Raw genomic sequence first — 504,937 nt, forward strand, 5'->3', positions numbered from 1 at the left:
AATCTCGATTAGGCGTACATGCTCCTTATGTGCAGGAGGGAAGAAATCAAGTTTGGTAACCTATCGGTCCAGCATGTCGGCAGCCACATTTCCTCTTTTCGGCTTTTGCAGTTAGCCCTCACTCCGGGTGGCTGCTTGTCAGTTTTTCATAGCTCGAAGCCTCGTCGGTACCACGGCTTGGAATGTCAAACATCTACATTTAATTGCCAATGCCACGTCAACATGCTGCCAGACACCATATGGTGAAGGGGGCTGAAGTGCCTAATGTCGTTCAACCACAGCGATGCAGTAATGGCATGACTCTGAACAGCCACATCTTCACGGAGTGCTCGTTCGCAAGCTCGGGAGATCTACTTCCTCTCATAAGGAGCTTTGGTGATGCAGGTCCAGACACCCGGGAACGAACGTGCCTCTACCGATGGATAGGATTACACATACCTAGGTAAGTGATGAAAAGACACGATTGGTCCTTCGTGAGACATGTCTTGCCCCCGCTAGTCGAAGCTTGTTCTACGATTCATTCTGTGCGCGCGGAAAAATCTGCATCTTTCGTCCTTTACTAACTTGTAATCCGCTTGCCCTGTATGCCAAGAGTCGAGGGCAGATCCCCCGCCCAGTCATATTGCAACTGCGCGTGTGTACGTAGATGCGTAGATGTTTCCCGTGACTAACAGATTTCAACGCATCTAGTCGATCCCTCACCATCAGCACCTCTCACACAACTTCGATTGCCTCAGCGCTGATAGGTTTATAGCAAACCTTGCGAACCGCGGAGGGTGCAATTCGCATAGAAGAGAAGGGCACGAGACCCCCAGCCCTGACGTCTTCGGGACGCACAATAGTAACACTACTACTCTATGAGCCGAATGGTTCGATTATGACGCCTCCCGTTCCCGGAACACTCTCTTCGCAACGCCTCCGGCTACTCCGCAATTCGTAAATAGAAATTCGAAATCGCTCAGCAGGAATTCAGGACCCTGTCGATGTTTTTTGGCAGAATTCCCGTGGTTTCGCATTGGTTTCATCGATAAAGATCAAAGACGAACCACAGAAGTTAGAACTGCGACCTTGGCCCGTGCCGCATGCCGCGCATCCAAGTCTTTTTGTATTCTGGCAAGTCTGTCAAGCCTGACAACCCTAATAAGTCCGGGGTCAGGGGTCTTGGTCTGGGCACTGCAAGGGTCAGGGGTATTACAGGGAATCATTTCCGCGCTTAACCGCGATTCCCTGATAAGTGATTAATAAGCTTTGATAAAGGACCTCGGAGGACCCTGATCAACATCGCACGTGCGCTCCTTTATTCAAAACCTTGAAGCTTCCACCTTCAATTCAAAATAGCTTCTTCGTAACACAAGTCTAGAGGACGATCGCCCTAACGACTCAAAAAGCAAACCGCGGGTTTCACCAAGCCATGTCAACAAGTACAGATCGAAATTACATCAAGAGCCACAAATCACAAGTCACCGTCAAGGGGAAAACGAACATGTTTGGTGGATTCTGACAGTGTAACGATTGTCTAAACGCTAACTTTAGAGAAATACTTGGCAACAACTGACCAGACACCTCAAAGGAAAGACGCTATATATGATAATACATCATGTAGAAGCAAAATTCCGAGCCAGGTTTAAGCAGTCTCTAGGTACCTTCTTTTCTTTTTCTACTTCTCAAAGCACCGACGCCGTATGAAGGGCCTTCACCAACTCCTAGACAGAGGAGATAGGCATATTTATGACGGAATGATTGCGCGACAAATTGAATAGTTAGTCACTTCAGATCTTCCCGTTCGTGCCGTTCGTGTACCCGTTAGCATGTCCATTTGTATGACCGTTTGTGTAGCCGTTTGTGTGACCATTAGTTTCCTTTAGCAGACCTTCCGAGGCCAATGCTATTAATCCGCCATACAAAGAACCATCCTTGATCGCATCGTGAACAATGGAGGTCCAGCCACCGATGGATTTCTTGGGTCGGCCGTTCAAAGTATCAACCTTATTGGTGGGATGCTCAACAAAGCCCTGGTGGAACGGTACACCAAGTTTCTCACGGACGTATGTGTACAGAACCTTTGAACCCTTACCCAGGACATTGGGAGTGTGGGGCCTGGCGCAGAACTCTTCAAAGGTCTTTTCCCACAAGGCATTGATGGCTTTGACAGTTTGTTCTTTCCATTGGGTGATGTCTTCGACGTTACCCTTTGTGTGGTTGACGGCGATAGGCACTGCTGTGCTTACGAGAGCTTCACAACGGTCCGCGAGGTCCTTCTTGCTCGAAGACGACCAGGAAGGATAAACGTGGGCTGCAAGGGCCTTCTGGAAATCTTCTAGTTCATCAGATGCTAGTTTTCCGGAGAAAAATTGGGTGGTGATTGATGAGATTGTCTCGACGGCCTTTCGCACGAAATGCATATGCAGTGCTCTGAGATCTACGGCCTGGCAACTAGCATACAAGTGTGCTGCAGTCATCATGGTGAGAATTTCTGTTGCATGCGCACTCATACGAGCCGACGCCAATGCCATCGAGTTGACTGATTGGTTATGCATCTCGGCGGCTTGGATAAAAGGGCTCATGGGACCGGCGTAATAAGATAGCTCTGCCATGTAAGAAGCCATGTTGATCTCGACTCCCTTGAATGTGAAAGAGAGACTAGGGTCATCGGCGGCAAGGTTGGCTGGTAGTCCACCGCTGAGACTCGGGTCAACCATTTCGGTAAGCTGCGAAAAGAGCATCCTACCGAACATTTGCAACGATAGTCGTACTTTCTCCATGGATGATGTGATACTCGCCGCCTGGAAATTGCAGCCGTAATGGATATCTTTGGTCTCTACGTCGACAAGTGGGTTGTCGCACGAAGAGTTGAGTTCGATGCTGATCTGCTGGTCTGCGAGAAGCAAATCCTCGATCTGAGGACCAATCCATTGCGGAGCGCTTCGTACGGAGTAACGATCTTGAACCAAATCTTCGGAGCGACGATTCTTCGGTTCAAGTACATCTCTTGCAAGAGCTGAGCCACCCATGAAATAGTAAATGTTTCGTGCGACTTCGATCTGGCCTGGATGAGGTCGCGTCTTGGCAATAAATGGGTTAAAGCTTTCTCTGCTTCCGTGAAGCGCTTCCACGGCCATGCCAGTGAGAGCCTGTGTAAGAAGGGCCAGTCGGTGAGATTCAGTGATCACAATGGAAGCTAGTGCTGCCGATGATGATGTTCCGTTAATCAAACCAAGACCCTCTTTGGGGCCAAGCTTCACCGGCTGAAGTCCTGCCTCTGCTAATGCCTGGGGTGCTGGAAGGACCTTGCCGTTCTTTTCAATTAGAACATCTGGGTTTCCTTCTATGCTACCAGCCACATATGAGAGTGGCATCAAGTCACCGGAGCTCGAGACTGAACCGCGTAATGGTACAACGGGGGTCAAGTCATTCTCAAGAAGGTCTGTAATAGCCTTGAGGACCGGGAGGGAAACGGCAGAGTGGCCTCGTAAGGTACTGTTGCACCTCACGACTATAGCCGCCTTGACCCATTCTGCGGGCATAGAATGACCTGGTTTCGATCCATCAGCGTGTCTGGAGATGATACCGGACTGAGTAAGTTGCATCAAAGATGATTGCAAAGCTACAACTTGATCAGTCCGTGTATCTGCGCTTCCTCCAAATCCCGTGTTTACGCCTTGTATTGGTTAGTCAATATCATTAACGACGAGGATCGGTTTAACGTACCATAGACATACCACCCCTTTGAAAGGTAGTGGTATAGAACATCCACGCTATCCTGGATGCTCTTAACGACCTTTGGGTCATCCGTGATCTGTGGAATGCATCCATGGCTAAAATCTCATTAGCAAAGAAAGACCTCTCATGGCTCTTGTGCACAAGTTGTAACATACAGCGCGGTGGCCACAACATCAGAGATATGGAGCTCTTGGCCGTTTATGACATAGCTTCCCGCATCAATGCGCTCCTGTAAGAGGTCCCATGCCTCGCACACCTTGGCAAGATGATTGCTTGGGTTACCCATTGCGAATATAGTGATATTCCAAAGAAGATTCTATGTGGGTTGCTGGGTTGCTGGGTAATGGCGGTGCTAATGGTGAGGTAGCAAGTTGACTGTTGGGATCAGGTGAACTTAATGGATATATATAGATTGTCGACAAAAAGAACGTGGCTAACAACAAAGGTGAATCAGGGTATTTCGCTCAAGTAAGGGTTGTAAGGGTTGTACTCTTTGAGGTCATTGCTTCCTTCGTATCTTAAAATTTAAGTCTTCAAAGGAGTCATTGACTCTCGATTAACCCTAGTTCACTAGTTAATCGGGTAGGCACAGCGCCGTTTCCCGCATGTGTTTAATGCCTTATGCATCCCGGGGAAGGCGAGATCCAAACAAACCGTTCTTAATTCCTGCATCATCGCAAGATAAGAGGCTAGAACCCGAGCTTGGTATCATAGACTCGGAACTACGACGTCAACTCCACTTACGGATAATGTTTGCAGATATCCGATGATATCTCGAATGCAGATACCTAAGTCAGATTGCGCGTCATGAGTCGATGTATTCTGATGTTTTGCATTTTAAGGACACGGGGTGCCATCGCCAGTAAATGTTGAGTTACACCGAATTATGGACACGGAGAGCAGGCTATGTGATCCCTCGACTATGCCCATCGTGCGAGTCTAGGCTAGTATGATGCTGGTAAGCAGATGCAGAATTCCTCTGCAGGTATCATCTTGTATTCTACGGACTGGTTCGAGGTCTTAGTCGCATACCTAACCTTTAAACCCAAACAAGGAGTTTGAGATGGGCGTGTAGAAAGCTGGATCAACCGACTCATGATTGGGGAAGGTGGTAGGCCATATTAATTCAGGTAGGTTGTAATCGCTAAGACTGGCTGCATAGGAGGCAGATACCTAGGTATGTGTACCTATTTACCTAAGTAAGGACTTGAATACTAGCGGTATAGCTACCAATTTGAGGCTCACTTACGTATACGGCTGGGTCCCTCTAACATGATTGCTGGTACTTTATGGTAGCCAATGAACCCGTCCGCTTGGACAGGTAGTTTTACCCAGAAAGTCTATAATAGCGACCCGACTGCATGGTATCCTCCTGTCCCGAGAGATAGTAGTGGCTCGTGGCAGAATAAAGAAACCATGTGATATGCGGTAATATTGCTATCAAAGAGCCCTAATATACTGCCTATTAGACGGTAGATCTAACAGTAAGAAAGAGAAAGTTTCCATATCTTGTGGCGTGAAAAGCGTTTATGTGGACCGAATTATTCTGCCATAATAACAATAAAGGACGCCGAAGGACGCCAAAGGACGGCTCGAGGTGAAACAAGGATTTACTTTTAGATTCCCAACAGTTTAATGGGCGTGGCCACGTACTCGGGACCCGATTATCTAGGGAAGACCGATTTTCTATGTCCTTCTTTGTGCAGTTTAGATAATATCTGGCTTTGAAAAGCTTCGACAATCTTCACATGATTCTAGAAAACAGTACTAAAATGATTGTAGGGGAACAAAAGCCCGGCCGCGAGCCAATAGGATTCTCAAAGCAACCGCAAGGTCACACTGAGACTCGAAGTTGGAATAAAGTCATGGTATGTCTGGGCTGGGGGTCAGGGAAATGTATGGTATCCGTTATATGTCTTACCATAGTTCCGTGTTTTACGGCTCCAGCCAGGATTTTCTGGGATCGATCGGAAGCTACCGAGACCGGTCTCTCCATATGAAAAATAATCCTACAATCCAACTCGGTCAAATAAAATTTCTTGTACTTCAATGGCTTGTCCGATGATACATTAACAGTGCGTTTCAAGTTGGTCTGGTATAGTATAATCACCAATCATTATCGTGACAAGCTGCCGACTCACAGAAGGAATCGGAGCGGGAACCTGATCAGGAGTAATCGTCCCGTCCCGTCCATCGAGATCCATGATCATCAGGGATTTTCCTACTTATGGTAGGTCGACGTCGAAGTATGCCTGTCAGCTGATTAAATGGGCCTGTAGTGTGTCTGCAATCGAAAATTGTATGCTAATAGAATGAATATATAATTTCCGTTATGTGTTGAAGTGGCTAGCGGTCTTATGTCAGCCGGTATGGTTGAACTGCATAAGTAGGTACTATACGACTCGGCCTCGGAAGGATCATATCAGCCCTGTGAGAGTATAGTAAGCATGCTGTGGAACGGAGGGAGACCTACGAGATTGATCTGCAACTGGTTAATGAAACGTATGGATACCATAAACGGCTTCGGCATATACTAGGTAATCAGGTATGTCGATATAGATAAGTGGGATGACTACCAATGCTGGCTACTATGCGGAGTGACGGCACAGACCGTTCTCGGATGTGCCACTGTGATATAAGCTTAATTATTAGTAGGATTGACTTCGCCTACTCTACTTTCAGGTAAGGTAGGTACCTGGTAAGGTAGCATCACATCTATGTGCCGCAGAGGCGGGGGCGAAAACGAATAGGGGTGAGCGGAATGATTTTTGGTATGCATGGCATACGAATAACGTATACCATGCGAACCATTACAAGAAGAGTGTTTGCTTCGCGGGGTACAAGGTATATAAAAATGAAGTGTATAGATACGTTTGCGGAGGAATCGACGCCAATATATATGCCGTGCATTGGGGGATTCATTAAACTGGGTACCTGGTATAGAATCGGCATATGCTTACCTACAGGTACCTATGAGTGATATAATTGGTAGGTACCTATTTAGTACTATTCAGATGGACAGGTCGCCATATTGAGGCAATTTGGCATCTTCTATACCACTTATCCTGCGCCTTTATAAATTAGGTAATTACCCCTATGATTTCATGAAAACCGCGAAAATCGCTTACATCAATGAGGAAGCTTTATGGGCCATGATTATAGGCATCTGAAATATGCGCACTTTATAATTTCCAGATATATATTATTGTATGTACGTCTTACCTACCTACCTATGCACCTATCAAATTCAGAAATACGCCTCAAACGAGGAAATTATAGGCAATTTTTGTCGATTTCTCCGATACTTACCTAGGTACTCTTATGCCTAACGCAATATCACACTTGAATACTCTACTATATTAGGTATAAACTTTTATTACTCCTTTCGCAAGGGCATATCAGATAGTTTTTCATTTCTTATTAGACAAAGGACCTTATCTGTATGTATAGTTATCTAGTGGAGTAGTTGGGAACTCTTCGCGCAGCATCTTTATTATTTCCGTGCCTTCTGGTTCCGCCTTTTGGCAGTGATGTTGTTAAGAACCCCCTTTTCAACTGAAGGGTTAGGATTCAGGTACAGCATGGCCGGCATCTCAACCTTCATGCTTACCTACCTTATATATCTTGGTTACCCCTCTTTTACTTCCTCTAAGAAAAGCAAAAGCGAAATTTCTCGGAAATATTTAAGCCTGTATTTACCAAGGTAGGTACTGGGCAGGTAGTCATAAGGGCATAGGGGTTGCTTGCTCAGAATGGAGAAAATTTACGTCTCTAGGTACCTAGTAGGAATAAGCCGAAGATCATTCAAGTCCTAATCATCATTGCTTCAACGAAAATCAAATACGCTCGTAAGATCGTGTGACCGTAAGACTTCCAATCCTCCCGGAACTCCCCTCTCAATTACTTTTCTACGTGCCTCAAGTCCACGCGTTATTGACATGTCAGCATCCGCTGGTACCGAAATTTGAGGACAGACCAGTGGCTGCCGCAGCTTTGACGCTAGCACGCCGGGTCTAACTAACATAAAGGCTTAAGAGAAATCTTGATTATCCTGGGTTTCGTGACAAATACTATCAAATGTCTGGCCTTCTACCAGAATAGGTACGGAGATTCCGCGTTCATACTTCCGGCGGCGTGGTAGTGTGGGGCAGCATGGTAGTTGATATGGGTGCCGATGGGAAACATTGAGGGGAAATTTCAACGGCTCCGTATTTACTCAGGAAATGCGATGTGGAAGCCTCTGTCTTCATGCTAGGTGCCTATTGCGAGACGTTCTTTGAAGAGGTTTAAGGGGCTGGTAAATCAGGGGTTAGGGTTATTGACAAAACAACCCTAACCCCAACCCTCGGGGCTTGAGGATATGGTCGTACACCGAGGCTAGAAGTATGACGGTTGAGAGCAGATTTTGAGCGATAAGTTCCTTTTAGGGGACACGAAGTTAGATTAAATTGTCATCTGGACACTCAATCTTGTAATTCCCGATCCAGAAAGAGCTGACGCTTTGATAATTTGAAATATCGGGTAGAATCGTTCGATCCTGTGAGGGACTGCGCCTATTCAGAGCTAAGCCGCCTAAGAACTGCTGAAATGCCCCATGATGATAGCTGTACTAGGAACGCCACTTTCACGCCGACGAATAAGGACTTGCTATGAATACAGGACGTATAGCGCTCTGTACCACTGTATTCGTAGCGTGTTACAGCGAACGCCTTCCTATAAGTAATAAACCAATTATAATGCGTGGCGCTCGCATGGATTGGGGTAGGATTTCGTACATAAGCAGGCTCTCGAAGAATTACCCGGGGCGCAGCCACCAAGCGGGGGAGTATAATATCAGCAGAAACCCGAGATATCCGGCCAAATAAGATGTTTACTCACCTACAATAGAGTGGATTTCCAGTTCAGTTAAATTGCGTTATCAGGCTCCTGTGAGTTGAGACTTCGCAGAGCGCTTCCTAAACAGGTCGGGGCATTGGTAGTGTTGCAAGAACGCCACTAAATTAGGTAGTACCAAGTTCAAAATGGTGCGTCATACCCAGAGATGAATCCATTCTGTATTGACTAACAATATGAACGCAGGTGGATGCAGTTCAACCGGCTATTCGCCTAGATGTGGTTATCATAGGCGCGGGGATAAGTGGTTTGGCAGTTGCAATAGAGACGGCGCTGTCCGGCCATCATGTGGTCGTCTTCGAATCCGCTGAGGGGATCCATGAGGTAACTTGATTCGTTTCACCATTTATATGAGACTTAGAAAGTGTTCTATTACTTATGCAGTTATAGATAGGGGCTGGGATAAACGTCAGCCCAAATGCTTCACGAATACTACAACGGTGGGGTCTCCCAGCCGAAATGTGGACCTCAGCTACTGAACCCACCTCGCTCTCTGTTCGGCGATACTCGGGCGAGATATTAGTCCTGGAGAGAGAGTTCGATACGAAGATGCGGGCGAGGTACGATGCCCCTTTCATCGAGTTGCATCGTGTCGATTTTCAGACCGCGTTGTACACACGTGCCAAGGAACTGGGCGTGGAGTTTAGATTCGGAATGAGAATAAGTAAACTGAATTATGAAACTGGAGAAATTACAAGCCACACTGGATTAAGCGCAAAGGGGGATGTCGTTATCGCAGCGGATGGCTTGTGGTCTGTTTGCCGCGCCCAGTTTCTCCCTAAGGACTTCGAAGGGGTTCCGAGACCAACGGGTGATCTGGCGTACCGATTGGTGTTAACTTTGGATCAAATTCAAGATCCCGAATTAAGAGAGTGGGTCAGTAAGCCGTCACTTGATGTATGGATCGGTCCTCACTCGCATGCTGTTGGATATTCACTCCGGGGAGGAACCGAGTTTAACATCGTGTTATTGGTCCCCGACGACCTGCCCAACGGTATTAGCAAACAGGCCGGTTCTGTTGAAGAGATGAGAGCTCTTTTTACGGGTTGGGATCCGATTTTAACCAAGTTCATTGCCGTCGCTGATTCTGTCAAGAAGTGGAAACTTATGCATAGTAAGTTTCGGACTATAGCAACTGGCGAAGCTTGTGTGCTAATATGAAACCCATCAGGGAAGGAAATGAGAAGATGGGTCTATGCATCTTCAAATAGCAACTTTGCGTTCCTGTGAGTTAAGAAATCTTCTCGGCCTATTGGCCAAGCTAACGCCATCTTGAAGCGGTGATTCCTGCCACCCCATGCTACCATATCTTGGTCAGGGGGCGAATTCAGCTATCGAGGATGGCGCTGTTCTTGGTCGCTTGCTAGGACACATCCAGAATAAAGAGCAGATCGGTAAGGCTTTGGAAATGTACGAGCAGCTTCGGAAGCCTCGAGGAGATGCTATCGTGAAAGAAACGTTCGCACAGGTAAGTTACAGAATCCCACAATAGCCATAAATAAACTACTTACAATTGTTGATAAAACCTAGCGCGACGTCTTTCAAGTCGTCGATGGCCCTAAGCAACGAGAACGAGACGAATTGCTTCTATCGCAGCTAAATGAAGAAGAAAAACACGCACCCTTCCCGATCCGATTGGTTTGCCCTCAGGTCCAACCCTGGCTATTTGGCTATGACGCTTGCGCGGAAGTCGACAAGGCTGTCAGTAAGGATCCGTTCGTGGTTGCGAAGAATGAAAAGACGGAGCCAAGTCTTGACAAGCGTGGCATAGCCGCCGGAAGTTAATTGTCGTGTTTCCAAAGCTTGGTAGTTGAATCTATTTTGAGAGAGGTCAATATTCAGAGCGGGGAACCGGTATGATCTGAGGAGGTTTACTCTCTGTAAGGTTATCTACCTAGGTAGGATTAGTTTAGACGTATACGACAATACATGATTGGAACATATTGTTCAATTTGCCAGCAATTGTGTCGCTTCATATTAGATCTATAGCTTTGTTCAATGTTTGCGACATATTTCTAATATTAAGATAGATTAGTCGTCGATTCAAAGGATATGATCTTACGCTAGAAATGCCAACTCTCAATACGCTCAAGATCGTACAGTTCACAACTTGCCCTGTCTCTCCCCAGGCTTCCAATTCCGTCGTATTACGCCATCCTGGTATTCCGTGGCTACGTGGACACCCTTTGGACTCCAAATCTTGCTCATAATAATAGCCCTCCCAGCCTCAATCCTAGGAAAGCATGCCTCTTGGATCCACCATTCGTTCTCGCCGTAAGACATTACCGCATCTTCAGGATTAACGTGTATGACGAAAGAATAGCTTAAACTAGCTGCTCGAGCGAAGTCATAACCGAACCCCACATGGTTTCCTATCATTAGAAGCCCATTCCTATCCGCCTCGTATGCGTGGGCGAGAATATGCGAGTCTGTCTGATCCGCAGGAAGTGGCGCAAGAAGCCGATATAACAGTAGCTCCCGACGATCGCACAAGGGTTTACCTTGATTAAATGAGGTTAAATCGACCTTCTTCATATCAACGACCGGAAAGGAGCCCGGATTCTTCATGGGAAAATCATCCAGCTTCTTAGCAATATCGATGTGTGGTGCAGGGTCCCACTCAGATGGCGGTCGCAAGCTTAGGATATCCTTGAATCGTATCTGGACTGGTGGTTCCTGAGCAATATGCTGTGAGATCCCGGGTGGCCTAAATGATACAATAGCGCTGAAGCAGACCGGGCCGAGAGGAAGGGCGGCGTCTGCTAGTGGGTAATGATCCCCGATGGCGTTTGTGCTCGGTGATAGTGGCTGCCGCACTGTAACGAAGAGATTTGGAAATAATGTATTGGTCGAAATGGCGGTCACATGGTATATGAAAGGTCTGTCAATCAACCCAGCCTCGGAGAAGTAGCCATGAATAGTCTATGTCTGTTAGTAAGCTTGAATGACCGAGGACTGTTAGTCATTAGATAATAGGGGTACAGTATGGCCAATTCTGCGAGACCGTACAGATCTGTAAAGAGTAGTGGGTCTTTCTTCAGTCTAGGTCTGTTGACCTTGACTTCAATTGTCAACGTAAACTGAGTAGAAAATGTCTTACATGAATACCAAGTACTTTCCGAGAGGTTGTTTGAGAAGCCTGAATATCGGCCAGAGCTCTAGAAACAGCCATTCCCGCTTGGCTGTAAACATGCCCACCAAACGCCACTTTTGGCTGGCCTGAGTTCTGCATTAGGTCCCGTTCCGGGTTGGTCTTTTCACTCGCGATTGGCACATCCTCTTCTGGGCACCATGGCTTCCGCTGACTCATATATCGCTTTATGATTTTCCCATCCACCACCGTATCCTGAAGAGGAACTAAACTCATAATCTCTTGAAATGTGAGTCGCCGATAAACGGCTACATCCGGAGGCATTATTTATGATGGCGATGTACTCCTCGAATATTGTCCAATCACAGATTTAACTTATAAGAAACAACACAAATTGGTAATACGACATACGATCTTATGAGGAGGGAATCGTTGATAGACGAATGTAAATGTAAATAATCTTACAATGAAACCTCGGAACTTGGTGGGGAAATTCATCTTACAACGTGCCGAGGGTAAATAGGTAATCATAGCTTCACGTGACACATTTAATCTTAGTCATCTTAGTCATCCAAAACTTCTTACATAATCATATTAATCATCCGATATTAGGTAATCGTTTTCTTACATAAAAGCTGACAGATGCCCATCACCCATGAGTCTCCATGCTAAAATTCCCACACATTTGAACCAGATCATTGAGTTGCATTATCCACATCAATTATGATACTAGCTATCACTTATCGAGAACCGAACATCGACTCGCGAATTTCAAATACAATATTGTTCTACAGTATACCTAGGTATGAGGTATCGATCTACTTCGTGGTCACTGCAGTGATTATGGCTATTAGTAATCCAATTGAAATTACATCATCAATCAACCCTAACCCAAAATTACCCCAACCTTAACCCTGGTCCAACTCCTAACCCTAACCCCTATTATCCTAACCCATTAATTAACCAGTAACTTTTAATCCTACCTTATCATGAGCGAAAACATTAAACCTCTATCCAACGTTTTATTATAGTATGTTCCATACAGTTGGAACTCATAAATTACTATTTGCATTGCCAACTCGCAGCATCGTCCTGAGATCCCTGCCCATCCCACGCAGCTGTCTGAGGGTATGGACAAATGGGTCGTTGCCTGTACGTTACAATATTCTGCAACGTCGAATCCGTGAAATTGAATTCGGAAGCAATTATTTGAGAGACCGCGTTATTATTTTCAACCCAATCAATCAAGGCCAGGAGTGCATCGTGGCGACTGTTATTGTTACCGAGAGGAACCGAGAAACCGGAGTTGTACGGCGGCATCTGAGCAGCTTGACCGGCACCCCCTATCATCCAGGGAGCTTTGACATTGCTAGGAGTGCCCCAGCAATGACCCATACCCGGGATCTGGAAATAGCGAAAGAAGTCATCAACGTTTCCCATTGCTTCAATGGTTCTGTTATAGTATAAAGTGGTATGTTGAACTGGTACGACAGAATCTGCGAGACCGCCATACATTACTAAAAAAAAAAAAAGATGATTAGTTTTCGTGAGCTTAGCACCATTCGGTCCGATCTGAATGCGCGGAAGGGAGCAGTTGTGGATTGAACTTACTGATTTTTCCCTTTGTTCTAAAACTGCCAAGATCATATTGATCGGCGGTACACTGGATGCTTTCGTCACGCACTTCCGCATCGGCCACAACGCTGTCGTTGTAGGAAGTAATTTGCCAATCAGAGCCGTAGCTCATGAACGTTCGCTCATACTCAGCGTCAAAATTCCTTCTTACATTGTTGGAATCATTCGCGCCCGCTGGTGTAAGATAGGTTCCCCAATCCGCTTCAGAGCTGTAATCCATTCCACTGTAGACGAATTTTCCGTCTTCGGTGGTATAATCTGTGTACATCTTCTGAGCTGTGTCTATCTGAGCTTGAGTCCAGCAAGATGTCTTGTTCGTCGTTATGTCGCAACGAATTTTCGAAATGTCGAAATGTTCTCTGCATGCCGAGAGCGAGCTGACTATATTGTCTTGGACTCCATCAAGTGAGTCGCATTGCTTAACAACTTCTGCCTGAAGGCGCGAGAAGAGATTCGTGTCATTGATACTTCCTGCTGCGTCTTCTGGAAGGTTCCAGGTCGCGAGCTTGGAGATCCAGGGCATCAAATGTTTCGTGTCCCACGCAGGTGCTCCAATCAAAGCTCCGTCAAACATATCAGGATCCCTCTATTGAAAATAAGTTAAACCAAGCTTTGAGGGAGAAGATATCCATATAATATACCTGAATTTGCTTGAGACCCTGTCTCCCCCCTGTTGAACAACCGCTCCAATACGAGTATGCGATAGATTTATTGTTGTAATAAGATTCGACGAGTGTTTTCCCTAGGATAATAGACCCCTCCAATGCTTGGTAAGCCCAATTGACCTTAAGGTCTTGGGTGGTTGGCCATGTGAGATCTCCCTGACCACTACTATGCCCGGTATCGGTCGAGAGACTTGCCATGCCGTACTGCGCTCCGGGTCCCATATCAAGCCAGTTTATACCGCCAAGGAAGGAGTAACTTCCTATAGCGAGAAACCTCGAGTTCCAATTATCTGGGAGGAACATCCCAAACCGGTAATTCGCAGTTTCATTCTTGACTATGACCGCACACAACGAGGGAAGCCCACCAGCGAATGATGGGTATCCTATATCTCCGCTTTCTGAAAATGTCCCACTGGTGACTTTTTCTACTCGCTCGATTGATATTCCAGAAGGGGCGATCCCTTTGAAATAGTCCTCGGTACACCCCGCAGATTGGCGAGCTTGCTTGGCAGGCGGTGCACTATAGGCATAGCATGCAAAAAAGCTTAACAAGACCCAGAGGCCCGGAACCGTTAAAATCGCCATTTGGATAAATATTCGGGTAAATGTCAGGCAACTCAGTCATGCAGCCCTGTTGTTACTCGATATTTCCCTATATTAAACGGCAGCTTTCTGCAATTATATGTCAGCCAGTAAGTCACAACTAAGTCACATCGGGTTCGAACAATCGGGGCTTAAAGGAAGCTTCGGGCTTACATGTTTTGGTCGGGTGATAGCTTACCCCTTCGTATAGACGGCTCATATTCCTGTTTCTATACACGGCTTTTAAGCTGATTGGAGGAGTTGGGAGTACAAGACAATCCTCTTACCCGGTCCGAGGGTAAGCAGGATGTTTGACTTCCAGCTCGGCATGTTGAGCTTCGCCGTGGCTTCAGACATCGGGGCTGAAATTCCTGTGTACGAAGTCAGCTGGCAATCCTTTGTCCAACAGACTTAATGCGGCTTGTGTTGAGTGGTGTTCTTTGATGTCCCCTTGCATTACCCCAGATTTTCTTTGATCACACATCCAAAACATTTAACCTAATTAGGATTCTATGACGTTAGAACATACTAACGGACCCGAAATCGAATCGCAATTATAAGATATGGTATGCACTTTGGCAGGTCGATAGAAGTCTAAGGCTAAAATGTTGCATATTTTCTCGCAAACTTCCCGCTTTCCCGCTATCACTCGGGCATATTTCCGCATTCACTCGCTCATGAGAAACAAGCGTCGGATGAAATTAATGACCGTCATATTCTCATATCTTCGGATACTCGGTCATCTACCAAGATCATATTCGATACGTCCAGTAATAGCATTGCCGGCCCCCACAAGAATACTCTGTGGGGCGTAGAAGAGCTCTTTCTTTGTTAGAATATCCATATCGTAGACTTTATTAGTGAACATACTAACAGCATAAGCTAAACAATGTGAACAATAACCCCGGTTCATGTAACCCTACCTAATACCAAGATCCAATCCGGGGAATTAGATATTGTATCATTGCAGCCCTCTCCGCATCACCCCACAGTCTATGTCCTCGTGGATATCTGACATTTCCCCGTCAGAACTTCCTTAAAGAGTTATCATTTAGAAAGTTACCAAAAGCGAGAATGCATTTTCTTGGCTTTTTTTCAAAAGGAAATTTGGCTGCTGACTAACCACCCAATTTGAACTATGAGCAGACCCAACATAATAGATACCTAGCTAGTATCTAGCTGGCTATGTTATTAAAGTCATTGTCTAAACACCTCAACAACTCAACAGTTATAAAAACCAAAAAGAACTTAGTAACTTTTGAGATATCTCAATAGTAGACTAACCTATACCCCATCACTTTCATATTAGCAAGGATATCAACATCCATAGTATCTTCTCTCCTTGTTCGAGCGGGGGTTAATGTCACGGCACGACAGCGCCAAGCATATAGGCCAACGTAGCTAGTTACGTTGCCTTTGTTTATTGAGAAGATTTCTTATTTCAATTGTAACATAAATCGTTATCCCATCCGTAGCATCAATACCGAGGTTATCGGCTAGTTTGAATCTTAAATGAAGTTAGTATAATTTCAAGTAAATTTAATTGTAGGTTAACAAAAGCCACATAGATACTGTTAGTTCATTTCTCTTTCAGTGCCATAATTTAGTACTTCAATTTGATAGAGTACCTGTTGTACTGCTATGTTAGTTATGATCTTAAAGGGTATATTGAAAACGCTTGATCGATAAGTAGAAGGAAAACGAGATCCGGCACCGGAATAATGAAATAAAACTAATATTAACGTTCTACATGAAAATTCGATATTATGTTAAATGTCAGGAAAGAGTATGGCACGAAATACCAAACAAAGTTGACTATGTGTTAATGTTACTGTATTACACTGTCTCTTTTAAGCTATCCCCTGCGTTACACAATCGACATTCATCACCTAACAGACAATTGTAAAGTGCTTATATAAGCAGCGCAGGGGATATTTCTCAATGCGGAATACAGTACAATATAATACACGCGATACTTCTTCTATCAGTCTCAAAAGTAAATAATACTATAAGTTACAAATTATAACTATTATGTGTTAATTACCGTATTAACATTTAAATATTCAGAAATTCCTAACCTACGTCCCTACTGTATTCAAGATAGCTGTTTAGTAAGCAACCGCTTATATAATCATTACTAAGCCGTTTCCCAGTTACGTAAGGTGGGGGTGGCTTGAGGGTTCCTGTCTTTTTTCTGTCCTAAGTTCTAACAACGAAATGACCAACTCTCTCTTCTAAGAAACAAACATTCATCTAACACCGACACCACACATACGAACTATCTAGCAGACGACGACCAACATTGTTTCATATTTTAATGTCAATGAGACAAATTGCTAATCGATATCCTAATCCTAGAAGATTCGCGAAACGTATGATCCAAGTTTACAGGTAGTTAAGGAAGATGAGGTCCGCCCGGGCGGATATATAGAAATGTTCTACAGACCTAACAGGTGCCTGTCAGCCCTGTAAGATTCCGTGATGACGGTTCCTGTCGCTCCCGTATAATCTCGGTTCCTAAAAAGGGAAACCAACCTGGATCTATCAGCACTTTTGGTAATTGATGTGCAATCAAGCATCGATCTTCGTGATCTTATCATAAGCGAAGAAGGTAGCAGTTGGTAAACAATATTTCCCGGTACGGCTAACAGCACCTAGATTAGCCGGTTCTAGAAGGTTGAAAGGCCTACCAAAATGCAAGTGTAGGGGATAATTGTGAGCTAGAATGCGACACAAGGTCCTCCCAACGGATCCTAATTTTAGGAGACAAAGGAGGCTCTAGGCCACGACGCAATTAAAAATCATCCAATTCTTATTTTTACTTCAGAATCTATTCCCTTGTTTCAATTGCTGTCCTCGCCTCTTAATTGCAGCGACGAACTCGAAGCAACTCCTGATCCTGCTCACGATTGCGACAAAACACCATCATGAAGATCGCTAGCTTGATCGCGGGGATCTCCCTTGTGAGATCTGTCCTTGCGGAAGGTGATCCGCCGCCTCCACAAACGCCAGTCATCTTAGGAATCGTGTCGGATACCCCGGTTCAGTGCTCCCCAGGCCAGAACATGAAGATTACTTTTCTTCCGAACACGCTTAGACTCGAGCTTCCAAGCATGACCTTTGGCGCAGAGGGCCATGGCAGAACAGATGAGATTTCCGTATGTCAATTCACCGTAGAGTATACCTCTTGGTGGTACAAGTATCGCTTTGCGATCCAGGATGTGACCTACAGAGGGCATCTGAATGCGACCGACGGTGTCCAGTTGTACCAAATGACTGCCAATTCGGTCTTTAGGTACGAGAATCGAAAGCTCAATCCGGGACGGGCGCCACCTGATATTTGGAACGTGTCTATGTCTACCATGGTGAGATTACCACTATAATTCATTCTCGCCCCTTCTTCCCAAAATAATATCTGTTAAGTACATACCTATTTATTAATAAACTTATAGATAGATGACACGGCTCAGACATCCATTGGCGGCGACGGGAACTTTGATAGCGATTTTGAAGCTAGTGGAAACAGTTCTCACTTGGAATGGTCGACATGCATGGATGGTGGTGAAGGCACGGGCGACGTCAAAACGAAGCTCCAATTCAAACTAAGTGCGACAACAAGCGATAAGAGCGGGAAAGGCACTGGTGTGCTAACCAATGGCTTGACGTTCGATTTCGGTATCGTCTGGGAAGAATGCACTCCTGATCGAACAGTTAAAAATGCCTGGGGAGAAACGCGGGTCGATGATTGGTCGGTCTGTACATACAACAATACTAATGAAACCTCGCAAGCAATCTCAAGGGCCTTGCGTCGTGGACCAGGCCTAGTCATCTAGGTGCCTACCTAGACATATCAGTTAAGGTTGCAGGGAAACCGGTTCAATTCTTACATACGTACATATTTGTAGTTATTTTGAAGTAAATATGGGAATTTTTTATGTCACCAACATATGAATATTCGTGAAAGATCACTTGGTGCTATGCTTGGCAACTATTCCCTATCTCATGACCACATATGATCAAGACAAGATTATACCATCCGGTAATAATGTTGGTCTTGAATAAGATAGCCAGCCAGCCGTACTAGGAATATTGAGTCCAACAACTCCGAACGGCCTACATTCTTATTGGATGAAACCAATCTTACGTGAACATTTCCCACACTAGTATCTACACTAAAATCTTCTACGTCGCCGTTTATTTGGTGTAACCGACTAGCTAGCCTATATCAGCCTTTTAAAGTCATCAAAACTCCGCAATTGCAGACTAGAGAAGTTAAGACTCCGCACGACGATGACGCAGATAGTGGAGGGTGAAGGATACTGTGCCATGTTACTATCAGGAACCACCACACAGTCACAATGTAACAAGACGTAATTCAGGTGTTATTGTCCGAGTTTGTTCTAGTTGCGAAATCTGAATTTGAGATGCAGAGGTTCGGTGACGATGGCATTTCGAGGTCTGACTGCAGGTTTGTCCTATTCTCAGGTTACACGATGGAAAATGGCAGATGAGTCGCTATCCAAAGAGAAGTAGAATTTTCGGTCTGTAATAATAGAAATCTCAGTTAAAGAAATGTATTTATTGGTATGAACCAAGGCAACTTGAAGACGTTAAATACCTGTAACTTCAACCCCTACCTAGGTATCTTGTAGTCCCGCCTTGTGTAACGCAGTTTCGTCCCCCGTTCTTTTAACAATCCCTACCCAGTAGGAACACCATCATTTTAACATGTCTATAAGAGATGTTATAGCGGCGGTATACGTTGCTTTTAACCTTACTCTATCGAAAATCACCGTACTGGGACTTGTTTTTGTATGTATTGCTATCAATTCAACCCCATCCGTACCGCTAGACAAAATCTACTTACACCCAAGCAGTTGTTGGTGCTGCTAGTATCCCAATGGATTTATAATGGCATTTTTCACCCTCTCGCGTCGTTCCCAGGCCCATTTCTTTACGGAGTGTCTGAGCTACCTCTACGTTGGCACCAGGTAAAGGGACAAGAACCCTTCATACTCGCGAAGCTTCACCATAAATACGGACCGACAGTAAGAATCGCACCAAACGACATATCTTATACCAGCTCAGAATCATGGAACGCTATTTACGGAAATCGCGTAGCGCCGGGAGGGATTCACCGTAAGTTACCCCTATTCCTAGTTTTAAGTGGAGCCGTATTGGTCCTTGTCCATACCAGCATCTGCGAAAGAAAATATCTCACAAATGTGCAACATAACAGTAGACCGTAATCTCCCCAAAGAACCCGATCTCGACTTCTACGGCGCACTCGGATTATTCAGCGCGGACGGCGAAGGCCATGCCCGTCAACGGCGACAACTCGCGCCCGCGTTCTCCGAAAGAGCACTACGCGAGCAAGAACCCCTAATAACACGTTATGTCGACCGAGCCATGTCGCGTTTTAGCGAAAACGCAGAAGCCAGAAAACCGATCGACTTATCGGGTTGGTTCAATTACATCACCTTCGACATAATCGGGGACCTAATGTTCGGGCACGACGTATTCGAATGCGTCGAAAAATCGCGCTTCCACCCGCTAGCCTCCGAGCTCCTCACCCGCTTCGAGATCCTCACATACGCCATCGCCATCCAAAGCATAGCACCCTGGCTCTTCTCCATCCTCAAGTCCCTAACACCAAGACGGATAGCGGAAAAGCAGCGGGCGCAAGCCACCTCCATCAAAGCCATGGTAAACAAACGATTACAAACACCAACCAACCGCCCCGACTTCACAACCCTCATCCTCCGCAGCACCCCCAAAAACGAGCCTTCCCTCCTCGAAACCGGCGAAGTCTATCCCACATCCGCGCAAATCCTGCTCGCGGGCAGCGAAACCGTAGCCACGGCCCTGTCAGGCTGCGTATCCCTCCTCCTGCAAAACCCCCCGGTCATGCGCAAACTCACGCACGAAATCCGCACCGCGTTTTCGTCGGAAAGCGAGATAAACTCCTCCACTTTACCCCGCCAGAAGTACCTCCTCGCCGTCCTCACAGAGGCCATGCGACTGTACCCCCCCAACCCGAATTTCCTCCGCCGCTGCACGCCCGCGGACGGGTGCGTGATCCTGAACCGCTTCGTGCCGGGCGGGACGGCGGTCGGGGTCACGGCGTTCGCGGCGTATCGCGACTCAGCGCGGTTCAGGGATGCGGGGGATTTTGTGCCGGAGAGGTGGTTGGGGGGTGGTGAGCGGTATGCGGGTGATGAGTTGGATGGTGTGCAGCATTTTGGGGTTGGCCCGTTGAGTTGTATTGGGGTTAATTTGGCGAATTTGGAGCTGCGGATGATTTTGGCCCGGCTGCTTTGGAGGTTTGATGTTGAGTTGGTGCCGGGGGGTGGGGATTGGTTCGATCAGAAGGCGTTTGTGATTTGGTTTCGACGGCCGTTGCTTGTTAGGTTGGTGCCGAGGGACATGAAGACTGCGGAATAATTGTTAGGGTGGTTTTGAGAGGGTGATGAAGGCAATTTGCGCTCTTCAATCGCTGAATACAGCCCTATTAACGAAGTAATAGTGATCTGCCCGCTGAGTTTTAGTGTGTGACTGCTACATCTGAGGGAGCTTAGCCACCGAAGAAAGACGCCATTTAGTGCGGGGTTAGGTATGTTAGGCCATTAGTGCGTGATGAAGCTTAGAAGCAATTATTTCATAGGGACCGTATTGGGTTCAGCGTTAAACTTTAGTGGATAGCCGCTATAATTTAAGCGTTTTTAAGGAGCTTGGCCACTAAAGAAAAACGCGATACAGCGCAAAAGTATTCCAATTTATACGACTCTAACCCAAACCCTCGTTGCCTGGAGACGTTCGTAGTCAAATTATAAACCACTCGTAGATCCCTCTTCAGGAGTTACGGTCTGCTCAATCAAGTTGACAATATCGTTTGCATCCCCTACCTTCTCAATCCGCCCATCTTTCATCCAAACCACGGCATCTACTCCTTCTCTTAGATGCGACACAGCCGCGCCCACTCTATGAGCGACCATAATTACTGTGTGACCCTTACTCGCGAGCTCTTCATTGATGATATCAAGTATCACCTTCTCGGTTGATGAATCGAGCGATGAGGTAGCCTCGTCAAGCAAGATGATAGGTTTCGCACCCGAGGTGTTTACGACGTACACCTGTAACAATGCTCGTGCGAGGGCTAGTAGCTGTCTTTGTCCAACTGAGAGGGGTGGAAGTGATGTTAGTGTGCGGTCGAGGATCAGATGTGTGCTCGCATTGTCATCGCCCAGCTCATCCTCGTCTAGATTAGAGCTAAAGTGTTGCCATAAATACACCTTCGAAAGCACTTCGATGATAGTATCATTTGAGAGGGTCTCCGTGGGGTCCACATTAAATCGAAGAGATTCTTCGTTGAAGAGGAGGGGTTCTTGAGGCACCGTAACAAAACAACGTTCGCGTATGACTGAACGAGGTACGAGACCAATATTCACGCCGTCGACTATAATTGAGCCTGACTTCGTATCCAATAACCGCAGAAGAGTGAGTAGTAAGGAACTCTTGCCGCTGTGGGAAAGAAGGTCAGTGCACGAGCCCCTGAATTTCAGATTCATTAAAAACTCACCTCCCAGTTCGGCCGCAGATGACAACCTTCTGCCCTGGCTCAATTCTTAACGATACATCCTCGAGTACGGTATTCTCTGTGTTATATGCGGCTGTAACGCCTCGGAATTCCACTGCGCCAGACGACGGCCAAGTTTCAGGGGGTACACTAGTTTCAAATGGCTGGTCCTCAGGAAACACCTCGTCCTCCAGGTTCTTGATTCTAGCGATGGCACCGAGGGATATCTCAAGACTTGTCCAATATTGTACAAGTTTGAGTAACGTAGTATTTGCAATCAGCACAATATTGAGTGCGACACCCACTTGACCACCCGACGTAGTATTTCTGAGAATCACAGCGATAGCAATAACTCCAACAGCTACCGCCGCCACGAGAAGATCGAGGACAATTTTGAGCCAGCATTGGAGACATAAAAGTAGATAGAATGGCTTCTGTGACTCGTCGAGGCGGTGAAGATGTCCGAACTCTGCCTTTGATTGGCCTTCGAACGCACGTATTGTAGTCAATCCGTCAACGGTCTCCAAGAGGTCGATAAAAACTAGAGATCGAGATTCGAGTTCCAGAAGGCGCAATTGCCGCGACGTTCGAAGATATACCTTCTGGACAGCATAAACGAAGATAAAACATATGGGCAAGGTAAATGTCAGTAGTTTCTGGGATACAAATAGCAGGATGACCTGGACCAAGAGTTTGAAGGTCTCTGTAATAGTTATTAGTACTGGATCCAATATTTTTCAGTGTAGGCTAAACCCACGGACGAACACCGAAGATAAGACGGATGCGAGCTGCCTGTCTACAAGCTGAAGGTCTTGGCTAAATCTGTACTGCATCAGTCCTAGTATCGGTAAATCAGGTGCAATACTTACCGATTGATAATTGACCCATTATCTGTCATGGAGAAGTATTGAAGGGGCGCGCTTCATTTCAATTAGTTTCCTGGGTCGTTGAACAGGGGTGAGTGAGAGTACCGGATGATTGTGTGTAGAAGTTTGAAATGTAAGATAAGACCCGAATGGGGAGCCATCCGAAGATTGGTCGCCCTAGTCACGATGTCAGTCTTACTATCAAAGAGTTTCTCTCGTGTGGTAGTGAGGTGAGATTTACCAGGCATGCATATTCGTAACAACATATGCGACGAAGTTTAGAAAAATATATCCTCCAATGAAGAACCAGTCGTTGCTTGACTCTGCGCCGGTCCACATCTTAACCCAGTACTGAGGGAAAGTGATAAAGAAAGAGTAAATTGCGGTACAGGCTATCACGAATACCGAATTGCCCAGTCCGGCGGCCTTGATATAGTAGCCTGCGAATAGTTAGGTGGTATTCTTCACGCCAGTAGCTTTTCAGTCTTACCATAGAGTGTTGAATCGCCGGTTTTTCGCTTCAAATCAATCGTGACATCTTCGTATGACCTCTGTTGCTGAGATAGCGGGTCGGATCCCCCAGTGACAGATCTCTTAGGCTCGCCATCTTCACTTGTGATGATTTTTAATATTTCGGGATCCCTAATGGCAAGCTCGTTCCATTTGCCGTGTTCTTTGATACGTCCATTTTCCAAAACAATTACCTCGTCTGCTAGGTAAAAGTATTGAGCTATAGCAGAATGTTAGCTTGGATGTACTTGTACTTGTAGTCACAGGGGATACCTAGACTACATACCTGAGTTGCTTATGAACAGGACCGTCGTTCCAAGCTTTCTGAAAAGACCCTCATTTCCAAATAGGTTTTCGACAATTTGACTCTCAGTTCTCCCGTCTAGGGCGCTAAATGGATCGTCCAGGATGAGAATCTCCGTTCGAGCGAATATCGCGCGCGCAAGGGCCTAAACCGCGTTAATAACTGGTCTCTTAAAGAAGTGGTATACATACTAATCGTTGACGTTGGCCACCAGATAAGTTGATTCCTCTACTACCAACGAGTGTTTCGTCTCCGTCTGGTAGTGCGTCGATATCTTTCATAAGGCAACATGCATCGAGAACCGTCTTGTACCATGTAAAGTCGGCAACCGAGTCATCATGAAAGTCTGTTATGATTTGCTGGATACTGCCATTCGGTAGCCATGGTATTTGGGAACAGTAGCCAATGCGCTTGGAGGATACAGCAATCATCCCAATTGAGGGGATTTCGCTCAAGATGGATTGAGCTAGAATGGACTTCCCGGAAGCTGTAGCACCCGAGAGAACAACGATAGATCCTTGTCTTACAGTTAAATGGACATCTTCTAGAGCAAGACGAGACTCCCCGGCACAGAGGCCTTCTATAGTGAGAGCTGGGGGTAAAATAGTATCAAAACCACTTTCAGAACTGCCAGATTCGGTGACCGCCTTTGAGTTAGAGATATCAATCCTATAGTCTTGGCGAGATGGTTCAAGAAGGAAGTTTTGGATCCTCTCAAAACTGGCAAAAGACGCAATGACCTTGGGGATAATCGTCATAACCATATTCGCCGGGTGCGTTACCATTGTTAGAATCGCAATAGTGGTAAAAGCAGTCGCAGTATCCAGTCCACTTCCTCTCATTTTGGCCGAAATGGCATAGAGAACGAGGGTGAGTACTGGTGCAAACATGCCGTTGGCATTTGCGGATGCGTTATAAGCAGTCATCATCCATCGTACGCTATTTGCCTTGTGGAGTTCGTTGCGCCGAAGCTCTTCGATACGCGCTGAAATTGCGCCTTGCAAGCCAAGCATTTTGATATTTTTTATAGCACTAATGGCAGAACTTGTCATGGAAATGCGACTCTGGGTTGCTTCATTCCAACTACCCGACCTCGATCGTAGGTTTCTTGCGACATATTGGCTCACACGAGAACACACTAGGGATAGTTTAACAAGAGGCTCAGAAACACATGCGAATCGGGATATTAACTTACGAAAAATGATAAAAATGGGAACTAGTGAGAACCAGCCGACCTGCCAAGCCAACATTCCGATCCCGATGATGACTTCAAGTACCTGTCCCCAAGTTTCATGCACCATCTCTCCAATGGTGTCAAGGTTATCAACATCAGTGTTAGCAAGAGTTAAGACTTTACCTTCACTAATGGCTTCGGCGTAAGAATTCATGGTCTTATCATGGATTAACCCTACGAGGGCAGCTCGAACCATCATTCTCAATTTGTTGAGTTTATGTTGGTATGCCGTAGTTGAGATCTGAATACAGGTTTAGCAGTCGACACAGAGAAGTAAAGCGAGAAGCTTACAGCTAGGCCGATATAAACGACGACCGCAGCCATAACGAGACTAGGTCCAGTCCATGTTTGATTTCTGAGTTGGTCGGTAGTAACGAATGTGATGGCTTGTCGAATGATGACTGGTTGTGAATACCGGAATAATGTGAGAAAAAGTCGCGGGGGTATCGCGAATAAGAACGGTCTTATGAGACACTTGAGCAACACTCTCGGGAGTGTCATCGCATTCTCAGGTCTTACTATATATCAAGAATTATATAAAAATCAGCCCGTTTTCGCCCTTGAATCTCATAGAGTGAGGCACCTACGCCTTTGCTCCCAAGCAAGCAGCGCTGCGGCACGAGTAGGTTTTGATAATAATTTCGCATCAATTGATGGCAGGTCATAGCCTAAGAGAACGTTGTGGTACCCTTCATATAGAATAGGATTAATCCACCAAAAGAACGTCCGGCCAAGTATGCTAGACTTCTCTTCGGAAGATACATCTTCATTTGAGGACTTCTTGATAAGATCCTTTTGAAGAGTTTCGGTCGCAAGTAAAGAAGTCTCGAGAACTAGCTGTGCTAATATTGGGTCTTGCATCAGCCAATCGCTTTGCCCCCGGATAGAAGATGGTAGTTCGAAGCAATCGCGAATGAGACATGCGACGAGGTAAATGATGATTGTGTCCGACGGGCGAATGCTCCGCCGATGCTTCAGCCATGATAGAACACAGAGCACTGACGCCGCGGCAAGTTCTAGAGTTCTAGAAGCGATATGTAAATTAAGTTCATTGAGCGTAGAACTTTCTAATGCAATGAGACGACCCAAACTTGATATTGTAAACAAAATTGATAAAACCTGTTAGGACTGTCAGTCGATGATGTTGTGCTTCGGTGTCGGGTGAGTTCTTACCGTTTTGCTATGCCCCTGAAACCCGGAGATAACAACAGCGGGCGCCCTACGTAAGCGCCATAAGCGAAAAAACGCCACGCAAAGAAACAATGACGAAAGCAAAATGGAGAAAACAGCGACCGCATCTGCGGAGCTCGCAATGCGAGCCATCTTATTGATGATTATGCTCTTTAAACATCATTTCATGATGATAATGAGGAGGAAAGAATTGTGTCAGCAAGATAAAGCCCCGGCATTAGGCAGTTAATGCGGGCATGTGGCACCAATTAGATCACACAAGAACTTGGAAAGATAAAACATCTTGTCATCTCGTATCGGGTCGCCAACAACCTCGAGCATTTCCCAAACGGGACATGGAAACGCTTTAATCACCACATTGATTGGCTCAGTTCGACGGGAACTAATCCTTCAAAACGCATCAATAAGTGGACCTCCCTGGACACTAGACCAAGGCAAACGAAACGAGCATTAGTGTACCTAAGAACACCTCCCTAAGGCTGTAGGTATGGTGCGAAGAGACGGGCGGAGACGGATTTGACGTACTGTATTACGGAACAGTTTCAATCATACATATACAACTATATATCAACCTAGAGGTCAGATATCTTCGACAATCCCTCCAACTGCGCTTTGATCTGAATAGCGACGAGTCGAGAGAAGTACCGACACATAGCCAGGTTACCTCCGTGAAGCCAGAGGCCGGGATGACCACTTTGTCGCCACATCACCTTCGTCTCGCCTTCCTCGTCGTAGCCCCATACGTTGGACTTAACTTTGCTCGCGATCTCGTCTCCGAATATTACCTCTGTGGCCGTCTTCATGTTCTGGTAGCCCGTTGCGCAGACAATCTCGTCTGCTTCTAACTCCGTTCCGTCCTCGAGCTTCACGGCGTGCGGTAAGATCTCACTTATGCCGAGCCCGTGTTTAACCTTCACCTTACCGTCAATGATCAATTGCGAGGTACCAACGTCGATATAGTATCCGCCACCGCGTTGAAGATACTTGGTCCACAGTCCGGCGTTCATCGGACCTCTATCGGTTTTGAATCCGGCTTTATTAAGACCTTCGAGGATGTCCTTGTCTTGAACTTGCTGGCGCTCGTTGAGATCGAATTGGATCGCCTTATAAACCTCACCCGGTTTACCCCATGTCAACAAGTCCGCTTCTTCGGTCGGAGGACCACCCTCGCGATATGAGGGCCAAAGCAAAAGATCCAATACTGCCTTGCTAGTCATGACCGTCGTTGAAGATCGCTGGATCATAGTTACATCATAGCCCTTTTCGTAGAAATCTTGGGAAATGTCCATCGCCGAATTGCAGGCGCCGATCACGATTGCTTTTCTACCTTTACCATTTTTCTTGGCACCTCGGAAATCAGAAGAATGGCAAAGTACGTCGCCCTTAAAATTCTCTTGGCCTTTGAAATTCGGATAGTTTTTCTTTCCAGAATGGCCGGTGCATTGGATGATATGTTTCGGATGCATTACGCGTACTTCGACGCTGCCGTCCTTTTTACCCCGCTTCAGAACCGCGGTCCATTGCTTTTTCTTGTCATCCCACGAACTGTACTCTAGGCTTGTGTTATTCCACACGTTGAGCTCGAGCATTTCAGCGTACGATTTCAGGAATTCGGCTAGTTTGTCCTTGGGAGTAAATACGGGCCAAAAGTCGGGGAATGGCAAGTAAGGGAGGTGGTCGTACCACACAGCATCGTGCAGCACGAGTTGATGATAGCGCCCCCTCCAGTTGTCGCCGATATTATCACATATGTCAATGGCGAGTGTGGGGACTCCGAGCATTTTCAATCGAGCTTGTACTGAAAGTCCGGCTTGCCCACATCCTTGTAAAGTGTAAGCGCCACCATACGTCGATCAAATAATAGATTATAGCTTACCAATAACGAGTACTTCGGGGTCACCGTTCTCAAAATTGAATTCCGCTTCCCTTCTATCAAGCCAGTTTTTCCTATCGGCTTGTGCCCCATGCTGGACACCGATTGGTCTCAAACGTCCAACTGGTTCTGGGTGAGCATTAAGCTCTTGCATCGAAGTGAATAAGGTCCATATTTTCCATTCTCCATTGACTTTGATGAGACGAGCAAGCCCAGGACCAATTCCATGCTCAGAGGTAGTTCGTACATAAAATTGAATTCCGTATACGGTCCCGTCGCCTCGCAGGTCTGCTACTTCTGGTCCAGCATTTTTGACTGGATACTCTCGGTCTGTTCCAATACTCTTCAGGTAATGGCCTTTTTCTAAGAAAGAAATAATCTTATCTCTTCCCTTTGCTGTGCGGAAATCCCAGGTCATACCGAGATGATCCCGCCAGTAGCTATTTTCTTCGACGAAGAGGTTCGCAAGGGCCTTATAATCTCGTGCTGCGAGCGAGCTATTGAAAGAGTCTATAATCTGAGAAGAGACCGCAGAGGCATCTACGGTTTCATCTTTGGTCGTTACCGGCCATGGTGCGATGGGAATATCCACAGATCCGGGAACAACTCGTTGACTTGACGGGAGAGCGTCTGAGGATGTCATGTTGATAAGTGTTCAAGAAACAGCACAGGACTAAGTAGGGAAACGTGATGGAACCTCAAAGTTGAGACAGTCAAAATCCAGGAGCTCGAGCTTATAGATAAGCTCCTCACGTTGATACAGGTGGTTACAAGACCCCGCATCTTGCGGAGGGAAGCCGGAGGCTCTCCACGAAACTCGTCCGTAAGAAGGTACCATACGGACATACGGGACAGTGAATCAGGTATAAATCGCCGTAGCTGTCCTTCATCGCCCCGCAATTGACATCGAACGTAATAGATAGCTGTCAGGAGACAGCCTTTACTCGCATCGACCTAAACCGACGGCCTCCTATAATGCCCCGAGACGAAGTAGGTGGCTTATTCAGAGGAGCGCCGAATGAGACTCCGAGGCTGTTGTCACAATCTATCCATGGTAAGCAACTAAGCTAGATCAGATCAGCTCACAAATCTAACACATACAGTTTAGACTCTTGACGATAGTCTCTAAATATGCACCCCAGCGCACCCCAGCGTCCCCCGTGCTGTACTCCAGTGTGGGGGACTGTGGAATATGGGGTATAATCGGGGTTGCCTTATATCGGATTGCCTCTTTTAGGCGTTACCGCTACCCCAAGATGTCGCTAACATCAAATAAGTGTTCCGTATAGGCATTCGTGCCCACTTCTATGGTCCGTGTCTGCATACTGTATTGTATGAAGGAAGCCAACAGATAGGATTTTGTGATATGAAGAGTTGTTGTCGCATGGATGGAAGTTGTATGAATAAGGTCCATACAGAATAGTCCGACCTAGATAGAGTAGCCCTAGTAGCCTATCGTCACTGCCCAGTGCTCATTGTGGCTGGGTTCTAGCGTTAAAATTCCGAAAACTCAATGGCAACTAAAGTTTACTAGCTTGTCCACGCTTCCATGACTTCATCTGATATTATAAGCTTAACTGAAGTATATATGAATCCATTCCTCGTTTTAGTGATGGCGTTGAACTTCAATTATGTGTAACTTCCATTTCCCCGGTAAGTCGACAATAAGCTCAATCCACAAATAACCAGCTGACTGTTGACGCGTAGGAATAGTGCAGACAATGACGGAGTTGCAGGTCTTGGAAGCGCTAGAGACAATCATAAAAAGAAAAAAAAAATCTAAGGGTGGCAATTGGATGAGGATCAGGATCTGCATTCACAAGATCAAGCTAGATCATTGGTCCACCAATAGGATCCAATTGTATCCGATTCATGAGGATTATGTAAAAGATGCCGAACAGGGGTCTGGTGTTATTCCTTCACTTTTCACTGCTCAGCCCTTGATTTCGGAAACCATCGTTGCCGCTTTCTCCAGTAAGGCTCTCCGTTACCGCTTGTTTTTCGACCTATCCGGTCAGGTTAGACGTGCGCAAATCAAAGGCTTCGTAATTGCTTCGTTGCTTTCAATCTAGGAAAGAAAATATCTCGACTAGGTCGTAAGAAAAGAACGCTAGCCATGACCAAAAAATCGTCTTCTATGCACCGAGTCCCCTCGGCTGGGGCCGTCGAGCATGGTTATCCAAGCGGACATCTGGGTCATCTCACTGAGCACGAGGAGCACGCTCTGGTAGAATTTAAAACTCTTCTAGAGGAGAAAGGGTTATATAAGCCGGGCAATCCGCCATCTCACGATGATCCCACGCTGCTGTATGTAAACAAAACTCCTCCGAGGTTATCCCTAGATTCGCGTTGGGTTTTGGCTCTAATATTTATCGCCAATCTCCAGTCGATATCTTCGAGCGCGGAAATGGGTCCCTGAAGATGCGTACGGGCAATTCAGCGAGACGGAAAAGTTCCGTGACGCAAACCAGATCAATGTGCTCTACGACACCATCGATATCGAGTCGTTCGAGGCTACCAGGAAACTTGTATGTTACATCGAAGAACCCCGCAAACTTCCTTGGCACAGAGAACTCATTTGTTATTTTTATCAATATAGTATCCTCGATTCACCGGGCGACGTGATAAGCGGTGCGTAATACATACCTGTATACTCTCGACATAAGCTCCAGCGCAAGATGAATTGACATCCTAGCAGAGGCATTCCAATTTACGTATTCCAAATCCGACATCTAGACTCCCACGCCGTATCCAAATATGAGAAGTCCACCGAGACGACATATAGCAGAGCAAAGACGGATGGGAAAACGCCTGCTAAGCTACTCCGACTTATTGCGTTATACGAAAATCTTACAAGATTCGTACAACCGTTGTCATCTGAGTGCACCGACCGCCCACACCCCGAAACCCCAATTACCCTAAGTACCAACATTGTCGACATTTCCCATGTCAGTTTACGCATGTTCTGGAACTTGAAGGCCCATATGCAGGCGGCGAGTCAACTTGCGACTGCACATTACCCCGAGACTCTCGACCGTATGTCCACGAACTCTCATATTATATCCCTAGTATACATACATAGGTTTATATGCTGTGAAACTAGAAACATGTTAACATGAATAACTAGGCATATTCATTATTGGGGCACCGATATTCTTCTCAACCGTCTGGGGCTGGGTTAAGCGCTGGTTTGACCCCATAACGGTATCCAAGATTTTTATCCTTTCGGACCACGATGTCTTACCCGTTTTAACGTCTTTCATGGATATTAAAGATATTCCTAAGCACTATGGCGGTGAATTGGAGTGGGACTTTTTCGATGAGCCTGCTTGGGGTGACGAGATCAAACGAATATGCGAGTGGGAGAATGGTTACACCGCTTTCCCCTCAGGCCCATTGTACTGGCGTCCTATTGACGGCGGCAAGCGAGTTGAATGTCTTGCAGTGGGTAGTAAAGGCGAGACAGACAGGCGAGAACGCGTCTGCACCATTACAAAAGCATACCCTCCTAAATCCGCCGCAGACACCCTTGCTTCCGTTGAAGTATCACAGACCGACGCCCCAACGGAAGGTGAAGAGAGCTTCGTGTCGCCGACCTCCGAGAAGGTTGCTCTAAACGGCGAAGTTCCGACAGCGAGCATCGCGGCTTTATCGGTGGCCGAGTAAAACTAATGCGAGATGTATAAACGACTTTGTCGAGATCGAGATCGAGATCGGACTTGGAATACCCATTGCGAATTTTGGAGTAGAATCGCTGAAGATATAGACATAAGTTATGTACATGATACACATGGAGGGATATTACGCCGGCCATACGAGCGTTTCAAGGTTTATTTTAATTTCTATAAGATCTTCCTATTAGGGTATATTGGGGCATTTTTACGGAACCATGGTGTGCTGCTCTATTTTGGAGGATTTGGCACGAATAGGATAGATAGGTGTCTTTCTGACATTAGTACGGAGTGAATATAATAACCTGAACTCCCAACGCCCTCTAGACTGTCTATGCTCTATCGTAACCATACCTAATGTGTGTTCTCGTAATCTAGTATATGCCGTATTCTCTGTAACCGACGTTCTATGGGCCATCAAAACGCCACATAACTGTAGGACTCAGCAGTCTTGCAAAGATACCGTAACTCAAACTTCCTTTCGTCTTCTCCACTCTTTGATCCCCTCTACGACCTCATCCCATGTAACCCCATCTCTCACCAACCACATCGTCAAGCCAAGGGACTCCGTATCCCGATTCCGACTCTCATCATCAAAAAACAACATCTCAGAATGCGGTATCCTAGTCCTCTTCCCCAGCGCCTTAAAATGCTGAATCTTGCTACTAGGATAGATCTCAAGCCCAGCATCAAAGAAATCAATCGCCTTGCGAACCTTCTCCCTCTTCCCCGCACCACTGCCCCCACTCCCGCCCGCCGCCGCAGCTTTTATCACAGCATCCACACTCGCCTCTTCCAACAACGAACTAGCAGGCGGTATTTGTAGTAGCTTAAGCATCTCCCGTCCGAGATCGGGTGCGTGCGTCCGGCTCGCGACCCCGAGCTTGACGCCTGCGAGCGCGAGCCCGTGCAGGATGGCGGGCACCTGGGCGTAGAAGGCGAAGGTCTCGCCGACCTTGTCGACGGCGGCCGCGCGCTCCGGGTTCGCCGCCCGCAGCGGCGGGTACACGTGCGTGTCGACCCAGAACGGCCACAGCGTGTAGTCGAGGTCGAAGACGACGGCGCGCGGCAGCGGGAGGCCGTCGCTGAGGATGGGAGGGAGAGTCGTTGGGTCGTTCAGCGGGAGGGTGGGTTGTTTGGAGAGCTTGCGAATCATTTTGCGGAGATCGGGGAGGTCGGGACGGTTACTTCGGTACCGATTCGCGGTCGGTAAATGGATGTTAAGTTGTGTGAAGGTGTAGAGATTGGAGCTAGGAATGTATCGAGGCGCTGTTTTCGAAATTCTATTAAGAGGTGTGACGTATGAAACAAATCCAGTTTTAGTTAGAACCTTCTACGTCTCAATGGATGCCGGGCATATTGTTAAGGCCGATACCGATTGTGGCTTCTTCCTGAGATCATGGATCACAAGCAGAACCGATTCCCCGCCTCCTTCCCGCTTCTTAAATTCGGAGTCCCTTCGGAGAGAGCCTTTGTCGGCCCGGCATGTACGTCATCCTATTTCTTGACGGCTGGCGATGCTTCCCCTTTCTCCAAATTTGTAAAACCTCGTTGTCCTATTTCCGTTCGCACATCTCCAAAGTCCCCAACTTTTGTATATTAAAGCGCATGCAAGGGGTGTCACCGAATGCACTTCGTCGATTTCGGTGTTAACGAGCCGACACACGACCCGGGCTTATTACCTGAGCATTATGCGTCGTCTAAATCAATTTCTAATGCTACAATAAGCAAGTCCAGTTACCAACTTGTGACAAAAGCAAACTCCATCAGCCTCCCATCATATGCATGTGCGCTGAGACCTTGGCATCGAGACCACGCAATAGACGTTAGGTATCCGAGTCTCAGCGGCTCTCTTACAAGGGTTTAGCTCGAATAGCTCGCCCCTAAACGTTCGTAGTTCGGGATCTTAGGGGTGAGCACCCACAGATTATCAGCAAAATGATAACTGCCGAATATGTTCCATGGCAGAAACACCAGCACCCATGCGGGGCCGCGGCTGAGGGGAATAGTCTAGTGGGTAACAACAATGTTGTCACACAAGAAGACTGTCTCGAATACGCCTAACAGGAGCACTTGAGCACATCGAACGTTAGCTGCACTTTCAATAGTCTTCAAGCTACCATGTCGTCAATGTATGTATCCTGTAGCAAGCCTATTCACCTGGGGACATTGATTCGCCGATTTGCTCGCGAACGGACTCCTCCACACACTACCCCGGCTTTCTCCGTTTCACACGTCCTTACCATATATCGTATATAATATGAGGGCATCTCGCCGCCACAAGCCATTGGAGACTAGTCCTTCATTCTGATCTCGCTTATATCTACGTTCAAGAAAGATCAGCATTGCATGGCTTTGACAACTGCCCATTAGAGTAATAACTAAGACAACGAGTATTCGACATTCAACATGGCAGAACGAAAGATCCAAATCGTGAAAATAACCCACGTGTACTACAAGTACCCAGACCTAGACAAGGCGATAACCTTCCTGAAGGACTTTGGCTTCACTGAAGAAAAGAGAGTGTCGGACGAAAAGGTTTACTTCCGAGGGTACGGAACAGATCCATGGGTACTGTGCGCCACCAAGTCAGATAAGCCCGAATTTGGAGGCGCGGCCTTCGTCGTCGAATCGGAAGACGACCTAAAACTCGCGGCTGAGACAATTCCAAAAGCGACCAAAATTTACGAGCTCACAGATGCCCCGGGTGGCGGCAAGGGTGTCACATTCTACGATCCAGTCGATGGGTACCCATTTCATCTCGTGTGGGGCCAGACACCTGCTCCGATGCTAGATATTCCCCTCCCACACGAACCCGTGAACTATGTGAGGAGTCCCCCAACCTAACTCTGTCATGGCCTGTTACTAATGAAGATGTAGCCAACCGAGAAGAACAGACCTGTGAACAAGTTCCAGCGATTTCAGAAGCGGCCTGCTCCCGTACACAAGTTAGGCCATTTCGGCGTGAGGACGACGAATTTCGCCAAGGCCTACGAATTCTACTCCAAGTACTTTAACTTCTTGGCTAGCGATGTACGAACAAAATCCCACATCCATATATACCGCAGTCACTTACTTACACCATAACAGCTCATCCACGATGACAAGAAAATCGACCGAACGGTGTTCTACCGGCTGAACAGGGGCGACGAGGAAGTAGACCACCACGTCTTCTTCTTCGCCGAGGGAGCCACCTACAGAGTCCACCACTCCTCGTTCGAGACGCACGACTTCGACACCCAAGTCCTCGGCCACGACTGGCTGAGGGAGAAGGGCTATAAGAACTGCTGGGGCGTTGGGCGACACGTCCTTGGTAGCCAGATCTTCGACTACTGGTACGCATCTCCGCTTCCTTCCCCTTGATGGCGCTATTTGAACTGACCGTGTTTCAGGTATGACCCGTTCGGATTCATCATGGAGCACTACGTCGACGGCGACCTGGTCGATGCCTCTGAGCCGACGCATATCTCGCAGGCTGGGCCGGGTAGTCTGCACGTGTGGGGTGAGTACCTTGCCTTTCCCTAGGTATATTTGTAAAGAAACACTACTAATCAGATGCGCGTTAGGTCCCGCTGTTCCTGGAGAGTTCTTACCAAAGGATTGATTTCGATCTCGATGAAACAGGAAGGTATTTGCTCCTGGGTAGCTCCAGATTGTGTGGTCTCTCGAGTTCAGTGTATTTGTATTCAGGTATAATTGGTGAGCGTCTAATGAAAATTAATGATACATCCCATTTATCAGAACCTCGTGTTGCATTGTCGACACCTTATAATCCACCTATTTGTGTGTCATTCCATATCCACTCACCTCAAGACTACTTCAAGGCCCTATTATCGCGAGGAGTTAGACGAGCGAGTTCAGTAATTGTCCGCAGTATAACCCTTCATTCGAATCCAATAGACTGTTACATTTTAATAGAATCGTAGCCAATTAAACGTTCTCGCATACAACCACGAAACCGAAAACGAAGACTACCTATGTTTTATATCCATGTACGTGATAACATGGTTCGACTATTGGGTGACTCTGAGTTGTGTACCTAGGTAATATTTAATATATACCAACAGCATTCTATTGACTATGTGATTTATACAGCTTGCTGTCTGCTTACTTTTAGCTACTACTTAAAGCCCTCAACATGTTTACATAAAAGCGTTTACATGGATATATTTTTCAACATGACTTTACTTGTACCTATGAAGAGGGTGGTCCTGGGATTTCACATCGCTATTGATGGGTCTCCTAGAACGACATTCCTGTCATTCCCTAGCTCTGAACTAGCTGGAAAGTAGAGATATTATCAAGATTACGTTAGGTATAATACGAAACAAATGTAGCATGTAAGTCCTATAGAAGACACCGAAGTTTCTGATTAAAGTACTGGGCTAAGTCATCACCCTTGGTGGTTATTTATGTAGCAAACGTGATATCGCTAAGGCCGATATTGTCAATATTAACTAAGAAAAAGAAGGAATGCTCATTGAAGCCAGAAGAAGTATACAGGCCGCCATGAGCGGAAGTGCCAATGACACGAAGACCGACTCAGAGATCAAAGGGAATCTCAGCACCTCATCACTTCGAGATACGTCTCTTACTTGGGACGTACACGGAGGCGATACATTATTGTTTTTTAAGTAGGTAGATACGCACGTTTTTCCTTTATGAGATAGTTCCAGTATATGGAGGGGAAACTTTGGAATATCTCACTGGAATCAAAAGCCTGGCCGCATGAACGAGTTCTGTGAAGGACCATCATCATTGGCGTCTTACGGACGTAAGTTCATAATTACGTCCAGGGAGCTTTGCGTGATTGTGCCACTAACAATAGACAGGAGCAAAGGCTGGTAGGCCTAGAGTATCCCATACAGAGCGTTGACAGCCTTGCTTGGAAGAAACTAAAGAAACTTTTTCATTAAACCTTAAGTGGGTATCAATAGGGGCATATTATGATGCAGAAAACAATGTGATTTTGAAGCAGATAGCAACCTGATACCACAACAGCTGATCATATTTAACTTTGGAACGAGTTCATGAGGGTAAATTTTAAGGATGAAATAATTAAATTTGATTAGGTACATTTACCACTAAGTTTAGGAAGGGACATCCTTCTTTAATCATACTTGTAAAACTGAAGAGTATGCCAATTCTTTGCTTCAGTACCATGAGGCCATCAATCGTGTCTTACTATGGACAAATATGTCTACACAGTAAGAGATATCTTCCAGGTAGGTAGGTAATTAAAAAGTCAAAGATGCGGATTGTTCTTTTATTCAAATTGCCACTTCCATTGCGCCCATACCTAGCTAGTCAACAAGATTCAACCGCCTTGCTGACCCTGTAGCATATAGACGGAGTCTCTCAGGTTATGGAAGTCAATCAGCATAGCCTGCCCGAAAGGGCGATCCCTCGTGGGAGAATAGTCCAAGTTTATTCTACACGTAACCCCTCACGGACTCTTTTCGAGGAAGAGGAGGACGACTAGAGACCTATATACGTATTAGTAAGTAGGCTAATAACACCACCATAAGGTGAGACATTACAGTCATTACATGTCGTATTGGACTTGAGGGTGAGGTGGGACGTATGATGCGTCCAGATTTTGGCCGGTAATTTATCGACGCCGAAGAAGTCTAAATAAAGCCTTTCAGACTTCTTGTAAACGGCTTAGCTAAGGCCACTGTCATATAAACCTTCCTCGCATGACTAATCGGCGCCAGACAGCCTCTTCGTCCTCATCTTGGTCGGCTGAGGTGGCTGGGGTATGGTCAATGGGATCCGGGTTCTCGCACAACTCAAGGAAGTCCTCTGCCATCCGCTCACCCGGAGCAAAGCCGAGATTTCGCAAGGTGTCGAAAGGAGTTGAGTCAAGCCTATGTTGAATTAGATACATGTGAGACGTATAAGAGTTGGGGATACTCACCATCGAGAAGTTTCATCTAGGTGATATTCGGGGTTTTCGAAGGACGTATTGGATGGATTATTCGATTCAGAAGGCCGTGAGGGTTCAGATATGTTTACTGATGGATCCACACTCATTCTCCTGTCTAATACTGAACGATCATTCGTCTGTGTACTGGCGCCGTATCCGTCAATCGAGTTATTAGAAAAGGGTGTAGTACCCTGAGCAGCGGTTAGGTTCGATGGCGTGTGATTCGCGCTAATATCAGGGACTAAATCTTCAGGTAGGCCTAAGAAGTAGTTGTTCATCTGAGTTTGGTTATGAAACACACGCCTTCGAATATCCTCGCTTTGGATGTATATGTCACCGGGATCTTGGGGTGCGCCGTGTGGATTCACCGGACAAGACTGTGAGATCGACGCCGAGCGGTTCGATTGACCGGACATACTCTTAGTCACATCTTGTTGGCGGTGGGCGTTCGCAGATTGGCCGAAGCCCATGTCACTGCGTACTTGAGCAATCATTGGCGAAACTTGCTGATTAATAGGGGGTAGGAGTAGATCGGGAGATTCTCCATTCTGTAGAAATCTGCCAAGTCGACTCTCGTTGAAACAGTTGACAAGCTCGGCCTGGTTGTCGTTATTCCTGAAATAGTCGAGATTAGGAACGCCGGTATTGCCGTACGTACCGCCGCGTAGGACTTGCAAGACTATGTCCTCGAGCTCGGGCCGAGCTTGTAGGATTATGGCCCAAAGACGTTCCCCATTCTGACCGGTATACCCACTACGGGGACCCCTTTTGCGTACCGGTCTGTTGTAGGTACATTCTGTGCCTGCGCGTACGCAAACACTGCACTTAGGGGTGGCATTATCGCAAGGCTGGTGTTGCGAGTTGCAGCGGTCGCAAGCACGACTAGCCTTGCGTTTCTTCAACGCTCGCTTAGCGTCATCACTCTCAGCATCACTCATCGCCTCCACAATAATCTTCACAATAGAGATGGTTAGTTGCACGCCAGCCTCCAGTTAAAACACACATGTCTCTATAGAGTAAGACGTACCGTACGCGTCTCCTTTTCAAAAAAGGAAAAAAGGTATGAGGAGAATTCCCAACTCCTTTTTCCCCGATCCCGTTTAAGGTTACGTCATGAGGGCCTTAATTGAGATTAAGTTAAGAAGTGAGAGTGCATCGAGGGTTTTATTGTAGTTGCAATGTCGGAGAGTTAGAGATAACGAAAGCTTTGCGTAGCTGTGTCACAATTGGGGATAATTGTGAAATGGACATTGAATTGGCGTTTTAGGACGTTGGAAATACGAAAGCCAATCACTCCCCTGTCGACGCGGGGTTAAAGCCGGTCGTGCATAACTCGATACCTACATAGTGCGAAGTACCTAGTACATATTCGGGTATATGTGGGTACCTTGGTATAGGGATCTGCATTATACGTATAATGGAGGCACTATACGGTATTACATTATACATACCCCATTATACCATTATACCCATACAAAATTGTATAATAGACGGTATAATGTTGTATAGAGGCCAAAAACTTCCACTTATCGACGATTTTCTCCCTTTTCTAATACATACGATGCCTCAATTGATCAAAGGATATCTATAAGTACGATCTTTAAGTCGATTCCTTCTGAACGCGCTTCATGGGCGTAGAATTAGGTATATACAGGACTCTATCTAGATAAGGAATCGATTAGATTAGATCAAACTAACAAGCTGGCGTTTATCGACGTCGATTCTCGTAGAATAGGTACGTACAAACGCGCCTTCTGAATCTCTTGAATTTTACCGACAAATAGATCGATCGCATGGAATAAGAAAGCTATGGACAGTTGCTAGATCACTTAAGAATTGAATAGGGTTGTTTTAGATTTGTATCTAATTTCTTCGAAGTTGGGTAATTTTTCGAAGAATTAGGTAGTTTGATTGATTGAAATATTTGAAGCTATTTTGAGATAAAATTGTATGTGTTATATGAATAACCCCTGTATGTGGGGATATGTGGGACCGGAGGGTTTTTCCGTTCCGTTATACGTATAATGAATCTATTATACGGTATAAGTATAATACATTATGCGCATAATGTATAGTTGTATTATACATTGCGGAACCCTACCTTGGTAGTAGACTGTGGCTTTAAGTAAAAATCTGTAGGGGATTCGTGGCTTGCGTGTGCCAGGACTAACTTTGTTTAACCTACTGCCGATCCTCTTGCCGTGTCGTCGCAAGTCCATAGGCCAGCAATTTAACACCATTATGAATCAAGACTGAGCTGAACCACCTCATCGGCTCAACCTCATTCGTTGTTGAGTAATGAGAGAACCCTCGTATGATTTACTCTATCGATGGCAAATAAGATCATGCTAGTGTATGCTTAGTGATCTTACTGAGTCCCTGGGTATTTCAGTACAGATGTCCCTAGACGACCTCGTCACATCCATCTGTTTTCAACAACCGGAGCTGAGATCACTCTCCTTCGACAATTCATCGTCACCTCTTCACTGAGAATTCGCCATCACATCACGGTGCTAACTTTAGTCACCAAGCAGAGTGTAAATATAAATGTCTGACCAGGAAAACTGTCTTATTTGAGATTCGACTCTCCGGCTGAGGATCACCTAAATCCGATCACTACAATACGCCTCGGAACCAACTTTAGGATGGAAGGAATAGAATTCAGCTCTCCTCCAGATGACTTGGTCGTACCTGAATATAAAGCCAAGCGTAGGATATTTCCTACAGATTCATCAATCATCCTTGTCGGATGTCGTGGTGCCGGAAAACGAACGTTGGGCTTTATCGCTGCCAAGTATCTCGGCCGTCGACTTGTCACAGAGGACCACTCGTTTGAACAGTCAACCGGATGTACGAGAGCGACGTTCTTGCAAAAATATGGACGAGAAACCTTCAACCAGCAAATGGCAGTTGTAATCGCTCGGGTGCTCAGACTAAATCAAACCAACTGTGTCATAGAGTGCGGAACAGGCACGTTGTCGCCGGATATCGGGGAAATACTCAAAAGCTATGTCGAGACGAATCCTATTATTTACATTCATCGTGACAAGGAGGATCTTTACAAGTTGTTAAAGCTTCCAGTAGCAGATGCCGAGCGTCTGCTCCTCACAGATCAGAGCCATCGTGACTTCTCTAACTTTGAGTACTTCAACCTCTATGACTCCAGTGGTGAAGGTCAGATCACAGAGAATAGTCTGCTCCGTTCTGCAACTACAAGTACCGCCAAGCTCGTGGAAGCTAAACATGATTTCAAGGACTTTCTTGATCACATCTTGGGTCATGGCTTGACGCGATCTTGGGTTGCAAACCCCTTTTCGAGGAAGGCGATTCCGCCGGAGTACCGAAGCCTCTCCTTCGTCTTCAACATACGACTTTCAACTCTGATAAATCTAGATATTGATCTAGCTACGATAGAAGCCCCCGGTGATGTGTTGGAGTTGATAATTGATACTTGGCCCAACAACGTGCTCGATATTATTGCGACCCAGGTAGCCTTGATCCGTCGAAAGTTAGACATCCCGATCATATATAATGTAGAAGAAAATCCACGGGAGGAACGCAAGAGGTCCATGGAAGAACGAAACGTCATGGACCTTGAATTAATGCTCCACGGTCTTCGACTTGGAGTCGAATATCTGACTCTCGATCTCGAAAGACATCTAGATCTCGTATCCAATATTCTTTCCATGAGAGGCAGGACAAAGATCATTGCAAATTTCGTCGTTAAGGGAATGAAAACACCAAAATGGACCGACAATTTCTATCTCGAACGGTTCTTATTTGCGAAATCACTCGGGTGTCATATTGTCCGCATTGCCCGATTCACCTCGAAGAGAGATGATGATCCACGGAGAGCGTTCTTAGATACGATCCACGCATTACCCGAACCAAAGCCTTGCATCATCGCTTACGATTTCTCGGTTTTCGGCGTGGTGACACCCTTTCAAGATAAGATCATGAACCCAGTTGGGCATGATTCTATTGAGAAGTCCTCTCGAGAACAGATGGTCGGCGTAAGCACAACACGAGGCACACTACGCGCTATCTTTCGGAAAGGAAAATGGCTGCAGCCGCTAAACTTTTACGTGACAGGATCAAACGTCTATTTTTCGGCTTCACCATCCATGCACCGAGCGGCCTACGAACACCACATGATGGCACACACATTCGATGCCAGGCGCTGCACGACGCTTGAAGAGCTCAACCGACTTCAACGCGAGCCTGGTTTTGGGGGGGCTTCGTTAACACCACCTCTCAAAATAATCATCATGCCGCACCTAGATCATCTTAGCACCCACGCTATTGCAATTGGCGCGGTAAATACAGTCCTACCACTTCGTGGACAAACGGATTCGATTTTGGACCATGCCAATGCTCGAAACAGATCTGGCGTTACCAATAAATTTTATGGAGACAATACAGATTGGACTTCCATCATCACTTGCTTACGTCGAGCCATCAGCCCTAGGAATTCCGTGCAACCTTCTAGGACGACAGCTCTCGTGATTGGTGCCGGAGGAATGGGTCGGGCGGCTATCTATGCTTTGATCAAGTTGGGATGTCGGATGATCTTCATTCATAACAGGACGAAATCGACAGCAGAAGAAGTAGCTAGGCATTTCAACGAGTATGCCATAGAGCAGAAGCTTATCCGCCAAAATGCGGGAGAGCTAATTTGCCATGTCATTAACTCGCCTAATGACCCATGGCCAGAGAGCTATCAACAACCAACGATTGTCCTATCGTGTATTCCTGCATCTGGAATAGATGACAGTCCACCCGTGGACTTTAGAATGCCGCCGCACTGGCTGAAAAGCCCTACTGGTGGCGTTGTGATTGAGGTAAGGAGACATTGAAACCATGCATTACTTCCTTTTCATCTTCTAACTGGCATGTCTCTTATAGTTGGCATATGAGCCCTTAATCACGCCTCTTATCGTCCAAATGCGTAAAATTCGCGAAGATGGTAACACGTCATGGGTTATTGTCGATGGCTTAGAGGTCGTCGGCGAAATGGCCATGGAAGCCTTTGAGCTGATGACCGGTCGTCAAGCACCCAGAAGGCTTATGCGACGAGTTTGCAACGAGACATGGGAAAGGACAAGTGCGCCATTCCAGCCACAGCGATAATGGAGTGTGATTGTTCGCCGTGATATTCTTCTAGACACACTACACGCAGTAACACAAAATCAACCGCCTAACACAACGACACAACTCTATGAGGAGCAACCTCTTACCCCCCAAAAATCTTCAGAAATATACCCATATTCTCCTCAATTATGCATTTGAAGCTGAACACCAAATTTTCAGCTTCTGAGACTCTAACATCAGCTCCTCTTATAAGGGAGTCCTAGTCACACTACACCGAGACATCCTGTGTCCCACCGAGCCTAGCAGCCACATGTTTCGGCTACGCGAATTTCTCAGATATCCGCCCCCACTCTTCTAGAAGTTTATCTTCATGGTTTGTGCTGAAAAGCACTTTGTCTGGATTGTCGGGTCTAAGAAGGGGGAAATGTGTTTATGGATCTATCAAAATTACTGGTGACATTGACGAAAGTCAAGCTTGTCTTTGAAGTAACATTAAATTGCTACAAACAGAAAGTATATCTACCTTAGCTACATCGTATATAACACCCATGTATCTCAGGTCGACTAAGATATATATGTTCGGCTTCCGAATGCTAGCTCTTCTAAATGCGACATGAAGGTCGTTGAACGAACTTTGGACGCCACAATGAAAAGAACAATTCCCAGATACCTAATAGTGTAGTTGAAAGTAGTTAAAGAAGGTAAGCACCCATACGATATTTAAATATGATATACGCTCAACAATGTAAGTACACATGTATTACCAAATAAAATGAAGTTAGAGGTGATTATGACGGATTTGGGATACCTTTCAATGTGCCCCTAATCTAGGTAGATATTAGGCTAGTTAGAGCCTACTGGAAGGTACAGGCAGGGCCCTGAATTCATGTAGTAATGGGCGATCCCCCTTTGGTGGGGGTATTTCCTTAGCCACTCGACTTCACTATCTCAACCTTGGAACACGCTCTTCAGCTTCACAATAGCCTGCCTAAGCCGTTGATGTCACCAGAGATCTATAGCGTCAGCTTCAGCCTATTAAATAGTAAGTCAGATGATGTAGTCGATATACTCGTTCACAAGATACCGAGTACATATGTAGGCAGTTACGATTGTGTCATCATCTAATTCAACGAATCACCTCGAAGGCATTAGCTTTTCACGTGGGTGCTAATGAGAAACCTCCTTCCCAGTTCATTCCTCCCTTATTATGAAGTACCTACGCTCTATTTAAGGCTTATCGCTAAGCGCTATCAATACGTCGTAGCACTGCCCCGCCCTCCCCCCACACCCTGTATGCCCTGTCCGTTCGCGCAGCTTTCCGGGAAGCAGCGGTCCCCCAACAAGATCCCACACTTTCCCAAGGTTACCGTTTCCCCGGAAGGCTTTCGCGTCTTCGGTTTGGTTCTAATCTTCCATTTTCATATTCGTCAATTTTCTGTCGAAATTACGACCGTTGATGGATCAGACCGGCGCGTTTGGCAAGCGGGGTAACCCCCTAGATTGTTAAGAGACTCAGACACGTAAATATCTGTTAGGTATTTGGCTAACAAACCACCTATGCAAGCTGCCTAAACTTGCTTCATTGCTTCGTTTAACGCCATAGAGATTCTGTGATAGTGATTTACAACCGAAACAAACTGCAGTATCGTATCGTCCTAAAACGGACATACCGAGCTAAATACCTACATACCAATCTACCCATGACATATGTACGTACAATACAACAGCATAACAGCACAGCGGAAAGTTAAGAAACTTCCCGTATCTCTACGCTCCCCCTATCATCCACGACATACAGGCACATGGGCATTCTGATTTGTCCATGGATTCCTTATCGCGAATTCCATGCAGGTTCGGTCGTGTGGAGGAGGGGCCAGCTAGTTCGGACGCACTATGTAGGACCAAGGGTAGCGCGCCTCGATTTGCCGATCTACTAAGGTACAAGGTAGGTGAGACATCCTGCATTCTGCATGATAGGTAGCAACCTTTGAGACCGGAGGGCGGGATGCCAATAACAGCTTACTGCATAGCATAGGAACATTGCTGTATGTATCCTCGGGGACTATTCGTTTCATTAGTAATAGAAAGCTAGGGAGACGTATGTAACTAGAAACGTGATATCTCTCGAGTTCGTTGACTGGAGAGATATCTAGATCAAGCATAGTCGCACGAAAGGCAGGCCAGCTAGCTGGTAGCAAATGACATCGTTGATCCGGTAGCACGAGCTGAAGGCGAAGCAAGGCCGAGCTTCCAACAGCTACAAATGCATAGGTACAGCCTAGCAAAGAGTTGGTGATTGAAAGAAACCCCTGGAACGATGTCGACTTATTATGTAGGTAATTATGTAGAATAGCCGCCTAGTTTCGTCATCTATCGAAGGGGATGATGAATGGCTTTCATCAATGAGAGCCGTGCTAGGAAACGCCGAGAGGTCAGCAGCTCTGGAGGTCTCCCCTAATAATAAACTGCTGATACGTAATAGGACGAAAAAGAATCGTGGTTGTCCAGCCTAGGCCGACCATGCCTGTCATCGTCACACGCACCATCTAACATCCTGGAAGGGCTAGGTATGTACAGTAGGTAGGCAATGATTAAACACTCAGCTTTATCTTGGGATGTCTAACAGACGAACGGGACCTCGGGAATGGTTCATGTGGTAATAGAACAGATAACCGGGTAGTATGTAGTAACTTAAAGTGTAATTGCGCACTACGCGCTAGTCTAACAAGACCTCGGGAACGCGATAGGGATATACTCTGATACCTCTGATACTGTACGAAATGAGAGATGGGAGTCTCCTTATTAACCCACACAAGTTTCCTTACTGTGCCATGGATCCAAATCGCTTTCCTCTATTTGCTCTCAACAAACAAGCAATCAAACATCTCAACAACTTCATTAACTATAAAGATAAATCGCATTTTTGTGTATTTTTGTGTGAATTATTCTCGTTGTATTCAAGGTTATCTTCACTAATACTATAATTACCCACCTTATCTCCGTTCGGCATACGTAGGTACTTAGGTACCTCGTAATTGAAAAAGGCACGCCGGTGCGTCATCATCTCCATCAGGTTGAGGCACAAGTTGAGGCATTGGAAGTTGGAACCCGCTGTATTTATCGATAACGGCCAACCCGCAATCGCAACTTCCCGAAGTCCCATCGCATCATTTAGGCGCAGTTCAGGGCTCTCCGTGTACCGTGTACTCATTAGACGTGCCCCCCTCGCCCCTAATCTTCATCGAATTTGAGTCACAGGGTTCTTTGTTCTTGCTCACGCCTTTCCGCCTCTGACACAACCGGGAAACGAACAAAGCCACGCTTTCCTATCACTTGACGGCCACCCACTCTGCTTACCTTCAATCCCATTACTCCTTTCATCGCAGTACCATCAAAACAGATCGAACAGAAACAAAGCAATTTCCCATCTCGCAAACAGCAAAGCCAAGAAGGAAGATACAAAATAACACAAGACCTACCATTATCTTACCTAATCGTCATCTATCCATACCCACCCTGTCACCGTGTGACTCGACCATTGGATCTCCCGAATCGCTTGCTTTCTAGAAAGCACCAATACCATTGACCTCCTTGACATACTTTTGTCTCCCATCTCCTAGAATCACCCTTCATTCCATCTTCCATTCTTAAAACTTCATCAATTCTCCAAATAGAACTCGTCTTTGCGTCTTTGCATCGCCAATATTGTTTTTTTAATACGTTATCCATTCACTTGGATAATCATCATCATCGAGCCCGTCCATCCATCAATAAGCTTCTTCACGGTACAAGGCCACCTAAACGGACAGTGTACGGTCTGTCGAAATCGGTCCAGTAATTTCCATTAGCACTTTGAACTTTCCCGTCCACGAGCATACTATCCTCTATCATGGCGTTTGAGCGAACCCGAGACCTCCGAGGATCTGCCCAGGACTCGAAGCGGTTCAAGGACCACGTTTCAAAGTGGCGGATAGGACCCTGGATTGACAGCGACATCGTCGTAGACAACCCCGTTACAGGGCAATTTCATTATGTAGGATATGAAGGTAGTGGCGGGAAGATTCGGCCTACTATGCCAACAAGGTAAGTTGTGCCTAACAGCCGTGTGCCAATATATTTGTCCGTAGATGCTAATTGTTGACAAATCAGTCATACGCGCCGTTGGCATGAGCAGAATGTCGTGAAGCCAAGAGAAAGTCGATTCGAGTCTCGAACGAGCGCTTGGTGTGCCAAGATAGATGCGCGAGCAGAGCTCAATGATCCAAATAACATCTCACGATCCCTTCAAGACCTCCTTGGACCATCCCCGCGGCGGAATCTTAGCATATCCGATAACATCCTATACAGCTTTGATAGAAGCGAGAGCCCCTATAAACCCTTGACTTTAGACGTATTCGTGAAGGCCAATCCGAAGGAGACGGAGAAGTTCGTAGAGAAGGAATACGAGATCTTAGACAACAACGGCGACGCTCTGAAGGGTCGAAAGGCTCGGCAGAATCTCCGTCGCAAGAATCGTGCGGCTTCAGCGGAGGACGTTGACATCGTCGAGGATGAAGGCTTCGAACTCGTTTAATGATTATATCGACTCCTTCGGGTATCGCATATCCGGCTTCGCTGCGATCAACATACAACCATTACTTTGCTATGTGTAGCCTGTCAGGTCTCTTCAATTTCTCCCACTCCTGTGGGTTCGTTGGGACAGACGGTGCAACAGAAGCAAGGTAGCACCTCTGTCCCATATAGGGATACTTTATTAATACCTGAGACGACTGCGATGATTTTTCTTCTTTCTCTTTCCTGGAGGGCTGCTGCGGTTCAGCATTTCGGAGAGGCTGTGACATTAGACTTATAACATTATACATCATATCGTTTCTGTTCAAGCATGCGCATTTCAGATGGCAACACTTGTTGCACCATGCATATCCTACCTGGAACATGGGTGGGCGGTGTTGAGCTTAACTTCGATCATCGAGACGGGATGATTCGGAGGAGGATGGCTCGGCTCATTTCTTGTCTTATAGATTGGATGAATGATGGACGGGCACATGTATTATCGAGCATAGAGACGTTCGAGGAGTATTGACTTTTATCAGGGCGCGTTGGATTCTTTCTTTCAGTGCGTATAGCAAGCACGATGCATCGATTAGAATATCATTCAACCCTAGTATATGTTAATTACATCCTTCAAGCCGAGGTTTGACAATATCGTTCGTTCTTTGAGGTGTGCATTCTGAGAAGAGTAAAGGGAGAAAGATGGTGGTAATATTGTGAGAATATTTTAGGCAATTGCCCACTGAATTTTTCAATTGTGTGTTTTCTTTTGTGGTCTGTGCACATATTATGTCAGAAATTCAGTACGTACTTAGGTATGTACCAGGTATCTCGGTACAATCAAGATATTTATTTACAGTGTATATTTAACAGTGTACACCCTACAATACACAGTATCGGTACCCCTTTCCTCGTCGAGTCTACTCAAGATAGTATCACGACCACTGTACTAGATACCTACCTAGTACTAGGTAGTATATAGAAATAGCCCAGCACTGTAATCACAGTTGTAAAGATATTTCTTCGTACTATCCATTTCTCAACAAAGTCGTTTCCATCACTCGTCATGTTAATTTATAAATAGCACGTATCGCGCAAGATACATCCCAGACTTGTTCGTCCGTTTCTTTTATTATCTTCCAACTTACATACATACCATAACCCTCATCTTTATTCACGATGTTTTTATTCCCAAAAATCAACGGTGTCTATCCTAGATCTGCGGAGCCGTTCAAGCTTCTCGCTCCCAAGGAAGGAACATGCCTTCCCAAGGCCATTATTCTTGAACACGCAACCGGACTTGACCTCCCACAGGAACTTGTTCGCCTTCTTACTGTACCATTCAAGTCACATAAACGCCGAAGTCAATTCTCCTTCGTCCCCAAGGCCATCCCAGCTCATATCAACCAATCCGCCGAGACGGGTAATTCTAAACTAGTAGCAACACCAATCTCAAGTCTGCCTGTCGAGATTCACCTGATGATCTTTGAGTTTCTCGATGATCCCAAAGATAAGATGAGGTTCGGTCTGACTAACACCTACTTCTGGTCTCTCGCACTCCCGTGCATACACGACAAGTGGGCTTCAAACAGTAAGTAACAAAAATTCATATTAGAAAAACACGCTTACTTACCCCTGAACAGTGGGCCTCTGGGCAGGGAAGAACATCGTCTTCGTCGGAAGTTGCACCAAACTCGGTGACTACCCCCCTGGATTGTTCTCGGAAAAAGAACAGGCTGCACTTGTCGTGAGAGATTACCGACACGTCGTGCAGGACCGCAACGACTTGGTGGCCCCGACAGGTCGGCAACCGTTGAGTCTTTACGAGTTGGCTAGCGGGAAATATGCCAAAGACTTCCCCCTCTACGAGTGCAAGCCATTGAAGAGTTTCAAACGTTATCTCCGTAACTCCAAGAATGCCGGGGTGCTCACGAGAGTAAAAGATTTGGAAGAGTTTGAGGAGCAATTCGATGAAGAGGAGTTCTATCCCATGGACCAGCCGTGGATCCTGCGAAACCTCACAACCAAGCAGTTCGTCCGCGCGGAGGCGATCGCGTTAAGACCTGAGTATGTCCATGGTCCTCGAATCGAGGGTCTGGGCTTCGGTCACGTCGTCTTAGCACGCACCGGCTGGTCGAGCTATCTGACGAGCAATCTAGCTTATATGCTCAAAACCAACCATGCTGTGGATATTGCTCGTGGAGTTTGGGCTGGCCACTGCTTCGACATAACCACCTTGGCAAAACACGAAGAGACTACGAAGGCAGAGGAATGGGCCGACGTGAGCCAGGAGGTAGTGAAGGAGATCGATACCATCTATACGGTGCGTTTTGGGCCAGACTGGAAAAAACGCTTTATCGACATGCCGTATGATGGTAGAGATTCCTTGCTAAAGACAAGGCCGGGCTGGTATAAAAGTCACTAGGTAGTGACTTCGAGCCGTGGGGAAGTTATATACCTATCAAGCCCTTTGTAGCTTGGTAAGGAGAGGGTTGCTTGCTCATCGGGGTAAATAGTGGTTTGGCGCCTACACATGCGCGCTTCCACGGTAAAAACACATGGCTATTGGTATCCAATGAACGTTTTCTCACAAATTCATACTCCGCTGATCATTATTAGTGTGCCTCTCGTTCCCACCGTAATCCCAAGCATGTCGCAACTCGAATCTAAGGTCTTCCAATAGACCTTAGTGGGAGCAAATTGAATTAATATACCTTTACATGTTGGTAAGAATCCTAAGTCATGTTCACCTCAGGCGCCCATATACACCAATTATTCTCCTACAGCCATCCACGATACTCCACAGGAGTATAAAAGCGTGCTCCCCCAGGTATCGGCGTGGACAATGAAACCCCTCGGGTTAACCTCCGTCGCATAGACCTTAACCCTATAATTTTTGAAGTTGCTGAAGTCGACCGAGCTCACACTCACCATCACCATCGGGGTCAATTTGAATTCCTTCGAAAAATTGATGCGCGCCTCCGTCGAGTGATGTGGTTTGTTTCCCGGCCGGACCTCCGTCGTGTTCCACGTCCCACTTTCGATTATAGGCCCGCTCCTAGACGCCGGCGAAGAGAGGTATTCGACCTTCTTCGATAAAATAGCAACCTCGTATGCAAGACCCCTAATGAGAGTAAATGGATCGCTGTCTCCGCCGACGTTGCCATTTGCCGTGCCACCGCTAGCGAGAATGTTGACTACGAGCCGGGAAAGACCGATGTCTTCCTGGCGACTGGTCTGGGATATTGCACCATCCACATCTTCCTGATTGGTAGATTCAGCTCGGTCGTCCGCGGCCGCTAATACAGATTCGAGCTCTGTAGATGTTAATCGGGATATCGTCGAGACTTGGGCCGCCATCTCGTCAAGATAGTGGTGCTTCCACTGAGAACCTCCAAGCTAAAAACCATTAGCTGCATTAGCTCGAATAATCGAGACCCATAGGAGCCATTCCATGACACACTTACTTATAGGATATAATGAAGCGATTCAAAATAGCTAGAGGATTTGCCTTTAATAATTAACAATTTCAGAGTAGGAAACATGGGAATGGAGAATGGTGAAGGCTTCGGCTATAAAACAGCCATCCTAGGACCTAGGTGTATGCGTATCGTCCATCGTACCGATCATCGACTTGAGCCTCTATCATCGCGATAACCATAACCAACCATCTAGAACATCGCTATTCTTGATAAGGAACAAGGTCTTATGAGTCGAGGTATCCAACAATACTGACCGATTGATATGCCAGGATGCCTAATATGTTGTAATACTAAATATATCGCAATGCCCAATGCACCCTCGTGATCCATTGCACCGCAATTATGACCACACGCATGTTATGTTACCTTTCGGGCGATTCAGCTGAAATTGGGATTCGGGGATTAACGGTATAGACTGGAAAATGATAGCCATATTCTCTGTATTGAGCTTAAGCTTCCCTAGGGTTGCATTATAGCATTCGAAAACTTGGCAAGCCAGTAACGACAGATGACCGACAGATCCGCATCGTTTTAGTTAAGAGCTGAAATTCATATGCTATAGAAAGAGTGCCGCGCTCCCGATGTGCCTACCTAGTAGCCTAGGTAGGTAGGAATATTGCGAATGAGTCACCCGGAACTCCATTTGCTTCAGTGGATAATTGGTAGAAATAGCGCTGATCATGACGAATGGGCTGCCGCCACAATATAACCCCGGCGACCTCACAAGTCTCAGACGCAATACAAAACACAATTAATCTACCAGCTCGAGGCTCTGTATGGTAAACGATCAAAGATGAATCTATCTTATTTAAAATCTCGACTCTAAATCCATCCGACGGCGAAGTTGGCTTAGACCACGATACTAGTAAATATAGGCAACAACATACTATACTGTATTTTCTAGGACGCCATGAGTCTTGACACCTTCCACTTATTTCCATTGCTCCCACCGGAGCTCCGTCGGGCAATATACCTCCTAGCCACACCACCTCGCATCGTCCATTTGCTAGAAGAATCGGAACGAGGGGACCTCTTTGAGTCTCGGATCAATGACATCGAAAGTACCCAGTTTAAATTCCATTCGTCTTTCTCTGCCTATGAAGAGGAATTTCGCTTCATGGTGTCACTCTACGCCAAACCGATAATGCGGGGGGAGATGGAAAATGCATGGTACGGAATAGGGATGGATGAAGAAATAAGGGATATTTTTCCCTCCTGGCTACTTTCCTACGCCCACATCCTAGAGCGATTCCTCCGGAAGTGTCGTCTCTACAGCAAAGCGCCTATCCCTACGCTACTCCATACATGCGTAGAGTCGCGCGATGTGCTGATCAATGCTGGCTATCAACTTGCGTTTGGGACTCGTGATCATGAGCCAATGACGTGGTTTAATTTTGAAAACGACGTCTTATGTCCCGACTATACAGCCTTTTTGAAGGTAGAACCATACCCGTCAGCTCTGGCCGAGTACTGCGATTCAATTGGCTCAAGAATCGACGAAGATAGTCTCCGGAAAGTCCGAAGGGTACTCATTAGTTCAACTTCTCTCCTATCCCAATACTGCGCTCCAACTATTTGGGTTGCTTGCCTGGTTCGGTTATTGCCCAAGCTTGATAGGCTGTATCTTGTCGAATGGGACGCTGATCTCTTCTCTGAACGATTACCGACGTTACCAGATCCAGACCCCGTCGATACCAACGATCAAGAACAAGGCTCCATCGATACCTACAATCGAGAGCTGTGGAAATACACCCCTGTCGAGGGAATGGACGTCTTGTTCGAAGCATATGGTGGATATCCCTACATCTCTAACGGTCGATTTAACAGATGGTGGCAGAACAGGTTGTCTGAAATTGACAGTAGACCTACCGCCGAACACTTCCAATCGCTTGTCGATAGGTCGGCACAATGGCTTGAAGCTAAAAGAGATGCGGTCCTTAAAGAGGAGCCAGACGTTGACCCCTGGCCGATACCTAAGGTTGAAGTCGTACACCTCTGCACGGAGTCTATAGCTAGACAATTATTCAGCGATCGCCAAGAGGTTTGGAAACGATACATATCATCAGAAAAGGGCGACTCTGTATCAACTGAGTTTTATGAAAAATGGCCAGTGTCAAAATTTCCACCAAGTCAAGAACTAATAATAGGACCATGAAAGGTAATCGAAGAACCTACCTAAGTAGGCGCCTACTAGTATGTATGTATGTAACTATAGTGAATAAAGCTCAGCTCGATCTTGTTTACCTAGCTGACTCAGTCATACGGAATTCTAAGATGAATACGTCCAAGAGGCCTGTGCCAAATGATATGATAGTTACGTCTTGTAAGGACATATGTAGGTAAATCAACTGGGTTTCCACTTATAATTGTCTAGGCCTAACTTGAATGGGGATATTGGAGAGATGTTGTGATCGCCTGGGTGTTGTTGATGGTTGTCAGGATTCCGTCATCCGCTTCTATTCATGACACAAGAATACACTTTACTGTTCGTAGTGACCGGCGACGGCTAGATACGTATCGAAATATATCGATATAATTCGAAAATTTAAGGCTCTTGAGTTCTTTCTCAATTCAAGTCGTAAAATCGAGTTAAGGGGTACAGCTATATCATTGAGTCACAAGAGCCAACTATCGAAATGCCTTCGTAGGCGCTCCCATGCTACCTACATACTTACTATATCATTTAATACTTATAATCAATATTCATAAATCAGTGTGATTATATTTAGGTAAAGAAGATCTTAACTAACGCCTCATAGCACTGGTAGTACTGCGCAAATCTCAAAAACCAAGATCGAGCCGCTCGAGTCTGAGATCAAACATAACAGGCCCTATGACGGCTCGGATCGCGGTTCAGTTGGTTCGAGTCACACTATAGATCAGACACGGATTGAGCCTCTCGGAGGAAAGGGTGAATCAAGTCATTCCAAAGTTGGTAACCACAGGCCCCACTGGCTAACCATGTCGTCTTGTATTAGGTCAACACCAACACACGGCACCGCATGCTGACAGCCATGGAGTAGTCGGCACGGCCGAGGATATCGGCAAAGTCAAGATCCCGCCTCTAGAAAGTGATTCGCATGAGGCTCAGAACCCGAGGACGGGTTTAGATGATGAAGTGATTGACGCCGCGAGGATCGAACCTCTTGGTAGTGTAAGGGAGTATTAGTTTAACCTGTGTGGATGTTCGGTGAAAGTATGTATTGTAAAAGTAAAATCATAGGTACCTAGGTAAATATTGATTGAATAAGATAATTACATTGATGGGCCTCATATCTAATTAGAATGAATGAAGAAGAAGTAAATGGCAGAAACGTTATGAAGCAATTTTGGATATTATGAAGAAAGTGAGTGTAAGATTATGCAGCAAGCGGGCTATAAATGCCGTTATCAAGTTTATTTTCTAACTGCAATATCTGTTATCTCTTATCGCAACTCCAAAAAGTTACCAAGTTCCAGGTTCCAAGCTCCAACAGCTGCAACTGCCTTTCTTCAACATCTCAACCCATTAAGTTTTACAAAGTACAAGACGATCGCAATACTCCATCCTAAACTCACATATCAATAGCCTCCGATAAATGCGTGGCCATACACCAATTATACTCTAGCCAACCCGCACCACCCAAAAAACCACACCATCCCAACCTACAAACCCCCGAATCTTCAATCCACCGCCAAAATGCCATCAGACCTATCCAACTACCTCGCAACGCACTACCTCGTCGCAGACCCCAAACCCAGCAAAAAGCGCAAGCGCAAACAAGACGCGACATCCGGTCTCGTCATAGCCGACGAGTCCGAAGAATCGAACTGGGCGCGGGCCTCACAGGCCCAAAACGACGACGACGCCGCCGTCGTAGCAGGAACCAGCACCGACTTCCGCAAATCCAAAAAGTCCGCGTGGAAAGTCGTCGGCGGCTCCGCCCCTAACCAACAACCCAGCACAACAGCCGAAGACGCAGACTCCGCCCAACGCGCCGACGCAATCCTCGCCTCCGCGGCCCTCGAAGCAAGCACCGCGCAAGCCTCCGCCTCCGCCTCCGACGCCCCCACAGTCCTCATGTCCGACGGCACACACGCAGGCCTGCAAACCGCGTCGGCAGTAGCCACGCAACTATCCCTTCGCCGCCAAGCCGAACGGAGCACCTTCCCCTCCTCTCACAAAGAAGCGGAGACAGTCTACCGGGACGCGACGGGGCGGCGGGTAGACGTGTCGATGAAGCGGGCGGAGCTGCGCAAGGCAGCGCAGGAGGCGGCGAGGGCGGAGGAAGCGAAGAAGGAGGCGATGAGGGGGGATGTGCAGATCGAGGCGAGCCGGCGGAGGAGGGAGGAGCTGGAAGATGCGAAGGTGATGGCGGTGGCGCGACATGCGGATGATTTGGATTTGAACCGGGAGATGAAGGATGCGGTGCGGTGGGGGGATACCATGGCGCAGTTTATAGAGCCGCGGAGCGGTGGGGGAGGTGGTGGAGGAGGGGGGGGGAGTGGGAAGGGGGAGAAGAGGATGAAGGGGAAACCGGTGTATAAAGGGGCGTGGACGCCGAATCGGTATGGGATTAAGCCGGGGTATCGGTGGGATGGGGTTGATAGGGGGAATGGGTTTGAGGGGGAGAGGTTCAAGGCGATTAATAGGCGTGAGAGGAATAAGGGGTTGGAGTACTCGTGGCAGATGGACGAGTAAGAATTAGGTTGTCTAATGGAAAACAAGACTACGATTACACGCAAGATAGCATATCACGATCACAAAGATAATAAGATACCAGCATTGTAATTAAGGCTTTCAGATTCAGTTGTAAAGCAAATTGTATGTCATCTGCGAGTCAGGCTATGATCCATTTTTTGTCCGATGGCAACCCTCGTTCAGAAAACAGCGGTAATAACGCGCAAACCCGCCCCAGTTCGTGAAAAATCTAATAGAACGTCTTGGTTTTTACTCGGTTTCTCTGGAATATGTGCCTATCCGTAGACGCCATTATCGCGGGCATCTCCATCACTTTCCGCAACTCGCTAGGTCTAATGTGACGCATGATTCCAAGCCCGTACATCCCTGGGTAAGCCTGACGCCACGAAAGGATAACCCGGAGGGAGGGCAATGGATGAAAAAATCGAAATTGGTTATAAGAAAACAAACATTTGTGCGGAAAACGGAAGCCTTGTGTGGGCGAACACAAGGGTGTAATTGCGACCCTTCACGAGGATTTCCTCCACTAGGTCTTCCGGCGCAGGAGCTTGTCAGTGCCGTAATCAGTGTGAGTTCTAACCAAGCGAATCCAATCTCTCTTGGGCATACAACCAGGTCGATCAATACGGTTCTGAAACCTCTTGATGAACACACCAATAGTGACGCCTTGAGGAAGAGGAGGCAGAGCGTCGATGATCTCCTGGGATGTGATAACGTCGGTGTACTCCTGAGACGGACTGTGGGCGGCAGGGGAGTTGGATCGGCCCTTCCCGGCAGCACCCTGAGGCGGAACGGGGCTACCAGCACGCGATCCTGCAGGGGTACCTCGAGAACTAGCTATTCCACCTGCAGCCGGCGGAGCGAGTCGCTTCTTCTTGCCTCCAGCGCCGTCTGACATTTCACCAGCAGTAGCTTCGCCGTCGCTAGTAGATCCGGCGCCGGGCTTCAAGCGGCGGTCCGTTAGGGGAGTAGCGTCACGGCTACCATGCGTAGTCTTCTTCTTCTTTCGGGTAGATTCGGTACCACTGGAGTCTGAAACTATCGGAGACCCGGGTCGTTTCAGAGACTTGCCCTTCTTCGCCGCTTCAGCTGCTGCCTTCTTTCCTTGAGGGGTACTTGCTCCCTTGGATGTGCTTCCTCCATCCTTATCCTTATCCGCTTTCTTATCCTCATCGTCTTTCTCGTTGTCGTCATCGGAGTCAGACTCGTCCTATATTTTTTGTCAGCTCTAGTCAACTTAGTAAGCACGAAGAACCCTTACTTCTGAGGAAGCGAAGGGATTTCTTTCCCTGTCAGAATCGCTGTCATCGTACTGGAACTGTTTATCACGTCGCTTCAGTGCCTTCTTAAGGGACTTGCCAAACAGCTTCAGCTGATACTCCTCCTTCTTCTCATCTTCTTCTTCCTTTTCAACCTTGATCTCATCGCCCTCGCCAAAGAGGTTGGCCGCAAGTTGGTCTCGGCGGATTCGGTTCTTGGCCGTTTTTGTATCCTCATCACGATCGGGCTCGTATCCTGCGGTTTCATCATCGTCCTGGAATTCATCTCCCGACATGTCAATGTCGTCATGGTCGATCTTCTCATGACGCGATGCCTGTCTGAATGTACCGCTCTCTAGCTTGACCGCTGGGCGACCGTTCACGATAGCTCGAGATTCTGCCATAGCTTTTTCAGCTTCTTGGCGCTGATTATCTCTTACCGCCCAACGACCCAGAGCAACCTTCTTGTTCATAGCTTTCTCAGCTTCCTCAATAGACATAATCTTGAACGATCCACGCTTCGATGCAAATTTGTACCATTTCTCCAGAGGCATCATGCGGAATCCTTTATTGTGGATCAACAATGCCACCTTGCAATCAGACAAGGGACCTTCGTACTGCCCAACCCAAACATTCTTCCCGTCAGCATCCTCCAAGTGCCATGGGAGGGCCTCTTCATAACGAATCTCCTGTTGCTTCTTCTGATCCTCAGAGCGTGGTGCGTGGTGGATCTGTACAGCCTGTTTCTTCGTCTTCTCCTGTTGTTGTTGCTGCTTCTTGGGATTTAGGTCCTTGGTGACGGGGGCCTTCTGGGCGTTCTCGGCCGCACGCTGGGCTTCTCTCTGTGCCTTTACCTGTGCAATTCTCTCGGCCTCGGCGATGTCTTCGGGTTTCTCCTCCTCCATAGGAGTATCCTCTTTGACCTCGCGGCCTGGAGGCGGTTGTCTGGGGTCGCGTCGATGCAAAGTCACAGGTCGAGTGAATTCTTCCATATTCGTAGGGTCAACGCCAGGACCACCAGGCTGTGCGAGTTTGCCACCATGTGGGGCGAACCGCATGACATGAAAACGTATGCCTTCTTTGAAAGACTTCTTAGTAAGAAACAGAGGATACTCCTGGCAGCCGGGTGGCGGAGGATCCGACCATCCTCCATTCTGCGCGCGGAGAGCTTCGAAATTCTGGGGATCTTGGTTACTTTGCGTTGAATTCTGTTGTGGCCGACCGCCAGGTCGAGGTGCAGTGTTACTGCTAGGTGCATGTCCATTACCGACTTTCGAAGGTGGTGCTTTATTCTGAGGTCGCTTAAAAGGGCGAAGAGGATTGGCAGGTCGACGGGGTCGTCGCAGAGGCGGCGCACCCGAAGGAGGTGTTGGCTTTTGGCCGTTAGGGCCGCCAGCAGGGGATGGTGTTGCGCTCATGGTGGCAACGTAAATGTTGGCTATCTGTCACCTACGGACCCTGAGGCGCGCAAGATATCAACAGATATCCAAGCTGACCAGCCTACGGTGTTATATGACTAGGATGACCATCGGTAGATCGGGTAATGCGATGTATGGAGAGATGGGGAGATGGTAGGTCAAGACGTGACGCGAAGTTGATGTCGGAATATTTATTGAGAGGTAATCTTGCGCCCGGGCAGATGGGTGGGTTATTCAGAACCCCAAGCTCAATAAAATAATTATTTTGTTGATATGCGCAATCCTAGAGGAGGAATTGCAAGCTGGAGTGAATTTCGGAAAGTATAATCTGATGGATGATAAAAGAAAGAGAGTACAAAGACATGTAAGGTGGATGAATGAAAAGACGGAGTTGTAAATGATGGAAGTTGAAGACGTGCAGTCAAGTAAGAATCAGCCGTGGGTCAAATGCGTGCCTTGTTGGTTTTCTGCTAGGTCATTTAGCTGACTGTCCAGTGGTACTTTCCAAATGTTAGCCTAGCACCTGGCAGGGTGCAGGGTCGGGAAGGTAGGTATGTACAAAGTACTTCTTTTGCAGACGATCCGGGATTCCAGGTGCACGTTTTGAGCGGTACGTACCGAAATGTATCCGGTACTTAGGTACTTTTTTGCTTTTCAATTGCTGATGATGGGCAATTTTAAAAGTTGAAGGAAACTTTAGCAAGCGGCTCTCAGCGTACTTTGCCAAGGAAGGGTTAGAGTGGAACTTGTGGGGGGCGGCTCTAGATACTCATAACGTCACAGAGAGACTTAAGTAATCGCAGCTGTAGGTAGCTTTGGTGGGGAAATATACTGAGACGCGTACTATAAAAAAAGAGGTTGTACACCGCGCACAGGCCAATAGAAGTAGATATTCTCCGATCTAAGTCCTGAATCTTACTGGCATAAATAACTTTAGAGAGATCCAATGCTTCTAATTCCTCTCCGGTGCAGCCAATCAACCTTGGAATTTATCTTCCCGGAAATGTTATCAAGTGCACTCCATTTGCCATTTACATTTATTCCTCTCGACGTTTAAGAATGTAAGGCTTTTCGTTTTTACCTTATCACTTCTTGACGTTTATTCTATCTTCCTTTTTGTCAAACTAAATCACTACTATTACTACGAAATATCGCCTCTTTCGTCGTTACCATAACCGATTGTATCGCATCGTATCGCATCGCATCTAATCCCGTCTTTTTAAGATCATACGATTGACGATCAATTGGTTTCTAGTGCATTAGGTTCTACATATGTACATTACCAGCTCCGGGGTTCGCTATCATCCACAATTCTCATTGGAAGAAGCTTCGACAGAGCTACGATATCATTCTTCCAAGCTGAATCAAGGACGGCCTCGACAGTCAAAGCTCTCTTTTATTGTATAATCACGAATCACAGACAAATTCATCCTAGCCTCATTCTCTCTACGCGGGTTTCAGCTCTCCACCTTGGACCATGGAACCTCACTCTCTTTAAATAACATCGACACTAATCTATCGTTATGAGTATAGATTATATTTTCACATAATCACGAGCATTGTTTGGTGCATCAACCGCGCCGTATAGACTCTACTCTGATTATTTCGTGTTTAATACAGAGAAACCTCCGGATTTATTTCTAAATCCAATTTATACGACCTCGTCTATAAATCTTACCATCAGCCTTAGGTTCCGTCTCCATATACGACATTATGAAGACGTCTCAAGTTAGCAGCGGCCCGCTAGAGGACCGCCTACGCAACCTCATTCTTAACAATAATGATCAAACTACTCCACAACCACAACCACTATATGCGCCAACGCCTACGCCTACGGTACCGCTTGGCAATGGCCGTTCCCCTAATACGCGTGCACCTAAGGATTCTAAGGATGAATCGCAGAAACCTAAGCAGTCATCTGAGCCCTCTATCTCAACGCAAGCTCCTCCCAAGGCGGGTAAGAAACGACCTAACCAAGCTCAACGTCGTCAGATGCGAGCTCAACTATCTATACCCATCGATACAAGAGCACCTGTTTCCCACGATGGAAGATCTCATCACCAGCAGGAGGGTCAACGCTCTACGTGGCATAATACTGAGCAACCCGTGATTCCCCCCAATTCTAGTACATATCATGGTGGGTTTCAAGAATCGGCGCATAACCCGCCCTCATCGCAACAACGGCGCCATCAAGGGGGGTTCGGTCAAGCACCGCCAGTATCTCCACCAAAGCATCTCTCGTCCTGGAGACATCAACAAACAAACCCCCCTGACGCCTTTTCAAAAGGTGCCAACGTTATCTCACCAGATGCATTCCCATCTCGTGGTCGTCGGCCTTCCCAGCCTGCTCTTTATAACCCTGGCGGGCAACGCCAATTTGTTTTCAGTCAAGAGCAGGTCGCCAGCCAAACTGCTCTACTTGACGAGCTGTGTCATTTAGTGATTGCAGGCGCTGAGATTGAACCTAGTGAAATTGTCAAGAAAGAAGATTTCCGTGCTCAAGTGGAAGCAATCTGTCGCGATGTGATCAGTTCCTATGAGGTTGCAGTCAATGGAATCCCGGTATTTCTACCTTATACAGTTGAACTGAAATGTTTTGGGAGCCTTTCATCTGGATTTGCGACAAAAGCAGCAGATATGGACCTGGGCCTACTTTCTCCTATGTCGCGCTTGTCCCCGGATTCAGCTGATTCTCCTATCCCACGCTTAGTTGAGAAAGCATTGCTTGAACATGGATTCGGCGCACGCCTTCTCACACGTACACGCGTCCCAATCATTAAGCTATGTGAAAAGCCCAGTGAAAAACTTCACCAAGACTTGCTAGAGGCCCGAGTCAAGTGGGAGAAAGGATTGACAGAAGACAACCATGAGGCAGTAGATGATGCTATAGACGACCATGATCCACCGGAGAATTCTGCAGCTATTGCTACTACTGAGGCCGAGCACTTGTCATTGAGAAACCAGCGCGACGATTCTTTTCAACCGAATGATCCGGTAGAGAAAACATACGAGGAACAACTTGCCTCGTTAAGACAATCAGAAACTCAGTCTTTGATGGCCTATTATGGCAACGCCAAACGACTTTTACGTAGATTAAGTGGCCGTGACATTACTATTTCGAATATCATAGACTTCAAAGCCGCAGATTTCAAGCTCATGGATGACATTTCTGGTGCATTTGTCAACGGTCTCTATGACAAGGGATTAAAGGGCCGAGTACAATCATATCCGTCCTTTAAGAACACTTTCAAGTCAATTCCATCCAATCCCCGCTCGCTTCTCGGCGTCCTGACTATGGTCGAAGGCGAGAAGATCGTGGCCATCTGGGAAGCACAGACCATCGTTGGAGCCAATCTGAAGTTGAAGAATAGTTCCGAAAACACTGTCCAGGCCTGGAAGAATCTTCAAAACAAGAGATCATTTGGTACAGATCCTCTCCTGTTCAATCGAGAACTTCACACTGCCCTCGAACACCTTCGCCAGATCCCATTTGTTCAACTTATCCAACTTAAGCAGGATCAATACGAATCACCCGCACAGTATCACTCGAGGGTCGACAAGATTGCGGCGAATCTTGGTTACACTCAATCATCCTCGAATGCGACTCTACTTTCCCAGATCATCCAGCATTATATCTCAGGTATTCGCGATAAGCAAGTAAGAGATGAGGTCCAGAATTTTGCTACATCCACTGGAGTGCAAACATTAAGAACAATCGCCAGAAAACATAAGGCTATCAGCCTTGCTGTTGACTATGAAAGGGCGATCGAGAGGGGTCTGTATCATGAAGAAGATATTCCGATCATTCGAGAGTATATTGGGATCCTCCAAGGAGACTTTGTGCAGCGAGCACCACAGGCTGACAAGCGCATTGCCGATGCATTTGACTTCATAGTCCCAGCCACCAAGGATACAATTGCAATTGTAAAGAAACTCAAGCAGCTCTCCGATCCATCCAAGCTCGGCCCGAATCAGCCTAGAGACAGATATCACGACAGTCTAGAGTTCCCTAAGAATGGAATCGGCGTCCAGTGTGATATCAACTTCTCTGCGCACTTGGCCCTTCAGAATACCCTGCTCTTACGATGCTACGCCTACACCGATCCTCGTGTTAGACCTATGGTCCTCTTTGTGAAACATTGGGCTAAAGCTCGGGGAATCAACACTCCGTATCGAGGAACCCTTAGCAGTTATGGCTACGTTCTTATGGTATTACATTACCTTGTCAACATTGCGGAGCCTTTCGTATGTCCCAATCTTCAGCAGCTCGCTCCTCCAGATCCAAATCTCCCGGCAGAAGCTCTGGAGGGTATCACTACCTGTAAAGGCCGTGACGTTCGCTTCTGGAGAGATGAGCAGGAAATCCAGAGACTGGCCCGTGAAGGGCACCTCAACCAGAACCGAGAGTCTCTTGGATATTTATTAAGAGGGTTCTTTGAATATTACGCGCAAAACTACACGATGAGTACCATTAACAAGCGCGGATTTGATTGGGGTCGTGACGTCTTAAGCTTACGAACGCACGGAGGATTGCTCTCGAAGCAAGAGAAAGGTTGGATAGGAGCGAAGACAGTGATGCAATTGGAAATGGGTGCCCCTCCCAACCCACTAGCAGTTAAAGCAGAGGTCGATGTCGATCTAAAGCCATCCTTGGATGGTGTTACCGGACAACCCGCAGTTCAAGCACGATCTGAACGCCACACATCGCCGGATAACGCCGCGTCCGCGCCTCAAGGTCAAATGACGAAACCTAAAGAATTCAAGGAAGTGCGCCACCGTTACCTCTTCGCAATAGAGGACCCGTTCGAGCTTGAGCACAACGTCGCTCGAACCGTTACGCATAACGGTATCGTGTCAATCCGAGATGAATTCCGGCGAGCTTGGAGGATTATCAGAAATGCTGGCAAAGCTGGTCAGCCTACGGAGAGTCTACTTGATGATGTCAAAGTAGAAAACGAGAAGACGGAGAAGCAGCAGTTCACGGAACTCCTCAAGGAGATACATGGCCCGCGTATTTTCCACGATCCGGCAATGGATTAGGGGATTACCTACCTACGCACTCGAGCCTGTTACTCTTTTCATCTTGGGGTTAGATATTGTACGATTCATGACGTGTAAGGAGTATATGTCGGGAGGCGGTACGGCGGATCTCGTCTACTGCTTGTCGTTCAGCCAAAATTGCTGACTTGATAGCTTTGCTGTATCGCGGATCACCTAATATCAGGGTGTTCTGACCTAAAGTTTCTCAGTTGACATGATATGCACAGGTATTTGACATGTTTTGCTCTCCATCGTTTCATTGTGATAAATACTAGATACGGAGCACAAAAAGAACATAAATAGAAGTTTGGCGTGACCTTATAACGTGTAGAAATAGATTGATTATAGATTAATGGCTAGATAGGCTTAGATATGGATGTTTTATGTTTCATTCATTAAAGGAGATAGATACCAAATGTGGGTATATAGAGTGCCGGAATATAAGGGGAAAAATTCTAGAGGGAGTCATATATTTCGGAGATGCACTTATGTAGGGGATAGCCAGTAACGGTGAGTACATTTTGTAGAAAATCACCAAAGTAGGGTATGGCACCAAGGTTTCTTGTTAATATTATAGTAAGCGCGCAGTATGAAGAACATAAGCCCAGCAGATGTAGTATTCCAATGCGTTGTTTCCCCTAAGTTAATATAAATGTTACGTGTTGAGGGTCTTCCATTGTGTGCACTACCGATTAGCTACTCCAAATCTACTATCATGAACGTCAATGGCGATGACGATAAGTACCCCTGTCTGCCCCATGCGCACCTGCAAGTGTACCAGTATTCTCGAAAACTTGCTGGCAGCCTAGGGACTTGTACGTAGGTACCTTGTAGTTGACGATAGCCCCGTTCTCTGCTCGGTTCTGGCCCTGCTATATATACCTACTTAACAACTGAATTTCTGTATTATATCTTTTTTCTTTCTCTTTTCTTTAAAAAGTACACAGTTATTTACCATCACATTTCGCGTCCAACTTTCGCACACGTACTCCCGCTCCTTTACTCTACATCTCAATTTTGAGCCAATCGTCTGGATATTCGTGAGCTAGAACCATTAGCAAAGGTCGGTTTGCACTCTTCTCTTTTCCGTCTCTCGCTATTTAATCGTCTGGTTTATACTAACATATCCATTAAATCATCTAGTCACCGTGCTGTCTCTCTTAGAAAACTCAACCTGCTCTATCCAACCCACAATCGGTTACTCCTCATCACAACGACCTCCCATCAAACCAGCAACCCTCTCGATACCATTCTCATTCACAGCAGCCATGTTTCCGAACAACGTACGCTACGGACCAAGCATCCGCAGATTGCCGACCCCAGCCGCCGTCCTCACAGTCCCCAAACGTCCCGAAGTCGAGGACCCCGAGGAGGTCAGCTACAAGACGACCCTCGCCGGAACCCGAGAGCTCCTCAAGATCATCATCATGCACATCAAGGAGCAATCGCCGAACAACATCATGGACCAGGAAACAACGGACTACCTATTCAAAGAGGTGGGCCAAGCCCTAGGCGACCGTATTCTGCAAGCAGAGAAGGACCTGGCCACAGCCAAGAGCAAGGAGCCGGCTCGCGAGGTGGGCGGAGTTAACCCTCCTATTAAGAACGCGGCGGGACCAGCTACTTCTGTGGCCAAGGTAGAGATGCAGCACACGGACAATTGGCGGCCTGTCAAGTACTACCCCGTCACCCAGACTCCAGGAGTCAGCCCCGTTGACAGTCCGGCAAGTAAGAACTAGGGCAGGGAACGTATATACTTGAGATTCCTGGAACGTGGTGTGGAAACCCTCGGCGATCGCATTCTATACAATAACAAGAGTGCCCATAATCAACCTGATGCTGAAGTCTCCTTCTAGCCTTACGAATCACTACTTCAACTAGTATGCTACAACCGACTTGCTAGGACAATAGGTTTAGAAGGAAGGGCCACATAGGATAAAGGGTCACGAACATAGATGCAGCTGCAATTGCAACCGGGATGGAATTAAATTGTAGTTTAATTGACATTATGGACTGTACGAAGTTTTCTCTTGCCTGACATTCATCATCCATGAAGGACGTGATAGTAATAATCTGAATGACTGGCCTTCTAGCATCGAAGTACCCCTAAGGGATGGTTTGATCTGCCAACGTTCCGTTCAGGACTTGTCCTAGAGGGACATATAAGCCCAGGCCATCCGAAGATAGCACCGTTGGGGAAGTGTGTGTGTATGTATGTGTAGGGGAATGGATTCATGATACGGGCATAAATCACGCGAAACTCCAGTTCAAAAAACATACCTGTTGCGACAATCTTAACGTGGTATCTGATTTAGTCCCGTAACGCTAGCCGTGATTCCAAAAAGCCATAATAAAGCCTTATTCCGCCTCCTCCTATACGCCGTACCAAATACCCGCAGCCTCACCTCTCGTTTTCATGAATCGTACACTACTGCGAGTAATGGCAGTCTAATCGTAATAATCATAACATTCCAGGACTGTCTAATCCGCAATATGTTGGAATAGGGGCGAGATGGATTCGCCATAATGGTTTCTTCGGATCGCCTCGGAGAGTAGATAGGAAAGGTCTAAGATGACCAACTTACTCGCGTTCTTCGCTCTCCTATCGGGAATTGGGAAGCTGTTGGTCACAATGATCTGGTCGATGCAGTCGCAAGCTTGCATTTGCTCGAGGCAGTCTGCTCCGAACACTCCATGTGTGGCCATACAATACACCTTCTTCGCTTTGCCTCGCTTAACGACAGTCTCAGCTGCGGCAATCCACGAACCAGCCTTATCAATCATGTCGTCCACGATTAAGACCGGGCGGTCCTTAACATTGCCAACTAGCGTGATCATGTGCTCGACTTTGGGATCTCGAAGTTTTTCTTCCTCTTCGTCTGACGACCCTTCAGCGTCACCGGAGCCGCCAAGAGCATGTGGTTCGGGAGCGAAGAAAGAAGAGGCGTGGGACATGGCCATGGGGTCGTCATCACCGCCTTGGTAGGATTGACTCCCGCCGCCATCTGACTGGGATGGCGATTGGAAATCGTCTGCAACAACATGGCCTTGAACAAGTCTTCCTTGTGTCACCTCTTGGGCGCGTGCGTCATTATAAACCAGCGCCTCATCAACGTTTTCTTCCTCGTCTTTTAACTCCTCGATGGGAGACGTCTGAGAAGGTGTATAAGCGCGCGTATACGGTGATCGCGTAAGACTGTTAGTCCGTAGCGGCGGCGCATTAGCACGCTTAGGAGACCCTTGAGAGTCGCCCACAACCCGTGATGACCTAGTCGAACCGTTCCAATCCGAGTCTCTGTCTTCTGAGATAGCTCTTGAACGCTGGACGCCATTAACATAACCAGGAGGATTATCCCACCCGTCAAGCTGGTTCATGATCATACTCGCAGACATATTAGGAGCGCGCTTGCGATCTGTAGTAACCAAGCCAAAGTTGAGTTTCAATGCATCGGCCAACGATGTTACTCTCTTGGTACCGCCGGCATTCTTGGATACAACAACAGCTTCCTTCCAATTGGGGATGTTCAATCGAATCCAACGTGCTATGAGGGGCTCGGCGTGAAGGTTGTCGACGGGACACTTGAAGAATCCCTGCATCTGAGAAGCATGTAGATCGACAGTGATGACATGCTTAACGCCAGCCACGTTAAGCAAATTCGCTAGCATTCGAGCGGTAATGGCGCCCCGATGAGACTTCTTTTTAGATTGCCGACTGTATGGGAAATATGGAAGAACGGCTGGGCAAAGGATTGTATAGTTAGCACGTAGGAACTCCTCGACCAAGTCTAGCTATGGTTCAAGGTTGAAAATTTTTTCTCTGTAGCTTTCAAAAACTCACCGGTAATCTTATTCGCAGAACCACCTTTGCAAGCGGAGATCATGATGAGCAATTCCATGATAGTATCATTGATGGTAGGGCTTCCGGATTGCACAACGAAGACATCCTTGTCTCGAACACTGGTCAGAATTCGGACGCTTGTTTCGCCCTGCAAATTGTAAATAAAAGAAGTCAGTGGGCGGCTTGCGATCACGACTTTACCCAAGCCTAAGTCTGCTTTTCTCTACCCATTGAGAGGCGAAGCATTGGGGAAGGATAACACACATTTGAAAACTGAGATAGGTCAGCCTCAGCCGGAGCCATGCCCAGGTTCTCACATATTTTGCCGGTGAGAGCTGGGCATGACGAGCCCGAGAATACCAACGTTCCTCGCATCCTGTGATTGATGAAAAAAGAAGAAAAGATTTGGTGGAAGAGTGAAGGATGATGATTTTATGTGGGGCATAGGCAAGGACCGATAAGAAAAGAGCATGGACCAATTGATCGGAGCGTCTAAGGCATGGGATACCAATTGTTCCGGCGAGCAAGTATATTTACAAACTATAAATTTACATCATACGGCTTTGGTGGCCGTGGTCACCCGTGCTTTCCTATGCGTTTATGGCTTTCATATTCTTCAGTGATTCGCTCTTCTCTCGGGAGGCGCCGCATGGGTTTAGGCACTAGGCTAAATTTTGTAAAGAAGCGGATACAATTCCCTCTTTCTAATTGGATAAAAGATTTTCTGTGTGGAAATTTACCTCCACATACGGGGTTGAGTATGTACATGTACTTAACATTAAATATTTCTATCTCTGCAGCCTCACGTTACATGTCTGCATGTGTATTATTTTATTCCGCACACACACGATGGAGCGTAATCGATAATATCGTGATATACAAACAAAAAACGAAAAGGCACGCACAGTCTCACATTGAACATACCTCACGTACTTTGAAATATCGTAAATTGGCTGAGTTACATCGCGATGGGAATTCGTGGCTTCAGTGCTGCAGTATCACGATATGGAATTCTCTTGCCATTAAACAGCGACATCGTCATTGACGGACCCGCTCTTGTCCATCGGATCTCCGAATATTGTATGCGGTATCGACCACCCTCAAGTGGATTTGCAGCTCTTCCTCCATACGCCACCCTCAATCGTATGGTCATATGTTGGCTCAATGAGCTTAAATCTCACAATGTTAACGTGTAAGCAGTTTCTACGCTTAATTGCTCATTCAATCCAGTGACTAATTCTTTGTCAATAGTAGAAGAATCTATTTTGACGGGTACTTGCCTCCAAGCAAATGGGAGGTGAGGAAAACCAGACTTCTACGGCAATCCCGAGCTATGAGGGCTATGATATCTTCTTATCCAACAGGATCGGCTAAACCCCCAGGAAATCCGCATTGGCACGTGCAAGGCGGTTTACACTTGACAAGCGACGTCACTTTTAAAAATACTACGCGTAAACCCCCTTTCCTAATTCCAGCAGTCCTGGAGGCTTTGAGGCACGACCAAGATTGGGGTCCCCTAGTCAAAGTCGTCCCCGGCGAAGCCGATATGTTCTGTGCTCAAGATGTTCGCGAGAATGGTGGCACTCTAATAACATCTGATTCTGACTTGCTCGTACAAGATCTTGGGCTTGAGGGGAACGTGGTGTTCTTTTGGACTATTGTAGAAGGCGCCAAGACCGTTGTAAAAGCACAGAAAATGTCACTTCACCATATCAATCGCCAATTGGGTATAGAAAATTTAGGCGGTCTCCCCCGCGTCGCCTTTGAAATGCAGAGGTCAGATAGACCATGGGGAGACATAGATTTCGACATAGCTGTACAGAATGCTAAACAGGATCGCGAAGATACCCTGAACTCCCCAGCATATAGAAGCTTCATGGAAGAACTGGAGATGAAGCATTACGTCCCAAGTCACCACCCAGTACTCAGTCCACTCTCTAATCTAGACCCCAGAATATCGGAGGTGGTTATTCAGACTTTGCTTTTAGGGGAGTCAAAGTCTACGACGTCAGAAAAGAAGGCATTGCGAGGGCCAGAAACGCTCTCTATGTTTCTACCCGTCCTCATTGAAAATCGCAACAGCTTGAGTGCATGGACCCAGAGCACGGATGTCCGCCAACTTGCGTACAGCTTTCTCCAGACTTTTGCTCGTCGAAGGGCCGAGTGGATCATCGAATACCGTACGCTAGACTCATTAGTATCACAAACAGGACGACGAATCCGTATTCCCGACCAAGAAGAGATAGTTGCCGACTGTGTTCAACTAGTAGCACTTTTGGAAAAGCTAAACGAGAGTTTCTCATCCACTTCACATATGCAGTGGTTAGCATTTGCAGTGTATTGGGATATCCGGCTCTCTACATCAGAAAAGAGCAAAATTACCTCCGCCACTCTCGTTAGATCGGCCACCAGTCAACCCAACACATATTCATGGGATCTAATACATTTTACCGCCCAAGTCCACGGCCACTTATACTCGCTAAGGATAATGAAGCAAATCTTAGATGTCGTTTTCGCCATGGATCAAGATCTTCCAGCACCGGTACAACAATTACACAATTGTCTCGCATCGCTTCCTCTCATCACAGAGTGGCCTACGATTGAGAATATGTCTGATACATTAATAGAATTTGATCAGATAGGAGGGCTCGCAATAACCGCAGATATTGCTGGAGTCCCTAAGGGTAAATTAGATGCATTAAGATGCATCAGGAAAAAGATGACGGAAAAGAAGGAGCGAGAAAAGAAAAAGAAGATTATCAAAGTTAAGAAGCCGGTTTCTACCAATCCATACTCCATTCTTGACCAGGAGAATATTGGCTAGCATAGACAATCATCCTAGCTTCCAAAAGATATACATGGAGTAATTCACGGGGAAAAGAATTCGAGAAAAAAAAGAAGCCTTCGCATTGGCAGGGTCTTCATAGGCCTCAGATTGTATTTTTTTCATTCTCAATAGCATCTGGAGTCGAAACCTCGGTACGCTGTGCCGCAGACGATGCATGAGAACTAATCACCTCGGACAGCTATGATCACCGAAGTCCTTGATAGCGACCAATGAGTTACAGTCACCTGAGTGCGCGACTGGATCGTGAATGCGGGGCTCGGACACGATCTACAACCGCGATGCTAATGAATCTTTACGATCCCATGGGGCTATGTGATGACGGTTGTTGGTACTTTCTCGGATTCGATTAGTAACTGTCACGGCCACTCGAGCGTATAAAAACTTCAGTCGTGTCCTCCAACTCTCTTTCAATCCCATATCTCCAACAAGATACCTTTGCTAGAGAAGCTCGCTTATTAAGCGCCAGCCATATTTACCGAATCAACTGCGCATTAATATTCTAAGCTAAAGGAATATCACCGTTGACTATTACTCGAAAGAAAGATAAATCGGAAGACCAGACAAAATGGCAACTAATGCGTCTCTATTGCCAATTATACCTCGCATCTTCTTCTTGTATTTAGAACCGGTGGCAATGTATGTTTCTACTTGTTCACGTCTACGTGGTGTTTACGGCTAACTAACCAACTAACTCATACAGAACCTACGGGATGGTTTTAAATTACGCCTCACGGATCCCGATGCTCGAGCTTGCCTCTAATACTGCAAAGGGCCTACCTATCCCAACCTTATTTATGCCGTTGATGGCTGATGGTTACTTATTTAACATGATGTTATATGGTCTTATCATTTTACTAGCATCACCGCCCAACAAGCGTCTCGTACAACTACACATTGGTATCTTGATAGTAGCCGACTTCACCCACTGGGCCGGCCTCTTCGCGACCATCGCAGAAAGCGACCCTCGCGGATGGGATGCCGTATTTGACACCACTACCTGGAGTCCGGAAACATGGAATTTGGCCACGTATCCTATCCAAACGCTCGCTATAAAGTTCGCGACTTTGGCTGGATTATTCGGCAAGATTCAGGGCTAGCGTTTAAATCAAGCGCTGGATGTTCTCAAGGTGGCGGGTTATTAGCGTGGTTAGGTACCTACATATGCGATCTCATTGTAGCGAGAAGCGATAGGCGGCAGTGGATAGGCGGAATACGACTTGGAAGTCACCTAACCCAATTTCCATTATCTCACTCATCCCAAGGAATTGTCGAAGTAAATAGTTTACGAATTAAAGAGGCGGACAACGCTAACAAGACATCATAAAAATCCCAAGCTCTATATGACAATAATCCTCACCCTTTCCAACGTCTAATTGTTACCTAACTATTCATTAAACCTTGCCAACTCTCCCTAGAAGTTCATTTCTCATCGCACGGCTCGATCAATCCGCCCATCTAAAAATTCTGGCCGCCACCAGCGATAGCAGTCATATTCGGGTTACCCGGCTTGAGCAGCGTCTTCTCCTTGGGTATAGCATCGAGCACCTCATCCGACAGATTCAAGGTGTCTTTGACAACCTGTCTAGGTGTCAAAGCGAGCCACTGGGCGGCGCTGATATCAGAAAATTTCTTGGCCTGCAAAACTTCGAGAAAGATGACGTCCTCGGTCCCCGTGTTCTCGATGTAGTGCCCGTTCGACTTTTGGATGTACCCGACGTCGCCGGCGGTAAAGTCGAAGGTCTGTGATGAGGCGGGCGCAGCGTATACCGTGATGCGCGCCGACCCCTGCAGGAAGTACGACCACTCGTCGCTCTCTGTGTGCCAGTGCACTTCCCGCAGTGCACCAGGTTCCAGGACAACGAGAGCTGCGGAGAACATATCCGCTACCGGGAAGGTGAGCGGGTCGAGGATTTTGACGGATCCGCCGGTCGTATTGTGGGGTTGTTGTTGCGACCAGTGATACGTGTATCCCGTGGGTCCCCACAAGGCGCCGGCCGAAGACGTGATGTTCTGCTCCGTGATATTGGCCGGGGCGGGAGTGCCATTGAAAATCTAGGGTCCTTTTTAGCAACCATACGTAATACATCCACCGAAAAAGAAGACTACTAACATATTTTTCCGCATCGGGGATGTCATCGAACGAGCTAACGTCAGTCTGCAGATCCTTGGCCCAGACGGAGATGGGAGTGCGCATAAGCATCTCGGTAGCGAGGAACGTGTCGGTCTCGGAGAAAGTACCGCTGTCGAATATCAACAGGAACTCAGCACCTTCGTGTAAGGCTTGCAGACTGTGAGGGACGCCCTGCGGGAAGAACCATACGTCTCCTGCCGTGACATCGTCGACGAAAGACGCTCCGTCTGTGTCGATAGCCGCGACGCGGACTGAACCCTTTAATACCAAAGCCCTGTTCACGGGTCCATCTGTTAGCTTTTCTGGAATAATTACCCCAGCGTATATCCGCTTAAAACATTGAGCAAGTTCTTACCATTCACCAGAAGTATGCCAATGCAGCTCACGGTATGCATTCGGCGCAAGACGCATGTCGACACCCGCCATCGCACTAGCGACAGGAAGGACATCCTGGTTCTGCTGCCGAGCCCAGCCAGATTCCTCGCCTGAACCGAATAGGTTGTGGCTCAAACCTAGAGGCCACATGGCCTGGGGCACAGTTCCCAAGTCCGTCGAGGGCGGAGCGTATGTGTCCGGGTTCAGCTTCTCGTACTCGTACGTTCGCGGACCCGGATCGGTCCCTCCCTTACCACCGCGGATGGGTTGAGGGCCGTTGGGGTAAGTAGCACTGTTGAAATCTAAGTACAGGCCAAGGCCGGCGTCGGCTTCTTGGCCGCCAACTAGTTCCGGATCCTGTACAACGGCCGAATCACCTCCGTCAACTGGCGGACGCGATGCGATGCCGCCTTGCAAATTCGTTGACCCGCGTAGGTCACCTACGGGGGCGCCGGTGTAGGTGGGAATTGGCGGGTCAACGCCGCCGACGTTTCCCTGGTTGCCTTCGTATACCATCCTGTCGTATGCTTTAGTATTATGTTCTCTATGAACCTGCCTACATTCGTATGTAGTATGCAGAGTAACTTACTGTGGTCTAGGGAGGCCGACTGCTAGATGGAGCAACCCAGCAGCCGTGAGACTTCGTAAGTATTTCATCTTGGGTGATAAAGTTTTGAGAAAAACTGATATAAGTATACGAAATGAGAAAATTTTCAGTTTTAAGCGCACTTGGAAGTCCTTGTTGCCCTTCAAATATGGTGAACAAGTTATTCGAGAGAAGGAGATCTTTCATACCCTTTATATCTAAGCCCTCAACTCATTATTCGAAGTATTCTCTTTTCTCCTCTACCCTCTTCCATGATTAATCCCCTCATCATCGTGGATACTATACTGAACCCCTACCACATACTCAGTAAGTAACACCGAAGTTTTCGGTGTGACAAGATTGTCTCTCCAAGTCCATCACCCAATAATCAAAGCGCATCTCCCAGTGTGTTACCCCAGAACATAGCCATCACAATCGTGACATGAGCAAGACCCGTCGACGGGCACGACGTATCTCGGTCCTTCTACCCAGAAAGTCCAGCGGTGAGAAATACAACCAGTCGACCGGCGAGGCCTATACCATGCTATCGCGGTAAAAGACTCCGAACCTATTCCGTGGAAAGACGAGTCTTTTTCCACGACGTCATGACCCAGCCTATAAACCATACCTGCGACACCGAGCGAGGTCCGTGTAGGGCTTCCAGATCGAACTAGTCGCTGACTCATCCCTGATCTCCGTATATGGTGCATATAAACCGCGTGTCCCGGAAATACGGCACGAAACCGACCTCTCAGATATCATATCCGAACCATGCTGACATCCCTTCGCGATTCCGTAAATTGCTGCATTTCGCACGCAGCAGTTCGGAATCTCGGGGTTCGTCGGTGCAACCTGATTTGTAAGTGTCTTAGAAGCCCTACCTATTCAGCCAGCTCGATGGGCGTATGAGAAAGCTTTTATTACATTGACATCATACGTGTTCGTCGATCGCGTAACGAAATCAGGTATAGCTCGGAGCGGATGCGAGTCCGCCTTGTAACAACCTTGTGATCTATGAATAAAAACCGGGACCAAAATGCTTATTAGAACCTCATACATCCTTAGCTCTGTTATCGCGGTCATGAGTTCATATTCTCGCAAACCTACACCGAAAACGTGTATCGGACTTCTACTTCACATCGGACATAAACGACATACATCGGGAAATAGTATTAGTATATACTGCTAAACCATTTCGAAGAGAACCACATGGCTTTGAAAAGCCAGTCAATTATACAGTGACCTAAGAGCCTCAAGACCAGAAAAGGAAAGGCCATCCAATCCATCACAGCCAATCCATCATACCCTCTCTCCTCCCCAAACCACCACCTCACCCCTCAAAAAACCCAACAATCAGCCACAAATCCCCCACCCTAACCCCCCTCCTCGGATAACAAATAAACACCTGCTCCCCCAAAACGCCAAACTTCTCCCTAAACCTCGCCTTCCCCCGCAATCTCAAATTCCTCACCACGACATCATAAACCCCAGCCAAGAACCTCGCTCTAACCTCCCCGAGTCTCGCGCGAGGCGTAAGCCGGTCCGAAACCCCCGCGCCGAAGGTAACGGGGCCGGAGAGCGCGGAGAGCGCGGTTTCGACGAGCGCTTCGATGGTGCCGTTGGGGGCGGCGGGGAAGTCGAAGGCCCATTTGACCTGCCAGCCGTGGCGGGGCGCGAGCTGGGCGAGGACGACGAGGGCGAGGATGGCGCCGTTCTTTGAGGCCGCGAAGTAGCGCCGGTGGGCGCGGTCGATCCACGGCCGGATTTCGGTGAGGTGCACTTGTTTGCTCTTGCTCGTGCGGCTGGCTTGCCATTCGCGGATGGCGGCGTCGGCGCGGTGCGTGAAACTTTCGTCGAGGTCGGCGATTTCGCTGATTGTGATGCCTTCGCGCTGCACGCGACGGGCTTCGCGGCCTTGGGATGGGTTGGTGTGCTGGTCTGCGTCGACGCGCTGTTCTTCGGCGCAGCTGAGTGTTCGCCAGCCTAGTTTGGTGTCGAGTATGTGTTGGACTTCTTCCGAGACGAGCATCCAGACGGGGGTGAGGCGCAGGTCTTTGCGTACGAAGTTAACGAAGGCGAGGATCACGTCGTGGTATTGCCTCGTGTCGCAGAGAGGGTCTCCGGCTATCATGGCGAATTTGCCGGCTTGTCTGGCGAAACCTACGGCTGCCCCTGTTGGGTGGCGCCAGATTTCGAATCGGTCGTCGAGCCAGGATGTATTGGTAGCGTCGCCATAATTGGCGATAAGTTTTTCAATAGGGGGTGGTTCATCTTGCGGCTTCCGTGGTATTAAGGTGTCTGCGTCTGGATGGGGAATGCTTGGTGGACGAGCCGGTAGCGATTTGGGATCACGGGGAAATAGTGAAGCATTTCTCACGTCGTCTAACTCGAGGAGAAGCATTACGATCCGTTCCAGACCCAAACCAGCTCCGCCGTGAGGTGGTGCCCCAAGGTCGAAGGCGCTCAAATACTCTTCCATACCCTGTTCGCTAATCTTTGATTCTGCCATACTCACGCGGAGCTCTTTGGCGTTGTGTATACGCTGCCCACCGGTACAGATCTCCTGGCCACGCAAAAAGATATCGAATGAGTTGGTCCACTTCCGGTCTTCGGCTTTATGTGTATAAAATGGCCTGGCGTTTGCTGGGAATTTATCCAAGATGTAGTAGTCGGTTTGGTACTTCTCCTTGACGAGTTCACCGAGACGCATCTCATCTCGTGTAGATAAGTCTTCTTCCTCAACCTCTCTACCATCATCCCTAAGCATTTGGATTCCTTCGGTGAAGGGGATGATTGGAGTTTCATCCAACCAGACAAGATCCTTACTGGGCCATCGCTCTCGGACACTTTTGAGTTCAGGCATAGATTGCACTGCGGTGAAAATTACTTTGAGGAATTTGTCTATTGTCTCAATGAGCTCCCTATATGATTCCTTCAGAGACATCTCGATGTCTAATCCGGTGTATTCAGTCAAGTGCCGATGTGTATTGGAATTCTCTGCGCGGAATACAGGACCAATCTTTTAAGCGAGCGTTAACATTCAATCTACACGAGGGGATAAAATAGGCGAAAATGCTCACTTCATAGACCTTTTTGAAATCGGCTGATATGACCATCTGTTTCGGTAGTTGGGGACTTTGCGCGAGGAATGCTGTCCTCCCGAAATATTGCACTTTAAAGACCTCAGAGCCACTTTCGGTCGCTGCAGGTTGCAGCTTGGGTGTCTGGATCTCTAAGAAGCCCTGATCCTCTAAGGACTCCCTAAACTTTCGAACGATCATAGAACGAATTCGGAAAATAGCCTGGTTACTTGGGTGACGGAGATCTACAATACGTCCAGACAGACGATGACGGAGTGCATCGGGCGGCTCATAGTTGTTGAAAGGTAGATCATTGACCGGGTTGACGAGATGTATAGAATAAACAAGGACCTCTATATTTGAAAATGTAGCAGAGGTGACGGGATCCTTCGGTTTCTGTAAGGTGCCGACGACGTGAACGAGTGACTCGGGATTGAGCCGCTGTACCCATCGAATCATATGCGGCGAAGCATGTGAGAGAACACCTTGGACGGAGTCCGTCTGGTTTCGGAATAATAAGAAAGTCAGAGCTTGTGATAATCGCCTCTGAGTGTGTATTCTCGTGCGGAAGTTGACCTCAGATCCTACTGGTAGGTTGATGATCTGTTCGAGAGAACACAGCTCGTGGGGATGAACATTTTCACCGTAACGAGCCTTTGTTTCTCCGTCTTCTTCCTGCTCTGCTATCTCATCTTCTTGTTGCCGACGCTGCTCTATTTCTTCTTGTTCTTGCTGTCGACGCTCGGATTTCTCAAGCTTCTCCTGCTGTCTGGCTTCTGTACGTTGTGCTGACTTTCCCTTTTCCGGTGTGCTAGATTCCGTTTCATGCTTTCCCGATCGGAAAGGTGAGGCTATAGAGCGAGCAAGATCTCCTAGTGGACCCGACATGGTTGATGATTGAATAGCATATATTATTTAGGAAGATGAACTTAGTTATTCTGTATTAACGTTTTAAGAGTATACTATACTTAGGGACGTGTGTTTTTAAGGTGATCCGTAAGAGAATGCATGTATCCAATGACAGCATCAACTTAAATTCGACCCTGTGGGAAGGAAGGTACGTTATGTTTGCTGCTTGTCCCTGAACCTAAACATATCTGGTACATCTAATAGATAGAATTCGCAGTTATGCGTCATTCTCACGTTATTCCTAGGTGCTTTGTCGTTCTCCAACTTGATTCTTCCCGAGTAGATGGTTACATCTGCAGATCGATCTAGATATCAGTTCTTTCATCATTACCTTCTTAGGAAGTCTCTCAGTTGCCCCGCCATCTTATGCCCAATAGTCAACTTAATTGATCCTATTATAATTCGTCATAGACTGCTATATCCATGTAGATAATGGTTGTCAATGTCAGTAATGGCGCATCGTTGATTTACATTAGCTCCATACAATATCTGCGAGTACCTAACTGATATTTTATCACATTGATACATACTCAGTACTAAGTAGGTAGTTCCGTCGAATGTGGTGATGTTTCTCGAAGGTAAGAATTGAGAAAAAAGGCACTGGGGTTGTAATAATTTGAAAGGTCGGTTACATGATCAGGACGTCGTATGAAGACGTATGAAAACGAAAACAAAATGTAGCAGATAGGCAGAATACATACCTAGACAATATGATGTATACCATTTTACTTATAGTAATATTGCGTGCATGAATCTCTCGACATTATCGAATTTCCATCATTCTTTCAATGCCCAATTTCAAGAACAATTAGAAAAATCAATGTGATGTTCGAGATTGTGAAGTAAATTTGACTTCCCAGACTGGCAGAACAGATCTAGTGGGGCCGGTGGGGACTTCCGTTAGGTAATGCCCTGCATAACCTCTAGTTATAAGCTTGCATAAAAAGCGAATCGTCACAGGCCGCGTAGTGTAGTGGTTAGCACGCAGGATTTTGACGTGCCAAAATTTCCTGAGACCTGAGTTCAATCCTCGGCGGGGCCTTCCTCAATCAAATCTTCACTTTTTGCATTTGCTGATACTTTCCTTCAATGTTGGAATGTGAACAATTGCATTATCTTTTTAATAATTGCACTTTCGTATGTGTTACGTCACCATTCCGTATTTGCATATTGAGAACCGAGTAGAAAACCGAAATAACCATTTATTCGTCGCATTTGAATGTTTTCCTCAAAGCCTATAGAATGCAAACTGTAGGAAACTTTAAAGTTTAGCAACTTGTTATAAAAACTGCACTTCCCTTTAGTACATATAGAACTGACAATAACACCGAAGCGTAATATCGCATTGTCAACCCCCCAACCTTATCAATCCGACTCCTTTCAGCGTAGAACTAGCCGGCGAGCGCTGAACCGAACAGTTCCGATACGGAAGTTGGCGGCGGGGCATCTTTGTGATAGCTACGGCGGGGTCGAGCACATCATCGCACTGATTCGGCATTGGATATTATAGGACATCAAGTGCCTAGACTAGGCACATGTAGTATCCCTATTACTAAAGTGACTCAACTCAAAGAATCTCATAAAACCCTGCCTTGTCTAATACTCAATTTTTATCGGAGTAAATATCTCAAGATCACCTTATGCCCATCTTGCGCACCGGTCTCTCCACAGTCCGGCACTTCGTCCTCTCATCAGCGTATCCCAGGACTACTCTTACACAATCACTTAGACGACTTAATATTAATAACGGCTTCGATACTATAAGGAGAAGAGCCATGTCGTCGGCCGTAGCGAAGCGCCTCGAGGGCAAGACCATCGTGATCACAGGAGCTTCGTCGGGAATTGGTCGTAGCGTCGCATTCGAGTTCGCGCGGACTGCGCCCAAGAACCTGAAGCTGGTGCTCACAGCGCGGCGTGTGGACACTTTGCGGCAGGTCGCGGAAGACATCGTAAAGGAGGTCGGCGACGGCGTAAAGGTCTTGCCTGTGAAGCTCGACGTGAGCGTTCCCGAGGAAGTCCGTGGCTTCGTGGCGGGGTTGCCGGTGGAGTTCCGCGATATCGATGTGTTGGTGAATAATGCGTAAGTTCTTATCTGGTTTTCAGAATCGCCTTGCAGAGAAGTGTAGATAAGATCCTAACTAACGAACCCCAAAAGTGGTCTCGTCAAAGGCGTAGCTCGCGCCCCAGAGATCGCCGAGGCCGACATCAACGTTATGTTTGCGACCAATGTGACCGGTCTGATCAACATGACCCAGGCCGTTCTACCCACCTACCTTGCGCGCCCTGATGGTGGTCGCGGCGACATTATCAACATTGGCAGTATCGCCGGCCGCGAGCCGTACCCAGGCGGTGGTATCTACTGTGCCACCAAGGCGGCTGTCCGTAGCTTCTCCGAGTCCCTGCGCAAAGAGCTCATCTCCTCGCGGGTTCGCGTCCTTGAGATCGACCCCGGTCAGGTTGAGACAGTACGTTGATCCCATCTTTCTACCGATGATGGTGTTTGTAGGATCTCTGGAGCTAATGCGGTCTATTAGGAGTTCTCCGTTGTCCGATTCTACGGTGATAAGTCCAAAGCTGATGCTGTCTATGCGTAAGTGGCCCGGTTTGCTTAGATGCTTAAAACTTGCTAATTGGCTTTAGTGGTTATGACCCTTTGACGCCTGATGACATTGCTGAAGTGGTTGTATTTGTTGCTGGACGACGGGAAAACGTGGTGGTAGCTGATACCCTCGTTTTCCCCAACCACCAAGCAGGTGCTGGTATTATGCACAAGAAAACATAGGACTCTATATGAAAACACTGTATTTTATCTAGGTAGGCTTGGCAAACGAAGCATCTCACGCCACAATTTACAATAGACTCCTTACCGTCTCCTAATGGAAGACTACAAAATTTTTACGTTATTGTTTAAAGTCCTATTGTTGTAATCGGTTAGCAAAGATCGGAAATAGACCTTAAGCATAGATTGAATAGGTGTAAAAAACATCAGCTAAACCAGTTTACTCATTCACGCAAGTCGGCCTTCTACCTTCACCCCTCAAGACGAGAAATGAAGATAAAAAACAACGGAAGCCATCATAACAACTCTGACAAGCCCAGTAAAAACTAGGGCTATCGGAAACAACTCCACAACTGATCATCACATACTCAAAGAGAAGCTACAGTGTGGGAGGGTGGCTCGACCCGCTGTGAGATAGTTGAATGGATAAACAGTTTTCATCATGATAATGTGTAAGGAGGTACTAGGTGGGCAAAGGAAGTGTATCAACTTACACTTCACGTATTTCAGTCGTGGGCCTTCATCTAGGAGATGGGATGCATTGATCACTGTACTTTTTGTCTGTTAGCTTTGTAAACTCGTGCCAGATATTCGTGAGACGAGAGTATAGGTAACATGTACGATCAGAATATGTTTTTTGGTATATGGGTATCTTCACAGTGCTTCAGAAGCAGAACTGATAAAAATGTTTCATCATGGACAGTAACGAGATTGAGAAGGAGAATGGGAGCCTACTCACATTATCTAGGAACTCCTGGTTGCGATCGTTGTTAAGCATGGAAAACGTTTGTGAATATATTCCTAGTAAGAGTATTAGCCAGAGAACCACGAATGATAATGGCAATATCAATAGACGGTTCATGCTTCAGATGGTAGTGCATGTTGTTCATTCCGCTCAGGTGATCGCGAGGAACAGTGGTTATGAGATCATCAGTAGCAAGGAAACCTACGAGGGGACGAGGCGTGCTGAGGATATGGAAGGATTGAAGAGGGTAACTCACCAAAATATTTGCCCAAAGCCAACCCGAGTAAATTCGGCGTTCAAATTTCAACATAATCAGACTCGTACTCTAGCCTACCTGAGTAGCGTCAAGAAATTCTATTATTCCTAAAAGGAATAAGAATGTTCTATGTCAAGGAAGCCAGTACATATTTCCCTGGCTGCCATTTACGACTTTCGACGTAATAGGGAACCATGTACAGAATTGAGGGAGGAAAGAATTTTTGTTTTCTAAAATTGACGAGATGTAGAGAAAATCTTCGGAGGACGGCAAATTTGCAACCGGCATGGTCTGTGCTTGAGCTACCTAACAGCGTGCTAGGGTGTTTGGATTAGCGGGGCTAGTGGATATGATAGTGGGGCAACTTTTCCATTGCTTGGAATTTTCAGAATAATTGCCCAGGTGAGCTTCTACAAGCAAGTGCAAGTGCAACATATCAAGCTTCTAAGCAATCAATCGTTTTAGGACTCAACCACCATGTCTGATCGGAGGCGAATCAATGGCCCGGTTGGCACAACCTCCCCTCCTGTATACGATACTCCTCAAGGAAAGAGAGTTGTGGCACGTTCAGGCGACAATGCCGTCCGAAAGATCTGTAAGTATCTTTCCTTTTTAACTACGTCTTTCGTTTTCATTAACTGATTCAAATCGCATACAGTTTTAAAGACTGGTGTTACTCCCTCAGCTTCCGGGTCGGCGTATCTCGAAGTCGAAGATCCAGCTGCGAACCGCCCATCAGGTACGAGCTTAAAGCTCACCTGCACTATCCATGGTCCACGAGCCCTTCCGCGATCAGCGCCTTTCTCTCCTCATATCATCCTCTCTACCCATGTCAAGTATGCGCCGTTCGCAACGAGGCAAAGACGAGGCTATCTACGCGATTCGAGCGAAAGAGATCTTGGAGTACATTTGGAGACAGCATTACGAGGCGCAATCATCGCAGATCGTTGGCCCAAGAGTGGTGTTGATATTGTCGTAACTATAATTGAGGGCGATCAGAACCGCGACTCCCTCGAATACGATAGAGACGAAGGCTGGGATATGATGAATGTTCTAAGCGGTTGTATAACCGTTGCTTCAGCAGCTATCGCGGATGCCGGTATCGACTGCGTAGATACTGTAGCGGGAGGCGTTGCGGCAATAGTAGCTAAGGACTCGAAAAGCGAACCCAGCATCGTCCTCGATCCAGATGTTGCTGCATATCATAAGGTTTTCGCGGCGTGCTGTGTTGCATATCTACCTACGAGGGACGAAGTAACCAATATTTGGTTCAAGGGTCAGTTGCCATCCCCAGACGCTATGGTCTATCAGAAAATGGTTGAGCGGAGTCTCGTGGCATGTCGAAGCGCAAATCGCGTTCTCGTCCAGGCTCTTAACGAAACCGTTCAAGGACAAAATTCGCAAAATCCATCTTGAACTTAACAAGCCATCCACGGATCTCTACTTAAACAAGGGGCATGGTTCCATTTCACCAATTTTGAGAATACCAGGAGGAATTCTCATACAATAGCTTAACTGGGTGGGGACGATATTGAACTCGGATGATGGCTTCCTGAAAATGTGAGTCATTTACGTTGAGGCCTCGATTCTCACGATATTCGTATACATGACGAGGCAATGCTAGGTTTAATGCCTAGGGTGTAACAGACCAATAATGTTGGATGGATATATGAAAAGGACTCAAAGTCGTGACATACAGCAACACAGGAAGAAGCTAGCAGGCATAACCCACTGGGTATGGTCATGATGCATCTGCATGTAATTGCATGTAGTATTGGTTGGTGGAATCGCAAGATCGATCATGGTCATTGTCGTGAGCAGTAGCCAATGCGCTTGCGTTCCGACACGTCTTGTGAACATTCTGCTCTAAGACTAAACCTCTAACTTAGCGCGTTCTTTTCGCGAACTTGACCATTAGATGTGATAGATAATAATAAACATACCCGAGAAAACACCATGAACGAATTGAATTTGGTAGAATATTTCCCACATGGACACTAAATCGATAGGAATCTTGGAACTCGATTCTAGAATATGATACCATCACGCTAACGTGGGATCATCTTCCCTTATGATATGCGTCCAACTGTCAGGTAACCTAACAGTTGCCCAGGTGCCTAGAGGAATTGGTAGGGTGGGTTAAAGTGGATACCTACAATGACGGGCTCGGCTTGGCAAGTGCTTTGGGCGATGATCGCGAACCTTGAACCTTATCGAAACTTCCGAAACCCTTGGTCCTTGGATAGCAACCTAATTAATGTACTGTACATCATTTCTTAGATAATCCGATTCTTTTCGCATACAACCAAATCTCAACAACTCTCGTGACGGGAAATCTTTAAACGTTCTTCATGAATATGTATTGGTTAATCCCAATGTTTCGGGGTTTCTGAATGATCTAATTGCTGTAGTTTCTGATTGGAAGCTACTCAGATCCCACTCCGGCCGGCTCGGAGCCATTGGTCGACCTCATTCCCCAGGTCTCCAGTCTGTCCAGTCCTCAGTCTCCAGTTTCCATTCTCCAAGGAATGGCATCGCCAGGCGCAACGGCCGCACCTTCACCTACGGTCTTCGATAATTCGAGCGTGTGGCCATTCACTTCTTGGACGGTACAACACCTTAAGGATTCTGTTAATAACGTCACCAGATTCGCTCCTTCGATCGAGGACCTTATTCTGGCCGGACCTAGGATGCTTACCAAGCTTGGCATCTTATCCCTCCCAGATGCTGTTGATGGCTTCGGGCAACGAGTCATAGCCGACCCAACTTCATCCGAATACTTCATAGCTGCCACCACAACCGCGACCGAAATGCTGACCCAAGTATCCGAAGCCGCCGCAAATGTAGTGGATGTGTTGGAGAATGAAGATCAGGACCCCGCCGTCTTGGTCTCCAAATTCTCGAGCGATGGTACTAAAGGTCTGGGGAGCGTTTTCAGCTATGCCACTAGTAAATGGGCACTGTGTTGCGTTGCTATGGTCAGTTTGCTTTTCATTGCCGCGTCTTTCAACATACCTACCTAGGTACCTAGTAGGTATCGGAAATATAGAAGCTGTGCTGACGCCCAATATTACCCTAGGCCATCATCCTTAACCGCACACACATCTTCGCAGCCTCACGAAGAAGACTATTTCTGACATGGCCTATACGACTCTTCCTCCGAATCTTACCTATTATTTTCTTCTCATACCAAGCTCGACTACTTCTACAATCCATAAAATGCCAGACGTCGCCCGATTTCGCCGAGTTGCGCTGGGGTAATTCGAGCAAGACATCCGATCTCATGTTCGCCCAACCTTCAACATATCTACATGGACTCAGCACGGTTTTGCTCTTAGGTGCCACCGACTATGACAGCTGCCGTGCTGTTCAAATGGTACCCCCAAGCACTCTCGACTATTCAGACGAGCTGCGGGGCTCCTTGTCTCTACTATGGCCGCTTTTTGGGACATTATGTGCAAGTCATTTCTTGGAGACCGTTTCTTGTGCAGTACAAGGCCGCCAGGTCGCTGTCGAAACTGGAATGACACTTTTTGAACACTCGTTAGCATTCGCCGAAGCAGACGCTGCTATTAGTAACCAACTTGGCTGGGGTTTGTTTTCGAGTGGTGGTCCTTCCAATGTGACGTACCAGCACGCCTCGGGGGCCAGCATTGCTATTTCTAGATCTATGATTATGAGACGGGTCAACACCCCCCCTGAAGTACTGTTGGTAGCTTTCCTCTCCGCTATGAGCCATATCACCAGCCATGTCTTGGGCGTCTTCAATCTTCAGAGTAAGTTTCGACTTGTCAGTACAGGCTTCTGGGCGATGTGTTTCATGGGAAGCATCGTCATAGAAGCACTGGACTTTTCACTCGACAGCCCATCCAACATGGGCCTCTTTAAATTTCCTACAGTCTGTATTATAGGTTTCATACCTCATGTCATGGTCTTCTGTGGTACACTCATTTGCTTCAGCATCTATGCTGTCGCTCTATTCCTTTCGGCCCTGCAGCCTCCGGATCGGTTAGGTGCTGCAGGGCGACAATTGACGTTCCGGGAAAGGCTGGCACTTGCACATGAAAATATGCAAGCTAACATCTCGCTCTCTGACATTCGTATCTCTCGGGAAATGGACTTCTATACGGCGTTGCTCAGGACGGGCTTCGGTGTCATAACGATGGCAAGCGAAGCCGTCTATTTGAATGAGGATCATGATATTAACTTAAAGAATCGTACGTGGCTTGAAGATGAAAGACTTAAGGAACTCGAATCGTTACGTATGCAATGGGCTGGCTCGGGACTAGGTGCCACGCGGTATGATTCTGTTGGGACTATAGGGATGATCCCAATCAAGGACGGGCAGCTTGGGGCCTCAAGCGGATACGCGCGAGAGCGAGCAGCGCAGAAAATACCCAAGACGCGCATGGGGGAGAAGCGAGCAAGAGACGGTGTCGGTGCCTCGGAACGTAGTTCGCGTTGGCTTCTAGCCTTGGAATTCATGTTGAAAATCAACAAGCTTCTGCTGCGATGGGCTGCGCTTCTTTTCCTGAAGGCATTGTCACGTATCGGAGTAAGAATCCAACCACAACTCCTGCTCTGGCTGTCTGGTGCGCAGAAGAAAGACAAGAGAGACGAAGCGCAACCTGCTGGCGATCGGCGACCCTCACTTCTCGGTAGAAATGGGAGGAGTGGCAGATTCTATAATGATGAGACTGCTGACGTGGAAGCTGAGGTACGGAGGCGTCTTAGAAGACACCCCGAGACAGCCAACTTGCCAGACTCAGAGATAGATTCGAGGCTGTACTCGTCTTGGAAATTTGGAGATCTGTGGGGTTCTGTTGATACGAGCGGCGACTGGGAGCCGGATGAAGGTGACGATAAATGGGATACGACAAGTATGATCCACAGTGTCATTGGAGACAGTGACGAGCAGGATCAGTGGGTGGACGAAAGCGAATACGAAGACGGCGATGGCCAGAGGACGCCTACCCAAGCGTCTCGGCAGCTTTCGATCTCGCGGGAGTCAACCCCCTTCGACCAACCCTTTGCCATGGATGATCTCGCTAGACTCCTACGTCCTACAAGTCCGGAGGAGCGCCGCGAAGCGCATGCACTTGCCGCACATTTGATGTCTGACCGTATAGTAACGCGTTCTCAATATGCACGCATGCAGCAGAATCAGCGCGGACGCCTACTCCTCGACCCTCACGGCTCAAATACTAGAAACAAGCTGTCGGATGAAGAGGAGGCCGAGCTTTTAGAGGACCTCATCATAACACGACGTACCGAAGCCGCCCGGGAACGACGCGATCGACGCAATCAGAATACCACCAAAGCCAATGACGAGGACGATGGTAGGGGCGGTCCTCAGTGCGTGGTGTGTCATTCTGCGCCTCGCAAGGTCATCGTCTGGCCGTGCCGCTGTCTCAGCTTGTGCGACGAGTGCCGCGTCACTCTAGCCATGAACAATTTCGACAAGTGTGTATGTTGTAGACGGGAGGTTGTGAGTTTCAGCCGGATCTACGTGCCTTGATGGTTTGGTGGACGTAGGTGCGATGAGGATTAGTCGAATCGAATCACATCCTTCTTTCTTTGTACACATTTTACCCCGGTTCAGCTTTGTTACTTGGGTCGAGGTACCCTTTTTTTTTCTCCCTTCCTTTTACATCTATCGTCTATCGGCATTGAACAGCATCTCCTTTTCTTCTTCGAGGTTACGTACACATGATGGACGAACTCGATTCATGGAGCCGGCGCTGGGGAGTATTATGTTTTTTGCTTTATATTTGCATTATCAGGCCAACCGCTTCGATACACACTTCTTCTCTCATTCCATGGTTTTTCTCTTTTTTTCTTCGGTCGAAGATCGAATATGAGATGTAAGATTAGGAATACGAAACATGGATCAATTACATGAGAAAACGCGGGTACTGCTGTGGTGAAGGCGGGTGGTGTGGTGCAGGAAGGTACTGAGGTGAGGCGGGGGGTTTATTCCATCCTTTTTTCTGGCGTGGCTGGATCGGGGATACAGCATGTACTGCTAGCACGGAATTAAACGACTTCTATGCACTTTACGTAGGCACTTACTCGGGTCTCCTGTTCGAAAGGGGTTGAATGCACTTAAATTTCCGGTTAAGATGTCTTATGTGTGATTGACGTCTAAACTATAATCACAGCAATAGTTGCAATAGTGAATAGCTTCATAAGCACGAAAACTTTGCATGTATTCATCCCCATCTACATAGCAGCCCACTCTATAGTAAAAGCCCGTACTTCAGGCGCATTGGGATTCGGATTTGCATTCCAACTCCCATCTACACTCTTCACACCAACCTTCCCTTCCCCATCTTCCCCTACTCCACTCAACCCCTTATCTCCATCCTCATCGCTACCCCCTACAGACCCCCCGATAAGATACCCCTTCTTCACATTCGTGCCCAGCCGTCCACCAGCCACGATATCCAGAACGGCGATCTCGTCGTCCCAGTTGTGGGAAGTCGCTTGGAAGTGGCTGTGGAAACGCAACGGGTCGCCTGGGTACACGTTGTAGTCGCACCCGAAGCGTAGGCCGGGCATCATGAAGTACCCCCGGTCTTGTAGGTGTGCGTAGAGTGGGTATGAGGAAGGGACGGAGATTGAGGGGGGAGGGGATGGGGGGGAGGTGAGGGAGGAGAGGAGGGTGCTGGTTGTGGGTGTTATGGAGTATTCTGATGTTCCTTCTACTGCTTTGGGGGGTGCGGGTGTGGATGTAAGTGAGATGGGGGATGGTAGGGCGAAGAGTGTGGTTTCAGATTGGTCTTCTACTTCACGGCTTCTTTCTAAAGCACTTTCTTCACTCGATACTTCGGCTTCTGGGGTCTTGGATTTGCCTTTTTTCTTGTTAATGATTTTTGGCCTGGAGCTCTCCTTCAGCTCCGCAGCCGCCAGCTGCGCTTTCCTGCCCTCGGCCTTGACGGATTGGAGGTAGCGCTTCCGCGCGTCGTCGTCGAGGGTGGAGAGGCGGGCCGGGTGGAAGGCGGCGTCGTCTACGACGTATCCCACCTTCTTATCGACGAGCACCTGGGCCTCCTCGGGCATAAGTTCGACAGGTAGACCCATGAATATGTTCTGTTGCGGGTTCTGCGGGATCGTGCCGACGAACACGGAGCAGATGTTGTGGCTACGCCGCAGGTGCATGATATCATCTATATCGAAGAGCAGATACCTCCCCGCGACCTTAGATATGCGCACGGGAGGGCGATCGCCCGCGGAGGAGGCCATCTCTACGACAGAATTGCAGTACCTGTCTTTTTGTGAGTCAGTTTTGGTGTTTGGTCAAGCTTGCGATTCACGAGGTGGGAAAGGATTGGGTGATCATATTTTCCAGATAGGAGTTTATCAACATGATTGTTTCAGTGGATTGACAGATTATTGATTTCTTTAATCATTTCAACGGGGCGTTGCAAGAGAAAATACGAATGTTGACTTACCTGCTACTTTTGCTCGAGGTTGGAAGAAGGTTCAAATTTCTCAAGCTCTAAGAAATTAAAGAAAAAGTTTTGGGGATTGATGTGGGGTCAATTATACAGTGTTAATATCCCGTGATGTGCTAGTTGTTCGCACCGTACTCTAAATAGTAGGTATTTGGGCAACTAGGTAGGCAATATAAATCCTCAAAATTCCATGCTTTTATTAGATTCTGATTTTTTCTGCTCTTGTTCATCTTCGCCAACAGGAGGTAGGTAGAATGGTTTGATCACCAAGCCCTTTGATCGGCTTAGGCTAAATGATAGATCCCCGTGAGCAGCGTCTGAGGAGCCGCCACCTCTCTCGTGGAAGATTGGCAAACTATGAACTTTTACAAGACCTTGTGTTTGCTCATCGGATTTAGAATCCGACTTCGAAGTTGGGGGAGGAACATGAACAGCGGTATTTTGAAGTGGGATTAACTCCAAAACGCCGTCGCTTAGTAACTCCATCCAACGTTCAAGTCCCGTAGTTCGGGGGTACAGCGAAAGAGGCAAACTTATGATAGCCGTAAGTTTCGTCGAGTACTGCCTCAATAATCCTCTTAGCGCGTGTAGAAATTGCAAAACTTCTTCGGGTCGAATAGAGGAGCTAGAATAGCTTGTGGGATATAGGAGACTAGGTACTATGATCCGATGAATCCACGACGGCGGCGAGTTTGCCAACTTGTAAGCGATATCCTTAATAAACTGCTTAAAAGGTGATAATGCGTCTTTTGGGCGAGATAGTCCGGGGGCGGTCATGGAGGGGTGAAAGCCAATCTGGCCTTTGGCATCCGTAGGACCAAGTTTTTTGGTAAGGTCGAAGGAATGGTAAAAGATAGAATTTGTCCCAGTTCCAGAACTACTTTGTCGTTGAACTGCATTTCTATCTCTTGGAGCTCCGCCAGAGGCTAAACTCTCATATCTCCAGGCGATCTTCATCTTATCGTCAGATGGAGATTCTGACCTGCTAGATGACTTTTTATCGTCGGTAGAAAGACCGGGGAGCTCGTGGCGCCAGCTGTCATGCATACCAAGAACGTGAATTTGGTGCCCCTGGACCATCCCCTCGGCGGCATAATAACGAAGAAGTACCCCGGCAAAATCGGTGGTGCCATGTTCTCCGATGAGGAGCGAAGTTCCTAGCGGCAGGCCGGCATGGCCAGCAAGTAGACTGTCTAAAGATGCGGTTCCAGTAGAGGTAGTTGGCCGACCGTCGAGGGGAGACGGTCTCACGCCGGGAATGGGCACATTTTCCGTTTTCGGTGATGCAGACTGAGATGAGTTTGCACTGCTAATCACGGCATTTCTTTTTCTGAAAGACATGGCCCTAACTTCAGATTTCCAAAACCACTCTAATCATGAAAAAAATGATTCATGGATTGAGGTAAGGTTGATGAATGATGTAACCGGTTGTTCAGGCCTCATTTATAGAAGAATCGGCGCCTGCAACTCTAATTGGGCATTTTCTCACTGAGATAGAGATCTTAATCTTGGAGAAATAAATCGAAGCTAGTACCCAATCCAGTCTAGACTGTTACCTGTGTGTCCTGGCTACACTCCGGTAACACAAAACTCTCTGGCATTTTACCTTCGACTAGCCCCGTAAATACAAGGCTTCACCGCTTTCAGCACACCCCGCAATAACTGCAGAATTCTTAGCAGCAGTAGCATTGAACCTTCCTAGCCGGCAAACAAAAAAAAAATTAAGTGAAGCCATAACCACCCAAGTCGAAACTTAAATTCACATCTAAACGCACAATCTACAACAACGCCTTTAGCTCAAGTAATCAGGAAGTCGCAAATCACACAATATGTCTAACCTAGCCGCGGGCGACGCCCAGCTTTTCGAGGACACGTTCACAGTGACGGAGCACGACAGCGCGAAGTACGATCGCGTAGCGCGTATCACCGCCACCTCGACGGACAACCAGACGACGATGTCTCTCGACATCAACAGTGAGCTGTTGCACATCCGCGCCGGGGTTAACATCGAGGTGCTTCTCGCTACTAGCCTCAGCCTCGACGGGATCAAGGATGAGGAAGAGGAGAAAGGATGGAGACATGTGCGTGGCGAGAATACGCTTGCGGATATGTACGATTACGTGTGCTATGGCAAGATCTACAAGTTCGAGGACGGGGTTGATGGACAGACTATGTATGCAGCCTGGAATTGCCTTCCGTTATTTTATTTTATTTCATTTTTCATCTTGGTCCCTATTGGTTGATGCTAATATGCTGGTTTGCAGTCGCGCGTACATATCATTCGGCGGACTGCTGATGCAGATCGAGGGTCCATACAAGAAGTTAACTCCGTTGCGCGTCGAGAACGCCTACCTCCTGATCAAGAAATGATCCATCAACTACACGTAACTCACCTCTCACCAACGACTTCACGGCAGATTACGAGTTGGTGGGAATTCGATTTCGGAAGGCGCAGGCGTAAAAGGGGTCCATCATTGCATGTTACGGTTACGGCTTCACATAGGTAGCAATGAATGCTAATTCGCTAATTCGCCGTATTCATGAGCTGGGTAGAGCTATTGTACATTCGAGCAATCGCTAGCCACGGCAATTTTGTCAAGACGAAACAGGATTCATCCTAAGGGATTTATAATATTGTTGTTGGCTGGCCGTCTTGGTGGGGACCTGGGAAAGGCAGTTTTCGATGCAGCCGTCGGATGATCTCGTCATAGTCGGGCTCGTTCTCCCGCGTTATGATGTTATGGCGGATGAAGAAATCGACCAGTATTAGGGCGCAGTTAGGTTTGAACTGACCTTGGGCGAGCTTCTCTCGCACTTCGTCCACAGTCCATAGCCAGAAGCCCGCGACCTCGCCATCCTTGGGTGAAGGAATAAAATTTGCCGGAAGCTCGATGTCGTACACCCATTGTGTCTCGGGGTATATCTGACCGGCCTCGCCGCCTGCCCGCTCATCTGTGATATAGATATACGTGTCCATTCCTGTGAACTTGGCTCGCTCTCGCATGAGCTCCTCGGGGATGTCTGCCTCCTCATCTGCCTCACGAATTATGCATTCGAAGGGATTCTCGTCTGTCATGAGACCACCTGCTACCGAATTATCCAACATGTTGGGGTACGTAGACTTTGTTGCGGCTCTTTGGGCTACCAAAATCTTCATCCCGTGGCTCGCCGTCTCATCTTTGACGTAGCCCGTCATGTGTACTCCGTAACGCATGATCCCGAGTAATCCCGTGCCACTACGTTCAACGCTGTATAAAACCTGCTTGTTGTCACTTCCGTAGACAGGCCACGGCTCGTCCCGCCAGCCGCGTAATATGTCGAATGTCTCGTTCTCCCGCCAGTACTTCATCAAGCCTGCCACACGTGCCGATCTTTCCTCGTTGGTAGGCAGTTCGAACGCACGTACCGTCCGCTTAGCCTCGTCTACGATGACAGGACCCCGGACCTCCTCGGGCGTGTCCAGGAGCTGCTTGAGCACAGACTCGAGCATGTAACCTAGCGGTTGACCGTCCTGCCATACTAACGTGTACAAAGTCTCGTTGAGAGCTTTGAATGCTTCTGGTTCCTTGTCTTCGTAAGGAAAGCTATATGCTCAAAGACACTTTAGCTCTGACATATATATCATTTTCTATATCAAACAGGATGAACAAGACTTACGCATCTGCCTCCTTCATGATGTCAAGATTGCTCATGAGTCCCGACATTTTGGACTCCCGGAGCCTTCTGAGAATTTTGTGGATACTTGATATGGATGCGGCGGAGCTATAGGCTCTATAAGGAGAGCTCGGGTGGCTTGTAGATAGGAAATGTGAAGTTGTAAAGGGCACACGATATCTGAGATTTGTAGGCTTGTTGCAAGCTTGGGATTGAAGAGACGAGTGTCTTGTCCCGTTCTGTTCAGAGGAATGTCGACTTATTTGTCTTCTTACAAGAAGTTCAAGCCGTGATTGACGTCCAAATTTCTTTCCAATAGTTTCTCTTGCTGCCTCACTTGACATAGCTTTCAAAACGACATATATGAATCAGACCTAAAATCCCTTTATTATAGGACTAAGATAGTAAACAGAAATCAAAACAACCAACTTCAAAGGACTATTCACAAATACAGATTGTCTGTGTTAGTTGTAAACCCCATTCACATATCAAAAGTTAACAGATGTAGCGTTAACGTTACACGTATTAGCGTGCTGGGGTTACACTGTTACTAAACCGGTAACGCACCTACCCACGCAGGTAACACGGAAACCCAGCTGTACCTTCCCGGCGCATTTTCTGCCCCTCCATAAGATGACGTCGAATTCCATCTTCGTAAAGCTTCAACATTCCGTTTTCTTCTTCCGTACCGACCTAAAACCCATCATTCCAGCAGTCAATCCCACCCATTCCACCATCTAGGAGCTCCTTCGATCCGCCTCGACCCCTCTCCGGGTCTTGGAGAAAGTCCGCCAATTAAACCTACCTACCTACCTATCGTACCTCTCCAATCCGCACCACGAACCCCGGGGCCAAAAAAAAACAGCAATCGAAACGAAAAGCAAACCGACCACAACAATGAGCACCCCCCAACCCCTCTTCGGCCTTCTTCCCGCCGGCCAACCCCTAATAACAACGCCCACCTCGCAACCTCTCCCCTCCAACTTCCTCTACGTAATCCCCCACACGCCGCCCTCCCCTTCCAACCCCACCCCCAAACCCTTCTCCCACCTCGCCGTCTTCCTGCTCCCTGGAATCGAACTGCCCCCCGGCACCGCCGCCAGCATCTACATCGCCTTAAACCCGTCCGCACTAACCACATCCTCGGGCTCCGACCCCAACTTCCAATTCCTCGGCGGCGTCGGCCCGGGGAAGGAAAGCGCCGTGTTCAAGCTGTCGCCGAGTAGTGCGGAAGGCGTGGTCATCGGGATAAGCGTCGAAGACGCGGCGGGTGTCGCAGAGAAGATACGGATGTTACATCCTTCCGAATCGTCTAGTACTGCTGTTGTGCGCGCCGGAGGAGGAGGAGGGAATGGGGGAGGGGCGCCGTCGACACAGGTGTTGGCGCAGCGGATAATACAGAACGCGTTTAATTTCCTCTCTGGGTTCAGCGGGACGGTTGGGGAGGGGGGAGTCGAGGTTGTGCCGTTGAAGGCGTTTCAGGAGTGGTGGCGGAAGTTCGAGAATAAAGTCCGGAATGACCCGACGTTTCTGGAGAGGGAGCAGGATTGATTGGGGTGGGATTTTGGTGTTGGGTAGACCGTATTGAACGAGAGAAGTACACTAGAAATTGTTAGACTAAAGGGTGATTGATGTCTACGATCAGGAGAATTGGATCTTAATACTATTGGTAAGCCGCGACCCTACCGCTCCGGAGCGAGAAACTCACTAACACGTTGGAAATGAAAGGACACACTTCAGAGACGAAGGACGATCATATAATAGCTATGTTCAGCTGATGATTGTCTCATCTAGAATATGTAATCTACCTAAATACATATGATAATTCTTCACACATGATGACAGTTGAGACATACATAGCAGCGCGCCGGCCAATTGAGTTGAAGTGATTTCATATATTCAGGCCATGTCTGGCCAAAGTGATGTGATCGAATAGCTAAGTAGCTAACTCCTTACGGAGACAACGTGTCCCGTCAATAAATTCAACATGCTTTTGCTCCAAGCTGACTTCGTGAACGTTCGTCCCGTGAATAACAAGTAGCCGCAATCCTATGCCGCCTTGAACTCCATTGCCCCGTATGCCCCTAATCCTGGTAACTCCGAACCTGTAGCCCTACAAAGTAGTGTGCCGCCTGAGCAATGAGCCGTTGCTCATTTGGTATAAGAATAGAATACAATGGTTATTAGTCCTCCGTTAGGGGGCTCATTAATGGGCTCTTTAGTCTCGTAGGACTAGCCGCTCGACTCCTCCGACCGGCGTTGAGCATTTGTGGGAAAAGCCTCTCGCGACTTTCCGTTCGGACCACCAATCCGCTTCGATCAAGGGCGTTTCCTGGTTGAGCATGTTTCTTGAGATCATCGAAAGAGCCCATATTTAGCTTCGGTGTAGCTAGACCGGACGATCGACCGACTCTTGATGCTCCTCCACTACTATCAGAATGCTCACCCTCATCTGACGAAGCATCGCCTAATTCAAATTGGTCGAGATCGCCTTCCTCTAATACCCTTTCGTAGTTGTATGGTCCGCGGCCGAACAGTTTATGTGTAATAGCCGTGAACCCGAAACCGGCCTTCCGTGGGCTGCTCGGGCGTCGTCGTCGGCGTAGTACCTTGTTGACTTTACCGTATAGTCGCATTCGTCTATCTCTCTTCCGCAGTAGGAAAGCAAGGAATAAGAAAACTAGTACGAAGAAAAAGAATCCGGATGTCGACTTTGATTTCGCATGATCTATAAGATCCTCGGCTGTATCACTCCAGTTATCGTCGTCTTCGATTGCTGATGTCGTATTGTAACTGGATCCAGCGTATTGGAAGTCTGAAGGAATGCCCTTCACGTTGCTACCAAATCCGACGGGAAGAAGGTAGTTGTCTTTGGGGGGGATTTGACCGGCTGCGTAGAGTACCATCTTTCCAAGTGTCCAGCTAATCTCGATATTGTTCACCTCGTCAGCAGCTTGGAACGGGTTTAGAAACCCCTTTTCCTTAGCAGCCTCTCCGATACCCTTCGTGACGTTGAATCCTGGGGTTGGCGTATGTTCTATGCCGTATCTCGGTATGCCAATGCCTTCATGTAGCACACTGATTAGCCAGGATGCCTTAAAGCAGGCCTCCTGAGCTTCCTTCCCATGATCTTTCTTCCGCGCCTCAATATTTGACTCAATCTCCCCCCAGTGTTGGCTGCAAAATTCTACGACCTTCTTTTGGTACGTGTTAAAGTCGTACGCAGTGTCGTCGTTCTTATTCGCAAACACACCATGAGTTGTGTGCCAGTATTCAGAGACTCCTACGAAGTGGTTTATGTCGAAATCGATCGGAGGAACATGCTGGCCATTGAATAAACAGGGCTTATCCTCGCATGCCACATCTTTTCCTAGTAAAGGTCTTGTTCGTCTCAAGCACTCGTCAAATTCGCCTGTGCCAACTAGCTCGAGTTCGGTCGAAATTCCCTTGATGGTCTCGCCCTTCTCGTTTGTTCGCAATCCCCTCGGTAGGCAAGGATCGGGTACCTCGTGCTCACCATTGATCAAGAACTCATCGACTAGGGTCTTGACATAACGTTGCCGAGCTTGGTTGACACCGAATCCGAGCCATGTCGAAGTAAAGACCTTGTATTCCTTTGGTGCACCGTTCAAACTTCGCATTCGTAGCAATTTGAGATCGTTGCCGTGTTCTTCGGCTACTGTAGCATTCGGCGCGAAAGCGATCTGTGCCGAAGCACCGCCCATATCTAAAAATCCATACGTATGGTGATTCTTACCATGAGCATGTCCTTCTGGGTCATCGAAGCCTCCTAGGAGATAATTGGCTGCTATCCATCCGTACAAACCTTCCGTCTCGCCCGGAATGACCTGAATATGCGTATCGCAATCGGGAAGGGAGAATTTCGTATTCGCGCGAAAGTATGAACATGTCTCTGTTATGACAGCACGTTGCTGAGTAGGAGGCAATAATCGCATGCCGGCCGTGGCCATAAGAAATACCGGAGTATCCGCGTGTTTGTCGCTAGGTATGACATCAAGAGCTCGTTCTACTAATTGCTGCAGATGATCGGGTCCGACGTCTTCCGGATGTTCGCCGAAGGTTGAAATGCCCGGTCGTATCTTTTTTGTCCATTTCTCCTTGGTAATGATATTGGGTAAGCTATGTAGTTCCGCATACGTTGCGTCTTTAACGGCTTTCGCGGAATCTAGCCATCGGTAAATATGTAGACGCGTCCCTGAGGAACCGGCATCTAGAATGACACCCCATCGCCCTAATTCGTAGCGACATTAGTTAAAAAGGCTGGTAATTGGATTTTCGATGATTGCTGGTAATATTCTTACATTTCTTCCCCATGGCGATAGAGGTTCGGTAAGTTGCAAGGCCAGGTCTAAACGAAACTAAGGGGCAAGGCGCAATTGATGCGATGTTATGCTAATTGCAAATTGTTGATCGTTAATATCGCAGCATGACTTCGATATGCCTTAGTGTATAAGTGACGAATGTGACGACAGTGACGAAAGAAGGTTAAAGCAAGAATGTGAAAATGGTGTGAGGGTGTGAGGTGTGATGACGGGATGGTTTCAAGCTTTGTTTCGATTACGCGTTCTGAATGGATTGATAAGAAAAGTATTTGTAGGTAAAAATAGGATTAGGCTACTAGGTGAAAAGTGAAGAGCGAAGGAAGAGAATAATAAGAAACAGTTTCGGATAACGAGCGAAGGTTATGTCAGATTAGTAGACAAGGTTGACAGGCAGATTGTTCAGATAGGAAGATAGGATTTCGATATCTGTATCTGTTGTCGTCTGTTGTTTAGAACGAGAGGCACCGTTGGTAAGATGGTGGGTTATTAGGATGACGGGAGATCTACTCAAGACAGATTGTGCAAGTGTCTCTAGACTTAATAGAGGCCAAGGAGCCTAGAAAACTAGAAACGGAGGCCAGGACATGGGTTGAAGCTGAATCCTGGTATGATTTCTTTTTTTGGTATGGGATGAGGTGGGGCAGCAAGCATCAACAACCAATAGAATTCTCCAGTTATTGTTCGTAATCAACGCTACCGGGACATAGCGTAACTTAAAAGTATTTTTAAGTATCCCTTACTCTCAACCATGGATAGATACGGACTTAACCAGCGTCCAATCTGATCTAACCAAAATTCCAACGCGTGCTAAAGGAAATGAAGAGGAGCTGTTCTCAACCTTATCGTTTCAACGGTAACGCAATACATGCATCTGCTGGATTAAGCTCACATACGCATACACATACATACATAATACATTGGCATGACAACGCTAATTGATTGAATTTCAATCGAGACTTTAATAACATCGTATAACCGCTTTTGAATCTCATGATACAACAATATGTCGTCATGCTCGTGTAAACAACAGAAACCGATCAATCATGTCATAAACCATGTAAACACCCACTCAAATACGAAGCGGGCGAGTTCTCGAAACATGTGGAATTCCGATGCTAAAAGATGTTCGCAGCCAAGAACCGGTCCGAATAGTGGGGACCATATGTACAAATTCGCGAAATGCTCGAGATACTCATTTGGTACATATCGAGTACATAACCAATGCTAGGCTCATGAAAGTGAAAAAGGGGGGCGACCCGTCCTACGTAATCTTTGTTTAATGCATCGAAATCACCAGCCAATCACACGTGGTTTTCCCACCCCATGCAGATACCATGTTACCAAATGTCCTTGCTATCCGTCCTTGCTCTTCAAAAACGAGGGAATCAATTCCATAATATATCCGGGGATCGAGGGAGGTTTGAAACTGAAAGGACAGAACAACATTCAACTTTACGTACATATGTAGCGACTCGTCACTTGACATCATATGTCAATGTCATATCATCTCATCCCACCTCTTCATTCGTCGTTCCTGACGTTTCTAGCGAAACTGACCGAGTTCCGGATCGGCTCTTGCTAGTCGCGGTAATGATCTTCTAGATACCTGCCTTTAATGCCGCTGTCACGCGTATCCGGGCAATCATCGACATCATCGCCCTCCGTCTTTTCCGTCTCAGATATCCTATTGACAGGCACAACTGCCATGCATCGCGGCTGATTCGCTTTGCTGCGACGTTCATATGATCTTTTTAGTCGATCAATGGACCCTACCAACCCCTGCTAAGTGATCTAGCAGAGATAAGGCTATGAAAAAGGCTATCGAAACTACAACTGCACTCCATACTACGAGCTTCCAATCCAAGCGAAGATCGATGTTTGCAAATGCGGTGAATAGCATCGAGTAGGTACCTACCTATCAATGAATTGAATTGAACCGTTCAGGCATCGGTTCAAACGCATGTAACCTAAGAGAAGCTTAGCCGTAGCTCTCTTAAACACCATAATCCTCCGTGTGCTACCGTGCTGCACTTCTCGATGCATCTAGTCCCATGTAATAGATAAGGCTATTCAAATGACTTATTAAGAGTACATGAGGTAGTAGCAACATGCAAGTCTCATTGTGCTACAGTTGCACCGTGTTTTGAGAGAATTATAAGATTCTCGATGCCTGGAGTTCCAGGCTTCTTTATAAGCAGATTTACTTCATCGGTTGCCTTTAGTTAAGCAATCTAGACAAGCCTATCTCTAGCAAACATTCCATAAGTTTAGGACCTCTCACGGTAATTGATGACCACCTTGTAGTTACAAATTCCCCCAGCGATGGAAGTACCTACTATTATTAAGGTAAAGAATTGAGCCACAGTAATCCGTAGCACGCATCTTAAAACACCAAAAAACACAGGATTCGGGCTCGCTCTGGTATTATTACTAGCTAACAACAATAACATCACAACTAATTCCAAAACGCATATAAGTCGAATTGAAGTGAACCGAACCAGACAAACGAGCTCATCGCCACCACAAATCCCCAACATCTCTTCAACGTACGCCCTTTCCTTCTCAGCAACAGCAACTTAGTAGGGAATGCCGTTGGTCATAAGCTGGAACTGGTCGTACACCATGGTGCTGTAACTTCCCGCGCTCTTCCTGACGAGATCTCTAACGAAGTCAGCAGCTTCGCGTTCAGTTCGTTCGAGTACGAACCTCTCCTTGAAGAATTTGACACTTTCGGGCTTAAAGCACGGCAGCCCGCTCTCCATCATCAGAAGCACGATCTGGCTTAGCTTCTCCGCGTGGGGGCGGCACGCTAGGAATGATTTGACGCACAGCTCCTCAAACCATTTGAAAGCTTGGTGGTCCGTGCTTCCGCCCATGACAGCCAACATTTCGCCCGTGAGCTTGAATGGAGCGCGTTCAAAGCGAACACCTCCGGGTGCGATGTCGAAGCAGAAACCGAAATCGATGTGGAGGATGTGACCCGCGTCGTCAATCATGATGTTACCGTTATGTCGGTCCTTGAACTGTAGCAGGAACGAGATAATGCTGTACGCCGCCATACTCTTCACGAAGTTGTTGCGTGCGTGCTGGAACCGGAGAGAGTCCTCGTTACCATACTTGCTGATGAAGTAGTCATATAATCCGTTTACCGCCTCACGACCGAGCATGTCTCGGGAGATCGAGTTAGGCAACACGTCGATGACACCGCAACCAGGAGCGGTCGCGGTAACGCGGTATGGGAACACGTAGACGTCGAGCCCGACACTGTGGAAGATACCACGGAACGCGGCAATCATCTGTAAGGCTAACACATCTTGTCGACAATCATCACCAACCTTAAAGATAGCGCTTTGCCAAACCTCAATTGTATTTTCCTCCGGCGTCTCGCCGTTGCTTACTTCCTGCGAAACTTCTTCTGTTTCTTCTACGCCACCCTTCGACTTCTTGATACGGAATGTAGCCATGTAAGGTGCCTTCGCGTGAGACTGGAGAGGCTTGCCGGATTTACGATCAATGCCGATAACAACACCATCGGGGTTGCTAGGTAGGTAGACACCAACGTCGACTTTGATCTTCCTGAGTTCTTCTTCGATCTTTTGCTTCTTTTCAGGTTTGTCACGCTTAATTAGCGGCTTAAGTTTGCCAGATATACTAGTGACCTCATCGAAGAATGCGAACTCTCTTTCATAGAAATTTCTGTCTTCGTCGGAAAAGCTGCCGACCATCTTCTCCATCACCTTGTCGAGAGCAGGCTTGATAGCATCAGGCTAAGAAGGGGTCAGTAAAGGGGCTGAAAGATTTTAGGAATGAGAAATCTTACAATTGTTGCATCGTCATCTTTGTAAGAGTTTGCTTTCATATTCCAGATGATTTGATGGGCGAATAATTGGGAAAACTGTGCAGTCTCGTTGATGTAACGCTCCACATACCCGAGAGCATCAAATCGAAGACCTTGCACAATCTGTGGCACATAAAAGAAGGTCACATCAACTGAATGAGACTCCAGTGCTCTCATAGCATATTGGATAAGGAACGGATGGTTTCGATAGGCCGGCAAGAAATATGTGACAGCAGTCACAGGGTTAACCGGAGCCCAGAAGAGTAAGTACTGCAATTATTAGTATTATGCTGGATAGAAGGGGAGAGTGCGGTACCTTAAGCTGGAACCGAACATCAGGTGGCAGTTCACCCCCTAATAATATCGGGAGAGCCTCAGGCTCGGAAATAGCCCTAGCCGGGAAGTTCAACAGCAGCCAACGAACCTCGTTATGTACAGCTGGTATAGAGAATCTGTTGACCAGCTCTATTGCTAGAGAAGGGTCTTCAGCCCAAGCCACCCGAACCAGTGGTTTCAGAGTAGTCTTCAAATTAGCGCATGATACACCAAAGTAGGGGTAAGTAAACTCACTTCGAGTGCTGTCTTGTTATGGGCCATCGTATGCTGTCTATGTCCATCATTGATTGGGTGTACCCAAACGTTCAGCCTAATCTGTTCACTCTCAAGCAAAGTTTGAAGCAGTATCTCTTTTTGAGCCAACGCCTTGAAGTTACCAGCAGTCTGTGATGCAATAAAAGAGACAGTCTTGAGGGCATTCATAACATCAGTAATAAGCCGGACTTCAGTCTTCAATTGGAGAATATTGCTCCCAAAAGACCACTTTGGCGAATATTTAAACCAACTTAATCCTGCAGATAAAATCTTGTCTTTGAGACGCCATTGAGTCGCCAGACGGACTGTAGTATTCATCTTCAATACCCTGAGACTGAAGAGAATAATTCTCAGACGGAGCTCCCTAGCCATGGGATGCGAAATCGAACTTTTCAAGGCATCAAGCGTCACGTCGAGCATACGGAGGAATATTCTATGCGTATCCGGGCTACCTAGTCGCGTGGCGTTGAAGTGGCTGCTGAAAAATTGGATGAGACGAGTGTGCGGAGCCAACAAGTTATGTACCTGTTGTCGACGCCTCGTAAGCCCCTCGTTATCACTAGGAGCGAATTCTTCTTTGAGGAAGAAGGGATCCGGGTGCCTAGTACTATTAGCATTGAAATAAAAATTTGGGGGGTCCATCTTACATCAAGGTAGGGTTGAATAATCCAAGTTTCTTATGGATAACGATCTCCCATTGTTGAGCGATTTCAGCAAGTATTCGAGACTCCATCCTAGGGTTCTCGTTCATAACACCCAACCATAGAGACACTCCAAAGTTGATTGATTCTTTGGTAAATATCTTGAAAGGAATGCTGACAAGATAGTGAGTGATAGAACTCTCGTCTCTCCCGCTGCGGCACAGAAGAGCTGCGGCCCGTCGAAGAATGTCTCTCACATCGTGGAGAGGAGTTGTCTTCTTGCCGGTAACCCGAGATTCTACATGAGCTAATGCCGTAACAGCGTCGGCGCGGTCGGACGGCGCAGCTTTGATGAACGAGTCTCGCCGCATCATTGGCATAACATTTATGAGATCCTTACCATGACTAGGTAATGTCTCACCATACCGATATTCTTGGCGCGTTGTGTATTGGGCAATAAAATGAGATGCAGTGTTGATAGCAGTTTGACCCATCGGATCTAGAGAGGTCAATCTCTGGTCTGTAGCAGGTATCGACGACCCCATCTCTACAGCGAATGATCGACCAAGTGACATGTGCCCATACACCCCTTCATCTTCAAATTCAGACAGATACGTCTGGAGCAAACCTTTGACATCAGAAGGCGCTAGGTTGATAGCCAACGAGACCCACGATCGAACTCTTGTATACAAGTTGTTAAGCGTAGTCTTTCTGAACGAATAGTCATCTGAAAGTTCAACCGTAACGTTTCCTAGGCGAGAAGTGAAGACCGATCTTGGATCATACATTTCGGTTTCGCCTTCTAGACAACTTGTCCACATAAGAGACAATAGCTCAAGAAGTGCAAATAGTGATGACTTCTGGCAAAGAGAGGATGGAGTCTCTCGAACAAATTTGTCTGCGCAGTAAAATGCAGCTTGCTGAACGCGTTGAATACGATGACAACACCCGCAGAAAATCGTTGCAAGCTGTGAGGCTGCATAGTGAGCAGAGAAAGTCGGAAGCTTTGCTTCTAAGGTCTTCGACAAGTACTTATCCATCACAACAGTTGTTATACCTTCCATAACACCCCGTACGTCTTCCTTACGCATGCTGGGTTCTAGATAGTATGACAGAGTCTTGGTACAGTCGCCGGAGTCGGCACGGAGACTTTCAACTAAATACGCAGCATGCAGAAACATGACTTTCCTGTAGCTCAGACTCCTAATGTCAGATGCTTTTGACGGGACAAGCTCTGTAAGCAGTTTCTTCTGTCTTGATTCCCGTTCGGAGGTATTGGCTCGGCGAAGAACAGTATTTAGCTCGATATCACTTTCAACCTGCTCACCTCGCTGTTCGGCTACTAGAGGTGGGGAGTGGATAGCCATGATCCGTAATTCATTGATGTACTTCTGGCCTCTTTCGGTCAGAGGAGTGAAGCCATGAACAGCAATATTGAACCAAGCGTCCCTGATTAGAGTGTGTTTATCATCATCCTGGCCAGGTAGATCCGTAACGAAATCATGTGTTGACATTAAGATTGCTACAGGTTGAAGAAGTTCGGCAATTTCGCGTGCGGCAAACTCGACGTCGGACTCTTTCATGTGTTGAGACTGATGTACATCTCCTTTCGAGATCAACTCTTCCAATATGTGATCCCAGTAAATTTCAAAAAGCGGAGACTCGCGCTTCACATTTGCTGATATGTGATTTCGGGCTTTCCTGACCTAAGTAGATGTTAGAAATATTGATGGAAAATAAATTTAAAGGTGAGCCTTACAGCATCAAGAATTAATGCATTGTCGTCGGCAGTTGCATTATGACAGAGTCTCGAATATAATCGAAGAAGTGACCTAAATTCCAATTGCCCTCCATTTAGGGAGAGGACGCTAGCACCGGTAATGATATGACTGTCGACTTGCAAATTGACCTTCGTCAATTTTTGTAGCAACATCGCCTGCGCGAGTGCCGTGATCTTCTCATCATTGCACAAATCTGCAATGCTGCATACCGCTTGCACAATATTTCCATATACTACTGAGGTATCTTCTTCTCCTCGGATTTGAAGCGAGAGGTCACTACCTGTAGAATGACCTCCTTGGTAAACATTTGATAACCCAGCAGCCCCGGGACCCAAATCAGCCGATCCATTTTGGACATTCGGATCGCCATCCGGACTAAGCACATTTCCAAGTGCATATAACGTAGTAATGACGGCATCCTGAGAAAGCAAGTGTAAAGCAAATGCCAGGCATCGCGATGCAGTAGCGACAATATTGCTAGATAGCGAGGTCTGTACAAGGAATCGGGGAAGAAGTCGAATTACAGTTGGAGCAAAGCTTGGCGAGATTTTAGAAAGGATGGCCATTGAACGAAGGACAGCCGATGCCAAGGTCTCGTCCGCCATTTGAATGGAATTATCCAAACATTCCTGAAGCCAAGTCATGAGGAACTCGGGGTCAGCGGCATCTTCGTTCAGCACGATACAATTGAGGTAGCCAATGATTGTAGCGGCCTTGACGGCATAGGCTAGTCTCTGCTGAGAAGACGAGCCGAGCTCAATGAAGTCGGCACTAGCATCGAGGCGTTCCATCACATCCTGAGTAATACTGCTGTACAGCTCAATTGACTGAAAGTCGGCGTCAGGAATACTTGAGCTCAACTTCAGCAAGCTACTCTTGGACATTAGCAAATCAAGGACGTGAGAAGACCTGAGAGTTTTGACATCCGCGATTAGGAGAGACGTTGCAGAAACCAGGAGCCACATGAAGCTTCTCTGTAAAAGCATGGGCCCTAAAGGTCGTCCCTGATGAGAATAATGTCGAAGGCATCTTTTCCAGTCCTTAGCATTACGATCCGACGCATGGGCATTTCGAATCGTAGAAAATGCACCGTCCACGGCGGTTAAGAAGGATGCGGAGAGCATGTTGTTAACCCTCTGAATGAGAGCAAGTCTTCCGCCGGTCCTCCAAAAATTGGTCTGGGCAGAAGCGGCATCTAAGAACCCTAAGAGAGAGATGGCTATGGTTGCAACGCGGATGGCATCCTCGAGATTTGGTTGGGCAGAGTCGTCAAACTTGGGAGGGACTATGGCTTGTATAGCTACACGCATAGAAGCCAGAAGAGCCCAGATATTGTCAGACACCGTCTCGTGTAAATCATCATATTTATTTCCCAGCGAGAGCAAGGCACCGGTGACATTAGACGTCAATGCCTCGACAGGTGAAGGTTCGATCTTATTGAAGGCAGGCGAAGGGAGGAAGGTCTGGGCATGCGCTTCGAGGACGTAAGGTATCAATTGGTTGACGAGCTTCTGGGCACTAGAACTGCTCTGGACCATCGGTGCAGCTTTACAGAGAGAGATGAGAACTTCAAATTCACGTATGGTCTTGGACTCTAGTTAGCTATTTTAACCCGTCACTCTATTCGTATTCTCAAGTTATGACTTTACCATCGGAACACGAGCCAAAGACGACGTATATCCATTGGCCGAGCCATTTGTGGCTTCCTTTCCCTTCCCGCGAATATTCGTAGCTTTACAAAGTCGATCGAGGTCAGATCTATCAAAGGTTGTCGTTGAACTGGTGGCCGAGAGTATGGCGATCTTTTGCAGCGCCTGTTGGCGGACGTTGCGTGCCATTTTCAGGCAGGTTGTTTATCTCAAAGATTAATAGCACCAATCATTCCAACCTTAGCAGAAAACACTTTTAAACAGACGAATTGATATGATAACAAGAACGCCTACTTAAAAAGGGGTGTTGTTGTTGTCGCAAAGAGCGAGATCCATGGATGGAATTAAATTGGTGATGATGCGGATGGTGGATTCCCATACAAAATAAAGTGGAGCACCAGGTAGCGCTTTTCCTTAGTCATCAGAAGCTACCCCTGTCAAGCGCAGGTGGCAGGTGCGGTGCAAGAGCCAACAAGGCTGCAAGCTCGACGCGCGTGGATTGGAACCTTGGGAAACCTCATCATCATCAAAGCTTCCCACCTTTCATCAACCCAATCCATCCTATCGACTACCTCTACCTCTAACAATCCCGACAAATATAACGGTCGATACATATACAAACAACACCCGAATAATACGGCTAAAATCCGAACAAGATGGCCATGTTCAGCCAAAACCCCGTCCTTAACGGACCCAACTACTCCTTCGCCGATGTTCCTAAAGCTGCCCTAGATGGCTTCCGACAACACCATTTCAACCCGTAAGCCGAAATCAGCCCAGAAATATCACAAACCCAATCCCCTCGCCTGCGGACATTAAGCTTATCTAACCTTCCAACGCCCGCAGATACACCGACAACGGCGGCTCCACCCTCGCCATCGCCGGCGCCGAGTTCGCCATCATGGCCGGCGACACCCGTCTTACATCGGGATACAGCATCAACACACGATTCGCGCCCAAGTTATTCAAGATCGGCGGGTCGAACTCGTCGCAGGACGACGCCAACATCCTGCTCTCAGTAGTCGGGTTCGCAGCGGACGGCGAGGCCCTGAAGGAGCGTCTCGACGCTATTTGCAAAATGTACCGCTACCGCCACGGCAAGCCGATGTCCGTGAACGCGTGCGCGAAACGGCTATCGACGATCCTGTACCAAAAGCGGTTTTTCCCGTACTACGTCTACGCCATCCTAGGAGGGCTGGACGAGGAGGGTAAGGGTGCTGTGTACAGCTACGACCCCGTGGGCAGCTACGAGCGCGAGCAGTGCCGCGCGGGCGGCGCTGCAGGCAGTTTGATCATGCCTTTCCTCGACAACCAGGTCAACTTCAAGAACCAGTACGTCCCCGGCAGCGGCGTCGGCCACGAGCTGCAGGAGCGGGAGCGCGTGCCGCTGCCGAGGAACGAGGTGGAGATCCTGGTCAAGGATGCGTTCGACTCCGCCGTCGAGCGACATATCGAGGTCGGTGACGCACTGCAGATGATGATCATCACTAAGGACGGCATCGAGGAGAAGATTCTCCCGTTGAAGAAGGACTAAGGGCTTTCCGGTGCTCCGGTTCAAGCGGCTGTGTATCATAGCATAGGCAACGGAGTTCCTGGGGTCTAAATAAATCATGATTGATCGTTGATGCCTAAGGCTATGCTTGCTTTGGTTGGTGAGTGGCGAATTTCCATTAAGGCGGAAAGCCATTCGACTATCTAGTGCATCATTCACTCATGCGTACCTGTGCAACCGAGTACTCTCTCAGTTGCTGCAGCTGGAGTGATAGTTGCATGCGACTGCAATGGTATCCTCCAAGGTTAGGGGTAGCAAGCCATCGAATCTATTTTCGGTATCGTTGACCCCGAATTCTTATCCCAAGTTTATCGCTCACGATTTAATAAAGAGATTTACCCCTCTCACAGCTACATTTCGTGATCATGGATTCCTCGTGTCTGAGATGCTCATGATCATTCACCTCTAGCACGAGGCTCGGGTTTTAAGCACGAACCCCCGTATTCGTTTAAAGACAGGGGACTAAACTTGTTTTTCAGTCGTATGCCACGTACTTTCCAGCCTATTGGGTCCCCTAACGTAATGTTTCCAAGATTATTGGAACATAAGCGAGCGACACAAGCGAATCCCCGGATTCTTCGCCTACTATTTCTTGATTTCTCGCTTGTTCAAGTCCCGTGCTTTCGTCTATCTAACTCGGTAGCCCGTTTCGCCGCTGTTGAATCGGCAGACGTCTGTTGCTCCGGCGCAGGGGCCGCTGCCTGCCCACTTCATGCCAATATTCCGAGATCTGCATTCCGGACTTTGTTGCGCACGCCGTTCTGCCCGGCAGTCTCTTATTTACGAACCCTGTAAGCCACTCCGCCAATTCGAATTTTTACCTATCGTAAATCGGTCACCTGGAATTACGTAAATCCGTAATATGATATGATAGTAGATATAATAAGTTGGGCGTTAAGAAAGTCGAATTGTTCTCAACAATTCATAACTCCTTCCCCAACAACCAAATTGGTCCAGGGTGCCCCGCGGCGAAGACAGCGAAGCCGGCGGAAGAAACTGCGGTCAACATACACGAAGGATCCCTCGTACTACAACTCCGATTTTGCATAATATTGAACAGGCCATGAACTGACTTCTAAATCGTCCGCCGCATGATCTCTAAGGGCTAGAACCATCGTCGCGGGTTTAGTCGTATTTTTGCTACTTTGCAGCCTTGTTATATGATAGGTAGGATAGGTAGCCGGCGACTCCCGCAGAAAGTGATTGGAGGACGGGAGTCCCGCCTTGCGTCAGCTGACCCGACCACCCCCGAAATCCCGGATAATCATGCCACTATCCGTGTGAAAACTAGAACATGCGACTACACTTGTGGTCCTGCCGGCTCCGAAGGCCTTCCGTATGATATTCCTAAAACTTGCCAGTATCTACCGTTCTGCTTTGTGTCGCTACGGACCGCTCCGGTTCGACGCACGTAACCGGGTTGGGGGCGGAAACATAACTCCAAATTACTCCAAACTCAGGGGTGCCTCGCGTGTTCGTGCAAGGGGGCATATTTGACCCGGCATAACGGTACCGATAGGTCAAGGTGGCAAATAAGGATTCAGAAAATGCCGGTTGCTTGAGACGCGCAAACCCTTCGATTTCCCACGGACCAATGCCCCTATTCATGTCTAGTATGAACGTACGAAGTTTCCCTTTCGGCCCTACCTACCTGGAATATCTAATCATACCATACTCAGGGCCTTTTTGGGGCGAGGCCCGAGACCGAATTAATGGGCATGATTGGATGGCTGTAATAAAACCCTAGTAGAGCTATAGCAAACAGCCCATATACGTGAAATCATTGGCCAGCCTTAACGGAGTATATATGTCGCTAATGATCGTTCTAGCATCTGTGTGGGTACCGCTTACAGTGAGCTTAGGTTAGATTCTTATTAGTATTATTGGCATCTCGATGGTAGCTTGCTCTCGAGCTATGGAGAGCTGTCGAGCTAGCCGACTATTGGGTTGCCACCGAGATGGAGATGTTGATGCGGCCGATCATGCAGTCTGGTCCTACTAAGCCACAGGCTTCAGTGAATAAGAAGCGTCGGAGAGGGGTATGCTGGCGGGTAGCTGTGTCTCAGACAACGCAACCTCAAGAAATGTTAGATATGCGTCGGTTCATAATTGAGGCGCTTGCCTAGTGCGCATCACAAGTGTGATGCGGTTGAGCCTCCCCCACGACTTACATACCAATCACGATTGGTTCTCCCACGTGGTTTTTTGTTTAACATCTGCGGCTTGAGTTGCCTTCCAGAGTAAGTTAGAACCGTCCTGTTAACTCAGACAGCTCAGGGCAGCTCTTCGAGGTCGAGCTAGGAATGTGGAGAAGCTAGCTAGCAAAGAGAAGAAAATATCGAAAGCTGTGGCAGGGTTCTAGGAGGCGGAGAGAGACAGCTTCGGGAAATTGGAAATAGGACTCTGACTCGTAATTCCAAGCGGCCCCTGGTAGAACTTACACGAAACCATAGTTTGTGGCGATTTGGGCAGAAACGGCGAAGCAGCAAAAGGAGTCGAAGTTTTCCTCCAGTCATTGGTACTTGTCTGGTACCTGACTGTTGGAGAATTGTGTTGGGGAAATAAGCGCTCTTCACGCTATTAAACTGTACCTACCATGCGGCCATATGAAAGATAGGTAGGGTGCAGAGAGGCGAGAGGGCGCACCGGCCGTTAGGTCCTAATGTGCGTTCCAGATTGCCACAGGAGCACAATAAGCCCTGAAAGCAAGGGATAGTGGTTGTGGTAACCACTGCCACAGTCCCACGAAGCAGTGGAGAGTGACCATGGTCGATATCGGAGCGCTAATATGAGCTACTTTGTCTAGATAACCACGCATGGTACTATGCAGAGAAGGATAGAAAGTATGAGGCCTCCGGGCGACCTTGACGCATATAGCTAGGTTTAGGTTGAAGGGTTGAAAATTATTGAAGCTCTTCAAGTCCTAAAGTAGGTACCTGAGGATCAGAAGACTATGTGTTGTCGATCATTTCCTAATGAAGTGTTATCAAAACTCGTATTTGCTGCAATATCAAGTAATCGGGAAGGACGAAGTAGGCGGATTGTCAGACTAAAAAGTCGGTTGCTCGTTAGAGAATTGTCGGTGTCGGTAGAGTCTAGACTGCATAACGTGGTGGCGAGGCCGATCATTTAAGAAAGGTCCAGAGTTGTCCATAATAACCATGAACGGGGAGGGATTAGAGGGCAGATATACGCAATCGGAAAAGTGAGGCTGAGTTGTGTAACTCCAATGTTGGGCAGGGAATTATCGGCATATTATTTCTGGAAACCGCTACCGCAGATCCCGGGCTGCACGGGACGGATCACATGCAAGCTTGCTCCGGCAAGCTTAGTGGCAGGAACTACAGATATTAGCTCTGTAGGTACCTATCTCAGGTGTGTAACAGGGTAACAACCCTGAAACCTTGACTTACATACCATGTACCCATTTAGGTAGCATGTACTAGGTGATATCTCACCTATTGATCTGATACCAATCTCCCAATTTGTATGGCTCTTTTCTACCTCCATATTCCTAGGTACAGAGCGATTTGGCATGGTATTGTTAGCACATTCCGGACTTTGATTTCCTATGTTAATATCATCCTGGAACTAAGATTGCAATACAGAATATGGGTTATGGTACTTCACTCGGGTTCCTATCCCGGAGCAAATACTCCGCTATAAAGCCTCCGCTAAAGCCACATTAACATACCTAGCACATACCTAAACTTAGGACCTAGCAGCCCAGGGAACTACTCTCTAAGTACATGTAACCTTTTAATTACCTTAGAAGTTATCCTTCGGAATTGATGTATACTTGATTAAGTAGATAGTGTCCAGCTGACTCGTCACAGCCTGTAACCCAAGAACGGTAAAAGGGAACGTCGATAAATGAATATCTAAATGAAACTAAACAAGAGCGACATCGACAACCGCGATGGTAGGATGAGCAGAGCCAGACGGCTGTGGCGCCTCTAAAGCTGCTAGGTGATATTCAACTAACACACCCAACCCAATCCAGTTTTTTACGTGGCAGGTGCCTCGACATATTCCTAACTGGGTACCAGCTAATGCTTGTAATGCGCATGCTGCATGATGCATAAGGGATTTACATGTTCGTTACTAAAGATATACGATACTTGATCATGTAGATCTATACCAGGTAAGTTCTAAGTAAAGAGATGAAACTTTTTTTTTACCAAGCGAGGGGACATATCAAACTGACGGAATGGTCAGATTAGCGGACCGAAATACCCAAAGGAAAAAGTGGCGAACAAGCGGTCGGAGTTTACCTGAAGGACTTATGGAATTGTCGAACCGAAAGCCGAATTGTACATACTAGGTACTGTTGTAGGCGGGAAACACATAATCTCCCGAGCGATTAGATAATTACTACGAAATAGGTGGTGAGAAATATGAGCATTAGCAGATTCGTAATAGCAGGAAAAGATGAAATGATATTCAGGTATATTAAGATTCGTAAGACAAAAGTTGAGAGTACTATATCCTCATATCTGGTACATCACGTTACACAGAAACTATAAATTAAAAATCAAGTACGATACAGTACCTGCCTTCAACATTGTACAACTTATTATTCTAGTTGAACAGAAAGGGCGCTGATCATCGTTCGGCTTTGTGGCCTGACGCCTTCTCCGCATTAAAGCACTCTAATGCAACTTTGGCCTAGACCGACTGACCGATGTGTACAATTCTAGGTTGTACCCTTTTGAAGATACTTGCACCTTCCGTACATCTGTATTGTACATCTATACATCCATCGCACATCCCTTACACTACAGGAGGTGTACGTACTTAGGGTACTTTAGCTACTGCATGTGCAAAACACCGATCATGGAAATGGATAAGCAGTAAACGTCGACCTGTGGACACCAATGGAAGCTCTTTTTTAAAAGATCGCTGACCTCATTGCCAGCATCGCTTGTCTAATGCGACGCCAGAGTTGCAGAGATGCAGAATTCATCAGGGCCAAGCTGGAGACATTTCATCATCGACATCATCGCTCCTCTAAAATTCCCAGGAAATCCTAGAAAATCCCAGAAAATCTCAGGGTTCAAGGGATCAACAATCTCCACATCGACAAGGGAGTAATGGGGGGAGATGGGGGGGAACGGATGGGAAAACACCAATCTACAATTCCCCGATCCCATTTGCGACAATCCGACAAAAAGTCGATTGCGGCTCAGGCCGAGCCCTGGTATCGCATTTCATCATTCCAAGCAACCAGGCTTGCCGATCAAGATTCACAGATCTTCATCATCCACCAAATATCGCCTTGAAAAAAACCCAGCCAGCCAGCAAGGGCTAAATACATGTACATACCTACACACACCTCTACACACCATGCATCTGCAATCTGCATACCTGGTACCTACCATCCATGGGCAAATGGGCCACCGACGACATTACGACGACAAACCAACCGACAACATACCCTAAAATCGTCGTAATTAATATGTTGTCTCTTCTATTACCATTTATCATCCCAAGGACGGGGCTAATTTGCCAATTTCTTTCCGGGAAATCCATGCTGAACACGTCATATTTCTTACTTTCTCTAATTCTTATTATACCTCCGGGGGCTTGCTCAGCGTATCATTCACTTAATTAAAAGAAATGCTTCGCTGTAAGTGCAGCGGGATTCACTTTGCTTTGTTTGGCTTGGCTGCTTACGAGGAACCCCTCCAAGTAGTTTAGGTACCTCCTTCGTGGGGTATTGTGCATATGGTGCTTGGACGCGCAAGAGGAAACCATCCCGGATCTTACAAGCCAGATGGACAATCTACATTGGCGATCAAAAAAAACCGGCGCCAATTCTAGAAGGGACCAAAGTATACCGTATACAAGCAGACAAGGTAGATTTAGTCATCTCGAGTAGCGTCCGAGATTCTTAGTGTACCGTTCCGCTTCCGCTTCCGCTTCAGGTCATCAGTTGGTCATGGTAGCCATGGTCAATTATCTTCCCTAACAGCTTAGGTTCTTCAAGGTTCCTAGGATGTCTTCGGTTCTGCGCAGGATTGGTTCGGTCCTAACGACAGCCGCACCAATTTAGACGGGCCATATCAGCATCTACAGCGTTTAGACCCTGATCGTAACCGGTACCGAAAGATTTTGTGACGAGATCGGCATCACGAATCTGACAGTCCCGTGGAGGCTCTCACCTTAGACTGCCAGGACTGTTAAGAACCCCCAGGAAATATCTCTTTGCTGGAGACCCGGCTAGAACTTTTGTGGCTGAGTACCTAGTACTTAAGAGGTAGGGAATCGGGATTTGGGACATGTCCTGTCAAAGGGTGTCAGTAATAACTGGCTTCGAGACTCATGGGACCCCATGGACCCCCAAAAACGAAGACCCAAGGGTCTGGTGGCGAAAAAAACGGCGCCAACGAAACACACACCATCAGTCTTCTGCAAATTCCCATCTCATCTAGTCCCCAATTTTCGTCTCTTGCTATTGATACTCGTGTTAGCCCATTGGCTTAGCCTTTCCCACTCCCCTTCTACTTCCCATACTTCGGCTCCCGTCGTTTATCTGGGTCACCCGCTGTGAACCCATCCACTCCGGGGGCCCTGAAGCCGGGATAGTCCTGCATCACCTCTATCCTCTGGTTCGCCGTCTGATCTGCCCTGGCGAAGACCCTACCCAAGGTACTCCTGTACCATCGTACCTACTTAGTGTACTAGACTTCGCGGTCGTGTCTAAGGCGAGCTTGACAAGACTAGCTTTTTAGCCACCCGCATTGCCGCGAGTCGTCAACTTCCTTGTAATGTTTCTTGACGTTGTCTCATGATGTTTTCCCTCATACCATACTGCATACATACCGAAGGAAAGGGGAAAGATTGTCGTTACATAATGACTGCTTCTGCTTGATGCCCTAATGACCGGGATTATCAAAGGTCACGTCGGGCCACATGGGCTTCCTAATTAGCCACATCGTCTAATAATTTTTGTCGATACTCGCATTAACCTACCTACGTGACATACCCTAACTTCCTCCACTGGGGCTGAGAAGAGAGAAGGATAACTTTCCGGGTCCCTCTTTGTAACACAGATCATCGAGTCCTTCTCGGCAATCCCATAATCCCATCCCGTCGAAGCTATTTTGAGTCTTCGTCCTAGTCCTTAGACAGTTACCAGAAACCAAACACCCGTAATCGAATTTTTTCCACCCTGGGAGCCCAATTCCCTATCCTCCCCAGTACCCCATAGTTACCCAGCTCATCGACCTATGATTGTTGATGCCATCCCTGCGTCGGATCTGTTTTCATTCTCGGATTGGACGATTCGGGCGGTAGATCCATCCATAATCCCACAAGTATAATCACTTATTCGCTGAGTTGTGGTGCCACTAGAAGGTACGCGAGAGCTCTGTTCTTTACCGATCTGATACATCGTCAAGGCCTGTCTGGATCTTGATCAAGCCCTGGTCGACAGCAGCTCAGTCTTCGTTGATTTGCGTCACACCACGCAAGACTACCACTCTTCCTTTCTTAGCCTCATCAAGATTACGGGGGTTCTCCCAATTTAGGGTTTATCAGACGCCTGGCCACACCTAGTTTATCAAAGAAGTATTAGAGGAATAGGCTTGCTCAGGTTGTTTACAGGTTGAAGCAACGCTTGCGAAGACTTGGCATCCGAGCTCTTCCTCTCCAGTCATCAAAAATACATCTGGTGAGATCCAATGGAAGATGTCCCACCGCCTTCGGCGGCAAACAGCGAGTTTGCGACTGGAGACGTTGTCGGAAATATTTATCAAGGACGCGTACAGAATGAAGGGCAGCCGCCACTGCCGCAGGGTGCTAATCCCGCGAGCAATCCCGCCTTTCAAGGTCAGTACCAGCAAATCTACGATCCATCGCCCAACGCGTTCTCCGGTCAACTCGAGATGTCTCACGCCCAAGGACCGACTCGTCAGGGCCCTTACAATATGACCGCGATGGCTGCCGCGCTTCCACCATCCGGATATCGACCTAACTATAACCAAGGACAGCCACAGCAACGATACAACGCCGCTCCTTCGTCTAACATGATTCAACCTATGCCACAAATCACTCAGTTCGCAGGACCGCCGAATATGCCCCAACTTGGAGGTCAACCCTACTATGTAACTCAACACCCGCAGATGTCGTCCTACTATAATGCCCAATTTTCGTCGCCGCAACAACAACAACACCAGGCGCCACAGCAGCCGAACATGTCTCCGCGGCATAACTTAAACTACTACTCGAACCAAGTCATGATGAACCCGTCCCAGCATCCCCTTTCCGCCGGCGCCTACTATTATCCTCCATCGAACCAATATCAACCTTCGCATTCGGCTATCCAAAACCAGATGAACCCAGGACAGTATGTCTTAGCGGATGGCTCATCGAACAACCTAAGGGATGTCTCACCGCCACATGTCAACGATCAAACGAATTTGGTCACGAATTTCGTTCGGGGTGATAGTACGGCTATCCAGTCTTAAAAAAAAACGCGTTAGAATCGCTAATCATATGTCTTAGCTACTACGGACTCACGATCTAACATTGTCCGAGGCCCTCCCCGGAAACCCCGACAAAGCGGTGAGCTTCTCTGGCTTCCATTACTTAGGACTCTAGGAACACTAAGATTTGCTAGGCCATGCGATCTGGATAGGGAATCTACCTCCGCAAACCGACTTGATGAGCCTAGTCCGCCATGTATGCAAAGAGGCGCCGGGACTGGAATCGCTTTTCCTCATATCTAAGAGTAACTGCGCTTTTGCGAATTTCAAAGACGAACAAAGCTGCGTCGAGGCCCAACATAAACTTCACGACTCAAAATTTCAATCGGTACGATTAGTCAGTAGGCTACGAAAGAGTACGGTTGAGGGGGTAGGTGGACAAACGGCGCCGACAGGGCCAGCAGCAACTTCACCTGATGGACCAAATTCTTCAGCCGAATCTATGAAAAGCCCTCGAAGAAAGCACTCGGAATCAGCGACACCGGTATCCGAGACACAAAACGAGTCCCGAAACGTGGCAAGCGGTGATGCCAGTCCACAAAAGGACAAATTCTTTATATTAAAAAGTCTTACGGTGGAAGATTTGGAGCTGAGCGTTCGAACCGGCGTGTGGGCAACTCAGGCACATAATGAAGAAGTATTGAATAATGCGTTTAACGTAAGTGTTTTTGCTTCATTATTTTTCACTAAATTTTCTATCCTACAATATTTATCTAATATGACATACAAAAAAGGTGGTTGATAATGTTTATTTGGTATTTTCCGCGAACAAATCGGGAGAATACTTTGGCTATGCCAGAATGACCTCGCCTATAAACGACGATCCGGCGGCCGCTATTGAATTTGCGCCCAAGGCGCAAACTACAAGTGACTTGGACCTACCTAAAGCTATTCCAACTGAAGCTACGGATACTTGCCCTCGAGGACGAATAATCGACGACTCGGCTCGGGGAACTATATTCTGGGAAGTGGAAAGGGACGACGCCGATTCGACCGCGGACACGGAGGATTCCGACGACACCGCGAGCGCTAGAAGCACGCAGGAAGGCGAGGGAGGGCCTAACAGAGCATGGGGCAAACCATTCAAGCTCGAGTGGCTTTCGACTACGAAGCTTCCATTCTACCGAACACGCGGACTGCGGAACCCCTGGAATTCGAACAGGGAGGTTAAGATAGCAAGAGATGGGACCGAACTGGAGCCGTCGGTTGGTAGGAGACTAATCGGGCTATTCAACCGCATTCAGAGTCCCGGTCCAATCATGGGAGCAAGGCCCGGAATGCCCATCGTTGCAGGATATCCACCACCGACTATGCCTCCTCCGTACCGATGACGAGGGGCGTGACCCCGTATAGTGGGCGCAAAGCCGCCGAAAGCCAGGGAGGTGGCAAAAAAAAAATGTCGAGCTAGCCTGGGCTGGCTATGCTGAGCGTAGCAGGCATAAGCAAGCAAGCAAGCCAAAAAAGAATGCTGGGCCGAAGGTACAGCTTGTCGTTGTATATACACGCTTTCGAGGGTGAAGAGGGAAAAAAGTGGCGCTTGGCGCCTTCATGATATTGTACTATAGATAGCGCCCCACAGGGAAGCCATGGTTGCAGTTGGTCTATAGTAGCGATATAATGAAGAAGAAACACGACGGAAACGCCATTTGCATAATTATCGTCATTATCGAACGATGCATACGTGTTTGGAAAGAATGCCAAGATGGGTTGAATTATAGCTCATGCTGCTCATGCTACCCGTGGTGGTGATGGTACTTTGATATTCTGTATACCTGGTACAGATGGATATTGGAGATGTGCATACAGCTGTTCAATGCTGTGTGTAGGTACAGATGGTACAGATGGTACAGATTGTGCAGCTTGTGCAGTTCCGATGTATGTGTCGGTGTGTTATTGCTGCATCTTGGTACCTAGTGATCTCTTCCCCGAAGTATGAACTATGCATGGTATGAACTATCACGAATATCATTACCCCGAAAGACAACTTAGACAACCTCCAGGGTCTTTCGGATGGCCCGAGACAACACCCACCCCTTGGCGACCCCTTGTTCGGTACATTAGATCCATGGATGACATATGTCTGCTAGACTTGCCAGAATAATCTACCAGCGTCCGAATGAGAAGCCACCGGCGTCATTTCCGGAGTAGGGGAACCGTGGTATGGCAAGAGAACGGAACTGCAGACCAACGTCATCGCAAGTAAACAAGCATTCTATACATGCATCAAGATACATGCCCATTCCCTGCTAAGCGCCCCCCATATTCACGTGCTCACTCGAGTAATTGCCATTTTCTGTCATGCATGCGGGGGCAGCAGGGATGATTAGAACCGCGATCTACATCGATGTACAAGCTCCAGGACCCCTACGTAAGCTGCTAGTGGGAGATGGGTAAATTTGAGCGACCGAGATGGAGAAAACAAAACAGATGGTAATTAGAAAGCACCCGCTATTGATTCGATATACAGAATGACGTCACGGCGGGCCAAGATGGGTCCCCTGCCAAGACCCCTAGCGCTCGAGATGATCAGTGAAAGCAAGGACCACCTTGCGAGCAGAGAGCTACCTAGGGCTGAATAATCCGAAGAATCCTTAACCTTGAAAGCCTCAACTTCCAAGTTTCGCACCGCCACCACAGCCCCACGATGATGGGATGATCAACCGAAGAAATTCCGCGATCGACAGGACTAAGCTCTTAGCCACAGAAGCCACAGTTTCAGAAGGTCCAACTGCGTACGTAATGAATTGTGGCGATTTTCAAAGGTACTTAGATACATGTATCTTGCTGGCTTAATAATCCAAATTCTTCGATACACCCCCCACCTACCCCCTATCTTTCATTCATGCATCGAAAATACAGAGTACTTGTCATCAACACCTGCGATTCAATTCAACCAGTCATCTAAGATGATGCATCGCATCTTTAAGAAATTTTTTATGATGAATCATTGATGTTATTTCTAATATCATCAAGAATTGAAGTTTTACAAAAAAAAAATCGTATGACAGAAGTTGTGTTGGCGTCAATGTTCTGGATGTTGTGGGACGTTGTGTAGAATGTTCTGGTCAATTCTCGCAACTTCACGTACTATCGTGAGTCGACTTGTCGCTGCGACAACGAGAAAGAACGTTACTGAACCTCGTAATATGTACCCCCCCACCAATCGAATAGTCCATCTCATTCTAGATGAATTTAGATTATTCCAATGATTATTCAATCACCCACTCCATAGTTATTTCCTGAACATCGTAGAAAGTGCGTCCAGTACTGCCTCGCAATTATTTAAGGCAGCTTCAGACATCGTGAGACTTCTTTCCTTCTTTCCTCAGATCAGACAAAAAACAAAACATCAAACACACTCACAACAATCAAAGCATTTTATGCAATCTACTCGCGCCATTACTTCTAAAGTAAAACCGCATCGCATCATCAACGCTACCAAGCACTTCAAACCAATAACCACTACAACCACCACTTTATCACCACACAACAACATCCACACTACATCCAAAATGGCCATGTTCGGACCTCGATTCTACACCGCGGAGCCCAACTTCACGGGTCTCTTCCGCCTCATCGACGACTTCGACAAGTACGCCCTGCAGAACAACACCACCGGCAGCGGCCAGGGCCCTCGTCACGCGCGCCACCACCTCCCGACCTTCACCCCCAAATTCGACATGAGGGAGACCGAGCACAACTACGAGCTCCACGGCGAACTCCCCGGCATCGAGAAGGAGAACGTGCACGTGGAGTTCACAGACGCGCAGACCATCGTCGTCCGCGGCCGCGTCGAACGCTCTTACGAAGCAGGCACCCCGCCCGCCGGGCTCCTTGAAAAAGCGCCCGAGACCCCCGCCGCTATCGCTGAGGCCCCGAAGGAGGGCGAGCCCGACCACCATGACAAGGCGCACCAGCCTACCGTCGAGGACGACACTACCGAGGGCGAGCCGACCCCGGCTACTACCACCGTCAGCGTGGCTGAGACGGAGAAGGTGGAGCAGCAGCAGCAGCCCAAGCAACCCGGCCACAAGTTCTGGGTCTCCGAGCGCAGCGTCGGCGAGTTCTCCCGCACGTTCCAGTTCCCCGGCCGCGTTGATACCGATGGCGTTGCCGCTTCGCTGGATAATGGTATCTTGACTGTTGTTGTGCCGAAGGCGAAGAAGCATGAGGGACGTCGCATTCTGATCAACTAGGGAGGCTGATGAGAGGGTCTGGGTATATACCTAGTCCTTAGACACGCTTTTCTATTACGACTGTCGATTTTCCGCTCCTTTTAATATCGGGTTGAGAACTACGCGCTCCTTTCTCTGATTTGGGATGATACGACTTCACGACATCGAGTCGCTTCCTAGCACGGAGTTTATGGGTGGAATGGCACTTCTCTCTTTGCATCGCTGGGGCGTCTGACGATCTTTACTTGGTGGAAAGAGAAAAAAAGGTTCATGGAGGGTTTTCTGATTTCTACGGTCTGGCTTTTTCTGATTCGAATGGTAATGGGTTCAGATTGTTTGTGGAGGAGGAAGTCGCTGGTAGTGCTATAGTTCAATCCATTGCTTCTTAATACAATAAGTTAAAACATATTGGAGACTTGAGTGACTTGTGACTTGATGGTATATGGATGATTGGTGTTGATTGGAAGTTTAACCCCTATATTTAAGGGATATTCAAGTAGTTATCTGGCTGAAAGCCCTATCCCTAGAACGATCGTATCATCCCTGATATTAGCTACACAGTGGGCTGTTTGATTCGAGAGGTGAGGTCTCTCTGAACATATATCTGCCCGTAAAGATCCGTGACATCGATGAATACCTTGAGGGCATCCATCAACCCCTTATCATGCAGCTCAGCTTCCAGCTTTACGGTCGCATTTCGAAGCCCCTCCCTTTCATATTCAGCAATCCACATGAGCTGGTCCTTGATATCTTGCCCGTCGCCTCGCCCATCTCTTATACTGTTGTGAAACTCCGGAAAGTTCACCGAGTTTAGGTTGCCTTCGTCTTGATCTCTTGCAGTTGACCCGTAGTCATTGTACATCCGGCAAAGATTAGCAAGACGATGGCAGAGGTCTTCAGCAAGGTAAGCGGGCCTTGCCGTCTCGAGAACATCCCCCCCGGGCTTTGATATTAGACAATTGAAGAAGATGAAGGAAAACGGGCACGAGCTATGATTCGAAGATGTGTTTCGAATCCAGCTGTAGAAGGTTCGCCCGGGGTTGGCATACTCCAGCGGCATTGAAGAAGAAAGAGTAGCAATTGAATCTATCGAGGCACGGTAGCCGTGCTGTAGTGCGAAACGCTGGTTATCCACGGCTTGATCAACGTGAGCCTGAAGGAATACCTCAAGTTCATAGGCGAGTATCTGCTGCAACCTCTCGGAGCTTTTGAGGACGGCCTGGTTGTGTAGGAAATACTTGATGTAACGAGTTAGGGCGGTTTTTACGTCCTGGAATGCAGAAGAGTCTCCAGATTCCAGCCCATTATGAAGAAACTTTTCTAATTCATACCCATTGAGTTGACTGGAACCAGGAGCACGAAGGTTACTACATAACCGCTTGATTAGCGTGCCGATTTCTGGGAGATGGTTCGCAAAATCCCTTTCTATGACACCTTCCATATATTCGTCGATCAGGTAAATACTTCCAGAGAATGTAACCATCTCGCACAGAGCTGAAAGGGTGATGGCGTTACCGTGTAGTGTAGTACAAGCTGCCCACAATGCTGGTGTAAAGATTTTATACTTGTGATCTGCTTTCTCGTCTCCTGATCGAGGGAATATATCCAGCCGCTGGTCTTGTAACGACCAGAATGTGTAGGCAGCTAATAGTTCTGCTGCCTTTAGAGCGCCGGGTTTCGTTCCGGAAATCAATGGCATCTGACTTATGAGGCGCATTGCGCCCCGAATACCACTTATTATGCTAGTCGGCAATAGAAACGCATGCGACAGCGGAGGCTGGAATGAGGACATGACAGGGGTGATAGCAGCGGCAAGACAATAAGTCTCGGAGAGTACGTTTGACGCAAATGTGACTTTTTCAATCCATAGATAGTGCCCTTTGCTCCATTGATCTCGATGAAGCTCAAGGAATGACTTTCCTCGGTTGATACTCGCCATGATCTCGTAATCTTGTAGCTGTTGGATCCATGGAAGCTGTGCTATCGACGAGAGTGTCAGGATTGCATATGCAGTGACTTCGCATATATTTCCCCATGAGCCGTTCAATTCCTGAGAACTAAGTGTTTTGATCAAGATTTGTAACGAGATCATGGGGATGTGTTGTTTGAGGTGGGGTGCTCTTGTGAATATTTCATCACGAAGACCTTCACCTTCATCTCGTGTGCGTTGTTCCAGTCTTACGAAAACCTGAGATAGGAGCATCATCCAATACAGCTCCTCCGAATGCTATATGGTTATTCTTAGCTTAATTCTCTCTCATAACAGGTCACCCCTTTTATCTCTGATGATTGACTTACCCACTTCTCCTTGACGTTTCCACTGAATACTTGAGTGCAAAGAAAACTAGCGGCTTTTGCTATCTGGGCTCCGTATGGCGTCGGATCTTCGACTATCATCAAACAGGCAAGGATATTGCAATTCGCACTAAAGCTTGGATTGCGTTCCCCTTTGTAGGTCTTGAAATGGTCAGCTGAATCGAATGCCTGTAATAGGGGCTCAACGTTGATAGCTTTGCCCAGGTGATGCAGGGCAATTATTGTTTTAGCTGTATCATCTGCGTCAGGGACAGCTGAAGGAGCTGTTGAACGATTATTAGATGATTCTAATTACGATATTCTTCCAGGAACATCTTACAGAACCCAATGGTACCGTTGTTTGAAGTCAACGTTTTTTCTAGGTAATCGCCAATGCTAGATGGAAACATCTCGTTAATAGGCGCTCCAACTTCTGCTAACGTTGCGACGACCTAGTTCACATTCTTTAGTTCCAAAAACTTAAAAGGACGGAGAATTGTGAACATACCCAGGAGGCTTCAAAGATCGTCGCTGGCCAGGCACTAGGTACACCTCCATCCTTTTCCCCTGTTCCATACTTTAGGGCATTTCTCAGGTAAGATTCGGCCTCTTCATCCCAAGTTGACGAATGCATTAGATATGCCACAGTTGATGCTATGGAGCCACACATAGAGCCATCGTTACCACGCCAGCGCCCGAGTTTGTCAAATTCAATAACACCTATGAATGCCTCAAGTGAATGATGAAGTGTTGATGATCCTTTATATACCTGTACTGAATCAGCGCGAATTTCTTGGAATCATGAATGGATGTGTTTAGAACCAAAACATGTTTTAAGGCTTTTAGAACGTACTAGCCAAGTGTCAGTTATTGACTGTAGCTTTTGGTGAAGGGTTCCAGGGTATTGGAGAACAGTGTCTCTTAGAGAATTAGACAACTATAGGTACACGTACCGCTAGATATTGGGAGTCTTTCAAGCTTTGAATCCCGTAAAGCTCTCAGGGCATTCAACCCCGGAAACTGGAAAACGAGCCCTTCATCCTCAAGCAAAATGAGATGCTTGATTATGAGAACTTCAAACCCGACTTGATCAGTGGATGTAATATCCCAGTCGTTGAGTAGCTTCTTGAGTGCTGATTCAGCTTGTCGGCTTCTGAACATCCAGTCCTGGTTATCTGGAACTTCTCTTAGATGTTTTCTCAACGACAAAAGCGCAGCGACAGTATTCAAAATGCCATCAGTGTCTGATCTGTATGACTCCCAGGCGCCATCTGGAGTCTGACTTCGAAGTATGAAGTCGAAACATTCGGGAAACAACCAGTTAGTTTTACACCCAGGTTTGCGTAGCATAGACAGCCAGGCAGTGTCGTAGATTGACGATGACATGAAGCCATGTGCTTGACCTGTTGTGCATTGTGTGTTTATACTCGCAAGAAGTGATTGACATTGGCTATATAGTGAAGGATCCATGATTAATGATTCATTACGGCGAAGCAATGTGAATAGGAGAAGCGTAGATGGAATGAATTACGAGTCTGTACCTACTCTAAAAACTTATCAAGCGTCAGGTTATATCACGACGGTGATGAGCTACTGCTACCGACGTCAGAGACATATCACAGATCCATCGGTATTCCGTTGATGCTCATCACGTTCCAGATGAAAAGCTGTGTAGCATCATTTACTGCACACCCATCGGCTTGCCTGGTCACTTCTCCCATACATGTACCAGGACATCTAGAAATACTTAATATATAAATAATAGACAGTGACGATACACGGTTAGAAGAATTATCTATCACCTTCGGACATATAATATATCTTAAGGGGGTTTCATGATTTAACCTAACGGTAGAAGATGTTTAGCAGGTGTTCCACGTTATCCGTGCCTAGGTAACCAACCATACCAAAAAACGCTGTCAGGATATGACGTGTATTCTTGTCATTAAATCACAATCCTTTGAAATGACGGATCGCCAGGACTTTCGTCTTTCAGTCGGATGCTGCACTAGGTTCTTGCAAAGTCGAATTAGAAGCCATTTGCATACCTAGCAGCTTAGGTACTAACTGGTAGTAAGTATGCGTTGATCCTCTGATATGAATACAACAGAAATGAGTTCGAGGATAAGCCCCTTATTGATGTTACATTTTGAAGCTTGTAATAAATTAGAGAGTCCGTACAAGGAATAGTACGTACTTGAGGTATTGTACCTAATTACCTACCTACCTAGATACCTAGGTAGGTAGGCAATTGAAGTTGTTTTTCTTAATATTGAGCCGATTGCTAGGTACCTATAGATGCAGTACCATAGTATGGCAGTTGTCTGCAGCCGCCGCTCTATAACTACCTAGTAGGTACATTCATAGGCTATCTTTTGGGGAGCATTGAAATTGTTAGGTCTACCGCCATCTCTTATGATGTACTCAGCCAGCCAGTGTAATTAATGAATGATAAGATGTGGCAAGATGAGACAGGACACTTGGGCGTACATATACCCACCATGAGGATCATCCCACACACCATCTTCCAAGCCTTACTCCAACAAAAGCAAATTTTAAAAAGCAACATGCAACTATCGGTCAACTCTAATGCTCTAGTGGATACTGGAAAATGGGATGGCTCCTACGATTCAATTCCCGAGACATTTTCCTGCATAGATTCGTTATCTACGTTGGAAGGTTGGACAATATTCGATCCTGTCGGCTCCAGCATCTACGGCACAGAGCCTCATCGTTACTATGGATCCTCTAAGCATTCTATCCGGGGTTACACTGTTAAGATGACTGGCATTATGACGGAATTTCCCGAAGAAGGATTTGATCCTGCAAGACAGTAAAATTCCGGTCGGTTTCCATCGGGCGTATGCGGAGAAGATACCCCTATTAGGGTCCTAGGTACCTAGTAGGTAGTAGACATCTATCATGCAATAGCACGACATTTACACACGCACGCGCATGCAGTCGATCTATATTCAGAACAACAATAATGGCTTAAGCGATGCAGAGATACGTATCAAGCATTTTGTGGATGAATGTAGAATGATATTATTAGAAGAGTGCTAATGATAACCTGATGGTGGTACAATCAAGAACGGCAACCGAATTAAATAACGCGAACAAAGAGCCTATTATGTTTCTGACCAAGTATACCGCACTTGCTTCTCTTACAGGATCTGGAGTGTCTAGATGCTTGTATAGCTCAGGTAGCTTAGACAATCTTAGTAGTGTCTGTGACAACATCCAACCCCCTTGTCACCGTGATCGCACCTTGACTTTCGTTGTGAATATCGCCGTCACTTTGAGATGAATGGCCGTCTTTGCTACTAATAACAGCATTGTAATCATGCTGATGAGGAAGCCAACTTTCATTACGTTTTTGTAGTTCGGCTGGAGACTCGTCATATGTCTGCGGGTTGGTTGAGCTGGTCTTTCGCTTGTGCGTTCCGTTATCCGAGTTTGCCGTGTCTCTGCTTGCGAGCGAGAAGACGGAGCGAATGCTGCGTAGCATTGACTCCGGACCCCTTACACCTGCCAGTAGAGGACCGTAGCAAGGCAGGGATGCCGCAATGATAGAGCAATGGGGCTCAATCACCAAGAAGCAGAATTGTGTAGATTGGACACCTATAACAGTTAGAACCTCCTTTGTTATCTATGAGGAGTCTTGGAGAAGCATACCAATACTGTCAGCCGAAGCAACTACCTGATAGAGGACCTCGTGTAAAAGGACTAGCCTAACAATGGAGCAGATGCAGCAGCTGTGAAGGTGAGACTATGTTTAGTAAAGCCCAGTCATGCGGGTGGAATAGCACTTACAAGATCCCGAGCCAGAAAATCAAGCTAATAGCAAACTTCTTCCTTAGAGGTAGATGCAGTCTAGATATGACGGGAAGAGGCAAGGATAGTACAAGAACGTCAAGACAGATACTGCATCCAACATTCGCTAGGCCGGTCGCGGTGACATCGTATCGCCATACGCCTACCCCCGTCCACGCTTTGGAGATTGGGTCGCCCCAACAGATCGTGAGCTTCAGGTTGTTAATCGAGGTCTACCAATAAACGCGATACCGAGACTAGGCTACTTACGAAAAAGAATATTATGCCCCAACACGAGACGGCAGCAATCACTATCCATGTCACGACGTGAAAACTTTTTACGGGGAAAATGCGTTTGTAAAAGATCAGGATCGCGATTTTGACCGTCGTTAGGCTGACCTGATTGAACCAGCTAGCGATCCAAAGGCACTACCGATACAGTCTGTTAGCCAATATTTCCGAAGGCCCGAAATACGCTTGAGGGAGTTTTACATACCAAATTCGCGTCAATGGAGGCGGTATATGGATCAACAGTGTAGAAGTTGACGCCAGAAATTCCTGCAAACGTCCATATAGTAATACTTATGGCGAACGAGAATATCTATCTAATGTTAGTTCAATAACGGGATAGTTTTACCGCCGTGATGAGGGTTTTTTAACGGTGCTGACTGACCCATGAGACTGCTAGCCACCAGTCGTCAGCGCCGAGACCCTGCCCCGGGCGACGCCGGACTTTATAACGGAGGCATGTTGCTATCAACGACAAGATTGGAAATATAACAGAGACGACTATAAGCCCTGTTGTGATCAAAGACGGCTCCTTCTCGGCGCTGGCGGAGGACATATCTTGACTATGTGGCGTGGGTAAGATGTTAATCGGGTAAGGAATGATTTGTGAGAGAAACAGTCAGTAACATCGAAAGGTTAGGAAATGGAGCGGGGATCCACAGGAACACGCGACGAGGCCAAGGTTATGTATCCCTGGCCGAATTGAGCAGACTTTGACCCAATAGAATGGAAAGGGATGAATGGCGATCTTATCACCTCTGTGCTGATTAAAATAGCAGTGCAGCCTTAGCAACAAGGGCGGGCGAGTAGGAGGCACGGAGCTATGTGGTGGCTGCTGCTGTACGACGGGGCTAAAGGAGGCGCTTAGGCCTAATGGGGTCCTATTATGTATTTCTCCAAAGTATCTCGACGCAATTTGAAATCGGAGAAGACCTCGGAGTCGCCTGGTAGATACTGAGTAAGCTTGATACCTACGGTAGATAGACCTACATGGTGACCAACATGTCACTCAGGAAGGAAGAGAAAAACTACGTAAAAGAATAGATATCCCCCAAGGAAGTCTTGGGGGTTTTTCTGGGTAGGTATGATCGTGGTCTGCATGAAAAGATGACTGTTACTCAAGAGTACCTTGACTTACTCCTTGCTCTCTCCTCCAAGTTTGGGGAACACACATATGACAGTCATGTATTACCGATACTTGCTGTCTGCGTTATTTCGATTTCGTATTTTCTTTACCATGTCCAAAACAATCACAACTCAAGTGATATACCTACCGTTAACCGGCTTTTTAATTTAGAACCTACATTATTTAGCCGATTACGATGGGCCTTCCAGTCGGAGAAAATCATTAGCCATAGTACTAAGAAGGTGAGCTGATGTTTACCATGTCTGATTTACAGCCGTCTCTAACAAAACAAGTTTGAGGGGCAACCATGGCGACTTGCTCGTGGGGATAAGGATGTGATCATCTTTCCCACCAGCTTCATCCCCGAATTGAATAAGCTACCGTCATCCGTGTTAAACTCACGAAGATATCATTCAGATAATGTGATATCTGGATTGGTTGGTATGGATGTTATTAGGTTAACAAATCACCACGTCAAAGTTCTCTTGGGCCGAATTAGCCCAGCTATACCTCAGCTACTCCAACCCACAGCCCAACGTACCGCAGCGGCGATAGAAAGATTATTCCCACAGAAAACCGATGAATGGACGTTAATTGAGCCTCTCGATATCGTGGTCGAGTGTGTTACCGAAGGTATAGCCCTTGCTTTAGTTGGTCCGGCAGTTTGGAAGAGCCCAGACTTTGTCCATACATTGTGCCTGCATACCAAACTTAGTAAGCCCCTACCTAGTGTCTGTACTTTATATGATAGTTGCCGGAGCTAATCGATACCAGCTTTCACAATTGCATTTATAATGCGCTGCGTTCCAAAGGTGTTGCAACCCATCCTTGTGTGGCTCTTACCCTATAGATGGCAGTTACGCAGGACCTGGAAATCCCTAGATGATTATGTGATACCTGAGATCAGACGTCGACAGCAGGAAAGAAGTGCGGATACATATCCAGACCTAGTATCGTGGATGATCGAAGATGGCAGAACCGCCATTGACAAGGATCCTCGTATGCTGACTAGGCTAGTAGGAGCAGTAGGCGTGGGTGGTACTTACAGTACGGCCAATTTTGTCACTGGTATGATACTCGACTTGACAGAGCACCCCGAGATACTGGAGCAGGTCAGACAGGAGATTGCGGAACAACATGAGAAATGTAACGGACACTGGGATCAAGCAGCATTCAACAGCCTGGACAGGCTAGAATCCGCCATGAAGGAAACAAGCAGGCTGGCTCCAGGATCGTTCATCGTCTATGGCCGCAATGTAGAGCAAGATTACACGTTGTCTAACGGCCTCTCTCTAAAGAAGGGTCAAGCTCTTGGCGTATCTTATCTTGCGAAGTCTATGGATCCGCGGGTGTTTGATGATTATGAGGATTATAAGGGTATGCGATTCTATGATAGCGGTCTCGAGGACCTTCGCGCTCGGCCTTTCAGAAGCATCGATGGGGAGATCTTGACCTGGGGCTCAGGGCGCCACTCATGCCCGGGCCGGTTCATCGCTAACCTGTCTGCCAAGATTGCTCTTGTGAAGATCCTTGACGAGTACGACTTCAAGTTGGTCGATGGAAAACGGCCCGGCAATGGAATCATGCACGACTTCACTTTCGTTCATCCGAAGAGCCAGTTGATGATCCGGCGCAGGGAGAAAACTCTTGGTATCAAGTATTAGGTCAAGGGGACTGACGCTCGTTCTACACTGCCTATATGCCTAGTAGTTAGTTACTTAGACATTCCTTTAGAGGCGCTATGCATGATAAAATACCACCTACCTACTCTTTGATGTTATTGTATATCTCGCGACCGACAGTGATATCATTACCTACCTACATCATTGAAAATTAGTTTCTACAGGAGTTCCTGTTATTCTGTGACACAGTACCGACGAACCTAGGTACCTACCTGTGGCATAACTGCCAAGAAGTGAAAGATGTCAACGCCTCTGTTATGCAGCTTCCTAATTCCATTACCCAATATGCTAACACGTCAGAAGCGCGACTCGGCACCATAGAAGAAAGTGCCGGATATATTGTGACACAGACAATCGGCGTTGGTGGGACCCGTCTTAGAAACATTTCGCGATCGGTACCTCGGGTTTCAGTGATGGTGGGATGCCATATTCCGGATCAGCAGGACCTCTGCGCGTCAAAGATCGAGGAGTTTGGCGAATAAATTGCAGTTGTAGAGTAAAGGTTTGTCATACCGCGATGCCCAAAGTTACTCAACGTCGCCTCTATGATTGCCATGTAGGATCGATGGGTGGAATCACTCGAGTCTAGAAGTCTTAAGGATGGATTTGTAAATACGTGTGGTGTCACAAACTAATATGTGGAAATGGTGTTACGGTACGTCGATATTACCAACAACCAATCCGAGATAATGACAGCGATGATAGACGGTACAGGGCTGGATCGGCGGCCACAGACATAGCCGCCGACGTTATACTAACGTTTGCGTGTTGCACCGAAAGAGAAAAAGTGGAACAAATAGAAGACATCGACAGCCCTACTAGTATTTACGTCGTCAGCAAAGGATGTAAGAAATCCGTCGCCCGCTTCCATACCGTGGACATGCACCCATCACACGAATAGACCGGTAAAACATGGCTGGGCCGCAGCATTACCTGTAGCTATCCGGTGTGATATGTGAAATGTGATATGACTGCACCAAGGTAAGACAACATAAATGGAGCAGCCATCGCAGCCTGCCTTATCTTGTATTAAGCATCGGGTATAATAAGAAATCCTACTGTACAAGTCTCTATTAACAAGTACAACTGCCCTAACAGCGTCGTGAGGCATATATCGTGCGCTAATAGAACTTTCGGGAAAACGCGTAGGCGTGCCACATGGCGTTTAGTTTTAGGCTGCTTTTTATTTCCAATTTCCAACTTCCAACGGATCGACGACGGGTTTGTGCATGTTGGTACATGTCCAAAATCGAGATTTGCCAAGAGATATTTATCTTGGCAGCTTAGCTCCCCAAGTACCGGGGTTACACAAGTCTAAATTACATGGGTATGTATGCACTTAACGGCAAGCATGGTAATATTCGTTTATTCGTGTTAATGAATTTATCAAACTCATTAAGCTTATACTGAGTTGGGTGTTTCGCCCCTATCTTTACCCCTTATTCCATAATGAAGCCTACACCAACTCCCACAAATCAACCCATATACCTTCATACCTCTGATGGATAGCGACCTTCGTGGTTTCGCTTGATAAGCATCCGCGTCCACGGCCATGTGAAGAGAAACTCATGTGCCATCAAGTTCTGCGGTCTCTCGGCACCGGGGAGGAATTTGAAGTCATACTGCGTAAGAAGTTTCACGAAAAGCATCTTGATCGTCAGACTAGCGAAGAACCTCCCGGGGCAAGCCGTCTTCCCGTACCCGAAATTGAGAACCGTCGGTGCTGTGTCTGAGAACCCAAATTTCTCAGCAGACTTTTGGTCTTGCGTATCCTGTGCCATGAACTGACGGTAGCTTCGTAGCCCGTCAAACACTTCCGGGTTGGGGGTATGTTCTGGGTCGTTTTCAATCGCATATGTTGGCATGCATACATATGTGCCTTCAGAGATATGTAAACCGTTTTGAAACGTATGAGACTGCTTGAATATCCGCTTCATCCCTAATACTGTAGGCGGGGACATGCGCTGAGACTCGCGAAGGACGCTGTCTAACTTGTGTAATTGGTCGTACGGGATATCCTCCCAGCCGTTTTCACCAGCTACGGCGTTGATTTCATCTCGTAGCTCTTTTAGTAGAGTTGGACCTGCTGCAGTAATATCGTATAGCACGTTCACCATCCTTAACACCGTAGTGTGGACAGCAGCGAGTCCGAGAAGCACTTGGACATGAGCGATACTACCTGGGTTGCGATCCTTCCCCTTTGCTAACACGCTTAACCAGGTGAGTACGTTCAAGTCCTCATCTTCATAGGATGGTGTCCAGGATCCCTCGTCGTTTTTGTTGATCAGTTCTTGGATCTTGGGACCTAGGAGGCTCTTTGCTGTTTTGATATAGCCTTGGCATCTCCAGTAGGCAGGGATGAACTTGGATATGAGTGAATGGGTCCACCCTGGGAATAAACGTAAGATCACAATGGTCCTAAATACTAATTCATTGTCATTGTATCAGTGACTACCTAGGCTCAAATGATCATATATGGAAACTGATAGAACCTACACGATTCTGTGTAATCCACTGAGAGATTTAGCCAGGTTTCGTTGTTGCTGAAGGAAGGCCCGACAATCGCCTCTGCTGAGAGTCTTGCAGCCACTCTGCAAAATGCTTGGTACGGTTGAAATTCGGCCCATTCGTCAGTATTGGGGAAAGTTTCCTCAAAGGAAGCTGCTAGTTTTCTGTGTAAGACAGGAGTTAAAACACGGAGCTGGGGAGTAAGTTTTCGTTGAACAATGGTGTGATGTAGCCTATTCTCGAGGATGACATCTAGACCAGTGTATCTGCCTAGTAGATCATGCTCGAGAGCTCCGTGCGGAGTCGCAATAGCTGTGGACAGGGTTGACAATTCATCAAGTACAGACAAGGGTAAAATCACAATATTGCCGTTACTCCGAAGAAGCTGGAATGAATGAGATTTGAACTGTACAATCAAAAGGTCAACATCAAAAATATGAGTAGATATAGATAGAAGAGTCACCTTTTGGTATCCCCGGAGTATTAAGTCTGCCGCATTTCTAGCGTAGAGGGCATTTGTTATGAATAGGGGTGTTAGAGCCTTTGGGCTCTGGACGAAAGGATGCTGCTTATACTTTCCAGTACTTTTCCAACTAGATAGTAGTTCCGATACATAGATGGATAAAGCAATGAGTATCAAGAACCAATACAGTTCTTGAGGAAAGAAGGTAGGCTCTGTCATGTTGAAGAAGAAATTTATGCTTGGTGAAGCTGCTCATAAGTGATATCATGAATGTCCACATGGGTAACTTTGGGGGCTATTCGATAGATTACTTAGCCATGATATACATTTGTAATTAAAAAAGAAGTATCCAATGTCCAAATGCACATCTACGTCACCAAGATGTAGTCGTAGTCCTCCATAAGCATATGTATTTAGACAGTTATTCATTTATGCATATAAGCATTTACCCCTATTTCAAAGATCACCTGAAGAACACGCCCAAGTACCCAGTACTAGAAGGTACATTCTTTCATTTATCAAATCAGCCTCCTGACTTTTTAGTCACTTCCCCCAACATGAGGTACCCGAACCCCGGCTTGGCTATTATCTCTGTTAGGTACCTTATTCCTCAACTTTCACGCTAAGTTATTCCAGAGGCTATCGATCCATCCAGTCACTAGAGGCTCTTCCATGTCGCCAATATGGGGGAAAGTTCTGATTCAAAGCGGCCGATAGAAGATGATGTGAAGGTTGAAGAGGCGGGAGGAAGTTCTAAAGACCCCGAGGCATCAAAGGAGCAAACCATCGACCCCGAAAATGAGGTCAAAGGTACTAAGCTCATCCTCCTCCACATTGCCGTTTGTCTCTGCAACTTCCTGGTCGGACTGGTACGTTTTTTTCTAGTTTCCTATGGTATTCTCAGGTACATGGCTGCCTCAACATCATATGAACGATCATCTCTCTATAGGACTTTAACTTAATCGCGACCGCCGTGCCTGTCATAACGACCGACTTCAATTCGGTCAAAGATGTCGGTTGGTATGGTGCTGCATTTCAGGTTGCTCTGTAAGTTCTCCATGGGTCTCTCTCTACGCTTGCACTACCCCTGAAGCGACCTACTGATATATGCTACTACTGCAGTTGCTCTAGCCAGCCCCTAGCAGGAAAAACCTTCGTTCTCTTCCCGAAGAAGTTGATGTACTTGGTCTATCTGGGCGTTTTCGAGATTGGCAGTCTTCTATGTGCACTGTCGCCATCATCCAATGTACTGATCGTCGGACGGGCAATAGCTGGCCTAGGTGCATCGGGCACCTTCGCCGGCGGCTTCACAGTTTTGACGACAATGATCCCACTACATCGCCGTGCTATATATACCGGAACCTGGAGCTCCATGTTCGCCATCGCGAGTATTGTTGGACCAGTCATAGGTGGTGCCCTCACACAGCACGTCACCTGGCGATGGTGCTTTTACATCAATCTGCCAATAGGCGGATTCTCTGCGGCGCTCTTCATACTACTAGCACACTTCAAGCCAGCCAAGTCGGAGCAAGTCCCATTATCAGATAAAATAAAAGCCCTGGACTCTTTGGGCTTTCTTTTATTTGCAGGATCTATCACTATGTTACTCCTCGCACTTCAATGGGGCGGAGGGGTTGATTACGCCTGGAACTCCTCTATCATTATCGGCCTCTTCGTTGGGTTCGCTGTCACAATGACCCTCTTCATCTCGTGGCAGCTGTACTGGCAAGATAATGCTCTCATTCCACCTCAGCTATTCAAGGGGGCGGGCAATCGGAATATATGGCTTCTGTGCATTAGTTCCTTTTTTGTGAACGGGCCATTCCAGATCATCATCTACTGGCTGCCCATCTGGTTTCAAGCCGTGTTGGGATCCACCCCAACGCAGAGTGGCATCAATTACCTCCCTACGGTGATATCTGATGTACTCGCCTCTTTCATAGGATCCGCCATAGTCATGAAGTTGGGGTACTGGAATCCCTTTCTCTTGCTAGCGGAGGCCTTTGTATGTCTTGCAGGGGGGCTTCTCAGCACAATATACCCGGGCATATCTAGTGGACATTGGATAGGTTATCAGATCTTTGGTGGAATTGGGTACTCTCTGGCTAGCAACTTGGTAAGCCATCTCGGAGACAGGTTGAATCTATCAAGTTTGCTGATTTTAACGTGCTTCTACGAATCAGGCACATCTCGGAATGCAGGCATCGCTACCGAAAGAACTTGTTCCTATCGGAGCCACGACCCTGTTAACGATTATATCAACTAGCTGCTCCGTCTTCCTCGCCGTGGGACAAACCGTTTTCCAATCAGCGCTGAGGATAAACCTTGCTCCCATTGTATCGTCCAATACTATCGACGCCATTATATCAGCTGGTGCAACCAATGTTGGGTCCGTCGTGGACGCCCAAGACCTCCCTTCTGTCATCAAAGCATATGGCAAGGCAGTAACGCAGGTATTCGTAAGTTTGATGATATATTCGGATAGAAAGACTCCAAGCTAATCATCCCGAACTAACTAGTATGTTCCCGCTGCCGCGCCTGTTATTTCGTTCATTTTGGTTGCTTGCTGTAGATGGACAACTACAAAGAAATGAACAAATGACTTTGAGAGCATATTTGGGGATATTAGACATTTTCCATCATGTACCTAGGTATTAAGGATGGATCACATAAGGCACATTTACCTAGACTCGTAACTAATGCATTGCTTTTCTTGGCTACTTACTACGACCAAAATGATATTAAGAAAAAGTAACTTAGGACCTAGGTGTGCTATAATAATTCGGAAGCAATGGATGCCAGTTGTGTAACCTAGGGGATAGTTCCGGCCACAGTGCAATACAGTAGAATTACGGGTTAGCACATGGGCAACATTTCCCGCCCCCATCTGCCCGGGTACGACGGGCAGAACGGGCAGGACGGGAACGACCAATACCTCCAAAGTTCCTTGTTTTTCTCCTTACTCGTAATCAAGCCCGTTACATTGGAAGATCTATGCGCGGCGGAAAAGTCTTAGGTATCTTTATTGGCCTGTAGTGAATCCTTTGTCACTTGGGGCGCCTACTAGGGTACGCAATATATTGAGGGGGTCCTCTACCTAGGTACTAATTGATATCGTATATGATAATAGGGCGTAAGGCTATAAGCCACCTACGTTGTGTCACATAAGTTGCATGCTATGTCATTTTGCCCTCTTTATGTCCTATGACTGATGTGAAGCCCGATCGCAGTTACGCAACAAGATAGCCCTTGGGACCCTTTCATTAATTGTACCACCATCCCTTACTCCCCTGAAGCCTTATTAAAAACACCATCTGATAGTAAAAAAAGTGCCCAAAGCCCGCATTCACAATTCTTTCTTGTCTAAACAGATATTCCTCAACTCTTCAATCGACTGGTTTATACATTACCATTTCTCTAAACTACTAGGTACCTGCATCAATATGACGAAGCCTATTCGCGTATGGGTAACTCGTAAGTCTGCAATTGAAATTCAGCTCCGCGTCCACTATCTATGGCTTCTGCTAAGCACCTAATTCGTAGCTCCGGGACCTAACCCCTGGAAGGTAAGCTGAACCCTGGTCCACCGAAGCCCATAAGCCCCAAGCCAACCCCGCTCTAGGTAGTCTTTGTTCTCGAACAGCTCCAAGTTCCGTATGAGATCAAGTCTATTAGATTCGACGATGTCAAGAAGAAACCTCTGATTGACGTCAACCCTAATGGCCGCGTTCCGGTTATAGAGGACCCGAATACTGGCCTGACATTATGGGAGTCGGGGGCTATCATCACTTACATCATCAAAACATACGACACTAAGAACGCCCTGAACTACACCACCTTCCCGGAGGAGCATCTTTTGAACCAATGGCTGCACTTCCAAATGAGTGGGCAGGGTCCCTACTATGGTACAGCGGGCTGGTAAGCGACGCATCTGCCAGCATCCCACTAACTCGGTATACTGACATTTCAAAACGCAGGTTCATCCACCTACACCCTGAAAAGCTTCCCACAGCCATCGACCGGTACACGAAGCAAGTTCTCCGCGTCCTCGGCGTGCTAGAGGGCTACCTCGAGGGCAAGACGTGGCTCGTAGGCGACAAGATGACGTACGCGGACATGGCGTGGGTTCCCTGGAACGACCGCGTCGACACCTCGCTCGGCGTGCCGGAGCCGAACAAGTTCGACGGCTTCCCCAATGTGAAAGCGTGGCACGAGCGCATGACGTCGCTGCCGTCGTGGAAGAAGATCATGGAGACGAGGGCCGTGCTGATGGATGAGCAGGGTCTCCAGTGGAATGGGATGCCGAAGGGGACGAAGAATTTCCAGGAGTATGAGGCTAAGATCAAGGCGGAGAGTGCTGCTGCTGAGGGGAAGTGATGAAAGCTATTGGAGTTGCATCTTGCTTGGTCGGATGTATACGCGAAAGCAAGACTACCTACCTGGTAGATGAAAAGTTTCGCACATCAACCACGTTCCTTACCCAGTGTGGGAATACTGTATTAGGTCTAGGCTATGCTGTGGACCTGGGGTGTACCTACCGTAGTGGCAAAGAGGGGTTTTCAAATACGGTATTTGGACACGCAACGCGTCTGCCCATTAACAATGATTCAGTGGAAACTAGATCATTGTTGTACAGCAAATGGTATTTGATTTAAAAACGATTATTTACAAAATAACGATAATTTGCAAAGAAGCTATTTTAGGGATTGCACAATTATTTTATGTAAAGTGGATACTTTGAATTGGTTGCTATGTAAATACTAGTAAATACTGACCTGACGCGACTTGTTTGCCAACTTCCCTAGATACTGACCTAGATACCAACTTACTTACTTTTTTACTTACTTCTTTCCTTCGTATAGAAACTGGATCTAGATCTATTAGCTTGCTTCGTTTCGATCAGACTGGATTTGACTTACTATTACTAGAACAGAAACTGACAGTATCCTGTTGATCTGACGCGACTAGATTAGACTGACTTCAATACGTTGAATTGAGATACCTACTTGACGCGATTAGATTGAATAGACTGAATAGACTGAATAGACTGGATATATTGAAGATATTATGCAACTGACTTGACTTGACTGTATTGCAAAGAGAGAAAGGAAAGGTGTATGTGTGTGTGTGTTTGTTTGTTGACTTGGAGAAAAAAAACTTCTAAGTCTTTTATTTCATGATTGCAGCTGCCAGCCAGATTACAGCTGCCAGATTGCAAAACCTTGGCAATATTTCCTATTATAGTAATGATTAATACTTATTTCTATTTATCGTTTTCAGTTCGAGTGTAGAAAACGATTATTAGGCGTTGAAAACGATTATCTAAGGTTAACAATCGTTTTCTTCTTTCAACAACGGTATTTTCGCGGTAAAAAACCGTTATTTGAAACCACATATTGCCGGTATGGTATTAATCCAGCTGCTAGGTTTTAGTGGGTTTCTGTGCTGATTTAGGGAGCTAAGCCACTAAATAGAGACCCTTATACAGTACGAAAATATGTTGGGTCACACGGTTTCCACCCATGGGTCACAACTACATCTTTCGTATAAGGAACCCGTCATACTGTAGCTTTTGAAAGACCCCCTGGGGATCATACTTAGCTGCCGTCTCCTGCAACATTCTAGCGTTATCTGCGCCGTAACTTGCAAGCACATTTTGAGAAGTCGAGGCGTCGTTCATGAATATCAAGTTGAGCAGCTGCCCCTTTTCCTGCGCAATCTTTTGCGCGCCCGAGCAGAGTTCGCTTACTCCTTGGTAACCAGCCGCATCATTCACCTCATCTTCCCACTCGGAGGCGAAAGCCCACCCTGCTAGATGATCAATGGGAGTTCTTATGAGATTTGATCTGAAGGTAAAGGCTTACAAGTCTGTGGTACACGCTCTATCCCCATCGGGTTCCCGCCGCGGGCCTCTGCGAGCTGCGACACATTTGTTGATACGGGCGGTATAGCGTAGAACATGTTGCCAGCACCTGGGTTCTTTTCTAACATCCCCAGCCAATGTTTATGTATGTTGAGGTACATGTCATATGAGAGTTTGGTGCTCGCTGTGTAAACCTGGCGTCTGTCTCTTTGGTCAGAAGCCTATTAGACCAAGCATAAATAGGTCGCATCAAGGCCTCACCTGAGATGCGTCGCAGGCCTTAAAGAATCCACGAGTGACTTCATGCTACCATTTGTGGTTGGTACCATCGTGTTTACTAGGCTTTTTTTTGAGGTTTAAGAACGACTTGAAGGCCTTTGGGGTCTCCTCAGCCCAATCGGCGTAGAAAAGACCTACGAAACACATGGTAGGGTAGAACGTGACGAACATGCCGTATTTCGGATCTGTCTCCATGGCTTCTTGTACTTCGATAGTGGCGCGTAGGATGTTTGAGTAGTCTGCCAGATCATACATGTTTAAAGTGTATTGAGCTTTGATCTCGCAAGTCTGAATATCGAATCGAGTCACAACGCCTAATTGTACGATCTCGTTAGTCACCTCAAGTTAGGTAGCCCCTACCGTGGCCTGATAGGAGCATACCGAAGTTAGAACCACCTCCTTTGAGAGCATGACACAGGTCTGAGTTCTCATCCTTGTTTGCGTTTACTATTATCGAACTCGCAAGAACTACCTTAAGCCGGAAAACATCAACAAATAATCGAGGCTGTCATAGATACCTAGGTAGTTGATCAACTCACCTCAAAATTCACGATGTTGTCTGCCCCTAATCCATGGAGATTGGAAAATGCAGACATGCCCCCTCCAAGAAAAAAACCTCCTACTCCAACATCCTTCTGCCGACCCCCTATAGCAGTGAGACCATGCTCCTCAAGAAACGCGTATACCTGCTCCCACTTGCACCCTGCACCAACGCGGGCAATACCGCTCGTCCTGTCTAGTGAGAGGGAATTAAGGTTGCGAAGATCGATCACAACTCCGGAGCTGTCCACACTGCTAACATTGACGTTGCAGTTATGCCCACCACATCGAATAGCGAATTGAGATTCGGCCTCCTTAATGCATTTTAGCGCAATAGCAACTTCATCAGAGGTGTGAGGTTGCACATAACAGGCGGCAGGGAGCCAACATGTTTGAGACCTGCAAGAAACCTGTTAGCAATTCACTAGTTACTTCAAACATCATGGACAGTCGTTTCCTCTAGTTTTCAAGATGAACTAACCAGGGGAAATTCTTCTCGGATTGATATAGATTATCGTCTGGTGTCACCACGCGACCTTTAAGTCTTGAGGCCAGAATGTTGCTCGCGACTACAGCGGAGTCCGACATCATTTGATTGTTCGAGATATCTAGGTAGGTACCTACCTATTGATGAGATGAACATCTACCTACTTCTGAGATTAGTTATGCAAGTAGGTAGGTATGGTCTTCTTTAGGGTGTCCTTTGGATGAGAATCTCGAGCGAATTTCGCTCATCAACGTCCATAATTGCTGTACGCACTGTAATGAGTTACTGCCGTTGGCTAATTGCCACGAATCAAAACAGTGTCTGGAAATACTAAATCGGTGAAGATATTCCTAAGTCGCAATGCCCTCCAATTGCGGTCGGCCATGTGTAGTAAAGGGTTCTGGACGCGCGGGTGTGGCCAAGCATGCCATCAGGGATATGAATCATTTATGACGCAGCTCAAATATAGATTATTGTGGATTATCAATCACTATTCTATGCTCACCGAGTTATCGTCGGCCAAGGTGGCATCTCCATCTCTTGAATTATATTAGAGTAGTTCTGCAATGGCGAAACTTCCATTAGCACTCTAGGTATTACGATAAGGAATCTTAAGATGAGAACACTAGTGACCATCTATTGGCTTAAAAGTCTCATTATGTGCTTACCTTCTCTTGCTGAATCTCGCAACCTGACCCTTCTCATTTCCGTCAACACCGAAAAGTTCTGCCCTCTCTTCGAGCGAGCGGCCCTTCGTTTCAACTATAGCTGGTTAGGATGCGTGTAAGACATACGTATTACTAGGACAACTTACCAAGGGCATAACGCACGAATAAGAACGCTATGATGCAGATGATTGCAAATAGCACGTAAATGCCATAACCTGTGGCACTTCCAGTGGGAGACACTTGAGCTACTACAAAGTTCGACATCCAGGGAGAAGCAGTACACAAGGCGTTGCCTTTTGCCTATGGCGGAAAATCAGCAATGCATCATTCAATACCTAGTTAATCGACATGATAACTCACTCGTAGGGAAATTGGGAAGATCGCGGCAGCATAGGTCCACGAGCCTGAACACGACCATCTCATCAAAACGGGGGATCATTATCTCGATTCCTACAATCCTACCACGGAGTTCAGCCGGAGAGACACCGGCAGAATACGCGCCGACACCAAGTCCGAGAATCCAGCGACCGACGCCCTAGTGCGACTAAAATCAGCCTCGCTTTCGCAATTGCATTTCTTTAGTGACGAGGGCGGGTTTAAAGCTTACGATCTGCGCGATAGTGTAAAATCCGGCTTGGATCAATGGGCCGATAATGAATGCCAAACTTGCTAGAGATATTGTCCTCTTGCAGCCACACGCATCTGCGAAAACCCCGGTTGTCATAGCACCAACCATACAGCCGATATTGTAGATACTTATAATAAAGCCGACGCTCCAGTCATTGGAGGGTTGTATCAGCTTCAGCCATCGTTCGTCTGCGATAATCATGGCCATGACTCCCTAGTCCCAGCCAAAGAGGAAAGCCCCGACGGACACGAAGGCAGTGAGAGTGTAGACATATCGGAGGTTCGCATGCCGCTTCCGTCCCGGTGTAAGGGTATGAGGGGGCCGGGTCGGGGCCGTTTGTTTAATAAGACGGGCCATGATTTAGTCACCTAGAGTGTGAGACCGTAGGCAATTTTTGTGTCGCCTTATGACCTCTGCCATTTTCAAAACTAGAACATGAAACTAGCTGAAATTCGAAATTGTTCAAACAAAAAGGAAAGGGGATATTAAATGAGGAGATAATATCGGATAGGGGCCGACAAGGGGGCGACATTAGTTCTGCAGGTTACACAAATCACATGATATTCATATAGTTATGCAGTTTTATGTGAATTAAATCTCCACCTATGTCACTTCTTAGTTCATATCCTCCTTCATCATTCTTCCGTGAAGACTTCGATTGTTGAAATGGCAAAAAGTAAAGCTTACGTACAGTATACATGAGGCTGACGCAAGAGCATGCATGCTCCAATATACCCCCTACGTCCTAGAACATGAGCAACTCCAAGGGCTCTGGCGCGACAACCACAGAGCTTCTTCTCTGGATCCTTTAACATGACAACCTATCGCATCGAACACTTGAGCTCTCCTATGAGGATGTTGGCGACTTTTACCTACACAGCATTACGACATACAAGTTCTCTACGCCCTCTCTTCGTGCCAAACAAGCCCATAACCGCTGCCCGGCTAAAAGTTCGGAATTGCGTGTATTCCTGCACTTCTATTAGAACATATTTCAACACCAGTTGAAACATCCTTGTAGCCATACTCTAACGGATTCTCTAGCGTGGAGGAAATAAAATCATCCAGCTGAGTGGCGGTGCGCATCATGGTCTGTGCCTTCTAATTCATCGTTGGCAGCGTTGGTACCAGCCAGCCAACTCAACACATTTCTAAGAAGCCACATGGCGAGCTAGAATAACCACTCTACTTTGGCGTCGATATCGTATTGGGATAAGGAAATCAGGAAAGACTCGCTGTCACTCTGGTGTCCGAACGACATCTTGAGTTGCCTCTTTACGTTACACGGTGTATGCCACTCCAGAGTGTATCACATATGTGTGACATCAAGGTAGCCGGGTGCCGACTCGGTATCTAACTCTACAAGCCACTTGAAGTTTTCGGTATAGTTCAAAGTTGAATCCCATATCTCTTTCTCGTGCTTACCTATCCTTAAGTAGGATATATTCACCAGATCTTACTAGAGTCTGGAGTCGCCGGCAGCCATATCCCTGTTTCCCAGCAACTACTGCTTATTAAGCCAGCCACTGAATCATGCTGAGACTTATCCGTGTTGCGCGAAATACTAAAGTCCGATATGGTTTAATGGGCAAATGGAGCAGTTCGCCGATCTGGTTCCTAAATATATCTCCAAGAGGCGATTGTTTTCACATTTAGGTCGGGTTGAGCCGGTGAGCGTTTTGTTGTTCCCTCGCGTTTCACCAAATATACTATATTTTCTTACCTCTTGGTATGTATTAGCCAACGAAGAAGTCGTTGACTAAATCTCACCCACTCGTTGATGGAATACGGCGTGGTTTCCTTCGCCCACGTGGATGTCTCAAACCTCCTCTATATGAACATTTTTGACTATCCGGTATTATATATTTAGGTAAAGTATGTAAGTATTCACGAGGAACCGGCGGTCCTCAGTCTTTCTACCCGATTCATCAATGGAAAGTAGCCTATTTGCATTTCTTTTTCATAGTTTGATATCCTCTATGACCAAGTGCCTTCATCACTTAGGTTATGAAAATGCTAAGCCCTTACCATGATCCAAACTATAACCCATACCCGCAGCATTCGTTGATAGGGACGGCCGTGCTATTTATGATAATAGTCATTGCTGCTATAAGCCTTAGGTTTTACTCACGTCTAGCAACCCCAGCGAGGCTAGGTGTCGACGACTGGATCGCATTTCTATCGATGGTACGTAGGCCCTTATAATACACCCCGAAAGGCCGTATCGACTGACATTGGTCCAGTACGTCATGCCACTCCCCCCTTTACGGGCCGGTCGTGCTAACCTAGACCAAATAGGATAATCTGTATTGGGCTCTCGATAATCCAAATCATCGGTATGTTAGTAGTCGGGAATTGAGTCTCAAATTGGGAGCTAATTGAAATATATTTTGTAGCGACCGTAAAGGGAGGGCTAAGCACTCGCCAACAGCTGATCGGCGGGCACGTCGCACATACAGACCAACTTATCATTTTCGAGAAAACCAGATACGCGTACCAATTGCTTGGGGTTACTGGGCTATGGGTTATCAAGCTCTCGGTGTTATTCTTCTATCGCCGGTTCTTTTCGTGTCGTTCCTCTCGTCTCGTCAGTGATACCCTCATTGGGATAACCGTGCTTTGGGGCACAGCTTTCACAATGGTCTGTGCTTTCCAATGCACGCCTGTGGCAACACTCTGGACCAATATCGAAACCGAATACAGTGGTTTCTGCATTAAAGCTCAGCCATTCTACCTATCCATGGCTGTCTCCGATTTAGTTCTCGATTGCGTCATCTTCCTTGTGCCGATTCCCCATTTGTACAGATTACAGCTTCCTCTACGGCAAAAGCTTGCTGCGGGCGGTATTTTTCTCCTGGGATCTATGTGAGTTTATCTCCCTAACACCGTCTTAACCCCGATGCATAAAACAATTCTAACTCCGTAGACAACCCCGAGGATAGTGTCATTGCGATTGGCATCACTCGGATCGTCATCTTCCAATGGATTACGAGTTTCTCGGCGTCTGAGCCGTCAACGTACTTCTCCGATATAACGTGGTACGCGGCAGGAACATTGTTCTGGCAATTGGCTGAGAACGTCGTGGGCCTATTGGGTTGCTGTTTGCCAACATACGCGCCCCTTTTTCGGAGTCGCCTAGGAAGAAGAAAGACAAACGACGAGTCCTTTTATTCGACACACTCAAATTTCAGGATCTCTGTGGGGTATAACAAAAGTCCCTTGCATCGCCAGCGCCTTGAATATGATGAAATTTCACTTCGTCCAGCAGCTGGTGGTGCCTCATCCGTCAATTTCGAGCACGAGATCCTCGAAAACTATGCACTGGAGTCGATACCGAAAGGAAAGATTATGGTGAATAGGGAATTTCGGACTGAGACATCTTTCATGTGAAGGGGTGGTGATAGGCCAGGAATTCGTGCGTATCATGGGGATCGCATAGATCCGTTCAGACTTGACAACAAATCTTATGAATCTTAATTTCTACTCTGAATCCCACATTTTCTCTATTGGGGCTTGCTCGAGCTATTCTCCTGTGTCGCTCCGGTGTTAAGAGAACGGTGTTAAAGGACAATACTTAGGAGGGGTCTCTACGACCACTAGTGGCCCATCATAGGTATCGATCGATGTTGAAACTCTTCTAAAAGATGCGTTCTAGGATGAAGCCAGCGGTGTACATCCAAACAATGCCCAAGTGGCATAGATCATCGGATACAAGGGGAGGGCGGAGTGTTTTACTAATCAACAATCGCTATTTACACTCATGCCCCGCAATTTGCTGACTCTTCCGGGGGTGAACCAGATGGCCAATACCTTATATTTGGTAGGTTGCTGTCTTTTTCTTGTATGGATTCGAAGGTCTCGTTACTCAGTACTTAGACACTTGCGAAGCGTCAACCATGTCGGAAGCGACGACGATAAAAGCACTGGCCTGGCTGACACCCAAATTAGGCTCTAATATCTCTGTGATATTGTCTTCTCTGGTAAGCTAATGGACACACGAACCTACCTATACAGTTAGTATAAGGTGCTGATGATCTGATGTGGCGCAGATATTTACATACTTGGCCTGGGTGTATCTATCATCGACGGTTCTCCACCCCCTCGGTCGCTTTCCGGGTCCCCGAATAAGCGCGATCACTAAACTTCCGTATTGGATTGCCGCTTATAACGGAACCCAGGTACAATGGTTACAGAGACTTCATGCTCGGTATGGTCCGGTCGTCAGATTTGCACCGAATGACATAAGTTATACTGATGCGCGAGCGTGGAAAGACATATATGGCTACCAGAAGGGAAGGAAAGAGAATTCTAGGGACAGGAAATTCTACCCAGAACCAGAGAATGGGTCTCCTTCACTACCCGATATATCTGATACTGAGAAGCATGGTATCGTTCGACGGGCTTTCGCTCCCGCTTTTTCGGATAGGGCAATTAAGGGGCAAGAGGGATTACTCCAAAATTATGCCAACCTTATGGTTACCGTACTTCAGAATGCTCTACAAGAAAAAGGTGGTGCCGGCGCAGACATAGCTAAGATCTACAATCTGGCGACCTTCGACATCATGGCTGATCTGACGTACGGTGAGTCTCTGGGTTGCCTGAAGACTTCCGAGTACACAACCTGGATCGAGCTTGTCTTTACGTCCATTTCTTTCATTCCGCTCATTCAGTTCCTGCAATCATATCCGATTCTGGGGGCCCTATTCAAGATGCTAGAGCCAGAGTCAGTAAAAAAGACACGCATCGCACACCATCAATACAGCGCGGATCGTCTAGACAGGAGACTCGCTAGAGGAGCTGATCGTGCCGACGTGTGGAGCGGAGTTCTATCTGGAGATGGGAATCATCTTCTGTCACTGCAGGAATTACGTACTAACTCCGAGGTGTTTATGACGGCTGGTACTGAAACCAGCGCCACTTTACTTTCGGGGCTTACTTATCTCCTCTTAAGAAACCCCCGCAGCATGGATCTCCTTACTAAAGAGATTCGCGGGGCATTCAATTCGAATGAGCAAATGAGCATCGAGGCTTTAGCTCGATTGCCTTACCTGAATGCTTGCATTGAAGAGGGTCTCCGTATGTATCCTCCCGTACCCCAAGGCTTCCCGCGAACTATCGCAAAGGGTGGAAATGTAGTGCTAGGAGAATGGCTTCCTGAAGGCGTAAGTCGATCTTAAGATATCCGTACTTGTTGCGCCCCAAGTCATGTACCATTCCTAATGATGATATCGCAGACTTCAGTTTCTGTCTCCACGACAGCAGCTTATCGAGACCCAAACTACTTTAAAGATCCAAACGAATTTGTCCCGGAGAGATGGATGGGGGATCCCAAGTATGAAAACGATAAGCGCGATGCAAGACAGCCTTTCTCGTTTGGTCCGCGAAATTGCTTGGGAATGGGGTAAGTTATCGTCTACTCCTACTCCCCTTTTCACTACGATCCTCAACATCACCACATGATTGAGGAGACGCTAACCTTCTACAATTACTACTTAGTCTGGCATGGCATGAGATGCGTCTTCTTCTATCGAAGGTCATATTCAATTTCGATCTTGAACTATGCGATAAGTCAGAGGACTGGTTCGACCAGAAGATCTATGTCCTCTGGGCGAAAAAACCTCTCATGTGTCGGGGGGTCCGGGTTTCAACCGGAGCCTAAGTAGGTAAATTTGGGTACCTAGCAGGTACGGCACGTAGCGAAAAAGGATGTCCTAATTGCCCTTCATCGTAGGCGAAGGTCAGTCGGTGTAGTGTCTCACAATCGGGGTTTTGGCTAGCGGGCACGCCCGTGGCGCTATAACATACTAGGTACTTAGTTTTCCGGCTCGGCCCCGAATGCAGCGGTATCTCTTATGGGCTTGGTGGCTTGCAGAATATTGCTATTACATATGTACGTGGCCGTGATTGTGCGATCCTAAAAGCAGTTTCATTGGTTCACAGGCCGGCCCCGACAAATTCAAAGCATAGTTCAAGGACCGGGATCCGGTGATGCAGGAATGTACAGTGGATTGGTGGTGATGGTCGGCGATGCGGCACATCAGGATCTGCCCCTTTTCTTACTGCCCAGCTAGGTACCTATTAACTCATCGTCTTGTCACCATATTAGGTTGTTTGAAATATTACCTAGTACTACTTAGCGCAGCTTTGGGGCTTCGGCCTGTCTCAGGACTTGCGCACTTACTAGGCAAGCCGCAGCCTCGTGATCTATGATCGACTACGGAAAGAAAGGGCGGCCTATCTAATTCATCTAAGTAAGAAGGTCAATGTCATTTAGTACATGGCTGGTGGGCGCCTCAAAGTCGAGCATCATAGCGAGTTGTTGACTGAAAACGGCAACCTAGGCGCTGAATTTGTGGCTTGCTAGGGATCTCATTTTTCTAACCATGCAGCCATGATCATGATGGAGGGTTTTTCTTTTCTTTTTATATTAGCTGAATGTACAATCCTTGCTAAGATCCAGATTCCCATGCAGGTATCTGATTTATCATTAACATTAGGTACCATAGCGGCAAATATTAGGAGCTAATAATGATTAGAAAGTCGAAAATAATGATTGGGAACCTGAAAATAATCATTGTAAAAGTAAAAATAATCATTGTAAATAGGTTGAAATCATTGGAGGGGTTTAACAATTATTGGAAAGATTTAATAATCATTAGAAAACCTTAGATTTAGATTAGGTGCTTAAGTAACCTTAGAACCCAGGCGGCAATAAGGTTGGCGATACCTTTTTACCCATAAAAAAACTTAAGATTTTTTTTTTTTCAAATTTTGTCCTTATCCTACATCTTCTACATACATGTTTTTATTTTTGTTTCTTTTCCTTTACATCTTTTCTTATAAAAACATACCACATTACAACAACAATCACTCGTACAACGCTACTAGATATTAGTATTTTAATGTACATTAGCTTTAGATAGATCAAACTTCCGATCAATAAACAGGTCATTAGATAGATCAGATAAACCTCTAGATAGAACAATATTTCGATTAATAAATAGGTCGTTAGATAGATCAGATAGATCAGATAGATCAGATAGATCAGAAGGATTAGAAGGATTAGAAGGACTAGAAGGACTAGAAGGACTAGAAGGATCAGAAAGGTCAGAAAGATAGACCTATATACAGCTTGGTAGGCAAGAAGGTGGGTGGTAAAAAGCCCTCTCGTTACTTACCTCGTTACCCACCTCGTTACTTACCTCCTTATTTGAGGCTATAAATATTTAGGTATTTAAGGCTTCCAATAAATATTTAAAGTTTTCAATAAATATTGAACCTTTCTAATGATTGTTTGACTTTTTAATGATTGTTTAACCTTTCCAATGATTTTCTAGCCCTTTTAATGATTATATTTTATACAATAGCTGTGCTGGGAAATCTTGATTATTATAATGGGCCATTATTGTTTTCGAAAATAATCATTGTTAGGTGTTGGCAGGTCCCGGTACGGTACCTATGAACGGAGTTCGCATGGACAGTTTAATACGGTTCCTCGGATGTAGGTAGAATTTCAAGAGCCACGGTCAGTTGTTGCGAGCCCCCTCCTTAATTTCCTTCCTATTGATATGGCACAGCTCGGTATGAGTTTCTGGAAATCCCATCTACCTCTCTATCGAACTTTACCGAAATCGAGGTAGCCTCTGATATTAGTGAAACCTGCCCGCTGGCGGTACTAACCTCAGATACCATCCATTTCGCATTTAGCAAGTCAGGTCAAATCTAGGCGTAGCGCTGTCAATAGGGGTGAGGGCAAAAGATATATCCGCCTGCGTCATATTGGAATCCACCAAAGTGTACCAGAAAGTGGTGCGCTGGCCGAAGAGCGCGCAACCAATCTGCGAGTAGTAGCCTTTCGCATTGTCAAGAGAAGCGACAGCATCCCGTTGCTGAGGGCCCACTACATTATGAACAAGTCAGTAAAGGTGTATCCCGAAAACATAGAAAGAGGGAGAGATGAGACCGTTGGAGGAACTCACTGCTTGGCCAGCCGGTTTCGGTAATGAAGACGGGCTTTCCGCCCGCAACGCTCTCGGTCTGCTTAAGGCCGGACCAGAAGTTGTCGGTGGCCTGGTCGATGGCGTTGATTCTAGTTGTCTCGAAGTATGGGAATGCATTGTGGCCCAAGAAGTCGACGGAGGAGACAACACCAGCATTCTCAGGCGCAATCCAGGAGGTCCTATAATAATGAGTTCAACCGGAGCTCGATTCGTGAATAGGGGTTTAGGGTACCCGATAAGTAAAGGGGGAAACTAACCATGTATCAACATGCCCGATCGGCTTGCCGTCCAAGGCTGTACCACGAATCCAGTCTCTCGCCCAACCAATATAGCCTTCGATTTCTGCGCTCGTAGCACCAGCTCCCGCGTCATTCACTTGACCTTGAACGCTACTTCGAAAGAGGTCTTCAGATCCAACACTAATACCAATGACATGATCAGTGAAAGCAGCACCCAACTGTTTAGTTGCGGCAAGGAGCGCGGTTAATTCTTTCCCAAAGACATCCCGGCCAGCACTTGCCCATAATCCGACGAGAATGTCGGTGTTGGTGTCGATCGCGGCTTGGAATGCTGAGATCGGGTCGGCTGTCGTGCCACATTCAATCGACGTATACAAACGAGCGGCTGCGAAATGGCCCTCCGTGCCGGCCAAGTTCTTTGCGCGCTCAAAAAAGCCATAGAAATCAGGATAGCCTCTACATGATCCATCGTTGTTGACTGCGTCGTAGTTGAAGCCCTGATAGACTTGGGCCGCGGCAACGGCAACAAAGCCGAATGTGGAGACGAGTTCTCGTCGGAGTTGCATGTTTTATGTGTTTAAATAAATACAATATGATCTAGTTCAAATACTTGAATTCGCAAAGTTTAGAAAGGAGACAGAAGGAAATAGCTAACTAAAGAGGTAAAATAAAAGAGCTAACGTTCATATTCGAATAGGGGTAATACGAATGCCTCCCATACCTACCTACACATAAGGTCCATTCAATCTTTTTCATGCCCAGTAACTTCTGGACCACATCAACAATGACAGCGGAAGGGTCAATACTCCCATTTACGAACAAGTTGAACACGATGACTTCTACATCATTATTGTGACCTCCTACAGTAACAGTATCACCTTGACTCCAAATGTACTACTATACCTACGTGATGACACAACGTTCCACGATGTCTAAACCCACGTTTTCAGTAACAACAACATCCCCCAAACCTCGGTTCACGACAGGAGCACGGCAGTACAAATCTCAGTCAAACGTCAAGATGGGTCTATAGAAATCGTGTGACAGAGGCTACCGGGTATTCCCACAGGCACCCCTAACAGCCAAATGTCCCTGGTATATATAAACAGATCATCTAAGAACTTTTCCCCCCACGTCATGAAACATCGTCAAATGAACCATCCCACCAACCTATCTACGACGCCACACTCCCCCGCTGACTCCCAAGCGGACTAACCGTCCGAGGACTCACATCCCCATCCCCATCCCACACGACCCGCGGACTAACCGGCGAAACGAAATCATCCCCCTCGAAATGCGCGCTGGGCGCAGACACATAACTAAGCCTCTGCGTGTCCTCCCCTCCGCCCTCGTCATCGCTCTCAATCGGCGACACCGGATCCACCTCCTCATCCCTATCCCCTACCCCGCTATCCGTGATACGCCCCACGATCGGCGACACAGGCACAAACTCCAGCCGCGGACTCTGCACCGCGAGCCCCGCGCCCCGCGGCGACTTCGGCGGCGCAGGTCTACTCCCCGGCGGCGGTGTGCGCGATAGATTCAGGGGCCGCACGCGCCCATTTCCTACCCCCATCTCTCTCCCTACCCCCATCCCCATCCCTATCCCCGCCCCCATATCTGGACCCACAGCCAACGCCTGAGCCAAACTCAAAGTCCCAAGCCGGCTATCGCTAAGCCGTTTCTTGAGATTCGCATCGACGGGGTGGGAGGATAGCGGGTTACTGTTGGGACCGGGGCCGAGGGGCCAGTTTGGACCGAAGCTGCCCCGCGACGCGGAAGACGGCATGGCTGAGGAGGTTGATTTGTTTCGGCTGAGGGTGGATGAGGGGGTGGGGGTTGGGTGTTCGTGGATGGAGGAGAGGGGACGGAAGAGTTTCTGGCGGGCTGTTTTGGGGGGTGTGGGTGTGAGTATAGGTACTGGTTTGGATTTGGGCTGGGTGGCGGTAATTGTTTCTGCTGGGACCTGATCCTGGTCCTGGTCTTTCTCGGCTTCGGGGGGAGTGTCTGTCGAGCTGTGTGGCGTCTTTGCGGGACCGAGGGGGATGATGGAGGCGCGGAGTTTGGCTTGGTGGCGGCGGCGGCGGTAGCGTAGGAGGAGAAAGGCTGAGAGGATGATCAGGATGATGAAGACGACGCCACCTACTACGCCACCGATTATTGCGCCTGCGTTTCTGGAGGAGCGCGAAGACGAGTGCTCGGGTGAGTTGGCGGGTGAGTCGAGGCTCGGCGAGTCGGATCCAGAACCGGTTTCTGTGGTTGATGAATTTGCCGTTTCTGTCATCAGTTCTGGCGGAAAGGGATACATCTCCCCAAACCCCTGGGATTCGTTACATTCGAAATAGGTAAGGGTGGCTTCGGTGGTACTGGAAGTCGAAAGGTACGCATAGACGAAACAGTACGGTTTTGAACCCGGACTATGTTAGAAACGAATTGTTAGTATTATCTCGTCCTGGCCCATTTTGGATGACATATATGAATTATTTTTCGCATTTTACTAACCAGCATAATGTGTGCTGTCCACATCCATCTGAAGTCGGGGTTTTGTCATGGTTGATACACTCAGTGTAGATCGTAGCGACGCAGTCTGCGGCCCCAGCAACACAACAGCCGCGATGGCCTCCTACATTCGTACAATCGTACCCAAAATCGCAAGTCACTTCAGACAGATTTTGTTAGCTATTGTATCATATTGCTTTGAATTTGAGCGAGGTAACTCACCTGTGCTCTCTATAGTGAACCCACAAGTGTCTATCCCTACATCGAAACCACTGGTGCCGTACTGGGATGCTTCCGTGGTAGATGGCGGCCCTTCGTCGGGACGGACCACATTGGTGCGAACCGTCTCAGTTGGGATGCTGATAAGTGGCATTTCAACTTGCCGGGGTTGGTTATGATCATTATTAGTCACATCATACATGTCTAGGAGAGAATAATCAAGAAGTCGAAGACAAGAGGACTCAGAAAATGGCGGTCTATGGTAAGGCATCAAGGCGCGACGAGTTTCTTTTGATGACACTCATTGTCTTCGATTATAGCGGCGAATTATGCCATTTAGGACCCCTAAATGTTGTGTAATGGGAACTTGTCCTCTTTGTGCGTCACGAGAAAGCCCCTGGATATCTCCCAAAGGACTAAAAATAGGATAAAGCGCGTGGTAGATTGAGAACAATAATCGTGGCGGTCTGGTGAGAACATCGACTGTTTCCGTTCTTTGGCAGGTAAGAAAGAAAGTATTTTAGATTTGGAATTGATCTACTCTCCTATCTACAGTCTTTCTAACATGATACACCATGTTTTCTAGATTGTCTTGAAGACCGCCAAGCTAGATAACGCTTTTCCGGGCCACTAGAAATTTGACGTTAGAATGAGCACTTTTGAAGGGAGGCGACAAAAGCAATTGAAACTACCGAGTATCTCGGTCCTCGAGTTAGATATCACTTACGGAGAACATTGTGTTCGACTCGCACGACGAACCGAGCCCTTGGTTGTTCATCCAGGCAGGCTCCCAATAGAATAAACCATTCCCATTCTTGACACTAGCCAACACCTCTGCTGTCTTCTGCATAAAGGTGGTTTGACCTTCTGCCGAAAATGGGATACTCTTCACGTCACTTGGAAATGAGTAGGCCGGATGAGAGCATGAAGTGGGCCAGTTGATCTCCGCCACAACAATCTCCTTGCCCCAAGTGTTCGCCATGTTGGTGAGACTCGTCTTGAGGTTTGCGAGTGTCGCTCCCGAGTTACTATTAGCCAGTTAGTTACGAACTGTCGAGCCGTGTGGTAATTATATCGGAGTACCTACTAAAATGGATAATAGGAGACACCCATCATATCGAAGTCCGATGAGGTCAGGGTTCCCGCCTTCAAAACTGAGGTATACCAATTGTTCTGGGTGCCCCAATCCCATCCATTATCTAAGTGGATCATTATCTTGGGTTTGGGAGACAGACTACTGTCCTTGATGCCAGCCGAGGCCGAATGCAAAAGCCTCGCGACATTGTTAAAGTTACTAGTCGAGCCTGTTGGGAGCAGGAGACCCGGCCTGATCTCATTCCCAATTGAGATAATCGTAGGTGCGATACCTGCTTGAGCGAACTTGTTTGATGCGTCTAAGGTGTAGTTGTACAGTTTCCAGGCGAGGTCGTCAATACCCGTCGGCCAACCAGAAGGAATTACTTGATGCGCTGGGTCCGCCCAACTAAAAGGGCATTTGGTCAGCGATTATAGATTTCGGTAGCAAGTCAAGTTGATATAGATAGAGACGAATCCACATTAAAGCTACTCACGTATCGCTGTAATGGAAGTCTATGTAGACACCCAATCCGGCCGCCTTTGCTCGTTGAGCTAACTTCAAATTGTAGTCTAAGTTGTAATTGCCATCTGAAGGATTGACCCAGACTCTTTGTCTGACAGTATTGACACCACTGTCTGCAAGTATCTTTTCGAGAGATTGGGCGGTTCCGCTCGTAGTAGTGTAGGAAATTCCGGCCTTTTCCTCGACTATTACAGATGACCAATCCACCCCTTTATACTTGAGCGCAGCCTGCACCGCTGTGAGTGACGAGAGAGCTAGAAAGAGAGAAGCAAGCATCTTGCTCTAAAATCGAAGGGAATCGTCTTGAACACAATTGCCACAAAACTTACGCCAGAATCTAGGCAGCTCCCATAGCGTATTTATCTGCTCGGTGTTCGTTACTAGACGGCTTTATTCAACACAATTTCCACCAATTAGATTTGACCTCCCTCGACGGCGACAATACGAAGAGCCTAGCATAGAAGTCTACGAAGACGCTGCATCCGGTGGGATCTTAGAGTATAGAGCTGTTACTCTAGACGGGAAGGTGTTCTATATATGTGTGTACCACAGCCAATCAGCTTGAAATAGCCGGGTTGTCAAGACACTATATCATGGTAGTATCCGGCGGGGTTATAGCTCGTTGAAGCTATCTCAATTGGAAACTTCCGTCTTCGCGCGAGTGGCCATTTACCTACCTATTTAAGTATTTAGGTAGGTAATTATCCGTCTTAGTATGAAGCTAGCTTATAATAAGTACGGAGGTAAGTTGTGTATGCAGGCTGATCGAGTTCAACCCCTCGTCAAAGATCAACTCGGTCCATTGACCAACAGAATTCGATTATTTAGAGATGTAGATTAAAATCTGGGGAAGAGTTCCAGAATAATTCTTGCCAAGACATGATCTGACCAGGATGAGCATCATGCCAAGAGATTCTGCAGGTTTTGCTACAGTAGGAGACGACTTAATTAGTATGGTCTCAGCAAATGGAAGTCATAGGGGAGGACGCACGTGAAAATGGGGGCCAGAACTTAAAAAGTTCCGAATTGTTCACCTCTCTTGCTACGAAATCAGGGCGACTTCCATTATATGGTCCCTGAAATCGAAAATGAGAACGAGAACGATCGGAAGATAGCGGTCAAGGTTGCAGGGTTAGTAGAGAATATCGATCCGAAATGAGGAGGTTGGTATTGGAGGTACCTAGTAGGTACCTATGGTTAAAGTCAGCGTGATGCAAACGTACGAATAAGCTCCCAACCTCCTATTATCGATAGAGGAAAATCAACGATGACTCGGGAGTCGATGACGATTACCCTGCCGTTATTTCGGTATTTCCAGTTATTTTAGAAGGTTAGCGGGTCTATCCGCTTATAAGCCCCACGTGGAGTTTTTGAGCTTCTGAAGAAAGCCCTGGAAGGGTTTTATCTGCGCTATCAGTTGATCAACAGTGATTGGCGCTAGGTTCTCCAGTTGCTCGCGTATCGACATCAAGCTAAGGCGCTAAACTATATTTAATAGTACGCCGATAAGCTCCAGTACCTACACTACGGTACCTACAAACATTCCTACCCGGTACAGGTTCAATAATTCAACTGGTCAACCAGACAACAATGAGATTATTCAAGTCCGAAGACACCCAATCCCAAGAATCCCAAGAGTCCCATCAATAAGGAGAATAATATTCAAATTGCCGCCAAGTATACGCAGTCTAGAACAATGAGGAGACCGGGATGTTTCATGTGTGTTCCAAGTGGTAGCATTAAGAGACAAGCTATTGGCGCACGCATTGTTCTGAATGGCCTCGGACATCCTTTTTCGTCCAAAACATAAAAGTACAAAGTATTACCTAGGTGCCTGGTAGTTATTTTCAAGCGCCATCAGGACCAATTCAATAGGTATATTATATTAGCGATGGGAAATAAGGTTAAGAATATAAAATCTGTAAGGGAGCCTCTCAAACCAAATTGACCTAACAACAAACCAATGAGAGGGAATTAAACCCCGAGTGCCGATTACCGGTGAGCGGACAGAGCGGATGACCAGGGAGGGTCAACGATACCATCACAGAAATCAAATTTCCATACCCTAGCAGATAATATAATCCAGGTCCTCAAGATTTGATGCCCATTGACCCTAATAAAATGAATATCGTACCATGCATTCTTTGTCAACGGGTTGGGCTCACAAGCTCTAGAAGAGAAAAAAAATGGTGAAAGAATTAAAGTTATTATATGTAATTTACCTTCCAATTATTTTCATGGTGTAAGCACTTTGGGTACCAGATGTACTTACCTACATGTAGGTACAAAACCAGATAGCTTCGGGCTAAGTCCATTTCATCAAGCACCGTCGAAAGCAGGTGAAGATCCAGCCCATCCATTCATACATGCAACCATACCGTATGTGCATAAACCCCGCATGCGGTACCTCCAACTGTTCAGCAATACGAAGAGCGACCTGCGTTGCTGTCGTGGACAGTTGCCATTCTCGTAATGAACAAGACTGACTCAGCAATGTGATTCGGTTATGAAGAAATATTTACGAGAGTACCGAGTGATACGGATCATATCTTACGTGTAATTCTAAACGAAGTCCAGCTGGACACGCATTGAGTCTTTACAAATCCTACAAAACAAAGAGGAAAATGAAGAACCTTGACAAGTGACAAGGTACCTACATACGTAACAGTCGTGACGAGTTTTGCCGAAACAGGGATGCTTAGATGCTGGAATACTTTATTCCGTTCTAGCCTAATAAGGAAAGAGTAGGAGGCCTGCCGATCTGCTGATTGGTGAAGTCCTTTTTGACTTTTCCTGTCTGGGGTAAGAATGGACCGCAAACTCGATCCTTGGCGTTTCCAAATTTCTGGCCTGATGGTGGTACTAGAGTTACTAGTGGCAACGGTCGGCAAGCGGCAACTGCAGCAACGCCAGTGAGTTCCAAAAGAAAGACACCTTTGAGATCCTTGTCAGAATTGGAGAAATATGGAATATGATTGGAGAAAATCGGGTCCGTTATCGTGAGCTTCGTCGTCAGAATGCTCTTTGGCTCTTTTTGGAACTCGCCTGTTCTCATATTTATCCCGCGCCTTCTCAAATTTTCCCAGCTGGATCCCCAATGGGCACCTTCATCAAACAACACTAAACAGACTCTGCGGACGTCAACTCCTGCGAACCCCTGTCATCCGTAGCTACCTACATGTAGGTTAATAATTAAGTCAGGTACAACCCACACACTTTCTGCCGGCCTGCCCTTCTGATAATATTACGTACCCCCATCTCCGTTTTCTTCTTCGCACTTCATCCGAAAGCTCACAAATCTTCTCTTCGATCTCATCTTTCCGTCCATAGTCCGGATCATCATCTCTTTCCCAAAGACATCTTATCTACATCTACATTTACACATTTTGGTTCGCCCAACCAATTTGTCGTTTAACCCCATCCATCCATCACATACGCCGATCGACTTCCTACTTAGGTAGCTCAATCGCAAACATGTTCACCACCAGCGTCGCCGTCGCCGCGCTCTCCGCACTTAGTCTCGTCTCCGCTCAAGCGAACTCTAACTCGACTTTTACTATTAACCCAACCACAGTCGATATCTCTGATCGGGGTAAGCTATTTGCTAGTTTCCGAAACAAATAAATAACATTGATCTGAATACTGACTATTCGCCGAAGTTGCTTGGTGCCAAGGACAGACAGATAGCTGTGGCACGATTTGCGGTACCGCGATCAACAATGCCTGCTCAACCGTAAGTTTTTAATAACTACCTAGTACTTTTATGTTCGAGTCAAGCGCATGGCTAACTGAGGTATAGGATACGTTAGATTTTACATGTCAGTGCCAGGGTGGCAATTACCCCGATATGAACAAATTCGAGAATGCGATGCCCTGGGTAAGTTTTTTTTTTTTCATTTCCTTTTTATTCTCTCGATCTATCGACTACTATTAAGAGGACCAAACTAACAATATCTTACCTTGGACAGTTCGTTTGCGAGAGACTTCAAAGCAACTGTATCACGCAGGAGGAGAACAACGCTGCCGGTCAGAAGAACTGCACTACAACGTTTGGCGATAAGTGTGGTACGGAAAGTGTGTCGGCTCACGCTGGCGAGGGAGCGACAACTAGCAGTAGCAGTTCTGCGGCACCGAGCAGAAGTGCTACTGCTGCTTCCAGCTCCGCCGCAGCGAGCTCAACATCTCATGCCGCAGCCGTCCCTACGAACATTCAGTATCTCGGAAACGGTGCTGCAGCTGTTGCTGTCGGCCTGTTCGCTTATATGCTCTAGGAGTAGTATGAGCGTAGGTTGAGTAATTGCATAAGGAGTTTATTAAAGAAAATCATGGTTGCTGATGGAATTGCTATAATGGCGCTGCCGTTCCTTTCTTGTACATTTCGACATCCGCAGCACTCAAACTGATCCACCGGACTGGACATGTCACGTTGCACGTGACAAACCCAAATCACGAGGAGACGAATCGAGTATTAATGATTTAATATATGTCGGTGGAGATTTTAATGTTTAAGTGATAAGAGCATGGTGCTGAGATCAGAGTCGCATGGCGGTTGTGGTTAGTAGGAGACTAACAAAACCCGCAAGCTAGTTACAATAGCACACCACAAAGCAGGCATAGAACAATACAATTGATCAAACAAGGCCGGATTCTTCTTTGGCTGACATCGATTTATAAAGCCCTACGAGTGCGATGGCTTTGAGTTGCATATCATTTATATGTGGCCAGGTTCCACTGTTTGTCCTGGAGAGCCTAGGGAATGGATAAAGGCATTGTTCTAGGGTTTCTCTTTCACGCATAGGTAATATGTTCAATTTTATAGAAACTGTCCCACGATCAAGTTTATTGAGCTGACACAGTCAATCTATACACAGGTGATAATTAACGAGACGATCCTGAATTTTGACGAAAAGAGGAAGCAGGAATTCCTCACTCGGTAGGACGAACCGTCTCGATTCGTATTTTATTTGGATCTCCTTATTTCATCATGACCGATCCAACCCAATTAGCGGTGCCGGCAGGTACGCATCAGTCGTTTAGCATCGAGCTAGAATGTCTTATTGCTTATATTCCAATGGAGGGTAAAGATCCAGATGAGTTCACAATTGAAGGACTACCCCCTTTACTACGAGTCAATTTCGATGGAGATGAAGTAACAGAGATACTAAGCCATATACTCGATACTTTAGACAGCTACAGTGTTCCTGCCGTCAGCCAATCGAGCGATCCAATCCAGTCATCTAAGACTACTGACCTACCATCACCCTCTCAAGATATCGACCCTTCAGTGTGGGCAATTAGCGCCACATCTAGTGCGAATGAGTATTTCTTAGCCGGTTACTTTTGGCAGACCCTTAGGATTCGTAGCCCGGTAATGTGGTCACAAGAGGAATCATTTACACAGATCCAATTCATAGTTAACCTCCTAACATCCAATTACCGCCTCCGCGTTAACCCGACCTGCAATTTCAGCGTTCGTGTCGGGAACGGTACGAGTCTGTTCACAGAAGCAACTATTAAGAGAATAGGGGCCTTCCTCTGGGCTGCAGACCCGATGTTTTCGCGCCTCCACGCACCGTGGCGAAGAGTCAATGACAAAAGTCAAAGCATCCGTCTCGAAAGCAATCTCGCTCGCGATACTACAGCTGAACAGGTTTCTGGGAAATGGGAGGGTGGGTGGCTTAGGGAATATGACCCAATTACACTTACCGAGATTTCTAATAAGGTACCCCGAGAAGAAAGGGAACGTGGTAGTAAGGAAAAGGGGGCAGAATTTGCAAAGTGGCGTAACGAGGTAGGCCCGTTCATGGCACTAGGCAAAGATATTGATGATATTAACAGAAATGGCAATGACGGCAGTAATAAGAACGATAAAAGCAACAAGGATAATAATAGCAGTAGCAGCGATGAGAGCAGTAGTGACGACGATGAATGGTGGGATAAATCCTTAGCCAGAAGTGAGGAGTCAGAAATCCGGTTACCATTACTCGATGATGTGTTAGCTGAAGGACACAGAGCACTTAAAGAGGACCGACAAATCCACGCCCCACCCGATCTCAATACGCTATATCGTAATGTAGGATGGGCATTTTGGGACAAATCTCAAGACCCAAGAATGGTCAATTGGCTTTACGAATATTGCCAGGAAAATTATGGACACACGAAACTCTATAAGCTTCCTGCCCAAGAACAGATCACTCTCGTTCTTCGAACCCAATGCGCCGTCCTTTATAACCATACAGACCTACGTGAGCTAAACGGGGACCAAGAATATGACGTCCTAGTCGCTGCTTCTCAATATATATCGGCTTCGCGCAGCTCGTGGGAATGGGATGTTGACACCGAAGAGTGGGAGCTCGCATGGCGACGCGTGGGCAACATCATCCAACACCCGGCTGCCCATCGGGAGATCAAGATTGACGCGCCACAAGTCATCGAAAAGTTCGAGAACCTAGTCAAGTTAACCGATTTACACAGCGAGGATAACGAGCTAGGCATCCAGTATCTTAACCCGCAAGACCACATTGAGGCAATATCAACGAATAAGGGTATTGAGGAACTGCTTGACGATCTGAAAGATTACGCCGATCCCATTGACCCTAACTTCATGGATTACCTAGCGGATCCGAGGGGGATAGAATGGTTCGACGGCCTGAGAGTGAATTCAAGCTCTTCTGTTTATTCAACGAATACCCCCTCTAATAACCCCAACGACCAATTTCCCCCCGAAGGATTCTACGGCGAGGGATGGAAGGCATTAATGAAAGACATCCGGAAATTCGGCAGAATCGCCGGGACGCGCAGCGCGCACGATTCCGATTCCACCTTCTCCTTCCCATCGTCCTCATCTGTGTATTCCGTCCGCGTCCCGTCCAATCCCCCCTCCGACCCCCCGGTCGAAGACCTGGAAGCATCCTACGACCAAAAGATGGAGGATGTATGGGACTACATCCAAAACCTCGAAACCCCCGACTCCCAACTCGAAGACATGTTCCAGTCCCGCATCGCCGACAACAACAGTGACCTGGATTCCGGTCCAACCGTCACCGCCGAACAAGGGGTCACCAAGATCACCGCATGCGACACAGCCACCACCGCCGCCGAGCCCCTGTGTCGCGAGAGTCTGCAGCTGAACTACGACTTCACGCCGTGCTCAGTGAGCTCGCTCAAGACCCCGCCCGACCCTATACAGCGAATGATCGACTTCCGCGAGGTAGGCGGGTCGCTTGACGCGGGGTGGATCACCACATGGGCGCGCATCTGCACGGGGATCGTGCGCTGGGCGAGCTGCGTGAGCGCGGATGAGTATATGGGAGTTTTAGACGAGGTTTTGGCGCAGGATAGGCGCGAGTTGAAGACAGTGGCGGTGGAGAAGGAGATGGGTGGGGGCCCTGATGGGAAAGGGGCTGGGGAGGAGGAGGGATATGATGTTTGTTGTTTGTTGGAGGATTTGGGACTGTTTCCTGAGGCGGCGTGGGTTTGGAGACGGCAGTTGGGGGCTGGGTCCTCGAGGTGAGGAAGTTGGGGGGGTTGGTGTTGAGGTAGGTAGGTACTGAGGTAGGTTGATTTGTCTTCATTTCGGTATTGTTTTCTTTCACTGGTTTATTTAATACATACCTAATTTATATGATTTTATTTCAAATAGTGTCGTCCTGGGTCGTGACTAGGCGAGGTTTTACAACCGAATCAGTTGCCATAGGTCAAGTTGTATCTAGCCACGATATCCTCTAGAAGCCCTGGAGTGTATATCCACTTTCCCTATTATCAATACTTCGACTTAGTAGAATAATATCCTCATAAATCAACTATTGCGATTTACACGTGATATATGTAGTCAGAGTTGACTTTCCAAATGCGACCACTTACCAGGGTTATCAGCCAATAGGAGTAAGTATGCAGGGATGTCAGATACCCCTTTTCAAATGCTGTTACAACTACTTTAGATTTACTTCAATACGTTGATCTAATTATATTGAAATATGTATTTGTAAGTATGACAGTTTTTGCAGACTATTTCAAGCTAGTACTGTGGTGTATTACTGAGTAATGTGGATGTACAGGAAACAAGATGGCATTGAAAATAATTCTCAGGGGCATCGCTCCAAGGCCACTAAGGAATATCTTATATACCTACCTACACAACACATACATATCTACCTTAACACCTTTACTCTATTCCACATATCAATTTTAGGTATAGTTATGAGTCGTATATGACTAAGACTTCAAGGTGTGGCATAAAAAGGGGTTCCAAAAAGGGGTCTGTTCTACAACTATGTCACGGCGGTGGATAACCGCCAGCTCAGGAGTCAAGGCCGTATTGTGATTCATAATGTCAAATCATTTCAGGAGACTTTTGTAGAGCGGTGTATTTCACAATAAGAAGTCAAACATATCTTCTTCGAACGGAATCCAATGTGATATGTTGTGGTAGTACTAGCCATAGTAAAGGGGTTCAGATACAGTCTATCAGGGGCACAGTATATGTAGTTGAAATAAAGTGTCCAAAGCGCGTTGAAAGTGTCCCCGTGATGCAGACGCGTCCAGAGACCTCTACGGGAATCATGACGCGTCTCTCGATCATGCGAGCGCGTCACGGTCCCTAGGCAACCACGGCAAAACTTCGCCGGCACTTACCTCGTCACCGGCCTCATTAGAAGCCTTATATATCTAAAAAAAGATCTAAACTTTTAACCGATGGTACTGGTGGTAGAATGGGCAAGTCGTCCGTCTGGTAGAGGACTGAATAATCTTGAACACGCCATTCTAATTCCACCAACCACAGACACGGTACAACCTACAGCGAAAATGGAAACCTACCACCCTAGCCATGGTTGACATTACCGCAAAGAAATACTCCCATCATCGAAAGTACGAGGGAGGGCGCAGTAGCTCACTACCGGTTTGCCCAAAATATAGTAGTGAGGCTGGGCCTTGAGGAGGTATCCCCTCCTGCTGTCTCTTTTTTGGTGTGTATTCTGTTTTCCCCCTTTAGGGTTCGATTCCACCTAACACCACTCTTTTTCTTTTATTCTTTTTTCATCGGTCTTTTCCACTTTCTCCCTCAGCATACTGGCCTTCTCTTTTATTTTATTTCCAAGAACTCCTAGAACCCCTCCATCGCAATGACTTACTTACCCGGATATGATACTTACCGTCCGCCCAATTCAACATAGTGTCATCTACCTACCTAGGTAGTAGGTACCTAAACACAGAGGCCACCCACAGACAATGGATATTTTTCAAGATTCTTTTCTTTTCAGTTCAAGAATTTCACATGGACACGCCGCAGTCCCTTCCAAGTCCCTGAGATAATTCACATCAATCTCGAAGTGTATCTGTCGTCGACGGCTCGAGGGGGCTCAGGGGAAACATGAGCATGTAAATTTATAACACGCCAAGGTATTCTTTCGAACTTGTCGCTAGGAATATAGGGAAGATACTCGACAGTCTGGAACCACTCGCTTTCTAGCCTTGACTACTAGGTGCTTTTCAAAGGCTGAGAGGACAGAGACTTAGAGGTATTATGTCCCTAGGTAACATATGTGCGCACGAATATAAAAAGTGCCTTTAGCTCCCTACAGACATAAAGGAGAAGGGCTTGTGTTAGCTATTGTCCGAATCTAACTACTGTTATTCCACGAACCTATAACTGCTCCTATCTCTCACTTTGTGACAGAGTTCCCAACTATGGGCTTCTCCCGCGACTGTACCTGATACTCCGTTGTATGGCAAATAGTATGCCAACTGGGTGCGGTTGCGACCAGCAGCCACCTTTCCATCGAGCAAATATAATCAGCGCGTTACTAAGATAGGGGTAGGGCGTCGTGAGTTGTCTCGTCGCGTTTACCGTGTTTTGTTTTTACTCATTCTCAAGACTCAAGGCAAGGATTTACCTGACTAGAACAAGGGACTCGGAAACACAATTTCGCGTGATTTAACTCTTGATAGTAACTACAAACGTTCTCTGTAGAATTGTATCTTGACTTTCGAAAATGAGTATGGTTTACTCCGATGCTCTTACACCGAGTATATCCGACCCGGCACGGAGCTGTTGGTGTACACCATGTTGGAGCAAGTTGTCGGCCAAGTCCCTTGGCCCCATGCTACCTACCTGGGTATGCAACGTTGTTATCGAAGGCGAATTTCTTCTAGTTTAGGTGTGCTAGATCATCTAGACAGTGTTGGGTGCAAAGTAATTGCCTATGCCTAGACACCTCTCCGTTTCTTCCCGAAGACATTCTTTTAGTTCAACCTAGAGATGGCGTATTGACACAATATACGAGTAAACCAACCATGAAACTTCATCCACATTAGCATGCATACATAAGAAAAACCAAGGGAATTCCGTGACGTCATATTTCCCAGCCACGCCCGGCATTTGGTTCTAGCGAGAAATCAATGCGGGATAGCCGCGACGACAAGATTTCTCGCCACTCGAGATAAAAGAGCGGTATTCAACCATCGACGCTGAAGTATCTTCAATTATGTAACCTGCAATTGTTAGAATAAACTTCAACACAATAGTTCGGTCTCGGCTAATCTTGCACTAATGCGAATTATCGACAGCTAGGAGCAAGGTACCGTCCGGACTGCCCGGGGTCTAGTAACCCCGGTCCTAACAGAAGCCTATCAGTGGAGAACGCAATGACAAGCCCCTAATAAGATCTCCCAAGCAGCTACCAGGTTGCCAGGATAAAAAAATGCCCTCAAGAGCATGCCGCCTAGAAAAGCAAAAAGGACCGAGCGCTTCTTACGAGCCAGGCTTAAGCGACTCGCGGAGGCAGCCTGCCTTTGCGAAGACCTCACTTCCACATGCATGGTTCTTGTTTCCCGGTCTCACATATGCATGATAATATACCCGTCTCATTGCCGGTTCAAAAGTTCGCTTTTTCCATTTGAAGGCTTATCCATTAATTGCGGAAACTGAATATCAATTCAGAATCGTGATCGCATGTATTTTGATCGCAGTGAAGCATCATCAAATCTGCTATATGAAAGCAATTTGATGTTATATGGTATCGCACTTAAAAAATCACCAGGATCTGTTTTTTCCCAACCAAGCCCGCCATGAAATGAATATGACACGCACCGAAATATGCAACGATTTCCCTTACCCAGATAGGCTCCTCTTTCCAAGCATGCAATTTCCTCAAGTCCCTAACCGCTTTGTTGTTCCATATGGGTAGGCAGATTGTAACTGGCGTAATCAGCGTGGACAAAGGCCCTGTCAACTATCGGGACCGACTCCAACACATAACCCAGACTCTCGCACAGATCGTGCGAATCTCTCAACGTCGTAGACGCGTCTAGGATGATATCAACTTCAACGTTTAACTTATCTCCGGCGTGGTAAGCTTGTAGACCCTGAATTTGCTTTATCGTACCAGCAAAACGCATTGCAAGGTAGAGCACTATGCATTTTAAATTAGAACGATGACATATTAGAGGAAATAAACGCGTTTCAAGACTCACAAATGTTTCGCTGATCAGCAGTGGCAGAGCATCCAGAGAGGTTCTTGATATGCTGCGCCGAGGTTCGAGACCAATTGAAGATGACAACGAGTGAAAGGACGAGACCACCTAGAGCATCCAACCACCAGATCTTAGCATAAAAGCCGACGATGGGGAAGAGTATCGATCCCATGTTGAAGATTACGTCGGTCATCGCATCCTCGGCTAAGGCCTGGACGCTCGAGTTCTTTACCATGCGACACCATAGCCAGCACAGTCCTTTGATTAGTACCGTCCCGAACATGATACTGAGAGCCGGTACTCCACTAAGGGCGGGTTAGCATAATCAACCTTAAAAAATTATTAACAATTACTTACACCTCAATCAACTCGTGATCGGGCGAGGCCAATCGTTGGAGTGATTGCAGCGCGACTTGGACAAACGAGGTTATCATGATAACCGAGAAAACAAGAACACCCAGAGGCTCTAGCCTGCGCCTTCCAACCGGGTACTTGTACTGGTCCTGCCTGGAAATCAACCATGTCGTCGTCCATACGATGACCGTCGACAGAAAGTCGAGTACGGCGTCGACCAAACTAGCCAATACTGACATAGATGACACGGAAATAACAACAGCGATCTTGCCTGCTAGCAAGATCACGTTTGCCGTGAAATTGACGTAGATGGCCGTCGTAACGATCTGGTCGCCACTGTCTAATTCTTCGTCTTCCTCTAGCCACGGGATCTCGGGTTTCGGGCCATCCCATTGATCGTCATCGTCGTCATTGTTGAAGAACAAAGGCGTGGTCTCGGTGGCACGATAGATATTTTTAGGTGTACGCTTCACCTTAGTCACAGGAATAGTTGTCTCGATATCTTTATTGGCGTCAGAGTCTTCGCTGTCAACAAACCCCGATTTTTGAGGGCTTGAAAAGTTTGTCATGGGCGTGATTGGACCACCTGATTCATCGGATCCGTGTGCACTTTCTTGGTTGAGCTTGTTGATGCTGACGAGACTTGAATGCTCTTCGGAAATGGTAGTCGGAATGTCGAGCTCCTTGAACGAGCTATGGTGTAACGTGTTGTACTCGTTGACGAGATCATGGGGTAGACTGCTGTCGAGCAAGCGGTCAATGTAGATATATTGCTGTACCAGATAGTTGACACGCTCGTAGTATTCGCGCAACGGCTTCCTCATAGCATTTAACTCCTCTTCCGTCTTCCAATAACGCCCCCACTTGTACCTCGGGTTCGCGTTGCCGATCAGTCGCATAGAACGCATAGGCGTGCTGTTGAGCAATTGACTGAGCCGACGCTCGTCGGTTGAAGACCGGCGATGCTCCCCATCGTCGGACTCGGACCGCGAGTACGGATGAGACAACAGCGCGGATTCTTCGTCATCTAGACCGGCGGGCATTGCGCCGCGCCACGTGCTTCCGTAGTTGTGTAAGGAGCCATAGGAACGGTTTCTAATAAGGTGGGTGAGGGCGCCATGGCCACGAGCTGATATAGGAGCGGTATTCTCCTCCTGTGAGAGTAAGAAAGAACTCTTCATGAAGGAAGTGAATCCTTCTCGGCGCGGGTCGGAGGTAGATAAGCGGGAGGCGGAGTTATCCCCGGACATTCTGGCGGTGATGGAAGATGCAGGTGAGGGTAATACTGATTGAATAGAAAAGAAGAGATGATAAGCAAGAGAGGATAGCAATTGGCAGAGAGGTATGCTTATGGGAACGGAAGTAAAGGTGATAGTGGGATGCTGGAAAAAAGTAATGCGACGGCGCGCGGCGGACGCAGGCTTAGCTAAAAACTACCTGGTTAGCTATAATTGGAAATATATGTTTATTTCTTTTCCTGTTTCGTCTAGCGAAGAGGGAGAAAAAAAGAAGAAGAAACAGAAAAATAACTCAGATGACAATAAGTAAATAAGAACAAAGAAAGTACCTAATAGCTAATATTTAGAACAATCCTTAGACACTTGGCGAGTTATTAAAAAAGGACATATAAAAAGGCGCTTACACAGTGGTCGTTTCCTATGATTGTTTTATTCTATCCATCCACTGCTCTTTCTAGGGCATGTTTTAAACCTGCACGCCGAGTTCCTAAGGTAACATTGAGTGGACCCTGCAGGCGCGGAGCGTGGTTACTTTGAGGCTAAACTTTACGTACTGTCGCCTTCACTGTGCACAGCATCGCCGGCTCCAGTGGGTCGGCAGACTATCTCCAGAGCTTTTCGGTGGATCTTTGGAGGGTTCCAAGCCAATCATACCCCAATAGGTATAGCTTGCCAAGCCGCGGCGTCTTGACTTTGCATCACTCAGCTTCAGCGCTGCAAGTGCTGCAGCTCTGAAATGACTTACCGTCGCAGTTATGATCTGAACCGTATTTGATCATCGGTCTCCTTTTTTTTCTTTCGCCATTTATCTCCGAGGGTATCCGCATCCGCACACGACCTGCCTCCCCAATCCCCTCACTTAGCCCTTATAATATACATGTATACCGTATGCAGTTCAACTCTATTTTGTTTACGTTTCCCACATCTTCAGCGTTTCATTGATGGATTTCAACATGCATATTACTATGTGCATAATCCGTTTGTGCTTGCTTGTGCTTTAAGTACGACGCCTATCGCGACCCGTATGTCTTATATAACTACCAATCATTTTGCACGCTTCGTAGCTTTCGGATGATACATCACCTACGATAGATAAGACGATTCCATTTCATGAGCAACCTTGAGCAACCTTAACCTCTTACCCCATGTTCACGGAATGTTCGTGATCATGCAATTGCTCGATTTTGGTCTCCGATGCCATCGCCACCCCGCCTTTTAATTCATGTATTTGCTGCTTTTGCCGCCGATATCTTCTCTGCTAGTAACGCAGTCGCTTTGACGATTAGACCGTGCTCGCACCCATGTATCTTCTGCTCTAGATCTTCCAGACTTTCTCCCTCCTGGATTTGAATTTTCTGAACTAGAATGGGTTCGCCACGGTCAACTTCAGCAATGACATAGTGGATCATGATTCCAGTTGTGTTATCCTCGAGTTTTCCGGCTTTGAAATCCTCATAGGCTCTTTCAATCGCACCAGCACCGTCATAAGCACCTATGATCGTTATCGTCAGAATCAAAATGAGGAGGCTATGCAGAGAGATTTAAATGCACCTGGTAAAGCGGGGTGAAGATTTATGATCGGCACCCCGGCATCGCTGAACGGCCGCAGGAAGTTCGTCGACAGGACATGCATCCAACCTGCCAAGACGACAAGGTCTGGTTTATCACGCAATATCCTCTCAGCCAGATCAGCATCATACTTCAGGCGTGCCTCTTTCAACACTGCCGGGTCCTTCTCCCCAAGTTTTTGGTAACCATCTTTGACCAAGTTGAAGTAATCTGTAGGAATGCCAGCTTTCTCTGCCCTCGTAGTAGCATATGCCCCTTTCCTATTCACCGTCACCTTAATAATCTTGCCCCGTATGCTGTCAGGTGCGTTAGAGGTGCTCGAGTCGATAAGTGCCTGGAGATTCGATCCATTCCCACTGCAAAGTACTGAGATCCGTGCTTCAGCCATGATCATGCAAGTTATCGTGCTTAGCGTAATGCACCAACGGGAGATCCAACGGGAGACGAATTAGTTGTATAATCTCAAGTCAAGCTTCAATGATCTGAGTGGGAAAAAAAAGATTGCATCGCGGGGTACTAATTCAATAAAGAAATATTTCGTTCAATTGACGCCCCAATTATGTAACGAAAATATACCTCTATCAAGGTTTATAGCGGGGTTCCGCACCATGATCCCGTATCCCGGTACGGACGGAGCGGAACTACCCGTGATTCAATGTTTCGAATCCCGCGGAATCCCGTGACGTTCTCCGGCTCTCTCCAAAACATCGAGAACATTGGCCAAGGTATAAATATGTCACGCGCCATCTAGAAGATCTGCGATCGCTCTAACAATTCTACAGACCATATGCTCTATCAATAGTAGTATTCTACCCGCGCCTAACACTGCCTGTGTATTAGGTACCTACTAGTACGCGAGTGACGCTACGCAAAATCGCTTTATCAGAGGTTGGATATCGGATACTCCTCTTCTTCAAACGATGTAACTGAGTGAATATCGTAAACGTGTCGTACCTAACCAGTGATTAACATATCTAGTAGTTGCAGGAAGAATGAAGATGACAGGTAGTTTGGATGATACGCCTAGGTATGCCTAAGCAAGTATCTACCTAGGATCAAGAAGCCATCTGTCAGTTCCTTTGGCCCATTCATATCCGAGGTCTTGTCCATTATGATGCCATTTGAAAGTTAAAATGATACATTATCTTCGATCATTGTAGTGTTGAATAGCTACCTCCATGCCTGCTGGTAGTTTAGACTCATTGTTAAAACTGGTGTCGACCGCGCTTTTCTTCCTACTCATTGACCTTATATTGACGCAATGGGTTGCGGATCCGCATTACAACACTTATAAGAAGCCGGCTCAGCTACGCAGATAGCAAGGAGATAATAACCATCCCAGGTTTCCAATAAAACTTTCAAAGCACACGAGAGATAGCGGTACAAACCTCTTGATGCCCAAATCCATTACATGTCGTAGTGTATATATACCTGCAAGGCACCTTTGATTAGCCATTGAACCCAATTATTTATGGTACTAGGTACGTGGCATGCTTTCCGCGGCCACCGGGCTCTTCAAGTTCCCCACGGGCTTTACAAGTTCCCAGACTCCATAAGCTTGGTATGAACAATCTCGAAAGCTAAGACTTCTTCAATCTCATTATACCCTTCATATTCATCGGTGAACGGAGGGATCAGCCCTATTACAACCCTTATAGCCTAAGCTCCACTTATAAACCGGCAATGGCATCTTATAGTCGTCCGAGTTCCTAGATAAGTGGGATCTGCAACGTTAGGGTCGGAGACCGACAAGAACGCGAATACCACATCTAGCTTCTAGTTTTCAGCATGCCTAATTCCATAATTAGCTAAGTAGTTGTTTACGTACGCCGCTCTAACCAATTGTGATGCTTGTCCTGATTAGAGACGGTGTGACTACTTCCCGTAATCTGACGATGCCTTCGTGGCTTCGGATATCTACCTAGTAATAGACACTTAGTAGATACTAGGTAGGTAGTTAACGCCGGTAACCTTGGAATATAAAGACCAACTCATTCGCCCGATATGGACAGCTTGTCTTTGCTTCATAATCATACCCAATTCAAATTCACTTGATATCGTTAAAGAGTGCTTTCACTACCGACAAAATGCCTTCTAAAATCGCATCAACCTCAAACCCCCAACTGATAGTACCAACCAAAAACGTCATTGTCGATGGAGTACTTCGCTATCCACCAACTGGTACCAAAGTGCTCATTATTGGAGCTGGTGTAGGTGGTTTGATGACTGCTCTAGAATGCTGGAGAAAAGGCATCGAAGTTGAGATTGTCGAAAAAACAGACGTGGTTTCAGGCCATGGTATGTATTATGAACAAGGTATTCATGCTCGTATGCCAACTAATTCGATAAAAATAGGCGATATGTTTGGCATTGGACCTTCGGGCTGGACTACCCTTCATCACTATCCCAGCATGCTGAAAGAGTATGATGAAATTTCCTGGGATAGTCGCATGTCCTTCCAGGCTAGAGATGGCACGGAAGTATCGCAGGAAGAGTTCGAGTACAACCGGGAGGGAGTCGAAACAAATAGCGCCTATCCACTTCGAATCAAAACACTTATGAGTCGTTACCATTGTGCCCAGATGCTTCACAGCCAATGCAAGAGACTTGGTATTCCTCTTACCTTCAATGTTGCTATTGAGAAGTATGAAGAGGATATAACCAAGGGAAATGCTACTGCAGTAGCACAAGATGGCCGTCGGTTCACAGCCGATGTCGTTATAGCTGCGGATGGTATCGGTACTAAGTCTCAGTAAGTTCGGCTTGTCGTGGGACTCGCAAGCTCGTTTCTACCCCCTCCAAATATCGATCTATTAGTCTTGTGAATTCGAATTCTAACTTCAGTTACCACAGTGGAGTCACATTGGGACGGCCGGTGAGAGCGATCAAGACAGGATTTGATGTCTATCGTGTAATGTACCCAACAGAACAGCTGAAAGATGCACCCGTCGCAGAAGAGATGGTGCGAAATCTGGAAAGGCCTATCATTATGCTTCTGCAAGCTGACGATCTCGTACGTTATCTGCGTTTCTCTCTTCCTCCATTCAATGAGCCGGCCGATAATTTGTTACCTTAAAAACTTACCTGTAGCCTTTGAAGCTATTACTAACCTCTGGGGTTAGCATGTCATCTCGGCTATTAGTAAGGATTATATCATGTTTGGTATAACCACCAAGGTAAGTTGACTACCTACCTACCTCCCCAGTAGCAATCAATTATAGCACAACTCTGCCGTATTGTCACTAACAAACGTTACAGGACGATGACCCGGATGCAACAGAATCCTGGTCATCTACCGTATCAAACGAGACTGCCTTATCAAAACTTACAGAACCGGAGAAATGGAGTCCTTTTATAAGGGAAATCATCCTCCACTCCCCGGAAAATAGCATCGTACGATGGTCATTGCGCTTCAGAGACCCCCAACCCCAGTGGACTTCATCAGGCGGGCGCATCGTTCAGGTTGGTGACAGTGCTCATAGCTTCTTGCCGAGTTCGGGCAATGGTGCTGTTCAGGCCCTCGAAGATGCTGCTTCTCTCCCAGAATGTCTCCGCCTAGGAGGCAAAGGAAATGAGGGAGTCGCAACTAAAGTTCACGAACTACTGCGGTAAGCTTCTACCCTTGTCCAGATTTATCATGTCATACTTGCCCTCTTAATACATAGGTACCTAGCTAATTGCCTTGAACCCATAGGTATCAGCGCGTGTCGCTCATTCAGCATACGGGCTTTGTCAACATGCAGTATGTCCATCGTGACGTTAGCAAAATGAACCCAAAGGGAAACCCGCCGATGCTACAAGGGAAGTGGCTTTGGGGGCACAATCCGGAGAAGTACGCGACTGAGAACTTTGCTAAGGCGAGAAGCCATCTTGAAAATGGAAGCCCTTTCGAGAACACCAACCTGCCTCTCGGGCACAAGTGGAGTGACTGGACTATGGAGGATGAACTCGCCAAGCACAAGGCCGGTATCAACACGGAGGAACTGCTCAAGAACAATGGCGATTGGGGCTTATATTGAGGCGATGGTTTATGACGGCGCAACATGTTGTTAGCTTGTAGAAAGCAAGGTGACATTCTTCTAAATCGGTATCATTGCCTTAAGCGTATCTAAAAATCTAAAGAAATATTTCATCGGTTTGCTGTCTAGGTATCTTATTAGCTATACCATTTTAAAATAATCAAATCTGTGAATGTATGGAATACCGCAAATACCATTCTATGACTTGGAGGTGAGGCAAGAGCCTAATATGCTTCACGTAAAAGGGGTCGCGATGAATGGCCAAATAAGGTAAATATGAGAGATAACCCTAGTCGGCTTCCTCATCCTGGAAATGAGAATAAGAGTGTGGCTAGCGAAGAATTTTATCATCCACTCATCCACTATAGGGATATTAATTGAGAGATCGGGCCTAGCGCTGGCTAGGTACGAGAAAGATCGATTAGATGGCTTTAGACAAGCCTATTGTCGACTTGGGAAGAAGCTGTACTAGTTTCAGGATAAGAGGTGACATTTTTCGGTGGCGTTTCGCCCTGGCGAGACCTCTAAAACATGTGTGGGACAATGGAGTAAACATGGATGACTGAATGCTGTATCAGGAGGCGAGAGTTGAATATAGTTGCATCCGATAGTCCGATGGTTCTCTTTGCTTGGATGCTGCGTTTCCTTGGGCGTTGCCCAGATAGCTTCTGACAGGGAGTGAAACATACCGAACAAGGAGAGCCGCCGGCTGGAGTCAAAATATCATAACCAATTTAAGTTTTGGTTGACCCTAGCTCTATATGGTATTAGCATGAAGCTATCCAGCCGTCGAGGATGTAGTCAGGCGATTTAGGGCTGAAATAGTGGTATGTGTATTGGACGTCATTTTATTCGGACCTCGTGGATCCAATTAACAGGCTCGTTCGTGCCTATGGATCAACAAAGATTGGGTCTCTTTACTAGATCGATATGATGTTAATTGCCTATTCAAATACATAGCCTTTCTGTAAATCTAGACCGTAGACCTCAACAGATCTCGTTACGTAAGCCACCGTCTTTTCTCTCGTCAACAAGCGCAGACATCCACATTCCTGATAACGTGGTTGATGTCATTGGTATGCAGATGAGTTTTTAAGGATTTGTTGCTAGCCGAAGCAGCACGCCCTTAGAAAATTAGAGATGATTTCGCTTGGCGAAGATCTACCCGAAGATCAATTCCCATAGGCGAAGAAGGATCGAAAAGGCTTGATGACGACTACGTGGCTGCGTTGGCGGCGGGGGGTGGACAGTTAAAAGATACCCAGGGCTGGTCTGATTGATCGATCCTCTGGTACTCGCGCGCGTCTCTGAGTACCTACCTGAGCAGGCTTGTTTACTTATTTTTTCAAAGCCCATTGTCGGGCGCGCTGCTTATGTCCAATCTGGTCGACTATACCCGTCTCCTCTACCACTGAAGAAGACTAGACACTAATCATTGCCTTGGTCTTGAACCTGGCATTTTATCCCTTTAGGATTAAGCAGGAAAATGCTCCGCTTAGGTCAACATTAGCATTAAGGATCAAGTTGATATCATAGGATGGGTAGGTAGGTAATAGGTATGTATGTAAACAATTTGTGTCTTCGTGTAAATGTATAATATAAGGGGATGGTAGCATCCGGATTCCCACGTCAGATCTGATCAGTGATCTCCGGGCTGCCGGTCTTTTCGAGCTTTTGAGTCTGTGAACCTGAGCTCTTGGAACCCCTGGATGGGTGGTCCACCGACGCTAAGAATTATTGGATAGGATATGGGGCGAAAGTGCAGGCTAGCCAAGCACCAAGTGAACCCCTGAGCGATCATAATGGAGTACCTGGCTACGTATCTGTGTATGTAAAACGTCTAGAAGCCTCAGAGCGACTGGATTTCCAAGGAAAAGTCCCCTTGTTATGAATCGAAGATCGACGATGCATGTCGTGGAGTCTGTTTATATGGAGTATTTCCGCTCAGCCTGTGCAATGCCTCATATTTATATTTATCCGAGTCGGAGACGGGAGACTCGACAATGCGGTCCGGGGCAAAAAAGCGGCTTTCAGGTTTTGGATGGACGAATACGAGAAGAAGATCGGGGCCTTTGAAGGGGATTATTTATACATAGTACTTGTGAACATGGCTCCCCCCAGCCTTCGGGTCTAAATCACCGTGGTCCTTGCTCTCTCGCGCAGGGTCCGCTCCACTAAACCACTAAAGATCAGAGATGTACATCAAATTGTAGAAAATGTACCTCCAAGTACTGTTCGAATGCGGTCCTAACACGTGGGGTTTTAGCTGGTACGTAACCGCCGTATCGATTGAGCGCTTGGTCAGCTTAAGTAATGCGCCGGACGAGATGCAAAAAGTTTTTGATCCGAGACAAAGATAGCGGGCTTAAGCCAAGCTCAATATTTACCACAAGTTCGCACTAAATCGAGAAGTGGAAGTGAGTTGAGGATTGATCTGATGCTTATTTTACCATAATAGGTATAATATGGCATCTTTGTGGCTGCGGGGTGCTGCCTTAATAAGAGGTGAAGTTGAAAAGACTGAGAGCAAAAAAAAAAACTGTGGCATACATTAGGATTGATGATGAACCGAGACAAATCTTGCGAAACTTCTATACCTGCATGCATTCCTACCTAGTACACATATACTTTTACAGCATATACGTAATCGTCACCACCTGAACACGCTATAACACATGCATGCTTACACTAATACCTCAATAGTGCCTGCTGCGTTGAGCGGGCATAGCGGATTGCAGTATCATTGAAAAGCTAACTCGGCAGCTCGGACTCTGAACGATAGGACCGTCCGAAGTTACTCACATTATGTAGATACTTCCTTCCAAACGAACGGTTCGTACCTTGGCCGGCGCCAAATGCTGGATGGGTGATCCTGGAAGACCTGCAACTAGTAGAGCGGTATAACGGCAACCGAAAAGTAGTACAATATGGATTAGGTAGGTACATCGCAAAATAGCCCTGAAGTCTATTACCAACTTCACTTCGCTAAAGTTAAGGTTAATTATGACAGACAGCACTCACGCGCACTTAAATCTAACTTCGTCCGCCGCGACTGATTGACTTGAACTCATTTCTTTAAACTTTACAATTTACTATAAACCGCTCCAGATCCCCCGCATGGGTCTATGGGTCTTTTGTTCGATCGACGCAGCGACGTAAAGACAATTGACAGCATAGCGTTCATATAAAAAAGCCTCGAGTCGGTGTTGTGGGTAATCGATTTCATACTACTTAATCGTTAGAGGCTCTGTTCGATTTCAGCTCGGGTTGGACTTGTTTGTTCTATGGGCCTACGTTAATCATTTCCATTATGCTAACCCTCGTGTTTGTGGAGCTGGTTTCTGATTGGTACAAAATTTGACAGCTCCTTCTACATAAATCGTCACATAAACGAACTAAACAAGTTTGAAGTTGGAATACGATATCTGTTTTTGCGCTTTTCGCCAACTTTTTTCTCTTTATTTTCGAAAAAAAAAATATCTCAATAATTTTTTTTTGGTATACGCCGCCATTGCCGACTATAGCTTATCCGCCACGATTTACAAGTAAATGTGGAAGAATATAAAGACCTGCCTAAGTAAATACACTTGGTACTCAAGTCACAAGTACCGGAAAATAGTGATCGGGTACAATTATACTAAGTGCGCGTATGACACATGCATTCCTTGTGGCGTCAGCATGTGCATACCTACCGGTACACTGGCAAGTTCAGAGAGTTCTAAAGGAGGTTGGAGGTTGGCGGGTGAACTGCTACAAATGTAGGCTGTCCCGCACAACACATTGAACACATTACATGCCATCTCAGAGATAGCCAAAGCAGCCGCCAAGATAAATCGTTCTCCGTTAGGGTCCTTTGGTTCCCCAGTTAGCTTCTCTACCCTAGCAGTAGGTACCTCGCCGATTCTAGCGCCTTTCTTCCTGGGTTTACTGGGTTTACTGGGTTCATCAGCCCAGTGCCCACTGATATGCAGCTGGTCCATGATTTGTACAATACGTACAGTACATATACCCATGGGGCAGATGTGTGGTACCAAAGGCAGCGAAGGGAGGATGTGCTGCTTGCTCGACTTGGTCCGATTCATCAAGGTGAAGCACTTAAGATGTAACCGTTTCCCCGGGTTAGAAGCCGTTATTACACAACTGATATTCCTGAAATCTAGACTCGACTAGACAAACACTTGAAGGAAGTTGATGAGCGGTCAATTCTTTTCGCCTTTTTGCTAAAATAGAATTGTCAAACCCCTTTACGCTTCCAGCGCGCTCCTTCCAAGCTGGTCGTCTATTGCCGCGATCCCAGAACGTCGGCCAATTGCGAGAAACTGCAGGCCCCGTGGCTCTGTACTGGCTCTGTACCTTAAGTACCCTGGACACTTGATCGTGCAATGCATGATCAAATGAGGCTAGCGTGTTTTTGTAGCTCCACTCGTAATCCACCCACCGCCCAATTTTATCCAAAAGAGGTAGCACCCTTTGTATCTGATGTACCATTGAGCAGCTGGATGTACCTATGGTATGTGGAAAGCTACCTAGTGCTATGTAGTAGATTTAGGTCACAATAGAACTGGAACTCTCTCATAAAAATAGAGTCTAGTATGGATGGGCATGATTGATTACACAATTCCATGCCACGGAATCCATTCAATACCTGAGGTACGCAGGTATGTATGTATGTATGTATCTACAGTGCTATGTACGCATGCAGGTAGGTAGAAGCCAAGAGCCTTCCAGGTCCCAGGTTTTTTTTGCCCGTGATTGGAAAGAATCAAGTACCTGCCCAGAGCATTGGCGAGAACGTAGGAAAATAACGTATCGTTCTTGCCTCTTTGCTCTGCTTCGCCTGACTGACACCATACCATACACCATACCTCCTCGTCACTCGTCATTGAACACTCACACACCTAACTTTTAATTTTTTTTCCTTCTACTCCCTCCCTCAACACCGTTATCCATTCTTTCATTCATCATTCGTTTGCTTGTTCCCCCAGCCACCCTCAAGCATCCTTAAACTTTTCCTAAATTGTACTGCCGTCTAGGCTGCGGATTAGGGCCATAATATTGCTTGACCGCTGGATTCTCTCGTTGATTCTTGATAACGCGGAGTCCCCTCGATCGTTTCCTTTTGCTCGGCCGCTTCACGTCAGTACCAAGTCGTGTTTCGGAAGACTAACCACGTTTTGACCGTGATCAACAACGTGCTTTTTCTACCCTGCTTGTCCGTACCGTCGCTCAGTCCGATTCTCTTCCTATTAGTTTGGGCAATTCCTCGATTCGCATTTCTCCATCGCATCGCATACATTGTTATCCTGCAGCTTTACGTACTATATTAATAAATAAGGTTCATCTCTGTCCTTTCGACCTCGGCAAGCGATCGTCGTTTTGCTAGCGAGCCGCACTCGTCCACCAAGCTTTAATTATCCTATTTGTGTAAGTGATGACAACTACCTATTTACTTAATTCAGTAGACCGAGAAGGGGGGATCACAAAGGTTTCTCCAAAAGTGGAGGAATTTCTACAAGTGGTTCGACATTTCAATCTTACCACGAGAATATTGTCTACATATTGGGATTGGTCGAAGCAATAAACCTTGAACTTTTCTAATAAACCTCTACTCATCATTTCATTATCCTACCCGACCAAGAGGAGGAAAAAAGAAACAGCAAAAAGTCAAGGCAGTATTGCCTACGCGTTCGGGATTCAGGGACAAGTGTTTCTCAACTATCCCATCACAACAGGACCCAGTAGCATGGTCGGTTACATTTCCACAAAACACGGCTGACTTGTATTTCTCCTCATCATGCAGTATCCCGCCTGTTCGCGTCATATTCAGATACTTAAAAGAATTTAAGCTCCGACGCAGTCCTCGAGACGGGCAATTCGATCTAGCATTGTAATTCCTTCGTTGTCTTACATACCACCAGAGATCTTACACGAGCGAGCCGATACCAACAACCTTTGGCTCCTAGCTCGTTTTATGGGTTTGTATTAACCCCAAAGAACTTGAGCCAAGTCAATCTATATGCCTAGGTTTCCAGTCACCTTCCGGCGGAAATCGACCGCAGCAGAAGATCCAAATGGACCGATAGCAGAGCATTCGTTTCGGGTCCTCGAGAGATCGGAAGTGAGCAATGGGAAATCATTTGATGGCGGCGCCAGGTTGGCTAGGATGACGGCGGCGGCGCCTAAGCCCAACATTCATTCCGATCTTGCAGCTGAGGATAATCTTTTTGCGGGCTTAAAGAATAATCGGTACGTGCGAATTAGGTAATATTTTATGCCTTTTCCTTTTTTCTATTTTTATATTGAAGTACCTAGTAACCGGCCGGCTACTTCATATGTTCGCCAAGTTGGCGCCCGGACCTGGACCTAGGGGTCAATTTTATGCCCCCGGTTACTCAGATTTTAGCACAGCATTTGTCTCAGACACCCGCAAGCATATATATTAGGCTAGTCCCTAGCGTTGTGCAATTTTACTGATCCTCCCTAGTGGCAGTGGAAGTTCCAACACTACAAAGACGGCGTCCGATAACTCTTCCCGTCACAGCAACGCCTCAACAGCCCCCTCCTCAACCGACTTCCCGCAACAGGAAGACTGGCGTAACAGCGCTGGAAGAAAACATTCGTCGATGTCCGACGGTCCTGCACCACCGCCACATAAGAACGGTGGCGGTTTTTTAAAGCAGGCAGGAAGGACTTTCTCCTTTGGCAACAAAAAGGCATCCTTACCGACGATACCAGCCGAGGAATCCGTCCCCGCCGTACCCTCGATGCCTGACGAGTACAGCCCCGGTACACCACGTGGTCGCTCTCGAGCCGAGACTGCCTCCACCACTAGCACCGCAACGCCTCCGAAGGTTGAAGATAGGGATTTCATGTTGGATCTAGGAGGTGATTTAAGCAGCATGCTTAAATTTGATAAACGTGCGAGCGTTGCTACGCTCAAGGGATTAATGTCGAACCGAGTCAGCCAGCCTGCTCCACTTAATATCGACCACACCGCGCCCATCGAACCCCCGCAGCACTCATGGAACAGTCAGCATTCGAACGATGGGCTTTTGGGTCCTGGCCGAACCTTGACATCCCCTCCCGTTACCAGTGAACCACGGCCCCCTCCCGTTCCGAGACATCACACCACACCCCTCGAGCGGCGACGTTCGGACGAAGATGACGAAGATACGGTTTTACTCAGAGATTCAATTGCAGCCACTCAATTCCTTTCTAACGAGGCATCGGGTCCCAGCGGTGGTTCTGCCAGATACAGGAGGGACGAAGACGATATTTCAGAATTGAGATCCAACCATGCGGACACGTACTCCAAATCGTCTCGATTCGGTGCCAAGGCTGACGATGACAATATGTTCGACAGACCCCTCAGCCGTCCTAGGTTCGTTGCAAGACAAAATGGTCGCACGAATGGTCCGTCGCAAAACAAAGTCATGACTCCTGCAGAGTTCGAGAAATATCGCCAAGATAAAGCACGAGAGGAAATAATGGGATTAAACGATGATCCGGAATCAGGCAAAGAGGAGGAGGATAATTACGACGATGATGAGGACGAGCGGGAGAAAACAAGACAGCTTGCCAAGCAAAGAAAGAAGCAAGAGGCTCATATGACGGTGTACAGACAACAAATGATGAAGGTGACTGGCGAGTCTGGGAATGCGAATGCGAACTCCAACGCGAACGCGAACACAAGTAGCCATGCTTCTCACCCTAGCATTTCATTGTCAATGAGCACACCAAACTTGGTACTCAACGACGGGCCTACCAAAGGTGTATCCCCATCTCCTCCTGATGATGGCTCCGAATCGGACGAAGAGGTGCCTCTAGCAATTCTCGCCGCTCACGGGTTTCCCAACAAGAATCGGCCGCCGACACGGCTTACTAATATGTCGTCTAATCCTAATCTGCGAGCTTCTGTCCAGCAGCCTTCGTACGTCGGTGGGCCAGGATCTGTCGTGGGCGAAAGTACTGGGGCTAATGGGGGTCATCTTCCTCCGTTTGCTCGAAAGTTGCCGCAGGACCCATACCTTGGTGCAGGTTTGATCAACCAGCCCCCGAGAGAGTCATTCGCTCTCGGAGGCGGTATTGGTCCCTCTAACCCGCCAGTACCTACTGGAGGCCTAGTGGGTGTAATTGCCAACGAGGAACGTTCGAGGGCCATGCGGCGTGGCAGTCCAGCTATTGATAACTCGAGGAGCATTCAAGCGAACGGGATGCGGATGAATGGAGGCTTTGATCCTATAAATGGCATTCCTCCCCAGATGATGTACCCAATGGGTATGCCCCAAATGCCGAACCAAATGATGACTCCAGGCGATCAAATGCAAATGCAAATGTCGCAACAAATGCAGCAGTTTATGCAGATGCAGATGCAATTCATGCAAATGATGTCCGATCGAGGACAAGGACAAGATCAGATGCAGGGATCTCTCCGGCCTCAAGGACATATGCCAACGCATTCAATGGGCTCGCTGGGAGACATACCACGGAATTCGTTTATGGGCGATATGATGGGAAGTAACATGATGGGCAATAATATGATGGGAAATAATATGGGTAATGGGATGAGTCTGGATTTGCCAAGAGGTGATAGTCAAATGCGGACGATGAGCATGGTCCAGCCAAGTTCAGCGTCGTGGCTCCAACCTCCGCAGAACGGCTATGCCCCATCAATCCGCGCTCAAGGTCAAGGTTATGCGCCGTCCATTGCACCCTCAGAGCGTAGCAACATCGGTTTGCCTGGACGTTACCGACCAGTCTCTAGCGTCACTATGCTCGATCACGGAAGAACGACCAGCATGTCCGGCGCTTTACCGACTCTACACTCGAAACTCCAAGCTGAAGTGAAGGTGTCGCCGATGAACAATAAGGAGGACGATGACGATGATGAACAAGGATGGGAAGCGATGAAGGCGAAGAGGGAGAAGAAGAAGAGTATGTGGCGGACCAAGAAGACATTTGGGGATGATATTGGAGCACTTATCCACTAAAGGGCGCATGTGCATTTTACGAGGCTATATCTAGCATTATATTCGGCTACATAAAATGGAGCATGTGCGAGGAATATCGGTAAAAATTACTCCCCGTCATTCTCGATCCCAGGAAACGTTTATTCCTTTTCCCTGATACTTTTTCCGCCTAATATTGGGAGGTTCCTTAAAGTAGGAGATGGTTCGAATTGTATATTTTCAAAATCACAGTTTCGTATATGTGATAGGAAAGGGGCGTATCTGGATTCGCAAGAAAGATAAGACTCAGCTTTTGAATAAGAGAAAGACCTGCCACTTAGAGAAAGAGAACTGCTGGGGTGGATTTGGGGGGGCGCGTCTGCAATTCGTGGCGGGACGACTCATGATAGACCAGCCTATATACCAGTAATCTAATACTTTATCCACCCATCTAGTTGCTATTAAAAATATCTTGCTTCTGAGACGATGTGATGTACTTGATATGCCGAATCACAAGCGAAGGTAAGAGCACAATTGTTTTCTTATATTTGCTATAGATTCAACGCAATAGCTTTCGTTCATGTTATTCGGGCAGCCTACGAGTTTAGCTACCCTTCACCCACCCTCCCTACGGACCTGTCATGCATCTTCGCGGCGTTGTCCCAGCTTTACACAGACCATCCGACTACCTAGCCAAGCAACCCGTACCCTGCCTGATTTTTTGCATCTTTTCTTCTTTTTACTGCCTTTCGTATTTACCTCCAGCTATTTTCATTCCTTTTATTTATTTTGTTTTATTTTACCGTTGGCATTCAAGCATTCCCTAACTACCTCCTAGACACATCAACAGCCTTACTCGATCTTTCCCCGAGCCCAGGCGCCGCGCTTGACACCCAGCTCGACGGCAGCGGAACCCCAGTCCTCGCCGTGGTTGTGGCCGTCCGGGGTGAGGCCCGCGCGGGCCTTCGCCTGCGTCTCGTCGAGGACGGTCAGCACGCCGAAAATAACCGGGATCCCGAGGTCCAGACCGACGCGCATTAGACCCTGCGATACGGCATCTGCGATGTACTCGAAGTGCATGGTCTCGCCTTTGATCAGCACGCCGATGGCGATGATGGCGTCGAAGGGCTGCGTTGACGATGGGTTCGGGAGTGAGGTTAGGTCGGTTGTTGACCCGCCGAGCAGGTCGCCCGCTGAGGAGCTGCCGCTGCTGGATTGTTGGATCTGCGAGGCGGCGTACATGCTATGAGAGAGGGTTGCGTTAATATGCTGCTTGAGTACTAGGTATGGAGGGGAGGGGGAACGAAGAGGGATGGGAGTTAATACCGCTGGACGGCGATGGGAAGCTCCCATGAGCCGGGGACGGATTGTACGACGATGTTGGACTCCTTGACGCCGAGGCCGAGCAGCTTGTCTTTGGTGCCCTTGACTAGAGGCTCGATGATGGTGGTGTTCCAGCGCGCGTGCACGATGCCGATGCGTAGGCCGCTACCGTCGTGCTCTTGTGGCGTTGGTCCCTTGAGTGAGTGTGCCATTTTAATGCTTTTTCAAGTTGTTTGTTTTTGAAGAGCTCTAGGTGCTTAGGTTGGTAGGGCTGCCGTTAATTCGCGCCAGAGCGGTCTGGTTGGCTACTAGTAGGTGATGTCGGGGTAGGTAGCGAGCGGATTGTCGGGAGGATGGGCGGCTGCACCAGTTGAAGGGCAATTGAGTTGGTTAGGAATGCTTGGTTAGGTACCTAGTTGGTAAAGTTAGAAGAGAGGAGTAGGCCGCTTTCGAAATGGGTAAGACGGAGGCTTGCTTGTGGGAGGTATGGATGTATATATGAATGTATGGACGGATTCCTAGGCCGTACTCCGGCATGCTTGAGAGGTGGGCTGAGCGAGCGAACGCAGCACTGGTGAGGGGCATGACGCAAGTCCGGACAGGGATAGCCTTACCTGTCTTAGTTCCTGTTACGGCGCCAAAGGGGGGTTGTTCCGTCACCTGATGTACCTGGAGTTGGATTGACTTTGTGTTCAACTTTATTATTAGAGTGGTATGAGGTAGATGTGTACATAATTTGAATTCTCAAAGGAAACAGGGAAGGAAGAGGTGAGTGAAATGAAAAATGAGATATGGCATTACCCCTGAGGTTGCCGAAGGTAATTCGCCATGAACGGAAGGCGTGATGGGAGCCCTAAAGATAAAAACCTTCGTCGCCCACCTAGCTTTATTACTTACCATTGAGTCTTCTAAACTCTCATTTCACCTGGAATTCTCCTCACTTCTGTTACTCGAGTCGTTGGAAGATATTTATACCAACTTCACAAAGTGCCCTTATATCTCAATAAGTTATGTCTATTGACGTCAAATTTCATTTCAGTCAGTGATGCTTTCAGCTTACTTCGATCGTCGCCATGTCTTTCATTTCTCGTTTGCCAGAGTCCACAACCCGGCTCTTAGGCTCGTCTTTAGTCATCACGACGCCAACTACTCTAGTCAAAGAACTCATTGATAACTCAATAGACGCAAAAGCATCCTCGATTGAAGTCATAGTATCTACAGATACAGTCAAAAAGATCGAGGTTCGAGACAATGGTAATGGTATTCATCCGGATGATTATGACGCTTTAGGCAGACGTGGTCACACAAGCAAACTCAGAAGCTTCGAAGAATTGAAGACTCAATCTGTCAAGACACTTGGGTTTCGTGGGGAAGCATTGGCAAGCGCAAATTCATTGGCTCAAGTCACAGTTACCACCAAGATTGCCTCAGAGCCTATTGCAGCTATTCTTCATATCATACCAAACAAGGGAGGTGTATCTAAGCAGCAACCCACGTCCGCGCCAATTGGAACAACAGTAAGTATCACAAATTTGTTCGGCAAACTACCGGTTCGTGAACAAGTGGCTATTAAGGAGTCCTCGAAAACAATCGACAAGATTCGCGAAGTTCTTCGCTCTTATGCTATGGCAAGACCTCAACTTCGGCTCTCATTAAAAGTCTTGCAGTCACCAAAGCAAAATTGGTCTTACTCCCCGAAATCAGACGCATGTGTGAAGGAAGCAGCGATACAACTATTCGGGGCAGATATTACGACCAATTGTTTTAAGAAGACGTTTGAGATAAACGAACTTCCGTATGAGAGCAGCGGTTCGAACGATCATAATCCTATGTCGAAAGGGAAGTATATGTACGAAGCATTCATTTTAAAGCCGAATTGTGACCCTTCAAAAGCGCCAAAGCTTCGGTATTTCTCTGTTGACGGTCGGCCTATCACAGGTAAGAGAGGAACCATGAAGAAGTTGTTAAGCATCTACATTGAGCAGATAAATACTGCTTTTCGACACAGTTCGTCGGCTACTATTCTCAAGGACTGCTTTATTAGCCTGAACATCAGATGTCCTCTAGGAAGCTATGATGCAAATATTGAGCCATCTAAAGACGATGTTTTGTTCTCAGACGAAAATATAGTGCTTGACGGGTTCAAGGACTTATGCAAGGAAGTATATGAGATATCTACGATCAGCAATTCGGTTGAAAATAGCTCTTCATCAGACATCATACACGCTCCAGGAACCCAGGAATCATCATTAATCGAGCCACAAGCACAGTCCGATTCTCGAGGAATTAGTATAGGAAATTCTCAATGGAAGACGAGAGGCCACATCATATCACAACCGAAATCTACACCGCAATCTCAACAAGACGAATCAATCATAGCTCATCATCCTCCACATACCCACTTGAAAGAAATTCTGCAAGTATCAGGTCCTACGAATACCGGCTTCACACCCATCAACGCACCAATATTGACCACTCAGAACGGCCCCATATCTACGGGAGCACCAAGCTTCAAGGATATATCGCCAAATGCCGGATATACTCAATGTAGAGCTGACATGTCCACAGATTTCAATGAATATAGCCATAAATGTTCTCGTAAGAAACGACCACGACCTTCCCAACCACACGAAGACGAAGCTAGTACTGTCGAATACTCGATCCCGCAAGATGTGAATCCATGGGTTATTGCTAAGATGAACACACCTACTAGGAGTAAGGAACGAGCTGTTGGGGATTCGGTGCATGAGAATAGCTCATTGCTACCAGTATTCGGATTATCAATGACTCCCGACCCCCCTATCCTTCGCCACGCAGGAGCAGCACCTCGGGATCTTGATGTCCCACCAAGCCAGCAATACTTGAATTCACAAGAAACCCCTCGTCAATTACGCCCTAGGGTACCAGGTGGTCCGTATCGCAGCCCAATGTCAAGTCCACCTGAGATAACTTCACAAAAAGCAATGAAGAGCGCCAAGATACCCGCTTCTCTTATAAGCCGGCGTCATCATGCTTATACACCATGGTCACCACCTTCATCCGCGGAGAGAATAGTATCTAAAAGTGATCTCTTAATTGGAAATGAACAAGGGCGAGTCTTAGATGGCATGAAACAAACTGAAATATCCTTCAGAAGTGCCGGAGGGAAATCTCAGAATCGACGACTCAGGAAGGATAGTGGTGAGTTGGATCATCAAAACATTCAAGATGGTGAAAATGATGGTGAAAATGGCCTTCAAGAGATGTTAGAAGCAGCAAAACGAAGTCTCAATCATCAACTTTCCCAGGAAAATGGTAATTACAAATCCGACCAGAAGTCACACAAGACTTCCGTACGCCCAAAAGTTGGCGTACAACGTCAACCAATCACCCAGATAAGTATCGATCAAGAACAAGGAAGCAGTTCGAAAATAAAGGAACCTACCAAAACGACACTATCTAATGATGATCCCAGAGCGTATTTATTGCGCCGGCAGAAGTCAATGGCTACGCAAGAAAAAAGCGCAATTCCGAAGAAACACATGCGGATCAAAAGCTCACTCTTGCCTCTAGAGAATGTTCCGCCAGATGACCAGATGCACTTTACTGTTTTGGTTGAGGTGTCGAATGTCACAACTTTGCGCACAGCTATGAAGGGGTGCGCGGCTTATGATAACTACGTGGAAAGGGGGGCTATTAAGAATGGCCTTGAGATGGATCTTGACACGGGCCGCAAGGTTGAAAAACGCTTGAAATCGCTACTTCAGGAGCAATGCGGTATGCCTGATAGCAAGAACGCCGAGCTTGAGTTTGGCCTCTGTTCTTTACTAAAAGGCAAAGGCACCATAGTCGCATGAGGCAACCTGACTTTAGTGTCTGCTGTGTTATGCAAATGTCATTGTAATCTGTTAATCACTTCTTGCTGAAGGAAGAGAATTTGGAAGAATCGAGCTACCACCAGCTTTAGCTATTTGATGAGTTACAGCACAGGGTGCTTCCATAGCTGCTATATAGACGGGGAAAGACTGTGGATTTATCTTCGTGTCGCCGTATAGCTCTCGGGCTATTGTGTAAATGATAACGACCTAAAAACAATATGCATATATGACGAACATAACCCCTTAATGTAATAGCCCTAAACTCCTAGAAATCTTAGAGCATCTAGAAAGTCCCATGGAAATCTTGATCCCGATAACCTGCTCCTGTGACGAAGAGCATCAAGTAAATATATCAAGCTTGGGTTGGCCTCCGCTGCCACCGCGGCGTCTCAACGAGAATCAAAAATCTTCGTAGAGTGGGGCGTCTTGTATTAAGTCATAATCTTCAAAAGGAGAATCTTCACGGGCCTTCTGCTGAGCATAATATTTCGGCGTCATAGGTATCCGCGACCGAAATTTCGGAGTGGTTGGCGTTGTAGCCCTCACTTGCGATCCCGTAACCTCGCCGCGCACTCCATCTGCCGGACCGTCGCCATTGCCAGGAGGGCAGAAGAAAGAAGGGATGAATGCGAAGGAGAGGATGAAGAGGAAGGGGCTGAAGGCGAAGAGGAGGACGGCGGTAATAATGTCTCCCGTGGAATACCAGTACCCAAAGTCGGGAGGGTCGTCTATAGGACTTTGCGGACGGCTGGAGTCAGACATGGTGTTTGTTGATGGTCTGTCAACTGCTTAGATGCTCTCTATTGAGTAGAGATGATTCCTAATCTGGGGTGGGACTACAGATAAATGAAAGAGAATATTGTTTGTTATATATAGGTAATCTACGTAGATAATAGCTTCTGTATCTTAGTTTGGTCTATATTTTACGTTGTGGCGCTTCACGTTAACCTCACGAAGCGCCAGTGAGGCTTAAGATTATTCTCTTTGGTGATAAACCTAAAGGCCATATGATAATAACTTATGGATGCGTAAGCCGACTTAGTAGATACTAGACTTCGGGGTGGCTGATATTCGCGTGTATTATCTTTTAGGCGATAACCTTCTAACCTCGAATTACTTACCTACCTAGTAGATTAGTAAGTTCAGGGCGACTAGTCGTACAATTTGAAGTAACCGACACTGATGATGCCTTTGGCATGTGATTGAGCTCGGATATCTGATGTCGTTGAGATATTGAAAACCGTTCCTTTGATGAGACATCATCTTCATTTCTTATACCCGCCTATCCGAAATCTATTGATTGTCTCTAGCGTACTTACCGAGAGGCAAAACACAGTCGAGTCGACATGTTCGCTCAGCTTGTCTTGTGAAGCCACAATGACGCAAACTCTAAATTTGGCTGTCAAAAGCTGACCGGACAAGCGAGGACCGTGAGCCCGGCGGGATGGAATAAAAGTAACTCGAGAAATGATGCCCCAAGATTGCTGCCACGTGGTATGCCAGTGAACTCCTAGTGTTAGACCGATAATAATTGGTACGCCAACGTCGAAACGCGTGGCTATAACGCAAAATGCCAGGCTTGTGAGACTCTTCTCGGAAGGGATGCGCTAGAAACGAAACCTAGAGCCCGAATCTGGGCTAAGCGGTGAACTGACCTGAGACCTTCGATCACCATCTACGAGACAGCCCTATGATACATATACCCAGCAGGTGGTGTTTTGCGGCACTACTGACGGACAAACTCACCCAGTCATGGCGAGGTGAAGTCGGCAATACAGTGAAGAGAACTTGCTTTTCCTCGGTGGCGCTAATGCTGTGCCACGTCTAGACCCCAGGCGTCGATCTCGATTTGCTCAAGCCTCAGGCAGGCTTCCGGCTCCAGGGCCTCGTATCGCATGAAGAATTGCATGCAATGACGCGTTTCGGATTATATGGGCTGCGGACGGTACTTAAGATCGGCGGCTCCGCTGTTGCGGGATATGGTTAAAACAGCCGGGACGAAGAAAATAAGGGGGGGGGGATGGTGTGCCATTCGTGCGAAGAAGAACGGACGAAGAATAAACAAAATCTTTCTTGACGTGTTTTGGGCGCGCGCGAAATCCCCAGATGCTAAAAGCGATGCTAATTTTCGCGCGTTCTGTTCCCATCTGGTCGTATCTCATCATACAGCATAAAAGCCAAGGCCGAGATGGACCGCGGACTAGTTGTCAGTGGGATGCGCAGCTCATCTACTGGCTCGTGAAGCTGCGTGGCCCCCCAGTCAGACCCCGTAAGACCCGTATTGGATTTGGTCCAACGAGAAGCTCTACCGTGCTTCGCTCGGAACATTCCCTTCAACGGCTGATGGCAGGGCGTCCGAACTAGATTCCTTGCTCACGACGTTGCGACGGAGGTAGTTGACACGAGCGCGCCACACCTAACTAGCCATTGGTACAGCCTCTCGGTCTCCTTCTTAACCCATTCTGCCGTAGCTGGGCAGACCGGCATTCCTGGACCCAGCACTATACGGACACGATACTAGAATTAGTATACAAATAGGACTATCCCTCTCGCGAACTAATGAAAGGAACAAGATCGACTCTCCGTGTTATGGGAGATTGGATTTCGTGATCTCCGTAACCTACATGCGTAGTCAGGCAATGAGGTAGGACGAGTATATTCAACAGACTGATTACAGTGATTAGAGCCGGGAAAGTTGTTCGAGAGGTCGTGCAGTCGTGATACAATCATCTTATCATTGGAAGAGCTCGTTACCCAATTGATGCTGTCGCGTAACACCCGATTCAATAGTGTACTATGCAAAAGAGATGCCGAGTTGGACAAGACTTAATAATTTTTGGCTTGAGAAGATTGAATGAAGAGAAGCTTCGGTGCTGTGCTACAAGCTAATAAGTACCGTAGTCTCCGCATCTGTGTGACGGCTTGGTTTCTCACATGATGCACGGGATAGCTCCTCATGTTCCTTACATAGCAGGAAGTAGGTACCCCCTAGCTACCGCCCTGGCTAGAGAAGTTTAAAGAGAATTTTAGAAGCACTTGAGTCTAAGAAGGGACGAGAAGGAAAAGAAGGTTTGCCTAGAAGAGTGCTTGCCCATACTTTTGGGAATTTCAGGGGACTCTATCGTCAATTGTACCTGCCTCCCGTCTCCTCTTGTTCTAATAGCCTAGTAGGTGGTAGCGTTTGAACTGTCATGACTTCATCGGTATCGTCATCGCTTGTGATTGGTTAGTAATATCAAGATCACGAAGTATCGCGTACACAAATCGTTGAATATAATAGCTCTAAATCACCGTTAATATATTGTCGGCGGTCCCCTTCATATTGTATCGATTTATGTAATTGTTAGGATTGCTGGAGCCTAGAAAATAATATGGGATCCGTCAGCTTTTACCATTTCCATTACAGCATATTGAAATTTCCTTACGAGGTACGAGGTACGTATCTCAGTTTTAATTAGGCGCTAATGTAGCAAGATGCGTTGGCGTTTAAGACGGCTTCTAGGGTCCCTGGACTTTTCTCTCCGCTCTTAACGAACTTTTTTTTTTCTCTTTGTTCTGATTTTCATCCCAATTTCATATTATTAAGTACATACCTACAAGTAATAATAAAACCTGTTGTTGATAACACAGCTCTTTTCATTGTCACTGTTACTGTCGCTGTTTCTCTTCTTCTTATCACTCTCGCTGTTGGTGTCTTCGCATTTATTTGGCATTTCTATTAATGAACATTCCCGTACCTAGTAACCAGCAAAGCCTCAAATCAAAAGCCCCGGATCGAGCAGTAAGCAAGCCAACAATCCGCCAAGCAGGGATCCTTCCAGTTGATTGTTAGACGAACGATACATCTTGGGATGTATTTCATACGCTAGATTTGGTAACATCATAATCACCACAAACCGAACGACGCACTGCCACAATCAACGCCCCAGGTGCCCGATATCCGATCTACAGCTCCTTTCCCAAATCTTCTCGCATCATCTTATTATTTCCCACTCGTATCTATAATTCTTATCCAATCTTCACCTCCTACTCGCCCGCAGATCGATACAATCCCACTTTCTAGGAAGCATATCCAGCCATCCCGATTATATCTATCAGCGTCCTCCATCCCTCGCGCGCCCGTTCAATTACTGAGCTGTAGAAGTCAGTCGACTGGGCCTGACGAGACTGCTCTTCGTTCTAGCATAATGCGGCCCTAGTGGTATTAGATCCTCCCGCATTAAGCCCTGGACGAAACGCTCTTGGTAAATACTCGCCGATAACAAACGATGCGAAGTCATACCTCGAGAGTCCCCAGTACTCCTACGCCTTATTCGAGCTACACCGACGTCGATCCCGACGAGACTCAAGATGCGTATACGACAGACCGTGTTTCGCCCGACAAGATGACAGGCGCTTGTGGATCCAAGCAAGAAAGGCATTGGCCGTCTTCCTCTGCCATCATCCCAGCTAAACGACGTGTAAACTCTTCGTCTTCTGCTAGTATTATACTGCGTTCTTTGGTAGCATGTAGCTGGATTCGTACCGCTTCGGCCGTAATGGTGCCGTTCGACAACTGCCTAGACAGCAACTACATCTACACTAATCAACCGCAGGGAGAAGCCCAACTTCAATGGATCCCCTTGCATGTCGATGCCGTGTTCGATACCGTGGACCCTTCCCATAATTTAATGGTCACGGTTTGGGGAAATGTGACGGGCCGCGCTGGTAGCAGTGCACTGCCAGCATGGGATTCCACGGATTGGAACGACCCAACCAAGGTACTTAATGGGAAAATACAAAATGAGCCCGATCTGAGTGTACCGGTCAGCCAGCGCAAAGTGACTACTTTACACAAAAAAGTCGATGTCCTAACCTACGAGCCCTACGTCAACAATGTGAATTTCTGCGATAACCTCATTAATGGGACTTGTCCGCTTGGCCCCGTATTTGGTGACATATCCTCGTAGGTTTCCTACCCCTAGAAGATATTGTCAATAAAATGAGATATCGCTATTTACTTTCTATAATATCAATACTAATATATAATCTGCGTAGGAACACTTCCACTACCGATGGGCTTCCTTCGTTTAATATTTCAAATGACTTTTCTTCGACATACGCATTCACTTCGTTCTCTCCAACCTTCATTATTTGGTACGGCGATACAGCGAAAACCACGATCGGATGTGTATCTGCAATCGTCACGCCAGACCTTGGGGGAATCGCATGGCCTCTCAAATTCACCCCCCTATTTGTTCTGATTTTGGTGGGATTCGCAACAGCTTTTGCAGCAATTTCCAGTCCATGGGGCACTAGCGACGTCTTCCATTGGACCTCCAATTATGGAAGAGATCCGGACCTTTTACGTCTAGTTACCCCAGGATTTGGAGATTGTCTCCAGTACATCCAGTTTATTGTTTTGACTGGGAGTCTCACCCTGGAATACCCCGGGTTCTATCAGCCTGTCGCCAGCCAAGTCTCGTGGTCCTCGTTGATGTTTAATGAGAGTTTTGTGACTAATGCGACTCCGTGGCAAAACATAGTCGACGGTATCTATTATACAAATGGTACATACGGCCTCGAAAATATTGCACAGTTAGATGGCATGAGCGAGGTTCAAGATATCTGGGCTGGGATGATGGTATGGCTGCTTGTTATTATCGGCGCTACGCTTCTCTTGATACAGGTCGGCTTCTTTTTTCGATGGCTTCTGCGGTATATTAGTCGTGTTCCCGAGGAAGACCTTCGAGCCAAGAACATGCCCTTTTCGGCCGGCAATGTCATTCGTCTCGTCTTCAGCTATTTCCTACTACCTATAGTTGCGCTTTCCACCTTTCAGCTGGTGGTCTCTACACGATCTGCGGGTTACCTAATAGCGTTGGCTGTCCTCACTCTGGTTGTGATCATTGGGTTTGCGATATGGCTCATGCATCTCATCGCAAATACCAAACCCAGGTCTCATCTATTCGATGATTTATCGACAGTCCTTCTTTACGGACCTCTTTACAATACGTATTCCGACGAAGCCGCTGCTTTTGCGCTGATTCCGATCATATTAACAATTATGCGAGGCATTGCGATTGGCGCCGTGCAGCCGTCCGGTACCGCCCAAATAGTAATATTGGCCGTTTGCGAGGTGATCCAAATACTTACACTTCACGCGTTCCGGCCTTTCCATTCGCCTACCTCGATGAATGCTTATCATACGGGGTTCTCAATAGTCCGTTTCGTGTCTGTCATACTAATGGTTGCATTCACGCCAAGTTTGGGAATCTCGGAAGGTCAGAAGGGATGGATCGGTTATGCAATTTTATTGATACACGCCTGTGTTCTTGTTTTTGGTTTCTTTCTTAACGCGTTACAGACGATCATCGAGGTAATTGCGCGTTTATTGGGTGCTGGGGGAGACGACATCGATGGTCAGACGAGGGGTGGATTATCCAAGATCTTCGGCGCTCGTCAACTTTCCAGACGTGTGGACCGACGTGGTGGCCCATCCCGACAAAGCCAGCTTAGTAGCACTGCTATGTTAAGCTCTGAAGTCGCGACTAAGAGAGGTTATGGTCGCGTGAGAAGTGAATCAGCTGGTAGTATGGGTATCATAATTGGACCAAACCAGAGGAGTTCTAGCGCTCTGGACGCCCGGAGTGTAGACGCATATTCGATCCCGCTAGGTAGTGGTGGCGCATTTACCCCGACGACAACAACCCCTGGAGATACCAGTACCTTCTCCTTCCTGCCGTCCCCAGGACAAGCCACTCGCCCTCAACCTACTGCAGATCCCTATTATCGCCCCCCACGTGCTCGCCGAGCAACCATTGACGATGGTTCGTCGTCGCCGAATCGAACCCGTGGTTCCTTAGGCAGCGTCGACTTATCGAACCATCGGTTAAGCCAGCCCGAGCAGCAGCTTACGGATGTGGATAACAGTGCACCTTCTCCGGGGAGAATAAATCCGCCCCCGGCACCTGCACCATATATACCAGTCTTCGCTCCAAGAACAGATTACTCGACTCGCGAGGTTGATTTCTACTACGGGGTACGCGGTCCAGCATTGAACTCCGAGGGAGCAGGTCGCAGACTAGGTACGGGACCTGCAGATCCTACCAGTCCAGTGGCAAACGCTACAGGATGGCTTAAGCGCCTCTTTGGTGGGAAAACTAAGGAGAAGGGCAAGGGCTTCGAGGTAGTTAGGAGTGCTAGAATGCCGCCTGCGATGAAGGCAAGAGGCGGAGAATTTAGCGATGACCCACCAGAAGGTATTCCTGTAGCTATGGGCGTAGTACGCAATGGGCCTATAGAAAGCGACGACGAGGATGATACGCCAAGGTCGAGGAAGAGCAAGCGCACCGTGGAAGACAGCGCTGGGGGTGAGTTGCTAGATGATGACGGCGAAGCAGCTCGATCGGAAGATTCCATGGACCTAGCCGAGTTCAGAAGAGTATCTAAAGATCCTCCGCTTCTACCCGACCTGGATGCCGGCTCGAGCTTTAGGGTACCTAGCAGGCTTCCCTCCAAAGCAAGCAGACAGGCATCACAGAGGACTGTAAACCCACCGACAGAAGCCGGCGATATACCCGAGGTACCGAGAAAGAGCTCAAAACGGAATTCAAGCGTGGATCCATTAGCTGGTAGACGACTTCAACCCGTGCCATCTATAGAGCTCCCGCCGTCACAGACGCAATCCGAATCTACAATGCGCCCTGGTGGTACGTCGGCGAGATTGCCTTTTGACCGAAGTAATTCACAGAACCGCCTTTCGGTATCGTCGACAGCGGAGACGGAGGATTCTAACCCAAATCCCCCGTCTACCAGTACTGAAGATAGACCTACGAGCTACGGCCACGTCCATCATCATAATATTAGCAGAGTCGACCCCGATCAAAGGATGGATCTTCTCGGAAGCACTGCAGAGGTAGTAGGCGGCTCGAGGAAACCAAGCCCCGGCTCGTCAACATCTAGGCGAACCTGATTCTAGCTTGATCCTGAAGCATGCCTAGTTCTACCAATCATATATAATCACGTTTAACGAATTTTCTTGAGTTGCTGTATAGGATTTGATGTATAGAAAGAGTCGAGCTCCTTTTGTTCGACCTGGACTATAATTGGGAATAACAAGCGAGGCGGTTTTGACATTTTGCGGATGGGACTAGCAAGGCGCTTAAGGATCTGATCACTCACATTTCACGGCAAATGATGTTTCGATATCTTTAACCCGGTCCTTGTTTATAACTCGTTATCTACGACGAACTTTGTGTTGAGCGATGGCGTACAAAAAAGCGTAGTGAGGTACAGAATATGGTTGAAATCATGGTACATGTCGTCGGAAGGGCGTACGCATATAATGGCATGTGTGTGGGTAGGTGGGGGGAAGAGGAGGGGATTTGTAGAGAATGGAAGACTTATAATAATACCTACAACTCACGCATTGCTTACCTATACTAGTGATATAGCGAGCCTCTTATTCGATCATCCCACTCCGAGGTCCGCACTGCCGAGATTATAAACGGAACGGAGTCCCGATAACGGAGTGGGAATTGCCTTCCGGACTCCATATTTATCCCTCGTTATCCAGATGCTCTAACGAAGTATGCCCCTATCCGCCTATTGATGGCGTAACAATTGCGTATCTCAACGGGGTAGATTCGGCTTTCACCAAAGCATCTAAGGATCATCGAGCTACTAGGTTCCGGTTCAGAGCTACTAACAGATCGCCGACCTATTAAGAAGTTACTTTACCCCGCCGCCGTTGTAGGCGCATACATTGTTAGGTAGTATTAGTGGAGATCTATATCTCGACTTTCCCTGTCGAGTCATCATCTACTTTATCCTAACTATCTCTATCATATACCTTCATATACTATCTTTTAACTTCTCGCATCTGTCTAACTACCAATATTACATCTGCTTAGAACATAGATTAGACTGTCTGTTTATAGAGGACAGTCTAGATTTCTTTGTTGGAATATAATAGACGAACGGATAACCGGCCAGGAAACCGGAAGAACACGGATCATGGCGGACGGGCAAAGTAACGGGGTACCCGTACCAGATTCTACTAAGCAGGAACTCGTCGACGACGTGGTTCACGAGGCATCTATCGCAGTTCCCGTCGTATATACCGACGATGGCAAACCGACGACAACAAGGGAGTTGGCGTCCAGGCTGCATCACCTCTCGTTATCGGCGCAGAGCATTCACGCCGACGACTTCCTCAACTCCCACCAGGCCGTTGCTCCGCCCATGCACGTCTCGACAACGTTCAGATATAGCAATAACCCGGACGAGCTCAAGCTATGGGTTAACGTCAACGTAAGTTTTGCCTGTCCTTCTATCGAAATCACCATCCTGAAGTCCTTCATCTACTACCTGCCCTTTTCGCCACCTCCCAACTAACCCCACTCCCAGCCCGCCAACCCCCACGACTCACACATGTACTCGCGCGACACCGCGCCGAACTCCCTGCGCTTCGAAACAGTCCTAACCTCGATCCTCAACGGGCCCGCGCTCTCCTACAGCTCCGGGCTCTCCGCCTTCCACGCGCTCCTCGTCTTCCTCAACCCCAAACGCATCGCCATCGGCGACGGCTACCACGGCTGCCACGGCGTCATTGCGCTCCTATCCAAACTCACTGGTCTTACTACCGTTCCGCTTTCCGCGGACTTCGAAACGGAGTTGCGGCCGGGTGATGTCGTGCATGTCGAAACACCGTTAAACCCGACGGGCGAAGCGAGGGATTTGGCCAGCTTTGCGGAGAGGGCGAGGAAGGCGGGCTGTTGGTTGTGTGTTGATGCGACGTTTGCGCCGCCCCCGCTCATGGACCCGTTTGTGTTGGGCGCGGATGTCGTGATGCATAGCGGGACGAAGTATTTCGGCGGGCACAGCGATATGCTTTCCGGTGTTTTGGCCGTGAACCCCAAACACGCGGATTGGATCGAGAAGCTGCGGGCCGAGAGGTTGGTTTTGGGGTCTGTGATGGGCAGTTTTGAGGGGTGGTTGGGTGTGAGGAGTTTGCGGACGTTGGAGATTCGCGTGAGGAAGCAGAGTCGGGATGCGGAGGAGCTGGTTACGTGGTTGGCCGGGCAGGCGAGGCAGGGGGGTGAGGTGGATGATTTGGTGCTGGAGGTTAAGCATGCGAGTTTGCAGAAGGCGGATTTGGAGAGCGGGTGGTTGAGGAAGCAGATGCCGAATGGGTTCGGCCCGGTGTTTGCGGTGTATATGAGGGATCAGGAGGACGCGCGCAGGTTCCCGAGTAAGTTGGAGCTGTTCCATCATGCGACGAGTTTGGGTGGTGTGGAGAGCTTGGTCGAGTGGAGGGCTATGACGGATGCGACGGTTGATAAGAGATTGCTTCGTTTTAGTATTGGGTTGGAGGGGTTTGAGGACTTGAGGGATGATTTGGTGAAGGGGTTTGAGGCGTTGAGGAAGGAGAAGAAGAGTAGAGGGACTGGAGGTGCGAATGTAGTTGGTGGGATATGATGGATAGGTGGATGAGGGAAACGAGGTTGAGGTAGAGCGAGGCGAAGATTCATGGTGTTTATGTGAATATGAAGCTAGGGACTGGGCATATAAACAGCCTAATTAGACGATAGAACGTCGTTTTGGCTTGAATTAGATTGCTTAGAAGATTCTTCGAGTCTCCGAATCACAGATGTATTTACACCTCGAGTTGTCCGGCTTCCTTCTTCAACTGGAGAGAAGATAGATAGTCGACAGTTTAATATCCTACTTAACGTACACAAATTGATATCAGAACATGAGCCACATTGTGAGACATATCATAATAGAAGACTAGATGATAATTAAGTATATATTGAATTTTGGTAGATTCATAGTCTATCTCCTAAGAGATCTACCATTCTCCCCATAGCCCTTAAGCCAACACACCCAATCTAAGCGGTGCCATACCTTCTATATCTCATTCATCATTGAATTAAAAATCTCTATATACAATGCCACACATGGGGGGTACTATTAGCCTTCCAATACCCATGACATACCCAGGTCTTAGGTACAAACACCCCTATTACGCCGTCTAGTGCTCCTATACCCTTAAATGCATGGCAGACGGTCTGGTGCCCTACCATAACCCGCCTCTTATTAGAAAATAGTATTGCTGTAGGATCGTAACCACGTTTCCTAATCCACCGCGGCACGACACTTAGCGTTGCCGTGTTTCTTCCAACATCTCCGTCAAGCTCACCACACGGTATCCGTCCTTTGTAAGTTGTTTCAACACCTTTCTTAGCATCGGCGCTGTCCAGCCTCTCCGATCGTGACATATAATAATCGCGCCGGGCCGCACCATGCTCAGGACATGTCTCGCGTTGAGCCAGGCCCAGTTGATCTGCGGGTCGTGCGGGTAGACGCTCCCCAGCACGAGCCTGTACCCGAGCTTATCAACGAGAGCGCGCATGCGATCGCTGAAGAAGCCGGAGCCGGGACGGAAGTACTGCGGCGGCATCTGCGGGTTCGGGTCCATGTTGGCGGTGGAGTAGGCATCGCGGATGCGGTCGCGCACGGTCTCGATCTGCAGGGTGAGGTCGTCGTCGGAGAGGGCGCGCGAGGGCTCGTCGTGCATCGCGTGGTTGCCCAGCTCGCTGCCGCTGCGCACGATATCCGCCAGCGTCTCCTCCCTGCCGGGCACCTGGCCGCCGATGACGAAGAAGGTGGCCGTCGCCTCGTGCCCGTTCAACACCGCTAGGATCTCCTGCGTGTGCTCCGAGGGCGCGTCGTCGATCGTCAGCGCCACTATCTTCTTGTCCGTCTGCACCTCCCATAACACGTCCGGCCACCGGTGCGCGAAGTACCGGATCAGCGACCGCGGCGGCTTGTAGACGATGTAGAAGGGCACGAGGAGGAGGGTTAGGATGAGGATGAGGAAGAGCAGGGTGGTCATCCTCCGACGTCGGGCCCGCCGCCGGAGCTTGGAGGGAAGGCGGAAGAGCGCGGGAAAGCGCGGCATTTGCTTTCGGGTTCAAGATGGCAACATTCGTTCTGGGACTCGTTTCATCTGTCTGCCGTAAATATTACCTAAGACCTTTAGACAGACCTAGGGTAACTTTTACGGAGGCGGTTCCGATATGGAGGGTTGGTAGGATCGGCACATACGCTCTGTGCTGTCGTTCGTTATTGTACGACTGGCTCGTGTATCGTTGTTCATCTGTTCACCTGTTTATTTGTTCGTTTCTTGTCGGGATGGATATTTCATTGAAGTTGGACGAAGAAAAAGAGCCAAGAAAAAAAAGTTGGAATGCAGATGGAAAATACGTCAATCGTCAAGTACCCAAGTAACTTTAGGGGGTTTTCAGGGGGTACGTTGGTTGCCGGCTTTAATTGATCGAAACTTCCCAGTCGATCCAATCTTTTTAGCGGACTTTAGTGGGCTTTAGTGGACTGTATTCTTTTAATAGAGCATCGTCGCAGCGTCGCCATCCCTTTAGTTATCCCTTTAATTTTCATCACATGATTTCCACTTCACCCCTTTGTAGAAACATCGTTCATTCATGCCTACCTGGATATTTGATACCAAGTTTACCTTGATGACCTAGTACTCTTCTTTTATCTTTAGCAAGCTAGATCGACAGTTGTCATAGCTAGCATCTCGCACTTAGCCATAAGTGGGATGCTAAGTATGACAATAGCCGCTGGCTACACAGAACATTTCCCGGGGAATCTGGGGATGGTTCTTGATACAGCATATCAGGAGACAGGTCTACCTAGTTGGAAATAACTAGGGGCCTGGGCATGACTTATATGCTATTGCAAGCCTACGCCTAGACCGCGCTCTTCCGAATTAAGCTAAAAGCTAGTTGAGCTCGGTTGGCTCGAGCTGAATATATAGTCCAAAGGATTCATTAGGATCGAGGATCAGAACTCGTTTAGATCCTACAGACCTCCTCCGTGTCTCCATCGCCTTCGACAAGTTGCCAGATGCGATGTGGCAAGATCACCATTACGTACCTACTTAGCAGCTAAGACTGCTAAGACCGATTGTCCAACATTGGTTATGCATGTCTTACTTTACCCGTGACGATGCTCACCGGCAGCATGTCCAGGACCACGGTTTGTGGCAGCGGACTTAGCCTGCACACATAATACATATCTACAAATATGAAACAGCTCACCTGAAGAAAGGATGGAGGTTGGCTGCTGACCGGTTCTCGCCGAATCGCCGTGCCGCACGTCACCTTTATTGCTTACCTATTGCCATTGGAAGTTCGAAAGCTGAGCTGTGTAATCCTCACTAAGATACAATATATCGTCCAGTATATTGTAAGTATATTGCTTACACACAGTTTCATATTTTCGCGTGACCTCATGTCAGCACACACATACCTACTAGGTAAATACTAGTTCTACCTGCAACATACCTACACATCCAACTACGAGCCGCACCGAACTGGCCACGATCCGATGATACAGAGCCTTCTCGGATCGGCCGCCGAGCTTCATGACGCAGAAGGCGTATATCTGCATACTCCTCCGTCTGAAATATATGGGACCAAGGATCACCAGCTTACTATCGAAACTGCCTATCCGGACAGCCATAGTGGATCTCGTCCTCCCAGCTTACTTACCTCCGGCATTCGATCTGTATGAGATAAAGTTCTGATGCCCGCTACTACCTAGTTGCGCGCAAATACTTATGTCCTTAGATAAATAAGTAGCAAGCTATCTATTGAAGCCTCTTACGTTATATTCGCAATCCCCGTGGTAAGCTCGGTATTAAGGTTAGTAGGGGGAATAATTCAAGCAAGTTTGCACTCCTTCGCTTTCGGATGCTCGGTAGTCCCGGATTCTGCCACTTAGCACGCACACACAAGGCACAATTTCAGCCCAGATCGTAGGCCGAGTGACCCGTTTTCAAGTCCGCTCCAAGCCACAGGATCTAGAGAAGCTCTGCATATGTATGAATTTCCCTCCAGTTCCAAGTAGAAGATCAGTTTCAGTTCCAGACCGAGGTATGTATGTTAGGAAGACACTAGGTATATATAAGGATCCTTTAAGTGGTGCTGACCCAAGAACTGCCCTCTCCAGTAAAGCCTGACACATCCCACCGGTGCTAATCCAGAATAAGGAGGAGGCTCTTATCATCAGACCCCCCTCCCCTCCGCACTGAGGACCTACCCAAACCACCACAAGGAGGGGTCGCTTGCTATCTATAGCAAGTCAATCGATTCGAGTGTGGGGAGTGTGATGCACCGCATTACATGTATCTTTATGTAACATGCCTTGCAGAAATAGTGACATGACTGTGATCGTTAGTCAAGAATGACGCTATTCGCTCCGTGCTCGATGTGCGTTGAGTACACGTACGACGTCCGGTAGATGAAGATTAGGCCGATCGTTAGTAGAATGCACCAGAGCACACTTTACTACCCATAGAATCAATTGAGAGGAATTTATTTGCATGTTCAAAATATCCATCTACACATGCTCAGTATCACAAGTAAACTCATGGCGAATGAGTTATTCATGCAAGTATCATCATGTAAAATAATAGTGTAAAACTCGTCAATAATCATGTCTCTGCGCGCATCTTGATATTCGGTTCGTCGTTTAAAACTACCTAATCCTGATTCATAAAGAGAAAGGACGTTATCCATATGAACTAATGAGTGCTGCACTCTTGGCCCGAAGGTTCAAGAGTTGCCTCGTAGACCACAGATTGTGTGTCCTACAGAAATCCGCCTAAAACTCGCCAAATAACAGAAGAAAATGACCGCCAGAGGTCGAGTGTCAAGTGTCTCGGGGTATTAATCCACAAATCGCAAATCTGCCCTCAAACGCCCTGGGTCCCTCTTTTCGACCTAGCCTCGAATGCAATATCAACCCTAACTCCTCTGAATCCGTAAATCTGATCACCAAGTCTCCTGTACCAGGCCCGTTCTTATTCGGTAGGTTTTGTGCGTAGACTTGTATGTAAACTGTCCAATATGTACATCGAAATGCCGCGGATGGTGCGATCCCATATCCTCAGCGGCGAGATATGGAATGAAAGCGATCTGATTGCCGTTTAAATCCACACTTGAGCCAACGCGGTTGGCTCATGCTTAAAGAATGTGGAGAAGAGTCCTTGAACTTCGGCCAGGTAATCCTCGGGTCGGAATCGGCAGAGGCCCTTAGCGATGAGGTCCTGCTCTTCTTCGTCGATCACATCCATCTTCTCTTTCACGCCCAATTCCTCCGCAAGCTCTGACACTTGAGCCAACTCTTGACCGAAAGGATGCTGCGAGTCGGGATAGTCACGGCGGAGACTGGGACGAGCTGGGGGTGGCGATACGACCATGGGAGGCACTGCGGGTACAATAGGCGAAGAAATCGAACCCTTTCGTGAAAATGAACCCGACGAAAGGGTTGTGGCTGTCGTTGAGGTCGATGACGAACGAGAAAGAGAAAAGCTCGCCTTGGTGGAGACAGATTTGCCGGATTGGTTGGAAAAGCGCGAGAACTTGTTAGCCAAGTTATCCATAGATGCCTTCTTAGTGTGCGATGGCGAGCGCTTAGGGATCACTGGAGCCTCGGTCGGAACTGGAGCCTGCTTGTTACCCGGGGCGACAAAGTAGCATGAAAGGTGGTTAGGCTCCGGCAAACCAGATCGGTCTACAGACGGTAGATCGGGACTCGTCGGCGGCGACGATGCGCTGGTACGGGGAGTATCAATAGAGGAATCATCAGATTTGCTAGATTCGGTCGGGGAAGCCTCTGATTGAGGGTATAGATCTGGCGCATTGTATGCGAGCATGTTGGTTGTGTGTGTGAGCTCCATAGGGCCAGAGATCTTACTGCGGAGGGAGATGGAATTGTTCCTGGCAGTAGTGTTGCTCCGCTGCGGCAGTATGCTGAAGTCTTGCGACTGCTTTCGCCTCGTTGTGAATGCGCGCGCAAGAGACATCTTGACGGTGGGTTTTTGAACCTCTTGATGATATACAATATCGGAAGAAAACGTGTCTCTATCCTGGATAACTTCCAGAATATGAAGCAACACACTTAAAGGCGCCTAGTCCCGGCGTGCTCGGATTTATGTTGTGTCACTTGGGAGCGGGTATCCGACAGCGCAGATCTCCAATATAAGCTGATAATTGGATCAGTCAGAAATCGCGCTCCTACAACTTTCTCCGAGCTGCGCGAAGCCGCGAATCCGCTTTCGAATGCCAAACCCTCTTCACAAAGGATGTGCGAGGGGAGCAGGTTAGAAACCTAAAGCTCGTGGCTAGAATTGACTGACGGTTGACAAAGTCGGGTAATGTGACAACCCTAAGTTGAGCGAAAAGCCGGAGTGATAATAGCACACTAAGACTTGTCTTGTTAATGTGCTAGATGCCGCTTTTGGACGCGCGCTCAACAGAAGCTTGTGCAGGGAACGATGTTACCCTGATTAGGCAGGTGGACAGTGTGGTTGGTTCTACCGAAACAACCTGATGTGATCCTGTGAGATCGCGGGGTCTCGGTCTCCCCTCTAAAATCAGGTGTATCGTTACCTTGAATGACCAAGCAGAAGCGCCTAGTGATGGGCAAGTCTAGTCCAGCTGCGAAAACGTAAGGTTGCCGTTACTTGTCACTTGCTGAAGCAGCAACAGGTTGACGGTTGATTTTCCGGAGTTCCTGATAGAGTCAAGGTGAATAATAAGGTGACCTAAAATGAGGTGGAGTCGCCGCAACGAAGTGAAATGCGTGTGTCGATTGATTGTATGACAAGTGCAGTCGACCCTTTTCGACCCTTTCGAAGGTTTGTCGAAGTATGATGTATGATATCAAACTCTCACAGTATTCCTTAAAGTGATGGCCTGTGGAGCTTGTCTTTTCCTTTTCTTTCTTTTTTACTTTCCGCGTATATCCACACAAATCTACCGTCAATAATGAAATTTTGTCGGTTGATTGTTCGAAAAGAGAGATAGTAGTTCTTAAGTGTAAGTGATCTCCACGTTGTTTGGAGTTTTGATGCTAAAAATGGGATATTGAATGTACTAGAACGAAACAGTGAAACAACCAGGTTCCTGATTTGACCAAGGATCGATATTGGCGAGAAACGTCGTCGTCGTATGTGTTGTTAGTGAAAGTAAGGATTGAATTCTGATCTCAAATCGACTTGTTAATTCGTGGCCGGCGACAAGTTTGGGTGAGAATCAAGAAGAACAATAGTGAATGAATGATGAATAGGAAGAATAGTCCCAGTGGGATGGGAAAGTGGATAGAATGAGTGGGATAAGAGGTAAAAGACAAGGTAAAAGGAGAGTGCAGGCACTTTAGAGATGAAAAGGATGGCGACGAGAAACGATAATAAAGCGCATACAAGGGGACGACATGGGAAAGAACATTGAAGCCCTAGGGGACCTGGTCACTTACAGGGAAATGGGTGCGAGCTTAGGGCGGAAAGTATCTGCTAAGTTACAGGTACTAATCAATCCCGTAAATTTGTGTGTCACATGTAGGCAAATCTATGGCTTTCACGGTGTATAGGTGACCCAAACACTTTGTCAAAGTACATCTGCGCATGTCCTCCCTACCGGGGTTTGAAGTATCCACTCATGATTAGTGGATTTAATGGAGGTGGACTTTACTAACAACTTACTCGCAGCCAACTGCACTGACCCGTCCAGATTCTTTGTTCTTTCACCTACAGACAGACAAGTCACAGTCACAATCTCACAATCTCAATCTAACAAACATCCATCTAAGACGCATATTCCCTTTCTTTGATTATCTTGGCCACTTTCATCACATTATTATATATCATCCCTCAATATCTTAGTCAACCTAGTATAAATCTTCAGCTAGGGCTTAGGAAAGAAAAGACAATCTGATCGATCGACGGTGGTACCTGAGGACTAAAGAGAGACAACGACTTCCACTACAGTGGCACTACGACGACCTAAAGATCCCTGTGGAGTTCCCTAATGATTTTTTTAGGCGCTTCCTACTTGGAGAAAAGTGCGGGACGGGAACCCAGGCGAATCTAATAAACAGGGACCGCGGATTGGCCGACGAGTGCCTTTTACCCCTGGACCCTAAATGCTGGGCAGGTTATGGGCTGCCGAATCAGGTGTCTAGCCTCTAAGAGGGAGCCTTTGTTCTTGATTTTTATTAGCTACCTAGGCTTTCCGGCGAGTCTCCCGACTTACCACCGTGGGCGCCGTCCACCGACCCTCCACGCCACGTTGAGCAGCACACAATATGCAGGTACCAACGCAGTTCTACCCAATTGTATCGAAGCAAACATCAAAGAACTCAAGAATCTTTCACCTCTCCTCGCCCAACTCACCCTCCATCGCTAACATACAGATATGACATACTTTTTTCTATTGATTGCACAACTCATCAAGTCATCCCGATTAATGCAACATAAGATTGCACCGTTACGTGGCCATCATTCTGACGACGTCCATGTACTCGGATCACATTCTACCACCTCAAAGAGCTTTTAGTTGCTTTGGTTGGACTTGGTCACAAGTTGATTTAGCAGGTCTGGCCACTTTCTTCTCGAAATAGAGAACCTGAATCGTGCATTTAATCCCACAAGACAAAGACTGGTTTAGTCTTGATCAGTTTTCAATGCGCTTGAATAAAGGTCTGACCTTGCAATTTACCGCGCCAGGTCCCAAGCCTCCACCGTCGACATGGATCTGATAAAGCCTGCAAGCCCACTGACAGAATCGTGCTGATCGTGGGAACGGTGGCCTGTGAGTGGGCGAATCTCCTGAACGCTTTCGCAGGAACCGGGGATCCCCCCTTGCCCTCTAACATATCAAGTTGATTGCTCGGTTTTCGACAAGACTTTCCCGTTTCGGGAAGAAGCAGAGAGAAAGAGAAGAAAGAAAAGAGGAAACAAACTGACTAGGGTTCCCGCAGTTGAAACCGACGAAGCCATGCTAAAGGGCACGCAAGGCGTTAATTGCGGAGAAATCCTCATTGGCTACTTGTTCTCAGCCATCATTGGCTGTGGCTTCTCGGGTGTTTCACCTTCAGGCGCTCTCTTCCAGTCTCCAGACCAACCTCTGATCTCTTGCTGGTTTTGTCGCCGAGAGAAAGCGGCCCCACGAGGCGGCGTCGTAATCAAGGTGCCGGTCCTATCGGCTATGATTGTCCTATCCTATGTCAGTAAGTGCGCACAAACTGGACGTGCTCTGCATCGGACCGCCCAAACCTGCAGTGGTCGTCGTCACGATAGCATCTTATCTCGTATCCAGTGCGGGCATTCTTCTCCCTACTTGGTCACAGCTTGGTCACAATTGAGGGAACCAAATACTTTTCTGCCCCTCTCTTCGATGTTTCTGACGATGTTTCTAACCTACCTAGATGACATGTACATTTGCATGTACTAGATGTACGTACTCTAACCACGCACGCTGGCTTACATATTGTTTCGCATGGTTGTCCATGTCTCTCCCTTTCAAGAGGTTAATTGGTAAGGGGGAGTTGTATGTGCCACATAACTCAGCCTTCGCCTTCGCCAGTTCGGCGTTTACTTGTTGGCCTCAATATCCATTGAAATTAAGATTTCTAGAATCTTTCGTAATTTTCAAAACTGGTAACGCAATTGAATATTCAGGTAGGTAACTTCGGCGAACTCATTGGCTGTTGGCTCCAATTGAGAGAAATAATCAGCCAAGCCACGAAACAATAAAGCGATAAAATCAATCATCATCTAATAATTCAGCTATTCCTATGCTCGTGTAACTAACATCCCACTGCGATGCAATTCAGAGGCTCGGCAGATCCTACGATCTCGCGATCTGGCAAGACATACGACCCGATATCTCGATTAAGGTAATGAGATGGTAGCATTCATCTGTACTGTAATTATTAGGCGAGCTCTCGAAAAAAAGGAGCAACGATGATGTGTTACACATCCCTTCTAGTTTCACCCACGTACCCCGTTTCCCAACTTTTGCTCGCCTTTGACACATTGACATGTTTATAAATAAACCCGGCCTCGAACTGGTTCATCCGAAGACTAGGTAGGTTGGTTTGAAACCAGAAACATGTTTTCTGGTCCGTGTAACTCTAACCTTACCTTAGGTGAGCACCAGACTGTCGAACCAGAAATGCGTCTAGCCGCGACATCTGATCTAGCCGCGAGACATCCATGGCCCACAGCCCCAGTCTTGACTTTAATCCTCATCCATAGATTCCGGGTCGCCGTTCTCATCCTCGCCGCCCTCATCGCCGTCGTCGGAGGAACTCTCGTACTCCTCGACGCCGATTAATCTCTCCTTGATGTCGCTGGTGGCCCTGTCCTTGTCGGATATCTTGTGCGCGAAAGCCTGGCGCACGGAGAAGTTGGTGCTGGTGTCCCAGACGTGCATGGTGCCCTTGCTTCCGGCGACGGCGAGCCGGAACGCGACCTCGGCGTCCGGCGCGAAGTGCGCCGCGAACACCTTACCGACGTCCAGATTACGCGAGACGACCATGGCGGGGCCCGTGGGCTGGATGTTCCAGAGCTTGACGGTCTTGTCGGTGGACCCGGTGGCCATGAAGCCCGGGATGTGGGCGTTGATGTCGAAGGAGGAGAGGGACTCGTCGTGGGCCTGCAGCGTCCACACGGGCTTGCTCGCGGACGGGTTCGGCGGCGCGTTGCGGATGTCGTGGTAATGTATGATCCCGTTCTCCGTCGACACGTAGAAGAAATTGGGGTCGTGCGGGTCCCACCGCACGTTCTCGACGTCGCTTTCCACTCCCCATCGCGGCGCCTTGGCTTCGGGCGCTCGCATGTCGGATGCGACGATCGTGCGGTCGTAGCTCCCGCTCAGAAGCACTGTAGACTCGACCGCGTGCCATGCTAGCGAGCACACTTTGTCTGTGTGGTACGAGTAGGACTTGGCGCACTTCGCCGTGTGCAAGTCCCACAGCTTCACTGTCTTATCTGCCGACGCGGAGGCTAGTAGGTTTCGGTGTTTCCGGTTGGCGGCTAGGGATAGGACCGCGTCGACGTGGTACTCGTCATTGGCCTTCTTCGACTTCTTCTTTTTCTTTTTCTTCTTTTCTGCCTCTTGTGGGTTTGCGCCTTGGCCTAGGATCGCATTGGGATACATGCAATCTATGGTGTCCAAGTCCCAGACTTCGATATCGGGGTCCATTGTACCTATCGCGACGAAGTTCGCTGTCGAGTCTTTGTCGACGTTGGATTTCGATACGGGGATGTCGAGCCACTCGACACAGAGGGGTATCGCGGGGAGCATGATGTCGTGGTGTACGTAAAGATTGTCTGCTTCGTCTTCGTATACGTAGACTTCGAGATGCGCAAGCTCGTCTTCGACTTTGGCGGCTAGTAGGAGGTTGTCTGTTGCTAAGATTTGTAGTTCTTCCCTATCGTCATCCTCGTCGACATCTCCCTCGGGTATAGTAATATATGGGTCGTCTTTGTTGGATTCGTAGTATGCAAGAGATTTTATGTTTCCAAACATATCCATGCTTTGGCCCTCGCCATCTTCGTCGTCGTCATCGTAATGTTCTAAATCGTACTTCTTGAGGTCATCGTCATCAACGTCAATGCTTTTAGAAAATTAGTAGCTAGTCGAGTATAATAACGAGAACGAGTGTTAACTTACTCTTCAACGTCGCCATTCTCTGACGAGGGCTTGTTTTTTGAATCGACTGTGTCCTTCTCGCCGTTCTTCTCATTTGTCTCTTCCTCTTCGTCTCCATCTTGCGCATCTTGTAAATCCTCATTCGCATCGTCTAGCTGCAGCTTGGCTAGACTGGCTATCCTCTCAAACTCGTCCTCGTCAAAATCGTATTTGGCAGGGAAGGGCGCCGCAAAGCCTCGCGGCACCCACGTCGATGTGGTGATCATAGTAGACATGGCTGGCAATTAACAATCTGAATTATATTAACCAGATCGTTGTCCTGGGCGCAAAAAAATCAAGATCTTAAGCCCCGCGAACTTTTGAATTCACAAAAATTCGACTGTAAATTTTAGCGGGGCTGCTCCTATCGATAAGTACAGATAAGAAAATCGATCTAAGATCAGCGCTAAAATGACAAGGTACGTAGGTACCTATTACTGGGTGATGGGCTCACCTTCACTTTTTGTTTTCTTTCCATCGCCTAAATAAACTATTCAGCACCTTAACCCGCCGGTGACAATCAAGACTCCCTAGGTGGTCTATTCAACGAAAAATCTTTCCAAGAATGGATAGGGAAGATAGAAGCAGCTCCAAGAGACGGAAGCTAGAGTTCAATCCCCTTCGTTCCGACGACCGCTACTCTTCTCTTCCAAGCCGAAGTCATCCTTCTCGACCGCAAAATCGCTTCCAACATAGCTCCAACTCACGCGCTTCCACTCCTCGCGGCCAATCTCATTATGCGTCAACTCCAAAACAACAAGAATTCGATGGTCCGGAACCGCAAGTGAGCTTAGAAGAACAAAATGCCCTCGACCGAGATTGGTACGCTGGTGACGAGACTGGTCATACCTTTGGCGATGATTCCCATAATCCATTCGGATCGTACGATACCTCGTGGGTCGAACAGCAACAGCGAGAGGCCGAACTGATCGAGAAAAAGTCCGGAAAGCATATGAATGCGCGTCAACTGCAAAGGCAGAAAGATAACGATGCTTGGGAAACTAATCGCATGCTTACGTCTGGTGTCGCCCAACGACGAGGCTTAGGCGATGACTTTGACGATGATAATGAGGGAATCCGCACTCATTTACTTGTCCACGATCTTAAACCCCCTTTTCTAGATGGACGTACCGTATTTACCAAGCAGTTGGAACCCGTCCCTGCCGTGAAGGATTACCAGAGTGATATGGCCATATTCAGTCGTAAAGGTAGTCGCGTGGTGAAGGAAAGGAGACAGCAACGGGAACGGCAACGACAAGCCCAAGAGGCTACTAATATGGCGGGTACTGCGCTTGGAAATCTTATGGGTGTAAAGGAAGACGAAGGCGACAGTGCTCTACCAATAGCCACCGAAGACGACGCCACGAAATCTGGAGCCAACAAATTCAGTGAGCACATGAAAAAGAATGACGGCGCGAGCGAATTCAGTCAGAGCAAGACATTACGTGAGCAGAGAGAATTCCTGCCCGCATTCGCGGTGCGAGAGGATCTTCTAAGAGTCATTAGGGATAACCAAGTCGTTATCGTGGTTGGTGAGACTGGTTCGGGAAAGACGACGCAACTGACGCAGTTCTTATACGAAGAAGGATATGGAGAACGTGGTCTCATAGGTTGTACACAACCCCGACGAGTCGCAGCCATGAGCGTGGCGAAACGAGTGGCTGAAGAGATGGAGGTCAAGCTAGGCAGTACGGTTGGTTATGCTATCCGATTCGAAGACTGCACTAGTAAAGATACTGTCATCAAATATATGACAGATGGTGTTCTACTTCGAGAATCCCTGAACGAACGAGATTTGGATCGCTACTCATGCGTGATTATGGACGAAGCTCACGAGCGAGCCCTGAATACGGACGTGCTAATGGGTCTTTTCAATAAGATACTACAGCGCCGAAGAGACCTCAAGCTAATAGTCACATCAGCTACCATGAACTCGAAGCGATTCTCGGATTTCTTTGGTGGAGCACCCGAATTCACCATTCCTGGTCGAACTTTCCCTGTCAATATCATGTTCCACAGGTCGCCAGTTGAAGACTACGTTGACCAAGCCGTTCAGTCGGTGCTTTCAATCCATATATCACAGGACCCTGGCGATATTTTGGTGTTCATGACAGGTCAAGAAGATATTGAGTGCACCTGTGAATTGGTGCGAGAGCGTCTCGATGCTCTGAAAGATCCGCCCAAGCTCAGCATCCTTCCCATCTACAGTCAAATGCCCGCAGATCTCCAAGCCAAGATCTTCGATAGGGCGCCACCCGGAGTTCGGAAATGTATTGTGGCTACGAATATCGCAGAAACTAGTTTGACAGTCGACGGTATCATGTATGTGGTAGACGCAGGATATTCCAAATTGAAGGTATACAACCCTCGAATGGGTATGGATACGTTGCAGATTACTCCAATATCGCAAGCGAACGGCGGCCAACGAGCAGGTCGTGCAGGTCGAACTGGTCCGGGCAAAGCATTCCGTTTATACACCGAAAAAGCTTACAAGGATGAACTTTATATCCAGACGATTCCCGAAATTCAAAGGACGAATCTCAGCAATACAGTGCTATTGCTCAAATCTTTAGGTGTTCGCGACTTACTCGATTTCGATTTTATGGATCCGCCTCCGCAAGATACCATTACCACTTCTCTTTTCGACCTTTGGGCTCTAGGCGCGTTGGACAACCTCGGGGAACTGACGGATCTAGGGTCTAAGATGAATGCTTTCCCCATGGACCCATCTTTGGCGAAACTTCTTATCATGTCCGAGGAGTACGGCTGTAGTGAGGAGATGGTGACTATTGTCTCTATGTTGTCCGTCCCTAACGTCTTTTACCGTCCGAAGGAACGGCAAGAAGAGTCAGATGCGGCACGCGAAAAGTTCTTCGTACCCGAGTCTGATCATCTTACTTACCTTCACGTATATTCTCAGTGGAAAACAAACGGCCATTCCGACGGATGGTGTACCCGTCATTTTCTACACCCAAAGTCCTTACGCAGGGCAAAGGAAATTAGAGATCAGCTTCTAGACATCATGAAGATGCAAAAAATGCAGATGATCAGTTGCGGCACGGATTGGGACGTCATTCGCAAGTGCATCTGTTCGGGCTACTATCATCAGGCAGCTAAAGTCAAGGGTATCGGGGAGTATATCAACTTGCGCACATCGGTTACTGTGCAACTCCATCCTACAAGTGCGCTCTATGGTCTTGGCTTCTTGCCGGACTACGTTATTTACCACGAGCTTATCCTTACCTCGAAAGAGTACATGTCTACAGTGACATCCGTTGATCCTCATTGGCTCGCCGAGCTGGGCGGCGTGTTTTATTCCGTAAAGGAGAAGGGATATTCGGCTCGGGAGAAGCGCATTACCGAGACAGAGTTTAATCGCAAGATGGAGATCGAGGCCAAGATGGCAGAAGATAAGAAGAAATATGAAGAGCAGAAGCAGCAAGAGGAAGAACGGGCGGCGAAGAAACCCGCGGTAAAGAATGGGACTAAGAAGATTATCACTTCCGGCGCGGTGAAGAAGCCCGTGGCTAAGAGGAAAGGAAGGGGATTCTAACAATTTAAGACATTTTGAATACAGGTAGAAACCATATCTTTACAATGATATGAAACTGGGGTTATGTTACGGCTTATACGAATACAGCTTATACCCCTTCACGTTGCGGCTTCGTCGAGGTTATATGTAGGATACTCTATGTTTGGTCTCATCCCTTATCTCCGGACCTCGAAGCGGGACTCCCCTTCTTGCACATCACGGGATTCTTTGTCGAGTCGTACAACATGAGCATGAGTCGGGCCTCTGTCGAGTTCCTTCAGAAACGACTTGATGGAGTCTTCTTCTCCTTGGGCCTCGCCTTCGACCTAGATTGTGTGAGTGCATCTAATACACATTACAACGAGATTGCCTTACTTTGCCATTCTCGGTATTTCGGCACCACCCGGTGATGCTGTGCTCTGCTGCCTTCTTATGGGCGAAATATCGGTAGCTTACGCCTATCGTATTGTGACGTCAGTCTTGTAGTCTCTATCTACATACTCCGCTAGCCATCAATGTGGAGTTGAGGTTGTTCATACCTTGGACTCGGCCATGAGCCAAGAAGTAAACCTGGATCCGTTTAGTCCGTAATCATAACATTAAACTTATCTGAAGCAGAATCCCACATACTCTTTGTGACATATTGAGGGTTTAATTATGGTTGTAGCAGATTACATCTAGGAATACGTATAGTATGCATGGTTCATGTATGGCTTCGGACATACAATGACGGACTTATCTACGGGGGGATCGGTCTAGAATCGATAAGCGGCATATCACCGGGTAAACTAAATACTTCCGAAGACCGCAGTCTAGACTCAATGTTACACAGCACTTGGACTTTCAATCATTTCAATGTTGTACGTACTTCGTACCTAGTACATCAATCGCATTGATTTCTTCAACACTCGAATCAATCCGACCATCCATGAATTAATCTCCTAAAAGCGACAGCTAGCTTTCATCATGGATAGCGCGACTTCAGAAGCGACGCCGGAACCTCAGATCGTGCCACAGGTAGTCTTCCGAGGAAAGAAGAGAAAGACGTACAGGCAACGACCCGAACCGATTAGCGATGCAACCACCATCAACAACATCAACGAAGACGCAACGAATCCCGCAGAAACGCCGCGATCAGCGACCGCATCAGAAAAACAAGCCGAAACCACCACCGCGACAGAAGAAGAGGGGGAAAATGGGCTACTAGTAAGCGAGGTCCTGCGCCTCCGCAATGCGCGAAAGGCACGGCTAGGCGGCGTCAAGTTCGGCGGCCATCCCGATGCGCGCGCGACAAGTGGTGGTGGTGCTGACGATATGCTCGACGACCTGAGCCTGATGATCCGCGAGGAGGAGGGCAAGGCGATGGACGTCGCGGCCGGCGTGCAGAAGCGGTTCGCGCCGCAGACGGGACTGTCTGCCGAGATTGTCAATAAGCACATGTGAGTGTCGCCTCTTTCCCCTTCTTTCTGTTTATGTTCCTATTCACGCTCTTTCTGCCATGTCAATGGCACTGCCAAATTCAACTCCGATTATCGTATCATTGCCTGCGCAGCTGCTGATGGAGCAAGGGAGGAATACATAGAATCCGAATTGGCCAGGCGACACCACGCAGTCGCTTCCTCGTCTTCCAGCGTCCCTACCCTACGAGGATCAACCTTAACCGCACCGTCTGCGTCTAGCCAACAAGTCAAAGAGACAAACGATAACACCACAACATCAACAACAACAACAACAACAACAACACCCAGACCCGAACACCCGCACCGCGCGCTGCAAGGCCAGCTCATGGAAATCGACCTCGGCGATGAAGCGCGCAGCCGCAACGAGGCGCTAACCGAGCGCGCCACGCGCCGCTTCCTCCACGGCGAAACAGCCGCTGCCGACGACGAAGACGGCGACGCGAGTAGTGGTGCTGGCGGACGCCCGCGGAAGGTGCGGTTAGGCCGCGATGGCAAACCCTGGCGACCGAGGAATCGCAGGACGAGCGATGATGTGCGCAGGGACCAGTTGGTCGAGGAGATTTTGAGGGAGAATCGATGTGAGTGCCCCTCTTCCCATCCCCTTTTTCTTTCCTATGTTGGGTGGTATGGATGGTGTGTATGGTATGGATGGTATAGTACAGAAACACTAACACCCCCAAAGTAGACGTCTACGAAACCCCCACACCCCCCGCGACCGCGACCCCCGGTGCCGAGGGCGCCGAAGCGGCAGACGACCGGATTGCGGAGGAGTTCCGCCGCGAGTTCATGGACGCGCAGGCCGAGCGCCAGCAGAAGCGCAAGAAGCCGGCTAATGCGCCTCCTGGCGGCGGTGCGGCTGGAGCGGGTGGAGGGAAGGGCCAGAAGGACGAGGATGTGCTGAAGGGACCGAAGCTTGGGGGGAGTCGCAATGTTCGCGCTGCTATGCGGAATTTGTTGCTTGAGAAGGCGAAGGAGGCGAAGAGGCCGGGGAGGTGAGCGTTGGGTTGGGAAGGGATGGGAAGAGATGGGTAGGGTGGGTAGGGTAGGGTAGGGGGAGATGGGTGAGGCGAGTAATACATATGGATCCATGTCTGTTATGAATGACCTGGGGAGTTGTGGTGGTGGTGTTGTTGTTGAATAGGGAGGTGGACGTTGAATACGTATACGTAGGTGTATATACGACATTGCCTCCGTCGCTCATAGGTTCTAAGGGGCATAAATACAGCCCTATCGGTTTATTTTTACGCTTTTTACTCGGATGTATTGTGAAGTCGGAGTATGACATTCATCTCTGTGATTTGTTTCCCAAGATATGGAGTCCTGCTATCTAGTATCTGGGACATCAGGTTACGGCATATGCACATTGAGTTTACCTATCTTCTCTGCCTAGGTAGACATGTTTCTTACTATATAAGTAGGTACTTACCTGTTCAACGAAGTCTGAAATCGATACGCCTCCTAGGAGATCAGCTCTCAGCATTGTGATTTTACGAATAATCAGTTTGGGCGGGCCAAGATCTTGGTATGTATAGGTAACCAGGTTACCTACCTGCCAACCTCCTCAAGATCGACATCGACGCTCTGTCTCCCCAGGTTTCAAATCGACGCAGATTACGCAACCCGCTTTCTTGGGATATTCAGAATGCCACGCGTCCGTGTTTCTATAACTGAGACAGCTCTCGAAATACAAATACCCAATACTCGATCCTTCTACGGTGACCTCGTCGCACAAGCTGTAAGAGCTTGGCTAGTATCAGCTAGTATCAGTATCCTACAGGTCTAGCAAGACTTGACTAATCAATTCATAAGCAGCATCACTATCCGGCATATGTAGGACACGAAAAACCTAATTCCAAAACGTACATAGCTTCCTAGATTCCTTAACCAGTATCTTCAAGTTCATATACAACCAGCGTTTTGAGCAGACATGTAACAATAACGTAGTGTTCGTGATCACATTGCTACCCTATATATAAAGGTCCATCTGGAACCGAGAACGCCCCATGAGACCCCTATATCAACTCAACTCCCCCTTAAAAGTCGTAGTAAGTACGCGTGACGATTCTTCCCCCTAAAACAAAAAACAACAACATTGCGGGTGCCGACCAGCTTGCGTTTTCTGCGCGAGTCTTGCAGCTGTAAAAAGTGTCCCCAAGGGAAAACCGAGCAAACGAGTATCTCCGGCCCGAAAAAATGACAAAAAAACGTATCATGTGGTTGAATCCTTTTCTTCGGCGAAAAGAGATTCGGAAAAACGATTATAAACGTTCATAACCCCCCAATCCTCGATATGGGAACGCCGTTGGAATCAAGCTTTGCCTCCCAGTATGGTCATAGAGAAAGTCCGGTATATAGGTTTTAAAAAGCGGCCAGCGGCATGGGATTGCCCCCTCAGGGAAAGTATAGAAGTGAATGAGTTTGTTCGTAAAATGATCGGTGCTAAATACAAACGCTCTCTATGCCATCCTTAAATAACGCCTGTCCTATATATCGTACGAGAATATTCGTGATGGTTTAAGAGCGCGATTTCCCTACATTCCTGAAGTAGGGTGTGCCCGGGTTTGGTGTAAACCCGTATATAACATAAGTTTGGTCTTTAGCCAAAAATGCGTGCCTTGGATTATCCAACTAGTGATCTAGCCCCTTTGTCATGGTTGTGGCTGGGCATTAAATGAATTTTACCGTAGTCGTATGACTCGGAAGGCTCTGCGACATGCCACTGATATATCGGTTGGCATGGGCAATAGCCATATGTAGCCGACCGCACGGGGGTCCTGGATGATGATGAATAAATTCATCTTTGGGCTAGATCCACGGCACTGAGCGTAATAATGTTGAGCCTCATCGGATATCCAACTGGAAAGGTTTGAATCTGCCACCAATAGTGGCACAGCGCGGACATTTTCGGCGAGCTCCTTGCTCCTCCATTAAGATGTTGACGCAATCACGACATAGGCCGCAAATGCACTCGGTGCATGCGTATGATTCTCGTAATTTTGACGTCCTTTGGCATGCGGCACAATAGATGTGCACCTCTTGCGACGAATAACCTGGCGAAGAATCTGAAAGTCCAGAGGCTCCTATATGGAAATTTTCTCCGCTCTCGCCACTTTCGACGGACGGGAAAGGTTCTGGAATCTCTTGGGCAAAAGATGGTGGAGTAAGAGCTTGTTGTAAGGGGGAAGCTTGATAGCCTTGGAAATGTTGATGGGGAAATGGGGGTAGGGAAGCTCGGTGAATTGATATAGGGGATTGGGGGACCTGGGAAGTTAGAGAAGGAAAATAAGTGTGCCGGACACGACTTACAGGAGTCCTATCCTCATCAATATCTTCTGTGGCCGAGGCTGCGGCATCGATGAGGTCTTCCCACCTTTTACCATAATCAGCCGAAGGCTCGACAGAATGAGCCTTGCGATCAATTCCACCCGGCTTAAGGCGGTCATCATTTTGAATTCTTCGAAGCCAGTCTGTCGCAGAACCCTTAGATTTCTGTTTCTTATGGCCGCGCTTGGTAATAGATTGCTTTCTAGGTCGACTGGGACCAAATGACCGATGAAGAGGAGGTAGAGTTGAGGAACGACCCGGAGGAGAATTTGAGAGGATTGAAGGAAGTAAGTCTCTACGCGGTGCAGAATTTAAAGAAGGAAATGGTTCACTGGTTGGTTCGTTCCCAACATGTATTGGAGGTAATTCAATTGTACTCCTAGGTATCCTCCGGCCGTCAGTATCAGACTGCCAACCCTATTGAGTCAGAGTTAGTATTTTTATCGTCGTCGATGTATACGATTGCATTAAGCGAATCCTTACTGCTTCGGTATCCCAATCTGTTTCGAACTTGTGTTGGCCGCCTAACTGGGCTAGGGCGGCCGCAGCGCTTGCTGCTGGTAACAATGAGCCGCCAGAATAATCATCATTATGTCTTGGAGTAGCGGGAGCACTCGACCCATCTCGAGGATATGCATGACGCTCATGCGGATAACCTTTGAGCGCCGGGTCAATATTTGATTGGGGTGGACCGGCAGAATTTTGAGTCTGGGATCGATCGGAGGGGGGAGTATTAATCATAAGCAAGAAGCTCTCCTCGGTCGCAGGGAGCTTCGATATATAATGTTCGGGATGCGCTCGCCGAATATGCTCTTGCATCGAGCGATATCTTTTTTCCTATTCATCCGGATACGAGAATTAGATTATATATTTCCAAGTTATACAAGACATAGACATGGACAATAAGTATAGGTGTAGGCACGAGTTAGGTGTGGGTATAGACATAGCTCTGGAATCATTTTCGAATCATGAGACCCGACAAGAGCTTCGTCATTTTCGCAATCATTCCGAGGTAAGTCAATAAATGAATAGACAAAGACGTAACTTACGCCAATGCAGCGCTTGCGACAGCTGGACCCATCCTGGTTTCGCAGAGGACAGACGACTTCATTATTAGAGTCGGTAATGGAGAACGAAGACGTTAAGGAAGATCGAGGCGGCATCTTGACCTAATCAACCCCGCCATTTACTGGTCGGGAATCGAAGGCGGGGGGGTTCGCGAGAATCGATACGGTGCTGGCGATAAGAAGTTTTGCTGATAGCTATCAATTGATGATGGTTTGGGTATGTGAAGCTTGGGCATTCGACGATCGAGTTCGGTATTAAATTCCTGGTAGCTCTTCCGAGGTAGCTCTGAGCTCCTATCTAGGTGTTACATGAGGTGTTTCGAAGAACTCTCGTAGTTGTTGGTGGAGGAAGAGGAAGGATTGGGACCTGGGACTTGGACTTTGGAGGGTGACCTTATTGGGGAGGGGAGGGGGGGAAGGGTAGCTGAAAGCAGAGCAGTACTAATTAGAATTGGAACTGGAACTTGAACTGGAACTGGAATTTCCAAGCTTAGATAGGTTCGGTAGGCAAAAGCAGGCGAGGTGATTGTACCTACTACCTATGTAAGGTAGGGTAGGGTGGCCACAAGTCAGGGTGCCGTACTCCACACCAAAGCTGGCTATGTACGTATATAGATACAAGTGGTATGGGAGGGAGCAAGGTAGCAAGGTATGTGGTGGGTATGTAGGTGGTAGGTAGGCAGTGTTATTTGTTATTTTACAGTGGCAGAGTTGAGTGATAGGCTAGTACCAGTGCAATAATTGCGGCAATGTTAAGTACCTTGAGCTCCTAAAGAAAGAACAAAGATCAAGCAAAGTCCCCCCCGGACAGGGTAAATTAAAGCTTGTCATCCAAAGATAGATACATCCAACCAGACTTGGTGAAAGACAGGTGACGGGCTATCCCCCCCATACCTTTAATACCTTTAACACCTTTAAACAATTACAAGTTTGTGCGAAAAGTCGAGTCGAGGGAGACAAAGGGAAAGGGACCCATCTCATTGGTTCGGTCCCGTCCACACTTCTCTTACATAGTACCTCTCGATTTAACGACGGACCAGCTTCCTTTCTGACTCGACCAAATCACCAAGGATCGGCTGGGACGGGCTGGTTATTTGAAAAATTGAGAGTGGGGTGACCTCTGTGATGGACGGGCATAAAGGGCATAAAGGGAAAAACAATAACTGAAATAATAAAATGAGAAGAGCCGACGACACGAGCGGCTCCGGTAGTAATGAATGACTATAAAGGGTTGTTCCCTTTTAAGTTATGAGCGTCGTCAGAGCTCCCAGATCTGGCTGTGCTCAAAATCTGACGATGCAAGCTTCCTAGCTTCGATAAAAGCCAAGCTCGCGTGAGGACGAGGATTCTTCATCGTTCGCACCTCTACATAAAGCACACAATATTTGCGGCAGTAGTAGTAGGCACTCGATCCTAGCACTCAGTGCTAAAAGATGGGTTTAATGTAACCCTCGCACCTCATAGCGTAGAACAAGCAGCAAAACACTAAACCAGTTGCCTTCCCACGAGACATAATTGTATGGTTTAGTATGGATAGGTCCATAGGTGCTAGGCCGAGCTTGCAGTAGCAGCAAGCAACAAGCAGCAGGGAAGCTTGAGGGGGCGAGGGGTTCTGCAGGTGGGTAAGGTGGATGTACAGTGAAGCACTGACTTGAATCCACTCCCTCTCACTTCCAAGCTTGTCAAGCAGCAGTTGAAAGCTCTCGCATTGGCTCCTTTGACCGACCAGAGCTTGCGGAGACGATACGATAGGCCGAAGTTTGAGCGGAGGCTTGAGAAATGGCGGGGCATGAAAGACTTTGTCGGGTAAGACAGCGGCTTGGGGCTTGGTGCTTGGTTTCATTATCAAAGCTCCCTCTCTCTTCACATGCATGCTGTATGTTCCACACAGCACCCTTCGCCAGCTGGCCACTTAAGAATAAGGGTACCTGTCGGCGCAAGGGCGAAGAGGGATCCGTTGCCGTTGGTCAAGCCCATCAGCGTGATGACATCAGACATCAGACATGACGAGCGAGCTGGTAAGATATCAGCTCCCACCGTAGCCTGCGTAGCCTAAGTGGCCTTATGTGCCATTATTTGTCTGGTTTGTCTGGTTCCGGGTGTGTTTTTGACACATTTCATTCCAGACAGAGCCGGAATCCCCCTGCTTGTCCTATCCTGGTTGGGTACGATCCGTCCGTATGGAGGTGCCATAGATGTACCTTTTTTACACGCCTAGGTACGACATGGGACCCAATCTCTGCTTTGTCAATGCGACTGGCAAGTAAAAGCTCCCATCCTAGTCATCCGCATAGTCGACCGGATTGTCTGTATGCGCTCCCATCACCAAGGCTCTCCCACTCGGATGGCTGACCCGACGAAGCCAACCGATCCGTATGGACGAGCTTTTTTCTTCTTTTTTTATTTCCCTATTGAAAATTAAATCATTCATGAAAATATAATCAATTTCTTTTTCTTTTCTTTTTTTCCCTCTGCATTGGTAATAGGTAATGCTGGCTAGTCAACCCGCCAGCCCGCACAAACGGATACAATTCAGAGATTTTAATTAAAGAACAACTTTCTAGAAGCCGTTCCACTGTGCTGGTGCGGCACTGCCAAACAAGGCAAACCTTAAGAGGTATCCATGTATGTAATGTACTTTCCATTACTCAACTTAAGCATGATGTGGAGAGGACGCTACTGCAAGCTTTTAAGAGAAAGAAAAAAATCTTTCTACTAGGTAGGTACCTCTCATATTTTTAAAGAGCTAAATAAGAAAGTGCTTTCCTAGCTTCCTATCGCAGTGGTTACCTTTGTGAGGAAGCTGTAGGAGTTCATTGTAGCTACCTATCCTAGTTGTGCGACCGCTGATCTGACGTGTTGCTAAAGCTTCCCGCCTTAGGACCAGGGAATTGACGAATCCCTTTCCACTTCAATTTTCGGTACAGACCTCTGCCCCTCACCAAACTTCTCAAGCTAGAAAGAATGACGACGGCATACAGCTATGTAGCTCTCTTATCGATATTTGATATTTAGCATCACATGATCTTTTGCCGTTCTATGATAAGGTTACATTTCATAGCTTTATCTCGTCTCTTTTCCACCAACCAAAAAGTTACAAGATACAATTCGAAGCTGTACCCTGAAGACAGACCATGCCGAATTTAGTATTTCTTAAGAGCTCATGTTCAATGGGTGAAAGGAACTAGACGTACTCACCATTGACTTCAACTATACCCAATACTATCTCAGTATGTCAAGGTTTCGTCAATTATATTCCCTCACGTAACAGCCACTTAGCCTATTAGGACGAGGTATGTAAGTTAACAAGTTCGATACATAATTATTTCCAGTTAACTACGAAAAGATCAATGCGTATTGCTTTAAAATAGATCCAAGATTATGCTTGGACACCTTCGGGCTGATCCGTATAGTACCAAGGACGAGGTCTATATTCATTGCCAAATAACTCCGTATCCGAGATTTCTCCAACTGCGCCATGCTTTCATTATACCTCGCTGTCCAAGCTATATTCCATTTGCCAATTATTCGTTTCAAGACGATACCCTAGCTTTCCTTGGTTTCCTGATTACAAGCTCTTGACCTTACCTCCGACATTACGGACCCACGGGATAACTTACAACCTGAGCCAGAACTGCCAAACTCCAACGATCGCCACTAGGATCATAAACCATCTGATCAGTCCTTTCACTACTTGTTCTTTGGCGAAAGCTTCAATCGCGGCTCTTTCATTAACCCGAGGAAACTCGATACCCTTGGGAACATCGAGATCTAGCGCCTTGCACAGAGGTTCCCACCCATCTTTGACGTTAAAGAACACAAGCTTGTCGGACGGTACGACTTCTTTTAGGTGTTGGATATGTCGCTCCCAGACCTGTCTACCGACATGCATCGTCGGTTTACCGGATGTATGATATATCTCCGCCCATCTCCCAGCAGCAAGAGTATCCAGGTAACGAGGGAAGTACCCCATAGGCAATAAGGGAAACAGGAGGATTCGCAGATACCACTGCAAGCTAGCCGTGGCAATCGCGTCGATCGACTTATCCCATGCCTCCGGGTCTCGGATGGTGCAGATAACCTTTGCTTCCGGGTACAGTCGCATGAGCTCGGGCACGAAGCAGTGTCCCGGAGCACTTGTTATGGCCACGAATCCATCCGTGAGCGTGGAAATGCGGTTGAGAATAAATTCTTCATCTTTAAGGGAGCGTATTGGCGTGCGTTCCAATACAGATATCCAACTCCTCAAGTTAGAGCTCGATCCCTTACAATTCTGCGTCCCTCCGTGATACACGGGGCCTTGCAGGAGGATTTCAAGCGCTTTGCTGAACGATGTGGTGCCGGTTCGGGGAAGGCCTGCTCCAATAACCCGCAGCTTGGTTCCGGGCTGCGGTTTTGAAGCTTCTTGACCCATCGCTGGCGTTGGCTCAAATGTGAGCTGGTCCGAAATGAAGATTCATTCCGATATCTAGCCCATCAGCGCCAAGAATAAGGCACTCCCGTTACTTTTATACGCGCGGACAACTCATGTCTGACGATTAAAAGGCCTGTAGGCAATTTAGCCACTATTCGTCACAGTTATTATCCTGGAATTCGTGCTTTCTCCCCGCACGACATGTCACCGGATGTCAGTGGTGCCACGAAAACGCTTCTTCCGTTCACTTTCCTCTACCTTTTAGTTTTAGACCTGGTAACTTTACGGAGAACGTGATTGTTTGACTGGGTGAAATTATAGGTTAGTAAGGTGAGGACGACATTGTGTAGTAATCTGGGTGACAACTGCTTAGTAACTTGGTAGCAACGGACGAATGAGCTTACACTTACCTATTATAAACGAATATCTCTTCCCACACGATCTGGTAGTGAGGGGAGAGAATCTCGAGGCACGCGACACTCCTCTTGTTTCTGTACCAAGGTTTGAAGAAACTATCTAGCCATACTAGACTCCGAAATTTACGAGATAGGCATCTACTTATAGGCATCGGTTTGACATCGGCCTGTCGAGGACGTTACGTTACGCGATGCGGAGAGCCATAGAGATGGCACTCGAACCGTAAGAGTATCAAAGGCAATGGTGAATCTTTTCTAATCGCCAACCAACTTCAAAGCTAATTATGGAATATGTTTTGACAGGACGGGGTACGCCGGACAGCCCGGGCTCTTGGCTTCACTAGTCCACGTCATTGCCTAGGGTCAACGTATTGTTGGAAAACGTAAACATTTAGGGGCTTGGAGGCATGGCCTTAGGGTTGAGAGACAAAAATGATATTGCGCGTTACGGAACATAGCAATGATATCGTACGCATGCTAGACGGATGGTCGATGATGACAGCGATGATCTTACGATCTTACCTACCTATGTAAAGATCACAAAGTCGGTATCTAGGTAGGTATTCTTAAATAACCGGCCGTAAGGTGTCCAGCTAAAATATCACAGCATACCACTTCAAACCATGAAATTTCCCGAGGACTAAAGACGTTTATGTGTAAGCGTGTTTGGTGAAAGGCGACCTGATGTAGAACCCATATCACTATCTATACAGAACCGCTGTTTAAGTCACCTATACTAAACTATGACTTCTGAAATCTTCGATAGGCTACACAATCCTTGTGTTTTATGTATCAGGTGTAAGTCTCCTGAGACTTGCATGAGATTGTTGAAGGTATGGAAGCAAGGGAGGTTACGTACGATTTTCAATATCAGATTTCTCTAACAATCGCCCAGCTGTGTCAGACATGCCGTTTCTGTTTGTTCATTATATCTTTCCGCACGAGTGTCTCAATTTTCTGTGCGTCATTTGAACGAATTAGTCTGGAATGTGTTGTATAATTGCCTCTCTCCCGATAAAATGATTCATTAGAAGTAGAAATTTTGTGGTATATAGAGCAACTAATTCTGTAACATAAAACATATCGACACTAGCATGAACGAAATTAGATAAATATGATATAATGAGATGTAATGTGAGAGGAGATAGAGACTACATTATGAGACTATATTTGTCTCGTGCTATAGATCTATGCAGGAGCTTAATTGTCCGACAAATCAATGACTGTTGTGGCCGACACGAGTATAATGAAGTATCTGTAGTGGAAATTAGATTATCAAAAGAGGAAGACCAGGAATGCCCCAGAATTCCCAACTGCCGCTTAATCCTTCAGACGTTAAGAATGACGTATGGGACGATATCGTCCGATGGTGTTTGAGGACGCGCAGAGAGAATGAAGACTCGTCATTCAAGTAGGACAGGGTGATATCTCATTTCCCGAGACTTGCTGACATGAATTATGACTTCCACATGTCCACTTGTCATACCAAATGTTATAAGATAGATGATTACCAACACCTTTGAAATTGATGAGACTCTTTGGAGAAGAAGGAGAAGAATATGAGAAGGATTCAATGCAACGAATATCTACTTAGGTACAGCTATTATTTTAACTTTACGGAAGCACCTCTAAGCGAGCCAAGCTCGCGCTAAGGATAGGAACGGACCAATGATGGAAGTCCCAGGACGCCTCTTTCTCCGATTTGGGGCAAGTACCATAGGTACCGAGCACGGGTTAGCCGGCATTAAGACTAACCGGCGTCGTACGCAACTTGGCAGCAAAACGCCGAAACATTTCTGTCTCCATGGTCAATCCCATCTTGTAGATCTTCCCATCTCCCCATCTGTCTAGGACCAGTCCGGGTCAACCCAGTTCGACGAACTTCGCATCCACTTCCCCCGGCTTACCATGTGAAACATGGCTTACCGTATATTGTCTAAAACAAATCCTCGTCCACCCCAAGGGTTTGTAAGGGTTGTCGGGTTGTCAGGGTTTGTTGCGTGATATGGCCGCCAAGGTCACCAAGGACCAAGGTATTGTATCTCTCAAATTTTTTATTTTATTTTATCAATGATCAATGATCAGACGTTCAATATCACAAGGGGGGAAAGTTGGCGGAGATCTATGAAAGATATTGGCTATTGGATATTGAACCAGTTGATCCAATATTTTCAATGTTTGACAACACCTTCGATCGTTTCCTAATTCTATAACTCAACCAACCGTCATCGTTGTCATCTCTGTCCTCTCTCTGTCCTATCTGTCATCTCCTGACAGAATATCCCTCTTTCCACGCGATCCTTCGTACGCCCACCTGGACATTCCTCGCTTCATCAGCCATTCGCGTGTTGGCAAGACATTTTTCTATTTCTATTGGAGCTAGGATCAAGCCATGATTGATCTCCCTTAAGTGTCTTCGTCTTTGCTTCGTCGCTATTGATCCTTTTCCCCATTGCTTTTCTAGCCCGTCTAGAGTTCAGCTTGCCCCTATCATTCAGCTACCTAATGCTCCATTGACTTGCTCTCGAACTCTCCGGACTACAGATGATTGCAAGTTTCCCCCATCCCAAGAGGGAGTCGAAAAGACCACCCTTTCTAGCTCCTCAACGATCATAATGGCATTGACCGTGAAGCACCTTAACTCCGACGCCTCATTCCTCTTATCCTTTGAGCCCATCATACCCGAATTCGCTCAGGGTACAATTAAACCATTCACAGTTCTTCTTGACCCTTGGATAACAGGACCCTCTAAGATCTTTCATTCTAAAATCTCGATTTCGACTCACATACATCCAGCATGCATATCCTCGCTGTCAGAACTGCCGGCTCCGCCGGATCTCGTCATCATCAGTCAGCATAAGAGTGATCATTGCAATGAAGCTACTTTGCGGCAGTTACCGGCCAAGGGAACAAATACTCTGATACTTGCTGAGCCACAAGCAGCACGGCTAATCAAGAGTTGGAAGTATTTCGACGAGAAGAAGGTCCGGACGATAGAGCGGTGGGAAGATCCGAGGTTGACGGGCAAACAGTCGGTCATACGAGTTCCTGTCCCGCCTACAACGCCCGGCGGCCAAGGAGGCGAGGTGACCGTCGCCTTCATACCACAGAAACGTGACTTAGCAGGCCTACATGCAGCAATCGGTATTACGTACCGACCTCCGCCAACACATAACCTGAGGTATTATCTTCCTACCATATCGAAGTCACCCACGCCGCCTGCCACTCCCAATACGCCTACCACCCAGGTTTCTATTGCAACGTCCACGAACACTCTATCCATACCTGATACGCTTCTCTCACCGCCTACACCACCGGTATCGCCTCACTCCCTACGCTCTGTCCAGTCTGCCTCGACCTTGATTCCTTCCCCGGCACGCCCAACACCAAGTGTCCAGTTCCCGCGTTCCACATCTTATAATCTCATACGGCCGGCCACTTCGAACGGACATACCCGTCCTATCTCCGTCCTATTCTCACCACACGGGATCTCATACGCTCACCTAGAACCTTATGCCACCTCACACCTAGTAGCCGAGGCAGCGCTCCCATTGACGGCACTCTTACATTGCATGGATAGTGTATCAAACCCATGGTGGCTCGGCGGCAACATATGCGCGGGAGTACCAACCGGCGCCGAGATAGCAACGAGACTAGGCGCGAGGGTATGGATCAGCGCACACGACGGCGAAAAGGACGTCCGGGGCTTAGCCACGGGGATGCTCAAAACACGACGATGGAACCGCGACGAAGTCGAAACCGCCCTCGGCCCTCACCCCGAAAAGAAGACCGGCGAGAAACCGAAACACGCGAGAAAAGGAAGTAACGGTAGCATCGGCGGCGTGAGCACGGAGATCATGCGTCTCGGCAGCGGCGACGAGGTCGTCGTCTCCGGAAGCGGTATGTTGTGGTCTTCCGAGAGTCTAAAAGACCAATGGGCCCTCGATAACGCGAAACCATACGCTACCATGAAGGCCCAGGAGTTCGGCAAACTGACGCCGCTGGACCCGAATAACGAAAAGGCTTCTGGCTTGAAGTCGAGGAGGTCGTTTAGGGGTGGGCTTTCGATGAGGTTTAGATCTACGACGGCTTTTGCGACGGCTTGATACTTTTAAAGTTTGGGACCGAAAATTTTTGAGATTATGACGCCTTCGTTTTTTATGATAACATTTTTAATGCGGTTTACCGGGAAGAGCTCGCTTTTATTCCACGATGAGATTAGGACCTTTGGCTACGTACCTAGGTACGTTTTAGCGCGGGCGAGAGAAATATAAAATCGAAAAGATACCAGGGACGGATGGGCGGGATTCGATTTATTTTACCTGTTTATATTTATTACGCGGGTTGGTTTATGATGGTGGGTTTGACGGTCTAACTCTCATTTAGACCTTTGCATTATTGGATACGGAAATTGGGGTTATATCGGTCGGAAATGGATGTTCGATTCGGGACAAAGGCGTCGGTATTTGGGGGTTAGGGATTCTACGGACTTTAGGTTCTGGGTTTGGGAAACGGGCAAAGAAGAAAAGCTGTAAGGCTATCCCCGTGGTATACGAGACTACCGCATCGTGGATATGGATGGAATCTGTGATTGATTGATTGCCTTCTGTTCGCTACCACTTAGCTAGGCAAATTCATTCATTCTCCCTTCCCGTATGACTTTGGTATCTACCGCAAACACAAGAGAGAGAAAAAAAGATCCTTGGGCCTGCCTCACCCGTGTCGCCTTGCATGCTCACTGCCATCCCGTTCCATTCCAGATATGAATGCTTCCATTTAGCTAAAACCCCGTGGTTAGGTACGAGCTTGCTCGTGACTAAATGCTTAAAAGCACGCCTTGTCCTTGAACTGAGGAAACTAAGGCCTACCCCATGTCTGCCTATATACCTCCATGGTGATGGAGGGTGACTCCGTAGATGAGTCCGTCTATACATACCAGCACCTTCCGCCCCGGCCTAACGTTGAGTATATTCCCTTTCCCGTGAACCCAACCCCAACCTCGGACAGCTTCCTCGCCCACATACTGTACTTATTACTTAAGTTGCTTCAAGATCTCCACTAAGAAGTCCTCAAAGCTCAAGGTAATGTATCCATCACGGTCCTCATCGTACTTCTTGAAGACGTCCGTCATGCGCTTCAAGCTAATGCAAGCTTGGACGAACAAGTCAAAGCTCATAACGCCCTCGTTACGCTTATCGTAAGTTCGGAACAGCAAGTCTACGAACCCGGGGGAGAGGCGGTATCGGAAGGCGATAAGGGCGTTGCTGAACTCGTCGGGGGAGATGTTGCCGCTGCGGTCGGCATCGAAACGGTCGAAGAGCGCGCGCCAGGACGCCAGGAATGACCAAAGCCCACAAAACTCTTCGAACCCGATGGTGCCGGAGCGGTCGCTGTCGAACATGCGAATCATCATGCGCACCGTCTGCGAGTCAAAAGATGTCCAGTCGCCGTTTACAAGAGCAGCTGAGAGTTCCTTTTCGGAAAGTTGGCCCGTGCCTATTTCGACTATTGTTAGCTTCACTTTATGCTATTCTTTGACATCTTTCTGGTCCTTTAGTCATCCTCATCTAGTAAGCATCTTACTAGCATTGCCTGTAGCAGACTGAATGAACAGCTTCTAGTCCCATTACATCCTTAAAAATAAAATGAGACAAGCGAAAAGCTTACCATCTTTATCAACAGCTCTGAATAGTGGCCACAGCTTCGGGTCAGCAGCGCCGCCTTCTGATGGGCCAGGCGAAGGTGGTGGTCGACTCGCCGCGGGTGGACGATTTTGCGTTACAGGTCGCGGACCTGATGCGGAAGGGGGCGGCGACATAGTTGAGTACGAATTTGGTTTGTAGTTATAACTGTCGTAGCTACCGCTGTGGTGACCGCCGCCGTTGCTACCGTAGCTGCCTGGGTGCGGCGAGCTACTTGGGGCGTATCCTGTAGGAGTTAAACGTCCTGGTTCAGTGCGACGAGGTGGGATACTATCGTGTCGAGGACCAGCACCAGGGACAGGCGGTTGTGGTTTGCTCTCGTATCGAGCAGACTGGCTAGGTGCACCGCCCTTCTATGATGGAAATACTAGTTAGTATCGGATTGAATATGGGTGTGGGATGGAAGAGGGGGTTTGCGCAGGGGTTAATGTAGGGCAGATACGAGAAATTCGCGGAGGTGCGTGCGCGTACCTGCTCAGGTTCTGCGAATCTGTGGTTTCAAATATTTGTTAGCTCTCGCTCTAATGCATGATGAGAATGAATCGACTCCTTGTCGATCGTGCAGAAGTCGGCGGTGTTCTCGTACGAACAACTTGCCCCTTCACCTCAATCATCACGGGTCTCGTATAGAGCACGATGACGATGGCGGGGTACAGTGACATTGAGCGGGAACTCACCTTGGCAGTTCGTCAGGGTTATAGGGTCTGTTGTACGCCATTATGCCGAATCTTGACGATTGTTTTAGATCCGATGAGTATGGGTAGTAAAAGAGTGAAGGCCGGTAAAGACGGCAGAAATAGAGACAGCGACTCTTGTTTATTATGAAACAAGGAGAGGACGCGCAGTTGGGAGCGCAGGTTTATTTGTTTTTGTAAGCTGATGGATGGGTAGCTTAGGTACAGACAGGCAGTTAAATTGGGCAAAATTAGTTCTTAGCTGGTTCGGTGCAGCGTGCAGCGTGCTCGAACTGTGCTTGGGAATGGAGCAATAGAAAGTGGATGGATAAGCGGCAGGGCACAACCGAACCGTAGTGTAACCGGAACGGAACGAACAAAGAAATTCGATTCAGCCGCAAAGATTGTTATCAATAATAGGTAAGATAGGAGTTCGGGGTCACTGCAAAAGAGAGGAGATTTGCAGCAAGAAGTTCCCGGGTGTTAATGCTAGGTACTAGGTAAGTTTGCGAAGAATTTGGTTGGTGGTTGAGTGGTCGATGATTGAGTGGACTACCCTTTGTCGACGACTAGGCTAGATAAATGCAGCCCTCAACCAGTAACTAGCCCGAAGACAATAAAAGAAAGAAGAAAAAAGTAAAAGAATTTTTAATGTTTGCTTAATGTCTCGAAATCCGAGAAAATTTCATAGGTGCCTAGAATTATAGTTAACTGTGTGACATCTGTTCTCTTTGATCTCGAGAGTAATGATTGTCGTGTGGAAGTGCGGCACCAATCAAGACCATATACGGTATAGATAACTGACAGATCCGCAGTACACCAAGGTGGGCGATCAAAATCATTCACCGGCGTTCGAGTAGGTGGGGGCTGTGTGTTGTATCGTTTGCGCATCAAACGCTCCCAGGACCCTGTATTCAGTATCCGACGGCTACTCGGATCAAGCTTTTCTTGCTCACTAACCTCGACCGAACGTGGCAGAGCTACATTCTCGGGTCTTTCCAGAAGGCTGAATCATAGGTGAAAGAAATAGGAAACCCCAGGTTGACTCGCGAACTAAGCAGCTAAGTTCAGCTGCACCTGTGAGGCTCTGGATCATTGATGTCCACTGGATGACAAGGCAGCTTCTTCCCCGGTTCCGTGCCGTCATCATCAGGTCTCACACCGTCATCTCATAGATCTACGAAATAAGGGTAAGCTTTACCCCGGAATCCCAACATCTCTTTGTCTCCTTTTCGCAACGAAAGTCTTGATCCGGTATCACTGTGATTCACTGAGCTCTCGGCGCATGACCCATTACGTACGTAGCATGTGCTGCGTAGATAACGAGTACGGCGGAGCACCTATAATAGGATGGAATCCCCAACATTGAAATTACTGCAGCCTGTAATGTTGAATGAGGCGCAGACTCGTGCCTTTCGACTTATTGCGGGGTGCATACGAAGTACCTGTTCTTCAATGCGCTGTATGCGAGAAATGCGAGAAATGTTGAAGATGGAAGGTTTGAAGAATTGAATTGGCATCGTTCGTTGGTTAATTCTAATTGCCTATCGGTGTCCATCGCAATTACTTCATGACATAAGACAATAAATTTTCAAGTCCCATGGTTCTTGCAGTCTTTACCAAATGACGAAATCCAAACCTGCCTGTAATAGGGTTCGGAAGCAGCCCTAAGAAAATCCCAGCGGCACTGCAGCTGCCTGTAACCTGGAAGCGGGATAATTAGTAATGTGCAACCCATAGGTCCGTTGGCCGGAGCCGCAACCCACGAGAACGGTAGTCCGGTCCCCTTAAGATAGCCATCTAAGGTGGAAAGCTTGGCATTTATGATACAATCCCGATTCCCGTTCGAAAATAAGGTATTACTCATAGCATTTTGGAACGTCTTTTTGAAGTTGCAAATAAAGGTATAGGTATTCCTATCACTGTCGATTACCTATCTAGGTATCTATCTCAAGCAGATAAATGCAACCTTACAAATTCCAAGCACCTATTTAACTTTTGAAAGCACGGAAGGGAAATAAGGTGGTTTGACCCGATCGTCGACCATGACAACCAACGGGACGCCCGAGACGGGCGAGTTTTGGATATTCGGTTACGGGTGCGTCATATTCACAAGGCTCGCCTTAAAACTTTAGTTTAGCCTTACTCATAGAGGCGTAGGAGTTTAATATGGAAACCTCCTCCACATTATGGTGAGCTCCCATACCGGCGCTTGTGCGCACCTATGTACAAGCTGAAGCTTACGAAGAGTTCTTGGTAGACAGTAGGGTGCCGGGTTGGGTTACGGGTTATGTCCGGAGATTTTGGCAGGTATGATTCATTTCTATATTTTTACCTTGGATGGAATAGATAACTCATGCTTCTCTAGGCAAGGTAACTCCCATTAACTCTCGCACCTGTTCACAGAAAAAAGGAATAGGGGTAACCCGGCATGTAGTCAAGATCATCGCGGCACACCCGAAGAACCGGGCCGTGTCGTAACCCTAATCGAGCGATCATTCTGGGCCTCTCTAGTCGATGCACATGACTCGGCACCAGAAAAAGTCTGGGGCACTGCATACCGAATCAAAGCTGATAAAGTGGCCGAAGTAAAGGAGTACCTCGACATCCGAGAGATCAATGGATACACGATCCACTACACCCCCTTCCACCCGGCGGACGGGTCGGCCCCGATCCGCACGCTAGTATATATCGGCACACCTGACAACGACCAGTTCACCGGTCCCCAGGAACCCCAAGCCCTTGCAGAGCACATTTACGTCAGCGAGGGTCCGAGCGGTCTGAACCGAGACTACCTGCTGAGCCTGGAGAAGGCGCTTGATGAGCTGAGTCCCGAGAGTGGAGATGCCCATGTGACGGACTTGTCTGACCGCGTGCGTGAGATTGAGCGCAAACGTCGCGCGGGCGAGTTGCAAGTTGAAGGGTTTGAACATCCTGTCTCCCACGAGTTCAAGAAGGTGAGCAGTGTAGACGAGCAGGAGGAGACGGAGAAGGCGTAAATAACCTGCTAAGCGAGAGGACGCTGTGGCTATTGAGTAATTGCTTGCTTATTTAGCTAAGAAATTCAAGCCGCATGCAGTACATATGAAACGTCATGTCGATTCACGAGTGTGCTACTGCTATGTCCTCCGCTCCCTACCCCTTATCTTGTTTCCTCAGCCAGTATTTTTCTTTTTCGTTTCTCCCTCCCTCCTACATCAACCCTCATGATTTGCTCTCCTGGGTATCTAAGAACAGACCCTAGATCTCCCAAGTAGCCCTGATCTCCCTTTTCCCCTTCGTAAAGTCGTAAATGATAGTGCTGATATTCATGTCGCCCATAAAAAGCCATACACGGCGTTGGATAGAAGAAGATACGCAAAACGAATGTATATACAAAATTCCCTCGCTTCGGTTTAGAATCTCGAAGGTCGGTTTCTCGGTGATATAAGATAGGATGATTCAGGTACGATGGAAAAATGAATAATCGATTTTATGACGTTAAAAGTAATGAATGTTGATGTGTTGTGGGGAAGCTAGACTTCCAAATATCGATTGTATTCGTTAAGAGGGTGCTGTTCAAGCTACTGCTCTGTTAGAAGAAGATCAAATTTCACCGTAGAGCTCTCGTTGACTGATGTCTTGTCTGCCGGGCTCTTACTGTCCGTATGGAGGTTGCCCCTGAGGTGGTTGTTGTTGGTGCTGGTGTTGGCCTTGTTGGCCTTGCTGTTGGTCTGGATAGCCGTATGGTGCATAACCTAGATGTAAGGCCTCGTGTTAGCACATGCTCGTTAATTTCATACCTAAAGTACCCCTGGGGAAATCTCTGAATTAGCATTGTGCGGTTTCTTTTTACCTTGTGGCGGAGGAGTTCCGTAGGCCTGCTGTGGTGGATAACCTCCGCGTCCGTAGGCAGGCGGATACATCATCTGACCAGGCATTCCGTATGCAACTGGTTGACCTGCAGCGTATGGCATCTGGGGCTGTTGTCCATATCCACCCCTTGGTGCATACGAGCCGCCTCGTCCACCACCACCGCCGCGAGGGCCAGTGTCAGAAGCTCTGTCGACGCGAATAGCTCGTCCGTCAAACCTACCCCTCCTGATTAGCAACAATCTTGAATAGCCTAGGAATATGGCCCTACTCGACGTTGTTCATGCCGGCAATCGCTTTCTGGGCATCCGCATCGTTCACGTATCGGACAAATCCGAAACCTCTGCTACGACCGGTATCACGGTCCTTGACGACGACCTAAACCGCACTCGGTTAGTTATAGACCAAGCTCTTAATTATTGAGAACTATAATCTAAAATCTCCCATCTAGGGGTATAGACAATGTAGACAATTGTTGGTAGAACCACATACCGCTTCCTCTACAGGGCCGAATTCTTCAAATTTCTGTCTGAGGGTGACATCTTCCGTGTGCCATGCAAGGCCTCTGGACGAGATAAGACGTTTAGATTAGACGATAAATTTATAGGTTGACCGGCATCGATGTATCTTACCCGATGAATAGTTTAGACATTGTTGCTTAGGTATTGGGTGATAATGGGGAGAATCTGTAATAGTGGGACTTAGTATTTGGCCTATAATGGAAAGGGTTCTGAAGCGAGGGTAACTAGTGTCTAAATAAATGGTAGGGTATAGTTATGATGGATGGTATGGGGAGAGGAGGGAATGGCTAGGACTGTCTGACGTATAATAGGGTCCTAGTAAACAAGTCCCCTCGGTGCCGTGTAAATATGAAAGGGACGCACGAACAATTCTTTTTTTTTTCGTAAGGCTAGGCTGCAGTGGTGCAAGATATTGGGCTATTCGTTTGGTCGTTTGATGATTGGGCCTGACGGGTAGTGGCTCCCTTGGTAATGCCGTAGGACCTCTCGATAGGATAGTTCGTAGATGCTAGCACACAGCCGACATATGTCTATAGCCGGCACAAGGGTATATAAATTGAAAACGGTTGGATCTAGGACGGCGGGGTTGTTGTATGATATCCAAGTAGCCAATGAGACAAGCTTATATTGGTTAACAAGTATCCTGAAGGCGCTCCCGTGGCGAATAGATCACTGTTTGCTGGCTAGAGTGAGGAATGAAGGGAGATCCATGCATTCGATCCCGTCTGATTTTATATAACCTCTTCTACAAGCCCTTCCTCGAGAGATAGAAATATCTTGTCCGCGGGTTCCAGTAGCTGAATATCCACCTCCATCGTATAGGCGATAGACGAAGAGGGGCGCCAGCAGGGTTGGCTCAAAACAAGCATCAAACAGAGGAGGTGCAAGTGACCTCGAACTGCTCCTAGGGAGATAGCATGAGACTCCACGCGGTACAAACTACCTGTGCCAGAAGAATAGCTAAGTCGGCTCCATCCCAAAATGGAGTGTTAGTGATTGGCGGCAAGCTCGATTCTTGGCCCGAGCTGTGCTCGAAGTGATTTCCAGGACGATCTGCGAATAAGCTATTCTGACTAAATCATACACTATATCCTCCTTTTCTTGCTAGGTGCGGCCGATCGTAGTTGTCAAGGTCTCACGTTCGGTACGAGAAGTAGTGAGTGTTGAATATTCGGGTTTCGTGATCCCTGCCGCAAGCTAAAAAAAGGACGATATAGTCTGTTCGCCATCCACCCTCCTCAGCCTGGTTTTTTAGTTGTCCTCGAGCCCTACACAATATGTCGTTAAGACCTACCAGCCTTAAATAGCTGTAACAAACTCAGAAAATATGAGGAAAAGCGCAAGGTCTAGTTCACGCAAGAGTAACTCGTTTAGGACCTTCGGCATATAGGATCTACCAATCGCTTGCAGGACGTCAACTCAAAACGGGAAGGCTGATTTGCTTGGCTAGGCAATGCGAGTGAGGCACGCTACCCCTCCATGCTCCCCACGGGCTTACCCACAATGCCAGACCCTGTATTATCGCCGGTGCTGAAAATGCTAGGTATACTACTAAGGTGGGAGAGCGGTCACGACTCTACCCAAGTAGGTAGCTCGGTGGGTTATAGAGGTGTGCCAGCCGCATCCACTGAAGTACCACAAGGTCTTTTGATGTGGTAGAACTCCTAACAGTCTAGCGACGTTAAGAATCCTGGTACGATGCGAGACAGACAAGGATGCTAACGTGCTGCATCTAGTTGTGGATGAAAGTGAAACGTCGAAATACACTATCCTGGGATGTATTGGTTATGAGATACAGGTTCTCCATCACCACTTCGCTCGATTTATCTAGATAGAAATTTTAGCAGTTGATACACATTGTAACACTTACCTAGTCTAGGTGAATTTTTGAATGATGCTATTTCAATACTGAAATCCTCAAGACTCTATCGAGTTCTTAGTAAGTGAATTCCAATTCGACCCCACAATGCCGCATTCTGAAGCTGTCATGTGATTATATTGCTGTGTATAGTTATAGTTAATGCTCTTCCCTGGCCTGGTTGGCTATAAAAGAGCAAGCCGAAACCTTTCAACAAAGATGCCGCGGCAAGATGTGATATAGTAAACTCAAATATCTACCTACCTGGTACCTACCTAGGTAAGCACAAGGCATGCCGAGTGGTAGGTGAGGACTAGAGCGGGTCAAAACCCGATAGTGTAGTTCGGCTGAGATTCGATACAGGATGCGTTCCGTGGACCCAAAGGCTTATTCGCATTCGATGCGACGTCATATGCAGCCATTGAGGTCGCAGTCGATCATTGAGTAATTGAACCATATACCAAGTAACCTCTTGCGGAAATCATTGTACGTAACTAGAGAATGGGTAAGGCTATAAGAATCGAATGCGACCCATTGAGAGACCGGCTCACGCGCCGAATGCCCTCATACCTCTTACACCTCGGTTCTAGAACTCCCAAGTAGACGGCTTGCTTAACTCGAACTGGATAGACACTTGCCTAAACAGGTAAGAAAAGGGTGAAACGTCTTGAATCCAAGTTGGAAAGAGGTTGAGGGATTAATAGCCAGCAGTGGACTCAATATGTGGTTCTGCAATGAATAATGGATATTCACGGAGATGTAAAAGATGTTGTGGAAGGTTGACATGCAGAATAGGCAGACACATTCGGAAGATTGTCTCCAAGAAATCTCTGGTCCGTTGCATGGATAGGCCCTGCCCTGCCTTAACGGAGCAAGATCGCACGGACCAATTAGGTCTTTCCAAAGTTCCAGTTCCAGAGTTCGGGGCAGCTTCCAACTTTCCCATACAGGAGCATCAGGGGTCTTCTTGGCGTGGTTTCTCAGACGTCTTGGGATTGAAGCTTGGTTTGTATTGGAATACACGCCGCTACATTAAAGCGCGTGCGGCTCTTACAACCAACCAACCCATTTGCGAGTATTGTTTATTTTCGGCATCTAAGATGATGAGATCCAGGCAGATTAGTGGCTTCTGACATATTGGCAATGAAAACATTTGCGGCAAAAGCTCTAATTATAGATCTCCAAGAACGTCATAAATAGGTACCTACCTAGGTAGGTACAATACTAGCATATGGAGATACATGATTATGTACAAGTACATTCTAGTGTTTATAGGTACCTAAACACCGGGCAAATATTCAAGATCGGTAACAACTTGGAAGCTGGTCCCGACAAGAAGCCACATCGGTGTTTCTTAACTTCAGTCTATCCCACATTGCGTTCTGTGTAACCCACCCTCCCACCACCCAGCTTATTAGTAATACAAATACTCAGCGTCGCTCTTGCTAATACTAAGCACCTAGTACTGCGTAGATCTAAACTAAGCCTTACCGCGGTCCTTGCCGGGATATTCTAACCGTGTGCCGATAATTAACCCTGTAGGGTCCCACGTTCCATCTCGTCTCGTTTAGACTTGCTCTCCCCTTCTGCTTGGGTCAAGATTTACAACGCTGCATACATCTTAACTTTCCAACGTTGTAATATGTAGACCTTTCCTTTCGACGTCATACCTTTGCTTTGTCTCAGGAGCTATTTGCTGTTTCAATTCCATCTCGAGATGACCTTTAGGGAGGCCTCTCAATCTCCTCCACGTCATTCTACGCATCATCGCCGTCGCCATCACCAGCCGCGCGATGGCAATAAATCCTACCAAGTGTCCAATGATAGATCATGTCTGAAACATTCGCACAAACAACATCAGAGCGACTTGGCTATAGGAAATTCAAATAGATCCTCGCAACCGCACTTCCGCTTTGACATTGTCGAGAATTGGCTAGCGCAGACGGCGAGACAGAGCCCCCACTCCTGCCCCAGGACATCACAAGGGCATCGGAGAGAAGACACGCACAGTCACCATCCATCTAGACCGCTTGATTCGATAGCTCCATACAATAAGCACCCTAGACATGTAGATCCAAAATGGAGTCCTCGTCACGGCTTTCCCTCCTATAGCCTACCCCAATCGGCTTCCCCCTTTCAGGACCTGGGTATGAGAGATCCAAGGAAGTCTAGGCGAAGACGGATCACTCCCAGCGATAGTTCGTTCATCAGCGGTTTTAGAAATTCTACCAGACCTCCTGATCATGGGCCTGGGCCCATTCCACATGTCCGTAAAAATATCCCACCCACTAGATCTCCGAGAGAAGCAGGTCTAGCGCATCCAGACGCTTCATCGATATCGTCTCATGTGGATGAACAGATGAACTTCGAGAGAAGACCAAGACATAAAACTAGGGAAGACAAATATGAAACGAAGAAAACGAAGCGAGATCATGAGAAGGGGAGTAGCGGAGGCTATGAAGAACATCGAAGAAAGAAGCGGAAGAAAGCCGAAAAGAGGAAATCCATTATATCCAGTAAGAACATTGTGAATAATTTCACCTCTGACGCTGTGTTGAACAGCCGTATTACTGTAAGAACTCTCTTAAGTACAACCAATGTTGATCTGACCTAAATATAGGTACAACCGCAGCTTAAGCCTGGTTTATTCGAGAATAGACGAACATCCAAGAAACAGCCCAGTAAGTATATTGCCAAGAAGCCATTCTAGGCATCAAAGGCTAAGAGTGAATAGTTTCGGACCTAGCCTTCTCCCAAATGCAGTTTATGAAGCATCAGAAGCGAAATCCTCAGCCAAAGCCACTATCCAAATCTCGCTTAAGGGAGAAACGACGCGAAGGCAGAGAAATAGAGGAGGTATCTTCGTTTTTCTTACCACACGGAACTGATAGGAATACTCGGGCGCCAAGAGGTCATGATCCAAGTTCGGATAATGGCCACCAGAGTATAGAACATCAGGCTGGGCGACTCCCATCCATTCATTTTCAAGAACTATCCAAGCCCTCGCCTTCGGATCATCGTCAATATCCAAATACTATCCACATATCTCAGCCTCATGATGAGACCGCTGAGACGCTCAGTTTAAACCCCTATAGATATATCGAGGATGGAAAAGACTCAGGGAAAAGTACAGAATATTTCACCTGGTCTACCAGTCATCATTCACCACGGGTTAATGGACGAGCGAACAGTTCGAGTCCAGACGTGTCAGGCTCGGTGTGGACGACAACGCCCGAACCAGTTAGAAAGGATCTAATAGCAACTGGCATATATCGTGATACCGGGATCCCTCTATACGACGACCGTCTCGCTGAACAGAATGTCGAAAGAAGGGAAACAGACGCTGGGATGTCCGACGTTCAACGTATAGAGCCAGAAGATAATACAAGAAGTCCCCGTCATGAGTTCAATGAGTCTCAGAAGGTTAAGTATCGAGATCGAGCTATAATGACCGAAAATTCCATAAAACGCTCAGGACCACCGCTCGAAATCCAAAAATTGGGAGAGTGCCGGGTATCTAAATCTCAGGAGGAGTCACACCCACAAGTGTCTCAAGTTACTCCAGAGGTTGATCGCCAGAAAATTGTCAGAGATACACGTCTCACCTCCCCCGAAAAGGATAGCTCAAGATCAAGCGTTCGAACTCCAAATTTATCAGCCGTTAAAGCGATTCCTATTCACCAAACCCCAGATTTAGCAGGAACAAATGTGAATCAAAGTGTAGGAAGACGGACACAAGAAATGAGCGATCCGGTGTCAGGAACCTCTCGAGATGTGATGCCACCACCCCCAATCCCACATGAACGAAATAATTCAATCGTATCGTCACATGCTAACAAAAGGGAGGTCGACCCTCCTAGTCCTAGACAGACATCACCCCTCAATATTACAGAACCCGAAAGCCTACACGCTCATCACATAGGGAGTTGCAGTGACGTTGGCCAAACTATCCAGGGGCTACCCGTAAGCTGTAACCAGACTACTTTATCGTCAGAGTCGACAGTAAATAATGAACGCATACTATCATCATTCGACACAGCTTCCTGGATACCCCAGAGAACGCCGTCAGCTCGAATAGCAGAAACGCGAAGCATTATTTCTAGAACAAGCATGAAATCGCCATTTTATGTAGACCAATACGAAAGGGCCTTGAGTAGAAACTCCTATCAAAAGAATCTAACCAAATCTCAGGAGCCCGAGAGCATGGCTGAATTTATTGCTAGGATAGAGAACGAGTCGCAACAGCACTCCCCTTTGTACGATGATGACACCATGGGTTCGGAATTCGCTCTAGAGAAAGCAGCGCAAGGTCCTCCTGTTTCCAATAGAGAATTCTCTCATCAGCGACCTTTAGTCAGTCAAGCCTACGGCGAAAGACAAAATATGTACACTCATCTAAACCATAATCCGCACCTCTTATACACCGATCTAGAAAGTTCGAAGATATATCATCAGGGCGGAGGAGAGTATCATATCGAGGCACAAAATCCTCAATGCGATATTGGTATTCACAGGTCCTTTCCTGACGTTGTACAACCCTTAGGAGACTTTGAAGAGGAACCTTTTGAGATGTCAAACTTTTGGCGCCCAAATCAATTCTCCCGGTTCTGAGATACATTAGGTAGTATATGCCGAAATAGGAGTATCACGTTAGAATATACAGCAGAGTTATAAGCTACACGTACATTTTGAAGTGAATTGTGTCGATGCTTAATTCATTCGGGCTCCTGGTCCTTCCATTTTTCTTGTAAGCTCTTCACATCTATATCACATCGCTGCGCTTTGTCGACTATCGCCTTCGCCTTTCCAGCAACAGGGGCGTCAATCATAGCCCCGTCCAAGGTCCATGCCCCTTTCCCCGCAGCGGCGGCTTTCTCATCCGCAATGGTGATCCTAACAGCCCACTCCACCTCCTTCTCCGACGGCGCGAACAGGCGCTGCACCGTCTCGACCTGCGACGGGTGAATGCACTGCTTGCCATTAAACCCCATCGCCTTCCCTCCACGACACTCCTCCTCCAGCCGCGCAAGCCCTTCCTCCCCTTTATACGACGTGCAAACCAGATCAATCACACCCGACAACCCCGCCGCCCGCGCCGCCGTCACAATCGCGGACCGCGCGTACAGAAATTCCTTCAAGTCCGGCGTCCGCGTGATCGATAAATCCAGCGCGAAGTCCTCCGCCGCGAATATCAACCCGTCGAGCAGCCCCGGAGCCTCGGCGCATATCTCCCGTAAATCCATGACGGCGCGCGCGGACTCGATTAATGCGATTATTTTGGGCAGGCGTGAGGACGGGACGTGGTGCGTTAGCACTTGCGATACGTGCCGCAGCTCGGAGGCGCTATTTACTTTTGGCACGACTATGGCGTCGACGTTAGGCAGCACGGATACTGAGGCGAGGTCTGCTTCGAGGTACGGCGATGAGACGGGGTTGACGCGCACGGCGAGCTCGGAGACGGTGGGGGGGCGCGTGGGGTGTGCGAGGAGGTGTGCGCGTAGGGCGGCGCGGGCGGAAGGTTTGGCGGTTGGGGTTACGGAGTCTTCGAGGTCGTAGGTTATGTTGTCGCTGGTTAGGCCGAGGGACTTGGTGAGCATGCGGGGGGAGGATGCCGGGACTGAGGTGCGGTTAGAGGGTTTGGGTGGAGGGGGGTTGGGTTAGGGTTACTTGCCGTAGAGAAGAGCCCGGCGGAGGATCGAGCTTGATTTGGCCGCCATTTCGAGGGCATTGACGAGCTAGTTGACCTTACATGACTCTGTTGGAAGTGGGATGTCTTTCGTGATAGCTCACGTCTTAGCGACGTCATCGCCATCGGCATTAGATGGTGAGGTACTTAGGTACAAGGTAGGAATTGCCTTTCGGGTTCAATTTGGGGTATTCCGAATTGTGGAGAAATGTCAGGGGTGCCATGCACGGACCATGTCCGCCGTTTGTAAGCTGATCACTCTTAACTTTGAACCTTTACACCCATAACATACTATTTCAAGAAGATACTGTCGAAAAGAGGAGATTTGATGATATGTTCGCTAACCAAGACTATTATATCTAAATCACAATCTTAAAAAGGTGTATATTTCCTCGTCAAAAGAGTTTTCGAGCAGAACTTTTTAGGATTATTGTTTAAACTCCGCTTAAACCCCGTGGACAGCTTCGAACCATTCGTCCTCAAAGGTGATGCCTATTTATTACAATAGTCAGGTACTGTGCTGGCACATACCCGCATCTTATGATGCAGATAACATCTTAAGAAACACCTAGCTAAGTTGTGACGAATTGTTGCATGGTTGAAAATTTGGCCATTTAACTGTTTTTCGAAGCCCTCGACTTGTTTCTTACATAGTACCTACTCATCTTTACCTATTTTACATCAATATTAACCTCAGTATAGTATTAGTCACACTCGTTGGGGTAGACAGTCTTCCAAACATTAGGTACCTAGTAGGATACCCAGACAGGAACAGATCCCCGAGAAGCAAAAGGAGAAGACGAGTAAGAAACATGGATCCGTCTACCTTATTCGCCCTTCCCACAGAGCTCATATCACAAATCTGCGATATCCTTTATCACACCCATCCATCGAGCTTGCTCAACTTTGCAAGGTCTAATAAGGCTTGTTATACCATCGCCTCCGCTTTCTTCTCCCGCACCATCTGGATCTTCGCAGCCGAGCCAGAAGACCTGATCACAGTTGTCCAAGAGCATCTCGAAAGGTTACACCGCCTCGGCGCTCTCGGGTGTGTCCGTCGCTTGGTAATATACGGCCCAGGCGTAGACTGCCCGAATCGTGATACGCCCCCGGATTCCTCGGCGCCTATGGCTGTGGCTGATCTAGAAGGTCGTTTCGACAACCCTCGGTTAAGTTTCTATCTATTTGACGAATCGCCGGTGGAAAAGGTACACGAGTTTGATAACAGATGGCTGCCATTAGTCGACCTAATTCGACAATTACCTTCATTAGCGGATCTTATATATCAATGTCCTGGCCAATTCCCACCTTGTCTACTGCAGGCTTTACATGAGCATCTCCCTAAATGTAGGCTTCATATCGACAACTTCTATCTACGCAGCCTTGTCGCCAACCCACCTATCGCGGACCCTTATGAATTTATGATTGCCACCTCGCCGTGCCTTTACAGCATCAGCATAGCGGCACATCATGATGACAAGAGCGCGCCATCGCATCATGTTGGGGCAGTATTTCGTCTAGTTTCGGGGTTAGCTCCTAACTTAAAGGAGGTGCACCTGTTCCGCAATAAGAAATGGAAATGGAATGCGGATCAGGAACACTCCTCTTTCTTCCCGCCTTGGGGAAACCTACCTATATCCAAAGCATGTCCTGGAGTATTGGGATCGCTGTCATGCTTGCAGCTATGGGGACCTGACGACGAGGGGTCTTCAATCACAGACCGAGTCATAACAGACTGGAGCATGCATACTGACTTTACCGTACTGCGAGTCCTCAGAATAAATAGTGTAATCGGCGAAGATGTTCTCAACAACTTAGTAAATGGTTCTCATAACTTTCGATCTCTTGAAACATTAGTCCTCACCTTACGCCATACTGGAGAGCTCGCGCCTGTGGCTCGCGTGTCTTCGTTAACAGAGATGTTAGTCTGCGATTTACAGGGACTACATACTCTTGAAATTATAGGATGGTGTAAAAAGATCGCCATAAGCACAAAATTGAGCCCCAAGCTGCGAAGTCTTAGATTGCGGCCCTGCTATGATCAATACCTTACATGGCGGGATATCACCAACATTCGAGCACGATGCCCCATGATCGAAAATCTCGATATACCTCTCCTCCGTACCAAGGGCGACGCAAACGAAGTGGCTCTGTATGAAGCACTCGGTACTTTACCCAAACTAGAGGATCTTGCTTTGGATCTGTATGTGCCATTTCGGTCTTGTCGTTCTGGCGAAGAAGTGCCGCGACCTAAGCCTTATTTTGATGACTTCGACCGAGAACTCCTTACCGGGTTCAATTTTTTGAAAGGCCACGTTCGAGATGTTTTCATCAACAATGCCGTGGATGGAACTCTTGTCCGAGCTATTTTTGAAACCATTTCTGGAGTAAAGGGACGCTATAATCTCGGCCGGCTAGAAAGACTAAAGATAGACGCTGGGGGCAACAGATGTCTTAGTATCTTTAGCAACAAGTTCCAAATTTTAAGAAAATATGGTGTCCCGCTCTATGGTACATGGCAAGTCGATCGTAACCCGCGAGACGATTCACGCCAAGTATTAATCACCAAGAGACTTAAGCAAAAGAATAGGGAGTTGGAGGAGAGGCAACACAATGAAGTCGATCAGCTTTTTCCAGAGATTGTGGCCGATCCATCCGAGGTGGAATCGATCTTTAGGCGGATCTGGCCGGAGCGATGGGAAGGTAGCGACTGGTGGGATGATTGGTATAGCTTCCCTCTCTCGAAATCTACTTCCTGATAGACGCTTTTTCTCACAGTTCGTATCTCTGCGTTGGAGGCAAGACTTTGGCGGTTATTACTCAGCACCAAAATACGATTCTAAGATTGAACAAGATCATAGCAGTTGTTCGTTGTTGGTCAATTGCAGGATACCAAATCTAGGATAATTAGACATACCTAGGTAGGTAGCATGTAAGCCAATGGGATAATACGGATATCGAAGCAAACAGGACGTCAGGACGGATGGATATCTACATTCCCTGCATCAAGGGTCCAATACCTCCCATCAATTCTAGGATGCCTCGAAATGTGTAAAGGATCCTGTACATGGCCATGTAAGCAACCTATCGCGGCGTCTGATTCTCCTTGCTAGGCCATAAATCGGCCTTTCTCTCCGGAAACTTGAGGAACTATCCCCGGAAAGCTACCACCCACCGTCTAATAATTTCCTGAGAGGTCCCCGAAATGGGGTATCTTAATCCAGCCAAGCTCCGTTCCCTAGCCGGATGGCACATGATACACGTCGTCGGGAGATATGTACACATGTTTGTATCGTCACGCCCAATGTTAAGTTTATGACGAGTTTCAATCTGGGCTCAGGAACGCCACGAGAATCACTTGGTAACATTATGATAGCAACGCTCTAGACTTGGTAGATGTCATTCGATAGATGTCCGCCTAGCTCTTCAATGGCGGCCTCCGTGCCTTTGGGCAATGAATGAAGGATCTAATCCCACCACATCACATTCATCCAACGGTCGTCGGGTGCGGCTCCCCGCATGTTATCAACATCATACCTACCTAGGTACGAGTTGCGTCACTTGGATAGGTCCACCGTCTTTCTTTCTTTGTGGTTAAGGCCCTCAGAAGGTTGGGCTTTTATCTTTCAAAAAAGTTTGGTCCCCGAAAACTGACGATGTCACGCTATGTCTATTTCCAGCGTACTGCATTTTACCGGTGCAGAACATTCGAATTGAGCTACTAACTATGAACGCTAGATACGGCGAAGAGCTTTTGATTCCAGTAATCGGGTTTATGGCGTGATCTTAGCTGTATGTCACAGCTTCCCCTATAACCTTCTCTATCAGGTCAGTCTCGAACAACTGGTCTCCCGACCTCTTTCTGGACACCGGGTTTGGTTGACCTTTAATCGCCGGGTCTTAGACCTGTCCAGATTCCCAACCATGTCCATTATGTCGGGCCCCTGCATGAAGCTGGATGTGTGATGACATTTTGGCGATGCCTCATCACAAAACGATGATTATCTCGAAACCCACCTAATATGCTACTGCAGAGCACGATGGTTTGGGTCGAGACTATATTACCTGATGTTCGGCTCCGAATAAGCGAAACGGACCAAATTCTGGACTAAGATGCGTTCTAGAAGTTTCGGGTTCCAAAAATAGAGAATCTCGAGCCGTCGGTGACACTCGTCGGTGATCGCCATCATTATTTGGGACTGTTTCTCTCCTAGAGTTCGCGGGGCATGGTCGAGCGACCGATTACATCCTACAATCTACACTACGATCTTCACAATGGCGGTAATCTACACACAAGCCGAAAAAAAAGATATCATCTCATTTCTCTCTTACTAGGTAGTTTTCACAAATTGCTGATTTTAATTAGATAAGCGGATGACCGGCAAAGGCAGATAGAAAGAAAAAGAAGAAAAACCTGCCAAATGTCTTGCCACGCGTGGTTCGCAGGTGGTCCGTTGCGTGGGAAGGACTCGACCCGGTTAAAAGCCCCTTACCCCCGGGTATATTGTGTTATCTAAGGCCCAGCCGCGTCGTAGGGACAATATACCGATATTAACGATAAATGAATTCGACCAGATTTCTGAAGCACTGCTAGACTCTTCTTATCTCTCACGGAGGGGAGTTCGTGGTGACGGAATGGCTGAAGAGTGTTTATATAAATGTGGGTGACGCTGGGCGACGATCAAGGCCTATATCGAGAGCAGACCGACGACAAGCTTACCAACATTCTTAATCATCACGAATTCGTATTATAACCCAAGAAACTGGGATTCAATCTTGAATTAAATCCTTGCTAAGTCAAGTTTATCTGCCATGCACCGAGCTGGCCTTACCGCCCTAGCCCTCGCGGCTCTGGCCTCCGCAGCCCCCATCTCCGAACCGACGAAGACGGTGGAGAGACGGCAATTTGAGTGGACCAACCCGGGCACCTGGTTCCCCGGACCAGGTACCCAACCGCCACCACCGACCTTCACCCTCCTACCGCCCATCACCGGAGGTCTCGAGCCCTCGACCAAGAAGCGCCAGGACTTCGTGATCTTCCCCCCCATCACCGGCGGTCTCGAACCATCCGACAAGAAGCGTCAAGACACGGTGATTCTCCCACCCATCACCGGCAGCATGGACCCATCAGACAAGAAGAAGCGTCAGGACACAATCGGCATCGGCGACGGGACAACAGACCCGGTGAAGGCGCACATCATCGCCCTGGAGCTGCAGTACGAAACGCTGCTCCACGCGTTCGGCCCGCACCCGCCTAAGTCCGTAGCCAACCGCATCGCCGCCATCAAGGACGAGCTCCTCACCAAGTACGGCATCACAATCGTCCAGTCTCCCGACGGCACCACGACTACCTTCGTCCCCGGCAAGCGCGACCTGCCCATCGACGAGGGCCTCCCCGACGGCCCCTTCTTCCCGGCCCCGGGCTTCCCCGGAGGCTCCATGAGCCCCGACCCCGTGGTTCCGGGCGGTCCCATCGAGGTCAGCGATTAAGTTTGCGGCACTTGCCGGAAACTTTGGGATAGGGGGCGACTAGTGGGATTCCTTACAGAGCTGGATATTGGATGTGCAGGTGGCAAGAAGGGATTTCCTTGTACGAAAGACGTCGAGAAAAAATAGGAGCGAGAGGGGCGCTGGTGATATCCGGGTTTCTCAATTGTGCCTTCGGTCGCTCTCAGATCTGCTTAGATCGTTGCAGTAGTTTGTTGTTGTTATTACTAGTTATCTTTATTATTACTATGGATCTATTTTCGTTTCAACATCACCTTCCCATGCCCCTAGTACCTAGTGCCTACTAGGTAATTAGGTAGGTAGCTCGTGAAGCTATATTCAGCTTAGATGTGTTAAGCTTTAGTGATAGATGACTGCTGATCTCAACCCACCTAAGCACTGCCCCCTGACTCTAGCTCACGAATCGTAATCCTATACGATCATACTATAGGGCTGTCAGGAGATTCGTATGCATGATTCGAAGCTCGAGTCTTTCACCAGCTGACTCTGTCCGAGATGGGTCGAACACGACTTCTCCAGCTACTTCCGGCTTCAGCTAGCCACACGACGACGCAATAAGTCGCGATTAGGCAGCTATGGATGCTTTATCGGATATAACGGCGGTGAAATACGCGCACGAACTATTAACGGGTAAAAGTTCGGCGAGTCTTCTCGTTGTCTCCACGATGGCGCGAGTCAGTTGCCGGTTACCTACCTAGGTATGCAGCGGCGTATAGCTTAGGTAAAAGAACGATAGTTGAGACTAGAAATTTTCTAGAAGCTCAGCCCTAAACTCAATTTGAGTATATCGGCGATTATTGATATGACTAGATCATAAGAATATGAACTAGAGTAAGGGCATCAAGGTAGTTACTAAACATATATCTGCTCGAAGGGACTCACGCTAAACCCTCTAGCTATGTACCTACTAGTAACTCTAGCATCGTACTAAAGGGGGCCATTAGACTGACTCTACTGACTATAGGCTATGATAACGTAATAGCTACGGTGAATTTAGCTGAGGAACTATCTTCTTATCCTGAGGCTTGATGTCTCTAGGAACATACTAAGAATCGTCTTGATCACGTAGCTTGTCGCTCATATCACCACAATACCGAATCAAATTCGGACCTAACCCTCGGGTATAACCTTTAGCCTCCACCTACCAACTCTAACAGCCATTCTCATTATGTGATGGTATCGTTATCTCCATATATCGATGACCGAACATATCGTATATACGTGATAGCTCGGTGGAGAGGTCTGCGATGCTAGTATAGTAAGTGGACACAGGAGATGAGACCTCGGGAATGAGCTAGAAATGAAATCTCCGGATGGCGTCGTTGGGGAGTCGCAATACTTCAATAATAGCTCGCCTGGTGGAGGTGAACGGGACAAAAATGATCACCGAGGACCCCACTGGAGGCTTACAGGACCGATCTCAGGGACGAATCTAGATGCGATCTTAACGCCCAATAACAAGTGCCGGTTGTCGATCTCCGCGCAATCTGATGAGTTGTTATTCAATAGGTCTGCGGCTATACCGGCGGTCTTAGAGCGCTAGAGAATGGTTAGTCCAGCCTCGTCCCCTGAGAAGCCGCGCACGCGAAAAAGAGAAGAATAGTCTGTGATTTCTATCGCTTGGAGAAACACGACATCGTCGATCGCCAGCCTAGTATTGGTGGCGTAGGTTGGTCGGCATATTCGGCATGGTAAGACACCCACGCTGACCTTTTCGACATGTCTTGCACGTGGTACGCAGGTTTTCTTCTGTGTCTGCCTAGCTCAGACTCGGAGACACCAGACGAAAACCAATATTTAGCCTTACCTGACTCTGACGATGTGGTACTCGGGCGTCACTATCTTTTCCGGTGCCAGGGCGTGGGATGAACCCTGAGGGGGCCACGTTTGAGCGCGATTTCTTTTAGTCGGAAGGTGGAAAAAGCAATAGAGAACCCGAATATCACGTTGTCCTCGCTGCCATGGCGCCCATCTCTCGTCATCACAGACATATTGGTCTCACATTATGGAGATAGACGTGAAAGAAGCCGTAGACGACGAAGGGAAGAGGCAGGGTATATGCCGGACGACACGGTGATAGGGACGGATGCTGCGAATTGGCAAACTGCTGACCCTTAAGGGACTTCGATATTACCTACGTGGCTCGACAACAGCCTCGGGCGATTGATTACTGGGACCAACCCAATTTGAGGCAGGATATCGTTCCCTGCTGGCTGCCACCACACGAAGCTTACCCGATAGTCCATTCTGATTTATCTACTGTAAGACACTCAGCCTCAGCGCATACCACACACCATGGTAAGTTTCGGGAAGCCTGATACGCGTAACCAGTAGGCTGAGATGATGGTGATATCAAAAATGTAAACTGTCTCACCTACAAAGTGTCGATTGGGGTTCAGATAATTCAGATGGTTGGTGAATTGCTAGAAGCTCAGACGGGCGTACAGTCGCAGCCAGCCCTCGGTATTACTCACTACGACGACAACAACAAAAACAAAAACAAAAACACCACATCCCTTCCCTTCCCTTCCATTCTTCGGCGCATGACCAAAGCAGCCCTAGATTAGCAATGACCTGTAGCAAAGCATAGACTGTCGAACGTTGCCTGACACGAAACAGCAGCTGGTTCAGGACCAGGACCAGCATCAGCTCGTAATGCTCGCCACGGGACTGGTTAAAATATGCCGAAACAAAACAGTCCACACGGAGCCGCAAATACCCTCGTGTTCTCAATAACAGACCCTACTATTAGCGTTGTCGACGATCCGGCATGGTTATAATACTTAGCACTATACCTCTCGTCGCTAATAATATCGAGACACGATGATCCTGTCCGTGTCCTCGGCTCCGCCCAGCCCCCCCTTCCCCCCCCTTCCACCGCCTCCGCATCGGCAAGGGAGCGGAAACACACGCGACTTAATTGTCCGCTGCGTTGTTAACAGGGAAAAAAGATGGGGAGAGGAGGGTTGCGGTACTTGTCCCGCCCGCCTGTCGTTCGTCGGTTTCTATTTGCCGCAGGTTTGACCGCATGAATGTGCTAAGACAATATTACGACGGTAAGGTGCCTGGGTGCTTTCTATGTAGGTTGACGCTGTGGAACGTTCCTGATGGGCTTGCTTACTATCCCGCAGATCTATCTACTGCCTAGGACTATTGGAAATCCAATGAAACCGGAGAGAACTGACTCTCTTTTTTTTTTAATGATTTTGCCTAGGTAGGTTTCTATACGTGCACGGCATAGGCAGGATTGGATTTCTGTAGAGGTGCCCATGGTGGTGATAGACACCGTATGTAGGTAGACACGCAATCAATATTATTAGGGTCCATATGCCATGCTGGGTCGCTTCCTTGCTCAGTCAGTTAGGGACGTCGTCTTGCCTGCCTCTGCCTATACGATCCGAACAAGACGGTCGGTGGGGGTCTTTCAGGAGCCTTATTCTTTCCTAAGCGAACGATTCTAAGAAATCATCAGAAGGCTTCCGTCAGGCACCTGACCTGACGAGGGTTTGATGGATGGATGTTCGAAGACGGCTCCATTGGGATGCCAAGAGATAATTCGTGACCCGAAGGGATTCGCTCTTTAGAAGATATCGCCCCAGAAACGGATAGCAAGCCGCGGCCATCTCCATGTACAAGTCCCCTTTTAGCGTGGGCTGCCGTGCCTGGCTTTCCCAGCGTGGAAAGTAATCGAGATGACACGCAGTTGAGGAGGATCAGGTGCCACGACTCGACTACGTAGACGGTGGTAAAACTATGGGAAGCTATGGACTGGGACGGGAATTGTGGGGGATGGGCACGAACCAATGAGTAGCGCGGCGAGATGATCATAGATCGAAAGCGATTTGCACCGCCCCAATCTTATTATTTCGGGTCTGGGAAGGGTAGGAAGAAGAAGGATATTCCCCCTTTGTCGAACGGGACCACGTCAACTTCGTACTTACGCACGCCCTCTTTCCCCCACACATGTGGGCGCAGGACCTTTTCGCTTCTAGCTATCCTAGCTCCTATGTAGGTATGTAGGTATGTAGGTATGTACAGGTTGCAGGCCTTTTTATTGTTCTTTTAGTGGGACACTGAGCCAGGCAACAACGCCAGGCATCGAATTAGCCCTCTTGGGACACTAAGTACTTTTTTATATAAATTATTATATAAAAATATATAAATTTTAATTTAGTAATTGTTTATTATTATTATTACGATATTTTTTTATTTTATTATATATTAAAAATAATAACGATTTTAGAAAATTTTTAAAAATTATTTTTTAAATTATTATAATTATTATTTTTAAATTTTTATTATTTAATAATTTTAAATTATAATAAATATTTAATTAATTTTTTATTTAAATTTAAACGTTTTTAATAAAGTTTAAATTTAAAAAATTAAATAATTATTTTATTAAATAAATATTTAATTTATTTAAATATTTTATTATTAATTTAATAATATAAAATAAAACGTTATTTTATTAAAATATTATTATAATAAATAAATTATTTATAAACGTTTTAATAAAAAATAAAATTATATTATAATATTTTTTAAAATTAATTTTATTTTTTTTTTTTTTTTTATATATAATATAAATTTTTTATATTATTTTAAAAATAATTTTAAAATATTTAATTTATTTTTAATTAATTTTTATTTAAATTTAATTTATAATAAATTTTAATATTATATAATATAATATATTTTATAAAATAAAATTAAAAATTAATTTTAATTTTATTATTAAATATTAATTTACGTAAAAATTAATTTTTAAAAATTAAATAAATTTTTAATTATTTAACGTAAAATTTTATATAATAAATTATATTAATTTTATTAAGTAATAATTTTATTTTACCGCGTTTTATTTTTTTAAAGTTTAATTTTTTTATTACGCGTTTAATAAATTTTAATTTATACGAAATTAATTCGAAAATAACGTAATAATAATTATTTTAAAAAATATATTAATTTATACGAAACGTATTAAAAAAATTATATATCGTTTAAATTTTATTAAATTAAAAATAACGTAATAAATTATATTTTTTTCGTTTTACGAAAATTAAAAAATTTAATAACGTATATTAAATTTATTATTTTAAAATTTTTTCGTTAACGGTTATTTAATTTTACGTAAAATTCGAAAATAATATATATTTATAACGTATTATAAATTTTTAATTTTTAATAAAATTATAATATTTCGAACGATAAAAATAATAAACGTTAATTTAAAAAAGCGATAATTTTTTTAAAAATAATTTTTTTAAAACTAAATCTTTTAAATAATTAAAAAAAATAAAAAAATAAAATTAATAATTAATTATTTTATTAATATTAACGATATTTTTATTAATAATAATTAAACGTTATTATATTATTTAATTTAATTTTTTTTAAATCGTTATTTTATTATTATTATTATTATTATAATAATAAAAAAAAATAATTCGAAAAAAAAGTAAATAATAAATTAATTAAATAAATATAAAAAGATTTTAACGTTTATACTTTTATATATAAATTTATATGAGAAGGTACTTAAGTCCCTAAAGAGCTAGCGTTGCTGCCTGGCCTAATATCCCACTAAAAGAACAATAAAAAAACCTGCGACCTGTATGTGTATATGTATGTACCCAAGCTTCTATCGAACTACTAGGGTAGCTAGGAATCTACCGTTGTACTAATATCATAGCTAACCTATCTGCCTACCTACTGTACGATACAGAGTGGCAGCGTCGTGGGCTCTGTGGAGGCTGCGAGCCACCTTTTTGGGTTGACGATGCCCTCATCGAACCGCGGGTCTGGCGACCTGGGTAGAGATTAAGCTGGCGTATCGCTCCGATTTGCCTGTCACGTATTTTCGGATCCCTTTCCTCGTCTCTGCTCCATTGTCCTTGAAATAGCGGACTAGTCAGGCACAGATACTATGTTACGGAGCTCGACTCACACGTAGCGATCGAACCAAGGTCTGATATGGATCTGTGACGGCCGAGTCGACGAATGGCGGTTGTGGCCCCTGGCAATAAGGGAATGACAAGATGACAAGATGACAGCTACGATGCAGAGCAAGCCAGCCCTCTGGTGCCTGCGCTATGCGAACCGAAAGAAATCTACGCGCATGTAACTCCATAATATCGACTCTTCAGTAGCATTCTCTGTACGCTGTAAGAAATGAATATGCCTCTCCACTCGGAAGCAAGCGGCATTGTAACGGTGATCGTAAGCAGCCTCCTTCAAGCCATCTGATCCAATCTCCGTTCATGTCTCATTAAGAAAAAAATACTTTTTTTTTTCTTCTCTCCTTCCTTTTCCTAATATCGTCGGACGAACGAACGACGCAGCCACGGAGGAGTGGGTCGTCACGATATAATGCCTTAGGAAATCTCGAGTGATCGAAGTTCTAGCCCAGGAGCCCGTAGGGAATCGTGAAGAAGCAGAGCAGTCAGTCGCATAGAAGGGTCTTTCACCGCCATGTGCTAGTGAACCTGTGGTCCCTCGCTCCAATCAGCACGCGGAACGCAAGGGGTGGAAGGATCCATTTGCCATACCTAAACCATCTGCCTGCATGTGCAGCTCGGGCTAGGGGGCACGCGCCGCGTCGAAGCTGATTCGCCCGATAGGGGGGGAGTAGAAAAGGGAGGTGTGGGAAAGAAAAGAAGAATAAAATAAAATCAGGGAAAAATAAATAAAAAAGGAATAATAAAATATACAGAACCATAGAATCCCGCTATGCAGCTCTGTGCAGTATAGCCTACCCTCCCTTTCCACCCACACCAACGCGCCGGGAGCGCACTAGGTCGAGTCGATGCGACATAAAGGAAATAATGATTTCTTATGTACGACCCTTCTACTCTGTAAGCTGCCTTCAGTGCTACGACGGGAAGGATTTCGACGTAATTCTGCTATATAGTTCGAAAGGAGAAAGCCTCGAGCTACTGCAAGTCCTGACATTACGCGCGCATTAAAACATGCGATCCAGCAAGGCTGGGTTGCTCTTTTACTTTATTTTATCTTTCATTTACCAGATATGTACATTAAAGATTAAAAATCGTTAGATGGGACCTGTGAATACATACCTACAGCGTACATATGTAGCGTGATCAATATGACTGCTCGCTCGACTTACTGATGCCCCCATACTTACCTAGCACCTACCCATATCCATATCGTGATAATTTCCTAGGTACCAAGGATCTGCGCCTGGCTCGTTCCCTTCTTTGCGCCCAAACGGGGAACCGTCCCATCGTCCACGAGTCCGAACCCAGACCTCCATCTCAGACAGTACCGTACCATACCATTCTACGTAGTAGCAGCGATGGATGGGGAAAAGGTACCTATCCAATCAACCCTCGAGCGCGGCTTTAGGCAGCCCATCGGTTCGCCAAGACCTAACGCCTCGTTCTCCATTAGTACCGTAGTAAGTCTAGTCTGAGTATTTTATTTTCTTATTTTTTAATGTATCTTTTTTTCCGCGCCCAAATTGCAATTTCGCAAGCGCATATGTATTCAGAGCGAGCGTTCCGGCTAGAGGAAGATGCCGAAGCGAAAGATGCAGAAAAAGGTTAGGGAATAGAATATTAGTTAGAAGGAGAAAAAAAAGGGGGGGACTAAATAAGATACGTACCTAGTCTGGAGACCATTTCTTGGCTCGGCCTTGGGACGGCCGTAGAAGCTAATGCAGGCTTGCGTTGCATCGACGGCAGAAATGTGATTATGAGAACAGAGCAATATGCAAGTCGATGCACACTTGCAAGCCCTGCCCTGGTAAAGTAAGGCGAGTGGCGTCGCCCGATTTGGTCCAATCAGGGGAAGTCTTGTTGGAACCGTCAGCCTTGACGCGGAGGTTGGTATGTTGAATGATCGTCAACATCGTAGGATGGCTTTGATAGATTCCGAAAGGCTGGAAAGAGGGCATTAGATGTTAGTGGGATGACCTGGACGTGAAGGGTTCGTCGTAGCGGTGAGATGAATAGACAACTACTGAGAGTTATTGGGTAAGTGTTGATGATGAGACTTCTCACAATGCTTCGAGTATCGATCACGAGGCACTAATCTTGGGCGCTGTAGTAGAGTTGAACTAGTTTTTATTTTGTGTGGTTATTGCGACTGTCCGCAAAAACATTGTATTGGGTTTTGGTGAGCCTATCGACGTTGTTCGTCTTCCTGATAGCTCCCATGAGGATCACCGTAGCTTGGTATCGGTGTCCATAGGTATAACGTATAATGTTGCGCCAACGGATGTCGTTGAAGCGCGGCAGGGTTATTGGCCCTTTTTCTCTGGTCTATTCAAATCCCATCTCCCAACCGTAAAACCGGTCTCGATGAACTTTTTCCCAGTGGCTCTCCGATTTCGAGACCCGAATATCCCGTGTATCCAAGAAAAAACGTTGGTATCATCCAAGCGAAAGTATCAGACATCCCATCCCCTTTCCTTGTAAAATGCATCCCGTGCAAAATGACAGATTAGAAAAGTAACAAATGTGTTGCAAATATAGCCTCCCTGCGTTGAACATCTTCCAGTTGTATGTCCCTGCGCCGTTTAACAATGCTTTCCTATTCAGTCCCGGATTGTAACAAGATATGGCTCCTTAGGTCCGTGGTCTTTAGGGGGTTTGGTCCTCATCTCACACAAATCATCCCACCAACTCCACGCTGATTAATAAAAATAAAAAAACAAAGAAAAGACATGATGTCGAAGTAAGTACAGGTCTGAAGGGAATCTGGCTCCAAGTTTTTGTGCCGCATACGCGCGCGCGACCTTTTTAGGCTCCATTTTCGGGTATAGATTTCCGGTTATATTCCTGTAAAAGATCCAATGGAATTTTTGTGCATTATAACGTAATATCAAGTTGAAATATTTTTGTCGAAGTAAATCCTTAAGTGTGTTTTTGGAGGGTCCTGTCCTGACCCGTGGCCGGGTTGTCCGTGGCATAATACTCGTGACCTTTAATTTATCCCAGAAACATGGCAATAGAAGCAACGCGACCTTGGGTAAAGGCGCCCCCCAGGATAGGGAGTACAGTTACGCATGATCCCAGTGTAGCTAATAGCAGCCCTAGAAGTTGGAGAAAAGAGGAACCTGTGGGTGGAAAGGAATAGAATGGTGTATGGGAGCGGGTTGGGTGTACCTATTCACTACTTCCCAAAAATACGGAAAGACGAATTTGGTTGGTGCGCAACTGGCCTGCACAGGAACTTGGACTGCGCAGGGTTGGCAAGGCTGACAAGGCTCAACAGTAGGTCCGGAGTACTGTGGCACAAATTCCTGTGGAAACATAACTTTGGGTTCCTCTGGATCATACATAACTGGCTCCTGAGCGGGGGGGATCTCGTCGTCTGCGATGACGAAGTCGTCCTCGTCAAGGTCGTCGATGGTCGAAACACTCGAAGTCAGGGATCCATCGTCGGATGAACATGTAGACTCCATATCGGAGTCGGTGGTGGTGGAAGAGGCGGGTGATTGTGGTGCGTCATATGCCAAGTCCTCAATAATCGCGTCTTCGCAATCAACGTATTCGATAGGCCCAGGTGAGGTGGGCGGGGTCGGCAAGACCTGCTGAGGAGCTGCCGTAGGAGATATCGTAAATTTGGAACAAGCGAGGATGCTGTTCCTAAGTTCTGGTAACGTAATTCTGTGATCAGGGTTGCGGGTAAAGATCCGTCCTAAGATATTGTTGAGTTCATCCGACAATGGTAAGATGGTCCTTAAGAAATCCTGACTCCTGGTGAAGGCACGGTATGTGGAATCTTCAAAAGAGGCCTGTTTCCATGGGTTACGGCCACAGGTCAAGTTCACCAGGATAACACCAAGGCTCCATACATCATTTGGGGCGCAGTAATAAAATGGCCTTCGGGATGACGGGTCCAGGCATTCTGTAAAAGTGAAGAGACTAAAGTTAGTATACCCTCCCAGAGTTTTTTCTTTAAGAATCCTAACGGAGTCCTACCTGGTGACATGTAAAAGGTCGATCCGCAACCGTAGTCTTCGGACCGATCAGATGAGGTAGCTAAGCCGAAGTCCGCCAGCTTCACCGTGTCTCCCCGGTTCGAAACTAAAATGTTCTCCGGCTTGAGGTCGCGGTGGTAGATGCCCAGCTTATGGCAATGCTCAACAGCGTCCAGGATTTGAAGGAACACGCTCTTGGCTAATTCATCCTTACCAACATATTGTCCTCTTTCCGTGATATTGAGGAAAAGGTCACCTTCCGGGCAGTACTCCAGGACAACATATATGCAATCCGGGTCGTCAACAATCTTGTGCATGGAAACAACGTTGGGGTGTGCCGAAGCTAGATAATGTAAACGTAATTCTCGGTGTTGGAATGAGATTTGTCGTTGATCCAGAGGAGAGCCGTCTGCGTTAAACTTGCTGAGCGTCTTTACCGCATACCGAATTCCTGTCTTGACGTCGACCGCGAGGTATACCACGCCATAGGCACCGGTTCCAATTATTCCTATTAATTGCAGGCTATCTCCAAGGAACTTTCCTAGTCTTGCCTCTGGGGCAACTGGGGTGTATCGAGGTTGGCAAACTGGCGGGATTGGGAGAGGTGACTGTTGAAAGGTGCACTTGTTGTTGTCGTAGGACGGCGATGCCGGAGGCGTGGGATATCCGTACGCTGCCACATGATGCATCGTATGCGACAGATTACGAGGTCCTCTCCTGGTAAGAAAATGCCGGGAAACTGGATTCTAAGAGTGACAGATAAGGAAAGGAATGAGAAAAACGGCCTTCTCTACGGGGGACAGCGTCCTTGAACCAAATTGCAAAGTCCTGGGTGAAAAATCCACGGTAAGTCCTGGGGCTGTACGCAATATATTATCTTCCTGGGTCGTCTAAGCTATGGCGTCGAGTCAACGGGCCATGGAATTGGGATAGTAATCGCCGTGTGATGAGCCAGGTGTCAATGGCCAAAGTCGTGTTAGTTTGAGGGAGTGTTTGACGGCGACGGCAATGGCGACGATGTCGAGGTTCGAAAGAGCTAGTGATATGGTGGAATGGCGGGTGAGTTTCTGTAATGAATGGAGGTAATGAATGATGTGAGGTTCAAGCAAGGTGCAAGCTGGGAGGTTGATGTAGATATTGGAGATAACAACCCGTTCGCCAAGGGCTTGAATTTGTTGCGTGTTTGGAGTGGCTCAAGAAGAAAGCCCCGACCACCCTAGGCTTGACTCTTCTACTTCTGCTAGGTATTTTGGTATCTGGTATCCTCTGTGTATTCTGTATTGTATGTACATTGTACACACACAGTCCACAGTCCACAGTCCACAGTCCACAGTCCACAATATGATCAATAGCCAGCTCATATCCCATGTCTGACCTACTGGTGCCACTTCCACACTTCTTCCCACACATGCGCTATTCTTGAAATTCGGCGCGCTAGCGTAGCTGTGAAGGCGGCCTGGCGAGAGTGGAGCGGTACAAGGAGAAGGGAGCAAGGGGAGGTGTCAAGGAATGGAACCAGTACCTTCTAGGGCGCTCCACTGGAGGGATGGATAACCCAGGCTGGACAAGGACCCAAGATCTTCGTGGCTCGTCGTAATATACGAGGACAAGGATTGTCTGACACACGAAAATAAATGGTCCACTCAACGGTCGAGGGTGGGCCACTGTCACCCTAACAAGAGCCATGTCCAATATTTAATACCACGCCTAGAATCCTAGTCAAGCTAGTCAGAGACCGAACCGAAGAGAAGGGGGGCGTGCGTGTGATCTCAATCCATAGAGAGTTGAAAGAACTGGTTCAGGCTGCTGACGGTCCACCTCTTTTCATCTCCTTAGTATGCCCTCCCTTTCTCTTACTGGTTGGGCGAATCGTCATAAATCGTCGACCCGTGACTCGCATGACTTTTCTCTTTGCTCTCTTTGCCATTGGAACGCCGGGCGGTTGGCAAGATCCTTGATTTGGCCAACAAGAAACAGTTCCCTTCTGATCAAACTTTGAAGAAAATTGTTTTCTATGATAGCACCTAGGGTCCTAGATAGATCCCGATCCAAGTTGTATCCTTTTTTTAGATTATGACTACTTCATCTTTATCCACTAATAGTAGATGAATCATTGCTCGTGAAGAAATCAATAAGAAAAAAAAGAGAAGAGGCGAAACGGGATGCGCTTGCGGCAAACTTTTCTCGTACGCACTGCGTATTGTACAGTACTGCAGTTTGTGGGTAGCTTTCTTCTTCAGGCCAAGGCCAGCATTGTGACTCTTGGAAACATTCTGAGGATAGGTAACGGGCGATCCGTGCTCCATCTACCCATCCACTATGCCCAGTATGCCCTACTCGCTCACTCAAGCAGTCCGCTCGTTGCCCCGAAGATTTTCGCAAAGGGAATGCATAATCATTCAGCGGTAAGGCAAAGTCTCCGAGACTGGTAATTCTGAATAGGAATTCGCCCAGTAAGCTTTCTGTTGCAAGAGATGCCTCGTGCTCCATTAGATCAATGCTGCATTGGCCAATGCTTGCCGTGTTGCAAGATCGGTGTCTCTGTTTTGTCGCACTCTTCTACTATGCTAGGTCCGTGAGAGAAACAAGCTGAGAATCTGCCCATATCGACTGACACAGGCTTCTAGCACTTTGCTATGTGTGTATGGTGTAGGTGTCTCGTATGTATGCACTGATTCAACTGATTCTCCGCCTCGTAGGCTGATGTTTCTTTCCCCTCTCCTTCTGTTTCTCGCAGATTGAGCCCGCAAAATGCCTACATACAGGCAGACAGGTACGTAAACAAACTGGCGTGGCTTTTGCACCTACATTACATATAGCACTATTTGTTTGTAATTTGTCTAAGCATATTTTGAACCAATTGCGGAGCATTCTCATGCTCTTGCAGTTCAGTAGTCTGGTATGCTATGCTGAGCAGAGAGGCAGAGTATCACTATTTTGGAATAGCCGGTTTATGCTGCCGCCTAACCTGCACACATACATACCCGGAGATCGCTAAATCAGTTGAGCGAGTATGTTGGTGGTTTGCTTTGTCTCTTCATATGAATTTGCCGCCAAAGATGAGTCGTTTGCTAGAAACGAGATGACGTCTAACGTCTAAGCCATCTTCTTTAGTTTGAGCGGCAAAGAATATCTTGTTTAAGGATTTGGTTTGGGGCCGCTTGTACCCGCGCGGTCAATCTTGCGCGACGCTGAGAATACTTTTTTTTCTTTAATTTTAAAAAAAGAGAAGAGAAAAAAATTTCGGCCGTTGTGATGCAGTGCCTGGGTAGCGACTGTCAACGAAGGAAGACGGGCACTCGCCATTCCCTCCCCGTCAGTTTCATTAATTTGACGACTGACTGACCGACTGATTATCAGAGCTGCAGTTTTCTGCAGAAAACTAACTAGTGGCGGTAATGCTACCGGATTCGTAGAAGGGCATCTGGGCACTGGTCGCATTGCAGCAAATGCACGAAACTGCCCAATGGCGCAAGAGCTTCCTTGTAGCATCCCGACACTCTACAGAAGATACACCCTAGGCTCTTCCAGGCTTGATTGGCTTGATTGGCTAGCAAATGTTGGAGGGTGTGGACGGTAATGAATCTAATGGAGCCCCAGCTTTTCGAGGCTGTAGACTTTGAAGTGAGGGATTATCTCCGAATCAGTGTGGGTGGTATTAAATAATTTCTTTGGTGCGGTCGTCCTGTCCGCATGCAGTAGCCTCGTAATACGGCAAAGGGATGAAGGATTCATTCGATGAGATTGGCCGGCGCCTTCTCATGTCTTGCCGAGAATGAGGCTGTCGGTCCAGGGCATTAGGGCCAACCATGGATCAGATACTGCCTATGTTCGAATCTAAAATGAGCATTTTGACATTGCAGTCCTGCAAGAAACGGGATGTTGATGTATGGGATGTAATCAATAAGCATGCTTGTGACGGAGACACAATAAGATAAAAAACATGTAAAAGTGAAGAATCATTAGATGAAAATGCAAAAAATAGTTAAAAATAGAAAGAAACTTTGGAACTTACTACACTCATAATAGAAGGTTTAAGGAATGAGATTAATTACTTGAGATACCTACCTAATAGGTTAGACAGAAAGCATAATAAAATCAGATCGGATTATCGGATTATCGGATCATCGGATTATTCTTAAACCGTATCGCATCACATAGACTGGATCTTGGTTTAGGTGGGTCCTTCGATGTTTGAACCAAATTGTTTCTCACGATGAAAAAAGAAGTCATCGGATACTCATGAGACAACAATAGCGAACGGATACGAATTCATCTTACAAACCTGTAACTCTCAAGACATCGGTTATCACCTTGACATGTATAGCCTTATTTACACGCGTCCAGCCTCTTGATAACAACCGCGTGATCTCATTTTGCTTCCTCGTAAAGACACTCATGATGAGACCATCCTCAAAACACCAACGACAAAAGGACAGGTCCGATAAAGGTGTGGTAAGAACCCGGGATGAGAAGGTACTGTAGCTGTGTGGTAGGTATGTAGGAAGGAAAGGAAAGAAAAGAGATTATCTCGTCTACTTGTCTACGCGTTGAAACTCACCGCCATGAGCCACAGTCTCGATCATATGGCTGATCCCATTCAACAACAGCCAATCTAGGCGATGTTATGCCACTTTCCCAATTTAGCCTATTCTCACCGCAACAAACGTCACCACAGCTTTGCATGAACTTGGTGAGCATGGCTTGCCTAGAACCGGTCGAGTTGATAATGCCTCTTTCTTGCGCCGCAGCGAATCAGATACGAGCGTACCAATCCCGTAGTTGACGGCAAACACTACTCTAGTATGAGTCGACACCCTTACATTCGGTTTTCACGAGGTGGCATGGTACATGGTTTCCAGAATACCGCCCTAATATTCGAATAATGTTTCAAACCCTGTTTTCCACGAGCCTCCACGGCAGCACGGTCTGCGGGCAACTGGCCTTTAGTGCGATCCCGAGACATGGAACTGGAATGATAGACATCACCAGTCATTTTTGTTGGTTATGTAATCCCCCTTCCCCTCCAGATCTGATGAAAGACCTTTCCCAGCTTCCGTACAACCATCACACCCGCTTAGACCACGTACTTCCTGGTCCCTGGAGTCTCAGCCTAACACTAACAAACCATACACCACCAAGCCTGCAAGCCTGCAAAGCTTACAGGACCCCCCTTGGCCTCAAACAAGATGCCTGTGATGGTCATTTGGCGATGGAGCCGCTAGCTGGTATTCTTACAGGGAACCGAACGCCCTACAGTAATACTCGGTCGTACTTCGTACCATATTTACTTGTATGCAACACGATAATCAATCTTCAGGACTCGATGTCAGCCCTCTTTCAGGAAGATGAACCGTGACTCGGAGTTTCGTCTAAGTGTTGGTACACAGATTAGGATATTTTTCCCGCGTATGACGAAACAGTAGTTAGGACTACGCATGACGTTGGGGATTGGAATTAGAATAATGGAATGGAATTAATAAGTACACAAACCGTACTATGTAGCAGCGTAGGTGATGGTGATGGTGGTGACCACTGACCAGGCCTTGAACGATCGGCCCTTGCCGTGTATCTGGTGATTCGGCAAGCCCTTCCTCCTGAAAGATCGTCACCGTGGAAGATCTCAATCAAGTGGACACCGGGTAGTGCGACGCTCCCGCCCTGAGCAGATTTGAATCTTGATTAATATTTTTTTTCTTCTCTCCTCCACTCTGTTATTACGTTACCGGCGCTATCCCCTTCATGTGCCTAGCGAGGGAGCAGAGGCCACCGCGCTTCTTGTGCCCATGTCGCACCGTTAGCGTCTGCTGTCGATTGCTCTTGATAGGCGGTGATGTATCCCGAGATATGCTACAATGAGGGAGGATGCGTCTGGGCTCGGTCATTGGATCGTGGGGTCCCCAATGGGAACTGCCCTGGCCGTCGCGGACCCCGTCCTCTTGACGTTGGGATCGTCGCCCGCAGTGTTCTGCCCCTCCCGTTCCCGGAAGAGTTCCGCCGAAGTTATTCAGTCTATTTCTTCTATTCTCTGCAATTCCTTACTATACTTGGTACTTTTCTGTGTTGATCGTCGAATTGTTCTACGCCTTTCCAAGCCTGCTAACCTGCTAACTTCCATCTTCGGCTTAGCACCGACTACTCTAGATCAAGGGGATCAAGCTGGATCACCGCTTCCATCATGCCCATCAATCCAACGATCTCAGCGATCTCTGAATGGACGGGAGTAAATAATGTGACTGCTAGTGTCGTAATCACCAATGTCGCGAATGAGGGTGCAGCGATATTACTACCCGAAAGTGAGAATCACAAGATGGTCCTAATCGCTTTCGCCGGGTAGACCGTTGCCCCCCCAAGGTACGAAGTGCGCTGCGCCTCATTTACGCCGGTCGTATATTTCGTTGTGTATGATGTCAGGTTTGTAGCCCTAAAGGACTTTGTTAGCTCAGCAAATCACAGGTGACAAAAGCAACATCATCACAATCGTAGTATAATATAATATTGCAGGTGTAAGGTGAGACCAAACATATGAAATTAGCATCGAAATCGTGTGCCATGGCCAATAAACAATCCCAAGAGTAGCCACACCTATCTATTTAAACACATTCTGCAAGGGCATGGTTGGTCTTTTTCCTCACCGACGTCATGCAAGGCCCCAAGCACCTGTTACAGCCGAGACGAAGCACACGAAACAAACAACGGCATCACGATACGTCAGGATCGCCAACTTTAATATATTTGCTGTGTAGCCTTTTGTGATGAAAATCAATAATCGCGAAAATGTAAGGAGAGGGGTTAAGGGGTGAGATTTCCTATCATAGTAGTTTCTAGGTAGCAAGTATCGTTGAGGCTTCAAAGATTCCCGACCGAAGCTGCAGGTCAGGAACACCAAGAATTGGGCGTTATATTAGGAGGCGGGGAGGATTCGATAATCGATCGAATACGGCACTCCGCCGACGTCGTTGCCGTCATGAGCGACTTGAGATTTACCTTCTCAGGCCGTGCCCGGTTGCGTAAGTGGATGCCGATCGGCAAGGCTCGCGGTCCGGTTTCCAAGTGCGTGTAATAATAACGACGAGCATTTTCATTGGTGTTCTTCAGATGTGTCGTCCTTGTTCGATGTGATTTCAATCTCAGCCTCTTTCTGTCTCAAACGTCCCTTGCTTAGCATACTGGCATATCATATCCTCTACTCTGTATCTGACCCCAGCCTTTTACATCACCTCTCTCGTCATGGATCTGGGGCTGGCGGAGCTTGACTCTCCTGCGTCGTTATGACTTACACGTACGCACGGCATATGCACACTTAGGCGACATAGCATAAGGAGTGGAGAATGGTTGTCTCTCCTGTGCCACCGTCTACGGACCCCCTTACTCACCCCCTCCGTGAGCTACGAGCCGGTTGGATCCCGGAACACAGTGGTGGCCGTACCATCTTCGACCCGCCGGCCGCTAGATCTGACATGTCGCTTGCGGCCGGGCACCGGCATGGAGAACCCATCGGGTCTACTACCATGGGGGAGGGTTTGGTGCGGGTTTCGGGTAGCCGCCGGTGATTATCCCGAACGGCTGGTGGTGTCACTAACACAGTACAGTACAGTAAGCCCAGCAAGAGCAACAACAGCGACAACAGATCCAACCTCATGGATGTAACCTCAGTTAGACAAAGCATCTTTTGTCTAACTCTCCAACAAACGACCTACATACCTATCAAAGTGGCTTTCCACTGAGCGCATATTTCGTACATTAGACCAAAGCGAGAAAGCTCCGCCATAAGAAAAGAAAAGGAAAAACTTGTTTGAAAAAAAAAAACATCATCACTTTGCCGTCCGTGAATCCATCCCACGAAACGAACGAACGAAACTTGCCGCCGGCTTGAGACAAAGCCGCATACATGCGTTTCTCCCGTGCGCCCTGCGAGGGAACGTGGCACAGCCACTGGGGCGGCAACGATATCAAGGCAATCTGTTGGTCCCGTCCACATATGATATGCGCATGTCGTGAAATCTGCGGCTCGGTTTTCGTTTGCGATCTAAGACCAAGTTTACTCACGTATAGTAGCCCGTCCAGAGGTCTCAAACCTTCCCGCCACGTTTTAGTTGGTAAGTTAATAGGCCGTTCGTACATAGGGTCGGGGCGCTAAAGGCGTAGGCCATACCTCGGCCTGGGCTTGGTGGGCGGCGGCCGCTTTACGTGGCCCGTACAAGGTAGGTAGTCACTGCGTGCATGAATCTGGGGGATATATTTAGAACCTTAAGATGTCCATTTGCTTTTACATAGGTATGTATCGATAGGATGTTGAAGATCCGGAGTGGAATACATTGCCGCAACTCCCCGAGATCGCATCGGTTTGGTGAGATCTGATACCAACACCTACGTCTGTGGTTCATCCTACGATGCCATCGTGTAGCACATGCGAGTATGTAGAAGGGCAATGTCGAGCCGCTATATGTGTTCTACCCAGCGACGCGCGTAACGACGGTGTGGCGATGAGCACAGCCTCCTAACACACTCCGGTGGCACTAACTTTCGTCCTGTCTCTCAACCCGCCCCGGACCACGGCAGCGAACCGAACGAACTTGGACGGATACTCGCATTGCATCTTCTCATCTAGTCTGGGATCCCCCATACATAGCATATTTACTACTCATACATGCCTATGTCCCTGCCCGTCTCAAAGTCCAGACCACTCAAATGCTGCGTAGAAAGATACCGGTGTCCAGGTAGTAGCCTATGTGGTTGCGCGGGCTGCCGAAGGAGGCTTGTGCTTGTGACGCCTACCCAACATAGCAGTAGGTAGGTACCCAGCCAGAGAGGTAGGTGATTCAGGGAGTTACCCAAGTTACTAAGATCTCACCAATTAGTCATCTCCCGAGCCTCTGTCTTCAGCCTCGGGAGCGTGGGTGTCACGGGCTGTAGTATAACCTGCACGAGTTTACCAATCAGATGCGGCACTTTCGTTTTCGGGAACGTGTCACCGCAGTCTTATTTCGCACACACATCGTACTTCGCAGGTCGCGAATAACGAAGCGTATGGGGGGCGCCGAGGGGCGCGAATATCAGGCCATCATGATAGACACGGCTAATTATAGCCAGGTCCAGTGACGACTTTCGTCTGCGTGTAGGAGACCGGGTTACAGGGACGGCCGATCACCTGTCACTTGACTGCAGGATCGCCCCCATTCCTCTTCCCTGACGCTGTGTCAAAACATATTTTTTCAATATTTTCATTCACTTTGATGGTCAGAAGGGATATGGTGGCGAACGGGCAAATTGCATGATGTGGTCAAATTCGAATCTGAAGATACTATTCAAGGTCTTCATTTCAGGGGGCTCAGTAACAGGGACAATTCCCGCACCAGGGCGTCCAATAACAGCGACAATACGGCAGTTAGTAGGGGGGTTGGGTTCCCTCAAATCCTCAACACTTCGCGAATCAGTTGATATAGTGCTCAATATGGATCACGCCCCTCGCATACGTCGTAGCCGCTCATAAGATTCCTTCCCGAGTTGCTTGGCTTAGTCCCACAAACGACGCAAGTCATCGAACTGAAAGGAACGGGCGGTTGGGTCTGTTCCATACTGCAATGAATTCCTGGCACCATGTTGTGCCTTGTTCATGCATCAACACTGGACTATAATCTAAGAGTCCTTCTGTCATGGAAACCTGCACTCCTACCCCCAACCGGGGCCATTGAAGCTGGCGCTCCCGAAGCTTAGTGATCCTGTCAGCTCAAGCAGAGTGGGGATCGAAATGAATATTAGCGAGTATGGGAGTAGGAGTAGGAGAAGACAGAGTGTAGGATGCTACCATTCTGACTACGGCTTGTTACAATATGACTTACATTGATGGATGGCCATTACGCGAGCATTATCAAGTGGCGATATACAGAGAAGCGACGTTAGGATGATATCGACACTTGACAGCGAAGCAATTGCAGTAGTCCTGAATATTCGTCCAGCATACCAAGTCTTTAGTTACCCCGAGTATCACAGAAAGCACAGAGTTCTTCCTTCGTCTAAGAATAAAGGAACAGAACATACCTAGTATCGTCACTCAACCACAGGCAAAGAACAACATCCAATATGTGACTCGACACTCCCCCATGATCATCACGTACCAGGCGAATCTTCAAAAGGGGCAACATAACGTTCAACAGCATAGTAACATCTCACACCAAGCCAACTTCTTCGCTGTCTAAACACGACTTCGTTTCTACACAGCCTAGATTGCAGGCCTCCTACCACTCGCCAGCTCGTAATAGCATCTCTTCACACATTCCACATATTCCACGAAACACACCAAACGATCCCATGAACCCGGCCGGAATCGAGCCGCGTGCCAGATATACAACGGCGTCATCTCGATCACGTCATCTCCAACATAACCTACCTACCCATCTACTCATCTACCACCAATTCCCAGACCCGCAGCGCAGGCGGACGGAAGGATCGGCCCTAGCAGGTCCCAACGTCTAGCACTAGATCCTACGCGCGGGCCTTGGCAGTCGTCAAACCATTAGGAAAGCGTGGTCTCGATCCTATATGGAAGCATTCATGCAGAGGCCCCTATCGAGGCCAATAGGAGTCTTTAGTGTTAAAAAATGTTGAAAAATAATAACTAGGTGGGCTTGAACATGGTTTACATACCGTTGGACGGAGTTGCGGCATTACCTTTACTACTAATTATGTAGAAGCGCCGTCCAAGTAGCATCGCGACATATTGATGAGCACTGATTATAGAAATAGGCGGCTCAGAATTAACCGGTTATTGTATTGTCCTCTATTCTAAATCAAGGCGGTTCGGTATCTATTACCCCCTTCCACTTGAATAGAGCGGCCTCATTCGGACCATGTAAAATTAACGCAGTGCCCCTAATGACCCCAAGCCCCGTGGATACAACACTATTTATAGAGGTGTTGAAAAGGCGCCACTCTTCTATGTTGTTATCGAAGCACCTTAACGCGGACCACGCATTCAAATTGAATGCTGCCACGAAAGCTCAAAACCATCTCGGTATTATTCCAAGAGTTCCAGTGGGATCTGCAGGGAAGTTTTGCCATTGCACATGAGATAGCTGGTGAGATGATCCGTGTATCTAGGATATTAATGCGCACCATTCTGAATAACCGTTCGCGGTAGACCCACATGACGCTATCTTGAGGGTCCGGCAAGCTTTGTTGTGAAAAAAGGGTGCTTCAGAGCCTCAGCTGGAGTAATCCTCTTGTCTGGGTTAAGCGTCAGACATCTCTCTAATAGGTCTACGAAGTGGTTCAGATCCCTAGACTCCACATCGTTCATGCCTCCGGAGGCGGCCAGGAGGCGAGTGCGCAGATCGCGAGTTGGCTTGACAACAGCCAGCGTTCGTACCGTTGTCTGCATAACCGTTAGTTTCCATGCCCCATGCAAACTTCTATAACTTTAGATATGATAAACGAGACGGGAAGGAAAACAGGACGCGGGGTTTGATCGGAATTAGGATCAAGCTAATGGATAGAGGTTGGTTGAGAGCGTCAGCTCGACGCCGTCAGATCCGGGGTAGCACTTATGTTGTAAGCGCATGGCATGCACTCCAACCTGAGACAAGCTATAGCTGAATGTGATCGTAGGATTCCACTTGGACTCGCCGATAAATTCCTAAATGTAGTAAGGTGGTGATAAACGTAGATGAGGGTCGCCGTGTGGCTGTCATCCTGAATACCCCGAATGCATTTGTTTTGATGTAACTTGCCTGCAGCTTGCAGCCGTGCCCTGACATCTATAGCCGGTTATGTTCCCGAAAGCGTTTACTAAACGCCGTATATAAATAGTAACATAAAGGCTCAACCAGATTTCTCCATTGGGATGTAAAGGAAATTATTTGCGAATAAGGGAATGATAACGTACCTTTCCAAGCGCTTTGTCCCTTTCATGGCTGATAAAATTACCAACCTCATCAAAGTGCATGTGAGATAATTCGCCGCGTTTGTACAGCTTAGTGCTAAACTTGCCACGGATCTCCATAATTGCTTTGAGCATTTGGTTGTTGCTGTCACCCGTAAATAGAATCTTGCCGGTGTAAAGCTCATACAACGTGCAGCCTATGGACCACATATCGACGGCGTAATCGTAAGGCATCCCGAGGATAATCTCTGGCGCTCGGTAAAATCGACTAATCAGGTACGGTGTGATCTCGTTATTCGCAGTTGCAGCATCAGATCTATCAATAGCCGTACCCAAATCACAAATCTTAAGGATGTTGCGATTTTCATTAACCTGCAAATAATTAGTAACGGCCTGGCCATAAGTTGCACTCTGGGCTGACTTACCAAGATGTTGTCCGGCTTCAAGTCAGCATGAATGATACTGCACTTCCGAAGATGAGCCAAAGACACGAATATCTGATGTGCATATGCGCGCGTTGCACTGAGATTGATACCGATATTGTTGCCAAACTTCCTCAAAACCTCTCTCAGGTTCAAGCTGAGATTCTCGAATGCTAGGCAAAGGTGGCCCTTGTGTTCAAAGTAACGCTCAAATTTCACAATGTGCTTACGATTCTCAGGGTCGGCCTCGTTTAACTTCTGCAAAATCGCGATCTCGGTAAAGCCTCCCTTCCTGAGAGCGTCGTTGTTTCGCATCATCTTGATGGCAACCAATTTCTTGGTTGTGATGTCTACAGCCCGGGCAACACCTGAAAACATGCCTTTACCTAGGGTTGCTTGAACCTGGTATCGACCGTCCATGATCTCGCCGATTCGAATTTTATAATATCCTTCCTTGTCGTCACCTTCGAGAATACCACCAGCATTAGCCTGAACAATGGCAACAGGAACGTCGCCATTGTCTACAGCGGGATCTAAGTGAGTAGGTCTCGGCGCAGCAAATTTCTCTTCATCAAACTCTTCAGCAAACATGTCGAAATCGTCATCCTCGTCTGTTTTTGGCTTCTCCGGTCTTTGCGGCTCATCTACCAGGGCTACCTCAGCTTTCTGGTCAGAAGGAAGCGTCTCTCCGTGAGGGCCAATATGGGTATGGCGGAGCTCGTCTCGTAACTCATCCTCTCTCATATCTACCGTAGGATCGTAGTCCGCCGCAGAAGGTCCATCTTCATCAGTACCTTTAAATTCGCCATGTGTGTTGATAAGTTCCTGGTCGCTGGATATTTCGATTGCAGCAGGTGACATCCCTTCTTGAAGACCACGGGCTGGAGAGTTTGGCGACGAAACAACTGTAGATAACGTTAAAATTGGATTGATCTGATTGAAAAGTGAGAGTTGCTTACTGGATCCAGGAGTATTTCCATCGACAGCCATAGGAGTGCTTGCTCGTGTTTGGCTACCCCCTGTTGATGAACCATTCGTCTTCTCCGAAGCTTGGAGAGCCTGTACTAACATTGGCGTGGCACCACGCGACGATTTAGCAAGAAGTTCTTCGCGACGACGTCGTCTGCGTTCTAATTCCGCATCTATGTCAACGGGTTTCTCCTCTTCATAGTCCTTCTCGGGCTCATGAGATCGAGTCGGTGGATTAGTAGGAGTAGTTTCTTCTGAACTACCTGGTGCACGTTTAGTCTTGTCTTTGCCAGTACCTGTAGTAAATGCAGGAGCTTGTCGCTCCGAATACTTTGCATTGTCTTGAGAATACCGAGGAGTGCCTTGCCTGCTCGACTTAACGCTTTCTACGCCATCCCTATCAGAAGCGCGCTGATATTTGCTATCATCACGACGAAATTGGCCACCCCGATTCCTATCGCCTCGTAATGGCCGGAATGGCGAACGAGAACGGTTTTTAGGACGCTTCTTGGTGTGTCGGTCATACTCTCGGCTTCGATCTCTTCCCTTACTACGAGATACATAATCTCTATCCCTATCGTCGTAATGGAGGCCGGAAGTTGATGAACGCGAAGGGGGGCGGTCTTCGTCTTCGTAGAAGCGCGAGCGGCGGTGATTGTCGGCAGCGTCTTCGTAATGGACGCGAAATCGTCTCGGATCCGCATCTACGCGGCCGCCACGATGCGAGTCGCGATCGCGATCATGATCATCGCGGGGGCGCTTGTGCCCGCGAGGAGAGCGACTTCGTCGGGATATGCTAGGAGGATATCTCGAGCCGTTTGAATACTCGGGTGATCTCGATCTTGAATATCTAGCTCGAGTTCTGTCGGCACGGTCAACATCGGTTCCTTCAAACTGAGCCAGTGAAGTTGCCTTCAAGTCTCCAACACCGTTCTCCACAATTTCCCCCTCGTCAGAACTGGCAGCGGGAGTTGCCATTTGTTGCTCACTATATTAATGGATGTAGGTATCTAGGAAGTACCTAGACGAATACTTCTGGACCTTTGGAGTAGGGGAATGTGTGTCAGCCACAAAAATCGTCAAATATTGGAGGTGCAGAATTGAGTCGAACCGTCAAGCGTCTTGTCAATTCCGTCGCATCATGAATTAAATCGTCGAAGTGTTGAAGGTAATGGTGGTGGCAGTGTACGGGTTACGTATATGCCGTCTGAAGAACTGGATAACGGGAGAAATGATCACGAATTAGACGTCGCGACGTCCTGTGGGGGGTATATGGATGTTGCTTGATCCGAAAATCATGAATCGGTTTAAGTGTTGAATTGAAATGATGACGACTTGATAAAACAACTCACGTTAGAAACATTCAAGATAGCAGGCGCTATTGACGTGGGCGCTGCCTGTGCACTGCTCGACGCCTTCCAACAGAAAGGATTTATGTGCCGCCGAATCCCGGTAGCGTGACTGCCAAGGTGGATCTTTCAGCAGAGTGGATCTAGTTTCAACGGCATTAAGTTGTTTTAGCGTGATTTTAGCGTGGTCCAAGCGTTAGACCCTTCCAATTGTTCGGCTGCCCCGCGGTCACATCTGCAAAGGTTTGGCTGATTGTTCTAGACTGGACTCTGACTTGTTTTTCTTTCGCGACTGCTTTTCCTTCCGTATTTTCTTGCGGATAAATCCTGTCTGGCATCTCGTACGAACCTACAATCAATTAAGACACCCGTGCGCAAATATCTCATTTCAAGATGGGTGGCCAGAACAGAGAAGGTACGCTGTGCATTCTTCCAGGATCTACCCGTGATTATCGAAGGCTTTTTGCTGACACCGATATTTTTGCTAGGCGGCAAGATCAAGCCTCTGAAGGCTCCTAAGAAGCAGGCGAAGGATCTCGATGAAGATGATAAGGCTTTCCTCGAGAAGAAGCGCGCTGGTATGTCCTTCTCGTAACTATTAACATATCGCTAATCACCAATCGCTAACCTGAACAATCAGACGAGAAGGCACGCGCAGAGATGGCCAAGAAGGCTGGTGGCAAGGGACCGTTGAACAGCGGCAACCAGGGCATCAAGAAGAGCGGCAAGAAATAAGAAAGATCCGATACTCCACATACCTACTCTACGGTTCACGGAAGCAACGAAGCCATGATGCTGAGAATATGGTTGCATACAGCGTAGGCGCTTCAAGGATAGACATTACTTTTCATATTGCTGCCGGGTTTCATGGGGTTTCAGGGAATATTTTACGCTATGACGCTCAATACACCAATCCATACACACGTCATTTCTTCTGATATGCCATTGAGACTTTCTCTAACAAAAATTCACATGTTTAGCCCGTGGTTGGATCTTCTATGTCTTTTCCAATGGCACTAAAGAGGATCTGTACCTGTATCCATACCTACTAACCTACCCACCAAGTGAAATCAGCTGTCAGCCCGACTATCCGAGGTACCTTAAACCACCAGATGGCAGAGAGCCACAATTGGCCTCTCAACAAAACTTCCTTCACCTTCACAGCCCAACAACTTTGGATTTCAGTTAAAATAAAACACATCCATTCGTTTAGATATGAATTGACAGCACTAGATTTTTAACTTATGCATCGACGAGATACAAGAACCCAGGAATCCACTAATTGAGACTAACCCACAACCCGAAAGTGGAAAGTGAAAAGCGCACCTACACAGCTAGTCAGGGACCACACGCATCATGACCGAGACAACCTCACACACGGCCTCCGGGCTCCGAAAACGGCGATCCTCCTCCTCGGCCTCAAAGCTCGCACACGCCGCCGCAGACGTAGAGCACAAGCTCGCCTCAGCGCTCCTCATCCTATGGGACGACCTGCCGTCCTGGCGGCGCGACAACCACTTCATCGAGACGGGGTACCGGCGCGACAGCAACAGCTACTGGCGTTCCTTCACCTCGCTCTTCTACGTGCACAACGAGTCCGTGAACATCTGGACACACCTCCTCGGCGCCCTGTTCGTCCCCGCCGCCGCCGCCTGGCTGTACCATGTCATCGCGCCGCGCTATGCCTCTGCCAACGCCTCTGACGTCCTCGTCTTTGGCTGCTTCTTCGCCGGCGCCGTCATGTGTCTTGGTATGAGCGCCACGTATCGGTGAGTTTGAATTGATCTATCATTTCCACCCTTACCCCCGCGCTTCGTGAGTTCAGGTGCTAATTTGCGAGCAGTGAGTAACCGGCGTCTTATTAGTCTCGTTTCTGCATGTCGTGGAAGTGAGATGTTGTGGATCTGTGAGAGCCTAACTCGTACTACGTAGATGCTATCTCAAACCACTCCGAGGAGGTCGCGAAGTGGGGGAATAAGCTGGATTACTCCGGTATCATATTTCTCATCGTCGGGAGCTATGTCCCGGCGCTTTACTACGCACTGTTTTGCCTGCCGAATCTGATGACGGTTTATTTGTACGGTGTAGGTGACCCTATTCTCTACGCCGGGCTACAAGAAAATCTGGCGCTAATCGATATATTCCTCAACAGATTTTCACTTTAGGTTTTGGCTGCGGCTTGGTATCCTGGATTGAACGGTTTCGGACACCACGCTGGAGACCCTATCGAGCGGCTATGTTCGTTGGCCTGGGAGTATCTGGAGTCGTTCCTATCTACCACAGCCTATCTGTTTATGGTTATCAATCGCTTGATGAGCGTATGGGACTTAATTGGGTTTTGTTCCAAGGGTTCTTGTACATCTTTGGGGCGTTTCTTGTGAGTACCTATATTCTAATATCCGTTTTCACCTTTCCCAATCTCGATGTTTTCATATTTACTAACTAAAGGTGCGTTAGTATGCAGTAAGTTGAAGGGATCTTATTCATATACGACGAGATACTAATACCCTTATTGGTTCGATGGCCTGAACGAAGCTTCCCACGAACATTTGATATTTGGGGCAGCTCTCACCAGTTGTTCCATATCCTGATCTTATTCGCCGCAGCATCTCATCTGACTGGCATGATCAAGGCTTTTGACTACCATCATAGCATTATGGCTGGACAGTGCTAGAGAAACCCCGATTTCGGAGAGATTGAAGACAATACATCGGTAACTACCTACCTAGGGAACTAGCTCCTTGGGGGCTTCTGAGACATGTGAGATTATATCAATCCACCTACGTAGGAGGCGTTATTCACAGCGTACTAATCATGCGTTCTTAAGCTCCAATCACAGATATAGATATGTTAGTGCGGAACATTGCAACTAATGGACCTCGAATGCTGCTAAAGGCGATGAATAGGCATACTAGGTCATAAAACGATATACCGAAATTAATAGCAAAGTGAGAACATCGGAAAGGAAGCTCAATTTTTGCTAAAGACGCCCTTAGGGCATCGGGTATCATCTATGCGATCGAAATTACTCGCGTCTGGACTGCCTATCTGGGCCTTAACTTAATCATCCAGCGTCATGTTTATATCTGCATCAGAATCTTCTTCCATCTCATCTTCATCATTAAGACCATCAGGATCACCAGCAGTTCCATCTTCCGGACCAAAGGATCCTGGCTGTCCTCGTTGCTCATGCGATTTTTCTTCATCATCTTCAATGCCGAGATCCATGATTCTTACCAATCCGGAACCCATTGCCGCTGCAGCCCACCAGCCGAATTCCGCATTTGGATTCCAAGATAAAGCCGTAACCCGAGTTAGGGGTTCGTGAATAGTAATGGGTCCCGGGACCATGGTGAAATTTTCGTCGTCCTCTCGCTCCGTATCGTCAGATGCAGGGCCGTCATCTGCTTCATTGGCCTTTTCTTTACCCTTTGCTTTTTTGGCTCGTTTGACTCTACTTTCCTTCGCAACCCTCACGCCAAGAGGATGTATATTTACCTGCGGAAGGAAGCCGTGGATGATGCGGCAGGTTCCACGCTGCGAACTTTGCTCGTGGTTGTCAGTTGCTGCACCTGATGGCCGAGGTGCACAATACTCGTGCTGGAAGATTTTTAGTTTGTGCGTCTTGTCCCTATGTGATGACATTTTGCGCAAGACGTTGAGAGCCCAAACAGAGCCATCTGAGCTTCCAGCAAGGAGGTATGGATGACACTTTCCGAATGCAAGGCACATCGTCTGCCCCTCAACGGTGCATATATGACGAGATAGAGGGAACACCCGAGAGTGTACGAATGAAATAGTCGAAGTTCCTGGAAAAGATGTGGGCCATATAGATGCGAACCCTCTTAGATGATCATTCCACACAAGGGTATTCGGCTGAAGAGAAACTACAGGATTACCGTGATACGTCTTCTCGGCGGTCGGTCGATTTAGATCAGTTAAGGTGAACATTCCACCCATCGGCATCGTTGCGACTATAAATGAGTTAGAAGGGTAACCGGATACAATGTCCATTATAGGGCTCCCGTGGACAGGGTGACGCATCAGAGGTAAGCAGGGCGAAAGCGACCATAATACTACCGATCCATCCGAAAGAGCCACAGCAATCCGATTCATATTGCACCAGGTGAAACAATTGATTTCCACGGTGTGCTCTTTAGGGGGCCTGATAGTAACCATTGGGTCTTGCAATTCCTCTGTGATGGTGTCAGCAACTCTTTTTTGCGAATAGTATCATGGACACTTACCAAATGTTCCCTCACTATCTTTCCCTGCGCCAAGATTGACCTTGATAACCCTTAACGTCCCATCACCACATAGCGCAGCCACCAGAGCTATGTTGTCCTCTATTGAAAGAGGGACGGGGCACCACTGCATTCGCAGCGCCCTTCCCCAATGAAAACATAGCGCTTGGGCTAATTTTGGAGATGAGCGCGCCGGTCGGAGAACCCCTTTATTGTCCTTTTCCGCTTTGAATCTCCAAATTTGAATAGTTCCTTCCTTCATATCCGACCCCTTTGGCATATCATCAAGGTTTTTATAATAAGCCTGGTCTGAATATGGTATAGTTGCCATAGCTAGAAATTGATCGACTTCTCCTTTGATGGGAGCCCATCCCATAGAGAGGACGATGCCTCCCACATCAAGTAGCCAACCTCCGCTCCGTACTTCATCATCACCTTCGACTTCGATCGGTATTCCATAATCAGAAAATGGTATAGATTCGCCTTGTTTGATGCGGTATTCCTTCTGGTCCGACACATGACCAAGCAAAACACCCATGTCGCTCTTGGCCTGTGGAAGAAACCATCGAAGCGCCTTAGTCTCGTCGATTAATGTCGATGTCTGTGGCGTATTTGCCATAGATAGATATCTTAAATACCAACTGCGAAATTTGTCTTCCATATCCTGGGCGAAATTGTCAGGCATCCAGCCATTTCTTGCCATCTCCAACTGTTCAGACCCCAATGTAAGTTTAGGGGGAACGAGTTGAAAATTGAACCAGAGGTTCATGAACCCGTTAAATATTTCCCTACGATTATCCATCTCGCCGAACCAGTAATCTACGAGATGGAGTAATCGTGTCCACCTCTTTACTGGGCCAACATACGTCCTCGTCCATTTCTGAGATGGATCTGTTGGATAGGGCTCAACTTTGCTGAACGATTTAGTTGCATTTGAAACGGCCCATGAGCGCCGGTTCTTCCTCCGTCTCGATTCGGATTTCTTGCCATTGTTTACTTCGAAATCAGATGAGTCTTGGGGGTCAGCACCATGCTCATCTTCATCTAGTGGCTGCTGACGCCGTGTGTCCACTACGAATTCTTCATCAGACGACTGGCGGCTTTGGTTTACTGTGGTTGATTGTTCGCCATCAGAAAGATCTAGAACAGTACTGGTGTTGAAACGTTTCCTTTGATTCGATTTTCGGAGACGCATTGTTTGGGATTTGAATGATTAAATCGTGAGTGTATCACCTCAGATGAACTGCGTAAAAAGGATATCCTCGGCGACATCCACAGTAGATTCTGTGTGGATTGACGCACTCATAATACGTCTATCCGAATAGGTATAATATTTGGGTAGATTCCTGATCGAAATCTTATCAAGCGTTGATGTGAAATCGCGATGACAGCGTCCGTTTGTAGATGAAATTCTAGTGGGGAAAGGGTACCGAAAGAGTTCTAATGGGTTTGTTTAAGGTAAATCTGATTGGCTGGAGGGGAAGCTTTGATTGAAATTGATTGGACGCCCTGACGTCGCACCAATTTTACATGTAGATAACCAGCAGGTATTCTATAGCTTCATGTTGAATAAATTTATTATTACAACGTTGAACTTTTACAATTATCTAGGTAGTTTATTGTTGCAATTAACAATTTACATATTTTAATAGTTGATTATATATATGAACAGCATTAGGTAATATTCTCGAGTTTAGTAGTCGGAAACATAATTCTCCTTAATTAAATATTTAGTCTGTATGCATTTAATACCTGGTGGCAGGTGGTAGATAGTTACTTAGGTACCTAGCAAGTCGTGAGACTCACATGCGAATCCATTTAACCCCGTCTTATCGTTACACAAACTTCGAAGACATGTATCGAGTCGAATTGCTATGTGCTTATCCATGTATGTAGACAATTCACGAAGTTCGTAGATACAGCGTAGTAATTCAAGATGACGTTTTCAAGATACTTCTAAGTTAGTTTGAGGGGCGAGGTTGGATCTGACATCGAAAAAAAGTCAGATGTTACTGGTCGAACAGCTTGGGATAAATATCTGCTAAGGTTAGATTTATGTGTGTAACCAGATGTTCCAGACCGCTAGAAAGGAAGTTCTGTGTCGGCTTGTGGGGGCCAATCACCAGATAAATAAATTTTCGGGATTATGCCGATATCGCCAATTGCCACCGAACGACTGGAAAGTGCACCGTTATTGGCATAATGCTACACTGTTACAGTGGCGGCTACAACGAGGGTTGTGCAGATGCGGTAGCAATGCAGGACACGGACCACTTACATGGGCAACCCTTGCAATAACCCCACAATCTTTGTGTCTATTTTTTTGTGTTCCGCAGTCGGGTCAATCAAAATCGTTCGGTGACTCTTCGATCAAAACCTTCATCGCATTTTCTTGCCATTGATTAATTACCTGACCTCATTGACGGTACTGGAGAGTAGAGTCTGGAGTATATTTTGCGATTGACTGGTTTTGGTTGATTAATACCCCAAAGCAGTCGATAGTATCCTCCTCCCCTCTTCGATCTTTCTTTTTCTTCACTTCCCTTTTTCCCAATCTCCCCTCTTTTACACCTTTTTCACCCTTACCACCATGCTTCGTACCCGACAAGCCAGCCGAGCCGTCAGGGCTTTGGCTCAAACCTCGCGACGGCAACGTTGCTCTTTTACTACCTCGCCAACTGTCTCAGCTATCCAGGTCAAGAAAACTGCGCCGAGTGCCATTAGGAATCAGGCTACTTCGGCCCAATCAACTGCGTATGTGATATAGGATATTTCTGTCTTCTCGCCGACGTTGTCATCAATGCTAACGTGACAAACTATAGCCCAGCTAGAGAGGCACCTTCCCCGGCATTTAATACTACCAGCGCAAAAGACCAAAGCCATGTTCAACCCTTGGTCAATCCTCGAAATTCTGAGATGGACGAATCGTATGCACTATCCCTTTTCTACTCCATTAGAGTGTAGAAAGTTGACCAAGAAATTCTAGTTTCGTTGGAAAGACTGGAGGAGAGATTTTCCACGAGATGATGCTTCGAAGAGGCGTTAAGCACATATGTATGTTTCACATCAAGTCCGAAAAATTCGGGACTGCATCTAATGTGCACCTTAGTTGGATACCCTGGTGGAGCTATCCTACCGGTGTTCGACGCCATCTATAACTCGAAACATTTTGATTTCATTCTACCAAAGCATGAACAAGGTGCGGGGCATATGGCTGAGGGCTATGCGCGAGCCTCGGGAAAGCCTGGTGTGGTTCTAGTAACGTCAGGTCCAGGCGCCACCAACGTAATAACTCCGATCCAGGATGCCTTATCTGACGGAACACCCATGGTTGTTTTCTGTGGTCAGGTTCCTACCACTGCTATTGGCAGCGATGCATTCCAAGAAGCAGATGTCATTGGAATATCGAGGGCCTGCACGAAGTGGAATGTTATGGTGAAGAATATTGCCGAATTACCACGAAGAATCAACGAAGCTTTCGACATTGCGACTAGTGGACGCCCAGGCCCCGTACTCGTCGATCTTCCCAAGGATGTCACTGCTGGCGTTTTGAGGAGAGCTATTCCCACCGAATCAGCTCTCCCGGGCTTACCGAGCGCCGCGTCACGCGCCGCCATGGAGGCTACCCAAAAACAGCTCCAAGCATCCCTTCGACGAGTGGCTGATCTAGTGAATGTGGCTAAGAAACCTGTAATTTATGCCGGACAGGGTGTTGTTTCGTCAATTGGCGGACCGGAGGTTCTCAAGGAACTCGCCGACAAGGCTTCGATTCCGGTTACCACCACCCTTCTTGGCCTCGGAGCTTTCGATGAGTTAGACGAAAAGTCGCTCTACATGCTTGGCATGCACGGCTCCGCATTCGCAAACATGGCAATTCAAGAAGCCGATCTGATCATCGCTCTTGGTGCCCGTTTTGATGATCGTGTCACTGGCAACACTGCCAAATTTGCACCCGCTGCTAAGGCTGCTGCAGCAGAAGGCCGAGGTGGTATCGTCCATTTTGAGGTCATGCCAAAGAACATTAACAAGGTTGTACAAGCAACCGAAGCTATTGAAGGCGACGTCGCCGAGAACCTACGACAGCTTCTTCCTAATATCAACATAAAACGAATGCAAGACCGTAAAGAGTGGTTTGACAAGATTAACTCATGGAAGGAGAAATGGCCCATGCACGCATTTGAGCGTACCGAGCGACCAGGGATGATCAAGCCTCAGATTCTCATCGAGGAGCTCAGCAAGCTAGCAGCTAACCAAAGCAAGGACACGATCATCGCGACAGGTGTTGGCCAACATCAAATGTGGACTGCACAACATTTTAGATGGCGACAGCCCCGATCCATGGTTTCATCTGGAGGTCTTGGCACCATGGGATTCGGACTTCCCGCCGCCATCGGCGCCAAAGTCGCTCGGCCAGACGCTCTTGTGATTGATATCGACGGCGATGCTTCGTTTAACATGACCCTTACAGAGCTGTCTACCGCTGCGCAGTTCAATATCGGCGTCAAGGTTATCGTTTTGAACAACGAAGAGCAGGGAATGGTTACACAATGGCAAAATCTCTTCTACGAAGACAGATACGCGCACACGCACCAGAAGAACCCCGACTTCATGAAACTATCCGATGCCATGGGTATCCAACACCGAAGACTCATCAAGCCCGAGGAAACCGTAGAAAGCTTAGAATGGCTTATCAACAGCGAAGGCCCCGCTCTCTTGGAAGTAATGACGGACAAGAAGGTGCCTGTCTTACCTATGGTGCCTGCAGGGTCAGGTCTACATGAGTTCCTTGTATGGGACGGAGGTAAGCCTATTGTTACCCCCTTTCTAACATGATTAGTCAGCTAACTTATAAAACAGAAAAGGATAAGAAGCGGAGAGAGCTCATGCACACCAGAACTTGCGGTTTACATAGCTAAATGTGTCTTCGTCTTTTTTTATTGCATCGGCAGTTGGCGGGATGTTTTCATGTGAGAATACCATCGGGGAGAGACTTGAGAAAGAAAGAAATAAGGGGGCCATTATAAAAAGGCTGCATCTGGTGAGGAAAAGGAATCGAAAAGTGCATTTCGACCTCGCATCAAACGAGCACATTGGGGAAACATGGCGAATTAGTCGGCGTTGCTATCGGTACATGTTGATCGTCACTGTGTATATGTATTTTGATTTAATGAATCCGATCTCGAAGTTTTCGAGAGTCACACTTGACCATGATTACTACCAATTTCCGCGATCCAATCAGTTTCAAATTAATAGTGCTAATGACTACGTACCCCGGCCATCGACTACGCTTTTGTCACGACATATGCAGCTATTCTATAGCTATTTTCCTCCTATGTTCTCTCTTCATATTAATATCACGTGATACCCTCCATAACTACCCCTATGTTGTGCTTATCTAATCATGAGGCAGTCGCTGTGTCGCGAGCCGTTGAATAATAACATTCTTCATTCTTCACGGGAATCATTACTAGATTGTCGTAGGAATTGCCGAATTTGATAGTAGTCAGCTAGTAAATGCCTCATGCCGCGAATATAACATACCTTGGAAATCATAGACGCCCCCTGAAGTAGTCCTGCGAGAGAATGGCATTGCCTCCACTCAATACCCAGGTATTTTTATAGAAATATTTTTTCTTTACGTAAAAACATTTTATTGGTAATGGGGGGATATATGATAATATAGACTAGAATTAGAATATTAGGTAGACAGCTGAATACAAGAGAGATATCATCGAAAAAGGAGACTGTGCGAGTATTGATATTCTTAGGAGGTGCCTACTTAAACTGTTGAATGAGTCACGGGTCCACTGAGGACAGGTGGTCAAAGAGTACTGTGCCAGATGGAAATTAAGTTTTGTCGTCCACCAATCTCGCCGTCGATTGGTGCATTGTCCAACTGAGATAGGCAGATAAGTATAAACAACAAACGGATTTCTAACAGCGGCGAAACGAGCCTCGCAACAGCTTGGCGTAGTTGGTAATCGCCTCAGACACGGTACGAATTTCAAAACTCTCAAGGTCTTGGGTTCGAATCCTGGAAAGGAACCGCAAATTAAATACCCTGAGATTCTGCCATACGCTCGCAGCCTCTAGAGACGTGTTTTCCCTCTAGTTGTTACGAGGCGCAGATAGGGGGCGCAGTAGCTCTGACGCTATAGATCAGAGGCTGGGCCTTGAAGTGTCTTCAAAAGTTGATACTTTTTTGCTATTTTACAGTCTATCCAAGCATGCAAATGCATCACGTTCGAGTCCACATCGTAGCATTTTTCTTTCCCAGAACTTCTTTCTAGTTTTGACACTTGCCATTTTTTTCCGTGTGGACTGTTCATGATCCCAATGCTCCTATGTGCTTCACTTTTTATAAAATTTCCATATAACTGGTAAACGATCGAGGATCCCGGACCTTTCCATACCTCGCATTACAGGCTAACCCGGCGACCTTATCCCGCAGACCATGAATGCCAATTACTAATTACGATAAATTCATTAGTAATCCAAAATAAAACCTATAGTTCGCCAATATGGGATAATGGATTTTAATAATTATCTCGTGTATCAGTGGCTTTTTTGGCCTCAATTCCCCATATCCCTATGACTTTATACATGCCGCTCCGGGATACTGCTATTCGCCTACCGCGGAAATTACCCCTTATTCCCGTGTCCAACCCCAGACTTCAAATCTCGATTACTGTCGACGATGAACGACCTATCAATTGTTCACGATGACGCATGACGCAGGAAGACGTCTTACACGGTTCATAATTTCGATTAAGTGAGTCATAAAATGCCAGAAATTGATAGAAATGTTTTGCATCGCAATATTTCAAGTCTGGTTGTTGAGTTAATAAACCCGAGCCGGTGCCGAGGAGCTATCTACATAGCTGAAAAATGGACCACAAAGCCGCTCTCGGCTCCGGGTACCACACGGCAACCGCCCAAAGCCGCCTCTTTTACCCAAACAGGAAATCCCGTTAAGCGAAACCGGCTTAAGGACGTCGTATGAAAAGTCATGACACTGCTATCTCGACTTCTCGAGATTGTATTTAAGCAGAGGGGATCCAATTGTGGACTAGACCCGATCTGCCATTCAGACAACTTCAGAAATCGACTCAATCTTTAGTCAGCTAAGCCATGTCAGAGATCTCATCACGCACTAGCGACAGAGGGCACGACATCGAATCATCTACGGCGGAAAAAGCTTTCGAAGATGGCTTCGACACCGACATTACGAAGTCGCCAGAAGATAAGGAGGCGGGCGGGCCATTAACTCACCCCAGAAATGCCAACGCAGACGCAGAACCACCAAGCGAGCAACCCGAGCTCGACCAGCGCCCCAACTACACCGTCTTCACCGAGTGGGAGAAAAGGGGGATCGTAGTCGGCGCCGCCATCGGGGCCTTCTTCTCGCCGCTGACGGCGCAGATCTACCTACCGGCCCTCAACGTCTTGGCGGCCGACTTCGACGTCACGGTCAGCCAGATAAACCTCACGGTGACGACGTACATGGTACCTATCCCCTCCCCTCCCCATCCCAAATACCGGTCCTTATAAACAAACCAACCCACCCAGCACACGATTCGCCGGACCCCGGGCCGAGATCGCTAACATCCGCAACCAGATATTCCAAGGCCTAACACCGATGTTCGTCGGGTCCCTAGCCGACACCGCGGGCCGGCGTCCCGCGTACTTCATCTGCTTCATCATCTACATCTGCGCGAACATCGGATGTGCCCTCGCGCCCAGCTACCCAGCCCTGCTAGTCCTGCGCATGCTGCAATCAGCGGGGTCCAGCACGACCGTAGCTCTGTGCCAGGCCGTCGTCGCGGACATAATCACGTCCGCGGAACGCGGGCATTACGTCGGATACACGTCCTTACCGATCCTGCTGGCGCCGGCCGTGGGGCCGATCATCGGGGGGATATTAGCGCAGTTCGTGGGGTGGCGGTGGATATTCTGGCTCCTGGCTATTCTGGCTGGGTTTGTGTTGGTCCTGCATGCGTTTTTCCTGCCGGAGACGTGTCGCGAGATCGTGGGCGATGGGTCGGTGCGCCCGCACCCGGTGTACCGCACGGGGTGGCAGCTGTGCAAAGACGCGTTGAGACGGCGGCGCGAGAGGCGTAAGAATAAGGATAACGGAGGGGGTGGTTCGTTGACACATACAGCGTCGCGGACGTCGACGCGACGCAGTTTCCGGGTTGGGAAGTTTAATATATGGCAATCGGTGATCATCCTAGCGGAGAAGGAGATGTTCGTGCTGCTCTCGTACGGCAGCATCATATTCACGGGGTTCTACTGCATCGCGACCGTGATGCCCACACAGCTAGGGGAGAACTACGGTTTCGATGAGATCCAGATCGGGCTTATGTACCTCCCCATGGTAGGCGGGAGTATGGGCGCCGCTTTTGTGAACGGGAAGTTGATGAATTGGAATTACCGCCGCCATTGCAAGCTCAGGGGCGTTCCGTTCGAGCGCAGCAAGCAGCAAGATTTAGATGATTTTCCGATCGAGCGCGCGAGGCTGGAGATTGCTGTTCCGATGCTGATTATTACTGTTCTGGTTACCTTTGGCTGGGGCTGGGCATTCCAATACCGCGCCCACATTGCTGTGCCATGTGTTCTGCTATTTATCGCCGGGTGGGCCGTGGTTGGGTTTAGCAATGCGATAAACGTGCTGTTGGTTGACGTGAACCCGGGAAAAGCAGGCGCGGCTACTGCAAGTAATAACTTAACTAGATGCCTGGTTGGTGCCGCGGCGACCGCGGTGATTGGTCCCATGATAAACGGGGTTGGCATCGGGTGGGCGTTTACGATTCTTGGCTTCATATACATTGCTTTTTCGCCCATGATATTCCTGGTTATGAATTATGGCATCCAATGGAGAAAAGAGAAACGGGATCGTCAGGCAGCTAAAGAACGGAAGAATGAGGCTACTACTCAGAGTTAGGTTACCATGTCCTAGACATATAGAGTACACGCTAACGAGGTCATTATAAACGATGGTACTATTCAATACGCTTCTTCTGTGAAGGACGGCCTGAAGTATGTTTGTGGATAGATTTATTGGGTATACTGTTCTATTCGTGGTGCTTAGGTACGTAGTATGGTAATTTGCGTTACTTTGATAGCATTCTCAAAAGTTAGAAGTTAGGCAGCCTAGCAAAATATAAGTTACGTACCTGCTTACCAGGTAAGTGTTTGTCTAAGATTAGACAAGCAAGGCGTTATTCGCTCGTATCCGTCGTCGTATCCGACATTAATTCTTCGGTTTCTGGATCAGGCGCTTGTTGTTGAGCTTTCTCTTCTACAGTGAAGTCGCTCCTTGCTCTACCGATCCTAATAAACCCTAGGACGAGCAGGATAACAACGGCCCCGCACCCAGCAGCGAGCCAAAACGCGACCTTATAACTCTCGCCCAGTCCATTATTAGATTCGCTGGCGACAGCAAAGTCGGCCCAGCCGAGGAATAAGCTGATGCCTAGATAGCTTAACCCATTGATACATGCCCCCGCTAAACCTTGTTGATTCTTGGGGACGTTCGTAGTGATGAAGATGCTGCTGACGTTGAAGCCAATGTCGATTCCTATGGTGCTGCATACCATTGCCGGAAACACCCACGCCCAGTAGTTTGGATTCTCTGGTATGAGGGCGAAGAGAAAGGAACATAAGACAAGACCGGTCCCGGATAAGACAAGTAGCATAGTGCCAGGTAGACGATGGAGCGTAATACCACCAACAAGGGCGATGATGATCCCGCCGGCAGCCATAGGAGCAAACCAGACTGCAGCGAGCAATGGTTGTACCTCGAGGACGGTTTGGATGCTAATGATAGTTAATTCACCAAATATCAGATTATTTCGAACCTTTTTTTAGATTTATAACTTACTAGAAGCTCGTATAGAATAGATATATGCTGAAAGAGCCGCACACGAAGAAGAGGGCGAGGAAGAGTGGGCCGATGTTTTTAATGGTGAATAAACCGAAAGGTAGTAAGGGGGATGTGGCAACCCATCCTTCAACGTAAGCGAAAGCCGCGAGAGCGATGAGACCTAGTATATAGGTAATGAATATTCTAGGCGATGCCCAATTGCCAGCGACATGAGAAGCGTCGGTAATGGCATATATGAGCAAACTGAAGCTACAAGTGCTAGTCAAGCAACCCCACCAGTCCATCGAAGACCAGTCACCTCGCTTCCGCTCGCGAGGGACGCAGAAGAATGTAAGCGTGCATAAAACAGCCAGTAGCATAGATGCGATCCAGAAGAACCAGCCCCAGTAAACGAATTCTCCAGTAAGACCGGCAACGATAATGCCGGAGAAGAATCCGAGCGGCGCACAACCCCCGTACAGACTGAATACGGTATTCTTTCGTGGGCCAGGACGGTAAGTGGTTCCGAGTAGAGTAGTGCCGGCAGGTAAAAAGGCCGCGGCTCCTATTCCCTGAAGAGCCCTAGTCACCAGTACCATCGGTAGGTTGCGATTAAAACCACCCACTATTGTCCATAACATTAACCATACGAGCCCGCCAAGGTAAACTGGGAAGCCGCCAAACATGTCGGTGAGCCGACCGAAAGGCAGCAGCAACGAGCCGGTGACAAGGGAGAAGACAGTAACGGGCCAGGTCCTCTGGTTTGGATCGATGCCAATATCCTCTATGAGTACTGGAAGTAGGACACTAAACCCGCTCACAAGGAATTCTGCCACCATTACCGAGCCAAGGACAGAGATACAGAACCCTATCTCTACCCAGCCGTTCGCAAAAATATCAGGTCTGCATTTTCCAAGTTCTTCGATGTCGACAGAGTCGCTGCAGGGTGATGATGGAATGTCGTCGCTGCCCAAATTATTTCCTGGAGCTATGCCAGCCGCTAATTCTATATCGATATTCATTTCAGTGGTTTCCTTATTCCTGATAGAATTCTAGGTGGGCAAAGGGGTTGATCCAGTATACGGGATAGCGACCGCCGACAAGTAACTTTTTTCCTTCCCATTTTTGACGAAGACACTGGTAGAGTGTCCATTATGAGGTATCATACTTAAGTAAAATTATTCAAAGCAAACTACCTGTGTTTGAATCTGCAAGTCAGTAGTTATTTTAGATGATGGGCCAATAAATCGTGAACGTGGTAATGTGTGAAGTGCGTTTGTACTAGGATTTCATGCATTCTGAATGTGATAAATCAGCTGTAGGTAGAGTTATGAATATATAGGTTTCGTAGGTGCGCTCTAGAAATGTTACATGACAAATATAATTATAAACGGGATTTTCTTGTGAGTGTATACGCCATGCAATTGATCATGCTTAGTTATAACGGAAATTTCAAAATGGGTTATAAATATCAAGGTGAGAAGTGTTAACTTACCAAGACAAATGAGAAACCAGTATCTGTAAACTGGTTGTACACTCGGAGCTCATCGATAGCACCGCCCACTGCGAGAAGGTTACTGATAATCAAGCCCATAAACGTCATCTAGTACTTGTCTCAGCGCAGACCGCCACTATACTCTTTTGCTTTTGTTTCGCCTGTGAAGTGTTATAATGATTTGTCGATTCATTATAAAGACCTGCACCTCGCTTCGGAGTTCATTTTTATGGGATAGGCCACCTGCTTGGCTTGGCTACCTGAACCTAAATGGCTCTCTAGTAGCGTGGGACTCTTGCTTCGGCCAATCACTCCCTGCGCTGCTATGTTGAATATAGCGCCCACTGGGTCGATCTGGCACCGGAGCCCCGGATGATAGGAAATTGGCTCATTGCTGTACGCAGTAGTTGTGAAGAGATCCATGATCGTTTAAACATCACAACTTTTTATGGCCATCTCTAACTTCATTTTGTACCGCATATATCGGTGAAATAGAGCCGACCATATCCTCAAATAGGAGCTCTCTTTAGCTTTCTCTTTTGATCGTGGGTTATTGGCCTAGTCTACCTAGGTACCTACCCAGGATCCTGGCTGCCTGGGTCCCAATGGCACTGTGCGGCTGCATTTTCCATGGACGATATGAGCAATTCGATAGGTGCTCCTAATTAGTCCCACCAGACAGTGGTGTGATCCAATCACATTACATGCGAGGAGTGTAAATTGTAATACCGATAGGAATACGCTGGGTTTCTTCTTTGTCCATCCAAACCAGAATCAATTCGGAATTGATTGATTGTAGATGAGCTTATTACTGCTCGTCTGGATTTGGTAGAAGTAAAAGATCAATCATTGATTGGTGGGGTTCTCTGAAGAGTGTTTAATAGGGGGCGGGGGTAACTCTTTCCCAGCGGCCCAGGTACCATGTACAGAGTTCTACGACACCCCGGTCCATTCCTCGGAGCGGCTGGTCGCGGGGTACTAGATCTTAGCTAAGGTGGGCAGGTACCTCATGACGATCGTAGGAAAAATGAGAGTGTTTGCCAACTTTTACGATCTTGTGACTTGCGACTTTTCTAAACTGTTGTACAAGTAGCTTATATCTTCGTTTAACGGTCTCCTTACAGAATCTCTGATACCTATATCTCTTCTAAATCGTTATATTCTTTAGTCGTTTAGCCTAAAAAGCCAAAGTCTCAATCCAAAAGTCAAAAGAGCAACTAAGAAAGTCAATTGACATCAAAGCGGGGCAGTTCGGGGTATATTTCCACGAAGCTGTCCAATCTTTCCTTTCCAATTCTCCAAATTATTTGGAACTTGATCTTGATTAGATCAGAACATCATGTCGGGTCCTGTACCTACTGTCACTGCCCTGCAGGACATTTACACTCAGCAGTCCTTGGCTGACCAGACTGTGCGGTGGAATAAGCTGCTCGACAAATTCCAGGCCCTCTATGGAAGCCCCGCGCAGTTTGTGTCTCGATCGCCAGGTCGCGTGAACATCATTGGCGAACATATCGATTATTCCCTTTACTCCGTATTACCTATGGGAATGACCCACGATGTCATCATCGCCGTATCTACCGATCTGGAACCTTCTCAAGATGGCACTTATAAGATCAAAATAGCAAATGTCGATAATGAACGATTCCCGACCCGCGAATTCGATGTATCGTACTCCGAAGTCGAGATTGACGCAACCTTGCACGAATGGACCAATTACTTCAAATCTGGGTTGAGGGGAGCGCTGCAATTACTCAGGAAGAAATACGGAGATGATTTTAAGCCCAAGAGTATGGAGGTTCTGATGGATGGAACAGTGCCCGCTGGTGGTGGCCTCAGTTCCAGTGCTGCTTTTGTGAGTTCTAGCGCATTGGCTGTGATGATTGCCAACGGCGAGCGCGACGTCGACAAGAAGGCTCTAACAGAGGTCGCCATCGTGAGTGAACGAGCAGTTGGCGTTAATTCTGGAGGGTGAGTAAACTTCTTTTAATTGTACTGGCATAGCTGACAATTTGTAGAATGGACCAATCTGCTTCAGTATTCTCCAAACAAGGGTCAGCTCTTCTAGTCAATTTCACCCCATCCCTCTCAGCACGACCAGTATTCTTCCCAAAAACGAACCCCGAGCTTTGCTTCATGGTCGCGCAATCATTCGTGACATCGAATAAGCAGGAGACTGGCCCGATCCACTACAATCTCCGAGTTGTCGAATGCAGCATGGCAGCAGCATATCTGAATGCCAAGCTATGTCCCAAGGGAACCGAACTCCCTAAGGACGCAGGTCCATTAGGCGTATCGATACACGGATTCCACACTAATTACTTCAAAGATACCCAGAAGTCGCAGACCGAGCAGCTCAATGAATTGATCGAGTTAACTAAATCCACTCTCACTCAAGAACAGGGTTACACAGTCGAGGAAATTGCCGCAGGCGTCGGTATATCAGTTGAAGACGTGAAAGCCCGATTCATGTCCAGCTTCCCGGTCCGGGGTGAATATTTCAAGCTCCGCCAGCGAGCACTACACGTATTCACCGAAGCTCTACGTGTGCTCCAGTTCCTTGAACTCCTCGAGGACCCGGCACAGGCACCGGATTCCGGACACACGGTCGAATATAACGGCCGGCTTGGAAAGTTGCTGAACGAAACCCAAGACTCATGCCGAGAATTATACGAATGCAGTTGTCCCGAAATTGACGAGTTGTGCAAGATTGCGCGCGAAGCTGGGAGCTACGGCAGTCGGCTGACTGGCGCCGGTTGGGGTGGTTGCAGCGTTCATCTCGTACCTGCTGACAAAGTTGAAGATATCCGCAAGGCGTTGCTTGAGAAATATTACTCCAAGAGGCAGTTGAGCGAGACGGATTTAGAGGGGGCTATTGTTGTTAGTCGGCCGATGAATGGCAGCGCAGTTTTCAAGCTGAATGGAGGGAAGATTTGAGGAAACGAAATATTAGGTAGGTAGATAGTATATATTGTTGGTAATCATATGTACACAACCACAATATTCTTAAAAATCTCATCTTGACCTAGGTCCTACTACCAACTTCGCTCATTTTATTTTATTTGCTATCGTCGTTGATATATGATGGATACTTGGATCTCATCCCCTTTCCACAACCACCAACTTACTCTGACTAGTCCAAGGTAAGTATGTGTAAGAAGATTTAGCTATGTAGATGCCCTGAGGATTTCTTATCTCGGTAATCTCGTAGATCGTACCCCTTGCTGATGCCGAGACTCTTGAAGCGTGATTGGCCATATTTAAGTTTTGTTGCCTGTTTAGGAAATGGTTCACAATCGCGTAGCGGGAATGGAACCGGGAGTTTCGTCTTCATTAACATTTTGAGAATAGGTAGAAACAAATAGAAAATATACTGTTGATATACAACCTATAGCCTTTCATCTATACGCGATGAAGACGAAGGCATCAATCCGTACTCTCGAATATGTTGATGTTCGCCTTCTACCACAAGTCGCAATCTCAAAACCACATTATTTAACAGTATTTATTTTCGTATCTAGCATCTCGGCTATTAAATACGAGTCGACGCGTTCCAGCGCTTGGGTTGCGTGAGGTCCATTATTCCGTTCCATGACCAGGTTTAATACCCAGTCCCCAAACATGATATTACATTAGTCCTCATATTTCGCCTTCCCATAATATCCTGTACACATGATATTCCATATTCCATACATAATTTATTATCCATATAGCGCATTCCCGGTTAGAGAAAGCTGAAGTAATACAAGGAATAAAATGCTCGTTATGTCATTTTAATGTCGGCGAGCAAACCGATAAGCCACGGTGCCGTTCCAGGGATAAGAGGTATGCCAAGAGCCATTGTCATATGATGTGGTTGAGCTCCAGCTCCAGCTTGTCACTGGAACGGACGTTGCCCCAAAAGTTGTGGAGGGGGAGATAGTGGCGGTTGTAGGTTGCGGTAAAGTCTCCGTCGGTGGTGGGGCTGAGGTGACAGCCACACTAGACTGTGTGGGGGATGAAGTTGAAATGAGTGTAGTCGAAATAGGCGATTTGGATGTTGTGCTGAGCTCTGTGCTGGGGTAAGCTGGAATTGATGTCGGCGTATTATTTGAGATAGTAGTCGTAACGACATCGGTTGTTGGTTGTATGTCAACAACAGAGACTGTGGTAGAGACGGTGTGTGTAGGCTGATCAGCAGTGATTGTTACCGTGTCGGTGACCGGTGGGGAAGTCTCGACAACTGTCTTCGTAGTTGCAGTCGGGGTTACAGTAATTGTCTCTGTAGAATCCGAACCGCTTCCATCGATAGGAACGACTGAATAGGTAGCGCGAGCCTCTAAATGACTGGTCGGCTCTCTCTTCTGTGCAATGAACGGCAACGCAGAAGAGGAAATAAAGAAAAGGAAGGAGATCAACACGTTCGGATGCATTTTGGTCAACACCTCAAGAAACTTGCTTGAGACGGCTGAGGGCTGCGAGAGATTTTGCACCTTACAGTTTGCTTGAAGGAGGGGAAGGATCTACAGGACGAAGAAAATGTAAAAATGCCATGACGCACGCATTACCTTTTTATTATAGGTGGCGTCCCACGCAATTGACAATAATTAGATGGTTGGGAATCAAGTCAAGCAAGAGACAAACGACTTCGCAATCAATCCGGGGTTGACGAGGATCTATCCAGGTGGCTGGAAGTGGGGGTAACTTACAGGGGTATGGAAACTAGCGCCAGGATATTATTGGCTGGCTTCTTTCCCAGCCACATGCAATATTCCCCTTTTGGAAGTAGCGCCACACACGCTAGCCGTACCTGCATAAGACCCATCCACTATCGGGAAATTTCCACCAAGTCTTAATCATTTTTCTTCAAGACCCTAGCTTCTTTACACACTTATTTGTCTATCAAATATAGAGTAATTATGGGATATGGAGAAATATAAAGCTAGGTATTTGCAAATAATGCGAATGGAATAACATAAGTGCAAATTGTAAATTGCCCTATAAAGAAGACAGATAGAGAACTAAGTAGTTGCAAAGAGATAAATTAGTTGACTGGGTACTTAGTTTCATACAAGTCGCTGAAAGGGACCATTTCAACCCTTCTTATTCCACAACTTCATCTATCAATATGAAATAATTTCAAGTTATACAATTCGCCTCGTCTAAATGAAGCACAAAGGAGCAACTTCGCAAGAGATAGAGAACTCGAAAATATTCACGTTATTCATGTAACCTCAATAGTCGATCAAGCATGTTACTTACCACTAGGAGAAAACTTGACCAATTCAAGAACAGAGTGAATAATGGACGGATTCCCGTTTATGAAATACAGACGAAGTAACATTCTTGTGATATCCTAAACGTATTCTTAACGACTCAAAGAACGACATAGCCAACTCAGCGCCTTAACGACATAACGAACTCAACCGGACCTGGAAGGAGCCCGTCACTCATAATCGACCTCGAGCTCTAGAAAGTACCTGGGACCCGGGTATTGATAACCTGTAAGCCCACAAGCCGAAAACTTCTAAAAGATAAGACCTAGCTAACAAAAGTAAAAATAATTTTCTAGTCCTTCTTATTTTCTTTTCTTCCTCTTCCTTCAAATTTCCTTCTTTACGTATCCTCACATCCCCCACAATAACATCCTTCCAATACATCCTCACAATACATCAACACTTCATCAATCCCATTCACCAGCAATCTATCAATCTCATATATCATTCTTCATCATCATCCATAATCCATCATCCATCATCCAACACGTTAATCTTCATTGATAAACAATAAGCTTAAGGTGTTGGTGCTTGCCCAACATGGACGACACTCTCAGACCAGTCGACCCGAAGAAGGTCCGAATTTCCGATCAAGCTTTGGGCTGTAAGGATTCCTCTGAACATGAAGATGACAGCAACGCGACAACTCCAAAAAAACCTACAGTAGAGGAAGTTCGACAAGTTATTCTCGAGATGGCGGTGAAAGTATTCAGAGGCTAGGGGAATCTGCATATTATCGCTTGCCATCACGAAGAGACAATCACGAAGCGCTGGCTTAGCAAGTCCAAGGCAAAGCGCAAGGCCTTACTATCGAAGGCATGGCCCGACATGCCGCCAACCCATCGACCCGACATCGAGACGTGGCAGAGCCTACACAATGGCCATCCCCTCGAAGATAAGGACACGCTGGCCTTGATGTGGCCGAGCCTCAATGTCGAAGACTTGAGCAACAAGGAAACCTTGCTGTTGATGCTCCATCAACGTGCAAGATATCCACCGCATGAATTTTCTGTCCACGATATTGGCTTATTGAACTTCGGAACGAGAACCGGTCTCATCGGACAAATCGAACTCCCGGGTTACTTCGCCATACTAAGAGATCGCAACTCTCCAGAGACTTACGGAAAACTCTATGCATGGAGTGATGACATCGATGGTGTCATGTCAGAGCCAACCCGAGGCTGGTTCACCCCAAGCGATAGCTATTGGGCAGTTCTGGTGCAAGCCCATCTCTTCTGGTTTCTGAACCGTATCTGTCAGCTGATTCTTCATGACATGTCGAAGGAGGAGATCTACCCGGCACAGGGTAGCCATCTTTTATCACAGGATTTTCCGTATCACTTATCCAGAACCAACATCGAAGGCGTCAAGATTCTCGCTATTGAGGCATTTGAGGATCAGTATAAAGCGCCAAGAGCACCCAACTTCGGCCGAACGATCAGACTCATTGGGGCCAAGCTAGCGCATGTAGAGGATCACCTATGGGCTTTAAGAGAGGATCCTAACTACTTCATAAACGCCGCAAGAGATCGAATGGAGCACATGACAGAGATGGTGCCTGATGAAGATGGTAACCCCGGCCCTCCACCGGGCCTAGGCCGGAACAAACTGTGGGCACGAGTTTTTCAACAACTCATCACAGAAGCTATCGCGAACGTGAATATCTTTAATGTTCTCTTTGAGAAGATATGCCGTGTTAATTGCCTAGTTGCTGTCAATTCCGAGGAAGGGAAGCTGCCCCTTGACAAGAAATTATCTGATGAAATGAATGAAGCAGTATTCGAGGCTTTCCATTGTCTGGTCGCTTCCTCGTGGGAGCTTCTTGTTACTTCGGATCTCGAATCGAGCGCTTCTAGCTCACCACTTTTCCGAGATTCATTCTATCGCGAGCAGAAGGAATCAGCTCTAGGACATCCGCTCATCCGGCCCAGAACAACTATCATCCTCGATTGTGTTCGCGATCGTCTAATGTGGATCTTCAACAACTTGTCAACCGAACACAATCGATTTGATTTGGGTGTCAGAGGTCTAGTTGCCGAGTTGGACTTGTACGTCCGACAAGAGCCCAAGGCCAGAGCTCTTATAACTCCTTTTGTGGCTGGCCTGGTGTCAACCTTAGGCATCTCCTGTGAGTGCCTTTACCAGTATCAGTTCTTCCAGCCATGGATCGGAGGTTACCGAACCTTCTTTCTCAAAAACGCCGATAGGCTTCAAAAAAATTGGTTGATTGAACATACGCACCATGCCAACCTGGCCAATGTGAAGCAGGACTTGTGGGAGAGAATGGCCAGGTTACCTAAGATCAACTCAAAGGGAGAGTACGTATTAATAGCCCAAGATTCTCCCATCCTATCGAAGGGGGATATTATCGAACGTCAAGTCGTGGAGGCACACCATGACAGATTCTGGACAGCTCTCCTCCGTGGTCTGAGAGCCGTAGGTGCGGTATCGGTACATCTTGATGCTCTCATGGATCGCGACAAGCTGAAAAGAACGGCGCCTTACGTGGAGCCTGTCAAAGCGGCTAAGGAAGAGAAGAAGAAAAGTGAAAAGATCCCGGTCGATCGAGATGACCAGATTCTTGATGAAGCTATTGCCCAGAACAAGAAGCTGGGACAGAAAGAAGAGGAGACTGTCGACGAATCATCCCAAGAGGAGGAGGTTGAGACAATCGAAGTCAGCAAACGCGCTTTGAAGGTATTCAGAGCCATCTTGTTTGACGGGCTCGGCAGCTATGAATTGACGAAAGGAATCCAATGGAACGACTTCGTTTACGCGCTGATGTCGATAGGCTTCAGGGCGGAGAAGTTGTTCGGCTCTGGTTGGATCTTTTCGCCTGACATGGGCACTATGGGCTTTGCCCACCCCATCTATTTCGAGGAACCACAGAACGGTGGCGAGATCAACTACCTGGTCATGAAGCATTACGGCCGACGAATGCGCAGGACTTACGGTTACAAACGCGAGATGTTCAAGCTTGCTGCACCGCAGCCTAAGGAGGCCAAGGAGGGGTGATGCTGACGTAAAAGTCGAGTCGATTATGGGTTGGACTAGGTTAAGAGGCGAGGTTGATTAGGAAACGAACCTTGGCATTGATGAAGTTGGCGGACTAGTTGCATAAGCACTCTGAATATTCCATTGGCAGGTCCATGGCAGGATTACCTTCAGGGTATCGAGTGGGAGGGGAGGGTTTTGCATTCTGGGCTCGTAATCTGGTATTAGAGTTCAATTGCCAGTTTCTCCCATTTCTCATCACACAATTTCCTTCAGGATTACCGAACTGGTTCGGTCCAATTCCTGTTGCTCTTCTGGCCGAGATGGCACTCATGTATTTCTGTTTTTTTTTCGTCGACTGATCAATGAACATTCGAAATCCCCCAAATAAATCCAGTGCATTGAATATTACTCAATAGGGTATAATTATTTCGTATTAAGGTTCGAATTTGCATTCCATTCTCTATCTGCTTGTTTATGCACTTGTTATAGATCCCAGGTTAGCGTGACCAAGTAGCTTGCCTACCGGTGAATGTACGAGTGTCGTATTATACAATTAGCCATGCATAACGATTACATGCGAAGTGAAGCCTCCAAATAACGTAGATGAACCACCTCTCAGATCCTTCATTCTTGCTTCGCTCCAGTCACCGGGCATACGCCAGAAGACCCCTCGACCTCTGGATGAACAATAACTTTGTCCTTGTGATGCCCTACCTTCGCCTTCGTCACAGGGCAGATCTCGCTGTCGTCCTTGTTGGCTGTACTAGGGTGATGGGGCGGTAGAACTGTCGTGACGGGACCGACGACGGGACACACGCGGTCGTCTGTATATCCTAGGTCAGTTACTATTCCGTAGATACCTGGCATGTGTGTACATACCCATCTCCTTGCTCTTAGGCTCGTTAACGACGCCTCTCAGCGCGGGACAGGCCTGGGCGTCGGCCGAACCGACGGATCTGGTCGTTGCGGAAGACACTTCGTCGCTGGGGAGCGAGGGGTGCTGGTGGAGCTTCGTGTGGTGCTCGGATTTGGCTCCGACGACGGGACAGGTCTGACCCGGCTGCGAGAGGTCGATCTTCGGGTGTGCGGGCGGGAGAGTGTGGTTTGTAGTTCCTACTACGGGACATACTTCTGCGGACGCCATAGCTGCGGTTTTCGATGGATTTTCGATATCTTTCTCGAATCGTTTGATGCGTCTCGTTGCTCGAATAGATGTCTTCGTTCGTCTAGGAGGAGAAGAGGAGCTTTCGAAAGAGGGGAGAAAGAGTCTATTTAAGGTTACGGGTCGTATCATTCGATACAAAGGAAGCTAAGGTCAAAGTCCAGACCTTCGAACCTGCCCTACACCAGTCTCTACGTCATCCTAGCCCGTTTTAGGAAATGAGCTGGAACCTTGATGTGGATGATTGGTTTTACCTCAACGTTAATTGGTCGGTCGAGTCAGGAACATCCCGATTAGGTGGTGATTCCAATCTCGATGTGGGTCTGGGGTCAATGCCATTCTTTACCGCTTGCAACTATTTCGACAATAGGAGTGAATATTCCAGGTATATATCGGAAGGTATCGTACGAGGGTCTCTCATTGGATTGCGAGGGCATCCGTGGATGCCACTCACGTGACAGAAAAGTCCATTGGTGCGATCGTATATTCTCTCGTATTAAAGATCCTTCGCAGCCTTCGTCGTCGATTTTTACTTAGTATGGGCGGATACGAAGCATAACAGAAACACCTTCTTAAGAAGCATTGGGGGAACCTTTCGCTTTTTATGTATGTCAGATCAAGATCTGCAACTGCTTTGCGCGGTAACGTGGAGATAATTTCCGACGTTCGCATTGAAGTCCAGACAGCCACAAAGGACGCAATAAGTAAAATGTCGTTGATCTCATGTGCTGAGCCTTCATTACAAATTTACAATTCCCACTTATTGGTCATACATACGAGATCCTATCATCCTCTACCAAGCCATTCATGCATCTCCAGGCAGCTACAACACGGGTAGATGCTAGGTATATAATTGCAATGTCTCACCTCAAGCCATCTGTTCTTGTGTATCTACATTCTCATCTTCACAGCCTTCTCTACAACACAAAACCGCCAACATGATGTTCCAGCCCACTTCAAACTTCGTCGTCCTGGCGCTATTCGCCTCGGCAGCACACTCTCTCACGTACGTGGGCTGTTTCTCTTCGTCGACGAACCTCAGCTTCAACAGTCGATCCGTGTTTCAGTCTATTGGGAGCTGCCAGCAGAAGTGTGGCGAGGCGGGCATGCCCATAATTGGCGTTACAAACGGCACGGACTGTTTGTGTGGCGCCACGACGCCCCCTCAGGGAAATGCCGTTCCGGACTCGTCCTGCAACAGCCCCTGCTCAGGGTACCCAGAGGATAAGTGTATGGGCTACAATTCTTCTTAGCATATGCAGATTGAGCTAATGGTTTTAATAGGTGGAGGCGAAGGGTTCTTCTCCGTCCATAGCATCCCGGACCTCGCCACGAAGCGAGACCTGGAAGATATGCCCAAGGTCACTGGACCTGGCGAATCACACATTTGAGATTCGGGACTCCGCTAGGAGGCGGAATTGGAAAGTGAGACAGATAAGTCCTCTAACCTAGTCCATTACCCGAGGAGGCCTGCCGGATATACATAGCTGAAAATGGGTGGGAGAGTGTACAAACCGCAAAGAAAATATCTTTCAATTCCAAGTAGTTAGCCGCCATTTGAACATATTTATTTTAGGGAAATCAATGCATGATTCTCTAAGGACATTGAACGCAACTGAACATTTTTAGACTTCGTATATTGTATTATATGGGAAATGCGACTTATTTACAGGCTTTTCAACCCTTTAACAAGCCATTAATCCCTATATAACATTATTCCACTAGCCATCTGGCTAAGACGTCCCCGAGCAGCCGACAAAGTTGTTACCGCTAGCCCCGGTGTGGGTAATTTCACCCGCGAGCTTGCAGGAGGTGTTGATGATAACTCGGTCCGCGCCGGGGGATCCTTAGTGCCCGTTAGTTTACGACTCATACCAGAACAGGAGACTTAGAACATACCACCAGTGTACACGCCGCTCGTTAACATCGGGAATTCGAGATAAGGTCCAGATACCGCGAACGAGAACCCCTCATAGTTATTGTAAGTGTGCGGGTAGCCGCCGGGAGCAGAGCCGGAGGTGTAGTAGCTACACGCCTTCTGTGCAGCCTGGTTCACTTGAGTGGCGGTATAGTATGTCGAACCGCATGTCGTGGCAGCGAGAGAATCGCGCTCTTCGACAATTGGGGCAGCTGCTACAGATGCGATGAAGGCCACAAAGGGCAGGAGGCTATTAACGAAATACATAGTTTTGAATGACAGACTTTGTCGAAGGGCTATGTTCGAACTAAATGTGGCAGACTTACTACGAGATCGAGCGTAAAAGGCGACCATATTTATATCCCTATTCACAACCCATCGACCCGCCCCCGGCGCAGCGTACCTGACGATCCTCCTTCCTCCCATGGCAACGAAGCACCGAGCAGCGTTCTCCCATCACCATAGCTTACGCAGAGCTGCGCTCGAATGGAACGGGAGTTTCTTCTTCTGGGACATGCACCGAAGTCCTTGGCGGACGGGCATTCAGATAAATAGCGACTCGAAGGGGAAGGTCGTGGATAAAACAACAGAACGTGCCGATAAGGTTGGCGGAGGGTGCGCGATCGTGAGAATGCGGGGACTCGAGATGCCAGGCAATTGGTCGGGTTCCAGATCTCGGGGTTCTGGCGTGTCTAATACCTCTAGTGCTATTGGCGAATTACTCCTCAGCAAAGACGCTGTTCTACTCGTCGGAACTCGCCTCGTTTTCTAGTGTCGGCTTGGCTGAGGAATAACCTGTCTTATGGCGTTACTAATGTCACTGTAGCATTCTTGGCGATAGTATATCTATGAAGATATGATAGTATGTGTATGTTGAGCCAACTAGTCTCCCGATACTGAGTTATCTATATCACTGCTGACTTCTTTATCTTGGATCTTGGGTTCATATGTCGATCATCTCCTGGAAACCCCCCTTCTAAGCTCTACTGATGTTGATGTTAATATGAGGAAACATACCTGCATATAGGGAATAACAACCCCTCGAAACTGATATCCTATGATTCTATTCAGGCAGCGTTAGTTACTTCAAACATGCTCCTATCATCTTGGAATCCCCTCAGCATCTGTTGACTGACTCCTAAAATTAGAATCTTAGTATGAGACAAATTCAACTTCACTGTTACAGGATATCACTCCTGTTGCTAGTGCAACATGGTCTGTATTTGAAGTTTACGTGAAGAGAATTGTTCGGGGGTCACGAATCTCCCATACGAACCTTGGAAAAAATGGAGGACGGCGTCGCCAACTATTCCTTATATCTGATTTCAAAATCATCAAATGATCAAAAACTTTCAACCTTTATTCCTCGTTTTGAAATCGGGTCCCTTATCAAAAGAAAAAGAAAGAAGATTAGAAATTTATCTTCGGATTTCTTATTTGGTACTCACTAGTCGAGTAAGCCGAGCCCCTTTTGACCCCCCTTTTTCAGCTCATAAAAAGGGATGAGATTAATTATTATCTTTACTTACTAACGTTGCCGAGGTATTTATAATGATGAACTTCCATGTTATCAATAAGTCGCTTGGCACCGTTATTGTCAGATGCTCCTTATTAACATTGGCTGGGTACTAGGTAGGTACTAAGGTAGGAGATATTGTAAGGGAGGAGAGCTGAAATAGCGTTCTACCAGAGTGACTCAGGTGATTCGGTCGCAGAATATTGTCTGTCGCCGTCGCCCCTTTGTGGTCAATGCATCTCTTGCCAGTGCGATGTGCCTGTCTAGGCAGAAGTCCACTGTCCGAATTGAAGGTTAAATAACATAATAGAGTCATAGTTTTCCATCGGCGACACCAAACCAACAACCTTATCCTCCTCATCCGTGGTTGAGTGGTCATGTCACAGAAACCTCGTTGTTCCCGCTCTAATGACCCTCCTGAAATGGTGTTGGTCTAGGGTTCGATTCCCATAAAATGCAATTGCAATCTTGGGTTCTTGAAAAAGAGAGGCAAATAAATACCCAATAGCGGGGGCGCAGTAGCTAGGAGCCGATCAACAGATCCTAGGCTGGGCCTCTTAAAGTTCTCAATACTTTTTTAATTTTTCCAAGTAGTAGGTAGGTATTTTCTTATTTCCCCTTTGTTTTCTCCTACCATAATACACCTATACGAAAAAAAATCATTTAGTATTGACGCAATGCAAAATTTCTACAACAACTTCTAGTCTTACATCAAGGAGAGAGCCCTTACATTTCAGAGACCATTGCGCCCCAGGTACACAGACACCTACCTATACGAAACGTCCTACCCTAAAGGGATGGAAGGAGACCCCTACTGGGTAGGATATGGACACCTTTTATCGTACGTTCTCTTACGAAGCACCTCGAGCCACATTCAATAGTCACGATAGGATTAAGAGGTGTATGCAGTAGGGTATATTAGCTAATTCAGGGAGTACATAGGGCGTGTTCACATTTATCCTTAATCATCGTCCTCCTCAGAGTCCCACACACAACAATCCCACCACCTTCTAGACTACCGAGACCTTGACTACCTCATTGAAATTACAACAATTTAGTAACTTAGTTTCGGTGGCTGTTGACAGAGGCAACCTCGGGCTGGTTCTTGGCGGGGACCGAGGCTTCACTGTCGTGGGGGGCAGACCTGCGCTTCCTGAGCAAGATGAAGGCGATGGCGCCAACAATACCAAGAGAAGCTACAATGACACCGACAGCAACACCGGCCTTTGCTCCGGTGGATAGGCCATCGCTCGATGAGCTCTGGTTGCTAGTAGTCTCAGAGGCACCCGTGGCATTCGGTACCGGGCTGGAAGTTGAGGACGAGGAGCCGGAGTTGAAGTCCGACGCCGTAACGTTGAAACAAGGGGCTGCGATATTGAAGTCCTTTGTCTCGACGAAAGTCTAGTAAAGGCAGGAATGTTAATAAAGGTTATCAACAGGGATATAAACGTTCGTGGTATCTTACAATATCGGCACAGGCATAGAAGGTTTGGTTGGCACCACCGAGCTCGTTGTCGACGTTGGACCAATATGCGAGCTGGATGGTAGCGTTGCTTCCCGCAGTCACGCTGCTGGGGATGTTGGCAACCTTGTAGCATTGGTGGCCAGGCTCAATCTCTGTGACCTCACTAACAACCTGTTGGCTGAACTGGCTCTGGATGGTCGGTGCTAGGGACTCGTTAGTATTATAAATAACGGTGCATGAAGATATGACTCACTGTTGTCGTATGCCATAGAGAAGTTGACATTCCAAGCTTCATCTGCAATCGACAGAGAAACAGTTCCCTGGGCTAAATGAAGACAAGGTTAGTGATCTGACTTCTCTAAAGACTCTATCTTAGGTTCGTGTACTTACAGAGTGGGAAGATGGTTCGGTTGGTCACGCCGCTGGCGCTTCCACAAGGCCCCGAGTTATCGGCCGAAGCGCTCCAAGGTCTGTCGGCAGGCCATAGGAAAGCGACGGGGCCCATGACGGTGCCTTCAAGGCCCTGACCGTGAACCTCATCAGCGGCAGCGACGAGCTGGCTGCCGGCGAGAGCGGCGGCGTAAGATAACTGACTGAATCTCATGTTGAGAAAATGATTTGATGTGAGCTAACAGTTATTGAAAGGATCGCAGTGACACAGGGCGGAGTTGTCTGCACGCCTAAGGGGGAAATGCTTGTGGCTGGAGGAATCCTTTTCAAGAGCGAATACAGGCACAGTGGAAGTCGATCCTATATGTATTAGTTATGCAACAGTTGCAGTTTAATGTATTCCATGGGAAATTCATCTAAGTACAATAACCGGCCCCTCGTCACAAGCCAATCATTTCTTGCCAAGCTATAAATCCGGTCGTATAGGTGCTAACTGGTGTGCTCAGTCATTCGTCCGAGATAAGCCGACCCAAGGCACTATTAATGATTTTGCATCTGACTTCCAGTCGGCAACGCTATTGACTGGGCAGATATCACTTCTTAGATGAATCCTGAGAACCTTCAATTTACTCGTTTATTCTACATCTATGTGAAAATGTAGGTAGTCATCCCATAATAACTGCAAATCTGTTAACACAAAACATCAAAATGTAATTTCTAGATGACACAATAAGCCTTGCTATACACCAATATCCTAGGTTCGACCAACGTTGAGCCTTGGCCCTAATGATGGCCATATCGCCTTCAATAACCTAAGTAAGCCGATGTCCTGACCTAATTGGCCGAGCAACAACCGCATTGGGTTACCGAAGAGCTATGTGCATGTCACAGCGATATATAAGATGGCTGACCCATCCGATGGGGGCAGGCTGGGCTGTCTCGTTGGTGGCACGGATTCTATCATCTAGGTTAGGAAGGTCTCACAAAAGAACTCATCTATGGTTTACAAGAACAGATAAAATCTTGGATATTTCCATGTCATTCTATACCTAGCACCATGCCAATACAGGAACAAGACTCATCCATGACCTCGGATTCTTTCCCGAGTTGCCAAGAGAGCTATTACCTAAGATGCCCCCCTCAAAGCCCTTGCTTTCCTGCACGTAATAGGATAATGGAACATACCTAAACTCCGGAGACCCAATCCTACTCTGCACCGGAACCTTAAGTCACAACTAAGGACATACATTAGTGAATCGGGACGATGACATACAGATAGGATATCATCTCAGGAATTATAGTCACAAAAGACATTCTAGAGCGCCAGGACGGGACGATGTGTGACCTAGGTGCTAGTAGGGGAGACTAGTGGGTAACGGGCGAGAGATATTTTGCAACTAGTAACGTAGTAACCAAATCCGTCACCTTTGTCATGTGTCCATCCCGTATAGGAGTGGGTCTATGTGGATTGATATAGTTAGACTGTATATGGCGGCATGAAGTTAGGCGAGAAATAGGCGAATCGAATTGCTAAAACTTTGACGGGTGGATTCGAAGGCTAGGCTGGACTCACTGGATGGGGGTGGCATGATTTTTCATCGAACCTCAAGATCGTGAGCTCCTCTCTCCCCTGCTGCCGAGCCTTTTAACGCCACTGGCGTCACAGAAAGTCCAAGCTTCCAAGTCAGCTTACCAGGTAGCACAACAGCTTAAGAGACTCTAGCACATGTGGAAGTAGGGAGTTGGAATTCAATCCAAACGAACCTTGGAAGGAAACGATTGAACATAAATTTTGTGGTACTTATAGATATCCCACCTCATCATCCCACATTATGCAACTGCCGGCTAATATGAAGTAGCGAAAGAATAGATGTACAATGTAGAATGTAGGATGTAGAATGTCAATCGAAGACTCGTGGTTCACCGTTTCTTCCGGACGATCCACATTAGTTTATCTGATGGCGCTAAACTGAAAATCTTTTCCAATTTATCGTTAGTCTCTTTTCACGCCCCTCTTTAGGCCGTTGTGGGTCCATCTCCAAAGCGGAGAGCTCACATGGGTGTGGCACCCCATCTAATCTTATCAATCTAATCAGATCCAATAGCCAATACTGCTCTAGAACTTGAATATTCTCGTAACAGTTTTCTAGGAGGTCGGGGGATGGGCCGGGGAAGAGGGGAAGGGGGGAGACAAAAAGGAAGCTCGTACCCTAAGCGCCTAGGAAGCTAGAGCCTATCGAGGAAAATAGGATGATTCCCTGGTGATGTCAAGCGACAGGATGCAAGCAGATGATGGCAAATGGATCAATTATCTCACGCTGCCTTGTTTATAAGTCTTGACTCAACCAAAAGATCCGAGTCAAGGATGTTGAGTACCATCCGGATGGATCACCAAATCGCCCCTGCCCCTCTTAACGGGCTACTGTGATCGTATCTCGGAAACGCCAGCGTAGTAGTCGATGCCAAGGCTGTAACCGGAGAATGGATTCCTTTACGGATGAAGTCTTAAGTACTACAGACCGAACTACCAAAACTAGCGACTCGATCGCACTTATATGGCTTATAGCCTAATCTCCGAGCTCGGACAGCCTCACATCGTCTCGCCAATGAATCCTAGTCGCCGCTGCGTGAACCCCTTGCCTTAGCTGAATGTTTGCAGGAATTATCCATATCCGAGGTGCATGATTTAACACATGATTTAAGGATTCCTTGGACTCCGATTACATAGTTATAAGACACCGGTAGCCTCGACTGCTGTTTTTACCTTGGTTTCTCTTCGCTCACCGACGCTTCGAACTCACCATACACAACCAAACAGACACTCGTTTTCGTTTACTCGCACGTTCGCTTTTCAACTTATAACCGTCAAAATGGTCGCTACTCGTTGGGCTCTAACCGCAGTCCTTGCTGCCTCCGCAGTCTCTGCCTCTACAGACGAGCTGCAGTTCATCACCCGTCTGCTCAAGCGCCAGGAGCCCGGCACTCCCGCCTACAACTGCCACGACAACTGCGGTTCGTAATACCTTAGTGATACCCGGTAAAAGAGTATCGTGATACTAACATTTCCTCTTACATCTAGGCCAAGCCATCATCCAGGGACGAAACAGTGCCGATGTGTGCAACGACCAGATCTTCCTGACCGATTACAAGGCCTGCCTCCAGTGTTCCGGCCCGGATAACCAGAACATCGTACGTAACAGAAGCCATTGATATCCCTTTAGTGATATCTAAAGAAAGATTTCTCTCTTTTGTTAGCGGGAGTTTCCAAGTCCAAAAACATGAGTTCGGACTCAGACTATTCTTCAAATTCCCCAGAGAATATTACTAACACCTAGCGCTATTATAGTGGCAATACTACGGAACTACACTCAGTAGCCGTGCAAGCCCGTGCGGTCTATCCACGACTCCCCTGTCCGGAAAGCAGCCAGACGTCGGAGCCGCGGTTCCCGCCGGTAGCAGCGTGACATCAAGCACCTCAGTAGTTTCCTCCGCCTCATCCGCTTCTTCAGCTTCGTCAGCCGCATCATCGGCCAGCGAGGCCACCACCGCAGCTTCCTCAACTGTGGCTGGAACTCCGACTGCCACCAGCTCGGCGGCATCAGAAGTAAGTGCCAGTGCCACCACAGCCAGTGCGACTTCCCCCAGCGCCACCACAGGCGCAACCTCAGCGCAGGGTGCAACCGAGTCCAGCACCGGTTACGCTACCGCTTCTGCCACGGGGAAAGCGTCGACGACGGCCGCCTCGAGCGCCGCCGTCACGTCGCACATCCCCAGCGGCACTGGCAGCTTGAGCGGTAACGGAACCGCGACTACGGTTAGTCACCCGCCTCCCCATCCCCCTCCTTCTCACTCTCTCCATCCACACTCCCCCTTTTAGGAAAGCAAAGCGAGAAAACCCGTTCACTAATCAATATAATCTCACAGTCGTCCGGATTAGTCGTCGTCACCAACGCCGCCAACGCCATCTCCGGCAGCCCGGTCGGCTTCTACGGCGCGCTTGCGCTCGGTGCCCTGTATGCTGCGGCGCAGTAGATCGACCTACATATCTACCCAGGTTAGGTTCTCCTGAGCCCGGATGTATGGAGGTACAATACATACTGGCCGTATGCTGCTGTACATGTGTAACATATTAATACCATAATTGGATAATAATAACGTAAATATAATTGTCGGGGCTGTGTATGATGTATGATATATCACTTCAATACTATCGTTTCGTACCTATTTGTTACCTCTATTGCCTAAATGTGATAGATATGTGCCCCCTTGGAAGGATTCTCCCCTTTAAAACTTTACTTGGATGTAGCTGGGTTTTAGCAATGATCGACCTTGCAGACTTTGATTTGTAAACACGGACAGATACTTACCTACCTTGGGGATGAATAAGTGTCAGGCGTCAATAGGTAGGTAGCTTCGAAGTATTAGTAATCACATGACGAACTCCTTTTCTCCTACCTTTCACCGCTACAGTCAAGGGTTAAAGGTTCTCTATTCCTTCATGTTGCCCCTTAGGCTTCGGTAGCAACGAGCACCTAGTATGTATCCATGTCATATAAAAAATACCGACGTAGACCTGTACTTGTATGAGTTATCTCTATGGTGAGAGGAGTTGTTGACGTAAGTCATAAAGTCATAAGGGGCCTGGGATAGTAATGTACAACTCAAGTAGATGAGGAGCAGGATAGGTACTATAGTTTCTCATTTGCTGGGTCAATACATCTATGTACTGTAGAAGTAATACGCCAATGACAATAGAAAAAGATACAATGGTTAACTGGATATGTGCTTCTCAGGTTCTCGTGTCATGGAAAGATTGGAACTAATTGACTTACCATAGGTACTGTCATGTCCTTTTGGTCCCCTCATTACCCTCTTTTCATTCTTTTGATCCTAGTGCTGGTCTGTCCACTTGCCACTCAACTTACCCCGTCCCCGCGGACAACCATCAAGGTGATCTACCTCGACATGTACTGTTCCTATCGAAGCTTAATGAAAACGAGTCGAATTATTGGGTAGGAGTCGATTCGAAAGAACCTGTGCTGTGGCCCCGTTGCCGCAAATCCCGAGTTTACATAGCCCGTACGACTTCCGTGCCACGTTTCCACGACAAGTCATGCCATACCATGCAAATAAACAAAGCTCTTCGGAATCAAATTGACAAGAAGAGGCACTGATTTTCAGATGTTGGTTTGGCTTTGTTTCGACGTTGCAGACAGGCCTGGGTGAATGATCTAGGATAGTTTTCTCGATTGTTTGGTTATATGGCTGCCTAATGCTAATTAGAAGACATGATTTATGAAGCAGGGGGAATAGAACCAACAAACTAAATTGTGATGCATTGTTGAGTAGAACCCCATATTGACAATAGCTAGAATATGGTAGTCTAAACAATATTACTGATCGAAGTAAGGGATGGAAGATATGCCCGATTGTAGCATGGCCACTGTCTTAGCTGTAAGACGCATATTGACGAATAGTATCACTGATGCTAGGTCATCAACGATCTCACACTCTGATTGAGATTCACCAATACGTGGAAATTGAAGAAAATTACCCCTACAGGTCATAATTCGGGTTGTCATGCGAGGATAACCCTTGGAGCTTGGTCGTGTTCGACTCGGGGAACAACGTGGCTGCCCGGATCATTTGTATCGAAAAAGACCATCCGGAAGCACTGTAGGCAGAAGCCGATCAAAATGTTGATACCATTAATAGGACAACCCGCATGATTGGGTATGTGCGCCACAGACGGATTGATCGTTTTGTGAACATAGCCAAATTGTCGTATTCACCGCCGATGGATTATTGGGGCTTCTCACGATCGTAAAATTTGACGTCCGGATCCAATAGAGTTTCCAGCTGAAAGGCAATCACTCGACCTTGCTGTATTCCCCGCCGAATGCGAACTCTTGTATCGCGGTTCATGTAAGATCCGTCAGCGCCCTAAATCCTTACCGCGCTGTGCCGTTCGTGTGCCGTATAGTCGACATCAGCCTCCGGCATTGATGGTCAAGATCGACGTCGTTGGTACCACGTAAGAACGTTAAGCGAAAAGCGGCTTCGTATGAAGCTGAAGGGGCTGAAGTCCGAAGAAGGTTCGAAGAAGACTTCAAGATTTTCTATAAAGATGATGATTAGGACCTATGTTTTGGAATAATCTCCTCAACCTCATCCAAGCATCAATACAAACGATCTACTACTCACCAAGAATCCTTACCAACTTAATCTTTAATCTACACCTACCTCAACCAAAACCCCAACATTCAAAATGCAGTTCACTACTCTTATCGCCTCTACCCTCGCCCTCGTTGGCTGCGCTTTCGCCGATGATGGCCTACCCTCTGCCATCCTCAACATCGAGTCTTCTCACGGCGGCGCTGGCTCAGGCCTCAGGAACGCGACTATCGAGGTCGGAATTGGTGGTGTCTACTCTGGAAACCCCGTCCTGAACGAGGTCTCTTCCATCTATCTCGTCGGTACCACCAAGGGTGCTCAAATCGAGATGATTGTCTGCTATGGCTACAAGAGCACCGACGGGTAAGTGCTACAGATGGTATAGCTACTAAGAGATGGATCAGTTATTAACAAGACACAGAACTGGCTCGCACAGCACTCCCGTGACCGCCCATTCTCCGGCGCGTCTCTCTACCAACACGGTCGTGGTTGGCAGCATTGTCTGCACTGACGGCAAATAGACTGTCTCATTCTGAGGAAAGAGTAGTGGTTTGGAGGTGGAGTTGGATGCGACGCTCAAAAGGTGGTACATAGAAGCGGGAGGTTAGAGAAAGATCTTGGTGCAATAGAGGCATGCTTGGAGACGCTCAGGTTCTGTATATTGCCGTTCAATTCGCACCCTCGACATTTATAGAAATCATGTTTTGCAACTATCTGCGAAGTAAATCGTCCCATATGAAATGTGTATTCGTGAATATGAAATAGTAATAGTATTCGGACCTCCGTTTGGATGGCTTGTCTTGGCTTTTCATGGCTCTAGGGCTGTTTTGTAGCTGCCTGTTCCCTGTGGCGGCGAGCTTCGCGTCCCCAGGCTTGGCGGTGCCTTTAGGGCTATTAGTGATCTGTTAGAGGCCGCTTAGTGGGTAGGCGCCTGACCTAATAGGTTGCTCAGCCACAAACAAATCAACCCTGTCTCAGTGTCGGCGGTAAACTGCGCCCTCCACTACGCAAACTAATCGAGTAAATCGTGCCTGCCTAGACGTCATTAGCGATAATCGTAATCAGTGGAAAGTTCTTTGTTGGCAAATTGAACTCACAGCCTCAATTGAAACTTGATATATATTATCATCAACTATCTTCTATTTGTATCGTCTTGCTTTTCTCCCTTCTACCCCTAGTTTCTCTTATTTCCGTACCTTGGTACTACGCCGTCCATCGCAACCTAGTACTCCCTTCATCTACCGGTCTCACATTTTTATTCGAACCCCGCATTGCTTACGTAGAGTCTTTCTAAAGCTTCGGAAGACGGGAAGCTGCCGTTAAAATCAATTTCAACTGAGAAAAGACCTGTCAGATATAAGATTTACTGATATATAACTTTAAGCCTATGTCATACCCTTATTACGGCGGCCAGTCGGGTGGATATCCCGGCTACGGCCAACCACCACCTCCACAGCAGTACCCTCCTCCGGGTCAATATCCCCCACCTCAGGGTTATCCTGGTCAAGGCAGCCCTTACCCTCCAGGAGGTCAATATCCTCCCCCACCACCGCAACAAAACCCGTACCCCGGCCAAGGAGGCGGCTACCCAGGACATGCCGGTGGTTATCCCCCGAACCAGGGTTACGGAGCGCCGCCGCCGCCGCCCCAGCAAGGTTATGGACCGCCCCCGGGCCAATACGGCGCGCCACCACCACAACCGCCGCCTCAGCAAGCATATCAATCGTATCCGCCACCTGTTGCCGTAGGCCCCCCCACCGCACCTAGTGTGGGCTACGGCCCTCCCCAGATAATTAACTGGGATGCGACTGCCGACGCAAGAGCGCTTCGGGGCGCCATGAAGGGTTTCGGCACGGACGAGAAGGCATTAATCCGCAGCCTAGCCACCAAAGACCCCTTGCAGATCGAAGCGATCAAGTCCGCCTACTTCCGCAGCTTCAGCCGCACGTTGGAGAAGGACATTGTGTCGGAGACGAGGGGATGGTTCGAGACGGGACTCGTCGCGCTCGTCAGGGGCCCGCTACTCCACGATGTACATCTGCTGAATTCCGCGATGGACGGCCCTGGGACGAAGGAGAAGGTTCTCAACGACGTGTTGCTGAGTCGCAGCAATGCGGATATGAATGCGATCAAGGGTATGTACCGACATACGTTCCACCGGTCGCTCGAGAACGATGTGAAAGGGGACCTCAGCATGAAGACGGAAAGGCATTTCTTAATCGTGCTGGGAGCGAACAGGGCCGAGGACAGCGCCCCGGTTATCCCCCAGGCTATTGACCAGGACGTGATGGAGTTATACCGTGCTACGGAGGGCAAAGTGGGTACGGATGAAATGATGGTGTGCTCGATTCTATCCACACGAAATGATAATCAAATTCGGGCTATCAATCACGCTTACGAGCAAAAATTCAGACGACGGTTGGAAGACGTCATCAGGAAGGTAAGTTGAATTCCACAGGTCGCGGTTAATGTTGACTGGTGCTAACTTTTTTAATAGGAATTTAGTGGTCACATGGAAGAGGCCCTGTTATATCAACTGCGCAATGCTGTTGACAAGTACATGCACGCGGCTGCGCTACTCGAAGACGCAATGGCAGGTCTAGGGACGAAGGACCATCTACTCGTTTCGAGGGTGGTGAGATATCATTGGGATAGGCAGCAGATGGCGAATGTCAACGGGGCATTCCAACAGCGCTACCGACGAAGTCTTGCCAGCCGCATCAAAGGCGAGACGAGCGGTGATTACGAGAGGCTTATGCTTGCCTGTATCGGAGAACCGGTTTAAACCATGTCAGGAAGGTTGTTTACCTAGACATGCTTTAGCGTAACTCCTTTGGAACCGTCTGTCTCCTGGATACCCTCTGGTAATGCTTGCGATACCAATGCAGAAGATAGATAGGTAGATTGGTGCTTCTATGATATCCCTAAATTACTTGAGAGGTACTACGCACATTAATAAGTATTCGCATGAAGGTGTATGTAGCCACTGAGAAGGGAACCGTGTTTTAAGTTGTTTAATTCGCCTATTCTTCCGAATCTCGATCTTAACCGCCAGTGGCTTCACCATTAATATAGTGTGGTGTATGTAATGGCTGTTCAAATACACAATACCCCTTTAGAATGGTGCAATCGGAATTGTCTGCCCAATCCGCGTGCATACGCCAATCGGCAAAGGTGTTTGCGATAAGAAACATGGTATAATCGAGCGATTTAGGCGCTTCGCAGCTGCTTCCAGGTGCCAGGAGGTTGGAAACTAACATGTGGGCCAAGGACGCCTTACCGGTTGTGGCGCCTTACATATTGAAGCTTATTCCCCCACGGAACTTTGAGCGACAATACACAGCTTTAAACTTTCTTAGTTCCAATTGTAGTATCACCGCGCGTATTCTCTTCTTCTGCATATATCCTATAGACTTTTGCCGCAACTGAGTTTTGTGTTACAATCACTATAACTAATCAGAAACTAAGTGAGTTGGTTTCCTTAAGGGCAGCAAGGACTCAACGGGATAATTGGGGAGTTGGGCAGGCGCAGCTCGCCATACTTTTCTACAAAGAGTTCAAACTTCGTTGCCGGCTTACGTACCTACATCCAATCTCCGCCTCTTAACTAATTGACGATCACCCGTTTTTAAGGTTCCGAGGCTTGTCTGCAAAGGTCGTTGGGTGCTCGTCGTTGTTTATATACAAGATTATGGGTACGGTTTAAAGAACATCTTTTTCATCACACGCAATGAATAATAGATATATCGATCAATATGACTTTCTCGAATTTCTTAAATCTTTTCCAAGACAAAAGCCTTCGTTCTTTTCTTCCCAAGACCAATCGGTCTCCCGCCATACCCTAGCCTCTATGGACGTCATCTCTCGAGCCTCAATCGCGCAAGCTGCAATTGCGGGCACGTGTTTATTCCTGTACATCACCCGCGGTCTCTTCCCTCGAGCACCACAATGGATTCGCCCTTTTGCTAAAGAAGAGGTGGCACTATTGTCTGGAATTCGTACGAGGCGTTGGAGTTTTTGGAGTTTTTGTCTTGCGGCCCTGTCTACGATCGGACTCGTCCTAGCGATCCTGGTCGCTGTATCACCGCCTTTTAACACCGTCAGAATCTTGGAGATCGCGCCGTGGGTTGTGGCTCTGTTCATTACGATCGTGGGCCGCCCGAGCAAGACGCCAAAGACGTTACTAATAATATCCATTACAATTACCGTCTGCGGGTTGATCTCGTTGGTGGCATGGTACAATGAGACGGAACGTGTGAATATAATCCACGTCGCTAGCGTCGGAGTGGCGTTAGCCACCATATTCCTCATCCTCTCGATGCCCTTGCGAGATCCGAGCCTTGATCCGACCGGAATTGCAAATTCTACCTTCCCTCCAACTTCTCAACTTCGCAGCCCTGAGGACAATTTGAGCTTGTGGCAATTTATGACTGTTTCTTGGCTATCTCCACTAATTACTAAAGGATTTAAGGATACGTTTAATGATGAGGATGTTTGGGTACTGCCATATGATTTCCAGCATGAGAGGTTGCACATGTTATTCCGAGATCTTACGGGTTCGATTATAAAACGATTGCTTTTGGCGAATGGCTTGGATTTGTTTATCATTACCTTTCTTGGAATTATAGAGACCACAGCGAATCTCGCGAACCCTGCTCTTCTGCAGCGCTTACTCGAGTCTATCGAGGGAGGTCCTGTCGATACTAAGGATGCCGTTTTCTACGCCTTCGCCATTTTGTTCGTACGCATTGTCGCTGCGCAATCGAGCGTCTTCCAGACATGGTATAGTCGTCGCGCATACGAGAGGTCGCGTGGCGAGTTACTTACTGCAGTCTACGCCAAAACGTTATCACGAAAATCGTTCGGACTCCGCACGGATTTGGGAGAACCTCCCCAAGAAAATGGCATCGAGCCCGACGAAGAAACGCCACTACTTGGAGAGATCCAAGAGCCCGAGAAATCCCGCTTTGGTCGCCTTCTTGAATTCTTGAGGCTTCGAAAGTCTAAGGACCAAAATGAAATCGGATCTAACGCAGATCAGCCAGCAACAATGGGCAAAATTCTTAACTTGATGAGAAATGACGCTTATGAGGTGGCCCAGCGATTTTGGGAGTTTCCATCTCTACTTACAAAACCATTGCAGCTAGTATTCTCCCTTGTCCTTATCTGGCAGTTGCTAGGTTGGCCATGTCTTTTTGGTGTGGCTTGGGCGCTCGTTCTCCAACTGTTGAACGGGTGGTTCATTCGTTCACAAGTAAAAGTTGAAAGGCGTCGAAGAGCTGCGACGGACGTTAGGCTTCAGGCGACTACGCAATTCGTTGAGGCTATCAGACCTCTTCGCTGGTATGATTGGCAGTCTAAGTGGCTGGGCAACATCATGGAAGCACGAGCGAAAGAGTTGCATCTGAGAGTTGTTACCAGCTTGTGGAGCATCGGAGTTAATACCTCCAATCTCGCTGCTGGTGCTCTCTTCCCCGTATTCACTTTCTTTGCAGTAACATATATTGCAGGGCGCCCGTTACCGGTTCACGTGGCATTCCCCGCTCTATCTCTCTTCGGACTGCTTGAATCGAGTTTAAAAGAATTACCTGGCTTGATAACGGTGCTTATTAACGCCTCTCTAGCGATAGAGCGTCTCGAGAGCTTCATGCGCGAACCGGACAAGGAAGAGCGCGGTTATAACGATATACCCTCCGAGATCGAGTTTCAAGGTGCATCATTTGTGTGGCCGACCAATGGAAAACTTGTGTTGGAAGATTTGACTTTGCAATTCCCCCCTGGCCTTACTCTAATTCATGGTAAGGTCGGTTCGGGAAAGACAGCGTTATTGGAGGCTATTTTAGGCGAGCTCGACCAAGTGAAGGGAGAATGCACTCTACCAAACGAAATGGTGGGCTATTGTGCCCAGTCTCCATGGCTTCAAAACATGAACATCCGAGACAACATTCTCTTCAACTTCCCTTTGGACAAAAGTAGATACAACGAGGTCCTCGATGCCTGTGAATTACTGCCCGATTTGGCCAACTTTCCCCATGGGGATAAATCGAATATTGGAGAGAATGGCATTGGTCTTTCTGGCGGCCAGAAAGCACGAGTCGCATTAGCAAGAGCTGTATACTGCCAGTCCCGTTTTCTACTGCTTGATGACCCGCTTGCGGCTCTCGATCATTCGACAGCACAATCTATTGTCAGCAAACTCTTTCATGGATCTCTTTTGAAGGGCCGCACCGTCATCTTAGTAACACATCGGGTTGACCTGTGTTTGGCGCTGGCGGATCAAGTTGTTGAGATTACTAATGGCAAAGCTCGTGTTTTCTCCTCGGACGAATACCCCGGAGAATTTGACGCACTCACACAAAAGAAAAATGTTGTTTTCGATGATCAAGCCGAGGTAATCACAGAAGAATTAGCGAACGCCGCCATCCCAGACAAATTCGTATCGGAGGAAAATCGAGCATCAGGTGGCGTTCTGGCTAGGGTTTACTGGACATATATTAAGGCAGGCAGGCTGACATACTGGTTTGCTGTCATCGGAATATTTGCGCTTTTCCGCTTCGCTCGTATATTCAACTACTGGTTCCTAAAGGCATGGGGTGAAGCATATGGAAGCATCGAGGCCCAACTATCGAGTCCATCTGACATTGCGGACGGCATCTTCGACGGGCTACCTAGTCCGGAAGACGACGTTAAGCCATGGCTAGTATGGTATACAATTATCGGGATTGTTTTAACATTTTTCTACTTCCTTACCCAGTGCGGCCTTACACTCATCCTATATAGAGCGGCCAAGAACTTGTTCACCAGGGCTATTAATCAAGTCAGCAGTGCGACGTTCCGCTTTTACGATGTTACCCCGGTAGGGCGCTTGATGAATCGATTGACTTCCGACATTGGAATGCTGGATGGTGGTGTCATACAACCACTCCAAAATTCAGCTTTTTGGTCTCTGACATGGCTAGCTTCCATGACTGTCATCGCCTTCACAACTCCCATATTCTTCATCTTCGCCATCGCAATGACCATCTGGTTCATTGTTATCTTTAGGTGGTTCTTGCCAACCTCACAAAATCTCCGCAGATTGGAAATGGTCACTCTCAGTCCATTGATGTCGAATTTCGGCATTCTCGCCGACGGTCTGGCTACTATCCGAGCATTCAAAGCGCAAGCAGTCTTCCAGAATCGCAACATTTCCGCCACCGATACCTTCCAGAAAATGGACCACTTCTACTGGAGCTTACAGTCATGGCTCCAATATCGATATGATATATTATCCGCAGTTTCAATATTCGTCCTAACGCTTCTGGGCTTATACCAAGGACTTTCATCTGGTTTAATCGCTTTCGTGCTCACAAGTGCTACGCAGTTCGTCGAAGCTACTCATGTCCTATGTAAGACATACGGCCAACTTCAAATGGACTTCGTGTCTGTGGAGAGGGTGGTTGAACTCTTAGATCTAGAAGAAGAGCCAAATGGAGACGTCAAACCACCTCCTCATTGGCCTTCATACCAAGACAGCATCACATTCGATTCAGTAACGATCAAATATGCACCGCACCTCGAACCTTCTTTAACGAATGTCTCCTTCACAATTCCTAGTGGGGCAACCTGCGCGGTGCTGGGACGAACAGGGTCCGGCAAGTCTACGCTCGCGCTCGCCCTTCTCGCAACAATGCATCCAACAGAGGGGCGGATCCGTGTTGGAAACCATGATATATCCAAGATTGATGTACATACCTGGCGCCAGCGGATCAGCTTTGTGGCCCAGGACCCGGTGCTATTCCCAGGCACAATTCGAGAGAACCTAGACCCGATGGAGCAACACTCGGACGAGGAATGCCAAGAGGCCTTGTTTAGAGTACTAGGACCCAAGTGGTCTCTCAGCTCTATCGTTGACGTTGGGGGCAAAAACCTCAGCCAGGGCCAGCGTCAATTAATTGGTATCGGCCGGGCCATTCTTAGGAAGAGCCCTATTATTATCTTAGACGAGGCAACTGCCTCGATTGATAAGAAGACCGCCCTAGCAATCCAAGACGTCCTCTTAGCAGAACTAAGGGGTAGCACAGTGATCACGATCGCTCATCGATTAGAGGCAGTGAAAGATGCCGACTACTTCATAAGATTGGACGCCGGGCGTGTGATAGAAGCAGGCCCAGCAGGAGGGCGTAAATAAGAAGTGGGCCATGAATATAGTGGTAACTACCTATATAATAAAAATATAGCAGATTGAATAATACCTGCCAGTGGGTACCGGCACGGAAGCTATGCATATATTCATATGAATTATGAGATACTAGAAGATACCTAGATATAAAACACAAAATATTATAAATTAGTTTCATCTCCCTTGGTTTCTCATATGCCCTATGCTATACCCTAGGTATTGCTCCTAGGTTTATTTCAGATCCTGGTATTTACCTACGGTAGTTAAATGATTTATAGTTAGGTACTTATCCTAAATTCCTGGGCAACGAAGTTGAATTTGGGTTAGAAGCAATTACCCACCTGGACACCGAGGTACCTACCTAACTTCAACAGCAATAAGCTTCACTGTGCCACATTCTAATAACCAAGGTTCATAACAGCCCTTCACTAAACCAAGTACGACCACATGATTATCCATAGACTTTAAACCGCTCTTGTCAATCCAGAAGGTTCATTCTAAAGCTTCGAAAGAGAGAGTGAATCACATGGAGAGTCTATTGCAGTCGATATAAGTATATTACATCATCCATCATGGACGTCCACGTCATGACACTCGTACAGCGCCTATCTACGAATAGTTTAAAAATGACGAAAAATTCAATATCCTCCTAAATTGATATATTAGAAGGGCATTAGGGTTAAGAATGACTTCAATGCGCCACATTCATCTTAACGCGTCAAAGAGGCGGCCCTTACTTAGAGATGAGGCAACACCTAACGAGGACAATGCAACATTGCCGGTGAATAGAGTGTTTACGGATCCTCGAGGATCAAAACTCAATGAAGATGCGAGTGTTTACTTCATCGGCACAGCGACGACGATAATTGAGTGGCAAGGAATTCGGATACTTACCGATCCGAACTTCTTACACACCGGAGATCATGTCCATCTAGGACCAGGAGTGACTGCGCAGAGAAAGACAAATCCAGCTGTGGACTTACACGAGCTGCCAGCACTTGACTGTATTCTGTTATCTCACTACCACGAAGATCATTTTGACCGGCTGGTCGAGAAATCGTTGAATAGGGCGTTCGACATTATCACCACTCCGCATGCCAAGGAATGCCTCACGGGTGGATCCAGGGATGACCCATTTCAATCCGTTCATGGTCTCGGTTTCTTCGAGAGCATCATGCTCCACATTGACCGTAAAGAACCATCGCACGCCGGTGGATATGGCAAAGTACCCGTCATCAAAGTGACCGGGATGCCGGGAAAGCATGTCCCCCCGGGACCACTCGCTAAGGCCAACGACTTACTCAAAGCCGTGCCGCCAACGAATGGGTGGCTCCTCGAGTTTGGCTCCAGCTTCAAGGCTCCAACCGGCGGCGATCCGGACTGCATCGATACAGGATACTGCATATACATCTCCGGCGACACGCTATTCGTGGACGAACTCAAAGAGATCCCGAAGCGGCTTCGCAATCAGAAAATTGATCTCATGTTAGTACACTTGGGAGGCACGACGATTCCTGGACCATCGATGCCTTTAGTCATGGTTACAATGGATGCCAAACAGGGCATACAGCTAATGCAGCTTATTAATCCGGACTTGACTATTCCAATCCATTACGACGACTACGACGTTTTCTTGTCATCCCTGTCGGACTTCAAAAAGGAGGTCGACGAGAATGGTTGGAGTGAGCGGGTGGTTTATCTTGACCGCGGAGAACAGTACGAGTTTAAAGTCCGTGGGGTTTGAATAGGTATTAATCAGAGAATATTCAGAGGAGGGTCGCACGGTAAAAATGATTGCCGGGTACGTACCGGTAGGAACCGTGGAAAAGGATCCGGGGAAGCATGCAAGCTCTCAATAATATCATGCCGTTAGGCAGATGATTGCTCATTTATCAAACGGCTTTGATAAATAGGCTAAATACAGTAGCTGTACAGTAGCTGTAAAGTAGCTGATGTATGTACGTAGTTGATACGTGGACACCTTATATGTATTCCTCTTCAGCCGGCCGTAAAGCAAGATAAACCAGCCGAAGACTTGTGCGACTTTCTAATTTCTTCAGAGGGAGATCTTGGATGGGATAGGCTGTTCAATGGATCTGTTGTCTTACACAACTTCCCGAGATCGATTGAGATATCATTTGCATCATTTGCAACGTTCGCAACTCATCTAGTAGTCATCAAGGTTAGGAGATGACAGGTAGTGAGACATTATAAATCGAACGCGAATGCGCATGAGTAAATTAAGAGAGCTGAGGTCACGTAATGAAGATATATTAATAAAGGAAAGTAATGTGTCAAGTTTCCAGGTTGGCGGGGAAAAGAAATGTAATCAATAGGAATAGGAGGAATATGTAATGTAAGGATGGAGGGAAAAAAAGATACTAAAGATACTTAACCCTTGGACCTTACTCGAAATAGTACTGAAAGCACGGATATTATTGGCAACTTAATAATTCATCCGGATCAAGACATTTTACCTTCCATGTTAAAAAAACCAATGTCACACCTTTCGCGTAGCAGAATGGAAAATGAGCCAATCATTCGTCGCCTTACTTATAAAAGTGTGGATCACTTATAAGTTGCCCGAATATTAAGTGTACTTTATGTATTTAATCGACGCTAATCGGAGGTAAAATCAGCTACTAATAAATTATTAGGCTCCACCCCATTAGAAAAAAAAAAGACATAATAATCCGGAACGTCCATTTCATTTTGCGCATTTGCTGTTTGCCGTTTGCTCATTATTAAATTCAAATCTAACTTGGTTTTTTGGTGCATTGGACGTTATAGCTATGACTCTATAGCTATAGAAAAGAGCTCTCACAGTGGTAATATCATAGCCAGTAAGTGAAGTTCATAATAAGCTTAAAAGTCGTTGGTTCATAACTGTCACATCCAACGTGCAGGCATCATATATGCTAATTGATTTCACTAGACTCCAACAGCGTCAAACAGCCCTGAAAAAATACGGGAGTACTTGCCAAACTTGGGAGGGATATTATTTTTATTTTAGGTCAACTGCGCACCTGGCAGGTGGGTGACAAGCAGGCGCAAAGCGCAAAGTGCAAACAGTCAAACGCCTGGATATTGAATATTTAGGAACGCCATAAAACGCGCGTCTCCACAACAAAATCCCCTAAAACGTACCTGTTATACTGCATCTATAGTACGTTATTTAGCGATTTTACGACAATCTTAGAACGCGTGAGACTTTGAGGAATCTGAGGAACCTATTGCAATCCAACAAACCCCAATGCTAGTATTCGAGCTACATCGTCATGGAAACTCAAACACAATCAGCGCCAGCCCCGAATGAATCCGGACCTGAGCCGAGATCCGGTCCTAGTCCAACTTCTGCACGGCTTCCATCGCCGGTTCAACCCCCGGTGGATCTAATGACCCATTATGCAAATGGCCTTCCTAGGAGTATCAATGGCCTCAACGGTAATGGGGTCAACGGATCAAGGCCACAATCACCGGCGATAGGATCACCAAGTGTAACTACATCCGCCCAGCCATCTGCACCGTCTCAGACAACAGGAACTACCGCGTCGATACCCACACCCTCGCCAGCATCTACGCTTCCGCCGATAGCAGCAGCACCATCAAAGCTACCAAATATCCCTTTGCCTGGGCCGCCTTTAGCTCAAACACCGCCCCATCAACGGAGTCCTGCGCGCTTCAAGGCCTCAGGGAATTCATCTCACAAGGTCTCCATCGTGGATCCGCCCGGAACATATTCACGGAAAAGCAGCACCCAATCGCACCCTACCTCACAAGGCTTTCCTTCCCCCAAGAGGGAACATCACCTAGAGAACCCCAAGTTCGTTGAGGATCAATCACGACTTACGCATGCTATGCAGCAATCTGTATCTTCAGCTGTTAGGAGAGCCGTCCGTGATAATTGGCAGAAGTGCTTACTAGGCTCGGAATTTCATCATGCATTTCTTGTAAGTCATTTCTACCTATACCTACCGAAGATAGCTAAGGCGGATTCTTATTATGGACCCCTTTTCATCTCATCCTATCCTATGTGAATATCTCTCTCTATCCCCTTGGTGCAATTCATTAGTCAGCACTTCGCTCTCACCACTCATAGTTGAGATTATTCGGGTTACCTTCTATTTCACCTAAAGCACGGAACACATTCTTTTTTCAATTTAGGCATCTCTTGAAAATCTCCATGATCACTAGATAATCAAAGCGCTTATGGAAATTTGATCGAATCCGTCCTCTTTCTTTCGTATGAGGATAGACCAGTCTGTCTTATGTCCCTCATTTCGCTCGAGAATATTTACAAAACACAGGCTTCGATGCCATTTCATTTTACCTTCATCTTTGCGATACCTAATATCATAATTCTTCATTTGCTAACGCAATAATTAGTTGAATGCTGTTATTCATCATTCAAACGGGGTTATCATCCGAAGGTCTATTAAGGATTTTGGTGCCAAGATGGTGACCGAGTCGAAACATGAGATTATTTCACATTTCATGACACCTGATTTAGACGAATTAGCCGATGAGATATTACAAAAAGCTAGTGACTACTTTCTTGACTGTGCGTTAGAGAGACGACTAAAAACAATCGATGCCCGCTCTCTCATCAACGCCCTTGCTAGAGCTGAGCGTCTTGGCTATGAGAACAGTGACGTCATTGAGGATCATAAGGAAGACGGATCTAACTTCAACCCGACACCAGCACACTTCGACCCGTCCCCTGATTCAATAGTCGACCCAGCTTTGAGATCGCAACATAGACAAAGCCTTCCATCGCTGCAGCAAGGACGTAACCTTGCTCCTATTTTGCAATGCCCTCTGTGTTGGCGCAAATTCGAAAACACTCAACCTTATGAATATGTGAGTCCCCCTGGTCTTTCATCCAGATCTACTACTGAACCGGATACAGCACGTCCAGAAACAGGTGTGTACCAAGCAACCACAGAGCAAGGAAGGATTTCCACTTGCGTGCAAGCATTGTGGCGCTGGTTTTCTAACCAAAGTTGGTCAGCAATATGTAAGTGGATGTGTTTTTCTGCCTTTTTATGGTTGGAGAGGCTCACATAAACAACAGCATATCGCCAACCATGTATGTGGAGAGCATGGTACAATGCCAGCAACCCCCAAAGCACCCACAAATACTATATCACCTATCACGCTTTCGTCAGGCAATAATAGCCCTATTCATCCCCCGTCTAACTTACCTCCACCTCGAACCTTCCATGAGGCTCCCCTTCCCTCTCAGCCCCTCGCAACGCCAATACAGCCTAAGGGAAGTGCAGCTTCAACACCAGGATCCCAAATTAAGGACCACGACCCCTACGCCCACCTCCATCCTAGTACGTTGGAGCGATTGAATGACGAACTCCGGCAAGCCGAAATTACGTACACTGCCCGCTTCAAAGAAGCGGAACAAATCCAGGATCCTGCTCAAAGGCAGGTCAAGCTCGAGGGCCTTCAGAATAGCTTCAGTACAAAGCAAAGTATCATACGAAAGAAGTATGGAGTCCGCCTCCGAAACCGACGCACAAGAGCCGAGATTGATAATGAACGACAACGAATGGGGTGGAAGTATAACGCCATGAATAATCCAGACGATACGCCGAGCGCCAAACGTCGACGAACTGACGATGGTTCTGGCTATGTTAGCGCACAAACTTCCAACGACGACCCCATTCTCACCCTCGTCAATGCCTTTAACGTTGCTGATACTCCCGCCAACGGTGACCTAGAGCATAAAAGCAAACATTTACCCGCCCCGGACATGAATGCGGGCTTAGGCGGATCCAGCGCAACAGCGGCTACAGCCGACCCTACATTAGCGAAACGTTCATCCGCCTCCCCGCCATCGCAACTTTCACAAGTCCAAGAGCTCGCCCAAAACAGCCTCTCGTCTCTTCAAAAGAAAGGTTATCGCGTCTCGTCCCACATCCCACACCCAAACCAGGCCTCTCCGGAAGACACTACTATGGAGGAATCGACGCCTACTCAACGAAGCAACTCGGCCTCGGCACCCATCCTCGTGAAAGACGACGACTCTTCTTCGGACTCCGAATCCGACGGGGATATCCCCGCGAGCGTACCGCCCGCCCGCCCAGTTAGTACATCGGCTCAGGGGCTCGCAGGCTAGTATCAGCAGTACCCCCCAACCGACGTGAAAGCTGCCGGCGATGCAGGCATCTAGACGCTTACACTTAGCGCGTCACTTACCCTTCTAAATATGTCTTTTTATAAATATATTCTATGTATGAACATGGTCATCTACAGTCCGCATTGGATCACATTACTACCACCTTCACCATTTGGAGTTTTCAAACCCCACCCTATTTTTTCCCTTCTTTTTCTTCGCAGGACAGATTATATTCTTTCAACGAGCCGACGAGATTTAATCCACGAAGATTACCAGGCACGGCGGTATAAAAAAGGGAACGGGGGTTGGCAAATAAGGACGTCTAGAGCCCAGTGCGTCTCTGGACGCGCGCGCGCGTGTATTATCGAATTCTTGGGGACGGGACGTATTCGACGAGTCAGTTGGGTCTGCGGACTCGTAAAGGGGGATGGATGGTGGTGTTAATGGGTACGGTACCTAGTTTAGAGAAAAAAAAATCAAAGCAGTGCTGGTCTGCGAGTAGCAAGCAAGTTTAGTTGATACCTAATAGAATGCACAAGTTTAATTGTTTCTATCGCTGTACTATGCAAAAGTGAGAATACATGAGTAGTACGTTTGATCTGTCTCTGCCCTGGATCCCCTAAACCCGTATCTTCTAATAGTTGTCACATCCGCCCTCACAAGAACCACATCTTCATCCCTCATTCATTCATTCATTTTCTTTATTTATCTATTTACACCCCCACCAACCCCCATCCATCTCAAAGCGGTAGAAATAGAAGTAGAAGTAGAAGTAGAAGTAGAAAAAAACAGACGAATCGGATAGGTATCTCGCAAAACTCCATGCTTGGCCTGCCTGACATACATACATAAATGCATTTGTAGGTATCTCGATAATTCTTCTCTTCTCTCGATCAGAATGCCCATCCGCAAGCTAAATGAAAAATCGAACCCGGGAAAAAACGTAACTTAACGTGACGTGACATAAGGTAGGTAAGTCGTAGCAAACCGCCCTATGTAGAAAGACGAATGAATATTTGAAAAACCCGACGGATTTCGCTCCCCCATCCTTGGGTAGAGGGGGGTACCTGGTTCAACGCCACACGGCGTCCAATATTCCCATGCTAGACAATACCTAGCCAATCGAAGCACCCCCCAATCCGCCACCATCATCACCATCACCCAATCCGATCCCCTCTAGTCCAGCCCAGTCCCCCACGCAGTAGATCTCACGATCCCGTAACCCGTCTAACCCACAGCGTCGTAGGTTCGAACTCAGCATCTCGGTCCAGCCTCTTGTACGCACGGTGTAGCTTGAGGCCCAGCTCATACGACTCCCTCTCCACCTCAGCGAGTTCCTGCTTCAGAGACTCGACCTTTCTTTTCTCCTCCTCGCGTTTATGGATCACGGCATCGCTAGCTAGGATACGGTCCGTCGGCATCAACTCGGTCATCTGCTTGATCGCTGTGTTGATGTTGATGCGGCGGTTACCCAGCGCTTGTAATTTTGCGTTGAGCTGTGCCACGCGGTCCTGGGTTTGCGCTGACTGGGTCTCAGGAGGCGCTAGCGGAAGCGTCTTGTCTTTAGCTGATAGCGACGCAAGCGAAAGCTGCGATTCGTTACCTCTAGGTACCGCTGCGTCGGGGGATGTCTTGCGTTGTCGGGATACGGCGGATGTCATGTAATATGAATCAAGGCTGATCTTGACTGGTTCGAGCGGGCTGCTGCTCTTGCGCGAACCTGGGCTGTCGTAGCCTGCCACAATGGGTCGCTTGCGGTCGAGAATTGAGGGCTGCTGCTGTTGAGCCATGAATTGTTGGGGCGGCGTAGGTACCGGCGGCGCACTCTCGTCCACGTCGATGCTATCTCTAGGGGTTGCTGACTGCTGAGACGATGTCGCGTATGTGGTCACGCTAAAGCGGGAGGGTGGCTGCGTCCAGCCGTCTAGGGATGTATCAATAGGTGGCGGCGGGTTGGCGATAGATGCGCGTGGATCTTCGGAATATATGGATGAAGACCATGATGGTTGAGCTTGGTGGCCTGGTGCTCCTGCTGGTTTTCTACGAATCGCCTTATCGTTCGCAGGTATTTGTAGAGACTGGTGTTGAGGATTGCCGGTTGGGTCGTCAGAAAGGGATGGGCTAGTATATGTATGAGGGTTGGCATTCGAATTCGTGACCGCTATGCTGGGTGACGCGGGCGATTGAGGCTGAGTAGGTTGATTGGATATGCCCAAACCACGGACTACAGGGGACGAAGCAGGTTCAGAGTCGACGGATTGAACGGGGGATAGAGCACCAGATTCATGCCCGCCACGCTTGCTACTTTTAGGGGGGACTTTCAATGGAACCACATCTTTATTGTCGTTCACAGGCGCAACGAGTGTCGTTCGCCCACTAGCTCCTCGCCATTCGGGTCGTGGAGCTGGTTCTGCTTGAGAAGGTCCGCTAGGTTGTCGTACCCGGCGTAAACGTTCGCCAAAAGTAATCTGACCTTGCTTCTCTTTCTTAACCTGCGGCGGAGATACCGAGCTCGCTTGGTTTAGAAGCCCCTGAGCGTACTCCTGCGGATTGACCTGCGATGGTCTGCCCTTAGAATCCGTTGTGGGTTCGCCGGTAGCTGGGTTCCAGCGCACATCATGGCCGTGTGGTCGCGGCTGCTTTAACTTTTCGCGAGACATGGATTCGTGGAGGGTTTTTATGGCTGCATCTGAGTTTTTTCGGCGCTCGCGACGCATCATAGGGATGTTTGTACGAGCATCAGATCTGGGGATACCCCTAGGATCTACAGAGAGTTGAGACATGTCTGGTAGTTCTTCAATGGGAGAAACATCGCCTGGGTTCGGCCTGAGACAGCAGATGGATGTTAGCCTTGACTTTAGTTCTTTTGGTTTCATAGCTGAACTGATTTGATCAATGAAACTATTTATCTTGGGATTCCTCATGTTGTATTCAAGGGTGTTGTGATTCATCGGCACTTTCTCACTTGAAGGCGTCTTTCCAAAAACAAAAAATAGCTTCCAAAAAAAGGGATCGGGTTATAAGGCAAAAAGGACTTATAGAGTGACGGGTCTAAGTCGACCTCGAAATGGACGACACCGAACATATTCACTTTAAAGTTGGCATTTCAAATCTGAGTCACTTCCCTCGTTACTTCCTCTTATTTGTATAATTATGAGTAGTTGTTTCCACCTCTTTATATAGTGCAAACAAAGAAAGCAATCGCACTTACCCGTCCCTCGGCGACAATACGTCAGGAGAACTCGGCGGGGAAATCTCGATCGGATCGTTATCCGGAACTACGAGTCGCAACTGCTGCGTAGCAAAGTTCGCGGCGTCCGGGGACGGCTGCGAGTATACGGAAGACACGGGACGGAGGGAGCCGGAATGACGAGGTTGATTTGGGGGTTTTACGGCTGGTGGAGGTTGATAATTCTGACGATTCGGGTGACTATAATATCGTGGAGTTAGCATACTGTAAGTAGGCAAACAGGCAAACAGAGTGTGATTTGTATGAAATAAAATAAAACAAAACTGTGACAGCTGCGACGAATTGCGACGAATTACGACGAGTGCGACAGAGTGCGACAGGTGTGGCGCGAGGGATGGTGATCCTCTTGAGCACTTTGTGCTATCTTGAACGCCCCAGAATTACTCTGTTGATCCTCCAATTCGCTCCCGCTAAGGGGCTAGAGCTGCATGTGATTACTATTTGCGGAAGGCTGTTGACGTCGCCGTTGTTCTCCGTAGCTCAGTAGCTCAATCAGGTATCGCGGGTTATACAACCTTGGAACCATCCTAAATCTCGAATATCTCCCCCAAACTTAAGTAACAAAAGTGGCTTACCGTTCGGGCGGATTGTTGGGGTCCCTTAATGGCCTCGGGGGCGCGGGTCCTCCTCTGATAGAATATTGATATTGGCTATCTCCTCCTTTTACACCACGGCCAGCCGATGACGATTGTTCACGCGAGTTTTGCCAGGCTTCAAGTTTCTTCCTGTTCAGCTGTTGCGCACCCCTATCTTTCGGGGCATTTCGAAGACGATCGAACATTGCGACCTGATAGTGGGCTGTATATATATCTTGTAACGCGATTTCGGCGGGGTTCTTTCGGGCGCTGATACTCTCTTTCGACTGTCTTGTCTACTAGCGACACTCGAAGTGTGTTAGATCGCCAACCGGGGTGAGATGCTTCGCACTAGTTGACCTTGGCTGGTTAGAGAAAGGGATTCCAGAAACGGGATATAAACCTGGTCAGTCACAAGTAGAGGAGAAAACTAACCGTTTTATTTTCACCTGGAGAGAATAAATTGGACGAGGCTGCTTTCAAGTGATTATGCAGAGTTCTCTTTGCCCCTCTAATGTGTTAATTTGTAATGGTACTCGCTAGTATTTTTTGGCCTCCAGTGACGTTCTGACCTCCTGTTCGCCAATTGCTTCGTACTTCTTATTTGCTTGGCAGAGGCGATGTCGAAAAGTACGCCTCTTTATTTATCAATTGTTCAGCTAGACTTTGGGGGCAATTCCACATGAAATTCATCCGATATTACGAACTTCTATGTTCGCCATATATTGTTCTCGGATATTGTTTGTCGTATGTTGTATGTATTACTCGTTGAAAGACCCTCGAAGATCAAACGGTCGCATGACGGGTCTCTTTCTACCTATCGTCTGGCTGTGGCCATGTAAAGGTCAAAAGATGCGCGTCTCGGCCGTCGCGCTAAATTCTGGTTCCTGAAAATCGGTAACCCAATGTCGTGCGTTGGAGATTCGTATCCGAATTATATATTAACATCATTTGAAGGCATGTTTGTTGATAGAGAAGAGGGGCCGAGGTCCCTGATATAATATTGCATAGTACATTTGTTGGCGCTTGAAAGGGCACCCAGATATTGTAATTATACGTGGTCCTTTAATATTATATCTCGTCATCACATCGAAGAGCCACCTTTCTGTCAGCCGAATAATAATAATAATAATCCTTCTCCGGCTTTTTCCCACTGCATACTATGTACAAATTCATCTATATACCATTATGTAGTAATGGTCCAGGTAGTATGCATATTCCAACCCTAATATAGATATTTGTAGAAACTAGATAGGCAGTCTTAAAGATCCCGCTCCTGATCGTCACTCAAAACCAAGTCGGGACCTAGCGCTAGAGATAGGTAATGTCAGTACCTACACGGCACAGGCCTATCACGGCTGAAAAATACAACCTCGATGTCTTGCATGTAAGACTTGAAGCTGACTACGGCCTAGTAGACCTACCTCCGAACGTCAGTGACATTTCCTTTTTGGAATCAACAAAAAACATTGAATCTGTCACATGAGTCTTCCATGCCTTCCATGCAACTTTAGTTCAAGGGCTAAGCTCGAAGAAATAAATGGCCCTGGAGACTCTAAACGTTGTGGGGACTGTTTCACCATGAACTTCCTAGCATTCAGGGGTTCGCGGAAAGGAACAAGAAAAGCAATTCGATCACCAGTTCCAATTGGGAAAGTGGGCTGGTGGAGTGCTTTTCCTCTCAGCCAATCAAATCACATTGGATAGAATCGCAAGTATTCCCCGACTGCTGCAGATGAACGGCACGTCACGATGCATCTGTATTATGCTTCCCTTCAGGTCCGCTTGGCCACGGCGTACGCCTTGACCTTTCTAGTGTGCTACAGTGGCTGTCTGTGAGCTCCATACAGATCAGAATTAATACCTCAGTATGTATGTAGACGTCTATTTAGCAAAGTTCGAACCGGTAGCATCGATCCTAGCACTATGATCTACATGAAATCCCTATACAAGCAGACAAGTTGCCTGCGACCATCTTACTCAGATATCAGCAATGTTTAGCGTAATACGCATATCACAAGGTAGATGTTACTGAATTCAGCCATCATCAGGACATTACTATTAGATAGCTACAGAAGCATTAGTGTTACTACTGATCATTATGGAACGAAAGAGGACCAAGTATGGGACGGCAAGTTCAATGAAGCCTTATTAGATGGCATTTTCCAATATATTAGTACCTAGTGAGGAGCTTGATGTAGATATATGGCCAATAGCATTGTATGTAATCCATGGATACTTGAGATAATACAATCCCAGGTGTCGATTCTGAGGCCCTAGGCCCATTATGCTGCCGGCTCACTGTCCTAGGATACCATCTTACAGAATTTAGAGCAGCTTCTATTGTAAATCAAATCAGCAATTTGATCTGTCGACGATTAGAAAATACATACCTACCTGTACCTTTGATGAAAAAGAATTGAGGAAAGAAAATCACTATGTGAACCAATCACGCGGGAAAGAAATAAAAATACAAGTCACTTAAGTACATAGTATAGATTTTTGGGCCAATCACGTGAAGAGATTCCTAAATTTGGATGATGAAAAATCATGGCAGGTACCTGGATACCTATCGGTATGCGTGCTGCCACTGCACCGCCACTAACACCACTGATTGGAATTTTTACCAAACTCTATAAAAAGGCTGAGCACCGCCACAATTTCCTACTTCTTCCTCCACCTTTTCACCTCGCACCGCCACACTTCCACATTTCCACCCTTCCTTTCCTTACCCTTCCGGATAATCTTCGGTACCACTTTCGCTTCTTCTCCACTCTTTTAAGCTTCGGATTAATTTTCTTCCCTTCTTCTTTAGCCTCTCTTTCGGATTAATCATTTTCCCGTACCCATTTTAATTTTCAATTTTCAATTCTCGGGTAAACTTCGGGCGCCAAAGGCGCCCAATCCCTGTCCACTATGGATTCCCACAACCCCGCCACAAACCTTCCGAATTTACACTTTCTTCATTCCCTTCCACAAGACGACGATCTCCATCAGTCCGATCAATATTCTGGCATACGCTCTGGACGCAAGCGCAAGCCAGATAGACGCGCATTCTATCGTCAACGACTAGCTCGTCGCAATCAGTTAGCGTCCCAAGACGACGACGAGACTAATTCCGACAACGACGGTGATTCTAACGAACGCGATTCCGACGAACACGACGAACACGACGAGCACGACAATTCCGACAGTCAACGCGATTCGGATTCAAACCAGCCTCAGCCATCACCTCATCTTGATCCGATCAATCACCTATTACTCCAACCCTTCGTTGAACTCTTAGAGAAACTTAAGAGCATCTCAAAAGTAGTTAACAAGAATCTTGAGAAATACGCTCCAGCTCGACAAGTACCCTCCTCCACCATCACCATGGCTACCCAAGAGGAGGAGCAGTCGCAGCAGCGAGTCTTCGTGGATGGCTCATTTGCGGAGCTTGCCAAGGAGATGGCTGATTACCTGCACGTCGGCGAAGAGGTGAAGCCTCTATTGGAGAAGGATCAGAAAGATGAAGTTCTTAAGAAGATTGTGCTCGCATCTCCTGCTCTCAATGCAGTACCCGAGAAGGAGTTCCAGTCAAGCTACAACTTGCTTGTCTACCTAGTCCTACAATCTGACAACGTCGGAATGTTTCTTCCTCGCGTATGCGATAACCTTACGAAGCCCATTACTTCATCACCTGTTCATGGTCCCGGTCTAGCCCTTAACGCTCTTACTACCATCTTCAATCTGCTCAAGCACGACAACGAGCGAGACAGCGATTTACGTTTCAATGTCTTCATGGCAATCTTACGATTCGTCAAGCACAATGGCTTCTACGAGACCCTTAAGAAGTCCTTGCCCGATGTTAAGGGTTGGCTCCAGCAGTGGGAGTCTGACGAGGAGGATCAGCGCAAGCTGTACACCGAAGTTGCCGAGGTAGCTCTTGAAGCAGGTGACGAAGAGTGAGTATCAATCTTGCAAAATATTCACGGCGAACTCGATTGCTAATCAGACAATACCGCAGGACCTCGTATCAGTATGTCCTCAGCGCTTTGCGCACCTTTGACGACGATGAGACGAAGTCGGAAGAGGCTCAGAAGCTAGCCCTGCGCGCTCTAAAGACCGCGCTCTTATCACCAACACACAACGATTTCCAAGACCTCCTTGCCGTACCAGCTATCCAATCACTCTCTGAGTCACATCCTCTTTACCATGAGCTTCTTGTAATCTTTGCTGAGAAGGACTTGGAAGATTACAACGACTTCAATGATGAGCATGAGGGTTTCATCGAGAAAGAACAACTAGATGGCGACAAGCTTCACCGCAAGATTCGATTGCTCACATTCGCTAGCCTTGCAGCTAGCACCCCTAATCACGAGATTCCCTACGCGAATATCGAAAAGGCGTTGCAGATCCCATCCGAAGAAGTTGAGATGTGGACCATCGACGTAATTCGTGCTGGGCTTGTGGAGGGCAAGCTTTCTCAGCTTAAGAAAGTGTTCCTCGTCCACCAGACATTCTACCGTGTTTTCGGCGAGAAGCAGTGGCGTGAAGTTGGTGACCGCGTGGAAGGATGGAAGGTCATCATCCGCAACGTGATTTCCAACCTGCGTAGGGAGCAGGGCAACGCCGAGGCGCACAAGAAACGCGAGACGGAGGAAATTGAGCGACGTCTGGCAAACACGGGTATGGGTGGCAGTGGTCCATCTGGAGGTGAACGAGGCGGTGGTGGACGCCGAGGAGGCGACCGTGGTGACCGTGGTGGCCGTGGTGATCACAGTGAGCGCGCACCTCGTCGAGAGCGAACGGATGACGATGACTAGATCATCGCGCGTTCCCTTTCTTGACGTTTCCGGCTTACGTTGGTTGCATCGGCACGGCTTAGGCGTCTACGGCTTTCACGGGCGAGATTACACATCGGTTTCGAAAAGGGTACTCAAGGCATAAAAGGCGGTGGCTTTGAAGATGAGTGTGTTTGGTATTCGCACGGCCTGCCGCTGTTGGCGGCTTGCACCTCGGGAGAAGGTGCTATATGTTGTGATGCGTGACGATGGATGGCGCATATGAAATGCGCGATGAGTTACGCCCCTGAGGTCTGCTCCTGGGTTCCTATCTGGAACAGATGACCTTATTATCCAAGGTCGCCCAAGGGCTGAGGCGCATGATGCATTCTCCGGCCTACTTTCCTTTGTTCTCCGCTCAGAGCTTGTGTATTTAGAGGATACAGAAAAGTTCTCTCAAGGGAAGGCACCCAACTCTCCCCGGAATGGTAAATGCAAAAACTTACATTATTACTCTTCTTGCTTGTCTATCTATTCGTATGGAAATGTGAAACGCTACCTGCCCATCGTAGACTGTCTATCCAAACTAGACACTCTTGATCGTCTGTCTTGACTTATCATTCCATTACTTCCATCGTTGGTTCGTAGCCTTCCTCGTCGACCGTCATCCTCGTTATATTCCTTCTCTATGTTTAACCTAAGCAGACACTAAGCCGGTAATGCTCTTATATATCTACCCAGCAAGCGAATTTAAATCTATCCGCAACGCCCAGTCCTTCTCCCCTTCTCCCTCCCCCAGAATCATCTAAACACGTATGCATAACCCCTAAAAGTCCTTCCCAAGCCTCTTCTCCAACTCAACCGTCGTAGTCTCGAAAACACTCGCAGGCTCCGGCCTAGCATCGACCTTAACAACCCGATCCTGGCCCTCGAAGTACTCGACAACAGGCATGCTCGTCTCGACAAAAGTGCGGAACCGCTTGCGGATGCTCTCAGCGTTGTCGTCTTCACGACCACTCGTCTTCCCGCGCTCCATCAACCGCCTCTCCATCTCCGCCTCCGGGCAATCGAAGAACAGGACGAATTTCGCAGGCACCACTGCTTCTTCGAATTTATGCGCCTGGTCGAGTTTCCGCGGGAAGCCGTCGATGAGGAATTTGCCTTTGGTGTTGGTGGGGGAGGAGGAGGTGAGGATGGTCCGCATGGAGGACTCGAGGAGCGCGATGGTTACTTCCATGGGCACGATCGTGCCGTTGCGGATGTGCTCGCGGATTAGCGAGCCGAATTCGCTGTTGGGACGGTTTTGCTCGGCGCGGAGAAGGTCGCCGGCGGAGAGGTGCGCGAAGCCGTATTTGGAGACGAGACGCTCGCATTGCGTGCCTTTGCCGGCGCCGGGGCCGCCGAGCACGAAGATGACGGTTACGTCGTCTTGGGAGAAGACGGGGGTGGTGCGGTCTTTGAGGTTGTCGATGGTGGACATTGTTGCTGCTGGGTTTGGGGTGGATAGGGCTTTGTTGGAGAGGGGTGGTGACGTTCGAGGTGTATATAGGTGGGTAGGTATATCTACTTCTAGGTAAGCGGTTGAAGTCGGGGCAGAAGGTGAAAGTGAGTGTCTATGACAAGCAGATTCAAGATAGGGATTGAGATTTTAGGGGTTTGTTTACTGACGAGGATTGAGTTTGGCCTGGTGGAAGGTAACTACGGCTTAATTTCTGCTATGTCCCGCACTTTGCTAGCTTCCAAGGTTTGGACTTTATGCGAGCCCCTCCTTCCCAGATTGCTACCCGCTATCGATTATAACCTCGATTGAGTCAAACTTCGCTATAGAGATGTTGCTTGTTAGGAGAATATGATCATTCATCGGTACACCTTCCTGTCACATTTATATCTCAATAACTTAAAAATACTTAATGGATTGCATAGAATCGTTATTCGTGAGCTACCTATGTAATATGTACTAATAGTACAGGTAATAGGGGGGTTGGTGGTAAGTTGTAAGTACACCCAGTTGGTGATACAGTGAAGAATTCTTCCTTCGTTCATATGGATCTGAATAATCGTCATATAATACACAGCATTGGAAACATGCCGGCAGAAGTTATTATAACTTTTTCATCGGTGCGGTCCTGTAGTCATTCGTTAATCATCCATGTTTACTTCGGTATATATTTACGTTGTAATATTTAAGTAGAAGAAAAGGGTTGGTCATCAAGTATGAAATACAAGCACGGGATACTCACTTGGCCGCTGCTCTCGCCTTCGCCATGTAGGCGTAACTCGCAAATCCTATACCGATGATAGCTATGAAAGGCCAGAACTTAACAGCATTGTTGGGTCCCTTTGGAGGTTGTGCGCTGTAGGCTCGTAGCGAGGATGCAGAGGAATGTGAGGTTCGAAACCGGAATGGCGAGATAGGCCGCATGAGCAGCCGCTGCGTATGAACCGTAGCACCAGACATTGGTTACCGATGGATTGGGGGCTGTCTCTCTTTTGTTGAAACTTCCAAGGTTCGGTAATATTGTGACTGCTGCTGCAATGGAGGCTTCAATATGCGCCGCAATATTAATTAACTTGTGACTTTTTCAGGTGGACAGGGCAAAGCTTGATGATAGCGAGCTTGAAGGAGCTTTGGAAACGACCCACCATCAGCCGATATGAATTATTATTTACAGTTGGTCGCCAGCCGCTACCAGCTGATATAAGGAAAATACATATTAAACTTGGTGACATATCATTTGATGCAGGTTAACAATACGGTCTTAACCTCCATATGGATTTGATACATAATCAATATTGAAGAATTTATTGATGATTTAAGACTAACCAACACAGCTAGCATGTATGTATCATATCCATGTGGATGTTTCACAGAAAGTGAACACCGCCCAGTTCGTGTGACATCACCAATCATCCCGGCATAAATAGATCCATACCTATTCAACGGGCTGCGCCATCGGAATAGATCACCTCCGTATTCCTGTCTGAGGCTCTGAACTTCAAGTAGAACGTTCTAGACCGACAAACAAATTTATACGATCCTCGTTAAAAGGCAAACAAATCTTCTTGGCCAGAGAAGGCTGTATGTCCGGGGAAGAAGTCGTAGCCGCGCGGTCCTGTTATCAAGGGAGGATCACTCTATTACAAGACAACGGAGACGATTAAGAACTTTGGACTCCCTTACTTACCTATCTACTTCCCTAGATCATAGTCCGCTGCCTTGGTATGCTGCATATCCACATGAGTGGACTCGTCTAGAGTCTAGGCGGGCCGGCCCGTGGACATTGATGGCGTCAGGTCGGACAAGCATGTAAGAACCTTAGCACTAGCAGATGCTTCAACAGATTGGCGAACTGATATGCCATTTGTCTAAGAACAAGGGTGTTATGTAGGTATACAGATCTGACAGATGTAGATATTGTTGTAGATATAGATATAGGTATCGTTATTATAGTAGATAAAAGGTATATAAACCGTGCTCGTTCCGTCCCCGAGGTATATGATATCCTGAGTTCCGCGCCCCAAAAAGTGTCCCGACAAATAAATACAACATCCGCACCCAATCATATAACCTCGAGAAACGCCGCGTAGTAGTAGGTGAGTGAGCCGGTGTGGGTCGGTTTGTGGAAGTTTCGTCGACTCCTTAAAAATTCCTGCAATCGTAGATGGTCGTGGGTAGTCCAAACTTCGACGTGACCAATAAAAAAATGTTGTGTTTTCCAGCTCAGCTGAACAAAAGAAATTAGGCTATATCCAGTTGTGTAAATTCAAAAGCTTTCCCTTTCCTCCCAATGTTAAAGTTACACCCCAATCTACCGCGCGTGTCCAAAATTCGTTTGGTTGGGTGGCGGACTCTTCATCACCGCGTCTGCGTACGCCCCTGGGATGGGCACTGCGTCGTATTGAACCTCGCCAGGGGCTACGGGGCCATGCTCATTGAAGTTGTTGCTAAAGCTGGGACCCGGTGCGTCGGGGGTTGTGGGTGTCCTGAATGCGCCCTGTCCAAGTTTGGGGGTGGCGGAGGGCGCTTTAGTTGGCGGAGCCTGCAGCTTGAACGGTTTATCGGCCGGCTTGGCATTCTGGCTCGCAAATGCAGATGCAGGTTCGGCAACCTGAGCTCCTGGTGTAAATGTGGGTGCTTGTCCTTCCTCGATGTCACCGAGTGACTTGTAGGCCGATGGCGGGAAGCGCGGCGACATGGCGTACTGAGAGAAGGATGGCGATTTGGGGCCGAAGCCTGGCGTGTTAGGTGCTGATTGCGATCGGAGTTGGGCGAGGTACAGGTCGGATCTGGCGCGATCTCGTAGGTCCATCGACTTAGCTAGGCGTCGCTTGGTGTAGTACCTGTAAAACACGACGCTATATAGTGTGATCGTGATGACATCAATCACAATCTCGATGATAATACAGATCAAAGCCCAGTTCTAAGGTATGTTAGTTTCATAGTCAAATTGGGGAGGCTTTTGTAGTTAAGTAGGTACTCACTTGAAGTCTGCATACGAGTTCGTAGTCAATCTTCTGCGAGAAGAGTTCAGAACGGTGGTTGTTGACACACGACCATCCCCACATATCCTGATTGCCGCTATTGTTTCTCGTGAACTGGATGACGCCGGCTGCTGCGGCCCATAGGATTACGGATACGATAAACCAGCCGACTGCGAATAACGTATAGTAGACACCGACTTTCTCGGCGCGGTGGTGACCACCTCGACAGTAGCCAACGAAAACGAGGATGCAGATGAGGAGATTGACACAAGAGACACACAGCACAAGGATTTGCGGCCAGGTACTCGTACCCGTTGCCCACGGTGGTAGGCCGTTCTGTGCTGGTAGACTCTTGGTCGCGTGGAAGATGGAGAGTGAGGAGGTGAGCATGGCGAGAATGATTGTACTGCAACTGAAGCTGACGCCTCGTAGTGCGAATTTAGCCATTCGCACCTTTGATTTTATGCCCTGCATGTCATGTTAGTATGAGGTTACAACTACTCGATCACGAGACTGCCTACCAGATCCCGTTCTTGCTCCTTCTCGGTAGATTTCTCCCGCTTGTCTAAGATATCCTCTTCCCTAAATGTCGGGCTCAAAGGGTTCTCAATTTTCCTCGCTGGCGTACCCGGAACCCTCATTGCGCTCTTCAATGGTGACTTCGGTGTCATCGGTACGTTTACTGGCTCTTTGTTCGCGTCGTCGTTGATATATCCAAATCCAACATCGGCCGGTTGAGCACGAGCTACCTGTGATCCATCTCTTCCAAACGGCATACTCCGTTGATCTACTGGCGAGTGAACTGTAGTGGCTTCTGCAAATCTCGGTGTCCTCGGTGGCTTGAGCGATGATGTGGATGAGGAGCTGGTGGAGGATTTTCTCGAGGGGACCAAGTTGAGAGCGGCAGGCCGCCTTCTATCGTCTTGCGGCGCCATTGTGACGTTGTGTGGTATAAGGAGAGAGAAAAGCGAAAGAAGGGAACGAGACTCTGTCTATGCGTACAGACTGCTGCACGATTTGTATGATAGCTTCGGGAATGGAGCCCGTATGTATATAGCCCAAAGATAGGAATGAAGCAATACGAGAAGAAATTTGAGAGACCAGCTATCGAGAGAAAAAGTATCTCAAAGTCGGAGAGCTGGGGGAGGTGGAGGTTTTGAGTAGGCGCCGCCTCGAGACGCTACCACCTCATTTGTCCTTGTTTCTGAGAGTATTCTGCATGGGATGTTTAGTCAATGGGGCTACAGAAGATGCAATGGGATCGCTCACGGTGGACCGGGGGTAGGAAATCCCCCAGACGGGAGACTCTGATAGGGCAGCTAAAGGAAACCCCAATATCCAAGTAGTACGTTTATGAAAAATAGACGCCCGGAGGAACTAGTCTGGCGCCGGATACTTGCTCGGTTGTATCGAGACTCCCAGATCAACGTGTCACCGTTGATTCTAGAGTTTAATGAAGCAAGTCGCAGATTTCTGATACTAGGTTTCCGCGCAAACAGAAACGCCAGAGCGGGAAGAGTCTTGTATAGGTAGAGAGATGAAGCTAACAGGAAGACATACTGAGAAAAAGGCTCAGTATATGTGAAAAGAGGGTCGCAACTTTCCCTCTCTGTTGGGAGGACAATGTCTAAAAACTACTTGTACCTAGGAATACAGAAATCTTGATAATCGTAAGACGGGTTACTCGCAGAGAAAAGCAACGTTTGCCTATCAGGTTGCAAGTACACCGGCATATCGCTGGTAACGGGTCGAGGTACTTGCTCGAAAATCGAAAATCCGCCAACCCGCCTCTTGAGTGCAGGGCTGGGCGGGAATTGGGTGCATTCTACATCCCAAAATTACGAATGAGGTTGAAGACAAGACCTGCCAATGACCAGGGATCCTTCCCAGTCGAGCGCAAAGACGGGGAGAAAGAAATGTGGTTGGACGCATGCGACTAGCCGGCGCGATTCTTCCTAGCAACTTCATCGACCCCTGTTGACGATCTATCGATCTGATAGGTAGAGCTTACCCCCATGTAAGACCCGTGCCAAATGCAAGGTTGAACATATGGCCAATCAAAAGCCACAGAGACGTGATACCGCACGACACCATGCAGGATCCAGTTGTGCCTGGGCGGTAAACTTTCAACATTCCCCCCATATTCAACAGAACAACCGGGACTTCGAGTACCGGCTATCTTAAAGCCATTTGCTGTCCTCTTTTTCGCGCTCACATTTTTGACCGTATGAAAGAGACCTTCTGGGTCCAAGCAGGATTTCTTGCAGATATTGAAATCCATACCCCTGACTAATACATATGAGCTCGGCCTGACTTTAATATTCCTCTGTGCGCTGGTACGATGAAGACTCGAATGTCTTGACAGAGGCACTTCGAGAGTACTTAGGCTTGTCTAGGTACGAAACAAAGGCAATAATAAGGCTGAGGGTTAAATGTTCCTTTTTTAGTACTCGAAAATTAAATCACTCCATTACGGAGTCGGTCAATTTGAGGAAAATAATCGGGTGGGTGGTTGTCGTGATAAATGTAACCCAAGAGACGAAAGCCTTTTCCCCCCTCCCCGGACCCCTTCCCAAATGACGATCGGTTGGCACGGACGCGCGGGAAGGGAGGCCAATTTCTGATGAACTTGCGTCCCATTTTGTGTTACCGCACTCAATGTAGCGTCACTTAACCCCTAACAATCAACGCTGCAATGTGCTGCCAAGGTTTTCGAGGCCTATTTTTAGGCCTCTTATGCTCGCGGCCAATGAGACTGTGATCGAAGAGCGTATAGGCTAGGTCAAAAGCAGCACTTCTGCTATATATCAACGCTGTTAACACACACTTGAATGCTCTTGAACGCTCTAGATGTCATACGGGCATATGTGCTGAGATGGCAACGACTTCACTAGTATGTTGTCGATGCCGCTCCGAATATTATAATAGAACCCCAAGACGCTATGTAACCCATATCGGAGGAAAAGATCGATGTAGGGCTGCATAAGAATATATTCGTGCAGACAACAGCAGTCATGACCTCGAGATCGACACCGAGTTGGCATGTGTCGATTATCATAGTCTTCAGTAAGCTCGTATGAAACCGGTCTTCGGGGGGCACAGATATCAGCCTCGTTGAGGTGAGTATCCAAGAATAGTCTTGTCCCGGTGTCAATCGAAGAATTACGTCAGTTGGTGAGGCTCTTCACAGACATCGGATAATTTGTCTTGATGGTAAATTTGATACTACGTCAATCTTTGAGATCGTCCATCATCGCTATCGCATCATTGGGTTCTTTAAATAACCATTCTTTGAGCCGTATTCTGTATGGTGACTAGATTCTCGTTCCCTCTTAAGTATAAGCGGCTATTGTTAATAATGCCGGATTGAGATTTAGCATAGATAGCTGAGACTGCTGAGTTTCGTCCAGGAACTTTTGACGAAGAAATGTTAATTAGATCTACTAGTTTGTCTGAAGTTAATAAGGGACTGAAGAATAAAGTGATTATTGTTAGTTCAATAGCAAACATGAAAAAAGTTTCTCTTATCAATATAAGATTGAATATGTAAACTTCAAATAGAGTACAGAATGATCCTTTAAACTCATAACTCTCATAATATATTTAAGAAAACTTTATTAAAGGATATATGCAGGTATTTAATAAACTAGCAACTGCGACCCTACAACTTTGCCCCTCATTCGTTATCTTATCGGAGCATAGCAGGAAGACTCATACACAACTTCAGGCCAAAAAAATCGCAAACTCGGCACTGAAACGTCATTTTTATCATATCTTTCACGTTTACTTCAATATCTACCCAACTTTAACGCCAGAACTAACGAACCGCGTACGGCCCAGAAAAGCAAGAGGAAGTTATTTTCATCTCGAATTCCAACAAAATGTCTGCGCCTGACAAGTTCGGCAACGACATCGAGTCCGAGTCGGATTCTGGCAATGAGTCCGTCAATGAAGGCCTTGATGATGGAGTTGAGGAGCTAGACCAGAAGCCTCTTAAGTCCGCGATGAAGAAGTCACCCATGGCCGCTCTCCCTCCCGTTCAGCGACCTCCTCTTCCTCCTCAGACCGATGCGAAAGACCTCGATCTCCCTTCCTTGACCCCGCTTACACCCGAGATCATCGCCCGACAGGCAACTATCAACATTGGCACTATCGGCCACGTCGCCCACGGAAAATCCACCGTCGTGAAGGCTATCTCTGGTGTGCAGACGGTTCGTTTCAAGAACGAACTGATCCGAAATATTACCATCAAGTTGGGTTATGCGAACGCCAAGATTTACAAATGTGACAACCTCGAGTGCCCCAGACCTGGTTGTTACCGCAGCTATAAGAGCGAGAAGGAAGTAGACCCTCCCTGTGAGCGTGATGGATGTAGTGGCACATATAGATTATTGCGCCACGTCTCGTAAGTCTAAATATTTTCTCCTGATTGATTTAGTCGTATATATCCTGATATGTTTCAGTTTCGTGGATTGCCCTGGCCACGATATTCTCATGAGTACTATGTTGTCTGGAGCGGCAGTTATGGATGCTGCTCTCCTACTCATCGCTGGCAACGAATCCGTACCTCAGCCTCAGACTTCGGAACATCTTGCGGCTATCGAGATTATGAAGTTAGACAAGATTATCATCCTCCAGAACAAGGTCGACTTAATGCGAGAAGAGGCCGCCCAACAACATTACCAGTCCATCCTAAAGTTCGTCCGTGGAACGCCTGCCGCCAAGTCACCTATCATCCCCATCTCCGCGCAGCTGAAGTTCAACATCGACGCTATCAACGAGGCTATCGTGAACACAATCCCTGTGCCGATTAGGGATTTCACCCAAGAACCGCACATGATGGTTATTCGGTCCTTCGACGTCAACAAGCCCGGTGCCGAGATCGAGGACTTGAAGGGTGGTGTCGCTGGTGGTAGTATTCTCCATGGAGTGTTGAAGCTAGGTGATGAGATCGAAATTCGACCAGGTATCGTGACCCGAGATGACAAGGGTGCCCTCCAATGCAAGCCTATCTGTAGTCGCATCGTGTCTCTAAACTCTGAGTTCAACGACTTGAAATATGCCGTTCCCGGTGGTCTTATCGGTGTTGGCACGCGTATTGATCCTACCCTCTGCAGAGCTGATCGTCTGGTCGGTTTTGTCCTCGGTCTCAAGGGTCGTCTCCCAGCTATCTATAGCGAGATCGAAGTCAACTTCTACCTCTTGAAGCGACTTCTTGGTGTTCGTACAGCAGACGGAAAACAGGCTAAGGTCGCCAAGTTAGCTAAGAACGAAGTACTGATGGTTAACATTGGTTCCACCTCAACTGGTGCTAAGGTTGCTGCTATTAAGCAGGACGCCGCTAAGCTGTCCTTGACCAGTCCTGCCTGCACGAACTTAGGAGAGAAGATCGCCTTGAGTCGAAGAATTGAGAAGCATTGGCGTCTCATTGGATGGGCTACGATCACAGCGTAAGTTCACAACATTCACACGATTTCATTCAGTTAGCTAACAAATTCATGCAGCGGTGTCACTTTGGAGCCCACCGAATCGTGAAGATCAAGCATCGTACAAGCCACACCGTAAACAGTGCCTCGCCAGCTACAATTTTGACACCGTAGCTAGGAGCACGAGATAAAACAAATAGGGTCCCCTGGGTACGGAGATACACCGTCAGGAGCATGGTCTTTAGGTATTTAGCAGAGATACAGAGAACTCTACCCGAAGTGGAGAAGAGGTCTCCGGGGAGGTTGGTGTATCTGGACACTTGCAATAGACAAAATGGAAGAAAAATAGCGGCTATTCTCGCAGACCTCGGCTTTCCATCTTCTCTCGAGGGGGCCGGAGATTCTAGCAGAATTCGTCTAGTTAATGGAATAGTCTCCATTGATCTTTTTCTACGTTGTGATGTGACGGTACCTACTTCTAGGTGTACATAGTACTCAATTGTAACGTTGAACCCAAGTAGAACGAAGTTGTTGTTCTGATCAGGTTCGTCTATATGATTCCACGGTACCCTATCGGCGTGTAGCTTCACTGGGTGATAAAGAAGCACAACCCGTACACCAACGTAATCCCTCAAGTTAAAACTTGACCTCGCCTTGCTTGCTTTGTAGAAACTGGTATAGAAGTAAGGGTTTGAGGATTCTAAATCAAAGATATCCTACCCAAAGAACGAGGGCTTGGTTGAAACTTGCCTACCCTATATCCTCATAGGAAATGCCCAACTAGTTAGTGGTAGATCACCAGCAGAAATTTCCTTATTAGTTGCAGCACCTTAGGTATAACAGATCACGGTATCCAAACACCTAAATATCGAGAAACCAGTATAACTATTATATTATTTAGCTTCTCATTTCCTAGTTTTGCGCGCATGCTTCACCAGGTTTTCTATGACACCCTCGAACGCCTCCCTATCCCCGATCTTCTCGTCCGTGCGCTTCTTCCAATACTCAAGCACCTCCTTCGCTAACACCTCCATGTCCTGCAGCTTCTTCACATGCTGCTGGATTTCCTGGTCCGTCATCCCCCCTAAAGCCTCGTCCGTCGTCGCGCAGAGTTGCCTCGCGGAGACAAGATCGAGCTCAGGTGGTTCGGGCGGGCCCCTCTGCCGTTTCGAAGCCGATCTTGGCTTCTCCTTGCCTTGAGAGTCTACAGACACCGAAGAATTATTATCGCCGTCTGGTTTTCTTAGTCTAGAGACTGATCGAGAGTCTGATGATGTACGTAGGGAGCCGTTTGAGGTGACACGGTGGAGGGATGGGAGTACAAGCTTCTTTTGCTTGGACGCCGGTAATATCTCATCTAAATCTACCGGTACACCAAGTGATACTAGAAATAGACGTCTTATCCGAGATCGGATCCAGTCGGGAGGTTGGAGAGGTGGGGGTGCCGCAAGTTGTGACCAGAGCGAGGCGCTTCTAGGGTTGAAGAAGATGGGGTTGTCTTTTGGGGGCGACGGTAGTTCTGGGATTTCTTGTATGTCAGGAGAGAATAGGGCGTCTAGATACGGCTCTGTCGCTGTTAAGATATCCTCTGAATCAAGGCCGTCTAGATCTAATATTGGCTGACGGGGAAAAACATAAGTTAGCATAAAAATGTGACTACCTAAAGAGGGACCTAAACATACAAATGAGGGTATTGAGACCTGAGGCTGAAGAGCTGGCATACTAGCCGCAACTTCGTCCTCGGCTGCTTGAAAGCCATCATCGAAGTCGCCAAAATCAGCATCTTCATCACCCTCTTCAAAATCGTCAAAATCGTCGCCAAAGTCATCATCGTCATCATTATCAACGGTTTCTTGGCCACCAAAACTCCCCGTTGATTTTGCTGCGGATGATTTCCTCCGTCGATGTTTTATTGGTGACTTCAGTGATGGAGTCATAGTCGCGTCATCTACGAGGGCAGGGTCAATCGTACTGGGTAGCTTAGGAGGACTTGGCTGCCGTACCAGTTGCTTCTTTGCTGGTGTCAAGCGAGGAGGGAATCGGATTTGCCTCGCCAGTACCGTCGGCTTTGCGAATAAAGTCGGGTTCCGCGTCCGCTTGGTGAAGAGTCTCGTGGTAGCGGTGAGCCGTTGAGCCAGGAGCGTCTTCTGATTCCTCGACTACGGTCTTCGGAATCGGATGACCTCCAGGCGTCACGGGCCTATCCGGAGAGACAGACTGCGACTTTGTCTCATTGAGGATAGCAATCTCATCCGGTTCGGCATCCTCTGTGCGCTTCTTGTAAGCTTCTGTGCCAGGGACTTCACCGTAAGATGGCTCATCGTCTACTTTCTCGACTCGCGTCCGCGGTACTGGAGAGGCAGATCCAGGACTATTCCCAGGAGAGGTCTGAGCATCGGAGAAATGCTCGTCAGAATCGGAGGATGCTGGAGCGGGTAATTGTTAGCATAAAAGGGACCAGCGATGAGCGCTAAACCGTACCAAGCTCATGAGCACCTGGGTCCTCTGTGCCCCTCCTTTCTGGGGCTTCCAAACTAACAGACCTTCGTCCTCTGGGCATGATGAAAATATTTGAAGTAGTAAATTAAGTAGATTTTGGTCGGCCCGAAGAGTTCACAAATAAGAGGATCGTAGGTTTATAGGTTCGAAATATAATAATTATTTAGGAGTTACGATCTCCCTTATTGACAGCCGTAGGGTTGTGTTGAGGGGTATCTTTAAAAAACAAATGGGGGAAATTTAGGGATAGGAAGAGACAGCGGCTTATAAGGTAGTGATCTAGGAAATGGATGTAGGATCTATTAAAATTGTGCGAGGGTATAAATTATCTGTCCTGCGGTCCTGCCCCTTAAGGTGAGGTCATGCGTAGAGATCGAGTGTTTAGTTCAAGGATCGGAGACACCATGTTCTAGACTAGGCGGTGGGTGCTCAGATCATGGCCCCGATGTTTGGGGTGTTTGGAGTATGGCCTGATTAGATAAGGCCTCTTAGTCCTACAATGACAAGCCTCAGTGTGGCTAGAATTCTCCCTTCAATGACAGCTGTGGAAGGTACCTGTCCGAAGTACCTAGAAACCACTGGGCAAGTACGACCCGAACATGGTCTGTGCATAGAAAGTACCCAGTCGCGTCGAACTTGACATCTTTTGAAGCTTGTCGCGCAAAAACATTTGAAGTGGTCGGTCTGCGACGCAAATGTACATTTAAAAAATAAGACAGAACGGTATGTTAAAGCATTTTCCTTCCAACCTTCATACAATTAGATATACTAATTCTTTCATCATCGTCTAAGATAATTAGACAACGACCACGATAGATTTACTTTGTCATCGGCATTGGGTTTGCGTAGTTCTTTAGTGAATTTCCAAACGCCAACCGCCGGCACCCAAACCTTTTCTACCCTCGTGGGTTGAGGGATGAGTGCAGGTCTCTGGACGACATAATCGTACATAAAGCTGCCGACTAAACGAGCCATCACATTCCAACGAACAAACACACATTTATCGTCTTCATACCCGACATATCACATTCCTACCCTACCCTAGCAAACAATCCGACACCATGTCGTTCTTCAGCAATAATGCGAGCTCGGGCGGTCAATCGAACAATGCCACTACGTCAAGTGCCCCTGCTACAGGTGGCTTGTTTGGTTCAACGACCCAAGGCACCTCAAGCAATCTTTTTGGTGCATCATCTACTGGAACACCTAGCTTTTCTTCATCGACTGGAGCACCCAGCTTCTCTTTCGGAAATTTAGGTGGAAATACTAGCAACACAACTAGTTCACCAGGGACTTCAGCCAGCCCGTTTGCAAATACCGCATCAAAACCAGCAGAACAGAAACCTCTATTCGGAGGAGCTGCACCGGGTAGCAGTACACCAAACGCCACTGCGTCGAGTGGGAGTAACGCTCCACTATTCGGCGGCGTTTCCTCAGCTCCTACTTCCGCTATCTTCGGTGGTGCGAAACCTGCACAATCTACGAACCTTTTCGGAAATAACGCTTCTTCTGCACCTGCATCGACTGCTCAATCTACAACCCCGACTTCAGCAGTATCTGGTGCTTTCCCAGCAGGTGGATTGTTTGGATCGAAGGACAATAAGGCTTCAACACCAACTACCAGCGCCCCTACTTCTCAAGCAGGCGGTATGTTTGGTAATCTTGGCGGAGGCAGTAATCTGTTTGGTGGTGCGGCTTCAACCAACGCCTCTAACCCTGCCGCCATGTCGACACCTACCAAGAGCATGTTCCCTCCGTTAAATTCTACTACTCCCGCGGGAGCCCCCCCGACAAAGCCTGCTAGTAACCTCTTCGGTAATACTGGAACACAAAGCTCGTCTCTCTTTGCAGGTGCTCAACAAGGTGAGAAGAAGGCTAGCCAGCCTGGAAGCATGTTCGGAGCTACAGGTACTTCACAGGCTGCACCGGCGACAAGCCAACCAGCGCCGTCTGCTTCAGCTGCTCCTTCGCTCTTCGCGGGTGCCGGTCAGAACTCGAACCAATCTTCGAACTTATTCGGAGGCGCGAAGCCTGCTGAGAGCTCATCTACTCCGAGCCTATTTGGAGCGAAGCCTGCAGCTCCTACGCAGGCTACCGGCGCTGCACCTGCGGGAGCATCCTCACTTTTTGCACAGCAAGCACCGAAGCCAGCTGAGGCATCCTCAGCCAAGCCTAGCAACCCTCTTTTCGGAGGAGCAGCGGCAAGTACCACACCGACGGCACCAGCTGGTGCATCCTCGTTGTTTTCAGGACTTAACAAGCCTTCGTCTACACCAGCTGCCACATCCACTCCCGCTGCCCCGGCAACAGCACAAACCAACACACTCTTTGCGGGCCTTAATAAGCCTTCAGGCCCCGCTACGCCGTCTGATCCAGCTAAGCCGCAGGCCTCTTCTATGTTCTCCGGTCTAGGTAAACCTGCCGCTAATGCCGCAACTACCGAATCGGCCAAGCCTACACCCAGCCTCTTCGGCGGCGCTCCTGCTACTTCGGCGGCAGGATCTACACCGGCTGCTAGTTCCGCACAAAGCGCCGGTGCGGCAACTTCTGCCACCACTCCTACTCTGGGCTCTACGACTGGAGCTCCTGCGAACTCCCTTTTTAGTGGAGCCTCGAAACCTACCCAACCAGCGGCTGGTACGACATTGCAGCCCCCTGCAGCTGCCAGTAATACTTTGGGTACCTCGACTGCCGGTCCTACTTCGTCTATGGCGCGACTGAAGAACAAGACGATGGACGAGATTATCACCCGCTGGGCTACTGATCTCTCGAAATACCAGAAGGAATTCAAGGATCAGGCTGCTCAAGTCGCTCAGTGGGATCGCCTCCTAGTTGAGAATGGAGAGAGAATCCAGAAGCTTTATCTAGATACTTTCGAAGCTGAGAAAGGTAGCCGAGAGATTGAGCGACAACTCATTGGAATCGAGAGTCAACAAGAAGAACTTGAATCATGGTTGGATAGATACGAGGGCGAGGTGGACGCCATGTTTACCAAGCAGATTGGACACGGCGAGCAGCTTGCAGGTCCTGATCAGGAGCGCGAGAAAACTTATAAGCTTGCTGAGAAGATCACAGAGAGATTGGACGACATGGGTCGAGATTTGACGAAGATGATTAAGGAAATTAATGACATCTCTGGCACGTTAAGCAAGGGTAACAAGCCAGACGACCCGGTAAGTTTTCTTTCCTACGGATCTTCCTACTACAGTGTTCAGCTAGCTAATCTTATCTCTAGCTGAGTCAAATCGTCCGTGTTCTCAACGGACATCTTTCCCAGCTCCAGTGGATCGACACAAATGCTGCCGCGCTCCAAGCTAAGGTTGCGGCTGCCCAGAAAGAGCGCAGCACGATCGGCAGCCATTACGGCGGTCCGGAGCAAGACAACGTAGACAGCTTCTACCGTTCCTACATGGGACGTAGATAAGCATTCGGATTTATACGGGCACCAGGCAGTGGGGGAGTAATTTCTGTCAGGGGGGGATGTTTGGTCTAGGAGTATCAGGACATCATGCACATAAATCCAAGAGTTCACGGGTCATTGCACGCATCAGGATGAAGGAGACAGCAACATGTGCGCTGTTATGAAAGTTGAGACTTGATTCTCAAGATAGCAACGAAAGCTCATCGCCCGTATGGCAATGGCTTTATTTATGTACATTAAGGCATGGCAAAAAAATGCGATGGCCGAAGGACGAATCTGGCTTTTTTAGTGACCGGGCAAAAACTCGCGCGCCGATGCTGGGCACCTTAATGAACACGGAGTTTCGGACCCTTCTCTTACAAGTTTCTGGTACATATTTAGTTGTGTTCGCCGCCTTGCTCCTTGGTCAACTCGTCACTGAGGGGAAATAGATTTGTTAGTGCTCATTCGCGTAGTGCATGGTGGCGTAAGATCCCTCGGGGGAGGGAGGAATCGCATTTTCGTGGGATGGCTTACATGTGGTCGGAGAGCTTCTGGAGGTGCTCCTGCTGCTCGCGGAGCTTCTGGCGCAGCTCGAGTAGCTTTTGCTTCTCGCGCTGGCGGATGGCGTAGTCTTCGCTGGCCTTTTCGCGCTTTTGGAAAGCGTCACTGTTTTGCGGTTATTTGTTAGTTGGTTTTCTTCATGTTTCTTTTTATCCGCATGCTCTCTTGGTTTTTCCTCATAAATTCTTGTTCATTGCTCTTATGTCCGATAGAGCTGTTGCTAAGCAGTAAGAGCTTCAGATCTCTAGATTTCCAGGATATCCGCTCCCACCTCGGCAACTTTCTATTACGATTGCGGGGGCTTATATTGAAGTCATATCACGTACCCTGAACCACCTAGACTACCTAACCTGCTCGGCGAACCGGTATCTCCCTCAGCCATAACGCGGAGAGTCGTCGAGAAGGGCCGGACGGAAGAGGGAGCGAGGCGGAGGCCACGGGACGGGACTTTGGTCAGGGTTTGACGGAACATTGTAGCGGCGATGGAGGTTTTATTCGAAAGGGAGAATTCGATCGATCTATGGGAAATCAAGAAGTTTCAGTTTTTTTAGTCTTAACTGTATATAGTTACTGACGATCTGGGGAAATCAAAGGTACCTGTTCGTGATATTTAATTGGCGTGCGTGGTATGATCGGGGAATCAAATTGAGGCACTTCTAATTTTCGGTGGAGAGTTTCGAAGGTTCAATTCGGTTTGGAGCTCATTCTATGAAGTCAATGGCAAGAGCTAAGGACGGGCGGAAGTAGACGGGGAACGCACGGACGCAAACGGAACGGAGCTGCCCTAAGGCCGTTTTTTTCTCACTCTCGCCTGAGCTGTTTGGTGGGGTGGTGGGTTGGAGGTTGGAATTGCCTAGGCTCGAGGTCCTTGTTCCTTCCAGCTTTCTCAGACTCGCTCGAACCATACGAAGTGTGTGCTACATAAGGCCATACCACACACAACATCATAAGTCATCCGTAATCCGTGATCCATGATCCTGATCACGCAAAAATTGAAAAGGCTCGTTCTTTTCATCTATCACCACGCCATTCCTATGTGGTCATCTGATATAGAAGACTCGTATAACCACCTACCATTGCTCTTGTCATTGGGATTTTGCCGCATATCATCGAACAAATCAATGGAAACACATTTCTTCATTTTATATTAGCTGGATGGATATTGAGTAACCGGGAATTGATTAATCATTATACCATTCCAGTCATTTTATAATCTCGTTATAAACCGACTACGCTGTATACAATGTTCTTCGACCGCCATGCATACGTATTGACAGCAATATTATAACAATACTACCCTATGTATTGATGTTGAGGCTGATTTTTGCATGAAACCCGATGCATAAATCGGCGTAGCCGGTTTCTCATGCCAATAGTAGACGATTTCCAAGATTGGGGCTGGATTGTTCCGAGGTTCTCAGCTACCTAGGTCCTAGTTATAGTATGCTTCAGAGTACATACATGGTAGACACTAGAATCTAAAAGAATAAGGTATCGTGAGGTTTCAATTTGGTTGGTGCAAGTTTCCTGGGAGGGGTTATACATACATTGGGGAGGAACATGCATGTGGTTTTTATTTTTATTTTTATTTTTAATGTGAGGAGACAGTTCCTGGCCACGAAAAATAGTGGCAAAAACAATCCAGAAACAAAGCTTGGCAATGCGTGGAGTTCTTCCTACTAAAGGGGATGAAGAGATCACACCGGTGACGTTTTGCATAGGTGGAAGCCTTTTTTTTACTTCCTACACTTGATTTTCAGGTCGTTTGCATTGACGATAGTCTAGATAAACCGGACGAATGAGGGGCTTAGGGCTTGCGGTAGCCGGCATGGGCATGGCCCCGAATGAGAAAGCCTGGCGCAGCACCGTGCATATGTATGAGCTATTTGGGCTGCAGACGTTGACGTAGGCTGAAATTCTTTTCCTCTTATCGCCCAGTAATGGCGGCGGTGGCATTGTGGCATTCTCAGATGGAACCCTTCGATGGCGTCTACGAAAATTCTTAAGGAACGAGAGACAAAGAATGGGTAACTCGTGGTTAGGGTCGCCTTGAATTATCATCTCGCGAATATGATTGGATAACTGGCCTTATAATCCATTTCTAGATGACTCCTGACATCGAATAATTTGAATGGTGGTTCAATTTGAATGCCCTTTCTAATATCATTATCGTTGAAGGTCACAAGTGAAGAGATGGTGAAGGCTAACCCAATTTGATATAACCATTGAAATAGTTAAACCATCTTGTTCTTTGAGGTATGGCATATTTTTGTCAGGTGCCTGAGAATGTTACCTCTCTGAACAGGCGATACAAACCTGGCATGAAACTAGAATCTTGAAATGCGTGGGGTACAAGTCTCTTTGCAAGGCGGCACAGCTGAGAAGTATTAGGACTGACGTAGGAGGATTAAGCAGGGAGCAAGAAAAAGAAATCATCCATAGATGCTTCTGAACATTTACCTTACTAGATATATGTAAATAAATAAATAAACAGACATGATAGACACGATAGATGCAATGGACACGATAATCATATGAACCATTTCTACTTCGAAAGACGAAAACATATAAATATTCAATATTGGAAAGTAAAATCAAAGGGGAAGGGACGAGAATGCTTTACCTCACCAATGTTATCAGACTTCATGTTGAAACCTCAGTGCTGTAGATTCAAATGTACACACGTATGTACCTGTGGTTGTAATAGAATGTACCTCAGTATGTATCGAAACATGATACCAGTCATTAAAGGGAAGTACCAGACGGTTAGATTTGAGGATGAACCAGCCTTGTTGCATTGTCAAATGATCCATCGCCCGCTGCCAAGTTCATAGACCGGTATCTCACTGGCTCAAGCTCAGTTAGGCTCGAGACGGAACCGGTACTGGTAACCTGGGAAAGCAGCTTAGGTTCCTAGAAGATACTTAGAATAAGGTACTTACGTCAATGTACTGTACATAGCCGTCTTCGAATTACATGAATTACAAGGTGTACCCCGTGGTTACTGGCTGCTGCCCGCCCACAATCTCCCCTCCCACGAGAGCTACTGGGGCACATCCGCTCTACACCCTGGCTTGCAACCCTCCTGGGCTCTCTTTCTTCTTCACCTCAGGCTCCCTCTAACCTTACCACATTTACCATCTACCACCTACCGCCTTCTACCCTCTACCTGCCTACTGCCTACTGCCTACAGTCTACCGCCTAACAACAAAATCACAAAAACTCTCCCAAAAGTTTTGCTTCCCAGAACTTACCAAAAACTTACCAAAACACCACCACCACCGACTTATTCCCTTCTCTCTTTGTCTTCATACCACCATTCTTGTGCATCATCACGCACAAGTGAATTCCTTACGACAACACTTCCAAGTAAACAACAGGTACGTAAAAATATCGTCATCTGCATAAAGATATAAAGATATTCTCCTTAAGAATTTCCCTTATTTCCCCCCGTCTTCCCGTTTCTGCATTTTGCGGTCATCAAATGTTCCTTGGCCTGCTATCTGCTACCCTAAGTCCCGCCTTGCACTTTCGTCATCGCCCACATCACGACCGCCTCCTTTGACGCCTTACACACACGACAACAAACCCATCAACCGTTTAATGCGACTCGTCCTCTATCCCAATTGATCATTGCGACAACATTCACGATTTTCCATCTGCCTTTTCCATACGCGTTTTCCAGCCGCATCCACTGGCGCAAACCCCACCGACTGCGGGGGGGCATTCATCTTTCTGCTTCACCGTCACACTCTTTCAACCCTTTCCGTATTTCCGTATTCACGACAAGACAAGGTAGCGCGTTCCTCAGGCTCAGATCGTAAACACCTCACGTGGCTATAGCATTATCTTCGAAACCTCTCCGCTACTAATCGTTCCCTTTCTTATAGCCAACCATATATAATTTATTTTCCTTTCTCCCAAAATCCTCATTTCTCTTCCACACCGCATCCACCAACCCATATTAATTTGACCAAAAGACTACCCAAATTGAACCACAGCTAACCTCATACCTCATATCAGTTCAGGGTTTTACCTGAGTTCACTTAGCCAAAATGGGTCACGAAGATGCTGTGTATCTCGCCAAGCTAGCCGAGCAGGCTGAGCGCTATGAAGGTATGTGATATCATCCTAATCCCCGATGCCCCGCAAGGTTGCATTTCTAACTTTGCCCGTCAACAGAGATGGTCGAGAACATGAAGATCGTCGCCTCTGAGGACCGTGATCTTACTGTCGAGGAGCGCAATCTCCTGTCCGTCGCTTACAAGAACGTCATCGGTGCCCGACGTGCCTCTTGGCGAATCGTTACCTCCATCGAGCAGAAGGAGGAATCCAAGGGCAACTCGTCCCAGGTCGGTCTGATCAAGGAGTACCGACAGAAGATTGAGACCGAGCTGGCCAAGATCTGCGACGACATCCTCGATGTCTTGGACAAGCACCTCATTCCCTCTGCCAAGTCTGGCGAGTCTAAGGTCTTCTACCACAAGATGTAAGTCTAATGGATTATGGAGCGGTAATTATTTATGGCCTGCTAATAATAAAAATAGGAAGGGTGACTACCACCGCTATCTCGCCGAGTTCGCCGTTGGTGACCGACGAAAGGAGTCCGCCGACAAGTCTCTTGAGGCTTACAAGGCTGCCACCGAGGTTGCCCAGACCGAGCTTCCTCCCACGCACCCCATTCGTCTCGGCCTTGCTCTTAACTTCTCCGTGTTCTACTACGAGATCCTGAACGCACCCGACCAAGCATGCCACCTCGCGAAGCAAGCTTTCGATGACGCAATCGCTGGTAAGTTTGAATGTACTCAAGGTTGATTGGTATACGGCTAACGTCGAGCTTTATAGAACTCGACACCCTGAGCGAGGAGAGCTACAAGGACTCGACTCTGATCATGCAACTTCTCCGAGACAACTTGGTATGTATTCTATCTACGAGCATGCCATAACTAGTATTTTATCTAACTTGTAATTAGACCCTCTGGACCTCCTCCGAGGCAGAGCCCCCCGCAGAGTCAGCAGCGGCTCCCGCCCAGGAAGCCGAGAAGGCCACTGATACTCCCACCGAGGAGCCCAAGGCCGCCGCCGCCGAGTAAGAGAAGCAAAAAGAGCACGCGTCCCTTAATAGTCTCTAGATATCAAGAGGTCGACTGCGGGGCAGGGTGGAATCTGGTGTCTATGGAGTGTTTGCTTGAGAACCCTCTTCCTTGAGATTCTGCATTTTTCTGTTTTTTTCCTCATGTGGCAAATGCACCGGCCCGAAGTCTTTGGAGGGTTCTCTTTTCCCAACAGGCAAAAAGGGCTAAGGAGCTTTTGGTAGGTCTCTGCTTGCCCTTTAGTCTCTAATGCGAATTCGTCTGGACAATAAACCCATACTTTACTGCACCTGCAAAAGTATTAATGTTATGAATATGGACAACAAAAAAGTGAAGGGTTCTATTTTTTCTCTCTTCGTATGGTGAAATTAAGATCTGGGGAGCATATAAAAGTATCGCGACAGGAGTGAGTAGCTTAGATGGAGGTTGCCGGTCTATATTACGATGTAACACGGCACACAACAGTCAAGTTTATTTGTCATACATTCAATGGGGATCTTCCTCGTTCTCGATATGAAGATAAAAATTCTACATCAGAAATGATGTTGAGATCTTTTGATTGTACTTAGATCGTAAATTATCGTAATTTCTTCGCGTTTCGGCAACGATACATACACACATATATACCATAACGTATCCTTGCGAAAAGATGCCATACCAATAGTGATATTTCGACCCTTGCTCCCCAATATAGCCCTGAGCATGTGATTATTGAAACATGAATCTATGTAATACGTTCCCCTGGATCAATTATCAACTTAATTGTAAGTCATTTAAGCCACGTGACATGTCTCGCCTGTGGGGAGCGGGAAGCGAGAGTGAGCCCAGGAATTTGGCAATGACAGGGTTCTCAATAGGCTTGTTTAACCCCCGAATGATTACTGCTAAATGTTCCTTCCGTTCAGGTAGCTGGACTGGCGTACATAGGGATCGGCAGGACTACCGCTGCGAACCGCTACCCGTGTCAATTGTCGCGGAGCTCGATGCCGAGGTCCCGGATAATGATATCCCCCAGTTGAAACTCCAGTTAAACGTGAACCCCCTGCCGGTGCCTGTCCCGCGCTGCTCTCCCGACGCCATCACCGCGTCGCCTTCCCGCGCCGCTACGGCTTCGTCGTTGGGTCCCCTACTGCTTCCACCGGGATTAGCGACAACAGCTACATCAACAACTTCCTCGTCCTCAGCCGCAGCGAACAGGACCCGGATCCAGAGACTGCAGTCCAGACACTCGACCATCAAAACCCCGTCCTCCTCAAACTCCTCCAGGTTCTCCTCCGTGAAGGCGTACCCCCGCTCGTTCCCGCACCGGCATGAGCGGTAGTATACCCCGCCCCGCTCGTCGAACGACACGTCGTCTAGATCCACCGTCTCGACGCCTGTCTGGAAAGACTGTGTCGCCCGCTGGGACGGCGAGGCGCGCAGCTCCCGGTCGTATTCGCGCCGCTTTTGGGCGTCTGAGAGGATGGTGTGCGCGTGCTGGATTTGGTCTACGGTGTAGGTTATGCGTGGCTGGGTGTGGGATCCGGCTTGTTTTGCGTGGGGTTTGGGGGCTGGTTTTGAACTTGGGGAGGTTGTGGATGAGGATGGTGGTGAGGTTGATGTTGATGGGCCACTGGCTGATTTATCTGGGTGGTGTTTTAAAAGCGCCCGGTGGTAGGCTTGCTTCACTATCTTCTGCTGCTGGACCGCGCCGGCCTGGCCTTCTAGGTGCTTGGGGGTCAGGGCTAGGATGTCGTAGAGCGTGGGCTCGGCTGACGTATTGGATATCGGGGGCGCCATGGTGAGAAATTCATGGGTGTGCGCTCGCCGTTGTAGCTAGGTAAAATCAACAAATTCGCTAATTAGGATTAGTATTAATGTCTGCGAAATTGAAGTTCCCTATGCTGGCACCTGGATTGGAGGTGATGGTAAGTACGTCAGGAAGGCTTCTTAGCAAACCGGTTTTGAGAAAAAGTTAATCGGCGCCACGTGGTCACGTGAGCTGATTGAGCGAAGTTCTCTCCAAATCGTGAGATTCGAACATTTCGTATCCGGGGTGATAATTGATGCAAATATACTCTTGAAGCATATCCTACTTACCAATATCGATTCATTATGCCTCGTGGGGGGTTGGTTTTAGAAGTAGATGCCTAGGGATGCTTCAAAACAAGACTAAATCTAGGTGTAGTGGTAAGAGTTGTTTCTTGATTTCTTGGGACATGACCCAGATGCTTCGTACAAAGTGATACATGAATTTTGTGCATTTTGCTTCGTTGGCTATATACTGCCTTAACATCATGATATATTCGTTTATCGTGGGTACTTTGACCATCTGGCTTTTCCAACCTATCGTCTCTGTTAGCAATGCGAAATATGGACGACATAATGCGACTTACCTTCCGCCATTGTCTGACGAGCTTTGGCATGCCCAACATAGCCGTTCTCCTCTTCTCCATCCTGTCCCGTATGTTAGTATTGAATTGTGAAGAAGAGGTCCCCCGGCGAGTAGAGTGCTCGTGGGAAATATAGGAGCTATATCGTACTTTGCAGCCAACATTCTCTCGTGTAAGTGACCCTTGACAGACTGTCCAACACCCGTTCCACGAACGCGGAGACCGTGTTCGACTCTGTGCCGTAGCCTCTGCTCGGTACCTTTAGATGTGAAAGGCAATAGCTCTTCTACTCCCTGTTCCCTCGCCAATTTTACGAGTTCTGCCTGTCGCCTCAAGGAGAACTCTGGGTCATGCCATTTTCCGGTTATCGGATGCTTGTGTGGTAGGAAGGGGTTTGGCGTTGCGCCGCCCTCGATCGTGTTCGTTCTCGTCGAGGCTGGGAGTATCTGATTTGGAGGGTATTTGGCGAAGAAACGGGTTAGCCGCGGGTGCAGCTGCTTCGCTAGCTCGACGAATTTTGTGTTAACCGCCGCCATCCCCAATCACAGTTGAAATTGTCAACTATTATTTAGGGTACTTAATTGCGGTTGAGAAAAAAATGCCGTGATAGTAAGGTGCGAGTCGCAAAAGTGAATGAGCAGCTTCCCAATTTTTGGCAGTGAATGGTAATTGGCAGGGGTCTCTGTTCAATCTAAATTCTCCGATTGGCTCAAGTCCCTAGTGGCCTGGGCGGTTCTTTACAAGCCGTGCCCCGACAAGTTCTCCCAGTATCCTTGCCTCTAGAAACAAAAGCAGCTTCGACTGTTTTATTTTCTTATTTATTTAATAAAGTAGAATCGCTTAGTCGGATTTGTGAATTAATATTCCATCATCGGCATCTTCAATAAGGTCGCCTAAATCACCTAACTCGCTGTGTTTTCCGAAGACTCAACCCGATTTGAAAGCCTCAACGAGTATTACAAAGAAGCAAGACTTATCTACATCAACATCTTTCGATCATGGGAATGCAACCGCGAGCCGGATCGTCATCGCATACGAACGGCACTAATGGAACCGACGGGGCAGATGGAATGAACGGAAAAAATAGCGAAGCAAGCAAGCGAAAAACACCTCTAGACATCGAAGAGATCCTACGCAAAAAGAAAGAAGCGAACGATGCTGCTGCCAAGCCAAGATTCATACCCAAGGCCGAGCGTGAGCGCTTGGCAGTAGAGAAAGAAAAGGAGGAGGAAGAGAGGCGAAGGCGGAAGGCCCAAGAAGAAGCACGGAGTAAATCTAGCAACAGACCTACATCCACGCGAGAACCCGATAGAAGATATGGCGACCGCCGCGATCGCGATCGAGATCACGCGCCATTTGTTCCAACAGGGCCCAAGGCTATGCGCCAATCTGGCCATGATAGACGCGATGCCAATGATCACGAAAATGGCGAGGTCCGAGGGAAGTCAAGAGGTAAAAAGGGGGCAGTGGGAGAAAAACGACCAGCGCCAGAAGAAGCAGAAGCAGCCTCGATAAGAGCACGATACATGGGTCCAGAAATGAATCAGTCAACATTCTCGGCTAAGAAGAAACGAAGAAGGACGACGGATAAGAAATTCAATTTTGAATGGGATGCAGAAGAGGACACGACCCAAGATCACAACCCTATCTACGCCGAGAGAGCAGAGCCAACCTTCTTTGGAAGAGGAAGGCTGGCCGGATTTGGTGATGACATGACGGAAGAGAATGCCAAGAAATATGCCAGATCTCTTATGGAGCGTGATCCTGAGAATGGTGCACAACGAGCGCAAGAATTACTGGATATGATGCAAAAGGCAAAGGAGAGGGCCAACCGCAACGGTTTAGGAAAACACTGGTCTGAGAAAAAGCTGGAGGACATGCGCGAACGAGACTGGCGTATCTTCAAGGAAGACTTCGGTATATCGACGAAGGGTGGGCTTATTCCGAACCCAATGCGGAATTGGCAGGAATCTGGTCTACCTCGACGGCTGCTAGATATTATCATCAAAGTTGGCTATGACGAGCCAACTCCGGTCCAACGCGCGGCAATCCCTATTGCTCTCCAGGCACGAGATCTGATCGGTGTGGCTGTCACTGGTTCAGGAAAGACGGCCGCTTTCTTACTACCTCTGTTGGTCTACATTTCAGAACTACCTCCTCTGACTGAGCTCACCAAGAACGACGGTCCTTACTCGCTCATCATAGCCCCGACTCGAGAGTTAGTCCAGCAGATCGAGACGGAAGCTAAGAAGTTCGCAACTCCATTAGGTTTTACAGTTGTCAGTCTTGTCGGTGGACATTCGCTTGAAGAACAAGCATTTGCGCTGCGAAATGGTGCAGAGATTATTGTCGCTACACCTGGTCGTCTTGTCGACTGTATCGAGCGACGTCTACTAGTACTATCCCAGTGTTGTTACATTATCATGGATGAAGCAGATCGTATGATCGATATGGGTTTCGAAGAGCCCGTAAATAAAATCTTAGACGCGCTTCCCGTCACCAACGAAAAGCCAGACACCGATGCCGCCGAAAATGCGCAGCTGATGAGTAGGCACTTAGGTGGTAAAGATCGATACAGACAGACTATGATGTACACGGCCACTATGCCTACAGCTGTCGAGAAAATCGCTAAGAAATATCTGCGTCGTCCCGCCACAGTAACTATCGGAAATGCTGGAGAAGCTGTTGATACAGTTGAGCAACGAGTTGAATTTGTACCTGGAGAAGATCGCCGCAAGAAGCGTTTGCAAGAGATCCTATCATCTAACGACTTCGCACCGCCCATCATCGTCTTCGTCAACATCAAGCGTAACTGTGATGCTGTGGCTCGAGAAATCAAGCACATGGGCTTCTCAGCTGTCACACTTCATGGTAGCAAGACCCAGGAACAACGAGAGCAGGCCCTGGCCTCGGTGCGCGGCGGCTCGACAGACGTTCTAGTAGCAACAGACTTGGCTGGTCGTGGTATCGATGTCCAGGACGTTTCCCTCGTCGTCAATTTCAACATGGCCATGTCCATCGAAAGCTACACACATCGTATCGGTCGTACGGGTCGTGCGGGAAAGAGCGGTGTTGCCATCACGTTCTTAGGGAACGAAGACGCGGACGTCATGTACGACTTACGGCAGATGCTATCGAAGAGCTCGATATCCAGGGTTCCGGAGGAGCTACGTCGGCACGAGGCGGCACAACAGAAGCCGACAAAGGGCCCAAAGAAGATCGAGGAGAAGGGTTTCGGCGGAAAGGGGGGTGGATGGGATTAGGGGTCAGCCAATACTTACACATAATCAAACCTATTATGAGAGTGAATACAACTACGATGGTTCTATCTAGCTGATTCTAATTGCCTACTTAGGTTCCCATGTCGCCATTTGTTATATGAAGAGGAGCCTAGAAGATTCCTATGTCTTGAGAACGGTCTCGAGTTAAGGATAAGTTTCTCATACTACCCCTTTATGTTACCTCCCAGCTAAATAGTATACCTACCTAGGTATATGATACCGCTCAACAAACACAGACTCAGGGTAATAAGAAGACGGAAAATTAAAGTTAAGTGTTTCCAATATATTAAGCATCGCTAGGCAATATCGTGTTCTATAAATCGGATTCTTATCTAAGACGTCTAAATGGCTATATCCGTACCGTTGGACCTTCGAGTCGCACGACAGTCGCCCATGTCAAATTGCGAACTTGACCCGAGTATCAAAGTGTAGCACTGAGTGGATGGTGAGGACGGGGTTTGTCTCGCTTCGATTCGTCTATATCGGGATCTACGTTCTAGAATGCATAGCTGAGATGCCTCGAATACGACCCTGCATGAGATTGTTTCCAAAAGTTGCGGTTTCGGGAGAGACGGTCGCCAGCAGCGTGACTGATGTGTGAGATATGTACGTCTTAGTTGCCGTAGTTGGTAGGTACATTCTTGGCCTTTTTGGGTTTGTTGGTGCGAATCTAACGAATCTAGAAAGATCAAATGAAGGTACTACCCAAGTAGCACCTATCAAAGTCGTGTGGGACAACCCCTGTAAATATCCCGCTACACCGCCTACCTTCCGTGGCGTCATTTCTACAGATCAAACTTTTTTATTTCCTTTTTTTTTTCTTTTTTCCCTTCCGCATCAAAAATATCCATGTCCGTACATAGGATTTTCACGAACCCTGATGGCCAAGTAAAAAAAGGGCTCATTCTCATCCATACCTGACCTAGCACATCACCCGCGCACATAATTGTATATACACACACAGACACATTGTTGGGCTGGCAAAATTAAGAAGTCTTGGATCTATCGTTTATCTCATAATGCACGAATAGGGATCGCCCCCTCTACCCCTCCACCCCTCCATCCCTCCTTTTACGAATAAACCGGCTGCTTTGGATACCCCTCTAAGCCCCTCCATATCGTAATAGCGCATAGTTACCGCATGTGAAACTTCCGAGTCACTACTGAGTACCAAGTGTGCCTTATTCGAACTGTACCTGTATTATATAACAATTGTATTATATTACCCTTCTTTCCTTCTTTCCTGCACATGTCTCTTCGCGCCGCTTATCGTGTCGAGTCTGTCCCTCGAATCTCAACACTTACACGAGTCCGACTAAGACCGCTTACCTCTCTTACACCAACCATATCAACAGCAACCACATCTCTGTGGAGACGGAATCACTTCTGGCGCAGTCCTGCCTTAACCACTCCACCCTCTTACTGGTATACCTAACCCAATTGACCGCCCTTCCAACCTAATTAAGCTCATAGACTAACCCCAAAGTTGCACCTAGCTCTCGTCTTACGAATTACTCCTCACTCACCTCGGTCCCACGAACTTCTCCCCTTGAGAAGGCTAGAAGTACTACTTTGTCAAAGACCCCCCTCAGACACTGCTCATACCGGAGACACAACATGTGTAGACTTGCTGGAGACATCGAGCATACCGGGGGAGCCGCGCCAGACCCTACCCAGGGTCGCGAGCTCCTCCCGACCAACGTCATCCCGACGCACTACGATGTGACTCTAGAGCCTAATTTTGACAAGTTCACTTTCGAGGGAAAGGTGCTTATCGACTTCGATGTGAAGGATGAGACTAAGTCTATCTCTCTTCACACCATCGACCTTGACATCCACGGCGCCCACATCAAGTCTGGGGATAACGTTATTAGGTAAGTTTGCGCTGTATGCTGGACACGTGCCCCTATTTCTAACAGCCTCGCCAGCTCTTCGTCCGCGATCACCTACGATAAATCTAAGCAAATCTCCAAGATCGAGCTTAAGGATGCCGTTCCAACGGGCAAGACTCAGCTGGAGATCAAGTTCAGCGGCCAGCTCAACGACCAAATGGCAGGGTTCTACCGTTCCACGTATAAGAAGCCTGACGGCTCGGAGGGAGTCCTTGCTACGACGCAGATGGAAGCCAACGATTGTCGCCGCGCTTTCCCTTGTTTCGACGAGCCCATGCACAAGGCGAAGTTCACCATCACCCTTGTTGCAGACAAGCACTTGACATGCCTCAGCAATATGGACGTTGCTTCCGAGTCGGAGGTGTACTCAGAGATGAGTGGATCTACGAAGAAGGCTGTCAAGTTCAACCCAACCCCTCTCATGTCGACTTACCTCGTTGCCTTCATTATTGGTGAGCTGAACTATATTGAGACCAAGAAATTCCGTGTCCCAATCCGAGTGTACGCTCCCCCTAGTTCGGACATCGAACACGGTCGTTTCTCTCTCGATCTCGCCGCGCGAACTCTAGAATATTACGAGAAGATCTTTGGTGCCGACTTTCCGCTACCAAAAATGGACATGGTTGCTATCCCTGATTTTGCGGCAGGTGCTATGGAAAACTGGGGTTTGATCACTTACCGTGTCGTTGATCTTATGCTGGATGAGAAGGCTAGCGGTGCAGCCATGAAAGAGCGTGTTGCCGAGGTAGTGCAGCACGAATTGGCGCACCAATGGTTTGGCAACTTAGTAACCATGGACTGGTGGGAAGGTCTATGGCTGAATGAAGGTTTCGCGACTCTGATGAGCTGGCTAAGTGAGTTTCCTATTTCATGTTAATTCAAAAGAATGGCCGACTAACAGTACCACCCACCCAGGCTGCAATTACTTTTACCCAGAGTGGAAGGTCTGGGAAAACTACGTTACGGACAACCTCCAAAGTGCTTTGGGATTAGACTCGTTGAGGAGCAGCCATCCTATCGAAGTACCAGTCAAGCGCGCTAGCGAGGTTGACCAGATTTTCGATGCCATTTCCTATTCCAAGGGTTCGTGCGTCCTTCGAATGATTTCCACCTACCTTGGTGAGGATGTTTTCTTGGACGGCGTTCGGAGATACATCAAGAAACATGCCTACGGTAACACTCGAACAGAGGACTTGTGGGCAGCCCTTGAAGAGGCAAGTGGCAAGCCTGTCAAGGAGATTATGTCCATCTGGACCAAGAATGTTGGCTTTCCCGTTGTCCAAGTTACGGAAAACGCGGCAGAAAGCACAATTCAGGTCAAGCAGAATCGATTCCTAAGGACTGGTGACACGAAGCCCGAAGAAGATCAAGTGTTATATCCGGTTTTTCTAGGTCTCCGATCGAAGGATGGTGTAGAAGAGTCTCTTACGTTGACGAAGAGAGAAGATGTGTTCAAGGTTAAGAACTTGGACTTCTTCAAGTTGAATGCAAACCACACAAGCATTTACAGAACAAGTTACACGCCGGAACGTCTCACCAAGCTAGGTCAGTCCGCCAAGGATGGCTTGCTTACGGTTGAGGACCGTGCCGGAATGATTGCCGATGCTGGTGCTCTTGCCGTATCGGGTTATCAGAAAACTTCTGGAGTTCTGAACCTACTGAAGGGCTTCGACACAGAAGAGTCGTTCGTTGTATGGAGCGAAATCATCGCTAGGGTTGCGACCGTTCAATCAGCTTGGGTATTTGAGGACAAGTCCGTGAAGAATGGTCTCGAGGCCTTCGTTAAAGATCTCATTAGTGAGAGAGCTCATAAGTTAGGCTGGAACTTCTCGGATAAGGATGGCCATGTTGAGCAACAATTTAAGTCCATGCTGTTTGGTGCAGCTGGCATGGCCGGCGACCAAGTAATCATCGCCGCATCGAAGGAGATGTTCAACAAGTATATGGATGGTGACAAGTCAGCAATCCACCCGAACATCCGAGGTAGCGTCTTCAGCATGGCTCTGAAGTATGGTGGAAAGGAAGAAGTAAGTTTCGCCTTGAAAGTCCGTCTAAGCTGTTACTAATACAATTCCTAGTACAACAAAGTTCTTAACTTCTTCCGCACGTCTAGCAACAGCGATGAGCGCAATACCGCTCTGCGGTGTATCGGTCGGTCCAAAGAGCCGGCCCTCATCAAGAGCACGTTGGACCTTGTCCTTAGCAGCGAGGTCAAGAGCCAAGATCTATACCTTCCAGCAAGCGGGCTGAGAAGCCATGCCGAGGGTATTGAGGCTCTATTCACTTGGATGACTGAGAAGTGGCCGGAAATCACCAAGCGACTCAGCGGAAACGCTCCTATCCTAGGTTCGATGGTTACTATCTGCACATCCAGTTTCGCTAAACCGGAACAACTCCAGAGGGTAGAGGAGTTCTTCAAGGACATTGACACTAAGTCGTTCGCCCAACCCCTTGCCCAAAGCAAGGATGCTATCCGTAGCAAGATCTCCTGGCTGGAACGTGATCATGACGATGTCGCGGCATGGGTCAAGGAAAATGGATACGGCGGTAGCTCATGAGAGCAAGCGTGAATCTGATGAATAAAGGATCACGAGATTTCTATGTGGGTTTAGAGGGCATTTGCTAGGAGTGTTTTCACGCAAAAAGGTGCCCGAGAGATACCCGTAGACAAGGATAGAAAAAGTACTCTGTGTAGGGAAAAGCAGAAAATAAAATCTATTACTTGAGGCTTTTGATGAGATGTTATCTTGACTTATGTAATATTGCTTTTTTTGCGTGAGAGGTTCTCGGTGCCTATCTATACAAGTCATGGGAGATAAAAAAACACATGTATATCTTAGCCTTGATAAGTCACAGTATCAAAGCTACCCATGGATATATATAGAAGGTGTTATGGTAGGTTGACCTAGGTCAGCCATCCCAGCAAGTTTCAAGTACAAGGTATTGCTGTTACCTCGCAATGTTCGCATACAGGTTTCGTTCCTGCTCTCCCCCAACGGGATAGCTAGGTAGATTACGATTACGTAGGGGGGGGTAACGTGTTACAAAGCAAAGTTTCTTCATGACCTTGACGTAGGTCGGGCCGGTGATGGCGCCAATGGGCTAGTCCAACGGCCAACAGTTTTTAATTTTTATCCAAGCCATATTACTAGATGCAGTTACGGAGTAATTATTAGGGTACTTGTGTAGCCAAGTGAGCTTGGCGTATGAGACATGTACCAAACTAGTACCAGCAGTTCCAGCCTACCAGGACCCTCCTTCCTCCGCGGTGTCATCCTAGTGAGGTCCGTCGCCGGACCCCGCCAGCCCGCCAATTATAGTCCAATTATAGTCGTCCCATTCCGTTTGCTCTCTTGCTCACTCACGTTGTCCGTTCAGCCAAGCAGCCCACCCTCCGCCCAGCCTGGAAGCATTTAGGTACCTTATAATTTCTTGACTTTGTATTTTTTCTTCTTCCTTCTCATCAATTCACCTCATCACCTACATCCTAGCAGAACCCTTAGAAAATAGTAAGTCTACGAGCTTCACTTCTCTAGCTGTCCATACAGTCCATACCTAATATATAAACAATCGTGAATTTGTTCACATCCAATGCTTCCTTCACAATTCCTTCTATTCGATAATATCTTGAGCTACCCCGCCATCCCACCATCCTTCCCCTCCAATCCTCACCACCCCTACAATTTTCTATCTTGATGCTTTTCTGAGGCATATATTCTACCCCCTTGGTTGAGTCACATACGGGAAGCTCCTTCTGAGCGAATTTCTTACCTACAAGGTTCTTCTATTAATTGCCTTAAACTTCGCTAGACTTCCTCTCAACTTTATTCAATTCGAAATCACTCTTTAGCTAACTCAACATTTTCCCGCAGCCTTGATACACATAAGACGTTAATATGGCCATCAAGAAGATCCACGCTCGTTCTGTCTACGACTCTCGTGGCAACCCTACCGTAGAGGTTGACGTTGTCACTGAGACCGGTCTTCACCGTGCCATCGTTCCTTCTGGAGCTTCCACCGGTTCGTGCTCTCCACGCGGTTCCGACGTATCCCACCCGCTAACATGGTACGATAGGTCAGCATGAGGCTTGTGAGCTCCGTGACGGTGACAAGAGCAAGTGGGGTGGCAAGGGTGTTACCAAAGCCGTCGAGAATGTCAACAGCATCATCGCCCCTGCCGTCATCAAGGAGGGTCTTGATGTAAAGGACCAAAGCTCGGTTGACAAGTTCCTCAACGGCCTTGACGGAACACCGAACAAGACGAAACTTGGTGCCAACGCTATCTTGGGTGTCAGTCTGGCCATTGCCAAGGCTGGTGCTGCTGAGAAGGGTGTACCACTATACGCCCACGTCTCGGACCTTGCCGGCACCAAGAAGCCCTATGTCCTTCCCGTTCCTTTCATGAACGTCTTGAACGGTGGTTCCCACGCTGGTGGCCGATTGGCCTTCCAAGAGTTCATGATTGTCCCTTCTGCCGCTCCTTCTTTCACCGAGGCTATGCGTCAAGGTTCTGAGGTCTACCAAAAGCTAAAGTCCCTTGCCAAGAAGAAGTACGGCCAATCTGCGGGCAATGTCGGAGACGAGGGTGGTGTCGCCCCGGATATCCAGACTGCCGCCGAGGCTCTTGACCTTATTACCGATGCTATTGAGCAGACTGGTTACACAGGCCAGGTGAAGATCGCTATGGATGTTGCATCCAGCGAGTTCTACAAGGAGGACGTCAAGAAGTACGACCTCGACTTCAAGAACCCTGAGAGCGACCCCACCAAGTGGCTCACATACGAAGAGTTAGCCGCTCTGTACGCCGACCTAGCCAAGAAGTACCCCATTGTCAGCATTGAGGATCCCTTCGCTGAGGACGACTGGGAGGCCTGGAGCTACTTCTACAAGACCCAAGACATCCAAATCGTCGCTGACGACTTGACGGTCACCAACCCTATCCGTATCAAGAAGGCTATTGAGCTCAAGGCTTCCAACGCCCTGCTCCTGAAGGTTAACCAGATCGGAACTCTAACTGAGTCCATCCAGGCTGCCAAGGACTCCTTTGCTGACGGCTGGGGTGTCATGGTTTCTCACCGTTCTGGTGAGACCGAGGACGTCACCATTGCCGACATTGTCGTCGGTATCCGAGCGGGCCAGATCAAGACTGGTGCCCCTGCTCGTTCCGAGCGTCTCGCCAAGCTTAACCAAATCCTCCGTATCGAGGAGGAACTCGGAGACAACGCCATCTATGCGGGCGAGAACTTCCGCAAGGCTGTCAACCTATAGAACATTTAGGAACTGGGGGAAAATACCCATGATACGCGCTTAATATGTTTACGATCATGATGGGGATGACTGGGGGCGGTTAGCTCGGGAAAAAACGGTCACCTAGAATATTACCAGCTCGTACATTCTGAATTGAAATGAAAATGTGCTACCATCTTTTAATTGCCGCCGTCCCTTCTGTGCGAATAGGACAAATGGATTTATACGGTGATGTAGGGAGATCCGGAGAATAAACCGGGTCTAATGCTTAACGTTGTTGATGCCGTCTAGCCGCACCCGAGTCTTCGGCTCTAGCACGTAAACAATCCGGAGCGTACGTTAATTCTCCGGCTCTGGGTTATGGCTCGTAGATTAGTATTGCGTAAGGCGTTGAGAATGTAATCCTCATTGCCGTATATCGTTTACCAAGGTCATAGAGATAGGAGGTGAGTATTCATAAATCTATGGGTCGTTGTTTACTCATGTCTATGGAGCTCTGGCAGCTCTGGTGAGGTAGTATTGATAACTTAAGAGGTTAAGCTAACCAGGTAATGGATCCAACTACTCTTGACCTAGCTTTGTTGGAGAGACTCGGAACAGTAGCTCCGAGACATGTTTCCCGTGTTATGTACACAGTTGAAATCGCTTTAGAGCCATCTAGAGTCTGCACTTCGTTCGGCCCTATGCACCACACCTCGGACCAGCCCGTAGAGGTGGTCATAGTAGTCACAAGTGAATCATTAACCCCTCCGTATAGAAGCCGGAAGGAAGTGGAGTATCCCGGAACTCCGCGAAATTCATGTCTGGAGACAAATATATGAAGACAAGGTATGATTATTGAAATAGACACTTGACGCTATCGTGATATGAATATGGCTTCTCATTGCTATACAAGTATATACGTTGGCGATAGTTTATATAATATCAACTGATGAGGTACAATGCAATATAGACACGGCCATACATATTGAAGAATATAAGCAGCGCTGGATTATCAGGTCATCAACTGGAAATCATCTAACATGTCGGCCAACATCGCGCGGTGTCGTTCGGTAACACAAGTAGCTAGGTTGGACCCTCAAGCTCGCTGTGGTTTCTATGCGGTGGTTCCGTTTGGCGACCTGAAAAACTTGCTAATATCTTATATCTGCCCATATGCGCAGTCTACATGTGCATTAGTTCCAAGGTTACCTGCAAGTTATGTTAGTTGAGGTTCAGCTATCAAATAGATTCATGTGAAAACTGAAAGGCAACGAATCCGTTTGTCAGAAGTCCGTTTAATACATTTCAGGTCCGAAGACCCGATGATATAAGAGGTACCAGAAAATAAGTAAAGTATGGAGTGTCTCATCATAGAAATGGAAGGAGTTGAAATGAGGATTGTATGGGTTCAGGGTGGCTTACCTTGAGAAGATCGATTCAGTCCAGCTAAATAAAGCCACGTCAATCCCAGAATTTGGATAGATATTGGTTTACCAAGCCACCAGATGCAGCCTGTAGGTAAGCCTCAATATATCATCTACAGAAATCGCATTATCAACTCTTGTCAATAATTTGACGATAGACTTCAAGCACGAAAAAATATTGAGGAACAAAGAAGAAATAAAATTTACCTAGGACCCATAAGATTCAATGTTGGTAACCTTGGCTAGCGTCGGCAAAACTTCGTTTATCTCTGATAAGATAAGACGATCTGTGCACTGACCACTGGGTGGAACCGAAGTCAACGCACAATCTTGCTAGTAACTTTCTTGAAAAAAAATTAAACCCATTCAAAACTTCACAAATTCATCAACTTTCCGACCTTCTAATCATTTCGACAACTTCAACAACCACCACCAGTCGACAAATACAATCATCAAAATGGGTCGTCTTCACTCCAACGGAAAGGGAATTTCGGATTCCGCGCTCCCCTACTCGCGCGTTGCCCCCGCCTGGCTCAAGACCACTCCCGCTCAGGTCGAAGAGCAAATCTGCAGACTCGCCCGAAAGGGTGCTACTCCTTCTCAGATCGGTGTCGTTCTCCGTGACTCCCACGGAATCGCCCAGGTCCGCATTGTCACCGGTATGTAAAAAATGAATTCAATACTTAACATGTCGCATTTTACATGAGCTAACTATGTTATCCAGGTAACAAGATCCTGCGAATCCTTAAGTCCAATGGTACGACATGAAATAACCCCCCCTTCGAGGCCATCGCATGGCTGTATTCAATCTATAAAATATACATGGTGTTCTTAGGAACCCATGACAACTATAATGCCACTGTTGGTCAAGGCTGACGGTGTGATCTCATATAGGCCTCGCTCCCGAGCTTCCTGAGGATCTGTACATGTTGATCAAGAAGGTGAGTTAAATATCTAGTTGAAAAAATACCTTGAGAATGATGCTAATAGTAAAAATCTAGGCCGTCTCCGTCCGAAAGCACCTAGAGCGCAACCGCAAGGACAAGGACGCCAAGTTCCGTCTCATTCTCATCGAGTCGCGAATCCACCGTCTCGCTCGTTACTACAAGACCGTCGGTGTTCTCCCTCCCACCTGGAAATACGAGAGTGCCACTGCCAGCACCATCGTCGCATAAGCATAAACTCTTGAAGGATGTTTTGCATGGAATGCTAGGTCTGGTCACGGAGTTCGTGGAAACGGGATTGCTTTTTTGGGCAGCCACAAAAGTGACGGATGCTCGATTCTTATACATAGTCGCATCCATGAGATAGGCGAACAATGAACACTCACATGAGCTGAGATCATTACGAATTAAAAATTACGTCTTCGTGAAAAATGGTATTATGACCGCATATCCCCTAATAGGCTTTGCAGTGTGCTCTTATAGACTTGACTTGCGCATACCGACTTCCACGAAAATCCTCCTCTGTATCAAAAGCAATTCAGGGCCCTAATGCAATGTGGTATCATCCATCAATGGCCTAATCCATGATGCCATGCAGACCCTAGCAACGAGAAACGACTTTTTCTTTTTCCTGTAACCGTAACCGTAACCGTAACTCCGTGCATATGCTTGTTTGCCGTCCAACCCATCATGTCGACGCCGTCTCCGTTTCCTTGGATCGCTGGATCAAGAATTCACCGAGAGCGCGGAGAGGGTCCTTGGGCCTGTGGGAGTTTGTGTTAGTAGTCGTATTTGCAGGAAAAGTACCATAGCAGAAAACCTGGAAACAGGTTGTGACGAACGTGGACGCGTCTAGGGAGTAATGGTCGCGTGATGGAGATTTAGGTACGGGGTAGATCTATAGGTATGTAGGTATGTGGGTAGGCAAGTATGTAGGTTGGTAGGCAGGTAAGTAGGTAGATAGGATAAACTCACTTCTCTCTGACAAGCATCTTCATGCCGTCGAGCAGCGGGCCCGTCACCAGAGCGTTCAGGTACTGGCGCGCGGGGGCACCGTGGGGAGGTGCCTCGGCCGGCATCGTGAATCCCGCGTCGGGGTGCTGGGAGGCGGCGCGCGAGGAGCCGTTCGCGTTCTCTTGGCCGCCGTTGGTGTTGCGCAGAGGCGTGCCTGTTCGCGCGCCGGTTGCGGCGGTCGTTGGGTTCGGGCTGGCGGCGTTGGAGGTGCTGGTTGTGCCCTGCGCTGCGCTGGTGGTGAGGCCGGCGCTGGGGGACTGGGGTGAGGAACGAGGCATTGTTGTTAGTTTTTGGGTTGTTTGGTACTGGTTTTTGGTATTGGTTGTTGGGAAGGGTGTTTGTTTCGTGGTGGGTTTTGTAGTGGACGAGGGGAAGGTGTGAAGAATTGGGACGGTGAATATGGTGAATGGTGAATATGGGGGAGGGGAGCTTACTGCAGCTGCCTCAGTACTAGGCGCGGGCACCTGAGCTGAGGACGAAATGGGGTCCGAGCTGGACTGCTCGATGCCGGCAGGCGCTGGGGCTTCGTTCGTAGTGGACATTTCCGATTGCGTGGGTGGTTGGCCGTAGATGTGTGGGACTGGAATCGGGGTTTTGCGGATCGACTCGTCTGCCATTGTTCGAGTGAGAGGTGGTTATGTACGAGGAAAAACAAAAGCGACGAGGTTCGGTTTCGGTTCGTGGGATTTTTAGTACCTGGAAGTACCGTTGAGTTCCTGTGCTAGGTTGTGCATACAGTGGGTGTAGCGGTCTCGTTACGGTGGGGAGTACCTTGCATAGCGGCGTCATGGGCATTAAGTTTGAGGCTTAAATGTCGCTAAATGTTAGCATCAATAGTGTAATTACCTAATCATAACAACCTAGGGGTAGGACATCAGCATCGCAGTTGCCCACAAAGCTTCAAGGTCGCGTCTTGCCACGCGTTCATTTTGTATGAAGTCATTCACCTCCTTTCACCGCATTTAAACTTGTACATATTCTGTCATTGATATGTTTATTTCGGCCACAATGGCTTCTGCTTGATATGCACGATAATAATGGACTCTTTTGTCAAGAGATTAAATCCATCTAATGCCGGAAAATCCCAGTCTAATGACAAGCATAGCCGGTCATTAAATGAGCCTCCTACTAAAAGAGCTAAAAGAGAGGAGGTTTGCGATAGCGATGAGGATTCAGACCAGGCCATTGAACCTAGCAGTCCACCATTGAAGCCGTTGCCAGGTTTCCGAAGAAAAGATACTGCGGCTTTGGGTGCCGATGATGATGACGATGCGTCGCAAAATTCGGAGGCAGAGGTCGTTCCATTTCGGCAAACCGCCATTGAGACCTCACTTCCTGAGGTTAAGTCAGGAAAAGAAGCGCTCGAGGAATATGAAAATTTCAGAGCTTCGCAAAATGAAGACGATGATGCAACCGCCGCGTCAAGACTTGATTCAAGGAAATGGGTGAGAGGTAAAACATCTCTCTACGTTGATGCCTTTAACCTCGCTCTCAATACAGTACTTGACGAGGAGTCTCATCTATTTGGCGAGGAAGAAATATACATTTTTAACCAATGGAATACTCTAAGTTTCGAAGCTCAATTCCTGTACGTGACTCAACGTCAGGTGTTTCCTATATACAAAACCCAGTTCTCATTTATTTTCGTAGGTATGTGCGGCTATTTCTAAGGAAAACAGCGTCGTGGCATCGTATAGCCCGTCTGCGCTATCACGACGATATCACAGACATCAAAGCAGCTGTTGATGAGTTACAGAAGGGTCGGGATCTGCCACCAACTTCTTCTGGCTCTCCACCCACCCCGGAACCAGTAGAACCGATACCTCCATCCCTAGATCGAGACCCATGCATATTCAATGGGAGTTTTGCATTTGCAGACATGTCCGAACAATTCATCACAAGTGTAGAAGAGGCTATATCACTTCTCAATCTAGACGAGATCAAAGCCTTGGCCAAAGAGGCAAAAGTCCAAGGCAAGAATAAAACGGAGCTCGCAAAATCCATTTGTAAGATGAGCACTCAACAGGCTGGTCTCTTCTCATTAGGCCTACGACGCTCTAGCACTAAGGGTTCTGTAGACTCTCCAGACAGAAATACGCCCGAGACAGAATCCCCAGGCCCAGTGGGTCTTAGCGAAAACTCCAATAGAAGAAAGCATTTTCTTGAGAAAATCTTGGCTATAGCCGGCTCTTGTATAAGGCTCTCCTTACCTGTTTTTAAATTGTTCGAAAGAGTTCACCTGGTTTTCTACAGGTCCACTGAATGGACGGAGAAGTCTCTAACAACGATCATACTTGCGAAGATATCGAAGCGTAATTTTCCGAAATACATCGTCAGCAGGTCTACCAACATCTTCGCAACTAGAGCTCAACTGTTAGAGTTCGAAACGGCCATGAGGACTGAATTTACTGTCGACAGCATACTAGAATTTAATGGCCCCGTTAGAGAAACAGATTTTCGAAAAGTCATTGCGACATTCGAAGAGATATATCCAAGGTGGAAAGCGTTGGTGAGGGAAGAACAGGAAAAGGAAGAGAGGGTTTACGAATCCGGGGAGGGGGCTTATCTAAGGCGACTCAACCCTGCCCATCCGTACACTCGAATCGTCCATAAAGCCGCGCATGTCTTTGGTCGACTGAAAGAATATCGACGGGAACGTGAATTGCTGATTGAGTTACTTGATCAACGTCTTTTTCACTTAGCCCGACGGGGCTCATGGTACCAACGGAAGGCCCTTTTAGAAGAGCATTACATGTGTACTTCGGAACCCGACCCCTCCTACAAAGATCCAGAGTTGCAGAAGAAACATTGGAAGCGAATCGCAGTGACAACTTGCGAGACCGCCCTAGAGGATCGAGACTGTCATCTGATTTATCATTACGATATACAGAAGCGTTTAGTCAAGCTTGAGAAGCAGCTTAAGATTCCGAAGCGCTTGCAACATGACTTCGGCCATGTACGATTGCAAAAGCCTGAAGAACATAGTGCCGAGGGTATTCAAATCAAGAGAGATGATATCGTAGGTAAAAATGGACGAGAGGCGAGCACGAAGACTATATGGGTGGACGAGGCTGAGGACGACGGCAACGGCAACGGCGAATGTAGCGTGGAAGCCATGTGTCTAAGCTCGTATAGAAGCCAAGGCTGGAAGGGCTATCACGCGGAGGGAGGTATCATTAGGACCCTCTTCGCATACCTATTCTTCGACATTCTTTTCCTCTACATACCCAATGTGTTCCAGACTGCATACCAAACATGCCCGCTAGACTTGCACACGGATGCCTTCTACCCGACTCGAGCGTCTGAGATCAACCATCGACTTGTCGAGATTGCGAATGGTGGGGCGGCGGCGTTAATCGAGGAGGTTGACCTGCGAGAGCGCAATAGTCGTACCTGTGTTGTCGGCCTCAACTGGGACTATGAGTTAGATGATCTTTTGGAACTAGCAAGCTGCTTTGATGGCGCGGCGCTAGCCGCCATATGCAAGGTCATGGCACAGGAATACGGTCAGAGAGGCGGCGGTATACCAGATCTAATCCTCTGGAGAACAGAACCGAATCGGGAAGTGATGTTTTCCGAGGTGAAGAGTGCCAACGACCGCCTTAGCGATACGCAAAGACTCTGGATTCACGTACTCACCGGGGCTGGAGTGAAAGTGGCTCTATGCAATGCAGTAGCGAAAGAAATCAAGGAAATTTGATGGGGAAAGCAAAGCCCGTAAGATCAACGCACATACCAATCTGGGGAGCTACCGTATGGAACTGATGTTCTTCCGCCGTGGCTTCTTTACTGGTACTACCTTGGTGGCGTTCACGCGTGGGGGTATCGAGACCATATCCCGCTCCGAGTACTCTATACATACCTTCCCTCTTATGTTATTGCAACATACCTACAACCCAAGATCGGCTGCAGGTATCTACTCGACACGACATGATCTCTACTGCCTACCGACTCTTCCCATCCGGGGAACACCCTGATTAGCTAGTTTCCATTAACCCCATCAAATGAAAATCGGCAATGCTTCCATCTCCTCCCTTTCGCATCTAGGCAGTCTATGGAAACACACAAATGGCGGTCAATAGCTAATAGAGCGGAGCCCTGTCCAGTTGAATGCGCATCTCCAATGACGGTGTGGATACTTGACGTTGGGACTGACCAAAAGAAGTGTGATGCGTCGCGATAATCCTCTATGCTCTTAGAAGCTAAGAAATCACGTCGTTTTTAGAGAGGCGTATCGTGGCACGTCTCATCTCTGCGAGGTGGTGTCGACGAGATGGTGATTGGCAACGGTTGAGACTATCGCTTTTCGATGATGAGGAGGAAAATGCACTTTTTCTGCACATAGTAAACACACACTACGCTCGACGAGTAACATATATCACACGTGAGGCGAAGTGGTGACGTTTTACGTGCGTATACACACCATTACCTTGGACCAAGACGTTGAAAGCGAGCGTATGATGTGGGAACGTTTACCGCGATAGCTCATCTTGGTTGCCGTTCACCCAGTTTTGCTTACAGCCCTGCGCGCTTAAAGCAGCATATTGTACAGTGGTTTTGGGGTAGAGGGAGATTTGGACCAAGCATCTCAAAGCTGGAGCTGCCGACAGACAAGTATGCGTCTTCTCTGGCCCATGTTGGCCTATCTATAATCACTCATTCACTACCTACCTACCTAGTAAGTATAGAGCGATGAACTCGTGGAGTAACTCTAGGTCCTGCTGGTACGACCTACTGGCAGGCATAGCAAAGGATCATCCAAGGCGAATACTATAGTAGCCCGCTCCATCGCTTACTTAAAGGGAACAAACTAGTGCGTCTATCGGACCCATGTGTATATCACATCTATAGAATCTGCACGACTCCTCTTGCCACGCATTAGTTCATATGTATCAACTAGCTATCAAGATACTATGCCATCCTTTGCATGGGACATAGTCTGCGAAGGACTCTAGCCGCATCCCTTTACACGTGGAAGCCAATGATAGATGCTAAGGTCAAGCTATCTCCAACATACCTTACTGTCTGAGTACCAGGACCCGGTATCTTCTTTACCAACATGCATCCTAGGCGCGGTCACTTCCTGTGGGATGGCAGTGAAGTCAATATCTTTAGCAACTATATCGAAGCTTTATCCTAAGCGCGCAAAGACGACTAACGAGAGTAGTTGGAGGAGTAGTTGGCGTAGACATTAGCAGGGTTTGACGGCGCTTAAGGGAAGTGCGGCGGCTCCACAACACTGGGTTACTTGAGGGAGGTGACTGGCATAGAAGCATTCTAGATGATTTTCTATTTCAGTTAGAAGAAGAGGTTATTTTCCCGTGGCCTCATGATCCGGACCCAAGGAAGCGCGCGCTGCAAGTATCGAATATGAGATTCGAGGGGGGCTCTATGGTAGATTGGGGACCCCAACCACCAAGGCAGGCTCAGTTGAGTTCCTCCTAGCCAACAGCGTCTCTAGAATGCCTTCGGCCGATGTAGTGCATCATGTGGCGCGCGCTCTGGTTGAGCCTAGTTCAGATTTCAAGCCGCAAAAAACAAGACAATCATTCTATTCATGGGAAATAGGTAACCTCTGGCTGTGCAAGTCTAATGAAAAAACGAAGCATCCATCGCGAACCGCGCGCTGAATGAAGCAATACCATGATATAGAAGGATATTTGGGGGGCTAGAGATTGAAACAATAAACAGATTAAATGGCACATAAATGTCATGAATCCCCGGACTTCACGATCTGTCTCTGTGTAATCCATCCGTGCGTAAGACACAGCGGGACGGACCTTGCTTGAGGAAACTCGACAGCTGAAACCCCAAGATTGAAAATATCAACATCCTACATACCTTCATCGACGTACAGCATATAGCATCCTAGCATATCCAGAATATCCCAGCATATCCCAGCATACAAGCATCGTTTTATCACTACGCCACATCGACGGCAATCCCGCGATCCACTACTCAGCTCATTCAGCTCGACGTCTGACCAAAATCCACATCCGGATAGAGAGCCGAGAGTCATAAAAAGAAATTCTTGACCTGATCTATATGATCTAAGATTTCTTGCCGCTCAAGTTTAGGTGAAGGTGAGTCGTGAATGGTTGCAGTCATAGGCTGTCTCCCGTGCTGGTCGTGACGAAGGTGCAATAAGGAAAGACATTGGAAGATATTAGAAGACAGGGGCAGGAGAGGAAGACGTCAAATCAGAAGAGTGGGCAACGAAACGGCGCTAACCAGGACCCAAATATAGTATATATACAGAGGTACTCAGTAGCGGCAGCGCTTAACACAAGTACCGAATACCTCCGATCTATCCATACCCACCAGCTACACCCTGGTATATTGCGCCTGGCAAACCACACCAACGAAGGCTATCGAACCAATCAGACACAAGCCCGGATAGGTCCTTGAACTGAGCTAGGCTAAGTCAACCGCGACCCCAGCTCAGGTAACTTATACTTTTGGAAAGTGGAAGTGACTTCGGAGAGTGAATCATTTTAATAAAAAGATGTAAGTCAAGTGCTCTTATATTATTCCTAATTCCTACTTCGTACATACCTCTTACATGCTCCCCCGGTCAATGAAGCCATTCGCCAATACAGTACAATACAATACAACAAGGCTAATCAAGCAATCTAGAGTCAGCAGTACATTTATCTTGCGTCTACCGCATCCATACCTCACGTACACACAGCAATTAAAGCTGTAAAGGGTTTGGATCTAAGGGCACCTGATCCCTGCCGCCTTTAAGCAACCAATCCAGGGACATCGTTCACTTTGCACATCCACAACTGGCCCACCACTGCCGCCGCCCTCGAGACGGACCTTGGACCTTGACCTTTTTCTTCTTCGCGCCAACGCTCCCTCAGTCTGTTTCCGTCTCTCTCGGATCTCTATCCACTAGCCGGGCCACGAGTTGACCTTCCTTGTTTTCATACTCTCGTGTCCGTCTGTCTATTGACCATCCCGTCTCCAACTTGCAGCGCGTACCGATAATAGGTAAACACATTGCTTACCTAGTCTTGTGTGCCTAGCTTTGTTCGGTATAAGTTACATATACTCAGAGGAACACCTACCCATCTAAGGATTTCCAACAACCCAAGGACGGTACATACTTCTGGAACCACACCCCCTACCATTGGGATCTGTCACATCGATCCCTAGCGTTTCTAGTGTTTCTAGCCGGGGTGTAGCTTAGCTTCCCGTTGGCGCCTTCGTCTCAGCATTGACTAGGTTGCTCTCCAGCATCCTTGTCCTCCACGCAGCAACCTCATCCTTGACCTGCCAGAGAGTTACATATTATAGTCACCTATCCCCCCTCATCCATCACCACCTACCTACTCTTCTTCCACCACGGGCGACTTCGTTGTGCAGCTTGTAGGCATCCCGTCTTTCCACCCTTCCGAGTCATTCGCTTGACTTGAGGCTATTCCAATAACCAACACATACTCAACTTACCATCAGGACTCGTCATCATGCCTACATGCAAGCCAAAGCTCGCGCAGTTGACCACCCCAGTCACGGCCACCTTCCCCTCGGAGCTCTCTGCTCTCTCGGCCAGGACACCTCTATCTGCAGTTCCGGACTTTATTAAGGAGGAGTTCCCTAACAGCGCTAGAACCCCTATCAGCCCACCTACAGCCTATATGGATTTCCTCAAGGCCATGTCGGTATCCTCGCCAGTTGTGCCGGAGAAGAGATCATCGGGAACTAGTACGCCAGAAGATGACTCAGCGCAGGAATCAGCACCATCGACGGCAAGCAGCGAACAGACGGACTGTTCCTGTAAATGTGGCAACCATAAATCACCAGCCGGCATTCCACCAAGCCCTTTCTCAAACCAACCGATGTCTGCGCCGCCAACAGGTGCGACATCGTTCCCTAGTATTCACATGCCGCCGTCTCCTGCCGTATCTACGATAGATTCGCCACTAAGCGCAACGGCGCGGTCTCCATTTAGCGCGAGATCAGTGCGATCACCGTTTGACTGGGAAGCAGCGTTGAAGTCTAGGTATGCGCAGGATTGCAGGGCGCAGAAATCATCAGCAAAGAGCGTGCGGCACATTCGAGAGGTTGTTACGAGGACCGTTACCTATACGCCGAGAATGGACCCGGCACCGAAAGGCAAGAGAAGGAAGACGACGCATTTGGACTGCCCGAAAGCTCAAGCTGCTGCTGCAACGGCGGCCGCGGCCCGGACGAACACGGTTTAGATCGTCGATTTTGACGGCCCCCCTTATTAACCACACCTACTCAAATCCGAACGAACTAAAGTCTTAACACCCTCCCCTAAATCTATATCGGCTTCTATGCCAAGAATTGTCAACTATTTTCCATTTGTTCATATCTACTACTTACATCTCACTCACTCATTTACTACTACTACTCATCACATTCTCTACCTCTCCCCTTCTTCGAAATATTTATCAACATCAAATCCGCAACAAAGCCACCGCTAGAATTGATGGGATATGCATCTTCGCCAAAAACCATCAGATAAGCGGTGGGAATGACTTTATGGCTTCTTACGATCTAGATCCATGGCGTACCTGGCATTACAAAGAGGACGGGATTTGGGCGGATCTCTGTTAAGAAAGTGCGATGGAGTTTATTGGCGTTTGCTGGCGGGCATCAGCAACCCTGGGAACCTGGGGCTTGCAAAGCGATACCAGGGGATTTTTTGGAATTATTTTGGAATTTTTTATTATTTGTTTTTGTCGGTTCGGATGTGTGTGGGTGTGTGGACCTTTGAAAAGGGGGCCAGCGTGGGCGTGGGCGTGAGGGAGAGAACATGCACGATTGGGCTGCTATAGGATAGCACGGGATGGAACAGTGTCAAAATTCGTGTAGCCAACATTCACAATACATGGTATTCGTTACCTACTATCTGCTTACCCAGTAGCTTGTCACGAGAGCTTAGTGTTTATGTCTATACCATCAGTCTCTATAGGCGGACCCCTACGTGGTTTTTTTCTCGGATTTTGGACTGTTTATTTATTTATTTATTTTGTTTTGAATCGCAAAACGGGAGCGGACGTCAAATGTTGTTTTCCGCTAAGGCGACCTCGAATGCGGCCAGGAGGTTGGGCTCGTAAGCGTTGACGACTTACTGGCTGGTCGTCTTAGACTGGGGGAAATTTCGGTCAAGAGCGCGGCCATCGTTGGTGGCCTACGCCTGCCGTCTCCGCCCTCTCACACGGTCTCTTATTTTTGTGACCACGCGAACTGCCCGCGGTAGTAGGTCAGATAGGTAGGTAGGTAACCAAGATTGGGGGGGCCCCTGATCAAGATCGCCCACACCACCATTTTTGACGTTGCTTATTATGCTATTCAGTATAAAGTGGATGCGTCGACGGGTGGCTTACACTAGTCTACTGACTTGTTCCAGTATAGGTACGGTATGCCTTCATGTCTACCTATACTCCCATTCACTTGCACAACTTGAGTTATATCACTCATATAGCTAACCCTCCCTTTATATTATGTTTCAACCTATCCTCTTCTTCTGAACTCCTAGAGGTAGGCTAAGCAGATAGACCTATCAACTTACACAGCCATATGCATACAAAAAAAAAGATGCTGATTGAATGTAATCGGTACATCGCTACTCGGGACGCCCGACTTCTATGTACAAAAGACATATTCGGTCTAATTGGTCGGTTCGTGCGTCCCGATATCCTGGGACTTGCATGGCGGGGCTCGACAGGGGAGAATGAAGGAAAATGGACGGCGCTAGTCCTTCTTCGCATTAGGGTTTCCTTTCGAAACTGGAGCTTCGAAGTCTGAAGTCTGAAGTCTAAACAGAAGGTGGGGACATTCAGTGCGCAATCTTCTTAAGCGCTGGCTCCGGACCGAAGTCAAAACCCCATTGGCTCGACCTTACCTTCTCAGTGAAGGGTGGATGGGTGTGTCATGCAGCGGTTCGAACGGGAGTCGCGAGCTGTAATTGGATAAGGGAGGGACCGTTTAAGCGCCCGCGACCTTTTTCTGTTAAATTGGTTCCTTCTCTCCTACCTATCCGATCAAACACCACCTTAGCCTTCGTGGGCTTCGTATGTCTATTGTCTAAAGACGCGCATCCCCTTTCCCCCAGACTCTCAGATCTGTGCCGTGCCGGACCCCTCTCTCTCCCTCCCTCCTTTCGCGGGGATTTAATTCCCACTAGTGACGGGAGAAGATTGTTGAAGAAGCAAGCAAATAGGCAATGGTCTTCTGTACGAACCTTCACGGATTGCTACCTTGGGAACCATGAACCCGTCACGGGGCGGTGAATAGGTAACTAATAGGTACATTACATTAATTACCTACCTACTTACTTACTTACCTGTTGTTGCCTGCCGCAAAGCAGCGGACGGCCGCTACCGAGGTGGCCATCCACCGGGGGGCGAATTCTGTTTATTTCGCAAACGGGAGGTCAGCCAAGCGAAGAGAACACCCGTATAGATCGATTGTCGTCATGGTAGACGTAGCCGGCGGGTAGATTTTGGGGTATCTCTCCTCTACCCTGCTAAGGCCCGTGACCCAAATGCGAGACGATGCCTAGTAGGACGTATACTAGTCTATCTAAGTATAGGTATTTCAAGACCACGAAGGGCTCGAGCGTCGCAACCCCTCCGCGCATGATCAAAAGAAGCATTATACAGGCAAACAAAGGACTTTTTCCCGTGTGCTCGGTCTGGCTCATCTCGGACAAGACGCCGCGAGGCAGAAACATAAATTGGCGGATGAGGTTCCGAGGGAACGGTGGCAGTGCGCCGTTGTCACGCATCCGGGGCTGGCTGGAAGAGAAAAAAAAATGTGACGAGGGCCGCAGTAGCCCACCTGAAAACTACCTACCTACCCTTTGCCTCTTCACTTTTGCAAACGTCCCGTGCTGGTATCCTTAAACCCCGATCCTTTAGGCAAGTATAAGGGAAGTATGCTATGGATGCGGTCGGGCGGCGCCTGTGCGTCTGCTTGCGCTTATCTGAAGTCTCATGCTGTTTTTTCATCTGATTTAAATGATATGTCTCAGTTCTTTAATGCGTGCGTGATAGGCGTTTTGAACAGTGCCGTCTCGGAGTTATATGCATCGCGTATTCCGTACATATACTAGGCATGTAGCCTGTAGCAGCCCTGAGACTAACCGCGTCCAGATAGATAGTTCGTTCGTTTGTTGAGAAGGCCTGTAAATCGCTGTCCCAACTGCGAGGACCCAGTCGGTTCCAATCGAAGTGTCGTCATGGGAAAAGAGGAGACAGAAGAGAGATGGTTATTCTCCGAAACGAACGACGCCAACCCGATCGCCGCGCCCCTTGCTCTAGCTGTGGATCTATAAGTGCAGCTCTTATTGCGAGATATCCACTACGCTTTTTACCGCTCAATATCGACCGCCTCAAAAACATCGATGTTGGAATATGCCTGCGATAAACATTATGCGTTTGGATATTATATGTGAGGTATATCCTAGAGCCTTGTTTTCTACCGTCGATGTTATCACGCATCAAATATACCCGTGGACCTCTATGCCAAGTATTCTTTAGGTAGGTACCTATGTTTCTAGAACATAATGCTCGCCATCACCTTCCAAACCCCTTTATCATTACCATATTCCTCATAGTTGGTTATATGTAAGATGATATCTTCTTCGGATATTATTTCCCAAGATTCCCCCACGTGGGAAAAGGCCATCAATCCTTGCCCCAACAGCGTCGCGCTCCCCCACGAATGAGGGAAATGTTGGCTACGATGAGATAGGTGTGCATGCGTAGCTCACGCCTAACCTAACCCATACTTGCTGACGCCAAAAGTGTACACACTTACCTATCCATCCCGCGACAGCCTCGCAGATGGCGACCGTCCCGTGCCTCCCCCCTTCATACCCGTGTGCTCGGGTCCCGATATAACGCGTCGCGGAAAATAGATACGTAACATCACCCGAAACGAGGTATTTCTTCATTTCGCGAACGCCTCTTCGGCCTGGGCCACTTCTAGCCGATCCGAGGCTCAGCCGTGGCTTGCCTGCTTGCTTTTATTTAGCGGACAGGGCTAGCTACGATGGCCGTTCAGAGTTGGGGGCCGCGTGGATCGACCGCGGAGTTCGTCGCTTTTTTGGGTCGGTGGGCTTGATGCCATGCATATAATCAATATATGGCTGGCTGCACTCATCCAAGTCCGGCAGGTGTTCGTTCTGACTCACCTTTTCCTGCCTACCTGCCTGCCTGGAGCTCCGTGTCGAAATTTTACATACCTGTCGTATCGTGCGATTGTGCCGGAGGTAGGTACCTGGTCTTCAGCTACATATCTGCCTGCTCGGGGTATGTCGGTGGCTTGTTACTGTCTAGGACTCGTACCCCTTCTGCAAGGCAGCTTGCTTTTTCAGCTTGGTCTCGTTTGGATAGGCTGCTTGTTTGTGAGGCTGATACCGGGGAGCTAGGCGATGTTGCTCCGGGCATGTAGGTATGTTTGTTTGCCTGTATGTAGGTCGACGACATGGGCTTGATCCTTGAGAGTTTAAGGCTGTGACTCATTAGGTAGTGTCTACTTACGAGGGTGTAAGCATTCAGGGGCTTTGTATTGACATCGTGTAGTTTTTTGTTTTTCTGTTTCCTTGCGACGATCGGCTTTCCCGTGTTCAATATGTGTACCTACCAAGTGCCTCGCCGATGAAGAAAATCTAGGATATGTCTTGGAAACCCTCTTTGCGTTTACCCCGAGGGTCAGTCAGATGGCTACCTAACGAGGACCAGATTTTAGATCGCTTAATGGATCGTATAAGAATTAAGATACATTAGTAATAATCCCATCTAGAAGATCGGGGTCTGGAAGAGCGACAATTACGTAGTTGCCTTGATGGCTCGGCTGGAAAGTCAACTTGAGCTCGGTTGTTTGCTAGTTTTTCTTTTTCCCCGGCCCAGTTGGCCAATGCAGTTAGCTGCTGCCCCTTTCAGACTGCGCATGAACGTAAGTTCGTTTACCTGGTAGACTTGCTAGATACTGGAATCATGCGATATTGTATGAACGCGATCTGTGACGGATAGAGATGATGGTGATGATAATGAATAGGTATGTTTTCATCTTGGTAGGATGCGTGTATATCTAGGTAGGGAGTACTATGTATAGAACTTCCGGCGTACTCCCCGACAAAGAGGCAGAACCATATATTTCCACTTAGTCTAGGGAGACTGTAGACAGGTATAGTGGTGAAAGATGGTGGCAAGAGACTCGCCGAAGGTTCGTTATTGGCTTCTTTGTAAGCCACCTTTTTTTCGAGGCCATATATGTGAGGTCAATGACTCCCCGCCAGATAACTTCTTGTTCGCCCTCGCTGATAACCCTTGGTAGATTTAGACGACACAGATAACTAAGAGGTGGCCTATCTATTAGAAGCTATAGCCATTAGTCTTAGTTCATGAAAATGGACATATAATATACAGTTAGAGCTCGATCAAAGACTCGACCCATCGGGGGCTTGATGTCGTCTGTGAAGGGATGATATTTATATGAACATTGCTACCCCGGGAAAATATGTTCGAGAATTTAAATCTAGAAGATATTCTTGCTGCCTCTATATCAAGTCCACATCGCGATAATGACGGCATGTGGAGCTCGTGTCCGTTAGCCCTTCCAATAATCATATTACCTTGATATATTGAGGATCCGGCCATAAATTAGCATCAACAGCTTTTCTAAGGTCAAGTTAATGGGGGTGTAAACATGAGGAAGCTATAGGTGTATTGCTGCAGTAGACTCTTGCATGTTCCACGCATAGGGTCGATTGATTAGAGTTGTTGATGCGTGGTATCAAGAGCCAGTGAAGAATTGGCCCTAGGTTATATATAAGAACTACATAGGTATCTAGCAGTTATCTTCCAAGTATTGCGTCGTAATGACATTGTTTTATAAGACATATGTCTTTATTTTGGCGATATCTTGTCTCTCAGGGGGTAACATCTCCAGCTGCCGACAATTGCTAGCTCTCCTTTATTGTCAATACAGGGGAATTTATCATATGTATTGGAAATGTTAATATCTTAACTTTGGCTTCATATCTAGAGTTATGAGGGTTTCATGCTATGTTAATGTGTGGCCATTGCCAGCGGTTTGAGGGGGGTGCTATAGGTAGACGGGTTGACGGGTTGATGGATAGAGTACGTAGCTTCAGGGAACCATCTCTACATTTAATAAGCCTCTCATGCATAGAGTATATGCTGAGTTACTTTTTAGCCATCGATGCCACTGAAATTCTTTTTAACAGGCGTTTTGTGGTCGACTTAGAACGAATTCTCCTCTTCGTGGAGTTAGATAGTTACCCGGTACTCTTAAGGGCAGCCCTAGGACTGTTGGGAGCGAAAGAGAACCTCTGTTTATGCCTCGCTAGTCTCTCTGGTATTTCGAGCGAGATAGCCGTGATAAACTTGGTAAGATCTATGTGCAGACTCGCGAGCTACATCGGAGTGTTGGCGAGGTACAACATGTTGGGGAAATCTTGCGAAGCATATTAACTATACCAAATAGTTCAAAATTTCGGAGGTTTTAGAGCTCCTCAAACGATTGGCATTCATGACCCGTGCTCCATATAGTATCCTCTGGTAAATTGTCATAACTCCTTATCAGATAGGTAGTAGGTATATGCGCCGAATCATTCCCTCAACGAGAAGTACGTATCGTAGTAGTAGCAGATACCTAGCTATCGACGTGCAAGTGCAAAAAGCATGCTGTATGGGTATCACAGAGCTCTATACACACCTCTAATATCTTGAAACCAAGAATTAATCTATTTATTCCGTCACGGTCCTTCCTGGTATTTCGTAGGTAGTTATTCAGGGGCTCATACCGAAGAAGACCGTCCTAGTACAGCATCACAATTGTAACAAGCATTCAATCCATTCAATGGCACAACTTCAAGATACTGACTTTTCTGATTCACTTCATCAGTCTATTAAAGGTCATACTTTCTCATAGAGTCCTCGTACATCGGGGGGAACGAACGGCATTTTCTCTATTAGAAGTTGGTGGTATCTGGAGAATATTGTTTCTGTCACACGAGATGGAGAAGGGATCTTCGACCCAGGAAACGAATATATAAAGGATGCCTTGTCCGACACAACATAGATGATTTACGTCCCTCCGGCAATGCCGCCAGCGAATTTCGAAGGTATGAAGATGGAGTACCTCGTCAGAGCCACGCAAATATTCATTAACAGAAGCTTATAATTAAACCTAAATCTAACTACGTCTCTTTGAAGCATTTAGTTACTAGCTCGCCAAATTTCATCAAGTTAAAGGGCGTGGATTTAACGCAGAGATGTTCAGATAACGTGATTCGCTGAGTTGTCAGGCACAACCCGTCGTTGGGCCGTGGCCAACGATGCGGCCCAGTGAGCTGTGCCCAGGTGGCTCTGTGTTGTATCAGGGTAGCTATTGGGGATTTTGCTAGTATTCCCACCGTATGCGGGACTGTGGGATTATATTGAAAAGAGGACGTGTCGGCGATCTGCACCAGGCCGGAAAAGGGGCCACCACCACCACCCTGTTGTCTTGCCCAACAGGAAGTTCTCCACGGGATCTAGTCATTAGCTAATATGGTATCACCCAAGAGGCATTATAGATGAATTTTTTGAGCTCTAAAGTGTTCTTACTAGCGACATTACTATAGACCACAAACCTGAAATTCTCGTGTTCCCAGCTTGAGTCTTCCCGTTCTCGCCACGATGTTATCTCAACGTAATTCGCAAGTCATATGATGTAAATTTGATGTGAAGGTTTAGTTGAGATCTACTCTTGTGCTTCACTGACAACTTGTGGTCGGACTAAAGGGATCTTCGTGAGGTGGTCACCTTATCGGGAGATTTCACAGCAACGTAGAGCAAGACGGATGAAGTTTCTCCTGGAACATCGGCTAGAAGGTTGGTATCCGATGCGTAGGCTATTAGGGAATGGTCGAAGTAAAGGGTAAAGGTGGCTAACGACGTTAAAATTTTGACGTGAAGATGAATATCATTGCCAACTAACATCTCGATTCTACGACACGTCACGTATCTGTCTAGGGACCCAGAGATATCTGCTACTCTGTTGGGAGACTGTGTAGGAGCGCATCATCAACGTTTAGTATCGGTAAAAAATCATTGTTGAGTCTATCTAGCTGCTATTTTACAGTCTAGGTACCTAGACTTCAATGATCTGGTATCATTGAGGTCCCTAGAAGACTCAACACCCCCTTTACGAATCCAATCATGACGTGTGAACCAACCCGCCAGGCGATGCTACTTTCCAAGGCGCTAGGGTGCTGGATGATGGAGGATATTGGGAGGCAAACACGTGTTACGTGACAGCTCTATTCGAGATCTACGTAGTGGAAACCAGGCTATAGCAACGGAACTCTGAGCCGACATATGGAGAGCCTCGGTGGTGGCGATAGCAGCACTCGCAGGAGCTCTAGTTCCGAGACTGTAGCGAGGCAGTAGCTTGAACACCACCCCATTGACGTGAATGGCTAACGTCTGCGATAACTTTAAGAATTGAAGACAACAATGTGGAAATGAAGCTGTCGTCATGGCTCGGCGTTTCTCGGGGCCGCGTGGGATGAGGCCCAATCTACGCTGGTTCTCTGCCCCAGTTCCTCATCCTATCAGTGTTGATATCTGCCTCTAGAAAGTCCTTGGCAGTTGATAGTCTTGGTAATACGAAAGTATACGCTTGTCTTTCCTCGATAGTCTCCGTTTCAAACCCCAGCAGTTAGCCCCGAACTTAAGGCTTACCCCTAGGATAGAGGGTGTGACGAGATAGTCCTATTTTGAGGCTTAGATTTGATCCCATCGTAGACCTCATTTACACTTTCAATCTCCATTGCGTCGTGTAAACATGGAGTTGCCTTCTAGGGACCGTCATTTCCAGGGATCCTCGGGAGTTACGAGTGATCGACGGCCCTCTGCTGTTAGATTTCGCCTAAGATTGTTCAGCTTTAGATAATAGTGTAGGGGTTTCGAAGATAATCACGCTGTCACATCTAGGGACCGAAAAGAGGCGCCGGGGAAATTGCCGTCTCTGGGAACGGAGAGAATTCGGAATAGATGATATCCGTAAATCTAGTTGCCTCTTACGATATTGTGTAACTGTAGGTAAATAATGAACCCGAATGATCCGAAGTTACTCTCAAACAACTAAGTATCTAAGCAATCATTCTTCTTACAGTCCATACAGGGCATTATAATGATATGGTCCTTGTTATGACTATATTACGTTGCAGTTACCACATCTAGACCCTTCGTATACAATAAGATGTATCATTCTGAGGGATATTGAAGAATCTAATGAATTATATCTTAAAAAATGTAACATAAGAACGGCAGCGGAAATAGGCCCAGTCTTTAGTGTCGTACTTTAGGCGATCTACCGAGGAATTTGGTTAAGAGTACGGGTAACGATTTGAAGCTAAGTAGGTCGACGTCTCCGAATGGCTGATGGTAGTGTTGGAGACGAGCATGTGATAAGACTGGCCGAAGCTTGAAATGCTCGCGACCCTTTATGCGGCCTCGAATCTAGGCGCCAGGTACGCGAGACAAGCGTAAGCATGGGGCATAGAGGTGGTGTGGATGTGTGTAAGTGTGGGAGTCGAATTGGAGTGTAGAGACTCAACTCTAAGATCTCATTCGCTAAACTGCCCCAGAGCTTTCCTCATGAGCTTGTTGCAGATTTAGGAAATTGGCGGAGCTATTCATTTGTGGTGATTTGAAGAGCCCTCACTCCCGCAACTGGTTGGATATTCAACTGCAGCTGCCAAAACAATAACTGGGGTAAATTAAGAAGAGACGATGAGGCTGAAAATAGCTAACCACCTCTGCTACCGAGCTCTGAATTAGTAAGACTGAAACCTATTTACTCATCCATTCGGAGATTTAAACATTTCTCACAGAAATCCAGCGCTCTCGTACGAAGGAAAAAGCAATCAGGGGCATGATACCATATACGTAATAGGTAAATATGCAAAACATTCAAAAAATAAATTAATCGTCCTGAAGAGACGTCAGTGGCTTCTAAATACAGGGAGAATGCTAGAAGTCGTTACAGCGATACTTGCAATGTGAGATATGATCTATCTAGGTACATCATCATACATCATAGTACTACATCGACAGGACCTCAATCGCGCTATTGACTCCTCATACGATCAATTAGGCTAACATGACCAAACGACGGAACAAATAGGCTTGATGATCATGTACACTATACTGGTAAGCATCGCGACTTGAGCTTCAAAGCCGCCCAGACAGCCAGATAAGGTATGAATAGGTGCGCTAAGAAGGCGGATCAATCCCAATATACTGGCTTCGCATGTGACAACCTTCACTGGAAGACCAATGGTTGACATTGGCATTGGGTGTTCTGTGCCGCCGCCACAAATACGAACCAATGTTGAGTACATCTAGGTTCGTCCCGGAGCTGCGACGGGGTTTGACGGTTTGACGGTGGGTATTCGGTGCTTGTCTCGACTCTCAACACGCATATTACGCGGCTGAGCAAATCCCTCGTGGGTTTTCTTTTGGTCTCTCTTTGGTCTCTCCAAGCTCATCCACACTTTTTCCGTATGTACGCTCCACTCTGGTGCTTTAGTAACAGAGAGTAGCGGGCGTAAAATGGTCCACTGAGGTGCTTCGGAAGCGAAAATCCAAGACAATTCTAGACCAGTCACAAAATTCATACAGAGGCGAATTTCCAACCAGTCACAGCGATAGATCATCGCGAATCAGGTTATCGTTGAGTCTTACCGTAAAACCCTTGCTAGACTGGTAGAAAATGCCGGTTTACCGCCTTCTTTTCATGGGGCTCTTATCACTCTTTTTATAGCTAGTGACGACAACCTCGTCTTTCGACAGTCGATAATACCGTTCTAGGGAACTCGGTCTGAAGTAAGCTACTGCATAGTCTCGTTACACCGACTTTTTCTATAACCTTCTTACTCAATGCGATCCGGAGCACCAAGTCCAAAGACCGAAACGGACGCGATGCCTGAGCAAAACGGGAACGAGCCCCGCCGCCTCTTCGCTCACCGTCAGAATGATACACCCACCAACAGGTGTGTGACAGTCTGCCTAAGTTCTGCCAGTGTGTGTGTTCAGTTTCACAGTGCCTCCGTTCGTGTGGCAGAATCACGCACTGTGATTGCTGACATGCAGATACATAGTATTAGGTATTGTCATATTGGAGCCGCCTAAGAGAGAGAAAATCCCTTCCCACAGTACGTCCGAACTACCTGTTTTCGCTGCCGAGCAAGGTCGTGCGGGTCCAAGCTCTCCGTGACGTGGAAAACTAGGTAGGTAGGGAGTTGAATTACAGCGTAGGGTAAGGAGATATTAGATAAACAAGTAACAAGCAACAAGCAACAGGCTACAAGAAAGCACTGCCTGTCTCTATCAAACGGCATATACCTACACAGTAGTCTCATAATAATGTATAGGCTACAGCATTGATTCGCCCCGACATGCGCAAATCACGCGTTGCGCGCGGATGCCGAATGCGGATGTATCCTAAAATTAGACTTGGGGTGCTTTCTCGCCTTTTCACTTGCTCAATCTTGGTCTAGAGCATCGTGTTGTCAGCCAAGCTTCTTCCTCGGCTTTCTCTCGTCTTACGACCGTATTCAAGTAGCGCGTATTAATTATTCTGTATTATGTATGTATGTGTGTAAACCCGGGTCTGAGATAGATCTAAGCACCTTAGCATAAATAACAACAGCTAGCTGTCACAAGCCACAGTGATCATCCGTCATGCTGGTGCCGATCTGGGGGAAGTGACGAGACTTGCGAGGAGTGGTGAGAGCGACTTTCGACTTTCGATGTAAGGGCCGTCACCTTGTGTACCGAGCTTCAAATTAAGCGCACCTAAAAGCTCGAGGAATGTAAGAGCTAGCCGCCGATGAGGGTTGTTATTATTATTACCGGATCTCGGATTTCGAATAATCAAAGGGAGAGATTGCAATTCTGACAACTTACAAGGACCTGGCAGCCTGGGTTGAGTTTGGTCTGCCGCCGTTGAGTGTCCCACAGACCGGCATCTATCCTTGGTTCCTTGGTAAAGCCGAAAGTTACCATGATCAGCCCAAACCCCGCAGAATCTCACCATCGCCATCTCTAACTAGTAGTAGCTATAGCTACATACGGCTGATATGTAGCATCTGGTATTAGTATTATATGTAGCATACATACATAAATACATACCTAGGTAGGTAATCAAGATTAGGGACTTTTGTTAAAGCTCTTGCGTATGTATAAAGTTGCGCGCGGGTGACCTGGAAGAGAGATAGAAGCATCATACCCCCATACCATACCTCCCTACCCCTGTCAAAACATGATTCTCTACCCGTCATTTTGAGAATGGAAGGACGCTGACACGTCAAGCGGACTTACCTACATACATACACTACGTAACAACAGATCTCGGGAAGAGGGGGGGCTGGAGAAAAACGCACATACATAATTACATCGTCCATACCTCCATACATCTGGAACCCAGCCACCGGTCCGGCAAGTTACCAGAATGCATTTGTCACCGTTTAGGTATCCTTTAGGTATCTTTAGGTCCTTAGGTAGTTGTCGCGCAATGATTCTTTTCTAACACGCATGAAAAACAGCTGTTGATTATGTAGGTCGTATTACCTCGTGCATCGAGATTGTATGAGAAAAGGATATCAGACCTCCACCCCTTGCAATCACAAGATGAGATTATATGAAGCTTACATACTAGACAAGTATGGATGTACATAAAAAAAATGTGATGAAAACAAGTTAATTCGCAAGTTGTATTTGATAATTAAATTAATTGCAACTACGGATGAGTGTTGTGAAATTCGTAAAATTGAATCTACCTAGGTAATTAATTATGTACTAATAAAAGTTATGACAAAAGCAGCGAAAGAAGCGAAACAGCGCCGGCTCAATCACCAGCCCCAGCCGCCACAGAATTTTTCAGCGGAAACAGGGATTACGCTGCAATCACAGTAGTGTCTATCCCTACGCTGGCACAATAGCGGGGCATTTGGCTTGTGTTGACCCACTAGTCGACCCATAGGATATCCACCTCTATCCACATCTATCCACATCGAAGATTTCAACATGGCAGCTGATTAGTCACAAATGCAGCCCCACAGCCCCGTTAAAACGTCGGGACTCTCTGGAACCCCCCCATCAAAGGGCTCGCACTTCCCTCAATTTTTACTCGCCTCTTGCCCATTTCTCTACCAATCAATCCCCTCTCGCCTTCCTTGGTCCACCACTTCTTAAAAAAATCATCGAATCAATTGCCTTTGCTCCCACGCTCTGGTCTTTTTTTCATCCAAACAGCACCCAGTCTGCTAGAAAGTCTCTTTTCTAAAACATCGAATCAAATCAAGCCACTTCTGCCCATTCTGGAGCCCTGGACAGCCCGGACAGCCTGGTTTAATTTTCATTATAACCTTACCAACTTTATACTCATCTTGTCCAACATTTATCCGCTCCGCATTATCTGGGCTGACTGGAACCCCTTCAATTCTTTCTGTCCAGTCAGAATCTTCCGGTCACCTGAAGAGATCCAGAGTCCAGGTACAAGCACAAGGACAAGCACAACGCGACATACGTCAATTCCTGTTGCTGCTGCATTAGGCGCCTACGCCTATCGCATTCTACCATTCTATCCTCATACCCAAGCTCATCGTCGGCGACCACCGCACTAACGGTTGAGTTACGCGCAAAAAGGATACCTTGACTCTTCGTGTGTGCGACCGCGACACTTTTTAACCATCTATATCCTACTCTAGTCTATTCCCCTTGTGTCGCGCGCACACAAAGGCAGTAGTCGCGTATAAGGACTTATTAGTAGGTATACTACTACCTTACAGTTGTTAGTTATTTTTTTTTAAAAAAAAATAAATAACAACTGTCGCAAGACTTGGGCACTACTTGAGGTATGTATGGTTCGCATTGTCTCGTTTCGTCTCGGCTACTATATACCCTTTGTCTTTTTCTATAATAAACAAGAGAGAGAGAGGAGTATCTATCTATCCATTGATAATCATATCCTATCCTGTCCTATCCTATCCTTTCTTTCAAATCTTTAACTTTCATCGAATGGGGAAACGCGAACGCCTAAGAAAATAAATCTAGCCAGTAAGCGCTTCAGCGCAAACAGGCGACAAAAAACCCACACCGATTTCAGCAAATCATCGGGCTCTTCGATGCCTACCATATAACTAACATCTTCGCGAACAGTCACGAAGACCTATCAACGTCAACAGGACCATCTTCATTGTTGTCATTGGCTCTATTAGCCCATCAGGTGATTGAACCCATCTGCGGACAACGGTTCATAGAGATTTGCTCTGTTCAATCAGAGTGCAATCATCGTCCTTGTTCGCGCCCTAGTCTCGGAAACCTCCTCGGTCGAAGAGAGATTTCGAGGCGCGTCATTAGTATCTGCCCTCTGCCCTTTATTCCTTGGTGAGTTACCTGCCGTACGTACATCATGCTGCATATCCTACCTACTACCTATCTACTTACCTATACATTACTTCCCTCCCTCTCTCCCTCTACCTGTCTCTGCCTGTCTCTTTCACACCGGGCTGTGCCCAAGTAAGTGCTTGCTGGTCCAGATTCCTTCTACGCAAATAGCCCCCTCCAGAGCCACCTCAATCCCGGCATATAGGTACACCCAGCTATTTTCATCTAATTGCGTTGTCGCAAGCTTACCCCAGGATGGTACATCGATCCCTCAGATGCACCTGTTTGCCAGTATCTAATATCTCATCCCTTCCTCGCTTTTTGGCGGTATGGTGTTAATCCTACTCCTCGTTTAATTCGCGGAATTCCCTCGTTTCTTTTTCTATCTTTCTAGAACCAGTCTACTGACATTCCTTCACGATAAAAAGACGCGACTAGTCCCATCAGTTCGGAACGCCTACGCAAGTGAACCCAAGTACTCGGGAACTTGCCAAAAAGAGGTATGTATCTGTTCGGTACTCTTGCTACATTGGCACATATTTGGTACACATTTGGCACACATTTACCTCGCCTTTCCCTTTATCCCCCATCTGCCCGTCTGCAACGATACATTCGCACACCACCTACACCGTAGCGCTCCATCTCGTCTCTTTCCCACTACGGTAAGGCTTGACGATCGGGTATACCCTCTTCAAAGTCGCAAACTCATCCACCCAAGGCACCAACCATCTATTCTTGCGTAACTCGTCTCGGCCCTTTCCTTTTTCCTTCCTTGTGCCTTTTTCTCCCGCACACCTCTTCCCTACGCTTGGTGTGCCTAGTAGCCCACTGCCTCATCCCAAAACAAGCTACCTATGTACGTCGCATGTGTCCGATGAATGCATATGCTTCTTGGCCAATCGCCCACAATGCAGCCTTGAGATTTTCGAGCTCTGCATGGAGCTTCGATAATCTAGCTCTACATCTACCTCGCAAGGTATAGCTAGCATCGGGCAGCCTTTGCCTTGCGCCACTTCTGGGCAATGGAGTTGGATTTCCTTGTCGCTCTGTGTGAGCTGGTCGACAGGGTGGGTCCAAGCTTGTGCATATTCCGTCATGCATGCCAGCGCATCAAGTGGTGGCCCAGCGCGAAAAAAAAAAGGCGGATTTCTCACCCCCCCAATCCACCCCCCCTCCCATCATCCGAGCTTCCCTTATACTTAACAAATAGCGAATCTAATATCTTTGGTTGGGTAGATCTCCACAATCAAATAGCCCATTGCGAATAGGCCTCGAGAACGACCTCGAGCTGTTTCGCTAGGCTACCCGCTCCCGCAGAAGATAATTTGCCATAGGCTCACTGTCGAACTGAATAGCCTCACGGCGGCTCACGTATCCCCAGATTCTCACGTGGTTGATAAAGTTCCGCCTCTTTTGGGATCTGAACTATCCTGATCCCACCCCGCGAGATACATTCGTTTTTGCATATGCCCTAGTGCGACCCTGCGTGCACCTACCACATCACCCATTGCCAGCTCATCCACGCATATCCAATAGATTGGATGCACATCCAGCCTACTTTCGCGGCTACCTAAGTGACTAAGGACAATCCCAACGCGTATGCCCAACTGCAGCCAACCTTACAGCCTTTTATCTCAAGGACGTCAAGCAACCCGAGGACAAGCTTTGCACGGTCTTTAATTCATCATCTTAGAAAGAACTTGTACCACTAGCATTATCCTAAGTGGCCAACAGATTTCCTTGTCCAACTTACCCGCTTGTCTCTGATTCGATTCGCATCGCAACAAGAGACATCGACGTTTGGGTATTGCAAAATCCCCGCCGCCCCGCGCGCTGACTGTCCCCGATAATGATGGACTACGCGCAATACCAGCAACCACCACAGACGGCGCATTCTGGTTACACAAATTCTGGTGCTGGTAACAACATCACATCTCCCACAAGCCACAGCATACATCAACACGGCGTGCAAACCTCGCCAATCTTACCATCTCAACATCAAACCTCGACTCCAGGACAAGGACACAACATGTACCAAACCCAGTACGGAGTACCCCAGCAGGGGATGCACTACGGAGTGCCTCAGATCCAGGCGGCTGCCATGGCCGCGACTGCTGCCGCAGCTGGCGGCACCGGTTATTCAAGCTACATGCCTTCAGATCCTAGCCTACCTCAAAATTCGCCGAGGATGACGCCCGGAGGAAAGAAGGACTCGCGCGACCCTCGATCACCTCAACAATTAAATAACGTAAACCAATTACCCGGAAGGCGCCTGAGCCAGGTCACAAGCCCAGGTGTTCCGAATGCGCCTATGATGAACCACGCCGGTGCTCGGTCTGCCGTCGCACCTCCGCCGATGCCACCGACACAATCAATGCCGCCGCCCCAATCGCCTGAGATGACAGCCGGTGCCGAAGAGTCTCCCCTCTACGTGAACGCAAAGCAATTCCATCGTATCCTTAAGAGGAGAGTTGCTCGCCAACGTCTCGAGGAGGCGCTAAGGCTAACGAGCAAGGGAAGGAAACCTTACCTTCACGAATCGCGACATAATCATGCGATGCGCAGACCTAGGGGTCCTGGTGGTCGATTCTTAACTGCAGAAGAGGTCGCCGAGATCGAGAAGACTAAAGGCGGAGGCGATGATAAGGATGGTGGTGTAGTAGAGGCAGTGACCGTCAAGGCCGGATCGAAGAGGAAATCGGATTCCAATTCCACCGCGCCGCATAAGAAGGCAAAGATGGAGCCGGCGACGCCTGACGACGACGACGATGATGACGCCGAAGATGATAGCTGAAGGAAGCTATGAGCCACACTACATACCATTCCATACCATACCATACTATACCACTTTATTTTGTGAGCCGTTACGACGTTACGATAAGCTCGATTCTTACTACTGATACCTTCCCGTGTCCAGTCTTGGGGGAAGGGGAGCATAGTAGGGAGTCGATTTGGGGGGATCAGTGCGTTGATCTGTTTTGTTTTTTTTCGGTAGCCGGCTTGCGCGAAGGTCCCGGAGGTACGCCAGTGGAATGTGCAGGGGCGTCAGGACACTCGCTTTCGATTTCCCTAAACCGTTTCGCCATCGCTCACGCGATACCTTCTTTTCCCCTTTTTTTTTTCTATTATTTAATGCGATTGCATACTGGCACGTTCGGTGGGAAAGGATACGGTCTAGGGAAGTTTGACGGGAGGAAGATTGCATGGAATGAATTGAGATGAACGGATGGATACCCCCCTTATTCACCAGATCTGGTTGCCGTTACTTTTTTTTTCTCCCGCGTCTTTTCTTCATTCTATTTCGTGTCATCTACTTTAGGGGCGGATGTATTTTTGCTCGGACACGCACACAAGTGGTCAGGCTACCAAAGATGCGTCAGGCGAAAGGGGTGGCGTTGATTTTAAGGAGACCAAATGCAGAGGGGAAAAAAGAAAACAGAGAAAGCAATGATGAAATAACCCTGCCAAGATTGGGAGAAAAAAAAGGATCTTGCCAAAAACCTGGACCCCCACGCTGGATATAGATTTCCAATGGTAATCCGTCGCCGGATACAGGGAACAACAGAGACATAGGAACTACGAAGTACAACTACTTGCGCTTCCTCATACCACTCATATTTGCGTGTTATACTTTATGTGAAAATAAAAACTTTGTATCGTATCGCTTGCTTTTTTTCTCCGATCGTGACCGTAGTTGTATGATTCTGAGATGAAAATTTATTCGCCGTTGGACTTTAAAGTTTTGATATACCTGCCTAATAGTGAATTTGTACTTACCTCTACTGTGTGTCACGTGACTTTCGTCACGTACTTAGGTAAACTAAAGACCGTGACCCATTTTTATTTATACATCTTTGGCTTTTGACTTTAGACATTCGTGGGAAAAACAACGAATCGGGCATCACAGTTGCACTCGACGTACTTGGGATGTTAGCTTTTCGTCTGGCCCTAACGACGTATTAACTTCCACGATGCTTTTTTTCAGGTACGTTTCTTCTTTGACCGTGTTTGTTGGGCTGGTTTCTTGGATTGGATTGGGTTGCTTTGAGGAGGAGTTTGTTTGATGGATTTCTTGCGGAGGTGATTGTGGTATGGGGGGATGTTGAATGGGCGGGATCGTAGTGAATGCTGGGACGGTCGCGGCTGTGGTTGGGGGAGAGGAGGGAGGAGGTTCTTCGCTGCTTTGTCCATTGACGAACGAGGACGACTTGTGCTTTGTCACGTGAACCAAGGAACATTGGGGTCATGTGCTTTCATGTCCCTGTACTTCGGAGCTTAGGCTTGGGGGGTTCTAGAAAGAGTTGGAGATGGGAAGAGGCGGCGCAGGTTAAGAAACGATAAGAAACGTTGGAAGGTTGGCTAACATGGGCGGGTGATAGTTTCTTCAAGACCCTCATCGACCACGAGGTTACGGTCGAGCTCAAGAACGACATACAGATCCGAGGCACGCTTAAGAGCGTCGATCAGTATCTCAATATCAAACTTGACGATATACAAGTCGTCGAAGAGATCAAGTACCCGCATCTGGTGAGTCGCAGGTTGGAGTCAGTTCTGTTTGGATGGTATCCGGGTTTATGAGAGCACCGCTACCATCCTCTTTGTCTGCGCATCCTTGCTGGCCACCGTGAATCACCAGATTTTGGGGCCTGTTAGCGGTGCTTTGATAATTCCCTTTCCCATCTCTCTTCCTTACCTTCCGCCCACACATAAGTCCTAGAGAGAGATAACGTAACAAGCTCATACGTAAATTTACTAACGAAATGCGAATCCAGAGCTCCGTCAAGAATGTCTTCATCCGAGGTTCGGTCGTAAGATACGTCCACCTCCCCTCCAACGCTGTAGACATCGCGCTACTAGAGGATGCCACGAGAAGAGGTTCGTACCAATCCCTCACTTTCTACTCTTTCCTTCCCTTTTCCTTCCACGGTGTCCGAAAGGATCTTCCAATACGGCTAGACAAGCAACTAACAATCCGCAACAGAGGCCGCCCAACAAGCCGGGAAAGGAAAATGAGCATAATGTTCCTCGGAGAACGTAAAATGGAGCAAGACTAGCAAGCAACGCTGTGACCTAGAGCTCTAGCCACTAGGAACCAGCAAGACGAGGGGATCCACGACTAGGCCTTGAGAAAAAGAGACTAGTACTGCTATTGTCGTTATCGTGACGGATAATAAAAGGGCTTGAGCTTTTAGCAAATTCGCTGAAAATACATGTGTGTCGTTACGATACATACATTCCTAGGCGATAGGCGTCGATTCGTATTAATGATCAATCCGTCCTCACATGATACCCATCAATAATTCTTCATTGGTGTTCTATGTCACTCCTGTAAATCTGAAGTCCCAGTTGGCTGTGACTGAACGAGGTATATACCTGAGGCTATCCAGCTTTCTCAGATATACAAATTAGGTACACTTATCCTAAATCTATCTATCTCATACAGACAGCCCATGCAAAAGCATATCCTAAGTCCTCAAAGCCCCATCCAAAACCACTACCACCAAACTCCCCCACCCTTCCCATCCCTCCCCTCCCAAAGCTCTTCACCCTTACCCTCACCATCCTCCCCCTCAAGCACCCTCACAACCCCCCCTTTCCTCCGTTCCGCAAGCCACCGATCAACCCACCCCTTCATCCTCCTCCTCCCAGGCTCACTTCCCACATTAACCGTCGGCACAACCTTCTCGATCCTAAGCGTCATCAAAAACAACGCCAACTCCCGAAAACTGCTGTGTTCAGAGTACGGTACACCAAAGCACATAGCCTGGCTCGTACTCCCCCTCTGCGCAACAAGGTCTTTACACGAGAACCTTGTGCGCCACGCCGGTCCATGCAGGATGCCCGTCGTCGGGACGCTAGCAGGGGAAGTATTAGCAGGGACGTTTTTGGCGGTAGTGGCACCGCCCCTATAGTTCCAGCCGCTGGGGCGGAAGCCGACGATGCGGTCGAAGTGGGCCTTGTACCCGTTGAGGTACTCCTGGAGCGTCTCGGCGCGGATCTCCGCCAGCATCTGCATGTGGACCTGGGCCTCGAGCGGGTTGGCCGTCATGAGCGCCGCGAGCTCAGGGTCGCCTAGCTGCTTGCAGATCTTGATCTTGGCCGGCGATGCGAAGACCTTGGTTCCGAGAGCCTGTGCGATGGCCTTGCATATGCGCTCTTTGCCGATGGAGTACGTGCCGCAGATGACAAGGAGTCGATTCCTCTTCGTCTTCCCCTCGGCTTTAGTAGCTGTGGACGAGGAATCATTTTCTTCTATTTTCCGGAAGAACTTGCTGACTCCACCTTTCTCTTGTGATAGCCCGTTTAGAACTTCGTCCGTATTTCTAGGGTCTCCGGATATCGATTTACAGAATTCGGCACAAGCTGAGATGACATCGTCTTGTGGGGGGAAAGAATAACGAGGATTGAGGTATGTGGTATCTAAGTAACAGACGTCGATCTTCTGTTGCTTTATTTTGCCTGAGACGGTATCGAGTATATCAGGCTTTAGTGATGGGTGACTGACATGTGCCTTGCAAGCTCGAAAGTCGCCACAGTGAAGAATCCGCTGTTTCCTAGGCCCCTTCCCAATGGTCTTCTCGAATAGAAATAATGAACTACCGGGACAGTGGTTGGCTGGTATCATAGTGACCGTCACCCCCTCGGTTCCGGGAATCTCGACCGTCTCCTCAAATTCAAGTTCCTTGACCCATTTCGCAGCAGTCCGAAGTTGGTTTTTGACAAGGCTTCCTGTTACTTTGCTGCAGTAGATCGGTCCATGAGACCAATTGGCCGTCAAGCCGATGTAGTGGTCACTATGGAAATGGCTTAGGAAGTAGGCATTGCAGCCTTTTACGGCGCCGTACCGAAACGCATCAACGCATATGAAAAACCCGGGCATGATCTTGTAAAATGGACATGTCCGTTTATACGCAGGCTTCCCGCGTGATGCGTTCTCTGCGGCTGCGGCTGTAGCCCACGCCGCATCTTCCGCATGTCCCGACATCAGCTTGCTAAAGGCCGAGGTTGGTTGGTTTGCCGTGTTCCCTAGTTTGATAGGATTGGCCTGGCCTGGCCGTGGTATGGCAGCCTTTGCAAAGCGCTTGCTAATTTCTGGCGCATCAACTGCATCTAGCGGCGGTGGCTCTTCCGTCTTTGGAAGGGGCAGTGGATTACCATCTAGACAAGCGTTCACATGAACCGTCGCTTGGTCCGAGGAGATACCAGCTAGACTGGCATTACATAGTGGACATCTTTCTACGATTCCTTCAGCCGCATTAAACTCGTCGATCATTCCATCTGAAGTGTAATTTCCTGCTTCTTCAGCTTCGAGCCTGGCTTGTTCTTCCATATAACGTCTTTCCCGATATTCTTCGCCATCGTCAAACTCGTCGACATCATCAAAGAGCCCCTCCATATCCTCAAGATCTTTAAATTCTTCATATGTAGATTCTTCTTGCTTGAGCGGCGGGATTTCGGGAATTTCTGGGCAACTTTCGTCGACGGGTAACTTGGGTATGGGAACGGTTTCTGGTTTCTCTGTTGTACTTTCAACCTGCGCTAACGTAGCATGTACTTCGATATCCATGGTGTCCCTCAACGGCGAGGGTTCTACTTCATCATCTTCGCTATCGGAATCTATCAAAAACGGGCCCTTCTTTCGAACCGGCTTCGTTCGCGTTTGTCCTGGCGGCGATGACCCTGTCTGCCCTGGACCATCACTATGTACACTTTCTAGATTATGTGGTAAAACATCGTTCCCATTGTGACTTAATTTCCTCCGCTTCGGCGATCTCGTCCCGTTCGTGGCATCGTCGGGAATCTCCGCATCTCCGAATAGATCCTCATCGTCTTTCGGCGGCGGAGATGGTACTGTATTATTCGGTGGGAGCGCGGTTTGATTTATAGGACCAGCACAGAACAATTGTTCTTCTACTTCAACTTTTTGGAAGAAGTTAAGTATATTCCCATTTGGCTTCTTCGTAGACGGTGTCTTCGCGTTTGCGCCTTTACTATTTGCTGAGGAGCCGAAGTTGAGTTTGGTTTGTTTTCGACGAGGGGTTATCGACTTGACTGTTGTCGGGGGAGGCATCGTGAAGGGAACTTCGATGTCGATTTGGCGCGATTGGGCATGCTATAAAATTGGTGTTAAACGGAAAAAGTCAATGACGATTGGCGATTCTAAATAGCGACTAGATAATAATTTCGATCTAGTGAAAAGCAGAGTTGAGTGATACGCTCTTTCCATCAAATTCTCATCCTTTTCTCGTCGCGGGAAGCCTTTGCCATGGCTCGAAAGAAACGTTCTTTCGTTCTTTCCAATTTGTTGCAAGTCTTGTCATCGATGTGGATATCTATTTTAAGATACTAAGAGATTAATCTAGGTACTAAAAGGGATTTTTGCCCCTCGGTCGGTACGGAACTTTTAGACGCGTCCCCCATTTACGCGCTGTCACTTGACTATTTCGACTATGTAATTAAACCATCATCGTCGGCCAAGAATTTCGACAAGACAATACTTTTCACTAACCGGGATATATAGCTACTTATTATGTAATGCATTGTACATATATGAAATCAGCGACTGTTTTTTGGTTACAGTCCAATCCACTCATCCGTAACGCCATGCTACCTATCAACTACATAGGTAATCAATTCGGTGTATCATATCTCAATCCCATTTAACTCTCGCATCAATCACGAACCGTCATCCCTTAATCCCATGCGAACCCTGTGAGAAGCCGTAGGTAGTCTAATAAGAAACCCTTCCCTACAAAATCGAAGCACTAGTAAACATGAACACACTTAGGAAATCGTCGTAGACTCTTTACTTCCGTCTAACGATGGTTCCTCAAGCGTTCTGTCACTAGGCGCATTGCCCGAAGTCCTATCGACTGCCTTTGACTTCTCTCCCTTCAGCGAGTTGATACTACCTGTAGTAGTACCCTTGAAGTAGTCGTGGATCTCGTTCGTGTAGTCTTCGTCGTCGTCGACAGGAGTCGTCGATTCGGCGTCGCTACCAGCTCTGACAGCTTCTCGCTCCTCCCAGTCGGTGCGCATGTCCCTAATCTTGGCCTTCATGTCCAAGTCGGGGTGGTAGTTCTTTCCAACGCCCATCCATTGTTCCCAGAGGGAAAGATGCGCTGGGTGGATGGCAATGCCGTGGTATTCGCTGTCGCGACCTTCGAGGATGTATTGCCATCGGCGCTCCTGTTCCTTGAGATCTAGACCGGTGGTGTCAGGGAGCCAGATGTATGTGATAAGCATACCCGCAAGACCAAACCAGGGAACAACGAGGAACTTGGTCCTGGTGTCGATGTAGTTGTATAAAACTGAAGCTAGGAGAGCACCGGCCTTTCCAATCATGGCAGAAAATCCGTGGGCACTGGCTCGGATCTGAGTAGGGTATACCTCTCCAGCGACGAGGAAAGTGACGGAGTTGGGACCGAATTGATTGAAGAAAGATGACAAGAAGTACATCGCCTGGAAAGCATGGATGCCTGCAGAGCTGATGTAGTAGTCGTACTTAAACGCGGGGACTACAAACATGATGAAGCACATCAAGAAGCCGACCTAATTACATGTCAGTCACGCGAAGTGTAAAGGGGAGAAAGTGGACCACTAACCTGTTGCATAGCTTTTCTTCCATACATTTTGTTGTCAATCAGCAAAGACGCCATGTAGTAACCAGCAAGCCCGACGACGACGTTGACCAAGTTCCAGGTCCATGTTGTCATGATTGAGCTAGGGTTGTCGGAAATGACCTTGATGAATTGACCTTGGAAGAGCTTGTTGCCGTAGAAGAAGACGTCGTTGCAGAACCATCCGCCAGCAGTGGCAAACAGGCGACCGCCAAAGTTGCTGAAGGTCAACTTGAGAGATCGAACATCGTAGCCCGTCACCTTCGACTTCTTCTTGGCTTTCTCGAGTTGCTTGCTGGCAGACTTCATGCGCCAAGTACGGTAGTAGGCCAGCCACAATGTGCCAATGGCTGGGAAAGCGAAGGACAGACGGAAAGCGTATTGAGCAGCGGTTACGGAGTACGGGGGGTTGCCGCTACCGCGGTTGAAAATCACCAAGAGGACAATGAGGACAACCTGGTTGACAAATTGACCCCAACCTTGCATCAAGAATGCCATGGTAACTTTTCGACCACGGTGGAGACGATCATCTCTAGTCGATAATCTACCGGCAGTGACGGCGTTTTCCATGGAAGAAGTAGCAGTGATGGGATACTCGCCACCGACTCCGATACCGTAGACGAACAGAGACCAAGCATACATGATGACCCAACCCTGGAGCGTTGTACCCCATGATCCGGTCAACATGAGAAGACCGAGAAACATGACCAAGGCATCTTGTATCAAACCCCATCGTCGGCCGATCCAGTCGCCAATAATCTGCAAAGACAATCTTGTTAGTGACACTGCGATATTTCTAACTTGAGGGAACATGATAAGGGAAAAAAAGACTTACTCCGACCATCACTTGACCGACCATGATACCAATAATTTCAAGGTACGTTACAGAGGCCACCCAGTTAGTAGTACAATCAGATCCGCTTGACTTCCAGCAGCTTGGCCATGCGGCCTCGAAAAGAGGCTCGAGATTTCCAATTGAGAAAAGGACGTAACCTTCTAGACCGAGACCAGCACCAGGAAGGATGGCGTTTCTGAAGTACCAAGAGACCGGGCTAAGAGGATCCTCCTTGACCATAGCCCAGATACCCTTGGCTTCGGCCGCAGTTTCAGCTCGGTCGACCGCGCTGACGAAGGAAAAGCGCTTCCAGAAGGGTAGATCAGCCCAGTAGACGCCATCGCTCGTGTACGAGTCGTCAGGATGCGTTAGATGCGAGAAAATCTGTCTCTCGTAGTCGGTAGCATAGCTGGTGGAGCCTCTTCGAGGGTAGTGCTGGTGCTCATCGCCCGTCTCAGGGCCGTGAGGAACTGGGATCTCTCCTACCGGGGGATCATGTTCGTGGTGGCGGCGAAGGAGATTCGCCATGACTTTAAATAGGGATAGCGATAAGAAGAGGGTGGATGGAATAGAGGAAATAAGGATGAAGAAGCCGATCGGCTCTCAAAAAAAGATCAACACAAGCTTATTCTAATAGGTTCAGATGAAAGCTTATTGTGATAGGATATGGTGAGAAATTTTGGTAAGATAACAGTGCCGTCTTGGCTTTAGGAGGAAGATACGGGCAAGGCTGTCTAGGTGTACCGTTTGCTAGGATTAGTTTGTTGAAAGGAAGGATATTGAAGGTTGGGTAGGTAGGCACGCGACACAAGCGTTGTGTAGCTCTTCCCGCAGCCGCCTATATACGAAACGTATAAGATGATAGTTTTGCCGTAGGTATGGCGTGGTTACAGATATGAAGAGAGAAGAGTTGTGTCCGAGAATGGCCAATGCCATAGATATATAAAAGAACAGTGGACTGAGCGGGAAATTTTCCAACGGAGTGGCCGTGGCAATCTACCTCACGAAAAGTATACGCTTCTATCTATCAAAGATGCTACGATTCGGTACAAACTAGGAGTACTAGACTTGCTAGGTTAGTGAGCTAGGTGGTACTCGGGGCACGATGGGGATTCTTGGCTTCTGACTGGCAAGCGATCCCCCACAAAAGCTGTTTAGGGGACCGACTTCCCTACCTACCACCCATGAGATGCGGACTTTAGAATGTTCTTGGCTATGGGGCTGCATAATCCGACGGCGTCAGAGGCTTTCGACATCAATACCTCACGCGAGCAGTGTGGCGGGCTAAAGATAGACATGTTTTGTTTCTATACGTAAAAACTTGGGTAGCCAATGTTATAGCCAAGGGAGGCCAAGTTCTTGTCCGTTACGAAGCCCATGAGCAAGCAGTCGATGATCTCAAAAGAGCATACGAATACTCATTAAAGGACGATTTGATTGAGCAGAATCTCAATGCGGAAGCTCAAATCATGACGGGATTATTTCCATTGACGTAAAAAGGTATCCGGTTCGCAGAAACTACTGCGTAGTAACATTTGACTTTCGTGTATCTTTGAGATCTCTCAACGACGAAAGATTAACCAATCAGAAGTCTTAAATCGAGCACGTTTCTCCCCTGGGCCAGATGATTCGGTAGATTACCCCTGTCAGAGACTGGGGAAGCTAATCTTTTCCGAACGTCAGAAGTACCTCATGTAGCAAATAAGCCGCTGGGGTACGAGGGAGTACGAGGGGTTAGGACAGGGGACCATGCGGGCCGAAGTTCGTTCGAGATGTTATGAACCAGGATGATGGCAGCCGTGGTGACCGAAGGCGAACCTTGGAACTGAAGCTGCCGAGGGAAGATTCTGCAGGTTCTGCAAGAGGGAAGGGCTAGCTTCAAACCCCCGCCCTAGCGGAAGAAAATGTCTTTCGATGTGGTTGGTCAGCGAAAGATTCCAAGGTTCCATCAACTCGTCAAGATGCTGCTAGATGCTGCTAAGCTTTCCCTCGGCGCTGCAAGAAACACACTTCAAATTGCTAGGCGAGCGTCCGTCGGCTGGGCAAGACGACTCTAAATTCTCGACCACCAGGGACTTTACCCGAATTCGTAATTGATCGTGTGATCTATTGCAATTTCTGTCTCTACCGCAGTTGGCCATGTTTGTTATTGTTGGTCGTGCGTACCATGCGTGAGTACGTGCGAGGGTGCGGAGAGAGGGAGCCCTAGAGATATCTCAACTTATTAGGCATATATTGCCGATTGCCCCAAATAACCGTTGAAAGCTTCGAAACGTGCTTTGATGTGGCTGTAAATAGAAACAGAAACAGAACCTATTATGGATAGATAGATAATAGCATCTCATCCTTTACTAAGTGCCCCACGGACTTGTGTCCATCTCATCCCACCTCATTCCCTACTTTTGCATAAAATTGTCTGACCTAGTAGTACGGCAGGGAACAGTGATAAGATTAGGTAAAGCCATAGCGCCGCATCGTGCTCGTTTGCTGTTCTCTCATACGATGTTTCGACAAATCAAGTGACAAGGGACTTGGGTGATCGTCACCATCAGGATTGAAAATTGAGACTTCAATTGGTAATTGGTTCCTTCGTCGCCTCGATTCGTTTACCGGGTGCGTCAGCTACCTAGCACCTTGTCCAGTGCGGGTTGGTTTCAAGTTTCCTCTCATATGAGAAAGTGATGAATATTGACGAATTATCGCATTCAAAAGTTTCCAGATCAATTCCAAAAATGTGCGATTAGATAAGCCAGAAGTATCAGGTACAATTGCAGCCTGAGGCAGGAACATCGGTGATAAGGTTTAGAAGAAATTGTCACTTTATCGATAATGACTCAACCCTTTAATTGATTACACGTGATCACGGGTCGATGACTGTCGCGTCCGGGCGCGTCGGCGTGCCTTAATTTATAGCTGACATAGGGAATTCTACTTTGATTCTATGATTTGATGAAGAGCTTTTACGGATTAAATATTCAGTTGCGTCGATTTTTCCCCTTGACAGCTAAAAGGTTCCACACGATGCCGCCTCGCAAGTCATCTCAACGAGGCAAGGCGCCCGCTGTCACCGCACAGAAAGGCAAAGCTGGAAAGCGAAAGATTGAGGACGACGAAGATGACGTAGAGCCCACGCCAGAACCCAAGGCTGCGAAGAAACGCAAGACCGCCAAAGGCAAGGTAGAAGATCTTGTGGCTCTAGCCACGCGAACCGTTATAGATACCCTTAAGAAGCCTATGTATATCGGTGCGCATGTCAGCAGTGCAGGAGGTTTGTGATACCCCTATATGCTCGAATCTACCCCAAGCTAACATACACTTCTTAGGTGTGCAAAACTCGATCACCAATGCCGTTCATATCGGCGCGAACGCCTTCGCTCTATTCCTCAAATCTCAGCGCAAATGGGCGAACCCGCCTATCGCACCCGAAGCCCTCAATGGGTTCCTCACACAATCAAAAGAGCACAGATTCGAGGCCCACAAGCACTGTCTACCGCACGGGTCATATCTCGTGAACCTCGCCGCCGCAGAGAAGGAGAAGGCAGAGCAAGCATACAGCTCCTTCCTAGACGACTTACAACGGTGCGAGTCGCTCGGCATCAAGCTATACAATTTCCACCCTGGAAACAGCAACGGCGAGCCCAGGCCTGAGGCCATCGCGCGCATAGCCAAGCAGTTAAACAAGGCGCACAAAGCGACGAGCACCGTGATAACCGTACTCGAGAACATGGCCGGGCAGGGCAACGTCATCGGCAACACATTCGAAGATCTACGAGATATTATCGAGCTCGTAGAAGACAAAGATAGAGTCGGAGTCTGTATAGATACAGTAAGTCCATTACCATCATATCCTCCCTTTCAAAAAATGACCAAGCCAATACTCACACAACCACAGTGCCACGCTTTCGCCGCCGGCTACGACCTCCGCACACCCGAAACCTTCGAAGCCACCATCGACAAGTTCAACGAAACCGTCGGATCCAGCTACCTAAAAGCCTTCCACCTAAACGACAGCAAAGCGCCCTTCGACTCACACCGGGACCTCCACGCGAACATCGGCACCGGCTTCCTGGGCCTACGCGCCTTCCACAGCGTCGTGAACCACGACGGCTTCAAGAACATGCCCATGATTCTCGAAACGCCCATCGACCGGAAAGGCGACGACGGCAAATCCTACGAAGACAAGCAAGTCTGGGCGGACGAGATCAAGCTGCTAGAATCGCTCATCGGGATGGACGCCGAAAGCGGCGAGTTCGCAGCTCTGGAGAAGCAGCTACAGGCCAAGGGGACTGCCGAGCGCGGCAAGATCCAGGAGCAGGTCGACCGCAAGAGCGCCAAGGACGCGAAGAAGACGGCCAAGGCCGCACCCAAGAAGAAGGCCCCGCGCGGGAGGAAGAAAGCTGAGACGTCCGAGGACGAGGGTTCTGATTGAATGATCACCACTCAAACAAACTATTTTTAGGATAAAACAAAGTTGTTTGTGGGGAATGGTCAGTCACGGCAAGGTCTAAGAGCTTAGCTACGTGAGTATTGTGTCATAATACGATTTGTATTTAACGAATTCTGTAAAAAAAGGAAAAGAAAACAAGGCAAGGCGTTACTGGTATGGGGGGTATGTAAGCAAGCAAGCAAAAGCAACCATCCATAATCCTGACTGCAAGTTCCATATGAACGAGGGGTGGTGATCAAGTAGAGAAACACCGCCGCGGCGGCGACCCTGAACGATGATGCCGCAGAACCTCGTGAGAAATGCGAATCCCCAACCCCTCACAACGCCCGCCCATGCATGCATTGCAAATCAGAAAAGCCCGTTCAAGTCTCGTCCGTCTCGTCTTATCTCATAGCCACGTTCCCATCTGTACCTCCTCCCGGCACAAAGACAGGGCTTCGTTCACGCATTCACCCATCAATGTCGTCTCGCCTTCGCCATCCCCTCAACCCTAGCCATCAATCCCCTAACCCCAACGCCCTTCTCACAATTAACCTCCAACCAGCCCTCCATGCGCTCCCTCACGCGTCTCAAGCTGCGATTCACCGGCATCCGGCGACCCTCCTCAGCCTCAACATGGCTGCCTGGATTCAACAAGACATCAAAGCACTCGGCCCAAATCTCCGTCTGCCAGTAACGCTTCAGACTCTCGCGAATCTTGTAGCGTCTACCCGCCGAAGTGCCGAGTCCACCCTGATCGGCGCGCGCCGTCTCGATGTACTTCCCGAAGAGGAGCGTGTGAATAGTACCAGCGAGACCATGGTAATCAAGCTGCCAAGTCCAGGGGCGGCCCTCACGGACCTCAGCACAGTCGTGAAGATCGGTTTTCCAGTCCGCGACGAACTGGACGTCCGGGTCGAAGGCGCGCATGTCGATGCCGCGGCCGAAATCAATGAGTACAACGCCGCGAGCAGACCAACCGCCTGAGCCGTCGGCCCGCCATTGACTGGCCAACGCGGAGGTGGGGTCGTCGAGGCGGAGGAGGCAATTGTCTGGCTTGAGATCGCCGTGTAGGATCTGCTTCGCGTGCAGGGCCTCGACCGTGCGCAGCAGCTCGATGCTGAAGAACATAGCGAGCGACTCATCCATGGGCGCCTTGTTGGCTTCGCTAAAGAAGTTGACGACGTCTAGCAGGGTACCGTGGGGGTGCAGGGGAAGGATTAGGAAACCTTCGTCTTGATACAGGTGTAGTTCGTGAGCCGCTGAGATAGAGGCCGTTGCGCGGTGCTGCGGGCCTAGACGTGTGGCAGCGAGGCGCATCATGTGGAACTCCCAGGCCGTAGGCGGCTGTTCCATTTTCAAGGCTTCGAGGGTGTGGCGGCTAGATGTTGCGAATGCGCCCTTTCCCATGGCAACCTGTGGTGTGTTTTCATCGGCATCGTCGTCATCTGGAGACGAGTTCTCGATAAGGTAGACAGGGGCAAACGCGCCTGCGCCTAGTTCTCGCTTGATGGTGTATTCGCCTATAATCTCAGGGAACTCGAGTACAGGGAGAGAGTGAATAGTGCCTGTCTTGTCACCATCTTTCTTGCCTCCTGCCTTCGCCATGGCTTTGGCGAATTTGCGAACCTCGGCACCTTTGTCGCATCTCTCGCTGCGATGATCGTAAAAACCCGGATACGAGGTAAGCGGAGCATGCATACGTTCGAGGATCTCTTCTCGAACAGCCTTGTCGACAGGATTGCATCGCAGCTCCTTAATAATTGGTCCCTTCTGTATCTCTTTCGCCTTCTGTTGACTGGGCGGAGTGGCAGCTTTCAGCTTCTTCAGGAGAGGCTGTGCGATCTTCAATGGAGAACGATTCTCGTTCAGGACTTCGCGTAGAGGGCTACTCAGCGGTCCGAAATCTTCGTCATCTTCATCTTCTTCCTCTTCAGTCAAGTCGTCGCGACTATCCCTCTTACTAAGAACCTTGTTGGTGATAGATTTAGCCGCGGTGATGAGACCGAGAGAGGATTCTGTACGTTCCGTGATAGGTGTCATGAACGGGAGGCGATTGTTAGCCACCTCGGCCGGGTCCCTATATGGTCGCGTAGGTGCTTCATAATCTTCAGGCGGAATGGGGATGAATCGAGTTCTCGGAGGTGAATCTTCGGATTCTTCATCATCGTCATCCTTTGTATCGATCAGATCAGACAACACAGAGTCACCTTGTTCTCCATCCTCCTGTTCATCGTTACCGTCACCTTCGATTCTTGGGACGTGTTTTTGGGCCGTGAAGTCCGACCACTCGCTCACACTCTTGACATCGGAGGTCTCATCATCATCGCCAGCTTCACTTGTCGAGATTTGTCTGGTTGTATTGGCGCTTTCTCCACCGCTAGTGTAGTCGCCATCTGTTAGATAATCTTCATCGCCGCTCTCTTCATTTTCCTCTTTAGTGGGCTTAAGAGGAGCATTGAAGAGATCGTAGATCTCGTTAGTCGCAGCCTTGGTGTGCATCGTCATTGTTGGTTCTGAAGAATAAGAGTTGCTCTTCTTTTTAATTTTTGGTCCCGACGGTGAATCCAACTTTGCTTTGACTGTAAGAAAAGAATTAGTGATTTTTGTCTTTCGCAGTTGCCTAACATAAAAAGTTGTCGCGTAGGATGGTCAGTGACGACAAGGGTGGGGATAGTAGTTATAGTGACTTACTAATTTGGGTTTCGTTGACTTCCAACATCTTCTTCTTCTTACTTTTTACAGGCCTGGCCTGATCTTTAATTGCTCCATTTTCATCGAGCTCTACAGCATCATGGTGAATGATCAATTTCTCTGCCATTCTGTGGCCTAGTAAATCGATTTCTGGCTTTCGAGGTGTTAATTCCTCTTGCTCCTCTACGATGTTGTCGTCATCCCAGCATACATCAAGCCAACCTTGATTCGCAGCCCATAATTCTTCGAAGCTGAGTTCAGTACCAGGCTCCTCAGGGGTTGGGTAGATAGCCTCGAGGTTAACATAAACGCGCTCTCTTTTCCCACTTTGGGGATTGACAATCACTTGGTGCTTTGATGGGGCAATGACAATATGAGACTCTGCTATTCTCGACATAGACTGAATATACACAACCGCGCAAACGCCATAAATTAGTCCTGCTGTTATCAACAAATGGGCATTGCCACTTGGGGTTAGAGATATTAACTTACAGGATCGCGGAATACAGCCATCTTTGGCCCGCTACTCTTCTTCACTTGCGTAGTCAACGTCTCTCCCACCCAAGGCTTTGCCTCCACCATATTCTCCTTCTTACGATCCGCTAATGATCCTATCGTATCCCAACCCTTCGAACTTTCGCCCATCTTTGACATTGGGCTTGCTTCGGAACCAGCATCTGAAAAAACCGCTAGTTTAGCCTTCCCAGGCTTTGAGGATTGCCCTCCGAGTCCCATATTTGGTCTTGGGGCCTGGGGATCTGGGGCTGGAGCTCGTGCCAAGGCGGCATAGGGGTCGACCTTAGCCATCAGTGCTGGCCGAACTGTTGGTAACGCTGGTGATGACGGGGCGTCCGCTGCAGCGGGATCTTGTGCCCTCCTCTGTTCAAATTCACCGAATTTACGAACTAGTCTCTGTACCGGTCTGGCCTCGCGCTCAATGCCTAATTTGTATACCTCCTCGGCCTGTGACCAACGGCCAGCGCTTTCTAGCCAAGCAGCGTACTCCTCATAGAACAGAGCCAAGGTTTCGCCGATGGTATGGCGTGATAGGAAGACGTAAGTCTCTCGAGGAGAGTCGGAGAAGAATTTAATATAGAGAAGCCACAACTTTAGATATCTGGGGTCGTTCTTGTATTGCGCCGAACCAATGAAAGACTTGGTGGCACGCTCAAGTAGGGTGTGTAATTGCGATTGGGGTGTGGCTTGCGCAGAGGGGTACGCATCAAATGTCCATCGCACGTATCGGTCAAACACGTCTAAGGGATCGTCAGACTCGGAAATATTTGCAATCTCTTCCTCGTACTCGGCTCTGATACAGTCGTTGATATTCTTGGTATCTGTCGGTGTGGGCGTCGAGAGTTTGTGTAGGGGAGACGAAGAGAAGGCTTCGACAAGCTTCTTCGCCGATCGTCCTCCGGGCAAGGACTGAATATTCTCCTTTTGCCCTTCGATGATGTCGAAATCGATAAGATCGCCAGCAGCCATTTTGATTTGGAAAAGGGAAATGGCGACAATGGCGAGGCTTGCTTCAGGATACCAGAGCAGACCTACAATGTTAGTATTATTCGTTGTTGAAGTTGAGAAGATCAACATGCGACAAGTGGTAGGCAATGTGGAGTTAGTCGGTGTAAATAATAGGTACTGAATTTAACCCCTGTCCCTTCCAAGGTTGTTGACTATTTTGATTGTGGCACTTGTGGCACTTATCGTTACCTTGACAACGATAAAGTGTGGGGCGATGACCATAGATATCACGAATATTGAATTAAGCGAATTGATCACATATCCATATCATTAAACCTAATTTATGACTTCAAAGAGTTTATTTTCCCACAGTAACTCGATATTATATCCTACTTCTAGTCTGCTAAGTCTATAAAAGTACAGGAACTGGCTGTTAATCAACACTTTCGATTTAAAAAGTGGTGGTAGCAATATTATCATGCGATCATTGGCCAGAACGATTCCTCCAAGACAAGGACTTTCTTAAAAAGCACCATGGAACCTGCAGCAATGACTTCCTCCGTATCATCGACTTGTGTGGCGGCATACGCGTCCAGGCACTCCCGGCATTCATCCACAAAAGCCACAAACTCGTCAGAAGTCCAATTAGGAATGAACTCCTTCCTTAAAGCCCCACCGTCCAGATCCGCTCCAGTATCCGTGTCGCTCGAAGCCTGTCGTTTTGCATAGGTCCAAGAATCCAAATAAGCCTTCTCCGTAGTCCAGAGTAGGACTAATCCATCCAAGAGTGTTTTAGACACATCTCCACGAGGCTGCGCGGCGAATGAATCAAATAAGTCGATGTAATTCTGCGTCGCCTTGTTGGGTGCGAAGCCAGCTGACTTATTTGATAAGTTATCTCCTTCAGCCACAGGTCCGAGACCTTCGAGGTCCAGTCCGTATTTCTCAGCAGCTTCCTCAAAGAACCGCAACTCCCTCGTAACACCTGCAAGAGCAGTTTGTATCAATGACAAAATGCGCCATTCCAGGGTCTTCGAGGTATCCCGGTCAGTTACTTTCGTCGGTAGCTGAACACGAGAGATCAACCCTCCAGCGAATCTGACGTAGGCCTGGGCATAGAGTCGGTCTTGCGATAGCCACTGGCTTAGAATCTCCGAGGATAGCCGGCCCTGGCCAGCGAGGCTAAGAAATTGAGATTGAGTAGCTCGCTGGTACAGGTCGCTTATCTCGGGGCTTGAAAGTAGATACTCCGATATTGTTGGTTTCGACATGATAGATACAAGTATGGTGATAGTTCGTACAAGTCCGTTAGATTTCTCAGCTTAGAAGGTCGGGTGGCTTTGGCACGATAAGTGACACAGCTATGCAACTACACATATATGTGTAGTTATAACCTCATGTTTAAAGCGCAACCACTATACACTCACCAAAGAAATGTTACGTAATAATGAAATCATCCTACGCTAACGTTTCATTGGCGAACCCTTATGTCGTCGACGAATTCTCCGTATATAAATATTTAGATCACTCCGTAGATCTTCATCGAAATCAGCAGACGCACTGATGAAACAACACAGTTACTGCGCGTAGATGACTCGGCCAAGACAAATAATAATATCAGGCTCTGATATAGAAGTAGTTGTCATTCACTTAAGAGGACAAGATTGGGTAACGGCAAATATCATTAACCTTACCTCTTCAGTCAGAGTTATGTCAACTTCTGTATGCGGCCTTTTACAGGTTGACATTTTATGCAGGAAACCCCGAACGAATATTATATCGTTCCAATGAATGAACACGTCCAGTGGTTTCAAGTCCGAAAATGCTGTGAATTGCCTCATTAGTATGCCTCTCCATTGCGCACATTCGTTGTTGTACAATTCGCAGTGTTATAAGCCTTGCGATTCGTTAGCCCAGCCTTCTTTTCCCGCAAATGGCATCTTTGCAAAGTCCATCCCGTTCGTACTTCAGGATGAAAGACTACATGAACCCCTTTTTTTCATTACCACGCGCCCACTTCAAAGTTCTCCTACGTATAATAGGTCAGTACTAAACATCATACAAAGAATGGATATGCTTACCTCTGGGAAGTATGTTGTCACCACAGTTCTGTCTGCAAATTTTCGGCCCGCAAGAGCCTGTAGAGCCTTCTTCGCAGATGCCGTCGTGTCATATTTGACATAAATTTTTCCAACTCCCGAAGATTGCCGACTACCACCAGTAGGTCGAGGAACCTTAAGATCTATGATCTGGCCAAACTTTGAGCACTCTTCATGAACATCCTCGCAAATTTCTATCCAAGTTAGTAAAAACGAACATGAAAGGCAGAAAATGAAACATACCTTGGTAATCATCGTTATCCATTAATTCTTCTGGTGTCACCATGTTCAACAACTGCAATACGCGTGTCTCCTCTGAGTCATTGGCGGTGGTTCCAGCCAGCATAGACATAGCATTCACACCCATTTCAACGCCTGCTACCTGGGTTATACCAATACTAGCCTTCCGCACCTTGAGCTTGTTGTCACCAATGGCCATGCCATTGAGGCCCTGGATGGCAATGTCGGTCGTAGCAGGATCGACAAATTCGCAGAATGCAATGCCCTGTCTAGCGTTAGATCTCGGAAATTCAAAAATATTCAAATGTAAGGGGGTAACTTACTCGAGATTCGTCAGTTCCGGTATCTTTGACCAAGGCCAACGCCTTAAGTTCGCCGAAAGAGGTCAGAAGTTCGGTGACTTGTTCTTCAGTAAGATACGGCGGCAAGTTCGCGATGCTGATTTTGTTCGGGGTGTCAATGACAACATTCGAAACTATACCAGCCTTGTACGGGACATCCTCAGCAATGGCAGGTACAATGTAATCCTTAGGACGCTGGATATTCAAACCACGTCCACCACCATTGACAGCACCGTTCGCAACTTCGTCAGGTTCCATCGAGACACCATCAAAGGCGAGGGCAACTGTAGCTTCTGAAGCGTGTCTGAATTCGAGAAGTGCAAACGATTGGTCTCTGGAAACCTGGCACAAAACGCAGGGATCGGTACTCTCGACAACGTTGAGGCCATTCAATTGGAGGTTGAAGAAACCCATGATAATATCCTCGGTCGAACCGGCGGGGATGTTGTAAACGATGAGTCTCTTGCTCTGTCGGGAATTGCCAGGCTTCAGTGCTGCGCTGTTAACTGCACCACCAGGTTGGTTCATAAAAGCTTGCAACTTCGTAGGATCCATCGGTTGCTGTCGCGGTGCGCCCGGTAGGGGGAACATGCCAGATAGCTTGGCTTGTTCGGCGGTAACGTTCTCATAACCAGGAGGTTTAATGTCCCATTGTGTCATACGTCGTTTGCGCTCTAGAACAGGGATGATGTCGGTAAGATCTGGGGTTGGTTCGCGCTTCTTAGGTGGCGGTGTTGGGCTACGTCCTCGTCGATTCTGAGCGAAGAGGTCATCATCTCGGTTTCTCTCAATTCTGTCGCGGTCTCGTCTATCACCGCCGCCACCGCCACCACGTCGATCATCGAACAGGTCGCGGTCGCGTCGAGGAGGGCGGCCGCCGGCATCTTCGCGGCGACCATCTCTTCTCGATCCACGGTCGCGATCCCATTCTCGGTCTCTTCTATCTCTGCCACCACCACCACCGCCTCCGGCACCGCCGCCAGCACCACCACCATATCGGTCCTCGCGTTCACGGTCTCGGTGACTACGGCTGGAAGCATAGGCATCCTCGTCTCTCGCGTCACGATGCGACCGACGAGGCGATCTACTTCGTCGTCGCTCTCGTCGATCACCTCGGTCACCTCGATCTCTCCGATCATCACGAGTAAATTCTCGAGATGAGCCATGCCGGCCATCTATAAATGGACATTTAATCAATTTGCTTTCAATAGTGATAATAGAAATTAGGATGAAAATGAATGCTTCTTACCTCGAGCAGTGTAGCTATCACCGTTCATGATGTTGATTCAATCCCTGGTGCAAATGCAGTTCGGAAGGGATGAATGAAAGTCAACAGTCGTGAATGAAAAGTTAAGATGGTGATAAAATAAAGTGGATGGGAATTGAAAGAACTTGGAGGTTAACGAGCTCTGATGCATGTATGTTAGGTTGAGCTGTTGATAGTCAGTGGAGCTGCAACGAGGCTGGAAAATAGAAAATAGATTTTTTGGCTGGTTCACGTCGGAGGTTTGCAGCCGCTGAGTGGCTCGAGCAGCACAAAGCATATCTAGCTAAGCCTGATTTGACCTAGTTGCTTTAGATTTAGCAGATAAGAGCCCCGCTTTCCTCTTTTGGGATGATAGAAAGTAAAAGTAAGGGAACCTTGGAAAGAGGCGCAACAGCACTGAAGAATTAAACCCCTTTTAAGCATTTAAATTCAATGCATCTAAACAACCTTGGAAGAGTCAACATCGAACATTTATTTCATGACCATCTCACACATCTCTACAATTCGTTTAATTCAGCAACCGTATGGCTCCCATACGAATATCAGAATGGCGCAAGTTGCCTTTAAGCTTGACTGATTTGTGCATTGAGACGACACTCCGTTGTGGACAATCATTTCGTTGGCGGAAAATAGACGATGAATGGTAACGCATCTTCTTCTACTTAATCTTCAATATCTCCGAATGAATTACTAAGACTGTCTATCATTAGGAATTGTGTTCTGTATGGCCGATTGCTCTCATTGAAGCAGGATAAAACTCATCTTCACTACAAGGTGATTTCTTCAATTACTCCATCATCATTTAAATCTCCGTCACCTATAAAAGGCGAGCCAGAGAGTGAAAGTGATGACGATACCGAAGCCCTCCTCAGGCATTACTTTAGTTTAAAGCATGACTGTAAGAAAACACAGACCATAACATCCATACATTCCATATCTTTAAAGTAATACACAGTTAAATAGTCATAGAATTATCTAAGCCCTTTACTTTTTTTACTAACTGAAAATGCAACAGTAACAGCGCTGTATGACCAATGGTCTAATTCTGATCCTAATTTTCGGAAGAAGGCCCCCAAGTTTACAGGAATCAGAATTCTCAGCCAAAGCCCATGGGAGGCACTAATAGCGTTCATATGCAGCAGCAACAATAATATTTCACGTATCTCTCAAATGGTACATCACGACCGTTTCTCCTAGCTCCACCATCACATGTTAACACCACATATCATAGGTCCATAAGCTCTGCATCCATTATGGTCCATTAATTGGGCACATTGGCGATGAAGCATTTCATGATTTCCCTACTCCTCAAGCTTTGAGTGGGCGAAAGGTAGAGGCTCATCTCAGAGAGCTCGGTTTCGGATACAGGGCCAAATACATCGCCGAGACGGCCCGTTTAGTTACCGAGGAAAGACCCGAAGCGTGGCTTGAGAGCCTAATCAACCCCGACAACCCTGGTTGGCAAATGATGAAGGCGGATGAAGCCGCTGAGTCCCCTAGCTACAGGTTCGCTCATGAGCAGCTGCTTCTTCTCTCGGGAGTCGGACCAAAGGTTGCGGACTGCGTCTGCCTCATGGGACTAGGATGGGACGAGGCTATCCCCGTAGACACCCACGTGTGGCAGATTGCTCAGAGAGATTACAAGTTCGGTAAGGTCAAAACGAAGACCTTCTCCAAGGCTATGTATGACGCTGTCGGTGACCATTTCCGAGAGATATGGGGAAAGCAAGCAGGGTGGGCGCAGTCGGTGCTTTTCACCGCAAACCTAAAGTCCTTCTCGGAACAAGCATCGGGCAAAGCTGAGGTGGTCGATATCAAAGTTGAAGTGAAGGAGGTTAAAGAAGACATCGCTACCATTAAGTCTACAAGTCGTTCCCGAAAAAGACGCCAGGTTGAAGTAACGGAAGTGGTCAAGACTGAAGAGCATACCTCCGCAAGGTCAATACGGGCTAGCAAAAGGCGCCGAGCCGAGAGTTAATAAGTTCCAGTCTCTAATCTAACGTTGCTCGACAATATCGTCGGTTCTCCCATTTGCTATACTAAATTGTACAACTCAATGATACCCCATACTTTCCACGACACTGGAGTTCATCATTATCTCTGCATATATATAATCATACAACCCTCTTGATAGTTTGGGTTTGGATATCATTCGCCAGAGAGTAGAACAGAATACCCATATATATCAGCATATTCGAATCATCGTTCCATAGCTCAAATCGAATACTCTTGTGAGCAATACCGAGGTTCTTCGGATAGATCGTGTACCCTAGATCACTGAAGATATAACATTATGCGCATCTTCGCGTTGTGCTTCGTCACATCTTATAGAAAATCACCCAAATCCATCACCATATTTTGCTTCGCTTATATATTTCTACGTGTATTTTACCAATAAAGCTCGTATCGCACACATCATAGGTCAACCCCGGGGTTATTCAAGGACCTTTCGATATGTCGCATATCTACTTTTCCTACGAATCATACATCTATATGTTCATCTATAGACGAAATTATAGAGTTCGTTTCAGGGAGGACTACTGCCAACATCTCACCACCTCCTTTTTGGAAATCTGGGGACTGCAACCTTACTCGTGGCTACCTACCTGCGTAACATGAGCTTCGAATAACTAACTTGGTTGATTGAAGGTCCCGTGTTATCCCGCTCTCTTCTCCTTTCTCCCTTCGCCGTCGATCGCTAGCCTTAGTCGAACCTGAACTCAACCAATAATCAAATCGTAAGGTTTCTATCCTCCACGGATACAACTTAGCTATTACCCGGTCGATTCATGGGGACATAGCATTTAACTAGAGGTGACTCTATCAGTGTTTATTAGGGGAGACCCAGGAGCACCCGGTCAAAGAGCCACAATCTCCGTGTAGAGGGTCTTTGGCCTCGGAAATCGTGGAACGAAAGGTTTGGGCAATACTATCTTAGGCTTGTCTCAAACACCTTAGGGCATCATGACCTATGGACTTCTACTCTCTCTCGCATCCAACTACCAAAGTACGAAGCTTCTATCGTTCACTCGCTAGCTCGTCGGCCGGGGGCAGAAGGTTGCCCATATTCATATTCTCGTGGTCAAGGGAATACGGGACAGCATCCAGGATTAGAGTTGAGATTCATTTGCGGCTTGATATTCATTCGAGGGTCCCCAAATGCCCAGGAAGATATAGTCTATCGATTCCACATATCGTTAGACAGGCCCCTGATGAGAGTTCTTTACGGAAGCTGGCATTTATCACTGTGATTAGCATAGGCGATATCCATAAGGACCACTGGAGTGTTTAGACAAACACACAATTTATTCCTGTTTCTGTATCTGTCCAGTCCTACATGCACAACGGAGCAAATGTATGATACGGTTCATGTATATCACCAAACGTATTCTACTTGTCCTAGATTTAGCAATGTTAGGACAGGTAGTTTCGGTCCTCCTCACTAACGACTAGAACTAGCTGGCCCATTACCTTAGGCCAGTCGGTTATATCGTATAACATGGGCATGTTAGAATTGCCACGGAACGTTGCTCATTCACCTCCTCTACCATACTGTTAACTATGAAGATCATCGAAGCTCATCATCTACTAGAATGTTATTTATCCTATTCCACAGGCAACAAATCCCATCCAAGGAACATGGAGGGTCATACACAGCCGCGACTCTGTAGTATACAAAGACCTGTCTAAATCTTGATTTCTACCTCACGACGACCTTTACCGGTGCTCCGTATAGTTAGAGGTTCCTGTGCAACGTGACATTCCTCCCATGACCGACCGGAGAGCCGTCTTGCATGAAGAGGCTGTTCGGCAGAGCAGCTTATATTAAGGCACCCTTTACAAACTTGAGCCCCCGCGGATGAGGCACAGATGCACGACATCTCTTGCCTCGCCCGCGGGTTACTCTCCAAAAACCTGCTAGACGTATCGGCTATGTTCCGCAGGACCGCGACGACGGCGGGCATCGTACGACGTTGCACAATTTAGCCGCAAGGTCTCAGCCGGATTAGCGGACAATGTTATAAACCCGGGATCGTTGGTGTCCGGGTCTCCAACTGTTGAGATTTACGAAAGCTTGGGTTTTGCTTAAACTCGTATTCGCTGCTACAACGCCGTTACCTGGTATCTGGTCGAAGGCACAGCTGGGCTGTGCTATAGGGTATCTTCTCTTGCCTAGAAGTTTCACGTTGATATACTGAAGTATGCATAGCAAGGTAGCTATCAAGACGTCACAATAAGGGCAGCTTGGCTATTGTATATCATTTGTATAGCTCCTGGCATTCGTCTACTGTTGATGCTAAGATCCGAGCACCCCTTTGTGGATCTCTATCATGTGTCTACATCATTCTATAGGTAACTCTGTTGTACGGATAGAACACAATTTGGGACTACCTCCCTCATAGGGAAGAAATGTCTTCCCGATTCCCCTTGTATTGGCCACACACCATAAAGTCGTCCGTTAGCCACAACTGGTTCATTGAGGAGCTGCTCCTTTCGTATAGACAAGACAAGTCTAATGTATGGTGAGTTGGTCAGTTCATCTATTCCTGTAGGACACGGTAGCTTTGCTATCTAATCGTTGCCCCTATAATATTCTTTATCGTCGACTATCCCGGTGGGTGTCAGAAAAACTCCATATCTCGTCATACGCTAATGGCATAACCAAAGATTGGAGCGCGATGGTTCTACGACTGCCGTCTTAGGTAATAGTACCTCGCACCGAAGGACTCGAAAGGAAGAAGGATCTACACCCTTGCCCCGCCATTGTCAGAGCCTCCTCGGGCGTCAAGGAGACTTGTACATACAAGATTACCAACATGCATAGCAGATGCGACTCTGAAAGGAAGGACAATACCCAAATGTACATCTTTGACCGGTTGACATGAGAAGAAGCAGTGATGAATGAGCGAGTGATCTAGAAGAAACATGCCGGTTCTTGAAATTCTAGACCAAGCCGAGTGGGCACCAACTGGGACTGCGGCACCACATAACTAGTAAATGTCGACTGACCTTCGTACGGTTCCTCTACACTTATCTCATCATCCACTATATTATTGTCGGAAGAGGGTAGTCATGATTATTAGTCAACTGTGTTTTGACATGATGCCTGTGTATATCATCTGCATAAGCTTTTATAATTGAAATCTCGATGCTACTCTATCACATAGTATTCTAGGTAATTACATGAACTGTCCACTTCCGTCGATGTCTTCTTAGTAAAAGTATCAGCTCTCCATCTCGTGTTGAGCTGTCCCAAACGGGTTGCTAAGCTGATTCTTACAAAACAATCGTTAGCTCGTTCCGAAAATTCCAGAAGCAGAAGAGGATTCCGACCACTCTGATCTACAGGGACCTCGAGCGGCTCAGCCCAGGGATGTATGTATGTCTTCATGTGTTTGTTGAGCATTCATGCTTATTCTATTCTTGGTGAGTTAATTGCACTCCGTAGTGCTTTTACAACTCGTCAATAACTACCTGTTAAAGATGAGTGATTCCTATCGACGCTTTACTATTAATGCGCGAAACTACGCGATTGGGATGTCATCCTAAAACGTTCGATAGTGGCAGGAAATATTATTCATCATCTTATTTGTAACCCCCAGCTAGCTAGTATCAACCTAGTGTCGATGTCTATATTCCTACTCTAATACGAAGGGAGGGAAGTGTGAACAAGGGGCTATACTAACCACGATACGCGGAGGCCTCCTAGTAAAAGATGAATTATCAATAACCTACCTAGTTATTGAACCAAGTTGACATTTACTTGGATGTGAAACAAGACATAATCATAGTAGATTCCCTTGGGAACCCGACTTCGCTCATACCCAGTTCATAATAGTCTTTCTTAAGACTTGTTTATTGATATAACCGGGTTGAAATTTGACAAGCGAGATATCTGTAGACGTCATTGATCGTTTGCGCCGAATATACGCAAGGCTTAGGCTAAAGAGGTGCCGCGAATGCGGCGTAAGTTTACAAGACATTGGCGCCAGCATAGTCGCATCAAAACACGAAGGATTTGTTTTGCTCTCATTGCATTGCTGAATGATGCGTGAGAACTATAGTACTAGGGTTGATCCTGATCCTTAGCCGGTTTGATCCCACGTCCGAAATAGTAAATATTCGAGAACAAAAATTTAATCATAATTATTGATCAGTCTTCGGTCTCTCCACGGTCAATATTTGATCGAAAAAGAAAAGAGAAAAAAAAAAGTGATGGTATTCAGCCACGTCAAATTTCAACTTGTCATGGATGACAACGAATGAATCTGAACCCCACGCGCCAATAATGGCGGCGCCAGAGTACAGGTTTAACATTGATATTATCATATGTTATGTATTATTTTCCCCATACGCATCTGCAAAGCAGCCCTATCCGTCGTCGGTGTCTCGGAGGATTGAAGACCTTTACCGGACCCGAGCTAACTCTTTCTCATGTTTTAATGCTCGCTGGATAAATCTCCGTAAAGTGCATTTCCGTGTAAGCCCGAGATGCAATAGGTTGTCTCGGTTCCAGTCTTTATTTCGCGTAGAGCGATTTGATTGGTCGGTATGGCTCGGTTGCAAGCCTCATCTACCAATTTTCTTGTCAAGTCCGAGCCGTATGAACGAAACTATCGTCGGCCTTGTCGGTGTAAGAATATTCATATTATACATATTCCCTCGTTTTACGAGGCGGCGATTCATTTTTGTTTTGTTTTTGCTAGCACTTGTTATGCGCCTCCTATGTTTGCCACGAAGGATTTGATCTGGATCTATCGAGGTCTGATACAATAGCTCGCACTAACCGACGATTCCGAAATGAAAACGAAAAAAAGTGTGATATCTCAAATAGCCGGAATAGAGCTTGGCTGGCTTTTCAACCTAGGCAGACATCGTGTGCAAAAAGGCTCCGCATAAGAAGTAATGAATCCTTGTGCCAAAATATTAGTGCATAAGTGTTGGGGGGAGAGGCTCTCTCACAAGGGAAATTTGGAAATTTGGAAATTTGCTAATGGCACCCTCGTCGAGCTTGGTCGCCGACCAACTTCTCTTAGTCTTATTCTCTTCTCAGCGGCCGGCTTCGGCAATGTGGGTGCGCTGCTAGCTGGTTCCCCTCAATACCAAGTTGTACTAGGTAGTCCACCCTCGGGTTTTTTGGGGGGTCGCCTCCAGCTCTGAATCTTTATTACATAGAGGTAATAGGCAGTGGTAGATGTAGGTAGGTGGCAGTTATGTGCGTGTATGTATGTAAATACGCTGTTCCAAAAAGCTTGAGGCCGTTGCTAAGACTGTTTTTCTCACTACGCTGTACGCTGTAGACGGGTCCTCTCTCCCCCCTTCACAGTAAGCGTATTGCCAAGGCGAGGCAGAGACTCCCGGATCCTTGATACTACTATGGACTGCCGTGTGGGCGGGCGCTGTTGGATTAGCCCCTGGCTGTCCGCCGGCATCCATTAATCCTCTAGAATTCATGATGTCTTCCTGTTCGTCACACGAGCCTCGCGGCTCTTCCTCGCTGTAATTAGAGAGAAAACAATCATCCATATAACATCAGTCGGAGCGAAACCTTAAAGCATACTGATATTAGGGGTTCACTCTTGGTGATGTCTCGTCGGGTAAGGTATGCAATAATGTGCTATCCCAGAATGGATTCCCGTTATGGTCGAGCTGCAGATGGGAGTGCAAGGGGCGTTGATGCGGCAGACCCGCGCTAAAGACGCCGTCTTGTATATAATAACCAAAATAGGTCATGATCGACGACTATATGCCAGACAAACTGCCGGGGTCTGAGTGGTATTGCTAATGCGACTTTTGGGGAATGCCAGTCGAATGTTTATTTGAAACGTACCCTTGCTCCTTGGCTATGCCCGACTCTTCTCTTACTGGACCATCACATGTCCCGGGGCTGACCAAAGTGGAAGCCAATATCCCCTGCGTAATTTGGAGATAAATCACCTTTCGCAATTTGTCCAGAGTCTACATCATCGAACTTCTAGAAGACGACTAGGATTCTTCCGTGCGGATTCAATGGCTCAAAATGGAAGAGTGTTGTGTGTATGGATGTGGTGGTATCCGTATGGAGAAGAGAGGATGAGAAAAAGAGGAACGAGAAAAGACAAAATAGAACTTGGAACATTTGAAGTGTGCGAGGTGTGCGTATGCAATAAACGATAGTACCTATGCAGTTAGAAATTGGGTATTAAATGGTAGACTCAATAGTACGATGTACATATGAAACAACCTTGGAAGCTACGATGAATCTATCGGTGATACCCAGAAAGCGGGAAAGCGGGCTTGTGGCTTAGGGAAGTGCCGTTGACACATCGCTGATCACCAGCGTCGCGCTTCCTCGGGAATCTAATTGAGCATTTCAATGTTGCCAAGGAACTCAACCGCTACATATCTAAATACCTAGCCAATACAACCACATGGCTGCACTTAATAAACAAATTTCGAGCTTAGTATATTAATTTCGAGCCGTCTTCGTCCATTTTGGGTCTTGACGTCGATATCAGCATGCTATTTCTCGTAAACAGATTAGAGAGATTAAACATATTATTGTACATGCCTAGCATTAATATTATACAGAATACAGCTGATATTAGCCCTAGCCCGCTAGCTACTAGGTAGGTATTAGACCCATAATCAAGGTATCCTGCAAGTGCCATGCAGGTGTGCAGGCGTGCAGGCGTGTATGCATGTATGCTGACAAGTTGCAATAGTTTGCCGTAACGAGACAATAAACCTGACCTAGCCTTATCGTTCGAGGTCCAAAACAGAATAAATGTTATGAAAAGAGATGAATGCCAAGCGGTCAAAGAATTCATAGTATTAAAAATGCAACCTGGTCTGCGGGTATGTGGTGGTCGCGATGCAGGGACTCTTGGACGAACCGAACGTCGAAGTCGAATGTCGAACGTCTGTGAGGTCGTTGCTACGGTGTTCGTTCACTTTCGCCAACCAGGAGCCGTCCTGGGACCTTGCAGATGTCCGAATCAATAATGGGGAAAGAGGTCTTCAAAGTTCACATGATGTGTGTGAAATGTGATGACTCTGATGAGAGATAGCCTCATTCGGGACCTACGTAGTAGCAGTAAAATAACCTTGGAACTGACCCGTTTACCCACGTGCATGTAATTTGATTCCCGCAGCATGGATGTGTTATTCTACGCGGTAAGACCGTGGGCGGACAGGGCAAGGTGGGAGTGTACTATGTAAGATATACACGATAGACACGAGATAGACACGAGCGGATATGTTTTAATATCGGACGCCACTACGTATCTGCGGATGTATGTACTTCGACTACTTTCTTCCCTGCCCTGGCACTGTCGTGATCGAAAATGACGAGCAAGTCATCTCACCATGCATACACTAACAACTCGGTACCTAGATCTTTCGACTCTTGTAGGGATTCGATGATGCTTTCGTGCCGGCCACGTGTTTAGGCAATGAGGGTATCCGTAATTTTGAAGATTTGCTGATGATATCCATGTACGTACAGACTAGTACCGTGATAATATGTACAACCGGACGATCAGGTACAAGTTAACCGGTCCAGACTCTAGAGGCGACGGGCTTGGTGGTTTTTTTTGATAGCGTTTTGACTCGCATGACGCCGCTGGACTGGATATCAAGATATACATAATGAAATATGTGAGGTGGCTTGTCATATCTGATTCAATGTTTCGATTCATTCTTTTAAACCACCGAAGGTTTGCCCGGGGTCGCGCTCTGGCCTTCCGCTAAATTCAAGCTTAAAAAGACCTTGGAACGCTTGGGAACGCCGTTCACCACCTAGGCAAGCCTTGTTTTAGCCTTGAAGAACCCCATCTTAACCATCTTAACGATGATACCAATTCAGGCATATGACGTTGTTTCAATCGTAAAACTGCCGTTTTATAGTCGTGCAACCTGGGTACTAGACAAGTACGCGTTTAATAAGTAATTTAAAGATGGCGTAAACTACTGCTCTATTAATCGATTGAGCATTTCCTTTTCAACCACACAATGGGTGGTAAGGGTATGCACATAACATTACATGTAGGTAGTATGTGCTTAATTCCGAAGAAGAATTTATTGTCGATAACTTGGATCCCCGTGATCTGGACGTGTGGCTGCATACATGCCACAAACTACACTTGTACCCAAGTACCTAAATATTTATCAAGTGTACCTACCCTTGATTTTCTCAAGAACTAAAGAAGACTATTATTTCTGGGCTATTAAGTTTGATCTCAGGGTCCTCTTTGATTTATCTTTTCCATTCAACTTGCTAGGTCCTCAACCCCGGCATGTTATATTAATCCACAGTTACCTTTTATTAGGTTGTTAATATGATTGGCCATAACTCAATTATCCTTCATCCATTGATAATTGCTCGATTGTGTCATTTCCAATTTGTGGAGATACTTAAAAAGCTAGCTTACGTCGTATTTCCCGCTAAGCGCAATCTAACCAATCAACAGTCTTTCGCATTAGACACCTCAAATCCTTCTCCCGAATTTTTAACAACTATGACGACACCCCGGTCATCGCCAAGAGATCCCCGTCCAGAGGTTAGTGTAACGGTATCTATCTTCAACCCGGAGCACAATTCATCGCAGACAAGCGCCAAACTTCAAAATGGTAAAACACCGACCAGTTAGTATTTTCCCTACATCGGGAATTTAATACTATTGATTTTCATGTTCATAATACATACTTGCGCGGCAGAGTTCTTTCGTGGCTTGTCTGTCCCAGTAACCTGGTGTTCGCTCATTAGCAAGGCCAATGAGCTAGGGGATTGACAATGGATGTTCTACAGTTGTCATTCATGCGATCATCCTCTCGTCTATACACTCGTAGATATCGCCATACGTATTGACATATTGACGCATGGATCAAAGCAAATGAAAGTTATGGTCTATTCCAACTGATTTACATATTCGTTTACCATGTATTAGTTGTCGGGTTGGTAGATTGAGACCCAGATAGCCCCCCCCTCTCCCCCTATTAAGGAACGTGTTAGATGCCAAAAGGCAGGGCTATCTTGGGGCGCCGTCGTCATACTTCATACTTGCACAGGTTTTCTCTCGCTTGTCAATCCTAAATGACGACGTCAGTCCTGTGAGCGCTGAGCAATAACCGTCAACTTTCCCCGAGGCAGTACCGCTTAATTAGCTTCATAGACTCGAGGAGCTGGCCCGACTGGCTCGAAGATATCGTCATACATGCAACCCTCGGTTTCATCCCGAGGACATTATTTGAATCTTCTTCACCGTACTTAATAGACGTCGATTATTTCAATGTCATTATCATTCCTCTGGTAAGATAGACTGGGTTCACTCTAGCTGTTTAGGTAAGTGTTCTTATCATTCGTGCCGTAATCACAGTCCATCCAATAATGCCAAGATATCGTCGGCTGAACACGAACACCATATGTACTGCCGCCACAATAATAATTAGTGCCGGACCGAAGGCATGCCTAGCTTTATGTTGGTGTTCTCCAATGCAATAGAAAAAAAGGAAAATAAAATGCAATGATGGAAAAAGGGATTAATTTTTAATGCTGCCATACGAATTTCTTTCTCCAATGCCACAATTTCCTACTTATTCAATCATCCCTTGATACCGGGACAGACAACTCCGACTACTAGGTACGACTACTTTTTTTAGTCAGCAACGTGGGTTCAATGATGTCGTGTCTGGGACACATTGAAAAGCAGGTGCATCGCTCACTTCTGAGGAGAACCACTTTTGTGGAGTATCACAAATATGTGCAATTACTATTCCCACACCACATGACGTAGTTATTTGCCAAGAACTCCAAGCTAGGACACTCTTAGCTTCATCCTTTCCCACCAAAGACACCATAATGGAAAAGGTAGAAAGGGTCAGGCAGTGGAACAGATGGGATAGATGGAAAGCCCGACTGCAAGCATTCCGTACCCTTTTTTTCTACTAGGTAGTAGCGTGGCTACTTGGAAACCCCAACTTCTTTTTTCCAATATTCCCCGACTGGGCGCCAGAAAGGACGAGCTGATTTATCAGATGGGGTGGGTGTTTGTAGCTGCAATAGATTCGCTAGAGCCGGCACTCGAAAAAGAGGATGGGAAAAATAGCCAGAAAAAAAGTAAGTAAAGAACTTGTGATAAAGCACAAAGCGAAAGCCGGTCTTTCAGACCCTGCATAACGGCAACCCCCATCCTCCCATCCTTCCATCCTCCGCATCAGTGGCGTAAGCTAAGAATGAGCCTTATTATGTTATGGATGTGTTATGTGTTATGTGTGTAGTTGTGTAGGTAGTTAGTTACCTGTGTACATACAATACATCCATTAGTATAGAAATCGCCAAGGATGGGTTCTCCAGGATAGTGTCCACCCGTACCGGTACTTATCGAAAGCTAGCTTCAACGGCGCACCCCCGTAGCCTTAGCCTTAGCCTTAGACCCTTGCCGTTACTTTCAGCAATACCCTGTCATGTTCAATGTTCTCATCTCCTTTTTGCGTTAGGTACCGTACCTGCCGTACCTACCCAGTCAGCAAGCACCTCGCACCGCAGTTTCTGTTGTAGTGTACGGCGCTTTCTTATTACATGCCTCCTAGTTAGTTGAATGGCATTTCCCGTCCTATGTACTAAGCAGCCGTACCCGTACCTCTCTACTCTCTCTCATCAACCACTTTTTTTTCCCTTCCACCTCCGCCTCCATTCTACATACGCTGTAGTAGTATTCGATCCCTGTGGTTCAATGTTTTTTTCTGTGTCCCACTCGCCCCAATTTATCACTCTCATATGTGGAGTTAGAGGGGACTCTGATACCCTGGCTACTTTTTTAACAACCCGCGCTGGAATCCCCTTCTCCTTCTTTAGTCGTCTAATGCTGCTAGTTGACGTACTAGCTGGCCACCTGAAATACATCCATAGGCAAGTCGAATAATAAGAGGGACAATTTATGTATGTAAAGCCTGGCCATCCTTCTTTTTGACTGTGCCTCCTCCCGCTTGGACATCTCTCACTTCGTCTACGACGAAATATCGAAATATCTTACATCTCGACGTCGGTTTACATCGACGAGACGGCAACAAAAATAACAACATTATACCCTGTCTCGAACAAAAGAGAGATACCTTACTTACATATAAAGGATCAACAAATCGTGCTGCGAGGTTCAGTTTACCTGGGTTACCTGTAACAAAAATACATAGAGACTTTCGAGTTATATGTACATCTGACCTCCCGGATATCTGGCCGCTGCTGATCTTGTACGCTTCGGTCTTGAAACGAGCCACCGAACTCCACATTCTCATGATCAGTCAAGACCTAAAACGGCTTCTATCAAATTGGACACCATCTTTTCAAATTTCAGCCCTGGTTCGATCTGTTCAATATCCTACCCTACCGTCCTTCTTGTGCACCACCCTACAGTGTGTCCAACCCTGCCCCGACCTGCTTTAGTACGGGACATTGGATTGTCGATCAATCTGTTCACCGTCGTCACTGGACTTACTTGTAGGCTAAGGATACTGGTTCCACCTGTCCCAATTGCTGGAGAGCGTTAAGCTTCATACGATTGGGCTGGGTCTATGAAAAGTACCGGCTGGCCCCAGCGTGTACCTTCGTCCGACTACTCGGGGGTTCCTGGTCGCATACTTCCTTAACTGTCCTGCCAAACACACTTAAGGCTCGCTGATCCCCCTCCCGTAGCTCGTGACGGATCTTCTTCACTGGATCTTGAGAGACAAGTCACCGCCTCGGCAAGGTGACACGAATCTGTCCCCTTCGGGATCCCGCATCTGATCAGCGAACTATTCCAGACTTCCTCTAACTCTTTTTTATTTACAACCGGGGAAAAAATAGGAGTCGGGTCCAAGTGTTGGAAAGCCTTCATACTTCCAACCTCTTATTTCTCTTTTATGATATATTGTGTCGAAGATGACTATGACTCTTGATAATCAATCACGACTCGGGGCCCTCAACTTCGACCACATGTCTTCCTACTCCAACCCTCCTCACTTTACCAACCCGTGGGCCGCGGGCTCGACCAGCCAACATGGTGGTCACGGCATGTATTCGCAAGGGCTCAATGCCAACTTGGGCGGTCTCGACTCAATGGCAAAGCAGCACGCCGCGAGGGCGGGCCCCAATAGCAGTGCCTCCATGGCATCATACGGGAGCATCCCGGTGACGGCATCTTCAGCAGGTAGCAGCACTCTCATGGCGGACCTTTATGGACAGCAGGACTTACTCAATATGCCGCAAGATCTCTTAAACCTAAACCGAATGCAAACCACGTCAGCCGCATACGGAGAACCCGCGTACGCGACGGCGACGGCGGCTTCTCCAGTAAACGCGACGTACTCGGCGTCGCCGAGTTCTTATGACAGCGTGTCCGGGTATGCACCGGCGCCCATGCGCTCAACTTTCGCTCTTGCGCCAGAAGCTGATAATCGAAGGTATTCACAATCGTCAATTTCCTCGCTGCCAATGGTCGATCCCGGCTCAGGCGGCGCGTCCCGCCCACACCGGAATTCATTGGTTGACATGAATCACAGAGGACTTCCAGCCGACGATCGGAGGAGCTTCGCAGATGCTCTTGACGCTGGTCAGGGTATGTTGGCGATGAGTCAAGAGACTCCTAGAGCCATATACCCTCCCGGTAATCGCGGCAGAGGTTCCACTGACTCATACGGTTTCCCGTCGACGCATTCCACGAGCTCATCTATCTCATCAGCAAGTAATTACGGTAGTGGTTATTATGCAGGATCGGTAGACTCATCGGTCAGCGATTACTCGACGGCAGGTTCTGATATCGAATCAGTTACCTCTCGGACGTTACCCCGACCGAATCTAATGACCCAACCCCCTCCGGCTCCTCAATCGATGATGGGACAATTTAGCTCAAAGGTGTCATCTAGTACTCAGAAGAAGCATAAGTGTAAAGTCTGCGACAAGCGATTCACCCGACCAAGCTCACTACAAACGCATATGTACAGTCACACCGGCGAAAAGCGTAAGTGTAGAGCGAGTGACTGTATCCCGATCAGGATCGAAAGCTGATATGAACGAATTATAGCATTCTGTTGTGAAGTTGAGGGGTGTGGGAGACACTTCTCTGTTGTATCAAACTTACGACGACACCGCAAAGTACATAAAAACGATGCCAAGTCCGACGCTGGATCAGAAGATCACCACGATGATCATTCCGACTGAAGGAATCAAAAAATAAAAATCCACGCTTCATGACAGAAAATATGTTCGACTGTACTCAAGGTTACGATTTAGAATTCTTTACGAATGTCCTTGTTATGCGGATACCTTATGTTGAGTCACGTTTGAATTGGTCTCATGGGTTTAGAGGAGACTATCAGCATCTATTTTATCCGGCCTGATGCTATCGAAAACCAAAAAAAAGCAGGTTCCGGACCTGCGTATCCTGTACCAAGACATTATCGAAATTTGTTTGCGCCGCTGGTTGGAGTGATATCCAGGAGAGTTCGAAGCGCAGGTTGCATTGATGAGCTTATAGATTTGGGTGGGCTCATTTTATGGCATTGTTTATTATTGTCTTCTTCGCGTCCATCGCTCGTGGCTGCCAATCGGGTTGGGGTATGGCCACACACATCGACACATCTGGGGGGGTTTTTGGAATTGCTTTTGTTTTACGAGGAGATACCCTCACAGACGGCGTTCAGGTTCATCGGGATCATAGGGGGCGGGGTGAAGATCGCATGCATTCGTTTACGTTGAGAAGCGACAGCTGCCTATGGCGTTTCGCAGAGTTCCCGTGGCGGCAGCTTCTTGGAGCGAGCACAAAAAAAGAGACCAAAAGTGACACGGAAGAGCGAGAGCGAAGAGAAGACAAACTTGTATTATTAGCTAGCTTCGCATATACCCCTGGAAGGCAGAGCATTCATCCTCGACAGCGAGATGCCTTCATTTGGCATCTTCCATCGAGGATACCTACATTCGCTACTGCCTCTGTAATCTAATTGTTGAAATATATATACATATGTTCATCGGATGCTATTTACTCTTGCTCATTTATGGTTATGATCGCACATGATCCGCGTGGTACCAATCTACCCAGTAAGTCTTTATTTTCATCAGGTGAACGCTTATTCGAGATGTGTTACGATCTAGACAGCTACCTGTACCTGACCCTTTTTTCATGCATCGTCCCGACTGTTTAGTGACGGGGCTATCTGATCTCATCCCAGGTTGATCGTCGTTAGAAAAATAGAACTAACGTATCAAGAGCGGAGCCGGCTTCGAACCCAATATTTTCGTCAGATCTATGTATACTAAGCGCCCCTCTTGTCAGGAGTATATGTATACTTAAGTATACCTATAAGTAGTACGATATCTGCCTAACCGGCTAGGCGAGCTGGGGAAACCTTGACTCTATATCCACTGTTGTTTACTCAACTCCTTCAATGATCGGGATGCCCGAATGTGGAAATCTCTTACATAGTCTATGTTAAGGACCCTTTGAATATTAAATCATCTATACCATACCATATGTAAGGACGATCCACTTAGAGTGCTTTGAATATAATAGGGTAGATAGATATTATACAGCAAACGGGCGGGCTCTATCTCCCCGTCTCCCGCAAGCGACTGACATATGTTGGTAAAAAGTCCGCGCCTCCTATTGGAGGATTCCCCTTCCCACTTTATTATCCATCCCATCGGTTACCACCTACATATACCGTACGTACATATATTCATTCATTCATACATATACGCATACATAGGTACCTTATATATTATACTGCTACTTTAATACCGTTCGTTCGCTCTTTCTGCTTTGGTTGCGCTGTCTCGTCAAATACCGGCAAGAGAAAGGGGGGGGGGGGGAAAGGGGGGAGAAAAAAGAACCTGTCATACTGCTACGTAGATATTTCGTGCGTCGTACAGATATTACATACGAGATCACACAAATTCCCTCTGTAATCCTTTTCTTTTTACATCGTATATAAAACCCATCCACACCCATACACGCGTATTCATCATGTATGCAACCCAAAGATTGAACTCCCCCCTTCGGTGAACGGTTATAGGAGGTTCGAAAAGACTTTCGATTTCGCGTTCGCTGTTGGTCCCTTTTCTGGCTTCTCGACATGCCGGTTCCTTCGCTGTCACTCGAGTGAAGAAAAACCGGGAATCGTCCATGTCTGGTACGCATATATCCCGTAAATTCGCAACTCGAACATGCGAAGACCGACAAATAGAAGCCGGTTACTTGGTCGCCTTCTCTTCTCGGTTCCCCGTTTTATCTATCCTGCGAGATATCGTGTCAGAACCTTCTCTCGCTGTTCGCAGCTTTTGCCATCTCATTGGCCGTTTAGGGTATGTAAGTAATCGTGTACAGCCCAGGTAATCTGTAAGGATAATAAGGTACGTACCTGCCTAATACCACAATTGGTATACGCTATAAACCGTATATATATACGTGCTATACCTAGGGCGGTAGTTAGCAACAACCTTGAACCTGTCGCTATTTCCTTAACCCGTACATTTAAACAATAATGCCTGTTTTAGACCCGCCGCCCCTAATCCTTGTCTCCTTCCCTACCTCTCCCCCCATCATCCCGGATCGTCAATCGCTAGCAACCCATTCCCACATTCCACATGCGCATAAACCGTACCTAGCAGCCTAGCAGCCTAGGTACAGTAAACGAACACAAGCAAGCCTGGCAGCGCAGACAGACAGGTGACATGACAGCGGCTCTTCCCCCCCAATCCCTCCTCCCCTCCCTTTCCCAAAAACATGAAACACGCTTAACGCTGCGACGCTACTCTAGTGCGCCGCCCAGCGGACGCCCGTTGCAATGCGGGACCATACCCTATCTAAGTTAATTTTTCTGATTTCTACTTTCGCAACCTCCCTAGCAGCCTAGTTTACCTAGCCCCAGCCTAGCCCCGTACCGAATTCCTTCTTACATACATCCATACCTGACCTAAGGCCGAATATAAAGAAACCGGAATCGTATCTTCAGCCTACCAAAGTAGGTAACCAGTAATCTCGCTCTACCCGCCCTTTTTGAATTGAATCGCTACATAATCTACTAGTCTCGTTGCCGGGTCCCTTCCCCCCCTCCTTCTCCATATCCTAATCTGCCCGTCTGTTCATGTGAGAGAGAGAGAGCAGGGCGGGCGGCGGAATAGCTGCTCGTTTAAAACAACATACATACATAAGAAAACCGGTAAACAAGAATCGTGTCATGATGACTATATCACGCGCCCGGACGGTCCTCGTTGATCCCGTCTTGTCTAGTTCCCCGCGTGCGGCTTTCGAACAGGATCCTCGAAAAAAACCGGGCGGGTAACTCGACTACGCGCATTTACAATTACAATTACATCTAAACCTGTCCATACACGTATATGCCTACCTAAGACATGAGGACCTAGCTAAGACCTTTTGCGCTGGTCCTGCATACCGCGGTTGTTCTCCGCGCGAGGGCGGGAGAGACAATGAGACAGAGTACCTACAATACATTAACCTATATATATAAGGGGCGGGAGAGCCGCGATCCCTTCCTAGATCGGCTCGGCGACCGTTCTTGTTTCTGGCTCCACAAGGAGAATCCGGAGAGGGATAGTGTACCTACCTAATACGGACAGCGCGGCTGACACGAAGGACGACGACGTCAGCAATCTTTGCTGTTTATAGCGTCTTATTCAGCATCCCCATCCTAGATCTATCATCTCCTGAACCACTATTGTAAACGTTGCGAAGAGAGAAAAACCTGTTACCGGGGTTGTGCGTGTGTCTTTCGCCCACTGAAAAGAAATCATAGAAATATAAGGACTTGGGTCATGGCTTACACAGCCCATCAACAGGCGTGCGAGCGAAGATCATTACCCGACTGTCTTTCTCGAGTAGCGGGGAGACCCTGATGGCACATTTCCACGTGAATGGTGCCTGGGTACATACATCGAAAAGAGTGTCGCGAGCTCGGCGTTAATGTGAGATGTGGGCTGGCCTTTTCTTGCTCAAGACCTCAGACCTCAGACCTCCCAAGCGGAGATGTGTGGTACGTGTTATGCGCCTCTGAAAGTTCCTCCAACTCTGACTTACCGGTTACGTGCCTGATGGTCAACCGGGACGGTGGTTCTTCGCACTGCAACGGTTTGACTTCTACATACGAATAGGACGAGAAAGGCCCGATTCTATCGCATCGGACGGGCACTTTTACTAAGTGGTGAAAAAGCGGACTTTAAGTTGAGATGAAAGGCCCGTCGATGCATCGAGGATGGGCCTACTAGACAGACCGGTAATGAGTTCGCCTTTCTTCATGGCGAATGTGAGGGCAGTACGTAACATACCGCTGACGACAGCTGGGACACCTCATCCACACCAATGAAGCGGGTTTGCTTTTTTTTTTTCGCCCCATCCTCCCTGTTGGGGTGCCACTCTGCCGCAGAGAGTTATCACGCCGGAAGGGATAGAACCGGAGCGGAGAGGAAAAGGAGATGAGACGATGGCGAGGGAGGGGACAGACTAAGAGAGAGGGGTGGAAGAAACCAATATGGCACTTGCGAATTGGTATCTGGCATCGCGGCATATTATGCTGTATGGCCGTATAGCTAGTGTCGCTAAGAGAAGACTGGTCTCGTCAAAAGTCGAAAAGCCGGTCCAATGGGCCAAGTTTATCTTAACAACTTAGAAGAAGCCGTTCCGCCCAATGACGACACAGTTGATGATCGAGTACCTTATGACGTCGGTCGAGTACCTCGGTACAGGGGTCGGACACAACTTGGAAGGTCGACCATTTCAATTCGGTGGGTCTGACCAATTAAAAAGGGTCAAAGGAGGAGAAAATAGTTGGCTACGGCAAGGAGAGTATGTGAGAAAAAAAAAAGCATTGGCCAGGTGGACTAGAGATTCAAGGCCAAGACTTCGCATCGTACAGCCACATACAGGACGCTGTGATCTTCAGGGTCCTCTTTGTGCAACAAGGTCCGCGGGGAGACGGGCGCTCGCGGTGGAGGACCGACACGCTCATCCACAATTGATTGGATACGATCCTGTACAAAGTTGTACGTATTCCTGGTTTAGTACAGTTTCTCCAGATTGTTCCCGACCCCGTTGCCAAAGCTTGTTATATAGTTGTATTGCAGTATTGTATCTGTGTGTGTATGTATGTAGTGCGCTGGTAGTGGTGAATGTAGTGGTACCCCAACAATTGTCGAACTGTGATGCAATAATGGTAGATGGCGGTAATACCTAGTAATGGGAATCATGGATTCCCTATCTTTCGCCACTTGGGATGAATCAAAAGGGGACGCCGTGCGCGTGTTGCTGTTTATATACAGCGTTAAACTACTATGCGACGAGAGTGCGGCTTAGACGAATCCGTATCATGCCGCCGGACTGGGATGTCATCTCACAGGGTGCATGAGGGCCCTTGAACAGCGGGATGAGATGAGATGGGTTTCCTTGAAACGTAGGTCATGGATGTTCCGTAACCTTCCCGTCATAACCCGCAACCAGGCTTGAATGGGCGTTTTGTTTTGGATTCTTCTCTCGAAATGTCTACCGCAGGTAAAACATCCCCATCCTATAATAGACGTACCAGTAATAGCCAAGCTATGGCCAAGCATTGCGAGAAAGTGTGGTGTCTGTTGACGCGTCCGGGGCTTTGAAGAACCAGAGAGTATCGTGGTGGCTTGCCGGTGGGAGGGATATTTTACCTTACCTTAGTTGCTTGTCTAGTAGGTCTTGTATTGTATTGTACAATACAAATACAAATACAATATACAATACAACGATACTCAGTGCCGTAGCCAGCGTAGCGTAGTGCACGTATCTTGCATGATTGGCACTCCACAACTATCTTCTTTTCCGTGGTGCCGTCCTCCTTCCCCATGGAGCGTACGTTTCAAGTCCTTCACTGCCGGGCTCGATATATTGGACCGGTTCCATGTTGATAACCGTGGGTTTTCTCTTTTTTGAGATCATTAACCTGGCAGCCTGGTAATATGGAGCGTTGCGCCTTTGCACTTGCGCCAACGCGGGACGGTAGAGAGTTAGTTGCCAACCCCAATATGCTAAGTAGTTCAATGTCCGTGTCCTATCGTCAAGAGTCCACAATGGTCTGGCTGGGAAAAATAAATAATCATAATAATGGATACCGGCATCTCATTTGACGGTGGTCGGATCTATTAACTAGAGGAGTATGTAAAGGGGCTGGGGGGGAGGAGAGAACAAATTGCGAATTTTGGCGCAATTTCGAGGGCGGTCGTTGGGAATTGCCTTTGGGGGCGGTCAAGCGAGCTCAAAAATGACATCATCTTGCAGAAGGGTTTTCTGGCTTAGATCCAGCGCTCATCTATGATTCGTCCGTACCCTAGGAGAGGTCCACACGGACATGGACAGGGAGGTTCCTAGCCTGCCTATATATTGACAGGGATAAATGTGCTAATGGTGTTCCGTACACACCCCTTCCCCATATCAAATCGTGTACTATGTATTGCGAGTACGGTACTTCCTTCTCCACAGCGGAATGTGCATACGATTGTTCAGATGCGGCAGATTTCGGACACTCCAAAGTCGACGTAACTGCCCTTTCCAGCCCTGAATACATCAGTTTACTACGAATGCACGTACGTACCTACACTACGCTCTATATGTCGGTAGTATATAGGTAGTATACATAGTAGTATACGAACATATTAAAATGTCAATCTTTACGATGGATATTGGTCAAATGCCATTTCTGGAGATGGGAATGCGTTTGTTGCGCATTAAACCCTTTTTTCCTTTTCTCTTCACCAGCGCCTCCCTACTTAATAGTATGCGGCTGTGTCTGTTCCCCCTACTGATCTAGATACTCCCTCAATGTTTATCTGCTCTTTCTAATCTATTGTAAAGAGTACATACGTACATTACATATGTACTCACTCAACTTAATCTACGTATGTTCGCAATCTTCCGAGGATGTACCTGTACCTATGATCTAGATGAAGGAAACTGCTGTACAATACATACCTAACATACATGAACGTTTATATAAATATAAATATATAGGTAGGTAGGTATGTACATATGTATATATGTATTTAATAACTTTACTTCCTATCGTGTCTCGTCTCGGAGAATTCCCATATTAGTATTTTATCCCCTATCGTTTTCTCCATATGCGGTATACACCTTTTTCTCCAACCGTCGAACCCAATAATTCCTCTATTAAGTAATATAATATACACTAATCAATCAAATCAATCTCGCTAATTACATCCTTCATCTTGCTAAGTATGTTAGCTTTTGTTAGCTTTGCTGGCCGGTTAACTGTCACCATAAACCATTCCTCCTTCTCCTCTACAACGTGCAATGTGCAACGTGCAACGTGCTACGATTATTACCACCACACGAGAAGAAGAAAGCTAGTTGATAGGATAATGAGATAGGAGTGGACTTTTTGTTACTCCTTTTATAGGTTACCATACAATTCGTTTGGGGTATCTATCTCTCGTTCGTCTTTTTTATGTTTGTTTCTAGCTGGCTATTGGATAACTGGCTCTCAGTTTCAATAATCTCACCGCCTCTTGTTCAACATATGCACGCGCGACGGAGTCGAGTACGCTGGTTCTCTTCCTTTGAGTGGACGGGACGGGGCTTGTCCGTCCCTCGAAGAAACCCGGGGTTCCTTGTCCGTGTGAGCTGACCTGCTCATGCACCTATTGCCGATCCCTACCGCCTGCGTTGCGTGGTCAGAGTCGCATACCGAGAGCAGATTGATTGATATATGTAATGTCTATGTATGTACGCTTATTACCTAGGTATGTACGTATGTATGTACCTATCTCAAGTACCGCTACCCCCGAACTGGATCCTGCCTGCGCAGTACTCGTACATATCTAACGCACGTGAAGGGAGGATCCCGTCCCCAACCCAATGGCAAGTCCGGTACAAGAATGGTACCTTTTGTCCTCGAAATGCGGTACACGCAGCTCGAGGTAACGTAAGAGATATCGTGTCGACCACTTACATACATGCCTACGTACATCATGTAATCATTTCGATACTGTGTTCGCCTCTGCCCGGACTTCTGAACAGCTTGCCAAATAGCAGAGTATCACCCTTTGCCGTCATCGTTCGTTAGCGTACATCCGGATGCCTCGATGAGGAAACGGGGTTGGTCCTGGCCGTCTAACTACTGTACATAGCATGTAGAGTGATGGATCTTGGCGCTTACTAGCCTTGCCTAAGCCTCAGGAGGAAAAGGGGGAATCACGTAATCGTAGATCTAATCCGAGTCCGAGGTAGAGGGCGGAGATGGGACGTGGCTGCGGTACGTCCGTCCCTTTCCTACGCTGAGGTTCGAGGTCGAAACCACCGCTCCGTAGATCTAGACACGTACACGGAATAGACAGAACATACCAGGCCAATGCCGTTCCAGAGCGCTGGATTCGGAACTCGGGAGAGAGGCGTTGAAGGGAAAGGGTTGTTAGGACGGATGACAGCGACCTTCATCGCATTTTCCCCTTTGGAGGACGTGATAAGCCTTGCACTGCCGTTGATCGACAGGGACGTGTCGCGTGGATTTTCGCTTCCCCCTTCCCCTAGGCAATCGAAAATCCTGGGGAAGTTAGGGAAGAGGAAGATCTCGAAGGAAATAAGGCTTGAGATCAACGCCGGCGAAACAACCGCTGAGAATTATGATCATCCCGCGAAAGATTTTCTAGAACCCATCGAACATTCTGACACAAAGGAGCGATCCTCTCACGCCTAAAGGTATGTACCTACCTACAGTACTAATGAACATCGTACGACCACCACTGTGTGTACCGTACCCACGGATCAAAAAACATCAAACGTTCATTCTGATAACACAATGATTGCTTGTCTCGTTTCAAAACGTGTTTTCCAAGTCTAGGTAACCTAAGAGAATTACGACCAGGAAAAACCTTGTTACGGTTCGTCGACCATCTCCCTGGAGAGGAGCCGGAATGGATAACTTCGCATAGTAATCGCATGGACGAGTTGGTAGTACGGCTATGCTGGTGTAACCTTTAAAATCTTCAGATATATAACGACGTATGATGGTCGTGCCACACCCTCGGCGACACTACCTAGAATTTGTTTGTCTAATGCGTCTCCATCTATCCGAAGCGTTCATGGCTTCTCTAGTCACATTATGGAACCGTCTGTGTATATGCTGCTCTGCTAGTAGTGATTTAAACACTTATTACCTACGTAGCTACCTGAGTAATGAGGTCCTGTCCGAGGCCTGGCTTTGGTAGCAGCAGATAGGCTCAGGCAAGGATTTTAAAGTAGGGACAAGGAAGCTTACCCAATCAGAGTCGAAATACTAAACGCGACGCGCGTTCTTGCTGGATCTGTTCTGAAATATACTTCTTTGAAGCTATCTAGCGTTTGGGGGGTGTGATCTATGCTTAGGACATAATGTACCTTCACGTAGCCAAGTTGTATCCCGTTGCAAGCTTAACGCCTTACAAAGAAGTCTCCTCATTAATTCGCCGGTTTTTTTAATCTACCTAAGCATATTATTATACACCACCAGCTCCTGCCCCGAACCAAGTAAGCCAAAGCAATGCTATCACTGTTATTTTTAAAAACTACCCGCAAATCATAGCACGATCGCCAATTCAGGCCTATCGATGCCCTCTTCGTTTAGGTTAGGGTAGTAGGGCACCATGGCATCGGCAGCCTGCACGTACGCGTCGTTGTAGAGTCGCCAGTAAGGCTGCCGAACCTTGCGGGCGGGATGGAACAAGCCTGCCCACACGTAATTTAGCACTAGACCGGGTCCGACGGCCATCCTGATGGCCTCGATTGCTTCCACAATTCGGTCGATGACGTGTGGGCTGGTCTCGAATAAGTTAGGCCACAGGAGGTTGAGAAGATGGACCATGGCATCTTCACACCCTAAACCAACCACCCCTAGAGCGATGTGCTTGACCACAGATGCAGCTGTCTGCCGATGAACCTGGTCACGGTCGATAAGAGCATCCTCTAGAAGTGGTGTAACTGCGTAGACATAATCCTTGGCCATTTCTCCAATGTATTCGAAAAGGAATGATAACGACTTCAGCACACCATTCTGGACGTTGAGTTCGGGGACCCGATACTCGTTCATCAGGGCAGGGAGAACGGTGAAGGGTGCACAAGTTTCGGCGACGATACCGATTGCAACAGCTGTACATACTCGAGACTGTCGCTCTTGTACTCGTAAGTTGTTTAGCAAGGTTGCTAACACGTCTTGAGGTCCGATTGCCTTGGCGATGAAACCGAATGTATTGTTGGCTGCTCTCCGAATGCCCTTCTTGTGTGCCTTGAGCATGTCAAGTAACTCGAAGCAAATTCGCATCCACTCTCTTGCATTTACACTCTCTGGTCCACGATCAGCGATTCGACCGACGAGGTCGATCGTGTTCTCCTGCACCTTTTCATGTCGGTTTCGTAGGATGGGGGTTAGACGTGGTAGTAGATCTTTAATAGGGGGTTGCATCTGGCTGATACCAACAACGGTGACGATACTTCGGAGCGCTGAGAGGATGGAACCTAAAACCTCAGGGTACTCCTCTCCTAGGTATTCGTATAGAACGACACCTAGCTTGCCCATAAGCGCATCTTCGCCGCACTGCTTCATGACTATCGCAATTCTGCTGATAAGGTCCGCGGCTTGCTGACGAATCGTTGCCGATTTATTGTTGAGTCGCCACAAGATAGTTGACACTATTTGGGGTAGGTATGGCTTACAACGCGTACCTAGGGCGTTGACCACGGTACCGAAACCGTTAAGCATGATGATATCTTCGACGCTTTGCTCCTGGAAGGAATGAAGGATACCGTCGATAAGTCGTTCTTCCAACCTCTCTCCAATATCTGCGGCTCCCAGGCCAGCAACCACCTTTTCGACGGTCTCGACGGTCATTTTGCGATATGCCTCGCTCTCGTCCTTCAAGTTACCGACGATTCGCTCCAATATCTCGCTGACGCCGACCTTTTGGCCAATATCAACGGTTGTCTCGACCTGTAGTAATTAAGTTAGCATATTTTGAATAAGACACTGTATTTATGGAAGTCAACATACCACTTGTCGATAGTTTCGCTTATCAAGAGCCATTCGCCGAACCCAGAAACTTTTGAAGAACTCGTCGAGAACATGTTCTTTAAGGTAACCCGCTGTTACGCCCTCGGTACCCGCACACTGTGAAACGACCTTCAACACAACCTTCTTCATCTCCTCATCTGGTGACGAAAATTCTCGGAGGAGAATATCCATCACTTGTGCAGTATAATAGTTGGCGTACTCTTCGTCCATGAGCGGAATGATGTAGCCAACAGCCTTGAGAAAGCCAGCGAGACCCTTACCCCTCTGTTTGCGGGCACCGGTCCATAGAGGGTTTAGGATATCATCGAAGCTTTCAATACCGTAAGGGTTTGACGCTTCAGCAAGAGCGGCAATGGCTAAACTGGTCACTGTTCGCACCTTTGTCTGCTCGTCGTTTAGGTTCGGTCCTATGCAGTCCACCAGTCCCTTCAGGTGAGGCAGCACAGCACATCCCATCAAGATAGGAATCTGTTGTACGATCTTGACACCAGTATGACGAGCTTGCCATGACTTTTTGCTTCGACACACGGCACGTAAGAAAGGTAAGAGTGCAGGGATACCGAGCGCTGAGGCTACCACTGCGAAGGCTCTAGCCGTTGTGTTCCGCACGTACTCATCAACATGATCAATATCTGGCCTCATTGTGCTGATCATCGTGGCAAGACCAGCAGCCTTACTGAGGTTGGATATGATCTCTCGACCCTCAACTCTGGCATAGTAATCCTGGTCAATGAGAAGTGGCTCAATGACGACAAGAATCTTATGAACGTAAGGTCGAACAAGGTCGTCCAACTTCCAGAGTATACGGTCGATTACTTTGACGAGTAAGTGGCGTTCCTGGTCTTCTAATGTCTTCTCCATCAGAAGAGGGAGAATCTGGTTAAACAGGGGGCCAGCACCAAACTGCCTTGCGTTGTCTGTGAGCTGTCGAAGAGCAGTCTTTCGCATAGGAGGTGTGCCATTCTTGATCTTGAGAAGGAGCCTCATAATCTTCCGCTCTTTTAATTCATCGACGCTCAAACTGTTTTCGTCGGAGCCATCCGCTAGTTTGCCGAAATAGGCCATATCTTCTTGCTTGAAGAACTGTAGTTCTCCAACGCCTGGGATTTCCTTTGGCATCTGGCTTCCTCCTAGTCTTGTACTTTCCGGATCCTGCATCATGAAGCCGCCGTAATTCTGTGGTAGCGGCGTAGCTGCAACCCGATGAAGGGGGGGATGTGTAGAATATCCTTGAGGCGGATCGAGGGTCTTGTAGCCCTGCTCCTCACCAGGGAGCAACGCGTCCAACTCTTCGTCACCTAGCAGGCCAGGAGGGCCGGGCATATCTGTTTTGACAGCGCCGGCTCCCATTGAGGATGTGTGCATTGGCGTAACTAGGCCGCTATTGCCGATGGGGGTTGCAGATGGCGCCTGGTCCCATCGTGATCTCTTCTTAGCCCCATCCGCAGCACCAGGAGTAGCAAGTGATGGCGCCTGATCCCATCTAGACCTTTTAGATTTGCCTTCGGCCGGTTCAGACGAAGGCTCATCTACAGCTGTCGATGCAACATCCCACCTCTTCTTGCGCTTACGTCCAGATGCCACAGCGTCAGTAGATCCTGCCTCTGAGTTCTCCTTGTCCCCATCCTTGAGAATTGCTTGATGATCATCGTCGGCTTCTTTTCCTTCCCGCCTTGCCTGTATAGCGCGCTTAACGCGTTCTTCCTCCCTCTCTATCTCTCTCCGCTCCATAATATCTCGGTACGTATCCCCATCCTCGGCGGCACCTCCCTGGCGATTAAAGGCATCGGCTCTTGTTGGTGTAAGAACGCGATCGAAGCGGCGCTTATGGTAGTCGGATTCGCGATCGATGATTCTTGTGCTATTTTCACCTCTGCCAGCGAAAGGATCATCTTCTTCGACCCCATCACCGTGTGCAAATTCGTCAATCTGGGCGCGTGTTGCCGTGTACTGGCCAACTAGACGACGTGAGTTGTCAACATCATCCATCTCTTCATCTTCTCCATCGCCCGCGGGGATGGAGGTGAGGTATCCTGCATATTTGTCACCTCCATCGCGCTCGTAGAGGTCGGTATCGAAAGATTCGGTCAGCTTCGCCTTAGTCGAGCTCTCGGATCTCTGGCTGTTAGGATCGCGACCGCGAGATCCTTTCTTTGCAGCTGCAGCAGCGTTCCGCTCAGCCTGAAGCTTTCTAACGGCCTCGAAGTCAGCGTCCGCCATGTTGGATCATTCAGCCGGATGCTATCTTGACCTTTTTTAGATGGAAGCGGGAAGCGGGAAGAGGAGACGGCTGGTTGGCGATGAACGAGATTTCATGCGCTGACGAGGCTCTAAAGAGATTAGTTGATTCAGAGATAATGGAAGGCGTTTTACTGAAGCTAGAGCCACCTGCAATCTGCACCTAGCCACTAGCGTGTATTTGGATACGTGAATTTGTGGCAAATATGTGGCTGGAATGGATTTTTTTTTTGTCACGTATAATAGCATATCGCGATAATGCATGTACCTATGTAGATACCTTTTAAGCTACATGTCTTTGTTATTGTACCAATATTTACCCAAATACCATACTAGGTACCTATTCACTAGCACTATTACATTACCTGAGACGTTAATTCATGGTTACCTAGTAGACAGGCAAACAAACACAAGACACACGAGAGGCAAATTCAAATGGTAGCAATTTCAAAGTATTCATCATTGAAATGCAAAAAGCTATCTAGCTGAGCAGGTAGTCGTGATTATGCCAGGGTTTGCAGCGTACGGCGGCGAGAGAACATCGCGTATCGTATCGAAACGTATGCAGCACAAGGTCACAAGTAGACTAAACAGCTTAGGAGTCATTCCGTAGATTAACTACCTAACTATCGCCAGACTGGCGTAGATGGCTGTTCAACCTCGAGTTATCTTCAGCCAGTTCCACCTTTTTCAAATATCTGTCAAAGGTATGCCCTGCCTCTTAAACAGTATTTCCACATTGAATATCTTGATCCTTTCTCGTCAAAACTATCATCAACTCGGTGTATTTTCGAGCTGTGACAACAACACTAACTCCATCAGCAGCCGGGGGACGAGGCTGCGAGGCGATCCAGAAATGTACAGGGGACGGCAATGAAGGACTAATAACACAAAGGTTGGTGAAGAAACTAGGCATATAAACATTAAGTTTGTTGGCGTTGTCGTAATTCGTGAAAACGCCAAAGATTAGTAAAATCCTTAGCGGATGTTGGATTCTTATGTCCTACTCGACTCTTTATTTTTTTCGGCTTCGGCAGGTCAGGTTATGGGTTGGGTATCTTTGGTGTAGTATCGATTTCCTGGATCTCAGCGAGGCCAGGTCTAGTTTTGTGACTTTTTTCGGGGCAACACCGGACAAATCAAATGACAGGTTGGTGCAGAATACGCCCTTTATCCAAGACAGATTCGGTTGCCAGGATTTAATATTATTAAGACCGTGTCGACGGTACTTCTCACACAGTCGGGGCTCCAGGTCTACCTTGGTTTAAGGAATGAAGTAGTTCGTGTGGAGGTATTCGTTGTATGCCACTGCCGCGATCGAACATGGATGTCGGGGCGGGGATGTAACCCTCCCGCTTCTTGCGATATCGATCTAATGCAAGGCCGGCTAGTACAATGAGTACCATAATTCCCAAAGAGATAGCCAACCCGATTAGAGCAACAAATACGCGCGGCATACCACTACCTGGACATATAGTTAGTAAAATATCACGTAGAAGTCTATGTAGAAAGCTTACTTGAAGTGGCGAAAAAGTTGTCCTTCTCGACGAAAATTCGAGAGATCGAACCAGTCGTGCCATCAATCTTTGATGTGAGAGCGAAAGGCTGGACTGTAGTGCCGTTGAAGATTGCGCTCGATGCCGTTCCAAAGCCCGGTATTCCGATAGAGCCTGTAAGTAACAAGACCTGGTCGGAAGCAATGAGATCAGATGAGTCATGTGATCCCGTTATCGTGAACATCTGCAAGCTGCTGACTACGCTGGTTTGGTCAAGCGCAACGGCCGCCGTCTTCCAAGATGAACCGTCATATTTCATGAGATATGTCGAGCCGTTAGGCTCGGTACCGGCAACCCAGACTTCATCGCCACCACCATTTGCAGCGGTCAGAGCAATTACAGGGCCTGGAAGATCTGAGGCGCCCGAAAAGGCGGTCCAATGGTTGCCAGATGCATCGTAGGATGCCAGGTACGTTGCGGTATCGTTGATTGTCAAGTTACCACCTGCAAATAGAACGGTTTTGCTCGACCACATCATAGAATTGACATCACCCCCTAGCTCAAAGCCTGGTCGGTTCCACTGGTTAGTCGATGTGCTGAAAAGACAGACGCTGGGACAGGGAAGTGATCCGGCTCTGTCGAAAGACCCGCCGACGTAAACATCCGAACTATCTGGCCTGACATTGACTGAGGAAACAGTGACATTATCGCCAACCAGAGCTGGAGGCTGGTTGTTAAACGACTTTGACGCGAGGTTATATGAGATGAGGCCATTGACATCGGATCCTTGAGCTGTACCGTTTACTCGCCCACCAGCATACAAATTATCGCCTTGAACTGCGAGTGATAGGAAAACAGAGTCCACAGATATTTCCGTGCCTAGGCCTGTCACGGTGTTGGAGTTCGCACCATCAATCAAGGCTAGATTATAGATAGTCGATCCATTAGACGCATTCGCAACGAAGTGGCCGCCAAGAATTGTAATGTTCCTCCCGTCATTTTCGTAGAATGCCCCAGTAACAACACCAGAAATAGTGGCAGTGCTATTGAGCAAACTTGCGCGCTTGGAGAGTCCGCTCGTGGAGCTGTTGGATATGCTTGCTGATGGCTGGATGTTGATAGGGAACTTGCCAAATCCATCAGAGAAAGTTGCAGCGCCATACGCTTGCAAAAGCTGAGAAGATATAGAACCAGCATAGAGGGTCTCATTACCTGACAAAGCCAATGACGTCGAAAGCACACCGCTCACTAGCGGGACTGTCGTATTCAAGTTTTGTAGCCAGTTGCTTTGTGACTTGACCCAAATGGCAAACCCGCTAACCTCAACAGCCGTGTTGCTGCCAAATGCGAGCAGGTGTGAGAAATCTCCAGTCAAAGTGAGGACATCTTCTGCTGTACTGCTGCTCAAATTCAGTGTGGTGGACACAATACTTATCACGGCACCATCCACACCCGCTCCGAGCGAGGTCCATTTATTGGCTGTGCTGTCATAAACAGCAACATTGCCTAATCCTGATGTAGACCCTTGCCGAGTATTGTTGAATCTACCGCCAACGAATAACTGATTTCCGTCCAGATGCATCGTCAAGACTTCCCCGTTCAGGCCACCATCTAGAGCTATAGTCTGGCCGTTGTTGTCGATAGCAACGATGTTTTGTACATTGTCAGATGTGAAGTTGCCACCAACAAATGTCCTATCACTGGTAGCGACTAGTGATGCCACTGCAGAATTATTCGAGAACGAAGAGCCAAGCTTAACGAAAGCAGAGCTGGAGAAATTCGATGTATCGATAGTAGCACTGCTTGGGTCATATTCGAACAATCCATTTAGACCTCCCGTAGAATTGAGCAACTCAAATCCAACCCTCTGAGCAACCATGACGAAGTTGTCACCAGGTATGGATTGTGCTTGGCCAGGAACAGGAGTTAGGGTAATGCTAGGTCGGAAAGAACTCGAGCTCGCATCGACGGATCCAATGTGAAGTTGATCATATTTATCGAACTCGTTGGTTTGGTAGAGAATCCGGGAGGCTAATGTTCGATTGGTACCACTAGCGGATAGTGTCCCTGATACATTGACTTGGCCACGTGTGGAACAGGTGTTGTCTTGGAGACAGCCTGGTGTGTACAATTTGATGATGTATTCTCCTGATTCCCTGATATCGGGGTAGAAAACAACGGAAGCTGCATCTGAAGCAACGGGTTTCGATAACTCAGCCGACAGGTATTGAGAGTTGCTCTGCCCAGAAGTAGTTGTAGACCAGGGACCTGTGGCTGTAGCCGTTGAAGGAGTCGAAGTATTGGCACAGCTTGGTTCGTTGAAATCGTTGATCGCAAAAGCGAAGATATCATCCTGGAATAATTCAACGCCATTTAAGCCGCCACCATTACCGTACCACGCAGATACGTCAATACTGAAAGCGTTCATCCCGATGCGGTTGACGAAGTGGAAGTCCTGGAACTTTACCGAGGGGTCGTCGCTAAGAGGGCACTCACTCGTGCATGTGAGATTCTGTTGAGTTGCTGGGTCAATATAGGTAAAGTTCATGATTCCATTAATTGGCTGCGCAGTAAACCTCCATTTCTTTGTTCCCCGACCATCCTGGTGAGTGTTCCAGAGCCGGAGCTTAGTAGGTTCGAACCCGAAATTGAAAGTGGCCTTCCAGGCTCCCGCAGTGTTGTCTGCTAATAACCAAGTATTGCCAGAGCCATCGACCCCGTCGGTTTTGCAAACAATATTCTTGGGGTCACTGAAGCCTGCTGTTGATGTGCCCGAATCAGCTTGGATAGTCGCAGTAGAAAGATTGATAATCTGGCCATCGGGCGTTCTCGGTGTACTCGTGTTTCCTAGGCCGGTGAAGCTACCACCAAATACGATATGTCCGCTGGGTGCCTTCGTGATCGAGTTCACAGGTCCATTAAAACCAGCAAATGGCAAGCTTGCCCAGTTTTTTGATGCCAGCCATGTTATCGCATTAGTTGAATCGGCTGCCCTGAAACTACCTCCGACATAGACCTTGTCAGCTGCATCATCGCAGAACAAGCTGTTAACTTGACCGGAAAGATTAGCTATAGGTGTGACCTTAGAGGTATTGGGATCAAAGGAAGCAATTCCAGGTGACTGGACTCCGCCTAAACTAGTAAAATTACCACCTAGGATGACCTGTCCTTGAAAGGAGCACATGGTCTGGATGGATGCGTCCGCTTCTAGAAGACTGACGAAGAGGCCATTCGGAAGGCGAGTCAGAAGTTGTTCGGATCCATTCGTGTTGAATGGCTGCTCGGTTTGCCCTTCATATTGGTAGAGGGAAATGCCACTAAAGTCACCAGCGATTCCGACCCTTCCCAGTTGGCGTGTGTCGAGACCCGCGTCTGGTATCGAATTAAAGGTGATGGCATGAGAGAATGATGAAAAGGTGGCGAGGGTGAGAAGCCATGATGACGACATTGAGAAATTGCTACGCGTAGCAAAGCTGTGGCGGGATGATATCTTCATGGTTAATCGAATGCAGTGACCGAGGCAATATAATGCGCCTCGGTCTCGACTACGTTCAACTTTGAAGTACCACTACCGACGATAAATCGTCTTCCGACACGGCGCATACGCTCTATTGTCCGACGGAGTCCATAACCTCGAGGGAATCGGTATATAGCGTGGTTGGTAGCGAATTTAGAAGCCGACAGAAAGCGCAACGGATTGAGCGGTGTCGCGACGTGTTTGTGTGTATACTAACTAGGGCGACAACTCGGATAATGCAAGAAAGTCGAGAATTGCGAAAGATACGTCGGAAACAGAACAGAAAACTAAGCGAATGAATGAATCGAGGTCTCGAAACGATGAAGATACGCAGTATCAATTACAATAGCAATCCCAAGTCGAGGGATTGTTATTATGTTCGTGATAGTTGATAGAGGTCGAGGGTGGGCTGCGTAGTCTTCTAGGGTTCCAAGATTTTGGGAAATTGAACTCAATCGGGTGTGCTAGGCGTGCTAGTTCTGTTAGTGTCGAGTTGGTAGACGGAATGGGCTATGCTAATACCCAAGTGCCTGCCCGAAGTGTGTTGTCACCTCGTGGGGTACCTGTGCTGGTACCTTGTTAGCTCATCTCATTTAACACATCAACCTTCCATTCAAGATTTCCGCCAATTATTGCCCAAATTAGCCCAGGGCGAGGGATAGCTAAATCGAAACATGAGATGAAAAAGAGAGAAGAAACAAATAAAAAACAGGGCTTGTCATGACTCATTTGATCAGTGATATAACAAGAGATATAAGGATGCCTTCTAAATCATAAAATCAAGCAAACAATATTACGTAGTATAACGCGAATATGCTGCACGTATTTTTCGCTCGCTAACGGAAATATCCACAGATGACAATAACGGGAGAAGGGAGGAGCTCACCACTTACGAGGTCTCAAGCGATACCCGCGCACAATGCGACAGTCGGTCGATTGTATCACACCAAGGGTAATTCGTGTTGCCAGGTGTAATACTTGTGTGAACAGAAGTGAGGCTTTCTTACCGATTAAGCTATACAAAATCCCAACCTCCAAATATCTTTCGTTGTGCACGATGATTTCTGTTTGATTAGGTACCTAAGTACCCGGGATATAGGCAATTGATGCTGGTTGATGCTGGCAGGGACTAGCCCAATTCTGCCAAGCAGTGGTGATTTAGGTGGTGAGTATCTGGAGATTCTTTTTTTTCTTTTTCGGAAACGAGCGAAGTGGGAACGTTGAATTAGTTCCCTTTGGTAAAATGAGTGGATGTGGACGATGTGGACGATGGTGACGACACGATCGCACTTGGTGTTCCTTGACTGTCCCAGAACTCGTTGCTGTCAGAGACGTGGCCTGCCGAATAATGCTGTCCTCAGATCAGGGGCTTAGCAACAGGTGGTGATTGGGTAGTTGGGGAGATCGAACGAGCGACTAAAGGTGAAAAGGTGAAAAAGAAAAAAAAGAAAGAGTAAAGGAGAGAATTGCGCAACAAGCAAATGTGTAAATTCTCGGACGCCCTCGAACGCGGTCCTGATGATTTGCCTAGGCAACAGGGAAAGGAGTGACAATGATTTTTGGTGTTTTCTACCTCTGCGTCGAACGGTAAGAAGGGCAACCAGCGTTCCACAGGAAGAATTAGAGCGGAAGAGTAGTAGGAAGGAAAGGATGGAAGGGAGGCTTGGGAGGGTCTGCACCTGCAGTAGCGGCAAATTTCCTCTGATTTTTCTCTGCAGAACTGCACGCTCCATGCGGTTTATTTGATGTAATCATAAGGGGCAGTAGCAAGGGGGTTCCACGTATGTTTAGGGTGCTTGCAGGGGTTCCAGGATCCAAGGTGGTTCCTGAAGGCCAAGACAATTCTTGGAAACCATAAATCTCATCGTCCAACTCTGTGACTGGTCCAGTCTCACCATCAGACTACAAACGGTCCGCAAAGATAGGCCAGACCCGGGAGTTACCCGTTGTTCTACAGGATAATACAGGACGTATTTCTCGTGTTTCTGAAATCTGACATAATTTCGACCAATCCCGTACAACTAAACAACCTTTTCTAATGTGTAAGCCGGATTTTTCGACGTCCACCAAGGTAGCCATTATTCCATGTACCTGGGTATGTATCAGGGCTTCGAGTTATAGCACAAGGAGAGACAAGAGTATGATTTGGAACAATAACAGATTCGACAACACAGTATTAATACATCATGTCTTTTATGAGATCTACAGATCTGTGTATGGTTATGTTTCATTCTACCTATCACTAACATCGCAATGACAAAGGGCGGGGAAAGGAGGAAGCACCGCCTCTAAGAAGGCCCCAGGGCTACGTAATCGTACGGAGGTCTGCCTTCGATGTTAGTTCTCATCGGGCGACCCACGATCAAATATATCCACTTAGTGAATCTACATAAATAAACAATTCCAAAATTTTGGAAAACATGGACACGGATACTACTAATCGCAGGAGGTTCTGGGGAAGAGGAACTGGATGATCCGCACATGGATCGAAGGGTTTAATGGATTTAATTAATCACCAATCACTCATGCTCGCAATACGTTTCCTATTAAGAAACTAAACAAATACACTTTAACTTTATTACTAAACTACTAAACTAACATCGTATCTTTACATACTTACCATAACGGGAAATAATGGGAGTAAATAATAATTAAAAAGTTAAATAATTATTAAAAAACGTTATTAAATTCGAATAATTATTAATTTTTATAATAATTATTAAAAAAATAAAAATTATTATTTATTTTTTATAATTATTAAATTAAAAAAATAAGTAAAAACGAACCGTTAATTAAGTAATTTAAATATTAATAAAATCGATAATATTATTATTTTTTACTTATTATTTTTTAACTTTTTATTTTTTAAAATTTTTAAGTTTTTTTTTTTTTTTTAAAAATTTTTAATATTACCGTTTTTTTTTATTTATTATATAATAAAAAGTTTATTTACTTTTTATTATAATAATTATAATATTTTTTTTAAAAAAAAAACTTAAAATATTTTTTTCTTTTTTTTTATAATATTATTTTATATAAAACTTAAAATTTTTTCACTTTTTTTTCATTTTTTTTTTTTATATTATTAATATTATTAATAATATTTAAAAATTTTTATTAATATATTATATTAAATTATTATTATTATTATTATTATTATTATTATTATATTAAACGTAATAAATTATTAAATTAATATTTATAAATTTATAAACGTAATAAAATATAATAAATAATACGAAAAAAAAAAATATTTTATATATAATTCGAAACTTAATATAAAAAATTTTTTCTTATATTTTTATTTTATTTTAAATTTTTTTCTTATTTAATAATTATTATTTATTTTTTTATATAAATAACTTTATAATTTAATAACTTTACGTTTACCCGCGTGGTTTATTACGCGTTTAATATAATTTTTTATCGTTAAATTTAGTAATAACTTTTTTTTTTATTTTTTATATAATACGATATAACGAGTTAAAAACTTCGTTATTTTAATTTTTTTTTTTATTTATTTTTTTAATTTAATTTTTTTCCCGTTTATTTTACTTAATATAATTATTTTTTTTATTTATTTAAATCTTTTATAAATTTCGAAAAAAAAAACTTTATTATAATGGTAAATTTTTTAATTATTTCGTAACATTAATAATTTAAATATATTTAAAAACTAAAAAACTATATTATTTTATAAATTCATTTTAAAATTAATCGTATACGAAAATTTAATAAAACTTTAAATTTTATTTAAAAAATACGTCGATTTATTTCGCGTTTATTCGAATATAACACGAAATAAATAATAAATATATATAAATTTAAAAATAATTTCGAACGCGTTTTTCGTTTTATTACGAAATTAATTATTAATATTTCGTACGTATATAATTATTCCGTAAAAAAAACTCCGTTAAATTTTTTATAAATTATTTTTAAAAAAATAAAATTTAAATTAAAAATTATTTTTCCTTCGAATATATTTTTTTTATAATTAAATTTACATAACGTAAAAAAGTTAATTTTTACCTTTCGAACATTTTATTTAATAAAATTTAAAATAAATTTAATAAATTTAAATATTTAATAATAATTAATATAACCACGTTTTATTACGAAAACTTATAACTTTTTAAAAATTTTTATCGATTTTTTTTTTTTTAAAAATTTATTATTTTAAAATTTAAAATTTTAAAACTTTAAATTATTAAATTTTATTTTTTCATTAATTTTTTTATTATTATATTTAAATAAATTAAAAATTATTTTTTTACCGCGTATTAAAAAAATAAAATTTAATAATATTTTTTTATCGTTATTATTAATTTACGTGTTTAATATTATACTGATATTAATCTTATAAATTTTATAAACGAAATTATCGTTATCGTTTATTTTTATATTAAATATTAAATTAATATTTAATTTTTAAATTAAAAAAAATATTTTTAAACGTTAAAAATTAAGTTTTTTTAAAATTTTTATTATTTTTATATTTTTAAAATTTTACTTAATAATTTTACTTTCGTAATAAATTTTTACCTTAATTATAAAACTTATTTTTAAAATATCGAATAATATTAAAATTATTATTAATAATGCGAATAACGAAATAATTAATATAAATAATTAAAAAAATTAATAATAAAATTTTTTTTAACTTTTAAAAATAATATTAAATAAAATTATATAATAACGAATTAATAAAATAATAATTATTATAATAACGGTAATAAATATATAAGTAAATAATGAAATAATAAAAAGAATTATTAACGGAATAATTAAAAGTTTAAATTTCTTTAAAATTTTAAATAAATGCGTAATATTAAAAAATTAAATTTCAAATATAAAAAGTTAATTAATTAAAAATATCGGATATTTTTATTTAAATATAAAATTAATTATTATAAAATTTTTTAATATTACGATTATAAAAAAAAACACTTTTTAAAAAAACATAAATTTATTCGTTAAAATAATAAATATTATAAAAATTAATTTAAAACGAATCGAAATAATTCGTGAAAAATTCCCGTAAATACTTTAAAAATCCGCTTAATAATAATAAATAAATATTTTAATAATTAATAAAAAAATTAATTATTTATTTAATAATAATTAAGTTTTTTAAAAATTTTAAAAAAATTATAAAATGTTTATATACGAAATAATATTTAAAATTTAAAACATAAAATATACCCGAAATAATTATTTACGAAATATTAACATTAAAACTTAAATTATAAAACTTTTTCGTATATATAAAGTCGCGAATTTTATAAAATTAAAGTATTAAATAATAATAATTTAAAATATTTTAAACGCCGATTTAAAAATAATTATATTATAATTAATAAAATTTATATTTTTAAGTATTTATTTAAAATATTTAAATAAAAAAAAAAAGCTTAAAAAATATAATTATTTATATTTAAAATTATTTTTATTTTTTTAAAATTAATTAAAAATGTTATTAAAACTTAAATAAAATTTTTTAAAAATATTTCGTTTAATAAATTTATCGTTTTTAAAACTTTAATTAACATTATTTATATAATTAATTAAAAAAATAATAATTTTTTAATTAAGTTTAATAATTTTATAAATATTTATTAATAACGAATTAATTTTTATTAATTATATAAATATTAAAAATATAAATAATCGTTTAAAAACCGTTACGAAATTTAATAATTAAGTAATTATGAAATAATTTATAATTATAATCGTTTTTATAATTATTCGTTTCGCGGAAATTACCGAAAATATAAACATTTACGTTATAATAAAAACCGATATAATAATAATCGTCGTAAATTATTTTATCGTTAAAAACGTTAAATAAAAAAAGAAAAATAAAAAAACGGCATATATTTTATAAAAAATAAAGTTTTTTATATAATTAATAATATAAATCTTATTATATATAAAGTTAACTTTTAAAAAAAAAAATATTTTTTAATAAAAAAAATTAAAAATTATTTAAATATTAAAAAAATTAATGATAAATTAAACGAGTATAATTATTTTATAACTTTTAAAATAAATAATAAATAAAAATTTAAATATTTAAAATACGGAAAAAACTTTAATATAAAATCGAATTATTTTAAATATATATTAACGAATAAATATATTTACTTAATTATATTTATAAAATAAATAATTAAAAAAATTAAAAAAACGTTTAAATGAAAAACTTATAATTATATATTATTTTTTTTTAATTTTAATATAAAAAACGAAAACTTAAATACGATAAATAATAATAATTTAAATATAAAATTAACATTTTTCCATATAAAATTATACTTTTTATTTATAATTAAAAATATATTAAATATTTATTTTATAATTTTATAAAAAAAAAAAAAAAAATAATATAAAATTAAATTTAATAAAAAATTTAAGTTTAAAATATTAATTAATATTAAAAATATGTTTTATATATTTAAAAAAAAATTAAATATAAATAAAATATAAAATTATAACATTTTTAAAACGCATTTTTTAATTACATTTATATTTAATATCGAAAAATATATTAATATATTCGTTAAAGTTATTAATAATTAAAAAATAAAATTTTAAATATACATTAATTTAAAAATAAATAAAAAAATAATAAATAAATAATAATTAAAATAATTTATTTAAAATTACGAAACTTTTATTTTTAAAAAATTATTTTATATTAAAAAAATTAACTTAAATAATATTAAACTTTATTAAAAAGTTCGATTTTATATTAATATATTAAAAAAAATAAAAATAAAATAAAAATATTTAATCCGCGTTAAAATTAAAACTTAAATTTATAAAACTAATTTTATTATATATTTTATTATAAAAAATAACTTTTTATATAAATATAATGTAATTTTAAATTATTTTAAATTAAATATATTTTTAAAATTATATTTAAAAGTAATAATTTTTATTATAATTAAAAAAAATATTTTTATTTAAAAAAAATGAAAATTTTAAAAAAAATAATAATACTTAAATATATAATAATATTAATTTTAACGAAATATTTTAATTTATCGAAAAGAAAAAATTTCTTATTTACTTTAAAATATTTTAATATTTATAATAATATTTATAATTATTTTTTAATAAAAAATGTTATTATTTTAAACGATTTTAATAACGAAATAATTATTTCGAAAAACATGCATTTTAAAACGATAACCGAAATTAAAAACGAAATATTTTATAATATAATATAAAAAAAAATAAACGTAATATAAACCGTAACTTTTAACTTTTACGATTCGGATATAATATTAAATTACGACGATTAATATATTTTCGCCGCCGAATTTTTTATAAATGAAAATATTAATATTATATTAAAGTTAAAAAAAATAAAACTAAAAATTATATAAAATTTTTTTTAAAAAAAAAAAAGCTTTTCGAAATTTAATATTTCATTTTTAAAAGTTTTAACGTTTATAAATATTTTTAAAATTATAACGAAAAATAAAATTTATTATTACGTTATTAATTTTTAATTCGTAAATAAATTTACGAAAATAATCGATAAATATAATTATTAAAAAAATAAAAAAATATTATAAATATTCGAAAAAAATAAAATGTTAATAAATATAATTAACGATTAAGAAAAAAAATTAAAAATAAAATATATTTATCTTTTAAAAGTTAAAAATAAAAAATTTTTCAATTAAATATTTAATATTATACATTTTAAAAATAAAATAAATTAATAAAAAAAAGTAATATTATTTAATTATTCATGTTTTATAATTTAAAAATTAATTAACGGTAAAAAGAAAAAACGTATAATTATTAATTTAAAAGTTTTAAATAAATATATTTTATTAAATATATATTTTTTACCGTTATAAAATAAAATTATTTAAAAAATGTAAAAAAAACGGTATTTCGTTATAATAAACGGAATAATATTTTATTATTAATTTTTAATTATTATAAAAAACCGCGATAAAAGAATAGTGATTTTACTTCGAAGTTTCGAAGTTTTAAATGTCGTTTTAATGAATTTTAAAAATTTTCTCGTTTATAAATAACGGTATATAAATTATTTATTAAAATTATTAAAAAAGTTCGTTAAAATTTATATAAACGATATCGTTATTTTTTCCGATATAAAAAAATAATATTAATAATATTTAATGAAATTTTTTCGTCGTTATAAAAACGCCGGTTTAACCTTTAACTTTAAAAAAACATTTATAAAATATTTAATAATTATATTATTAAAATTTATAATAAACGATTTAAAATTAAACGTTACGAAAAATCGTATTTTAATAATTCGAAAATTAAAAATATTAATTATTTTATTAAAATTTAAAACTTATATTAAATTTATAAATTTTTTACGAAAATATATTTTTTATTATTAATAAAAAATAAAGTTATTTTAAAATAAAAAAATTATATTATTAAATAAAAAACGAAAAAACTAAAAATTATTATTATTTTTAAAGGGATAAAAAAGATACATTATAAAAATAAAATTTAAATTAACGAAATTAAAAAAAAAATTATTTTTAATTTTATAAATATAATTTTATAATTTGATAAATTTAAATTATTAAAAATATAATCGATAAATTTTTTTAAATATTAACGTTTCGAAATAAATAAAATTTAAAGTTATAATATTTCATTTAAACGAAAAATAAAACGATTAATTAATAAAAATTAATAAAATAAAATTAATAATTTATTTTTTAAAAATTTTAATACGCGTAAAATCTCGATATAATATTACGAAATTAAAAATAACATGTTTAATTTAATTATATCGTTTTAACCGCATTTATTTATAATTTTACACGAAAATTATTAAAATAATTATCGATTATAAATTAATGTAAAAAATAATAAATTAAATATTTTTAAAAACGATTAATATAAATAAAATAAATTCGAAATTAATTATTATTTTAGCTTTTTTATTTTAATTTAATTTAAAAATATATTATATCGCCGGTAAATTTAACTTAATATTAAATGTTTTATTAAAATTATTTACGATTTATAATATTTTAAACGTTAAAGAAAAAACATAAGAAAATAAATTAATATTTAAAAATATTATAAACGATATTACGGTAAATAATAACGAAATAATATATTTTATATTAAAAATTGAAATATTAATAAAATTTCGCGACCGAATTATAACCGGATATAATTATAACTAAAAATTAAAAAAAATGAAAAAAATTTTAACGAAAATAAAACGAAATAAAAAAAATATAGCTTAATAATACCGATATAAATTAAAAAATAATTTAATATATTATATTACGACGAACGGTAAAAAACGTTTTATAATTTTATTAAATTATATTTAAAAACTTTTAACTTTAATTTACGATATAAAATATTATTTCGGTTTTAAACGTATATATTATAAGTTAAAATATATTTAATTATAAAATATATCGAAAAAAATTTAAAAATATATCGCTTAATATTTCGATTATATTAAAAATAAAATAAATAAATTTAAAATAAAAAATTAATTAATTTTTATAAACTTTTTAATAATATTATATTATATAATCGCTTAAAATTTTATTATTAATTTATCGAAAGTAAAAGTAGTTTTTTTATTTTAATTTATAAAAAAATATAAATATTTTAATTTTTTATTTATTATTATATGTAAATTTAATAAAAAAGTTATTTTAATATTAAAAAATGTTATATATAAAACTGAAAATTAAATATTATAATTATTAAAAACATTATAATTATACGATTAAAAAATATTAATAAAAATAATATCCGATCGCGATTCGAAATTTATATTAAATATATAGTAATTTTTTTTTACGAAAATAAAAATTAAACTCGTAATAAATATTACGTATTATTTTTAAATAAATGATTAATTAAAAAAAAGAAATTAAAAAATCGAATTTACGTTACGATATTACGTTACGATAATAAATATTTTATAAATTAATATTATTTTAATTTTATAATATAATATTAATAATGTTTATTTATTTATTTTCGAAAAATCGTTAAATGAAATCGTTTTAAATTTTAAATTAAAAATAACTTTTAATTTATTAAAAATACTAGTTAATGTTTTTAATTACGAAGTAATTAAAAAATAATATTAAAAAAAAACGAAAAAAACGATTAATTATATAATTATAAACGCGAAAATTTAATATAATAAAAAATATAAAAATATAAATTTTAAAATTAACGAAACGATATATTTACGATTATATAAAAAATATTAATTATTAAACGTTAAAAATAAAAAATTTAAAATTTAAAAAATTAAATTTTTAATAATTATAAAAAAAATCGAAAATATAATATACGAATTAAATATTTTTAATAATTAAAAAATTTATAAAATCGTAAACATATTTTAATTATATAAAATCCCGTAAAATTAAGATTTTTATAAACGCCGTATTTTTACGTTTAATTATATCGTTATTAAAAAAAATATAAATAAATAATAATTATACGAAATAAAAAAATTATTATAATAACGAATTAATAAATAAAAAAATAAAATAATATTAAAATATTTAATTCGTTAAAAAAGTTTTTCGGTTATTTACGATTAATAATATACGAAAAAACTTTTATTATAAAACGTTATAAAATTAATTTATAAATAAAATATAAAAAATTTTATAAATTTTAATAAAATAAAAATTATAAATTTATAAAAAACGACATAAAAAAACTTAATTAAATTAAAAAAAAAAGTTTAATTTATTATTAAAATTACGATAATTTTTAATATTAACGAGTTTTAATTTTTTAAATTTTTATTTTTTTAAACGTTAAAATTTATATTATTTTTATTATTATTTAAAAAAAATAATTTTATAATTTTATTACTTATTCGTAAAAAACTAAAACGAAAATTAACGAAACGTTAATATTTTTATAAAAAACCGGAAAATTAATAAAACATAATAAATAATACGAAAAAAAAAAACATTTCATATATAACTCGAAATTTAATATAAAAAATCTTTTCTTATATTTTTATTTTATTTTAAATTTTTTTTTTATTTAATAATTATTATTCATTTTTTTATATAAATAATTTTATAAAACGCGTAAATTCGTAAATGCGTAAATTTATAAATTTATAAATTTATAAATTTATAAATTATAAATTATAAATTAATAAATTTAATAATAAATTAATAATAATAAATATTATAATAATAAATTAAATAATAATTTTAAATTAATAAAATAATAAAATAATAAAATAATAAAATAATAAATTCGGTAATTTATAAATAATAAAAAAAATAACGAAAAAAAATAAATAAAAAAACTTATTTAAATATAATTTTTTAATAATTATTTTAATTTTTTAATAATTATTTTAACTTTTTAATAATTATTTTAATTTTTTAATAATTATTAATATATAAATCATTTATAAACGAAAGATTAAATATAATAATGAATAATGATTTTCGAAGAAATTAATTATTATTAGTTAACGGTAGTTCCCGGTATGGTAAGTATGTAAGCACGCGGCACATTTTGGCATAAAGGCGAAGTATCAAATATTTGACATGTACTTCGTATTATCGTGGAATATCTGGAGGTTAGAGCTAAATCGAGTCTCGGCTCAATGATAGACCACAATTATTCGCAAATACAACAAAACACCTAAGTATAACCGGTTCATGATTCATCTCTCATCATTTGGCGTTATTGTTTCTTTGACTCTTCCGAGTTCATTCGAGTTTTATAATCTCGAGGGCTTTCGAAGAACTGCGGCTCGCTACCCCACATTCCTCGTTTCTTCTCCTTTGCCTTCATCTCTGCAGCCTTGTATTTCTCTTCAAGGCCACCAAACTCCGCGCCACTCTTGGCCTCGTAGGTTGTAGCCAGGCCTCTCTTTAGCATTTCCAAGCCAACGTCGCGACGGAGCAGGAACCGTCTCACGAATACGGTAGCGACAACACGATCATACTGATCACGCTTGTAAATTTTGGCACGCACCCGTCGACCAAGTATATAACTAGATAACCATGCCAGAGCGTCTGTCGAGTACGGTTGGGCGGGTCGTCCAAAGTGAGCGCCTTCTGGTGCATCAACTCCAGCAAGGCGTATGGGAATCTAACGTAAGTAAGGTCAGCGATGAAAAGATACCGATATGAGGAATATATTGAGTTCCGGATGTGCTTACCGTCATATTTTTCAAATCGATCTTCTTGGTGGGTACTCTACGTAGCCAACCCCAGCCGGCCAAACGACCGCCGGGCGTATGGTACAGGTGGAAGTTGTCACCATCTCCAACGCTTGTAACCCGACCGAATAGACTTCTCTTCCTGAAAAATGCCGGTTGTATGTAGGTGGCCCCAGGTATTCGGCGCAGGTATGAACGGTAGATCTGTAAGGACGCGATGACGGTTGTTGTCACAAGCAAAGTTGGGACCCAGTTTCTAGGGTCTTTATAGTGTTGCCAGTCGGTTCCATTTAGACTTTCGTCCCAGGAGACTGACTGCCTCGAAGACTCATCATCTTTCTTGGAGGCAGAAGTAAAAGGCCATACCATAATGGTTATGACTTGAGGAAGTCAGCGACCAACCCCGAGAATCAAATGGAGAGAGTTGTCGAGTATATGAAGTCTTGTAAACCAAGCTTATGATGCACAATTGGCGGTGATGAAACCCCCGCGACTTTACCGAATAGAGCAAAAAATTAGCCTTATCTTATCTCTTCCTTCAATGTACTGTAACTCCGGGTGGCAGGGTGGATCCATTTATATCCCCCAGCTTGGTCCAGTCAAATGATCAGTGGATCAAGCATGTGTCGAGCATGTTGCAGAACCTAGGAAAGCCCCGTCGACGTCAATGTGCAGCTGTCGCCAACTTAATCTACATATATCTCTTGGTATATCTAGGTTGTTGTGCGTAGGAAGGAGCTACCCATTTGCCCATCTACCTAGTTAAAACACGAGCGATAAACTCCTAAGATTACATGTGGAAAGGGATCTGAAAAAGTGAAACACTGATATCTATTATCTCTCGCGGCTAGATACCAGCCCTAGACGTAAACATTTTCTTTCATCCATGATCTACACATATTCTCTAACCAACAATATCTATCCACGAAACCGAGGGACTTTTAAGCTTCGATTCTCTCTCCACGGCGATATCACAACCACGTCAACACAAAGTTACACTAAAACCCATCCGTACCACCATTCAATTGTCAGGGAAATTCCAACATTCTCTCAAATCGCCCACTTTTCAACCACATAAACACATATTACAACCATTAGCTAAACGGCTTAATGCTGTTCTATCAACGCTCATTAGTTTAAGTGGTATATTCATGATTACGGCGTATCTTGCAACTTACGTACCTAGATCATGAGTTGAGTCTTGGTTTAGGACAGGGTTTTTGTTTTTCTTTTGATGTGGATTTCTAAATTTTCATGATGCTCAATCCCCGTCGGCGAACGGTGCGGCTGCGAGAAGCAGAGGAACAGCCACTTTTAAATCGGAATGTTTTTGGCAACGCCCTAGACCAGGAGCCACTATTCAGTTGCAATACAAATCCTCATGCTCACCTCCCGGTGTATACGAATATCCACAGGATACGAAGGGACGTCATCAGCATAGTCGAAGATTACCTCACGCTGGAGCAATTAACAGATATTCGACTCAATATATCGGTTGTCCGACCCTTGGTAGACAAGCTTTATGAGCAGAATGACATATCTATCGGTACGTAGAAATATTCAAGGGCCTCAAGTCTTATAAACCATGGATATCTCACACCTAAACTGCCTCTACTCCCAACATGTAGCTAATTACTATATAGTTTACTGTTTACTCGTAAACAGATCTCAGTTCCTGCATGAACAAGAGCATATGACCAGTAGACAAAATGTTCATTTTACACGAGCAACACTTTGCGAGTTGGTAGCGACTCGTATATTAAGACGCTTCGGCGATGATAACCCAGGATCTGAAGGATTACTCCTTCTAGCGAACATCTTAGTGGCCGGGTTCGGCCCTTTTCAGAATGCACCTGAAGAAGTTCGTCAAGAGGCCTTTCTAGGACCTGCGCTGAGCCAAAATAGAACATTACCTGCCCTTGAAGTTGCTGTCTTAACTGGTAGCAAACATTTTCTCAGCTCGACACATTGCCAGAAGGTGTAAGTGGACATAGCCCATTCAATAGTGTGCAATGAAGCTCACATGTAGTAGGGTCAACGCGATTTATATTGGTCAGGTCATATATACCCCTTCTACATTTGGTAAGTATAATAATAAAATATTCACGTTATTTATAAAGCTAATGTGACTATAGTATGTGGAAATTTATTTCATTCTATTCAAGGCCTTCCATCTCCAAGTAAACATTCATATATGAGAGAACCTTTTTTGAGCTTTTAGAAGCCAATACTAACTTTACTAGTTGGATATGATACCGGACCGATACAAGCAGAAGCCCATATCGTTATATGAGCCACATGAGGCGCCCCTGCTGAACCAGTATCGTTTAATAGTGCCTCGTACGAGAAACATGTTGGAGATAACCCAATTCGTGATCCTCCTTATACTATACCTCCTATTCATGCTGGAGAGGAAGGCAGAGTACTTAAGCGTTCTGGAGGTTGCGTTTTCGGTTTATGCGTTCGGTTGGGTTCTAGATCAGTTTGCGACACTCCTTGCACATGGATGGTACGTCTGACCGATGCCCTCATCTTCAGTTTACTTATTAATGAAACAGGAACGTGTACACACAAAATTTGTGGTCTTTCTTAGATGTTATGTTTGCATTAGTCTATTGGGCCTATTTAATTTTGAGGCTTTACGGTTGGAAAAGCGGGCAACCCGAGCCAGGGCAACAAGCTCTCGACGTACTTGCTATGGGAGCCCCTGTACTCGTACCGCGACTAGCATTCAACCTACTCTCAGACAACTTGGTGTTTTTATCCTTACGATCGATGATGGCGGATTTCACTCTCCTGACGGCTTTGGCAGGTTGGTAAGTGTGCTTTGAATCATTGCTCACAATTGCCTTAAAGTAATTAGGAAACTAACGAGAACTAGGTGCTTTGGTGGGTTCTTGCTTTCCATGGTATGGCTAGCAGAAGGACGTCATAATATTGTGTAAGTTTTAGAACTTAAGAGATTACCAAATACTAATGATAAGCAGGACTATTAGTAAATGGATGCTATGGATCTGGTTTGGGTTGGATGGCACTGGCATTTCACGTTCTGTAGGTGAACATCATATATCACATGCACTCGTGTCTAATATGTTTATTCTAGACGGAATTCCACTGGCTTCTAGGACCAACTTTGATGATTACATTTGCGTTCTTGGGTAACACGCTATTCTTGACAATATTGGTGTCGATGCTCTCGAATACCTTCAGTACTATTGTCAGCAACGCCACCGCCGAGATCCAATTTCGAAAAGCCGTTTTAACCCTCGAAGGTGTGAAGAGTGATGCTATATTTGCATATCAGCCGCCGTTTAACATCATTGCCTTATTCGTTCTGGTTCCGATGCGATTTGTGGTTAGTCCCCGTTGGTTCCACAAGATCCATGTGGCAACGGTTAGGACAATCAACCTACCAGTGCTGCTCTTCATTGCCGTGGTAGAGAGGCGACTTTTATGGTCAGATACGGAGTTAGCGCAATATCCCACAGAGCAGCTGCCGAAGAAACGTCGTAGCCGAAGCTGGTTCTGGGAGAGATGGAGAATAACGAGCCACGGAGATATTCAAGCTGTATTTGATATTTCCCCCCCTGATTCGGTCGAGAACGATATTGCAGTTGACGATGAACTTACGCATCATATGATTCGGAGACAATTTGCCCGAAACCAGACCTCTACATTGGTAGAGCCGAGTAAGAAGCAGGACAATGGCGACGCGAATCAACAGCGACAAGAACGGCAGCAGCAGCAGCAGCAACCTCAAGAGCCACAAGAACCACAGTCATTTAAACCACCGAGCCGTAGAGACTCGATAGCCCCATATGGGATGCTGACGGAACAAATACGTGCTATTATGAGCGAATCATCCGAAATCGAAGATCTAACAAGCCGTCTGGGTTCATTGGAGCGTACTACTTCGAGGATTGAGGAGATGCTGACAAGGATATACAACAGTGATGATGATGACAGGAAGACCCAAGAATCATAGGGTTGACACAACTACATATGTACCTACATTTATATAAAGATGAATCGTTTTGAATTCTCGGGAGCGTAGGCGTACAACTTAAGACTAGCAAAATTGGGCTTGTATTAGAATTAAGCACTTCATATAGCATACACAATGAATACTACAACGGAAAATCGAGTCTCGGTGTCATATTAAATACAGTGTTCATATCGCCAGTTCATCACTAGGTACCTGATAGTGCTATGGCTACAATCCACACACATGGATGAGAGTGCCAAAGTATTTCCCCCAAGCATTGCCTGCTCGGTCCCCGCGCAACCAAAATAATATGTAATCGGAGACCCGAGGATAAGTTGGAAGGTACGGGAGGGTCTCGATAGTGTTTGCATTTGTAAGTAACTATTCGGACGGAAGGTGCAATTCGGACCCTGAGCTATAAGCGTCCTTGCACTCTTCCAACCTATTTCATTCCACACACCTAGGAAAACTTTGCAGCAAACACTTCTAAAATACATTACTACCAACTTATTAAACCACCTGCCCTGTCCTGCTCGAGGAAGACGGCATAATGTGCACAACCATCCGTACGTATAACCTCAAAAATATCTTATCAATGAAGACAAGATAATTGTCATGCCTCAACGTCACTCACTCCCCCCTTTCCCAGACCATCCAAGAAATTAAAGTTCGCTAACCCTCCCTCCCCTTCCTCCTTAGACTTCTGCAGCCGCTGCTGCCGACACCATTGGCTGCACATCTACCGCCCGTGCTGGCCCGGCCAGGGCTTCGATACGTGTCCCCAGTTCGGGGACGGCGTGGCGCGCGATGCGCCGCAGATCGTCTACGTCACGGGCTTGTGTCCCGCCTGCCTGATGCCGGGTTGCTACGACACGCACCGGGTTCGCATGATTATGGACATCAACCGTCGCTGGCGATGGGGCGCCGGCCCCAGTAGAGGCGACCCGGGCTGCGAGTGTGCTGTTATGTGAAGATGGGCTCGAGAGGGAGTTATCTAGCTGAGAGAGATGTGAGGGTGTTTCTTCATGGCTGGACTTGCTGATAGGTATGCTTGCGACCTGGTCATTTCCCTTCTGCAGCATGTCATATATGTGTGGCTAATTGATTGACACAGATCGTCGGTGATAGTCGCTGTGAATTGGTCGATTTTCACGATGATTTTGCATGGCAACGGATTCAATCCGTCCTATTGGAATGGGCGATGTGAGGCTTGCTCAGGGTATCGGTTGCGGTGATATTCGCCAAAGTTGGCGACAAATACCTATGAATCATGGTTAAAACCTGGGGATGTCTGCTCCCGTGGGACGTCCGACACGATATCAGCTGTGGTTGGGATAATGCTAAATTGGCATTCACAACGAATCAATAGACTCATCTCCCCTATCGCGTAGAGCCTAGGATATCACGTGCTCGTAACCTATTTCCCGATTAAAATTTTTACAGTTTGACTTAATTCTGTCGTCTTGACATTCCCTCGACCATCAACGGAGAAGAGATGCTTCCAACGCCCGACACGTCACACGTGGCGTACGAGAGGGTGTATGAACCAGCAGAAGATTCATTCCTACTATTAGATACGCTCTCGTCTACCGACCAGACAATATTTCTCCAAACTCGCTTTGGAGATGGATACGTTCCGTTGGTGGTGGAGATAGGATCCGGCTCGGGAGTAGTCATCGCCTTCGTCAACGCACACGCAAAAGTCCTCTTCGGATCCCGAAACGTTCTGGCAACCGCCGTTGACGTGAATGCTTACGCATGTAAGGCTACGGATGAGACAGCGAAGAAAGCCGCATCGGAAAACACAGCGTCGCATGGCATGTATCTTGGGGCTTCCCAAGGCGACCTAAGAACGCCCCTGAAAGATGGATCAGTAGATGTATTGATCTTCAACCCTCCATATGTCCCGACCCCGGAACTACCTAAGCAGCCGGGACTAGCGGACTTTCCACACCCGGATAAGAAACCGACGTTTGATGACGATTCATACATGCTCTCGCTATCATACGCGGGCGGTAGGGACGGGATGGAAACGACGGATAGGTTGATCAACAGCCTGCCTCAAGTACTATCGAAAAAAGGCTGCGCATACATCTTGCTCTGTGCGCAAAACAAGCCGGAGGAAGTCAAGGAGAGGATTCGAGCCTTTGGCGAGGCTTGGAACGTCGCGACTGTTGGGACAAGTGGGAAAAAGGCCGGATGGGAAAGACTGCAGATCATCAGGATCTGGATAGAGTAAACACGTAAGATCTTTGGGTGGTGTGCCAATGGGACTTTATTATTTCTTGTGAGCCCTCAGCTCTTCATGTGAAAATAGTAGGTGCAAAGGAGCCATACCAGCTTTTGCCATTCTTTATGGTTTTCATGTGCCCCCCAACGCCGTAAGAGCAATGCCCACTCACTCCGTACTCGAGTATAGCATTTCCATTGCCTGAACTGCAAGCTGCCTACCTTCTCCTATCACGTCGAAGGCGCAGCTATGCCGTAAAATTATTTACCAACAATCCATCAGAACTAACGACCTGTTCAAGGTCTGCCTCGGCCACGACCACGTCCTCGTCCTCTGCCCCTGCCGCGTCCTCCACCCCGGGTGCCTCGATCTGCTGCCTCCTTGCGAGCCTTGTTCTTGGGCTTCACCGAGTCGTCAATGAGAAGGGTATCGAGGGGAAGCGAATCGGGAAGAATGAAGTATCGAATGGTAGATCCTCGGATGTTCATCGTGTCAAGAGGGATGGGATCTTGACCGCGTGGAGTCATCTTCACCGTTCGCAAGGCGGTGTTCATTAGTGGGGAGACCGACGTGATTGTGCCATGTACGATGGTTCCTAATGAAGAGCTTGGTTAGTTCTTGCATTGGCGAAGGGAAAGGAGAGAAGCGGTGCGCGTACCATTCTTGAGCTCAATCGTCACCGTCTCGTTGGCACATTTCATCAAGAATCTGGAAAAAAAAAACATCGCGGTTAGCATTGGAGCCGTAGATGTAGCTTCGTGACATGGATGATTTAACACATGATTATGCGCCGAAAATAATTTGATTTAGCTTACCTGACGAGCTTCATCTTGACCGATTGCTAATAGCTTTGCGAAACCAAGAAAATTAAGTCGTGTGTTGCTATGCGGCGTGATGTAAAGCTTATAAGTTTGAGGTAAGTCGGTCGCGTTTAAGAGAGCTTGGATAAAGTACTTAGCAAAGTTCCACGACTGTGAAAATTGAAGTTCGTTATCACTATTCGAGACTAGTCACGTGATGGATTATGTAGCTTATTTTGAAAGATACGTACCTAAGTACCTAAGTGCCTGAAATATCCTCAATCGTCACCTCCGCAGCCCCAGTAATCTCAGGCCGCTATGCTATGTACCTATGTACCTAAATGTATGAATTGAACGGTAACAATCGCCTTGATAAAATGTGAATATAGAGGTCCAGAAGATACTAGAAATAAAATGCGATGATGGTATAAACTCTAAAGGTTCTGAAACAGGTATATAATGCCATTATGCCGCCGACCCCAACTAGCTACATACGCTCGTGCAAATGCTTCCTCCTAACATCCTATATCGGTTCATCGTAATCGTTGGATTTGTGAATTCGTGAATTCATTTGTCCTTCTCATTTTCATTCTCGGATACCTTTTCCCATTCATCTTCTGTACTGGCACTAGATTTTGTTCCTGACGAGGATGACGGTTCTGTACGGAGCTTTAACTCCCCTGTCTGCTCCGTAACTTCTAACTCTTTGCTTGCCAATGTTGCTTTACTTTTCGGAATAAAGGCTGTCTCTACTTCGGTCTCACTGTCTTCTGATGATTTCACTGCCGCGGCTCGTTCAGAACGTGCCTTTTCCCTAGCCTCCTTTGCCTGGGCGACTCTTAACTCGGCCGCAAACCAGTTGATAGCCCACCAGAGTCCTCCACACAAGAACGACAGTATTATGAAATGGATACTGTATGTTGCGACCAACAGGAGAAGAAGGACGAGCTGGAGACAGGCAAAGGTGGCATTGGTTGCAACTAGGAGTGTCGGTGTTGTACCGGGAGTGAAGATGGACTCCCAGAGATCCTGCATGAAGCTAGCCATGATTTTCAACACAGATCAAGTCTCGGTATGTAGATGCGACAAGTTCTGTGCGGGGTGGATCGATATGCGACAACAAAAGATTGTTCGAATGCTTGCTAGTAATCTAAGTTTTGTAAAGTCAGTATAGACGAGAGAGTAAGATGAGCAGAAGACAGCAACAAGCCAGATGGAAACTGATGTGACAGAGACATATTTAAAACTAACTTTGGTTTAAGGCCAACGTGTTGTTAGGCAGTGACCAAGGCAGTCATCTAGTCATAGAAAGACAGGACACGGCGCAAGAAAACTGGCAGATTTAGCCACAAGACAAACCGCGCGACTAAAGGAACAAAAACAACCTGGAAAGTTGAGCGGGGCAGTGAACATTTGAAGGGCAAGCTCCCTACCAGAAAATCCCCGGAACCTAGAACGTCAAAAGATAGCTAGTCATCGACCGATGCACGGTAACAAATAAGAATAGTCTATGATGAATACAGGTCGCAAGAGTCTACTAGATAGACTTATACATATAAAATATTTAAGAATAAAGAGGTTGGGGAAGAACCGAGAGGTAACAAGGAGGGAAAGGAGGACGTATCGTCGTAATAAAGGATAAGACGTTGAGGGCAGGTACCAGTTGTACCAGTGAAAAGATGCACGGGTAGATTATGGAGAGTTATGGAGAGGCGGGGCTTTGGAGGGGCTCAGGTTGCAACTTCAGTTACCTAAACCTGACCCATGCTAACCTTATCGTTCAAATCGTTTAAAACGGGCAATATCTGCCCAGTGGGCAGGCAATTCGGGAAGATCCAATAAAGTAAATCATTAAGTTTTCTCACCGAAGAAAAGAACTAGGTACCGTGAAGATGAAAGATTCGTAAAATATATCCATTCTCATCGGGTGTGTTAGATGTCAGAATAATGTAATCGCTATCTACTACCAAATGTGTCAAAGGATATAGACTAAGATGGATTATGGAAGCCGAGGTATGCGTGAGGAAGCTACGATTATTAGTACCTACCTATTACATAGAAATATCATGGATGGGTTATCGAGCTCACTTACATACTCTCATACTACTAGGTAGATAAATATATAGGTAGGTAGTTTCATACTCATACTATTTCTTTAAATAATTATCTAGAACGCTACTTGACAAGAACCAAAATTGAGGCTATCAATTACCATCAATTCTCCGGATATTGAAGTTCATCAAGTTGTAAGCAATATGTACATACATGTACATACCAGGTATTCTATGCGACATCGCGCAGCAAGTACCTACCCAAGACTATCGATAACCAGTCGTTGTACCAGTGCTGCCTTCCTACCGTGGGTCGTAGAAGGTATCCCGCCGATCATTTTCGGGTGAAGGTGCTAACCTTATTGTTTTACGCGCCCATATGCCCCGTGCCTACCCATGCTGCCATGCAACAGGCCAATTAGAAGCACGTAATTCTACAATTCTACGTATTTCTGCCAAAGGAGTCAAAAGTCAAGTACAGATCCAGCTCCAACCTACCTAGCCTTACCACTGATCTCATGAAAATACACAATACATACATCCTACCCGTAAACATCAATACGCATCTTTATCACATTATTACCTTACCACTGACAATTCAGGTGACACTCTTCATTCTTCTACACCGTCCACCAAATTTACTCTTTGTTTAATCGTCTAGGTACATTAGCACTTAGCACTTAGTACTTAGTTTCCAGATCGCCGTCTTAAACCACATTGACGCACGTCAATACATCCATATCTTTTCAGCCGACTCGTACTCCTTCTACCTACTTATTAGATCGCCGGAAGCTATTATTAGCGTCCATTCTGCGCGATACTGTGACATTGTCTCCGTGGTCGTTTTATTCGGACTCTAATTAGCAGTATCGATCATCTTCGACTGCGCCCACCAATTCTTGACAGCATGCGACCCGATGTTTAGGGCGCCTTTAATACTGAGCGACATCACAAATTAGGGAAAGTGACAACGAAGAAGCATCATGGCTAACAGTCCGGATTCAAGCCACTCCAACCTGAAGGAGTCGTTGGTTTCGCATACGCAGACACGGCAAGAGAATGGACAGCACCTACCCGAATCATCATCCGACTTGACTGTGCGCGAGCTGCCTATGCCGAACTTGTCGAAACTTCTTAGAGATAAGGGACCCGAGTGGGAAGCAATAGGAGCTAAGCCGAGACCATTACAACTTCTCGATCTTCCTGTCGACATCCTAAGACTCATCGTGAAGGAGGCAAGTCTTAGATACCTACCTAGGTCATAGACTCTACAACGATATTCTAACTATTATTATTTAGGTTACTCATACGAATGATCTTACCTCATTAACCTTGACAAACTCCACACTCTACTACCTGACAATACCACAGATATATGCCCGGTTCGATATTGTCTGGCCCGATGACACCGTCCCTACGTCCGACAGCAAAAATGTCGATGCGCTTACATACGGACTAGCTACCCTATGCTTGGGTAGTAAGTTCGCCCAGAGGTCGAGATGGCTACGAGGAAGCTCTGGGTATGATGACCCTTCCAAGAGGCTCGCAGACAATCAATACGCAAGATATACACGTAAATTTTCGCTTGGTAATGGGCCTAAAGACTGGACATCCGAGTACATGGTTACTAAAGAGAGCGGAAAGATGCTTGGAACGTTAGTGGCCATTGCCGTCGGAAAGATGATCAACTTAGAGACGTTTGTGTGGGATATGCCTACTGGTGTTCTGTCAGAAGTCTTTATGGCTCTCGCATCCCTTCAGGATCATTACGTCAAAGGCGAACCCAAGCTCGAGAAGGTCTGGATCCGTTGGCATGACAATTCTGAGATTCCCGATGCTTCGTCGTCTATTTCTAGTCCGATCCAACCCCCTCCACCACCGCCTCTAGCTGTTCCACCTCTAGGAAGTACAATGACACCTGTCGGCAATACACTACCTAGTGATTTTCACCCATCTGTGACACAGCCGATCAAGTATTCAGAGAGCCAGGTCGAGTATCCGACCTTCAGTGTTTTACCGCCTTTGAAGAGCTTGACGGTTTTAGACATTGATGAACTTGCCTACCTAGATGAGATGTCAGTACTTATCGAGCGTTCGAAACCTTGCCTCCGAGAACTTCGAGTGGGAATCTCGCAAAAATCTCGAATGGCCGACTTTGCGCAGGCGTGGGATAGTTATGCGCTGCAACAAGTCGATCATAATGCTCGTTGGCCCGGCGAAAGTAGAATTGGCGATAGGAGATTAGGTGGTGTTCTGGGAGTTCTCGTCGGCAGAATATATGACATTCGACGAAAATCTGCGAAGCTCCGAGAGAAAGAACCAACAATCCCCTCTCAAGGACAGGGCTCTACATCGCAGCTTAACGGGGCCGAGGAATTCGGCTCCAGTTCCAATGCCGCGCATGCCCCACTCACCACGATGGGTGCGATCGGTACATCATATCAGGAGACTCAGTGGTCATATAATGACTCTCACGAATCGCGCACGGAGAGAAAACGTCTCGATGGAAAGCTCCAGCTGGAAACGTTAGAGCTCGAGCGAGTACCGCTGTCGCTACAGGTTTGCACAAAAGCGATCGACTGGAGTGTTCTGACAAGTCTCACCATCATAGACTGCATGTTCGTTGATCACCTCTGGAGAACTCTCAGAAGGCAATTTCATCCTACATCCCCGGTCCATGGCGCACCTACTGGCGCGCCGACCCAGTATCACCTTGCATTGAAACACATACATACAGATAATGCTTCGAGTACTCTCATTAGTTTCATTAAAGAAACACTCGCACCAAATAGTTTGGAGGTCCTTTTCTTGCAAGATCGACGACGCACACCGCTTCCAGCTGTGAAACTTGACCAGATATTCAAGGGAGCGATAAAACGGCATAAATCAAGCCTAAAGAAGCTTCTCCTTGATAGCTCGGACGAATCAGGAGAAGGCCGGCGCTGGTCAAGCTGGGTGCTTAGTAGTGAAATAGTTTCGTACATTACAAGTGGGAAAATGCCGAATTTGAAGGAGCTCTCCGCGGCATTTGATTACAAGGACTGGGTAAGCGAAAGCGCTCCTCTGAGCTTCCTGCACTGCTTTTGACGAGTGAAAACTGACAGTTTTTGTGCTACAGCACCCGTTCCTTCAGCGACTGCCAAACATCCCGCAGCTTCGCTCTCTACACATCCCTTTCATGATGGAGCACATCGCTAGCTTCGAGCCAAAGGAGCTTGCGCTCCAGCTCGTTGACATCATCACATTGCGAACAGAAATCCAGCTTTGCTACGTAGGTATAGGGTCCAAATGCTTCGAAATATTAGAGACCCGACCAAGTGATATTAGTAGTGGCAATACGGGCAGTGGAAACCAGGGGCAAGGTGCCATTGTGATCGAGGAAGACGATGACAATGAAGATGACGGTAGTGAGGCTGACGAAGAGACGGAAGAGGACGAGGATGATGTGAACGATGACAATAGTAACGGGAGTCAAGCGGACGCTGGGGATGACTTAACAGATGTATCCGATGACGCTGAGTCTGAGGCAGACTCGGTACAAGAGGGTGATTTGGGTGGGTCAGCCGCACGGTTTCGTTTACGTGAGATACTGTTTTACGACGACAAGGTGGCTATATTCAAGGCGAGACATGCCAGGCTATGAACTATGACTCGATGCTTTAGAGCTTAGGAGTTTCGTTATATCGTATTTATTATTGAGGGAGCCTCAATGGGAACACGGCTCTATTTCGGGACACAAAGCGGGTTTATTATTTTATTTTTCTAAAAAAGCGTTCTAGAAGCAGTAAAAGGTGGGATATGAAAAGTCGGGCTCCTATTTGCCTCTCACCGACGGGAATTCAAGATTGTGCCCGATCAGTTGGGTTTCGCATTGTTGTCACCGTCTCGAAAAGAAAAAATCTAATAAAATGCAAGGGGGGCAGTTCAGAGCTGAGAGCTATCGAATAGTGCTGAAGAATACGCCACTGCTGAGCTGTATCGACCCGCTACATGCTAGATCTAGTCAGGCCCCTAGTCAGTATTATTATGTAGGGCCATGTAGGGACATGTAAGGCCATGTAAGGCCAGTAACGTCAGTCAGGGCTGGCAGGGTTGCTTACAATCGAATCACTGCGTCGGAATCGTACAGTCCGCCAAGCTAGCTAGCAGACGGTGGCCTTCCGGCTCCAATGAGGCCTAATGCAGGAACTGGGCTGCTGGGACTATCAAAGTCACAATCCAAATCCTTGTCTCCTCATAGTATTCTCATAGTACTCCCATACTATCCTATACAGGTCACTGTACTATCCTGTACTAAGTACTGTTTTCTTGTCCTTCACCGTACCCAGCATCTCTCACGGTCATACAAGGGTCGCTTTACCGCCATCTCACCTTGCAAAATCCTTTCAGCCCCCGAAGCAGGTACTCAGAAAGAGGACCCATTCGCAAGGAAACATTTAGGGATTAGATGTTTTTTATTATTATTTATTTTTTAGTCTATGCTGTTGTCCGTCAGAATATCGAAATTAGTACATTGTATATGTGTGTCTCATGCTCACCGATAGTTGGTGCGGTTTTTTTCCTTTGTCCTAGAACCGGAAAGGCTTGTTGCAGAAAGATGCACCAAACATACAACACTCCGCCATTTCGTTGAGTACGGGCTATGACCATGCTCGCTACCCTATTTACTAACCGCCATTTCCAAGTAGAAAAATTCGTCGAGAACGCGTAGGAGGACTTGGATTTTCATTCTTTTGAAATCTCGGCCATAATCTGGTCTGTTGCGGCGTTTTGATCAATTTCCATCCTCTCTGAACTGGCGGAGTTTTTTTAGGTCACTTCAACAAGACTTTGACACTTGACACTTGACCACTGCCAGCACTGAATCTGACATAACAACCAATCGTCCGGCTCTCCCACTCACTGCCTCTTGATTTTTCTACATCGGGGAAAGAAGAAAGAAAATTTTCATATGAACAACAACAACATATCCATCTTACTTATACGCTCTCTATGGATACCTTACCAGTCGAGCTTCTGAGACTCATATTCTCTCACTGCGACTCCGAGTCAGTCAGAAACCTTCGAGAGGTCACTCGTATGTTGGCAGATGTAGGGTACGAGTACTTGTTGTCCCCCAACTTCACCGCTGTTAGCTGGAGGAACGATATCGAACGATTACACTCCATCGCCCTCCACGACCGATTGAGAGGAAGTATCACGTCCATCTGCATTTTTCTAGGGGAACTTTCTTATTATGACGCATGGAGTACTTCATGGTAAGTTGTTTTTTGTTTTGTTTTTATTAAATATGGTTTAATCCATTTTGAATCATTGTTGCGATCAATCCAACCCCGAATATCATATATTCTCTTCTATATGAATATTACGACCTTCCATGTTCTTATATCAGAACAAGATATTGAGACCAATTGTTCTTTTTATCGGAGAACATAGAACCTTGCTCACCAGTTCCACAGGTTTCAACATTTTGTGACACCTCCGGATCAACGCAATGAGGTTATGGGATCGGCCAGGCAGGAGTTTGAGAGGATCGAAAGGGGGCGCAAGTCCGTCGGTCCATTGCATCTAAGGCAGGATGATCTGCGAGAGGCATGTTCTGCGTTACCAAATCTTAAGAATCTTGAGATCACGTACACGCAATGCCCTCTCAATAACGGTCTGCTGAGAGAGGTTTTCGACTACCCTAGTTGCAGGAAATTAGATCGTCCTCAGACTTATAGCAATTTGGATGCTATCATATTCGCACTTCACGGCATCCCCTTATCCACTTTTAAGATCGACAGGCTTCCTCTCGAGATTTTCCGCTTGGCAGGTCATCGCACGCATTGGTACACCCATGCCCAATCTTTCGACAGCCTAGATACCCTAAACCTCACTCTCGATCCCTCGGGCTTGCAGGGACCCGGATCCGCTTTCAGGGCCGTAAATGGCCTCGGTCGCATATTGCAGCTGGCCAAGGGCTTGCGGAAGCTGAAGCTTGCTTTCCACCCCTACACCAGCGAGAACTCGAAGTTCACCCTATCCTTCCGGGAATTGTTTTGGGACTTCACGTTTAGGAACCTCACCGATCTAACGCTGGAAGGCGTTTCCTGCGAGGAGGACGACCTCAAGGACTTTCTCGCGCGACATGGCTCCACCCTTCTCCGTCTACGTCTCGGCGGTCGCGGGCTTGCCAAGCCGTTCGAAGTATCGCTCGGAGGAATCCACCTTTACGAAGGGACGTTCAAGTCGCTGTTCACAGGACTTCGGGGAAAGCTGCCTAAGCTAGAGCGCCTGCATCTGGAAGGCATATTCGAGTGCGAACACCACGACCTACCATCGCACGAGTCCTACAACTTCTACCCCTTGACTAACGAAGACTGGGAGGACGTCCCTCGTCCCAAATGGGTACGAAGCTCGCGAAAGACGATTAACTGTCTGCCTTTCGAGCAGTACGTCCTCGGCGGAGGGCCATATCCCGGAAACGAAATGGCTCAACATAGTTATTAGAGCGCGCGACACAGGTGAAATTTCCGTCACCGTCACTGTCACACTGTCACTATCTTCGTTGTTATATCGTTATGAGAAATGTTTCTTGATTCTATTGTATCATCACCACGAAAGCTCTTACGTTACCAGGCGAACGGTCTGGTACTGGTAGCTGCGGCGGCGTCGAACGGGGTATGAGAATTTCCTACCTATTTCTGGCGCGAAACCCAACGTCGCGACTCGGGAGACGAGAGGGAGGAAAGAAAAAAACGAATCAAGCATGAGCCACGACACCACTCTTTTCTTTATAAAACCATATTCCCTTCTATCTTTTTACTTTTCTTTTCTACATCTCCCCCGCTCTTCCGCGCGGAAAGGGAGGGGTCATATATAGAGGACAACATTATCATCATGTTCTACAGGTGCAAATCACGTCGGCGTTTTATATCTTTGCTTTCGTCCCTACTTACTATACATCACATGTTCCAAATTGCTTTCTTGCTTCGGGAAGGGACGGGTATTCATGAGAAATGTTCCATCACTTGGCGAATGGGCGATTTACGGAGCATATGACAAATTTATTGATCGGTTATTACCTACTGTTACGGATTTTTACGACGGGATTGTGGCATGACGGAATACACGGGCGATGAATGCAGATTGTATCGTACGGCTAGACTGATGATGAAGGCTTCGGATTAGAATGACTATATACACTAATATATTCCTTACGTGTGTCTACCTTACCTAGGTACTCTGAGCATTTTCGTCTTCTGTGATTATCTCGTGTTAGTCGTATACATAATACAGAAGGTTTTGGGATATAGGTAGTCGGTCTGGTTGGTTGCCTCCTTTTCGTCGATACTCGATCTTGAGTTGATAGGTCACTCGATATTCATCGGGAACTAATAAATTTAAGGAGAACAGTATACTCGCCCATTGTTTACTTCGCCATAAAACTATTAAGTTGGTGACGTATTCGCATACAGAAACACGGAATTGCCGATTCCCCGTCAAATTTTAGAGGCATCCACCAACACTAAATCTGACCATTAATCACTAAAAGTTAAGAGGTCTCCTCTAAGCCATCTCTAGGGCGACTAACCTAGAAAACTGCCAACGAATCTGAAATTTCAATCAATGCTTACCGACTCTTTGGAAAAGTTTGGAGGTCTGAATAAGGCACCTCCCTTGTTAATACCAACCGATATAAGTTTCATATGTACGTGTAAAAGGGGGAGATGGGACTATGGGACTATGGGACTATATGGGTCCCGAATCAAATCTTACTATTTTCAGTAGCCGAAGCACGTTATAAACGAAACAACTAATGGGGTTTATTATTCGCAAACTTGATTTTAGCTCTTTTCAACATCCTACTTGCCGGGAAAGGCCAAGACTTCACCGGAGATCTGGGTCGTGGGAATCAACACGTAAGAGATATATTCATTGGGTCCACGTTAACCTGGGGATCGCCGAATCCACTATCGTCGTTATTCCAAGTCACCAAGTAGCCAAGTCACCGAGATTTACCAAGATCCGCTGCTCTATATTATTATTCATCCTAGCTATATACCAGACACATTGTAGGTATTTTATTTTATGAGACTCGTATAAAGCGGATTGTGTTTTGTTTCAACTTTCGACAGCGTTTGCTATGCTACAGTACTATGAATACTATTACTATCGCCTTGGCTAAGTCTTTTGCCAGGGAAGCTGTCTTGAGTTTTGAAGTTTTGTTGTTTCGAAGTCATCGTCTAAACACCAAATTACGAAGCCACTTATTTGAAATACATTCTTAGCTTGAAGTCTACCTTGTTTTTTTTTCTCCGTGAGTGTGCAGACTGCAGACTACCTAGTACCTACCTACCTTCATGCAATCCACCGATTCCACTCCTCTGAGGCTGCAGACTGCAGTTAGTAGAGAGGAGCCATGACGTATGTAGCTAAGTTGATTCCGTTGGTTCCCCTGCAGCGCCTTCGGACGAATACTGGCTTAGTCATATTTTAATCTGCCCATGCCTTTTCCATACATCAAACCGGTGAACGGAAGCAATCTAAGACGCCGCAAACGTGCGATGTACGGATGTACTTACATGAGACGCCGTCGTTCCCACGTTTCCACACTTCGGGGTCCAGAACCAACAGCCCTAAGACCATGATCAATAATTATGCAGGCTAGTAGACGGGATGGCTCGCGAACGCTACGCTTACTACAGGATGCACAGGCTATGATTGGGGGCCGCGGCTCAGCCGGGATTTTATTTCGCAATTCTCGATACTAGGTACCTATAGATAGCCGTGAGGTGAGTAGTGAGTGGTGGCACGAATGTGAAATCATTGTACGTTGTATGTACGTTGCACGTTCTTGCGGTCAAGAAAGTCGCAATGTAATAATAGTGTAATATATGCAATTGCTATATCCAGCTCGGAGATTTGACTTGGAAGTAACCTCAATAGCCTTTCGATCTTCTTTTTTTACCTGCTTGAGATCTGTCCGCTGACGGCTGAGCCGGGTAGGGCCGGGGTAGCCTTGTTTTGAAGGTCGGAGAGAAGTTTTCCAACGGCTTGGGAACGACCTAGCACGTATCCATATGGATGTACTATGTAGGAACTCTGTAGCCCTAGCAGCCTAGGTCCTAGGCATGTAAATGTAGGTAAGATATGTGGATCAAAAGCAGTTATTACTTGCGTACACATGTAGGCTGTGCGAACATGACCTCGTATCACACGAGTAATGGGTCAAACCTAAGCTGCTAAGACGACGAGAGCTGATCCCTCGTAAAGATAATAAATGGACGAACGGCACATGATGGATCGCCATTGTAACAATATACTACCCAAATGTAAAAGCTGCGGTCAGATGGGGGATCATCGATGCTTCTTTTTGATAAATAACTTACCTGTCTATGGAACTGACTTGGTCTAATGTTATTCCTTGGCTCTGCAGACATGCGGGTGTGAGGTCCTAGGAATTTTAGTAAATTAAAAACATATTGCGAGACAACTCCTCCACTAGTTCCCGGTGCATCGTGCTTCGTGCGTGCTTCGTACCGCTAATACGTAACTCATCTCGTCAGCTAGTATGTATATGACAACAATATAGATAGTATCTACTGTACCTAGTAATAGGTATAGTAGATACCTACCTACCTAGGGGCATACACACTTATGTATTTGCCTTTTCAAAAGCACGATCACTTGGCTTAATTAGTAGCGTATCTCCGTAAAAGCGACCATGTCACCCTCTCGTCGAACCAATTCACAAGCCCATCATCATCTCACGAGCCGTCCGCAAACCCGGATTTCCCGCCACAGTCCGGGCGGGCGTTGTGCAAAGTCAGATCCATCAGTTCATGTTGTGCTCGTGATCGGTGCTCGCTGCAACTGCAAGCGCCCATGTGTCAGTGTGCTTGAGGCGCGGCTTGGCAGGGTCATTTCTGTCCCATCTCCATGATGAAGTTAAGACATCCCCAACTTTTGACGAGATTATCATACGCATAGTACACACCAAGCTGCCAGGAAGGTAGAGACATACTGCGAAAAAGAAATATGCACACCCATGCCTCATGCTCTCTACCCCATACCCAAGCATACCTAAGTAGAGTTGCTGGTAAGTCGGCAATAAGTGGCGAACCTACGCGCATTCAGCCCAACCTAGAACGAAATACTAATTGGTAGCTTAAGAGATGAAAAAAAGATAGGAAGAAAAAAAAAGCAATTGAGGCTTGGATCGCTAGTGCGGAGAGGGGTTTCCATGTTAATCGACTTGAGATCCCGAGTCTCATCTATGAGAAGGATCGATAAAGAAGATTATTGGATACCCCCAGCACAGCGACATGATCCTTCATATTTTGTATGAAGTTAATTGATTTGATTGATTTAATTGAATGCGTGTATGGATTGTACAGAATACCTGTGTATAATTAGATTGCCTATCAATACTTCACTTATATAGCAATCTTGCTTGTTTCATTTTTGTTTTTAGGTCTTTAAGCCGTCTTGTAATACAAGTACCTAGTACCCTTGGACCTTTTTAACTTTTCATGGTCCCGTGGTTGAATATAAGGTATGTAAAGTTTTGCAGTACCCAGCACCCGTTTGATTATCAAGACTAATAGAGTTCACTAGACATAGCTTTTGCTTTTGCCTAAGACCGGGATGGGAGGAAAACGTTGAGTCTTGACTCTATAATGGTTAGTACCTGTATCCATATTGATGGTCCCCCGAGGTCATGATTCATATTCCATCTATATCACGCGCCGTCTCTATTCGGCGTCGCAAACGAAGTAGTCGTCCTGTCGTCGTAACTTCGCTTATCTCGTTTACCTGCTCGAGAAGGTGCCTAGTAGGGAATATCCATCCACTAGATTTATTAGGTGTGTTTAGCAAGCCGGTACCTGGATCAGATTGATCAAATTTGTCAAATTTTGTTGTTCTCGTTCCTGAAATTCATTTAAACAGCCGGCAGTGCGGAATGACCCCCCTTTCAATAAATCAGGTAACCCCCCGCCATCGCTGAAGCCCCAATGGGGAATAGTCTTCCCAGGCTTTTACTCCTCTTACCCCTGGTCCTTCTCCGTCTAACCTTGTCCTACCCTGCCTAGTACCCTACCGTACCCTGCCTGTATTCCCTGCCAATCCTGCCAACCCTGTCCACCCTAGTCTACCTGAGTTTAGGTCCACTAAACATGCATTTACGCATGCATCTTAAGCCGGCTTGGGGTTGGTTAACCAGTGCAATACCCAGTCAAAACGTCACTTTTGTTCTGCATACTGCACACTGCACACACTTCTCTGCCCTGGTCCCATCCGGCCTACTACCTTATCGACCCTTATGTATCTAACACATACTACATACATATGTACGTACATACAGCGTACATCCTACATGCTACATAGAACTAGAACAAAGCAAACTGCCAACCATTGCCCGAGCTGTCGTCAGTTTCCTTTCCCAATCCCCTCCTCCGTCAGAGGCTCTGACCCGAGACTACGGTTCCAACTTTTTCTTCTTCTTCAATGTTGCTGGCCCAGTGCCTGCCTGATGAGCAGATCCGACTTCCCATCTTTTCTACTGTTGATCTGACTTAATTACTATAGTTTTGATCTCAAATAAACAGCTAAACCACCCTTTCCCCTGGGACGCGCACATTCCGGAAGGCGACCATCCGTGCTCTCTTAGTTGCAGCCAGCCATGCAGCGGGTTTCCGCACTCCTCCCGTGGGATCGCAGCAGGACGAGCACTGGCGTCAACGGTAGCACGAATACCAGCTCCAATACAAATGGCCATGTCCGAAAGAACAGCGTCGATATCGTCCGAGGATGGGCTGACAAGATCCCTTCTCCTGTGAACCGACTTAGCACCTCGAGACTGAGTAGTAGAGACGCCTTCTTACCCACCAGCTTGGATAAGGAATGCGAAAAGGCCGCTCGTATTATTAAATCCTTTTGTAGTATGTGCTCTGCGCTGTCTGTACTCATGAATAAACTAACGCCTTGCTATAGGCGATGGCTTCTCGACCCCAGACGATCGACCAGGGAGTCCGTCGACATATTCGAGCGCTCACTCGTCGCATAGATTCTTAAAGAAGATACCCCCTCGGATAATACAGAATGCTGTTGGACTCGCGGTTTTCACCTCGATGCGATCTGGGATATGGAATTCAGGTTCCGGCTCTGGCGGTAGCGGCGTTTTAATTGCGCGCAAAACAGATGGAACGTGGTCTCCGCCATCCGGTTTAATGCTTCAGACTTCTAGCTTGCGATTCGTCTTCGGCGTCGACATCTATGATTGTGTACTCGTGATCAACAACTTCACCGTCCTTGAGGCTTTTGCCAGACCCCGATTGACGCTCGGTACCGATGTCAGTCTGACGGCTGGCCCTCTTGTGGCTTTAGGATTACTCGAAAACGATGTCACATGGGCCGATCTAAGCGACAGGGCAATCACGTATATCAAGGCAAAGGGTCAGACTGCGGAAGTTAAGTTAGATGGTATAATCGTAAGCGAGCGAGCCGACGAGAACGAACGGTTTTACGGGATGAAAATAAGTGTCGCCAAGATCCTAGCGGGCGATATCAACCAAAGCATGCCCCAGACTCGATCTCTAACTGAAGTTCTCAAAGCTGCCGAAGGGAGAACCGACTATGATACGGCTCTTGTTGAACAACTTGCGTCCACTCCTGCGCCGGGAGATGCGACGATCGAATCGCCAAAGACAGCAGGCCCATCGCCAGCATTTGGTGTCCCCGACTTCGAAGATCCTGATCCTTTTGGTGTGTTGGCTCTCGAGATGGCCGGAATGGGTATTCGCGAGGCGGGTACACGACTAAGACCCGACAGCACCCAATTCGAATACAACCCTAGCCCGACGAGTCCATTCTTCCCCAAAGCTGGCCGCCAAAGTGTCGACACTTTCCTATCACGGAGCAATAGAGGAAGTTATATGTCTAGCAAGACGATGGCTACTGAACGGAGCCAAATGACCGATGCGGGCACTCAGACGTATTTCGCGACACCCCAGACCACACCTGGGTCAAGCCAAAGCCAAAGCGAAGATGGAAATCAACCGCAAACAATCGAGGATATACTAGAAGTAAAGGAGCCAATCGAAGTTGACTATACTAAAATCGACATCAGCGCTCTGAGGAAGCTATCAAATTTCCCGGACTTGGATGACGAACCAACAACCACTATTGCGATTAAAGAAGAAGAGGAAGATGACCACAACTTGGACATCGAAGCTAGTGGAGATAAGAGAAAGAGCGTAGGGACACATACCGAAAATGTTAGTGCTAATACAGACGACGAGATTCTGGACGATACCCATGATAATGATGGAGATGACGAGGGCGAGGGCGAAGATGAGGATGGGGAAGATGTTGAGGAAGAAGAGGAAGAGGGCGAAGAGGATGAATCTGACGACGACGAAGAAGAAGCCATAGTCTACGAAGTGGCCACGGCACAAGCTCCAGCTCGAGTCATAGTCGGAGCATCCCGAGTTAACATCCCCGTAAGAATACCACCGCCGCTACCTATTAGGAATCCCGGCCGTTCATCTCGTACGAGGAGTCAGATAGGTGGTGATGTCAGTGGTTTAGTGAGCAGTCCACTGAGACAGGAATTCGAGCTTGAGGCCGATGTCGACGAAGCAACGACGCCAAAAGCCAAGGATAACACCGACAAACTGGATGATATAACAAATGAACTGTCAGCAGAGAAAGTGGAGAAGGTAGAGAAGGCAGCGATCGTGCCTGTTGAGGACAAAGAAGATGCTAAAGTAATCGAGGACTCGGTAACTCCGACTCGAGAATCAGCAAGCGTCGAAGGCCAGTTTGCCAAGATCGGTGATCGATCTTCATTCAAAGAGGAAGTTATGGTCAATGTATCAGCTGAGGCACAGGGACATTCTAGTCTGCAGACAAGTCCCGACCGATCTGTCTCGGTCGCCTGAGGGGTAGCAGTGTGGTATTCAACATTTCCTTAGTTCACGATTACGGCATGTTTGGAGTTCTAGGAACATCATAGGGACGGCTAATGGGAGGATGAGATACCAATATGTCAAGGAATGGTCGGGTTATAGGTATGTGGGACTATCTTGCACGATACTTAACACGTGGAGATGAGCATTAGAAGAGCGCATCAAGGACGAAATGGATGTTCTCGATCTCGAGCTCGAGCATGACAATACCCTTGATATGTATTTTTATTGTTTTTATACATTGTACAAATCTGAACGAATCGAGTATAGGTACCTGGTACGGATCCAGTGTACAGAATATAGCAGTTGAAATATCGAAGGTAGAATGTGTATGTGTACAGATACTTAGGTAGGTACTTACCTAAGTACACTGTCAGGTGAAGGGCAATGGCATTGGAAGCTTAAGAGGGTATGTGACGATAGTGAGTCACTGAAGTCCCTACTTGTGTAGGTCTAGTGTTACTGAATAGAGAGTAGGTACAATTGATGGATACAAGTGCCTACATATCTTGCTTGTCAACGTCAATATCTTCACATCTTCACATCTTCACATTTGTCGTCCCTAGACTGGAGCATCTTTTTCTTTCTAATTCACTTTGTCCCATAAACGTCAATCTTTTCCATCTTCGTGTCATAACAACATCGTTTCTTTCAACTGACCAGCAGATATCAACGACGATGACACGAAGGTGCGGACCACGCGTGCGCCATCGCGGAGCCAGGCGGTATAGGGAAAATCGAGACACCATTCCGTAAGTAATCCATCTTATATCTTAGTCTGACCCCTCGCCTATCAATTTGATTTCTTACATTACATGATTTCCTATGATTCAAGCTCACTTACGTGGGGATATGGATTTATATTGAATTACGGATTAACATACTTCCAGACCGGAACAGACTATTAACCCCACACTCAACTTCGATCCATCCACACGAACACAGCCACCTGAAGAGGCACAGCCACAAGAGATTAGCCCGGAGTCTAGTGGCTCCGATCGAAGTGGGCGCGTCGTCGCGGTCTCAAGAATTCACGAATTTGAAGAGGAGAGCTTCGACGAAGAATTTCAGTACTTTAGTGATTTCTCTGACGAGGGTTCAGTAATCGGCGAAGCGCTTGAGTGCAGCCCACCTTTTCCACCCAGGATGGCTCAACAAGGAAAATGGCGAGAGGACCAGGTCCTCATCATCTGCCCCGGCAGCCAGACTACTATGGCCCAGCTAGGCTGTAGCGAACTTACTCCTCCCGCGCATCGTATTCCCACCAGAATGTTCAAAGATCCCGAAACCAAGGAGTACACGCCTCACCGTATATACAAGCGCAAGAAGGCTGGCGCATCCGGAAGTGCCAATGCCAATGTCAATGGCAGTACCAGTGCTAGCGACGATAAAGATGACGATGATCAATGGGAATATGTTGAGGATCAGGACAGTGTTGAGGGCGCAATTTATCCTCTCCAGGGCGGTCGCATCGTACATATGGGCGCCTTCTTAGCATTCCTCGACCACGTCCACAGTCTGCTCACGACGACCTACCACAACACACCCATCATGCTTATGGCATCGCCGCAGTGGACGCGACCCTGCTGTGAAACGATCGCGCGATACATATTTGAGAAGACCAAGACTCCTGCTCTGTGCCTATTGAATAGTGCCATCGCGACACAGTATGGCATGAAGTGGCCGACTTTGACGGTCGTGGATATTGGCTATGAGAAAGTCGATGTCACTTGCATTCACGAGTACCTCATCGTTAGCCACAAGCAATTGGGTAATCCTAACCCCTTCCGAGATATTTCAGGTGGAGAGATATTTACCCAAAAGCTACTATCGCTTCTGAAGGGTAAAAACTTTACCTACGACATGGCCGAGCAGCTCAAGAAGAGCCCTCTATGTGAAGTTCTACCATACGTGCCCGAAGCGGAGAACTTCATGGAGCTCCCTACGGATAATCCGACTGCGGCCGTTAACCAGTCTACCGGCGCTGCTCCGCCCAGCGGAGAAGGTGTGAGAGTTGTTGAGCCGCCGAAATCCGTCACTGCCTTTGGCGGTGAGACGGATGGTGCAGCTACGGATGGAAAGGAACCTGATGAGGGTGTCCTAGATGTAGCCAACATCGTCACTAGTGGAAATACTCGAGAATTCCTCGCGAAGAAAGAAAAGGAGAAGGCCGAAAAGGCGAAGTCGAAGAAGCAAGGCAAGGGTCAGGAAGCCGAGCCTGCTGCAGCTAAGCCAGCTCGATTGCCCAACTCCAAGAGAAAGGTGAACACGTTCCACTACGAAGAATTAGTCCACGAGGACGTAAAAATTCCCACCTCGAACGGAGCTCCTAAAACGGAACCCTTCGTTCCAACAAATGGTACTGCGCCCGCAGGTGATGCGCAGACTACCGAGGGTGCACCTGGCGCCCAAGAGACGAAGCCCGAAGGATCTACAGACGCGAATGGTGATGCTGCAGAGTCCATTGTCAATGCTACTGGAACGGAGCGACGAACGAAGCGAGAGCGCCGAGACATCGAGATCGGACTCGAAAGATTCCTCTTCGCAGACCGTCGCGAGATAGACCGCATTACGGATACGATTTACCTAGCGATTCAGAGCGTCGAGGAACTCTACAAGCGCCCCGGATGCTGGGACAACATCGTCTTTGTCGGCAACGGAAGTCGCCTACGCGGCATCAAGGATAACATTATCCAGACTCTTATTGCGCGCCACATGGTCTCGCCTAGCACCGCTACTATTTTCACTTCCGAACTACCCTCAAACATGGCGACGCCGAGTGGAACCGGTTCCCAGACACCCACCGGTTCCTTTACCGGCCAGCTCCCGACCACGAGCGCGGTTAACCCGCTTCTACAAGCGGCAACGACAGCTTCTCTGGGCGTTCCCGGCTCTGCACTTGCCCCCGGTTCGACAGCAGGTGACATTGTGACTGGCCACCATTCGCACGGCCAATCGCCCATGAGCATCAAGCAGGCACCTCCGCCTACGTACCTGGCGGAATGGACCAAGAACGGCTTCGAGGAATCAATGTTTCTCGGCTCACTCATCGCGGCGCGTCTCGCTTTCTGTGTCCATAACTTGGACGCCCAGACTTCCGAGTCCCAACGCATGATGAGTCTTAACCGCGTTGATTACAAGTAAGTTCTCTCTTCACATTCGAATATGACGATGTAAAGATTTAGATGCTAATGATACCTGCCTATTACAGCGAACACGGCCCTAAACTGATTAACTCCCACTCGATGCTAGGTTGAACGCGAACACCCGACAAGGGTTCCCGAAACGGTATCCGTTCCTAGTCGGCGGCTCCTAATTCTTTGCGTTCACTGCACTGCACTGCGTATTCCCCCATCCCCATCGGAGTTTCGGGTTATGAAGACAAAAGTTCTTTCTCTTTTTATACACCCCGAGGACGTGGTGTCATGTTTTCCCTGGTTGTCTTCCTCAGGGGATCTCGGCTTTGCGGGCCAGATCCAAGGCAGGATCTTCGTTTTTTTTCTTCTCCAACAAGGCATTTCGGGGGGGCGTTGGTAGTTAGGGGTATATTTGCTGTCTTGTAGGTTCGCTGGGTGCTACGGCGCCAGGTGGACTGAGCCGCTGCCTGTGGGTGGCGAGGACTTGCTGTACTATAGTCCCGATGACGGTGGATAATAGTAAAATGGCTTCTGTTTGAGTGAGAGTGTTAAGTGATTCTAATGGAAATATTAATGCTTGGCTGTGGTGTAAACTAACAATAGGGAAATTCGATGGCATCCCTATCTTTCCATTAAGCGACATGAATTTTCTAAGCCCTGATATCAAGAGAAAAGGTAACAGACGGTTTCAACATCACTTTTAGCGATACTTAATTACACTACCTCAGATACATCATTTCTCAATCGGGATTCTTTATACCTTACTTCTCCGGATCCAACAACAACTTCCCACTAGTCTTCCTGCCCTCCAAATCCCCCTGCGCCCTCGCCACCTCGCTAAGGGGATAAACCCCATGGATCCGCGCATCCAGCCCGTCCTTCTCGATAAACGCAAACAGCTCCTTGCTATACGCCTCGTACTCCTCCCGCGTAGCCACGTAATTCGCCACCGTAGGGCGCAGCAACTTCGCGTTCTTCGCCGTAAGTCGCCCGATCGTGACGGGCGGCACCGCTCCGCTCGCGTTTCCGAAGGAGACCAAACTGCCCTTGCGCGCGAGCACGTCCAGGCTTAGATCGAACGTCGACTTCCCCACTCCGTCAAAGACAGCGATCACGCCTTGTCCGGAAGTCAGTTCCGCGACGCGCTGCCGCACGTCTTCGTGGGTGTAGTTGATGACGTGCTCAGCACCGGCTTTCAGTGCGAGATCGACTTTTTCCTGCGTTGAGGCGGTCCCGATGGTGTGTGCGCCGATGGCTTTAAGCAGCTGCACGAGCCAGAGCCCGGTGCCGCCCGCGGCGGCGTGGACGAGGACCCAGTCGCCTTTTTGCACGGGGTGGGCTTCGCGGACGAGGGTTAGGGCCGTGAGGCCTTGCAGGAGCGAAGCCGCGGCGATTTTGGGGGGGAGGGAGGAGGGGATCTTGATGGCTTTGAAGGCGGGGACTGCGGTGTATTGGGTGTATGCGCCGTCGCCCATCCTGCGGGTGGGTTAGTATAGGAGCGGATAGGGGGGCTTGCCAAGATGACGGAGGGTAAAAATTGGATAAATGCGATTTGGGGATATATGTTTAAGATGATGAATTAAGTTTTGAGTTTATACATACCATACGACTTTATCACCCTCCTTGAGCCCATGGAGCTCGCCGCCGCCGGTTTTGACGACGGTGCCTTCGGCCTCTCGGCCGAGAATGTACGGGAAGTGGGACGCAGGGTATAGACCACTGCGGAAGTAGCTGTTTATAGCATATATCGTTAGTACGACGGCAATTGATGAGCTAATGTCTTAATGGTTAAGGGAAGACCCACGTGTCGATGAAATTGACTCCGATATAGTCGTTCTTGACAAGGATTTCACCTTCGGCAAGGGCTGCGACAGGTAAGTCGGTCTTGTATTGAAGGACTTCGGTGCCGCCTGTCTTTTCGATGATGACACCCTTCTGGGTGCTTGGTACGGTAGCCATGGCGCGTGTATGGATCGTGGGTTTTTTCTGGTGTAAGTGTAAGTATGACGGGATGGTGGATACTCGACTCCTAGAGCTGTGAGCTAACAAGCGAGACGAAGCTGTTCTTATAGAATTCATAAAACGCCGATTGTGTGTCCGGGGAATTCGGTATTTTACAAATGGTCCGGGGATTTCGAATCTGGGTCCTATACCTTTAGACAAAGAATACCGACTTCAGGCAAGTCGACTAAACTATTGCGAAAGTGACGCCATTCTAGCACTGAAGCCGAACCCCTCCTGCCCCGCTAGGAAATTAGAGCCGTAACATCGGACCCGAAACTGTTACCCGGCCGAGTGAATAACCTTTTTGTAAGCAATATCCACGAATTTGGCCTGTTTGGATTAGAAATCACAGCTTTTTTTTGGGACTCTTTTTTATTAGACTCGGCCGAGTCTTATTGTGGATGTTGACTCGTCATCTATGGCTCAGAGGTTCGTGAACATCCTGTCTATGTTATCTCATTTCACATACATTTCCTTCTAATTGATGTTCCCCCACATTACCGCGTTAAGGCGATGTCGTCAATTCTGAGGATCATCTTTACCGTTTCAGCTGCTAGCTCGATAGCACTCGTGCTCACCAACAATGGCTGTAGAACGTTCTCCTTAGCAATGTTCGAGTTGACGCCACCACTCTTGATGCTCACTCCCGCATTCTTCTCTCCCATCTCGTGTCGATGTCGTAGATCCGTGACTACCTTGATGCTGTTTAATCCGGCGTTTTCTGCTAGAGTAGTAGGAATTACTTCCAGCGCATCTGCAAATGCTTTCCAACAGATCGCTTCCGTACCGGGCAACGAGCGTGCTTGCTTAGAGAGTTGAGCTGCTATCTCGATCTCCGGCGCGCCACCACCCGCAATGAGAGCCTTCTTCTTGACTAGGCAGCGGATGACGCAAAGGGCGTCGTGGAGCGAACGTTCAGCTTCGTCTAGAATTAGACTATTGGCACCTCGGCAAACCACCGAGACAGTCTTGCCTGCGGATTTTGTACCCGTGACCTTTACCATGCGTGCACCGTTTGATTGAGATTCCTCAACAAGATCAGCTGTTCCAAGCTTGTCCTCGGTGAAGGAGTCGATATCGGCAATCGGTTTGCAGCCAGTAGATTTGCAGATGAACTCAACCTCGTCTCGCTCGATGTCCTTAACAGCAAGGATATTGAGCTTAGCAAGGAAGTGTAGAGAAAGGTCGTTGACGGCATCACGTAAGATGGATTTTTGTATCAAGAGCACATTGCACTTGGCCTTCTTAATCTTCTTGACTAGGTGAAGGAGGTAAAGACGTTCCTCCTTGACGATTTTGTCCATTTGACGGTAGTCATTGACCTGGATAGTGTTTTCCATCTGTACATGTGGTTAGAAAATAGTAGAATGTGGTAATCAATATCGACTTACATCTGGCTTCGGCGGGCTTAGTTGAAACTGGATCAGGCCGATCTTGGCCTTCTCCATTCGCACAGGTCCGCCAGCTGCTTTGATAACGGGCTGGTTGAGAACTAGACCATCCACTAGCTCACTGTCTTCTATCGTACCTCCAACCTTCTTAATGATCCTAATGTTCTTTAGGTCGACGTTATCCGCTGTCTTGATGTCGATAGTCTTGGTCACCGAGTTGACCGCCATGGGACCCAGCAAGCCGGAATATTGGGAAACAATCTTGGACGACAAGGAAGTATTCGCTGCCTGAAGAAGAGCGGCGGTGTCGTTTAGGGAAATAGGTTGAGACATTTCGTGGAGGATCTGAACTGCTGCCGCTGCAGCTCTTTGGAAAGATTCGGAAATGACCGAGGGATGAATTCCTTTAGACAATAGTCTGTCTGCCGCACCAAGCAACGCACCACATATGACTACTACTGATGTTGTGCCGTCTCCTGCTTCGACATCTTGTGCTGCTGAAAGGTTTACAAGCATCTTTGCCGTAGGGTGCATGACGGACATGCTCTTCAACATCGTGTTTCCATCGTTCGTGATTATAGTCTCGCCTTTACCGCTTCTGATCATCTTGTCCATTCCTCGAGGACCTAGGGAAGTTCTGATAGCATCGGCAACAGCTGTTGAGTCTTAGTAGGTGTAATAAAAAAGCTTGAAGGCATGCAAATACCTCTAGCAGCAACGATATTCGAGGATCGAACGGCGATGGGCTTTTCCTTATCCTACTATTTGTTAATACATCATTTCGAAGCTTGACAGAGATTAGGTGTAATCGATCATACCCTGAAAGTAGCGTTAGAATTCGCGCCAGCGGCGGACTGCGCTGTGGTAGCCATGATATTTCAGAGTCCTATCAACAAATATGACAATTCCTAAGATATGTGTCTAAAAATTGAAGTTGAGGAAGTTGGTAAATCTCTTAGAATTTTGTTGTACTCCTATTATGGAAGTGGCCGCCTTAACAAAAAGCTCCCCGCGCAGGCTGTGATATTTTTTTGGTACCCAGAATGAAAACGCTCCCGGGGTAGCTGCGAGGCTACTCGTATACTAAGCCGAATCAGGAATAGTGCAGTATACGTACCAATCGTTGCTGGAAGCTGCCACTCTAGGCAATGAAGGAGCTTATGCAACCACAGTTGTCTATCATCAGCGACAACTTCGCTCCTGCTCAGTACCCAAGCTTCTACTAGTTGCCATTCGCAACGTCCTAACTGCATCGACCACTCAATCCATCCACAAACAATACTCGACTACCTTTACAATCTTATCCCCACACTCACTCATTCGGTCCCTTCTTTTTATTCATAATAATACTAACGGGCTCCTCGATAACAGGAGCTTTTTATCAAAATGGTAATATTCCTTTACGTGTTTTATCCGGTGTAACGTGCTAGCTAACGGCCATGCAGCCTTCTGCCACTGGGTCAAATTGGGAGAAGTATAAGAAGAACTTTGCCGATGACGAAATAGAAGAGAAGAAGATTACGCCTCTATCAGACGAGTAAACCCCAACCCAATCCCTTAATGGTATTATTCCGTGACGCAACTAACCATGCAAACAGAGATATCCAAGTTCTGAAGACCTACGGCGCGGCACCCTACGGTACGGCGATCAAGAACCTAGAGAAACAGATCAAAGAGAAACAGCAGGCTGTGGATGAGAAGATCGGCGTCAAAGAATCCGACACAGGACTCGCACCACCTCATCTATGGGATGTCGCCGCCGACCGTCAACGCATGTCCGAAGAGCAACCACTTCAGGTAGCGCGGTGCACTAAGATCATTGTGGACGAAGACGACGAGACGAAGAGCAAATATGTCATCAACGTAAAACAAATTGCGAAGTTTGTTGTTCAGCTAGGAGAGCGCGTATCCCCCACTGACATCGAGGAGGGCATGCGTGTAGGTGTCGACCGAAATAAATACCAGATCCTCATGCCTCTACCACCCAAGATCGATGCGAGCGTTACCATGATGACGGTTGAGGAAAAGCCGGATGTTACATATGGCGATGTCGGTGGCTGCAAGGAACAAGTTGAGAAGCTAAGAGAAGTCGTCGAGATGCCGCTGTTATCGCCCGAACGATTCGTTAATCTTGGTATTGATCCTCCGAAGGGTGTTCTGCTATATGGACCCCCTGGTACCGGAAAGACTCTCTGCGCCCGAGCTGTCGCAAACAGAACGGATGCTACATTCATCCGAGTTATTGGTAGCGAATTGGTACAGAAGTATGTTGGTGAAGGAGCTAGAATGGTGCGAGAACTCTTTGAGATGGCTCGAACCAAGAAAGCTTGCATCATCTTCTTCGACGAAATCGATGCTGTTGGTGGTGCTCGATTTGACGACGGAGCTGGTGGAGACAATGAGGTCCAGCGAACTATGCTGGAATTAATTACTCAACTAGATGGTTTCGACGCTCGTGGAAACATCAAAGTTATGTTCGCAACCAACAGGCCCTCCACGTTAGACCCTGCACTCATGAGGCCCGGTCGTATCGACCGCAAGATCGAGTTTTCGCTGCCAGATCTCGAGGGACGAGCAAACATTCTGCGAATCCACGCCAAGAGCATGTCAGTGGAGCGTGATATCCGATGGGAGTTGATCTCCCGTCTCTGCCCCAACGCTACTGGTGCCGAGCTACGCAGTGTCTGTACAGAGGCCGGCATGTTCGCCATCCGAGCGAGGAGGAAGGTCGCCTCGGAGAAGGACTTCTTAAGTGCCGTGGACAAGGTCATCAAGGGTAACTTGAAATTCAACTCGACCGCCACGTACATGCAATACAATTAGAGAGCGAACCTACTTGGACCGTAGGGTCTGAAATGTACGAGTAAATAGATAATGGGACAATTGGCTGCACTGGATCTGTGTATTCCGAGGTAGCTAACTGCTAACCAACCAACAAGCATAGCTAATAGAGCGCTACAGCGGCGTTCTTGCTTTGTATCATGCCCTGGGTATCATTGAGACCGAACACCTGTAATAGGTGTATGCGATTTCTGTCGAGCAAGGCTCTTCAGATAGTATCTACATAATGCTCTTCCCTATAATATGTTTCATCGTGTCCATTCACTGGTATTACAAGCTACCTTTATCATAGGTCCTAGCAAGCATTCCCGCAATAATGAATATAACCGTAGCCCGTTAGAAAAAGAAGTGGTATCTTAATTAAGTGATCTGCTCCAACGCAATGCAATGCAATGCGATGCCCGTTTGGCACCATGCTTATGTCGAAAGTCCGATAAATCCTCCTCCTACGGCTCTGAAACGAAGATGTTTAGAGCGAACATTTCCTTCCTGTTCTCAATTCTTCCTTCATTCGGAGTGAGGTGGCTTCGATGCCCGGTGTTTTGTTGTACAGTGGGCGACGTAAGTGTTGGAATTAGTGCGATGGCTGATTTCCTGCATGTGTTGAGGCACCCTATACCCCTTCCATGCCGGCTAGACATCCTAGGCAGACGACGTCGCCCTCGCGGCCTCGCTCTACACAGCAGCGACTGCAAATCATTTCTCGGTGACCGCGACCATTCCAGCCTCCTCCCTTGCCTTTCTTTTGGTCGGGCTTATTGTCGTAGGTATGGTTGTCGTCTACATCGTGCATGGTGAAGGACGCAGATAAGTTCTCTTCCTCCTCCGAAGGCGGAAGCCAGCCTTGGCATGCGCGTATGCAGACGAAACAAGCTCTTTGTCCGCAGCCCATGCAATCTGCGAAGGAATCGAGGTCGGATTTCTTGGTTGGTTTTCGGTGGCAGATGTGACAAGGGCTTAGTAGGGCTGGTATATTTGCTCTGGCATGAGCGCTCGGTCGGCTGTGTTGTGGTGACGTCGGTGGTGTTGTGTATTCGGGATGGGCATGTGAATGGTGGGACTGCTGCGACGAGTAGTGGGTCGGCTGGCTATCATGCTCGTCGTCATCATTGACTAGTCGGAACCTCTTGTTCACGGGTAATGGGATCACTTTTCGTGGCATGTTAAGCATCGCAGAGGTGCCCCGACCGGAGGAAGGGAGAATGAGCCGTTCATTATTGTCGATGGTAGAGAGAAGGTTTGTTGACTCATTGTGTTGTATTGTTCTGGAACGGACGTCGAAGTTAGCGGATGAGGACCTCAAAAAGGACTTTGGCGAAGCGTACAATGACATCTGCGTCTCGTCGTGATCGTCATCTCGTCTCCTCTTCTTATTCGTAGAGAATGTAGGCAGCTCAAACGGTGTTATCGAAGGCATTGCCAAGGCTGTGTATCCAAATGACCGTACAAATTCTAGGCAAATTTGAAGGTTGGTGATGTCTTCTACCAGTAACGAAGACGGATACGATTGCCAGGGAAAAGAATGAGGCCAAGCTGGGGGCTAGCGACAAGTAGAAGGATGGACCATTACATGGTGGCCAAGTAAGTTGTTTATTAAGGTGAGGTGATACGGGATATGACGGATTATCTCATGCTCGGATCAATTAACTTTCAGGGGTCCTAAGGCATGGGTGTGCCTACCTGATCAGGTACGAAGGTTGGGGTCAAAATTTTGGACTGATGGCTTAAAGCCGTGTAAAGTGGATATTATTAGGTACCGTGTGGCGTTTTTCTTTAGTGACCAAGCCCCCTAAGCAAGCTGAAGTTATAGCAGCTACCTACCAGAATTTAGTGAACGGATCACTATTAGGTCTCAGTTTTAGCATAGCTCAAATACAGTATGAATTAATTGCTTATTTAATCTCGTACTAAGCAAGCGACGTGGCTGATATTTCGTACCTAGTGCGACTTACAGTAAGTATAGCGAGCACAGTGAGCACAAGAGAATTAAATGTTGCACCGTACATATATGTAGGCATGAAAAAATAACAGCAGTCACGTCCTAGACGATATATCTTCCAGCTTGAAGCTAAGAAGATTTTTCAGGCAATATGACCGTTTGAAGAAGTCACGACTTCTTTAGCATATCCGCAATTTCCTCTTTAAGTAATATATACAACGACCAAAGGCAGGTACACCTCCACACAGTTGTTCGAATTTTGAGCTCCTTCCGATTTTCATCTGAACTATATAGAGACGCTGTTGCCCTTAAAGTGAAATCGTGATAGCAGTTTCCTAAGTTAAGACGTTCACAATGTTTTCCAAGGTCTATATAAACCCCTTCCACCACTGTCAATCTTACACTTTTCTTTTCACTCAACATCCTGACCATCTCCAACCGCACCACTTGGAAGATATCACACGGTCAATCTAGTGCCGTCGCCATCAAAGCACAATCGCCGATACATAGTATTTTATTTCTTTCCACATAGTCCAAGTCATTCCTCGCGGCCGTTCATAGGTTCCAGACACTATCAACAGTTTCAGCTGATAATCAGGCACCATGAATTCTCACCATTTAGACGCTGCTGTGGGAGCATTCATGCTCGGATCTGCCCTGCTGAGCGCCGGCAAATTACCACAAGGTATGTATCACACTAATGATATCATATTGATTCAACACTGAACATCTACTTCAGCTGAGTGGGCGTTCCTTGAAGGACGCCGTTTCGCCGAGCATGACCATCGCTTTCCGGCAAAGATAGCGGCTATCCGATATGAAATGGGTAAGTATCCAAGCGCCGTATACTTCACTCAACGCGCATTATCTCTTCTCGATCCGCAGTTACACGACTCTACAAGACAGGAGTTATATATCTCCATGGTTAAGTCGTGCCTACTATCCGGCAACCTTACGAAGGCTCGCACAACAATTGCACATATCACATCAGAGCGCGATCGCCAGTCACTCGAGCAATGGGTTCTGTACATGGAGCCTATGACGACTGTGTATCCTGATAAAAAGGCTCTCTGGCGTGAAGTGATCAACCGTCTACCAAAGTGTAGGCCAAAAATGTAAGGGTTTGCAATTTTATACATATTATTTATATATTAATATTTACTAACGTGTTTATTCCTACAGGCTTGCTAAATTTGAATTTATTGCTACTGGCAGTGAGCCTATACGAGGTCTAGATGCTCACTTATTGATCGAATCAGATAAAGAGGACCAATCTTACCTCTTTACCAACACTGGCGACGCTAGAGATGTGTTTGCAACATTATTCAATATTGCGTCGGCCCCGGAAAATCGCATCCTGTCGGTCAAAAAATTCTACTTCACCATGGTTGACCCTAACTCTGCAGCATTTGCTCGTAACCTGTTAATGTTCCGCATGTTGGCCGACTGGGTTAGAGAATCGAGTCAGGAGCAATGGATAACCATTGCAGCCCTTACTTACACCTTCGCATCTCAGATCATGCCATCCTGGGTTTATGACAGACTCAAGAAAGCGATACGGTGTGTCTCTGATGAGCTACGCACAAATGTTCCTCTTATTATGGGACGTTTTTGCATCGATGCAAAAACCCGAGATTCGATCTCCAGTCATTTTCGTAATTGGCAAGACCCCCTACGACAACCATTTAACGCGGGTCAGATCCTCGATATAACCCGTCAACAACTCTCAGAGCCCCAAAGGATCCTAATGGAGATGGCAGCCAAGGCCAATACCAACAAGCCTCGGCAAGTATGTGAGCCTGATGGTCCAGACAGTCTCTTTTTCCGGGACCTGAACTTCATGCTCCCAACACTTCCACTTTTAGACGAGAACGAACCCGAACTGGTCGATTTAGCTGAGAGATACGGGTACATGTCTGATTGCCCGCCTCTTGGTAAATTATTATTAAGGGACTACGTGGAATCTCATTGGAAGCCGAACGTGACTCTCCTTGATTTCGATTAGTATTCAGCAGGAGAGACTCAATTTACGCCTCGTATGAGTTTCACCCCTCAGGAAATCGCACGCGATCTTTACTGGGAGGCGGATATCGATTCAGAAGCAATGGTTGGCCGGAGTGCCTTTCTGTGTATCGCATCTTTCTTTGCTACGATCGCGAGGTCGTCTGAAAAGATCCAAGAACAGACTATGTTCAAGGTGATCGTTGATGATGCAATGAACGTCATGGAATTGGCAGAACATCATCTTCTCAACTACGATCACCCTTCGATCCCAGACCGATACGATATGATAGATATGAGTTACTTACCAGATTTTGTTGGTGGTCCATTGGCCACTTTTACTTATGGCATTCCAATTCTTCGCCATGACAAGATTTCTGAAATGATGTCCGTTGTCTCATACAACCCAACGTTATGGGACACACAAGACCAATTTCTCACTGAATATCTTCTTCTGGCGGACCGCTCAACGATCACCAACACATTCGCAACAGCTCTTACTAACCGTTCCTCTTATATGGAGGCTTTATTGTCTGAAAAGAATCCCGGCAGTGAAGGGGTCATGGCGATGATGCAAATGCCTTTTAGTTGGACACGCACAAGCATGAAACCCTTATCATGGGACCAAATCATGCCTCGATGCGAGTTAACCAAATGGCTACACATGCACTTCTTGAAACTTTGCCTCCCACCGCACCGAGTCAAAACTTCTGGCCGTCTTGTTTACATGCCGTTGAATATGACAGCCTTCTTCCGTTTAGTCATACACTTATCTCGTGTCGGCTACCCGTCGCATTGGCTGTCAGCAGTACTCACGGAGATATGTTCTGGGCGCATTTCTACCCAAGCTAGAGCACCAAAAGGGGCGATAATGGACAAATCTGAGGCTATGCATAAATATCCACAGCATGATGTTTTCATCAAACCCTTTGTGGAGGAGTTCAGAACCCAATTCATTATTTGGCGTCATCTCCTCCCATTTGGGGTTCTCCAGAATGAAAACCCATTACCGCATATTAGCATGATTCGAGAGTACAAGCAGCACTTTCCGTACCCTCCCGACACCCTACTCGAACATGTCTACCATCCCGTCATTGCTCTTGTATTCTGGAATGTGAGCATGAATGGTGAGATCCCTCAAGCCAACCTACGCCAAATATTACTCGACGATGAAAACACCGATTCAAAGTACCAAGGTATTTCCCGCCAGAGTGGGCGAGTGCACGTTATTTCGACGATGAAAATTGTCTCGTCGTCTATGACTGCTAGCTTCTGGTTTGCTGAAGGGCCTGTTCAAGATATTCTTTCTGCAGGTAGCCATTGGGAAGCCTGGCTATGGGATACTAACAACTGGACGGCGAGGTTAGGGCCGTCAAGAGTTAGTCGAACGACTCTTAGGGCTGGCGATGCATGGTGTGAAGGTAGCGGACATTAAATGATGGATGTGGATGACTATCTACGATATCTGGATGGTAGACGAAAAGAGATTACGCTTGGTCATCGACATAATATTGCTTGTGATTTAATCGATAGTTCTCTTAGCCTCTTTCTTATGAAGATGGCTTTTAAATTGACACAAATTCATGGGCAAATTTAAAGGATCCCTTAAGCACATTGGCGTGACAGCTACAAGTAAATATCACCAAAATGAAATAGCCCTTTTATTGTACAAAAGAACCTAAGCATCGCATAGTTAGTACCCAAGATGAAAACTTGCTTTGGTGATATTCCTTCACTCATCACCCCAAGTACTTTTGACAACACTACGAAACCTCTCTTGTACGAAAGCTAAGCTCTGGCGGATAATTGAGATATATGGGGTTCTGCTTATTAGGTTAGTTGTCGTATATTTAACCCAGCATTTTGATATAAGTACATACAGTAGGCTGGTCTCAACTCTCTTTCTCTCGGCTTTCTTCTGCTTCAACGCCTCGTGGTACATGGTGTATGAATCAAACATGCCCGTCTCCTGGAAGTAGGTCTCATAGTGTTGAAGCATCTCCCTTAGTTTTCCCGGGTGGCTTTCCGCTAGATCGTGAACTTCACCGAGGTCTTTGGAAAGGTCGTATAACTCCCATCGGCCCAGCCCTTTGGGAGGAGGGAGGAACAGCGCCTTCCAATCACCTACCCTCACAGCGGCTATTCCAAGCTGCTCCCAGCCAACAATGTCCGTGGGTTGATATATCTGGATTTCCTCGTCCTCGGGATGTTCTAAGATCGGTCGCCAAGATTTTCCTCGGACGGGCACGACCTCTCGGCCACGGAAGATGGGGCTTGGGTGTTCCAAGCCTGCGAGATCCAGGATGGTTGGGACGATGTCCATGACTGTTGTAAAGGTGCTGGTGACTAGACCATTTTGCCTCAACGCGGGGGGATATCGCACTATGCAAGGGCAGTGAATTCCACCTTCAGTTGAATGCGATTTCGCTCCGCGCGCGGGAGCCGTTGCCGCGCCAGCCCACTGTGGTCCATACCATACAAATGAGTTGTAGTTGCCGATGTTATCCAACGAATTATCGTAGTATTTCTTAACGACGTCTTCGACCGTGTAACCAGCCAGGATCGGTAAGGCCTCCAATAGTTGTCCCTCGGCTCCGTTATCAGACATGAAGACGATGAAAGTATTATCGAGTTCGCCTGTCTCTTGTAAATAGGCTCGTACGCGACCTATGTTCACGTCTATGAGGTCGACCATTGCCGCGTAGACCTCCATAGCTCGGGAAGACTTTCTCTTGTCATCCTCTGATAGTTCTTCCCAAGGTTGAGTCTTGAGCATGTGCAAAGGCGCTGGCTCGACATCGGGCGGTACAAGTCCCTTTTCTATCAAGCTTTGGAGCCTGCGATCTCGTAGTGCGATAGGTCCGTCATCGTACTTACCTCGATATTTCTCAATGATATCTTGCGGGGCTTGGAGTGGCCAGTGGGGTGCCGTAAAGGGGAGATAGCCAAAGAAAGGTTGGGCTTTTTCTTCTTCTGTCCTTTCCGTTAAGAAGTCCAAGAAGTAGTCTGTGAATGTGTTTGAGGAGTAGAAGTCCTTCGGAAGGTCCGTACTCCCGTTGATGAATACTTCATCTTTCATCCAAATGCCATCGCCTTTGAAGATAGCCGTTGGCTTCTCCTTGAGATCATATAGTTGTGGTTCATGGTTGAAATGGTTTCCAGCTCCCGGAAGAGTGGAGAGTACTTTAGTGAATCCTCTCGCGTGTGGGCCAAGCTCTTTTTTCAGGCCTAGGTGCCATTTCCCGCTCATGAGGGTGAAGTACCCGGCATCTTGTAGGATTTCTCCTAGGGCAGCAACGCGGTAGTTCAAGTATCCTTCGTACCCAGGCTTGTCCTTGAAGATATCAGGCGCTTTTTTCTGAAAGAAGGCTGTCAGCTGGGTAGGGAATTTGGTTGTATTAAATCTAAAGCACTTACTATTTTCTCAGCCATTACCCCCAGCCCGGCTATATGGGAGTCCGTACCCGATAGGAGCATAGCCCTCGTGGGAGAACATGATGCAGCCGTGTGAAAGCCGGTCATGCGAATCCCCTCTTCAGCCAGCCTCTGTAAATTGGGCGTGTCGATCTCGCCCCCATATGGAGAAGTGTCACTAAACCCCAAGTCGTCTGCAACGATAACCAGGAAATTCGGCTTTTTCTCAGCCATCTTCAATCTGCTATACCGATCGTAGATAAATGCAGAAAATACGGAAAACACGAAGATACTAAGAAGCGAGCGCTGTAAAGCTCCTCTTCCCAGAAGAAGCCACATTTTCACTCACAAACGCAGTGGCGTTTCCGTGTTTCAGGCAAAAGTCATAGTAGTACAATTATCGAATGTCGGAAGAATACAAGAACATGGATATATCCATCGGGCGAGCGGGGAACATCGCTGGGAATAATTTACCTACATGCAGAGTACCTACCTGGGATGACTAAATCCCATGATGGGTGTCTCAGAAAAAGTTAGATGAGCCTTGTTGAATTCATTGAGATGAATTGACGTTATCATAAGATTTATAGGGACCATCACCAGATGAAAAGGGGAAGGATAAATCAAAGTTAATTCACAATTGAATTAACGGGATTTGCTTTTATCTTCATTGCCTGGATATATAAATAAGAACTTAAGTGGATCGTTCAAGGAGCATGATGACCACGTGCCTTTAATCGTGAATGCTCTCGATTGTAATAGGTCGCTGCAATGCCTCTAGGTGAGCTGGGTGAGGAGACTATTGAAATACATACCTGCTTCGACTCGCCACTAGTCGCAGCGGATACAGATACTTATCTCGTCTTCTTTAGCATAGATGGTTTGGTGTTGCGATGCGCAGCCTAGCTACTAGATATGTAGGTTAGGCATAGCCCTGGTGATAGTTGCAAGGCATTCTGTTCGGTTCCGATCTTGACAGGCGGGACGGGACAGGACAAGATTTATAGTCTCATTCAGATCGGATGTATTCCGCTGGTTGGTGTAACTAGTTCGCTTCCGAAGATCCTATCGACTTTAAAGGAATTCAACGGCTTGCACCGCCTGATGACGAATGAGACAAATGATCCTACCGAATGTGGTGGCACTTCCAGATACCAATGAAAGGATGCAGATAACGGTCAGCCTCAAAGCTCGTTCCACTTGTACATGCTACTAGTAGTAAGATGGCGTGTATGTTGTATACTGCGAACCATCTTCGTGAAGCAAGGCGTAATCGGAGCTTGTAGCCAATCCTACTACTTTATCTCGGAGTGCGCCTCGGAACTCGAGCTCGGCGGAATTTCCCAGGCAGCCCGGCAGCCTAAGTACAATTCGAATGACATGTCGAAGCTCCCTTTGTTCTCAGGGCGGAGATGAGAGATGAGAGGTGAAGACGATCGTCATATGGCTATGTATGTGCTATTCTTTCAACCATTTAATATCGAGATCTGGAAACCAATCTCTTCCTTGTGATGACGTAACAAGATGAGACACAACATTATGTGGTGCCTAACTTTTTAAATGTAATGTAGTGGCAGCAACAAGGTTTCAATCTTCTGACAATTCGGGATTTTTACTTTTTCAATTGTCCACGTGCTCGCTCACATTACAGGAGAAAGGAAGCAGCATTGGGATATAAGTACAGTTAGTGTACGCCAAACGATTGCCCAGCCTGTCCTGATTGATAAGACCCATATTTACATCACGTGAAATTGCTCGGTCTTTAGCGTGGCCTAATCCGATTTGCTCCGTTACCAAAACTAACTCCCCCGTCTCTAGAACCAGATCGATTCCAAAAGCTGCACACGCCTCTTCGCCAATCTTGACTACCTAAAACTACCATCATCATATCACCAATACCAACCGACCTGGACCAACATCCAGCAATTAATCATTTCAATCAAGAGAACGAACACTTAACTGCCTTCATCAAGATATGAGTCGCGCCGGCAAGATTGCCCCCGAGCAGCTTCCGTAAGTCTTTGACCTTCAATTCCTTTCGCCCCCCACGGCTTGCCTGGGCCTTGGCGCTTCGTCTCAGACACATTACTGACGTCGGTGAATCCAGAATCTTGTTCGTGAAGAATCTAAAGTTAGTCAAATTAACCCGGATACTTGCCCTCGATCTCCTCCTAACAATGTTTTAGCTACGAGGTATCGTCTGACGCGCTTTGGAAACTCTTTGATCCCGGCGAGGACGGACTCATCCGGTATGTTCCCGCTGCTCGATCCTACATTACACACACGTATAGGCGGGCTCCGCTAATTACATACATCTAGTCAAATCCGACAGGGAATCTCGGTCGATGCAAAGGGAACTGCATATGTCGTCTTCTGGAACGTCATGGATGCGAAGAACGCCCTCGAGAAGCTAAATGGCTACAACTTCCAGAACCGTTATCTCGTCGGTACGTTGACCACGTCATCACGTGGACCCTTACATACTTCCATTGCCATCGTCTAACATATCATATAGTGCTATGGCACCAGCCAGAGAAGACCCTCAAGTCGAAAGACGACCTCCAGGCCCGCAAGGACAATTTAGCGCAGCTCAAGATGAAGCATGGAATCGATTGACAATTAGACGGGCCTGCGGACAGGCTACAGACATGTGCTCGTACCCCGTCTGCAGCCCCGTCTTCTCCAGCTTCTACCAAATCTAGCTCGCGAGCTACTACCTCCACTACGACGTCGATCCAGAAGACTCCGGCGTCGGTGGCGAATAATAAGAAGGGCATTCCTGACGACGTCGCCGGGCACGCACGAAAGATCGCATTGAACTTCGTGCGAGGCATTCTCCCACAGAAATCCAATAAGCTATGCATGACTTAATTCGTATTGTACACCTCATCTGCGCAGATATGGACGATACGGTCACGCCATAACAACAAATTTCATAGGAGCGCAGAATTGGCTTTTGCTCGGCATGCTACTCTTGCTAACCCCTTTATGATTGCAAGTCGCTCTTTAGGTACACCTACAGAACGCAGGGGACGTTGTACGTTGTTCAGATTGATTAAGGTTGATTCGGAGGTTCTAGGGAATGGGCATCGTGTGTGCCACATAGTTTTACCTGGCGTTGCGATGACACGGAAAGATATTAAATATTCATGATTCTTGAGGCTTTTCAACCTCTAACCTAGCTTTGAGAATGCAGAAGACCTTACGGCTTTAACTCTCAGAAAAGATATATCTCGACTCTAATTCATCATGTGGCTGTGTATGTCTAGGTATCGTATATGAATAAGATTGTTTAATCCTTCGCGCTCATGGATCTATACTATCTAAGCACCTACAGTTCAATATATTTTCGACTATTTACTTCGTAACACTTTGCCATTCTAGTAGCGTAGAAAATTTCCCTTGGTCACATAATTGAATAAGGCTAACCATTAAAAGACCGGCGTGTGTTATAAATGTTCCGATAACTTTGATAGGTAACCTTAAATGAGTAGCGTGTGGCCATATCTTGAAGTTTAACCTCTGGTAAATGAAGCCTAAAGCGTTTAGCGGTATCGATGTTGTGACAAGCGAAGATAGGTACCTCGATTTTAGGCATGCAACGCCTAATGCAGGAGGTATCTGGCGTTAACAAGTACCTACCGCCACAGGCATCAGGGCTTCCGACGCTTAGGTGGGGGCAGTAGCGTTACTTGGGCTGCTTAGGTCGTACTAGGCCCTACCCCGTATACGATCTCCAGTTTTATGCGGCCATTCACAGCGCCATAGCATCATAGAAACCTTATAACCAAGGATTTATGGATGTTATGTTTAGGTACCTACCTGGATGGAATAAATGGATGAGCTGAGCGGCTGATCCATTGTGGCTTGTAACAATCCATTTTACCTACGACCTTGACCTACAACTTGGAACCGCTTCCAATCCTATCTGCCTATTAATGTCTTTTTGCTTTTCCCAACAGGAATAGGAATTAATCAGCTTACAAGGCCAGCAAGGCTTCTTCTTGTTGTTTTTTCTTCTTCTTTGTGCGCTTACCTACTGCTTTCTCAAACACCAATCGCGTATGCATTGTCGTTGGCATCGTTTGTTGGCATAGAAGCCGCCTCCCATTCCAAGCAGGAACACCATTCGTTCGAACCCTGGCTGGAACCTAGGCGTCGATCTTCGCTCCTTATCCCTCTCGTGATTATCTCGACCGCTGCCCTGTGTCTTTTAACACAGAGGTAATGTCTATTTCCTCTACTGTTGCTGCTCTTATCGAAGTTATTCCGTCGACGATACCCACGGCTCCCCCGAACGCAGCGATAGGAGTCGATCTCCCTCCTGCTCCCACCGACGTCTCCTCCATCCTTACTACTACCGCCACCGCGATAGCCTCAGCCGCGACCACATCGATGGCCCCTCCCGAAGGCGGCCATGGCGAGGGCGAGTGTCGGTTATTAGGGCCGTTTGCCTTATTTGTACAGCTTGCGTTGGGTGGATTAGCTCTCCTGTCTCTCGTCTACAAGCGGTGGCGAGAGAGACCCCAACGACCTGTCAAGATTTGGTTCTTTGATGTGTCGAAGCAGGTGTTTGGGTCGGTTTTGGTACATATCGCGAATGTTTTTATGTCGATGCTCACCAGCGGCCGGTTCTCTATTAAGTTGGACCCGGTCAGTGTGCAGGCGGCTGAGAGAATGCTTCGAAGAGAGGATGACCCATACCTGCCAAACCCCTGCTCCTTCTACCTATTAAATTTGGCTATTGATGTAAGTTTATGAGCCTCGTGTTTTGTGGTCAATATGGCAGATACTAATCCTACAACAGACTACCGTCGGTATTCCCATTCTTATCATCCTTCTCCGCATCACCACCGGCCTCGTAGCATACACTCCTTTCGGAAAGCCGCCAGAGTCAATCCAATCTGGCAACTACGGCACCCCTCCTAACGCTTGGTGGTGGTTAAAACAATCCGTTATCTACTTTTGCGGTCTATTTGGCATGAAAGTCTGTGTCCTCATCGTATTCTTGATATTACCATGGATATCTCGTGTGGGGGATTGGGCTCTCAGGTGGACCGAAGGCAACGAGCGAGTTCAGATTGTATTTGTCATGATGTTATTCCCTCTCATCATGAATGCGATGCAGTATTATATAATCGACAGTTTCATCAAGCTGAAGGACAATGGCCACGAAATATTACCATCGGAAGATGACGAGGGACGCGATCCTTTCGACGACGCAGTCGCGGAAAGCGACGACGAAGGCTCGGTCAGTGGGGAGAGCAACGAAAGTATGAAGCTTTCCGATTCTAGGAATTTTAAGAAATCCCAGAAGGGACCTGGCCAGGGGCGTGAAGAATACGATCCAGATTTGGATGGCCAGACGGTCATAGGGAGTAGCAGAAGTCATGAAGATAGGGGCAGACTTCTCCCCAAGGAAATGGTTCCACCAGAGTAACCTTATTCCTTTGTCGTCTCCCCTATTTTGTAGTTTAGCATTGGCAAATTTGGTGTTTTTTAAACGGTGTATATTACTCAGTCACGAAGATATCAGTACACCAATTAGCATTTCCGCATTCCTGAATACCTTTATTATACTGCGGGAATATAAGGTATATGATTGGCTTCAAATAAGCGGTGATGGTAGTACCTAGAAATATCATGGATTGGGTTGGTCTCGTGCTTTGCAAGTTTGGCGGGACTCCGCAGACGCTTCGGCTGCAGGTGCAGATTTGTTGCCTATAGGTGGTCCTACACGTTGCTTATCGCGCGTCTTTGTCGACCAACTGCAAGGCTGAGTCAAGCCATCACGAATAAGTTACTTCCTAGTACTGTTCATTACCTATTACTACGCGTCAATGCCACAATCTTCCTAGTGCGTGTTTGGTTTGCTCTTATCCATACAGTACAATCTCGGAATAAAGCATAGAACACGATTATTTATACCCCAGGTAGCATGAAACTTGCCCCAAGCTTCTAGAAGTTAAGAGGTAGGTGGAGATATACTTTGTGGCTGTTGCTTGAGGAAGGGGGCGTAAAGTGAATCTTAGGAAGACATTCCAGTTACCATTATCACAAGAGAGAATTATTATAGTACACTCTCATATTCGCTATTTTGAAGATTTAGCCTAATGAACTAACACCATAAGTTGTTCCTAGATACCAATTCCATTTTGGACAGCGAATGTCGTGATAAGAGCCTATCTGCTCTCCTTATAAAGGCTCATACACCAGAGTGTCCACCAGGCACCCCTTTTTATCTAACTTTCGATCAGGAACTCTAGAGGCAGACTAAAATATTCAATAATGAATGAGCAGGTATGTATGGCTCGAAATTTCTATGAAACCCAAGTCGTAACTACCTACACATCACTCCCATCCCCCTTCTTTTAGTCGTAACTGCTCATCTTATATCACAACAGGACATATGACGATACCACCTTCCCTACTATTGACCTTTTCCGTTTATAATTACCTATAATAGTCTGGCAAATCAGCTATCAAGTGCGCCTTCGGAAGTGTCGAGTAGAAAGGATTTGGCAATTACCTTAGTAAATCTATGCCAATCCACGCCTTTCTGCTAGAAAGTTCGTCAACCGCCCCCCTATTGAACCCTACTTCACATACCAAGTAGGCAGTTACCATAACAACAGCCATTGCCAAACTGCTCTTCCCCGTTCTCATCATTCATACCCTTCTATTTCGTACATCTTCTAACCACGTAACATCTTACTCATAACTGTTCCTCAAACAACTCTCATAATCATACCACAATATTTACATCACTTCATATTCTCTAACATATCATCACTTAGACAATTTTCTCTATCATAACCACCCATAGTCGACGATACCATGGATCACATTGACCAACATGTCATTGTCATGTGCGACCGCTGCGCTATACCATGTAGCCTAACAACCCGCAGCTTTAACCGCAACTATTACTGGTGCCCTAGCTGCCACACGGAGGTCTCCCTTATCATAATCGAGCCGCGGCCTTCCCATGAAGCGCGATACTCCTCAACTTTCTTACCTCACGCCAACAGTTCTTCGCGTGAGCAGCGTTACACACCCAGCGCCAACACCTACAACGGCAACACTCACAACGGCAGCCACTACGCCCTACCCCAGAGACCGCAAAGATTACATGAGCATACTGCCATGTATCCCCACACCAACCCAAACCAGCATCCGACTTACTCTGATGCCAACCTTAACGGGGTGACCAGCGCCGCAACTTACGGCGCCACTCCCTTCCATAACTACTATGGATCACTTGCCTCCGACGATGATGACTGGGTCAATGGTGTCCAGAATGACATCTACGACCCTGCTCACGGCATGTTTGCAAACCCAAGCCTACCGCAACGAGGCAGCAGCAACCCCAGCAGATTCGGCGGAGACCAACTCTTACAACACCACCGGGACATGAACCTGGCCCGCGTCTCCACCAACAGCGGCCTCGGATATGACCATGCTCCTACGGACATCTCCGAAGAGTACAACCCGCAGGAAAACCGCCTTTCTAGCTACAGCAGCAACAGCAGCGACCCCAGCAGCACAACCAGCACCAACCCCCACCCCCGCATCAATGGCAACGGCAACCAAGACATCCCACCCGTTGCCTTCACAACACGGGGTGAGACGCTGCTTCTCGGCGAAGAGTTCATAGTGCCCACCGCCGCAGAAGCCCAGCAAGAAGCGGGCGCCAACTCCGGCCCCGCACGCGTCTTCTCCGAGCACGACACGGCGGAGCAAGACGAAGACGGCGAGGGTGCTATGGTGGAGATCGAGGAGAACGTGGAGGAGATCGATCTTTCCATGTCTGGTGCGTGCTAAGTTAGCAAGGTGGTACCTGCCTCTTAACACGACACACATCGCCGACACTTAGAAGTTGTTGGATAGGGTGGAAGGAGCTGTTCACATAATCACGGAAAACGGCGGAAGGAGTTTAAAGTTAGGGGGGGAAGAACTGAAAAGGATTTGTGTCCACTTGGACTTAACACTTTGTTTACCTACCTATGGGAGTTAAAAGGGAGTGGTGGATATTTGCATTAGCATGGCCTTGATTTAAAGAGCTGCTGAACTGAGATCTATGCAACGATCTCATAAATTCACAGATGTATGAAGCAACATGCAACTCTCTCCATGGTGTCGTTGATCTAGGCACGTAAGTGAGAACATATTAGCAACA

The 504,937-nt window shown here is 46.8% G+C and overlaps 151 protein-coding genes and 1 non-coding gene across 152 annotated transcripts; 82 read left to right on the top strand and 70 right to left on the bottom strand.

Annotated features, from left to right (window-relative positions):
* Positions 1-1,564: 1,564 nt before the first annotated feature.
* On the bottom strand, positions 1,565-4,232 carry GGS22DRAFT_3817 (phenylalanine ammonia-lyase). Its single transcript, XM_047966947.1, has 3 exons — positions 3,876-4,232; positions 3,709-3,815; positions 1,565-3,658 (listed from the first exon to the last, which is right to left on the bottom strand). The coding sequence occupies exons 1-3, from the start codon at positions 4,004-4,006 to the stop codon at positions 1,770-1,772; spliced, it is 2,127 nt and encodes a 708-aa protein (XP_047823595.1). The 5' UTR covers positions 4,007-4,232; the 3' UTR covers positions 1,565-1,769.
* A 4,226-nt stretch (positions 4,233-8,458) lies between these two features.
* GGS22DRAFT_149111 (FAD/NAD(P)-binding domain-containing protein) lies at positions 8,459-10,572 on the top strand. The gene is made up of 6 exons (XM_047959087.1): positions 8,459-8,744; positions 8,800-8,937; positions 9,004-9,727; positions 9,785-9,839; positions 9,892-10,081; positions 10,144-10,572. Exons 1-6 carry the CDS (start codon positions 8,742-8,744, stop codon positions 10,396-10,398), a joined length of 1,365 nt encoding a protein of 454 aa, XP_047823596.1. The 5' UTR covers positions 8,459-8,741; the 3' UTR covers positions 10,399-10,572.
* GGS22DRAFT_149113 (Thioesterase/thiol ester dehydrase-isomerase) lies at positions 10,568-12,169 on the bottom strand. The gene is made up of 2 exons (XM_047959088.1): positions 11,714-12,169; positions 10,568-11,535 (listed from the first exon to the last, which is right to left on the bottom strand). The coding sequence occupies exons 1-2, from the start codon at positions 12,026-12,028 to the stop codon at positions 10,717-10,719; spliced, it is 1,134 nt and encodes a 377-aa protein (XP_047823597.1). The 5' UTR covers positions 12,029-12,169; the 3' UTR covers positions 10,568-10,716.
* Positions 12,170-12,766: 597 nt separating this feature from the next.
* GGS22DRAFT_176971 (tannase and feruloyl esterase) lies at positions 12,767-14,589 on the bottom strand (the record flags this gene model as incomplete). Its single annotated transcript, XM_047963479.1, has 3 exons — positions 12,767-13,221; positions 13,316-13,925; positions 13,981-14,589. 3 exons carry the CDS (start codon positions 14,587-14,589, stop codon positions 12,767-12,769), a joined length of 1,674 nt encoding a protein of 557 aa, XP_047823598.1.
* Positions 14,590-16,824: 2,235 nt separating this feature from the next.
* On the top strand, positions 16,825-18,599 carry GGS22DRAFT_149118 (uncharacterized protein). Its single transcript, XM_047959089.1, has 2 exons — positions 16,825-17,951; positions 18,039-18,599. Exons 1-2 carry the CDS (start codon positions 17,514-17,516, stop codon positions 18,417-18,419), a joined length of 819 nt encoding a protein of 272 aa, XP_047823599.1. The 5' UTR covers positions 16,825-17,513; the 3' UTR covers positions 18,420-18,599.
* A 1,045-nt stretch (positions 18,600-19,644) lies between these two features.
* GGS22DRAFT_149119 (cytochrome P450) lies at positions 19,645-21,146 on the top strand. The gene has a single exon (XM_047959090.1). The coding sequence runs from the start codon at positions 19,810-19,812 to the stop codon at positions 21,028-21,030; it is 1,221 nt and encodes a 406-aa protein (XP_047823600.1). The 5' UTR covers positions 19,645-19,809; the 3' UTR covers positions 21,031-21,146.
* Positions 21,147-21,161: 15 nt separating this feature from the next.
* Positions 21,162-26,399, bottom strand: GGS22DRAFT_194123 (ABC transporter; the record flags this gene model as incomplete). Its single annotated transcript, XM_047965458.1, has 13 exons — positions 21,162-22,107; positions 22,166-22,865; positions 22,920-22,984; positions 23,032-23,082; positions 23,134-23,205; positions 23,270-23,468; positions 23,519-23,758; positions 23,825-23,987; positions 24,034-24,980; positions 25,038-25,317; positions 25,368-25,594; positions 25,664-26,195; positions 26,250-26,399. The coding sequence occupies 13 exons, from the start codon at positions 26,397-26,399 to the stop codon at positions 21,414-21,416; spliced, it is 4,320 nt and encodes a 1,439-aa protein (XP_047823601.1). The 3' UTR covers positions 21,162-21,413.
* On the bottom strand, positions 26,113-29,056 carry GGS22DRAFT_3884 (FAD/NAD(P)-binding domain-containing protein). Its single transcript, XM_047966962.1, has 4 exons — positions 28,144-29,056; positions 26,793-28,089; positions 26,250-26,295; positions 26,113-26,195 (listed from the first exon to the last, which is right to left on the bottom strand). Exons 1-2 carry the CDS (start codon positions 28,781-28,783, stop codon positions 26,840-26,842), a joined length of 1,890 nt encoding a protein of 629 aa, XP_047823602.1. The 5' UTR covers positions 28,784-29,056; the 3' UTR covers positions 26,113-26,195; positions 26,250-26,295; positions 26,793-26,839.
* A 1,012-nt stretch (positions 29,057-30,068) lies between these two features.
* GGS22DRAFT_149124 (CRAL/TRIO domain-containing protein) lies at positions 30,069-32,082 on the top strand. Its single transcript, XM_047959091.1, has 5 exons — positions 30,069-30,447; positions 30,527-30,668; positions 30,740-30,771; positions 30,839-31,176; positions 31,268-32,082. Exons 1-5 carry the CDS (start codon positions 30,257-30,259, stop codon positions 31,804-31,806), a joined length of 1,242 nt encoding a protein of 413 aa, XP_047823603.1. The 5' UTR covers positions 30,069-30,256; the 3' UTR covers positions 31,807-32,082.
* On the bottom strand, positions 32,083-33,376 carry GGS22DRAFT_149126 (magnesium-dependent phosphatase-1). Its single transcript, XM_047959092.1, has one exon. The coding sequence runs from the start codon at positions 32,965-32,967 to the stop codon at positions 32,281-32,283; it is 687 nt and encodes a 228-aa protein (XP_047823604.1). The 5' UTR covers positions 32,968-33,376; the 3' UTR covers positions 32,083-32,280.
* Positions 33,377-34,220: 844 nt separating this feature from the next.
* GGS22DRAFT_183114 (Glyoxalase/Bleomycin resistance protein/Dihydroxybiphenyl dioxygenase) lies at positions 34,221-35,415 on the top strand (the record flags this gene model as incomplete). The annotated part of the gene is made up of 5 exons (XM_047964049.1): positions 34,221-34,637; positions 34,692-34,844; positions 34,902-35,146; positions 35,204-35,313; positions 35,378-35,415. The coding sequence occupies 5 exons, from the start codon at positions 34,221-34,223 to the stop codon at positions 35,413-35,415; spliced, it is 963 nt and encodes a 320-aa protein (XP_047823605.1).
* A 1,443-nt stretch (positions 35,416-36,858) lies between these two features.
* Positions 36,859-38,808, bottom strand: GGS22DRAFT_149129 (uncharacterized protein). The gene is made up of 3 exons (XM_047959093.1): positions 37,732-38,808; positions 37,352-37,681; positions 36,859-37,297 (listed from the first exon to the last, which is right to left on the bottom strand). Exons 1-2 carry the CDS (start codon positions 38,676-38,678, stop codon positions 37,492-37,494), a joined length of 1,137 nt encoding a protein of 378 aa, XP_047823606.1. The 5' UTR covers positions 38,679-38,808; the 3' UTR covers positions 36,859-37,297; positions 37,352-37,491.
* A 1,113-nt stretch (positions 38,809-39,921) lies between these two features.
* Positions 39,922-43,085, top strand: GGS22DRAFT_3960 (uncharacterized protein). The gene is made up of 2 exons (XM_047966973.1): positions 39,922-42,581; positions 42,646-43,085. Exons 1-2 carry the CDS (start codon positions 40,386-40,388, stop codon positions 42,868-42,870), a joined length of 2,421 nt encoding a protein of 806 aa, XP_047823607.1. The 5' UTR covers positions 39,922-40,385; the 3' UTR covers positions 42,871-43,085.
* A 3,296-nt stretch (positions 43,086-46,381) lies between these two features.
* On the top strand, positions 46,382-47,435 carry GGS22DRAFT_3968 (uncharacterized protein). The gene is made up of 2 exons (XM_047966975.1): positions 46,382-46,914; positions 46,981-47,435. Exons 1-2 carry the CDS (start codon positions 46,721-46,723, stop codon positions 47,402-47,404), a joined length of 618 nt encoding a protein of 205 aa, XP_047823608.1. The 5' UTR covers positions 46,382-46,720; the 3' UTR covers positions 47,405-47,435.
* Positions 47,436-49,264: 1,829 nt separating this feature from the next.
* Positions 49,265-49,849, top strand: GGS22DRAFT_149136 (uncharacterized protein). Its single transcript, XM_047959094.1, has one exon. It carries the CDS (start codon positions 49,373-49,375, stop codon positions 49,805-49,807), a length of 435 nt encoding a protein of 144 aa, XP_047823609.1. The 5' UTR covers positions 49,265-49,372; the 3' UTR covers positions 49,808-49,849.
* A 229-nt stretch (positions 49,850-50,078) lies between these two features.
* GGS22DRAFT_3982 (uncharacterized protein) lies at positions 50,079-51,389 on the bottom strand. Its single transcript, XM_047966980.1, has one exon. The coding sequence runs from the start codon at positions 50,740-50,742 to the stop codon at positions 50,155-50,157; it is 588 nt and encodes a 195-aa protein (XP_047823610.1). The 5' UTR covers positions 50,743-51,389; the 3' UTR covers positions 50,079-50,154.
* A 195-nt stretch (positions 51,390-51,584) lies between these two features.
* GGS22DRAFT_149142 (uncharacterized protein) lies at positions 51,585-53,107 on the top strand. The gene has a single exon (XM_047959095.1). It carries the CDS (start codon positions 51,775-51,777, stop codon positions 53,017-53,019), a length of 1,245 nt encoding a protein of 414 aa, XP_047823611.1. The 5' UTR covers positions 51,585-51,774; the 3' UTR covers positions 53,020-53,107.
* Positions 53,108-53,825: 718 nt separating this feature from the next.
* On the top strand, positions 53,826-55,545 carry GGS22DRAFT_194130 (Pre-mRNA-splicing factor of RES complex-domain-containing protein; the record flags this gene model as incomplete). The annotated part of the gene is made up of 2 exons (XM_047965459.1): positions 53,826-53,835; positions 54,554-55,545. 2 exons carry the CDS (start codon positions 53,826-53,828, stop codon positions 55,543-55,545), a joined length of 1,002 nt encoding a protein of 333 aa, XP_047823612.1.
* An 84-nt stretch (positions 55,546-55,629) lies between these two features.
* Positions 55,630-58,671, bottom strand: GGS22DRAFT_149144 (Rap30/74 interaction domain-containing protein). Its single transcript, XM_047959096.1, has 2 exons — positions 56,807-58,671; positions 55,630-56,755 (listed from the first exon to the last, which is right to left on the bottom strand). The coding sequence occupies exons 1-2, from the start codon at positions 58,220-58,222 to the stop codon at positions 56,072-56,074; spliced, it is 2,100 nt and encodes a 699-aa protein (XP_047823613.1). The 5' UTR covers positions 58,223-58,671; the 3' UTR covers positions 55,630-56,071.
* A 652-nt stretch (positions 58,672-59,323) lies between these two features.
* Positions 59,324-63,487, top strand: GGS22DRAFT_149147 (uncharacterized protein). Its single transcript, XM_047959097.1, has one exon. It carries the CDS (start codon positions 59,936-59,938, stop codon positions 63,260-63,262), a length of 3,327 nt encoding a protein of 1,108 aa, XP_047823614.1. The 5' UTR covers positions 59,324-59,935; the 3' UTR covers positions 63,263-63,487.
* Positions 63,488-65,241: 1,754 nt separating this feature from the next.
* GGS22DRAFT_149150 (phosphoribosyl pyrophosphokinase) lies at positions 65,242-67,652 on the bottom strand. The gene is made up of 3 exons (XM_047959098.1): positions 67,365-67,652; positions 67,101-67,248; positions 65,242-66,999 (listed from the first exon to the last, which is right to left on the bottom strand). The coding sequence occupies exons 1-3, from the start codon at positions 67,473-67,475 to the stop codon at positions 65,744-65,746; spliced, it is 1,515 nt and encodes a 504-aa protein (XP_047823615.1). The 5' UTR covers positions 67,476-67,652; the 3' UTR covers positions 65,242-65,743.
* Positions 67,653-67,949: 297 nt separating this feature from the next.
* GGS22DRAFT_4027 (XPG domain containing-domain-containing protein) lies at positions 67,950-70,424 on the top strand. The gene is made up of 2 exons (XM_047966998.1): positions 67,950-68,292; positions 68,352-70,424. The coding sequence occupies exons 1-2, from the start codon at positions 68,069-68,071 to the stop codon at positions 69,922-69,924; spliced, it is 1,797 nt and encodes a 598-aa protein (XP_047823616.1). The 5' UTR covers positions 67,950-68,068; the 3' UTR covers positions 69,925-70,424.
* Position 70,425: 1 nt separating this feature from the next.
* On the top strand, positions 70,426-71,306 carry GGS22DRAFT_4028 (uncharacterized protein). The gene is made up of 2 exons (XM_047966999.1): positions 70,426-70,584; positions 70,649-71,306. Exons 1-2 carry the CDS (start codon positions 70,514-70,516, stop codon positions 71,043-71,045), a joined length of 468 nt encoding a protein of 155 aa, XP_047823617.1. The 5' UTR covers positions 70,426-70,513; the 3' UTR covers positions 71,046-71,306.
* Positions 71,225-73,280, bottom strand: GGS22DRAFT_4024 (Bicupin, oxalate decarboxylase/oxidase). Its single transcript, XM_047966997.1, has 4 exons — positions 73,044-73,280; positions 72,435-72,971; positions 72,059-72,353; positions 71,225-72,000 (listed from the first exon to the last, which is right to left on the bottom strand). Exons 1-4 carry the CDS (start codon positions 73,109-73,111, stop codon positions 71,404-71,406), a joined length of 1,497 nt encoding a protein of 498 aa, XP_047823618.1. The 5' UTR covers positions 73,112-73,280; the 3' UTR covers positions 71,225-71,403.
* Positions 73,281-74,370: 1,090 nt separating this feature from the next.
* GGS22DRAFT_176981 (aspartyl-tRNA synthetase) lies at positions 74,371-77,008 on the bottom strand (the record flags this gene model as incomplete). The annotated part of the gene is made up of 3 exons (XM_047963480.1): positions 74,371-74,754; positions 74,821-76,059; positions 76,121-77,008. The coding sequence occupies 3 exons, from the start codon at positions 77,006-77,008 to the stop codon at positions 74,371-74,373; spliced, it is 2,511 nt and encodes an 836-aa protein (XP_047823619.1).
* Positions 77,009-77,988: 980 nt separating this feature from the next.
* On the top strand, positions 77,989-78,071 carry GGS22DRAFT_t2. The gene has a single exon. It is a non-coding gene; the product is annotated as a tRNA-Gln (tRNA).
* Positions 78,072-78,515: 444 nt separating this feature from the next.
* On the top strand, positions 78,516-80,001 carry GGS22DRAFT_149160 (NAD(P)-binding protein). Its single transcript, XM_047959099.1, has 4 exons — positions 78,516-79,109; positions 79,185-79,494; positions 79,564-79,619; positions 79,670-80,001. The coding sequence occupies exons 1-4, from the start codon at positions 78,670-78,672 to the stop codon at positions 79,809-79,811; spliced, it is 948 nt and encodes a 315-aa protein (XP_047823620.1). The 5' UTR covers positions 78,516-78,669; the 3' UTR covers positions 79,812-80,001.
* A 1,230-nt stretch (positions 80,002-81,231) lies between these two features.
* GGS22DRAFT_4072 (exoribonuclease) lies at positions 81,232-82,357 on the top strand. The gene is made up of 2 exons (XM_047967006.1): positions 81,232-81,404; positions 81,468-82,357. The coding sequence occupies exons 1-2, from the start codon at positions 81,287-81,289 to the stop codon at positions 82,223-82,225; spliced, it is 876 nt and encodes a 291-aa protein (XP_047823621.1). The 5' UTR covers positions 81,232-81,286; the 3' UTR covers positions 82,226-82,357.
* A 714-nt stretch (positions 82,358-83,071) lies between these two features.
* On the top strand, positions 83,072-86,679 carry GGS22DRAFT_4084 (uncharacterized protein). The gene is made up of 2 exons (XM_047967010.1): positions 83,072-83,787; positions 83,889-86,679. The coding sequence occupies exons 1-2, from the start codon at positions 83,338-83,340 to the stop codon at positions 86,325-86,327; spliced, it is 2,889 nt and encodes a 962-aa protein (XP_047823622.1). The 5' UTR covers positions 83,072-83,337; the 3' UTR covers positions 86,328-86,679.
* Positions 86,680-86,960: 281 nt separating this feature from the next.
* Positions 86,961-88,341, bottom strand: GGS22DRAFT_4081 (SEN34 subunit of tRNA-splicing endonuclease). The gene is made up of 2 exons (XM_047967008.1): positions 88,264-88,341; positions 86,961-88,080 (listed from the first exon to the last, which is right to left on the bottom strand). Exon 2 carries the CDS (start codon positions 88,052-88,054, stop codon positions 87,032-87,034), a length of 1,023 nt encoding a protein of 340 aa, XP_047823623.1. The 5' UTR covers positions 88,055-88,080; positions 88,264-88,341; the 3' UTR covers positions 86,961-87,031.
* On the bottom strand, positions 88,342-89,684 carry GGS22DRAFT_4080 (PAXNEB-domain-containing protein). The gene has a single exon (XM_047967007.1). It carries the CDS (start codon positions 89,605-89,607, stop codon positions 88,447-88,449), a length of 1,161 nt encoding a protein of 386 aa, XP_047823624.1. The 5' UTR covers positions 89,608-89,684; the 3' UTR covers positions 88,342-88,446.
* A 251-nt stretch (positions 89,685-89,935) lies between these two features.
* Positions 89,936-90,764, top strand: GGS22DRAFT_4103 (DNA-directed RNA polymerases I). The gene is made up of 2 exons (XM_047967015.1): positions 89,936-90,439; positions 90,531-90,764. The coding sequence occupies exons 1-2, from the start codon at positions 90,096-90,098 to the stop codon at positions 90,634-90,636; spliced, it is 450 nt and encodes a 149-aa protein (XP_047823625.1). The 5' UTR covers positions 89,936-90,095; the 3' UTR covers positions 90,637-90,764.
* Positions 90,765-90,892: 128 nt separating this feature from the next.
* GGS22DRAFT_183134 (NUDIX hydrolase domain-like protein) lies at positions 90,893-91,970 on the bottom strand (the record flags this gene model as incomplete). The annotated part of the gene is made up of 2 exons (XM_047964051.1): positions 90,893-91,850; positions 91,924-91,970. 2 exons carry the CDS (start codon positions 91,968-91,970, stop codon positions 90,893-90,895), a joined length of 1,005 nt encoding a protein of 334 aa, XP_047823626.1.
* Positions 91,971-92,450: 480 nt separating this feature from the next.
* GGS22DRAFT_149169 (uncharacterized protein) lies at positions 92,451-93,652 on the top strand. The gene is made up of 2 exons (XM_047959100.1): positions 92,451-93,522; positions 93,585-93,652. The coding sequence occupies exon 1, from the start codon at positions 92,818-92,820 to the stop codon at positions 93,469-93,471; it is 654 nt and encodes a 217-aa protein (XP_047823627.1). The 5' UTR covers positions 92,451-92,817; the 3' UTR covers positions 93,472-93,522; positions 93,585-93,652.
* On the bottom strand, positions 93,639-96,444 carry GGS22DRAFT_4097 (nucleoside phosphatase family-domain-containing protein). The gene is made up of 2 exons (XM_047967013.1): positions 96,243-96,444; positions 93,639-96,172 (listed from the first exon to the last, which is right to left on the bottom strand). The coding sequence occupies exons 1-2, from the start codon at positions 96,253-96,255 to the stop codon at positions 94,104-94,106; spliced, it is 2,082 nt and encodes a 693-aa protein (XP_047823628.1). The 5' UTR covers positions 96,256-96,444; the 3' UTR covers positions 93,639-94,103.
* Positions 96,445-98,669: 2,225 nt separating this feature from the next.
* GGS22DRAFT_149173 (uncharacterized protein) lies at positions 98,670-105,244 on the bottom strand. Its single transcript, XM_047959101.1, has 7 exons — positions 104,764-105,244; positions 103,093-104,700; positions 101,340-103,039; positions 100,672-101,293; positions 100,418-100,624; positions 100,084-100,371; positions 98,670-100,030 (listed from the first exon to the last, which is right to left on the bottom strand). The coding sequence occupies exons 1-7, from the start codon at positions 104,950-104,952 to the stop codon at positions 98,840-98,842; spliced, it is 5,805 nt and encodes a 1,934-aa protein (XP_047823629.1). The 5' UTR covers positions 104,953-105,244; the 3' UTR covers positions 98,670-98,839.
* Positions 105,245-106,662, top strand: GGS22DRAFT_149175 (N-terminal nucleophile aminohydrolase). The gene is made up of 2 exons (XM_047959102.1): positions 105,245-105,523; positions 105,610-106,662. Exons 1-2 carry the CDS (start codon positions 105,420-105,422, stop codon positions 106,295-106,297), a joined length of 792 nt encoding a protein of 263 aa, XP_047823630.1. The 5' UTR covers positions 105,245-105,419; the 3' UTR covers positions 106,298-106,662.
* Positions 106,663-113,791: 7,129 nt separating this feature from the next.
* On the top strand, positions 113,792-116,453 carry GGS22DRAFT_194145 (uncharacterized protein). Its single transcript, XM_047965460.1, has 4 exons — positions 113,792-114,766; positions 114,824-114,883; positions 114,939-115,462; positions 115,539-116,453. The coding sequence occupies exons 1-4, from the start codon at positions 114,001-114,003 to the stop codon at positions 116,133-116,135; spliced, it is 1,947 nt and encodes a 648-aa protein (XP_047823631.1). The 5' UTR covers positions 113,792-114,000; the 3' UTR covers positions 116,136-116,453.
* Positions 116,454-117,549: 1,096 nt separating this feature from the next.
* GGS22DRAFT_149180 (HSP20-like chaperone) lies at positions 117,550-119,379 on the top strand. Its single transcript, XM_047959103.1, has one exon. The coding sequence runs from the start codon at positions 118,185-118,187 to the stop codon at positions 118,998-119,000; it is 816 nt and encodes a 271-aa protein (XP_047823632.1). The 5' UTR covers positions 117,550-118,184; the 3' UTR covers positions 119,001-119,379.
* A 29-nt stretch (positions 119,380-119,408) lies between these two features.
* On the bottom strand, positions 119,409-122,744 carry GGS22DRAFT_194149 (Ent-kaurene synthase; the record flags this gene model as incomplete). Its single annotated transcript, XM_047965461.1, has 5 exons — positions 119,409-121,206; positions 121,278-121,558; positions 121,615-121,726; positions 121,783-121,994; positions 122,228-122,744. 5 exons carry the CDS (start codon positions 122,742-122,744, stop codon positions 119,533-119,535), a joined length of 2,796 nt encoding a protein of 931 aa, XP_047823633.1. The 3' UTR covers positions 119,409-119,532.
* A 1,556-nt stretch (positions 122,745-124,300) lies between these two features.
* Positions 124,301-126,087, bottom strand: GGS22DRAFT_149182 (uncharacterized protein). Its single transcript, XM_047959104.1, has 6 exons — positions 125,761-126,087; positions 125,584-125,688; positions 125,358-125,516; positions 125,088-125,299; positions 124,950-125,029; positions 124,301-124,895 (listed from the first exon to the last, which is right to left on the bottom strand). Exons 1-6 carry the CDS (start codon positions 125,929-125,931, stop codon positions 124,483-124,485), a joined length of 1,140 nt encoding a protein of 379 aa, XP_047823634.1. The 5' UTR covers positions 125,932-126,087; the 3' UTR covers positions 124,301-124,482.
* A 395-nt stretch (positions 126,088-126,482) lies between these two features.
* On the top strand, positions 126,483-128,165 carry GGS22DRAFT_183144 (putative cytochrome P450; the record flags this gene model as incomplete). Its single annotated transcript, XM_047964052.1, has 4 exons — positions 126,483-126,598; positions 126,689-126,743; positions 126,795-127,215; positions 127,276-128,165. 4 exons carry the CDS (start codon positions 126,483-126,485, stop codon positions 128,163-128,165), a joined length of 1,482 nt encoding a protein of 493 aa, XP_047823635.1.
* A 1,439-nt stretch (positions 128,166-129,604) lies between these two features.
* GGS22DRAFT_4197 (cytochrome P450) lies at positions 129,605-131,485 on the bottom strand. Its single transcript, XM_047967040.1, has 3 exons — positions 131,155-131,485; positions 130,680-131,097; positions 129,605-130,608 (listed from the first exon to the last, which is right to left on the bottom strand). Exons 1-3 carry the CDS (start codon positions 131,371-131,373, stop codon positions 129,674-129,676), a joined length of 1,572 nt encoding a protein of 523 aa, XP_047823636.1. The 5' UTR covers positions 131,374-131,485; the 3' UTR covers positions 129,605-129,673.
* A 194-nt stretch (positions 131,486-131,679) lies between these two features.
* GGS22DRAFT_149189 (major facilitator superfamily domain-containing protein) lies at positions 131,680-133,991 on the top strand. The gene is made up of 5 exons (XM_047959105.1): positions 131,680-132,023; positions 132,104-132,201; positions 132,277-133,270; positions 133,338-133,613; positions 133,674-133,991. Exons 1-5 carry the CDS (start codon positions 131,838-131,840, stop codon positions 133,746-133,748), a joined length of 1,629 nt encoding a protein of 542 aa, XP_047823637.1. The 5' UTR covers positions 131,680-131,837; the 3' UTR covers positions 133,749-133,991.
* Positions 133,992-134,347: 356 nt separating this feature from the next.
* Positions 134,348-136,267, top strand: GGS22DRAFT_149191 (glutathione S-transferase). The gene is made up of 6 exons (XM_047959106.1): positions 134,348-134,628; positions 134,698-134,720; positions 134,777-135,072; positions 135,132-136,025; positions 136,074-136,109; positions 136,161-136,267. Exons 1-4 carry the CDS (start codon positions 134,598-134,600, stop codon positions 135,529-135,531), a joined length of 750 nt encoding a protein of 249 aa, XP_047823638.1. The 5' UTR covers positions 134,348-134,597; the 3' UTR covers positions 135,532-136,025; positions 136,074-136,109; positions 136,161-136,267.
* A 420-nt stretch (positions 136,268-136,687) lies between these two features.
* Positions 136,688-138,424, bottom strand: GGS22DRAFT_183148 (6-hydroxy-D-nicotine oxidase; the record flags this gene model as incomplete). Its single annotated transcript, XM_047964053.1, has 7 exons — positions 136,688-136,962; positions 137,019-137,218; positions 137,279-137,323; positions 137,382-137,610; positions 137,678-137,768; positions 137,836-138,235; positions 138,318-138,424. The coding sequence occupies 7 exons, from the start codon at positions 138,422-138,424 to the stop codon at positions 136,688-136,690; spliced, it is 1,347 nt and encodes a 448-aa protein (XP_047823639.1).
* Positions 138,425-138,987: 563 nt separating this feature from the next.
* On the bottom strand, positions 138,988-139,826 carry GGS22DRAFT_183149 (uncharacterized protein; the record flags this gene model as incomplete). Its single annotated transcript, XM_047964054.1, has 4 exons — positions 138,988-139,085; positions 139,138-139,284; positions 139,352-139,526; positions 139,599-139,826. 4 exons carry the CDS (start codon positions 139,824-139,826, stop codon positions 138,988-138,990), a joined length of 648 nt encoding a protein of 215 aa, XP_047823640.1.
* Positions 139,827-141,632: 1,806 nt separating this feature from the next.
* On the top strand, positions 141,633-143,009 carry GGS22DRAFT_183150 (uncharacterized protein; the record flags this gene model as incomplete). The annotated part of the gene is made up of 4 exons (XM_047964055.1): positions 141,633-141,806; positions 141,918-141,959; positions 142,027-142,462; positions 142,546-143,009. The coding sequence occupies 4 exons, from the start codon at positions 141,633-141,635 to the stop codon at positions 143,007-143,009; spliced, it is 1,116 nt and encodes a 371-aa protein (XP_047823641.1).
* Positions 143,010-143,129: 120 nt separating this feature from the next.
* On the top strand, positions 143,130-145,760 carry GGS22DRAFT_149197 (cytochrome P450). Its single transcript, XM_047959107.1, has 4 exons — positions 143,130-143,599; positions 143,669-144,781; positions 144,854-145,020; positions 145,116-145,760. The coding sequence occupies exons 1-4, from the start codon at positions 143,516-143,518 to the stop codon at positions 145,276-145,278; spliced, it is 1,527 nt and encodes a 508-aa protein (XP_047823642.1). The 5' UTR covers positions 143,130-143,515; the 3' UTR covers positions 145,279-145,760.
* Positions 145,761-147,322: 1,562 nt separating this feature from the next.
* GGS22DRAFT_183152 (glycoside hydrolase family 17 protein) lies at positions 147,323-148,424 on the bottom strand (the record flags this gene model as incomplete). Its single annotated transcript, XM_047964056.1, has 3 exons — positions 147,323-147,519; positions 147,599-147,798; positions 147,877-148,424. The coding sequence occupies 3 exons, from the start codon at positions 148,422-148,424 to the stop codon at positions 147,323-147,325; spliced, it is 945 nt and encodes a 314-aa protein (XP_047823643.1).
* Positions 148,425-148,873: 449 nt separating this feature from the next.
* Positions 148,874-151,042, bottom strand: GGS22DRAFT_4257 (uncharacterized protein). The gene is made up of 3 exons (XM_047967059.1): positions 150,580-151,042; positions 150,361-150,517; positions 148,874-150,275 (listed from the first exon to the last, which is right to left on the bottom strand). The coding sequence occupies exons 1-3, from the start codon at positions 150,845-150,847 to the stop codon at positions 149,033-149,035; spliced, it is 1,668 nt and encodes a 555-aa protein (XP_047823644.1). The 5' UTR covers positions 150,848-151,042; the 3' UTR covers positions 148,874-149,032.
* A 116-nt stretch (positions 151,043-151,158) lies between these two features.
* Positions 151,159-152,452, bottom strand: GGS22DRAFT_183154 (glycoside hydrolase family 53 protein; the record flags this gene model as incomplete). The annotated part of the gene is made up of 4 exons (XM_047964057.1): positions 151,159-151,206; positions 151,304-151,604; positions 151,664-152,059; positions 152,148-152,452. The coding sequence occupies 4 exons, from the start codon at positions 152,450-152,452 to the stop codon at positions 151,159-151,161; spliced, it is 1,050 nt and encodes a 349-aa protein (XP_047823645.1).
* A 2,752-nt stretch (positions 152,453-155,204) lies between these two features.
* Positions 155,205-156,815, top strand: GGS22DRAFT_149202 (uncharacterized protein). The gene is made up of 4 exons (XM_047959108.1): positions 155,205-155,768; positions 155,836-155,909; positions 155,976-156,053; positions 156,145-156,815. Exons 1-4 carry the CDS (start codon positions 155,651-155,653, stop codon positions 156,445-156,447), a joined length of 573 nt encoding a protein of 190 aa, XP_047823646.1. The 5' UTR covers positions 155,205-155,650; the 3' UTR covers positions 156,448-156,815.
* Positions 156,816-157,160: 345 nt separating this feature from the next.
* Positions 157,161-159,814, top strand: GGS22DRAFT_194163 (uncharacterized protein; the record flags this gene model as incomplete). The annotated part of the gene is made up of 1 exon (XM_047965462.1): positions 157,161-159,814. The coding sequence occupies one exon, from the start codon at positions 157,161-157,163 to the stop codon at positions 159,687-159,689; it is 2,529 nt and encodes an 842-aa protein (XP_047823647.1). The 3' UTR covers positions 159,690-159,814.
* Positions 159,815-163,218: 3,404 nt separating this feature from the next.
* On the bottom strand, positions 163,219-165,595 carry GGS22DRAFT_4276 (uncharacterized protein). The gene is made up of 3 exons (XM_047967064.1): positions 164,006-165,595; positions 163,649-163,953; positions 163,219-163,587 (listed from the first exon to the last, which is right to left on the bottom strand). The coding sequence occupies exons 1-3, from the start codon at positions 165,250-165,252 to the stop codon at positions 163,334-163,336; spliced, it is 1,806 nt and encodes a 601-aa protein (XP_047823648.1). The 5' UTR covers positions 165,253-165,595; the 3' UTR covers positions 163,219-163,333.
* Positions 165,596-166,180: 585 nt separating this feature from the next.
* On the bottom strand, positions 166,181-167,249 carry GGS22DRAFT_4283 (phosphoribosylglycinamide formyltransferase). Its single transcript, XM_047967066.1, has 2 exons — positions 166,792-167,249; positions 166,181-166,732 (listed from the first exon to the last, which is right to left on the bottom strand). The coding sequence occupies exons 1-2, from the start codon at positions 167,201-167,203 to the stop codon at positions 166,461-166,463; spliced, it is 684 nt and encodes a 227-aa protein (XP_047823649.1). The 5' UTR covers positions 167,204-167,249; the 3' UTR covers positions 166,181-166,460.
* A 1,647-nt stretch (positions 167,250-168,896) lies between these two features.
* On the top strand, positions 168,897-170,828 carry GGS22DRAFT_183160 (FAD/NAD(P)-binding domain-containing protein; the record flags this gene model as incomplete). The annotated part of the gene is made up of 6 exons (XM_047964058.1): positions 168,897-169,107; positions 169,165-169,561; positions 169,663-169,822; positions 169,932-169,985; positions 170,068-170,417; positions 170,504-170,828. 6 exons carry the CDS (start codon positions 168,897-168,899, stop codon positions 170,826-170,828), a joined length of 1,497 nt encoding a protein of 498 aa, XP_047823650.1.
* A 5,844-nt stretch (positions 170,829-176,672) lies between these two features.
* On the top strand, positions 176,673-179,907 carry GGS22DRAFT_4310 (uncharacterized protein). Its single transcript, XM_047967076.1, has 2 exons — positions 176,673-177,089; positions 177,313-179,907. The coding sequence occupies exons 1-2, from the start codon at positions 176,845-176,847 to the stop codon at positions 179,816-179,818; spliced, it is 2,751 nt and encodes a 916-aa protein (XP_047823651.1). The 5' UTR covers positions 176,673-176,844; the 3' UTR covers positions 179,819-179,907.
* A 398-nt stretch (positions 179,908-180,305) lies between these two features.
* GGS22DRAFT_149216 (6,7-dimethyl-8-ribityllumazine synthase) lies at positions 180,306-181,673 on the bottom strand. The gene is made up of 2 exons (XM_047959109.1): positions 181,103-181,673; positions 180,306-181,019 (listed from the first exon to the last, which is right to left on the bottom strand). Exons 1-2 carry the CDS (start codon positions 181,309-181,311, stop codon positions 180,629-180,631), a joined length of 600 nt encoding a protein of 199 aa, XP_047823652.1. The 5' UTR covers positions 181,312-181,673; the 3' UTR covers positions 180,306-180,628.
* Positions 181,674-182,172: 499 nt separating this feature from the next.
* Positions 182,173-185,096, top strand: GGS22DRAFT_194166 (uncharacterized protein; the record flags this gene model as incomplete). The annotated part of the gene is made up of 1 exon (XM_047965463.1): positions 182,173-185,096. One exon carries the CDS (start codon positions 182,173-182,175, stop codon positions 184,933-184,935), a length of 2,763 nt encoding a protein of 920 aa, XP_047823653.1. The 3' UTR covers positions 184,936-185,096.
* A 259-nt stretch (positions 185,097-185,355) lies between these two features.
* Positions 185,356-185,718, bottom strand: GGS22DRAFT_183164 (uncharacterized protein; the record flags this gene model as incomplete). The annotated part of the gene is made up of 1 exon (XM_047964059.1): positions 185,356-185,718. The coding sequence occupies one exon, from the start codon at positions 185,716-185,718 to the stop codon at positions 185,356-185,358; it is 363 nt and encodes a 120-aa protein (XP_047823654.1).
* A 3,233-nt stretch (positions 185,719-188,951) lies between these two features.
* GGS22DRAFT_4349 (uncharacterized protein) lies at positions 188,952-193,432 on the top strand. Its single transcript, XM_047967081.1, has 2 exons — positions 188,952-189,901; positions 189,994-193,432. Exons 1-2 carry the CDS (start codon positions 189,225-189,227, stop codon positions 192,908-192,910), a joined length of 3,594 nt encoding a protein of 1,197 aa, XP_047823655.1. The 5' UTR covers positions 188,952-189,224; the 3' UTR covers positions 192,911-193,432.
* Positions 193,380-195,693, top strand: GGS22DRAFT_149224 (PLP-dependent transferase). Its single transcript, XM_047959110.1, has 2 exons — positions 193,380-194,250; positions 194,347-195,693. The coding sequence occupies exons 1-2, from the start codon at positions 193,954-193,956 to the stop codon at positions 195,415-195,417; spliced, it is 1,368 nt and encodes a 455-aa protein (XP_047823656.1). The 5' UTR covers positions 193,380-193,953; the 3' UTR covers positions 195,418-195,693.
* Positions 195,694-195,737: 44 nt separating this feature from the next.
* Positions 195,738-197,263, bottom strand: GGS22DRAFT_149225 (uncharacterized protein). The gene has a single exon (XM_047959111.1). It carries the CDS (start codon positions 196,901-196,903, stop codon positions 196,100-196,102), a length of 804 nt encoding a protein of 267 aa, XP_047823657.1. The 5' UTR covers positions 196,904-197,263; the 3' UTR covers positions 195,738-196,099.
* A 2,489-nt stretch (positions 197,264-199,752) lies between these two features.
* GGS22DRAFT_4367 (uncharacterized protein) lies at positions 199,753-201,540 on the bottom strand. The gene has a single exon (XM_047967086.1). The coding sequence runs from the start codon at positions 200,834-200,836 to the stop codon at positions 199,958-199,960; it is 879 nt and encodes a 292-aa protein (XP_047823658.1). The 5' UTR covers positions 200,837-201,540; the 3' UTR covers positions 199,753-199,957.
* Positions 201,541-204,570: 3,030 nt separating this feature from the next.
* Positions 204,571-206,804, bottom strand: GGS22DRAFT_149229 (WD40 repeat-like protein). Its single transcript, XM_047959112.1, has 3 exons — positions 206,490-206,804; positions 204,963-206,433; positions 204,571-204,901 (listed from the first exon to the last, which is right to left on the bottom strand). The coding sequence occupies exons 1-2, from the start codon at positions 206,741-206,743 to the stop codon at positions 205,053-205,055; spliced, it is 1,635 nt and encodes a 544-aa protein (XP_047823659.1). The 5' UTR covers positions 206,744-206,804; the 3' UTR covers positions 204,571-204,901; positions 204,963-205,052.
* A 108-nt stretch (positions 206,805-206,912) lies between these two features.
* GGS22DRAFT_149231 (P-loop containing nucleoside triphosphate hydrolase protein) lies at positions 206,913-210,666 on the top strand. The gene is made up of 2 exons (XM_047959113.1): positions 206,913-210,497; positions 210,579-210,666. Exon 1 carries the CDS (start codon positions 207,073-207,075, stop codon positions 210,058-210,060), a length of 2,988 nt encoding a protein of 995 aa, XP_047823660.1. The 5' UTR covers positions 206,913-207,072; the 3' UTR covers positions 210,061-210,497; positions 210,579-210,666.
* On the bottom strand, positions 210,138-210,730 carry GGS22DRAFT_4387 (Acylphosphatase). The gene is made up of 4 exons (XM_047967089.1): positions 210,670-210,730; positions 210,579-210,609; positions 210,415-210,497; positions 210,138-210,365 (listed from the first exon to the last, which is right to left on the bottom strand). Exons 1-4 carry the CDS (start codon positions 210,679-210,681, stop codon positions 210,216-210,218), a joined length of 276 nt encoding a protein of 91 aa, XP_047823661.1. The 5' UTR covers positions 210,682-210,730; the 3' UTR covers positions 210,138-210,215.
* A 172-nt stretch (positions 210,731-210,902) lies between these two features.
* Positions 210,903-212,498, top strand: GGS22DRAFT_149234 (uncharacterized protein; the record flags this gene model as incomplete). The annotated part of the gene is made up of 3 exons (XM_047959114.1): positions 210,903-211,478; positions 211,608-212,077; positions 212,182-212,498. Exons 1-3 carry the CDS (start codon positions 211,006-211,008, stop codon positions 212,493-212,495), a joined length of 1,257 nt encoding a protein of 418 aa, XP_047823662.1. The 5' UTR covers positions 210,903-211,005.
* A 1,595-nt stretch (positions 212,499-214,093) lies between these two features.
* Positions 214,094-215,986, bottom strand: GGS22DRAFT_194168 (uncharacterized protein; the record flags this gene model as incomplete). The annotated part of the gene is made up of 3 exons (XM_047965464.1): positions 214,094-215,240; positions 215,307-215,660; positions 215,873-215,986. The coding sequence occupies 3 exons, from the start codon at positions 215,984-215,986 to the stop codon at positions 214,341-214,343; spliced, it is 1,368 nt and encodes a 455-aa protein (XP_047823663.1). The 3' UTR covers positions 214,094-214,340.
* Positions 215,987-219,000: 3,014 nt separating this feature from the next.
* GGS22DRAFT_149240 (P-loop containing nucleoside triphosphate hydrolase protein) lies at positions 219,001-220,812 on the bottom strand. Its single transcript, XM_047959115.1, has 2 exons — positions 220,689-220,812; positions 219,001-220,634 (listed from the first exon to the last, which is right to left on the bottom strand). The coding sequence occupies exon 2, from the start codon at positions 220,302-220,304 to the stop codon at positions 219,507-219,509; it is 798 nt and encodes a 265-aa protein (XP_047823664.1). The 5' UTR covers positions 220,305-220,634; positions 220,689-220,812; the 3' UTR covers positions 219,001-219,506.
* A 1,989-nt stretch (positions 220,813-222,801) lies between these two features.
* Positions 222,802-225,304, top strand: GGS22DRAFT_149241 (uncharacterized protein). The gene has a single exon (XM_047959116.1). The coding sequence runs from the start codon at positions 223,336-223,338 to the stop codon at positions 224,824-224,826; it is 1,491 nt and encodes a 496-aa protein (XP_047823665.1). The 5' UTR covers positions 222,802-223,335; the 3' UTR covers positions 224,827-225,304.
* GGS22DRAFT_4456 (EF-hand) lies at positions 225,290-227,442 on the bottom strand. The gene is made up of 4 exons (XM_047967102.1): positions 227,100-227,442; positions 226,894-226,912; positions 226,388-226,775; positions 225,290-226,216 (listed from the first exon to the last, which is right to left on the bottom strand). The coding sequence occupies exons 1-4, from the start codon at positions 227,138-227,140 to the stop codon at positions 225,753-225,755; spliced, it is 912 nt and encodes a 303-aa protein (XP_047823666.1). The 5' UTR covers positions 227,141-227,442; the 3' UTR covers positions 225,290-225,752.
* Positions 227,443-228,862: 1,420 nt separating this feature from the next.
* GGS22DRAFT_149244 (ChaC-domain-containing protein) lies at positions 228,863-230,204 on the top strand. Its single transcript, XM_047959117.1, has 5 exons — positions 228,863-229,194; positions 229,257-229,288; positions 229,357-229,406; positions 229,465-229,469; positions 229,534-230,204. Exons 1-5 carry the CDS (start codon positions 229,142-229,144, stop codon positions 230,093-230,095), a joined length of 702 nt encoding a protein of 233 aa, XP_047823667.1. The 5' UTR covers positions 228,863-229,141; the 3' UTR covers positions 230,096-230,204.
* A 339-nt stretch (positions 230,205-230,543) lies between these two features.
* On the bottom strand, positions 230,544-231,600 carry GGS22DRAFT_194172 (uncharacterized protein; the record flags this gene model as incomplete). Its single annotated transcript, XM_047965465.1, has 5 exons — positions 230,544-230,833; positions 230,888-231,167; positions 231,220-231,326; positions 231,441-231,513; positions 231,581-231,600. 5 exons carry the CDS (start codon positions 231,598-231,600, stop codon positions 230,660-230,662), a joined length of 654 nt encoding a protein of 217 aa, XP_047823668.1. The 3' UTR covers positions 230,544-230,659.
* Positions 231,601-235,044: 3,444 nt separating this feature from the next.
* Positions 235,045-237,938, top strand: GGS22DRAFT_177007 (uncharacterized protein; the record flags this gene model as incomplete). The annotated part of the gene is made up of 3 exons (XM_047963481.1): positions 235,045-235,899; positions 235,948-236,008; positions 236,062-237,938. 3 exons carry the CDS (start codon positions 235,045-235,047, stop codon positions 237,936-237,938), a joined length of 2,793 nt encoding a protein of 930 aa, XP_047823669.1.
* Positions 237,939-237,990: 52 nt separating this feature from the next.
* Positions 237,991-239,283, bottom strand: GGS22DRAFT_4558 (beta subunit of citrate lyase). Its single transcript, XM_047967124.1, has one exon. The coding sequence runs from the start codon at positions 238,922-238,924 to the stop codon at positions 238,043-238,045; it is 882 nt and encodes a 293-aa protein (XP_047823670.1). The 5' UTR covers positions 238,925-239,283; the 3' UTR covers positions 237,991-238,042.
* Positions 239,284-239,825: 542 nt separating this feature from the next.
* Positions 239,826-241,772, top strand: GGS22DRAFT_183182 (uncharacterized protein; the record flags this gene model as incomplete). Its single annotated transcript, XM_047964060.1, has 1 exon — positions 239,826-241,772. One exon carries the CDS (start codon positions 239,826-239,828, stop codon positions 241,770-241,772), a length of 1,947 nt encoding a protein of 648 aa, XP_047823671.1.
* Positions 241,773-243,825: 2,053 nt separating this feature from the next.
* Positions 243,826-244,503, top strand: GGS22DRAFT_183183 (uncharacterized protein; the record flags this gene model as incomplete). Its single annotated transcript, XM_047964061.1, has 1 exon — positions 243,826-244,503. The coding sequence occupies one exon, from the start codon at positions 243,826-243,828 to the stop codon at positions 244,501-244,503; it is 678 nt and encodes a 225-aa protein (XP_047823672.1).
* An 8,771-nt stretch (positions 244,504-253,274) lies between these two features.
* GGS22DRAFT_4664 (Ran1-like protein kinase) lies at positions 253,275-255,365 on the bottom strand. Its single transcript, XM_047967150.1, has 2 exons — positions 254,472-255,365; positions 253,275-254,397 (listed from the first exon to the last, which is right to left on the bottom strand). The coding sequence occupies exons 1-2, from the start codon at positions 255,157-255,159 to the stop codon at positions 253,580-253,582; spliced, it is 1,506 nt and encodes a 501-aa protein (XP_047823673.1). The 5' UTR covers positions 255,160-255,365; the 3' UTR covers positions 253,275-253,579.
* A 9,815-nt stretch (positions 255,366-265,180) lies between these two features.
* Positions 265,181-268,720, bottom strand: GGS22DRAFT_194182 (kinase-like protein; the record flags this gene model as incomplete). The annotated part of the gene is made up of 4 exons (XM_047965466.1): positions 265,181-265,844; positions 266,355-266,723; positions 266,777-267,678; positions 267,733-268,720. The coding sequence occupies 4 exons, from the start codon at positions 268,718-268,720 to the stop codon at positions 265,623-265,625; spliced, it is 2,481 nt and encodes an 826-aa protein (XP_047823674.1). The 3' UTR covers positions 265,181-265,622.
* A 445-nt stretch (positions 268,721-269,165) lies between these two features.
* GGS22DRAFT_149279 (translation machinery associated TMA7) lies at positions 269,166-270,075 on the top strand. Its single transcript, XM_047959118.1, has 3 exons — positions 269,166-269,506; positions 269,580-269,669; positions 269,732-270,075. The coding sequence occupies exons 1-3, from the start codon at positions 269,485-269,487 to the stop codon at positions 269,824-269,826; spliced, it is 207 nt and encodes a 68-aa protein (XP_047823675.1). The 5' UTR covers positions 269,166-269,484; the 3' UTR covers positions 269,827-270,075.
* A 372-nt stretch (positions 270,076-270,447) lies between these two features.
* GGS22DRAFT_183189 (HlyIII-domain-containing protein) lies at positions 270,448-271,765 on the top strand (the record flags this gene model as incomplete). The annotated part of the gene is made up of 5 exons (XM_047964062.1): positions 270,448-270,841; positions 271,024-271,175; positions 271,257-271,468; positions 271,549-271,554; positions 271,627-271,765. The coding sequence occupies 5 exons, from the start codon at positions 270,448-270,450 to the stop codon at positions 271,763-271,765; spliced, it is 903 nt and encodes a 300-aa protein (XP_047823676.1).
* A 239-nt stretch (positions 271,766-272,004) lies between these two features.
* On the bottom strand, positions 272,005-274,882 carry GGS22DRAFT_4771 (WD40 repeat-like protein). Its single transcript, XM_047967184.1, has 2 exons — positions 273,339-274,882; positions 272,005-273,287 (listed from the first exon to the last, which is right to left on the bottom strand). Exons 1-2 carry the CDS (start codon positions 274,528-274,530, stop codon positions 272,152-272,154), a joined length of 2,328 nt encoding a protein of 775 aa, XP_047823677.1. The 5' UTR covers positions 274,531-274,882; the 3' UTR covers positions 272,005-272,151.
* A 713-nt stretch (positions 274,883-275,595) lies between these two features.
* GGS22DRAFT_149289 (acetolactate synthase) lies at positions 275,596-278,553 on the top strand. Its single transcript, XM_047959119.1, has 5 exons — positions 275,596-276,089; positions 276,158-276,262; positions 276,322-276,389; positions 276,445-278,136; positions 278,193-278,553. The coding sequence occupies exons 1-5, from the start codon at positions 275,926-275,928 to the stop codon at positions 278,249-278,251; spliced, it is 2,088 nt and encodes a 695-aa protein (XP_047823678.1). The 5' UTR covers positions 275,596-275,925; the 3' UTR covers positions 278,252-278,553.
* Positions 278,554-280,178: 1,625 nt separating this feature from the next.
* Positions 280,179-282,450, top strand: GGS22DRAFT_149290 (major facilitator superfamily transporter). The gene is made up of 2 exons (XM_047959120.1): positions 280,179-280,841; positions 280,954-282,450. The coding sequence occupies exons 1-2, from the start codon at positions 280,467-280,469 to the stop codon at positions 282,277-282,279; spliced, it is 1,701 nt and encodes a 566-aa protein (XP_047823679.1). The 5' UTR covers positions 280,179-280,466; the 3' UTR covers positions 282,280-282,450.
* Positions 282,451-282,556: 106 nt separating this feature from the next.
* On the bottom strand, positions 282,557-284,222 carry GGS22DRAFT_177016 (membrane transporter; the record flags this gene model as incomplete). The annotated part of the gene is made up of 2 exons (XM_047963483.1): positions 282,557-283,154; positions 283,219-284,222. The coding sequence occupies 2 exons, from the start codon at positions 284,220-284,222 to the stop codon at positions 282,557-282,559; spliced, it is 1,602 nt and encodes a 533-aa protein (XP_047823680.1).
* A 1,503-nt stretch (positions 284,223-285,725) lies between these two features.
* On the top strand, positions 285,726-287,736 carry GGS22DRAFT_149294 (galactokinase). The gene is made up of 2 exons (XM_047959121.1): positions 285,726-286,666; positions 286,714-287,736. The coding sequence occupies exons 1-2, from the start codon at positions 286,035-286,037 to the stop codon at positions 287,630-287,632; spliced, it is 1,551 nt and encodes a 516-aa protein (XP_047823681.1). The 5' UTR covers positions 285,726-286,034; the 3' UTR covers positions 287,633-287,736.
* A 281-nt stretch (positions 287,737-288,017) lies between these two features.
* Positions 288,018-289,276, bottom strand: GGS22DRAFT_149295 (uncharacterized protein). The gene has a single exon (XM_047959122.1). The coding sequence runs from the start codon at positions 289,105-289,107 to the stop codon at positions 288,469-288,471; it is 639 nt and encodes a 212-aa protein (XP_047823682.1). The 5' UTR covers positions 289,108-289,276; the 3' UTR covers positions 288,018-288,468.
* Positions 289,277-290,281: 1,005 nt separating this feature from the next.
* GGS22DRAFT_194190 (uncharacterized protein) lies at positions 290,282-293,324 on the top strand. The gene is made up of 2 exons (XM_047965467.1): positions 290,282-290,655; positions 290,719-293,324. The coding sequence occupies exons 1-2, from the start codon at positions 290,491-290,493 to the stop codon at positions 292,963-292,965; spliced, it is 2,412 nt and encodes an 803-aa protein (XP_047823683.1). The 5' UTR covers positions 290,282-290,490; the 3' UTR covers positions 292,966-293,324.
* Positions 293,325-293,571: 247 nt separating this feature from the next.
* GGS22DRAFT_183197 (uncharacterized protein) lies at positions 293,572-294,091 on the bottom strand (the record flags this gene model as incomplete). Its single annotated transcript, XM_047964063.1, has 2 exons — positions 293,572-293,771; positions 293,827-294,091. 2 exons carry the CDS (start codon positions 294,089-294,091, stop codon positions 293,572-293,574), a joined length of 465 nt encoding a protein of 154 aa, XP_047823684.1.
* Positions 294,092-294,325: 234 nt separating this feature from the next.
* Positions 294,326-295,809, top strand: GGS22DRAFT_149300 (uncharacterized protein). The gene is made up of 3 exons (XM_047959123.1): positions 294,326-295,346; positions 295,625-295,724; positions 295,780-295,809. Exons 1-2 carry the CDS (start codon positions 295,048-295,050, stop codon positions 295,653-295,655), a joined length of 330 nt encoding a protein of 109 aa, XP_047823685.1. The 5' UTR covers positions 294,326-295,047; the 3' UTR covers positions 295,656-295,724; positions 295,780-295,809.
* Positions 295,810-295,842: 33 nt separating this feature from the next.
* Positions 295,843-296,294, bottom strand: GGS22DRAFT_183199 (Ribonuclease/ribotoxin; the record flags this gene model as incomplete). Its single annotated transcript, XM_047964064.1, has 2 exons — positions 295,843-295,955; positions 296,009-296,294. 2 exons carry the CDS (start codon positions 296,292-296,294, stop codon positions 295,843-295,845), a joined length of 399 nt encoding a protein of 132 aa, XP_047823686.1.
* A 2,149-nt stretch (positions 296,295-298,443) lies between these two features.
* On the bottom strand, positions 298,444-299,785 carry GGS22DRAFT_149303 (uncharacterized protein). The gene is made up of 4 exons (XM_047959124.1): positions 299,399-299,785; positions 299,262-299,333; positions 299,009-299,211; positions 298,444-298,944 (listed from the first exon to the last, which is right to left on the bottom strand). The coding sequence occupies exons 1-4, from the start codon at positions 299,610-299,612 to the stop codon at positions 298,606-298,608; spliced, it is 828 nt and encodes a 275-aa protein (XP_047823687.1). The 5' UTR covers positions 299,613-299,785; the 3' UTR covers positions 298,444-298,605.
* Positions 299,786-301,948: 2,163 nt separating this feature from the next.
* GGS22DRAFT_4948 (uncharacterized protein) lies at positions 301,949-303,907 on the top strand. Its single transcript, XM_047967243.1, has 4 exons — positions 301,949-302,410; positions 302,478-302,587; positions 302,745-303,212; positions 303,323-303,907. Exons 1-4 carry the CDS (start codon positions 302,269-302,271, stop codon positions 303,428-303,430), a joined length of 828 nt encoding a protein of 275 aa, XP_047823688.1. The 5' UTR covers positions 301,949-302,268; the 3' UTR covers positions 303,431-303,907.
* Positions 303,908-305,666: 1,759 nt separating this feature from the next.
* On the top strand, positions 305,667-306,093 carry GGS22DRAFT_183203 (uncharacterized protein; the record flags this gene model as incomplete). Its single annotated transcript, XM_047964065.1, has 2 exons — positions 305,667-305,935; positions 305,994-306,093. 2 exons carry the CDS (start codon positions 305,667-305,669, stop codon positions 306,091-306,093), a joined length of 369 nt encoding a protein of 122 aa, XP_047823689.1.
* Positions 306,094-306,591: 498 nt separating this feature from the next.
* Positions 306,592-308,684, top strand: GGS22DRAFT_4928 (uncharacterized protein). Its single transcript, XM_047967241.1, has 2 exons — positions 306,592-308,012; positions 308,070-308,684. The coding sequence occupies exons 1-2, from the start codon at positions 306,960-306,962 to the stop codon at positions 308,355-308,357; spliced, it is 1,341 nt and encodes a 446-aa protein (XP_047823690.1). The 5' UTR covers positions 306,592-306,959; the 3' UTR covers positions 308,358-308,684.
* Positions 308,685-308,954: 270 nt separating this feature from the next.
* GGS22DRAFT_149310 (canalicular multispecific organic anion transporter 1) lies at positions 308,955-313,915 on the top strand. The gene has a single exon (XM_047959125.1). The coding sequence runs from the start codon at positions 309,303-309,305 to the stop codon at positions 313,740-313,742; it is 4,440 nt and encodes a 1,479-aa protein (XP_047823691.1). The 5' UTR covers positions 308,955-309,302; the 3' UTR covers positions 313,743-313,915.
* A 503-nt stretch (positions 313,916-314,418) lies between these two features.
* GGS22DRAFT_194200 (Metallo-hydrolase/oxidoreductase) lies at positions 314,419-315,480 on the top strand (the record flags this gene model as incomplete). Its single annotated transcript, XM_047965468.1, has 1 exon — positions 314,419-315,480. The coding sequence occupies one exon, from the start codon at positions 314,419-314,421 to the stop codon at positions 315,475-315,477; it is 1,059 nt and encodes a 352-aa protein (XP_047823692.1).
* A 922-nt stretch (positions 315,481-316,402) lies between these two features.
* Positions 316,403-320,412, top strand: GGS22DRAFT_149314 (uncharacterized protein). The gene is made up of 5 exons (XM_047959126.1): positions 316,403-316,576; positions 316,669-317,683; positions 318,120-318,593; positions 318,643-318,750; positions 318,808-320,412. Exons 2-5 carry the CDS (start codon positions 317,012-317,014, stop codon positions 319,861-319,863), a joined length of 2,310 nt encoding a protein of 769 aa, XP_047823693.1. The 5' UTR covers positions 316,403-316,576; positions 316,669-317,011; the 3' UTR covers positions 319,864-320,412.
* Positions 320,413-320,424: 12 nt separating this feature from the next.
* Positions 320,425-324,120, bottom strand: GGS22DRAFT_149317 (uncharacterized protein). The gene is made up of 3 exons (XM_047959127.1): positions 323,689-324,120; positions 323,075-323,293; positions 320,425-322,689 (listed from the first exon to the last, which is right to left on the bottom strand). Exons 1-3 carry the CDS (start codon positions 323,892-323,894, stop codon positions 321,072-321,074), a joined length of 2,043 nt encoding a protein of 680 aa, XP_047823694.1. The 5' UTR covers positions 323,895-324,120; the 3' UTR covers positions 320,425-321,071.
* A 2,537-nt stretch (positions 324,121-326,657) lies between these two features.
* Positions 326,658-328,965, top strand: GGS22DRAFT_149321 (PCI-domain-containing protein). Its single transcript, XM_047959128.1, has 2 exons — positions 326,658-327,632; positions 327,695-328,965. Exons 1-2 carry the CDS (start codon positions 327,061-327,063, stop codon positions 328,491-328,493), a joined length of 1,371 nt encoding a protein of 456 aa, XP_047823695.1. The 5' UTR covers positions 326,658-327,060; the 3' UTR covers positions 328,494-328,965.
* Positions 328,966-330,228, bottom strand: GGS22DRAFT_149322 (uridylate kinase). The gene has a single exon (XM_047959129.1). The coding sequence runs from the start codon at positions 329,929-329,931 to the stop codon at positions 329,278-329,280; it is 654 nt and encodes a 217-aa protein (XP_047823696.1). The 5' UTR covers positions 329,932-330,228; the 3' UTR covers positions 328,966-329,277.
* A 120-nt stretch (positions 330,229-330,348) lies between these two features.
* GGS22DRAFT_149324 (uncharacterized protein) lies at positions 330,349-331,090 on the bottom strand. The gene is made up of 2 exons (XM_047959130.1): positions 330,692-331,090; positions 330,349-330,577 (listed from the first exon to the last, which is right to left on the bottom strand). The coding sequence occupies exons 1-2, from the start codon at positions 330,907-330,909 to the stop codon at positions 330,553-330,555; spliced, it is 243 nt and encodes an 80-aa protein (XP_047823697.1). The 5' UTR covers positions 330,910-331,090; the 3' UTR covers positions 330,349-330,552.
* Positions 331,091-332,137: 1,047 nt separating this feature from the next.
* Positions 332,138-334,050, bottom strand: GGS22DRAFT_5090 (uncharacterized protein). Its single transcript, XM_047967286.1, has 3 exons — positions 333,455-334,050; positions 332,934-333,401; positions 332,138-332,872 (listed from the first exon to the last, which is right to left on the bottom strand). The coding sequence occupies exons 1-3, from the start codon at positions 333,866-333,868 to the stop codon at positions 332,261-332,263; spliced, it is 1,494 nt and encodes a 497-aa protein (XP_047823698.1). The 5' UTR covers positions 333,869-334,050; the 3' UTR covers positions 332,138-332,260.
* Positions 334,051-336,643: 2,593 nt separating this feature from the next.
* On the top strand, positions 336,644-338,882 carry GGS22DRAFT_149332 (eukaryotic translation initiation factor 2 subunit gamma). The gene is made up of 3 exons (XM_047959131.1): positions 336,644-337,338; positions 337,397-338,383; positions 338,438-338,882. Exons 1-3 carry the CDS (start codon positions 336,815-336,817, stop codon positions 338,466-338,468), a joined length of 1,542 nt encoding a protein of 513 aa, XP_047823699.1. The 5' UTR covers positions 336,644-336,814; the 3' UTR covers positions 338,469-338,882.
* A 275-nt stretch (positions 338,883-339,157) lies between these two features.
* GGS22DRAFT_149333 (uncharacterized protein) lies at positions 339,158-341,342 on the bottom strand. The gene is made up of 4 exons (XM_047959132.1): positions 340,841-341,342; positions 340,363-340,785; positions 340,042-340,307; positions 339,158-339,978 (listed from the first exon to the last, which is right to left on the bottom strand). Exons 1-4 carry the CDS (start codon positions 340,917-340,919, stop codon positions 339,265-339,267), a joined length of 1,482 nt encoding a protein of 493 aa, XP_047823700.1. The 5' UTR covers positions 340,920-341,342; the 3' UTR covers positions 339,158-339,264.
* A 191-nt stretch (positions 341,343-341,533) lies between these two features.
* Positions 341,534-344,650, top strand: GGS22DRAFT_5162 (Nsp1-like C-terminal region-domain-containing protein). Its single transcript, XM_047967307.1, has 3 exons — positions 341,534-341,581; positions 341,651-344,031; positions 344,094-344,650. Exons 2-3 carry the CDS (start codon positions 341,920-341,922, stop codon positions 344,280-344,282), a joined length of 2,301 nt encoding a protein of 766 aa, XP_047823701.1. The 5' UTR covers positions 341,534-341,581; positions 341,651-341,919; the 3' UTR covers positions 344,283-344,650.
* Positions 344,470-345,442, bottom strand: GGS22DRAFT_5150 (mitochondrial ATPase inhibitor, IATP-domain-containing protein). The gene is made up of 4 exons (XM_047967299.1): positions 345,420-345,442; positions 345,149-345,352; positions 344,796-344,927; positions 344,470-344,696 (listed from the first exon to the last, which is right to left on the bottom strand). Exons 2-4 carry the CDS (start codon positions 345,292-345,294, stop codon positions 344,657-344,659), a joined length of 318 nt encoding a protein of 105 aa, XP_047823702.1. The 5' UTR covers positions 345,295-345,352; positions 345,420-345,442; the 3' UTR covers positions 344,470-344,656.
* A 3,435-nt stretch (positions 345,443-348,877) lies between these two features.
* On the top strand, positions 348,878-349,915 carry GGS22DRAFT_177029 (putative 14-3-3 family protein ArtA; the record flags this gene model as incomplete). The annotated part of the gene is made up of 5 exons (XM_047963484.1): positions 348,878-348,938; positions 349,005-349,311; positions 349,370-349,611; positions 349,668-349,738; positions 349,796-349,915. The coding sequence occupies 5 exons, from the start codon at positions 348,878-348,880 to the stop codon at positions 349,913-349,915; spliced, it is 801 nt and encodes a 266-aa protein (XP_047823703.1).
* Positions 349,916-350,736: 821 nt separating this feature from the next.
* On the bottom strand, positions 350,737-352,039 carry GGS22DRAFT_5268 (uncharacterized protein). Its single transcript, XM_047967333.1, has 2 exons — positions 351,995-352,039; positions 350,737-351,752 (listed from the first exon to the last, which is right to left on the bottom strand). Exon 2 carries the CDS (start codon positions 351,692-351,694, stop codon positions 350,855-350,857), a length of 840 nt encoding a protein of 279 aa, XP_047823704.1. The 5' UTR covers positions 351,695-351,752; positions 351,995-352,039; the 3' UTR covers positions 350,737-350,854.
* A 40-nt stretch (positions 352,040-352,079) lies between these two features.
* Positions 352,080-352,907, bottom strand: GGS22DRAFT_149348 (uncharacterized protein). The gene is made up of 3 exons (XM_047959133.1): positions 352,438-352,907; positions 352,291-352,351; positions 352,080-352,240 (listed from the first exon to the last, which is right to left on the bottom strand). The coding sequence occupies exons 1-3, from the start codon at positions 352,821-352,823 to the stop codon at positions 352,205-352,207; spliced, it is 483 nt and encodes a 160-aa protein (XP_047823705.1). The 5' UTR covers positions 352,824-352,907; the 3' UTR covers positions 352,080-352,204.
* A 171-nt stretch (positions 352,908-353,078) lies between these two features.
* Positions 353,079-355,730, top strand: GGS22DRAFT_5272 (DEAD-domain-containing protein). The gene has a single exon (XM_047967335.1). The coding sequence runs from the start codon at positions 353,286-353,288 to the stop codon at positions 355,548-355,550; it is 2,265 nt and encodes a 754-aa protein (XP_047823706.1). The 5' UTR covers positions 353,079-353,285; the 3' UTR covers positions 355,551-355,730.
* Positions 355,731-356,406: 676 nt separating this feature from the next.
* GGS22DRAFT_149351 (peptidase family M1-domain-containing protein) lies at positions 356,407-360,182 on the top strand. The gene is made up of 5 exons (XM_047959134.1): positions 356,407-356,993; positions 357,065-357,442; positions 357,497-358,314; positions 358,376-359,487; positions 359,539-360,182. Exons 1-5 carry the CDS (start codon positions 356,818-356,820, stop codon positions 360,016-360,018), a joined length of 2,964 nt encoding a protein of 987 aa, XP_047823707.1. The 5' UTR covers positions 356,407-356,817; the 3' UTR covers positions 360,019-360,182.
* A 646-nt stretch (positions 360,183-360,828) lies between these two features.
* Positions 360,829-362,929, top strand: GGS22DRAFT_149353 (phosphopyruvate hydratase). Its single transcript, XM_047959135.1, has 3 exons — positions 360,829-360,969; positions 361,333-361,480; positions 361,536-362,929. The coding sequence occupies exons 2-3, from the start codon at positions 361,357-361,359 to the stop codon at positions 362,726-362,728; spliced, it is 1,317 nt and encodes a 438-aa protein (XP_047823708.1). The 5' UTR covers positions 360,829-360,969; positions 361,333-361,356; the 3' UTR covers positions 362,729-362,929.
* Positions 362,930-363,913: 984 nt separating this feature from the next.
* Positions 363,914-365,471, top strand: GGS22DRAFT_149360 (40S ribosomal protein S13). The gene is made up of 6 exons (XM_047959136.1): positions 363,914-364,042; positions 364,121-364,203; positions 364,360-364,772; positions 364,838-364,870; positions 365,008-365,054; positions 365,115-365,471. The coding sequence occupies exons 3-6, from the start codon at positions 364,571-364,573 to the stop codon at positions 365,286-365,288; spliced, it is 456 nt and encodes a 151-aa protein (XP_047823709.1). The 5' UTR covers positions 363,914-364,042; positions 364,121-364,203; positions 364,360-364,570; the 3' UTR covers positions 365,289-365,471.
* Positions 365,472-366,847, bottom strand: GGS22DRAFT_149362 (uncharacterized protein). Its single transcript, XM_047959137.1, has 3 exons — positions 366,506-366,847; positions 366,033-366,328; positions 365,472-365,821 (listed from the first exon to the last, which is right to left on the bottom strand). Exons 1-3 carry the CDS (start codon positions 366,686-366,688, stop codon positions 365,746-365,748), a joined length of 555 nt encoding a protein of 184 aa, XP_047823710.1. The 5' UTR covers positions 366,689-366,847; the 3' UTR covers positions 365,472-365,745.
* Positions 366,848-367,052: 205 nt separating this feature from the next.
* On the top strand, positions 367,053-369,771 carry GGS22DRAFT_194204 (VRR-NUC domain-containing protein; the record flags this gene model as incomplete). The annotated part of the gene is made up of 2 exons (XM_047965469.1): positions 367,053-367,659; positions 367,722-369,771. The coding sequence occupies exons 1-2, from the start codon at positions 367,109-367,111 to the stop codon at positions 369,769-369,771; spliced, it is 2,601 nt and encodes an 866-aa protein (XP_047823711.1). The 5' UTR covers positions 367,053-367,108.
* A 3,111-nt stretch (positions 369,772-372,882) lies between these two features.
* Positions 372,883-374,445, top strand: GGS22DRAFT_5414 (uncharacterized protein). The gene has a single exon (XM_047967369.1). The coding sequence runs from the start codon at positions 373,544-373,546 to the stop codon at positions 374,279-374,281; it is 738 nt and encodes a 245-aa protein (XP_047823712.1). The 5' UTR covers positions 372,883-373,543; the 3' UTR covers positions 374,282-374,445.
* A 15,266-nt stretch (positions 374,446-389,711) lies between these two features.
* On the top strand, positions 389,712-391,363 carry GGS22DRAFT_5485 (CCAAT-binding transcription factor (CBF-B/NF-YA) subunit B-domain-containing protein). Its single transcript, XM_047967391.1, has one exon. It carries the CDS (start codon positions 390,369-390,371, stop codon positions 391,311-391,313), a length of 945 nt encoding a protein of 314 aa, XP_047823713.1. The 5' UTR covers positions 389,712-390,368; the 3' UTR covers positions 391,314-391,363.
* Positions 391,364-392,381: 1,018 nt separating this feature from the next.
* GGS22DRAFT_149392 (U6 snRNA-associated Sm-like protein LSm2) lies at positions 392,382-394,002 on the top strand. The gene is made up of 4 exons (XM_047959139.1): positions 392,382-392,504; positions 392,899-393,046; positions 393,292-393,394; positions 393,501-394,002. The coding sequence occupies exons 1-4, from the start codon at positions 392,491-392,493 to the stop codon at positions 393,530-393,532; spliced, it is 297 nt and encodes a 98-aa protein (XP_047823714.1). The 5' UTR covers positions 392,382-392,490; the 3' UTR covers positions 393,533-394,002.
* An 11-nt stretch (positions 394,003-394,013) lies between these two features.
* GGS22DRAFT_194206 (DRMBL-domain-containing protein) lies at positions 394,014-396,903 on the bottom strand (the record flags this gene model as incomplete). The annotated part of the gene is made up of 1 exon (XM_047965470.1): positions 394,014-396,903. The coding sequence occupies exon 1, from the start codon at positions 396,588-396,590 to the stop codon at positions 394,014-394,016; it is 2,577 nt and encodes an 858-aa protein (XP_047823715.1). The 5' UTR covers positions 396,591-396,903.
* A 5-nt stretch (positions 396,904-396,908) lies between these two features.
* Positions 396,909-400,032, bottom strand: GGS22DRAFT_149394 (MFS general substrate transporter). The gene is made up of 3 exons (XM_047959140.1): positions 398,975-400,032; positions 398,125-398,898; positions 396,909-398,071 (listed from the first exon to the last, which is right to left on the bottom strand). The coding sequence occupies exons 1-3, from the start codon at positions 399,500-399,502 to the stop codon at positions 397,304-397,306; spliced, it is 2,070 nt and encodes a 689-aa protein (XP_047823716.1). The 5' UTR covers positions 399,503-400,032; the 3' UTR covers positions 396,909-397,303.
* A 235-nt stretch (positions 400,033-400,267) lies between these two features.
* GGS22DRAFT_149396 (uncharacterized protein) lies at positions 400,268-401,644 on the bottom strand. The gene has a single exon (XM_047959141.1). It carries the CDS (start codon positions 401,113-401,115, stop codon positions 400,942-400,944), a length of 174 nt encoding a protein of 57 aa, XP_047823717.1. The 5' UTR covers positions 401,116-401,644; the 3' UTR covers positions 400,268-400,941.
* A 351-nt stretch (positions 401,645-401,995) lies between these two features.
* On the top strand, positions 401,996-403,403 carry GGS22DRAFT_183232 (xylose isomerase-like protein; the record flags this gene model as incomplete). The annotated part of the gene is made up of 3 exons (XM_047964066.1): positions 401,996-402,242; positions 402,298-402,800; positions 402,867-403,403. 3 exons carry the CDS (start codon positions 401,996-401,998, stop codon positions 403,401-403,403), a joined length of 1,287 nt encoding a protein of 428 aa, XP_047823718.1.
* A 474-nt stretch (positions 403,404-403,877) lies between these two features.
* GGS22DRAFT_177040 (Mad3/BUB1 homology region 1-domain-containing protein) lies at positions 403,878-407,579 on the bottom strand (the record flags this gene model as incomplete). Its single annotated transcript, XM_047963485.1, has 3 exons — positions 403,878-405,982; positions 406,095-406,494; positions 406,587-407,579. The coding sequence occupies 3 exons, from the start codon at positions 407,577-407,579 to the stop codon at positions 403,878-403,880; spliced, it is 3,498 nt and encodes a 1,165-aa protein (XP_047823719.1).
* A 367-nt stretch (positions 407,580-407,946) lies between these two features.
* On the bottom strand, positions 407,947-408,932 carry GGS22DRAFT_5591 (heme oxygenase-like protein). The gene has a single exon (XM_047967419.1). The coding sequence runs from the start codon at positions 408,827-408,829 to the stop codon at positions 408,035-408,037; it is 795 nt and encodes a 264-aa protein (XP_047823720.1). The 5' UTR covers positions 408,830-408,932; the 3' UTR covers positions 407,947-408,034.
* A 522-nt stretch (positions 408,933-409,454) lies between these two features.
* On the bottom strand, positions 409,455-411,695 carry GGS22DRAFT_5589 (uncharacterized protein). The gene is made up of 5 exons (XM_047967418.1): positions 411,488-411,695; positions 410,221-411,413; positions 409,901-410,162; positions 409,640-409,851; positions 409,455-409,587 (listed from the first exon to the last, which is right to left on the bottom strand). The coding sequence occupies exons 1-5, from the start codon at positions 411,513-411,515 to the stop codon at positions 409,561-409,563; spliced, it is 1,722 nt and encodes a 573-aa protein (XP_047823721.1). The 5' UTR covers positions 411,516-411,695; the 3' UTR covers positions 409,455-409,560.
* Positions 411,696-411,974: 279 nt separating this feature from the next.
* On the top strand, positions 411,975-413,902 carry GGS22DRAFT_5596 (8-oxoguanine DNA-glycosylase). The gene is made up of 4 exons (XM_047967421.1): positions 411,975-412,148; positions 412,216-412,403; positions 412,521-412,678; positions 412,737-413,902. The coding sequence occupies exons 1-4, from the start codon at positions 412,030-412,032 to the stop codon at positions 413,481-413,483; spliced, it is 1,212 nt and encodes a 403-aa protein (XP_047823722.1). The 5' UTR covers positions 411,975-412,029; the 3' UTR covers positions 413,484-413,902.
* Positions 413,903-417,548: 3,646 nt separating this feature from the next.
* Positions 417,549-418,485, top strand: GGS22DRAFT_5604 (uncharacterized protein). Its single transcript, XM_047967423.1, has one exon. The coding sequence runs from the start codon at positions 417,759-417,761 to the stop codon at positions 418,251-418,253; it is 495 nt and encodes a 164-aa protein (XP_047823723.1). The 5' UTR covers positions 417,549-417,758; the 3' UTR covers positions 418,254-418,485.
* Positions 418,486-425,402: 6,917 nt separating this feature from the next.
* GGS22DRAFT_183238 (uncharacterized protein) lies at positions 425,403-426,680 on the top strand (the record flags this gene model as incomplete). The annotated part of the gene is made up of 2 exons (XM_047964067.1): positions 425,403-426,480; positions 426,544-426,680. 2 exons carry the CDS (start codon positions 425,403-425,405, stop codon positions 426,678-426,680), a joined length of 1,215 nt encoding a protein of 404 aa, XP_047823724.1.
* Positions 426,681-426,848: 168 nt separating this feature from the next.
* On the top strand, positions 426,849-427,509 carry GGS22DRAFT_5624 (uncharacterized protein). Its single transcript, XM_047967430.1, has one exon. The coding sequence runs from the start codon at positions 427,016-427,018 to the stop codon at positions 427,457-427,459; it is 444 nt and encodes a 147-aa protein (XP_047823725.1). The 5' UTR covers positions 426,849-427,015; the 3' UTR covers positions 427,460-427,509.
* An 8,341-nt stretch (positions 427,510-435,850) lies between these two features.
* On the bottom strand, positions 435,851-439,885 carry GGS22DRAFT_5666 (armadillo-type protein). Its single transcript, XM_047967434.1, has 2 exons — positions 437,534-439,885; positions 435,851-437,473 (listed from the first exon to the last, which is right to left on the bottom strand). Exons 1-2 carry the CDS (start codon positions 439,772-439,774, stop codon positions 436,067-436,069), a joined length of 3,648 nt encoding a protein of 1,215 aa, XP_047823726.1. The 5' UTR covers positions 439,775-439,885; the 3' UTR covers positions 435,851-436,066.
* Positions 439,886-440,846: 961 nt separating this feature from the next.
* On the bottom strand, positions 440,847-445,212 carry GGS22DRAFT_5687 (cortical protein marker for cell polarity-domain-containing protein). Its single transcript, XM_047967438.1, has 2 exons — positions 441,310-445,212; positions 440,847-441,257 (listed from the first exon to the last, which is right to left on the bottom strand). The coding sequence occupies exons 1-2, from the start codon at positions 444,782-444,784 to the stop codon at positions 441,025-441,027; spliced, it is 3,708 nt and encodes a 1,235-aa protein (XP_047823727.1). The 5' UTR covers positions 444,785-445,212; the 3' UTR covers positions 440,847-441,024.
* An 11,170-nt stretch (positions 445,213-456,382) lies between these two features.
* GGS22DRAFT_149431 (SNase-domain-containing protein) lies at positions 456,383-457,525 on the bottom strand. The gene is made up of 2 exons (XM_047959142.1): positions 457,011-457,525; positions 456,383-456,940 (listed from the first exon to the last, which is right to left on the bottom strand). Exons 1-2 carry the CDS (start codon positions 457,377-457,379, stop codon positions 456,530-456,532), a joined length of 780 nt encoding a protein of 259 aa, XP_047823728.1. The 5' UTR covers positions 457,380-457,525; the 3' UTR covers positions 456,383-456,529.
* A 187-nt stretch (positions 457,526-457,712) lies between these two features.
* GGS22DRAFT_194208 (nonselective cation channel) lies at positions 457,713-460,995 on the top strand (the record flags this gene model as incomplete). Its single annotated transcript, XM_047965471.1, has 9 exons — positions 457,713-458,556; positions 458,654-458,990; positions 459,043-459,067; positions 459,146-459,190; positions 459,254-459,519; positions 459,569-459,826; positions 459,892-459,951; positions 459,998-460,061; positions 460,114-460,995. Exons 1-9 carry the CDS (start codon positions 458,265-458,267, stop codon positions 460,993-460,995), a joined length of 2,229 nt encoding a protein of 742 aa, XP_047823729.1. The 5' UTR covers positions 457,713-458,264.
* A 1,289-nt stretch (positions 460,996-462,284) lies between these two features.
* On the top strand, positions 462,285-463,378 carry GGS22DRAFT_5732 (methyltransferase domain-containing protein). Its single transcript, XM_047967447.1, has one exon. It carries the CDS (start codon positions 462,491-462,493, stop codon positions 463,232-463,234), a length of 744 nt encoding a protein of 247 aa, XP_047823730.1. The 5' UTR covers positions 462,285-462,490; the 3' UTR covers positions 463,235-463,378.
* Positions 463,379-463,404: 26 nt separating this feature from the next.
* Positions 463,405-464,170, bottom strand: GGS22DRAFT_5750 (Sm-like ribonucleoprotein). The gene is made up of 3 exons (XM_047967452.1): positions 464,041-464,170; positions 463,884-463,933; positions 463,405-463,820 (listed from the first exon to the last, which is right to left on the bottom strand). The coding sequence occupies exons 1-3, from the start codon at positions 464,052-464,054 to the stop codon at positions 463,522-463,524; spliced, it is 363 nt and encodes a 120-aa protein (XP_047823731.1). The 5' UTR covers positions 464,055-464,170; the 3' UTR covers positions 463,405-463,521.
* Positions 464,171-464,273: 103 nt separating this feature from the next.
* Positions 464,274-465,647, bottom strand: GGS22DRAFT_149439 (Pkr1-domain-containing protein). Its single transcript, XM_047959143.1, has 2 exons — positions 465,277-465,647; positions 464,274-465,175 (listed from the first exon to the last, which is right to left on the bottom strand). Exon 2 carries the CDS (start codon positions 465,070-465,072, stop codon positions 464,593-464,595), a length of 480 nt encoding a protein of 159 aa, XP_047823732.1. The 5' UTR covers positions 465,073-465,175; positions 465,277-465,647; the 3' UTR covers positions 464,274-464,592.
* A 1,247-nt stretch (positions 465,648-466,894) lies between these two features.
* GGS22DRAFT_5775 (uncharacterized protein) lies at positions 466,895-470,252 on the top strand. Its single transcript, XM_047967456.1, has 3 exons — positions 466,895-467,311; positions 467,376-469,121; positions 469,195-470,252. The coding sequence occupies exons 1-3, from the start codon at positions 467,060-467,062 to the stop codon at positions 469,717-469,719; spliced, it is 2,523 nt and encodes an 840-aa protein (XP_047823733.1). The 5' UTR covers positions 466,895-467,059; the 3' UTR covers positions 469,720-470,252.
* Positions 470,253-470,836: 584 nt separating this feature from the next.
* GGS22DRAFT_5793 (uncharacterized protein) lies at positions 470,837-472,763 on the top strand. Its single transcript, XM_047967461.1, has 2 exons — positions 470,837-471,334; positions 471,536-472,763. Exons 1-2 carry the CDS (start codon positions 471,069-471,071, stop codon positions 472,566-472,568), a joined length of 1,299 nt encoding a protein of 432 aa, XP_047823734.1. The 5' UTR covers positions 470,837-471,068; the 3' UTR covers positions 472,569-472,763.
* A 4,754-nt stretch (positions 472,764-477,517) lies between these two features.
* GGS22DRAFT_149448 (uncharacterized protein) lies at positions 477,518-480,296 on the top strand. Its single transcript, XM_047959144.1, has 2 exons — positions 477,518-478,003; positions 478,056-480,296. The coding sequence occupies exons 1-2, from the start codon at positions 477,745-477,747 to the stop codon at positions 480,002-480,004; spliced, it is 2,208 nt and encodes a 735-aa protein (XP_047823735.1). The 5' UTR covers positions 477,518-477,744; the 3' UTR covers positions 480,005-480,296.
* Positions 480,297-481,046: 750 nt separating this feature from the next.
* Positions 481,047-483,720, top strand: GGS22DRAFT_149450 (uncharacterized protein). The gene is made up of 2 exons (XM_047959145.1): positions 481,047-483,171; positions 483,243-483,720. The coding sequence occupies exons 1-2, from the start codon at positions 481,178-481,180 to the stop codon at positions 483,286-483,288; spliced, it is 2,040 nt and encodes a 679-aa protein (XP_047823736.1). The 5' UTR covers positions 481,047-481,177; the 3' UTR covers positions 483,289-483,720.
* On the bottom strand, positions 483,721-485,154 carry GGS22DRAFT_149452 (NAD(P)-binding protein). Its single transcript, XM_047959146.1, has 3 exons — positions 484,973-485,154; positions 484,771-484,899; positions 483,721-484,644 (listed from the first exon to the last, which is right to left on the bottom strand). Exons 1-3 carry the CDS (start codon positions 485,125-485,127, stop codon positions 483,930-483,932), a joined length of 999 nt encoding a protein of 332 aa, XP_047823737.1. The 5' UTR covers positions 485,128-485,154; the 3' UTR covers positions 483,721-483,929.
* Positions 485,155-485,405: 251 nt separating this feature from the next.
* GGS22DRAFT_5813 (T-complex protein 1) lies at positions 485,406-487,575 on the bottom strand. Its single transcript, XM_047967466.1, has 4 exons — positions 487,382-487,575; positions 487,270-487,321; positions 486,564-487,219; positions 485,406-486,512 (listed from the first exon to the last, which is right to left on the bottom strand). The coding sequence occupies exons 1-4, from the start codon at positions 487,433-487,435 to the stop codon at positions 485,670-485,672; spliced, it is 1,605 nt and encodes a 534-aa protein (XP_047823738.1). The 5' UTR covers positions 487,436-487,575; the 3' UTR covers positions 485,406-485,669.
* Positions 487,576-487,741: 166 nt separating this feature from the next.
* Positions 487,742-489,702, top strand: GGS22DRAFT_5826 (P-loop containing nucleoside triphosphate hydrolase protein). Its single transcript, XM_047967472.1, has 3 exons — positions 487,742-487,952; positions 488,009-488,100; positions 488,162-489,702. The coding sequence occupies exons 1-3, from the start codon at positions 487,950-487,952 to the stop codon at positions 489,384-489,386; spliced, it is 1,320 nt and encodes a 439-aa protein (XP_047823739.1). The 5' UTR covers positions 487,742-487,949; the 3' UTR covers positions 489,387-489,702.
* On the bottom strand, positions 489,703-491,038 carry GGS22DRAFT_5827 (uncharacterized protein). Its single transcript, XM_047967473.1, has one exon. The coding sequence runs from the start codon at positions 490,819-490,821 to the stop codon at positions 490,018-490,020; it is 804 nt and encodes a 267-aa protein (XP_047823740.1). The 5' UTR covers positions 490,822-491,038; the 3' UTR covers positions 489,703-490,017.
* Positions 491,039-491,941: 903 nt separating this feature from the next.
* On the top strand, positions 491,942-494,779 carry GGS22DRAFT_194210 (uncharacterized protein; the record flags this gene model as incomplete). Its single annotated transcript, XM_047965472.1, has 4 exons — positions 491,942-492,028; positions 492,083-492,458; positions 492,526-493,277; positions 493,356-494,779. Exons 1-4 carry the CDS (start codon positions 491,947-491,949, stop codon positions 494,777-494,779), a joined length of 2,634 nt encoding a protein of 877 aa, XP_047823741.1. The 5' UTR covers positions 491,942-491,946.
* A 297-nt stretch (positions 494,780-495,076) lies between these two features.
* Positions 495,077-496,992, bottom strand: GGS22DRAFT_177054 (putative arylsulfatase; the record flags this gene model as incomplete). Its single annotated transcript, XM_047963486.1, has 3 exons — positions 495,077-495,167; positions 495,225-496,702; positions 496,762-496,992. The coding sequence occupies 3 exons, from the start codon at positions 496,990-496,992 to the stop codon at positions 495,077-495,079; spliced, it is 1,800 nt and encodes a 599-aa protein (XP_047823742.1).
* Positions 496,993-498,733: 1,741 nt separating this feature from the next.
* Positions 498,734-499,374, top strand: GGS22DRAFT_183258 (pre-mRNA branch site protein p14; the record flags this gene model as incomplete). Its single annotated transcript, XM_047964068.1, has 5 exons — positions 498,734-498,771; positions 498,866-498,889; positions 498,945-499,007; positions 499,078-499,205; positions 499,274-499,374. 5 exons carry the CDS (start codon positions 498,734-498,736, stop codon positions 499,372-499,374), a joined length of 354 nt encoding a protein of 117 aa, XP_047823743.1.
* Positions 499,375-500,530: 1,156 nt separating this feature from the next.
* GGS22DRAFT_5889 (vacuolar membrane protein-domain-containing protein) lies at positions 500,531-502,619 on the top strand. Its single transcript, XM_047967483.1, has 2 exons — positions 500,531-501,507; positions 501,566-502,619. The coding sequence occupies exons 1-2, from the start codon at positions 500,986-500,988 to the stop codon at positions 502,196-502,198; spliced, it is 1,155 nt and encodes a 384-aa protein (XP_047823744.1). The 5' UTR covers positions 500,531-500,985; the 3' UTR covers positions 502,199-502,619.
* A 976-nt stretch (positions 502,620-503,595) lies between these two features.
* GGS22DRAFT_183260 (uncharacterized protein) lies at positions 503,596-504,582 on the top strand (the record flags this gene model as incomplete). The annotated part of the gene is made up of 1 exon (XM_047964069.1): positions 503,596-504,582. One exon carries the CDS (start codon positions 503,596-503,598, stop codon positions 504,580-504,582), a length of 987 nt encoding a protein of 328 aa, XP_047823745.1.
* Positions 504,583-504,937: the final 355 nt, after the last annotated feature.

This window comes from Annulohypoxylon maeteangense (assembly GCF_022496945.1).
Source record: "Annulohypoxylon maeteangense strain CBS 123835 unplaced genomic scaffold GGS22scaffold_1, whole genome shotgun sequence".
Lineage (NCBI taxonomy): Eukaryota > Fungi > Ascomycota > Sordariomycetes > Xylariales > Hypoxylaceae > Annulohypoxylon > Annulohypoxylon maeteangense.

Excerpts from the sequence above, each read along its gene's own strand:
- GGS22DRAFT_3817 (XM_047966947.1), bottom strand. The coding sequence starts at position 4,006 with ATGGGTAACCCAAGCAATCATCTTGCCAAGGTGTGCGAGGCATGGGAC. Across the intron at positions 3,816-3,875 it reads GATGTTGTGGCCACCGCGCT|CCATGGATGCATTCCACAGA; the intron begins GTATGTTACAAC and ends ATGAGATTTTAG. Across the intron at positions 3,659-3,708 it reads AAAGGGGTGGTATGTCTATG|GCGTAAACACGGGATTTGGA; the intron begins GTACGTTAAACC and ends AACCAATACAAG.
- GGS22DRAFT_149111 (XM_047959087.1), top strand. Across the intron at positions 8,938-9,003 it reads CCGCTGAGGGGATCCATGAG|ATAGGGGCTGGGATAAACGT; the intron begins GTAACTTGATTC and ends ATGCAGTTATAG. Across the intron at positions 10,082-10,143 it reads TGAAAGAAACGTTCGCACAG|CGCGACGTCTTTCAAGTCGT; the intron begins GTAAGTTACAGA and ends GATAAAACCTAG.
- GGS22DRAFT_149113 (XM_047959088.1), bottom strand. The coding sequence starts at position 12,028 with ATGCCTCCGGATGTAGCCGTTTATCGGCGACTCACATTTCAAGAGATT. Across the intron at positions 11,536-11,713 it reads GGAAAGTACTTGGTATTCAT|ACTATTCATGGCTACTTCTC; the intron begins GTAAGACATTTT and ends TAACAGACATAG.
- GGS22DRAFT_149118 (XM_047959089.1), top strand. The coding sequence starts at position 17,514 with ATGAAGATCGCTAGCTTGATCGCGGGGATCTCCCTTGTGAGATCTGTC. Across the intron at positions 17,952-18,038 it reads ACGTGTCTATGTCTACCATG|ATAGATGACACGGCTCAGAC; the intron begins GTGAGATTACCA and ends ATAAACTTATAG.
- GGS22DRAFT_149119 (XM_047959090.1), top strand. The coding sequence starts at position 19,810 with ATGTGCAACATAACAGTAGACCGTAATCTCCCCAAAGAACCCGATCTC.
- GGS22DRAFT_3884 (XM_047966962.1), bottom strand. The coding sequence starts at position 28,783 with ATGACATCCTCAGACGCTCTCCCGTCAAGTCAACGAGTTGTTCCCGGA. Across the intron at positions 28,090-28,143 it reads CCCCGAAGTACTCGTTATTG|GATGTGGGCAAGCCGGACTT; the intron begins GTAAGCTATAAT and ends ACACTTTACAAG.
- GGS22DRAFT_149124 (XM_047959091.1), top strand. The coding sequence starts at position 30,257 with ATGACCAAAAAATCGTCTTCTATGCACCGAGTCCCCTCGGCTGGGGCC. Across the intron at positions 30,669-30,739 it reads TCGAGGCTACCAGGAAACTT|TATCCTCGATTCACCGGGCG; the intron begins GTATGTTACATC and ends TTATCAATATAG. Across the intron at positions 31,177-31,267 it reads TTACCCCGAGACTCTCGACC|GCATATTCATTATTGGGGCA; the intron begins GTATGTCCACGA and ends ATGAATAACTAG.
- GGS22DRAFT_149126 (XM_047959092.1), bottom strand. The coding sequence starts at position 32,967 with ATGATTCGCAAGCTCTCCAAACAACCCACCCTCCCGCTGAACGACCCA.
- GGS22DRAFT_149129 (XM_047959093.1), bottom strand. The coding sequence starts at position 38,678 with ATGAGTGATGCTGAGAGTGATGACGCTAAGCGAGCGTTGAAGAAACGC. Across the intron at positions 37,682-37,731 it reads CTAGATGAAACTTCTCGATG|GCTTGACTCAACTCCTTTCG; the intron begins GTGAGTATCCCC and ends AATTCAACATAG.
- GGS22DRAFT_3960 (XM_047966973.1), top strand. The coding sequence starts at position 40,386 with ATGGAAGGAATAGAATTCAGCTCTCCTCCAGATGACTTGGTCGTACCT. Across the intron at positions 42,582-42,645 it reads CTGGTGGCGTTGTGATTGAG|TTGGCATATGAGCCCTTAAT; the intron begins GTAAGGAGACAT and ends TGTCTCTTATAG.
- GGS22DRAFT_3968 (XM_047966975.1), top strand. The coding sequence starts at position 46,721 with ATGGCGTTTGAGCGAACCCGAGACCTCCGAGGATCTGCCCAGGACTCG. Across the intron at positions 46,915-46,980 it reads CGGCCTACTATGCCAACAAG|TCATACGCGCCGTTGGCATG; the intron begins GTAAGTTGTGCC and ends TTGACAAATCAG.
- GGS22DRAFT_149136 (XM_047959094.1), top strand. The coding sequence starts at position 49,373 with ATGGACCAGCCGTGGATCCTGCGAAACCTCACAACCAAGCAGTTCGTC.
- GGS22DRAFT_3982 (XM_047966980.1), bottom strand. The coding sequence starts at position 50,742 with ATGGCGGCCCAAGTCTCGACGATATCCCGATTAACATCTACAGAGCTC.
- GGS22DRAFT_149142 (XM_047959095.1), top strand. The coding sequence starts at position 51,775 with ATGAGTCTTGACACCTTCCACTTATTTCCATTGCTCCCACCGGAGCTC.
- GGS22DRAFT_149144 (XM_047959096.1), bottom strand. The coding sequence starts at position 58,222 with ATGAGCGCAACACCATCCCCTGCTGGCGGCCCTAACGGCCAAAAGCCA. Across the intron at positions 56,756-56,806 it reads ATCCCTTCGCTTCCTCAGAA|GACGAGTCTGACTCCGATGA; the intron begins GTAAGGGTTCTT and ends CAAAAAATATAG.
- GGS22DRAFT_149147 (XM_047959097.1), top strand. The coding sequence starts at position 59,936 with ATGAAGACGTCTCAAGTTAGCAGCGGCCCGCTAGAGGACCGCCTACGC.
- GGS22DRAFT_149150 (XM_047959098.1), bottom strand. The coding sequence starts at position 67,475 with ATGCGAGGAACGTTGGTATTCTCGGGCTCGTCATGCCCAGCTCTCACC. Across the intron at positions 67,249-67,364 it reads ACCTATCTCAGTTTTCAAAT|GGCGAAACAAGCGTCCGAAT; the intron begins GTGTGTTATCCT and ends TACAATTTGCAG. Across the intron at positions 67,000-67,100 it reads TTCTGCGAATAAGATTACCG|CCGTTCTTCCATATTTCCCA; the intron begins GTGAGTTTTTGA and ends TCCTTTGCCCAG.
- GGS22DRAFT_4027 (XM_047966998.1), top strand. The coding sequence starts at position 68,069 with ATGGGAATTCGTGGCTTCAGTGCTGCAGTATCACGATATGGAATTCTC. Across the intron at positions 68,293-68,351 it reads AAATCTCACAATGTTAACGT|TAGAAGAATCTATTTTGACG; the intron begins GTAAGCAGTTTC and ends CTTTGTCAATAG.
- GGS22DRAFT_4028 (XM_047966999.1), top strand. The coding sequence starts at position 70,514 with ATGGCAACTAATGCGTCTCTATTGCCAATTATACCTCGCATCTTCTTC. Across the intron at positions 70,585-70,648 it reads TATTTAGAACCGGTGGCAAT|AACCTACGGGATGGTTTTAA; the intron begins GTATGTTTCTAC and ends TAACTCATACAG.
- GGS22DRAFT_4024 (XM_047966997.1), bottom strand. The coding sequence starts at position 73,111 with ATGAAATACTTACGAAGTCTCACGGCTGCTGGGTTGCTCCATCTAGCA. Across the intron at positions 72,972-73,043 it reads GTCGGCCTCCCTAGACCACA|GATGGTATACGAAGGCAACC; the intron begins GTAAGTTACTCT and ends AGCATACGACAG. Across the intron at positions 72,001-72,058 it reads TCCCCGATGCGGAAAAATAT|ATTTTCAATGGCACTCCCGC; the intron begins GTTAGTAGTCTT and ends AAAGGACCCTAG.
- GGS22DRAFT_149160 (XM_047959099.1), top strand. The coding sequence starts at position 78,670 with ATGCCCATCTTGCGCACCGGTCTCTCCACAGTCCGGCACTTCGTCCTC. Across the intron at positions 79,495-79,563 it reads ACCCCGGTCAGGTTGAGACA|GAGTTCTCCGTTGTCCGATT; the intron begins GTACGTTGATCC and ends GCGGTCTATTAG. Across the intron at positions 79,620-79,669 it reads AAAGCTGATGCTGTCTATGC|TGGTTATGACCCTTTGACGC; the intron begins GTAAGTGGCCCG and ends AATTGGCTTTAG.
- GGS22DRAFT_4072 (XM_047967006.1), top strand. The coding sequence starts at position 81,287 with ATGTCTGATCGGAGGCGAATCAATGGCCCGGTTGGCACAACCTCCCCT. Across the intron at positions 81,405-81,467 it reads CAATGCCGTCCGAAAGATCT|TTTTAAAGACTGGTGTTACT; the intron begins GTAAGTATCTTT and ends AATCGCATACAG.
- GGS22DRAFT_4084 (XM_047967010.1), top strand. The coding sequence starts at position 83,338 with ATGGCATCGCCAGGCGCAACGGCCGCACCTTCACCTACGGTCTTCGAT. Across the intron at positions 83,788-83,888 it reads CACTGTGTTGCGTTGCTATG|GCCATCATCCTTAACCGCAC; the intron begins GTCAGTTTGCTT and ends ATATTACCCTAG.
- GGS22DRAFT_4081 (XM_047967008.1), bottom strand. The coding sequence starts at position 88,054 with ATGGCCTCCTCCGCGGGCGATCGCCCTCCCGTGCGCATATCTAAGGTC.
- GGS22DRAFT_4080 (XM_047967007.1), bottom strand. The coding sequence starts at position 89,607 with ATGTCTTTCAGAAAAAGAAATGCCGTGATTAGCAGTGCAAACTCATCT.
- GGS22DRAFT_4103 (XM_047967015.1), top strand. The coding sequence starts at position 90,096 with ATGTCTAACCTAGCCGCGGGCGACGCCCAGCTTTTCGAGGACACGTTC. Across the intron at positions 90,440-90,530 it reads GGGGTTGATGGACAGACTAT|TCGCGCGTACATATCATTCG; the intron begins GTATGCAGCCTG and ends GCTGGTTTGCAG.
- GGS22DRAFT_149169 (XM_047959100.1), top strand. The coding sequence starts at position 92,818 with ATGAGCACCCCCCAACCCCTCTTCGGCCTTCTTCCCGCCGGCCAACCC.
- GGS22DRAFT_149173 (XM_047959101.1), bottom strand. The coding sequence starts at position 104,952 with ATGGCACGCAACGTCCGCCAACAGGCGCTGCAAAAGATCGCCATACTC. Across the intron at positions 104,701-104,763 it reads CTTTGGCTCGTGTTCCGATG|ACCATACGTGAATTTGAAGT; the intron begins GTAAAGTCATAA and ends CTAGAGTCCAAG. Across the intron at positions 103,040-103,092 it reads ATGCATTAATTCTTGATGCT|GTCAGGAAAGCCCGAAATCA; the intron begins GTAAGGCTCACC and ends ACATCTACTTAG.
- GGS22DRAFT_149175 (XM_047959102.1), top strand. The coding sequence starts at position 105,420 with ATGGCCATGTTCAGCCAAAACCCCGTCCTTAACGGACCCAACTACTCC. Across the intron at positions 105,524-105,609 it reads CGACAACACCATTTCAACCC|ATACACCGACAACGGCGGCT; the intron begins GTAAGCCGAAAT and ends CAACGCCCGCAG.
- GGS22DRAFT_194145 (XM_047965460.1), top strand. The coding sequence starts at position 114,001 with ATGGAAGATGTCCCACCGCCTTCGGCGGCAAACAGCGAGTTTGCGACT. Across the intron at positions 114,767-114,823 it reads GAATTTCGTTCGGGGTGATA|CTACTACGGACTCACGATCT; the intron begins GTACGGCTATCC and ends CATATGTCTTAG. Across the intron at positions 114,884-114,938 it reads CCGGAAACCCCGACAAAGCG|GCCATGCGATCTGGATAGGG; the intron begins GTGAGCTTCTCT and ends AAGATTTGCTAG.
- GGS22DRAFT_149180 (XM_047959103.1), top strand. The coding sequence starts at position 118,185 with ATGCAATCTACTCGCGCCATTACTTCTAAAGTAAAACCGCATCGCATC.
- GGS22DRAFT_149182 (XM_047959104.1), bottom strand. The coding sequence starts at position 125,931 with ATGTCCTCCGCCAGCGCCGAGAAGGAGCCGTCTTTGATCACAACAGGG. Across the intron at positions 125,689-125,760 it reads GGTGGCTAGCAGTCTCATGG|ATATTCTCGTTCGCCATAAG; the intron begins GTCAGTCAGCAC and ends AACATTAGATAG. Across the intron at positions 125,030-125,087 it reads ATTTTCTGGCTCGGGATCTT|CTGCTGCATCTGCTCCATTG; the intron begins GTAAGTGCTATT and ends TCACCTTCACAG.
- GGS22DRAFT_4197 (XM_047967040.1), bottom strand. The coding sequence starts at position 131,373 with ATGACAGAGCCTACCTTCTTTCCTCAAGAACTGTATTGGTTCTTGATA. Across the intron at positions 131,098-131,154 it reads TACTCCGGGGATACCAAAAG|TTCAAATCTCATTCATTCCA; the intron begins GTGACTCTTCTA and ends TTGATTGTACAG. Across the intron at positions 130,609-130,679 it reads AGTGGATTACACAGAATCGT|TATTTAGGACCATTGTGATC; the intron begins GTAGGTTCTATC and ends ACAATGAATTAG.
- GGS22DRAFT_149189 (XM_047959105.1), top strand. The coding sequence starts at position 131,838 with ATGGGGGAAAGTTCTGATTCAAAGCGGCCGATAGAAGATGATGTGAAG. Across the intron at positions 133,271-133,337 it reads ACTCTCTGGCTAGCAACTTG|GCACATCTCGGAATGCAGGC; the intron begins GTAAGCCATCTC and ends TCTACGAATCAG. Across the intron at positions 133,614-133,673 it reads AGGCAGTAACGCAGGTATTC|TATGTTCCCGCTGCCGCGCC; the intron begins GTAAGTTTGATG and ends CGAACTAACTAG.
- GGS22DRAFT_149191 (XM_047959106.1), top strand. The coding sequence starts at position 134,598 with ATGACGAAGCCTATTCGCGTATGGGTAACTC. Across the intron at positions 134,721-134,776 it reads CGGGACCTAACCCCTGGAAG|GTAGTCTTTGTTCTCGAACA; the intron begins GTAAGCTGAACC and ends ACCCCGCTCTAG. Across the intron at positions 135,073-135,131 it reads TACTATGGTACAGCGGGCTG|GTTCATCCACCTACACCCTG; the intron begins GTAAGCGACGCA and ends TTCAAAACGCAG.
- GGS22DRAFT_149197 (XM_047959107.1), top strand. The coding sequence starts at position 143,516 with ATGTCGGAAGCGACGACGATAAAAGCACTGGCCTGGCTGACACCCAAA. Across the intron at positions 143,600-143,668 it reads CTGTGATATTGTCTTCTCTG|ATATTTACATACTTGGCCTG; the intron begins GTAAGCTAATGG and ends GATGTGGCGCAG. Across the intron at positions 144,782-144,853 it reads GAGAATGGCTTCCTGAAGGC|ACTTCAGTTTCTGTCTCCAC; the intron begins GTAAGTCGATCT and ends ATGATATCGCAG.
- GGS22DRAFT_4257 (XM_047967059.1), bottom strand. The coding sequence starts at position 150,847 with ATGCCTTACCATAGACCGCCATTTTCTGAGTCCTCTTGTCTTCGACTT. Across the intron at positions 150,518-150,579 it reads GTTCACTATAGAGAGCACAG|TGACTTGCGATTTTGGGTAC; the intron begins GTGAGTTACCTC and ends ATCTGTCTGAAG. Across the intron at positions 150,276-150,360 it reads GGACAGCACACATTATGCTG|TCCGGGTTCAAAACCGTACT; the intron begins GTTAGTAAAATG and ends TTTCTAACATAG.
- GGS22DRAFT_149202 (XM_047959108.1), top strand. The coding sequence starts at position 155,651 with ATGTTCACCACCAGCGTCGCCGTCGCCGCGCTCTCCGCACTTAGTCTC. Across the intron at positions 155,769-155,835 it reads AGTCGATATCTCTGATCGGG|TTGCTTGGTGCCAAGGACAG; the intron begins GTAAGCTATTTG and ends TATTCGCCGAAG. Across the intron at positions 155,910-155,975 it reads TCAACAATGCCTGCTCAACC|GATACGTTAGATTTTACATG; the intron begins GTAAGTTTTTAA and ends ACTGAGGTATAG.
- GGS22DRAFT_4276 (XM_047967064.1), bottom strand. The coding sequence starts at position 165,252 with ATGTCCGGGGATAACTCCGCCTCCCGCTTATCTACCTCCGACCCGCGC. Across the intron at positions 163,954-164,005 it reads GATCACGAGTTGATTGAGGT|TGGAGTACCGGCTCTCAGTA; the intron begins GTAAGTAATTGT and ends ACCCGCCCTTAG. Across the intron at positions 163,588-163,648 it reads TGCTGATCAGCGAAACATTT|TGCTCTACCTTGCAATGCGT; the intron begins GTGAGTCTTGAA and ends TAAAATGCATAG.
- GGS22DRAFT_4283 (XM_047967066.1), bottom strand. The coding sequence starts at position 167,203 with ATGATCATGGCTGAAGCACGGATCTCAGTACTTTGCAGTGGGAATGGA. Across the intron at positions 166,733-166,791 it reads TCTTCACCCCGCTTTACCAG|GTGCTTATGACGGTGCTGGT; the intron begins GTGCATTTAAAT and ends TAACGATCATAG.
- GGS22DRAFT_4310 (XM_047967076.1), top strand. The coding sequence starts at position 176,845 with ATGCCTAGGTTTCCAGTCACCTTCCGGCGGAAATCGACCGCAGCAGAA. Across the intron at positions 177,090-177,312 it reads AATCGGTACGTGCGAATTAG|TGGCAGTGGAAGTTCCAACA; the intron begins GTAATATTTTAT and ends GATCCTCCCTAG.
- GGS22DRAFT_149216 (XM_047959109.1), bottom strand. The coding sequence starts at position 181,311 with ATGGCACACTCACTCAAGGGACCAACGCCACAAGAGCACGACGGTAGC. Across the intron at positions 181,020-181,102 it reads CTTCCCATCGCCGTCCAGCG|CATGTACGCCGCCTCGCAGA; the intron begins GTATTAACTCCC and ends CCTCTCTCATAG.
- GGS22DRAFT_4349 (XM_047967081.1), top strand. The coding sequence starts at position 189,225 with ATGCGAAGTCATACCTCGAGAGTCCCCAGTACTCCTACGCCTTATTCG. Across the intron at positions 189,902-189,993 it reads GTATTTGGTGACATATCCTC|GAACACTTCCACTACCGATG; the intron begins GTAGGTTTCCTA and ends TAATCTGCGTAG.
- GGS22DRAFT_149224 (XM_047959110.1), top strand. The coding sequence starts at position 193,954 with ATGGCGGACGGGCAAAGTAACGGGGTACCCGTACCAGATTCTACTAAG. Across the intron at positions 194,251-194,346 it reads AGCTATGGGTTAACGTCAAC|CCCGCCAACCCCCACGACTC; the intron begins GTAAGTTTTGCC and ends CCCCACTCCCAG.
- GGS22DRAFT_149225 (XM_047959111.1), bottom strand. The coding sequence starts at position 196,903 with ATGCCGCGCTTTCCCGCGCTCTTCCGCCTTCCCTCCAAGCTCCGGCGG.
- GGS22DRAFT_4367 (XM_047967086.1), bottom strand. The coding sequence starts at position 200,836 with ATGTCTCTTGCGCGCGCATTCACAACGAGGCGAAAGCAGTCGCAAGAC.
- GGS22DRAFT_149229 (XM_047959112.1), bottom strand. The coding sequence starts at position 206,743 with ATGTCTACTATGATCACCACATCGACGTGGGTGCCGCGAGGCTTTGCG. Across the intron at positions 206,434-206,489 it reads GAGAATGGCGACGTTGAAGA|CATTGACGTTGATGACGATG; the intron begins GTAAGTTAACAC and ends ATTTTCTAAAAG.
- GGS22DRAFT_149231 (XM_047959113.1), top strand. The coding sequence starts at position 207,073 with ATGGATAGGGAAGATAGAAGCAGCTCCAAGAGACGGAAGCTAGAGTTC.
- GGS22DRAFT_4387 (XM_047967089.1), bottom strand. Across the intron at positions 210,498-210,578 it reads GGCTCATGGCCGAGTCCAAG|GCGTAAGCTACCGATATTTC; the intron begins GTATGAACAACC and ends ACAATACGATAG. Across the intron at positions 210,366-210,414 it reads GAAATACCGAGAATGGCAAA|GTCGAAGGCGAGGCCCAAGG; the intron begins GTAAGGCAATCT and ends CACACAATCTAG.
- GGS22DRAFT_149240 (XM_047959115.1), bottom strand. The coding sequence starts at position 220,304 with ATGGGTCAAGAAGCTTCAAAACCGCAGCCCGGAACCAAGCTGCGGGTT.
- GGS22DRAFT_149241 (XM_047959116.1), top strand. The coding sequence starts at position 223,336 with ATGGCATTGACCGTGAAGCACCTTAACTCCGACGCCTCATTCCTCTTA.
- GGS22DRAFT_4456 (XM_047967102.1), bottom strand. The coding sequence starts at position 227,140 with ATGGCGTACAACAGACCCTATAACCCTGACGAACTGCCAAG. Across the intron at positions 226,217-226,387 it reads CAGAGCTGTTGATAAAGATG|GCACGGGCCAACTTTCCGAA; the intron begins GTAAGCTTTTCG and ends TAGTCGAAATAG.
- GGS22DRAFT_149244 (XM_047959117.1), top strand. The coding sequence starts at position 229,142 with ATGACAACCAACGGGACGCCCGAGACGGGCGAGTTTTGGATATTCGGT. Across the intron at positions 229,195-229,256 it reads TTTTGGATATTCGGTTACGG|GAGTTTAATATGGAAACCTC; the intron begins GTGCGTCATATT and ends ATAGAGGCGTAG. Across the intron at positions 229,289-229,356 it reads GAAACCTCCTCCACATTATG|ACAGTAGGGTGCCGGGTTGG; the intron begins GTGAGCTCCCAT and ends AGTTCTTGGTAG.
- GGS22DRAFT_4558 (XM_047967124.1), bottom strand. The coding sequence starts at position 238,924 with ATGCTCACCAAGTCCCTCGGCCTAACCAGCGACAACATAACCTACGAC.
- GGS22DRAFT_4664 (XM_047967150.1), bottom strand. The coding sequence starts at position 255,159 with ATGCATCATGTGGCAGCGTACGGATATCCCACGCCTCCGGCATCGCCG. Across the intron at positions 254,398-254,471 it reads GACCTTTTACATGTCACCAG|AATGCCTGGACCCGTCATCC; the intron begins GTAGGACTCCGT and ends TCACTTTTACAG.
- GGS22DRAFT_149279 (XM_047959118.1), top strand. The coding sequence starts at position 269,485 with ATGGGTGGCCAGAACAGAGAAG. Across the intron at positions 269,507-269,579 it reads GGGTGGCCAGAACAGAGAAG|GCGGCAAGATCAAGCCTCTG; the intron begins GTACGCTGTGCA and ends TATTTTTGCTAG. Across the intron at positions 269,670-269,731 it reads CCTCGAGAAGAAGCGCGCTG|ACGAGAAGGCACGCGCAGAG; the intron begins GTATGTCCTTCT and ends CTGAACAATCAG.
- GGS22DRAFT_4771 (XM_047967184.1), bottom strand. The coding sequence starts at position 274,530 with ATGCGTCTCCGAAAATCGAATCAAAGGAAACGTTTCAACACCAGTACT. Across the intron at positions 273,288-273,338 it reads AGATAGTGAGGGAACATTTG|AGGAATTGCAAGACCCAATG; the intron begins GTAAGTGTCCAT and ends ACACCATCACAG.
- GGS22DRAFT_149289 (XM_047959119.1), top strand. The coding sequence starts at position 275,926 with ATGCTTCGTACCCGACAAGCCAGCCGAGCCGTCAGGGCTTTGGCTCAA. Across the intron at positions 276,090-276,157 it reads ACTTCGGCCCAATCAACTGC|CCCAGCTAGAGAGGCACCTT; the intron begins GTATGTGATATA and ends GACAAACTATAG. Across the intron at positions 276,263-276,321 it reads AATTCTGAGATGGACGAATC|TTTCGTTGGAAAGACTGGAG; the intron begins GTATGCACTATC and ends AAGAAATTCTAG.
- GGS22DRAFT_149290 (XM_047959120.1), top strand. The coding sequence starts at position 280,467 with ATGTCAGAGATCTCATCACGCACTAGCGACAGAGGGCACGACATCGAA. Across the intron at positions 280,842-280,953 it reads TCACGGTGACGACGTACATG|ATATTCCAAGGCCTAACACC; the intron begins GTACCTATCCCC and ends ATCCGCAACCAG.
- GGS22DRAFT_149294 (XM_047959121.1), top strand. The coding sequence starts at position 286,035 with ATGTCGGGTCCTGTACCTACTGTCACTGCCCTGCAGGACATTTACACT. Across the intron at positions 286,667-286,713 it reads GTTGGCGTTAATTCTGGAGG|AATGGACCAATCTGCTTCAG; the intron begins GTGAGTAAACTT and ends GACAATTTGTAG.
- GGS22DRAFT_149295 (XM_047959122.1), bottom strand. The coding sequence starts at position 289,107 with ATGCATCCGAACGTGTTGATCTCCTTCCTTTTCTTTATTTCCTCTTCT.
- GGS22DRAFT_194190 (XM_047965467.1), top strand. The coding sequence starts at position 290,491 with ATGGACGACACTCTCAGACCAGTCGACCCGAAGAAGGTCCGAATTTCC. Across the intron at positions 290,656-290,718 it reads TTCTCGAGATGGCGGTGAAA|CGCTGGCTTAGCAAGTCCAA; the intron begins GTATTCAGAGGC and ends ACAATCACGAAG.
- GGS22DRAFT_149300 (XM_047959123.1), top strand. The coding sequence starts at position 295,048 with ATGATGTTCCAGCCCACTTCAAACTTCGTCGTCCTGGCGCTATTCGCC. Across the intron at positions 295,347-295,624 it reads CCAGAGGATAAGTGTATGGG|CGCAAAGAAAATATCTTTCA; the intron begins CTACAATTCTTC and ends GAGTGTACAAAC.
- GGS22DRAFT_149303 (XM_047959124.1), bottom strand. The coding sequence starts at position 299,612 with ATGAGATTCAGTCAGTTATCTTACGCCGCCGCTCTCGCCGGCAGCCAG. Across the intron at positions 299,334-299,398 it reads CCGAACCATCTTCCCACTCT|CCCAGGGAACTGTTTCTCTG; the intron begins GTAAGTACACGA and ends GTCTTCATTTAG. Across the intron at positions 299,212-299,261 it reads CTCTATGGCATACGACAACA|CACCGACCATCCAGAGCCAG; the intron begins GTGAGTCATATC and ends ACGAGTCCCTAG.
- GGS22DRAFT_4948 (XM_047967243.1), top strand. The coding sequence starts at position 302,269 with ATGGTCGCTACTCGTTGGGCTCTAACCGCAGTCCTTGCTGCCTCCGCA. Across the intron at positions 302,588-302,744 it reads GCCCGGATAACCAGAACATC|TGGCAATACTACGGAACTAC; the intron begins GTACGTAACAGA and ends GCGCTATTATAG. Across the intron at positions 303,213-303,322 it reads GTAACGGAACCGCGACTACG|TCGTCCGGATTAGTCGTCGT; the intron begins GTTAGTCACCCG and ends ATAATCTCACAG.
- GGS22DRAFT_4928 (XM_047967241.1), top strand. The coding sequence starts at position 306,960 with ATGTCATACCCTTATTACGGCGGCCAGTCGGGTGGATATCCCGGCTAC. Across the intron at positions 308,013-308,069 it reads TGGAAGACGTCATCAGGAAG|GAATTTAGTGGTCACATGGA; the intron begins GTAAGTTGAATT and ends CTTTTTTAATAG.
- GGS22DRAFT_149310 (XM_047959125.1), top strand. The coding sequence starts at position 309,303 with ATGAATAATAGATATATCGATCAATATGACTTTCTCGAATTTCTTAAA.
- GGS22DRAFT_149314 (XM_047959126.1), top strand. The coding sequence starts at position 317,012 with ATGGAAACTCAAACACAATCAGCGCCAGCCCCGAATGAATCCGGACCT. Across the intron at positions 317,684-318,119 it reads AATTTCATCATGCATTTCTT|TTGAATGCTGTTATTCATCA; the intron begins GTAAGTCATTTC and ends CGCAATAATTAG. Across the intron at positions 318,594-318,642 it reads ACACTCAACCTTATGAATAT|CACGTCCAGAAACAGGTGTG; the intron begins GTGAGTCCCCCT and ends AACCGGATACAG.
- GGS22DRAFT_149317 (XM_047959127.1), bottom strand. The coding sequence starts at position 323,894 with ATGTTCGATCGTCTTCGAAATGCCCCGAAAGATAGGGGTGCGCAACAG. Across the intron at positions 323,294-323,688 it reads CCCAACAATCCGCCCGAACG|TCACCCGAATCGTCAGAATT; the intron begins GTAAGCCACTTT and ends ACGATATTATAG. Across the intron at positions 322,690-323,074 it reads GTATTGTCGCCGAGGGACGG|GCCGAACCCAGGCGATGTTT; the intron begins GTAAGTGCGATT and ends CTGCTGTCTCAG.
- GGS22DRAFT_149321 (XM_047959128.1), top strand. The coding sequence starts at position 327,061 with ATGGCTACCCAAGAGGAGGAGCAGTCGCAGCAGCGAGTCTTCGTGGAT. Across the intron at positions 327,633-327,694 it reads CTTGAAGCAGGTGACGAAGA|GACCTCGTATCAGTATGTCC; the intron begins GTGAGTATCAAT and ends ACAATACCGCAG.
- GGS22DRAFT_149322 (XM_047959129.1), bottom strand. The coding sequence starts at position 329,931 with ATGTCCACCATCGACAACCTCAAAGACCGCACCACCCCCGTCTTCTCC.
- GGS22DRAFT_149324 (XM_047959130.1), bottom strand. The coding sequence starts at position 330,909 with ATGTCTGGTGCTACGGTTCATACGCAGCGGCTGCTCATGCGGCCTATC. Across the intron at positions 330,578-330,691 it reads AAGGCGAGAGCAGCGGCCAA|GACCGCACCGATGAAAAAGT; the intron begins GTGAGTATCCCG and ends GAATGACTACAG.
- GGS22DRAFT_5090 (XM_047967286.1), bottom strand. The coding sequence starts at position 333,868 with ATGGCGCCGCAAGACGATAGAAGGCGGCCTGCCGCTCTCAACTTGGTC. Across the intron at positions 333,402-333,454 it reads AGGAGCAAGAACGGGATCTG|GGCATAAAATCAAAGGTGCG; the intron begins GTAGGCAGTCTC and ends CATGACATGCAG. Across the intron at positions 332,873-332,933 it reads AACTCGTATGCAGACTTCAA|AACTGGGCTTTGATCTGTAT; the intron begins GTGAGTACCTAC and ends AACATACCTTAG.
- GGS22DRAFT_149332 (XM_047959131.1), top strand. The coding sequence starts at position 336,815 with ATGTCTGCGCCTGACAAGTTCGGCAACGACATCGAGTCCGAGTCGGAT. Across the intron at positions 337,339-337,396 it reads AGATTATTGCGCCACGTCTC|TTTCGTGGATTGCCCTGGCC; the intron begins GTAAGTCTAAAT and ends GATATGTTTCAG. Across the intron at positions 338,384-338,437 it reads GGATGGGCTACGATCACAGC|CGGTGTCACTTTGGAGCCCA; the intron begins GTAAGTTCACAA and ends AAATTCATGCAG.
- GGS22DRAFT_149333 (XM_047959132.1), bottom strand. The coding sequence starts at position 340,919 with ATGCCCAGAGGACGAAGGTCTGTTAGTTTGGAAGCCCCAGAAAGGAGG. Across the intron at positions 340,786-340,840 it reads CCCAGGTGCTCATGAGCTTG|CATCCTCCGATTCTGACGAG; the intron begins GTACGGTTTAGC and ends TACCCGCTCCAG. Across the intron at positions 340,308-340,362 it reads CACCAGCAAAGAAGCAACTG|ATGACGCGACTATGACTCCA; the intron begins GTACGGCAGCCA and ends CTGCCCTCGTAG.
- GGS22DRAFT_5162 (XM_047967307.1), top strand. The coding sequence starts at position 341,920 with ATGTCGTTCTTCAGCAATAATGCGAGCTCGGGCGGTCAATCGAACAAT. Across the intron at positions 344,032-344,093 it reads GTAACAAGCCAGACGACCCG|CTGAGTCAAATCGTCCGTGT; the intron begins GTAAGTTTTCTT and ends TCTTATCTCTAG.
- GGS22DRAFT_5150 (XM_047967299.1), bottom strand. The coding sequence starts at position 345,294 with ATGTTCCGTCAAACCCTGACCAAAGTCCCGTCCCGTGGCCTCCGCCTC. Across the intron at positions 344,928-345,148 it reads GGTAGTCTAGGTGGTTCAGG|TGACGCTTTCCAAAAGCGCG; the intron begins GTACGTGATATG and ends ACCGCAAAACAG. Across the intron at positions 344,697-344,795 it reads CAGAAGCTCTCCGACCACAT|TGACGAGTTGACCAAGGAGC; the intron begins GTAAGCCATCCC and ends ATTTCCCCTCAG.
- GGS22DRAFT_5268 (XM_047967333.1), bottom strand. The coding sequence starts at position 351,694 with ATGGCGCCCCCGATATCCAATACGTCAGCCGAGCCCACGCTCTACGAC.
- GGS22DRAFT_149348 (XM_047959133.1), bottom strand. The coding sequence starts at position 352,823 with ATGGCGGCGGTTAACACAAAATTCGTCGAGCTAGCGAAGCAGCTGCAC. Across the intron at positions 352,352-352,437 it reads GAGAGAATGTTGGCTGCAAA|GATGGAGAAGAGGAGAACGG; the intron begins GTACGATATAGC and ends CATACGGGACAG. Across the intron at positions 352,241-352,290 it reads TCGTCAGACAATGGCGGAAG|GTTGGAAAAGCCAGATGGTC; the intron begins GTAAGTCGCATT and ends CAGAGACGATAG.
- GGS22DRAFT_5272 (XM_047967335.1), top strand. The coding sequence starts at position 353,286 with ATGGGAATGCAACCGCGAGCCGGATCGTCATCGCATACGAACGGCACT.
- GGS22DRAFT_149351 (XM_047959134.1), top strand. The coding sequence starts at position 356,818 with ATGTCTCTTCGCGCCGCTTATCGTGTCGAGTCTGTCCCTCGAATCTCA. Across the intron at positions 357,443-357,496 it reads TCTGGGGATAACGTTATTAG|CTCTTCGTCCGCGATCACCT; the intron begins GTAAGTTTGCGC and ends CAGCCTCGCCAG. Across the intron at positions 359,488-359,538 it reads AGTATGGTGGAAAGGAAGAA|TACAACAAAGTTCTTAACTT; the intron begins GTAAGTTTCGCC and ends TACAATTCCTAG.
- GGS22DRAFT_149353 (XM_047959135.1), top strand. The coding sequence starts at position 361,357 with ATGGCCATCAAGAAGATCCACGCTCGTTCTGTCTACGACTCTCGTGGC. Across the intron at positions 361,481-361,535 it reads TCCTTCTGGAGCTTCCACCG|GTCAGCATGAGGCTTGTGAG; the intron begins GTTCGTGCTCTC and ends ATGGTACGATAG.
- GGS22DRAFT_149360 (XM_047959136.1), top strand. The coding sequence starts at position 364,571 with ATGGGTCGTCTTCACTCCAACGGAAAGGGAATTTCGGATTCCGCGCTC. Across the intron at positions 364,773-364,837 it reads CCAGGTCCGCATTGTCACCG|GTAACAAGATCCTGCGAATC; the intron begins GTATGTAAAAAA and ends TATGTTATCCAG. Across the intron at positions 364,871-365,007 it reads GCGAATCCTTAAGTCCAATG|GCCTCGCTCCCGAGCTTCCT; the intron begins GTACGACATGAA and ends GATCTCATATAG.
- GGS22DRAFT_149362 (XM_047959137.1), bottom strand. The coding sequence starts at position 366,688 with ATGGCAGACGAGTCGATCCGCAAAACCCCGATTCCAGTCCCACACATC. Across the intron at positions 366,329-366,505 it reads CTAGTACTGAGGCAGCTGCA|TCCCCCAGCGCCGGCCTCAC; the intron begins GTAAGCTCCCCT and ends TCCTCACCCCAG. Across the intron at positions 365,822-366,032 it reads AAGATGCTTGTCAGAGAGAA|GCCCAAGGACCCTCTCCGCG; the intron begins GTGAGTTTATCC and ends AAACTCCCACAG.
- GGS22DRAFT_5414 (XM_047967369.1), top strand. The coding sequence starts at position 373,544 with ATGCCTACATGCAAGCCAAAGCTCGCGCAGTTGACCACCCCAGTCACG.
- GGS22DRAFT_5485 (XM_047967391.1), top strand. The coding sequence starts at position 390,369 with ATGATGGACTACGCGCAATACCAGCAACCACCACAGACGGCGCATTCT.
- GGS22DRAFT_149392 (XM_047959139.1), top strand. Across the intron at positions 393,047-393,291 it reads AGATCAAGTACCCGCATCTG|AGCTCCGTCAAGAATGTCTT; the intron begins GTGAGTCGCAGG and ends ATGCGAATCCAG. Across the intron at positions 393,395-393,500 it reads AGAGGATGCCACGAGAAGAG|AGGCCGCCCAACAAGCCGGG; the intron begins GTTCGTACCAAT and ends AATCCGCAACAG.
- GGS22DRAFT_149394 (XM_047959140.1), bottom strand. The coding sequence starts at position 399,502 with ATGGCGAATCTCCTTCGCCGCCACCACGAACATGATCCCCCGGTAGGA. Across the intron at positions 398,899-398,974 it reads TCGGTCAAGTGATGGTCGGA|ATTATTGGCGACTGGATCGG; the intron begins GTAAGTCTTTTT and ends TTGTCTTTGCAG. Across the intron at positions 398,072-398,124 it reads GAAGAAAAGCTATGCAACAG|GTCGGCTTCTTGATGTGCTT; the intron begins GTTAGTGGTCCA and ends ACATGTAATTAG.
- GGS22DRAFT_149396 (XM_047959141.1), bottom strand. The coding sequence starts at position 401,115 with ATGGCCAACTGCGGTAGAGACAGAAATTGCAATAGATCACACGATCAA.
- GGS22DRAFT_5591 (XM_047967419.1), bottom strand. The coding sequence starts at position 408,829 with ATGTCGAAACCAACAATATCGGAGTATCTACTTTCAAGCCCCGAGATA.
- GGS22DRAFT_5589 (XM_047967418.1), bottom strand. The coding sequence starts at position 411,515 with ATGAACGGTGATAGCTACACTGCTCGAG. Across the intron at positions 410,163-410,220 it reads CCGGAACTGACGAATCTCGA|GGCATTGCATTCTGCGAATT; the intron begins GTAAGTTACCCC and ends AACGCTAGACAG. Across the intron at positions 409,588-409,639 it reads TGACAACATACTTCCCAGAG|GAGAACTTTGAAGTGGGCGC; the intron begins GTAAGCATATCC and ends TATTATACGTAG.
- GGS22DRAFT_5596 (XM_047967421.1), top strand. The coding sequence starts at position 412,030 with ATGGCTCCCATACGAATATCAGAATGGCGCAAGTTGCCTTTAAGCTTG. Across the intron at positions 412,149-412,215 it reads CGGAAAATAGACGATGAATG|GAATTGTGTTCTGTATGGCC; the intron begins GTAACGCATCTT and ends GTCTATCATTAG. Across the intron at positions 412,679-412,736 it reads TTTCACGTATCTCTCAAATG|GTCCATAAGCTCTGCATCCA; the intron begins GTACATCACGAC and ends CACATATCATAG.
- GGS22DRAFT_5604 (XM_047967423.1), top strand. The coding sequence starts at position 417,759 with ATGACAACGAATGAATCTGAACCCCACGCGCCAATAATGGCGGCGCCA.
- GGS22DRAFT_5624 (XM_047967430.1), top strand. The coding sequence starts at position 427,016 with ATGGCATTGTTTATTATTGTCTTCTTCGCGTCCATCGCTCGTGGCTGC.
- GGS22DRAFT_5666 (XM_047967434.1), bottom strand. The coding sequence starts at position 439,774 with ATGGCGGACGCTGACTTCGAGGCCGTTAGAAAGCTTCAGGCTGAGCGG. Across the intron at positions 437,474-437,533 it reads AGCGAAACTATCGACAAGTG|GTCGAGACAACCGTTGATAT; the intron begins GTATGTTGACTT and ends TAATTACTACAG.
- GGS22DRAFT_5687 (XM_047967438.1), bottom strand. The coding sequence starts at position 444,784 with ATGAAGATATCATCCCGCCACAGCTTTGCTACGCGTAGCAATTTCTCA. Across the intron at positions 441,258-441,309 it reads CAACTTTTTCGCCACTTCAA|GTAGTGGTATGCCGCGCGTA; the intron begins GTAAGCTTTCTA and ends CTATATGTCCAG.
- GGS22DRAFT_149431 (XM_047959142.1), bottom strand. The coding sequence starts at position 457,379 with ATGGTATGGCCTTTTACTTCTGCCTCCAAGAAAGATGATGAGTCTTCG. Across the intron at positions 456,941-457,010 it reads TCGATTTGAAAAATATGACG|ATTCCCATACGCCTTGCTGG; the intron begins GTAAGCACATCC and ends TACTTACGTTAG.
- GGS22DRAFT_5732 (XM_047967447.1), top strand. The coding sequence starts at position 462,491 with ATGCTTCCAACGCCCGACACGTCACACGTGGCGTACGAGAGGGTGTAT.
- GGS22DRAFT_5750 (XM_047967452.1), bottom strand. Across the intron at positions 463,821-463,883 it reads GACGATTGAGCTCAAGAATG|GAACCATCGTACATGGCACA; the intron begins GTACGCGCACCG and ends GCTCTTCATTAG.
- GGS22DRAFT_149439 (XM_047959143.1), bottom strand. The coding sequence starts at position 465,072 with ATGGCTAGCTTCATGCAGGATCTCTGGGAGTCCATCTTCACTCCCGGT.
- GGS22DRAFT_5775 (XM_047967456.1), top strand. The coding sequence starts at position 467,060 with ATGGCTAACAGTCCGGATTCAAGCCACTCCAACCTGAAGGAGTCGTTG. Across the intron at positions 467,312-467,375 it reads TAAGACTCATCGTGAAGGAG|GTTACTCATACGAATGATCT; the intron begins GCAAGTCTTAGA and ends ATTATTATTTAG. Across the intron at positions 469,122-469,194 it reads CATTTGATTACAAGGACTGG|CACCCGTTCCTTCAGCGACT; the intron begins GTAAGCGAAAGC and ends TTTGTGCTACAG.
- GGS22DRAFT_5793 (XM_047967461.1), top strand. The coding sequence starts at position 471,069 with ATGGATACCTTACCAGTCGAGCTTCTGAGACTCATATTCTCTCACTGC. Across the intron at positions 471,335-471,535 it reads GACGCATGGAGTACTTCATG|GTTTCAACATTTTGTGACAC; the intron begins GTAAGTTGTTTT and ends CCAGTTCCACAG.
- GGS22DRAFT_149448 (XM_047959144.1), top strand. The coding sequence starts at position 477,745 with ATGCAGCGGGTTTCCGCACTCCTCCCGTGGGATCGCAGCAGGACGAGC. Across the intron at positions 478,004-478,055 it reads TATTATTAAATCCTTTTGTA|GCGATGGCTTCTCGACCCCA; the intron begins GTATGTGCTCTG and ends GCCTTGCTATAG.
- GGS22DRAFT_149450 (XM_047959145.1), top strand. The coding sequence starts at position 481,178 with ATGGCTCAACAAGGAAAATGGCGAGAGGACCAGGTCCTCATCATCTGC. Across the intron at positions 483,172-483,242 it reads CTTAACCGCGTTGATTACAA|CGAACACGGCCCTAAACTGA; the intron begins GTAAGTTCTCTC and ends TGCCTATTACAG.
- GGS22DRAFT_149452 (XM_047959146.1), bottom strand. The coding sequence starts at position 485,127 with ATGGCTACCGTACCAAGCACCCAGAAGGGTGTCATCATCGAAAAGACA. Across the intron at positions 484,900-484,972 it reads GGAGTCAATTTCATCGACAC|CTACTTCCGCAGTGGTCTAT; the intron begins GTGGGTCTTCCC and ends TGCTATAAACAG. Across the intron at positions 484,645-484,770 it reads GAGGGTGATAAAGTCGTATG|GATGGGCGACGGCGCATACA; the intron begins GTATGTATAAAC and ends ACCCACCCGCAG.
- GGS22DRAFT_5813 (XM_047967466.1), bottom strand. The coding sequence starts at position 487,435 with ATGGCTACCACAGCGCAGTCCGCCGCTGGCGCGAATTCTAACGCTACT. Across the intron at positions 487,322-487,381 it reads ATTCTAACGCTACTTTCAGG|GATAAGGAAAAGCCCATCGC; the intron begins GTATGATCGATT and ends AACAAATAGTAG. Across the intron at positions 487,220-487,269 it reads GAATATCGTTGCTGCTAGAG|CTGTTGCCGATGCTATCAGA; the intron begins GTATTTGCATGC and ends AAGACTCAACAG.
- GGS22DRAFT_5826 (XM_047967472.1), top strand. Across the intron at positions 488,101-488,161 it reads ATTACGCCTCTATCAGACGA|AGATATCCAAGTTCTGAAGA; the intron begins GTAAACCCCAAC and ends CCATGCAAACAG.
- GGS22DRAFT_5827 (XM_047967473.1), bottom strand. The coding sequence starts at position 490,821 with ATGCCTTCGATAACACCGTTTGAGCTGCCTACATTCTCTACGAATAAG.
- GGS22DRAFT_5889 (XM_047967483.1), top strand. The coding sequence starts at position 500,986 with ATGTCTATTTCCTCTACTGTTGCTGCTCTTATCGAAGTTATTCCGTCG. Across the intron at positions 501,508-501,565 it reads TATTAAATTTGGCTATTGAT|ACTACCGTCGGTATTCCCAT; the intron begins GTAAGTTTATGA and ends ATCCTACAACAG.